General features: G+C 37.6%; 7 protein-coding genes and 3 long non-coding RNA genes across 63 annotated transcripts; 3 read left to right on the top strand and 7 right to left on the bottom strand.

Moving 5' to 3' along the window:
• Nucleotides 1–17475: 17475 nt before the first annotated feature.
• LOC148128159 (uncharacterized) lies at nt 17476–66975 on the bottom strand. The gene is made up of 2 exons (XR_015740940.1): nt 66714–66975; nt 17476–18065 (listed from the first exon to the last, which is right to left on the bottom strand). It is a non-coding gene; the product is annotated as an uncharacterized LOC148128159 (long non-coding RNA).
• EHF (ETS homologous factor) lies at nt 22244–57336 on the bottom strand. 29 transcript variants are annotated; one of them, XM_087921351.1, is made up of 10 exons: nt 57215–57336; nt 39482–39612; nt 38338–38472; nt 36457–36705; nt 33906–33965; nt 31502–31570; nt 31337–31405; nt 25353–25418; nt 24667–24862; nt 22244–22934 (listed from the first exon to the last, which is right to left on the bottom strand). In XM_087921351.1, the coding sequence occupies exons 4-10, from the start codon at nt 36536–36538 to the stop codon at nt 22835–22837; spliced, it is 642 nt and encodes a 213-aa protein (XP_087777477.1). In that variant the 5' UTR covers nt 36539–36705; nt 38338–38472; nt 39482–39612; nt 57215–57336; the 3' UTR covers nt 22244–22834. The 29 variants fall into 29 exon arrangements, with proteins under 29 accessions (XP_087777477.1, XP_087777479.1, XP_087777484.1 ...); XM_087921353.1 differs by having other exon boundaries at nt 36457–36702; XM_087921358.1 differs by having other exon boundaries at nt 36457–36571.
• LOC148128160 (uncharacterized) lies at nt 48363–58763 on the top strand. 2 transcript variants are annotated; one of them, XR_015740941.1, is made up of 3 exons: nt 48363–48600; nt 57945–58047; nt 58671–58763. It is a non-coding gene; the product is annotated as an uncharacterized LOC148128160 (long non-coding RNA). The 2 variants fall into 2 exon arrangements; XR_015740942.1 differs by lacking the exon at nt 48363–48600 and adding an exon at nt 48852–48995.
• Nucleotides 66976–142442: 75467 nt separating the features above from the next.
• On the top strand, nt 142443–158091 carry ELF5 (E74 like ETS transcription factor 5). 7 transcript variants are annotated; one of them, XM_026707075.2, is made up of 7 exons: nt 142443–142619; nt 146602–146729; nt 149109–149342; nt 150044–150094; nt 152986–153054; nt 155291–155486; nt 157419–158091. In XM_026707075.2, the coding sequence occupies exons 2-7, from the start codon at nt 146603–146605 to the stop codon at nt 157513–157515; spliced, it is 774 nt and encodes a 257-aa protein (XP_026562860.1). In that variant the 5' UTR covers nt 142443–142619; nt 146602; the 3' UTR covers nt 157516–158091. The 7 variants fall into 7 exon arrangements, with proteins under 7 accessions (XP_026562860.1, XP_087777464.1, XP_087777460.1 ...); XM_087921338.1 differs by having other exon boundaries at nt 142497–142619; nt 155291–155514; XM_087921334.1 differs by having other exon boundaries at nt 142521–142685.
• Nucleotides 158092–163467: 5376 nt separating this feature from the next.
• Nucleotides 163468–212124, bottom strand: LOC148128158 (catalase-like). Its single transcript, XM_026707037.2, has 13 exons — nt 211927–212124; nt 195079–195250; nt 192492–192602; nt 190920–191050; nt 187190–187294; nt 186857–186982; nt 176773–176964; nt 176504–176656; nt 175564–175702; nt 170169–170299; nt 168537–168644; nt 165076–165162; nt 163468–163837 (listed from the first exon to the last, which is right to left on the bottom strand). Exons 1-13 carry the CDS (start codon nt 211990–211992, stop codon nt 163832–163834), a joined length of 1527 nt encoding a protein of 508 aa, XP_026562822.1. The 5' UTR covers nt 211993–212124; the 3' UTR covers nt 163468–163831.
• An 11638-nt stretch (nt 212125–223762) lies between these two features.
• On the bottom strand, nt 223763–265868 carry LOC113440565 (catalase). 4 transcript variants are annotated; one of them, XM_026707019.2, is made up of 13 exons: nt 265717–265868; nt 240703–240874; nt 237427–237537; nt 235779–235909; nt 234679–234783; nt 232568–232693; nt 231907–232098; nt 231125–231277; nt 230244–230382; nt 229642–229772; nt 228712–228819; nt 226025–226111; nt 223763–224862 (listed from the first exon to the last, which is right to left on the bottom strand). In XM_026707019.2, exons 1-13 carry the CDS (start codon nt 265738–265740, stop codon nt 224803–224805), a joined length of 1539 nt encoding a protein of 512 aa, XP_026562804.1. In that variant the 5' UTR covers nt 265741–265868; the 3' UTR covers nt 223763–224802. The 4 variants fall into 4 exon arrangements, with proteins under 4 accessions (XP_026562804.1, XP_087777459.1, XP_026562795.1 ...); XM_087921333.1 differs by having other exon boundaries at nt 237427–237534; nt 240699–240874; nt 265717–265837; XM_026707010.2 differs by lacking the exon at nt 265717–265868 and adding an exon at nt 248554–248806.
• Nucleotides 265869–266035: 167 nt separating this feature from the next.
• ABTB2 (ankyrin repeat and BTB domain containing 2) lies at nt 266036–412650 on the top strand. 2 transcript variants are annotated; one of them, XM_087921331.1, is made up of 17 exons: nt 266036–267536; nt 366381–366527; nt 368464–368677; nt 382388–382540; nt 388803–388968; nt 389823–389912; nt 390400–390501; nt 392231–392327; nt 392997–393132; nt 395469–395695; nt 398639–398817; nt 400507–400612; nt 400722–400824; nt 403393–403483; nt 406902–406970; nt 408885–408998; nt 410133–412650. In XM_087921331.1, exons 1-17 carry the CDS (start codon nt 266645–266647, stop codon nt 410328–410330), a joined length of 3084 nt encoding a protein of 1027 aa, XP_087777457.1. In that variant the 5' UTR covers nt 266036–266644; the 3' UTR covers nt 410331–412650. The 2 variants fall into 2 exon arrangements, with proteins under 2 accessions (XP_087777457.1, XP_087777456.1); XM_087921330.1 differs by having other exon boundaries at nt 266046–267536; nt 398639–398835.
• LOC148128157 (uncharacterized) lies at nt 285625–289985 on the bottom strand. Its single transcript, XR_015740937.1, has 2 exons — nt 289760–289985; nt 285625–285838 (listed from the first exon to the last, which is right to left on the bottom strand). It is a non-coding gene; the product is annotated as an uncharacterized LOC148128157 (long non-coding RNA).
• A 7719-nt stretch (nt 412651–420369) lies between the features above and the next one.
• Nucleotides 420370–452174, bottom strand: NAT10 (N-acetyltransferase 10). Its single transcript, XM_026706978.2, has 29 exons — nt 451829–452174; nt 449748–449870; nt 447294–447385; nt 445724–445895; nt 444714–444836; nt 443621–443682; nt 442657–442771; nt 441568–441675; nt 440944–441077; nt 439327–439420; nt 437399–437497; nt 436835–436971; nt 435742–435866; nt 434600–434750; nt 433740–433836; nt 432861–432977; nt 432220–432321; nt 431696–431770; nt 430464–430580; nt 430064–430197; nt 428775–428823; nt 427723–427819; nt 426941–427051; nt 426009–426181; nt 424302–424421; nt 423333–423431; nt 422727–422800; nt 421867–421950; nt 420370–420966 (listed from the first exon to the last, which is right to left on the bottom strand). Exons 2-29 carry the CDS (start codon nt 449853–449855, stop codon nt 420876–420878), a joined length of 3060 nt encoding a protein of 1019 aa, XP_026562763.1. The 5' UTR covers nt 449856–449870; nt 451829–452174; the 3' UTR covers nt 420370–420875.
• Nucleotides 452175–461522: 9348 nt separating this feature from the next.
• Nucleotides 461523–503870, bottom strand: CAPRIN1 (cell cycle associated protein 1). Of its 15 annotated transcripts, none has more exons than XM_026706944.2 (19): nt 503464–503870; nt 502813–503004; nt 491555–491617; nt 486938–487024; nt 483697–483935; nt 483495–483577; nt 478244–478381; nt 476666–476718; nt 476495–476581; nt 474651–474803; nt 474332–474437; nt 473629–473690; nt 466764–466874; nt 466108–466257; nt 465550–465703; nt 464834–465028; nt 463937–464037; nt 463306–463369; nt 461523–462714 (listed from the first exon to the last, which is right to left on the bottom strand). In XM_026706944.2, exons 2-19 carry the CDS (start codon nt 502996–502998, stop codon nt 462650–462652), a joined length of 2097 nt encoding a protein of 698 aa, XP_026562729.1. In that variant the 5' UTR covers nt 502999–503004; nt 503464–503870; the 3' UTR covers nt 461523–462649. The 15 variants fall into 15 exon arrangements, with proteins under 15 accessions (XP_026562729.1, XP_026562754.1, XP_026562741.1 ...); XM_026706969.2 differs by having other exon boundaries at nt 464981–465028; nt 503464–503684; XM_026706956.2 differs by having other exon boundaries at nt 503255–503680.
• Nucleotides 503871–517971: the final 14101 nt, after the last annotated feature.

Raw genomic sequence — 517971 nt, 5'->3', positions numbered from 1 at the left:
TCTGCATGAAAGGATAGATTGCAAATGAATTTTGGTATAACGTTTAAATAAAGAATTACAAAGTAATAATTAACTCCAAGTGTCGTTTATTATGACGAGATAGTGGAGCGTGGCCTGTATCTTGCTGTGCTTCTAACAGAATGTACTCAGTTCAAAACTGGCACAACCAGTTGGTGAATTGCACACAGGTCCCAAAAGGCAACCTGTTCTCATCATTCTGAATGTCTTTGTTTACTATATCTAATTTTGGCAAAGGTACTTTTTTTTTTAAGGTAAACCATAGAAGCTGTAGCTGAAATGTCTTTTATTGTCTGATCTTATCCAGATTGAAATAATGAGTTTCAAGTTAAAATGAAGATTTTTTTTAAAAAAAGTTCTGTGTTATATTCCATGTTTTTCAAAGATCCCATGATAGGATATGATTGACACAGTGAAAATTTTCCAGAATAAAAGGTTTGTCTAGTATCCTATCATAACAATCTATGAATCTATTCTCCATGTTGAACTGATGAAATAAATAATTGTTTCCCCTCCCCTACATGGGAAAATCTTCATGAGCACCAAGAACTAGCAAATCAGTGATCAGCTATTTCTCTGACTTGCCAACTTTCTGTGTAGGAAGTTAATCTGATTTGTTATAAAATAAATAGGCATTATATATTCAATTTAGATTATGCTCCTGCTGAAAAGGGTACTTCTACAATGTAAAATGTATTGGCAATGCAATCAAAATCAATTAAGCTATAATTCCGCACTTGCAATTTCAAATTCAAGGAAGTCTGCACACTACAGATTGTAAATCAAATTCCACTGCCTGAAAAAATGAACCAGATAAGGACAGCTTGCTAAAAATTCATCCTGTTTCTGCCATGTAGAATCAATAATCTCCTTATTCAGCTTCTGTTGTCTTCTGTAGACTATGTCTATGGAGAGTCTGTAGTCCATGTTGATGGTTTCTTGTGCTGCTAGCAACAGAAAGATCGAAGTTGGGCTTCAACCCTGCTACATTATAACATCCATGTCATAACTTTTTCAGTACCATTACTTATTATTATTGCTACTATTCATCTGAAGGGTCCCTACAACCAATACAATGAAATGAAATGACAGATATTTAAGGCAGAATATATCCTCCTCTTTATCTTTATCTGGTCGGTCAATAATAATATTCAGAAGGTATTATCTTTAGTCTGATTTACCAAACTTCTTTTTCAAAATGCATTATAGATAATTTAGTAGCTTTATGAACTATGATACCACATAGCTGAGGAATTTTTTCCTAAGAGAAAAGAGAAAGAAAGAGAGAGGGGGCAATTTTTTCCTAACAGAAACAAAATTGCGAATGAAGTGGTTTCCTCAGCTATGATGCTGATATTTCGATATAAATAAAAATAATATACAATAGGAAACATTTTGGGCATGATATATTAAACTTTGAAATCACAACTGTGGGAACAGTGACTCATACTACTTAAATTTCAGGAAGTCAGTTTGACCTTTACTATTATCAAGTACTAATTTTTGAATTGTGATTAATTAGAACTTTCCAAAATGCAACTGTTTTAGTATCAAAGCTGTACAGTTCATTGAATTCTAATTGCTTGATTGTTTGGACTCATGAATCGAACAGCAAACTTTTATTTTGGATGCTGGGAGTGGGACAGGACTAGTTAAATAAAATCACTAGCATAGTATAGCTACAAAAAGACAAAACATTGCAGATACTTATCAATTTAAAAGCCACTTACTCATGGCAAAATGTTCTTTTTATGTACATAGAAGATAATAAACTTCTTCCTAGGAATTTTTGCACTGAAAATGTCCTTATGATAATTATTTAGGGAAACATTTCCCAAATTGAAAACAGGTCATATGTCCACCCTACCTCAACATTACCTCCATTTACTCCATTTACTTATATAGCTCAGCTACATGGATAAGTTTCCAGGAAATAAACACTTTCTGGAATAAACTACTATGGCAAGGATGAAATTCTGCTAGGAACTGAAGCATGCAATCAATGATTAGAAGATCATATAGACAGATGGGTCAATAAGCTCATATACTGGTCTCTCAATAATCTTTGGAGACAGAAGATGGAGGAACCACAGCCATGGCAACTGTCAGATAAGAGACATCTCAGCTCACAGAAAACATCTCAGAAGAGACTCTCCCTAGTTCCCTGGAAAGTAAGGGCAAGCAGAGCGAGATGTGATTCAGACTTGCAAGGTTCTGTTATAATAAAGGTAAAGTTATTACTTGTGGTATGGAGTTTTTGTCTGAACTACGCCTTAGTAAGACCACACCTAGAGTACTGCATCCAGTTTTGTTCACCACACTATAAAAAGATGTTGAGACTCTAGAAAAAGTGCAGAGAAGAGCAACCAGGATGATTAGAGGACTGGAGACTAAAACATACGAAGAATGGTTACAGAAACTGGGCTTGGCTAGTCTAGTGAAGAGAAGGACCAGGGAAGACATGATAGCAGTGCACCAATACTTGAGGGGTTGCCACAGAGAGGAAGGGGTCCAGCTATTTTCTAAAGCACCTCTAGGCCAGACAAGGAATAATGGATGGAAACTGAACAAGGAGAGATTCAATCTGGAAATAAGACGAAACTTTCTGACAGTGAGAACAATCAACCAATGGAACAGCTTGCCCTTGGAAGTTGTGGGAGCATCACCACTTGAGACTTTCAAGAAGAGATTGGACTGCCATTTGTCAGAAATGGTGTAGGGCCTCCTGCTTGGGCAGGGGATTGGACTAGATGATCTACAAGGTCCCTTCCAACTCTGATTATCTGTTATCTGTTAACTACCCCCAAGGGCTGACAGCTCATTAATATTTACATGGAGGTGTGTGTGTGTGTTTTCAAGTCTTCTGGAAACTACATGAACAAGTCCATACACTTTTCTTGGCACCATTTTCAGAAGTCATTTGCCACTGCTTTCCTCCTAGAGCTGAAAAAGCATGACTGGCCCAAAATTATTCAACTGGATTGTAGATCTAAGGCAGGGCTACAACCTGTAGTTTTCCAGCTTCTGTTCCACCACTACAATGGCCTCCCATTACTATCTAGAGATCTTAAAATGTAGTGCCATTAATTTCAATAATTATTCTAGGTATTATGACATTTATGATCAGTCCTATGAATTTTAAAATAGAACTACATGTTGGATTTTTATATTTTAAATCCCACGTTAAACAATCAAATGCATGCCATAGCCTGTTTCCATTGTTCATATATTGGAAAAGGAGGAATCTGTTTATCATAAGTAGCTCTCAGCATGATTGAGAGAGGAAATAGCAGGTTCATTTTTTCACCCTTTTCCCCAAACACTTGTATATTTGACAAGCATAGAACAGTGCAAATAGGAATTTGTGGATCTGTGCCTCTCTATATTCCAAGCAGTGTTAATTAACTAATTAACTAATCTGGCATGCTTGTTTTGTTTTCTCCCATGCTCATTATTAACCTTTTCTAAACAACTGGAAAGCAAAATCAGCTAAAGACATATATTCTCCATATATTTAGTAAATGGCATTTTGAAAGTAGTGAGAGTCTTATTTTGAAAGTGATACACTTTTAAATGTTTAGCTCACCTTTCATCACAAACAAGACATTCCTTTTATAACTATGAATCATGGCTTTCCAGAGGCTTCTTTCACATTATTCTCCTTGGACTGATATGCAATCATGTTTTCTCGCTCCCAATTATATTTCTAGAATTTCTTTCTTCTCACCATACAAACCAAGGCCTCTTAGACCAGAATTTAGAATATTCCACTCTACTGATCTTCCTTGTCAACAGTGGGAGAGGAAGTAAATCCAAAATGTATGTCTATCAATTTGTGGAAACCTGAAGATTAATAAAGGCTGCTTTTGTGCATTAAACCTTGTGTCCGATTGTGGTTCCTGGATGCTACTTCAACAGAAATGCAAAATACTTTAAGAGGATAAATACTGGTTCTATTGCCTTTTTATTTGAGATAATTGAAATTTGTTGTTTCTTTCTTTCTTTTCCTACCATGCTTGTCACTCAAGCCTTACTCTTATCTACCAAACATATTTGCAAATCAAGTTCCTTGAAATAAATAGGCCAGACATGCTGACAAACAAGCATAGGATTAGGAAGATTATATAATTGCCTGTTAAACATAATTGACAAGTATATTAAATTCACCACCCATCCTTTCCAAGAGATAAAGATAATAATGTGCCCAAAGCACCAAACTTTAATTTATTTTGCACTGTCTTTTGATGATGATTATTACTCTGGCCTTCCTTACTACAATGTTTTTTGTTGATTTAACAATACTTTCACGAGTGCTTTTACATCTATTTGCTTGGCCACTGACATTTTGACCTTCCCTTATCTCCTTTATTCCTGTTTCCCATCCTGCCCCATACAAAATCTATTTTTTCACCAAAATCCTTCCTAGCTCTTTGACTCTGTGACCTAAGAAGCTTCCATAGCAGAGTCAAATTATTGACCCATATCCTACTAACATTGTTCTGAGGAGCTCTTTCTGGGTCTACTAGGAGATGCCAGGATTGACTTTTTGCACACCATGCTTGTTAATTATAAATTTTTCCATCTATGCATTAGCTTAACTACAACCATTGAATCCCTAATGATAGTTTCAAGTGTGGACAACAGTCCTATGTAAGCATGGTATGGCTATCCTTAAGATAGTTTCAAGCAATGGGGAAACATTGGGAAATAAGTAATTGGACCTGAATAAAGTCCTAAAGGTGCTTTTTTAAAGAGGCAACTGGACTTTCCATTTTTTCTCTGAAGATGTTTTGCTTCTCATCCAAGAAGTTTCTTCACCTCTGTCTGGTTCTTCAGCTCTAACTGAATCCTTCCATTCCCCACCAGCCACTCAGAGCTGAAAAAGCTTCTTGGATGAAAAGCAAAACATCTTCAAAGAAAAAACAGAAAGTCCAGTTGCCTCTTGAAAAAGCAACTTTGGGACAACCATGATCTGGATGACTGAGAATCTCCATAAACAATCTGACTACAAAGGAGAAATGAATGTGTCTAGGGCTTGAATGTGAAAACAATATAAACCTTTTTCCTTCAATCAGGAGTAACTTCAAACTTTCTCATTCTTATCAAAATTCCTACCTGCAAGATTCAAACACTCCAATCACTCTTTATTCCCCCCAGAGATATCCCCAGCCCTTCTGTCATTCCACAAATACTATAGCAGAACTGTTCTGCTTTCTCTTCATCATGCTTCCTGTAGCACATCTGGTTGCTTTCCCCAGCCTTCACCCCAATCTTAGCTGCCTCCTTAAAACTCTCTACAATAATGAAAATTATCTTGTTTTAAAATACGAACAAGATACTATGTGGAACAGTAAAATTATTCAGGGTGAATGATGCTTTGGAAAAGCCTCTTACATTTGTCAACATTATGCTCAAACAAACATAAAGTGTTTTCAGGCTTTCTGTTCTAAAACAGAAACAGGAGGATGGTGCCTAAGCAAGCTAGAGTTGGATGTCAGAGGTGATTTGATATCTGTGCACATTTCTATTTTTCATTTGTTAATGAGCAAACTGATAGTTTAGGTTGATTTAGTATCTATTGTAATATAGAATATACATAGAAGCTATTACACTAGTACTAAGTAGAGCTTTCCATTTAGCATCTCTAAAAGTCTTAAAATATTTTATGAATTATGTTAATCAGCCCTCCTAGTCATTCAGATGATATAATGACCCACAAAATCTTCTCTGAAAGTAAGAATTTGGCCATGCATATAGGTAATGTACTGTAATCATCCAGTATTCTTGGTTCAAAATAAGCTACTGGGTCTCTTATGACAGCAATGAGTGTGACTGATAAGTTGCAATAAGCAAAACAGAATAAACAGATTGACCATATTGTAGGGTCTATATTAGTTATACTGGGAAACTATGCTCCTCAAAGTCTCAGTGTTCATCAGAGAAAACTAGCCATTAGAAGTAAATCCCAGATTAAAGTAAAAACTAATACAATTTCAAAAGCAGCTCCACTGTAATCACAGCTTAGGAACTCCCTGGAGGAATCTGTTGCATTCTGTATCAGCTAACATTTCTGAACATTGGACAGTGTGTATGTGTGTGTGTGTGTGTGTGTATATACACATATGCATACACACACACACACACACACACACACTGTTTACACAACACAATGCATGCAGGCTATTAAGATGTAACTGCAGCATTTACATAACATGATATGCCCCAATAAATGAACCACGTTATAATTTACCACAAAACTTTAGTTCACTCAGTAGACTAATGCAATACCAGAAATGCAGCACCATGCCATTTAGCCAATCAACTTATTAATTTATTATTTATTCTGTTTATATAGCAGCCTGCATAAATTGCAAATGCAATTGGTTGGCTAATATCAGGATGAAGAATGATGCACCTAGTTAACTTGATAGATCACCAAATTCTTTCTTCCTGCCTGATTATTATCATATACAGTAAGTAGTAAAGACTGGCATCATCCTCTTTTGTTTGACTCCTTTATTTCACTGATTTGGAGAAAGCAAAAACTCAGTGCTTTGTTGAATACCAAAAAAAATGAATTAATAGCAAATTCCTCTCTCATTTGCTTTATCTTATAATGATGATAGGAAAAAGTGAGTTGGTGAAGCAATTGTCACTTTATGCTTTAGCTTTTAAGGCTGGCTAAAGGCCCATCCATTATGGTCTACTTAAAGACATTGCATAGTTGATTCAGCAAGTTAGCAAATCAATTAATGCAAAGGTGGATGATTGCAAATTAAGTCATCATCACAGCGAAAAAGACAAGGTAAGTAAAAACTGCCTTTGTTCAGACAAATAGTATTTCATCTTTCAGGGGCATTAGGTGCACTTGGAATTCTGAAACATGCTATGGCATGGACAATTGCAAAATATTTGTTTATTCATAGCCAGACTAGTGAAGTCATTCCTCATACTAAACTTCCTAGGCACAATTTACAAGAGCTGTGCAGTCCCTGTTTTTTAAAGTAGGCTTGGGGCTTACGGGGACACTCACACAACACTTCCAGTTCCTTAAAGCAACTGTTTACTTTTTCATAGTTCCCTCTGCATCTGCAACATGTTCCTGGGGAAAGGCATATTTGATTTACAAAGATACAGACAGGTATGAGAGACAGGTTGATGTAATGGTTAAGGTGTAGGAAATCATGAGTTCTAATCCCAACAAAGGCACAAAGCCAGCTGGGTGACCTTGGACCGGTCATTCTCACCTAGCCTGAGGAATAAGGCAAGGGCAAACCACTTTTAAAATCTTACCAAGAAAACTGCAGGGAATTTGTCCAGGCCATTGCCAGGAGTCAAAGGCATGCAGGCATGCACGTGTGTACACACACACACACACACACACACACACACACACACACAGATGTAGCATTTAGTGGTCCTTTGGGATGAATTTCATACATCCCAAAGGATCACTAAATGCTACATCCTACCATTTCAATCTACTTCCATTTCTATTTTCTAAGAATATTTGTGAGAGAGAAATTCTGGAAATATGAGTAAAACTATGTTCAGTCCAATAAACTTTAAAATAGACTAAACACTGCATTTTTACATTTTAAATATGCCTTACATAATCAAAGGAGAACTATATCATCTCTTTCCATTGTCCTTAGGTTAGGAAAAGGTTGGAAGAGGTGAAAGCTGGCATCACACATAATCTCTCTGCTCTCCCAGCCTGACTGAGATGTGGTGAAATACGGCTTCATCTTTTCAGATCTTGTGCTCTCAACACTCGTTTTTGTGACAGTACAGACAGTGATTTGTGCCTCTCTCCATTCCATCCAGAATTAAAGGAGTTCCCATTGTAGGCAGATGCTCGAGGAATACAAATTATGCTAAAGTGCTGGCACTTTGCTTTGTTCTGTGTTAGATGCCTCATCAAAATTATCTAAAAATAGTGAAATAAAATCTGGTGGTGCATGCGATTTGGTGGGATCTTTGACACAGTACTGCTCAAGTCATTCATTAATCAGTGGCACCTATAATCAGTTATCTTTCTGTACCATACCTAAAATTACCATTCTATTGAGGTTTCCACATTTTCTGTGTCTGTCTGTCTGCCCCCGCCTCTCCACATGTGTGTGCATCAAGTGTTAATACACCCAGGTGTAAGTATACAACCTCAGTACTGATATGCACACATATAATTAAATGTACTCAAGCAGTTGATTAATTCATGCAGGAACTCATTCTAGCCCCAAAGGGGGGCATAAAGCAATCTTCTCCAAATGCCTGGAAAATGACATTTAAGAAAAGTACTGATTGTTTTGGGGTAACACAGATTGGTACACTTTGTACTGATGAAGTTTATAGAACAGGAGGTCTTGCTTCAATCACTTTGATTTAAGATAGAGATGAATAATAATCAAATAAGTGAAAGGGTAACTCCAAAGAGTCACTGTTCTTGCCTGGGATAAATTTATGTTTCAGACGTTGTGATATAGTTTACATTAACCAGACTCCTGTTCTCTGAAGTTCATCCATGCATTCAGGTGGTCATTTGACAATTCCAGTTCATATATTTTTTTAATTGGTTTGTTTTTGAGTTGAAGTTTTAGTCTGCATTTTCAACTGCACAGGTTTCATTGCTCCAATTTAATTTGGATTAAATGAAAATGTTGATTTATTTTCATTTTTCAGCATTGCTTTGGGAATCTTCAGGTTGAAAATAAATAGGAAAAAAACTGGAGAAGAAACACACACACACACACACACACACACACACACACATCAGCCTGCCAGCAAGCCAAAAATTTACTTGTGTGTGTGTGTATGTGTGTGTTTTCCCCTCTAAAACAAAGTGTTAATTTTTCTATATTTCTGTAGAAATGACAACTATCCTTATTCGCACTGGTAAAATAAACATCCAAGTGTTGCCCTTGTCAGATCATCGTAAATGAAACTTTTGACAGTAGTTTTTTTTTGTCACATAGATTTTCATGATGAGAAAATGGAATAAACCCAAAGTGCCTGAGGATATGGCAGGAAAGGCAGTCATGGTGTCAAATTGCTTCTACAACTAGAGTTTACTAGGAATTGGTTTTCACATTCAGACAAATCACCCTTTATCTCTCTGTGAATCAAATTCTGATGAGTGAACTTTTTCTCCTGAGAAAGATTTTGTTGTGTATGTGTTTTGCTTTTGTTTTGTTTTGTTCCTTTCTTCCTTCCTTCCTTCCTTCCTTCCTTCCTTCCTTCCTTCCTTCCTTTTTCTTTCATATTATATTTTTTAAACAATGCTAGCTGCCCAGAGTCATTAACTTGAGATAGGGCATGTATATATCCTAAATAAATAAATAATAAATAGTGATTTAATAGGCTGAATGTGTGTGCATGTGCATACCTTTGTGCCACTGGGAAAGAATGAAGGTTATTTTTTTAAATATATATATTTTAATTTCTATAAAAATTCTTTTTCTCTTCTGTCATCTTACACTGCTTTTTTTCTGCAAACAAGAGGCTATCCTTATAACCTTTTTTTTTTGCTTTATAAAGATTTTCTAAAAGAAAAATTGGAATCCTCCCAAATAATTCTTCAATAGGTATCCCCTTTTTGCAAATCAAGACTGAAAATGAAAGGTTATGTATATTTACTCTGAAATATATCTCAGTGACTTCAAATCAAAATATTGGAATTGCCAAGATGATTGAAAGATGATATAGATCACGACTGTCAAACTCCCGGCCCGCAGGCTGGTTGTGCTGGCCACACCCACACCCAGTTTAGCGAAGGGGGAAAAAGTCCCAATATGTCACATGATGCCAGCGTGACGCTGTGAGTTTGACACCCCTTATATAGATGATAGCTAGATAGCTAGACAGCTAGATAACTAGTTGGCTAGATAAATGGATGGATAAATGATAAACATTTGGAAAAGTACAGATCAGGGATGAAGTTTTTAATATCTTTATCAACATATTATGGCTTTAATCCAGACTAAGAGTATTTGGCATGTTGTGGAGAGAAGATGAGGAAGAGGAGGAGGCAAACTCAGCCAAATAAAGTCGGCTATATGTATATATGTAGATGAGTGCAGATTGTAAAATTAAGTGGATATATCAATTAATTAACTGCACATTTTTCATGAAGTTAAAATATCCTCTAAAGTAGGGTTGTCTTTTAATCATTCCATGGACATATCTGTATAATTTCTTGGAACAATATGGAAAATTTGCCACTGCAAACTTTTTCAACTTGTCTTATTTAGATACAGCAGTAGAATTTCCTTCATGCAGATATTAAGCAGATACACATCCTGTTTGATTTCTTGAGGTCAGCTGTAAGGTCAAGATTGGCTGGAAGTTGTCAAGTGCTGAGCCCTTTTGTCAATCCAGTGGAAAGTATTCTTCTGCTCTTCTGTCTCAGGTGTATGTTAATAGGAATTAGGAATTATGTGTTTTTGTTGCTAAGGAACTTTGCTATTTTTGCTGAAAGTGGTCACAGGGAATATGTTTTGCTGAGATGAAGCATATTCCTTTATTCATGTTTCTTTGCTTCCTAACATCAAGTTTAGGGAGAAAGTTTAATTTTAAGTACAAAAAGCAAAATTGAAAAAGTGAAGTATTGAAGTAATGGTTGGTTCATTTCTAAATCTCCGGTGTGTCATGAATAGATTGTCTTTACCTCTAGCCTTTTATGTCCACAGGGTTCATATTGAAATAGTGATCTTAATCCCTAAGAAGGAGCAATATTTTTGCAGGAGAAACTTGCACAACTTGTGGTATGGACTGATGCCACATATTAACTGTGAAGCAAGATTTGACATAGCTAAAGAACACAAAGTACAATTCTACATTTTACCTAAACCAAGCAGCATGACAATGCACACAGGACCCTTGTAAATATATCAGTTTCTTCAGATTTTGAGCTGATAAGGCCAATGCAAATCAGAAAGTGAGGGTATAATATGTCTTTTCCCAATAAATAGACCTAGCAATTATTCTTCCTATTCATTCTTAGTTAATCAGTCCCAAAGCCTGATCACATATATGCAGGAAAAGTTCATTTGCACTATCATTTCAGATTCTAGACATTTTTCCCCATTCAGATGGTCATTAAATGGTTTGGGATGACAAACCATATTATTATTAAGTGAAGAAACCATGGGCCTTGTTTTATAAGATACCTTTGTAGGATTAAATGGAGAACAAAGACTGATTAGACTTGAAGCTCATCTCACAAAAATATGCATGGGTTCCAAGAGTTGGTATAACTTATACATCTTTTTTTCCATTCATCTCATCAGAACTTTGAATCAGTCATATGATATGGCATGACTGAACAGTTGTTAGTCTTACCTCTTCTTCTTTGAATGAGCTGCATTGCAGTATGGAGGAAAAAGTTATGTTTTTTGGCTGCTGATTTTTCAGAATGGAAGAGTAAAACACTTGGGTGCCTTCAAATAAAAATTGCCTCATGGCAGAGGAAAGCCTTTTGGCAAAAAGTTAAAAAGAGTTTTGAAAGCCATAACTCTGTAATTTGAGGTATTGTTCTTTTGTGGCATAGGGATGCCCCTCAATAAGATACTTAATAATAAGATAACACTACAGTTAGCTGTAGTAACTCAATGAAGACATTGTTGAGGCCCCTTGAAACTGCAACATTATGCACTGTTTTTTCTTCTTCTTTTATTCCTGGTTTTCCTAATACAATAGGGAATACCCAGATGTCATGGCAGGCCTGCTTTGAACACCTTGAGAATGTCAAGTTTATAAGTTAGACTGTTCCTCTCCATGATCATGAATGAACAGTGATATCACATTACACATTAATGTCATGAGTACTTTTCAGAGAAAGTGCCAGAATGGAAGTTTGTCATTAGCGATCAATGTTTGGAGGTATGCATTTAATTCCTATTCCCTATGATTTCTCAAATGGGCACTGAAAAACTAAAATATATCTCAAAAATCAATGTTACTATCTTAAATCCAGGAAATTTAGGGACATCATTTTGGGGTTTCTATTTAAGCCCTGCATTAAATTTGTGAACTTTTAAATGAAATGTTTTTGAACAGAATGTTTTTGTGTGAACTCCAGAGCTGATTTTTCATATATGTACCACCCATATTTCTTTTCTTTTCTTTTGTACTCTAACTTTGTACTTCTATAAAATTGGCATACGGGGAAAAATCAAATTAACTGTGAAAGAGTAAAATAATGGCTTAGAGGTTGTGTTTTTTTTACCTTTTCTTATTTGCCTCCTAATCCTGTTTGGCTTACCATTGTTTTCCCTACACACATATACACACATTCTTTAGAAAGGCTTATTCACCCTTCACTGTTTGCTGGAAATTTCTCTGTTGACAGCCTTATATTAACAGTGCCTTTCTCTGTGGATTTCATCATAATAGTTATGTGAAATGAAAATAAGAATTTAGGGAGGGGACACAGAAAAGGGTACTGTAGTCCCAATTTTTCTTCCCAGAGTTGTGCCCTAATTTAAAGATCAGTTGAAGATTTTGGCAGAGAATAACCTAATCCTATTAGTGCATAAACTGCAACTTCAGCTTTTTTTCAAGGAGGGTGTTCCTTGTTCTTGTTTTTCCATCTCTCCTTCTTTGTCTTTCTACAAAGAATTTTAGAGAGGCTTAGACAAATCAGTCTTTATATCAATGTAATTATGCTTCAGCTTTAAAGGGAAAATGGAGAAAAAGTGTGTCTCTCATTTATTCATTATTCTTACTGTTGTTAGAATTGGATATTCAAAATGTGGACGGTGATTTTTCAAAATGAATTGGAAAATTTGAACATATTGGAGACTAAAGAGAAGTAGCAGAGAGGTGGAACAACCTGGATAGAGAAGGTGAAAGGTTTAAATTCAACCCCCACAAATAATGAATGAAATTCACCAAATAACAGACAATAACAATATCGAAATCTGAAGCAAATCTTATCTAAATCAAAATCTGTTGCCCCAAATATCATTTTATATAAAAATGATATCTATTTCTGCAGTCTATGCAATTTATATTTTTCTACACTGAAAATTGAAGTTCTTAATAAGAATCTAAAGTGGTGACAAAAACAAAAGTATCTGAAGCATAACCTAAAACTTCTAAAATTTTAGGAACAAGAACATACAGAAACAAAACCTATGGGTTTTCCTTTTGTTTCTGTCTAGCTCCTCAAGGCTAAGTTTGACTTTCTTTTATAGATGGGTTGGAGTGGGGTTGGGTTTCCCACATTAAAAGATGGAAAAGTGAATATTAATAGCAATAGCACTTAGATTTATATACTGCTTCACAATGCTTTACAGCCCCTCTCTAAGCGGTTTACAGAGTCAGCTTCTTTCCCCCAACAATCTGGGTCTTCATTTTACTGACCTCAGAAGGATGTAAGGCTAAGTCAACCTTGAACTGGTTAGAATCAAACTGCCAAACTGCTGGCAATCAGCAGTCAGGAGAATTAGCTTGCAGTACTGCATTCTGACCACTGCGTCATCACAGCTCTTATGCACCACCACAGCTCAAATGAACATTAAGGCTTTTTATAAGTTGCAGCATTATCATTATCAACCTTTTTCATGCCAAAACTAAATATCTCTTAAGTGATGGTTTAATAGTTCATTAAGTTTAAATAATGATGCCATGTGATGCCTATCACCACTAGAGCCACAGATTGCTTTCTTTCTTTCTTTCTTTCTTTCTTTCTTTCTTTCTTTCTTTCTTTCTTTCTTTCTTTCTTTCTTTCTTTCTTTCTTTCTCTATCCCATCTGATGTGGCCTTTTTAGCTTTTAACTTTTAATTTAAAACATAGGAAAATGTATTGTGTAAAGTATTATTCTAGGTTTTTTTAATACAAGATTATCCTGGCTCTGTAGTGTACTTAGAAAATAAATATCAGGGTTTCCTGAAGCCTAAAGTTTTATTCATCCTTACCAAAGAAATGCAAATGTAATTTGAAATTGCCTGGCACATCTTCAGAGTGTAGAAGGTGGGAGGAACCTGTGGGTGGGATTTTGTGGCTACATAGGATATCTGGGAAAGCTCCTTTAAGAAGTACATACAGCACTCAACCACATGAACTAACAATCTCTGTTGGTAGAACATAGCATGCTACCAAATCTATGGTACCATAGAGATGTGCTACCTGTTATTTCAGATGGTAACAATGCATGTGCTAACTGTCACTCTCAGCATGAAAAGGTTGATGATGCATATTTAATCTCAGATTATATGATTAACCAATTACTTCATCAGATAGTCATGAACTCAAAGGGAATGCTTTGTCCAGTTTCTGCATGAATTTACCCAGTGAAAAGGAGACCATCAGCTTTTTGATTCCTTTCTCACTGAATCAGTAATCCATGCCATTGACTCGGTCCAGATGAGAGAATTATATGCCCTCTCCTTATCTTTGACCCCTAATTTATAAAATTAAACAACAAACGAGTTATTGTTTGCACCTTGATGATAATAACTTTCTGAAATACTTCAATTATCAATTTTTATATCACGTTCCACTATGGATTTGCTACAAATAATGGAAGAAGAAAACAGATCCTTTCAAAAATTCAACATAGCATTAAAGTTACCTGAAATCAGTTGCTATTTCTATTATGAGAAAATCTTTCCAGCTTTACCAAAGCAGTTATGAGCTCTTCTATAAATCACGTTTTCCATCTTCTTTAGTTGATCTTTACAGTAGAGAAGAAATGCCAAAACAAGTCATTGTTTTGACCTATCCTAGCCAAGATGTTGCAAGTCTTATAATTATCCCTTTTCTTTGTGGTTTCTTTTCATTATTAACTAAGCCCTTTGAGTGACTGGTGGGGAAATAGGCTACTCAGAGTGAATACAGTTCCTTTCCAATTTTAAAAACCAGAAGATCATGTCAATAGATGAATAAACAATCGCTCTTGCCCCTTTTTCTCATCTGTCAAGAAAAACTGCAAAGGCTCTTACACCCTGGAAACAGTGGCTATCATTATTTTATAGTGAAGAATTTTCCAACAAATACAAGCTGGCTGACATTTTTACAAGTTGTAGCTCCTATATATCTAAAGGGCACTATATCAGGGAAGGCTGCCGTAATGCAAGATGAAACCAGCTTCGTAAAATAATTGATTTTAGTTGTCTATTTCAATTATCACTTTCCAAGTGGGACCAAACTCTGCTAGACAGTTGCTCATGGATGAAAATTTGCTCCTTAATATCTCAACATCCTGTGGTGGTCCTCCTTCACTGCTCTCCCACTGAACAGAAGATTTTGGAGAAAAATCAGAATAAGAAGTCCATTCTCCTCAGCAAGACACAAGCATAATAATAAATCAATCTGTATCTCAAGAATGGCATAACATTCCAGCTAAACTAAAAACATAGATCTGTTAAAAAAAATCTATATTCATATACCAATATCTAAGCCATCTCATCATTGAAGCACAGGGATATTTGAATTTAAATAATTCAAGTTAACTTATCTTCCATTTTCATGTGGTTTGCATGCCGAGAATATAAAGCCCAACTACTTCTCTTCTCTGATTATACTATTATCCTACTGAATACCATGACAAGTAGGAATTTTTGTCACTGCTTCTAATTATTTATCTTTCCTATCAGGTCCTCTTGTACCCACTCAGGATCTGTGTTAATCTAGTATTGTAAACAAAGTACAGAGAAGGAAAATGTATTACATACATACAGTGTCTTCAAGATCCACTTTGATGACATGTTAGCAAAAAACTTAGAATTGCTTCATAATCTTGTAAAGATAGAAAACTTGTCAGGGCTATAATAGTGAATTGTTTAACTAAGCTAACCCATTACCCATAATCCAACAAAGAATATGCTGAATAAGAAGTGATTCTACACTGGATAGTTTTGTATGTAAGAGGCATACAATGTGTACATTTTTTTAAAACAGAGAAATTTGATATTTTATTCAAATGTTTTCTACACCAAGACTATTTTATGTATCTCTCATGTTGCCCCATTGTTTCATATATAAGAATCATAAATAAGGAACATTTAAAATAATGTTTTATTACAAAGTTCTGCTTATTATTTATGGTGGCTAGAATTATGCAACTGAGAAATAAAACTTCAAGGCCAATGATATTCCATACAAAATCAACACATTACATTTAAATAATCAGCTAAGATTTTCTTTTTATACATAAGAGCATAATGTACTTTCTTCATCAATATTGGATTTTGTTTCCTGACATTATGTGTCATAAAGCTATAATATATAAGCTATTCATAAAAGAAATTTCTTGGAATTAAGGTAATTGGAAAGTATAACCATTTTTTGAAGATATGGAAGTATAGGCAAAATTTGGTTATTATTTGCAAAACATTATTTTCATCTGACTTGCCAAGTAACTCTACCACCTTTTGATTTCTTGCTAATGGGAAATGAATATCTGCATTTACCTTACTGAAGTTGTCAAACAATTTAAAAAAGGTCCATTCTACCTGCCTATCATTTTATAGGACACTATTTAGCCAATTGAAAAGCCTGTAGATTTCAGGGAAAATAAAGTTGAAGTGATTCAAAATTCATTTGTACAAATTATACAGTTTTTTATGGACCCTTAAAAATTACAGTATTCTCTTAGATTATGTAGAGATCTTAACATGAAATGCAATTTGTAGATTTCACATTTAAGTTTTAAATCATAATATAAATATAAATATTCAAAGGCAGAACTCTCTATGTTACAGTGTTAAGCAGAACTTTTAATGTACTATTACATTTTAATGTAATATACTGTTATTCGCTGAAGAGTATGCACAGCTAATTATTATATACCGTATGTAATGCTCTGATATAAAGTAGCACTCTTCTCAAATCATGTGCTCAGGATCAGTTTGAAGGACTGCCTATGTGCAACAGAGCATTCTACTTAGGACAGACAAATTTCTCCAGTGTTTGTTTGGCTAATTAGCAGTTCCATGAAGAACAGTGCTGACATTGTTCTGGGAAAGGTTTTTTCCCCCTGACTTCCCTTAAGCTCCTCTTAGTTCACATGCAGAAAAGAGATAAACTGCTGCTGTTCCAGCACCACCACTACTACTGAAGAGAAACAGCAGATTTGGAATGGATGGGGATGGAATTTCACAGGGAGAGAGCAGGAGATGAAAGGGCTAAGTGTAAGCTTTTAATGTAACCCCTTTTACCCTAGTATAATAGTTCCTTCAAAGAAGGTCTTGTATTTTGTCCAACGGAGGCTGAAATTCAGTGGAGTAATCTACATATTTTACCCCTGACTCTTTCCCATGCTGACCACAATAACTTTGAGATTTCTGTCAATGATAAAAAGCTCCCAAAGCTCCCAATCACTGAACCTTTTGAACAGAGGTTTCAAGTTCTTCCAGTGTTTTCAGATTGTTTTTTTGGCAAGGGAATTCTCATTCTGAAGACTGAACCACAAATACTCATGGGGAAAAAATAAAATATTCACACTTATGGAATTTCTGAGAGTGACATATTCCTTTTATTTATTTCCTTTTGTAAAATCGTTCCATTCTTCTCAATAACTGCATAGTCTTGTGACAATTTATGTGTGCCATGAATGTTTTTTTTTAATGTAATAACTCACATTACAGGTAGTCCTTGACTTACGATCACAATTTGGGCACAACAACCCAAAATTTCTGCTGCTAAGCAAGACAGTTATTAAGTTGCCTTCTTCCCCATTTTATGATCTTTCTTACCATCGTTGTTAAGTGAATCACTGCAATTATTAACTTAGTATCACGGATATTAAGTGAATCTGGCTTCTTCATTGACTTTGCTTGTCAGAAGGTCACAAAAGGTGATCACATGACCCCAGGACACTGCAACAGTCATAAATGTTAATGAGACCATAGAAAGTTTAAAAATACAATACAATTAAACCAGGGGTGGGATTCAATTTTTTAACAACTGGTTCTGTGGGTGTGGCTTAGGTGGTGGGCAGGCTTGGTGGTCATGTGACTGGGTGGACATGGCTTGGTGGTCATGTTATTGGCTCAATATCACTCACATCGAGGCACACATCTCCTCGCCTGGCCTCTCATTACTGTGGGGATGCTGCAACAGTCATAAGTGTGAAAAATGGTCATAAGTCATGTTTTTCAATGCCATTGTAACTTTGAATGGTCACTCCACACAAGCAAAGTACCAACTGGTTCTAGAGAATATGTGCGAACGGGTAGAATCCCACCCCTGAATTAAACAATATAAAGGAAACAATAAGATTCAAGATCTGTAAACAAATCCACTTCAATTTTCCCCATCCCTTTATTCAATAGAATTCCACAATGGGGCAAGAAAATGATGTATTTAACATTCATTCTTTTTCTTCTTCGTGAGTTTTTCTGTTATTCTTTCCTTGACCTTTTAATTTCCAAACCTGGAAAATGTGCCAGTACTTTATAGCAAATAGCTGCTTTTGCAGAGGCAATTTAAAATGGGAAAATAATGTAAGGAAGAATGATCACTGGATGTATCCTTCGCCCAATTTAATTCAAGTTCCATTATAGCCTCCTTTTACATCTGATCAGAGCTGCCCCAGTGCTTGGTTTATTATATGCCATAGATGAACATATTATTATAAATTACAAGCTTCATTTAAATTGTAAGGCCATAAATTAACAGTAAACACACACACACACACACACACACACACACACACACGTACAATTGACAGATACAAGCAACTTTTAAAAAATGTTCCGATGAAAGACCTCTGTACCATGATTCAATTAAATTTCCCACTTTTCATTAAATCTAATCACATTGATGAACGCATAAAATTTCATTCTAAAGCAATTTCTATAGAGGAAAGTTTGAATGATTACTAAACTATTATTTTAAGAAACAAACATGTTGTTTTGATTAGCATTTTGTGGATAGAAACAATATTAGGAATGCTATGGCATTTCTGTGGCAGTCATTAAATCTGACATTAAAAAATGCACTTCTAGAAAACTTATAAATGGTGAAGCTAGAAAGAGATTTGAGTTGTTTTTGAGCAACAAGAAAGCTATAATGATATGTGTTTCTTCACAGACTTTTTCAAGTACACAGTGGCTGCAATTTCACGGATACTTACCTTGTAGTAGCTAAACATTCAAACTTAGTTATGAATACAAAGCCTACAAAACTAGGCAGCATGATGCACAAACTACTTCTTAATCAAAGCTGCACAATAAATACATCAGCAAATTCTTTGCCCAGGTGATTGATGTTCATCTGTATAAATACTGCAATGCATTTGTAGATTTTATACATCTGAGTTAAAATGTATTCACATTTATACATTTGAAAAATTGTGCCACCATAAAAATATATACATATTTTATTCATGTGAAATACACTTCTAAAAAAATTGTTCTTTGCAAACATTATAAAAGCAATCTCATCAATGCCTTTATATTTAAATAGCAATTTGCTACACTCATATCTTTATTGGACCCTTTAATTAGAATTTGTAAAAGGTTCGCTATGGTTGGCTGTGATTGCATGTGCCTGGCAATCTGATACCATTTTATATATTGATGGCCCTTTTTCTAGCTAGGTCAATGTTATACCAAGTCTCTTTTCAAAGTGAATTAAATTTCAATGACAAACTGAATTTTTAAAGTGACAACAATGGGGAAATCTAACTCTGTTAATACCAAGGGGTTAATAAATGCAGCTGTGAATGTTGTAAAATTGTACTCTAAATGTAATTCATATTATAAACCTATTTGGTTTAATCACATACTTAGGCTTCAAATTTATTTTATTAATATCCTGATTATGCTGAAAGATCAATTTTAATTTATATTATGATTCACAGAACTGAAGAGAGCAGGCTTAGCAGTGGAAAACTTTTTTAGAAAAGTATTTTTCAAACAATGTTTTCAATTCCAAAAAGCTCTAATTATGGATTTTAAAATCTACTCACATATTCTAATTCCCAAGTTTGTCTGGAAGGAAAGAAGGGCCAGCAATTTACCAATGTAATATAAATATGAGCTATATACTATATCGCAAAGATAATTTAGTACAATGTACCACTTCAAAATAAGGAGGAGTTAGAAATTTATTGCTATGATAGAACTCATCAATTCTAAGAAGAAAATATATTTTGGATGATAAATGCCTAATAGCAGCATGGATTGTTTTCAAAAACTCAAAAGCAAGACAAGTTAGGCAAGTAAATAAAAGTTAAAATGGCAACCAGAAGTTAATATGGATTGAGATTTCTATTAGACTCCATGATCAGAGTACATGGAAGACTAACATACTGTATCTAACCCAACTAGATTGAATTGCAAGTCCCAGAGGTCTTTCAATAACACAGAAGAATGCAACATGCATAAAGGGCACCAGGGATGTTAGTAAAAGAAGAGTCAACAAATCAAGAGTAACACTCTGATTTCCAATTGAAATCCTGGCATTTTTTTATGTATATCACAAAGTAAATAAAAGGGGGTGGGGTTTTGAGCAGGTGGCTTTATTTCCCCATGGATGCACTGAAGGCCACCAACTTGTAGAAATCTGTATTAATAATGCTGTCTGCATTCTTCACTTTGTGTGCAGCTGAGTTGCAGTTTTAATTCTCATATTGTTGAAGAACAATGCCATTAATTTTTTAAATTCATTCCCCCCAGTGATATTAAGACTACAGTTTTACATCCAGGTTCTTAGACATAAGACAACAGAACTAATGAGTATGTAGATTGCACTGTGAAAAAAATAGACATATCCTTATAGATATTCTACAATAACACTGCTTTGACTCAATGACACAAGGCAGTATGAAATCCAATACATTAGATGTGATATTTTTGCACAAAAAGATCATTAGATGATACTCAAAAATAAAGAACAGAGAGAAACTGAGGAAAAATCTCATTTAGTGAGTCAGTAAATACTCAGTCAACAGAAAGGGCTTACTTTAAAACCTGCTGCCCTGGTTATCAGCTTCTCCTGTAAATAAGATTAACTGCCCCACTCACCTTAAGCAAAGTTCAGATATAACATAATGGATGTGTTGCTAACTAAACGTTTTGGCAGGAATTGTGGCTGCAAAGGTGTTTTCTATCTGCCTTCTTTAGGGGTATTTTTCATCAAATGTTGAAAGGGCAGCTACCAACTTTGCAAAAAGCAAACTCTTTTCCACAAGTTTCCAAATATATGTTATATATTTATGAAAAAATACTCAACTGGCATTTCTGAGAATACAGAAACTTTAAGTTTCAGAGAAGTTTGGATTTAAGTCTCATAGCTGAAGTTTAATTTGCACAAATAAGCCATTTTTAATTGTAGCTCTTGGGCTGGTAAATGCTTGTACTGAATCATTTTAACTTACACGAAGAAACTTACATGACTGAATGTTCTTCTATATGGCATACCACCCCAGAAAATAAAAACTAGGCATCTGGGAGAAAGGGAAGAAAAACTGAAACAGAATCTTAGATTATTAACTTTCTAAATGGAAGGACATGGTTTATGTAATGTAAAACCTTAATATCAAAGTACAGTTTCATTATCACAGAGACATCTATCAATAAAGGAGAATAATTGTAGCTCAATATTTGTAGCTCATTTGTAACCCAGGTTGAAATGAGGGGTCCTTGTTGCTCTCTGAGCTGTCTTGTTTTCTTGCAGATGTTTCATTACTCTAACTAGGTAACATCATCAATGCCTAGTTACCTAGTTAGGGTAATGAAATGTCTGCAAGAAAAACAAACAAGTTCAGATAAACAAACAAGTTCAGAAGGAAACAAGGACCACACACAGAAATCTATGTTCATATAGAAATATACACTAGGTCAGTGACTAAACAAATGCTTTAGATGCAGAAAATCTCCAGTTTAGTTTGGTCAAGTAGAACCAAAAATTACTCCTGTCAGAAATGTGGATATTTGTTGCCAGTCATTACACATTCTTCAACATGGCAGATGAACTGGAATTAAGTTGTCCAGTTTGCATAGTTGTTTGTAGTTCCAAAACCTGGGTGATTCCAGGATAAGGAAAGGCAGCTCTATGCTGCTGATACCTTCAATTTCATTACAAGTCACAAGCATTCAACATTGGTTACGAAGCTCAGCTAAAGTTATTGAGGTCTACAAATAAAGCATCCATTATTCCCAATTCTTCATGTTCTAGGAGTTATTTCAACAGAGAATTATTCAGGAATGGAATGAGCTGATAAATCCAACTCTCAATGGAAGACCACAAAAAGATCCGGACTACTGTAAATTTCCATATTAAATATATGCATATTTGTATAGAAGGGCAAAAAAAATCAAGAAAAAAAGTGAAGCCATAACTCAACAGCCTTTGATTTAATTAACCATTGGTGTTTCACTACTCGACAGCCTTTGAAAAAAGATGTATATTTTGAATGGAAAGACCTATCTCATACAATTCTGAGATAAATATTATAAATCCCTAGTACTCTAAAATGCAGTGATATACCTAAGTATAAAGTAATGCCCTGTGATTTGCTCCCACTACAGCAAATGCCTCTTGCAGCATTATGCTAAATCACATTTGTTTTGGAATTCATTTTCTTTAAAATCTTTACAAGAAAGGCAACTCATCCTTATACATTTACATACAGTATTATCATAGGTCACAGAAAACTGTGTACATACTCTCCATAAAAGGACATATTTCAAATAAAATAGTTATAACTTCAACAAACAATAGTGTTCCTTCTTCCCATTAGATGTAGATTTTCTGCAGCCCCCAATTTTTGTACATAAATAGAAGAAAACAGTCTTTGGAATATTTACATGCGCTAGGATTTCCTGTCAGTGAAGATTTCTACAGCTCTTTTTAAAGTTGTACTTAGTTTTCATTTTCTCTCCAGCCACGGGCATTCTTCCCAAATTTATATACCAGTCTCCGGCCATCTACACGCTCAAGAATTTCTCTTTTATAATAGTATCTGTTAAAAGGAGATGATGAAATCAGATAAATAAAAATTCATTTTCTGACCATTTCCTCTTTTAGTTTTATTTGTAACTGGACTTAGCTTTTAAGCTATTTTCACATGAAATTAGACAATAGTCCAGTATCTCATCAGGTGTTGAGTTACTTTACATAAGCCCATTGCATATAAGATAGAACATATCTGTACACTTTATATAGATTCTAATAGAATTGCCACCTTTGGTTTTGGATAGGGTGGCATTGCCCCACACAGACCCAGTGCATAATCTGGGGGTTCTCTTGTATCGTGACACTTGCTTGAAGAACAGGTGGTAGTTATGGCCAAGCAGGCTTTTGCACAACTATGGATTGTGGGCCAGTTATGCCCTTTCCCGAACTAACAATCCCTATTCATAGTCACCTATACCGTAGTCAGATTCCATTCTTGACAATTGCAACACAATCTACATGGGGCTATCCTTGAAAAGCATCCAGAGCTCCAGTTGGTTCAAAATGCAGTGGCCAGTATATTTTTGTGCAGACTTTAGTGTGCACATGTATCACTGCTCTGTGAGAGCTGCATTGGTTGCTGATTTACTTCTGGGTACAATTCAAGGTGTTGGTTATCACTTTTAAAGCCCTTCATGGCTTGGCACCAGGTTATTTGAAGGAGCATCTCTTGCTGGTCACATCCACCTTACCCATTAGAGCAGGGAGGCAAGGAATGTTGCAGGTCCCATCCCCTAAAGAGGTACATCTGGCTGGACCCAGAAGAAGGGACTTCTCCATGGTGGCTCCCTCCCTTTGAAAGATCATCCCTTCAGAAATTAAACTAGGGTTAGGGTTGATACTCTATCATAAGGCCCTGAAGACTTGGTTTTGACAGTGGGCCAAGGAAATCCAGATGGGTTCATCAAATGGCTTACTTGACTGTGTGTTGTTACCGAGTGGGTGGGTGGTTACAGTTTTTTATTTTTATTGTTTTTTATATACTGTGTTTTTTATTGTTTGTAAGCTGCCTAAGCTGCCTTGTTTGTAAGCAAGTAGACAGCTATATAAATTTTCTAAATAAATAAAATATTTTTTAAAAAAAATCCCATTGATTGAAAAATAACTATAGAAGATCTGTAACTAAAACCTACAGTGACAAATTACACCTATTGAATGCAAAATTCCTTGAACATGGTATGATATGCAAGTTTCTCTTTATCTAAGGAAATTTGGGCAGGAAATGAAACCGACCAGCAAGCTGATGCCATTCCTGTATTAAGGGGAAATCATATGATTAATATCTGAAGTACGATAAGCAGATTATTACATTGAGAAGAAATTGCAACTGTGAATACTTCTGATGATTCAGGAGGACTTGCAGAGTCCATACATGTGGGACTTAAAGACAAATGGTGAATCATTATTTAGTCAAGGAGTCAACACTTTCTCATAACTAACAAAATCTCTGTGTCCATGTGAAGACAATTTGGCAATCTTTCTAGCTATATAATGTGGTTTTCCAGGTTGTGGTGGTGGGAGCCCTCAGAGCAAGGATCTTAGATTTCCCATCTTGCCACATCAATTCAACCAGTATCCTTGGATCAGAAAAAAAAAATTATGCCATAGGAAAATAGCTTCTACTTCACACTATTTTACATTTTAAAAATTCCCCTGTGATTTTAGCATACTCTGACTCTTTGCTTGTCATTGCCAACAAGATCAAAGGCAGTTATTTTTTTTAAGCAAAATTTTGTTACCTCATGGCACGGCTGAGTTTCTCATAAGTCATGCTACTGTTGTTCTTCTTCTTTCCCCATAGCTGAGCCACCGCCTCTGATTTTAAGAATCGGAAGATGCCTTCTGACCGATCCTCCCATTTTATCAACCCAGGATTCTTCTCTGGATGAAGGAGAATGTCTCTGATAAACTCCCACAAGTGAGTTCCTCGAGGAGCTATAATGAAATAATGTTCAGAGGAAACATTATTTATGTTGAAAAACAAACGGTGATGGGTATACATTTTAGGAATTCCTAATATTTCTTTTTAAAAAGTCCTTCCTATACTTTCTTGGCTGGTTCCAAACACTAGAGTTAATCATTGGAATTTGTGGAAGGGGGTGGGGGCAAAGCAGGAAATTGATATCACAATTGCAGTCCCACCCCATTGTACATCCATGTAATGGCAACACACATACGAAAGGCAGTGTTTGGATCTCAGCATTACAATCTCTATCTTGTCGGTTTTAATCCTCCTGCACACCTAGCTGAACTTAAACCTTAATTTAATGTAATAAGCTCATATTCTTAACTCAAATTTATTCATTTATCTCAAACCTATTTCACTATTGTTCTTATTCTATGTATTTTCATTCAGTATACAGTACATTCCATAAGTCTTTAATGTCCCCCTCATAGGGTAGAAATCCAAGAATAGCTGTCTTACTGTGTTTCTTGTTATGTGGTTTTGGTGGGTGATCTTGTGAAATTTTCTTCCCTTCCAAAGACTCCTCTGCAACAGAAAAGGGTGATCAGTTCTTGCCTCTACATATCTGAATCTGTTCTAAAAATGATAATACAACAAATGTACTTAAAAATATATCCCATATTTTTCAGCCATATAGTCCTCAAGGCCTCAATTGGAAGCAGCATAAAACAAAATGGTCTTCATTATTTCAGTTAAAGTTTTCAAAGCAATTAGGAATAAGTCAATTTATTTATTTATTGAATTTATATTGCCGCCTGTTCGCCCATGGTGACTTGAGGCGGCTTACAGAATGTAAAACCATATTTAAAACAAAAAAAAAAACAATAAAAACTAACAAAAATAATCAAATAAATTAATAAGGTACAATAGAACAAAATCTGGGGGAAAAAAATCACCCACAACTCTCACCCCCACCCCGACTACAGCAGCTCACACGAGCCATTTCATGAGCTCCATCCCGCTCTGAGTTCCCCAGGCCCGCTGGCAGAACCAGGTCTTCAGTGCCTTCTGGAAGAGTATTAGAGAGGGGGCCATTCTAATCTCTGGGGGAATGTTGTTGTTCCAGAGAGAGGAAGCCACCACGGAGAAGACCCTTCTTCTGGGTCCCACCAGGTGTATTTCCCTCAGGGATGGAGGACCCTCCCTGCCTCACCACTCTGATGGGCCAGGTAAATGTCACCAGCAAGAGACAATACCTCAGATAACCTGGTCCCAAGCCACGAAGAGCTTTAAAGGTGACAACCAGAATTTTGAATTGTACCTGGAATCAATTGCCCCTACCCCCCAAAATTGCAACTTTCACAGAGCACACTGAAAATATATATAAATCATGGAAATGATGCAACCCTCTCTTCACAATGATAGCCCATCCAAACTTCATAGAATCATAGACACCTTGAGTTCAATTTCCTGCTTCGTGCAGGAATTCAAATTAAATCTAAATCCACCTGAATACATTCAATATATAATGAATGGGAGATCACTCTTGGTAATTGAATTGTTCTTGCATCCAATCTGAACTTAAATCTATTATTTCACATCCTACAATCTTAATTTTCTTTTATGTAACATCTTGTCAGGTATTTGAGGAGTGTTGTCACTCTTAGTGTTCTCTTCCCTTCACTAAAAATATCCAAGTTTCTGCTTTTTTGTAACTTATTCCAGTTCATTTAAACCTTCATAAAGTTGGTGCCTAAAAGTCAACATAATACCCTAGGAAGGATTTATGTGCAGAATAAATTAGAACTATTATTTCTTATAATTTAGAAAACTATACTTCTGATATAAATTTATATTTCCTTTCTTTGCAGTGATATCAAGTGTCACGTATAATGTATAAACAATTACTTTTCCACAAATCTTATTCTCAAACTAGGTAGCTAGGTACCTAAAGGCTATCATTTGATTCCTGTTTCCTAAATGAAAGCCTTTTCATTTGCTTCTGTTTAATTTAATTGTTATTTTCAGCACATTTTTTAATCTATCATGATTCAATGTTGTGTCATTGGTATATTTGACAAGCAGTCCCCCTATCTCTTCATCTAAATAATTAAAAAGTACCAGGTTTAGCATCAAACACTATGGTTAAGTTTTATGCGAAATAGTTGATGAATATTCTTTGTGTAAAACATTTGAGCCAGCTATTTATCTGTGTAATTGTTGTGCAATCTAGACTACACTTAACTAAATTGCTAAACAGAATATCATGGATTACTTTGACATATACTTTGTTGAAATTGAGATACATTACCTCAACAACATTTCCACAATCTACTAATTAATTCAAAGTTTTCTAACAATCTGCCGAATAGATTCAACATTTTCATTGCATATTCTTTACATATGTCATCTTAACTCCTATTAATGCTATTAGTCATAAGCCATCTATTTATATATTCTTTATAAATAATTAAAAACTTCCTCTTGAATAATATGTACTATATTATTGGGCTATGAGCTCAACCATAAAATTAGGCTACAGTCCTTATTCCCTTAATCAGTGGGGCTGATTTCTAAATAGACACATTTAACACTGTATTATTTATAAATCACTGTGTGAAACAATATTTATTTTCTCAGTTTGGAACTCAATTAAGCTCTCATATTACAAAAAATGGAGGCAAAATATTCCCTCAGACAAGATCAGACAAGAAATTCAGCAAAAGTTTTGAACCTTTGTATTATATTTTGTTATTTGTTATAATAGTATATATACATAGTCCAGTTAGTGACCAATTACAGTTACAACTGTGATCAAAAATAACTTGACAATCAATTCTAATATTTGGGATCTTTGTAAGTCTTTAAGACAAAGGAAAGCTGAAGTAAAACATGAGCTTCAATTAGTGAAGTTTAATGACCAAGTTGCCAGTCCCAGTTCTGATTGCTTAAACAAGGACTACATATATCTTTGATTTCTTTCATATAAAGGAAATGTATAACATCAACAGGTGACCTGGCAAAGAGCTGTTTCTGAGGTAATGAAAAAAGTCAAATCCAGAGGAACAAAAGCCAGTGTTACTGGAAATTCTTCAAACCAACAAATTTAGAGACCTGTTTTTCTCTCATTTGCATATCATATTATGTTCAAGGGATTTTGCATTTAATAGGTCTAATTTGTAACTGTAGGTTTTAGATACAGATCTTCTATAGTTGCCTTTCAATCAATGTGATAGTAAGGAGTAGCTCCTGAACCCTGACTGTTTATGTACCAATCTAAAGCTGGTAATTGGTTTTGACTGATCACATTTGCCAAAATGATAATCAGTTTACTATGTTGATAATTTACATGTTATAAACCTATACCAATAATAGAACATGTATACAGAGAAATAGATAATTTCTGTTAAACATGTTTGACAAAATGAATGTCTGTTTAAGGTGATCACCTAACACCCTCTAAAAGAAATTATTAGCTAGAAAAATTTGCCAGGAACTCAACTTACACCTGCATCAGAGTACAGCCATTATATAGTGTCAAAAGGCATAAAGCCCACATGCATTCTTCCACCTACATTCATGCGTAAACCGCAGCTTTCAGTGGAAATTAACTATTTGCATGTGCAAATGACTTACAGTAAATACTAGTTCCAGCTTCTGTACCAACTTGTCTGAATTATTTTGTTCCAATGCTGATAAGCATACTAGGAAAATGGATATAAACTACCATTACAGAAGAAAATAGCAAGTCCTTTTGCTCAAAGCTTTAAAAAAAACCAGAACAAAAACCTCAGCTAATTGCATTCATGTCTTTTCTGCACTCGCAACATGAGGACACCATTGTCTTATACAAACTGCTGACTTTGTGGGAAAGCAACAAAGCCCAATTAAGGATTGTTCTTTCCACCCTCTTTTATTAATGTATATATATAAAATTAAAGATTTCATTAAAAGACCATAAAAACTAACACAAAGAGAAAGGGAAAGGAAAGAGAAAGAAATCAAAGAGAAGGAAAGAAAAAAAATACGGAGAAGTATTTTCTGACTTTCTTTATATCACTTATAAGTACAATTATAATTTTAGCTCTTACTCTATGGTTACAATGTTTGTTTGTTTATTTGTTTATTTATTGAAATAACTCAAGGGGGCAAACCTATCCAAGACACTTTCCTCCTATTTTCTCCAGAAAACATCAACCCTGTGAGGTAAGTTGGACTGAGAGAGAGTGAGTGGCCCAAAGTCACTCTGCTGGCTTTCCTGCTAGATTAGAAATTATGGTCTTCTACTTTCTAGCCTGGTGTCTTAACTACTAAGTTAAACTGTTTCTCTTCTTTCTATAATCTATTTTATTCACTCATCAAAACCATAAATCATATTTTTTTAGTTAAAAGAATTGTTTTCTAGTTGGCAATATTGTCTTTTCTCTTATCAAAAAGGTTAATTTGCCATCTCAGCAAGTTTCAACATTTTCACCAACCATTTTCTCATTGTGAGTCATGCTAATTTTTTCCATCTTTGTGCATACAATAATCTCACTACAATTTTATAGTTATTCCATGATTCTTTTCAGCTGTCTGTGGATCAGTCCCAAAAGAAAAATCACTGGTTTCACCTATATATTGCTATTAAAGATCCTCTTAATCAGTGTATGTACAAGTACTTGGATACAGAATTCTTTGCTTTTTAAATGTCCACTAAACATGATAAAATGTCCCTTCTTTTTGTTTACATTTCCAACATTTATATTATAATATAGCATAAGTTTCAACCTTTTCAATCCAATGTTTTCCCTTGTTTTATGTGTAAATTTAACCAAAATTTCTGACCCAATTTTCATATAACCTTTCATTTATTCTTCTGTTTCAAATGTCATGAAAAGTATATTCGTTTTAGCAATTATATGTTCATGATTTGTATAGAATTTGTGACAATTATATCCTTCTGCCATCAGTTCTTTTTAAAATATATATATATATATATATATATATATATATATATATATATATATATATATATATATATATATATATACCTTGAAAAAATTCTAATATTTTTGGGCATAACCTGGGTTTGCTTTTTATATATATATATACATTCTCAATATGTCACTAGAGGTGTGCATGGCTTCTCACATTCCGCAGAGTTAATAACTAATTCTTTCACAACTGCAAAAACAAAAGCTGATCATTTTACAGGGAGAAAAGTTTCAAGCATGAAGAGTTTTTGAAGGCCGTGCCTTGACAAATTGGGGGGGGGGGAGGGAGATGTTTCAACAAAGCTATCTTGCAAAACTCAAGAGAAAGAATTATGCACAGGATTTGCATATGATTCAGAAGCACCCGGCTTCTTTTTGCAGAATACACAAATTAGGACATGCTGTGACCCAGGCATGCTCCCCATCCAGTAGAATCAGCAGCTGGGAGGATAAATAGATCACACCAGGGGACAATGATCAAATTTTGCTACAGTTCTACCAGTTTGAAAAGGTAGCAGCTGCTTTACAAGAATGGAAAGTAAGACAGCAGGAAGAAAGCTGCTTAAACTGACATTTTCTATCTTCTGCACAAATAATATTTGCATGTCCTGATTATTTTAAGAAACACAATACATTGAGTTTACACAGCAGTAATGGGCAGGCTTGTGTTTCATTGTGTTATGCAAAGACGAGTGTTATTTCATGGAGCTTAATTCACCACCACCTCAATTCAGCTCTATTGTGTCTCAGCTCAGTACCACAGGTCTTAGCCAAAGCATGTGGTGGTTGACCCATATCTTTACAAATTGAAAACAAGTAGCCAATGCTGCAGCCACAAGGAGAAGAGCGTGATTGTCCTGTGTGCCAGCAGTATGAATTTCTTGCAAATTATTTGTGTTTCTTTGTATCAGAGGGAAAGAAAGAAATACTTTAGTTCAATATCAACCTAACAAATAATATTAATGGCATTGTGTATATTAATATTATATTAATGTAATATTAATGTTTGTGTAAATAATGTCACTTACATTATTTACACAAAAACTTGATTTCTTCTTTCTCTTGATTTCTTCTTCAATGCTTGCTTTACAGCTAAGTGTTTAGGTCTATAGAACACTATAAGTAAGGTAAGATGACTTGATCTGGAAGTTTTAATTTTGTTATTTAGCTGATCAAAGATATATATATATATATATATATATATATATATATATATATATATATATATATATATATATATATCACAAATGCAGCATTTCTGAGCTACTAATTAAAGCAACTGCATCACTTTTAGCCTTGAGTTCTTGTGGTAATGGCTAGCACAGACATGATGTGGTTCAATGAGTGCCAAAGCACTTTCTAAGCATGTCCAATCATGTGTATCTATACAAATAAATCTATAGATTTTTGCATATCTATAGTAATGAGACCACCCAAAGCGTATAGCAACATGGAATATGGTTTAGATATTTGATCTAACCAAATGCTGATATCAGGCCTAGATTATAAAATGTTAGAGCTACTTACCTATAGGTGGATGACCACTAGAGCTGACAGAAATCTGTGCTCTACAATAGGCTTTGCTCTCCACTAGTTCTGAGGATTTAGGAAGAAAAAAAATTAATGTAAAAAAAAATATCAAGGTAATTTCCAGAATTGCTTAAAAATATATGAGGTAATCAAGGTAGTTACCTACTGTGCCACCATATCCATTATCGTAAAAATAATTGTCTTCTTTCCAAGATGTCATTAAAGATGGATCTTATGCACAGAAAATAACAGAACAAAAATAAATACTGGTGAAATAATATTGCTAGTTAGAAACAAGAAATTTTCCATATTCAGAACATAAAATTTAAATTTTCAACAGAAATAACACATACAAAAGCATCAAAGTATTTTATTAAGTACAAGAAGGCATACTGAATGGTCTTAATTCAATAGTTTTTTTAATTATGTTATAAGGTATTATAAAATACAAAGGGGGAAGGGAAAAGGGGAAAGAAAAGTGAGGAAGGAAAGGGGAAGAAAAAGAAACAGAACCATTGACTTCTGGCTCTCTCTGTTACAGTAGAATAAGGCATTAACAACAAATCACAACTTTTTGTTTTACCATAATAGTATGAACCCGTCATTGTTATACAGATCTATCTAATCTGTAAAACCCAAAACCAAAGTTTCACTTTTCTTCCACATCAAACATGAAGTTCAGAAGTGGTTTCCATGTGGAAACAAATGTACCTATACTCTTTTCGTTAAGCAGGCATACTGAATGGTATTCATGGTGCAAAAATTAGACATTTTCATCTCCAAGGGTGTGCAATTGGACATAAGAATTTGTTTTGCTTTTTTCAGGAGCAAAGGTAGAGAAAAGCCATTCTAACAGCTTTAAAGCATGGCACATTCCTGAACAGATTGAAAGTAAGCCCATGCTATCTTCACTGTTAGCACAGCTTTCAATCTGCTCATGAAAGGTGCCATGCTTTAAAGCTATCTTGAGAAGTTTAAATTTGCTGTAAGTGCTGTACCAAAGTAAGGGCTGCATTTACAGCTGGTGTATGTTGGGATTGCCTGTTTTGGGTGAGTAAGATGGCAAAAGGCGGATGAATCATTGTTTGGCTTACTCTTCCTTGGTCTTGCTCCAAACATGGCTTTTACCTGACCCCGTTTTTAAGCCTGCACTCTATCCTTTAAGCTCCTGCAGCTTCTCGAGTTTCAACAATTGTTATTTTGTTATTTAAACCATATTTTCATAAAGCCTTTCCTTCTTTCTTTGGATGCCTCATACTTCTGTTCATGTGTTATTGTTCTTTTTATTATTATTATTTTTACTGTGGCTACAAGACTCAAAAGTTGGGAACAGCTCTTGGATCCCTAAAAAGTTCTGATTTTATAATTGCTACCTTGGTAAGGCAGGAAGGAATCCTGTATGCACCTAAGTACCCTTTTTTATTATTTCTTAAACACATTTCTTCATTTCTGCATCTAACTTTTGCAGGCATTGGGAAGACAAAGAGGGATACAGATAACCAAGGCTATATTAAGCATGTTATCCAACTGCAATCACATGATATAATTTTGCTCTTTTCTTTCTAAAATCTTAATCTGATAATCTTGGATTATAGCAAGAAATAAGCATATTGTTGTAGGAAGCGGGAAACAAAAATAAAGGTTTCACAACTGTTCTAAATTTATCTTTTGACCCAAAGAACACATAGATGAGCACAATACTCATCTGGGTACTATTGCTAGAGATTAGTCCTTCTGTACAAAAATTTGTCTCCTTTTTAGAAGATGTTAACCTTGTTTTTGTTTCCATTTCCAAATGCAGGTTTGGGGATCTATTTGTCTTTTAAAGTAATGAATATGTGATTACACCTGGAAATGAATCATGATGAATGCTAAACCTTTGTGCTTTGCCAGCTTAAAACTTATGAAATAGGAATTTAGTCAATCTTCTGCTTACTAGCTATGTATTTGGGCATCCCAAACCTATGTCCTTGCAACAAACTCTCTTGTCATTCAGATGCCTGGTCTACCCTTTGTTTGTTTGTTTTTTTCTAAAAAATAAAAAAGACTCACCCAAGTAGGATTGGGGAGTAATGTTTTTGCTATTCTACATGGTACAAAAATATTGCAGTAGCATTCAGCTTAGTGTAAGAAGCCTCCAAAGGACTCACACAGTTACATGGTGTTTTATTTGATAATGCAAAAGAATCATTTGAGGGGTTCAGTGGGCAAGACACTGAGGAAATTCAAAGTCAGATGTGTCATTCAAGTCAGCCATGGAAGTGGACCATGAATCCCCAGAAATTTCTTATAGCTTTCTGCATACACCCTTAGTATTATTAATATTACAGCATAATAGAACAGACTGCCTGTTTTGATGTAGTAGTTCTCAGGGGTCACAAGCAGAAAAAAATCTCTTTCATTGGGTATTATTGGATTCTTTGAAAGTTGATATCTGAGATTAAACTGAAGACCTTTAGCTTGCTTACCTTATAAACAAATTTATATTTGCTTCTAAATAATCATTCTCCTAGTTCTTTCCTGGTTTGCAATTGTTTAGAACAGAAATAATGTAAATATCACTTACCTGTTTGTTCTGTCTTAACAATGACATTGTGTGATGGATACACTTCACTTCCACATTGACCTGGCAGAAATGAATGTAATATGCAATGCAATTATTAAAAAGGCAGAATTTCAACCATACATCTCCAGAACAGCTGGAATATATTAACAACAGGAAGCAATGCCATTGAGAGCTACATAAATAATATATCAGAATAACAAAAAATAGATATTCTCATGCTAACTTTGCTTCTGTTTATAAGAAGTAGCAATTCACAAGCAAATACCAGCAGATTTACTTATTATTAAATATTATTTAAAGAATCAGGTTGTCTGAAGCAAAGAAACCAGACATTTCTAATATAGGGAAGGCAGACTGGTATTAAACAAAAGTAATGTTGAAGATAACATATTGTTCACTGACAATAATGCACTATAGAAAGCCTTTAGTGTGTGCCAAGAATCTTGTCCTGACTGGAAAAAAAAATAAAGTATTTTTAAGTTTTAAAAAAGTTCACATTTATAATATGGTTCTAAGAATATGAGACAACCCTAAAACCAGGGGGGAAAGTTGAGTTGGGATAATATAGGTTAGAGACCCCTGAATGCCCTATTTAGATATTATTTAGTGCTTGTTGTAGCTTTAATAAACATTGCAGCCATTTTGTGAGACTACCTATGGTCTCAGGATTCCAAATTTTTGCACTGAACTAAATCTAATTTAAACAAAAAAAAAGTTGCAGTCCTGGAGTTGAATTAAGGAAAATGCATGCTTGTAAGTTTTCACTTATGTTCCATCCAGGGTTGGGATTCAATTTTTTTAACAACCAGTTCTGTGGGTGTGGCTTAGGTGGTGGGTGTGGCTTGGTGGTCATGTGACTGGGTGGACATGTCTTGGTGGTCATGTTATTGGCTGGGTGTGGCCAACTCAATATCAATCATATCGAGGCACCCATCTCCTCACCTGGCCTCTCATGGCTGTGGGGATGCTGCAACAGTTGTAAGTGTGAAAAATGGTCATAAGTCACATTCTTTAGTGCCACTGGTCACTCCACACAAGCAAAGTACCAGCAAAGGAGGGGAAAAAACTCCAGAGAACTTCCTGAGACAGGAAGCCTAGTCTTGCCAAGAATGTAATAAGGGTTAAAGTAGTAACAGTTTCTGTAAGCAACACCAGAATGTTTCCTTCCTGCCTTCCTTACAGGATTAGGCCAGTAATTTCTTCTAACAACTGGTTCTCCAAACTGTTTCGAATGTTAACAACCGGTTCTAGCAAATAGGTGCGAACTAGTAGAATCCCACCCCTGGTTCCATCCCAAAACGTTTATATACTATAGGATTTGAATAATATATATATAGCATAAAGATCTGATCCTGAAAACCTGATTAAATATTCTGTATGATATTTTTCAAAACTTCCTTTTGGGCTATGGGGACATTTTGTTGTAAATTACTGGAAGTAAATTATTTTTCAAGAGATGTTGGCCTTACGGTCTCTGAGACCTGGATCTACTGCATAGCAATGCTTGATTTGTTGTGTTAAGCCTTGGAACAAACTGTTTTGACCTTCAGCCATATTAAGAAATGGATATCTTTAAGATCATAAAAAAGATTCCACCAGAAATATTATTTCTATTTCAGCATACGTAGAAGATAGTCTTCACATTTTTAGATCAAGGTTTTATATAGTAGATTCAGAATTGTTCAGTGACAAATGAATTGGGTGGGATATTTATTATAAAGTTTCTCTTTCATTTTACTTCTTAATGATTTCTGAATGTGAGGAATACATTTTGAACAAAATTTTATATATTGTGTCTAAATCTTGTTTTCCCAGTTCTAAGCCTCTATTCATTGCTAAATCAATTTCCCACATCTTTCATTATTGATCCTGAGGCTAAATTTGATCAGAATTGTAATCTATTAGTACAATAATAACTGATGTTTAGAAGTTGGGAAAGGTAACATATATTTGGGTTATGCAACCCAACAAGACAAACACTGACTCCAGAGAGAAATTAGGACTGCAGAAAAAATGATTACTACCAACCTGCCTTCAATCGGGGACCTGTATACTGCACAAGACAAAAAGAGGGCTGTGAAAATATTTACAGACCCCTCAGATCCCAGACATAAACTGTTTCAACTCCTACCCTCAAAACGACGCTATAGAGCATTGCATACCAGAACAACTAGACACAAGGACAGTTTTTTCCCAAACGTCATCACTCTGCTAAACAAATAATTCCCTCAACGCTGTCCAACTATTAACAAAGTCTGCACTACTATTACTATTAATCTTCTCATCACTCCTTATCGCCCACTTGTGACTGTATGACTGTAACTTGTTGCTTGTATCCTTACAATTTATATTGTTTTCTAGTATGATTTGATTGCTTATTGTACCTTTTGACTATTAAAGTGTTGTACCTGATGATTCTTGACTCTTGATGAATGTATCTTTTCTTTTATGTACACTGAAAGTATTTGCACTAAGACAAATTCCTTGTGTCCAATCATACTTGGCCAATAAAGAATTCTATATCTATATCTATTTTAGTGAAAGGTTTTACCATTCCATTTTAGATGATGGAGGTTGTTGTAAAGAAGTTGTCCAGCAGAGCCAGCTGCCCGGGTGAAATCTTGCAAAGTCATGCTACACAGATGATCCCCACTGATGTCAAATTCCTGGAATGGGATACAGTTGGCATCAAGCTGGTTGGTGTCCAAAAGATGTTGGAGCCATTCCCAGACCTGATACTTTGTCCAATACTGAGGATGTATTTCATGCCACTGTGTTCCAAAAAAACTGCTTGATGCTGCTGCAGGAAAAGATGTAGTAATCACTAAAGAAAACATTTCACTATCCATGAATAATATTGGTGAAAGTGAGGAATGCTTCATTTTTATTTACATATTAAATTATTGAAAAAATCTTTAACATAGAACAGACAATGATAAATAATGAAAATAAGCATTGATATAAAGGTGAAGTAATAATAAAAGCAAACATCTTTGGGAATTAAAATGTAAATCCAGAACTTTGACTCCTATCCTTCCAAACAGAAGCTAAATTCTATAACAGGATAGAAAAATAAGTTTTTTGGGGAAAAACCCAACTGACACCAATGAAAAGGATTAAACTATTTTTATGTACTCAATGGAAAACCTGTAGTAGGATTTTCAAGGAAAAAATATCAGGTATGAATAGTTAAATAGTCTTTATCCAAACTACATTCAGATTAGTAATTTGAGTTTCCAGAAAATAAATGGAAACCAATTATATGATCAGAATCTCATGCAGTCTAATGCACCCAGGTAATATTTAATGATCTCATGCACCCAGGTAATATTTAATGATATTGGCTATGATTATGAATTCAGAAGTAATTACAATTTGGAGGCATCCTCAAAAAGCAGCCTCATGTAGAACACATTACAATAATCTCATTAAGAGTTCATTAAGAAAATTAACTATGACTATGATATGTTTATTCCTATTTTTAAAAGAATGCAATAGGTGGGCAAAATGAAGTCAGTGTGTGCATCAGCATACAGAATTCTAATCTTGGGATTTACAATTATCTATTTACTCCAAGGCCTTATATACAACTCAAAGTGAATCTTGAGGAATTTAGAAAACAAAAACTCTAGTTATTTGGTAGGCAATCCATGAATTTTTTTTACAGTAAATGTTGAACTGATATTTATTGAATTGATAATAGTAGCAAGATTATAATAAACATATGACATAGGATTGCTTTAAAGAAATGTCAAGTTTTAAAACTGTGGTTGCTACAAATTAAATCCTAAATGATTTTTTGTATGATTTAAGGGACCACATTTTAGTGCTTTTTATCACCTTTATAGACTCAGAACACCTTTATTACTCTATTTCCATATTCAGAAATAAGTGCTTATTTTAAATTCAATAATGAGAAAAACATTTTTGATGAGCTAGTTATATGAACATGATTTATTTAAAGTCAAGTTTAATAGGTACTTCAGTCAAGTGCCAAACAAAAAGGTTTCTACCTCACCCAAAATTACTTCTGGCCATTGGTGGCTAGGTTAGTTTCTTTGCCAATGAGAAGCAGTTAACATTAGCTCAGCACAGCAAGAATTGAGATCGAGAATTTCAAGTTGAAATGATGCGCATTCTAGATTTGAAACTTAGATTAGAAGTTGTCTATTTGGGTGGAGTTGCCTAGTAGAAGTTGCTGGGAGGATTACACTTTGCAGAAAGCAGTTGCTCTTTTGCTTTAATATTTTAAATGAAAAAAGGAAGAATGGAAAATAATTGCATTCATTACAATTTTAGTTTACAGTAATTGGACTGTATTCCATGTTGATAACATAAGATTGCAATCATATAATGAGTTTCACTTTATCAAAATAAAAAGTATGCTTTGCAAATAGCACAAGGACAAGAGAAAGATGTATAGTTTTCAAACCTATTCATAGATCACCACTGGTGAATACTTCCTACCATTACATGTGGGATATTCTTCTGTCCAGGTCGACTGTTCATGGAGAAGACTTGTGACGGTATTAAGACTCATTCTGCCAGTTCCTTCTAAAATCATGATCTGTAAATGCACCAAACAGCTCACTTAACTTGAACTTTTTTCTCCACAATTGCCAAGAATATCCCATCAAAATAAGCAATACCAAGTACCTATCAGAAGTTGCCCTGTTAAAAATACATTATTAAAATACATTTTTTGATGAATCCTCCCCCCAGTGAATAACAAAACATTACATTTGATTTTTACAGACACAAGGCAAATTATTAAAACACCCACCCATAAAGAATGAAGAAATGAATCAAAAACAAATAGCAAAAGAACTGTGCTTCCTTTTGTGTTTGCTTCCCAAAAGTGAAAAAATAACAACAAATAAAAGTATAAACGTAATGGTGAATATTAAAACACAAGTAATGTTATTGGACTTTCCCATTAAAGCAAATAATACCAAAATAATTTTAACAAATATATAATTTACATAAAATACTTCCATGGATTTATATGCCACTTGAGAAATATTGTGAATATGTTGCATTTGGCCAGCAGACTGTATTCATTAGTTAAAGCTAGGAGCTCTTGAATATAAGCTCTTCATGTTGTCATAATATCAAAAGAAGAAATAAAAAGTAAGTTTGGATAAAATTTGAATCACCCTCTGAAGAAAGAGAGGAAGGTAACATTTGCTGTTTTTTTCCCTTTGTAGTTTCATCCTTTGCATTGTTCTAGATAGGTCCATCATCCCACAAGTTATGTTCCACTTTCAGGAAATCTATATCCAGGATAATGTCTACTTCTGATCATTGTCAGTTTTGTAAAAGTTTTATCCAAAACTCCATTCTGCTTCCTAGTTTGCTCATCCAGGATTAATTTTACTGGAGTCCACGGGAAGATGCCAGGCTAGAAAAATGCTGGATGTTCCAGTCTTTCTTCCATTTAATCTTCCAGAACATTTTACCTAAAGTGATTTTCCTTGCCAACACAAGAGACATTTTGAACATTTGAATTTTCTACAACTAACTCATTACATTAAATCTCTGGAATATTTTCAAATTGCTCAGAGCCTGAAACTTACACAAGCCCATTGGACAGGGAACTAAATCACTTTGTTTCTTCCACAAAAATGGATTTCTCTTACTGCTGCTATTCTTCTCAAAAGACGAAGGTTCCTTATTTAACAGGTGTAATATGTTCTATAACAATTTCCTACCAAAATAAAGAATAAAAAATAAATTACATATTTGGTTGATCCTGAATGAAAAGCAAGGTTTCTTTTAAATCTAATAAGTTTCATTGTCATAAAAGGGGCAACATTAAGCATTTCATCTCATTCCAACAACAAATAAAGACATAATTGCCAGCAATCACAGTTTAAAAATGTATGTAACAATGTTTTGAATGTAAAGGTATAAATGTTATCATACTTCATCCCCTAAAAAAGAACTATCATTCATACAATTGTATGAAAAAAATGCAGACACTGCTATTTCTTTCCAACTACAATCAAATAAAGATTATGATTCTGAATTAAGACTTAAATTTGCTCTCAAGTTGAAGGCAAACTTCCTGGTTCAAACCCAAGGTTGATTGGAAGGTTAGACTATTTTCCAAGTCAATGACTGGACTGAAATGGATTTTGTAGTCACTAGACACTACCTATGTAATGTGCATGCACGTGCATTCAAGATGCTATAACTCCTACATATTTTTCCGTGCTGTTTCAATCAGCTTCCTAAAATATGACTATTTCCTTTAGTCACTACTAATCCTTCCATTAAGTAATGTAAAATTGCTGCCTTAGACAACCAGTAAAATGAAAGGCCAACAAATTATTGCCCTCAGAGATTGAGAAATATGCTTTGAGATTTTTCTGTTCTATATGTCAAATTCCTTTACCACATTCTGCACGACAATTTAAGTTGTGGCATTTCAAGCAGCAAAATCTCTTGGGCAAGCTCTGGCTTTAATACTTTGTATGAAATTGTACTGCTATTAAAAACAACATTTGACATTAAGAAATGTCTAATTATCACTGAAGCTTGAAAATAATTTTCCCAGCAGATAACTATTACCCCTCTCCCATTACAAAAGTTACAAAATGTTAGAACTCCCAAACATATTGGCATACTTATCAAAAAGTCTGTTTATCTGAAACCAGAGCTCTTATTTTGATAAAAGATATTCAGTACAGCTTGCCACGTCAGGATTCCTAGCTTTATTACACTGAAACTTTTTCATAAAGTAAAAAATCATTCCAAGAAGCTTGAAAAGATGAACTGTCTCAGTTTATCCTTTTGCACCACCAAATGAAAGTTTTAACTAAGACCCTGTCATTAGCTAAGTCCTGAGTTTCTGAATACAACGTTTAAACCAGCTAGAAATGAAGCCAGCTTAAAAGAAAACATCATGAGAAAGGACCTAAAAATAACCACCGCCACCCTGATTTTATTTAGTATCAGATGGGATAGAGAGAAATTTGCACTAGCTTTCACAATTTTGATATTCTCTTTTAGTGCAATAAAAAGTTTTTCTAGAGTCTGTGATATACTTATTTCTTGACCTGACCTTTAACTATCCAGAGAATGCCCTAGTTTTTATCCTTTTTTTTTGTCACTTGGTCTAGAAGGGGAAAGTGGCAGAACCATTTCTCATGACTAAAATGAAGGAAAGACAGCTCATCATTTCATAATCCCATTATTCTATCAATGAAATATTAAAAAGTCAAGACAAGAGACCTTTTCTGTTATCTCAGTGAAAGAAAATGACATGTTCATTGTTTTCTTGTTCTATTACTAAACTTGTTCGAAAAAAATAACAAAAACAAACAACCCCAAACAGGTTTTCCCCCTCCAAGGATGAACTTAAAAAAAAAAAAAATAGCTGTGAAGAATGGGAGGATGAGGCAACTTTGTTTACAATGAAACCGGAGCAGGCAAACCAGATAGCACTCCTTGAATTGACACAGGTGAGAAAAATGACTTCTGAGACATTGAAGGGAAAAATAGCACTTCAAGGTTTTCTTCTTAATAGGCTGGATATAGGTAAGTGCCAGGATTGTACGTTTATGTCTTTGAGAAACAGTCAGTGACCTGGATTCACACTGAGTTATGCTGAACACAAGGATCAGCACTAAATGTCTTTGACTTTATGGATCCTGTTATAATGGCGTGGGGTAACAATCAAACCTTACAGCAACAGCATGTAGACTTACATACTGCTTCACAGTGCTTTACAGCCCTCTCTAAGTCGTATACAGAGTTGCCATGTTGTCCCCAACAATCTGGGTCCTCATTTTACCCACCTTGGAAGGATAGAAGGCTGAATCAACCTTGAGCCTGGTGAGATTCGAACTGCTAAATTGCAGGCAACTGGCAGTCAGCAGAAGTAGCCTGCAATATTGTATTTAAACACTGCGTCACCGCAGCTCTTATGACAAAATTATAGCATTTGCTGGTTTAGTACACACTCAACCCTAAAGATGAGGGGAGGTTTAAAAAAAAAACTCTTCAGCATGCAAATGAGACATTTATATTTCTTTTCCCTTTGAACAAAAAAATCACCAAATTAGGAAAACAGGCACTAGAAGACTTAACCATTGGAAGTGAGACAAAAATGTTTGAAACAACTTATTCAGCTCAGGTTTGGTTTTGTTTAGCAGGAGGATGAGGAGGTCTTTGGCTTACATAGCAGAAGAACACATCTTAGAGGCATAAATGCAGGGTATAAGTCAAATAAATCAACAGGGGAATATTTATAGTATTCAGTGCTGTTGAAAATATCAGACCCTTGTTCCAGTGCCAGATTTAATGTTTATTAATAAGTGCCTATCTCTGCAGAAAATATAAATAAATCCTTTCTGACAAAGGAAAATTTGTATAGCTGGGCAATGGATGAATCCGTTTCTAAAATTCTTGTCTGAATCTATATCTAGTTATGAAAAAATCAGGGATGGAAATCCTTGGCCCCTTGTCATATTCCTGGTTAATCTTAGTTTCCTTTATTCTAGCCCAATTTAATCATCATGCTTATTTGAAGAAATATATTATAATATCCAATCGTGGAATGGACAACGCTGAGATAATTGTTCCCTTGACTTTTCTCTAGAAAAGCATCTAGTCTAATACTAACAATAGCAAAAGCAATAGCACTTAGACTTATATATTTTATAGTGCTTTACAGCCCTTTCGAAGTGGTTTTATAGAGTCAGCATATTGCCCCGAAAAATCTGGGTCCTCATTTTACCCACTTCAGAAGGATGGAAGACTGAGTCAAACTTGAACCTGGTGGGATTTGAACTGCCAAAATACATGCAGCTGATAGTCAGCAGAAGTACCCTGCAGTACAGCATTCTAACCACTGTGCCACCGAGGCTCTTATTTCATTTCATTAAATCATAATTCTGTAATTTCTGATAGAATGGCTAGGATCTGTTGTCTGCCTTCACCAGTGTGGCACTTCACCAGTTGTTGTTAGCATACTGAGGTGAAGATATTGTTGAGTCAAGATGATAATGCATGTGCTTTGCCATCTTCCTGTATAATTTTAATTTACTGAAAAATTGAATTCATACACACAAATACAGACTATACACAAAAACACATACATAGATATGACATATGTGCTATGCATGTCACAAGCAATTTTCAGGCCATGAATTTCATAACTTTGCACTGTAGGGTTGCCTGTCCTCTGCTTAGTCTGACATTAGCTTTTATAAAATCTGCTTTTTTATAGAAACAGTTTTATATAAGCAGTAAAATATAACCTTCTGGCTATGATTTAGCTTCTTGTTAGATTTTTGTCCAAAATAAATGTTCCTGGGGTTGTTTAGGGGAAACAGAAGCATGACACTTACAACAAATGTTTATTTATTTGTTCATTCACTGAATTCAAATTTTTACACTGTTCATCTTGGAAGGGACCTTGTAGGTCATCTAGTCCAACCCCCCGCCCAAGCAGGAGACTACACCATTTCTAACAAATGGCAGTCCAATCTCTTCTTGAAGGTCTCAAGTGATGATGCTCCCACAACTTCTGAGGGCAAGCTGTCCCATTGGTTGATTGTTCTCACTGTCAGAAAGTTTCTCCTTATTTCCAGAGTTAAAAAGCAAGGTTAAAATTTACAAGTTAAAAAAAAATTAAGATGTTAACAAGACAGTTAAGGAGTTAAGACAGAAGGAGTGTCCTCAAGCCATCAGCCCCCTCCAGATTACCTAAGGCTCTTAGACCCCCATTCTAATTAGCAGAGCCAGGTCTTAAGAGTTTTCTGAAAGCCCAGAAGATTGACAGCTCACTTCATCTCTGGGGGTAAAATATTCCAAAGGACAGGGGCGGTGGAAGAAAAAGCTGTCTTCCTAGTTTATTCTAATCAAAAAAATTTAACTAAGAGGATCCATTGCCCTATCTACCTGATGGGGTTTGGGCAAATCAATGCAATCAAGGCGAGTTGGTTCCTCAGTTAATCTGGTTCCATGCAATGAAGGGCTTTAAAGATGATAACCACACCCTGAATTAAACCTGAAAGCAAACTGTCACCTAGTGCAGCTCATGTAGCAATGTGTGTACTTGTTCCCAATGAAACAACAGAGGAAGAAAAAAGGGTAAGTATAAAAAAATATATAAAAACATTTATAAGCAAGGATAAAAACAATTATCCTGACAGAGTAGCTTTCTTGAATCTGTAGGCTCTAGTCCTCCAGGAACTCTCTACTATTCCTGACCTGTGCTATTAATTAAGCATCCTTGGCAATCTTTACATGTTTGGAATTCTTAGACGACTGTGGTTTCTCTGCAAGACAGAGACTTTCTAGTCTCCCAAGGTAGAGAAAACATGCTAAGTATGGCTTCTGGAATTTTTTTTCAGCCTCTTAGCAGTGGAGCTATCTGGGCGCAATGTGTGGCATACACCTATGGGTAGACTTGTATTCTCCCCGATGTGCAGGCTGAGAAAAATTGAAATGGTCTCCTCTGGGTGATGTGGCCAGGACAAAAGAAGGGAGGGTTTAAAATGGAGCAATCAACAATATAGCAGGCTGCTTCCTACCTACCTCTGACCTCTCCCATAGGGATGTATGGGAAACTGTGGAAGCCTAGTTTCAGGCTTGATCTTTCTTTGGCTCATGTCTTCTCTGATACTAAATTTGGTCTAGTCCCATTTGGTTTTCAGGGGATTATTCTGCTGACAGAGTCATCTGCCATTTTCCTTAATTTCTTTCCAACATTACTTCGGGTTGCAAGTAAATGCACAGAAATGGCTGCCGTGGGTGTGTTGATGATTAGTCATAACACTTGTTTACTGCAATATAAACTGGTGAAGTTGTTACCCAATTTCCCAGTGGTCATCCAAAAGTTCTCCACTATTGCAGTTCAATATTTTTTTTTCATTGTGCATATGGGCATAATTACCAGCAAAATACCTGAAGATGCCTGGCATTATTTTTTCTAAGCATGCCTCTATGAGTAAGTCCCAGAATTATTCTTCTAAATAAAGGTCATGCTGAAGTTGGCTTGCCCTTTGACTTCATTTAAATTAATAAATTATAAATAATGTAATTTCAATTTATAAGTATTTTAATTAAAATATAAATACAGGAGGGTGGGGTAGCAGCTGGGCAGGTGAGAAGGAAGGTGTGCCTGTGGTCACATTACATATCCCAATTTAGTGTACTGCATCTAACATAGCATTTAAATGTATTTTTCTTGGATTAGTATATGGGCAATACAATGAAAGAAATTGCAGCAAATAAATAAAGCAACATTTTATCCTAAGAGACTATAAGTTCTAATATAAGGGCTCTTTATAATTTTTGGCTTCCTGCAACAACTTCTGTTTATATTAAATGCATCAGTTCTGGAGTTTTAAAACTAATTCAATCATTTGAATAGTTCCATGTAAAAATAAATACCCCTAGTACCATGCCAAGAAAAAAAAAAAGCAAAATGGGAGGAGCTTGGCACATTCGCAAGAGCAATGTATCGGAATGTCCTGTTTTTTTTCCAAAGTACAGTATAATCATCTCTTCAGAAGACTTATCTTTCCCTGGCTTCCAGTTTCCCATTACATCACCATGAGACTCTTTCATTTGGCTTTTTCAAACTTTCACAGGTAGCCACCAAAGTTTTAGAATAACAAAAAACATAGACAACAGAAACCAAAAATAGCTGCAAAGGAACATCCCGAAATTTCCAATAGGAAACTAAGTTGAACAACACTAAGAGAATTTTAAACAAATTCTTACAAGCCGAGGGAGAACATTATTACCCAAAGGTGAACATCTCAGAGAAAATGGATGGCAGGTTTCAACATAACAGGCTTAATATATGAACAAATATGTTGAAAATAAATTGATTCAACTCACTTAGACATGTCCTGAGGTGATTAGAATCACAATTCCTAAATAAAACAAAGTCTGAAAACTGAAGAGGCTACTCCTAATCAGGTATTGGTCAGACTCGAACTTTCATTAATAAAGCAAAAGATGAAATACATAGATCACAGAATGCTTAAGGATAATGACAGAATCTCAGACTATTTTGTTCTAGACTATTCAGATCATTGAACAGGAGATTCATTTCCTGGTTCTCATTACTTTTCATTCAGAAACACAAGCTCGTGCAGTCAGAGCTTATGAGAGGCTCAGCATAAAAAGAAATACTATGGACCATAAGGAAGAAATAAGAATTGTCAAATGCAATTCATAGGGCGGAGGAAGCCAAAACAGACATAGCAGATAGCAGGCAAAGTATTGGAAAGAAATCAGTGTATTCTTATGACTTGGAAGGAGCTATAAGAGTCAGAAATAAGGACTGAAAAATCTACTTTAATCATAAAGATTAGATAATAAACATGGCATTATGGGAAGATATACAGAACATCAATATTCTAGTTAAATTTACCTGTCATCCTGAAAATATTTCTGTCTTCTACAGCTTGTAGTAATTTGCATCTTTTCATGTTTAATTTTGTTTAAATTGTATAATATAAAACTGTAACACTTGATGGGACAGATCTTAATTTCCATGAGCTGTCTCACCCATCCCTATGTCACACCAGAAGGGCAGACGATGTGGCATAGATGAGAAGCTGCATAGATGGAAAGTTGCAGCAGGAAGTAGAAATTAACCAAACAAAAAACAAAAAAAAACCCAAGTATGAATGGAAATCATATACTGTTTGTTAATATTAGTTAGGAAAATAAAGACAACTGCACAGTTTAGTTCATAATGCCCATTTATAAATTTAGGCAATCCGCACCTTCAGTTACCCCCTTAGCTACTTTTGAGTCAAAAACAAAACAATTCAAGCACCTATATGGAGATTTTGAAGTAATGGGGATAACAAAGGGAAATGACTTAGTCTTTCTGTTAAAAGCTATTTGGGACCATCCTTTTTATTTAACTGATAGCCAACAGAGAAAAACATCAAAGACAAAACATTTCATCAAGTTAATTACTGAGGATGAGCTTGGCTGTAAAACTTGATGGCCACTAAAAGATCCCACTTGATGACCACTAAAAGATATTTAGACTTAGAATTAGCAATGCTTTGCAGGAATTTTCTCTACTTAATGAGCGGTATAGTATGAGGGAATAGTCAGAGAAGTCTTGAGCTGGCCTATACATGTTACTTGCAATTAGCAAAAGCTTGTATTTTTCTAAGAAAAAGCAAGTCGTGGGAAGCATGATGTGGATTAGGACCTCGGTGGTAGGGAGGTTTCAGCCTTTTGTCCCCATTGAGACTCTGATCCACATCATATATATAGAATTATATACACTTGCTTCCTCTTGAACAAAATGTTGTCTTATAGGGAGGTTTCCTTCCAATTCAAATAGTAATGTATTCAAATTAATGATTCTGATAGAGTGAACCTCTACTTTGTTTTATTTTGTTTGCCTTGCCTTGATGTATTCTGAAACTTTTTAATAAGGAAGATGCTCCATATAAATTGAGGGTGCTGATCTCTGTGGTATTAAAATCAGCTCTTGTCCTTTTCCGCTTAATCTGGTAATCAACCAAAGAACTCTGAAACCAAACTGTGAATTAGTTCTTGTTGTGGAGCGGCGGAGATACGAGGCTGAGCCAGAGCGTTCGTTTAAAAGGCTTTATTCGGGTGAATAAAGGGTTGCCGCGTCTGCCAGGCTAACTCGGCAGATCAGCTGGCGGCTCGAACGGCGGACCTGGTTGGGGACTCCAGCCAGTTTTATAGACACAACAGTTCTCTTATTTCAGATGGCTAGGATTAGATAGCTTGAAGATAATGGCAATGTTTTTCCTTGTCTACCACAAATATTATATAGAACTCAGGACAAAATTAAGGCTTTTAAAAATAGCATTACAATATTTAAAAATGGAAAAGTGAAGTTGCAATATCCTCTTCATGGCTTTCTTTTGTTGGGTGAGAACCCAGCCCTACCTTACAAATTAGCGCAGCCACTAGAGAAACCTGTCATCCTATCTTAAGTGTAGTACGTGGCATTCTTCTGAAGAGCAAGGTATATTAGAAATATACCATACAACAAAAAGCATAAATGAAATAAAATGTCTGAGAAAAATTAATTTAGTGCTTCCCAGCTGGGTAATGGGAAGAAATTAACTGTGAGAGGGATCTCGGAGTCCTAGTGAATGATCACTTAAACATGAGCCAGCAGTGTGCAGCAGCAACCAAAAAAGCTAATACAATCCTTGGTTGTATAAACAGAGGCATAGAATCAAGATCACGTGAAGGCATAGAATCAAGATCATGTGAAGTATTACAAATCCTTAGTAAGACCATACCTGGAATACCGCATCCAGTTTTGGTCGTCACTTTAGAAAAAAGATGTTGAGACCTTGGGAAAAGTGCAAAAAAAGAGCAACTAAGATAATTAAGGGCCTGGAGACAAAAAAGATATGAAAAACAGTTGCAGGAATTGGGTATGACCAGTCTAGAGAAAGGAAGGACTAGGAGTGACATGTTAGCAGTATTCCAGTATTTGAAGAGTTGCCACAAAGAAGAAGGCATCAACTTATTTTTCAGAAGGCAAGACAAGAAACAATGAATGAAAACTAATCAAAGGGAGAAGCAACCTAAAACCAAGGAGAAACTTCTTAACAGTGAGGACAATTAACCAATGGAACAGCTTGCCAACTGAAGTTATGGGTGCTTCAGACTGGAGGTTTTTAAGAAAAGACCGGACAGCTACTTATCTGAAAGGGTAAGTAACTCCTGCTTGAGCATGGGGTTGCACTAGAAAACCTTCAAGGTCCCTTCCAGTTCTAGTCAGATTAGTAATCTTTATTCACTTGTTCTCATGTGAATGGCCAGGGAAACACCAAGAAAAGTATCCTTAAAAGCCACAGTTTTGATCCAAAGGAAATTCAAAAATCAATAGGATTTCAGTGAATGCCCTTTCATCTTAACAGCCAACAGAAAAATGAATTGCTTAATCAGACTCTGAAAGCAACATTTCTCAACCTAAATTGCTGCTACAGCAGCAAACATCTTCTCTGCCTATTGTGTAAAGCTATTGGTAGGCTTACCAAAAGTAAGATAGATTCAGCAGTACAATAGAGCATTTATATATCAAAAGACTGGAAACAAGTTGTCAAGGTAAAATGTACCATAAACAGAACTGTTAATTTGATTGTTGGCATGGCTTTCTGTTACCTTGTCAGTATCTTCCAAGTAATTTTGTTTGAGTTGGCAACATTATCTTTATTATTATTATTATCATGATCATCATTATTGCACCTGCTATTTAAATTTGATATATTCATCTTATCAGAGTTGAGCTTAGACCCACTTTTAACTTGCTAGAGCATTTGAAAGTCAAAAAAAGAAAAGAAAAGGATGCATATCTAAAACTGTACTCATTCCTTCGCTGATGTTTTTCCATTTAAGTGCTCGTAGGAATGTTTTTACATCAGTAGCAAAATTTCATTGCTTTTGGAAGATGAGGGCACTCTGAGATCATAGTATTTGATGTACTTTTCCATACAGCCAAAAATGAAGAAGCCATTTATGACAGCACAGATACAATACTCAGTAGCTCCAAAAAGAGATTGTGTTATAAAACAAGTGTAAGCAAATTTTGTTTAGAATTTTTTTTTTGATACATAACATGAATGCTAGAATCATTAGGAAGGACCATGATGAAAGTGATGACAATATAAGTTAATTGTGGCATTTTAAATAACTTTCCCAATTCCCCAGCTACAAGAAGCATTAGCTTTAAATAGTTGTGTCTCCAGATCTTCAACAGTAAGTACTGGCATTGAAAAATAAATGAAGCAAAACATGAGGAAATAAAGGAGTTTCACTTTCAGGTCAGAATTCACAAATGGGTCTATCCCAATGTTTGAATTCAGACCTTAAGAATACAATCAAATATGCGCTGAATCAGGAGCAAGTTAGGTTAAAACTACAGAGACTTCTATTTTGCATTCGTTGGGCTCCCTTATGACTCAGAGTAAGATTAATTATTAAGTTCCCACTATTAATAGACCATAGGGACATGGAATCACATTGTTTATTTTTCAGTATGTCAGCCTGCTTTTTGGTTGCTGATGTATAACAGTTTAACGAGCTTTCATGAATTCATATGAAGTTAGAATAAATAATAAACACATTTCCACTTAAAACTTAAATTCACTTACATATTTTCAAAACATCAAACTTCTTGAGGTTCTCTTCTTACATATGAAAATGCATCAAGAAATTATTCGAGAAGAAATCAAAACCAACCAGTGGTGGGATTCAAAAAATTTTTACTACTGGTTCTGTGGGTGTGGTTTGATGGGCGTGGCAGGGGAAGGATACTATAAAATCTCCAGTCAGAGGTGGTACTTGCTGGTTCTCCAAACTACTCAAAATTTCCACTACCAGTTTTCCAGAACTGATCAGAACCTGCTGAATACCACCTCTGGAACCAACCCTTCATCCTCATTTCTTTAAATTATATAAATAAGGAATCACAACCACAGCCTGAAGAAGAAGCTTTCAGGGCTAAAGTTGTTACTTCCAAAAGCACCAGTGAGTTTAAATACCAAAATTCTGATATCACAAGTTGTATAGGTTCAAACCCTAACTATATCATTAACAAAACAAATCCAGGAGCACCAGCGGTAAATCTATGGATCATACCAAAGATTCCTTTGTTGCATGACAGATAACAAACATGTCTGAGTACAAGAAAGGAAACAGCAACAATTACAAAGCCATTGCCATAGGAAATCCAGCAAATGCCTCACCCTGATGTGTGTTGGAATACAATTGCCATACACAGAATAAATATTCTCGGAAATGAAAAGCTCTTCCTTTCAACTATCTATTCTTACTTTAGTTACAGCTACAAATAAAGAGAATGTGCCCATAATAGCATTCTTTCCATAAAATTCATTTGACAGGATGTCAAGGTCTGAAACAGGCTATGACTGCATCTATGTCATTGCATTGATGACAACATTTTATACATCCATAATGTATAATGTATAAATATAACCAAACCTACAAATTATCAATTTAATAATTATAATCAGCCTAAACAGCAGAAGAAAATACATTCCTAGCAGAGAGACAAAAATAAATAAAACTTTCAAAGATTCCACAACAGGCACACACCAAAATGAAAGGAGTCTCAGAAGCTAAATTTCTCACCAAATGCTATTCCTCAGATATTTTATACATTACATTGTAATTCTGCCAAATAACAGTCAATTTTAACACAATTAAAAACATCCTTGCAAAGAAAACTTAAGAAGGAGAGAAAGTATTAAAATACCAATTAGGCAATGGTACTTATCTATCTGTCCACCTGCTTTTATTAATGAAATTTTGTGCAGTTGTACCACAATGATATGTAAGAATAATAATATATTTGGTCAAAACCATTAAGACAAATTTGGAGATAATTATGTTGGGTGTACCGGCTTTTCTAACCACAACATCTTGGCTGATTTTTCCATAACACGAAAGAGTAATGCTACAGTGTTATAAATTAGTTACTCCCTCAAAGGCAATGAAATGAAAGCTTAACATTAAAAAAATGAGTGGATTAAACTAATGAAAATTTGCTAAAAACATAAGAAAAAATGAAACAAGTTGATACTTGGCCATATAAGTATACAACTTGAATTCTCTGCTGGGGAACAAATCTCACACTCCATCCTTTATTCATATCCCTTGATTTCTTTGCTAGTTTACTGAGAAATCAACCTATATATTAACTATCCTCTCATAAGTAATAATGTTTTCCTAGTATCTGAAATAATTTCTCACTAAAATGTTAACCCAAACACTAGACCTGGAGACAGTATTATATTTGTCTCTTGACCTGTGGACAGTATTATATTTGTCTCTTGCTCTACAGCTAGAACAGAATTTAGGAATGTCTTCAAGCTTATAGTAGAAGAATGATTTAGAACCTGATTATCTATTTATATCTGTCTGTCTGTCTATCCGTCTATCTATCTATTTATCCAATTTAGATACTCTCCATTCCTGGGCATTTTATAGATAACAGATTTATTTCCACCTTATTATAAACTGTATTTACACTTTAATTAATCCTTATAATTGGTACATTTTACTATACTGTGGTATTACAATATATGTGTTGTGTGTGTGTGTGTGTGTGTGTACACACACACTTTGCTATTATCATTGTCTTATCTCTTACAAACATTTTTCAATTTAAATATTTCTTTCTGGTTAACAAGGTTAACAAAATGCCAATGCATTTTCTCATGTTATCAGTAGTTTTCGTAAATTTATTGTCCTAAATAGAAAGCTCTAATTGTAAGTGATAAGGTTCTGCTATTACATTGAGACACATAGTATCATTGATAATGTAAGTTTGAAAGTTCTTAGTTGTAACTTTGTTGTAGATAGAGACTACACATAAGTTAAGTTGCAGTACTTTTATGCTCATATTAAAAACACAATTTAGGCTATATAAGGGTGTCATTTCCTTAGTAGAATTGCATTCATCAATGGAACATTTTTTTCCTTTGTCCCTCAACCCCATGTTCTGTAGAACAAATCTGGATACTGTGTAGAACCAACAAGAAGCTTTGTTGCACATGAGTTGGGAACTTGGTACTTCCATAATTTGGCAGGCAACTCTTAAATAGTTCCTAAATAGCACATTGAATGCTATGAGTGAAAATGGCTCTGTCTTTTGGACATTACACAATATTAATATAGAGAACTTAATTTGTCCATTCATTTGCTAATTTCATTTTTAATATGTAATTTTCTATCTAGTAAGACTGATAAACAAATATGTAACCTAAATATTCCATATTTTGTACCATGTTGGGATTTAGTTATGGGATGTTTTACTTACTGTACTTAGTACAATATACCACTGTTTCAATTATATTCCTTTCAATTATATTCATGCAAATTATACCAAGTTTGCTTAGGTTTCTTTTATAGCTATTAATTGTTCCAAAATTTTACTTCATCCGGGCTTTCACTACTTTTATGAAATACTTAATAATATAGTTATGATTCCTCTTCTTTCTTCAAACTAGAGTATGCACCACCACTATGACAGATTAAGAGCTATAACTGAACTATTGTTTAATTTTTATGTCAAATCAGACAAACATAGGGTAAGCCAATAAAGTTCTTATTTAAATGCTGTAATAAAACAATGACTGATAATTACCTAGGAAAATCACAAATGTCAGAAAACAAATTGCTATATGTTGAAACAGACCATCAACATATGTAGTGTAGTTGTGATCTACAATCAAGAATTAAATTTAGGATTTAATAAATAGCCAATAATTTGTGGATCATAACATCCTATGGGTTTTGATGTTCACATAAAATCCTGTGAGATTTCAGTGTTCTCCCATAAAATCTCCTGAGATTATAACAGCTTACTATAACATTTCAAAACAAAATTACCAGAACCCCATGAGTTTCAGTGGTCTGGGAAGACACCTGCTATGTTTTAATTTATTGATCAGTTTCATTTTATAGTGCCTAGTTTTGTATCAGTAGCTCTTCAAGAAATGCCCATGATCTCTGCTGAAAACGCTTCAGATTGAACCATATATTCTTTTTATGCAAAATAGTGTATTGCTGTATAAAAGGCTAGCCCTACATACAATATTTTAATAATTTAATTTTAATAAACTAGGACCTTTTAACTTTAATTTTTATAGATATAGGACAATTAAATATTCCATTCATTAGATCTCACCTATAAAGAAAAATTTGTCTTTCTATAGGATTTCTACTTTAATAGAATACTCTAATACTGAAATGTGGTCCCAAGTATCCAATTCAGATTGAAAGGTTGTTACATTACATATCTTTTTTTCTATGTATATGAAGCTCCTATATGTTGGATTCCACTTCTACCCATGACAGAAGTATGTGTATGATATATCTCATCATTGTAGCCTTTAAGTCTTCAAATGCTGCCATCCTCTTGACCCAAATATATAAACCCCCTCCACACATACAGAATAGTGACTTATTCATTTCATGGATAAAAATCAAAAGAGAGAGATTTGCATAAAGAATGGGATACATTGACATTAAGCTAAACTGGAGGTTTGGAAGTGAAAAAAAACCCCTCCAATATTTATTGTAACGAAAATGTTTTATATGCCAGGATGATAGAATTCAATACAAACTTGATAAAATAAGGAGTCTTCAGAAATGTCTTGTATTCATATAGGCAAGTCCTTTCATTTTAAAAGAATTCTAGTTCGTAATGAAACTATTATTAGCGTAGTTAACATCTGTTTTGTATGATGTCAACTTCTATATCTAATTTAATGTTGTTTACTTTGTACCTTTAAATACTGACTACACAAATTGACTACTTAGAGAAAGCTATGTTTGTTGGGAAGTAGAGATATAATTTATCTTAAAATAATTATGTGTTCTATGATCCAATGTCCTATGTGAATTCCCTGTATTTAGACAGAGAAGTCAATTCTTTGTAAAAAGAAAGTTCAGATAGAGTTCACCCTCAATTACAAAGAATAAGAAAACTAATTTTACCAAATGTTTGTGCATCAGTAAGACTATAGAGATACACAGATATCATTGGTTAAGACTCAACACTACAAATCAGTTTAATCACATTGGTTTTCATAATAATTAAGAATATTGTTTTTCAGAGCAATGCTAGAAATGATTATTCAGAAAAAAAAATCTATAATAGGACTTAATTCTTTGGCTGAACCAAAGTTATTTTCATCCACCCTGACTTATTTTCATCTACCCTAAGTTATTTTCATCTTCCATGCTCAGTCAATTGAAATAAATTATAATATATTAATAGACAAAACTTTACATCTGGGTATGGAAAATTCAAATTCTAGTTCACTTAAAAGGTCTCAAATTGGAGTTTTTCAAGGATTTTTATACAAACATACCTTAGATTCCCTCTAAATCTCTTTGAAGGAATGATGAATTAATGCAAGAAGTACAATTACTGTGTCTGTCTGTCTGTCTGTCTGTCTGTCTGTCTGTCTGTATTAATGGCCCTTTTGTGGATTTGTATAATCCCTTGGATTAAGTAAATTGCAAAAGTAGGAAACCTCACTACATGTCCTCAATTTCAAGCTTTTACAAACAACTAATGGCATAGAAATGACTTTTTCATGTCACAATGGAAATGGCTTTCTCATTTCACAATCTTATACTGCCACTTTCTGCATATAAAAATTGTAACATATGCAAGGAAATTAGATAGACTGTCACCATTTGATCAGCTCTCTATATCCAGCTTTTATATCTATGTTGGAGAACACAAGGAAAGCTCTCTGTCCCAGTAGTTCTAATATTCCTTAGCATTTTTCTATATCTTTTTACAAAATTCTAATTTTCTTAAGTATATACTTTTGATCATATATAAGGAAAATTCTATTCCCAAGGAGTGTGTGTGTGTGACATTTCTAGAAGATGTGAACTTGTGTTTGTAAATAATTTTATATTTCTACCTCACTGTAGTATCAGCCATCCTTTGTAATGACAATAACATAGTAAAATATTTTAATATTTGAACTACTTTGGGCAATATATAAAATATAATGGAAACATATCTGTTATATGCACTTGTATTGAGTAGTTCTAGGCATTTCTTAACATAAAATGTTTACCTTTTTGCCCTTATAATTAAGAAAAATATAAAGAGAGAACTGTAGAAAGAATAGAAAGAAGAAATAACAACTTATATATACATTATATTTAAAAAATTTAAAAAGCAAATACTAATTTATTGCAGAGTTTTTCTGTTAGTTTGGCTCAGAAGTGAATCTGATTGCCTGAGTAAACTAAGTTCCAACTAAGCACACATAGGATCTGGGCCAAAGTGGATTGGGGTGGTGGTGGAATGCAATAAGCCTTTTTAGCACAAAATAATATTAACTGGTAACTGACCCTGCTTTCCTTTTTTTTATCATAATAATGTGTAAAAAAAACTGTTCAGAAAAGGATATATATCCTTCAGATTGATATTGTTGTCAAAGACATTTATCTATCCTGAATTTATGTAGAATTAAAAGCAATATTCCCTTTACTATCTCTTTGATAGTAATTATTTCCTAACTATCAATAAAAAGTATTAGCCTCAGAATTCTGGTTAATATTAAATTTCAAATGAAAATGTTAAACATTGCCTGTTTTACTGCATATCCGGGTTCTATATGTAGACACAGAATATACATTGAATCTCTTTTCATAAATAAGCCAAGTAAAAACTAAAATTGCACTTATACAAATAGATATTAGACAATCACCATGGCAAACCTTCTAAAGCAAGTAGGAATTTAAGTGCACAGTTTGTTCCTAAAATACTACAACATACTGTCAAGTTAATTTAAACCATCTCTAATGTTTTGGAATTACTCAGGCAAAAAGAGCAGTGAAAGCCATTAGAAATGGGCACATTTTACAGTATACCAAAATTAAATCCTAGTCCCTATTTTGCTGTTATTCTGTTCTGCTAAACTTGAAGTATATAAGGCTATAGAAATAATTAAGAGCATGGAAATGATGGGAAAGCAGCCAAGGTATTTTTCTGGAGACTGGGCAAAAATTACTAGGAATTTTTTCTTTGACTGAGATCAGACTAGAACAGGAAACATTTTGGTACGCTTTCATGATACACAGCTATTATTAACCAATTCCAGGGTTGGCGTTGCTATCCATAAACTACCTTTAATATTTCATTAGAGAAGCAAACATACAATTTGGTGCTGATCCATAGTTATGTAAGTTTTTTTATATATCACTAAAGCTAGCATCTTATATGTTTCAGAAAACTCAGAGCAATGTTGTACTCAACAGATTTGACTTCTGATCTGCTCATAGTTCAAAAATATACCATCAAGGAACATCCAAGAATTCAGTCTATCTAAAAGTTAGTAGCTGCAAACAACTCTTAAGAATTGTCATTTCGCCCCCCCTCCCTTTGATTGTTTTACTTCAGTGACTAAATCAGAGCTGAGCATACAAAAGTCAAGATAAAGAAATTGAAGTATTATTAGCATTTTTACTCCAAATGTGCTCTACTTTTCTACTGGCAAAGCAAATCGCTACAGCTTGCACATAGTTATGACACTTTAAATTCCCTGATTTCACTGAACTTCAAGCTGCCAAAGAGCAGGATGACAGCCAAACTCTTTAACAAGCTGAACAGCTTTTGATCAAAGAATTCCACCTGCATTTCCAGACTAGAAAGTTTATCATCACTGCTAAACAGTGCCTGTACTTAAGCATTTTTTAAAATTCCAATCCTACTGATGTTTAAAAAAAAAAAAAGAATTGAAGGAGAGACCAAGTTAAAAAGCCCTTACCTCATTTAGCTGCTGATTCTGTTGAGGAAATCCTTTAGTTAGAGAAAAAAGTAAAAAGAGTGGCCAAGGTATGTCAGCTATTAAGTAAACATAGGTGGCAGGCTATCACTTCACTCGTAGCAGTGAAGATAAATGGATGTGTTATTAATTTTAAAACATCTTTTAGAATGCTTACCTGTCCAATTGTGGAATCCCTTAGGTCACTTCCTGTTATTCTGATTGGATCTTCTAAAATTAAACTTAAAAAAAAAACAGTGCTTGCAAATATTTGCATACAGCCAGCCAACTCACACCTTCACGCACAAACAAAACAAGTCTAACCAGGTTACATTTGTGTCCCAAGAACAAAAGAGAGTCTTTTTAATGATGAGACATTAGTTTCCCTGTGAGAGTGTTTGTGCGTGTGTGCATGTGTGCGCCTGTGCTTTTCTTTAAAAGACCAATCCATCCCCACTCCCAACCGCCCCCACAAGACAGGTTATTTCAGGGAATTGATGCATTTAATTGGAAGAAAGGAAATTATGCTCCAGAAACGTATTTGTAAGTTCAAATCATTTGAAATCAACAGAACAGGGAAAAAGTTCAACCACAAAGCAAACTGTATGCAACAGATTTTTGTCGGCAGCATGTTCAAGCAAATGTTCCTGTCCAGTATTCATTTACCAACAGTAAGTCAGTGTAAGACTGTTTGTGTCTAAAACTTTCCTTTCCACATATTATTCCTTCACAGGCACACAAAACAATACAAAAACTTGGCACAAACTGAAAGCAGCATACCTGCCTAAGGTGTGACCATGGATGTGGCAATCTGTATCAAAGGGGACAACTAGAAGGTACTTGCTTCATTCGATTCAATATCGAGGGTGCCTTTAATATTCTAGGAATACATGAGTGCTTTTTATTTGGGATAATTTCAAGCCAATTTGTGCAGACGGGATAAAAAGACCCTTGAGGTTTGTTGAATTATGGCCATAACATAGAGTCCAGAAGGAACTGCACATGAATTGTCCTTCAGTTATGTTTACCACTCCAACTGCTTTCAACAGCATAAAAAAGAACAGATACATGATGTTGACTCTTACTTTAACTAAACACAGGTGAGGAAAAATATCTTGTTTCTCCGTATCTAAAACCCTCCTGGACCAAAAGCAAGAATATGACAATGATGTCACTTGAATAGCTGGAACAGCAATATATATAAATCAGCAAGCTGATCTATTTTTCTTTTAGGGCAGCCCTTTAAAAAGTTTATTTGATTAATTTGGTTTGACTGGCATGTTGAACCCAAATTGTTCTAAGTGCTTCAACATGGAAACTTTTTAAATCCATTAATAGTAAGTCAACAATAAATGTGCCATTAACATAAATGTATTAAATTAAAAAAAATCATTCTTTCTTTTCTGCTTCAACATGAACTTCAGCATCAACATTAACTCCACATGTGTTTTCTCTGCAGCTCTGTCGGGTTCTATAGCAAATGGGGTGCAAAGAAGCTGAAAAGATTGTTCAAGGATCTGAAACTCCTTTAGTTTGTGTAACAAACTCTTCCTGTAATATATAAATACTAATTTTTTTAAATCTCTTTCAGTTTAGCTTCATTAACGGAATTCAAAGGTGGGACATGGACCAAACAAACATACAAACTAGAGCATACAAAACATTTGCTAAACCAATTCTCAAATACAGCTCATCAGTCTGGAAGCCGCATTGCATATAGGACATTAACAGAATCGAGAGAGTCCAGAGATATTTCACGAGAAGAGTCCTCCACTCTTCTACTCATAACAGAATACCTTATGCCACCAGACTTGAAATGTTAGGCGTAGACAACTTAGAACTACAACACCTTCAGTCCGACCTAAGCGTAGTACATAAAATTATCCATTTCAATGTCCTACCTGTCAATGACTATTTCAACTTCAACCACAACAATACAGGAGCACACAATAGTTACAAATTCAAGGTAATCCACACCAAACTCAATTGCAGGAAATATGACTTCAGCAACAGAATGATCAATGCATGGAATACTCTACCTGACTCTGTGGTTTCTTCCACTAATCTCAAACACTTTAACTTCAGACTATCTAGTGTGGACCTCACCCCATTCCTAAGAGGTCTGTAAGGGACATGCATAAGCGCATCAATGTGCCTACCGTCCCTCTCCCCTTTTATTCATATCCATTTCATGTATTCATAATCATGTTTATACTTATATCTGGTAACTAATACAAGCTCGACAAAATAAATAAACAAACAAACAAACAATTCAACGTCAGCAGAACAATCCTCACTGCTCACTAGACATTAGGTGGTGCAGAACCTGGTGAGCCCATCAAAGTTTTCTGATATCACTTCACTGGGCCTTGTAGGCAAGTAGGCATTTCTGGATTTAGGTAGATAACAGAAAATGACATGAGTGATTGTCCTATAGTCCACAAATCATGAATTTGAGACTGTTGGTCTTGACAGTGTGTGCAAAAACGTGACCATAATATTAACTTTGGAGCCCAGTTCGGGATCACTTGCATTCAAGTGACCTACATTCCTTCCTTCCTGGTTACATATGGGATTTGCTGCACAAGAAGTCAAGTTGGTTCACAAAGACCAAGCACAATCTTTCTATCACTGACCATCAGTCTGCACATGAAGCTGGAAACTGAATCCCATCTTGGCTACCAATCAGAAACTATGGATTTAGAAGAGAAAGTTTAAGCTAAGGAAGCAAACCTTGGCTCAATACAGACATCTAAATTAAACTATTTCCAACAACAAATTATTATCTGATCTCCATTTGTACATATGTCATAAGGAGGCCCAGAGCTTCCTCTGGATATTTGGTTGTCAACTTGCTTTTAATGTTAACAACATTTTTCTAAAACATTGGGTTGGAATCTGCCTTTCCAAGTTAAATCCAATCTGTCCTGCACTCAAACAACTAAAGATAGCTCTTGACTTTCATTTGAGTGACATCCCTTTCAGGTATTTGAATAAGATGCCATTATATGATTTCTGACTTTCTTTCTTTTTTACATCTCAGTTGAGAATTCAAGTTCCTGCTTAGTGCAGAAATTTAAATTAAATCATCCTTGACAACTGGTGTCTTGTTTCTACTAGATCAGGTCACCATGAAGGTGACTACTATTACTCTGGGTAGCTGCTTTCTTTGTCCATCAGAATCTATCTTCTGTATCTTAAATCCATTACTCCAAGTTCTGCAGTCTCAGAACACATAATGGAGTGTGACATCCTTTTAGAAATTATTGATATGAGAGCATTCCTCAATCTCCTCTTCAATCATATCCAGCTTCTTGAAACTCTCTCCGTAGAATTTGACTTCCCTTTTCTCAGGCATCCATGTTGTCTTTTTAGGAACCTGTTTGTGTTCCTCTTCCTTAAAGATAGGTTCTTCAACTAGATATACTATAGGGCTGCGATAGTGAGCCTATGCCGCATGTGCCGGAAGTGGCAATGCAGTCCCTTTTCTCTGGGCATGCCAGCTGTCACCCGTTGTTCTTCTGAGTTCTGAGCATGAACATTGGCCAGCTGGTCTTCGCATGCATGGAAGTGCTGGAAACCAAAAGAGCAGTTCCCAGGAGCACATGCGTGCACCAGCCAGCTGGTCTTTGCACATGCATGCACACTAGCCAGCTGATTTTTGCATGGGAGCACCAGAAACTGGAAGAGCACCTCCCCAGAGTCTATGTGTGTGCCAGCCAGCTGATCTTTGCACACCAGGGAGCACCAGAAGCTGGAAAAGCAGCTCACCAGAGTGCATGTGCACACTGGCCAGCTAAACTTCGTGCGCGTATGTGTGTTAGAAACCAGAAGATTAGGTGGCTGGCACACATGCATGCGCTGGGATGCTAAGCTTCTGGTTTCCGGCATATGTGTGCATGTGTGTGCAGTCCATTTTGGCACTTGGTGACAAAAAGGTTAGTCGCCTCTGCTATAGGGTGTAGCAGTACAAAGTGGAATCTGTGATTTGGAGACTGCACTTCAGTTGAATGCAGCCTAAAAATATGTCACAGTTCCAAATCAGATTCAATTTATAATCAGTACTATTCCAATTTCTTTCACTTAAATATATTAGAATACCAGGTAGCCTGCAACCTATATCTCATTTTTGAATTTTATTTTCTATGTGAATGGGAACATGGCCTCTGTTGAATTTCATGTACATTTTTCCATGTTTCATTAATTACATTTTATGTAGCTGATACTTAACTTGCTAATCAGAATGTCATCAGATAATTTGTCAAACACTTGATTGAAATCTAGATATATCAAAACTGCAGCATTCCCGCAACCTATTAGGAATTTATTTTCCTTCTAATACAGACCATAATTCAGATTTGCTTCCAGACTTAACACAGCAAAAATGTTTGTGATTTCCCACTTCTTATTTTTTGATTTATTTATACAAGTATGTCTGTTCATTTATGTCAAATGTGCCCCCAAATGGCACAGCATTATATAGCTTTCATCTAACTTTTATGCAGCTTACATGTAAGAGTTATGGTTTGTAATCTCAAAAAGAAAGAAAAAATCATAATACTCCTTTAAACATGGGACTTTCCCTGAAATAGGCACCCAAAGATTGCATGGTATATTTGGTAGCATAATATCATAATCACCCCTAATGATCATCCACATTGGTAGCCACAGCTTCTTGATCCTTGATCCTCATCTCAGAACCATCTTTTTTCATCTGAATTAATATAGTGGCCAGAATTAAGGTAATGAATACCAATCACAGGCGGCACATGTTGGCTACAGAAGTAGAAGTAGCCATTTCCCATTTAATGTTATAATAACAGCATAAAGCAACAACAGAAACTTCTACAATGCAGGAAGGGGAACACACTGAAGAGTCTAACAATTCTGGAACTACCCTTGGTTACAGGAGATAAATATGAGGGAATCAAGTGAATTTCACACAGAAACTCAGAGAGAGGCAAATTTCCAAATCTCAAGTACTTCTTCATTCATACTAGCCTTTTGACTACTCTGCTACTTCAGTTGTGACAAGGATTTGTCATTTGTGCCACAAAATCATACGTCACTTTTATAAAGCATTGAAACAAAAGTAGCCATAGCATTCTTCAACTCATATATCATGATTTATTTATGTGTTTATTTATAAGATTTATATAGCAGCCCACTTTGAGTGGCTCAATTGAGTGAAGAATTAAAATGATATTAAAAACGTTTTTCCCCCTTTTGGACACAAAGTTTTCCCCTTCAAACAAGTAGCTGCTAAGATTTCCTTGGAGCATCCCTACTGCAATTACTATGAAATATTGCCACAGACGAGTCAGCGGCTAGGAAGATAAATGAAGTGCAGCAGCAATCAGAGGAGGAAACGTTGGTTGTTATTTTGAAGTATAATTTCCAGATTGAATAGAAGTCACTATAGAGCAGTATCAAGCAAGTCTTCTCTGGGCTAAGCATGATTTGTCCTGGTTAGTCCAAGAATGGGCCTGTAGTACCAGGGCTATAGATTAAAGTAAAAAGCCAACCAAAAAAATAGGATCATATAGGGTGCAAAAATCTAGAAAACCATTGGAAGAAGAAAGTGGCAAGCGAATTCAATACTGTTGTCAAAGAAAATGGTAGAACATCTCAATGACCTTAGCATGAACAGAGTCTTACCAGAAGACTATAATGTAATAAGTCAGTCAACAATAAATACAAATGATGAATTTATGGGAAATCAATATAAAGTGAAATTATAAGCTGATCTCCTTCCCACCCTCCCTCCCTCCTCTCTCTCTCTCTCTCTCCCCCTCTCCCCCCACACACTGTGGGGTTTGTGCTATGAGTGTGACTGGAAAACCAGCATTGTAACAATGTTTTGGGCATGATCTTTAATCTATACTGCTGCTATCATACAGACTACAGAGAAGGATGGGTAAGTAAATTGGACATATTTCTAAAATTTTAGATGCCATAATTATAAACACATTGCATAAAATATAAATTTATGATTTTGATTCATATCTTGTAGGGAATACAGAATAAAAGGTTTTTAGGCTTCCAATCAAATATTTCTTTTCTTTTCTGTATCCTAAATGGGAGGTGGCTTAATGATGCTGAGCCACCGTGGTCTTTGCTCCAAAGGTTCGAACTCTAGAACTATGTGGCGGGGATAAGCTCCTGTAACTTGCTTCAGCTTCTGCCTTCTAATAGTTCAAAAACATGTTCTATGTGAGCAGATAAATAGGTACCATTTTGTTGGGGAGACGAACTGGTGCTTTGTGCAAGCGATCAGATTCTTGCCAGCTCTGAACCTTCCCAGTTGCAATGTCTGTTTGGAAGGTGGCTCCAGTAGTGGGAAGGAGTCTCAGATGACACTTTGGGAAGAGCCATTTATCTTTCTTTCTGATGCAAAGCTAGCTTGCCCTCCTGTGGCATGCCTTGGGGGAGCCCATCAGTGTATACCACAACAGAGCTAGTAAACTGGCAGCCATACTACTATTCTGCATTAGCAATGTAATCTCCTGGATGATGTAACAATGCTATACAACCACAACCACAATCACAACCACAACCACCACCACCACCACCACCACCACAATAATGATGATGATGATAATAATAATAATAATAATAATAATAATAATAATAATAATAATAATAATAATAATATATCCTAAAGTTAGCTAGTTTCCATCTCTCATTTATTCTTAATCTGTTATTACGGAGTCTTTTTCCTTTCTGGTGGACTGTTGCAATTGAAAAATCTGGTGAGTAAAAGTCCATTTAGATCCATTTATATTAAGACTTTGTCTTCTTAACCTGCAGCTCTCTAGATCAAATGTTTAGGACAACTTCTGGCTCTGCCATTTTCTGGACAACTCCTGGCTCTGCTATTTTCCAGAACTCCACCCATCATAAACTTACAAATTCCCCCTACAAAATATCAAATTAAACCATTGTATGTTCACACTATGCAAGCATTCAAAAAAGGATTCTCTGAAAAAGGATTTTTACTAGTATTAGAGAGGTAGAATAAGGAGACCATAATATGCTAGAAAAAAAGAATGTCCCATATTTCAACAATGGATTGCCCCACATTTGCCAATCTATAATTGTACATTTAATCCTAATTTCCAGACACCCAAGATGGAGTTTTTCAAACTATATTGTTTGGAATTTTAGGACTACAGAGTCAAAAAAAAAATAAATAGAAGAAGACGACGATGATGAACACAGTTTAACTCAAAAGCAGCCAGGGGCATTATAGCAATTTTTATTCATAAACTCCATCCCTTAAGGGGGTTTGTGCTCATGATGACACATTGCTTTCCTTCAAGGATTCCAGAAATTAATTAATTAAAGGAAGCTAACCGGTTCTGTAGGTTGGAAAAGTTTGAAAACCCCTTTTCTAGGAAACTATAACAAATAAAAAGAAGGTAAATTGTGATGTCATCTGTTCCAGTTTCACTCTCAAGTTTGACAGTGTAATTTGGAACCAGTTCTGCTTCTAGAAGTAGGTCAAAACCCCAGTACCCATACCTTAACAGAAAGCAATAACATTCTGATTCATCCATGCCAGTAAATATGATCAAAGAAATGGTTAGGCCCCATATTGGCTTCCGGGTACCAGAAGTATGAACATGGTAGAGAACAGTATACATACGAGAATGAAATAATAATATTGCACACATAGACAAACACAGTCATGCCAGGTAACTATGGTTGAATATTCTACAATAAGCTTTTAACTTAACCAGGATTCTCCTTCAGTTCACTAAATTGTAGAATCAACCACACAAGAATAGTGTCCCTTCAAATTTGTATTTACTTGGACTATTAATGATACAGTAAGGTATCATTGAAAACACAGAAATGTGGGTGGTTACGCATGAACACCTCCTTAAATACACCCATTATATGAAGCCGAAAAGGATGATTTTATTATACCGCAATACCCATCACAACTATATATCCCAGAATCTTCATGTTCAAATTCAGCACAAGGCTATCTGCATATATACAGAAATCTATTAATTAATACTAATATTGAGGGCAGGCAAATATCACTGCAGAATCATATAATAGCATTGGGCAAAGGACTCTAGGATTAAAAATAACTGTTCTGATTTATAGAATAGAATAACAGAGTTGGAAGGGACCTTGAAGGTCTTCTAGTCCAACCCCCTGCTCAATCAGGAAACCCTATACCATTTCAGACAAATGGTTGCCAAATCTCTTAAAAATCTCCAGTGAAGGTGTATTCATAACTTCTGCAGGCAAGTCGTTCCACTGATTAATTGTTCTAACTGTCAGGTAATTTCTCCTTAGTTCTAAGTTGCTTCTCTCCTTGATTAGTTTCCACCCATTGCTTCTTGTCCTGCCCTCAGGTGCTTTGGAGAATAGCTTGACTCCCTCTTCTTTGTAGCAGCCTCTGAGATATTGGAATGCTGCTATTACATCACCCCTAGTCCTTCTTTTCATCAGACTAGACATACCCAGTTTCAGCAACCATTCTTTATATGTTTTACCTCCAGTCCCTTAATCATCTTAGTTCTCTGCACTCTTTCTAGAGTCTCTATATTTTTTTTTACATGTGGCAATTAAAACTGCATGCAGTATTCTAAGTGTGGCTTTACCAAAGCATTATAAAGTGGTATAAATGTGATCTTAATTCTATCCCTCTTTTTATGCAGCCTAGAACTCTGTTGGCTCTTTGGCAGCTGCAGCACACTGCTGGATCATATTTAAATAATTTCGGGCATATGTATTTGTCTCATTCTTTAACTAAATACATTTGTACTCCAAATTGTTCAGTCCTCCCACACTTATGAATACCTCTTTGTCTGCAGCTATCACAGGCAAATACTTTTGGAGCCAGTTCATCCTATGTCCAATATCAACACAAAGTACAGTGGTATTAATATGCAAATATCTGGCTTATGTTTAACTGCTTTAAAATTCCGTGAAAGTGTCGTTTTATAAATGTATTTGCTTGCAGCTCAGTGTAAATTCTTAACAAAGAAGTCTTGTCAACAATGTAGAGACACAAAAAGTCCTCTGCTATGTGTCAGGAGCATAAGGACAAGAGAGAATAAAAATCTCTGTTAGAATTGGCTAGGGATGATGGGAGTTATAGTTCCAGGCATGTTGATAACTGAGGAAGGTTAGCAGAAATGCTTTAGTGTCATGTATAATTTTCCACTCTCTCCTAGAAATATGCATACCCCATGCATTCATGGTCGCACCTTTTAACCTACTACATCAAATTCCTTTGCAGTTCTATATAATATCAAGTCTGCTGAAGTCAGATGTTGCTGTCTAGGCAAAGGTACTTATGCAGGGGTGGGATTCAAATTTTTTAACAACCGGTTCTGTGGGTGTGGCTTAGGTGGTGGGCATGGCTTGTTGGTCATGTGACCGGGTGGACATGGCTTGGTGGTCATGTTATTGACTGGGTGTGGCCAACTCAATATCACACACATCGAGGCACGCATCTCCTCGCCTGGCCTCTCATGACTGTGGGGATGTTGCAACAGTCGTAAGTGTGAAAAATGGTCATAAGTCACTTTTTTCAATGCCATTGTAACTTTGAATGGTCACTGCACACAAGCAAAGTACCAGCAAAGGAGGGGAAAAAAACTCCAGAGACGTTCTTGAGACAGGAAGTCTAGTCCTGCTAAAAATGTAATAAGGGTTAACGGAAAGGCAGTTTTTGTAAGCAACACCAGAATGTTTCCTTCCTGCCTTTCTTACAGGATTAGGCTAGTAATTTCTTCTAACAACCAGTTCTCTGAACTGCCGAGAATGTTAACAACCAGTTCCAGAAAATAGGTGCAAACTGGTAGAATCCCATCCCTGTACTTATGCCTAATAACCTTATATACCTAATCAGTGTATCATTATGGGTTCAGCTTTAGTGACCCCGGCAGGCACCCTTGTTTATTATTTTCTGAATTAAAATACATTTTTACCACAGAAATACAGTATATCATTTGAATATATTTTTATATATAGTACTAAACTTTCATTGTTAATTAGAATTTAAGAGACAGGTTGAATTTTTCTGTTGTTATATTTGGCAGTTCTATCTATCTATATGTTGTAAGAAAGAAATGCTTAAAGTTAGAGAAAAAAACTTGGATCAGCCATCCAAATCCATTTCTTAGAAGTGATTTGTTAATAAATGATCAACCAGTAAAGTATAACTAATTGAAATCTGTTGCTTTCACTGATCTTGGATATGTTCTATTGGATTAAGAAGTCACTGCAGCGTATGGGAAATATGCTCACTTTTCTTGCAGAACAATCTTACTTAGAATGGTTTGCAACCACTTTCCAGAGCTTGTTAGAAAGGAAACAGGTGGTATCAGGCATTATGCATTTGAATGTTAAGTGGAGAGAACAAAAAAATCCATCTTTGGGGATGATCAAAATCCAGAATTGATCATCAGTAAGCTAGAAAAGGTGTGTCCAAATTCAAAGCTGAATTTTCCCTATGAGTGCTGTAACTCCATGCAATTAATATTACATCAGATTGCAATCTAATTGAGCATTGTTATTCGATCTAAATCACCAGTGTCAAACTGGCGGCCAACAGGCCGGATGCGTTACATGCAGGCCCCACCTACCCCAGCACCGCAAAGGCAAAATACATCATAATATGTCATGTGACGTGACTGAATTTGACCCCATGGTCTAAATGAATAAGCTCTTGAATATCTGCTCCAGAGCTTACAATCAAGCTATATCTGATGTTTATGTAATAATTAATATGAATTCATGGATTTTAAAAAAATCATGAGTATACATCTCGTGCAAAAAATATTGCCTAATGCTTTAGAACAAAGGAGTTTTGGTTTACTTTCTCAAAGAACAACACAAGAACTCCTTCTGCATAACCGAGGAAACTGTCCCTTCCAGATACAAATGATATCATGAACATTGCTATTATTTATTCAATTTATTATAATATGGATGCCCATTTTGCTGCTGTGATTTTAGCCAGCTAACATTATTTAAAAAACAATGCAAAAAAGCAAAACTGCATTCTGTATGTCAGCTCCATGGGTGGAACAGATCAGAAAATCAACTCCATGGGAAGTCTAGAACTATACTTTTATTGATATAAAAGCCTGCTTTAGCTCCCCCTTTTTTCTTATATCCCAATGGATCAAGGAAGCATTTGTTTCAGCTACTTCCAAATATTATCTTGCTTCCCAAGACTTAAATAACATTTCAGCCCTCTTTGGCGTGGGTTTCTGTGAAGATCATATCCTTTACTCTTGACATTCTAAAACAGAGGAGTTAAAAACCATTCTACAGTAAACCTAATACAGGCTTACAGTGGGTACCTGACCCTTATGTTTAGGAATACATATTCAAAACCTGCTGAAAAATCATTTTAGGTACTACAGTATTCCACAGGGCAGGACCTATAACAGAAATCATATGTGATATATGTGATATCCATTGGATAGTCATATCAGAAAAAGTTCCTTATCTAGAGAAACAGAATAAACAAGGGGGGGCGGGAGTTGTAGGACTGGGAACAACTTCTGATTGCTGTCAGCTTAACTATGGATGACCACCTGTGGCAGCCATTGGTGAGACTTGGTCTCCCAAGGGCTAGGACAGGATTGGTCTATTTGTAGCTAAATGAGGGGCTGTCTAATCCACAACAAGAGGGCTAGGGCAGAACCTGCCTACTGAACCTGAAGGCAATGGCCCAGTAGTTATGGCAGCACTGAAGTGACCACTAATTTGCCAAATTTCAATCCCACAGGAATCATGGGTCCTAGATTTTGGACACATCCCATAAATTAGTCCACTTGGTTCAAAAATTGTTGCTCTATGATGCATTGTTTCATCCACTTAAAAGTTATAGACACATGAATTTTAGTTATAGATTAACTGTTTTAATAGATTAAAAACAAAAGAGATAATGTTCTCAGTACTAGTACCAGATTCCAGGGCAGCTGGCAACTGACAACTTTTTTTAAACCAGATTTATATTCACCTAAACTTTTCAAATAGAAAGGAATCAGAATCTTATATCTTTGGTTATGCATATCCTGGTTCAGTTCTGTTAGATGAAAGTCCATCTTTTGTTGCAAAACCTTGCAAATTTGAAATGATACAGCTGTATAAACTGGAAACTATTTTTAAGACCATCCAAACTTTTCTATGAAATGTGAGGCTATGGAGGAGAAGATATATACGAGACTTCATTTTCTCAATGTATAAATGCGTATAGTCACTTGACTCTTTCGTGTATCTTTTGCTACTCTCTTGCATTTCCCCTGACTTTTGGACCTTCTTGGTAATTTATTTATTCGGTTTATTTATTTCTTCAGTATAAACTGCCTCAATCAATTCCACGAAATCAGAAAAATTACTGCTGGAAGAAAAAAATGGAGATGCGTCAATCCAGGAATCTGTCTGAACCTATGTCTCTCTAAGTCCTATGCAGTAACAGAACTTTCTCGGCTTTATTTTGGAAACTGTTGCAGTGCTACAGATCACTCTATCATCTTTCTCACTAACAGTAGACAAAGAATTGTTTGTATGAACACATTAGACATTTCCTTTTTCCTGAACCTATATTCAGTTTCATAGTCTTTAGGAATGGGTGGAAGTCCTTACGGTGGACATCCTTAACAGGCTAATGGCTGTGCTTAATATTTGGGGAAACTAAAAAGCAGAAACAGAGAGTGGAGCCTGTTCTGGTGTGAACACTTCTGCCTTCCAGGTCTTTCCAAAGCTCAAGGAGAAAGGATTGTAAATCTGGTATCTCTACCAGGTAGGGAGTTTGATGCCCATGAATTATTCTGGCATGGTATAAATGCCAAGAGCTTGGCTTCCTGCCTTACTTGGCCAACAGAACAGAACCTCCTGCACATTGCGGTTCAGGTACTTGCTAATCCAGTTCAAGATGATTATCTCAGAGAATCCCAGCTGGAGAGGCTGAGCTCACTCCAGATTGTGATTTAAGCATAAGCTTTCACCTTCCTTTCTGCCAAGAAGATCCAATTACATGCTGAGGTGAATAAACCATAGAGGTGGGCAAGTGAAAAAAAAAATCACCGATATATCCAGTTGAGCGCTTGCCTAAAAAGCAACAGCAGGGTTTTTCATAAGATTTTTTGTGAGAATTAAATTTGATTAACAGTATATCTTTGTATAAGGAGGGCTGGTTGGACTGGGCACGTATTACTGATGGATGACGGATTTAGAGTCATTGCTGCCACTTAATTTCAAAGTAAATGCCAGTGTAACCAGATTATAATCAAATGCAGCAGCTTTGCACTCTACGTAAAGATCAAAAATAGAATAGAAAACAAGGGTACTTGAGATGAGTTGTAAAAAGGTCCAATAAACACACATTCTGTAAGTTCAGATGAAGAGGGACAATCAAAATGCAGGCTGCAGAAATTATTTTTATCTATTCTGTAGCTACTAGTGAAGAGCCATGCTTTTTATTCTTATATTTTCCCCTTTTTTCTTTTAATTATTACATTTTATATTCATTTTTAAAAGTTGTTTTGAGTTTCTAAAGTAAAGTAGAATATAATATTCTTAATTTAAAGAAGCAATTTGTCAGGCTAATTCTGATACTAAAAAGATTATGAATAATAAATTAATCCAGTGTATATTAATTATACTGTTACAAAAAAGTGGCCTTTGAAACAGATTTATTCAACCAGGTGCTCTCCAAATATTAAAATGTGGTTGCAGTTTTAAGTGGGCAGTCTCCTGTGTTTATGATTAACTACAAGGAGAAAAGGGAAGGTCCATGCATCAAGATGTTAAATAAAAAATAGTGGGGCATCTTTTGTCCATATTATTCTTTTAGCCTGTCATTTTTAAATCCAGTTTCAAATCAGTCTCAGCCGTGTAAAACTAAATTGCTCTTCCATAGCATCCTTTAAATTTGATCTACCTGTTATGCCAGACATTCTTAAAGTTAACTTCTGGGTCCATGGTCTACAAATATCCTTCAACAAATCCACTGTTAAATTATTTTGCTCTATTCTCTATTTGTAAGTCAAATCTAAATGTTCTCCTTTAATTGTACTCTTTTGTTCCTTCTGTTTTCCTCTAGATCTTTCAAAATATTTTTTAGAGGGATACTTTGGAGGAAAAGTTGAATTGCCTTTTCATTGGCATGACAATCAGCATTTTTTTTTTATAAGACCGTGAAAAATACTCAAGACCTTGAAAACAAACCGCTCAGATAAGCCCTCACAAACAAGCAAGTATAATAAATAGGGAGCCTTTATGAGTCATGAGTTAGTTGGAAAAATGAAAGAGAATCCACTCAATTAAGTGATGTTTGAAACTGATAATAGAGTTGAATGTGGTTTGAAAGCAAAAGGTTTTTTATTTGTCAAATGATGACTCAAAAGATCAAAAGTTTATAAGAATTTACTGTAAGGCCATTGTACTCTCATAACTGGCTGCCTTGACAGATTTCATAAGAGATGCAATTTTGGTTTTCATATTGTAAATGAATGTTTCTGTGCAAAATATAGAACCATAATATACAAGCATTGGAAGTATCCTGATGAAAATCTAGGCTAGGACAAAATTGTTTAGTTTGTGACTTTTGTCTTGTATGTGTGAAAAGCAGGTGTGCTTTTATGATTTTTTAAAGTCAGTTTCACCCAGAGAAAGTAATCCATCTAATTCATTTGTATAATCTGGACTCCATTCATTTAGTGTAAGAGTCTTCAAACGTGGCAAGTTTAAGATCTGTGGACTTCAATTCCCAGAATTCCTGAGCTAACATGACTGGAGAAGGAATTATGGGAATTGAAGTCCACAAGTATTCAAGCTGTCAAGTTTGAAGACCCCTGATTTAGTGACTGTTCAGAGTTACAATGGCACTGAAAAAAGTTACCTATGAACATTTTTCATACTTATGACTGTTTCAGCATCCCTATGGTCACATGATCCAAATTCAGATGGTTGACAACTGTATTTATGACAGTTGCTGTGTCCTGGGTTCATGACAGTTGTCAAGCAAAGCCAACGAGGAAACTAGATTTACTTAACAACCGTTGCTACTAACTTAACAACAGCGTGCCAGTAATGTCATAAAATAGGGCAAAACTCACTTATCAATTGTCTTGTTCAGCAACAGGAATTTTAGGCTCGATTTTGATCATACACCTACCTATATAATATTATGTCAATATTTTCAATATAACCCTAACCTATAATTTCTAGCTCTTTAGTTAGAAATATTTTGTGTAGCATGTGAGAGCACAAACAAGAGGGTGCTCTTGTTATGCTTTTAAAAAGAAAATAAAATTGTCACAGAAATCTGAATTGGACCAAAAATGAAGTTAGGAACAGTTTTCTCTTGGTAAGGTTTTTGGAGGGCAGAGGACTGCAAATGAGATGAGTACAGAGGTGGTATTCAACCAGTTCACACCTACTTGGGTGAACTGGTAGCGGTTATTTGGCATGGGTCACCGAACTGGTGGCGACCCCTGGCTGGCCACACCCCCAACCCCGTCGCCCGGTCACTCACTTGCAATTGCTCTCCTAGCTTTCCATTCCCCATGTCCTCTTTCTCCCCGAGGGAAAGGAAGAAAGGCATGGACTCTGCAAGTATCACTTTCCATGTGAGTTAAAGTGTCTGAAGTGAGAAAGAGTGCGGTCTGACAGAAGGAGTGGGGGTGAATCGAGCCTTGGAGCACTTTTGCAACGTAAAAGAAATGTATTTTGGAAGCAGCAGGTCCTTTAAAAACTTCTCCAAGGATTCCCCATGGACGCTGCAAGTATCGCTTTCCCCTTGTGAGTTAAAGTGTCTGGAGTGAGGAGGAGTGCATTCTGACAGAGGGGGTGGGGTGGGGGAATCCACTCCAGCCTTGGAGAAATTTAAAGGAGCTGCTTCCAAAATGTGTGTAAGGGAGAGAGAGAGAGAGAGAGAGAGAGAGAGAGAGAGAGAGAGAACTCTGTGCTATTATTTTTAATTGTTCCATTATTTGTCATGTGTTAATTTTTTACACTGTCCCTACACCTAGAGTGATTTTTCTGCCTTTCTTTTGCCCAGGGCTACCACATATTTTTCAGGGTTTACATGCATTCAATGTCAATAGTCCAGAGCATAAAATACACATGTGTTTAATAAGACTTGAAAAGGGACCTTGGAGGTCTTCTAGTCCAACCCCCAGCTCAGGCAAGAAAACTGAGGATGCCAAACTCTGAGTAGAAATCCTGGAAAAGGTGTCAGAATAATACTTAGAAGGGACCTTGGGGTGAACCCTATGCCATTTCAGAGAAATGGCTGTCCAGTCTTTTCTCAAAAACTTCCAATGATTGAGCACCCAGAATTTCTGGAGACAGACAGTTCCACTGGTTAATTGTTCTTACTGTCAGAAAGTTTCTCCTTAATTTTAGGTTGCTTCTCTCTGTTCAGTTTCCATCCATTGGTTCTTGTTTGCATTCTGCTTCTTTGGAAAATACATTGTCCCCCTTTCTTTGTGGCTAAAAGCCTGTTGCCTATCACACTCTTGAGTAAAGCAGGTGAGCCATTTCTTCCTTTCAGTGGTCCATGAAAGTACATCTATAGTATGCAGATAATAAAGTCAAAAGAGGTGAACAACATTTTTACAGAATTATAGATAAGTTGAGGCTGGGTGACAAGGAATGGCTGGGAGGGGAGGGGCCAGGTAAGGCACCCCTTGATGTGAGTGACATCGAGTTGGCCATGCCCACCCAGTCACATGACCACCAAGCCATGCCCACCCAGTCACATGACCATCAAGCACACCCACCCAGTCACATGACCACCAACCCACTACCAAGCCATGCCCACCAAATAAGTCACGCCCACAGAACCGGTAGTAAAAAAATTTGAATTCCATCACTGGATGAGTACAAGTAAATTTGAGGGAAACTAGATGTCTGCATAGCAAGGCAGAACACCAAAATATCTTTCCCAGAACAAAAAGACATAACTATGTGACATTACTATGAAGGCATTACAAAAGTAATTCAGTAATTGCTATGTATCAAAGGCAATTTCTATGTATTATCATCATTATTCCTTGGATCTTTTTCCTGCTGTATGTAAAAGGCTAGAAGTGAAATTACTTTGAATCGCAGTTTCTATCTAAACCTTGCTTGAGAAACAGTATAATTTAGCATTGGCTGTTTATATTTGACTGTGTGAGAACTATCTTTTACATTGCAATATTGCTATTCATTGTTATTTAACTGTGATAAGCCCTTTTGGGGCACGCACTATAGTTTTTAACTATTAAAATGACTGAATACAATGCCATGAGTCATAGAGGGCTTTTCTCATGCTCTAGGTATTACCTGTATGTAATATATTCTTAAATGTATTTCTATAAATGTTAATAGTGACATGGTTCTTAGAAACCGGAGAATGGTTTCACTCATATTATGTCTTCTCTTGGCAATCATTGTACTAGAAGCCTGGCATCATCAACTCTAGCCTTATAATCTTATAAAATTAAGATTATTTAAGCCACAGGACCATAAAAAGTAGGGCAGTAGGTAACTGCTAAAATAACTGTTTTTCAACTTCCAATGTAGCAATAATATGTACACAACTATCGTTATTCTATTATTCTATTGGAGAATGTGACTTTTGGGGGTTGTTTCTAATTTCTGATATTGTGGGGTAATTCCAGGTTGTGTCAGATCTGGAATTACCATGGACTTTGCCAATTTGATGCTTTCCTAAATAAAAGAAATTGTTTTGGAAGATGGACTTTGCTCTTTTCTTTTTAAATGGATTTCATCACATGGAAGCCTGACACAAAGCTTCTTCCTTTCATCTCAGCCCAAAAGTATATTGTGCGCACTAATGAACAAGGCTGGCGGTTCATTGTCCTGTATTTTAGCATTTATTGATTTGATTTGTATCCCACCTTTATTACTTGATACGTAACTCAAGGTGGTGAACATGCATAATGCAGGTGGTCATCCTGTTTAGTGACTGTTCAAAGTTACAACAGCACTGAAAAAAGTGACTTGGGACCATTTTTCACACTTACGACTGTGGCAGCATTTCCACGATCACATGATCAAAAACCAGATGCTTGGCCATTGGCATGTATTTATGACAATTGCACTATCCCAGGCTCACGTGATCGCCGTTTGTAACCTTCCCAGCCAGCTTCTCACAAGCAAAGTTAACGAGGGAAGCCAGGTTCATTTAATGACCACATGATTCACTTAAAGACTGCAGTGATTTGCTTGCAACTATGGCAGGAAAAGTCATACAATGGGGCAAAACTCACTTAACAACTGCCTTGCTTTGCAATGGAAATTTTGGGCTCAGTTGTGATTGTAAATCACTCCACCCTCCTCTAACTGAGGTAACTTCCATAATCTAGAACAGGAGCCTACTTGTACATAGTTCCCTTAGAATAATATCTGGATAGTAAACTACCAAGTCACCAAAAAGAAAGGCTCAACTGCATCTTATCAATTGGGCTACAACCACTTTATCAACTTAAGAAAAAGAAAGAAAGAAAGAAAGAAAGAAAGAAAGAAAGAAAGAAAGAAAGAAAGAAAGAAAGAAAGAAAGAAAGAAAGAAAGAAAGAAAGAAAGAAAGAAAGAACCACACATACCTCAAGGAAATTTTCTTCTCCTAGTGCTGTAAGATGAATTCTCCCAGGAAGAATAGAACTTTTTTTTCTCATATCAGAAACAAATTGAGACAGATTAATCCCAGAATAATCTAGGAAGGCTGATGTGAGACCTGCAATTGAAGCCCACCTCCAAACCCAGGCTAGATTGTTTCTATGCAACCCATAATGACATCCCTATTTTAATACTACTCCAGTGATACCAGATACAGTATATACCTATAACATTTCTTGACACATTTATGACTTATCTTTATAATTAATACAATGCTTGTTTCAGTTCTTCTCTCACTTCTGCTATGCAGTCATTTTAGCACTTTTCATATACATCAAAAAGAGTAATTTATTTCCATCAAAATCTCTCTGCATTTCCTCCATCTGTTGAATATTAACTGTTCTTTGCTCTCAATACATTCTTTTAGCTATATAAACATTACATTTTTTGTTATCGTCATTGTTTGTGCATTCTCTTACCATATATATTTTTCCCTTACTACCTTTTCCACTTCATCATTTCATCAAACATTCTTTTTCATACCCCTTTAACACAACTACATACACTGTCATGTCACTTTACATAATATTTTTCACTCTGTTCCGAAGTTACACATCTACATCTACTTATTCCCTATTTGGGGAGATTACTCTAAATACCAATACCTTTTTAATATACGATTTATGGCATGTAGTATTTTCTCTTCTTACAGCCTAATTTAGCTAGTTTCTTTTCACTTCCCTTGTCTTCCATGCCTCTTTTTCCTAGGGTCTACAATAAGTTTGTCCTGTGTCACATCTTATTCCTTCTGTAACCTTCACTAATTCCCTAAGCTTTTATCATAAATTGTTTCCTCATACATTCTTTTCTCATGTGTACAGATGGATAGACTTTTGTTTAAACTAACTATTGGAACCAAACATTCTTCTGAACAGATATTTTCCATTTGCCATTTCCATTCATAACCTGTATTATTACATAATCTGAGTGTTTAATAGATAAAAGGCTCAAAAGTATATTTGTTAAGATTCCTAAGCCATTAATACATTTTATAAGAAACTGAAGGAATTTGATTAAACTTGTACTATTTGCAAGGCCTTTGGAATAACTAAAGCATCCTGTTCTTTAAATTTTATTTTGCTTTCCAAATGAGACTAATACAACAAGGGAAAAATATTTTTACTGAATATTAGACAGCTCAGAGAATGCTTAATAATGTTTAGTTGCAATTTTTTTGTTATGAAAATGTAATTCAGAACTTGAACAATTGCCCACATGGTTTCAGCTTGTTCTGTAATTAGCAATTTGATCTGAAATTGACAGGATTCTGAACATGGCTTTATATCAATTATTGCCAAGAATGGCATAAGCATCCTTGGCATGCAATAATCATGCATAATGGTTGAAATCAAGACATCAAAACTATTGATTTTTAATGAAAGCCTTGCAAGGCTTTTAAAAAAAATGGTTCTGGGAGTATGATGGTCAGTCTAGTGGCTATACTGACCGTTATGTACAGAGATGATTACCTTAGCTTTGAATTTTGTTTTGATATGGTTTGATTTTTTTCTTGTTAATAGTTTGTCCTATTGTATTAGTTTACTCTTTTCACACATTTTTTTAAATGTGATGTCCATGGAGATGGACAGCTATACATTGATGAATAAATAAATCCAATCTTATTTAATGTATGAATAGTGCAATCATCATGGAACAGTTACCCATCCACTCTTTAATTTTTATTTCTTATGGAATAAAAATGTGGAGAAGATTAATTCTTATGGAGAAGATTAATTCTTGCTCTTAAGCTTTTCTTCCTAATTAAAATCTGCATCCCCTTTATTTTCTATCACATTTGTGCACAGATAAGCAAGGATCTGATTCACTGCATTTCTCAGCAACCATCTTCAGTAAATTTGGATCCTGAGATACTGACCACAACAAAAGCCATAACTTATTGTTTCAGGCTGGGTTTTTTTGTTCGTTTGTTTGTTTTGCTGCTTTACATTAAGCCAAACTTATGCAATTGATCCTTCAAGTGTTCTCGAACAAAGTTGAGGTAATGTGAAGTCTGAACATGGTGATCAGTTCCACTTGCCCTTTCTGGATTCTTTCAAAAGACAATGGACCTCTTTTCATGATGTGATGTCCTCCTTTCTCAGAGTAAAATAAATTAATGAGAATAACCTGCCATAGTAACTTATGTATGTTGTGGCAGAACCATTCACAAAGTAAAATTCATACTTCAAAATAATATCTCTGAGTGCATATGTTTGTTTGACAACGTAAAAATTTCTATAAACTCTGAGTAATGACTATGAAAGAATAGCATAAAAGATTTGTAACCAACTGACACACTTTATGTATATAAAATGGAAGATGGTTTTATGTTTTTATATTTTGTTTGTATATGTTTGTCTTAAAAATAAAAACTTTTGTATACAAAAAATAATAATATCTCTGAGTTAACTTCATGACAAAAAGTCCTTTTAGAATTATGAAGAACAAAAAAGATTTCAGTAAAAAGTGATTCAAAGCACTGGATGGGAAAAACAAATGTAAAAATGTTAGGATTTAAATATCTACTCCATTCACACGAACTATAGTGTCAGTCATCATAGCATCAGCAGTGGCAAAAAGACATCCTTAACTGATTCAAATAATACTGAATCGATCCGTTAAATTCTACCTAATAAGAGCATTTTGCTCAGTGGTTTATCTTAAAAACAACAACAATGATTTCTGCAACTCTACTGTTGTAGTCAAATTAATCTGTCTGTGACATAACTGTAATGTAAAATCAAATATAGAAGTCATGACGTGTCTGTCTCAAAGTGCATATGTGTGTGTGTGTGACAGAGAGAGATTCCAATTTGCTTACTTTAGAGTAAGAATTAGGGAATTAAAAACATAATAAGTAAGAAATAAAGGAAATGCTAATGATAAGGATTAATCCTATGATTACATCCTACCCACATTCTCAGTGTATTAAATTTCTAGATCATATTATAAGGTTGTATATTGGAAATCCAATGGCAGCATGAGCACAATATCACTTCATGTCAATATCTAAAATCATAGGCAATATTTAAAACAAGTCAATGGCTGGTGGAGTACATAGATGTATTTCCTCTTTTCCCATCATCTCTGGTTAAACAGGTTTGGCAAGCTTTTAAAACACTACAAAACCTGCAGCTATAGTGAACACAACATACACTTTTATATAATTAAAAAAATATCTAGATTCTTTCTGGCCCTAAGATATTCAGATTATTTCTTTTATAAGGCATTGAAAGATATCATAGAAAGAAAAAATATAAGAAGCTTAGTATGCTACTGGATTCTATGAAGGGAAACAGTGTTGACTATCTGAAAGTGATTTTCAGATTCTGGAAACAAATGAGAAAGGTTCTGCTTCATGATCTCCCTACAAAATTCTCAGAACTATCTCCAAAGGACATCTAGTGGTATAGATGTCAAATAATTGACACGGATAGACTCCTCTCTGTTTTCCCATGTTTCTATTTTCTTACCAAGTGGAAGGATAAACTAATGAATAGATCAGATGCATGCTTAAAGGACTGTGGATCCACCAATAGACATTTCCATTTTTGTGAATGTAATGGCAAAGAAGTTTCTCCATTACTTACAACTTAGGGTCTTTTTTTCTCATTTTGTTTGTAACATTTGGGGACACTCAACCTGTGAGTGACATCATTACATAACAAGCTTTTCTATCTCTGCTTTATTATGATAGATGCTCCTTTCAAGGGTGGAGATGTTTATAACCTGATCAGTCCACACATCATATCACCAAAATTTCCTAAGTACTGCAATAAGGAAAAAAAAACAAATACGGGGAAAAGAGGTGTGTACATGGCTGACCTGCTACCTTTGTGACATTTACCTTCAGCTTTAATTCATTGGCTTACAATTTTTGAAGTCTTCTAAGTTATTTGAAGAGAATTTAATCTTATCACATGGGAAAATATGTAGTACAAGCTATCTCCAGCAAGTCCTAGACTGTTTGGTCTTCATGGCAGGCAAAAAAGATAAAAGACATTTCTACCACTGCAAATCAGACATGTCAACATTTGAGGATAAACTAGATTAATACTCTGTGAAGGACACTGTTAGGAATGTGAGTCATCAAACAGCTATTTGGGATGGAAATATATAAATCAGGATAGACATTTTAATACTGTCTCTTTAAGGGAATGCTAAAATTGTAATTGGGTGTGGTTACTCAAATGGCCATAATATGGAGCCAGAAACCTGGGTTGTTTTATAGTCTCAAGAAGTCTCAGTGAAGTGAGTGAGTCTCTTTTTCCTTCTGTTGAAGAGTATTGCCGTTCCACCTAATGACTGTTACTGAACGTTAATATAAGTCTGTTACTGAACTGTTTTTTGATACTGGACTTTGATATTGAAATTATCCCTGAAATGAACACTGACTGATTTACCTGTGAATGACTTGGACTGCTTGTTGAAAGTAAAAACCTACATTATCTGTACAGTGTATCTGTGTGCTGTGTGTGTATTATTCAAACAATTCTCTCACTAGGTCTCCCTGTATGCGCTCATTCTCCTAATGGGGAATTACCTCAACACTGGTTATGGGCCCAGGCCATACCAGGCTCAGATAACTAAGAGTTAGTGTGAATACACAGTACTGTATACAGACAGCTGTTTACTGTTTAACTGTGGTTTACTATCCTGGTAAAGATGGCACAAGACACTTCAACAAGTCTATCACTGATAACCCAGTTGGATGGAACAATGTTTCCTGGTCTATGAAATGCAGTCTACTTCTGCGTACAGAAGGGTTACGGAATGTAGTTCAAGACCCACCGGATGTAAATGCTTGGGATCCAGCAAATAAGGATGATGCCAAGAAGCTTGCTGACTTTAAACAGAACAACAAATGAGCTCTTTGTATAATTGGACTAACACTGAGTGACCAGCAGCTAGTCCATATCCATGGAGAAGAATCTGCTGCTAGGTGTTGGGAGAATTTGAAGAGGATTTATGTTCGTGACAGTGTAGGTGCACACGTACATCTTACATGTAAACTGTTTAGAGCACGTCTTCTGAAAGGTGGAGATATGTTAGCTCATTTAAACTTCATGAAAATAACTTTTCAAGAGCTACATGAAAAGGAACTGATATTTTCAGAGCTGCATCAAGTTTACATCATTCATTCCTCATTGGATGAAAGTTATGATGATTATGTATCTTCACTGGAAGTCCTGCCCAGAGATAAACTGACATTGACTGACATAACCGGAAGGTTGTTAGAAGAAGCAAGAAGACGGCTGGATAGAGACCAACCAAGGAAGGAACAACCACAGAAAGAGGATTTGTCTTCAACTGCCTATACTGTTAGGAAATGTTTTTCTTGTGGGGCTAGGGGACATATAGCTAGATTCTGTAAGAAAGGAAAACAACAGAATACTAGTAAACACCAGAAGGCTAAGAAGAATGTTAGTTTAGCTATGTCTAGCAATTCAACACTAAACCATGATTTATGGGTTGTTGATAGTGGAGCATCGCAATGCATTACTAAAGATAGAAAAAGGTTTGTAAAGATGTCCACAAGTAAACAACATGTATCATTGGGAAATGGATGGAAGTTGAAGGCATCAGGTGAAGGTACTGCATATTGTTCTTGTATAAATGAACATTTAACTATGTTATATATACCTAAACTGAAATTTAATTTGTTATCAGTAAGGGCTTTAGTTAATCTTGGTTATGTAGTAACCTTTAGGGGAGATAACTGTATAATAGAGAAAAAGGATAAATGTGTTACTGCTACTTTAGAGAATGATTTATATGTGATACATGATGATCAGTTGAAGATGGCTAACTCAGTTTATAACAATGTTAAGCCACATGATGAATGTATACATAGACGTCTAGGGCACATTAATTTCAAAATGCTCAAACAAACTGTTGAATTGTCAGAGGGAGTAAAATTGAAACCCTGTAGCAAGTATTTAAACTGTAATGCTTGTAGCCAAGAGAAAAGGTTACTCCTGCAAACAGACTAAATGGGTTTAAGACCAAAGAACCTTTAGAGGTTGTTTTTGCTGACATAATTGGTCCTAAGAAACCAATTTTAAGGAGGTGCCTGCTATATTTTGAGTATTATGGACCATTACTCAAGATACGGTTTCTGCCCTCTTATGAAAAACAAAACAGAAACATTCCAACATTTCTTTAACTGGCTAAGGTTTGCAGAGAAAAATGAAAAGTAATTACTTTAGTTACTGATAACAGGACTGAGTTTGTTAACAAAAGATTCCAAACTATGTTGAAATTGGCTGCTGTTGAGCATAAATGTTCTGCACCTTACAGACCACAACCTAACTCGTTTGTAGAATGAAGAGGGCAAACATTACAAGCCATGACTCGTACTATGTTATCTGATTCAGGTTTACCTGAAACACTGTGGGCTGAAGCCATAATGTGTAGTAACCATGTTTTAAACAATGTAGTTAATACAACAACTGGAGAATTGCTATTCACTCGTTGGCATGGCAGTAAGCCAAATTTAAGTTACCTACACACATTTGGAGCATCAGCATGGGTGCATATTCCCTCACAAGTAAGACTAAAAGGGCAACATAGAGCTAAGAAGTTATTTTTTGTAGGTTATGAGGCCAATCATAGATCATTTAGATTTTGGGATCAAGGCACAGCTCAGGTTTATTGTAGTGCTAGTGCAAAATTTCTAGAGCACATTGGGTGGGATAAACTGGAACAGGAATCCAGCAATGATATTATTACTGACACCAAAGTAGTCCCTAAAGATGAAATAAGTAAACCATGAATAGCCATTAAAGAGGAAGAACAGGCACAGGAGGAGGTAAAAGAACAGGAGCAGGTGGCACAGGAGAGTCCACCAGTTAGCCCTGTATTACCAAGATGTTCAACCCGAGTAACACGACCACCTGATAGATATCAGGCTAGTGTTGTATGCCAAGTGAATACAGTTCCAAGTAATTATAGTGAACTAAAACTGTATCCTGCTAAGGATCAGCAATGGATAAGGAACTGGAATCATTAAAAAAATTGGAAGTATACAAAAAAGTTAAGTTACCACCAGGTAAACTTGCCATAGGATGTAAATGGATATATAAGCTAAAGACGGGTGTAGATGGGACTGTTACCCATAAAGCCAGGTTAGTAGCACAAGGGTTCAATCAGACAGCAAATGACTACAATGAGATGTTTGCACCTAGTCTGAAGGCTACTACATTAAGGGCAGCATTAGTGTGGGCAGCTAAAGAGAAATACATTGTAAATCATTTGCTTGTAGAAATGGCATATCTGCATGCACTGTTGCAACACACTATATATTTAAAGAAACCTTTAGGTCTCAAAAATGATAATACAACTGATTGCTGGAGATTGAAAAAGAGTCTTTATGGCTTGAAGCAATCAGGATTTGAGTGGAACCAGTGTATAGTTAAAGAATTAACTAAGATAGGTTTTGTAGCTGACATGGCTGATCCATGTTTGTTCAAAAAAGAAAATAATGGTATAATTTCATTGTTGCTATTGTTTACTGATGACATAGCATTAATCACCAAAACTGAACAAGAAGCTACTAAAATAATCTCACTGTTAGAAAAGAAATTTAAGATAAAACAGTTAGGAGAAATCAAACAATATCTTGGTTTAAAGATAGATAGAACTAAGGGAGGATACAAAATCTCACAGGCAGATAAAATTAACCAATTACTAAAAAGTTTTAAAATGGAACTTTGTAAGCTGGCTAAAACACTAATGAGCCAAGAATTTAGCCATAGTGATGTTCAAAGTCCGATTTTTGATAAGAACATTTATCAGTCCTTGATTGGTAGTTTATCTTATCTCAGTAATTGGTCAAGGCCAGATATTGCATACAGTGTTAATCAATTAGCAAGATTTAACACTGAATTGACTGAAAGTCACTGGCAAGCTGCTAAATGTGTGTTAAGATATCTGAAACAGACTGCATTACGCGTTGTATTTGGAGCCTAAAGATGAACTGAATTTAACTGCATATGCTGATGCAAGTTTTGCTACAGACATAAATACACAAAAATCTACATCGGGTACTGTTGTATTATTGGGAAAAGTATTGATTGGATGGAGATCTATTAGACAGAAACATCTAAGTTTGTCAACGATGGAGGCTGAATTCTCATGTTTGTCTTTACTATGTACAGATTTAGTTTTGTATAAGCAACTATTGATTGACATGGGAATTGATGTAACAGATTCTATTGTTGTTTATGAAGACAACCAATCAGCAATACAGATGGCTTCAAATATTGCTGTTAAGACAAGAATGAAATACACAGATTTAAGATACTTAAATGTGAGACAATGTGTGCAAAGTAAAATGATTAAGCTAGAATACTGTATGTCAGAAAACAATATAGCAGATCATTTTACAAAGGCCCAAGGCTCTATAAAGCATAAGGCGTGCTGCGAGGATTATGGACTTAGAATGTAAGGTTGTATATATTGTCCTATCCAAAGCAGAGAATGTTAAGAATGTGAGTCACCTAACACTGTTTGGGATGGAAATATATAAACTAGGATAGACATTTTAATACTATGCCTTTAAGAGAATACTAAATCTGTAATTGGGTGTGGTTCCGCAAATGGCCATAAGATGGGTTGTTCTGTCTCAGGAAAGTCTCAGTGAGTCTCTGTTCCTTTCTGTTGAAGAGAGTTGCCATTCCTCCTAATGACTGTTACTGATCATTGATGTAAGTCTGTTATTGAACTGTTTTTGATACTGGACTTTGATACTTGTATTATCCCTGAACTAAAAACTGACTGAAAACTGACTACCTGTGAATGACTTGGATTGCTTATCTTGGACTGTGCTTAAATGTTTTTTGGAAGTAAAAACCTACATTATCTGTACAGTGTATCTGTGTGCTGTGTGTGTATTATTCAAACACTTCTCTCACTACGTCTCCCAGTATGCGCTCATTCTCCTAACAGGGAATTACTTCAACAAGCACCATGTATCATCTTAAACCCAAGGCAAAAGTTAGGGGCAAAAGAGATTGGCCTCTAGTGACAATGATGAGAAGCAATAAAGGAAGAGATTGCATGTGTTTAAATTAGGTCAAGTTAAATCTAAGCTTCTTGCTAACATGCCAAGATTAAGGAGAAGGAGGCTAATTCTCCCATTTTGGAAATTAGCAAGGGTTACCATCTTTTTGCAAAAATGCCTCCATTCTAATCAGTATCTCTGAGACTAACATATCTCAAAAGTACCTTTATTAGAATAGCACCTGGCACATCTGAATCTAAAAGTTTTTGAGCTTTCCACAATTTCCCAAATTACAAATCCATCCCCCCTTAGTCGTCATCACGTCACATGGCCCAATCCCAATCAGTCCAAAAGTAAGATCCTTATTTCATCCTGCGTCATACTAAAAGTTGTTAGTTCAAAAGAATTTTACTTTATCAACTTAGAGCTACTTAATTGAAATCACCCCCCTCCCGCTTTCTCAGGCTATGTGGCAGCATGGAATGTGGCTTCCAAAGCTGACACATATTTCTTCAGCAAACAAGAGTAAGATGAGCAAATAGATTTTATAATATAAGGTAGAGCATCATTGGTTTTTGAATTATTTGTGAATCAGAATTACTTGTGACTCTGCCTGAACAGAGAGATTGGCAGCAGCTTATAGCTAGATATTTGAGTAGACCCAAGGGCAATAAAACAATGGAGCTTCATATTTTGTCATAGGGAAAAAGAAAGAGCTACACACTGTGGCCCATACAAAAGCAGTGGGAAGAAGAGGAAAGGAGAGAAGAAATCACAAAGAATAGATACATATTTCTTACCTACTTTAATGCATAGTACTTCTTCCATCCACAGTCAGTAGTAGAAGTGAGTGAAAAATGTAACACACCTTTGAATATCCTGATTCCAAAATCATTTTAAGTCATGTGTCAAGAGCAAGCAACGTTATTTCCAATCTAGACATAATTATCTATATTCATGACTTATTGTTTGATATCTAGTCTCTATGTTACAGAAGTATCCAGTTGACTCATCAATTGGAATGAATTTGTGCAATCCCTTTTGAACTGTCTGAACTGAGGACCATTGGCACACAGTAGGGTTGTGACCTATCCAAGTTCAATGGATGCTATGGGATGTGGTAAGTCTTGAATCTTTCCTTCTAGGAAATGAAACAAGGGTTGTCTACTTAATTCTTTTAGGGCCTTATGGTGCCACTTGTTGATCATTTCCTCCACAAATGCACTAAAAATGGATTGATGGGCAAGCTTAGTGCTGATAAACTTCATAGAACAATACTTTAATACTATAACAAAGACAGAACAGGTAGCAGCAGAAAATCAGCGGCAAGTGTAAGGAGAAATGTGGAAAGATTAGGAATATGTAATGGCAGGAACAGAAAAAAGGGTCCAATGATGAAATGGCTACAAAAGCCATTTGCTAGTGGTACAGAGCCTGTTGCTTGTGGTATATAGCATACATGAAACTTGTTTTCTCCACACTCCCAGACTCTTCTGCCCCACAGCAGAATGCATGATCAGGGGTGCTAACAAAATGATCTAATGGTTTCAAAACTGAGAATCTTTTATTTTTGAAATGAAATGCTGATCAGTTTTGGGAGAAGGGACTTATTTAGCACTATGAAGCTGAGTGACACTCTTTTGATTTCCTTTCAGCGAATCAAGTTTTGAATTAAATTCTGGGAGGTATGTTTGTTCTTCAATCTCTTACATTCTTGGCAGTTGCTTCAACTTACTAATAAAAGCCAATCCCTAGAAAAGGAATAGATTTTATCTAGGTGCAACTCAGGGCAAGATGTACTTCAAGATGATATAATGGTCCAGTGAAATATAGTACAAGAATCAGACAACCATGGCAAGTTTTAACATGCATTTGCTAAATAAAATGTTCACGATGCCTTGGAAAAAAAAATAGTACAGTTATATGCATAAATGAGCTGCAGAGAACTTCACAGTACAGTTTTGGGATGTTGTAAATTATTAAAGTTCAGCTTTTGCAACTTCATGAACCTTGTTTTGCCAACAAATGTCAAACAAGTTTGAACTATGCCTTTCTCCGTAATGGATCCTCCTTGAGAAGATAATGTCTTATGTTGCCACATTATAAAGGAGGAGAGCCAATTTGGTATTGTGGCCTAGAAATCAGGATACTGGGAGTTCTAGGCCTCCCTTAGGTATGAAAACCAGCTGGGTTGCTTTGAGGCAATCATTCTTCCCCAGCCCAAACATCCTCAGAGGATTGTTGTTCTGGAAAAATGGGATAATGGGTAAATAATGACATAGGAACACAAAAGGTGAACTGGTTGTTTGCTTTTTTTAAAACCAACTCAGCTTTTGGCTTCGTTTGTTATTTCATCTGCTATTCTTGAGAAAGGAGGAAGATCTCCCTAGAGCAAATTTGCAAGGTTGTAAAAGAAAAAAGAAAGAATTGATGAATATAACTATTCAACGTATATATATGCTGCCATCAGCAACGATATGCTGTGTGTTAAATGTTGCTTACCTGAATTATGGACTAATATTATTTTAGTTTCCAAAATCAATCTTTTTACATGTAGATTCCTGAAATTATACCTTTGTTATTTCATTTTTATTCTTCTATGATGGTTAATAATATAATATAACATGATGATTTACTATATTACTACACTTGAATGGCTTATCAGTACAAAATTTCTACTCATGGGGAAAAACTAACATATAATTTATACCAATTAGCTAATTTAAATATAAATACTTAATATATGAATATTATTAACCAGTGCTGGCTTCAAAGCAGTGGTGGGGTTCAAAAATTTTTACTACCAATTCTGAGGGCGTGGATTGGTGGGTACGGCAGGGGAAAGATACTGCAAAATTCTCATTCCCTCCTCACCCCACTAACCTGCTTTCCAGTGCCATTCTTCTATGCAGAGCAACAAAAGAAGACCCAGCCTACCAGCTGGGACTCGGGAGGCAGAGAATAGTTGTGGGCAGGGCCAGTCAAAAATGGTATTTTCTGGTTCTCTGAACTACTCTAAATTTCTGCTACCAGTTCTCCAGAATTGGTCAGAACTGGCTGAATACCACCTCTGCTTCAAGATGATATGGTGGTGCAGCTAGAGAATCCGAGTCCCCAACTTGATAACAGTTTGTTTAAAGCTTGCAAATAAAGAGTTCTTGGTGACATTTTTCTTGCCTGCTCTATGTGAGAAAGCATCTTTTAATCTCATTGGTAACATTTGGAATTAACATTTGGTTGACCAACAGATCATTTTAATTTCCTACTATGTTCATTCTGGAAGGAATACATTGAAATAATGCAAATTTTGTTATCGCTGTGTTTTTTTCTTTTTTCTAGTTTCACAGATTTTGTGCTGGTTGGGAATTCTGTAAAGCTTATTCTCGATAGATTTTGAGAAAACTACCTTGAGAAAATTTGTTTGCAAGAGTACAGTTTGGTGGTCCTACTCTGAGCAATCTACATGGGCTTCCATTCTCTTGAGTTCTTCTCTTGGCTTTTGCTTAATATTGGCATAAATGGTCATTTGACCAACAGTACCATAATTGATAATTATTTGGGGCCGGTGGTTAAGGGGTTGAATTAGAAGCTGTGACTTCTAGGTGACTTCTGGGTGATGCCAGGCCATTTATTATCTTTTTATGATTTTTTATTATATTTTTATCATTTGAATGCTTATTAGTAAACTATGACTATCACTAAGTGTTGTATCTTATGATTCGTGATGAATTTATTTTATTTTTTCTTATGTACACTGAGAGCATATGCACTAAAGACAAATTCCTTGTGTGTCCAATCACGCTTGGCCAATAAAGAATTCTATTCTATTCTATTCTATTCTATTCTATTCTATTCTATTCTATTCTATTCTATTCTTTTTTAAAAAAAACAATTTTATTATTTTTTTAACAAACAAACAAACAAACAAAACATAAAAACATCAGCTCTCATCCGTACTTATATACAAACAGTGTGTCGGTTGGTTCATCAGTTTTGTGCATTCATTTCGTAGTCACAATTACAATTACCTTACATAATAACTCTTATTATCAATCCAAGCTTATATATCCTCATATCATTATTGAAAAAAAAAAGATTTGACTATACTTTTATTCAATCATGCCTTATGAGATAACTATAATTTAAGTAATTTATTCTATAACAAATCATATAATCATACCAATTCTATCCTAAAAAAAAGAAAAAAATATTCTATTCTATTCTTATTGCATAGGAATAAAACAAGGCAGAACTAAAAATGTTTCCAAGAAAATAGTAAGAATCTGTTTCTATTATTGCTAGGATTGAGATTTAAAATTATTTATTTATATCTCCCCCTTTATAATTTGATAAACAACTCACGGTGGCAAACATACTTAATAGTCCTCCCTCCCCCTATTTTCCCCATAATAACAACGCTGTGTTTTGGGTTGGGTTGAGAGATAGTGACTGGCCCAAAACTAGCCAGCTGGTTTTCATGCCTAAAGTAGGATTAAAACTCACAGTCACCTGATTTCTAACCTGGTGCCTTAACCACTAGGCCAGACTGGCTACAACCCCAGCAAATGGACTACTGTATTACAAATGGACGAAGGCAGCCACAAATGTATTGGTTTTCTAGTAGATAGTAGTAACTCTTCCCCAAATCTTAGAAAAGTACAGTATAATTCCAAGTCTTATGAATCCTTGAACTACCATATAGAAGGTACCACTAGACTATACCTCATGGTAAACAGCTTGTGCTCGACTGAACTATGTGAGTTTTCCTACAGGCGTTATCTCAATAGTCTATGGAAACACAATGTATTAATATTAATCAAGCAGGAGGAGACAGTCTGTGTCATAACATGAATAGTGCACATGTTAATAACTTGTTCTATGACACAGCTGCCCTGGGGAAAATATCAAGAAGCCACCACCTGGAAGATATATATTATGTGGAACTGCCTTTTAATCCTATACCCAAGACAAGGAATTCTAGGGTGCAGCAATATTTCCTGCAGCCATTTAAGTTTCTCTGATGCAGCAATCCATTCTCTCTCTGCTGAATCTTGAGGTCAGAATTTCTCCAGGTCAGAAACCATAAGGTCAGAAGGAGATTCTGTGGTGGGTGTACAATGTAATAACCCAATAAGCTTGCTGCTGTTTTGGCACACACACACAAAGTGGCTAATTCCAGGGTTGGAATAACTTGACTGCACGTATAACTTTAAAAAGGGAGTATTTTAACTCATCAGTTAAAACTTTCTTTTAGATCCATTTTTTTTAAGGCAATACATTTCAAACTGAATTTGCAATTAGATGTTAACTAATCTTTAAAAAGGACTAATCAGGGTCACACTTAATACTTGGATTGTAAAGTACAAAAAAAATTCAGAATTTTGCCACAAAATATAGTTGTCACTTCCAGAGTGGGAAATTTAAAAAAAACCCACCATATTCTGGAATAAGACAATGGAAAACTATTTCTGTGTTCTGCCAGGATGTCTACATGAAAACATAGTAATCTAGAACCAAGTACAACCACAGCAATAGCACAGAATTTATAGAAGGCTTATAGAGAGAGGGAGGGCTTGTAGAAATATCTGTCCTGGCTAGTAAAATACTAAACTGAACAATTGTTTTCATATCTAAAATTATAAATGATCTATTAATATTATTAATTATTTAAATTGTCCAATCGGTTAATTCATTACAGGATTGTCTTCAGAAAGCACAAAAGGATTACTCGCTTTTATGTATGATCAGTTCCTAAATGTCATACTAAGGTTGCTTAAAGTGGTGCAGGTAATTGTATTTTTATTTAAGAATTATTCCTATTTAGCTCTGTGGGATTCTTTCTCTTAATAGAGTTGGACTATAAGTTTTATGGGACAGCTACCAATGTCTCCAACAGAGATCCCCAAGCAAGGAAAATTGAGAATTCAAAACACACTGTTGCACTTTTTTCAATGTCAATGGAGATTCTCATTCATCCAGATCATGGTTGTCCCAAAGGTGGACTTTCTTCTTCTTTTCTTTGAAAATTTTTCATTCCTAATCCAAGAAGCAAAGAATCGGAACTGAAAAAACTTCTTGGATGAGAAGCAAAAAAATTCTTCAAAAGAAAAAAAGAAACCCAAGTAGAGTTGCCTTTTAAGGATGAAAAAGCACTTTTGGGACACTTGTTTCAATATAATAATTATTCCTTATTTTCAGGAACTTCAAAACTATTTTAGTCAGATTTCATGTGTGGATAACAAAGCTGAAATAGCCAAGTAACTGTATTCTGAACTACTGACCTCAGGAGTTTATTATGCAATAAATTTCATGCTACTGCAAGTTAGAAAAAAGGCACATGGAGACCAAAATTCTGAATTTATTCCCATTTCTTACATACTTGATTATTTGCTTGGAATATTACAGCATGCAATGGGTTTCTGATTCCATTCATCAAAGTCTCCCAGCCACAGCCAATCCACTTAAATCAATCACACTGATTCTAGTTTGATAGCTGCATCTACTTTGTTATAGCATTAATCCAAAGAGTTTATGCTTTTGATAGGTATGTCCAAGCCACCAATCCTTCCCTTCCCCAACAATCTCCAAACATCCACAAGATTCCTCTAAAGTAATCTAATGGAATATGTGTAACTACAAAATCCACAGGACCAGGAAATAGCACCACCAGCTGGACAACATCAATGGACAATAGCTTTAGAATGATATTGGCCAGACAGTATCTTTTCTTTGGGACTAAAAAAAGTGTGAATGTAAAATTAATACTTAGTTAGGAAAGGCCCAAGGAATTCCAGATATCCAGATTACCCTAGAAAAAAGCAAACTATAGCCAAGAAATCTACATAGCTGTGTGGAAAAAGAAGGAAGAACTTCAGATTTTTGCTTTTTTTAAAAAAAAAAATTCAAACATTTGCATGTAATGCATACTTGATCCTGTCAACTCGTTTGTTTTTGAATATTCTTTTAGTCCTGGAGTTAGTTAAAGTCAATACTACTACGAGAATCTTGTGCACTCCCATTGTTTCTCTTAAAACAACTTCACCCAAATTCAGCCTTTGCCCTTTCACAGATATTTCCATTATGCTGCAAATTAAGTCCAGGCTTTATCTTCAAGGAATTGTTGAACACTTGGACTTGAATTATGAAATTTCAAATGACTGGCCAAAATTGAATTTTGAAAATTGAACATAGAGTAGCAAAAATGTCAGTTAAAAGGAAAAAACCAATTTAGACTTTTGACATAAAAACATAGAATACTAATTATAGAAAAAGACCTAGTGGTCAATCAAATCTGCCCTTTGAATTTTGGTTTTTAATTTATGTTTTATTTTTATTTTTTTCTAATTTCTGATGGATTATAAACACATGTTTATCTCAAGCATGTTTAAACTCAGTTACTGCTTAAAGTCACCCTTGTGTTTTTGAATTTCTTTCATACTTAAAAAAGTGCTATACCATTTTGTTAAAAGTTGCATGGTCTTTTTTTATTATAGCCTAAAATTGGTAGCAAATTACTACTGTCAAAGTGCATGGTGCAAAATTTATTTGAATCCCATAATGTCACATTAGCTAGGAAATGAATTATTTTAGAAAGAAAGATTCAAGGTACTACTAGCCATCATTGTGATAAAGTAAAAACATATCCATAGTTCCCCATCCCTACTCTCAGTATCAACAATGTCAAATAAAAGACTATAAAATAAAAAAAATCATCAAAGTCTTAACGAATGATATCACTTTTGTTTCATATTATTTTGATGTGACCCAGCTGCATGCTTGCATTAATTACAGGACTTATATGGCTGCCTATTTCATACAAAAATTCCTGGTAGCTCACAACAAGCTATAGAAACATGGCTAATAACAAGAGTATCCTTCTTTCCATGTGCCAAAACAGAGCTTCTCCATTGAGAGATTGAATGTCTCCACAGCCATGTGATTATTATTATTTTTTATATATCAAACTTGCTATACTTTTTCATGGATCTATTTTTGTTGAACAAATATACCCTCCATGTTCTATGTTCCAGTCATGACCTTTATCTACCAAGTTTCTATGATAGAGATTATATTTGCTTTTCTGCATCAGAATTTCTCATCCCTTGTTTGTTACCCCTATACTGTGCAACAATGCACACAGGGGAGATTGAGAAAGAACACTTTTGAAAGTTGTGTATATAAAGGAGTGTGCATGTGTATTTGTGCTTACATTGAAACAACAACCTCATGCAGAGATATTACACTTAATAAATTGCATCAAAGAAATTAGCATTGAAAAAGGTATGTGATAAGCAACAAACATAAGATAAAATTGCATACATAATAGTGGAATGTGTGAAAAGTTGCAAAGAAATGCAAAACTTAAAAAAAACTGTTGGGGAAGTATGGACAGCACTAACAAATACAAATACTTACAGTATAAGACTGAAATTATACCTTTGTATCTTTCTGATACAAAGAGCTTTATCAGAGCATTTCACTAGAGGATTGTACAGGACACAGTTTAAACTGAGTGATCATTCTAGATAAGTACATCTTTCAGTTGGAGACCCAATGAATTTTAAGAATTAAAATGGAATTAAGTCAAAGTTTACAGTTCAAACATACAAAAATCTTGCAGATTAGCCATCAAGTCAGTAGCCCCCTGTTTCATACAGTAGTCAAACAAATGACTTTAGGAAGCCCTCTAGCAAAATGTTTCATTTCTAACTATGATCTGGAGAGGGACCAAGAATTGTTTCAACAAATGTCCCCCAAAAATTTTTAAAGTGAATAAATTTGAACAAACTAAAAATGTGGCAGAGGTTCAACCTATTCTATGTGAAGTACCATTCCTTCTGAAAGGTCCACTTGGGACTTTGGAGGTCCTTTTGGTGTTAAAGATAGAGATGACTAGGAATGGCTTTTGTGAGACTTCTGCAATCTCACCACTTATATATTTACATATACTCTGTTTTATAAACCAACATTATAGCCTACATTAATTTTCTCCAATGTCCAACTAATTTCCATATATTTTAGACAACAGGCTTCTATGTACCATCCAGTTTGTCTCCAGAAGAGAAAGCAACTTTTCTGGAAGCAGAAATGGATGATGTTGTCCTCTATTAATTCTTCACTCACCTTCAGTACAACCACAAGGTAAGTTCCTGTGCTCCGTTTCTAAAGCACACATTACCCTGTCTCCAATGAGCATTCCTGTCTGTTTAGGCTAGAGTGCTTCAGTTTGTTGCAATTTGTTGTCTATTTTGCAAAGGAAAGATTATCCCTTCATCTGAGCCAATGCCTTAGCTTATTAGCTCTACTATATTTTAGATTTTTCCTTTAACCTGACTGTTGCAATAATACAATTGCCATAATTGTCTTGTAAATCAAACATTGCTGGTTTGAAATGCAGGTGAAAGGTGGTATCATCATCACCTCACATAACACCTGTTGGCAATTTCTTAAAGCAGGTACCTGGATACACTCCTGAGAAATGGGTTTAAGGAAGTACTCTGAAGTATTTTTTTTTTCATTCAGAACTGAAGCGATGCACAGTGTCTATAAACCCATCAGCTCCAACTACTAGCATAACCCGTGTTCGTATATGATGCAAACTATAGCCAGGTCAAAAGGTTGGCAGAAACTAACTCATGATGTAATGGTGGTTTATAATACAAGGGGTAAGTAAATATTATGATGGGATTGCAGAAGCCTTGGTAAATAAATGCTTGGTCACATCAGCCAGCTCCTATGCACTCAAATCCCAAGCACAAAATGGAGTTGACAATAAGCTTGTAAAAATTCAAGAATCTAATTTTAAGGGATGAGGAAACTTAAAAAGAAAGATAAAAAATAATAGAGGCACAGCTAGGCCCAGTACTAACCAAGAGCATTCCATGTCACAATGTTTAATATCAAATCCTGTTATGAACTATATTAAATGTATTCACCATAGTTCAGAATAAGTATCGTGTTCCTGCATAATAATGAACAATATGCTATACATTCCTTTCTTCTTTCTAGGTCAACTTCACACTATTTTTTTTCTACCAAAAATTGATGTAGTTTGTTAATCCAATTTTAAAACTGAATCTATATGTCTTTCACAACTACATTTGCAAAATAAGTAATTTCCCACAAAAGGATCAAATATGTCTGATCTCCTTGACATTTAGAAGCCTGTCAATTTTATTGTGACAAAAGCTACTTGTGTCGTAAACTGAAAGCTGGGACTGAGAAATGAACCCAGAACGTCCAGCAACCATCTTATTTGGCCAATGTTCTTCAAACATTCAAATCAAAGGCACAGCATTTTTTTCTATTTTATCCCTGCCCTTACCTATGCCTGGAAAAGTAAAACACTCCTTAGAACTTCAAATGAAATAATGAGAATGCCACTCCTTTCTAGACATGAAAAAAATGCATAAATATAAGTAGACAAGTTCTTAAATTTTGACAACTGATAGCTGTCTGGCTCGGACTCTGGAACAGTACGTGCATATTAATGCCTGTCAACTTTTGATGAGGATTTGGAAATGAACTAAGAACTTACATTTTCAGATATGAATATATGGTGCATAGAACAGGAAGGGACTTTGAAGATGAATAATTAAATTCTTTTGGCTTTTCTAAGTCACATGGAATAAGGGCCTGGATCCAGAATTTCCACCCACCAGTGGGAACACTCCCTAGAAAGAAATCTGTTCAGGACACAGTGATAAGTGAAAGGAGACAAAAATACTTTCTTGATTATCTAGTCTTTGTTCCAGAGAGTTTCCCAATGCTTCAGAGCCAATTTTATGGGTGGTGAGGAACTGCAAGAGGTAGAAGTAATTAATAAATATCTCTTTCCACCTGCAGAAGGCAGAGTCTAGATCCAACCTATTATTAATAATAGTTCTTAATAATTTATTCCAGTCCATTTTAGTAATCTATCATCATCTACTTCTCATAAAGTCTCCACAAACAAACTATTCACAGAATGTAGAATGCAAGAACTTTCTGTTCTATCGATCACTCTAATCACATGTAGGAAAATGTAAGGGTTATTATGTGGCTGATCATATAATAATGTTTCTGATTGCCTAGAAACCCATGATGTTTCAGTCCAAAAGCCAAATAAATGCTCTTTCAATGTGAAGTCATCATTACTCAAGCGAATGTCACAGAAATGGATTGAAGTGGCAGATCCTACATTTTGCTGCACACATTAGAATTATTAGATGACCTGATTGGAAATTCTGGGATCTGCAGGTTCAAATATCTAAAACAGCATCTAGCATGACTAAAAAGGCCAGTTCGAGAGTAGCAATCTCTTCCACACCGAGGACAGATACAATCAGTCTCCTGTCCAGCCCCTGGATTTCGCTGGGACTGCCTCTTGCCTCAGTTTGCCAAACAAGTGTCTCTTTGAATTGAAGAAGGACATGCTGCGTCTTTAGCCTTCAAGCTGAATGATCAGAGATCAAGGTTTCCCAGCTGTTGATGTCCATTCCCAAGGCCTTTAGATCCCTCTTGCAGATATCCTTATATCACAGCTGTGGTCTCCCTCTAGGGCGCTTTCCCTGCACTAATTCTCCATACAGGAGATCTTTCGGAATCCAACTGTTACGTTTGAGCAATGAGAGGCTGAACCAGAGCATGAGTGCAACAATACTTTATTATAACAATAAAGGGCTGACCGTGCTTGCCATGCCAGGAACTGGCTCGCAGCAATCAGCAACTGGTTGGACTCCGCAGCCTGCTTTTATAGCTGGCTGCTGGGGAGAACCAACCAATGAGGAAAGGGGGGGAGAACACCCACACAAAGTGAGTGGACCTGAGTGAGAACTCCTAGAGTTCTCAGGACATAACACCCCTTCCCCCCAGATGCGAGCATGCATAGTCTTTGAGGTAGGCAGGAGGTTTATGTTGGCACCCGGAACGGCGTAGCTCTGGAACATCGTCTGCCCGTCCGGGGTCAGCCTGGGAAGGCAGAGTCGGCAAAGTGTCACCAGTGTGCCCCTCGGTTTGGGCCTGCCCTGGGCTCGTAGGGTTGATCACTGGGGATGTGCTCTTGAAGACTGGATCGGGCTGGTCAACTGTCTGGGCACCGCTGTCTGTGTTCGGGCTTTCGGAACCGGCTGTAGGTGTGAACTGATCGCCGGGCGTGATGTGGCTGTGAGGCTGAGGATGAAGCCTCCCCTCGTCTTGTGCCTCTGGGTCCCTGCTGGCGATGGTGCTGAGGCGTCTGCGCAGTTGGTCTATGTGCCTTCTCCAGACGCGGCCATCCTCCAGTCTGACCCGATACGACCGCGGCCCAGTGATGGCTACGATCTCGCCCGGGATCCACAGGGGGTCTTCAGCAAAGTTCCTCGCGAAAACTGGCTCCTGTAAGATAAAATGTCTAACCCCCGATGTGGAAGCGAGGGGAGAGTCAGGGCAGTATTGTGGGTGTAGTCTGTCCAATACAGTCCTCAGACGCCTGCCCATCAGGAGCTCAGCTGGGGACTTATTGGTGACTGAACAAGGAGTTGAGTGCTGGCTCATCAGGAACCGCGAGAGTTTGTGGTGCCAGTCATCCTTGTTGAACCTTGCCAGGGCTTCTTTAGTGGTCCTGACGGCCCTTTCAGCCAATCCATTACTGGCAGGATGAAATGGGGCTGTGAAAATGTGGCGGATACCCAGATTGGCAGCGAAACGGCTGAACTCAGTCGATGCGAACTGTGGGCCATTGTCGGAGACAATGGAGTCGGGTAGCCCGTGCGTTACGAACAGGCGTGTTAACACGTTGGTGATTGCTAGTGTGGTGGTCGTGGATAGCTGTGCTACGTCAATCCATTTGGAATAGGCGTCCACGACCACTAGGAACATCTTCCCATGCAGAGGGCCGGCCAGGTCGATGTGAATTCTGGACCAAGGAGCGCTGGCGCTTTCCCATCTAGTAGGGGTGGCAATGAGGGGAGCAGGACGGGATTCCTGGCAAATGCTGCAGGAACTTACCCAATTGACAATGTCCTCGTCTAGACCCAGCCACCACACGTAGCTGCGTGCTAACGCCTTCATTCTCACGATGCCAGGATGTCCCTCGTGCAATGCTTCCAGAACTCGGGTACGCAGTGAGGCCGGGATGACCACTCAGTGCCCCATAGTAGACAGCCCTGCAGACTTGACAACTCCTGCATGCGAGTCTTAAAAGGTGTGAATTTGTTATCAACATTGCCACCCGGCCACCCCCTCCTCACCCAGTCGAGCACCTGGGCGAGTGTTTGGTCGGCCTTGGTTTTAGCAGCAATGTCCAGGGCAGTGATGGGTAGGTCCAACTGGGTGATCTCGAAAATAGCGTGGACAGGAGCAGGGTCTTCAGCCGGGGCCAGCAAAGGGCAGCGACTGAGTGCGTCGGCGTGGGACAGTGTTTTACCCGGGCGGTGTATAAGTCTGTAGGAGTAGGCTGCTAGGAAGAGAGTCCACCTTGTCATCCTAGGGGAGAGGACTTGAGGGGTCTGCTTGTCCCCGGCTAGTAGGCCCAGGAGGGGTTTGTGGTCCGTGACCAGCTCGAAAAAATGGCCAAAAAGGAATTCGTGAAATTTTTTCACGGCTGCAACAGCTGCTAGGGCTTCCTTATCGATCTGGCTGTAATTGCGCTCCATTGCAGAGAGCGTCCTTGAGAAAAAGGCGATGGGAGCCTCGGCGCCATTGGGAAGCCTGTGACTTAGTACCGCCCCAATTCCAAAAGGGGAGGCGTCTGCTGCCAGTACTAAAGGGAGGTTAGGGTCGAATTGAATAAGTACCGCCTCTGACGTGAGTAGTGATTTGACGGCGTGAAAGGCATGGTCTTCTTTGTGCCCCCAGTGCCACGGTGACTTTTTATCCAGTAATCTGTGTAGGGGTTCAGCTACTGATGCTTTATGGGGCAAAAAGGATGCGTAAAAGTTCAATAGCCCCAAGAATGCCTGTAGTTCAGTTTTGGAGGTTGGAGTGGGTGCTTCGTGGATTGCCTTAACCTTGGACTCCAGGGGGTGAATGCCAGAGGCGTCAATTTTATAACCCAGAAAGTCCACCTGTCTAGTGGCAATGGCGCATTTTTCTTTTTTCAATTTGAGGCCATGCTGTCTGAACCTCTCTAACACAGCTCGAACTCTTTGGAAGAGTTGGGTCTGTCCCTGGCCGAGACTAAGATGTCGTCGAAGTAGGGTACTACACCAGGGAGGCCCTGCAAAATCCGCTCCATGAGGGATTGAAAAATACCCGGGGCAACACTTACGCCAAATTGGAGACGCTTGCATCGGAAGGCACCCCTGTGAGTGACAATTGTCTGGAGTTCCGCTGTTTGGTTATCTACAGGGAACTGCTGATATGCTTGAGACATGTCCAATTTAGCAAAAATGCTGCCTGGTTCGAATGTGTGTAATAAGTGCTGGATGACGGGCACAGGATAAGCGCTAACTTGTAGAAATTTATTGATTGTCGTTTTGTAGTCCGAGCAAATTCTCAGGCTACCGTCTTTTTTGAGGGGTGTGACGATGGGCGTCTCCCACTTGGCGAAATCTGTTGGCTCAATGACCCCTTGTTTTAATAGTTTATCCAATTCCGCATCTAGTTTTGGCCGAATAGCAAATGGGACCCTACGCGGTTTTAGCCTGATTGGGACTGCTTGGGGGTCAACTGAGAATGAGATGGGGGTACCGTTATAACACCCCAGCTCTTCGCTGAATACATCTGAGTAATCAGCGAATAAGGAGTCAGTGTCTGAGGTTGAGACAGCATGGACTCCTGTTAGCCCTAGGCTGAGATGGGGAAACCAATCGAGCCCCAATAAGGTGGGTAGATTGCCGTTAACTACCACTAGAGGTAGGTGACCTTTAAAAGCTCTAAAACTGACAAAAAACTTGCCTCTGCCGATTACAGGAATGGTCTTCCCCTGGTAGTCCTTCAGGCCAAACTGGCATTTCTGGAGCCGGCTAGTGGATAGGCTTGGTTGGAGCCTCTTAAGGGTGTTCCACGAGATAATTGAGAGCGCTGACCCTGTGTCAACCTCCATGCGGCACGGTTTACCTTCTAGGGAAACGGAGTGAGAAATTTTACTAACAGTGTGGCAAGTGTGCTTGGCAAGGTGATGCGTGCGACAGTTCAATACTTGCCTCTGTGGTCCCGAGTGCGAGGGAGGGTGCCTTTGTGCTGCGCTTTGGGGGCTTGGCAGACTCTCGCGATGTGTCCCCTTTTATGGCAGTTATTGCAGGTGGCTCCTTTAAACTTGCAGGTGGCCCTCTGATGAGATCCCCCACAGGCTAGGCACAGGGTGATGTGCTTGGGTGGACCGATGTTTTCTTGTTTGGCTCCTACCTGCGGCCGTCTGTCGTTGGAGAGGCGGTGGACTTCGTTTTCATCACTGATGGTTTCCTCTGCTACCACCTCCTCGGAGTGGACTGGAAGTGATGTCAGCTTGGCACTTAGGCCCTGGATTTCGGTGGCTGAGTTTGTTGCCAGCTCAGCTGCCAAGGCCTCCTCGACTGCTTGTGCGAGGTTGAGGTCTTTTTTTGCGAGTAGGCGCCTTTGCAGGTGGAGGTCCTTGACCCCGCAGACTAATTGATCGAGGAGCATGTCCTCCAGGTAGGTTCCAAACCCACAATGCAGTGCTGCTGTTCGGAGAGCGGCCATATATTGATTGATGGTCTCCTTGCTCGATTGCTTCCTCATACGGAAGGTGAATCTCCTGGCAATCTGTGAGGGCCTGGGGGAATAGTGGTTAGTGAGAATTTCAAGTAACTCAGACCACGGGCGTTTTTCAACTCACGAGGAGCCACGGCGCCGCGGCAGTATCGTAGAGCGGTGGCTCCACAGTAGATTAGGAAATACGATTTTTCCGATGCTCTCCTGCATCCGCCAGGCCAACTGCATCGATATAATGATTAAAGCGGTTCTTATACGATTCCCACTTCTCCTCATCTGGTTTGAACGCCGGGAAGACTGGATTGGAACTGATGGTGCTGGGACCGGTTGAACAACCTGTGGAAAAAATCTCTCTGGGGCAGCAGACGATGTTTTAGTGCCCGTGGTGGGCTAGTGATTTCAGCTCAGGAGAGGCTGTTTGCAATCCTCTCTTTCTCTCTGGGTTAACCACGTTTGGCTGTTAGCCGTTGATGGCGTTTGGATTCGCGCCTGTGTGGGCGTCAGTGACTGGCTACAGCGCTGTGCTGTACCTTTTAGGTTTGAAATTCAAATGACAACCGTTTGAATTTCGCGCCTGATACTGAGCGGCTGCGGCTCGCAGTGCTTCACTTTCCCTGTAGCTGGGCTAACAAGCGGCTACAGACGCTTCTAACTTTCGATTCTGACCGCTCTCTCTGGCTGCGGATCAGCGTTTGCTCTTTTTGTTTGCTCTTTTTGTTTGCTCTTTTTGTTTGCTCTTTTTGTTTGCTGACCGCTCTCTCTGGCTGCGGATCAGCGTTTCTCTTATCGCCGGCCGATCGCTCTCTCTGGGCTGCGGATCGGCGGCTAGTGACTCAGCGGTTGCATGGTGCTTCTGGTAGCCATCCCACCTTCGTCGCCAGTGTTACGTTTGAGCAATGAGAGGCTGAACCAGAGCATGAGTGCAACAATACTTTATTATAACAATAAAGGGCTGACCGTGCTTGCCATGCCAGGAACTGGCTCGCAGCAATCAGCAACTGGTTGGACCCCGCAGCCTGCTTTTATAGCTGGCTGCTGGGGAGAACCAACCAATGAGGAAAGGGGGGGAGAACGCCCACACAAAGTGAGTGGACCTGAGTGAGAACTCCTAGAGTTCTCAGGACATAACACCAACCATCAGCCATCCTCACGACATGCCGAAGCCAGCATAGATGTCGCTATTTCAATAGTATATATATGCTAGAAATTCTAGCAAGTTCCAAGACTGCGCTATTTGGAATTTTGTCATGCCAGGTGATGCCAAGAATACGTCGGAGACAGCGCGTATGAAAGGTGTTCAACTTTCTCTTCAGCTGTGCATAAAGGGTCCAAGCCTCACTGCAATACAAGATTGTGCTCAAGACACTGGCTCTATAGACCTGAATCTTTGTATCTTCTAGCAGCTTCTTATTTAGCCATACTCTCTTTGTAAGTCTGAAAAATGTGGTGGCCGCTTTACCAATACATTTATTCAGCTCAGCGTCTAAAGAGAGAGTGACAGAGATAGTTGAGCCAAGGTACACAAAGTCATGGGCGACCTCCAGTTTTTGTGCAAAGATTGTAATACAGGGAGGTGAACCCACATCCTGATCCCTGTATATATATGTGTGTGTGTATTTTTCTCAAATAATATTTCTTTTTAAACCAATTGCTTATTGAAAGTACCTACACCTGAACACACAGTGTGGTTTATATATAAGGAGAGTTTGAATGGTTCATGGTTTTTTAGTATATCAGCTCTATGATAAGCTGTTCTGTAAATCAGCTTCAGTCTTGCAAATATCTTTATCCCAAATTGTGCCTTCTATAATATTGATCAATTCCCATGATTATTTAGTGAGGAAGGTTACCTAATAGGATTTGTTGCCTGAAAATGACTGATGTTAAGATGACTTTTAAAGCAGCCTGACCTGGAAGCCTAATAAATTATTCTAATGAAAACCAAAGAAGTCCTACATTTGTGCAAAGTCTGAACCCTTCTTCCAAATTGCTTTTTAGACATGCACAACTCTATTACCACGTGCAATTGGATTTCCTGGTCATTGTACAGGATAATTTTCCATTGTACTAGTCATGCTTTTAAGGGTTTTTTTTTAATGCTTTCATAAAATTGGGTTCCATCTGATTTTTCATAATCTCAAATTACCAGTGGGAATAAATAGTTCAGCCAAAAGATTGGGGTCAGCTACTTATTATTCTTTACATGATATTTTAATGTATCTACCTTCTGTTATGTACACATAACTACTGTTCTGCTCACATTAAGAAGAGTGTGAAAACTATTTCACCATCATCCTATTTATATTTATTCCACATCAAATCTTGCTGTATACAGAAAGCCATATCTCAATGAATGAACACAGAGTTCAGACAATTGAAGTTATAGGTGAGATACATTCTTAATTTCATTTATGTATATATTGTAAATTGTTGAACTATAGGAGACATTGAAGAAGAAATTGCATCATAGAGCTTTCTACCATTAGTTGATTCTCTGAATTTGATATAGAAATTAAGAACTCATCAATAATTCTATTGTATTCCTTGAATTCCTGATATTAAGGAATAGACTGTCTACTCAACAAATTAACCTTACAGAGAAAAACAGAAAGTTCACTGTAAACTTTATATATTGTTAAAATTCATCTAAGCATTTCAAATGTTTTTCTGATACTTCCTGAATAGTAATAAAAATGATGTAGGATGGGGTGTCAAACTTGTGGTGGCAGCTCATGGGCCAGATGCATCACATGCTGGCCATGCCCACCCCGATTTAGCGAAGGGGGGAAAAAGTCATGATAATCATGTAATGATGACGTGACAATGCGAGTTTGACACCCCTGATGTAGGAGATGATCAGGATAAGCCTGAAAGAGGGGTCAAATGTATCATCAGTCTCTTTGTACCTGCAAGAGATCTAAGTCCAGCCCACCTTGAATTCCGTTGATTCTTATCTATCATCAACTCACTTTGACCAGTAGTGGTTCAGATTCTTGTAAAGTGCTTTAGCAAAAAAATAAACCTATATATTCATATGAAATGCCTAAACTTGTTGTGGTTCGCTGGCAGCAGGTGCAGACGGCTGAAATCTCAGAGAGCGAGGATTCAGATGAGGGGTCTGCGTGTGATGCAGGGATGGGGCCAAGACCATCAGGGAGTGGAATGCTGCCTTCGGAGATTGTGGAGGCTGGCAGTAGTGATGAAGAGGTCCCCGAGGAGCCTGTGCCCAGTGCGCATGCATACAGGACTACTTGAAGGAAAGAGCAGCTGCAGCAGCATGGGCGACTCATGAGTAAGGCTGTAAGGTAATGGCCCTCCCTTAAGAGAGAAAAGCTATCTGAGAAGCCGGAGTTCTTTGCAGGAAGCAAAGAAGTTTTTGCACTGAAGCCTTGTGGATGTTCAGAATATCTTGGTTGGTGTTTGGAGACTCTTTGTGTTTGAAATATTTCTTAGTAACTTTATCTAGTATTCTTGGCAGCCTTGCACAACCTTGGCAAGGCTTGTTCTTATCAGAGATAATTAGTCTGAAACAGCCTTTTAACCATGAAGGAATGGAATTTGTAAAGAATCATTAAAAGGTTTTGCTGTTACCTCTGTTTCATGTTTGTTTCCTTGGAACAAGGTTTGGGTCAGAACAGGACACCTGATTTCATGCACTTGACAAATGCTGACAAAGTATGTAATAAATAATTTAGTACCATAACTACCATAACTTTCACCTTAACTTCTAAGCTACAAGTGAAACTCGAAAAATTAGAATATCATGCAAAAGTTCATTTATTTGAGTAATGCAACTTAAAAGGTGAACCTAATATATGAGATAGACTCATTAAATGCAAAGCAAGATAGTTCAGGCTGTGATTTGTCATAATTGTGATGATTATGGCTTACAGCTCATGAAAACCCCAAATCCACAATCTCAGAAAATTAAATATTACATGCAATCAATAAAACAAGGATTGTACATAGAACAATATCGGACCTCTGAAAAGTATAAGCATGCATATGTACTCAGTACTTGGTTGGGCCCCTTTTGCAACAATTACTGCCTCAATGCAGCGTGGCATGGAAGCTATCAGCCTGTGGCACTGCTGAGGTGTTATGGAAGACCAGGATGCTTCAATAGCGGCCTTCAGCTCTTCTGCATTGTTCCGTCTCATGTCTCTCATCTTTCTCTTGGCAATGCCCCATAGATTCTCTATGGGGTTCAGGTCAGGTGAGTTTGCTGGCCAATCAAGCACAATAATCCTACGGTCATTGAACCAGGTTTTGGTGCTTTTGGCAGTGTGGGCAGCTGCCAAGTCCTGCTGGAAAATGAAGTCAGCATCCCCATAAAGCTCATCTGTCATTTTTGTATGTGTGACATCATGCTGCTGACCTGCCATCTTGTGGATTTTAAATCCCTTATAGCAGGGGTGTCAAACTCGATTTCATTGAGGGCATCAAGGCTGTGTTTCGCCTTGGGGTGGCTAGGGGGGCGTGGCCAGGGTGAGTGTGGCCAGCTTGACATCACTCATGTCAGGGGTGCCTTTGGTGGCCTGAGCACTCTGCCAGTGAAAATGGGCTTGTGAGCTCCATTTCAGCTGCAATGGCCTCCTGCAACCCTCTGCCAGCAAAAACAGAGCTTGGGAGGACTGCTCACAGCCCTTCCAAGCTCTGTTTTCACTGGCAGAAGAACTGTGGGCCGGTCCTTCACTGTTGCCAATGGGCCAGATCTAAGCATCTAGCCTTCAGGCCTTGAGTTTGACACCCCTGTCTTATAAAGGCCACCTATTATACACCCTCTTAAGTGCTACCTAGGCTCAACTCCCTTGTTCCATTTTTTCTTGAGCCTGATGAACACTGTTCTAAGACCATATTAAGCATCTCTTCTATGGAACCTGAATCACTTATTAGAGTCAGATAATGCTAACAAATGTATGGTTTCTTACTGAGGACTTAGAGTACAGATAGGTGTTCGTTTTCAACCAGTCTATATTTTCTTCTAATTCATGAAATAGCAGACTTATGTTGGTAGCCTTTGTACTGCCCATAAAGCCAATCTCTCTTCTATCTCAGTCATGTCAATCAGTATTGTGTTTCTTATTGTTTTAACTTGGGACACGCTAAGGAATGTGAATGATGATTTCCCTGGCTTAATTTTCCTTCCATCAAATGTCAACAGCTGGCAGAAAAACAGCCATTTATTACTCTTAATCGAGCAAGTGTAAGAGGTGCTTAGAATGGTGAGTAGCTACCTGTTAATTAATTGGTTATATGCACGGAGGTGGTCCATGCCTGTTATTGTTAACTGGGCTATTTTGGAATATGGATTTAGCATTCTTCTGAAAGAATGTCTAAAAATAACCCACTTGGTGGGTCATACATGTGGACAAAAGGGAAAGTCACAAAAAAATCAGTAATGAGTGGACTCAATCCTTGACTAATGCTGCAAAGGGATGGCAGTACTGGCATTGAGAATCAGTGTTCAGCAGCACTGAGAAATAGCCTGTGGTAGGCAAAACGATACTTATGATCATACAAACATTGTTGTTGGCAAAAAGCAAATGAAAGTGTTAAACACACTCACTCGGTGGTGACAGAACCATGAAGATATAGCTGACAGAATCCTGGTTTGAATGGACCTTCTGTGCAACCAGAAATAGAGTATATGCAGCCTCAAGAGAGTACTAGTCCTTAAACGAAGGCCAAGCATTATTTCAAAAGAAATAATCAAACCCTTATAGGTAAGGAGCTCAAAAAAGAAATGCACAGGTCAAATGCTACATGGATAAATGCCTCTAGAGAAGCTGGTCTTTCCTGCAACTCAAGTTAATAAAGCAGCAAAAGTCAGGCCCAACAACTGGAGAGAAGGAAACATATCCACACTAGCCTAACTAAACATTGTGAGGAAATGTTATAGAAAAAGCATTCTGAGGCAGCTTCAACCAGAGAATCCTGGGTGTCGTCGGCCACTGATCTCCGCCCCTGATTTATGGTCTTCATCCTAATTCTGGCCTTACGTTCAGCAAGTGGGTCTTCAAATCTGGTCCACAGCACAGTCATGAACATGTCATAATTCATCAGCTGGGGGGCATTATCATTATGCAAAGTCACCATCCACTTTGCAGCTGTTCCCTCAAGAGCCCTGGTAACACATCTAACTTGATTGGACAACCATTTGTCAGAAATGGTGTAGGGTCTCCTGCTTGGGCCAGGAGTTGGACTAGATGACCTACAAGGTCCTTTCCAACTCTGATTATCTGTTATCTGTTATCTGCTACCATCTGGACAACATGAAGATGAGGCCATAAGGTAGCTTTCCAAACGTTGAACTTCAATGCCCATCAATACTTGTTGGCCTAGACAATGGTAATAAATGACAGGAATTGCAACCTCTCAATTTCAACTCAATCAGAATAGAACTGGAAGGGACCTTGGAGGTCTTCTAGTCCAACCCCCTATTCAGGAGACCCTACATCATTTCAGACAACTGGCTCTCCAGTCTTTTCTTAAAAACCTCCAGTGATGAAGCACCCACAACTTCTGGAGGCGAGCTGTTCCCATTGGTTAATTATTCTCACTGTTAGCAAATTTCTCCTTAATTCCAGGTTGCTTCTCTCCTTGATTAGTTTCCATCCATTCTTTCTTTCTTGCTTTCTGGTGCTTTGAAAAATAAGTTGAGCACCTCCTCTTTGTGGCAGCCCCTTAAATACTGGAATACTGCTGTCATGTCACCCCAGTCCTTCTTTTCTCTAGATTAGCCATACCCAAGTCCTGCAACCCAATTCCTGCAATCGTACGGTTTAGTCTCCAGACCTTTAATCATCTTAGTTGCTCTTCTCTGCAATTTTTCCAAAGTTCCAACATCTCTTTTGTAATGTGGTGACCAAAACTGGATGCAGTATTCCAGATGTGGTTCTGTAGCATTAGACTTATTCACTGCTGTCTAAACTATGGGTCAGGCTTATAGAATGCCCACCATAATGCAGGTTTTTTTTACACTGCATTTTGGGGACAAAGCTATGCAGGAAGTGGGATAATTATTTGCATAAAACAATAATAAAAGAAGGAAATGTTTGACTATCTTTTATTTGTATGATTTTATCCCACTGATCCATCATAGCTTTGCTATGTATAAGTTAGGACATACCAGTTAGTACTTGTTAAGTTGCACTGTAAATAAAGTTTCCTATATTCTAGCTGTCAGATTTATGGGTGTGCTGCTTTGGAGTGGGGAACAAGGTTCCACAAAAAAATCTTGGTAGAGACAATATGACACCATCATTTTCCAGTTCTTCAACACTAGGCCAAAAGTCAAGGGAGGATAAAATAACAGCTGAAAGAATGCACTTGGCAACTTTGGAGTTAAGAATTACCTAGGAAAAAAGTCTAACACTCTTTGGGCTAATATTTGAAGGGATCCCTCAAAAGCAACACCTACAGAAAGTGTGAAAATTTCAAAAACAAAACACGGATGTAAGAAATGTGAATGCTTTTGAATTAAGAGCATGAATGCAACCACAGTGCCTCCTGGTGTTCTGTCCAAATTTGGTATTTGTCCTGCAAGAAAACTGGACTGATCTCACGCCAACATAAAATCTGAAATAGATTTACACTGTTAATCTGGATCTTCTAGGATTCTGGTTAAATCAAGGCATGGCTCCATAATACAATATTTTTATGCCCAAATTTAAGGGCATGCTTAAACATTAAAAAAACATCGATCTTTGCAAAGCATCTCCATCCAATAGTGCATTCAATTGGAAAAACTATAAATATGGCCCAACTTCCTCTTCAGGTAGAGATTTAAGATTGCAGGAAATGCTAACTTTATGGTTAATTAATTCTATGTTATACTTAAAAACTGCATCCCAGAGCTTTATCCCCTCCTTAGAAAAAAATGTTAGCACACATGTTTACATCTGAAAATTTGGAAAGGAACTTTTCCCTCTTTGGAAAATTCAATTGTTCCCTTTGTTATCTCCTTAAAACATTAACTTCCAAAACTGTGTTGTGCAGACAGGCAGATACCATTTTATACTACCATTCTAAATATAATATATGTGTTATAGCATATGTGCAGTATTAAACATTATACCTGTATTATTAGCTATTGCCATTCCACAATAAGCAAACGAAAGAAAAATCCAAGCCCATGAAAACATTGTTTATAGCTTGTAGATTGAAAACAAGCAGATAATTTAGCATGGATGTACCTGTTCCATTTCTAATGTGCCAGAATTTGCACATTTAGAACCAAGTTTTAGAAAGGATTTATAAGTGTTTGGTGGATGTAAAAAATGGGACATGGGTAAATTTAATATTCCATGTATTAATAGCAGCAAGGATTATATTTGCACAATATTGGAAAAATGAAGAAATACCACGAGATGAGGAGATAATTAGGAAGATACTGAATTGTGCAGAAATATACAGACCTACATTGAAGATTAAACAGAAAGAAGATACAGAATTTTATCAAACATGGAATTTATTCTACCAGTATTGGGGGAATAGGTATGGATAATAAGAATATAATCTGTTCTGCTAAGCAAATAAAATAAACCAGACAACACGGTGTTAAGCACTAACAAAATTAATTAATAGCACTTTTTAAAAAGAAAAGAAAAATGGGACATGGGTGATGCGGGAATCCAGGACCTCTGCTATACCACTATTTTATTTTTTAGTGTAGGTAGAAGTTTTACTATGTAAACTCCAGTTCTGGCACAAAAAAACAAATTCTTGGGTTGAGCATGTTCTTAGTAGCCCTTTGTTCCATAATTCTGTGTCCGCCTTTCTGAGTCAGTCTTTTACACCTGGCTTCATAGTTCCAGTGAATAACCAACTGATATGGGTTATGCAATTTTCAATGAGAAAACTGTCAAGAGAAAGATTGGAATATATTTTTTCAATCCTGAGCAAAAAACGATCTTCACCAATTGTTCCTTTTTCAACCTGATAACATTGGTCTGCCTTAAGGTGGAAAATAATAGCAAAAAAAAAAACAGCTTAAAGGTGAGATTTAAAATCTGCTTGATTTTTTTTCTTAGATGGACAACAATGTATGTAAAACAGAATTTGCATCACAGAGTTTCTAAATGAACCTCAAGTGTTTGGCAGAGGTCTGATCTGAATATCTTTGGGTGGAAACTTTTAATTCTATTCAAAAAAGATTTGTTAAACAATTCCTTTCTGTTAAAAATCCTTCAAAACAGAGAGTGTTGTAGGGCAGGAGAGAGAGAAAGAGAATGCCAGTTTGAATTCACAATGTATGTGAGTAAATCAGATTAATTAAAATCTAGGCAAAATATATTGTCTCTTCTCAGTTGTGAAAGACAAATCCTTAACTAAGAGTTGAACCAAAACATACTCAGGGCTATGTAAGATAAAGGTTACTTTTCTTTTTCCTTTAAACCTCAGAGATTAAGAAACTGAGATTCCAAATCATTTTAGGTCTCCTTTTCACTGAATTCTTTAATCCCTTCAAACCTTGGCACCATTTCTCACCATTTTTTTCATGTTTTCATTCTAGAATTTCTTACCTGACAGTCACATTGACCTTCTACTAAAAGGCAAGGTTGGATATCTGACACCTGATTTACAAATGCTGGTGTTCTGTTACAAGTTTCAGGCTGCTTCCCATGATCTCAAAACCACTTTCTAGAAAAAGGGACCGTTGGTTTTGTAGCAGGCTGAAATATCAGAAATTGCAGTTTTGTAAATAAGGACTGTGAATGCTTGATCTTGATTTCTTAATATGAAACCTACTAATATTTGCTAATATTCAACCATCATGACAAATATTAAAAGTTCTAGTGTAACTCAGTGAAAGTTAATTATTTTCTATTACTTCTTGTGTAGCATTGTTCTAAACTACATTATAAGAATGCTCAATTGAACCCTTTACTTTAAAAAATTCCAATGGGTCTTAAGAATTGAATTTCTTACAGTGTTTTTGAACATAATGTAAATAGTAAAGCTGAATAGGAAAAAAATCAGGATAATAAAAATAAGTACTTCTTCACAAATTGCAGAATTAAACAATGGACAATTAAAATCTGAAGATATTATGAAGGTCTTCAGTTTGGGCAATTTAAAAGCAATAAAGCAAATTTAAGCGGATAAGTTTATCAATTAATTTTAATCATACAAATGAAATATTATCACTAGGGAGAGAGGCAGTATACTTTAGATCCCTAAACTTGGCAACTTTAAGACTTGTGGACTTCAACTCCACAAGTCTTAAAGTTACCAAGTTTGGAGACCTTTGCTTTAGGCTATTGGAGTTGGGAAAATGGATTTGGGGTAGGTTTAACTCAGGGGTGGGATCCGACCAGTGTAATTACTGGTTCGGTGATTTTACATTTTGCTACCCCTGCTTGTGGGTTTCATAAAGGTACCCAGCTGCCTCTGTGACAAAAGAATCATGAAACAAATGCCCCTTTTTATCTGGTCAGGCCCAGTTATATTTTTTACTAGCGGTCATATTTATGTTAGCGTCATTGCGAGGAAACAACACACCAAGTATAGACAAGTTAATTAAAATGATTAAGTACCAAGTGACACGAATATCCTTAATCTGATAAATGCAACCCTTAGGTGGAATGAGAAATACCCAACTTCTGTACATGTAACTTCTTTCACCTAGTGTGCGCGGTTTGAAATGTGAAGAAACAAAAATAAATCTCTAACCTAGGGCAAGTATAATATAAATTCACCAAGAGTGCTGGGGTTAGGTGTTTCAGTGTGGTTTGTAAACTGTGGTTTGTTGAATAGCACTCTAGGTGAACAAGGCTGCTATAGCTTGTTCAATAAAATATAGTTCACCCAAGCTCCAGTTTAGTATGACGTACAAATCTTGCCTGTATGTTTTCCTAAAAGTTGTATAATTTCTCTGCAAGCCGTAGTCTGATATTTGTTTGTTTATTAAATTTATTAAATTTCTATGCTATCCGTCTCACTCATGCAGCAACTGTGGATGTTTGGAAATATAATAATTAAAGAACAAATTATTGTTTGTTCAACCTATGCTCCAATCTTCATTTGGATATAAACATTTTGATAAAATTATAGCTTTTCACGTTCATCTGCAAAATGAAACTTGCTTAGGAGGAGGTGGATATTTGTTAGGAAATCATGAACAAAGAAGAGGAAGAGAAGCAAATTGGAATCCGTACATCCACCAACTAAGGGTAGCCATTGTCATCACACAACAATTGAAAAGTAATCACAGTTTCAGAGCCTATTTTTTTAACTATCCTATTTTACCACTTTTTCTAACAAATTAAGGAATCATCCAACTGGCTTGATAATCATTCTCCCTACCTCAGTTTGGAATCCACAGCAATTCATATTATATATAAAATCTATAAAGATAAAATAGTGCAATTCGATATATTAAAATTGAAAAGACAGTAAATGTAAAACTAAAATTCAGCACCTTAAAAATTGAATGCAGTGGTGGTCTGTTAACAGATAACAGATAATCAGAGATGGAAGGGAACTTGTAGGTCATCTAGTCTAACCCCTCCACCCAAGCAGGAGACCCTACACCATTTCTGAAAAATGACAGTCCAAACTTTTGAAAGTCTCAAGTGATGACACTCCCACAACTTCCAAGGGCAAGCCATTCCATTGGTTAATTGTTCTCACTGTCAGAAAGTTTCTCCTTATTTCCAGGTTAAATCTCTCCTTGTTCAGTTTCCATCCATTATTCCTTGTCTGGCCTACAGGCGCTTTAGAAAATAGATTGACCTCTTCCTCAAATATTTGAAGACTGCTATCATGTCTCCTCTGGTTCTTCTCTTCACTAGACTAGCCATGCCCAGTTCCTGTAACTGTTCTTCATATGTTTTAGTATACAGTCCCCTAATCATCCTGGTTGCTCTTCTCTGTACTTTTTCTAGAATCTCAACATCTTTTTTATAATGTGAGAAAAACTAGATGCAGTACTCTAGGTGTGGTCTTACTAAGGCTTTATAGAGTGGTATTAGTACCTCATTTGATCTTGATTATATCCCTGTTTCTGGTTGCAGGATGATGGAAGACTGTACCAATAATTTATGTCAAATTTATAATCTAATTGTGATATTTCCAAATCTATTTGTTTGGTTACAATTTGAAACCAAGGACTCGGCTATGATTATAGCTCTACTTCCTTACCAGAGGAAAACAAAATATAGTCAGAATCAGTGAGCTATCTTCTTTGCTCTTCCAGAAAGTAGTAGATTAATAGCAATAGCAATAGTGCTTAGATTTATATAATCACTTGACAGTGCTTTATAGTCCTGTCCAACCAGTTTACAGAGTCAGCATATTTCCCCCAATAATCTGGGTTCTCATTTTACCAAACTTGGAAGGATGGAAGGCTGAATCAGCCTTGAGCCTGGTGAGAACTGAACTGCATTCTAATCACTGCACCAACACAGCTCTTAAATAAATAAATGATCTGACTATTTTAATAATGAAACCCAATTACCTTGAGGTAAATTAGTTTCGTCTTGTTAAAAGTCGTCAGGTACAAGCTGGATAATTGGTGACTCTAACCAGGGAAAACTTGGGCTATTTCTGAATGCGAGTCTAAACACCACTAGCAGTCTTCTATATGATATCACATGTTCATATCCTCAAGAAATGGTTACTATATCATTATTTTTACCAAGACAAACAGAACACAAAGTATACTTTGAAACTAGATATTATGGATGTTCTAAAGTAAACTGTTGAATAGTTCCAGAAATGCATAGCTCAAATCAGTTATTTTGCCCTGAATATTGAAGTATAGTTTAGATACTTAAAATATATTGAAAATATATCATTTCCTAACATCGTTACATGTACCTTAAATAGATAGATTGATAGATATGTACATATTAGTGTCAATCATTGGGGGGAGAACTTACTTACCTGGACATGATACTTTCACATTTGTATTATTTTTTTTTACAATTTATGTGATTTTATGAAAAGTCTGAGTAAATTATGTGTGATTCAGGTAGAAATCAATTTTCAAAATTAGTAGGAAAGAATCGCAAGTAGGTTACATTTTGTTCTATTTGGCATAAGCAGCTTTACATTATTTCTGCTTTTCCATAATAACTATGACTTTTGCTGTAATCATGTGTCTGCTTTCTCAGAAGTCAGTATACCTTGGGCTTGATTGAAAAGTAAGTGTGCCTAGAGCTGCATTTTTAATCATGTGCGCCTGTCCTTAAAAGGAAATGTTTGTATCCAAAATCTAGTAAAGCTTAGGAATTTGCTGCCCCAAGAGGTTATCGCAAAGGCAAATAAGAGAGCAAGTTTAAAGACTGGACCAGCAGAAACAATAACCTTTGCAGTTATGCAACCTGGACTAATGACATAGTAATCAAATGTCATTTTTCATAACTTCAATTGATTGCCTGAAGCAGAATGAGAAGACAGTTGTTGTGTGAGGGCTTTGCAGGTCCCCCCCACCCCCATGAACAGTATTTCATAAAAGTCCAGGTGCCGTTTGGGGAGTTTCCCATCTTCTGAAGCCTCAGGGATACTGTGTTAGGTTCACCTATCCAGTTATTTCTATCAATAGTCACAATTGGTCCATGGAGAAACCCAGAAATACCTCAAAGAACCTAAGCAGTCCTATGACCTCAAGCAGGGATGGACAACCCTGAGCATTATGCCAAGTTTTTATAACTCCAAGTGGCTGTTGTCATTCAAATTTGAGCAACACATCTATGAGGTGATTTCAATAGCTCAAAGTAATTTCTCCTCAGACGCTGGAGCGTTCTTTAAAATGGAGAGGGGGGACTTTATTGCAGGAATGAATACAGATAGGCCTCAATGTATGACCGCAATTGAGTTCAAAATTTCTATTGCTAAGTGAGACATTTGTTAAGTGAGATTTGCCCCATTTTACAAACTTTCTTGCCACCATTGTTAAGTGAATCACTGCAATTGTCAAGTGTGTCTGGTTTTCCCATTGACTTGAGTTGTCAGAAGATTACAAAATGTGATCACATGACCCAGGACACTGCAACTGTCATAAATACGAGTCAATTGACTGAATTTTGATCATGTGACCATGGGGATGCTGCAATGGTTGTAAGTGTGAAAAACTGTTATAAGTTACTATTTTCAATGCTCTTGTAACTTTGAACGGTCACTAAATGAACTGTTGTAAGTTGAGGACTACCTGTATTGACTTGAACAGAAGCTGGATTATTTTGTGTTTTACTTTTATCTGAAAAATGAAGGGAAAAAGGTTTCCCATCTTTGATTTCAAGACACTTATTATTACCAAAGAACAATGGTTAATGACATACTGGAAATTAAAAAATAAATCAATTTCTTTCTGCTCTAAAGTTAATGGGTCAGGATGTTAGGGAGTTGTTATAACTAATAGCACAATATTATTCAAGTCTGTTTAACAGTGAATAGAATAGAATAACAGAGTTGGGAGGGATCTTGCTTAGGCAAGAAACCCTACACCACTTCAGACAAATGGTTATCTAATCTCTTCTTAAAAACTTCCAGCATTGGAACATTTACAACTTCTGGAATTAATTGTTCTGTCAGGAAATTTCTCCTTAGTTCTATGTTGCTTCTCTCCTTGATTAGTTTCCAGTTCGGAGAACCGGTAAATACCACCTCTAGTTGGCCCTGCCCCCATCTATTCGCTGCCTCCCGAGTCCCAGCTGATCAGAGTCCCAGCTGTTCAGCTGGGTTTTCTTTTGTTGCTCCGCACAGGAGAATGGACCTGGAAAGCAGGTTAGTGGAGCAGGGAGGGAATGGAGATTTTACAGTATCCTTCCCCTGGAGTGGGGTGGAAATGGGGATTTTAAAGTATCCTTCCCCTGCCACTTCCACCAAGCCACGGCCATCAAGCCATGGCCACCAAGCCACACCACACCCACCAAGCCACACCATGTCCACCAAGCCACATCCACAGAACCGGTAGTAAAAAAATCTGAATACTACCATTGGCTTTAAAGACGATAACACTTGCATTGCACTTAGAAGCCACTTGGGAGCCAGTGTAACCCATGAAGTAGTGGTATAGGGTCATAGTGATTTGTAAAAATAAAATAAAATAAAAAATAAAACAAAATAAAATAAAATAAAATAAAATAGGATTTGTAAAATAATCAATTTTTGGAACATTTTTTCATATCTTTTCATATGTATTAATGAAATGCATTTAAAATCCCACCTCATTGGGATGATCTCAGATTAAACATAAATTAAATTATTTATTTATTAGTCATGTTTAAATAGGAAATGAACAGGCAAATTTTACATTCTATGAAATTAAATTTTAATGACAATTTTAAATTTGCAAAGATAGCATACAAGATCAAACATTTTGCAGATCTAGCAAAATGCCTGCTGGACAATCGATTCTATTGACTAGAACAGACCCCAAAATAAATATGTAATATAAATAACTGCTCACATGTTTTGAAATGGCCTCTGAACTGCAAGGTATGTCACTCATGAGAAGAAGACAGAGGAGGAAAAAATAGAAAAAGAAGAAGGCATATACCTCAAAACTGATCAAAAAAGTTTGTTACCACACATGCTTTTTTACACTTGAGCTGCACGTTCATTGGAATATTATTCATTTGACTAGTAGGTACAATTAAGGGGTGAGGAAATTCTTGCATCCCAATATTGCAGATCTATAACTGCCAGCTCCCTACTTTTGGCCAAGATGGTTTGATTTGCTGGGCTATCCCAATAGAAGAGAATTTGTGTAACTCAGGGTTGAATTGTAGTGCTCTTTGAATTCAGTTGCAGACATTTCATTACCCATTCATTTTGGTCTCTATTTATATACTGTAGTTTGCCTAACCACTGTTGGTGGGGGTGGGGGTTGGTTGTCTCTGGCAGTTCCTTGATCATTTCTTGGTATTGTTTTTTGTGATTGATTGATTGTTTGTCTGGTGTTAATCCATGCTTATCTGGGTGTTGGCTGCTGAAGTTTGAATAGCATAATAAAATCAATATCAAGGTCAATAATATGAGATTAACAAATAACTAGTAATGCAGGCTTCTGCCTTGAAGTTAAAGCTAAATAGTGGAATGTGCATCAAAACATCATCATGAAAACACTATAATTTATGTATATGCATCATGCAGCAGAGTGCAAGTACATAAGCTAGCATATGGTTGATGATATCACAAAGTACATGCCATTTTGACATCACCATGGTGTGTCATAAACACTGCTGGTCTAAAGTTATTTTAGCATTTGTCAAGCTGTATCAACTAAATATTTATAATCAGGTACTTTTTACATTTATCAGATCTTTTTAGAACAGAACGTAATAGCACATACATCATGACAACTTACATTTACATGTAGCCTATGACTATCATTAAGTGTTGTATCTTATGATTCTTGACAAATGTATCTTTTCTTTTATGTATACTGAGAGTATTTGCACCAAGACAAATTCCTTGTGTGTCCAACCACACTTGGCCAATAAAGAATTCTAGTCTATTCTATTTAGAAAGTGGAATATAAGTTATGGGAAACTAGTTTTTCATTTCTGGATTAGGAGACCTTAATTCTTTTCCCATGTGCTTTGCTATTCAATCCAGTTGTTTGGAACAGATTTTTGTTAGAGCTCCTAAGCTTGTCAAGGCATATCGTATGAAATATCCTGATAAACCTTGAACTTTAGTATTATGATGTTATATGTATATTATTCTTTCTCTTTTTTAGGACTAACGCCTCTTTTTCAGGGGGACCGAATGTCAGCCTTCAAGATTTTGTTCCTTTACTTTGCATCTTTCGGCTGTCATAAGTAACAGGGGGAGGAGGGGGACATGATTATGGAAGCAATCTGGAGGTTTTACAAAACGGAATTGTATAATTGGGGGGGGGAGTTCTTGCTTAGGCTTCTATCCTATGCTATGTGCAGCTGCAAATCTTTATCAAAATATGTCAAGGTCAACGGACAGAGGCCTCATCACCACCTGGAGATGCCCACATGATACACAACTTTTAATTGGATGAGCCAATTGAACTATTGGGGGTGGGAACATTGCCATCACTTTGTATATGTGATTTACGTGCTCATTTTCTCAGATTCAGAATTCTTTTGTTGCTACCACTTGACTTCCAGTAAAACATATCTTTTCTCCAATTCTTTCTTGGATTTTGAATGGAGCACCATCTGACAGTCTCCCTCACAAAAATAGTAGCGTGACTATATGTTTTGTTTTGTTTTTAAAAATGAAAGTCTCCTCTTTATATTGGAGATCCCATCTAAATTGACACCATTCCTCCTTACTGTGGGTTCTGTTTAAAAACACTCAACCAAACCAAAGCTATGGTACAGATTTATGTCCAGTTGAGCCTTTGTGTCTAGATTCTTGTCTTCAAACTCAAGATACCAGGCAAAAAAGGTAAGACAGAGTTGAGCCATTGCCCTTAGATTTCACAATCTGAAGAACATGTCACAGATAAAAAAGGGACTAGAAGACAAAATTAAATTCATCCTCCAGATGAATGATTCACACATGATGGTGATTCCATAAAGGTCAGCCAAAAGGTCTGTTGTAATCAGTAGTCACTGGCCAAATTGTAGTCACCACTACAGCAAACACACACACACACACACACAAACACACATCTAGTTAGTTGGTCGGGCTCAAATTTGGGTTGTTATTATTGGTTCACAAACATGTACCAGTGACTGAAAAATCTTCCATTGCAGTATACAAGGGGTAATATAAACAATAATGAATTGAAAAACAAGTATTGAATGATACTCTGGATGCACATGCTACCTATACTGTAGAATTGTCATGTCTTGTGGCTGGCAAGTTGATGCGAAGAGCTTTTGTTACATGGCACTGAGCATATAAAACCATTCAAGCAGGTTAATACTTGATTTGTTTTTCTAAATGGAAGGGATAGGAGGTATGCACAGATTTATCTATAATCATTATTTTATTTGCTGAAAAGCATGAACACTCATGCTCTTGAAGACAAAAATGCAGGGAGAGGTATTTGCTTAAATGGGTGGCCCCTAAACATTTGTTTAGTGATGCATACAGAAAGCTTAAAAAACACTGTGCTGGAAGATGGCTGTTTATCAAGTCAAATTTCAGTTCATAGAATAGAATACTTTGGCCAAGTGTGATTGGACACACAAGGAATTTGTCTTGGTGCAAATACTCTCAGTATACATAAGAGAAAAGATACATTTGTCAAGAATCATAAGGTACAATACTTAATAATAGTCATAAGGTACAATCAGCAATCAAATCATACTAGGAAACAATCAATATAAATCGATACAAGCGATTTAATATAAAGGATACAAGTGACAAAGTTACAGTCCTACAATCACAAGTGGGAGGGGATGAGTGATGATAAGTGGTGAGGAGATTAACAGTAGTAGTAGTGCAGACTTTGTAATAGTTGAACAGTGTTGAGGGAATTATTTGTTTAGCAGAGTGATGGCTTTCAGGGGGAAACTGTTCTTGTGTCTAGTTGTTGTGGTATGCAATGCTCTATAGCATCGTTTTGAGGGAAGGAGTTGAAACAGTTTATGTCCAGGATGTGAGGGGGTCTGTAAATATTTTCTCAGCCCTCTTTTTGACTCGTGCAGTATACAGGTCCTCGATTGAAGACAGGTGAGTAGTAATTGTTTTTTCTGCAGTCCTAATTATCCTCTGAAATCTGTGTCTGTCCTGTTGGGTTGCAGAACCAAACCAGACAGTTATAGAGGTGCAGATGACAGACTTAATAATTCCTCTGTAGAACTGTATCAGTAGCTATACATAATGTGATGATTTGTCTTTTTTTAAACTTGCACTAGATTCAAAGTAACTCATAATTGCCCATTTTGTTTAATAAGGTGCTAATATTTTATTCTATGTATTTTAGCATTGTACTCTATGTCTTTTCCCATTGACCTGTTGATATGAAGCAGAGGCTCACTGAACACCAATTATCACAATTGTTTGTATAGAGCTGCCAAAATAGCCATCAAACTCTATATATTTTATTTTTAATATTCCCTAATAAAATGGTTAATAAATTGCTATTACCATTATTACACTTCTCTTATAAATATCTTTTTCTAGAAAAATTTCAGGAAAGTACAATATTAAATTCATGTAAAGAAGTACCCATAGTCCTTTCATTTTCTATCTCTAACACAAACACAAAGTTTGGGGGAAATTGTATAGATGCAGATGTCTTCTGCAGTGACCACGTTTTTCCATTGGTCATTTGAGACTGCAATTTTCTCTTCCATTCCTATTTTACTTACATGCATTTTGTGTAATGCAACAAACAATGATAGAAAGACCAAAAGTTTTTTTCCAATGTATACTGAAAACTATTCTAATCTATACTAAAACCAACATTTATTTCAATGTCTATTGAAGCCGGTGAACTTTGCTTTCCACTCTATACAGTGAAGCAAATGAGTATACAAAAGATTAGGTGACAGGATCTATGTGACTTGGCAGATAAACTTGGCTGATAAACTTGAAAGGGTTCTGTTCAAACAACAAACCTAATAAAATATTCTGCTCAAACCAGACCTAAATCATTGCAATTGCCTGATTCTAAATCAACAGGTTTGTTCATGTTTCCATGTTTTTAGTAGATAATTTCTGACCCACATCCAAATTAGCCCCGGGCCCTGTTCAGGCCCTCTTAAACCATTATACCTGAACTTTAAGTGGGATCTGAAAATAAAACCAAGCAGGTCTAGCTTTCAGTGTTGCCCACTATACATCGCGCTTTCTATAGATAAGCACATGAAACCTAATTTTACAGTTTATAGTAGTTCTATCTAGATGTGGGCAAAATTAGATGATAAAAATACATTATTAAAGGTGGTTAAAAGGGGATAATGCAAAGCTCTGGAAGAAATCTAGGGGAAATGATTAAAATGATGCTTATGGTTCATCAATGTAAAGAAGCAAAAATGTTAAGAGCTTTGGACTAAAAAAAAATTCCAGATTTGCATTTACATGGGAGGCAGTTGACCTAATAGTAATTGAACAGGAAGAAATCTTTGAAGAATGGTGAATAGTTGGATGAAAATGTCAACTGATTCAGTTAACATTTATACATTTCTATTACAATCACAACTGGAATAATATAATAGGTTGGAAACAATGTGTGTAGTTCTGGTCATTGCAGCTCGAGAAAGATGCAGTATAATGACATAAGATGCAAAAAATAACAATAAAAGAACCACCAGGGCTGGTGAAATGTTCTTTTTGGAAATTATTTGGGAATTTTTACTTATGGTAATGGGTTCCCAGTCTTTCATCCTTTCCAGGTGTGATACTGATTTACATTTTTTTCTATCAACCTCTGAAAATACTGCCTAGTTTTATAAAATCAAATGTAAAATATGAATAAACACATACACACCCTCACAATTAAACTAATACAAGCATAACCTACTTTGGCAGCTACCATCCAAGCAATGGTTCTCATAAATTAAAAACTCTGCAGAAAGCTTCAGTTAAGCAATTTCTACAAGGTCCACAGAGAAACAGACCTTTAAAGCTTTGGAAGAAGACTGTTCTAAAGGAATGGAGTCATAAGTACATATATTCAACCTAGAAGTAAGGAGAAATATTCTGGCAGTGAGAACAATCAACCAATGGAATAGCTTGCCTTCGGAAGCTGTGGGAGCTTCATCACTGGAGGCTTTCATTTCTGCCATTTGTCAGAAATGGTGTAGGGTCTCTTGCTTGGGCTAGATGACCTACAAGGTCCCTTCCAACTCTGTTAATCTGTTTAATATAGGCTGAAACTCCTTGAGATGAAATCAATTCTATCAGAAGTCAGTCCTGGAAATAATTGAAAGCCAAGCCATAAAGGGCTTTATAGATTTAAAAAAAAAACAGAATTTTAAATTATATTCAGAAATTTACTGTTCAATGTTTAGACCTGCAATGAAAAAAAAAACTTTCTCTTGGCAAGTCTTTATGGAATTCTGTCCATCTGCAGACTATTGCTATGATTTATATAGGACATTTTGTTTGATTTCTTCTTTTTTTTGTATGTTGTTATCCTGAGTGTAAAATCATCTTAGATATTTTATAAAAAGTTGTGTTATAAAGGTTAACAATGAATAATTGAATTGCCCATTCCAATATGAGATAAATGGTAACTCCCTAATAACTCCCTCTTATGCTCATCTCAGCAGTAAACAATTCAGATTTCAATGAGCTTACTCTTTGATGAGTGCGCGTATAGCACTGCAGTTTAAATCACTGGTACTGTGCCATCTGCTTCTCAGATAAATCTCTCATTGAGGAAACATATGGCACCATATAAGAACATGCAAATAAGTGACTGGGATTTAAATGCTGATCCAGACTGACATCATTCTTGCCTTAATCGCTGCCTGACGCCACCCAATCCAGAATTGCCATTTAGGATCGGTAGGTCATTATGAAAACCTACATCAGCTTCAAGAGAAATGAAGGCAGAAATGTAAGGCATGCCACCAACCTTGTTTAAACATGTTATTAGCCTCATCGTCTTTTATAGGTTTTAGTTCAAGATGACGGTCTTCAACTGGGATAAGGAGATAAAGAAGAGATGATACACAGCACTTGTCTTCTGAAAGGTGCATAAATATATATCTCAAACATTAATTACTTGAAATTCTTTTTGATCTACACCTGGTTTGGAAGCTCACTCAGCACTGTTATTATTCCTCTGAAAATTGACATCATGTTGTAATTTCAAAGTAGCAAACAAATCTCATGTTAAAACTTATACTGGAGCCACCTCATATTTGGTTGACTTATTCCTCAATCTGGTATGCTCAAAATATGTTAATCTTACAAATCCCAGAATTTAAGCTGTAGGTCATGCTGACTGGAAATTTCCAAAAGATCTGGAAGACACCAGATTGGAGATTGCTGACTTGTTCAGTGGATTTGCTTGTTTATATCCAGTTTGTAAATAGCTCAATAGAACAAGAATGTTGCTCAATGCCCAACATGTTTTGGTTACTTAAAAAAAAATCCAGATGGCTATAATTAAATACCCACTTTTAGGAAACAATTACAAATTATTTGTAATTTGTTACACAGTTAAATAATCAAGTGGAAATGTTTAAAAAAAGTAGTTAGAAATTCAAAGTTCCTTGCAACAACTTGTATGACTTTCACATTCATTTTAAAAATACACAGATTTTTCCTTAAGCAAGCAGATAATCAGCTTTTTACAACTACTCTATGAATTTTCCAAATCTTCTGATCTGATTAAAAATTTGTACAGCAAAGAAAAATTGCGGCTAACCTAAAACATTATTCTAATGATATGCCAAGATTTTCAGAAATTATTTGATGAAGCCATTGGCTTAAGCTGGCTTGGGTTGATTCTGTGCAGTCTCTAAGAACTTCTCGGAATTTTATTTCATAACAGGAGTTGTGAAAGAAAAGGGAGATAAATGTAATAAACAAGTGGTTTACTGGCAGAGATTTCTTTGTTACTTATTTGCTGGGATGAAATCCTTCAAAATTTAGTACAAGTGTCTGCATGAAACAGATGATTCTAACATTCTAACATATTGCTCAAGGTTGCCATTATCTTACCGAAAGTAAGGATGTTGTGGCCAAAATCACATCCACAGATAGAAATAGCTAGCCACTTCAGTGCACTGGCATATTTTATTGCATTAAAATACAGACAAAACCATGTACAAAAATAAAGCATTTTATTTTCTTATTTTCTCAGCTTTTAAAAATGTTCTTAATATTTTAAAATCTTTTGGACATTCATCTGATGTTGATTACTGAATGTTTTATGACCTCAGTAAAGTTGTATTTCATGTAGGATAATCTAAAACAGCGGTCCCCAATCTTTGTGGCTTGGCAGCCTGGCTGTGGGGAGGTGAGAAGGGAATTGGGCTGCATAAGCAGTAGGCCAGTGCATACGCACATGCAAGTCAAGCTGAGCATGAGTGCAAGCGCGCCATACTACCTTTCACATCAGTTAAGTCACATGTACTTGCATGTGCGCTGGTCCACCACTCACACAGCCCAATTACAGATAGGACATGGCCCAGTATTGGGACACAGCCCAGGGATTGGAGACCCCTGGTTTAAAATGCAAACAGAACCACTTCTCTAATCAGCTTTTACACTGCAAGGAGTATCCCAAAGTGCTTTTCAAAAGGCAACTGGACTTTGTTTTCCTTGAAGACATTTCACTTCTCATCCAAGAAGCTTCTTCAGTTCTGACTGAATGGTGGAGGGTGGAAGGATGTATATTCCTTGCAGACATCTGGTCATTAGCACTGTTAAGGTATTGAAGATTTAATAGCTGATCAGCTGCTGAAAGGCTGCTGTAAATGTGACACAATAAGGATGCGTCAGCAAGGTTATTGCCGCTTTAAGACTGAGGATGGGTCAGCATGGTTATTGCCACTTTAAGAAGCTGTTTATATAACGGCGGCCATGAGAGGGTGCACCTCTCTCTCTTCATGTTCTATCTCCATTGTAGTTGTCCATGTAGAGTTGAAGATTGGTTGATTGCCTGGTATTTGCCTAACACATGTATGTATGTATATAGTAGTCTTCTATATAAACCACTGTTAAAAGATAAAGCCTCTGTGTCCTGTGTTTTGCTCCTGGGTTATCTCACAATAGTAGTCACACTGCAAGCACTCTGATAAGCAATTTTTCTGAGAGTTGATGAGGTCACTTGAAGGTTTAACTATGTCCTCGGGGTCACCAAAATAGCGCAAATAGGTGTGGAACCTTTTTGGAGCTGCTGAGAAGACTGTTGTAAACAGGTGATAGGTGGTGTCATATCCCTCCTCCTGAACGGAAGAAGCCTCTTGGATTAGAAGCAAAATGTCGTCAAGGAAAAACAAAGTCCAGTTGCCTTTTGAAAAAACCCCTTTGGGACAACCAAGACCTGAATGACTGAGAATTGCTATAGATGCTGCAAAGAGTAGTTTGCAGAAGGGCCCTTGCCATTGCATTCATCTTTATCAGCAAAACCTAATTAATTACTGACAAACTCCTGATCCATTCCCAAAAGCTTTCTTGGGAGTAACCCACCTAAACTCAACAAGATCTACATCATAGTACAATAAACTAAATACACAAATATAAATAAATAAACAAACAAACAAACAAACACACATGCTTTTATCTTTCTTGGTGACTTCAATCTACCTCATATTAACCCTTAGCGAATGTACAACTGAACCCACACATGCAACCTTCTACAATACAGTAACAAATCTGGGACTGGAACAACTAGTAATTAACAATACTAGACTTAACAACTGCCTCGATCTCATATTCTGCAATAGTTTGAATTCAATTTACAGAATACAAATTAAAGAACCCTTTTCCAACAGTGACCACAACATGATTGCCTTTTGTTTCAACATACGTCCACACAAAAATCATCACAATGGAATCCCAATTATAACTTCAAAAAAGGCAACTATGATCTTATAAACAATGATCTCTCATCCCTTGGTTGGCAATTTCTATTCTCTGGATACAATATGATTACAACATATTTTTACTTGGAGTCAAAAGAGTTATCAAACTATATGTACCATTAACAACTCCCAAAACCAGAAAAAAAAACTTACCCAAAACAATAAGGCAGCTTCAATCCAAAAAGAAATCATTTTGGTGGAAAAACAAATCTGGTTATGTTGCCAACTTCAAAAGCTGATACAAAAATTTATGCCACCAGATAAAAACTGAATGCATCAATTATCACATTAAACAAGAAGAAAACCTTCTATGCACCAATTCCACCTGTGCTTTCTACAATTTTGTAAACAACAAACTAAAAGACTCAAGGTCCATCCCACCCCTGACAGGACCTAATAGTAAAGACTGCAACGACAACACTATTTTTAAAAAAGTTTTATTGTTTTTAAGACAAACATAAACAAACACAACATAAAAACATCAAACCTTCTTCCATATATGTGCATACAGTGTGTCGGTTGGTTTACAAATTGTTTTGTGCTTCCACTTCATAGTTTCAATTACAATTACATTGTATATATTCTCATATTGTCAATCAAATATTCCTAAATACATTAATATTATTGTTAATCAATCATTTGACTATACTATGTTGAAAAAGCACTACACAATCTAAAACCATCTCTATCTATTGGACCAGATGGAATATGTGCCTACTTCTTAAAAAAGCTACCCACTGCCATAGCCGAACCTCAAAGTATAATCTTTGAAAAATCTTTCAGGACCAGCTCCTTGCCAAAACTATGGTCACAAGCCACAGTCATCCCCATATTCAAAACGGGAGACCCCAGCCTAGTTGAAAATTACAGACCAATCTCTTTATGCTGCGTCATCTGTAAAGTCATGGAATCAATTATTAACCAATCCATCATCCTCCACTTAGAAACAAACAACCTACTCTCTAATAAACAATTTGGTTTTAGGAAAAAACTATCCTGTAATCTGCAACTCTTGCACTGCAAAAACATATGGACTACACAACTTGATCAGGGCAAAGCAATAGACGCAATCTACATAGACTTCTGTAAAGCCTTTGATTCAGTGGTACACGACAAACTACTCCTAAAACTAAAATTTTATGGTATCTCTGGACACCTGCATCACTGGATGGAAGCATTCCTGTCAAACAGACAACAAATGGTCAAAATTGGGAGTGTCCTATCAAATTCTGCACCTGTCAACAGTGGTGTCCCCCAAGGCAGTGTTCTAGGACCAACTCTTTTCATACTCTACATAAATGACCTCTGTGATCATATCAAGAGCAACTGTGTTCTCTTCGCTGATGATGTAAAGCTATTCAACACCACAGACAATACTGCTACCCTTCAAAAAGACCTTGACTATGTATCAGAATGGTCAAACAAATGGCAACTTCAAATCTCAACAAATAAATGCGCTGTCCTACATATTGGCAAAAAAAAATCAGAAAATAAAATACAGGCTGAATAGTCAAGACCTTGATGATCCAAACTCTGTCAAGGATCTTGGAGTACTCATCTCAAATGACCTAAGTGCTAGAGCCCACTGTAACTACGTAGCCAAAAAGGTGTTAAGAGTTGTTAACCTGATCTTACATAGCTTTTTCTCTGGTAATGTTACACTAATAACTAGAACTTAAAAAACAATAACTAGAGCATACAAATACTCGAATACAGCTCATCAGTCTGGAAACCACATTACGTATCTGATAGTAACACAGTTGAGAAAGTCCAGAAATATTTCACAAGAAGAATTCTCCACTCCTCTACTCATTGCAGAATACCTTATGACACTAGACTTGAAATTCTAGACCTAGAAAACCTAGAACTACACCGCCTTTGCTCCGATCTAAGTATAGTATATAAAATCATACATTGCAATGTCCTACCTGTCAATGAATATTTCAGCTTCAACCATAACAATACAAGAGCAAACAATAGATACAAACTCAAGGTTAATTGCACCAAACTTGATTGCAGGAAATACGACTTCAGCAACAAAGTGGTCAATATCTGGAATACTCTACCTGACTCTGTGGTTTCTTCCCCAAACCCCCAAAATTTTAATCTTAGACTGTCTACTATTGACCTCACCCCTTTCCTAAGAGGTCTGTAGGGGACGTGCATAAGCACACCAATGTGCCTACCGTCCTTGTCCTATTGTTTCTTTTATATATATATTTATTTTTCTTATATGTATCCATGTATTCATAACTATGTTTTTACTTATACCTATTATCTTGTAAGCAACTGATAAATAAATAAAAATGTAGGACTTGACCTGCTAAGATTCTTGTTCTGGACAATTGGCTTTGATGCTCTAAAAGTTTTCTAGTTAATTGTATTCCCTACCAACCAACCCTCCACTTCATATGAGGAAAGTTAAAGAAATGTAAGATCATCATGTAATACTGCATACTTTATCTTTAAGCTTACAAATACTCTTCTATTTCATCTGGAAGGTTGGCTAAATAATCTTCAGTCTAGGACCTGCAAATCTGTTTAAGCTTCCATTCAATGAGAAATTCAGGATTTAATCCCAGACTCCTAATAAAACACAATTATTTAAGCACACAGTTGCTGCAATCAGCATTATTTTTCTCACTACGGAAGAGCTTGAAATGGATCTCAGCACATGTTGATCACATGAGCTTGATTTTCTTGTTTATGCCTGTTACAGTAAACAAAATAGATTTCAGATATCATTATAACCATCCCTGCCTGTAAAGTATAAGGACTCAAGAACTTCAATTACTTTAGTATTGACGTGGCAATGTTGTGGACATTTTATTCCAAGTATATCAAAATATAATTAAATTCTTACATAATTTACATGAGAAGGAAAAGACAACACTATTCTGAGAAACAACCATTGACAGCTGAAAGGTCGATCTTTCTGTATACTCCTAATAATTTGTGCTATAAATTGGACATTTTGTAAGTAATGTAAATATCTACAGGTAATCCTCGACTTATGACCACAATGGAGCCCAAAATTTATGTTGTTAAATGAGACATTTATTAAGTGAGTTTGCTCCATTTCATGATCTTTCTTGGCACAGTTTTAAGTGAATCACTGCAGTTGATAAGTTAGTAACCCGGATATTAAATGAATCTGGCTTCCTCATTGACTTTGCTTGTCAGAAGGTCACTAAAGGTGATCATATGACCTTGGGACAAAGCAACAGTCATAGACATGAGTCAGTTGCAAGCACCTGAATTTTAATCATATAATCAAGGGGATTCTGCAAAGGTTGTAACTGTGAAAAACAGTCATAAGCAGGGGTGGGATTCTACCAGTTTGGCCTGGTTCAGCCGAACCAGTAGCTCCGGGGATAATCTGTGAGCATTTGCTCTAACTGTGAGCATCAGCTGTTGGGACTGCCCACCTGCCCTGGCTCTATTCTGACCTTTATTTCCTGGTTTTCAAGATCACACAGTACAGTGGATTGCCGTGCATCAATTGTTTAATGCGCAGGGAGATTGCAGGATTTCAGGAGAAGGTCAGTAGTAAACCCTCTGCACACATGCAAAGCATGCGCTCATTGAACGAGTTGTTACATTGGTTGAATCACACCCTTGGTCACAAGTCACATTTTTCAGTGCCCTTGTAATTTTGAACAGTCACTAAATGAAATGTTGTAAGTCAAGGACTACCTGTGTTTTGTTACAGAAAGTGTGAATAGATTGCATATATAATTTAGATCATATCATTTTACGGAAATAAAATCAGATCATGAGGGTTGATGTGCATGCAACATTCATGTATGTGTGTTTAAAAAGAAGAAAATAACTAAGCATTAAATATCAGAACCAAGAAGTGATGCCATTGATACTTATAATGAACTTTATAACTTTAAAAAATTATATGAATGGAATATCTGCATAGCACTTATAATAGTAATATCCTGTATCTTTTGTCAGCCTCCACACTTACTACTGAATAGAATGTTACAGCAAGTCACCTATGTGTGAGTTGGGCAACTAAATAAATTTGTTTGATGAATAAATATATAAATCACAATTAAATTCCTCTTTACAGCAGTGGTACATCAGCTCTGGTGGCCTAGAGGTGGAGCTCTCATCTCACAATCAGGAGTTCGATCCTAGGTAGAGGCTAATATTTGGAATAGACTCTCCTGCTTGGACTAGATGACCTCCAAGTTTCCTTCCAATTCTGTTATTCTATCCCCATGAAGGCTTGAAAAGTCTGTTATTATACCAGAGCCACATGGATGTGGGCAATTATCCCAGGGCTAGGGAGTGCTTGAACTCCGAAACAAACTTCTCCAATTTTAGTAGCAAAATTAATGTTGTAACTCTAATGACTGATAATGCACAAGTGACAGCAGATTGGCCTTTGAAACTATGTATGATTTAGTATTTCCGTAATGTTCTTGTTCCCTTTCACTTTTGCATAAGTTATGCAATAGTTAAATGAATAGCTCTTTGAGTTAGAAATAGCTTCATAAAGAGAAAATGAATGTAAGTATGCTGCATTTCCCACACATACAGTATGAGCAACATTTCAGTGCTTAGACCCTTTTATTATTAGCTTCAAGGTGGCCAGCAGGACAGAAAAGGAATCACAATGATAAATGTTATCCTGAAACAGTTGAGTAGAAAATCATCAAGACCAAACACCAACTGTCAGGTTTTTTTTTAAAAAAAAACAAACTGATTTCTTATTGCTCCGTGTTTTGACTAATGAATGCAAAAATGTCTGAATTACCCCAATAGTTGCTTTGACTTTGGCCACTCTCCAAAGTAATTATCTTATTTCACAATCCTCCTTCGACCCTCTCTCTCTCCTTCTCTCTCTCTCTCTTCCCCACTATATAATCTTCTCCAAGAAATTTATTTCATACATTTGCTAAAGTGGACTGTAATCTCCAAAAACTAATTATGTAAGCTTAGTGTTGCAGTCTCTGTTTCAAAGGCCTACGTAGCTATCTGTCTAGATTAGATATTGTAATTGCAATGAGCAATGAGTTAGCTTGCAATACCTCATTCTAGCCACTGTGCCACGATGGGTCAGTTGTAAGTAAATGTAGGGAAAGCATTGCTTGTCACATTTTTCCCCAGTCCTATTACCAAAGTGGGTATAAAGGACATCTGAACATTTCTTTGTATGACACAGTAACGTGTTATTCTTATATGTATGTTTATCTGCATGTACCGTCTCTCCAGGCACTAATCAGGCTATGTGCTCCTGTTTGTGTGTACACGTGAGGTTTAATAAAAGTGGGAGCATAAATGTTGTTTGTGTGGGTGTATGTGAGATGTTGGGGGGGATAATAGTAGTAATTATACTAAAATGAGAAATGCATGTGTACTGGTTGTAAAAATGAAAAAATCTCCCTGAGATTCTGTACTGCGCTGGATGTAGGATGGATATTAAGGTCCATGTTTCAAGATATATAACATCATCATATAAAAATAAGTACATACTGTAATTGGTACATTAGATTTATAGTCTTAATGTGAAAGCAAGAACTGTTTTGTTTTGTTTTCTGCTAGCCTCACTCCCAGCAACCCCTTTCCTGCTGATCCAATTTCTAAAGATCATTGTGTGCTGGGCAGAAGATCTGAAGAAGAAACTTATATTCATTCAGCAGAATAGACCTAGCTTTTTCTGCATACGTGCTGAGATCTTGCAAGATCCACTGGATATTGATAGCCTTCAATATCCCTTGAGGATCTGGTCATTGATGCAGTCTGTTTTACCTTCTGGAGATCTTAATTCATTTTAAAACAATTACCAGATTTCTGAACAATAGAATAACTGGAATAGTTATTTGGATGAATATAGCTGGAACACCAGTGCGGGGACCTTGCTTGAGTGAAGCACTATCCTGCAATTCTTTAAAACCACCCACTATTTTTAAGGATTTGATACAAGACTGTAAAAACAGAAGCCACACTTTTAGGAACTGCATTTTTCTTCTAGCAGCACCAGCCTTTTTTCAGGCTTGTGGGACGGTCCAACAAAGGGGAAGGTGCTCAAAATAATAGCATAGAGGTAATCAGTTTACACAAGAGCTCAAACATTTCTTCTGAATCTTTTCAAAGCCTGCCTAGCCCTCGTCTGCATGACCTGGGTTTTCCCCTGCAGAACAATCTCTTATGCAGATCTTTCCATGGAAAGCGATTTCTGTAGGAAGTTGGCTCTCACCATAAACCCGCAGTGGAGACAAGAGGTCTTTCTAGACTTATTTCATGAATGAATTTGCTAGGCAATAAAAGGCATCTTGCTTTGCCAATTGTAATAATGTACACTTAAGCACAATTTCTACCCTCTGCATGTGTTAGAACCTCTCCTGCCACTTTTGATTTTACTGTTGTTTTGCCACTCTGTCGTCCCAGCCCCTATAATACAAATCACTGCCCCCTTGAGCTACTTAGATGACTTGCACAGATAAAAAATAAAAAGGGGTCATAAAACAAGAAAATAACAGATGAGCTGGATGCACACAATGCTTGGAAGATCAAGTTGAGTCATCTGAAATCTGAGCTATACTTTAGGTGGAGAGAAATTGACTAAAATATAAATGCAGAGGTCTGGTTATAGTTCTTCCTTGGTTTTCAATGTTTATTTTTTGTTTTGTTTTTTATTTTATTTATTTATTTATTTTTGTCAATTGCTTACAAGATAATAGGTATAAGTAAAAACATAGTTATGAATACATGGATACATATAAGAAAAATAAAAAATAAAAGAAACAATAGGATAGGGATGGTAGGCACGTTGGTGCGCTTATGCATGCCCCCTACAGACCTCTTAGGAAAGGGCTGAGGTCAATAGTAGACAGTCTACGGTTAAAGTTTTTGTGGTTTGGGGAAGAAACCACAGAGTTAGGTAGAGTATTCCAGACATTGACCACTTTGTTGCTGAAGTCGTATTTCCTGCAATCAAGTTTGGTGCAATTAACCTTGAGTTTGTATCTATTGTTTGCTCTTGTGTTGTTATGGTTGAAGCTGCAGTATTCACTGACAGGTAGGACATTGCAATGTATGATTTTATATACTATACTTAGATCGGACTGAAGGCGGCATAGTTCTAGGTTTTCTAGGTGTAGAATTGCGAGTCTGGTGGCATAAGGTATTCTGCAATGAGTAGAGGAGTGGAAAACTCTTCTTGTGAAATATTTCTGCACTTTCTCAACTGTGTTAATATCAGATACCTAATGTGGGTTCTACACTGATGAACTGTATTCGAGTATTGGTCTAGCAAATGTTTTGTATGCTCTAGTTATTAGTGTAATATTACCAGAGAAAAAGCTATGTATGATTAGGTTAACAACTATTAACACCTTTTTGGCTATGTAGTTACAGAGAACTCTAGCACTTAGATCATTAGAGATGAGTACTTGACAGAGTTTGGATCATCAACAAAGTCTTGACTATTTAGCCTGTATTTTATTTTCTGATTTTTTTCTGCCAATATGTAGGATATGTATTGAAATTATATTTTAACCTACCTTAATTTCCTTCTCTTGGGTAAGAGCTTGAGATCAGTACTATTCAAACTCATGGAGTAAGCTTAGACTTCTTATATATCAAAAGCAAAAGGACTTTATTTTGATTTAAATATTTAGCAGTCAATCAGGTCTTTCTTGTAGTATCAATAGATATCTTCCTGTTCTCTAAAACTGTGTTTTAACAGTGGTTTGTTACAGCCTTCCCAAGCTCACTGCCAGTCAGTGGACTTATAAAAATATATTGGTTACTGAAATTGGTTCATTGAAACATACAAGGACAGATAGCAATGTGAGTATTAAATTTAAAAAACTCACACTTTAATCTGTATAAGCTGTACTATAAGAGACTGTGATCATTTGTAATCAGAAAAAAATGTTATTGTTACTAAAATAATTCAGGTCCTAAAGAGATACTCAATTCTGAATTTTTGGGGGGAGTACAATATTTAGTTAAATGTACTGAAAAAGAAAGGGATGTGAAAGCATAAACAAAGGCAACTATATCCATAATATTATTTCTGAGGGAAAAAATAAGGTATTGTTCTCTTTAAGGCAAAAATAGGGAGAGGATGGAATTTAACTGGATTATTCCTGCATTTTCCTAACATTTATTTAAGAATCTATGATAACAAAAAAGTTGACAAACACTCCTCTAGGGTTGGTGCGTAAGCAAAAAATACTGCAGCCATTATGAAAATTAAATGGATGAGATGGTGTCAGTTACTAGGAGTTAAATCTTGACTGATACTAACTTTGCAGTTTTATCTAAATTTACTGTGTAATAATATAAGGCAGTTGAAGTGATGATATCTCTTCCATGGATAGTTCAGCTGTGAGCAAGGAGAGAATTAATCTATGAACTCATAAACTGGGTTCAATTTGAAAGAATATCGTGTAAAATGAGCAGGTTCTTAGATTCAGGACCAGGTGTACACTTTTTCTTGTTTAGTTTTAGTATAGTTCAAGTTTGCAGTAAATGATTCAAAGCTGCCTACATGCCAATCAGATTTTACTTTCCTCTTTAAGCAGAATGGACTTTGTGCCTTTTACACATCTTGCAGCCTTGCTCCAAAGTTTTGAAGGATCATCCATAGTAGATCTGAGGAACTCACTCATTATGCAAAGCAGAGTGGAAAAAGGAAAGCCCTGTTGTTACGTTGGATGTAGTCAGTCTGTGGTTTAAGGCTTAAGTGAAACCAGAACTATATGTCTTTAATGTAACCTATACTAATTCTGCGTATGCATGTAATATTAATCATTGGAAATTGAACTATATGCATAAAACTAGATCTGCAATGCCCTAGTTTTATCTATCAGGATTTTAACACAATCAGAGTGCCAGATTGTGAGCACTACAACTTTTTAAACCACTTCAACAATAATAAAACTATCAACTGAAAAATCAGCAGTAAAATGTGATTGACATTGAGCAGAGCCAATGGAGTTATCTGGATCACCTGCTCCTCAAGGAATCTAGGTGGATTCCCAAATGGTGCACCAATTCAGTCCAGGGAGTGCCACCCTGTGCAGAGTCAGATATGAAATATCATCTTGGTTGGGTTGGGGGTAGGCAAAAACCCAGAGTCTCTCTGGTTGCCAGGATTGATCCAAAGCCAGTATAATCCCATTCAGACCCTTATAGTTTCCAGGCTGTTGGCCAGTACCACCACAGCATCACCAGTTACGTAACTGGGTATCATCAGCATAAGGATGATACTGCACTCCATACAACCAGGCAAACTCCCTCATATAGATATTAAAAAAGAAAGAGGAAGGTTAGATTCCTGAGCACCCCATCTTGCAGGAGCTTAGCATCTGCTCCCCCACTAACCCTGACTAGAATTGGCTGCAGAGGAAGGAAGAGATCTTTCATAATACAATGCTTCCCAAAGCTGGTCCTGAAGCATAACATGGCTGACAATATCAAATGCCACTAAGAGGTCCAGGAGGGCCAGAATGGTTTCACCACCCCCATCCTGAGCTCTCCAAAGGTCATTGACAAGTGCAACTAATGCTGTTTCAATACAACACCCCAGAATGAACCCAGAATGAAAAGGGTCCAGATAATCTGCTTCACTGTGGGCTCTTTGCAGCTGTGCACCAACCACCCAGTATGAGTAATTTGTTCCTCTACTGAACTGTTCTTTCTATGTTCCTTTAATATTTAGTTAGTACCTATTAAGCCCAGTAGCAGTATAACTGTCAGTAAACATACTGGGGAATACAAATGGAAGGATGATCTCATTTCCTATTTATGTCTTCCTACCAACCTGTTTTTGACCACCATGAGAAAGAAATATGCAGAATATAGTCTAGCAGGGCTTTCCCTAAGTATTTTTAAGCCCAACCAAAGCACTGTTTTGTTCTAAGTTGGGAAAGTATTTATAAAACCAGCATGTTTTCAAAGAAGGAAAAGTCTTTCATATTGATCATGGCTTTCGATATGAACTGCAAAACTGAGTAGGTAGCTCAGCTTAATTGGTCTTCTACACTGGTACATCGGAAGAAGCATGGATGGCAATCTCCAGCCTGCATGTGTGACATCCGCTACCACATGGCCTCTTTTACTCCTCATCATAGTACTGATTTCAAAAGTTTGGTTTCATTTTTTTGTTTAAGGCAGGTATCTTTCTGATGTTCAGGAGCAAATCTATATTGTAAGGCATCTAATGACTTCTTAAATTTTTTTAACCTTAAGCATGGATTGCAGACTATAAACTGCATAACAATAAGCTATTTTTTTTAACCTAATGCTATGCAGTTTATAGTCTGCAACCCATGCTTCATTCAATTGCAGGACTATCAGTAAGTGTTGTATCTTATGGTTCTTAATGAATGTATTTCATTTTTTCTTATGTACACTGAGAGCATATGCACCAAAGACAAATTCACTTGGCCAATAAAGAATTCTATTCTATTCTATTCTATTCTATTCTATTCCATTCCATTCCATTCCATTCTATTCTTCTCCCATAGTACCGATGTTTTTTATTTTAAAAAAATCATATAACAACAGTGTTTGAAGGCTTTTTGATGGCTTGTAAATATGACTAATGTTGTGGTTCGAAGGAAAGGAGAGGCTAGACCAGGGCATACGGTTAACAATGTTTATTTGATGAACGGTGGTTGTCGCGTCTGCCGGTGAACGGGCAGACTCGCGTGCGAACAACGGCTGGCTTGGCTTGACAGCCGGCTTTTTATATGCCGGCTGTCAAACGGCGCCAGCCAATAGGAACGGTTGTTGAATCTGCTCAAAGAGCGGACCCGGTTGGAGCCCCAACCGGTTCCCAAGACATAACACCCCTTCCCCCTAGATGGGAACACATATAGTCTTTGAGATACGCCGGTGGTCTGTGTTGGCGACCCGAGCGACGTAACTCAGGAGAGTCATTGGGCGAAGACAAGTTCGCGGACCCCTGGTCAGGGTACGCAGGGGGGCGAACAGGGCTCGGCGCAGGAACTGGAGCCAGGGAAAAGTCTCTGCCTTCGCTGGGGATAAACGGTGGTGCTCCCGGCTGGCAGTCCCGGTCTACTGCCTGCTCCCTCTGCTCCGTTGGTGAAGGGTGATCACTCTGGGGATCACTAGCTGGACCTTGGAGTGGCGCCCGCGACTCATCTGGTGGAGACGGGTCTGGGCCGGTCAGGCTGCTCCGTCGTCTCCGCAGCTGGTCCAGGTGTCTTCGCCACACACGACCGTCTTCAAGTTGGACCCGATAAGATCTCGGACCTGTGACAGCCACGACTTTCCCGGCCACCCACAGTGGGTCCCCCGCGTAGTTCCTAGCAAACACTAGGTCCTGAACTGCGAAATTCCTGGCCAGACTGTCAGACCCCAAAGGGGAGTCTGGACAGTAGTGGGGGTGCAGCCTGTCTAAGGTAGTCCTCAGGCGTCTCCCCATCAGCAGCTCAGCCGGGGATTTGTTCGTAATTGTGCACGGTGTGGTATGCTGGCTTAGGAGGAATTGAGACAGTTTAGAATGCCAATCCACTTGGCCGAACCTGGCTAACGCCTCCTTGGCTGATCTGACTGCCCGTTCAGCCAACCCGTTGCTGGCGGGGTGGAAGGGTGCCGTGAAGACGTGTCTGATGCCTAGATTGGTGACATACCTACTAAATTCGTTCGAGGTGAACTGGGGGCCATTATCGGAGACCAGTGTGTCAGGGAGTCCGTGAGTTACGAAAAGGTGAGTCAGGGCTTTAACAACTGCCTGTGTGGTGGTCGTGGGAAGTAAGGCCACATCTATCCATTTTGAATAGGCGTCCACGACCACCAAGAAGGTCTTGCCGTGCATTGGCCCAGCCAGGTCGATGTGAAGCCGTGACCACGGGGCATTGGCACTTTCCCACTTTGTGGGTGTGGCGGTTGGCGGGGCTGCCCTAGATTCCTGACAGGGTCGACACGAGCTTACCCACTTGGCAATCTGATCGTCCATCCCGGGCCACCAGACGTAACTTCGAGCTAACGCCTTCATCCGCACAATTCCTGGATGGCCCTCGTGCAGCATCTTCAAGACGGGTATGCGAAGGGTGGTTGGTATGACCACTCTGGTACCCCACAATAGGCATCCCTGCAACTTAGAGAGCTCTAGCTGGCGAGTTTTAAATGGGGCGAAATCAACTGAATAGTTAGTTTCCGGCCACCCCCTCCCTACCCAGTCCAGAACCTGGGCGATTGTTCTGTCCTTCTTGGAATGTGATGCTATGTCGTCTGCAGTCACCGGCAGCTTGAGTTCGTTTACATCAAAAATGGCATGCACAGGAGCTGGGTCCTCGACTGGGGCTGGCAAGGGCAGCGGCTGAGGGCATCAGCGTGGTTTAGATTTTTACCGGGACGATAGACCAGTTTTGCGAGTAAGCCGCCAGGAATAAGGTCCATCTGGTCATTCTAGGCGACAATATCTGCGGGGTTTGCTTTTCCCCTGATAATAATCCTAAAAGCGGCTTGTGATCAGTAATAAGTTCGAATTGGTGTCCGAATAGAAATTTGTGGAATTTTTTGACTGCTGCTACTGCAGCCAAGGCCTCCTTATCAACCTGGCTGTAATTACGCTCAGTCGCTGAAAGGGTTCTTGAAAAGAAGGCAATTGGTGCCTCGGAGCCATTGGGGAGCCTGTGACTTAAGACAGCTCCTATCCCAAAAGGGGATGCGTCTGCGGCTAGGACCAAAGGAAGGCGTTGGTCAAATTGTATTAAGACAGCCTCAGAGGTGAGTAGAGATTTGACTGCCACAAATGCTTGGTTTTCTTTGGGTCCCCAGTGCCATGGTGTGTTTCTGTCTAAGAGTCTGTGCAATGGCTCCGCAACTGACGCCTTGTGTGGGAGAAACGAAGCGTAGAAGTTCAATAACCCCAGGAAGGCTTGTAACTCGGTTTTGTTGGTAGGCGTGGGCGCCTCGTGGATGGCCTTGACTTTCGATTCCACCGGGTGGATGCCTGAGGCGTCTAGCCTGTAGCCTAGAAAGTCCACCTGTCTAGTGGCGATGGTACACTTCTCCCGTTTTAGTTTGAGGCCATGCTGCCTGAACTTCTCTAATACTGCCCTGACTCTCTGGATGAGTTGGGGTCTGTCCCTGGCTGTGACTAAGATGTCATCGAAATATGGCACTACGCCGGGGAGACCTTGGAGGATTCGCTCCATCAGTGATTGGAAAATACCTGGGGCTACACTTACGCCAAACTGGAGACGCTTACATCTGAATGCCCCTCTGTGTGTAACTATGGTCTGTAAGTCAGCTGTTTGGTTATCCACGGGGAACTGTTGGTATGCCTGTGACATGTCCAGTTTGGCGAAAATGGTGCCAGGTTCAAATGTGTGTAACAGGTGCTGAATGACCGGGACTGGATATGCGCTAACCTGTAGATAACGGTTGATTGACGTCTTGTAGTCAGCACAAATTCTTAGATTACCATCTTTTTTTTAGCGGGGTGACTATTGGGGTCTCCCACTTAGCGAAATCTGTGGGTTCTATCACCCCTTGTTTTAGTAGTTTGTCTAGTTCCGCGTCCAATTTGGGGCGGATGGCGAAAGGTACTCTACGTGGTTTTAAGCGAACGGGGACTGCCTGTGGGTCTACTGAGAGGGAGATGGGAGTGCCCTTATAGCAGCCTAACTCACTACTAAAAACGTCAGAGAAGTCTGTAAATAAGGAGTCAACATCAGAAGTTGAGACAGCATGGACTCCTTTTATACTAAGGCCGAGAGAGGGGAACCAATCCAACCCCAAAAGACTAGGGAGGGTACCATTAACAACCACTAAAGGCAAATGGCCTTTAAAGGTTTGGAATTTCACGAGAAACTTGCCTTTCCCGAGGACGGGATGTTCTTTCCTTGGTAGTCTCTCAAGGTGAGATGGCACTTTTGCAGCTGGTTCTTTGTCAGTCTGGGCTGGATCTTCTTAAGCGTGTCCCAAGATATGATTGAGAGCGCTGACCCCGTGTCTACCTCCATGCGGCAGGGATTACCTTCTAGTAAGACAGAAAGTGTAATTTTATTGGGGGTGTAAAGTGTGTGGTTGGCTTGGTAGCAAGTATGGCATTTTTCTACCTTCCTTCGGGGAACAGGAGAGGAAGGGGATCTTTGTGGAGAGGTGCGCGCTGCCTGGCAGACTCTTGCGAGGTGACCTTTCTTGTGGCAGTTGTGGCAGGTGGTGTTTCTGAACCTGCAAGATGCCCGGGAATGGGAACCTCCACAGGTCAGGCATAAAAGAGTTTGTTTTGGGCCACTGTTGTTTCTTGGCCTCGCTCCTACCTGCGGCTGTCTCGTTGGCTTGAGGCGATGCACATCGGAGTATTCTGCAGGGTCATCCTCACTTACCACTACTTCAGAGTGTACGGAGGAAGTGCTGGGTCGGGAAGCGGTGCCCTGGATCTCAGCTGCGGACTGTGTTGCAAGTTCTGCAGCTAAGGCTTCTTCAACTGCCTGGGGGAGGTTTAGGTCTCTTCTAGCCAGCAAACGCCTCTGGAGTTTTAGATCCCTCACCCCACAAACGAGTTGGTCGAGCAGCATGTCGTCCAAATAGTTCTTGAACTCACATTGTAGAGCTGCTGTCCTCAGGGCTGCCATATATTGATTTATGGATTCCCCCTCGGCTTGCTTCCTCATCCTAAAGGCGAAGCGCCTAGCAATCTGAGACGGTTTTGGTGAGTAGTGGTTGGATAGCGTTTCCACCAACTCTGCCCATGGGACATTCCTGATTTCTCGTGGGGCCAGGAGTGCTGTGGCGGTGTCGTATACTACAGCCCCACAGTAGCTGAGGAAGTAGGATTTCTTCCTCTGCTCCGAAACTTCAGCCAGTCCAATGGCATCGATAAAGTGGTTGAAGCGATTCTTATACGAATCCCACTTTTCCTCATCAGGTTTGAAAGGGGGGAATACTGAATTGACATTCATTTTGGACCCCTCAGTCTCTTGGTAGACTGGTCTGCCTCACTGGGTGCTCGTGGTCTTGGATTGATGCTGCTTGAGAGCGTTGGCGGCTGTGGCTACAGTGCCCTAGTCTCACTCAATGACTTCGGCTTTCCTGAGGCGCTTGAATTTTCGCGCTCTTTTGCGTAGCGTTAGGCGGCTGTGGCTGCGGTGCTGTACTGACAGCGCTTTAAAATTCGAGCCTTTTTATTTATTTATTTTTGGGGGAGGCGGCTGAGGCGCTCTGCAATTTCACTTGGTGGCTTCTGTAGTGACCTCTATTGTAATTTGCGCCCTTTTTGTAATTGAGGCGGCTGAGGCTCTCAGCGCCGTAGCTTGCTCTAGTGGCTGCAGCTCAATGACAGCCGTTAGAATTTTCACACCCTTTTTCTGCGCGCGCGGGCGGCTGCGGCTTCAGCGCCCGATTCTCACTATCTGTGGTGCTCTAACCTTTGCAACTTTTACTGACAGCACCCAGCCTTCGCTAACCGCGGCAGATCTAACCTGAGCGGCTCTAGCACTTTCACTTCTGAGCCCGATGCTCGGTAATCCAAGCGGCTGCGGCTTGCTCGGTAAACCAAACGGCTGCGGCTTCCGTTCCTTGAGGAAATGCTCCTGACTAGCCTTCCGATCCCACCTTCATCGCCAGTGTTGTGGTTCGAAGGAAAGGAAAGGCTAGACCAGGGCATACGGTTAACAATGTTTATTTGATGAACGGTGGTTGTCGCGTCTGCCGGTGAACGGGCAGACTCACGTGCGAACAACGGCTGGCTTGGCTTGACAGCCGGCTTTTTATATGCCGGCTGTCAAACGGCGCCAGCCAATAGGAACGGTTGTTGAATCTGCTCAAAGAGCGGACCCGGTTGGAGCCCCAACCGGTTCCCAAGACATAACAACTAATATTCTGATTTGTGTTTTGGATGAATCAATTCAGGGATCAGGAGGTATGTTGGACATCTGAGTCAGCAATTAGAGAGGTTTCTGCAGACTCTAAAATGTCTCCACTTTCCATGACAAGTAATCATGCTCCTCATAAATTAATTAATTTAGAGCAGGGATCACAAACCTTTTGGACCTCAAGGACCACCAAACTCATAATTTTAAATCCCATGAACCAGAGACCCTGGGAAAATTCCAAAAAAAGTCTGCAGGAAAATTCCCCACCCCGTTTTCCTACCGATCAATCATTCTTTATTTGGAGTTGCAGGATACCATCTCCAGCTCTGTTCTCAGGGGGAGGGAGGGAGAGAGGGAGAGACTTTTGGCTTCATGCAAGGAAAGCAGCAGAAGTCTTTCTTTCTCTCCCCCAAACTCCACTAGAAATGAGTCTTTTAAGACTTGTTGCGCAGCCTCTTGGAGCAGGATGCCTTGCAGGGTCCCAAAGACTCATTTCTGGCAGAGTTTGGGGGAAGGAAAGAAAGACTTTTTCTACTTTCTTTGCGTGCAGCCAAAAGCATAAGAAGAAAGAATGGAAAGAAGCAGCCCGGTGGCCAGGCAAGACACCTGGGGCGAGTGGGGCAAGTTCTCTCTTCTGCCCTTTCCCCCCTCCCCTCACTACCTTGTGTTGTTCACAATGCAAGCGACGAAAGCCGTGTGTTTCTGTGGGCCATGTGAGCAGCACAGCCTTCCCGCGTAGCCTGGATTAATTGCTTTGGGGGGTGCCTTGGGGGTGTCATTTCTCTGTGGACCACCAAAATTTTCTCATGGACCACCAGTGGTCCCTGGCCCACTGGTTGGGGATCACTGACTTAGAGGACAACAAATATAAACCTCAGATTATGAGTGCTAGTCTAAGTTTTTGATTTTTAAGCAAATTGGAGGTCCTGATCTCATTCAATAACAATGTCAATTCAGTTTTATCAACAGTTTTGGTAAGTGTTAACAAGAGTACAAAAATAAAATTATCTTATAAATGGAGTTATAATGTTACTTATGTCACCCTGCTGCAAATCTACATCAATTTTGACCACAAAAATAGTATCCATACACCATCATTTACATTTGCTTTTTAGAAGTAAACTATATAAGGTCTCTCAAGCTTAAAAAACCATGTATGAAGGATTGTATAAATAGAAATGTTTAGTTTTATTAATCACAGTTTATTATTCCCCAAGTCTAATAGTTAAAGCAGTTCAGATTGTACTCATATCACTCCTGCTACCCTTAAAACTGAACACCAGAGAATGTTCTACAATGTTCTACAAATACCCCAATGATGTCTTCAGGTTCACAGCTCTAGATGCATTTTCATCATTCCTCATATTTAGAAGAATTTTCTAGAATTTTCTAGAATTTGATTTATAGAATATACCCAAAAGATAAAATCTACTATTACGTACCCAGTAATTCCATTTTCTTTAGGAAAACACAAAACAAGTATCAGATGATTATGTCTATTTGGAACCCCCAATTTGTATCCAAATTACACAGGGAAGGAGAGAGGTTTTTTTCCTTTTTTTAGCAAATGGGTGAATGTTCAAAACTGGACTCTTCTCAATTTTAAGAGCAACTTCTCCTCTTTTCAGCTGTGTCACAGTCTGTATTATCATTGTCATCAAAAGGGGGTGTGTATAAGAACCTGAAAAACCAAACAGACCTGTCTGGAAAGTGTCCATATATCAGAGAACTGCAGGTGGCCCTTCTCACAGTTTACACCTCACTGAGCCGGAAAACCTCTTGGCTTTGAAGATTACTTTCGGATCTAACCTTTCCTTGAGAAGAAAACAAGTGCTCCCAGCTGCACGTAAGCTTCATTTACTTCTTCGTAAGGGCTCTGAAGGAAAGTCCCGTGCTGCCAATGCTGAATGAAGTATGTTGTAGAAGTAAATTGGCACAGTTTTGTATTAGTCCTTAACATTACCTTCTCTCATGGGAAAAATGCAGTCTGCGAATGTGAGTGTGACACTCAATCTAATGTTTAGAGACTTATTAGGTTCCATGGAATATAGTGAGATTTTTCTACCAAAAAACCTTGGGTGCCTTTAGACTATAAATATTCTCTTGACATTGGTTCCTAAAACTATTAGTTGCTGGGTTTGGTTTTTGTTCTTTATACTTCTCAAAAATCAGTAAGATAAAGAATGTCATCAATACCAAAACTGTAAAATAATCCTCTATTCCCACTATTGATTCTAGTAGTATTTTTTAAAAAAATTTGGTTATATGAAGAAAAGCTGCTGGGGCTATAGACATGCTGTATATTATTATTATTATTATTATTTCTTTTTTAAAAAACCCAATTTATGGAGATTTGAGGTGTATACTGCTCAGAATTGTTTATGACTGGAGTAATATATAACCCTACTTAAAATTTTAAAAACTGAAATTAGAAATAAATATAAAGCCATATGGACACTTTTGAGGAATAATGTAACAGTTATCAGATTAGTGTGCATAGAGGACATTGCTGTATAATATATATTATACTTCTGAGGCCTCTAGTGGCTGTTGTTATTAAGAAATCTTACTTAAAAATCTTTAAATCTTTCTTACAAAATTGTTGCCACCTACTAAATTGGAAGACATTTTATTAGCCAAGTTAATAGAATTAATCATTTGGTAATTGGGTATACACACACACACACACACACACACAAATTTGGTAATTGTGTGTGTGTGTACATATATACGTGTGTGTGTGTGTGTGTGTGTGTGTGTGTGTGTGTGTGTGTACCCTTTCTGATGAATGTAATGGACTATTTTGAAAATATATGGTTGATTTATTAAAATCAGTAAGAAATTGCAATACTGTGACTGAATTAAGTACAGTTAACATCTGTTAATTCCTTGTAGTCATTTTTCTAGCATATAATAAGCTATTAATTATTATACCTTTTAAAATTCTAATTTCTTTTATAACTTTTTCAAAATTAGTTTCTAAAATTCTGCTAAATAAACTCTCACAAAAGAAAAAAATGTCATCAGATAGACGTGGACATAGATATAGCTACAGAGAATATGACTTCATTTCATATAAATTAACTCTGTATGTATGTAAGTAATCGGTTTCACTTCTGATCTGATTCATTGTCTTCTTTCTGAGTGGTTTTCCAAGCAATGGATTTAAATAAATACTGAGTGTAAGGTGAAAAAAAAATTGCAAGAAACTTTATGCTTCTTTAGTTCATGGTTAGTAAACCTGTTTTGTCTCTTTTACTCTGAATACGCAGTAGTCATCGTTAACTTTTTTCCAACTACCTTTTAAAAAAGTATTGAGGATCAAGAAGGAAAATCCTTTGCTTAGGTTATATATATAATTCAGTTATATATATAATCCTGCCAACCTAGCAGTTTGAAAGCACCTAAAAAATGCAAGTAGAAAAATAGTGACCACTGTGGTGGGAAGGTAACAGCACTCCATGCACCTTCGCCATTTAGTCATGCCGGCCACATGACCATGGAGATGTCTTTGGACAGTGCTGGTTGGCTCTTCAGCTTAGAAACAGAGATGAGCACTGCCCCCTAGAGCCATAAACGACTAGCACGCATATACTGAGGAACCTTTACCTTTACCAATATACACACACATATACACAATCAATTACTTCTATTTTGTTCAAATGTCTTGTGACCTGTTATCTTTCTTAGCCATATTTGAGGTATTGTTTACAAAATATTAGGGCTTTGATAATGTACAGGAAAGGATGAGGCTATAAATGGAAGATATTTCATTATAATTACACAGTTTCAGTGAGTATTTTTTTAATGTTTCAGTCACAAACAATTTGTGATGCTGTTCCATGTTTGCATTTTAAAAAGGGAAATAATAACAGTTTGTACTAAGTTTATTCTTATTTACAAAAAAACTTACTGAAATCAATAAGTTTTTACATTAGTCAAACCTAGTATATGATTATCTGATATAGATGTAGAGAAAGGTTGGGATCCAACATTACAAATGTGGGTATCAGCAAGTTTTCTGCTCTTATTAAATTAATTTCTTTTTTTGTTTATCTAAAAATTATCTGTACATGAAAATTATATCACTATTAAGTGTTTTTAATTTTTCTTCTCCCCACTTTCCTTATTAGCATGTAACAAAAACATAATTATAGATTCAGGTTTAATTTCATTTTATCCACATAAATAATACACATATATGTATCATTTAATTTATTTGTTTAACTTATTAGAAGTTTTTGTCGTACGTTTTATGTGCTGATTTCTACTCATGCACTAGAATTTTCACTTTCTAGCAATGGTATTCATCTACGGAAGTTCTCCCTCATTTGAGTTTTTTTTTTTTTTAGAAGAAAATGGACAGATATCTTTCATGGATAGTTCAGTTAGTTTTCCTGCACTTTGCAGAGGTTGAAACTAGATGTACTATTCGTCCCTTCCAAATCTATAATTTTATGATTCTATTGTTCTCCTACTTCCTGTGGCCAGTTAATCCCACAATTTGGTTTTGGGATATTCTCCTGCTATTCAGTACATATTGGATAAAAGCCTGTGGTCAACCACAGGAAAGAAATGACTGATGGATGCCATTCCATCTTTGGGAGATGCTTTTAGATTCACCACTATGGACTATCCATATATTCAAACAAACCTTCAGTAGATCAGAATATCATTGACTTTATGATCATTCAGACCACTTTAGTTCTACAGATCACTTTATTAAACCGAGAAGCAGTTTGGTCTAGTGGTTAAGGTACCTGGCTAGAAAACAGGAAACTGTGAGTTCTTGTCCTGCATTAGTTATTACTCTCTCTTGGGGTTGTTATTGTGGGGAAAATAAGGGGAAGAAGGTAAGTTGAATATAGTCACTGCCTTGAGTTATTTGTAAAAATAATAAAGGTAGGACACAAACAAATAAATAAACAAACCACAGTGTTACTAACATTAACTAAATCGATGAGGATGATAGGATAATGATAAAATACACATTACCGCATACAATTTGGTAGTGAAAATTCTATTCTCATGGCTGCAAACCTTTAAAATGTAAATATTAGATGCTAGCAACAACAGAGAATTTGTGGAAAAGGAAAGAAAAAGTTGTCACCTTTGTCCTATTCAGCCAGGAGTTATTAGCTAGGTTTTGTGGATTCATTTTGGTTCACCGTTTTCTGCACAAGGTGTTCCTTTCAAAGCCATCTTAATTTCTGGAATACACAGGTGTGTTAATTACAACAAAGTGCCAACTCTACAGAGAATAGCATAATAGCTTATGCCATTTGTGAACATTTTTTGCCAAGCAGGACTTGATAAAGTCTCCTTGAAAAGACACTCAGATTCTTTCGGATTGTTAGAAGGTAACAATTATGATTATTAAACTGAGGTTTTTAATTAAATATTAATCTGAGAGACAAAAATCTCTACAAAGGGAATTTAGCATTTCATCTTACATAAGAAACCATTTGGAGAAGTATCAAAGCAGAGAAAGTAGCCATTGAGAAAGAATGCCTCTAAGAGAAAACAGTTCCCTTTTTTGTTGCCATCAATCAAATTTTTGATTGTTTCTATAGTGCCATCAACTGTCCACTGCAGATTGACCAAAGCAACAAAAAGAATTGACAAAAGTCTAGTCCAATCTTACTAAGAATGGATAAATGCATGACTTCTTTGCTCAACGCTACTTACAGTATAATTGTTAAATGTAAAAACTATATTTGGGGGTTTCTGTTTCTGTCACTATTGTTCCTAAGATATGTGTACTATGATATTAAAACATATAATTGAAGGTGAACAAGTGATATGAATAATCATATATAATATTTTAGGATGATGCTGGACTCTGTTAGCCACAATAACTTCCTGCCAAACACAGCGATGTGTGAATCTTTGACATCATGGTCAGATGTATTTGGAATAGTGGATGAACAATACTCACTATTTGATCATCAAACAGGTGGGTAGACTAGATATGTCCTAAAAAATAAAAATTAATGAAAACTGTAATAAAATAAAGGTCTTCATTTTGTGATATTCTTAGAAAGATTTCCAGATTCATTACAGAATTAGTTGCTTGCTTCCTAACCATTTTTTGTTTACCACTTAATATCTGTCACTTTTACAATTCCGATGCCATTTGTGAATATAAGACAGCCTCAGAGTGTACTAAAATATTTTAGACCAATTCAGGAATAAGAACACTTTTGGATATGCTTTTCAATTTCTATGACTTGAATCTTTTTCTAAGGATGGGGAAGATATTTATTTAGATGCCTAACTTCCTGCTATTTAGAAAAAAAAGATATCTGTGTTAACCTGATTATCTATAAGTCATTAAAATATCTATGGACTCTACTAAAAACCAAGGGTTATAGCATATGATTTTGCATCATAGTAATAAGGAAATGCAAAACGGTATTTCTAAAATTTAAATCTGGTGAATATTGTTCACTGGGGAATGAAAACACAGTTTATGAGTTACAGCTTAAAAAACAAAGGTCCAGACCAATTTCTAAAACTTAGTTTTGGTGGCAGCATCCAATATTCCTCAAAATTAATAAATGGTAGAAATATGATCATCTAGCTGATAATACTTGGGTAGCAGGTTATGTTGAAAATCGTAGTTTGGGCATACACATGTTCCATTAGACTCAAATATTAAACCACTATGCAGATGATAAAAATAATGCAACAGTATTCATTCTCATTATTTCTTTGCAATTCAAGAGTGACCATCCTTTACAGCCCTTTCACTGCTTATAGAACTTCCACTGAATTTCAATAGCAAACTATAAATACATTATTTTGACAGAAAACAAGTCTGTAGAGCATTTTTTGCACACCTAACAATATACTATCCCTTAAATAAATAAAATTAATAAAAATACCAGCTGTGTTCAACTTTGAAGTCTCAACCCAAAAAGTTAGTACATCTATGTTGTACAATTTCATTCCATATGGAGAAGCCATTTTCACAACACACTGAGGGTATACTCAAGAGAAGTGTAAAGGAATGGAAGGGGAAAAAATTCATTGTGCAAATCAAGTCTGTTTATATACTGTTCATTTTAACTCTTTACTATATTTTTTAAATAGATTCTTGTGAGGAAAGGGCCAGCTTAAAAATCCAACAACAACAAAAAGAAAAGCAAAATGAAAAAGCACCTATGTGTTTTCTCTCTCATGACTGCTAAAATTAGTTTAGAAACTAAAGAACATGCTCTTTCTCTCTCTCTCTCTCTCTCTCTCTCTCTCTCACACACACACACACACACACACACACACACACACTTTCTCTTCTCTATCGGTAGATATTACTGGGTTAATAAATGTTGTTACATAAGAGCATTAAGACTGCACTGTAGATTCAAATACAGATTATTTTGTTTGTTATTTTGTCTCCAGCTCTGATACTGGATAAATAGCTCATGACTTAAGAAGCAGGAATGTGCTTAGTCTTTCAACAGAAGTTTTTATCAAAACATGGAAGTCAGGAGAAAGAAGGAAAAAATATGACCAATATTGTCATCTGGACAGAGCTTTGAAAGAAGCTCATGTGTAGAATGTGATGGATACCAGTCTCTTATCTTAAATGTACACCAGAAAATTAAGGCAATTATTTGATTGCTCCCAACATTTCATGCAAATAGTTTTATCAGAGATATAGTGTCCATTTGCTAAATTTTCATGTTTACCTTTTTTTGTTTTTGTGAGTGTCTTATGAGCTGTACAACTCAGTAAATAATTTTTAAAGCCTGAAGTATCCATTACTACAAAAGATTGAAAGATGTACTATCAGAATAGTCTGAAAATATGTAAGAGTGCCGGTGTTACCTCATTTCTATCTTGTTGCATTTCCTCCATTCTGTATTTCATAACTGTTTGTACAATCTTTGTCTTCCATTTCACACCAACCCAAAGAGAGATATTCCCATTTTAGGAACAGTCATCCCTCTGTCTCATAAATTGGCATATTGCCACTAATATTATACAATAATGTAATAGATGGCATTGTTAGCTTGAACTGACATTAAATAACATTTGGTTGCGTGGCTTCCATTCCTAACTACATTGATGGCAAAATGATTAAAAGTCCAATGTGAATTCACCATGCAAACTCTATCCTTTCATTCTCATATTGCAATGTTAATGCAATTATTGAGTATGCTTTGCATCATGACATTGTATTGTTACGCATGGGGTTTTTTTCCAGTTGCCTACATTCTTGCAGACATTTATGGCTTCAGAAGTTGACCTGAAGTTCTTCATTAAAGTAAACAATTAAGTTGTTCAAACTTTAACTACTGGATTTTTTTTCGTCAATATATTGTGACAGCTTGTGATTCATCCTGGACTTCTATGCATCCAGAATACTGGTCAAGACACAACGTCTGTGAATGGCTACAGTTTTGCTGTGATCAATACAAACTGGATGCTAATTGCATTTCCTTTTCCCACTTCAACATAAATGGTCACCAGCTCTGTTGTATGAACCAAGAAGATTTTTTAAATGCAGCTGGTATTTGTGGTGAATACCTCTACTTCATTCTCCAAAACATCAAGACTCGTGGTCAGTGTGCCAAACATTTACTCAAAATATTACTGTTTATTTTTGGGTGTTAACGTTCAGCCTTATGCAAAATATTGAATTGGCAGCCAGCAAGACTACCATATGATACTAAATCACAATCTAGCAGACATATCCAAAGAAAGACCAAGATTAAAAATAAGATTGAAACAAATTAGAAACTCATTAAATCAAATTAATCTTGGCACAATTAGACCAAGAGATAAGATCAGGTGAAAGAGAAATGAAAACCAAAAAAGCAAGATGAGATTAAAATGAGGAAGAAATGTAGAAAAGAGTAAATTCTGACTCAAGGGTGTAACCAGGAATGCTAATGGGAGAAGGGGAATGTTTAAAAAGTTAAACTTTATTATTTTGACCCCATCTAGGGGCAGCCCTTGGACTAATCAAGATTGAGAGGGTGGTAGTTCATATGGCTTTGAGTCATGTTTCTCCTCAGAACCATAGATCTCATCTCCAGCTAGAGCTGTGATTTTAATAAATACAAGCTGGAGCATCAGTACGTGTGTCTCAGTGTTGGCATTTTGCACCCTTTTTAAGAAGAAATTGAAATGCCAAATTGTAGCACAGAACAATCTGTTCACATCAGAATTTTTTGTTTTTTAAATATTGCAGTGGTGCAGAAATAAGGCATTTGTATTACATGCAATAACACTGTAATCCATGTTTACTTGTTTTTATAGGCATCTCCTTCTTTCAGGACAATGAAGATACAAAGTCATCTGAAAAAGACTGTAAGGAAAACTTCAAAAGTTTGTAATAAAATTATTATAATAAATGACATATTTTAACTGAGGTTAGAGATTTTCTAAGCAGTAGCCTTAATAGTAGTTTACTCTCATTTGTTTTGGCTGCACAAGAACAGTCAGAGCAAGATACTCCCAATGATGTCACAGTGCAATGCTATGACTGTATAAGTTACAGGTTTATGTGGAAATGTCATGACACGCATATCACAATTTGCCCCAAAGACACCCCTGGTCACAATTAGTGCCATGTTTCCTTGTTTCCTTTCAGAGGAAACAATTATTGGATCATGAGCCATCTTCTGCATTTTTAGAGCAAAATTCCTATTCAAAATCATTATAGAATGTAGAGCCTCAGTAGCTCTTTACAATAACAACAACAACAACAACAACAACAACAATAATAATAATAATAATAATAAAAAACCATGTCTAAATAAGATCTAGCCTCCTATCAACCATCTAGCCTTGGAGCTTTTGTACTGAGCATGGAAGTTTTGTTTTAGACCAGTTGGTAGCAGAACAACATCAAGTATGATTAAGTACTATATTCCTCCTTAACCATTTTCAGTTTGGCTTGTAACTGATTTTGGAATGGAAGCACAGTTGATAGTTTTAGGAGATTTCTACAAGGAAAGGAAACTGAAGGAAACTAAAATAGGAAGTGTTTCCTCGATCATCTGATTGAATTCATTACCTCCCAATACTTCTGATGGTGCCATATCCCCTACCCATTGAAAAATTAGAAAGAATGTTGACATGTATTCTCAGATAAATATATTTTCCCTTGATAGAGTGCAAAGTTTTTTTCCAAATGGTGTCAGGTAGACTTAGAATTCTCTCCAAAGCTTTTTAATATCTACATTAAATATCTATAACTGGAGCTTTAGAGAAGAGTACTGTCACAATGCCAAAGAATTTAGATCTATATCTCATAAATTAAAGATCTATGCCTGACAGCTTAGAATTTAAGCAATGTTTGGAAGCTGTGATCAAATAGTCTAAGATAAACAAACAGTTGAAAGCAGGAAAAAAAAACCTAGATGTGATTTTAATTGGAAATTCCATAACATAATCAATTGTTTTAGCAAGTTTCTGCCATCAATGCACCTTATGACTTTTCTAATGATTAATAATAAAATGCAAGAAAAAGCCATCCACACAAGTTTACAGTGTTGTTCTTATTGTTAGATTCTGCCTTGCTATTAAATGAGTAGTGTGGTAAAAATAACATTTTTCTGATATTTTTCTGTCCTATATTCAAAGATTTATCCTCCTTGAACTTTGTGATTCTAAGTGTATCATGACACGCATTTTCCATATTAGACTACTGTAATAAATGTTTTATAGCTGAAACTTTTACATGGTTTACATAGAAGCCTATTGACTAAATATAGGTACTATTTTGAATTCTTTGCACTTAAAAACTGTAAATTAAATGTTAACAACAATAGATTATCATTGTTCAAGTGGGAATTTAACCTTTAAGTCCCCACTATGGTGCTAATGAAAATTGTTCCTCCAGACATGGAATTTGCACTGGAAGAAAAAATTTCACTGTAAATTTTAAGTGTTGCTTCTTCTTATTTCCATTGGATGTCATCTAAATAATTGTCACCTTTCTCTTTCTAATTTCTGCTGTTTCGTTTTTTAAAATGTGCACTAGTTTAGTTTTATCTTTCTTCTACATTCGGCCTCTATCAAGGCCAGTGGTGGGAATCAACTTTTTTTTACTACCGGTCTGAAGGCATGGGCTTGGTAGGCGTGATTTTATACTGTAAAATCTCCAGTCAGAGGTAGTATTTGCCGGTTCTCTGAACTACTCAAAATTTCTGCTACCGGTTCTCCAGAACTGGTTAGAACCTGCTGAATACCACCTCTGATCAAGTATCTGCCATCAATTGTCCAAGACATTTGATACTAAAAGCAAAAGATTTATAACCCTATTTTGGAAGCTTATAGAAGTATTTCCTAGTGAAATTGAAGCAGATATTCTTCAATATCTGGACTGATAGGAAATATATTCCTTGGAGAGATTCTCCACAGAATGACTGTTTTGGGGAAGTGATTGATAGCATTTTAAAGGTTTTTTTTTTAATTCTACTGTTATTGCTTTTTGAAAGTTTGTTTCTTTGCTCTCTTTGTCATTTGTTTTTAGCAGGAAATGATATTTAATAACTAAAGGGGACAATGCTTGCATGTGATTTGCATAGATTTGGTAACATGCAAGTCTGACTCAACTCCAAACTCAGTGTAATTATAAGTCCATTTTGATAGTTTCAGGTTGTGTAAGTCTTCCAGAGGTCAGATGTGTATCTTTACTAAACAGTTGGCTATGTGCAGGCTGCAAGACCAAGAAATGCAAGGAAATCAATGCTCTGTCAGTGTTTAACTTAGCTTGGGTACTTAGCAGCAATAAGATCACTGATTAACCAGCCAATTTTGCCCTCGTCCATTGAGCTCCTTTGCTTCATATTTATTATGCTCCTTGGTTATAGTTTTTCCCTCAGATGATTATGCTCCATGACTATCATTCTAAAACAATGTTATAACATGAAGTACTATTTACTTAGAGATGATATCAGGGCACACTGAGTTTTCTGGTAATCATCTTTCAGATCATTCACACTTGGCCAATGATGATCTTTTGAGGACTTTCAGTGGTTATTGATGCCATTTCAGCTAATTATCCAATTTGGAGTTAATCATTCTCTTTTATGATGAAGTTGGGTTTTTAATTCAAAGAAAAGCCTCAGACCCATACTGGTTTAGTGTTCTATAGAGTTTCATTCAGAGAACATGAAGACTTCTTTAAATATCACTGAAATTCATTCAGAATTGTTTACATTTATTTATTTTTTAAAAAAAATATCTTCCAGATAATGATAAGGCATGTTTGAGAACAGGTGGCATCAAGAGTCAAGAGTTTCAAGGTCACAGTAGAACAAGTAGGTATATTTCTGATATCTAAAATCTTATGTAGATTCAGAGAATAATTCAGAGAATTATTAATACACACACACACACACACACACACACATATAAGCTCCTTCCTGGAGCTTTGTGGATTATGCTGCTTGTCAAATGTGCTATTTTTAAAATTAATTTTGCAATTTAGCCTCAAACTTGTCTATGGTTGGTAGATTTCTCACCTCATTATAACCTCAAGTGATGACTCCGCATTTCTGATCAGACTTTTAAGCAAGTCTGGAAAGTAAAAAGAGGTCAGACAGTATCTGCTCCTTAGATTACCACATCATCCTTAACTTCCTGCTACCCCAACCTGTGAGATCTCAGCAAAGGTGATTCAAATACACCCACAGTTCATGTTCTTTCTTAATTGTTTGTTTTCTGGTACCATGTAGGATGACATGCAGAATTCCTACACAAGAGATGCCCAAACTATCTGAATCCTAGGTGCTATGGGAATATAATTAGTCAAACGGTTATAGGTAACCAACATCTGAGGAAGATAGGTAGTTTAGAAATATAAATAAATAAATAAATAAATTGAGTAAATTGGATAAATAAATAAATAAATAAATAGAGCTATTGAGAACCAAGAAGTGAAACCCAATGGGGAAGGAAGGAAGGAAGGAAGGAAGGAAGGAAGGAAGGAAGGAAGGAAGGAAGGAAAGTTAGGATGGAAAAATAAATATTACCTTTTCACAACAAAAAGATAATCATGCTCAATTTTGGAAGGGGGTAGAATTAAATTTTTTGAAACGAGAATTATTTGATGGGGCTCTTATCATCTTCAGAAACAGCATTATATCAGTCTACCACCAAATATGTTTTCCAGAACAAGAGACTATTTTCAAAGAGAAAGCAGCTTATTATTAGGCAAGAAAAATCAAAAGTACACATATAGACTGGATGAAACTAGGCTTAATAGCAGTAACTGTGAGAGGGATCTTGGAGTCTTAGTGGACAACCAGCTAAATGAGCCAGCAGTGTGCAGCAGCAGCCAAAAAAGCTAATGCAATCCTAAATTGCATTAACAGCGGAATACAATCAAGATCAAGTAAGGTACTAATACCACTCTATAAAGCCTTAGTATGACTACACCTAGAGTACACTACATCCAGTTTTGTTCACCACATTATAAAAAAAATGTTGAGACTCTAGAAAAAGTACAGAGAAGAGCAACCAGGATGATTAGGGGACTGTATACTAAAACATATGAATAACAGTTACAGGAACTGGGCATGGCTAGTCTAGTGAAGAGAAGAACCAGAGGAGACATGATAGCAGTCTTCAAATATTTGAGGGGCTGCCACAGAGAGGAAGAGGTCAATCTATTTTCTAAAGCGCCTGTAGGCCAGACAAGGAATAATGGATGGAAACTGAACAAGGAGAGATTTAACCTGGAAATAAGGAGAAACTTTCTGACAGTGAGAACCATCAACCAATGGAACAGCTTGCCCTTGGAAGTTGTGGGAGAGCCAATCACTTGAGACCTTCAAGAAGAGTTTGGACTGCCATTTGTCAGAAATGGTATAGGGTCTCCCACTTGGGCAGGGGTTGGACTAGATTACCTATAAAGTCCCTTCCAATTCTGATTATCTGTTATCTAAAGCCATTCTTTCTTTTTAGACACATAGACATTAGGCCTTCCATTTTTGCCAATCAGGAGATGAAACATTCATTCTCCCGATTGTCTTCATTTGGGATGGCAGGAAGATAACTTTAAAAAATGCATCCAGTGGGATTTGACAGGATTTAAAAATTGCTGGTGATTGACTACCCTGGTCCTAGTTGTTGTTGTTGTTGTTGTTGTTGTTGTTATTATTATTATTATTATTATTTATACATTTTTCTTTAACTTACATAAGTATTCAATAAAACGTGTATTGTCTGGGTACCCTGGTCCTAGTTATGACTGCTGTGCTTATACACTGATGAAAACTGCAGTGCACGTGTGGTGGCTTTTTCTTTCAAAGTTTGGATGCATGGTACTTTCCTATATTGTAAAGCAAAGGTATTTGATATCAGTGTCATCCAATTGGTTTTGTTTCCTGACTATTTCATAATCATTGGTGGCAGCCTATCCTGGACAGCTTTACTGGCATGACTTTCGCCTTAGGTACATCATTGCTCTAGAATCCAGATAGCATTTTCTTAACATCTGATAAGTCATCACAGAAAAACTTTTCTTACTTCTACTGGCTTTCCTTCTTGAAGGTCTGCAGAGTTCTCACTTGTGGGAATTTGTACGAGATCTTCTCTTGTCCCCTGAAGAGAATTCGGGTATCCTGGAATGGGAAGACAGAGACCAAGGCATCTTTCGTGTAATCAAATCAGATGCTCTGGCAAAGATGTGGGGACAAAGGAAAAAAAATGACAGAATGACTTATGAAAAGCTAAGCAGAGCACTCCGGTAAGTTAAGAAGACATATCTAGTGCAGGTAGGAGCTGAGTATTTCGAATATGTTATAATAGTTTTATGCAATCTTCTTTGGTTTCTAGCAGTGGTGGGATGCAAAAAAAATTTAGTATTACTTCCCCATTGATTTTTCTTGTCAGAAGATTGCAAAAGGTAATCTCATGACCCTGGGACATAGCAATAGTCATAAATATGAATCAGTTGCCAAGCCTCTGAATTTTGATCATGGGGATGGTGCAAAGGTCATAGCTGTGAAAAACTATCATAAGTTACATTTTTCAGTGCCATTGTAACTTCGATGGTCACTAAATGAACTGTTGTAAGTCAAGACTATCTGTAGTTGATTTATAAAGTGAATTGTTTTGTTAAAATACTCTTCCAAAATAATGTGTGCAATCAGTTTGACTTAAATAGTGTGCCTTCTATGTTGCTTCATCTTCTTCTGTACTTTAGCTCCCTCTCGTGGTCAGGGAACAAATAGTTTTTTAAAGCTTTTTACAGATCAAATGTTATCTCCTGGCCAATCAGAATCCTTGATAGGTAGGTAACATCATCAATGCTAAATGGCTAAATGCTAGTGATGATGTTACCTAGTTTGGGTGATGAAATGTCTGCAGAAAACAACAACCAAGCTCAGAGAGCACCAAGGACCCTTCATTTCAACCCAGAGCTGCAAATATTTTCCTTAATCATAGTTCAAATCCACAACAAACAACCCAAAAGTGCAAATTATAACCCACAACATGAGATAAAGGTGGCAAATTCATAAAAATGGCCAAATAAAACTGCAACTTTTTTAATCCTTATGTTTCTCCATCAAAATAAGAAATAAAAAGTACTCCACAATTCCTTATTTTAGTTCACCTCTGGCCACCTTCTTCCTCATTGTTTAGCAATAAAGATGTGCCAAAAATGGCACAGATCTTCAAAAAGGAGTAACAGGCTGTGAGAAGAAAGAAAAGAGTGTAGTTTAGTTTAGTAAAGATAATAATCAAATAAATTTAAGAAGTTAAGGGCACAACTTATTGGCCATTTAAAAAATAAATTTCAAAATGGCTGCTTTTTTAACAAGGAATAATGCCAATCCCTCCTGTGTGGGGTGATTCTGAGACTCCTACTAACCCAGAAGTGTCATATATACAGTACTTAGGGGATTGAGTTCCCTTGTTTGTAAATTGAAAACACTTTTCCGCATTGTCAGTCAGCCATGTTCCCGAGTGTTTATTGAGGGACAGACCTTCAACGCTAGCTACCCAACTCTGAAAAGCTCTGCTCAACATGTAAGGGTGGGCATCAATTTTCATGGGTTTTTTTGGTTTAATTTTGTTTTGGTTTTGCTGTAAAACAGATGCAACAATTTATTACTCCTACATTTCATTTTCAGTTACTGTCAGTTGATTTGGGAAAACTTAGTCTTGAGAGACAACATGCACATTTTAAAAGTAAAAATTATTGTCCAATTTGATATAGGTTAACTGATTCCAAAAATGATCAAACATGAGCAGGATTAGGGGTGGGGTAATGCTGCAGCCTGATATCTCCCTGAAGGAGAAAACGAGTAAAAAAAATTACACATTCATCACTAGAGTGCTAGCTAGTCTAACCCATATATATAAAGCTTAATATCCATGTGTTTCCATTTTGCTTGACGATAACCTGAGAACTTTACTCTGAAAAGAAAAGAAAAGTGTTAGGAAAATAAAATATGGCCAAAGGGTTCTGGATTCCAGAATATCTGGGAAAATTTTAAGTTCTGAGACAATTAACTGTGACTTTTGCCTATGCGTGTAAAAGTCCCTTCTTTGTCAAAATCAAATGTAGCTAGTTGTCATTCAAATACTTCTGATAGCCAGTTGTCATTCAAATGGTCATTGTAGCTAGTTGTCATTCAAATTCTAATTTCTATTTCACTGTTATTATTTGCAGGTATTATTATAAAACTGGAATTTTGGAACGAGTTGACAGGAGATTAGTATATAAGTTTGGAAAAAATGCACATGGATGGCAAGAAAGCAACTCATGAGATACCTATATCTTTGGACTCATTATCCAATAAACAATGTGAACGTCAACTCCAACAGATGGAAGTACTCTGCCGGCTTTTCTAGATTGAGGTGGCCACATATTCTGAATAACTGGATAAAATAACCATTAATAGACAATCTGGATCAGGAAATGTACTGCCTTTGCACTTTTTATGTACCATATAACCTGCATGGCATAAGCACCCATAATATGGTTTCAATCTTTCCAGTAATCTGGTGCAATTTTGCTCTGAAAGCCAGTAAGAGTTTGTCATCAGTACTTAAACCTAAATTCCAGCATTATAATACTTCCATTTTGAGTTTGATGGAATTTTGAATCGCATTTTCTTGATATCATCTTTATGGGTGGGCAACCGATTGCCATGTGGTCTGTATGAGTCTCTGTAATATTTTTTTACAGGCTCAAAGACCTGTAGAAGTAGTGCCTTTAATACTCAGCAGCAGAGTCCAAGAAAGCAGTGCAGTTTCCTATTGCTTGAATGGAAAATAACGTGTGTGTTTTAAAAAGATGTGTTTAAATAATATTAAAAAGTACTCAAATGTAAAAAAACAAACGAAGATTTGCTTCCCAGCTGGTAAAAGATAGCCCATGTCTACCATCACACTTGAATAATCATTTTTCTCTATCGTATCAATCTGAAGGTGGATATGTGATCTTCCAGATATAGTTGAATTGGAACTCCCAACAGCCTCAGAAAATATAACCAATGAAAATGGCACATCGATCTAATTCATGCTTCTCTGCCTTTGCATTCAAAAGCAATTTCATCTTGCCTGCAGCAACATTCTTTGGTACGGTTATGCAGATAGTCACAACAATATTTGTCACAGCATGAATAAAAAAAATTATTTGTGGTACTGTATATGAAGGTTACACTTGAGTCCATACACAGACTTGGGAAAGACTGGTTCTGATTCCAGCTGGATAAGGATTTGCTGCTACTATTCATCTTTTACACATGCGAAAGGAACCAAAACCAATATTTCTGCTTCAGAATTTGTGAAGTTTTTTGTTTCTTCAGGAAGAAAAGCACTGTGTTTTGTGTTCACTTCTGTAATCTGTAAAACATGAAAAGACTTTATAATTTACACTCCCTCACTCAAATCAAGGTTCTACATCAAGAATGTAGTCGAATAAATGTTTTAAGTTGGCTCCTTAGGACTGCTGATTCTTTGCCTGGCAATAAGGTTAGTTCATTAACTGACTTATTAGATTTCTACAAAATTGTAACAGTGTAATTTTAACAATCTTTATTATTAATATTTTTAATTAATGGTAATTCCTTCACACTATGTATTCTTTAGCACACACTCTTTTATTTGTTCATGTAATGTTGGCTGTCTGTAGATGGATGGATGGGTGGGTGGGTGGATAGATGGATGGATGGAGAGAGACAGACAGGCAGACAGGCAGACTGACAGACACTGATGCTTGGTGGAGTGAAATATATCAAGCCTACCACAGATAAAACATAAATACTTGAAATAAATGAACCTACATATGAGTTAACGGATTGTATATACATATACTATAATTTAAATAATTTACATTTTGCATACCTTTCTGAAAACAAAATCCTGTACTTTATTAGAGAAGTCATAAAATATTATTTTGTGGAAATCACTAAACTTTATCCTGTAGTCTTCCAAACAAGAAGGCGACTCTATGAGCTCTTAGCAAATCCTAATGAACTTAGCAGAACATACTTCTAAGTAGATTTACTTAACTAAGAAGTTTGATATTGACATTAGAAGTAATGCATAATTATTTTTGAAGCAATATATTTGTATTAATAATTAATATATTCTACCTCAGATGATGCTTGATAGTAATAATTGGAGATGTTATGGTCATCATTAAATTGAGAGGCCTCTGCAAACCTCATAGATCTCACTTGCCCTCTTTTATAACTCAGTCTTATTATTTTATATCATAGCAATTGTGAATCCTAACAAATATGGAAAGCTTTAGAATATGCAACTTTTTTCAAACATTAAAAATAAAAGCAATGCTGTTGTTTTCAATTCAGTTTTGGGAAATCAAATCTAATGCCTATTAGAATTACAATTCTCTTACTATTGCCCATTCTGAATAAAACCTCTAGGAAGTATAGATCAAAACATCTGACAGATCCCACATGATATGTCACAAGTCAGTAAGACCAAAAGTAAAGCAAGTTGACTGTTCTAAGTAACACAAGGATTTTATTCACATTTTTTTCTCAATTTATGTATTTCATTTTGGCTTCTGCTGCATTTCTTTTTCCTATTAAAGTCTCTCTTTCTTCCCTGGTCAATAAAGAGTAGGATAGACTTGGCAATCAGACTGATATTGCTCCAGCATTACCCACAGTAGGATGCATGCATCAAAAGGTCAAGATTTTATTTTAACTTTGGAAATAAAATAGAAAAATTACATTTAAAAATAAGATCAAGATGGCAATCTCCAATTGAACCTCTATCCCACCTTTTAAAATAAGTGTTACTGTGTAAAAAGGACAGGACTTCGTGTGATAAAGTTTTTAATTCTAACCTTTTTGAGCTCCTTCCTGATGTCTTTGCACTGGTGAATATTTATTTGTTTGCTTAAAAAAAATTGATAGGCCAAAAGTGTGCAGTGTAATTCTTAGACTTTTACAACATAAGTAAATAGTTATCCATACTTTCAAGGCATTTATATCAATGAACATTGTAATGAAGAAGGCTTATTATCTACAAAATAAGGTTCTAAGGCAAGAAGGCTTATTATCTACAAAATAAGGTTCTAAGGGTCATAGTTTAAAAGTGTTCTTTGTGAAAAAGATATTTTAAAAGTATTCTTCACTATTCATTTTTCAAGATCAAGAACAAAGCGTTATCAAGTGTTGGTTTTCATTATAAGGAAGGTTTCTTTTTGAACTTGAGCAAGTACCTGTTTCAAGAAAGAAAAGGCTGGGAGACTGAGCTTATGTCACAGTTAAAAATCTGGAGAGGAGGAAGCACAAAAAAGTAAACCAACTGGGAGACATGTTTAGTATAAGAGCTTTGTACTGCTTTTCTGAGATTCTGTAAACTACCAAATTATAGGTAAACAGTTGGATTCTACCCTCTTGCACACAAAAAATGCACATTATCTTAATTTACTTGATCTCCACACATATCTTTTTGCCATTTGTTCCTGGAACTACTTTATTGTTGTATTTATTTTGACAACCAAATGCAGAATATGCCAGCTTAATGACATTCATAGGATGTAGTTACTAGAATACCAATCCAAAACTATATGGTGGTTAATATCTAAATTGAGTTTTAGCAGTCAGCCAATAGGCCTAATTTTTTTAAAAAAACTGTTCTTTTTTACAAAATAATATAACATGACTTTACTGTGTTGCGTCTAAAGTAGCAGTGGAAAACACCCAATGCATGATCTAGAATAAATGTGATGTTTTATTAAATATGTTTGTGAGCAAATGTAAATTCTTATTTTGTAATCGTGCATTTTTGGTTCACTGCAATTTATAAAGAGTGTATATAAAATATTTAATTCTAAACAGCATCTTTTGTTTTGAATTTGTTTTGATAACTTATATTAGCAGCAGCTACAAATTTGAAAGCTTTACAAATAATGGTATGCTGAGAATTCACATATTTTCTGCTTATAGCAGACCCAGTTAGAAATCTTCACTATTTCTTGCTTGTTTTCTGTAAGAATTATTAGTTTCACAAGCTTTATGAGTTGACAAACAACTCAACAGTATCACATATAAAGATGTGATAGGTCTGCATTTAATATTTCATTTCATTTTAATATTCATTTGAGCTAATGATTATTCAATTGCTACATAATTGTGATGCTTATTATGAAAGTCCTAGGGTATGTATTTAGCAAAACTGTTTTGTTTTTTTTACTTCTTGAAAATGAACAACTGTTGAAGGGTGTCAACTATAAATATATTTCTTTCTCTCTTGCATGCACGCACGTACACGCTGCAGGTATATCAGCATTGGAGGTTCCCATGGTCCATGTTTTCATTTTATGGAACATTCTTTCCTGCAAAATAAGGTTATTTCTACCCCTTTGATATCCCAGAAAGCTCTCAAAACCCTTTATAATATCAGGTCAGGAGTTCTCAGGGAATTAAAGAGTTGCTGAAATGGCTCTGTTAGGAATGTAAGTCACCTAATAATTGAGTTGGAAAATATATAAACCAGGATAGACATTTTAATACTGTCTCTTTAAGGGAATACTAAAATAGTAATTGGGTGTGGTTCCTCAAACGGCCATAAGATGGAGCCAGAAACCTGGGTTGTTCTGTTCTGCTGTTGCTGAGAGTGTTGCCATTCCTGCATTTCCCTATTGACTATTGACTGATCATAGTTCTTCTTGGATTTGATGTAAGTCTGTTACTGAACTGTTTTTGATACTGGACTTTGTTATTGGATTATCCCTGGACTGAAAACTGACTGTTTTAACCGTGAATGACTTGGACTGTGTTTGGACTTTGCTTAACCATTTACTGGAAGTAAAACCTACATTTTACTATACAGTGTAGCTGTGTGCTCTTTGCATGTTATTCTTCACCACTCTCACTACGTCTCCCTGTGTGCGCTCATTCTCCTAATGGGGAATTACCTCAACAGGCTCCATTCCTGAGATAGCTAGCTTTATGTTACTCCCTCTTTGTCTAGGGTTTATATGTCTGTTTTTATATTATTTAGCATTTATTTATTTATTTGCATCTGTGGCTTTTATAATGTGGTTTTACCCATTTATGATGTGACATCCAAAGTCATCTTTGGTGAGATGGGTAGCTATATACATTTGATTAATGAAGTAAAAAAAATAACATGTCAGCATTACCAATAACAGATGTGTGTGTGTGCATGTGTGTGTGTATACAGTATGTATGTGTGTGTGTATGTATATATATTCTTTCAGTGAATAAATGAAGAATGAATGAGTTGGAAGGGACCTTGAAGGTCTTCTAGTCCAGCCCCTGCTCAACCCTAACCCTATACTATTTCATATAATAGACTCTAGACTCTTCTTTAAAAACTTCAGTGATGGAACGCCCATAATTTCTGGACACAAGTTCTACTGGTTAATTGTTTTCACTGTTAGAAAGTTTCTCCTTAATTCCAGGTTGCTTCTCTCTTTGATTAGTTGTCAACCATTGTTTCTTGTCCTGCCCTCCAGTGCTTTGGAGAATAATTTGACCCCGTCTTCTTTGTGGCAGCCTCTCAAGTACTGGGATACTGCTATCATGTCACCCCTAATTCTTCTTTTCTTTAGACTAGTCAAACCCAAATCCTGCAGCCATTCTTCATCTGTTTTAGTCTCCAGGCCTTTGATCATCTTAGTTGAAGGGTCCTCAAACTTGGCAACTTTAAGTCTTGTGGACTTCATCTCCCAGAATTCTCCAGCCAGCATAGCTTAAAGTTGCCAAGTTTAGAGACCTCTGTCTTAGTTGCTCTTCTCTGAACGTTTTCCAAAGTCTTAACATCTTTTTTGTAATGTGGTGACCAAAATTGGTTGCCATATTCCAGCTGTGGTCTTACTAGGGTTTTATAAATGGAGATTTGTTACATGAATAAAAATCATGTTTTGATATTATGCAAAAATAACACAAAATTGTTACACTAATATTTCAACCATGCCATTTCAGAGTTATTGTCAACACAGATTCAGCCTAAATTATCTATATAGTTTTTTTAAAAAAAAAGATGTTCAAATTGGAATGCTTTTGTATTGCTGCTAATAGATAAGAATACCATTATATATAAAGCTTTTATAGCACAAGTAAGTTTCACATTTAAACATAATTCTCCTTCAAATATGTTACAATAGTTTTTAATTTACTACATGGAGATTTGAAAAAGATTGTTATACTGCTATACGAAAGCCAGCACTACCAATAAAAGATATCAATCATAGTAGTGTATGCTCTTTTGCTGAATAAATTTATTTTGCTAAATAAATGCAAGCTTACAATCATAAAACATGTTAATACACAAAAATAAACCAAAAATTATTCTAATGTATTTCAAAAGTATTGCCAGGGTAACAATCTATATGGTGAATTCAAGTTGTTTTTAAAGTGAGAATAACACTTGGTTGTGTACTGCAGTTAACAGAATAACAGAGTTAATAGCACAGCTGGCAATTCCATTACATGTAAAGCTTTTCATGGCTCATTTTCCAGATTGAGGGATTTCAGATAAACGTTTCTAATGTGACTGCTAATCACAAATCATGTTGTTTACAGATAAGGCTTCTCCTTTCCAGCGAATGAAGTTTGTGTATTACGTATGAACTTAGTCCTAGAAACCATAATTAAAAAAAGAATTAGCATGTATTAATATAAATACATAATTAATTCTAAAGATAGTTATATATGCATACATTTCTTTATATTATATACATTTATATACATGAAATACTAACTGATTCTTTTTATTTATTTATTCAAAGTTTCAAAGAATTTAAATAAGAGAAACAAGTTCTCACATTTTACAACAATGTCATAGCAGTGTACATATCCTTTAGTAACAATTAAGTTCATTTGCCATAAGTGTGTCTGTAACTAATTTACTAATTCTTTACTTGTTATATTATTAAAATGCAATACTTATCTATCTACATTACTTTACATATATATACATATTTGTCATATATCACATTCTTCTTTGCGATTTCATTGGTCTTTTTTACAAAGCATTTTTACTCCACTTCTTTTTTAACCAGTTATACCATATATTCCATATTGTAAAATATTCTTCTTCCCTGTTTTTTAATAACATAGTTAGTCTAATCATTTCTGCGCATTGATGTATCTTATTAATCACCGCTAAGTCTGTGGGTATCGTAGTTAGTTTCCAGTTTTGAGCTAGAGAGATTCTTGCAGCAGTTATAATGTGTAGTATTAGATGTTGGTGTTTCTTATCTAACCATGTCAGTTCTAACATACCTAACAGAAAGATTTCTGGTATGAATTTGATTTTTTTGTTTTGTTAATTCCTCTAACCATGCTCAAATTTAGAGCCAGTACTTTCGTACTTGGGGACAGGTCCACCACATGTGAAAATATGTTCCCTGGCAGTGGGTTGCACTTCCCACATTTGGGTGACAGGTTGGGGAACATTCTGGCTAATCTCGCTGGTGGAAGATGCCACTGATAAAACATTTTATAGATATTCTCCTTACAGGAGACCGATAGCATTAATTTGTAATTTGTTTGCCATAATCAACTAACAGATTCTTTTTTTTAACTGTTCCTTTGTACTTTTTGCTCACTATCTGTATTATGACAAAAGCCATGTGATTCTAATATTTAGATACTATTTAATTCCACTGAAATTGACTATTTTCATATCCCCTGATAAAATTGAATTCCAGATATTGCAAGTTATATAGAAGAACATAGAGTTTTTCAAGTTCTTCTCATTCCTCCTCTAAATCTACCCACGACCATTTGTTACATCTCTGCCTTAATCTATTTTCAAATTGCTTAATCTTGACTTACTTTCTACAGCAAGCTGAACTGATAATGTTTTCTTACCTTTCTTTTTCCTTCAGCATTGTGTTTATCCAGATAGGTTTGAATCCCTGCACCATAATCGGGATGAACATCAGTAAAGTTTTTCACCTAATTCGGCAAAGAGAAGTTGAGATCATTTGTCTCTTTTGTAATTCCTATTCTTTTGTAATTACTGATGAGGACAAGTCAATTGCTATGGCACAGAGATCTGAAAGTTCAACACATCAGGAGTGTACTTACTTCAACTACTGATATGGCAAAAGTATTATTTTTCAGCTGAAAAAGCTGAAAATTATTTTTACAAGAAAAATACTACTTGTCTATTTATATAGAATAGAATAGAATTAGAATTAGAATACATTATTTGACCAGTATGATTAGACATGCAAGGAATTGTCTCTGGTGCAGAAATGCTCAGTGTAAATGCCAAAAAACAGAATTGTCTGTCATCATCATCTTCATCATCATCATTCTAATAATAGCAGGTAGTAAAGAAGATAATGAATAATAATCATTAATGGATAATGAATAATAATAATTATATTACAGCCATACTACATGACTAAATATGCATAGACTAAACATATCTAAATCTAATTTTAAAATGCTTTATCATAAGCTCTTTATTTTTCTACCCAAATGAAATATATTCAAAACTAAAGTTAATCTGGACTGGAAATTGACAATTTATATTTTTATTAGTTTTCAAATTAAAATACTGAAAAGGCTCCAAGAGAACAATTGTAAAGATTATTCAGAAGAGAACTGAACAATGCACCTTAAGAAGAAGGAAATTTAGGATTGCAATTTTAAAGCAACTACTACTGAAGCTATCCAGAAAGATATCGTGGTGGATAGTATCAAAGGCCACCAAAAGGCCAAATGGAGCAAGGATGGATGTATTATGCCTATTCCTCTCCCACCAGAGATCATCAAAAAACATGACCAATGCCATTTCCATTCCATATCCAGGCCCAAACCCTGATTGGAAAGGATCTATATAATCCCTTTCATCCAGGAACCTCTAGAGCTGCTCAACAGCCTTTCCTGAAAAGGGATGCTTGGAGACAGGTCGGAAATTATCCAATAGAGTGGAATTTAATGATGACTTCTTAAAAAGAGTTTCCATCCATTACTCCTTGCCTGGCCTTGGGGTGCTTTGGAAAATAGCTTGACCCCTTCCTCTGTGGTAGCCCCTCAAATATTGGAACACTGCTATCATGTCTCCCCTGGTCCTTCTCTTCACTAGACTAGCCATGCCCAGTTCCTGTAACAGTTCTATATACGTTCTCCAGTCCCCTAATCATCCTGGTTGCTCTTCTCTGCACTTTTTCTGGAGTATCAACATCTTTTTTATAGTGTGAGGACCAAAACTGGATGCACTTCTCTAGGTGTGGTCTTACTAAGGCTTTATAGAGTGGTATTAGTACCTCATTTGATCTTGATTGTATCCCTCTGTTAATGCAACTTAAGATTGTGGTGGCTTTTTTGGCTGCCTCCACACACTGCTGGCTCATATTTAACTGGTTGTTCACTTCCACAAGCTAGGAGGAACATGGATCTGAAATACAGATAATTGCACTCATACTCCCTAGGTTCCTGTGCACTTCCTCAGGAGCAACAGGTTAAGCTGTTCCCAGGGTAAGAATCTGCCTCAGGTGTCCCCACCAGGACCAGCAACCACACCGGCATCTAATTGGGAATAAAGCTGTTAAATTTTGTCTTCCAGAAAATCAGTAAATTCTTCAGCGCACTTTTTCAGGTGGACCTTTGTATTCTCCTTCCCCAGGACAAGAAGGCTCGCCTTTTAAAAGGTCACTGGCTGATTAACTGCAGTTTACTAATCAAGGATCTTTACCAGAGGGATATTCAGCAGGTTCTGACCAGTTCTGGAGAACCGGTAGTGGAAATTTGAGTAGTTCGGAGAACCGGCAAATACCACCTCTGACTGGCCCTGCCCCCATCTATTCTCTGCCTCCCGAGTCCAGCTGATTGGCTGGGTCTTCTTTTGTTGCCCTGCACAGGAGAACAGAGCTGGAAAGCAGGTTAGTGGGATGGGGAGGGAATGGGGGTTTTGCAGTATCCTTCCTCTGTGATGCCCACCAAGCCACGCCCACAGAACTGATAGTAAAACAGTTTGAATCCTACCACTGATCTTTACAGTTTGGTAAAATCATCAAGCATAAGGTTCACTACCACAAATTTTTCTAGAAAAAGAAACTGGCAAATCAAAGTCATTCTCTGGGCTACCCATGGATTGCCTGACCCATGACATAACAAGACTTGAGTGGAAGAAGCACACTGGATTTCATAAAAATCAAGATGGATTTTTCAACAACATGCTTTCCAAGTATTTTTTTTTAAGTTTCATTAGCTGTGTTTTGGATTGTTTTTCTTCTGGAACACACAATATCTAACAGAGTACAAGAAATATGTATAGTTAAAAGAAAACAAATTCAGCAGCTATCCATATTTATAGAAACATGATACTGTAGAGCATGCATACATCCATAATCCATAACACTAAATTGAAGAAAGAGATTTAGTTATCACTTATATATAGTTATATATAGTTAACTAATACTATACATACACACATACGCATATGTATGCGTGAATAGATAGAGACAGAGACAGAGACAGAGTGAAAGAGAGAGTGTCCTTGACTTATGACAATAGTGGGACCAGAAAATCCATCATTAAACAATGCAGATGTTAACTGAGTTATCATGTGATTGCACCCAATTTTTTCCCATGGTTATTCAGCAAATCATCCATGGTCATTAAGCAAGACATCACACAGCCGGGACTTGTGACCTCCTGCCAGCTTCTCTGTTGACTCTGTTTGTCAGAACACCTCTGAGAAGATTGCAAATGATGATCACCAGTAGAGAAATGCAACCGGTTCAGCCGAACCAGTAGTAAAAAAAAAGTTCCGACAATCAGCTGAGAAGAATAGGAAAACAGCCCTCCCATCCATCCCTGTGCTTTTCTGCTCTTTATCCTCTCAGCAGATCAGCACGGCAGAGCCTCAGTTGGTGTTTGGAAACCGGCATGCGCATTAGGTGCGCATGCGTGTGCATGAAGTGCGCGATCACCAAACCAGTAGGGAAACTGGTAGAACCCCACCACTGGTAATCATGTGACTGCACGATGCTGCACCTGCCAAGGTCCCAGATCATGGTCATGTGGTTCCAAGGGATGCTGAGATGTCATAAGTCCGAAGACAGGTCATATATCTTTTTTTTTTCTGCACCGTACAACTTTGAACAATAATTAAATGAATGGTCATTAAGCAAAGACTACCAAAAGCATTTTTATTCAGAATTGTACACAAGCAGATGTGTGGGACCAAGAAAAGACACAGTTGATTTAAGGGGTTATCAACAGATAATATCTGTGTATCCTGCATGCTCCAAAATCTAAAGCCTCTCAACTTGGATTCTCTGCACAACCTTGTGATGTATTACATTGTTACTTACAGCTCTCTTCTGGATGAAAAGCTGAGTGTTCTTAAGATGGTTGGCAATGTTCTCACAAAGCCTCATGCGCTCTTCCTCACTCAATACTTTGACAAAGAAGTCCCGTACCTTTCAATAAATAGTGAAAGCAATAGTTATACATAGACCTTCTGTAGACCTAATAGAAATCTTCTACAATTCCCGATGAACAGTATCAACCTCAGCTATTAAATAAATGAGAATGAACTGGTGGCTATTTACAATTATCGTGGAATTCTCTCTGCTGTTTACAATGTGAAAAGTCCTACCTTCTTTGTACCACACACACACACACACACACACACACTCATATGCTATACATAATGCACTGACAACTGACTGCCTCTTTAGCCAAAGCAGCTCTCAAGACCACATCTGCATACAGCTTAACCTCTTACATCCTCTGATATTCTCTAATTGATTGTATTGATATTGTATTGATATTCTCTAATAAATTGTAGTCAATGTACAATCGGTCACTTAATCTTTTGAAATTATATCAGGCATAGAACCGGTATTTTGAGCCCGTAAAGCATTTTTGGCTATCAGGAAGCATCATACTGCATTTCCACTACGATCACACGACTGTATTTTAGGATCTTGGCAACCATCTTGCTTTAAAGCTGGTTACATCATCTCATGGTTGTGATTTGTGACATTTGTTACTGGCAAAAAAACATTCATTTTAAAAAATGGGTTCATTTAACAGGTGTGGATGCATTTAATGACCAGTGATTTTCTTAACAACTGCCACCAAAATGTTGTAAAATCAGATCCACTCATGAAAGTGCCTTGACTTATGACTGTAAATCCAGTCCGAATTGCGTTTGTAAGTCAACGATTGCTTCCAAATATTTTTTTATAGAAAGGGTGAGGGGAATATTTTTGAATAATCTGTCGTACAGAGGCCTGGCACCTTATAACAATTTTAGCCAAACCAGGAAAATAGTTTGCTGGACTGACTCCAAGAGACTGAAAAATCTCACTTTTATGTCTCACTTCACTTATGGAGAAAATCGAGTAACAGAAAGTAGGAGCAAACAGGAAACCAAAACTTAATTACTTGAGGATAGAATTATATCAAGCAAGAGCTCTCAATTTTTTGTTTTAAATTAGGTGCCTGAAGACGTACAAAGGGAATGTTGAAGATAAATTTACCTTGCTAATAAAGAAAGAGAAGAAGAAAAAGTGTGCTTACAAAGACAGTTCATTTCCAAAATAAAACACAGGTAGTCCTCAATTCACGACCACAGTTGAGCCCAAAATTTATGTTGCTAAGTGAGACAGTTGTTAAGTGAGTTTTGTCCCATTTTATGACCTTTCTTACCATATTTGTTAAATGAATCACTGTAGTTGTTAAGTTAGGAAGACAGTTGTTAAGGGAATCTGGCTTCCCCATTGACTTGGCTTGTCCAAAGGTCACAAAAGTTGATCACATGACCCAGGGACACTGCAGTTGATCACACGACCCACCGGTTGCCAAGCATCCGAATGTTGATTACATTATTGTGGTGGTGCTGCAACAGTTATAAGTATGCAAAACGGTCAAAAGTAACTAAATGAACAGTTGTAAGTTGAGGACTACTTGTAACAGGGCATTTCTAGTTTATTTACTTGAGAGGCGTTATCCTCAACTGAACTATTAAAACGTTGTACATCGCCTGAGATAAATACACAGCTCTCCTTCAAAGCAGGTTGTTCCTCGGGGCCAGTAAAACTATTTGGATAATAGTTTGGGGCACCACCTAAAGAAAAAAATTTTCAATATATTAGAAGCAGGACAGTGTATCAGTGTATCAGTTCTGCAAGTACATCATTATGTCTTACAGCCAAAAATGTGTTTTTCCAAGTGAATAGCATTTCTACAATCCCTTTTCAGAGAACTGAATTCCTTCAGGCTAAGTCTATTCTTAGCTTCTTCCATTCCCAAAACAAACAAGCAAAAAACTATTTAGGGCTTTGAGTCTTTATTCCTGTAATTATCTTGACAGCAGTAAGAAAAAAAAGGTTGAAGGTGAATTGACCCTACATATATATTTCTAATGTTAATTGACTCACAACCACACTGTAATGACTGTATTGTAAATATTGTAATAGGGTTGTGGGTGTATTAAGTTGCTTCAGTAATAATAAAAATAATGAATTTAAAATTAGAATTAGAAGAACTTTATTGTCATTGTACAAGTACAATGAAACTGTGGATGCACCCCAGCAACTGTTCGCAATACAATAAAACCAAACCACTTAAAAATGAAGATAAGAAAAATAGAGTACCCACGTCTCCATTTGCAATTAGAGAGTACAATATCTACGAATATACACAAAATATACATCCAACACTGACTGTAACGCTTAGCTGAGTATAATACATGAGATGGATTGTACTGTTATTATACAAGTGAATGGGGTATTAAGATTTCACATCTTTTCACATCTTAATAAGGTAGTGACTTCGTGTTTATTTGCAGTTCGGATGGCCCAGGGAAAGAAACTATTTGTTAGTCTAGTGGTGTGGGATTTTATTGACCTAAAATGCCGTCCAGACGGCAGCAGGTCATAAAGATAATTGCCAGGGTGTGAGGAGTCTTCTATGATGGCCTTGATTCTGCTTTGGCAGCGGGACCTGGCTAAGTCTTCCAGGGAGGGCAGAGGGCAACCAATGATCTTTTGAGCTGTGTTTATCACCTTCTGTACAGTTTTCCTGTCCTCAACTGTGGAGCCTGCATACCACACACCCAGACAATATGTCAGAGTGCTCTCCACAGAGGCTTTATAGAAAGCCAGCAACAGCTTCTTATCCAGATTGTTCTTCCTGAGAACCCTCAGGAAGTGCAGCCACTGCTGAGCCTTCTTCACTATGGCCTTGGTATTAGGGGACCAGGAGATATCAGCTGAAATATGGATGCCAAGGAATCTGATCGTAGGGACAGTTTCCACTCATTCTCCGTTGATGTTGAGTGGGGTGTGGTCCTGTCCATGTTTCCTGAAGTCCATAATCAGTTCTTTGGTTTTATGGACATTCAGTGACAGATTTTTCTGTGAACACCAGATCTACAGGTTCTCTACTTCTGTCCTATATGCCGTCTCATCTGTCTGGAGATGAGACCAGTCACGGTCGTGTCATCCACAAACTTTATGATGATGTTTGTTGCATGGCTTGGTGAGCAGTCAAAGGTGTACAAGGCATATAGCAGGGGGCTCAAGACACAACCCTGGGGGGAACCAGTACTGAGTGTAATAGTGGAAGAAAGGTGGGGGGCCAAGTCTAACAGACTGTGGTCTGTTTGTCAAAAAGTTGGGGTTTCTGCAGATTATACAGTTTGGTTACTAGTATATCTCGGATGTTAGTGTTAAACGCAGAGCTGTAGTCCACAAAGAGCATCCTCACATAGCTCTGTTTGTTCTCCAGATGACTCAGCGCTCTATGAAGTGTGATGGCCACAGCATCCTCTGTAGATCAGTTTGCTCTATAAGCAAACTGATGTTGTTCAAAGGAGGGTTGGGAGGCAGCCTCTGATGTGCTGTGAAACTAGTCGCTCAAAAACCTTCATAATGGAGCTTGTTAACGCTATGGACCTGTAGTCATTGAGAGTGTTCATATTTGTTTTTTGGGGAATGGGGATGATGGTTGCAGCCTTCAGGCATTGTGGGATGATGGCATGTGTTAAGGATAGATTGAACAGCTCTGTAAGTATTTCTGCCAACTGGTCAGCATACGCTTTAACTACTGCACCAGGAATGCCATCAGGCCCAGCAGCTTTCCTGGGATTTACTGCTCTCAGTGTTTTTTTCATCTCATGCACCTGAAGAGAAAGAGGTGTAGCGTTGTGGTCCTCGTGAGGCAGTATATCCAGGTTCTTGGTGGTCTCAAAGCATGGAAAAAAGCTGTTTAGCTCCTCTGCCAGAGTGCTACTGCTCTCGCTGTTTGTTGGGCCCTGGCCTTTATAGTGGGTCAGGCCTGTATCCCCCTCCACATCTGCCATGGGTCACTGTCAGTAAAGTGGCCCTCGACCTTCCTACTATACATCTCCTTAGCATGTTTGATGCCCCTTCTCATCTCAGCTCTGGCAGTGCTGTACTGTGAGGTGTCACCTGCTCTGAAAGCCAGGTCACGGGCCCTGATCAGAGTCTGGACTTCTCTGGTCATCCAGGGTTTCCTGTTTGGGAAGGTCCGTATGCTAACTTTTGGTTCGTTTTAGAATCATTTGTGGGGTAAACATCAATGGACAGCTCAGATATTGTGCTAAATCAGAGGTGGGGATGCTTAAGCCCTGAAACCACTTCTGAAATTCTCTGCCTTTGATATACAACTTCATTTCAGTTATATAACAGTTGAGATGAAAAGCACATAATAACTGCTGTGTAAGCCTAAACTTTGTAAACTTCAGTGTCCACCCACTCAACCCCCCAAAAAGTGCATGTGTCTATATGTGTGGGTCTGCTCACATGTGGAGGGAGGGAGGGAGGGGGGGAAGGAGAGAGAGAGAGAGAGAGAGATCCACCTATTTTGGGTCACTGCTGTACCAACCCTGGACCTGCCAACCCTGGACCTGCCAAAAGCTTTTCCTTTTGTAATTTTTGAATAATTTTGCATGAGATCACATTCTTATACACTCTAGGATAAGCTTGACATCTCAGAACTTTCTTTTTTTAAAAAAAGTTACTGCTTTGATAGGTAGTCAACCAACTTATCACTGGCTGTTGAACATCTGTCCAAAATTACAACAGATTCAGAACTGATGTTTTATCGCCCACAAAGACTTTCAGCCACTGTAAAATGTTGTGCCATCCCCACTGCCCTGTTATGTCAATCTGGGTGCCTGGCAACCTGTTCACTCTAACAAATAGTTGCCAAACCCCTGCAATCATGTGATCACCCTTTGGAATCCTCTGCTGGTTTCTCCAGAAAGTCAATGGGGAATCCAGTAGGAAAAGTTGCAAGCTGCTGCCACCTGCTGAGAGGACTCCATTTAGCAGAGTGCAGAAATCAGATTCAGAAGTTCACATAATATTAACCAAATGATCTACATTTTAGTATACTTCAGAAATCCCTAACCTTCTTGAAACAATAAACACATTTGAAATTTTGAGAGCATAACATAAATTTGACAAAATGGTTGTCTTAAGTATGATCACAATACATGTTTCAAGAGCCTATATAAAGTGTAAAAGCAGTGTTGGGAAAAAAGAGCTATGTTTTCTTTGCAGCATACTAGCTTTCCATTAACTGTTATTTGTGTGTACATAAAATTTTATGTGTGTACATAAAATGTGTGTGTGTGTGTATGTATACATACATACATACATACATACATACATACATAGATACATACATACAATAATCCTGGTGGTCAAGGCAAAGCACGCTTCTAGAGCAGGGGTGTCAAACTCAAGGCCCAGGGACCAGATCCAGCCTGCAGGGTGCTTAGATCCGGCCCACAGGGCTGCCCTAGAAACAGTGGAAGTCTAGCCCGCAGAGCCAGTGAAAACAGAGTTTGTGGGGGCTCTGTTTTCACTGGCAGAGGACTGCAGGAGGCCATCCCAGCCGAAAATGGAGCTTGGAAGCCTGTTTTCACTGGCAGACCACTAGGGCCATAGGTACCCCCAACATCAGTGACATCAAGCTGGCCACACCCACCCTGGCCACACTCACCCTTGGCCCCCCTGATGCGACCCTCAATGACTCGAGTTTGACACCCCTGCTCTAGAGATTCCTTTATTTCTTTCAACAAATGTTACAGCAAACGGCCCTCCAATGACCAGTAAAGCTCCAGCCCCATACTTCCCTGAAGGCATCCACCCTCAGTCTCCCAAACAACAGTCCCTATAGTATAAATAAAGCCCACAGAGTAGGAGCATGCTCACAGGACATGGTCCAGGGTTCCAAGTCCAGTTCACAAGGCAGAGTCCAGGCACAAGACAATGGCAGTCCTCAGGGCAAAGAAAAAGTCCAAGGCAAGAAGCAGTTCCAAAGGCACAGTAAAGCAAAGGCCAAAAGCAGTCTACAAAAGAAGGACTAAGTCCAAGACAAAAAAAGGGCTAGGTCCAAATAAGGCAAACCACAACAGGCACAAGTCAAAGCCTGGGAGTATAAGTCAAAGCAAACTCCCCACAGCTTCTCCTTCAGTTACTCCACTCCAGATGTTCCTTGTGAGGTAAGGTGGGTAACCGCCTCCCAAGTAACCTTGCAGTCCTTCTCTGGACTTGCCTACACTCCATTCTCCTTACCCTTGGATCGAGTGGAGGTGGCAGATGTTCCTCATCAGAGGAGATCTGCTGCCTATCAGCATCACTGCCTGTCAGTAGCCGATCTCCTTGTGTCCATGTAGGCACGCAGCTCTCCGTCTGGTCAACCACATTCCCCAATGCTTGAGGAGCTGGGACAACATTGTCCTCAGCCCCTGGCCTTTCCAAATATGCCAAGAGAGATGTGCCATCCCTGTCAAACAGTCCCAATTCCAATTCCTTCTCTCCGATAGGGCCATGGCAATACTTATGTTCTTTGTGTATAAGTGGTGCAGTGGTTAGTATGGAGTATTACAGGCAAACTCTGCCCACAGTCTGGAGTTTGATCCTGATCAGCTCAAGGTTGACTCAGCCTACCATCCTTCCGAAGCCAGAAAAATGAGGACCCAGATTGTGGGGGATAATATGCTGACTCTGTAAAACTGCTCAGAGAGTGCTGTAAAGCACAATGGGACAGTATACAAGTCTAAGTGCTATAGGTATTGCTATTGCTATGCATGTATGTGCAGTGCAGGGAGTTTGGCTGCTGGACATATTGAATAAGGTATAACACTACATCCCAATCTAAACTTTTTTACATATCCACATAATAAAAATCAGGAAGAAATTAATAAGATAAAATAAAAATGAAGAAAACAACTATCAGCTTAAATAGTTTAAGTAGTTAAACCGAGATGTCAATGTAAATGAAGAAAAAGCACTTGCAAAGGTTATTCTAAATTACTGGCATAACCTAGCTCCCAAATGTTATTTTCATATTTACCCTGGTTATCAGAAATGCACATAAGTCCATCTCTCTGGTAATTGGCCACCCTAGTTCGATATGGACAATTTACAGGAATTTGAAGGTAGTTGGGTCCCAGACGATGTCCGTGAGTATCTCGATATGAGAAAAGACGACCCTAAAAAAAATATCATAGGGTGAAAGTGAAGAAGCGGACAGCTTTTCCATAGGTTTTTCTCATCACTGCCTGTATCATCACTGCTTTTGAAAGACTATTGCTGGTCCTACTCTACAGGAGGGGAAAGTTTTGATTTCAGAGAGCCCAAGAACATGGCCCAGAAACAAACCTGTAGATTCAGATCAAAGGCATCTGTTTAATATAGCAGAAAGTGGCAACAAAATTAGAACAATGACTTTGATGCTTTCTTTAGTATCCCTCAGTCTCTTTCTTTTCTTTCTTAAATAAATTATAATCTAAGAAGTCCTCAAATTAATGTGTAATTAAATAATAAATTTAAAAATTTTTCATCTCATTAACTATATCAAGAATGGGGGTCTCGTAACCAAACGACTTTCTTGTGTCAAGCTGTGCTAGTGCTTAAGTCAGGGGTCCCCAAACTTGGCAATTTTAAGACTTGTGAACTTCAACTCCCAGAATTCTCCAGCCAGCCATGCTGGAGAATTCTGGCAGTTGAAATCCACAAGTCTTAAAGTTGCCAAGTTTGGAGACCTCTGCTTTAAGGTGCAAATAACCTTCTTTTTTCCAATTGTTTTAATATTCAGAGGCAAGAACAAAAAATCCAACACAACAAAAAATTGAAAAGCATAGGACAAAGGAAAAACTTCTAATACCAACCGATTGGTGTTAACATGTTTTCATTATTGTAATGGTTATCTAATTGAGAGACTGAGTTGTCTAGTCTCACAATGAAATGAATAGGTATACATACATATTTTCATTTATTTATTTTCTGATTACCTGTAACATTTTATCAGGGCTAGGTTCAATTCCTGGAGGCATGTTACTTGGGTCAAAGGCCAATTGTTCCACTTCAGCAAAATAATTGTTGGGATTTTGGTTTAAGACAATTCTTCCCACAGGAATGAGAGGATAATCTTTGTGAGGCCAAACCTAGAAAATATGACCAAGATGTTTTGCTATATTCAGCTTCGGCTTCCAAGATATAGAAATGTACCTTTTCTACTTTTTGCTGTACACTGGAGAAAAGGTCACAAAGATATACTCACCTTTGTAACATCAAAAGGATTAAATGGAAATGTCTCAGCTTGTTCAAATGTCATAACTTGAATATAGAAAGTCCAAGAGGGGAAGTTTCCATTAGCAATTGCATTGTAAAGATCACGCAGGCCATAATCCGGATCTTCAGAAGCCAGTCTTTCTGCGTCTTTGACAGAAAGGTTTTTAATTCCTTGATCAGTCTAAAAATATTAAAATGCTATGTCAATTAGTAATTTGCTACCAAAAATTACTAAATGTAATTATAAATCTATAAAGATATATTATGAAATTATGTGTACAATACTATGGATGGAAGGAGTAAACTTAGCTACGTATAATTACTAAATGTAGAAATAGTTATTGTTAACTATCTAGTGGATGATCTATCCACTAGATCATCACATCAAGTCGCCCAGACTACTCCGAATTAAGGGACTACAAGGTTATTTTTAAAAAATACACACCTCAACCCAGTGACAGCAATCTGCATTAAAAATGTAAACATGCTGTAAGAGAATGTTTATAAAATTGCTATACAAGAAATAAATCTAGGCCCAAGGATATATTGTGAAATTATATGTAGGGAAAACAGTATTATGGGTGGAAGGAGTAAAATGTTCCAATGTTATGAAGGAAAATAGAAGCATTTCATATTAAATGAAAGAACTTGTGCTGTATCACCTTACAATTATTAGAAATGGCGATTCTGGAGAAAGAAGTACAACAAGGAGTGCCAGAAGGAGAGGAGCTGATCAAAGAAAAAGAAGCCAGCTTCAATGAACAAAGGGAGCAATAAATACCAAAACAAAGGGAAAAAAGAAAGAGAATTAAAACTTGGAGGCTTGAGAAGACAATTAAAAAGGGAAATGTCTTGAAAGCCAAACAAAGAAAAAGGAAACAGCAGAACAGGGAATTATAGAAGAAAGTCTTAAAGGGGGAGGGGGATAAAACTTAAAATAAGAAAAGGAAGGAAAAAATGAAAGGAAAAAGATGTAATAAGAGAAAGAACCAGAAGGATTCCGGTGATGATGTGAGGACGAACAGAGGCATAGAAGCCCATCTCCGGTCCTTCTAAATCCTTTTTGCTGTTTGGCGCAACCCCTTGGGGTGCACTGTTCCCGTAGAGAACTATGCAGGTGTGGGAAGACTCAGGCTGCAGCAAGAGGGGAGGGCAACCCCTCATCGCAATGAAGAGAAACCCTGCAGAGGCTAACCAGCAAGAGATTGCTGGCTTGCATTGGCCATCCCATAGTCCGAACTGTCACCTGCGAAAGGAAGAGAGTGAGTGACAGCCTGTGGCAGCTAATGAAGAGATTTGCGCAGAGATCTTGCGAGAGTGTTCAATTGTTGAATGGTGAAGAGATTTGTTGAGAAGCAACAAGCTGATTGGAGCCTGGAAAGAAGCGGCGAAGAAGAGAAAACACAAAAGTGTTTGAAAGTGAAAGGGCTCGAAAAGAGGAAGTGAAGATTAACACTTGCGACTTAGAGGAGAAGGAGGCTTGGATCGGAGAGGTTTGCTATATTGTTGCCAGTTGGAGAAAAAAGTTTGACACATGAAGGTTTGGGGTGCTTTTGGATTATTTTTTGCTTGGAAGGATTGGGCTGGCTACTTTTGAGATCAGGAGAAGACATGAACCTTTGAAGTAGATTAAAGACTTGTGGTTATAGATGATATTAATAACTGATTTAAGTCTCTCTGGACATGGAACTGGGGTTGCTGGCTGTGGGAGTACTTTAGTGGAGAATTTTGGAAAAACTATTTGCTTGAAACCCAAGATGGAAGGAGGAGTGTGTACTGCTGAGTGCATTGAAATATTAGGAAGCTGTAAATGTTACTCAGCAATTTTTTTTTTTTGCCTGAACGCGAGGAAATGAAATCATCTAGCTTCAGAGATGGACAATTAATTTAAGACATTCCCCTTTCTTTAATTTTGGATATTTGGATCAACTATTCTATATTTTATTATCTTTTACCTATGTATTGACTGAAGAAGGAGAGACATTTGATGAATGTAATTGTGAGGTATTCTGCTGGACCTAGCTGATTTATCAGCAACTTGTCAAGTAACATTGATATTGATAACAATAATAATTTAATATTTATAATATTTACTACATTTATAGTTATAATTGATTAACTACATATTAATATTTGAATGTATCTTGTTTATTACTTTAAATAATCAATTGACTTTTTCAGATTAATCTATTTCTAAATTTTTCTATGTGCATTGATGAATTCTTTATAATACTATAATATAATATTGTCTCATAATATATATAGATATATATCTTTATACATATTTGGAACGGTATATACAATAGATAAGATTTGTGTATAATTAGAGAGATAGGAGAAGGTATCTACCTGGATTTCATAATATTGAGAAATAAGCATAGATTTTACATATGCAGATATTTAATTTAGAATTTTAATTTGAGATTATATTGGATAGCTTTTGCTCTTACAAGTTTATTGAATATAGTAAAGAATTTAGGAAATTAAGAGATAGATAAACAAATTAGTTAATTAGTTTATTGGTCAATTTAGCTTATTGGTCAACTTTGCGATATATTATTTAACGTAATTAATATAATACAAAAACAGAAACAATTCTTAGGAGAAATGACTTCCATAACTACTACAGCGCTCAAAGTTGGAAAGAAGATGACATTAACAACTCCGACGGCAATACCCTCACCGACGTCACAGAAGACAATTGAGGAATCATTAACATTGGAGAAACAGCCTTCTATTACAAATGCCAATATCCATTCGACACTGCTTACTCTACAAGATTCTATGTCAAAGCTACAAGAAATAATGCTCAAAAATCATAGAGACGAGAGCAGATATAAATGAACTAAAAGAGATGGGGAAATTAAAACCAGAAATGAATATAGATATTTCTAAATTATATGAAAAAAATTGGAACATTACAGCAAGCACTGGAGAAAAACAAACTGATAATAAAAGAAGTAGAGAAAAGGACAGAACAAACCGAAAAGAAATTGGAAAGAGTGGGTGAACACTTAAAGACTGTGAGTAAGGAAATGGAAGATTCCCTGGTGTATTTAGAAATGGACAAGGCTGCAACATATCTAAGATTCCAAAATATAGTGGAATCAAAAGAAGAAGACTTAGATCAGGTGATGGCGGAAATCTTGGCAGAGGTACTGGAAAGGGACAAAGATGAAATTTTGAAAGAGTTGGATGAAGTCTACAGAGTAAGTACTAATTATGCAAGACGACACAAACGCCCAAGAGAAGTGCATGTACGTTTTGCAAGAAGAAAGGTCCAGGACATTATATATAAAATATTGAGAGATGAAACAATTAAGTATAAGGACAAAGAAATCTCAGTTGTTAAACAAATCTCAAGAAGGGTTAGAGAAGCAAGATGAGATTACAAATCCCTGGCAGCCCAATTAAATCGAAAAGGTATTATGTTTAAATGGCTTGTCCTGGAAGGGATGTTAATTACTTGGGGGGGGGGGAGAAAAATTAAAGTAGACTCTTTCGAAAAAGCCCAAGATTTCTATGAAAGACTGGTGGGCTCTGAAGAGCAGACCAGCAAAGATGAATCAGAACCAGAATCCCAAGAAGACCAAAAGCATCAAAAGAAGGGAGAGAAGACCCCAGAAAACTTGAAAAACAACCAGCAATAACAAGAAGAAAAAGAAGAAAGCAAGGCACAGTATCATCCATAAGTAGAACTTGGAGTAACTACAAGGCAAAGAGCGAGAATTAATTAGACTTAAACTTTCAAGAAGAATAAGACCAATCAAAAATAAAGAAGAAAAACAAGAAATAAGAAAAATCATCCAGTAACAACAAGAAAGAGAAAGGCACAAAGAGAAACTGGAGCAGTCACAAAGACAAAGAGCAAAACAAAATTAAGTAATGGAAGAAGAAAGGAAAATATTGTCAATTAACATAAATGGTCTAAACTCTATGATAAAAAGAAAAAGGAAAATAGCCAAATTAATTAAGCAAAACGCTGACATAGTATGCCTACAAGAAACCCATATGAGGAAATCAAATAAAAAATATTTAGAATGCCCCAAATTAGGGAAGCTATTTACCACATCGGCAGATGCGGGGAAAAAGAAAGGGATAGCAGTGTATGTGAAAGAGGACATGAAAGCAGAGTTAATATGGTTGGATCCTGATGGAAGAACTCTGGTTTTGCAGATCTGGATTAATGCTATTCCAATCCTTTTAGTAGTAATTTATGCCCTGAATGGAGAGTTTTTTAAGTATTTATAAAAGAGTTTTTTAAGTATTTATATGAAAAATTAGTAGGATTGGAAAAAAGAAATATTTGTATCATAGGGGACTCTTGCTGATTACAAAAAAGACCATAGTATTGGGGGGGGGAGAAACATAAAAAAAGAGAGCTTCCAAAAATACACTGCTCAAAAAAATAAAGGGAACACTTAAACAACACAATGTAACTCCAAGTCAATCACACTTCTGTGAAATCAAACTGTCCACTTAGGTAGCAACGCTGATTAACAATCAATTTCACATGCTGTTGTGCAAATGGAATAGACAATAGGTGGAAAGCATAGGCAGTTAGCAAGACATCTCCAATAAAGGAGTGGTTCTGCAGGTGGTGACCACAGACCACTTCTCAGTTCCTATGCTTTCTGGCTGATGGTTTGGTCACTTTTGAATGCTGGCGGTGCTTTCACTCTAGTGGTAGCATGAGACGGAGTCTACAACCCACACAAGTGGCTCAGGTAGTGCAGCTCATCCAGGATGGCACATCAATGCAATCTGTGGCAAGAAGGTTTGCTGTGTCTGTCAGCGTAGTGTCCAGAGCATGGAAGCGCTACCAGGAGACAGGCCAGTACATCAGGAGACATGGAGGAGGCTGTAGGAGGGCAACAACCCAGCATCAGGACCTCTACCTCCACCTTTGTGCAAGGAGGGACAGGAGCACTGCCAGAGCCCTGCAAAATGACCTCCAGCGGGCCACAAATGTACATGTGGCTGCTCAAATGGTCAGAAACAGACTCTATGAGCGTGGTGTGAGGACCCGACATCCACAGGTGGGGGTTGTGTTTACAGCCCAACTCTGTGCAAGACATTTGGCATTTGCCAGAGAACACCAAGATTGGCAAATTTGCCACTGGCACCCTGTGCTCTTCACAGATGAAAGCAGGTTCACACTGAGCACATGTGACAGATGTGACAGGGTCTGGAGACGCCATGGAGAATGTTCTGCTGCCTGCAACATCCTCCAGCATGACTTGTATGGCAGTGGGTCAGTAATGGTGTGGGGTGGCATTTCTTTAGGGGGCCGCACAGCCCTCCATTTGCTCACCAGAGGTAGCCTGACTGCCATTAGGTACCAAGATGAGATCCTCAGACCCCTTGTGAGACCATATGCTGGTGCGATTGGCCCTGGGTTCCTCCTAATGCAAGACAATGCTAGACCTCATGTGGCTGGAGTGTGTCAGCAGTTCCTGCAAGACGAAGGCATTGATGCTTTGGACTGGCCCACCCTTTCCCCAGACTTGAATCCAATTGAGCACATCTGAGACATCATGTCTCGCTCCATCCACCAATGCCACATTGCACCACAGACTGTCCAGGAGTTGGGGGATGCTTTAGTCCAGGTGTGGGAGGAGATCCCTCAGGAGACCATCCGCCACCTCATCAGGAGCATGCCCAGGCGTTGTAGGGAGGTCATATAGGCACGTGGAGGTCACACACACTACTGAGCCTCATTTTGACTTGTTTTAAGGTCATTACATCAAAGTTGGATCAGCCTGTAGTGTTTTTTTTCCACTTTAATTTTGAGTGTAACTCCAAATCCAGACCTCCATGGGTTGCTAAATTTGATTTCCATTGATAACTTTTGTGTGATTTTGTTGTCCGCACATTCAACTATGTAATGAACAAAGTATTTAATAAGAATATTTCATTTATTCAGATCTAGGATGTCTTATTTTTGTGTTCCCTTTATTTTTTTGAGCAGTGTATGTATGGAAATGATGAGGGAGTTAAATTGATATATGGAGAAGGTTAAACCCTGAGAAAAAACAATTTACATTCTATTCAAACCCCCACCAAATATGGACACGAATTGACATGGCATGGATGAATGGGAAAATAGCAAATGAAATAAAAGGGATTGAAATTCTACCCAATGAATGGGCAGATCACAATCCAATTCAGATAATATGGAAGGGTAGAACAGAAAAAAGAAATTGCCCATAAGTATTTTGAAGATTTATATAAAAAGGAAGAGGTCAATGAGGATAGGATAGGAAACTATCTAGATAAAATGAAGGATAAAGTAATTGGGGAAGAGATGAAAGAATTATTAAACAAAGATATTACTTGGTCTGAATTGAAAACAGCAATAGAGAATCAGAAAAATACTAAATCTCCGGGACCAGATGGGATCCCAGGGGAACTATACAAGGCAATAGGAGAACTAATAGGACCCCTTATGGTGGAAGTTCTGATGTCCTATTGGCAGCCAGAATGCCGGACTCATGGGGGGGGGGCATTGATTTCGCTGATCCTAAAGGAAGACTTAGACTCCCCATATATACAAAACTACAGGCCAATTTCCTTGTTAAATACGGACTATAAAATATTCGCTTCTATTATTGCAAACAGATTAAAAAGAATTTTGAATGACCTGATACACCAAAACCAAAATGGATTTCTCCCTAACAGACAAATCAGGAATAATTTAAGAATAGTATTAGATGTTCTGGAATTTTATGAAGCCCACCCCGAGAAACAAATAGCCTTTATGTTTTTAGATGCACAGAAGGCCTTCGATAACTTGAATTGGCAATTTTTAATCCAAAGAATTTATAACATGAACTTAGGCACCAAATTTGAAAATATTATAACCACTATCTACAACACACAACAGGCGAACATTACGATAAATGGGGAATATACCCACCCAATAAAAATAGAGAAAGGAGTCAGACAGAGCTGCCCACTCTCACCCCTGCTATTCATATTATCGTTGGAAACATTACTAACATATATTAGACAGAATCCACACATAAAAGGATTAAAGGTTAAGAAAGAAGAAGATAAGCTGCAAGCGTTTGCAGATGACATGTTTTTTTTTATTGAAGAGCCAGTTGAAAGAAGACAGAAACTGATGAATGAGTTAGAACAATTTGGAGTAGTTGCAGGATTAAAAATTAATAGAAAGAAAATGAAATTAATGACTAAAAATCTAATCAGAAAACAGAAGTTAGAATTAGAAAAGGTCATGGGATTTCAAGTGATAAAGAAAGTTAATATGGCTGACAGCACATTGCAAAACACTAAAGGAAAATAATTACAACAAACTATTGCAACAGGTAAAGAAAGATTTAGAAACATGGGGTAAACTGCAACTTTCACTATTAGGCAGGATTGCAACAATTAAAATATCTATTCTTCCAAAATTTCTTTATATAGTTCAGACGATACCAATTAAAGTACACAAAAGGTATTTTGAAGAACTTAATAAAATAATCACAAAATTCATTTGTCAAAGGAAAAAACTGAGGATAAATTTAAAGGCAACGCAAGATATGAAGAGCAGGGGAGGGATGGCCCTTCCAAATTGGGAGTTGTACTACAGTGAAGCCTCCTTAGTATGGCTGAAGGAATGGGTGAACTTAACAAACAAGAGAATATTAGTTTTAGAAGGCCACAACCTACAGAGGGGGTGGCATGCTTTTCTATGGGATATCGGGAAAACCACCCAGAAATACTTTCACAGACATTTAACCAGAGATTCATTATTGACTAACTGGAAGAAAATAAGGAGAAAACATTATTTAAAGATACCAATCTGGATTTCAACAATGGAAGCAATGATCCACCCAAATAATTTGGATATTATTAAGATGATTAAATACAAGGTCTTATTGGATGTGCAAGGAAATTTGAAATTGTGGCAAGATCTTCAGGACCAGGGAGTACAAATCGATAGATGGGCATATCTTCAAGTACAGAGTAGATACAAACAGGATAAGAAAGAATTTGGAATCAATAATAAACTTCAGCAACTAGACAAAATTCTATTAGGCCCAGACAAAAAAATATAACAAAATTTTCTAATTACCTACTAGAGGCAGAATTAGAGGAAGAGATTGTCAAAGGGAATATGATAGCCTGGAGTAGGACTATAGGACGTAGTATCACTTTAATAGAATGGGAGAAGCTCTGGAGTAGAAATAATAAAATCACAAAATCGGCAGCCTACAAGGAAAATGCCTATAAGATGTTTTACAGATGGCACCTTCCCACTTCGAGATTAGCGAAAATGCAGCCCAACATGAGACCGAATTGCTGGAAATGTTTAAAAAAGGAGGGAACTTTCTTCCATATGTGGTGTCTTTTATAAAGGCACAAAAATATTGGCAGAAAATTAGAAAATGGTTGGAGAAAATGACAATAGAACAGATCGAATTTAAACCAGAACTCTTTCTATTAGGGATCTTTAATAAACAAATCTCAAAAAAAGTGAAGTATACAATAGTACATATTTTGACAGAGGCCAGACTGCCCTTTGCACAATGTTGGAAGCAACCTCATATTCTATCAGAGGAATTGATTATTCAAAAAATAGCAAATTTTGCAGAGATGGACAAATTAACTTTGGCATTAAAAGGAAAAGATACATCAATGTACTATGACAGCTGGAACTGCTGGTACGAATGGATAGAACAAAGATCGATTAAACAATAAAGGGCAAAAGAAGATATGTTATAATTGTAGTAGATATGTATATGTATATGTGTATAGAAGCCTGATGATGGCAGATGAGATTCTGCCGAAACGTTGCTACAACTTTAAAAGCACAACTATAATGACGTGGGAAAATACCCGAACAAAGCTGAATACCATACATGTAAGTACCCATGAAAACTTAAGAAATATATGTATGTATGTATGTATGTATGTGTATGTATGTATGTATGTATGTATATGTATATATATATGGTATTCAGCTTTGTTCGGGTATATATATATATATATATATATATATATATATATATATATATATATATTCGCACAAGGATCAATTGTATAGAGGGTTTAAGATAAGGTTGAAAATAAGGTCCTACAAACTGTTGAGGACAAAAGAGTTTTTAACTGTTTTCTGATCCTTTTTTCTACTTTTCTTTTTTTGTTCTTTTTTCTTTTTCATTTATGTACATGTTGTCTGTTTTAATTGTAAAATTAATAAAGTTTATTTTTTTAAAAAAGAGAAAGAAGCAGAAAATAAGGAGATGTGGAAACCGAACAAAAATAATAAGAAATTGTTTAGTCAGGAGACATAGAGACAATGGGTAGACAAAGATTAAAGAAAAGGGATTCTGCAAGATAATGCATTGTAATACATAAGAATGTAGTTTTTAAATGTGAATGAAACTGATATATTTTCTGTTCTCTTTAATTGGTTTTTTATTTAAGGATTGTTGTTAATTGTGTTAATTTTAAATGTGAATGAAACTGATATATTTTCTGTTCTCTTTAATTGGTTTTTTATTTAAGGATTGTTGTTAATTTATATATGGATAATAAAACAAAGAATATAGTTAAAATGAATTATGAGGACAGTGAAAAGACTAATACCAGTTTCTATAAATAACTGACTAGGTCAATATACTTGAAATAACAAATGATTTAGAAAGTAATTGAGGGAAAAGAATACCATGCAGAACTTTGCTTAAAATATATATATATGCACATGTGACATATAGTAGTTAGGAGATTATTGTTATCAAACTAGGATGTGATAATTATATAGTGATTATATTATGATACATTTTGATTATGGTTAAAGGTGAATAAATTGAGGGATGTATAAGATAAAAGGGTGGCACACTCTGATACTTAAAGTAATGATATGATATAGAATTGAATGTGAAAGAAAAATATGTATTAAGGTCATGTTTGTACTGAAGTGTAAACCTGGAACCACATTTTTCACTGAAAGAGATGTTTTTTAAATATAAACATAATAAAAAAATTATTACAAAAAAAAGGAGACAGACATTTGATGGCTCAACATAGAAGAGAAAATAGTAACAGTAGGCCATGATTACCTTTACATGAAATTTGCAATATACTGCATTGCCGTAAGCATTGACTAGCTTAAATGTATGTGACCCATAGCCATTCATGTGACGGTGCCCATCTGGAATGCCACGATCGCTGAACAGGAATGATACCTATATGAGCCAAAACAATGTACATAGCCATCTTTAATGAGAACACAGAGGCCATTGAACAACTTTTGCTATGATGAAAAGTGTAATTTAATATAGCAGCATAACAAGAATCAGGTCTTTAATTTGTATCTCCTGGTCTCTGTCATTTCCTCTGAGCTCAAGATGAAGAATGAAGGGCTTAAATGAAACAGACTAAAAGGGGCTTACCTGGTGCAAAGATTCAGGGCAAAGACTCCAGAAGTCCCACGCCATGTTTGGGTCTTTCAGGTGTGTCTGTGGGTTCCTCTTTTGAGTATGGATAAAAGATGGAAACTAACAGAATACAAAAACAAAGAATTAAAATGTTCTACACTTAAAGCTAAATCTACAGGGAGTCTTGCTTAACAACTATTTGCATAATGACCATTTGAAATTATAAGTTAAGAGTATGACTCATGTCCAAAGTTATGATTGTTGCGGTGCCCCCATGATCTTGATAGTTTTATGGGTACTTGGCAACGTGTTCGTATTTATGATTGGTTGCCATACATCATGTGATTGCCATTTGCAGTGTTCCCTGTCAGCTTTCCCCAGAATGACAATGGGGAAGCTAGTAGAGAAGGTTGCAAGCCACTTCTGCCACCTGCCAAGAGGACTTCTTTTATTTTCTTGGGGCCGGCTGAAAAATTTATATCTTGAAATATAAGGATTTCAGCATGGAGCGTTTGCAGCATGGAATGTTATAGCCAGCCCCCCAGACATAAGAGGACTTCCTCTCATTTCTGAGGGCTGGCCTAAAAAGATCCAAAATTCAAGCAGGATTTTCAGCCCAGATGATATATAACCACAGGGCAGGGAAGTACCACAGTAGGTATGGAGGAAAGGGTTGTCAGGGAGGCCTTAGAAGGCTTTGGGACGCCCAGTCCAGACTGCATAAAAGTGTCTCTCTGCTCAGAGACTAAAAGTCCTGTTCATATTGTTCGATTCCTGAGTGGAGAGGCAACACAACAAGGTACAGTAAAGAATGTGGAGTGCCTTACAGTGTAGGGGAGGCCCGGAACAGATTGTGAATGCCTATTCATTCAGGGGCTGAAAATGCTGCTTGTATCTAAGCGGAGCCACACTTGTATGCAACCAACACCAGGCACCCCCAGGGCCTGTTCTACTCCAAGACACCCCACTCTCCTTACCCAGAACTCCTTTGAGATGGCTTAATGTCTGCAAATTGAGAGTGCTGAGATTGCAGTCATTGAGCAAAGTGGGCATGTCACATATTGTTTCACAACCGCTTTGTTTCACAACCGAGATTCCGGTCCCAATTGTGATCATTAAGTGAGGATTATTTATATCAGGGGTTCCCAAACTTGGCAACTTTAAGACTTGTGGACTTCAACTTCCAGAATTCTCCAGCCAGCTATGCTTGGTTGGAGAATTCTGGGAGTTGAAGTCCACAAGTCTTAAAGTTGTCAAGTTTGGAGATCTCTGACCTGTAGTATGGATTTCCTTCCAATTATTAAATTATCAGGAATGAAAATAAAATGAACAAAAACCACTGACTTTTTAGGTATAATAATTAAGATTGTAATATTGCTTCTGCTTGCTTACTTCTACTGTGGTCCGCCAGCAGCCAGTGGAGCTGGCTAACAGACAATGAAGAAGTTGGGAAGGAACATGGGCCAGTCCTGAAGTCTGGGGAAGGCTCTGACGAGGGCTCTGTGTCAGAGGCAGAGATAGGGCTAGGACTGTCTGACAGTTATCAGCTGCCTTTGGAGTCAGACATCAATAAGGCAGATAAACAGCTGGAGCCTGTTCTTAGTGTGCGCATGCACAAAGTTGCCAGACGAAGGGAACACTAAGGAACAAGGGTTGACTTGGGAGTAAAGCCACAGGTGGACAGTGAATGGCCCTTCTCAAAGGGAACAAAAGAGGAGCAAAAGGGGAGGGGTGTTTGCAGGAGACAATCAGTTCATTCCTGCATTCTTGCCAAGTATTGTTGCATCTGAAGGATATCAGCCTGGCCACTCTCCAAGCCTGATAAAGATCTGTAATTGGGAACTATCTTGAAAGACTGTTGGCCAGGACTTTGTTGGAGAGGAATTCATTAAATAAAAGGGGTTTATGCGGATGAGGACTCAGCTTCGTGCTGTTGGGGAAGCCTCGGTCAGAACACTGTCAAGATACTCATTTTAATAGAACTCTTGTGAAAATATTAATTAAAATAAAGCTTGGTCCTAGCAACATAAATACTATTGAATCATACCGTCCCATTAAACATTTTGAAGAATCACATCTATAATTTGAGACTACTACTGAGCCAGCAATAAGTAGTTTAACAATAGACGATTTTCTATTTTGGCTGACTTTAAAGCTTTAAACCCATGTAAATTCAGCCATCTCTCTCATTATAAAAAAAGGAGTTGATAATTATTTTTCCGGATACAATTGCAAATGACAGTATTAACATAAAGCAATCTAAATAACCTGAATGCAAGTTAAATAATGGATACTTTCCCCCATTTTATCTCGCATATTCAAGATGGGCAGACTGAAATTCATATTTATTTATTTAGCATGTGGCATATCACACATAAACAGCAAGGTATATCAACATTTCAACTAAATCAGTCAAATCCAATGAAATATAAATGTTAAAAAGATCTATGTTCAAATATCAATGTCTAGACTATCTAACCATGGAAGCAAAGCCTTCTTTATATATAAAAAATCAGATACTGGACCTGTATATGTCCTCAGCTTACAGCCAGTCACAAAGTGATTTATAGTTTGATGTGGGACCCCATGGTCATACTGAAGGGAGAATACTATACCCCATTTATACAGATAGACATGTGAGGTGTGAATCCTATTCAGGATTGTCCATTGCTAATGTGGTAGTTCAAAGCCTGTCACCTTTTTTGTAGAGTTACTTATGTGTCTTCCTATGTCTGGGCATTCAGCTTTCCATTGCAAATCGATATTAAAGTTGTTGGGCAGATGTTGTGCAAGTGCCAGTGGGGGCTTCCTGGATTGGAGTCTTCCAACTGCTAGCAGTTGAAAGTCTGTAGACTTTCCTGGCTTTCAAAATACATGAAACCCCTGTTCTTTGCAACATATGGTATTTCCTATCACCATTACTGCTAAAAAAATCTGTGGAAGAATTGTATCCTGTTTTGAGACAGGAAACACCTAAACCTTATCACTTACATTCTAAAATAAAGTTTTCTTTTCCATCCCAAACTGAAAATATTAGTTTAATCTCACAAATGATTGCAATACAGCACTGTTTAATAAGATGTACTGTATTGCTTGCTTGATATGATTGATGCTCATTGCAATAGAGAACTGTTGGCAATTTGTAAGACAGGGTCAATGAGTTCTAGGTGTCCAGAAGAAACTATAATGGCAGGTTCCAAAACAATGGCCTCTCTTATTATGTTTAAGGCCTTTGGCAGAAACCTGATTTAAAAAGCACTTTTTTAACATTTAGAATACAGAACTTCAGATAGCATGACTTTTGGTTTTGCCAAGTTATTTTATTTCCTCTCAGAGGATTATGTTGTCCTGATATTATTTGCAAATGTTTAGAACATGGAGCTCAGTTTTGCAAGCTGAATATTTGCAAACTCTTTAGTGCCATCCCATTTTAATAAAATGTTGAAGTAGAACAATTATCAAGAGGAATATTTATTTAGAGAATTAATTTCAGGTCCATTAAATTAATGGTTTGAATGTGCTCACATATGTGGCATCACTGAAATTGGAACATTTGAGATAGGATATTTATTTTTATTATTATACACATTCAAATGGCATACGAGACCCATCAAGATAACAACAGAGAACCTATAAATCATAAAAGATACTTGTTAGAAGATGTTGCTTTAGATACACACAATCTTCTTTTTATTTACTTTTCAGGCTCCCACAAATCATAAACATCAATAATGTTCCAATTTACCAGCATAGGATCTCTAACGAAGAAGATGGGAGTGTTGTTCCCTACAAGATCCCAGTTTCCATCTTCAGTGTAGAATTTCATTGCAAAGCCTCGGGGATCACGCACTGTGTCTGCTGAGCCTGATTCTCCAGCTTAAAAAAATAAAATAAAATTCCCATGATTAAATCCTATGCATATAGTCTAATACCCCAACCAACTGTTTCTATGTATTTACTTACTGTGGAATCTATAATTTCTATGGTTGACATTTAAGAGATAAAGAGCAGAAACAGAATTGAACTGAAGTAATTTAAAGTTCAGAGGGTTAGCTGGAGGCTAGGAAGAGGTGACTTGAGTAAATGGAAAAATTACTTACAAATTAATTTACAGAATACATTCACTGACTACATGCAGAAAAAGCACTGATGAAATACTTGTTAAATTTGCACCTTGCTTTCATGACTTTACATTTATTGGAGATGCCCATTCATCAGACCCTGGACAGCTTACAAAATATAATACTAGTAGAATAGAATAACAGAGTTGGAAGAGACCTTGGAGGTCTTCTGGTGCAACCCTGTTCAAGCAGGAAACCATTTCAGACAAATGGTTGTCCAATCTCTTCTTAAAACCTTCCATTGTTGGAGAATTCATAACTTCTGGAGGCAAGTTGTTCCACTGGTTAATTGTTCTAACTGTCAGGAAATTTCTCCTTAGTTGTAGGTTGCTTCTCTCCTTGATTAGTTTCTATCCATTGCTACTTGTCCTGCCCTCAAGTGCTTTGGAGAATAATAGTAAGCCTGATTCAAGCATTTTGGATATATAAAAAACAGAAGATGCTTCCATACCTCTCTTAGCTGTTTCCCCTGGCAGAATAATACTTTCATGCACAAGTTATGTTTATTGATATCAACTTGTGAGAAGCATTAATGCCTATACATCAGTTAAATTAAAACAGTTAAAAACAAAAATCAATACAAATAAAAACACAACCATTTAAATCAAACTGTCAAATAATGTTATAAATTATATGTCATTCTTCTTTCAGATACATGCAGACATAAATATCCTTTAGAGGAAGAATATGCCTATATTTGGGGTATTCATAAAACTTGCTCAAGAATGCATGTGTTGATCCTTTCCTGCTGTAGCGTATTTAATAATTCTATACTGAAGGTATTATTTCTTAAATAATAAATAATAAGAGCTGTGGTGGCACAGTGGTTAGAATGCAGTACTGCAGGCTACTTCTACTGACTGCCAACTGCCAGAAGTTTGGCAGTTCGAATCTCACCAGATTCATGGTTGACTCAGCCTTCCATTCTTTTGAGGTGAGTAAAATGAAGACCCAGATTGCTGAGGGCAATATACTGACTCTGTAAACCACTTAGGGAGGGCTGTAAAGCCCTGTGAAGTGGTTTATAAGTCTAAGTGTTATTGCTATTGCTAAATGACATTGTCCAGTATCAATTAAAAACAGCATATAAACACCCACTGAAATAGATTAAAATGTTACACACACACACATTAAATGAAACTCTTTTATATATGAAGCAAATAAATAAGATACCTGAACGTCTTCAAAATCCTTACCAACAGTTGAAAATCGAATAGTCATTGGAGTTCTTTTGCCTATGTACTCAAATACCTTTGCCTTGCAGAATGTGGTGATATCATGTGTCACTTCGAAATAGCCAGATGCTCCTGAAAAATTAAAAGGAGTTACCCTGTTAAAATTTAAAAATATTATTCCAAAGTCCATAAATTTGAAAAGAATATCACTTATGGTAGAAGAAACATTATCATCTTACATGTACACTTTTATGATATTTTTTTTGGAAATGTTGATCGTTACTATAAATATAGCATCTCTTTTAATGAAGAGTCTCTGATTCAACAAAGGATTCTGCTAACAAAAGGGAATAAATCAACTTTCACTATTTTTGTCTTGTTTCCCACCCACCCCTAACATTGATGTAAAGCAAATGAAATAATTATTGGATCTTTTAACAATTATTAGCTATTGCACACAAGAGACTGAGCAAGGGTAGTTTCTAAATATTTCTACCTATAGCATATCATTCTTGATTAGACCTGTAATACACCTGAAAGGGTCTATGGCATGCAAGAAAAAAAACAGAACCTAAATTAAATATTAAAAAATGCATAGTGAAACTATGCTTAGCTCAATATGAACTTCTGAATCATAAATACTTTTCTGGAGCAATAAATGCAAAGACTTTTTCCTCTGGACAATACAATATTTCTAGAATTTCTTTTAAAAATTCTGAAAAAGTATTATGAGTCAACTGAAAGTTGACAAGTAAACTACGGTAGGTTAATAAGAGCTTAGTACATGTGATACAATTAAGCAAGGATTCAGCAGAATAAATAATGATTTATAAATGATGTAATGTTACAGAATAAAGTGAAAAAAGGTGATAAAAAGATCTCTTTCTCCAACATTAAAGAGAGTTAATCCGATTCTAATATTTTCTGGTTACTTCTATTCACAAATCTATGAGCCATACAAGATTAATTAACCACAATTTAATGTTTTAAAGAAAAGATGTTAAATGTTATTACATTTATTTATTTATTTGTCAATCACTTACAAGATAACAGGTATAAGTATAAACATAGTTATGAATACATGAGATGGATATGTATAAGAAAAATAAAAAGAAACAATAGGACAGGGATGGTAGGCGCAATTGGTGCGCTTATGCACGCCCCCTACAGGCCTCTTAGGAAAGGGGTGAAGTCAATAGTAGACAGTCTAAGGTTAAAGTTTTGGGGGTTTGGGGGAAGAAACCACAGATTCAGGTAGAGTATTCCAGACATTGACCACTCTGTTGCTGAAGTCGTATTTTCTGCAATCAAGTTTGGTGCAGTTAACTTTAAGTTTGTATCTATTGTGTGCTCTTGTATTGTTATGGTTGAAGCTGAAGTATTAGGTTAACAACTCTTAATGCCTTTTTGGCTATGTAGTTACAGTGGGCTCTAGCACTTAGATCATTAGAGATGAGTACTCCAAGGTCCTTGACAGAGCTTGGATCCTCAACAAGGTCTTGACTATTCAGCTTGTATTTTCTGATTTTTTTTGTCAATATGTAAGAGAGCATTTATTTGTTGAGATTTGAAGTTGCCATTTGGTAGTGTTATATTCTGGCTGTGCCAGAATGGTTTTTTCTTCATCCTGATTCGTTGGGAGTCTTGGTCTGTGTTTATTGGTCTTGGAGTTTTCTGTATTCTGCTTGATTGGTGTTTCTAATATCTTCTGTCTGTTTGAAGATATGTCTGAAACGGCTGTGAAAGTCTGACTCACAGAGGAACACAATACAGAAGCCTGATGATGGCAGATGAGATATACAGAAACCTGATGATGGCAGATGAGAATCTGCCGAAACGTTGCTACAACTTTAAAAGCACAACTACAATGACATGGGAAAATACCCGAACAAAGCTGAATACCCCATATATATATAACACTACCAAATATATATATAGTGTTATATCAATTAACAAAATAAAACCAGCAAATATAAATAAAAACAAGATAAAAACATAACTTTAAACTCTCACAGATGAATAAATTATAGATAATTCAAACTCCAATGAAGAAAATCAGTAGCAAAAATATTGCAATGACTAATTATCATTGGTTGCCTCTCAGACTAGTGTACAGTTAGGTCCTCGACATACAACCACAACTGGGCACATTTCTGTAGTGAAACATTTGTTAAGTGAGTTGGCCCCTTTTATGACTTTTCTTGCCAGAGTTAAGTGAATCACAATAGTTTTTAAATTAGACAAGCTTGTTGTTAAGTGAACGGGGAATTACCTCAACATGGCTTCCCCATTGACTTTACTTTTTAGAAACTCACAACAGGAGATTGCGTGATTCCATGACACTGCAACCGTCATAAACATGAATCAATTGCCAAGTGTCTGAATTTTGATCACATGACTATAGGGTTGCTACTATGGTCGTAAGTGTGAAAATTGGTTATAAGTCATTTTTTTTCACTGCTACTTTGTAGTAACTTTGATTGGTCACTAAATGAACTGTTGTAAGTCGAGGACTGCCTGTATAAACTTCACAGAATAAAAAAAGATTCCTGAATAGATTGATTAAAAGCATAAGAGGCACAGACACCATGCAAATTCAAAGACTAACCAGCTCCTTTGGCATGGACAACTCTCTCAGGAATCCTTTCTCGATCGAAATGTGCCATCTCATCAGTGAAAACCACATCCTGAACCAAGAGTGGACCTCTTGGACCAACAGTCAGGACATTCAGCTTGTCTGCCACTGGGATTCCAGCTCCTGTGGTTAAGCAATCAGCTTCCTGAGTTCAAAACAAGAAGCACAGTTACAACCTTCTCATCTCCTACGAGTAGATGGGTTCCCTATTGAGTGGCATAAAATATTTATAGAACTTTTGGTGCCAAAACTTTTCCAAGAATACAACAGGAAATTGATAAGGGAATTTTATCACCTGCATTTAATCAGGCTTATGTTACAGTTATACCAAAAGCTGGTAAAAATCATATTTAGCATTCTAATGGTCATGCCATCTCAATGATGAATGTTGATACAAAATTTTAACACAATGTTTAAATAGATTAAAGCAGCGATATGGTTTGTTACTAAAAATGAACAAACAAGATTTACAAAAACTAGATATCAGATTAGTTGTAGATCTGAATAAAAATAAAAATAAATGTGTAATATTATCATTCGATGCTGCAAAAGTCATTGACAAAATACACAAACAGTACATGTATGCTGCACTAAATAGACTTGGATTTCCTTTAGAATTTATAAAATAAAGATATTATATAAGCCCCCTACATCAGGGGTGTCAAACTCAAGACAGATCTGGCCCTTAGGGTGCTTATATCTGGCCTGTGGAGCCACCCTGGAAATAGTGAAGGACTAGTCCACTGTGCCTCTACTGGTGAAAATGGAGCTCCTGAGCTCCATTTTCCCTGGCAGAGGGTTGCAGGAGGCCATTGCAGCCAAAAATGGAGCTGGGGAGTCCATTTTCTCTGGCAGGGTGCTTGGGCCACCACAGGTGCCCCCGACACGAATGATATCTAGCTTGCCATGCCCACCCTAGCCACATCCACTCTGGCCCCCTGAGGTTAAGCACAACCCTAATGCGGCCCTCAATGAAGTCAGGTTTGACACCCCTGCCCTACATCTAAAGTGAATGGTATGCTTTCTCCTAGTTTTCCACTACTTAGAGAACCTAAGCAAGATGTCCACGTACACTCTTTCTTTTTAATATCAGCATGGAACCCTTGGCTTTGCCATTAGACAATATAGTTGAACTCAAATCGGTTGTATTAGCATGTGATTTTTTTTTGTTTAGTTCTAAACCTCATGCTACTACCCTAGTGTTGATGCAAAAGAAGCTATTGCAGAATACTCTATTAATTGGTCCAAATTGGAATTGATACCTATAGGCAAAAATTTGGCTACCCATCCATTTCAGGACTATCAATTCTGTATTTATTCCAAATCCATTAAATGTTTAGGTACATGGGTACAAAAGGTTAAACTCAGCAGCAAGTAATATAAAGAAAATAGAACACTCTCAAAATGAATATTATTCTCAGATTAATTAATATTCTGATATGAATCCCGGTTTATATATCTGGAAAATATTTTCAAAAAATAAATTCTTGATTTAGAAAATTCTTGATTCCAAGAATATCTTTACAGAAAATACAATTACCAAATAGTGAGGGGGGAAGGTTCAGTTTTCTTAATTTGGAGCTATATTGTCATGTTTATCTATTATCAATTATTCAATAATGGAAACCAACAACTGGTATTATTATTTTTTATTTGGGAACTTTGGTTGGATAGACAGTATAAGGATCTCAATATACTAAAATTCTAATATCTCTGGAAACAATTACATCAGAAAATTATGATTGATTATTTTTCCCATGCCAAATAACTTTATGGGAAAACCAAATTTTAAAAATTGGTGAAAGAATGATGATATGGAAGAATTGAATAGAAGTAAGATATTGATTTCAGTTCAATTGATAAATGAAGATAATTTCTAACATGCTCTGTGTTAAGACATCTATCATCTACCAGATGTAACCCAAAGGAAAAATTTACACTTATAACATTTGTTAACAACATTGATTGGGCCAGATTATGAGACACCTAAAATATTAGGACAGCTTGTTAAATCCTAGATAATGCCTAGAAGCCTGCACTATAACAAATCTGCCATTAACAAGCACATAGATTAAACAAACATCTACCGCATATACCCAGATGAATACCAAATTTAACATAGACTAACAATCAAGAAGCAAACAATATCCCAAAAAAAGAAACTGCCAAACAAGCTAACAGTAAACAGCACAATTTAAGAACCACCAAGACCACTCCCAACAATACTGGCAGGGCATGCATGGAGCGCACAATCATGCCTCCGTCCCTGTCCTATTGTCCCCAATTATTAGTTCCTATTTCATGTATTTAAACTTATACTTATTCTTATTTCTATTATGTTGTAAGCGTTTGACTAAATAAATACATAAATAAATAAATAAATACATACATACATACATACATACATACGTAGAATATAACCGTGATGGCGGACCTATGGCACATGTGCCAGAGGTGGCAAGCAGAGCCGTCTCTCTGGGCATGCGAGCCGTCACCCCAGCTCAGCCACGCATTCGCGTGCGGCTCCCATTGGCCATGCTGCGCATGTGCGGTGGGGCACAAGAGTTGTGCACACATGCACAGGGGGCAGGGCGCATGCATGGGGTGTGCACGCATTGCATTTTGGGGATGCAGATGTGCACACTTTGGGCACTTGGTATCGAAAAGGTTAGCCATCACTGGAATATAAAATGAGAGCAAATCCCATTCTGTACCAATACTGATAATGCCACCTAGTTTGGATAATGCAAGAAAACAACCAAGTTCAGAAAGTACCAAGAACTCCTCATTTTAACCAAAGGTGGTATTCAGCAGGTTCTGACCAGTTCTGGAGAACTGGTAATGGAAATTTTGAGCAGTTCAGAGAACCGGTGGTAACCTTCCCCCTGGAATGTGGTGGGAATGGAGATTTTGCAGTATCTTCCCCAGAGTGGGATGGGAATGGATATTTTACAGTATCTTTCCCATGCCACTCCCATAAAGCCACACCCACCAAGCCATGCCATACCCACCAAGCCACATCCACAGAACCAGTAGTAAAAAAATTTGAATCCCACCACCGATTTTAACCCTAAGCTACCAATATTTTCCAAGGTAAATGGAATCTCTGGTTATGTACAAAAGACTGGTGTAGCATAGAAAAAATAAATGTATGGTTCTTTACACATAATAAATTGAAAACCTAATTGCACTTGCCATTTATGAGCCTATTTCGTGTGTGTGTGTGTGTGTGTGTAGCATTCAGCTTTGTTCAGGTATTTTCTCATGTCATTAAAGTTGTGCTTTTAAATTGTAGCAACGTTTCCGCAGAATCTCATCTACCATCATCAGGCTTCTGTATTGTGTTCATCTGTGAGACTCACAGCCTACTGCTGTGCCAGAATGGTTTTTTCTTCATCCTGATTTGTTGGGAGTCTTGGTCTGTGTTTATTGGTCTTGGAGTTTGCTGTGTTCTGCTTGATTGGTGTTTCTAATATCTTCTGTCTGTTTTGTAGCTTTTTTTGTCTTGATTGGCTGGCAACATTGTGTTTCCTGTATTGGAGGCTTTTAGTGCAGCTTGGCTCCGAGTAAATGGACGGTTATCATTTATTAGGAAGCTAGGTTTCATCTAGGTGCCTGGTTGGGATGTGTTTGAACTGGAGGTATCAGGGGGAGTCAGTTTGTGCCCAGGTGTTTGGCTGGCTTGTGGTGTGGAGATTTTTTTTGAGAGTGCAGGCTTCCAGATAATTGACAGTCTGGTGGAGTCATCTCTTCTATTCATGCTTTCAGGTCTTTTTTCAATCTCTATGGCTTCTCTGATAATTCTGTAGCTGGGGTTTTCTATAGTGGCTAGGGTTTTGGTACCATTGAAGTTGATGCTATGACCTGTGGCTTTCATGTGGCTTTCATATATATATATATATATATATATATATATATATATATATATATATATATATATATATATATATATATATATATATATTTTGTGTGTGTGTGTGTGTGTGTGTGTGTGTGTGTGTATATATATATATATATATATATATGTTTTCTGAGGTTCTCATGGGTATTTGTATGTGGATCTTTGGTTGTTCGGGTTTTCTCCCGCGTAAGATTCAAGTATCTAGGCAACGTTTCGATGAAGTCTCATTCATCATCTTCAGGCTTCTGTCTCCGGCTCTGTGCTTCTCAGAGTAATGTGAGATTGCAGCTGCTTCCTCCTTTTAACTGCCAGTGGGGGTGGGACTTGATTGGGTGGGGGCTTGGCTGTGTTCTGATTGGGTGGGGATGTGTTCTCATTGGTAGGGGGTTTGGCTGTGTTCTGATTGGTTGGGGGATTAGCCGTGTTCTGATTGGTTGGAGGCGTGTTCTGTTCAGGTGGGGGCTTGGTTGTGCTCAGGTTAGTCTTAGTTGCTGGGGGATTTGAGCTGGTGAGTTGTGATCTTGCTGTTTGGCTTCGAGTTTGTGGTCCTTCTGCATCTTCATAGTGGGTGTCGGTTTGCTTCATGTATGGCTCGGAGGGGTTTGAAGTGGGTAGTGATGCAGCTGCCGTGCAGCTTCTGGTCCATGGTCGTGTCTCATCTTCTGAGTGGGTGGGAGTCTGTTTTCTACATGGAAGTGTGGTGGTGGCATCTTGTGTGGCTCTCATGGGTGTGGGTCTGGTGTCCTTCTTCATGTTAGGTACTCGTCTGTTCATGAGGGCGGGTTTCCAAATGGCTGGAAGGCGGGAGGTGTCATCTCGTTTGTTCATGCTGTGTGGGCGTTTTTCTATCTCTATGGCTTCTCTGATTATTCTGCTGTTGAAGTGTTCGGTTTTGGCGATAGTTCTGGTATTTTTAAAATCAATTTCATGTCCTGTGGCTTTGAGGTGTTGGACCAGGGAAGAGGTCGTTTCTTCTTTTTTGATTGAGTTCTTATGTTCTTCAATGCGTGCACTTATTCTTCTGTTAGTTTGTCCAATGTATGTGGTAGGGCAGGCAGTGCAGGGGATTTCATATACTCCTTGGTTTTTCTAATTCGATTTTGTCTTTGGGGTTTCTTAGGATGGTGGATATTTTTCTGTTTGTGCAGAATGCTGTTTTGATGTTGTGTTTTTGGAGGATCTTGCTAATTTTGTCTGTAGTGCCTTTTATATATGGGAGGAGGGCTTTGCCGTTTTCTTGTTCTCTGTCTTGGATTTTGGTTGGGGTTTCTTTTTGGATTAGGTGGGTAATCTTCTTTCTTTGGAATCCATTGGCTGCAAGTACATTGGTGAGAGTGTGTAGTTCGGTTTTTTGGTGTTGTTCATCGGCTAAGCATTTTGTTCTGGAGATGAGTGTCTTGGCTACGGAATTGATCTGTGCTGGGTGGTGGTGTGAGAGTGCATGTAGATAGCGGTTAGTATGTGTTTTCTTCTGGTAGATGGTGTGTCCTAGGGAGCCATTGGATCTTTTGTATACCAAGACATCTAGGAAGGGAAGTTGGTTGTTGGCTTCTGTTTCCATGGTGAATTGTATTTTGGGGTGTAGGCTGTTGAGGTGTGTGAGGAAGTTGTTCAGTTTTTCTTTCCCATGTGGCCAGATTATGAAGGTGTCATCTACGTATCTGAGCCAGAGTTTGGGTTTGTGGTCGTATTTTTCTAGAGCTTGTGTTTCAAAGTGTTCCATGTAGAGGTTTGCGATGACAGGTGAGAGGGGTGATCCCATGGGTGCTCCTTCTATTTGTTTGTATTTTTGTCCATTGTAGGTGAAGTATGTATTGGATAGGCAGTGGTTGGTTAGATCTAGGATGTGCTTGGGGGGGTTGTATTGTATTGTACTCTGAGAAGCACAGAGCCGGAGACAGAAGCCTGAAGATGATGAATGAGACTTCATCGAAACGTTGCCTAGATACTTCGAATCTTACGCGGGAGAAAACCCGAACAACCAAAGATCCATATATATATATATATATATATATATATATATATATATATATATATATATATATATATATATATATATACACACACACACACACACACACACACACACACACACACGAAATAGGCTCATATCAAGTATGCTCTAACTCAGGGCTGTCAAACTCCTGGCCCGCTGGCTACGCCCACACCCATTTTAGTGAAGGGGAAAATAAATCACGATACGTCACATGATGCTGTGTGACAACATGAGTTTGACACCCTTTCTCTAACTAATTGAGAGCTCTTTTGAGTGTAGCCATTTGTTTTGTGATGAGCGATTCTGTAATGAATGATAGCCATGTTCAATAGTTTTCATCCAAAGCAGGAAATAGTTGTTTGAGTTCAGGAAACATTGCACAAGATACAACTCTCTCTCACTGCCTTATAGCCATGTCCTTTAAACATCTTACCCAAAACACATAAATTCCTGCACTTGAACAGCACTTATGCAAGCAGAAAACTATGTTGTTCCATTATGAGAAACATTTCCCTGATCCTGTGACACAGAAATCTAATAATACCCTTGGGCTGAAAACTTTATTTATTTTATTTATTTATTTTTATTTGTCAATTGCTTACAAGTTAATAGGTATAAGTAAAAACATACTTATGAATGCATGGATACATATAAGAAAAAGAAAAAAAGAAACAATAGGACAGGGACAGTAGGCACGTTGGCATGCTTATACACCCCCCCTACAGACCTCTTAGGAAAGGGGTGAGGTCAATAGTAGACAGTTTAAGGTTAAAGTTTTTGGGGTTGGGGGAAAAATCCACAGAGTCAGGTAGAGTATTCCAGACATTGACCACTTTGTTGCTGAAGTCATATTTCCTGCAATCAAGTTTGGTGCGATTAACCTTGAGTTTGTATCTATTGTTTGCTCTAGTGTTGTTATGGTTGAAGCTGAAGTATTCTTTGACTGGTATGACACTGTAATGTATGATTTTATATACTATACTTAGATCGGACCGAAGGCGGCATAGTTCTAGGTTTTCTAGGTGTAGAATTTCGAGTCTGGTGGCATAAGATATTCTGCAATGAGTAGAGGAGTGGAAAACTCTTCTTGGGAAATATTTCTGGACTTTCTCAACTGTGTTAATATCTGATACGTAATGTGGATTCCAGACTGATGAGCTGTATTCAAGTATTGATTTAGCAAATGTTTTGTATGCTCTAGTTATTAGTGTAATATTACCAGAGAAAAAGCTATGTAAGATTAGGTTAACAACTCTTAACGCCTTTTTGGCTATGTAGTTACAGTGGGCTCTAGCACTTAGGCCATTAGAAATGAGTACTCCAAGATCCTTCACAGAGTTTGGATCATATTATGAAATGCTTTTGAAAAAGCTGTTGTTCTTAGAATTGTGGTTATTTCATTTGCTGACTTTAAAGTCTGAAAGGAACACCTGTCTAGGGAGGGGGGAAATCCTTTGATGTCAGCATAGCTTAATTTAAAAATAGCTTTTTTCTTTAAAAAAATATTTTATTGTTTTAAAATAGATTTTAAAAACCCACAAATATAAAAATGCATGCATTGTCAAAAAATGAAAAAACATAAAGTGCTTTTTTAAAAAAATAAAGAAAAACACAATAACAACAAAAATGGTATATATTATTTTATATGTAAATAATTACAGCTCTATATTAATATATCTATGTATTATCTAATGCAATTAGTCAAATACATATATATTTATAATACATTTATATAATTATCATTTTTAATCTAGTTTATATAAATAAGTTCCATATCTCATTTGAGTATGTATGTATGTATGTATGTATGTATGGTATTCAGCTTTGTTCGGGTATTTTCCCACGTCATTATAGTTGTGCTTTTAAAGTTGTTAGCAACGTTTCAGCAGAATCTCATCTGCCATCATCAGGTTTGTGTATTGATATACACAAGCCTGATGATGAACAAGCCTGATGATGGCAGATAAGATTCTGCCGAAACGTCACTACAACTTTAAAAGCACAACTATAATGACGTGGGAAAATACCCAAACAAAGCTGAATACCATACATATAAATACCCACGAAAACTTAAGAAAACAAATATCAGGCCTCTACAGGGAGGAAATAAACAGCCAGACCAATACACACTTGCCCTAAAAAATAACATTATGCAATTTCAAATGAGAATTTTTCATTTGGTTTCATATCTTTCATCATTCATGCAACCTTTGTGATTCATGGTTGACTAGGGTGGCATTTAGCAACTGCTGATTTATCTAGGTATTCATTCCATCGTGTCAAACAGGACAACCCAATGCATCCCACTCAAAAGGCAAGGTACGAAACAGGATCATGCCAATGAATCATGTAGGAATTACTGGCAAAGTGGGCCCTACTTTTTCATCTCAAGGAATTATTCAAAAATTTACTCAGTTCAGAAACAATATGGATAAAGTATCTGGGTAACTTTAAGTAAGAAACTAAAGTAGTGGGTTTTTTTAATAGTGGCCAGAGACAGATACCAATTTAAAGTGATACTTTATTTTTGTTTAGTGACAACAAGTGGAGGATTTTTTGACATTAATAAAATAACTATGTGCAACAAGATTCTGGGATGATAGATCCAAGTTTTGTTATATTGCAGCAGTGTGCAAATTAAAAGTGTGTCAAGTCAAATGTACAAGAGAATATCTATAAATACATTTGTCTAGTTGCATGCTTCAGGGAAGTTTCATTTGAGACCTTATAAAACAGAAAATATTCCCACACATCCAAAACTCTTGATAAATCTGTTTTTTTACTACCATGCTACATGGATAAGAAAGCCATTAAATCACCTTCCAAGGTGGCCCCAGGGTACCACACAATATCATAAATCCTTAAGTTCTGTTATTAAATTGTAATTCTTAAATATGAAAATTATGGAAAATAACCATAGCATATAAATGCAGTAATCAAATTAACTACCTTCAAATTTAATTAAGTTTTAAAATGTTAATGTAACAATAATGTAATATAACAATAATTTGATTTATTATGTGCCTATAAGAAAAGATAGCACTTCTTTACAATAAAACAACAAATCTAACAAAATCCGTTTTGTCCAGACCCTAGTTACTAAATTTGTATTAATGCATTTATCCAGTTCTGGGTTTCAGAGCAGTTTCATTTCCAGACTGCACAAAAAGTAGAAATATTCCTATTCTGTCCTCTATAATTACTGACTGAATGTATAATGGCAGATAGATAACTCCACAAAGCATCCATATAAAGTCTCTTTATTGGTTCATCAAGCATCCTCAATATAACTTACAGTTACATCGAGATACATCTCAATTTCCAACTCTTTGCACAGCTGACTTTCGGATGTAAAAGGATAGTTCTCCTTTCATTCCAATATGGTGGAGCAAGGGGGTGAAGCAGCAGCATGATGCTGGGTTCAGGCAAGAGTGAAGGAACCTCCCCCAACCCACCAAGGGTCAATTCAGTGACCAATCAGGATTACAGATGTGACCACATGACATGGACTACATTTCCCAGGATACCTTAACTACAATTACCATGATGCATTCCCTTAAGGGAACAGCTCCCAATTCCTAACTAACTATACTAATTCCCCATTAACTATATACTGTCTGGACATCACAATTCCAACACTGCAAAGTGTTTATCTTTCATTTCTTTGCTATAAGTACCTGCATAGACATTACTCTATACCTTGGTTATTACTTATACTAATGAGGTGCTAAAATCTTCATAATGGATTTCTTTGTTGCTTTGTTCACTTATATAAAGTTGCAATAAAGTATTTAGAGAGGAACCTAAGGATAAGAGATGTCTGCATATTAATTTATTAAGCCAGGATTTGATTTGGGAACATGGCCAACATATTTAATTCAATGGCTTACAAAATACCTTTGGGGTGGTATAAGATAAATTATGCTTTTTAATTATATGAACCCACGATAGCATTGTTTATACACCCATTTAAGTTACCAGTATTTTTAAAATGTTTCTAAGAGGTATATGCTGCAGGCAACCAGTCATACCTTGAATATCAACTTCTTATTTTACCATGTTTGTGATTTTTTTTAATCTATATAATTTACAAGCACTTCCTCATACAATGGGATCTCATAATTAAATTAAATAGGGTTGACTAGTGATAGCAATTCTTAATGTGCGTTTACACTGCAGGGCAATAGCCCAATGAGAGTGAATTTAATTTACATGCAATCACTTTATTTCAGTTGCAATTAAGATATTCAGTACAATTTTAAATTTAAATTGTCTTTTCTATTTAAAAATATATTCTTTAATTATAATAACAAAAATATACTGCTTTAAAGCTAAATATATCAAGAATTTGAAGCCCACCAGAAACTCATAGTAATAGCACTCTGGGTGCTATTTTTTTCTAATAAAATCAAAAAAATTAATTACAAAATTCATCTCTCATTGTTCATTCCATACACATGGCAAGATACTAAACAGGGTACAATTCTGTAATATTCATTCTATTAATCAGGTTTAATATTTGATTCATATTAACTCAAGTTTCATATTAAATCACGTTTTATATCTCCAAAATCTTTTTATACTTATTTTTCATTAAAAATGAATTTATTACTACAAACTCTGACACCATGATGTTAATGCTACTTGGAAAAAACAGCAATCAGGATGCTATTGTGAGCATGACCAGTTATACAACATCCATATTGATAGTCCTTGCTTAACAATAGTAATTGGGACTGAAATTTCTGATCCTAAGCAAGGTATTAATGGAATCATATGACAATTAGTAATGGAAATACACCCTTCCATTGCTGTTGTTATGCAAGGAACAAAGCTGGTTAAGTAAGGATATCTGTGCAACTTCCTACTGGCTTCCAACAAACAAAGTCAATGGCGAAGGTGGCAGGAAGTATCAGGTGTCTTGCAAGCAGGCCAATGGATAGGTAAATGGCTGCCATGGAGTGGGAGCTGGGGTTGTTTGTATGTATCCAACATGGCATCAGGAAGTGCTTGCTGCTGAGTGCGGGATGGTATGTAGGTGGTTGGTGTGGCTGGGCTGGAAATGGCTGCTGCCAGGTGCAGAACAGTATGAGAGGTACTACAGTGCTGCTGCAAAAGCACGGCCAGGCCAGGTACTGTGGAGTGCACAAGCAACTTACAAAAGCAATTTGCAACGTTCTTTGCCATTGAGTTTGAATTTGCTTGTGGGAAGTTGCCAGAGGTTACAAACGGCAACCACGTGACTGCAGGACACTATAAATATCAAAAGTGTGGGCTGCTTGCCAGATAATATACGTGTGCATGCTGGCTGGAACTTTGAGAACATGTCATAAGTTCCACTTGTTCAGTGCCATCGTTTGAATGGTTGCTGAATGAGTGGTTGTTAACTAAGAAATATCTGTATATTTAAAGTAAAACTGGTGACACCGTATCTTATTATCTCCTCTAATAGGCAAAGGGTATATTTCCAAGTATGAATTTGGGGCAATAAATATTCAATTGCAACAGCAGAAAGAGATAGGAAAGGCTTTCTTCATTTATGTCACCCTCCCATTCTAACTGCTATAACAATTTTCCCTGGTATTTCAAAAGGAGTTTGAAGTGTCTGTGGTAGATTTTCTGATAAGAAAGAGATGAGACATGGAATTAATCCCTTGAAGTTGCCTAGCCACCTTTTCTACCATTTATCACAGAATATAGATAGGTGGGAGCAAGCAGGGCAAGGGTGCAAATCATATTAATGGATTTCAGCACAATGTATAATCTTTATAATGAACTCACATTTAATAAGTTCTATGTTCTAAAACAATTACTATACTTTTACTGGAAGCAACACTTCTGTCCAGTAAAAAAAAAAAGAATCTTAATTGAATTGAAACCTTTAATAATACAGTATCGAATTACTTTCATCTATTTAAAATGATACCTTCAGCTCATTGAACAATCCTCCCAACCTCTACTTGTTACACATACTCCAGATCTGCCTTGCAGGTTGCAGGCTAGGAAGGGAGCAAAGGAGAGAACAGCAAAAGAAACTTATCCTACAAACAGAAGATCAATCATGTACTGCTATACACAGCACTATATCTTTTGTACAATGTAGCTAGAATTATAAAAACACCGAAAATATTTAAGCTGAAGAATCACCTGCTTGTATCCTCATGAGGTCTATTAAATTTTACATCAAAATCTTAAAAAGTCCTTTAAAAGATGCTGAAGGGAATATAAATTTCAACTTTGTAAACAAATACATTTGATTGATAAGAGGAATCAACTTTAATGCTTTTCATTCTATTTCAGAATGTTCAATCAAAATAGCCTAAAATAATTAAAGATCCCATAAACAGAACAACATTGACTATCATAGTGTTGACTTTTCCTTAGATTTGTTTATGCTTGCAGAGTTTTGTTTCTTTCATTCAATCATGTCAGATTCTCAGAGACTGTGGGACCAGTCCCTAAATTTTTCTGAAGTATGGTAGTTTGCCATTGCCAGCTTCCTAAGGATGAGACTGACCGACTAGCCCAAGGTCACCCAGCCGGCTCTGTGCCCAAGGCAAGACTCACACTCTCCCAATTCCCAGTCTGATGCCTTAACCACTACACCAAACTGACTTTCTTGCAGTTTATTATGTTGTATTAAAGTAATTACTGGTTATGCAAAAACAGAAAAGAAACTGCATCATCTTAATTTGATTCTCAAGAGCAAGATGAAAATGACCAGCGTACTTCTACTTCTGTTTCAACTCCTACCCTCAAAACGATGCTATAGAGCACTGCGCACCAGATCAACTAGACACAAGACAATTTTTTCCCAAACGCCATCACTCTGCTAAATAAATAGTTCCCTCAACACTGTTGAACTATTTACAAAGTCTGCACTACTATTACTATTAATCTTCTCATCCCGCCTTATCACCCATCTCCTCCCACTTATGACTGTATGACTGTAACTTTGTCACTTGTATCCTTACGATTTATACTGACTGTTTCCTAGTATGATTTGATTGCTTATTGTACCCTATGACTATTATTAAGAGTTGTACCTTATGATTCTTGACTCTTGATGAATGTATCTTTCCTTTTATGTACACTGAGAGTATTTGCACCAAGACAAATTCCTTGTGTGTCTAATCACACTTGGCCAATGAAAAATTCTATTCTGTTCTGTTCTATTCTATTCTTTTTTCTTTTTTTTTTTTTGTAAATTTTATTTGAGTTTTCACAAAAAAAAATACAAATAAAACATTTTTTTTGAAAGTAGAGTAAGCCCGGGTTACATTTCTTTGTACAGACACAAATTCAATTTCATGCTCATTTTTATGTTCTATTCCATATCTTATTACTGTTTTACATTTTCTACATAGCTTCTCCCCTCTTTTAATTTTCTCATTTTTATTTTAATTATCTCATCTCAATTCAAATCCTTATATTTATATTTGTTGTCTGTCCTGTTTCAATTATCTATTATCTTTTCTCATTAAACAAAGTTTCTCCTGTAGTTGCTGATTGGAGTATGACACCTTTATATCTTTTAAGTTTATCCATTTAACTCTTATTTAGGCTTCAATATATATCTTAAAGTAATAACATTCAATATAATACATAACTTCCATTCGGATTCTGCTTGGTACATTCTTAAAATACACACTATATTCTTAAAAAAAGAAAAAAAATATAAATATGTTATTAAAACAACACATATACACGAAATAGGCTCATATCAAGTATTCTCTAACTCAGGGCTGTCAAACTCCTGGCCTGCTGGCTACACCCACACCCATTTTAGTGAAGGGGAAAATAAGTCACGATACATCACATGATGCTGTGTGACGACATGAGTTTGACACCCTTTTGGTTTCATATCTTTCATCATTCATACAACCTTTGTGATTCATGGTTGACTAGGGTGGCATTTAGCAACTGCTGATTTATCTAGGTATTCATTCCATCGTGTCAAACAGGACAACCCAATGCATCCCACTCAAAAGGCAAGGTACAAAACAGGATCATGCCAATGAATCTTGTAGGAATTATATATGCTTTCTCTATATCTTATTTCGGTCCTTTGTAACTTCTTTTCCTTTCCTTCTTCCCTCTCTTCTTCTCTCTCCCCTTTTTACCCCCTTGTCTCTCTACCTCTATTTCTCTCTTCTGTATTCCCCTCTTCTGTTGCTTTCCAGTATTATACTTATTTTTTGAATTATTTTTCTTTTCTTTGGTTGTTTTTTTAAGTCTTAAATTCTCCATTCTCTTTTCCCCCTTTCCTTTTTCTTCCCCACATAGAATTACTTGTTCATTAAAGATGGCTTCTTCTTTGTCCCAGTCTTCTTGTTTTGCAGACATTTCTTCTTGTTTCTCATAGTTCCAAATCTCCTTTTGTAAGAATTGAAAAACGAAGCCAAAAGAACCCCTCCCTTCTTGTGCATCTTCTTTGTACTTTTTAAGTTCCGTTTTCAATTCATTCAGAAGTAGTGCCATTGTATAAATTTTTAAACAACCACCTGATTAATTTTAGTCATTCAAATGCAATAACCAAGAATCCAAGATCACCAAGTAATCCAAATACACCCAAGCTGTTTCTTTTTGCTCTTTTTTTCACTTTCTCTTCCTGGGGTTCTACTGTTTAGTTACAAAGTGTCAGTTAAAATGTATCTTTTAGAAGTCTTGTTGAAGTTTTACTGTAGATTCTTTTTAATTCCAGGCAGTCTCCTCACTCTTTCCAGATCCTGCCCTTTTATTCTTTTTCTCTCCCTTCCTGCTTATGAAAAAAAATTTAGTGTCCAGAAATCTTTATTATCCCTTTGACATTTTGTTTTATTTTCAGCTTAATTGCCTATTGATGTCAAACGGATTTTTCCGATTTCTTATTTAAGTCTCTTAGTTGTCAGTATAGGGAACGGGAGAGAAGAAAAAAAAAAACCAAACCTTTCCCTTTTCACTTTCCTTCGCTGCTTCCGACTCTTCTCTGGGAACGATGTTATTTTTTTGTAAGTTTAAATTCCAGGGTACCTTAGTTGTTGCTTTTGCAATTAAACCTGGTCAGCCAAAACTTTCACTTCTTATCTTCCTCCTGCACATTATTTTCCAGTCGAGTTCTTCTTTGAGGTGGCCATTTCTGACCACCGCTGTAACCGCCTTCGGGAAAGGGAGTAATGGCCAGCTGAGGAGGAAAGATGCGGCTCTCCTCAACCCTGCTGGCAGTCTCCTCCCTCTTCACCACCTCTACGGGGTGGCTTAGCCCTGAAACCAGCCGGCTCGGGGTGCTCCAGCAGCGAGCCCGGACTGAAACCACGCACGATAGCGGATTTCTGTCTGTTGCCAAAGGAACTCAAACTGGAAGGCTATTCTGTCCTGTCCTGTCCTGTCCTGTCCTGTCCTATCCTATCCTATTCTAGATTCTTCATTTATTCCAATGGCTAAAATTGAAAAATATATTTTAAGTCAGAATAAAGCATATGGATTTAGGCAGATTTCAATTTTTACTGGACCACTCTTATCTGTTGGGTTGATACTAATTCTTCTTTAAGATTTCTTTCAATCCAACAGATACCAGTGGATGAGTATAAATTTATTTCTCTTGAAGATAGGTTTCAAAAAACTTGGTATGGATGGATTGTACCAGGACCTGCATTTTCTCCTTGTAAGATGGTACCGTGAATATCATATACCGTATTTGACAGAATATGGTAGATGTTGAGAAAGAATTTTCCTTCCTGATAAAAATAAGTCATTCTAAAAAGTGCAGTTAAGAATTGTTTGTCCCAAAATACAGTAAGCTACATTAGACTAATCTGTAAGAAAAAGAAAATGTGTCACTTTTTTTCCAGAGGTCCCTCAAAAATCCACAACAGTTTGCTCTATTGCAAGGGTCTCCAAACTTGGCAACTTTAAGACTTGTGGACATCAACTTCCAGAATCCCACAGCCAGTTAAGTCAAGAAGTTTTAAAATTTCCAAGTTTAGAGACCCTGGTCTAGTCTAGTGGTTAAGGCATTTTGCTAGAAACCAGGAGACCATCCAGGAATTCTAGTCTCTCCTTAAGCATGAAAACCAGCCAGATGACTTTTTGTTAATCCATCTCACCTCATAGGTTTGTTGTGGGGAAAATAGGAGAAGGAAGGAGTGTTCCGTATTATTATCATTATTTAAACTTTCCACCTGGGGCTACTCTACTCACCGGTTTACGATAATAAAAAGGAAGAAAATGAAAGGATTCTAAATGGTAAAATAGAACAATAAAACAATAAAATAACAATAAAACAATAAAATAAGGGGGGAATTCACTAAGGAGAATACATCAATACAATGACCAAAAAGATGGACAGATGGGGTGCAGAGTGCAAGGGGGAAAGTTGAAACTGCCATGAATCCAGCATTCACCTTTCAGTGAAGCTCTCCCATTTGGTCCTCAGACCAACTGGCAGACCCAGATTGTATGCTTATCCCTTTGTATGTTTGTCCCTTTGAACTTTTTATAAACTAATAAAAGCAGGACTAAAACAAGGAAAAAAGAAAAAAAATTACTTTTTTCAACCTTTATCTACTTGATATTTTTAGTTGCATTATACTTTACAAGCAAGGAACACACTGCTTAGCTATGGCAAAAAGAAAAAGAAAAAGAAAAAGAAAGATGTAGAGCATCCAAACCAGATCAAATCTTATTTCTGTCTACTCTCTTCCCCGTGACTAAACCTACTGCAGTTCCCTCTTCCCAATTCATCACATATTCCCACTCCGTTTTGCTGCTATCTGTTGTCCCATCACAAAATACTGCACACGCTTCTCCTCGGCTCCAGTAACAATATATACTGTTACTACACCACGCTATTCCACGCTATTCTATTCTTCGCTCTCTCCCCGGATGGGCTGCCTGGTAGAAACACAGACTCTGCCGGGACTGGGTGGGAGGTGCCCGTCGGTACCTGCGAGCCCCGCTGCTCTTGCCAACCCGTCAGCTGCTCCTTAGCGTAATCCCGATTGCCGGCCATTTTGAGAGACTCGGAGACCCGCGATCCGAAAGAGAGATGGGACGCTATCGGCTGGGGAAGCGCTTATGCCAAAGATCTTTATTGCGAAAAGCGGGTCGAGTCCCCAAAGCTGCACCGCTCGCAACCACCATCGTTAACACCCGGCTCCAACCGCTTAATATAAACCAGCTGCTGAAAATTCAACGCCCCCGCGGCCCCGCCTCTTATTTCTTCATTAGTCACCAAGTTTCTTCTCTGATGCTTATTGGGTGAAGAGTGAAATAACTGATATTTTGGATGCTTGCAAAGGAACATTTGGAGGCAGGGTAGTTGGCCAGCTTGCGGACTTGAGGGAAAAAAAACGGTTGGAAGGAAGGGAGAAGGGGCTGCAAAGCGACCGGTCGAGTGGCCCCCCCTTATTATTTACATTTGGCAGGTAAATGTGCACATCAGCATGGCTGCAGCCTAACAGCACTTCCACTGGCTGCAGCCACAACTTCGCCAAATTTAATTCCCTCAGGAATCAGGAGTCCCAGATTTTGGTTGTATTCTAGAAGTTAATCCATTTGAGCACTCTGGTTCAAAAATTGTTGCCCTATGATGCACCATTTCACCCAGTTGAAGGTCCTGACGAAAGCTTTAGTAGTACGTAAATAGGAATCGTCCTCTCACATACTGTAGGTCCTATTATTACAATCAATTGATTTCAACTTACTCTTAATATAGGCACCATTAATTATAGGCACCATTCATTGACACACACTTACACACAATTATCTACCTAATATATAAACTTTTGGTGGCTAACAAATAAAACAAGTATAGCTAGTCTTTGTGTCTATGGAGATTTCCAGTCATCCAGGCCATGGTTGTCCCAAAGATGCTTTTTTTCAAGAGGCAACTGGATTTTCTGGTTTTTCTTTGAAGACGTTTCGCTTCTCATCCAAGAAGCTTCTTCAGCACCCTCGGGGGAAGCTAGTCTTTACTTATTGACCATTCCTTCAGTGACCATTCAAAGTTGTGACAGTGCTGAACAAGTGACACATGATCAAGAAGTTCCAACCATTACAACACCCTTGCAGTCACGTGAGCACCATTTGTGATCTTTCCTGCCAGCTTCACACAAGCAGTCAATGGGGAAGTCAGCAAGGAAGGTTGCAAGATATTCTGATATATCTTCCCCTTTCCTGCATGCTGCACCATGCCTTCATAGGCCTTCCTGTACTCGCATTCACCTCACAACTACACCCTGTACCTTCCTTGTTCAAGTTTGTAGGCCGTACGGTTCTGATGATTTTGTGATGATGGGTGAGTGGTATTTCACCTTTATATAGAGAGAGATTAATTATTAAGAGGGAGTTAAAGGGCATTTGCATGTCATATGACAGAATTATTATGTATAGAATTCTATTTTATTGGTGGGATGGCATTCTAATACTTCAAGCATACAGTTCTTCCTCATATTTGCATCTAAACTTTTGTATATTGGAATACAGTCTTTTCATGTTTTACTGCCATTATGTTTTCCATTTGTTTTCATTTTAATTTAAATTGATTGTTGTAATGATTTTTATATAGTCTTCATTATTGCTATGTAGACCAACTAGAGTCACTATATGACATAAGTGGGTATATAAATGTAAAGCAGCAATCAAAATCATTTATCAAAACTATGAGGTTGCTTTCTGAGGAGTAGTGTTCTCATATATCCCTTTTTCTTGTTGTCCTGAATTCTTGCCAGTTGTAAATTAAATATTTCCCAATTAAGATCTTTTATTAATGCATATGAATACATTGCATCCATTGACTTTGATCTATATTTTACATACATTTGATCTTATTTATTTAATCATATTTATATGCGCACTGTCCTGAGTGATCCTGGGCAGCTTACAATAGAGTAAAAGCATACATTTCAAAACATTAAAAATGCTAAGATTAACAATAGTTAAATAACAAGTTAAAATAAAGAGCAGATAGCATGGAGGTGGACTTTTGTCTATCATTTAAATAAACCACCACCAGCATAAAACACCTTATTGGGGCCCCAAACCAACAGGCAAAGCCAGATTTTAATGCTCCTCTGGAAGGCCAGAAGCTTGGAGGCAGGTTTCACCTCCAGAGACCTTTCCATACAAAACGTGCTCTATTGAGCCATAGTTCTTGCATCTAGATATATAATTATCTCTTTCATGGGATTATAATTAATAACAGACTCTTTGCTACATGCTATATCCACAATATGATATGATAACATAAGAAAACCGTAGGCTGGAGGTACCAATTCACAATCAGAAATCAAATCTGGCATGTCTCATGTTAGGCATATTTCTTTTTACCTCTGCCTCATCACCTTTTAAATCCAAGCACGCTGACAACTGAAGGCTGATTTAGAATTGCTCACAACTGCCCTTAGGTATCACCACATACCTACGCTGTGGAGGGCTGATGAGTAAGCATAGAATGCAGATGGCTGCAGATAAGCCAACACTAACATCTTCCAAATCCCAAATTGGGTGGAGGTACGTATCCTGTGTGCAGGTTGGTTAATCCAACTTCCTATTCTGTGCTTTGCTGTTTGAGTGCCCTCTAGCCAGAATGTTACATTTGCAGAAATATAAATGGAATAGCTATGCAACTGTCCCCAAACGACAGGCACATACCGTACGTTCTCTTCCATGCAATCCTGGAGACGTATGCTCACCCCTTGACTCAGAATGCGTTCTTCCTAAAGACATAACTCACACTATTCTCAAGACTTGATAGTGAATAGTGCTAGTATATAAGGCTCCTCACCTCTTCCCTCAATAGATAGGGTTTCTTTAACTGATCTTCCAGTCACAAAGTGGAAAAGTTACTTTGTACTGAATATCCATCCCAACATAGGGTGAGAGAAACATGTTCAAATTTCTGTTTAGGAAGTCATGATGTTCTTTTTCACCATCATTATTTAGGCACACATGTTTCTCATCTACATAATTTACTGGATTAAAATTGTACTTGGTCCAAAGTTTAATAAGGTTTGGGTTTTTCCTTTGATAATAAACTTCCCACCCTATTATAATCCCATAAAAGAAGAAAAGACATTCTCTCCAGGTAGAATTTGATGAGTAACAGAAGAAAAGCAAATTAAATAAAAGAACTTCCTCTGTTTACTCAGCATCTTCACACCTTTTCAGTAATTTGGGTTTGTACACATGTGACAGATTATGAAATACAGTATATACCTATGGAGGAAACTCACAAGATGTTTACAAGCGTGAGAAAAGTACTTAGAAATATTTAGAAGAAGCAGATTTTTGTAAGACAATCCGCAAATAAAGGAAACACAAGTACTATAAAATCTGACTACTGGTATTTTCCTTCAGCAATATCTACACAAGCAGCTGCCAGAAAAACCAACACAATCTTAGGCTACAATAACAAAGAGATAGAATCAAGGTCACATGAAATGTTAGTACCACTTTATAATGCCTTGGTAAGACCACACTTGGAATATTGCATCTAGTTTTGGTCGCTACAATATAAAGATGTTGAGACTCTAGAAAAAAATGCAGAAAAGAGCAACAAAGATGATTAGAAGACTGAGGCTAAAACATACAAAGACAGCTGCAAGAATTGGGTATGTCTAGTTTAATGAAAAGAAGGACTAGGGATGACATGAAAGCAGTGTTCCAATATCAAAGGGGTTGCCACAAAGAAGAGGGACTCGATCTATTCTCCAAAGAACCTGAAGGCAAGACAAGATGCAATGGATGGAAAATAATCAAGGAGAGAATCAACCTAGAATTAATTAGAGTTAGAAATTTCCTGACAGTGGGAACAATTAATCAGTGAAATGACTTGCCTTCAGAAGTTTTGAGTGTTCCAACATTGGCAGTTTTAAAGAAGAAATTGGATAACCATTTATCTGAAATGGCACAGAATTTCTCTCCTTGAGCAGAGGCTTGGACTAGAAGGCTAAGGTCCCATCCAACTCTGTTGTACTGTTATTCAAGTGCATAAGCTTATGAACTCATTGATTTCTGAAGTCTATTCAGAATAAACAAGGGATATTTTTAGGCAATCCAATATGCCAAGCAATACATTTGGAACAAGGATCTACTGGTTCAGCCCGGTTCTGCCGAGCCGGTAGCAGCGATGAGCAGCAGAGACCGAACTGGTTCTCTGCACTGCTCTGCTGTTGGGCCCACCTGCCCGCCTGAGCTCCATACTCACCTTTATCTTCTGAATTTGAAGCACAGCTGCTTTGCGCGGCACAGAAGAGCGCCATATGGCAGCTGCTGAAGTGACCAGGATTGTGCAGGCTTGCAGGAGGTGAGATAGAACACGTCTGCACCTGAGCAAATGCCTCTGCACCTATGCAAAGGGTGTGCATGCATGCAAAGCACACCTACCAAGCCACGCCCACTGAACTGGTGGTAAAAATATTTGAATCCCACCACTGATTTGGAATAGCCCTTGTGTGTGCTCTCATAAAATGATTGTCATAGATCAGGGGTGTCAAACTTGCATCATCACGTCGGCGTCATGTGATGTATCGTGACGTTTTCCCTTTCACTAAACCAGGCTTGGCTGTGGCCAGCGCGTGACGCACCTGGCTTGCAGGCCAATGGTTTGACAGCCCTGTCATAGATGATATAAGAGTTCATTTATTTTAATTTAAAAAATCTAAATAAATCATATGGAGCAATTTTTAAAGAAAGATACATGTATTGGTATTGTTCAGGACAACACTGCCGATCTCTGAACTACATCAGCAATATGTATTCAGGCCTGCAATAAGACTACCTTTTTCATATCAACCACACCTATTTCAGTTTTTCACAAAAAGTCCAGAAATCTTTTCCAAGTGGAAATAAAATTTGTCAAATTTTTTCTTTCATCAAGGCTATTATTTTGCCAATTTTACCAGTTTCACCATTCATTCTTATGTTGTAGGTATTTATAAATTTATAAATGGAATAGCTATGAAACTGTCCCCAAATGACAGGCACATACTGTACGTTCTCTTCCATGCAATTCTGGAGACATATGCTCACCCCTTGATTCAGAATGCATTCTTCCTAAAGACATAACTCAAACACTATTCTCAAGACTTGATAGTGAATAGTGCTCGTATATAAGGCTCCTCACCTCCTCCCTCAATATATCAGGTTTCTTTAACTGATCTTCCAGTCACAAAGTGGAAAAGTTACTTTGTACTGAATATCCATCCCAACATAGGATGAGAGAAACATGTTCAAATTTCTGTTTAGGAAGTGAAGATGTTCTTTTTCACCATCATTATTTAGGCACACATGTTTCTCATCTACATAATTTACTGGATTAAAATTGTACTTGGTCCAAAGTTTAATAAGGTTTGGGTTTTTCCTTTGATAATAAACTTCCCACCCTATTATAATCCCATAAAAGAAGAAAAGACATTCTCTCCAGGTAGAATTTGATGAGTAACAGAAGAAAAGCAAATTAAATAAAAGAACTTCCTCTGTTTACTCAGCATCTTCACGCCTTTTCAGTAATTTGGGTTTGTACACATGTGACAGATTATGAAATACAGTATATACCTATGGAGGAAACTCACAAGATGTTTACAAGTGTGAGAAAAGTACTTAGAAATATTTAGAAGAAGCAGATTTTTGTAAGACAATCCACAAATAAAGGAAACGCAAGTACTATAAAATCTGAGTACTGGTATTTTCCTTCAGCAATATCTACACAAGCAGCTGCCAGAAAAACCAACACAATCGTAGGCTACAATAACAAAGAGATAGAATCAAGGTCACATGAAATGTTAGTACCACTTTATAATGCCTTGGTAAGACACACAAAGTTAAAAACTTACTTTAAAAACTCCTTTTCCCCCTTCTTTATTCCCTCTTTCCTGTATACACCTGGTCATTTTTCTTTACTCCCCCCACCCTCCAGCACTATGATGAACTATCTCTCCTTCAATCTCTCTTTATAATGTTCATAAATACACTGCTCAAAAAAATAAAGGGAACACTTAAACAACACAATGTAACTCCAAGTCAATCACACTTCTGTGAAATCAATCTGTCCACTTAGGTAGCAACACTGATTGACAATCAATTTCACATGCTGTTGTGCAAATGGAATAGACAACAGGTGGAAAGCATAGGCAGTTAGCAAGACATCCCCAATAAAGGAGTGGTTCTGCAGGTGGTGACCACAGACTACTTCTCAGTTCCTATGCTTTCTGGCTGATGATTTGGTCACTTCTGAATGCTGGAGGTGCTTTCACTCTAGTAGTAACATGATACGGAGTCTACAACCCACACGAGTGGCTCAGGTAGTGCAGCTCATCCAGGATGGCACATCAATGCGAGCGGTGGCAAGAAGGTTTGCTGTGTCTTGTCAGCCTAGTGTCCAGAGCATGGAGGCGCTACCAGGAGACAATACATCAGGAGACGTGGAGGAGGCCGTAGGAGGGCAACAACCGACCATCAGGATCGCTACCTCTGCCTTTGTGCAAGGAGGGAGAGGAGGAGCACTGCCAGAGCCCTGCAAAATGACCTCCAGCGGGCCACAAATGTGCATGTGGCTGCTCAAACGGTCAGAAAAAGACTCCATGAGGGTGGTATGAGGGCCTGACGTCCACAGGTGGGGGTTGCACTTACAGCCCAACACCATGCAGGACATTTGCCAGAGAACACCAAGATTGGCAAATTCGCCACTGGTGCCCTGTGCTCTTCACAGATGAAAGCAGGTTCACACTGAGCACATGTGACAGACGTGACGGGGTCTGGAGACACTGTGGACAACATTCTGCTGCCTGCAACATCCTCCAGCATGACGGGTTTGGCAGTGGGTCAGTAATGGTGTGGGGTGGCATTTCTTTAGGGGGCCGCACAGCCCTCCATGTGCTCACCAGAGGTAGCCTGACTGCCATTAGGTACTGAGATGAGATCCTCAGATCCCTTTTGAAACCATATGCTGGTGCAGTTGGCCCTGGGTTCCTCCTAATGCAAGACAATGCTAGACCTCATGTGGTTGGAATGTGTCAGCAGTTCCTGCAAGACGAAGGCACTGATGCTATGGACTGGCCCGCCCGTTCCCCAGACCTGAATCCAATTGAGCATCATGTCTCGCTCCATCCACCAACGCCACATTGCACCAGACTGTCCAGGAGTTGGGGGATGCTTTAGTCTAGGTGTGGGAGGAGATCCCTCAGGAGTCCATCCGCCACCTCATCAGGAGCATACCCAGATGTTGTAGGGAGGTCATACAGGCACATGGAGGCCACACACATTACTGAGCCTCATTTTGACTTGTTTTAAGGACATTACATCAAAGTTGGATCAGCCTGTAGTGTTTTTTTCCACTTTAATTTTGAGTGTAACTCTGAATCCAGACCTCCCATGGGTTGCTAAATTTGATTTCCATTGATATTTTTTGTGTGATTTTGTTGTCAGCACATTTAACTATGTAATGAACAAAGTATTTAATAAGAACATTTCATTCATTCAGATCTAGGATGTCTTATTTTTGTGTTCCCTTTATTTTTTTGAGCAGCATACGTATACCTGGGAAAAGGAAAATTGATTGTTGTAATTGATTGTTAAATAATTGAATTAACTGATCTAATTGATTTTTTAATAATAGTGATAGTTATACTTTGATTAGGAAAAATAGTAAGAACATTAAGTATTTAATTAATAACTATAGAGGATTTTATATATTAATATTACAATTCATTGTGCGATCTCTTTAAATATTTAATTAATCCACTCGGGGACGAATGTAATACTGTTTGTGTTTAAGAATGTTTAAAATAAGGTTATATAATACATATATTTATTTATAATATTTAAATATAGTTGGGTTTGGGTATAATAATCATATATTTTTTCTATTACATGGAAGTTATGTATAGAAGCTGACCTTATAAAATTATATATGTGATTTAGAATTTGGATTTAAAATAATACGGTGATAATATTTTTATCTACAAGAACCTATACTCCAGTAAATTGGCAAAGAGTACAGATATCCAGCAGATAGATAAAGTAATAAGATACCAGTCAATCCTAATATAGAGATTCTATTACTGAATGTTAATTTGGGATAATATAACTAATATACTACAACAACAGAAACAAATCTTAAAAGAAATGACTTCCACAACAACTACAACTCTGAAAACTGAAAGAAAGGTCACCCCGACATTAACAACCGCGTTGACAACAGCTTCGCCTATGGCACAAAAAACAATTGAAGAAACATTACCAGTGGAGAAACATGCTAACACCTCGAATGCCAATATCCAATCGATTCTGCTTACTTTACAGGAATCGATGATGAAGCTGCAAGAAACAATGATGAAAAACCATAATGAGATGAGAGCAGATATAAATGAATTAAAAGAGGAGATGGGGAAACTAAAAGCAGAAATGAAAGTGGACATCTCCAAAGTAGAGGACAAAGTTGGATTATTATAGCAGGCCCTGGAGAAAAATGAAGCAACAATAAAAGAGATAGAGAAAAGGACAGAACGAACTGAAAGGAAATTAGAAAGGGTAGATGAACAATTAAAGAATGTGAGTAAAGAAATGGAGGGCTCACTGGTCTACCTAGAGATGGATAAGGCTGCTATATACTTGAGATTCCAGAATATAGTGGAATCAAAAGAAGAAGACTTGGAACAACTAATGGCAGGAATATTGGTGGGACTATTGGAAAATGATAAAGATGACATCTTGAGGGAGTTTGATAAAGGTTACAGGGTTAACACTAATTATGCGAGATGCCATAAATGCCCAAGAGAAGTCCATATACGATTTGCGAGAAGGAGTGTCCGGGACATCATATATAGGATGTCATTAGATGAATCAATCACATATAAAGGCAAAGAAGTCTTGGTTCTCAAACAAATACAAAGAAGAGTAAGAGAACAAGGACGAGATTATAAATTTTTAGCGACTTACCTAAATCAGAAAAGAATTGTATTTAAATGACTAATCCCTGAGGGGATGTTAATTTCGTGGGACGAGAGGAAAATAAAATAGACTCCATGGAAAAGGCCCAGGAATTTTATGAATGGTTGGTAGGCCCAGAAGATCAGAGCAGTAAGGATGAACTGGAAAGGAACTCCCAGGAAGATCAAGGCTATCATAAGAACAGAGATGGAACTTTAGGAAATCATGAAAATACTCAATTAAAACAGGAGAGAGTAGGACACATCTTCAGGCACAAGAGAGACTGAAGCAGTCATAAGACAAAGAGTGAAACAGAACTAATTAAATGGAAAAAGAAAAGAAACTACTATCAATTAACGATAAAAAGGAAAAGGATAATAGCAAAATTAATCAAACAAAATGCTGATATAGTATGTCTACAAGAAACTCATATAAAGAAATCAGATGAAAAATACTTAGAATGCCCAAAATTAGGGAAGCTATTCACCGCACCAGCAGACGCGGGGAAAAAGAAAGGGATTGCAGTGTATGTTAAAGAGGATATGAAAGCAGATTTAATATGGTCGGATCCTGAGGGAAGAATTCTGGTTTTGCAGATCTGGATTAATGCCAACCCAATTCTCTTAGTGGTAATCTACGCCCCAAATGGAGATCAAAAAGAGTTTTTTAAGCATCTTTATGGAAAAATAGTAGGATTGGAAAAAAGAAATACTTGTACTATAGGGGACTTTAATTTTATTGCTGATTATCAAAAAGACCACAGTAATGGGGGAAGGAATAAAGGGAAAAAGAGAGAGCTTCCCAAAATATGCATGGCAATGATGAAAGAGTTAAATTTGATTGATATATGGAGATTAAATCCTGAGAAAAAACCATTTACATTCTATTCAAATCCTCAACAAATACGGACACTAATTGATATGGCATGGATGAATGGGGAAATAGAAAATGAGATAAAAGGGATTGAAATCCTACCCAATAAATGGGCAGATCACAATCCAATTCAGATAATATGGAAGGGTAGGGAAAGACCCAAGAAAAGATGGACATTAAATACTCAGTTAATAAGAAAAAAAGAATATACTAACAAACTCAAGGAGGAATTAAACTATTTTTTAAAAGAAAATAATAATAGAGCAACTACGAAACAAAACATTTGGGATACAATGAAGGCAGTAATAAGGGTATAACAATCTCTTATAACACCAAGAGGAATAAGGAAAAATACGCCCAGCATTCTTCCAAAATTCCTCTATATATTTCAGATTATTCCAATTAAAGTAAAATATGAGTCTGAACTGCTGGAAATGCAAAAAAAAAAAAAGGGGGGGGGGACTTTCTTCCATATGTGGTGGTCTTGTACAGGAGCTCAAAAATATTGGCAGAAAATTAGAAATTGGCTGGAGGAAATGACAAGAGAACAGATCAAATTTAAGCCAGAGTCCTTTCTATTAGGGATCTTTGATAAACAACTACCAAAAAAAGTGAAATATATAATACATATTTTGACAGCGGCCAGATTGGCTTTTGCACAATGTCAGAAACAGCCTCATGTTCCATCAGAGGAGATGATTATTCAAAAAATTTCAAGTTGTGCAGAAATGGACAAATTAACCTTGGCATTAAAAGATGAAAAACACTTCAATATATTACGACAGCTGGAACTGCTGGTACAAATGGACCAAAGATAGATTTCACATTAAAAGGCAAAAGAAGATATGATAGAATCGTAGTAGTGATGTGAAGATATATGTAAGGATTAATTGTGTATGGCATAAAATAAGGATAAAAAGGAGGTCTCACAAACTGTTGAAGATGAAAATGTTTTTAATTGTTTTCTATCTTTTTCTTTCTTTTTTATTTTCTTTTTCTCTCTTACATTTATGTATATGTTGTTGGTCTATTTTAATTGTAAAATCAATAAAGTGTATTTTTAAAAAAAGTATTTATAAACTTAACTCTATTTATAAATGAGATGTAAAGCTGCCATGGTCATCTGAGATAACACTATATCTGAAGCCTTCGTTATACTGCAGATCAGAATAAAAATTTTGGAAAGTTAAAAAACAGATTAAGGAGGTCCAGAAGGATTTGGAATAAAAAATGTAAATTAATTTTAAAAATCTTTCCTGTGTTTGAGTTCTTTGGGAAAATAATGATAGAAGGTTGGACACTGGAGGGAACTAAACAAAAATAAAAATTACAATTAAAAGAGAAGAATACATAACGAAGAATGGAGTAAAATAACAGTGGGTGGTTTGAAGAACAGTTTAAATATGACAAATTGCAAGAAAAATATGAAACAAGATGATATATCGGATATATAAATGAAACTAGGTGATGTCTTAACATTTAAAGAGGACAACAAGTATCAAACTAGCAGAATTATTTGTAGAAGTGTTTCTTATTGGATCAATAAAAGAGATCTGTTGAAGTCTTATCTGAAAAGGGATAAAAAGAAAATGAAATAAATCAATTTCTATTACATTATTTAATGGAATTAAAAACCAAGATTATTGGATTTTACCAAGAAAATAAAAATATGAAAAATAAAACAGGGAAGGAATATAGAATTGATTTATTTCAGCAAGGTTAAAACAGATATGAAATTTTGGGTAATCTTTAATGGACTTTTGCTGATTTTCCTGTGAATTAAATGCCATCTGCTGGACAAATGTAAAACTATTTTTCATGTCCTCGTTCTTCAAGATGCACAAGAATGTTTCCTAAGAAATTAATACACTCATAGATTTTTAACAGCTGATGTGGGAACACATTCTCTCTCTCTCTCTCATACTGTATATGATTATTATAGACTATACGGAATATTAAAAGAGAATTGAGGCATCAGATATTTTATGAGAATTTTATTGTAGAATGAGCATTATAAAAATGTTCCATTTATTTTTGTTTCAAAAGTCTGCTGTTGAGATACATCCTGAAACAATGAAAGAAACATTTTGTCCAAGAACAAATAAATTTGCACTTAACATAATCCATCAAGTATTGTAACAATTCTTAAGGGTATCATATGAATGCAGATTTTATGTTGAAACATTCATATATAATGTATATTTATTTAAAATTGCTTTAATTGTTAATATTTATTTAATAAGGGTTTTATTTGCTTACAGTACTAATGTCAGGATTACCAGTAAAAGAAAGAAGACATATATATTCTTTCAAAGAATGTAAGATTTATTATAAGAATACAAATTAGGTTTGATAGACAAAAATAAGCACAAAATTGTTACACTATTTCAGACATGCCATTTCATAGTTATTATCATCAGCATAAGTTATCTATATTGTTTTTCTTAAAGGATCTTCAAATTTAAATGCTTTTGTATTTGCAGCTAGCAGTTTAGAACTTAATACCATTGGATATGAACTTTTCATAGCATAGGTAATTTTCACATTTAAACATAATCCTCAAGTACTTAGTATACATTATAGTTTTATAATGTACTATGTGGAGATTTGCTTTTAAAAAGAGTTACATTCACATATAATTCTTTAAAAATGTTTTTTAATTTTTAATACTCATTTGAAAAGGATGTGTCATTCTATCACTAAAATATATCAATCCCAGCAATTTGTGTTCTTTTGGTAAATAAATGAAAGATCAATCACAAGAATAAAACATGTTAATAAGCAAAATTAAATACAAAGTTATTATTCTTGTATATTTCAGACCTAACATTTCAAAGATATCATCAGGGTAGATTCCAAATTAATAACCTATATAGATAATTCAATTTATTGTTAAATTAAAATGACACTTGGTTATATATTGCAGTTAATAGCAATATGTAAAGCTTTTCATAGCTCCTTTTCCAGTTGGACGGATTTCAGATGATGATTTCCAATGTGACTGGTAATCACATGCCATTTACAGATGAGATTTCTCCTTTCCAGAGAATGAAGTTTGTGTATAAGTATGAATTTGATCCTAGAAATGACATAATTAAAAATAGAAGTAACTTGTTTTAATATAAAATTAATAACTAATTTTAGTTGTACTCATACTTCTTTAAATACATTTTAGAGAAATGGATAACAGATCTTTTTCTTTATGGCTCATGGGTACTTTCTTTGCTAACTATCTGCACTACCACACAGCCATAGGGATTCTGACAGCTACTGATTTTTATAGATATTTATTTATTTATTACATTTGTATTGCCACCTATTTGCCATGGCAACTCAAGGTGGCATACAGCATATAAAGCCACAATTTAAAAACAATAAAACTCATAAAATCAAATAATATAGTAAAATCACCCCCACCCCCCACCTCCCTCACAGCAGATTACATGAGCCATTTAATGGGCTCCATCCGGCTCTGGGTTCCATAGGCCTGCTGGCAGAACCAGGTCTTCAACGCCTTCCGGAAGAGAATCAGAGTGGGGGCCAATCTAATCTCTGGGGGAATGATGTTTCAGATGGAGGGACCCTTCTTCTGGGTCCCACCAAGTTATCTCCCTCAAGGATGGGACCCACAACATTCCCTCCCTCCCTGCCTAGATACTTTTAACTCCACTGAAATAGAATCTACTTAATTCAATTAGGAATCCAGATATTGCACAGATAGTCCTCGACTTATGACTGGTTGCTTAACAAGTCAAAGTTTTGATGGAGTAAAAAAAAGTTATTTGTAACTCTTTCTTAAAGTTACATAACCACCATCCTTATGGTCATGAGATCGCACTTCGAGGCTTGGCAACCAGTGTCACATGCTCATGTGAATATGTTTTGCTTTTTTACCATTTTCTGACAAAAAATGCCGATTGAATAAGTTGAATTCGGACTTATGACTATGTGATTCATTAAACAACGCGTTATTCAATAACTATCGTAAAAAGTCATAAAATCAAATCTTGTCACGTGGTGATTCAACTTACAACCATAATGATTTTTAACCAAAATTCTGGTTATCAGTATAAGATGACTTGTAATAACTTGTTTGTTGTTTGTTTTCAACTTACGTTGTTCAAGATCATCTCGCTCCTCCTTTGAGCCTGTCTATTTATACCATTATGACTTAATCCATTTTCAACTGCTTAATCTCTATTTACTTTCGACAATAATCTGAATTGATAATGTTTTCTTACCTTTCTTTTTGCTTTAGCATTGTGTTTATCCAGATGGGCTTGAATGCCTGCACCATAATCAGGATGAACATCCATAAAGTTTTTCACCTGGATTGAAAAAGGAAGCTTAGGTCATTTGTCTGTTTTTCTAATACCTGTTCTTATAAGGACAAGTCAATTGCTTTTGACACAAAGATCTGAAATTTCAGCACATCTGGACTGTACTTATTTCAACTACTGGTAATAGCAGAGGTACCATTTTTTCAATTTATCATACATAATTGGTCAACTAATCAGGCTACAAGGTAAATATTTTTATAAGAAAATATTTACCTTTCTATGTCACATTTAACCAAGTACATGCTAAACATCATTAAATTTAACTTTAAAAGGCTATATCATTAAGAGTTTACTTTTTTTAGTCAAAGTAATATTCAACACTGAACTTGGTATGGACTACAAACTGAATACTTATATTTTCAGTCATTTTCAAATATAAAATATTGAAAAGGCTCCAACAAAATATTATTCAGAAAGAAACTTAATTATGTTCATCTTAAGCAAAACCTTAGGAATGCAATCCAAAGCAATTACTACTAAAGCTAATATATTCCAACTAAAAAGTAAAAGTTCACTGATCAAGGATCTTTACATAGTTTGATATCGCCAAGCATAAGGCTTACTACTACAAATCTTTCTAGGAAAAGAAACTGGCAAATCAGAATCAGTCTCTCTGTGCTATACATTGTTGACTGACCTATCACGTAAGACTTAAGTGGAAGAAGCATGCTGAATTGCATAGAAATCAATATGGATTTTTCAGCAACATGCTTTTGAACTATTTTCTTTAAACTGTCAGCAGCTATGAGATTTTGTACCTTCCAGAATAGGGGTCCCCAACCTGTGGGCCATGGCGCACTACTGGGTTGTGGCCTCTTGGCCACCAGTGGCTTGTCAATGCATGCTCATGGGCATACGCACACCCCTCACTTGCGATAGCATTACTGCGAGCATCGTGCAGGCACAAATGTTGCCGTGAGCATCACGTAGCGCACTTGCAGCTAGGTTTGCGCATGCTCATGCACACGTAAAGGCACCTGCCTCTCTCCCTTTGAGCCTCCAACCCAGAAAGGTTGGGAAATTCTGCTCCAGAACACATATCCATTATAGTAAAAGAAACATTTAAAAGAAAACAAACACAGTGACCATCTATATTTTAAGAAATATGATATTGCAGAGAATGCATACATACATAATCCATCACACTAACTTTACAAGAGATTTGTAGATGTATATTTATATAAAAATAAGTTATGTGTAGTTACCTAATACATTTAAATATATGTATATATTCTGACTGATAACATAGAAAATACATATGAAGATATATTTATGTTTATTTTATTCATATTTATGGTATTTATAGATATTTTTACAAAGAGAAGGCATAAGAAAATGCAGAAGCATGTCACTCCCTGAATGTGATAAATTGCTAGAACTTTGCAGTCAGAGAAAAATATCATGGATTAATTTCTTTATTTTGAACCACTCAAATAACACTTCTACTCTGAGCCATTTTATACCTCTGGGAGTAAGAACTTGAAACTAAAGTAGAAAGCCTATGTTTCAACTAATGAATTTCATGATATTTCCATCTCTTTCAAAGCATAGTTATTGGAATAACATATAATTATCTGAAAACATAGATGACTTTGACCTGAAGGAGGAGTTCTTCACTACTGAATATATTAATATGCCATGTTGTTTACACAAAAGTTCTTTGTGAGAAGTATCAAAAGATATTCTTGAAAAATCCTGTGGGGGGCAGGAGGCACAGTTCTTATGTATTGGAGATATAATTTTGTATAAGATTTTGACCCAACAATTAGAATATTCACCATTTACTCATTTATCAATTGCATTTGTATAGCTGTCCATATCACATAACAAATCTAGGAGCCCAACATAATAAACCAATACAAATACATGAAAAGAAAAACAATTACAATGCAGCCGGATTAAATTAAAAACATGAAAAATAAAATGGTTTAATAAAAGCAAGCAAGAGCATGCATTCCAATTAAATATCTTACAATCATCTAGAAGGTTGCCACTCTATCAGGGCATGCCTAGGCCAGTTGACAAAAACATGTTTTAAGGGCTCTCCAGAAGTCCAGTAGGCTTGGGACCAACTTTACTTTGGGAGGGTTGATGTTTCATAGGTCATTAATACCACTTTAAATTATAATTACTCTGGACTATCTAATTCTGTTCCAGGTTTATTTTTTTGTGGCAAGATGGAGCACAGCTCTAACTAAATCACATGACAGAGGTCTTCTGCTATATAATTGATATTTTTCATATAATTTTATTGTCACCTTGCAAAAAAGTTCCATTCTTAATTTTTTAATGTTATCACAGCAAATAGAGCTTACAGCCCATGCTGTACATTAACTAATATGGTAGGGTTGTAGAGCAATTCAGATTCAAAAGGCAGCATATGATTTGGAGGGCATGTAGGTCTGCACAAAACACCTTGAAACTGAACATCTTTATCCAGAATTGTATGCCAGCAGATATGAGACCAAGAAAAGACACAGCTGCTTTACAACAGGTAATATATATGTACCTCTGCATGCTCCAAAGTTAATGTTGCCCTTCAATCCAGAATCTCTATACAGCTTGAGATATATCATGTTGTTACTTACAGCTTTCTTCTGGATGAAAATCTGAGCATCCTTAAGATGGTTAGCAATGTTCTCGCAAAGCCTCATGCGCTCTTCCTCATTTAATACTTTGACAAAGAAATCCCGTACCTTTCAATAAATAGTGAAAGCAAACATTAGATATGCCTTCTGCTGGCCAATAGAAATGTTCTATAATTCCAATTTCATTAACAGTATCAACCTTAGTTACATAAATTTGAATAAATTGACAGCTATTTATGATTATCATGGAGTTCTCTCTGCTGTTTAGAATGTGAAAAGTTCTGCCTTCTTTGTGGGATTGTTCTTGTATCTCATGTTCATATGATTGTAATCTGTGATGCTGTTTCCTGGTTTCTGGTGAAAAACACCCATTTGAAAAAAAAAATGAGTTCATTTAACAACTGTAACTTCATTTAATGATCAGAGATTTTCTTAAATGACTGCCATAAAGAATATTTTAAAATCAGGTTAACAGATGAGGGTGCCTCGACTTATGACGATAAACTCGTCCCAATTGTGTTCATAAGTCAAGGACTACCTCTAAATATTTTTTTTATAAAAGGGAGGGGGGATATTTTTGAAAGATCAGCATTATAGAGGATTGGCACCTTATTGACCAAACCAGGAAAATAATGGGACTGCTCCAAGAGACCAAATAATCTCTCTTTTATACCTGGCTCCACTTGTGGAGAAAATTGAGTAAGAAAAGTTGAGAACAAACAAGAATCCAAAGCTTAATTACCTTAGGACAAAATTATATCAAGCAAGTGCTCTCAAACTTTTGATTTAAATTAGGTGCTTGGAAGACATACAAAGAGAATGTTCATGATAAATCTACCTTGTTTAAAAAGAGAGAGAAAAAGAAAAAGTGTCTTTACAGAGACATTTCATTTCTAAAATAAAATAACAGGGCATTTCTAATTTATTTACTTGAGAGACGTTATCCTCAACTGAACTATTAAAGCGCTGTACATCGCCTGAGGTACATATACGGCTCTCCTTCAAAGCGGGTTGATCCTCAGGGCCAGTAAAGCTATTTGGGTAATAATTTGGAGCACCACCTAGGAGAAAAAATACAATATATTAGGAGACAGACAGAGGCAGCAAAGACTGCAAGAGTTTCAGCTCTGAAAAGTATATCACAATGTCTCATAAACCAAAAATTTGTTTTAGCAAGCTAGTGACCTTTATACAATGCCTGCATTTCTTCATAATAAATCTATTTGTAATAGATACCCAAAATAAAAAACTGTTTTAGGGCCTGTTATTATCTTGATAATGTTAAGAAAAAAAGCTTGAAAGTGAAATTACTGTGTGAGTTTGGCTGCTAGGCTTACTGAATGAGCCTTTGCACAACATCCAGATCTAAACATTTTTACACGTCCATATAATAAAAATAAGGGAGAAATTAATATAAAACAAAAATTAAGAAATAGTTAAGTTGTAGTGTCAATGTAAATGAAGAAAAAGCACCTGCAAGGTTAGTTTAAATTGCCACCACAGCCTAGCTCCCAAATGTTATTCAGATTTACCCTGGTTATCAGTTATGCACATAAACCCATCTCTCTGGTAGTGGGCCAATCTAGCTCGATATGGACAATTTACGGGAATTTGCAGGTAGTTCGGTCCCAGGCGGTGTCTGTGGGTATCTGGATATGAGAAAAGACGACCCTAGAAAAATATATTACAGGGGTAAAAGTGAGGAAACAGACAACTTTTCCCTAGGTTTATTCAGATTGCTTTTCAGTGCTTTCTGCCCTGCCTATGTCATCACTGCTTTTTTTTAGAGAGAGAGAGAGAGTATTGCTTATCCTAGCCTACATGAGGGGAAAAAGTCTTGATTTCAAAGGACCCAAGAACATGGCCCAGAAGCAAACCTGTAGAATCAGATCAAAGGCATCTCTTCAATATAGCAGAAAGAGGCAACACAATTACAAGGATGTTTTTGATGCTTTCATTAATGCCCCTCCAACTCTTTAAGTACTTTATAACCTGACAAGCCCAGAGACCCTGAGACTGAAGCTGTGAAAGAGTCACCTCTGTTCACTTAAGTCCAGCTTTCACAGGACATTTTCAATGGCTTCACATATTAATCATATACATAGATACATACATACATACATTGAAACAATGTAATTAAAGCAAAAAAATCTTATAAGCCCTAGCAGCGCAGTGATTAAAATGCAGTATTGCAAGCTAACTGCCCACAGCCTGAAGTTCAATCCTGACATTCTTCCAAAGACAGTAAAAGGAGCACTCAGACCGTTGGGGGCAATAGGTTGACTCTGTAAATCGTAATACCAAACAGATTGAGGTTAACTTGTTTTCATTATTGCAAAAGTTATCTGATTGAGAGATTGAGTTGCCTAGTCTAACAATTATATAAATAGGAAAAAAAAATCTATTTGGTTACCTGTAACATTTTATCAGGGCTAGGTTCAATTCCTGGAGGCATGTTGCTTGGGTCAAAGGCCAATTGTTCCACTTCAGCAAAATAATTGACAGGATTTCGGTTTAAGACAATTTTTCCCACAGGAATGAGAGGATAATCTTTGTGAGGCCAAACCTAGAAAATATAACAGGGGTATTTGTTAGGAATGATAGTAACTTAACAGTTGGGTTGGCAATATATAAACCAGGATAGTCATTTAATACTGTTGTATCTTTAAGAGAATGCTGCAATTGTGATTGGCTGAGGTTCCTCCGACGGCCATAAGATGGAGCCAGAAACCTGGTTTGTTCTCTTCTTGCATTTTCCTTGTTGCCTTTTGCCTGAACGTCATTCTGCTTGGATTGCTGTGAGTCTTGCAAACTGTTAGCAAACTCCTAAAAGTTTACTGAAAGTTTACTGAACTTTGTTTATGATACTGGACTTCATTTTTTGGATTATCCCTAGACTGATTGTATTGAATACTACCTGCTTAACTGTGTGTGATTTGGACTGTTCGTTGGACTTCGTTTACCCATTTACTGGAAGTAAAACCTACATTTTACTATTCAGTGTATCTGTATGCTAGTTGTGTGTTATTCAACACCACTCTCACTACATTTCCCTGAGTGCACTCATTCTCCTAATGGGGAATACCTCAACAGTATTTTATTTTACTACATTCAGCTTGGGCTTGTAAAATATAGAAATTTACCTTTTCTATTCTATGTTGTATGTTGGAGAAAAGGTCACAAAAATATACTCACCTTTGTAACATCAAAAGGATTAAATGGAAATGTCTCAGCTTGTTCAAATGTCATAACTTGAATGTAGAAAGTCCAAGAGGGGAAGTTTCCATTAGCAATTGCATTGTAAAGATCACGCAGGCCATAATCCGGATCTTCAGAAGCCAGTCTTTCTGCATCTTTGACAGAAAGGTTTTTAATTCCTTGATCAGTCTAAAATATTGGAAAGCAATCAAAATGTTAATAAATAACTTGCTATCTATAATTATTAATGTAGAAATAGTTAACCTTATCCTTAACCCTAACCCAGTAACAGTAATATGAATTATAACAGAGCAGTTTAAAAATCTACTATAAGAGAATGTTTATAAAGCTTCTATACAAAAAACAAGTCTAGGTCCAAAGATGTATTGTGAAATTGCATTTAGAAAAGACAGTATTATGGGTAGAAGGAGTAAAAATTCCCATATACAAAGGGAAACATAAGCCTGTTGCTAAAATAATATTGTTATTATTTAGAAATCGGAACTGATATGGATGCAAGTGGCTTTGCTTAGCAATTAAAAGCATGGCCAATATAAATTGAAAGAAGAAAGATATGTGGATTCATAAGGCACAGTTGGAGACAGACTTTTGATGGCTCAACATTGAGCAGGAAATGGTATCAATAGACTATTATTACCTTTGCATGGAATTTGCAGTACACTACATTGCCGTAAGCATTGACTAGCTTAAATGTATGTGACCCATAGCCATTCATGTGACGGTGCCCATCTGGAATGCCACGATCGCTGAACAGGAATGATACCTACATGCGCCAAAATAATGTACATAGCCATCTTTAATGAGAATTGAACAACTGTCTCTTTTCACACAAAGATATATTCCAACTGTATGCCTATTCCCATTGAGACCTACCCAGTATCTATAATATCGTATGGCAGTTTCATGACATTCATTCAAGAAATAAGAATAATTATGCTTCTTGTGGAGAATGTTTTTCTTCATTTCAGCATATTCACAAGAAAAACAGTGCCTGTGTCAGTCAGCAACATATTAAGGAAAGAAACAATCATATACTCTGTTAAGTAAAAGTTATATAGAAAAGGCAGTGTGGGACAGTGATTAAGTCACCAGGCTAGAATCAGGAGAACATGAGTTGTAGACCTGCCTTAGACACAAAGCCAACTGGATGACCTTGGGCCAGTCAATCTCGCTCAGCCCTAGGAAGGGGGCAATGGCAAACCACTTCCAAAAAAACATTTCTTTATATAATACATACATACATACATACATGAACAAGATCAACAGTACTTTTAATAGTGTCTATTATTCTATTTCTTAGAACAAACCTTTTTATTTGGATTTCTGTAATTACTATCTTAAACACTTATAGTCTTATGGTGATGATTTTATTTGAAGAATTTATATTGCGTTTATATTTATACTGTTCCCTTGGTAAATTGTAGGAAAAAGAGCAGCACAATAAATAAGTAACACATCTACAACCGAAGCACAATTTCTTTGGATGTCTCTGAACTGTGTACAACGAAGAGTTAAACTTAAAACTTTGAATTAATCAAAGAAAAGTGCTACTAATATCTCCCCAAGTTTATTTTCCAGCCCAGAAATAAATGAATTGGAATTGGCTGCACGAAGCTCAGTACTTCAAATATGAGCTTATGTTGCTGAGCATTGATAACAAATTCTCATAATTAAACATTCTTTCAGTATAAGCATAGCCACATAGTGGTAACAAAGACTTTTCAAATCTTTCCATGGGGAAATTTTGCAGTTTCTTTTATATTTAAGCAAACTTTGAAAACAATCTAATTTTTTGAATGGCTCTTTCAAAATAAGTCTTAAGCCGGATTTTTTTTAAAACAAAAAATTTTTTAGCTGCTGTTTTGCATGTTATGAAATTTTTATTGCTTTTGTTTTTTGCAAATACAGAGTATCAACAGATAAATAAAAATATGTGTTCTGCCATTTAATTTTTGGCTTTTATACATAATGTACACTACAGGGGTGGGTTGCTACCAGTTAATTTAATATCGCCAAACTGGTAGTTGCAACAACTGGCTGGTCCCACCCACCCACCCCTCCCACCCATCCCAGGAGTCTCCATGCAGCCCGTTTTGGGCCCCAGGTAGGTGCAGGGCCCACGCGGAGGTTCGGGGAGGGTGAAAAATAGACCTCCTGGAGGCTCTGGAAGGCCAGAAAAGATGGCCTCCAGAGCCCAGGGAGGCTGTTTTCGCCCTCCTCCTCCTCAAGGCTCGACGAAAGCCTCCGGAGCCCAGGGAGGGCAAAAACGCCCTCCCCCCCACTGTGGTGCAGGAGGCCAACTAGGCCACGTCCATCAGGGCCATGGCCATGGCTACCCAGCAACCAGTTGCTAAATTTTTTGAAGCCCACCCCTATGTGTGCACATTTCTAGCTCCGTATTTTACTGGCAAAGACAAACAAATATATTTCAAGCAATTCTAGGCATCTCCCTGTTTTTCTTCCCTTCCCTTCATGTTTGCAAGAGTGGAATTAGAACAAGAAAGGGTTAAGAGCAGCTTTGACTATTTTGGCTTTTATATAAAAAAATCTAAAAATATATTTAAAATACCTAAGAAGATAAAGATGTCATAGAAACTCAACCCAATTTCCTTCTTTCTTGACAACTTTTTCTATAATAAGATATGTAATTTTATGTAGCAGCCTAACAATAATCAAGTTTTTAATTTATATCTTTGATCTTTGGCATTTCCTCTGACTAAAAGTAATTAAAAGGGAGTAAAATCTTACCTGATGCAAAGACTCAGGGCGAAGACTCCAGAAGTCCCATACCATGTCTGCATCTTTTAGATGTGTCTGTGGATTCCTCTTTTGACTATGGATAAAAGATGGAAACTAACAGAGTACACAAAGAAAGAATTAAAATATTATACGTTTGCAGTAGAGTTAAATCTACTGCCGATTTCCTGCACAGGTTCTGAGCTTGCTTTAAAACTATGCATTTATGAATCATAAACAATCTGTTTGAATTTATTGTGCCAGCTACTAAATTATGAGGATGCAAATAAAATGAACAAAACCCAATGAATTTTTATATACAATCATTAAGACTGTAATGATGAAGACTTTTGTTTCCTTATTTTCACTTTCAGATACTCATTTTAGTAGAACTCTTGTGAATTTAAATGTACATCAAAATTCAGATACTTGGCAACTAACTCATATTTATGTTGGTTGTAGTGTCCCTGGTCATATTTGCAACCTTCTGACAAGCAAGGTCAATGGGGAAGCCAGATTCACTTAGTAACTTAGTAATTTAATAATTGCAGTGATTCACTTAACAAATATGATAAGGTCACAAAATGGGGCAAAACTCACTTAACAACTGTTTCACTTAGCAACATACATTGGGGCCCAATTGTGGTCTTAGGATGAGGTCTACCTGTATTGCCATACAATTTCCCTCAATTTAATTTGCCTTTACAAGATAGGCAAACTAGAACTTCTGCATTCTTTTCCCTTGCAACATGTGGTACTTCCTATCACTATTATTGCTACAAATCTATGGAAGACTTTTATCCCATTTTGTGACAGAAAGCACCCAAACCTTATAGGTTTCATTCTAAAATAAAGATTTCTTTCCCACCTCAAACTGGAAATCCTAGTTTAGACTCATCAATGACCACAATGCAGCCCTTTCTATAAGATTTATTGACTGATGGATTTATGCCCACTGCAAAAAAAAACTATAGTCATTTACAATATGCCATCAAACAGCTATAGGTGTCCAGAAGGAACTATAATGGCAGATTCCAAAACAATGGCCACATTTAATATGCTCCAAGGCTTTTGACAGAAACCTGATTAAGAACACATCTGTTCCAATTTACCAGTATTGCATCTCTAATGAAGAAGATTGGAGTGTTGTTCCCTACAAGATCCCAATTTCCATCTTCACTATAGAATTTCATTGCAAAGCCTCGGGGATCACGCACTGTGTCAGCTGAGCCTGCTTCTCCAGCTAAATAGAAAATAAAAAATAAAAATTCCCATGATTAGATCCTATGTACATAGTCTAATGCCTTGACTAACTTTGTCTATGTATTTACTTCCTGTGGAATCTATAATCTGTACAGTTGACATTTAAAAGATAAATACAGGAGGTTTGGATGAAATAACTTAGAGAAATGGAAAAAGTACTTGAAGATTATCTTTTAAATTTAAATAATGTGCAGTATAAATTCAATGAGTTCCTGTAGGAAAAACCTATGTTTAAATTAATTCATTTCTGTAAATTTATTAGGGACACTCACTTCAGGAGACTCTAGAGAGCTTATAGAATGTAGTCCCACATTAGAACAATTAGAAATATAGACAAAACATAACGAAGCAGCACAAAATAAATATAACATCTAAAACAGGGGTGTCAAACTCAATTTCATTGAAGGCCGCATCAGGATTGTATTTTACCTCAGAGGGCCAGAGTGGGTGTGCCCAGAGTGGGTGTGTCAGCTCGACATCACTCGTGTCAGGGGTGCCTGTGGTGGCCTGAGCCCTCTGCCAGAGAAAACAGGCTCCTGAGCTCCGTTTTCGGCTGCAACGGCATCCTGTAAGTAACCCTCTGCCAATGAAAACAGAGCTCAAGAGGGCTGTGTGCAGCCCACCCGAGTTCTGTTTTTGCTGGCAAAGGCACCGCAGACCAGTCTTTTGCCGTTTCCAGGGTGGCCCTGCGGGCCAGATCTAATCACCCCGTGGGCCGGATCTGGCCCCCGGACCTTGAGTTTGACACCCCTGATCTAAAACAAGCTGACAAATATCATTATGCAGATAGTCCTTGACTTACAACCATTCATTTAGCAGCCATTCAAAGTTACAACAGCATTTTAACAAGTAGCTTACAACCAGTTTCACACTTATGACTCTTGTGCTATCCGTGATCAAAATTTGGGTATTTGGCAATGACCATGTATTTATGATGGTTGTAGCATCCCAGGGTCATGTGATTGCCATTTGTGATCTTCCCAGATGGCTTCTGACAAGCAAAGTCAAAGGAATCAAGACTTGCTTAAGGACTGTGTGATTCACTTACCACAACTGATTTGCTTAACAACCATGTCAAAGAAGTTTGCAAAATTGGGCAAAGACTCATTTAACAATTTCCTTGCTAGTAACAGAAATTCTGGTACCAATTATGGGCATAAGTCAAGGACTACCCATATGTCATTACTCTTTTTCAAGTGCATGCAGCAATAAACATGCCTATGTTTCTGCTATTCATAAAACCTGTTCAAGAATACACTGCTATTAATCCTAATATTCTACTAAAAATTAGGAAAATATAAGGGATCAACATTTCATACTAAAGGTGTTACTTATTAAATGACTTATTGCCCAGTGTCAATTAAAAACAGTACATAAAAATCCACCAAATAGATTAAAGTATTGAATTGATATATAAATAAGCATGTATGTTCAATAAAACTCCTTTATGTATAAAGTAAATAAATAAGATACACTGAAAATCTGCAAGATCCTTACCAACAGTTGAAAATCGAATAGCCATTGGAGTTCTTTTGCCTATGTGCTCAAATACCTTTGCTTTGCAGAATTTGGTGATATCATGAGTCACTTCAAAAAAGCCAAATGCTCCTGTAAAAGAGGTTAGTTTATTACAATTTTAAAAAGACTGTTCCAAAGTTAATAGATTTGGAAGGAATATGTCATGCCCCTGGTGGAGACTGACTCTGAGGGAAAGGAGGAATAGCCAACAGGGAGTGGAAGTGTGGCTTCGGAGGTTGTGGAGGAGGCTGGGGAAGAGCAGAGACCAGCTGAGCAGTCAGAGGAGGACCCAGGCCCATCCCCTATCCATCCTAGGGCACGCAGGGAGGAGAGGATAAGGAGAGACATGGTCTACTCGGGAGGAGAGGGCCTTGAACCTCTTCATGGGCTGCAGGTGTGAGAACTGCATAAAAGTTTGGACCTGCATTCTGGCAAATGCTGGAGACAAAGCATGTTTTATTTTGGTTTGAGGTTATCTTGGTAGGCATCCTTCCAACAGACTGTGCCGTTATCTCCTTGAATTTGGTAAATACTTCCCCTGTTCCGTTGTGGAAATTTCATCATTGTAGTTTGTTTGATTTTTATTTTCACTTCTATCTGTTCATTAAATTCGCCCTGTATTGCTTTCTTTTGAAGACTAGTTTTGAGTACTTTTTATCTCCAACTGAGAATTATTGAACAGTGGGGCCAAGTTGGAGACATTAAAGGACATTTATTTATGTTTTGGATTTTGTTACGTTTCTGTTTCACTCTGGGTCATCACAGATTATCAGTTATGGTAGATGAAGCAGAAGATAATATTTTCTTTATTATTAGCAGCTCATATGCACACATTTTATGCTAATTTTTGTTACTATAAATATAGCAGTGCCTTTTAATGGAAATCTGATTCAGCAAAGGATTCTGCTAACAAAAAGGAAGGCATCAACTCTGAACAGCGAATGGACAACATATAAGTTGAATCCATCAATCAACTTTCATTGATTTTTTTTCCTTCTTTTAGATAGATACATAACCTTTATTGCCATTTTTTACTGTGGACACACTGGTACACATTAAAAATGAAATTCTGTTGCTTGCTCTCAAAAGTGTACACATACATAACATACATATACACATGCTATACACACAGACAGACATCACTGTCCATCTTGAATACAGAACAGAATAAGGAAGCTCGAAAGTTCACAAGGTTGATACTATAAGGAATGAAATTGTGATTGAATCTGGATGTTCTGCTTCAGATACCAATAGGTTGTGAAGACAATGTGTATTTTCCCAGATAATACTGGGGACCCTGGTCAAGCATTAATTATTTGCTATGTCCTGGATAGAAGAAAGTGAACTAGCAATAATCTTTTCTGCCATCCTCACCGCTCTCTGCACCGCCTTCCTGTCCAAAGCAGGAATGCTTCCAAACCAGACAGTAATACCATATGATAAGATGCTCTCGATTGTCCCTCTATAGAAAGTCGTAAGGACAGGGAGAAGGAAGATGGACTTTTCTCATGCAATGCAGAAAATGCGGATGCTGCTGTGCCCATTTCAGTGTCTCACTGTTGAGCAACCAAGCCAGCCTACTCGTTAGCTGCCCACACAGAAACTTGATGCCCTAACCATCTCCACAGGTGAATCATTAATACTTAGAGCTGTGTGGCGGTGCCTGCCTTTTCTGAAATCGACAACAATCTCTTCAGTTTTACCAACATTTAAAATAAGGCTGTTTTTATTCTCCATATCCAATATGGACTGAAGATCATACAAGCAGTTTAACATTACAACTCTGCTTTCTTGTCCCTATTCTTAGAAAGTCATTCAATCTAGATGGCTCATTCTTTTCCAAAACCCCAAAATTTTTGAGAGCTGAAGCAGCCATAGCCAAGCAAGGTGCCACCTCTCATACATCAAGCATACCAATTATTTGATCCTGAGCCATTGCACACAAATGGACTTTCCAGATTGAGCAATGGTATTTTTGGAATATTTCTGCACATAGCTTATTCTTTATTAGATTTGTGTGTAGAAAATGTGCATTACATGTAAGAAAAAAACTCCAAATTAAACATTAAAGCATGATATGGCTACATCAATAAGAAGCTCTGAATCATAATAATGTTTCTGGAGTAATAAATGCAAAGTAATTATTTCTCTAGAGAATACTTATTTCTGCATGCCCATTTAAAAATTCTGAGAAAAATGTTATGAATCAATTAAAAGTTGACAAGTAAATTATGTTTATAAGTCCTTGGCAAACATAACATAATTAAGCAAGGATTCAGTAGAGTATATTTAGAAAAGAATGCATTATTATAGAACAAAGTGAAAAAGTTATAAAAATGAACTCTTTTTCAAATCTTAAAAAGAACGTTAATCTGATTCTAATATTTCCTGGTTACTTCTGTTTACAAATCTAAGAGCCATGCAAAAGAGTAAGCACAATTTTAACACTTAAGTTTTTTAAAGGAAAAAGTGTTATTAACTTGTATCAATTAGCTAAATAAATTGAGGAAAGGTAAATAAAAACAAGACAAAACATAGCAACTTCAAATATCTCACAAGTGGAGAGATCACAGATCATTCAAGCTCCTAATGAAGAAAATCAGTAGCAGAAATCCATGTTGCTATAATAGCAATAGCACTTAGACTTATATACCACTTCACAGTGCTTTTACATCCCTCTCTAAGTGATTTACAGGGTCAATCTATTGCCCCCAACAATCTGGGTCCTCATTTTAATGACCTTGGAAGGATGGAAGGCTGAATCAACCTTGAACCTGGTAGGACTATCATTGACTACCCCTCAGAATATCGTATAAGCATCACAGAATAAAAATAGACTCCTGAACAGAATGATTAAACCCATACAAGACACAGTTTCAGTGTTGTCAATCACAAAAACATACCTACAGTCTATAAGGCAGGGGTCCCCAACTCCTGGGCTGCAGCCTGTTTGAAACCAGGCTGTGTGAGCAATGGGCAGGCATGAATCACCACTTATGTGAGTGATAAGCCCTTATGCTCACATGCACAGCTCCACTTGCATGAGCGGAAGACACCGCAGTGGAGGGTGCTTGTGCTCACACACAAATGGAACTTCATGTGCGAGTACTCTCCACTGGTGTATGAGCTCAAGTGCTCTCCACTCACTGCTATACTCCACTGGAAAGGTTGGGAACCACTGCTGTAAGGGACACGGTAACAATACCACACTAACTAGGCTAAAAAGAAAGACATAATGCAAATTCAAAGACTAACCGGCTCCTTTGGCATGGACAACTCTCTCAGGAATCCTTTCTCGGTCAAAGTGTGCCATCTCGTCAGTGAAAACCACATCCTGAACCAGGAGTGGGCCTCTTGGACCAACAGTCAGGACATTCAGCTTGTCTCCCACTGGAATTCCAGCTCCTGTGGTTAAGCAATTGGCTTCCTAAGTTCAAAACAAGAAACATCTTTTAATGGTAACTTGAAAACAATCCCAGATTAATTTGATAGGTATCTGATGAAATTTACTTCCTTAAGCTACAGGAAAATGTTTATCTCAGACTTTATTATTTCATTTCATAAAGAGTTTAGCCATGCTATATAACCCAATAAAATTCCAACAATGGAACAACAACAATGGAAGAAAAGTGCACTATTTAAAAACATTCTCCTGGTTACATAAATTTCCAGACTGAAATATTAAAAAGTAAGGCAAATAGTTATTAGGGCTAGTTCTGTAAGGAAGCCAAGATTGTATTTATTTATTTAATAAATGCATAGGCCATTAGTTTTATATACATGACTCTGGGTGGCTCACAATTAAAACAGAAGAAAAAATAATATAAACAACCAGAATTAAAAAAAAAAAAGCAGCTGAGAACATTCATACAATGGCTCATATAAGCCATTTAGCAGACTCGCCCAAGCTGGGTCAGGCTCCAGGGTCAACAGCAAAGCTAGGATTAGTGCTTTACAAATGGCCAGTTTTTGTACAAATGTAATTCCTAGAGGAGATGATGCTCTCAAAGACAGGTACAACTGCAAAAAGAGGCTATTCTTTAAATGAAGCTATGCTGACACCAGAGAGGTGGGTTTCTTTTCCCTTGATAGATGTTCCTCTGAGACAGCAAAAAAAATATAGCCACAATTCTTAGAATGACAACTTTTTTCAAAGATGTTTTATAATAAAAGTCTTCAGTTCAGGGGTATTAGATTTCCATGTCACAAGATTTAGGAAACCACATTTCCTATATATACACCTTTGTAATGTTCGGCATCTGTATCCAAAGACAATGACAATACTTCAGATCCAACAATGGCATCTTGCTCTATTGTTGGCAGGCCCATAGTGGAATCGCATAGATTCTTGCTTGCATAGGTGCTTGCAGGCTCAGAAATATATGTGCTTCAATTAAGGAAGTTTAAAGGAACCCACATTACGTATCTGATATTAACACAGTTGAGAAAGTCCAGAAATATTTCATAAGAAGCGTTCTCCACTTCTCTACTCATTGCAGAATACCTTATGCCATCAGACTCGAAATTCTAGACCTAGAAAACCTAGAACTACGCCGCCTTCGGTCTGATCTAAGTATCGTATATAAAATCATACATTGCAATGTCCTACTGGTCAACGAATACTTCAGCTTCAACCATAAACAAGAGCAAACAATAGATACAAACTCAAGGTTAACCACACCAAACTTGATGGCAGGAAATACGACTTCAGCAACAGAGTGGTCAATGTCTGGAATACTCTACTTGACTCTGTGGTTTCTTCCCCTAACCCCAAAAACTTTAACCTTAAGACTGTCAACCATTGACCTCACCCTTTCCTAAGAGGTCTGTAGGGGGCATGCATAAGCGCACCAAGGTGTCCACCATCCCTGTCCTATTGTTTCTTTTTATTTTTCTTATATGCATCCATTTCATGTATTCATAACTATGTTTATACTTATACCTGTTATCTTATAATTGCTTGACAAATAAAATAAATAAACATGGTAATAAGGCAATGACAGAGGGTTGCATCTTGTTGCCACCTCTGCAATGTTTCCTGAAGTCAAGTACTTTCTTGAGTAACTTTTCCTGCTTTGGAGGAAAAGTATTGCACATGTCCATTCACTCATCTCAAAACAAATGCCGCACTCAATAGACCTCTGAATTAGCTAGAGCACAATTGATAGAGCAGCACATGACTTGAGACATGCATGCATGCAAAAAAAATTCAGCTGGATGGAAGTTGAATTTTCCTAATCTTTTCACATGCTTTGAAAAAAAAGTCTTCGCTATTTTTAAAGAGGTTTGTGAAACATTCAAACTGATGAAAGTTTAATTATAGGACCAGAGAGTGGATTAACATTGTCACTTCTGTTACATCAGTAACATGATAAATTAAGGTACGTCAAGCAATAGGTATACAGAGAATCACTATGGGTTGTGTGGATTAATGCATATATATCAGTTGCATGTTTCAGGATGTTTCATCAGCAGCTCTCATAAAACAAGAAATACTCCCACACTTCCAAGCTCTTGACAAATCTTATGACTCTGCTGTACTGGTAAATAAGTCATTAAATTATCTTCTTAGGTGGTCTCATATATTATATTTTTGAATGTGCTTCCTGCATTTCACTCAAGTGAAGACACTTAGGCTTCACTCTTGAGTTAAAGAAACATCATTGTGGAGTTGCAAATGGGATTTCTGCACTTGGTTTCCTATCTTGGAAGACTCACAGATGCTTCATTATTCATGATTGACTAGGGTTGCATTTAGGAAATGCAGATTTATCTAGGTATTCAAATCATCCAGTTGTTAAATGTGATAGTCCAATGCATCCCACTCAAAAATGAAGAAAGATAAGAAAGGGATTGTGCAAAATGAAATTCCATAGGAATTACGAACAAACTGGAACCTACTTTTTTACTTGAGTAAATTAATTTAAAAATGTATCCTATTTAGAAACAACATGGATAACACATTCTGATTAAATTTTAAAGAAGATCCTACAGTAATATTTTTTAATTTATGTTTTTAATGGAGGGCACAGAGAGAAAAAAAAGTTAAAGTAATAAAATATTTTTCTTTAGTAACAAACAGCAACCTGAGGATTTGTTGTAGTTAATAAAATAACTGCACAAAAAGATTTCTGGATTCTATTAACAAGTTACTCAATGTTACTATTTCAGTTGGAGATAAAAGAAATGTGAAAGGAACATGTAGCAATGCAAAGATGATATTTGGACAAATTTATGCTACTGTTCTTTTGCTCCTTGTCCATTGACAAAAATCAATCAGGCGATAACTTACCAATTCTATCATCCTATAATACAATTCAAATGTTGCAGTTCAGGTAATAGAGTGCACTGTGCAGCTCAGTAACAAGTGTGAATTGTTTTGAAGCAGCCACTTGATATTATCTTTTTAGACCCAATGCAAAGTGATGGATCTGACTACTAAAGCTCAACTGTTTGTATCACAATTGTCCAAAGGCAAGGATGTCAAAGTCAAGGCCCGAGGTCAAGGCCCAGATCCAGCCTGCAGAATGCTGGAAACAATGAAGAACTGGCCCACAGTGCTTCTGCCAGTGAAAACAGAGCTTGTGAGGGCTGCGTGCGTCCTTCCTGAGCTCTGTTTTTGCTGCCAGAGGGTTGCAGGAGGCCATCACAGCCAAAAACGGAACTTGAGAGCCCATTTTTACTGGCAGAGCACTCGGGCCACCACAGGCTCCCCCAACAAGAATGACATCGAGCTGGCCATGCCCACCCCAGCCCCCCAAGGTCAAACACAACCCTGATGCGGCCCTCATTTGACACCCCTGTCCTAAGGCATTGATAATTCTTTAACGAGACTCACGTGACTAACACAGGTTTATCCTCATATGACTAGGTTTTTTTTTCTCTCTTTAAGGATTCTGAACATTAGGAAGGAGAAAAGCAGAGGAAAACAATTTATTAATGTTGCCTTGTTGTGTGTCATTAAATTCACATTTTGCCTAGCTGTCATGGAACAGTGTAATCTTTGGCACAGTTTTTCACAGATTGTTCTTATTCTCAGCATTTGTGCAGTTCAGGAACAAATGTCATACACACAGTTTTTAAACATTTCTCAGGATCATTTGACTAAAATTTACTGTGTCCAACAATATGGGAAACTTGAACAGAATTTGATCAAAATTTACTGAGAAATATTATGTTGTGATTATGTAAAAAAAAAAGTAGTCTTTCTCAGATTTCTTGACTTCTTGTGTATTTTCCCAGATAACCAAGTTGACTGATCTGTAGATTTCTGGTTTCACCTTTCTTTCATTTTATAACACTGGCTCTTTCTGCAAACTTCAGGCATTTCTACTCTCAAATATTACAGTCAGCAGCTCTGAAATGACAACCTGCAACTTTAGCAATTTACTATATTTATTAACTAAAACTTCTGAGCACAGACTGCCAGAAGCACAGGGAGGAGAGAAGTTCAATGGAAGCAGAATTCTTGTTAAAGATGAAACATGAAAAAGCTGCAGAAATCTTGAAATCAGGTTATACTAAAAGTCCCCCAAGATCTATTTTGGTTAAAAAAAATAAATGCTTCTCTGAGATTTAAAATTGAGCAAAATCATGGGGATATATCTGTAATCTTTATGATAACAATTCTTAAAAATAGTGTTATAATAAAAGTTTCAAACCAAGGTTGGTAGATATACTGCACTCAAAGAGTTCTGAATGCATAATCTTTTCTTGCATTTTGAAAAGTAGTTTTCCAATATAGTTTACTTCTATGAAACATTCAAAACATTGAAAGGAGCTTGATTATTGGACCGTGAGAAAATGCTCTAATGGCCAAGAAGGTGGATGATATATCTCATACTATAGTGATGTGACCTATTAAGGTGTGTCAAGCTAAATGTGCAAGAGAATTACTATGTATTAATGCATATTCTAGTTGCATGCTTCAGGGAAGTTTCATCACAAGACCTCATAAAACAAAAAATATTCCCACACTTCCAAAACTTTTGATAATATGTCTTTTATTTAATGATGTGCTGCATGGATAAGAAAGCCATTAAATCCAAGCCTTCAGGGCCACATGCAATATCAGAAATCTTTAAGAACTTTTATTAAATTGTAATTTTTTAATGCCAAAATTGGTGAAAATAACTATAGCATATAAATTGCTAGAGAGTAATCAAATTAACTACTTCCAAATTTAATTGTTTAAGTATATTATTGTAATAGTAGTAATTTGATTTGTTATGTGCTTATAAGAAAAGACAGTACATTAGTAGAATAAAACAACAAATCTAACCAAATCAGTTTTGTCTTATACAAAATCTGAGTTTTAAAATAAAAAAGATTGAATATAATAAAATATCCGATTTCTATGCATCCTCATTAAGGCAACCTTCCAAATTTGAATAGGGGACAGTAAATATTCAGTTGCAACAGCAGAAATAGATACGGCTATCTTCATATATATATCACCCTCTTAGACAGGTAGCCCTTGACAGTTCATTTAATGACCATTCAAAGTTACAACAGCACTGGGAAAAGGTGACTTATGATTGTTTTTCACAGTTATAATCTTTGCAACATCCTCATGATCATGTGATCAAGCTTCCAATGCTTGGCAACTGGTTCACATTTATGACTGTTGCTGTGTTCCAAAGTCATGTGATCACCTTTTGCAACCTTCTGACAAGGAAAATCAATGGGGAAACCAGATTTACTAAACAACCAGGTTACTAAATTATCAACTTCAGTGATTCATTTAACAACTGTGTCAAGAAAGATCATGAAAAGGGGCAAAACTCATTTAACAAATGTATCACTTAACAGCAGAAATTTTGGGTTTGAGGACTACTATGCTAACTGCTAGGATTTCCCCTGGTGTTTCAATTCAATTCAATGGAATTAATTCCTACAAATTGTTTATTCTCCTCTTTTACCATTTGTCATGGAGGATAGATTAAGTGGAAGCAAGCAGGTCAAGAGTGTTAGTCACAAGAATGCATTTTACCTCAGCATGTAAATTAATCTTCAAAATAAGTTCTACGTGCTCAAGCAATTACTGTACTAAATAGAAGCAACACTTGAAATAAATTTGAATCTTTACTGAATTGAAATTTTTAATAATAGTGTATGACTTCCTAGACTTCCTAGGCTGTGTCAAATTATTTTTATCTGATTTAGAAGGATAACTTTGACAGACTGAACTATCCTCCCAAATTCCATTTTTGCACATATTCCATATCTGCTTTGCAGGTTGCAGGCTAGGAAGGGAGCAAAAGAGAGAACAGCAGAAGAAACTTATCATACAAAGTGAAGAGCAATCACGTACTGCTATATAAGCCATCTTTCATACAGTTTAGTTAGAATTATAAAAAAAATACTAAATAATGTTTAAACTGAAGAATCATCTGCTTGTTATTCAGGTTAAATCTATTAATTATGTATCAAGTTTCCTTTGAAATATGCAGAAGGGAATATAACTTTCAATTTAGTAAACAAATGCAGTCAAATTATTAAACTTATTCTATTACAGAAAAACATTAGAATCAAAATAGTGTAAAATAAACAATTAGTATCTCATTATTTAATAAGTAATTTTCTTGGTTAATAAATGAAAAAAATAAAAACAGAACAATAAAAACTGTTTGCTATCATCTTAAGTTTTCCCTAGCTATATTTATGCTTGCAGTTTATTGTATTAAAATAATAATTACTAATTGCATTCATGCTTTTAGCAATTCTCAAAAGTATGACCCAAAGGACCACAAATAAACTGATATTCCCTACTTCCATATTCTAATAATTCAAAATTGAAAAATATATTTCAAGTCAGAATGAAATATATTAATTTGAGCAGATTTCCAATCAACTTAGAAAATGAAGAATAAAGTACAAACTAGATTCAGATAATAAATCACATTAACCATAATCTGTGGAATAAGATGAGTTCAGATATCACATTATACAATAAACTTTGACTTATAATCCAAGATGGTTGGTTCACAATGCTAAATTACAAACCAACTCTATTATGTCTTAGCCCAGAATTTGAACCCACCCACATCTGTTTTGAAGGCTGACAAAGGTGAGTAATGAAAGAGAAACTGAGTAGGAGAGAAGCATTCAAGCCTACCTAGATCTTTTCTGATAACTGAAATACTGATCTGATTTGAATTACTAATTAGACTTAGTAAACTGCCAACAGTTCTGCAAGAGTATACCAATTCTTCTTTAAGATTTCTTTCAATCCAACAGATACCAGTGTTCAATACATTTATTTCATTTGAAGATAAGCTTCAAAAAGCTTTAGCATGGATGGATTGCACCAGGAACTTTTCCTTTTAAGGTGGTATATATTGCATATCATTTTTGAAAGAATATGATAGATGCTGAGAAAGGATTTTCCTTCATTTTACTGTCAGGAAACGAAGTCATTAAACTGCACTCCAGGACAACATGAGTAGTACCACGGATAATATAACTACCGTTATCCGGGTAAATCCAGTTCCTCAAATGTAGACATTAGCTAGGTTAGATTAATTTGCAAGTAAAGGACAAAGTGCTACTTTTTTTCAGAGTTCTCCCAACAATCCACACTCTTTATCTACTTGATTTTTTTTTTAGCTGAATTGAACTTAGTACCCAAATAACAAACTGCTTAGCTATTGCAAAAAAAGAGACACGCAAATGAAAAAGGGACGGTATTACAAGCCCCAAGGTACGTCACAACTTTTGAGCACCCCTAATGTTTGGAAATTCAAAGTTCAAAAATTTGATACGCCCTAATGCAGAGTAACGCAAGCAGATCACATTTTGGACATTACACTTAGGATAAATTATTTCTGAAACTATTCCTTATAGCCAGTCTACTCTCCTCCTGAAGACCGAAGTACAGTTCCCTCTTCCCAGTTATTAACCGCACATCTCCAGTCCGTTTTTCCCCCCGGCTATCCGTTCATCCTTAAAAAAAACACGAAAGACTCTTCTTTACTCCAGTAACAACATACTGTATTAAATTACGCTATTCCAGATTGATGTCCTCGGCCCCCTCCCCGAATGAGTTGCCCGACAGATTTTCCCGGGCGCGCAAGAAACAGACTCTGCCGACAGACCCATCGGTACCTGCGAGCCCCGCTGCTGTTGCCAGCGCTTCAACTGCTCCTTAGCCCAATCTCGATTGTCGGCCATTTTGGGAGAACCGGAGACCCCGACTCGAGAGATGGGACGCTGTCGGCTGGGGAAGCGCTTCTTTCAAAGATATTGCGAAAAGCCAAAAGTGCAACGTTCCAATCACTATGGTTGACACCCCAGCTGCACCCGCCTAATAAAGCCAGCTGGTGAAAGTTCAACGCCCCCGCCCCTGTGGTCCCGCCCCTTCCTTTCTTCATTGGATAAGTGCGCCCCCATCATAAAGTTCTTTCTCTGATGCTTATTGGATGGAAGAGTGATAACAGATATTCTTTTCTGCTTGCAAAAGAATACTGGGAGACAGGCTTGCTGGCCAGCGAAGGGATGGAGAAGGAAAGGGCTGAAAAGAAACCAATATGGTGGCACCACGTAATATTTGAATCTGATATTTGAATCGGTCAGATAAAACAGGCACAGTAGCGTCCCTGAACTTGGTGCTTGCCTGTTTTGCTGAAACTAGTTATCGATATTTCCAACCAACATATAGTATTTGTTTCCCATCTTGGTGGAATTCAATTTTCACTGCCCAGAGTACCTCAATCAATCTTTCTTTTCTTTTTCTTTTCTTCCATCTTTCTATCTTTCTGATTATGGTGGTTTCATTTTATGGCATGTTTCTTTACACTTTATCATTTTTTAAAACCAAACACATTTCATAACTGACTCAGAACGCAGCTTGCATAAAGGAGATTAAAAAACACACACTATCCTCAAGACTTGATAGTAAACAGTACTAACACATAGGGCTTCTCCCTTAATACATTCAGTTTCCTTAACTCACCTCAATCTTTCTTTCCTTCCTTCTTTTTTCTATCTCCTCCTTTCCTCCTCTTTTCCTTCCTCCCAAACCCCACTAAGAGGAATGGTAAAAGTCGTGATTTTCTGATCCAAATATGCTTGCAAAGAAGTTTCTGTTCCTCAATCTGCTTCTCAGATACTCTATCCTCTCTTTCAGTAATGTAGGGATGTCCTCATCCTTGTGCTATCCACAGAAGGTAAGAAATAGAGGCACAATTGCTGAGAACTCTTTCCAAATATATACTCTGTGCCCCTTGTTTCATGAACTAGGTGTAAGGGAGGAAGAATGGAAGGTGATATATAGCATTATTTGGAAACTAAGCAAGGAATTCCATTCCTGCTCCCTACAGCTCAAATATCTTGGGAGGGGGAGGAGGAGATGGTTGTGCTTCAGTTTTCCGTGCTTTCAAAATCCTCAGGATACACAAAGCCCTAGAAAGCCATATCCCTGGCTTTGGGGAAGACTATCAGACAAATGTAGGCCTGACTACTGTAGGAATCTATAGAAGAAGCAATAATGGCAGGACCCTCAAATGCATGCCCTTCCACTGATGGTATACAGCCAGTTCCTGAGGAAGAGGCAGTTGAAAGTAGGATAGCAGAGGTTGATCTCATCTAGGTTTACCAAACCTCCCACAGACTAAAGGACAGTATGGTTCCATATCTGAACAAGGCAGGCCAAGAGGTTCTGTATTCCTACTCTTACCCTGGGGTGCCAGCACAGGCCAACCCTCAATAGTTAGCTATTGATAGTACTAGTAGCAGTGTGCACTTAGATCACTGGTCTGTTTGCCTGGGAAAAAGTCATTTCTTTCTAGCACAAGATCTGCAAGATCTGTAAGCCGGTTACTACCTTACTGTTCTGCAGTAAGTAAATTGATTTTTGTTTTGGGCTGCCACCACTTTAATTCTGTCTTAAATCTGTGAAGTCCCCAGGAAGTCAGCTCAACACAAATGACCTTTTTCTTTTCATTATTTGATTTGGATACACTTTTTCTTATTCTTATCAAGGTGATAAACATACCTAATATTCTTTCTCCTATTTTCCCCACAACAACCCTGTGAGGTGGGTTGGGCTGAGCAAGTAGAGTAATCCAACCAGCTTTCAGGCCTAAGATAGGACTAGAAATCAGTTTGCTAGTTCCTAAGCCACCAACTTATCCACTAGTTCAGACTGGCTTTTCTTTGACATTTTAGAGAAAGTATCTAACACAAATAGAAAATAGAAAACAAATTTAAAAACTAAAAACATAAAGCACAAATGAGTGAACATTTCTTATCTAAAATCAAAACAATGTCAAAGAAGTTGTAGTTGTCTTTGTTTAAATTACTTTGATTAAAATCATGATTGAGGTTTAAGCAAGGATAAATATCAAGATCAAGAACCATGGCAAACACAGTACAATTCACCACATAAAATTATAAAATAGATTGAGTCAAAACTGAGAATCAGTTCTTTAAAAAAGATTGTTTTGTTTATCCTATGTTTGTCTTAAAAAACAATAAAACCTTATTTAAAAAAAGATCACATGAAACTGAAAAACGAACTTTTTACATAAAAGAATCAGTGTTGGATGGGGTATAAATATATGAAGGTTTGGTCCAGCAATGTTTTCATTTTGAATTAAATTCTATGTCAGATTTACTTTAAAAGTAAAATTATTTTGGACATTGAAACATACTTCCCCAAGTTGATTAAAAAAAAGTTCAAAGAGGGAATTAGATCTGCTTTTCCTTAAGAAGCATATAATATTCCTGTGGTAATTAATGAGAATTTGGTTTTTAAAATTTGCTTCATTCTAATCGAATGAGATTTTATAGTTTCCTAGGTAATCTACACCATCAGTTGTCAAGAATACAAGTACACTACACAGTACATAATGCATCTCAGGATAAAAAAAAATAAGGCAAATTATTTTCATAGTGGTGCAATAAATTTTTGTTAGAATTTAAAAAAGGCAGTACATTTCATGTTCTCATAACCATTTCATCTTTGATTCATGCCTTTCATTTCTAATGTTCTAATGTCTTTGAGAAGGAGAAGTTGTGGTAACAGTAGTGATCTAGTGTAAAGATGATTTTAAATATTAACAAAGATATGGCTGAGGAAAGCCCAGAGAACTTTATCCTTTATATGTGGTCCAGGAGGAAAAAGTGTGATTTGTTATATAACCCATCTTCAACTCAAGTTATTTTTTGAACCATATCTTACCTATGATTTTATGTAGAGGGTCAGATGAAACCAGGCAGGTAAGCACAGAAGAGGAAGAAAGGAAAGGTTAGTAGCAGATGAAAGATCAATGTAAATGAAATTCAGATCCCAGAGACAAGTTTGAGTTCAACCATGAATTATGTTCTTTCTCTTTATGTAGGATGACTTCAATCAGAGCTGAACAAGGATACTAAAGTGAAATGGTGAATAGTTGCTGCTTTTTAGATTCAGCTATGGTGAAGGAACTAGCAGTGAAGAAATGTCATATTTTAGAATCTGGTGGGGTATCAATGAAGGCCTTTGAAGAGAGATTCAGATGTCCTAAACATGTTTTACTAACACAATTCAGAACTGTGCAGACAATTATATTCCCTGTGACACTCTGTGGAAATGAAAGCTGAACCCTGAAGAAGCAGGATAGAAACAGCACTGATGCTCTTGAATTTGGGGTGATGGAAAAGATTCCTTGGATTACCATGGGTAGCGAAGTAAACAAACAATCAGATCATAGAAGAAACCAATCCAGAGTTTTAGCTCAAAGCACAAGTGACCAGGCTTCAATTATCATATTTTGAATACATTATGCAAAGACCCAGCTCCCTTGAGCAATCTGTGATGCTGGAAAAGCTGGAAGGAAAGACAAGATAATGAACAGGAGTAAGGGGAATGAATTGAATTACGGTAGTTATGGTACTTCCTTGGAAGACCTGAAGGGCCACTTTGGGCAAAGATAATTTTAGAGAAGATCTATTTATAAGGTTGGTAAGAGTTGACACAGATTTAATGACACATAATCAACCAATCAAATATTAGTACACATCTATCATTTCCTTTTATCTCAGACTGAAATATGTTTTCTGTGGTAAATATTTCACAAAAATCATCCAGCAGTTGTCATCCTCATCAGATATTAATCTTTTCCATACAAACTACATGCTCTACTATTGAGACATAGTTTCTTTATCTAATTATAGAATAATCTCTTTCATAAGATTATAATTAGAAACAGACTCACTATGCTAACAAAACGTAGATATACTTGTTCCTGACACTTACATTGGCCTTTAATAAACTTGCTTATATCTACCATAAAATAAAAGGTATAACTTTTATTTTTCATGTATTGTTATTTTAATAGCATTGAGAGCCCATTACATTTGCTACTATGCTTGCAAATCTCATAAATTGAGCTTGAGCCAGAGAAGTCTTATTACACCCAGTCTCTAGACATACCCAGCCAAAGAGGGGACGGGAAGGGAAGGGAGATTGGTTAGTATTTTGATGTGTCACTATCAGTAAGCTAGACTGGGAAATCTTGAAAGCAATTACAATTTTTTACAGAATTATTATCAAGGAAACTACAGGGATTATATCCATGAAGTTATCAGAACGTGATTTACTACAAATAGTAAATCCAGAAAGTCCTGGATTTACTATTTGTAGAATTATATTAGATAAAATTACTAGGAGTTCATGTAGTTCAGGGCAAAGTGCTTATTTCTTAAATAAAAATCCAAATGGTGGTAAATAAGAAATCTTGAAAGAGAGTCTCTTTCTGGAAAATCTAGTATTTCAGGAAGCAATCTGTATTATTATTACCCTAAAATAAAGTTCAATCATTAATAAACTTTTCTGTTTAGTTGCTTATTTTCCTGATGCTAGGATTGAGTCCTAAAAGTCTTTGTTCCTCCCTATTTTGAGTTGATCAGACTACATTCGCAATAGGCTATGATAACATGAGAATGCTCTAGTTTGAGTGTGCCAATTCACAATCAGAAAGCAAACCTACAACTATACTCCACACATCTCAAATTGCCTGAAGCCAGGGTGAAGTAACAAGGTTTACTGCAAGTCATTCTAGATGACTCCTTGCCAACTCTTGCTATCTATTACAAATATCTGTTCTTCAATAACAGGTTGCTTCTGATTACAGCAGTTTTATTTTATGGCATGTTCATGCTAGGCTTTTTTTTTGACTTCTGACTGAATTTTTAATCAAGCACATTCATAACTGACTCAGAATGCAGTCTGTATAAAGGAGATAAAAAAAAACCACTACCTTCAAGACTTGATAGTAAACAGTACTAGCACATAGGGTTTTTCCCTTAATACATTGTTTCCTTAATTGACCTCCCAGTCACAACGTGGAATGGTTGCTTCGTATTGAATATTCATCCTAACATGAGATAGGAAAAGCAAATGTTTAAATTTTTAACCCTAACCCTAACCCTAAAAAAATATGGAACGCTTTACGAATTTGCGGAAAGGAAAGGAATATTGTCAGCCCACCGGGTGAACAGAAAATACAATTAGATGAACTAATTCTACTTTATTTCAAGGCTACGTTAACAGAATTTTGCAAGTGTGACAGTACAAACTTCCTGCTACTGTTTTCAACAGTCTGGTCAATTAGGAAGGGTTTTTCCTAAATTTCTTCCTCTGACTTTTAAGCCTTTGGGAACTCCTGCCTTTTTTTGTCCGATTGTTTCCTGGACAGTATCTCTTCCCTCTGTCATCCACACTTTCCTTTACAAATATAGAATTTATTTCATCATGGTTAAAATAAATATTTCTGAACTTTTGCTAATAAAGAACAAATTATGAGGTTTTTATATTTTAATTAACAGGTGAGATATGGGATGAAGAGTATATTTGTTATATTTTAAGAGTTGATCATAAATTTTTCACAGGTGAGATACGGGATGAAGAGTATATTTGTTATATTTTAAGAATTGATCATATATTTGTAATGAGGGGAAAATTACTTTTTTGTAAACTTTTTATTTCTTTTCTACACTTTTTATTCTTTTTTGTACTTTTGCATTAGTTTTTATATCTTCTAATTGTAATTTTCAATAAAATTACAAAAAAATGAAGCTCTACGAGGAATCCACTAATATGAAAGTAAGAACTTAGCAGTGTATGTCTAGCTGCTTTCTTTTAAACCATTACATGTTTAAGGCTGGTATTGCAGTCTTATCTATTATGAATGAAATGACATGGAAATATAAACTACAAAAATATTGGAAATCATGGCTTCAGATACTTACTTGCTTCCACAACTTAAAACCATATTAATTCTTCTAGGAGTTATCAGCATATGGAAAATGCTACCTTGAATAAATTGTAGACAGAAGCCAATAGTAAATTATGGTGGAAGACCAAACCTTGCTACACTATGAATGACACATTCTCCCTTGCATTCTCTACTTAATACACACAAAATTATTTCCCACTTATGACTCTAACAGACACTCCAATAATTAGATCTACCTAATGCTTTCTGATTTAGAAGTCAAGCCAATTGAGCTAGCTTTTGCAACAGGACGGGAAAAAAGAAAACAGGTTTCAATTGAAAACTTTACTGCTTATTTGAAAGTCAGTGACAATCTATATTATCTGGAGAACCAACATGAGAATGTTGAACTTTTTTTTTTTTTGGTGTATAGAAAGAAATAATGAGGAATGCTAAAAAATAAATAAGGGGAAAAAACAGACACACACAAACACATACTTCCGAGTAGGGAACAAGCATCCAATCAATTCAACGTTGAAAAACTTGAGTGGCACTTTTTTTTTCTGTATCCCATGCTTAATAACTCCACCCTTCTTTCTGTATCAATAAAATCCAAACTTTTGGTATATAATTCAAAATCACATTCACAACTTTAAACCATATTGTTTTTCTAAAACCAGGTTAACAAACTTACAGGTATTAAACCAAACCAGATCATAGGAACAAGTGCTCATGTTGGATGAGTGATTGAAAGTTGGCACTATATCTAAAGCAAGAGTGTCAAACTCTCATCGCGGCATCATTATGTATCACAACTTTTTTCCCCTTTGCTAAACTGGGTGTGGGTGTGGCCACCATGTGATCTATCTGGCCTGCGGGCTGCGAGTTTGACAACCCTGATCTAGAGGTTAGCAACATCTTTTACCAGGGAGTGCATTTGGCCTAAGTTCCTATTTGTAACAAGCCAGCAATAGTAATTCATTTTTAAATCACTTATTGGATACTATATTTTCACAAGGAAACTATCATATTCAAATATTACCCTATAGTGCTAATAATAGGAAGGCAAGGAAAATGATACCACTGAATTACTTGCTACTAAATATTTGCAAATGTAGAATATAATGTGCCTTTCTTGTGTATTAAATGCCATCTGCTGGAAAATTAAATTATTCATTGAATTCCTCATTCTTCAAGTTGCATATCAGGAATATTTCCTAAGAAATTAATACGTTATGACAGATTCTTAAAAGCTGATTTGAGAATCTATTTGTCAGGATGCTTCACTTTGCATTCCTGAATTAAGATCGACCTCAATGGCTAAATAGCTACTTCTCAATTTATGCTACCTTTGAAAATGAGTTAACTTCTAACATTATTTTACTGTTTTATCTAAGCATTCATTTTGTTTGAATAGATCATTTGACAATGGATTCATTCATTTTATTAGCAAAGTTGTAAACACACCTCATTTTCACCACTGGAATTAAGTTTTATAGAATAAATGTTTTTCAACAGCTGAAAAAGTTGTTTCACCAATGGAACTGGAGAAACATATATTCACTTTATGGTAAACATAAACATGTTGGTTAAATCCCTTTTTTAAAGTGTGTCAACACTTTAATGATGTTGATTTTATTTTCCTTCTTCTTTTGTCCATATAAAGAATGAAAGTGTATCTCAGTGGTGGGATTCAATTTTTTTTTACTACTGGTTCTGTGGGCGTGGCTTGGTAGGTGTGGCAGGGGAAGGATACTGTAAAATCTCCAGTCAGAGATGGTATTTGCTGGTTCTCCGAACTACTCAATTTTCCCACTACCAGTTCTTCAGAACTGGTCAGAACCTGCTTTAATAACACTTCTGGTGTACCTCCCAAACATCATCTGGAATGATAAATGATGAGCTAGTAAGGTGATTTGTTAGCTGTAATATTATAAGGTGCCAAAATTGTGAGGAGTTCCAAACCTGAGCTGCAGCTATCAAGTGTTGCCAGAGGGTCTGGGTTGCTTCCCTTTTCTTATGCAGTAATTCTTTGCATTGCCTTTTCTGCTGTAATAAATCGTTAGTAGAATACAGAAAAATGGCCTTCTTATCAGTTGTGGAAAAATGTTATCAAGGCTTTCTTAGCTCTGAGGCAATCTGATTCAAAGCAATTTTGTGAACAGAAAACCTGATTTCTATGTTTTAGGGGAACATCTCATGTACAATTTAGTTGTAATAACTGTATTAAGTTGGAATGATCATTTAAAATGGACTCACCTGTACTGTTAATAATAATTTTGTCTTGAATTCACAGAGCTTGGAGAGGTCAGTTTTTGCCTGAAGCAGGCAACCCTGCAGAAACTTGGATGCCTGGTCATAAAGGACTTTATAGTTACAATCAGAAGCCCATGGCAATCCATGCAGTTTCATAATACCACTGTTATATATCACTGGAAGCTCTCTCCCATCACTAATGCATTCTGTACCATTACATCTTCAAAGGGACATCTTCAAAGTCAGTCTCTCCACAATTCATAAATTGCCCCTCCACCTTTCCTCTCCCACTATTATCAAGTGAAATGAAGCATCTCTGACTTCCAGACTCACAGGAAAGATTCCAATATTGATGAATGAAAGAGCAAAGAGGCTAATAATGTTGAGGCTTTATTCCCACCTATTTGTATTTTGATTCAGGGCCCCTCCTAGGGCAGTCAAGATAGTTTGCCTCTTATGCCCAGATTTCAAACCAATTGAATATGATCTAAAAAATTAGCTTCCTCTACAACAGAATTCAGTTGAAGCACATTTTTCCTAAAAAGGGAAGGTTTAAAACAGGGCAAAAGTTATCAATAATTACTGGTTCCAGGGAGAATCTCTTCAGGAGAGGGGACACCACCACCTCCTTCAAAGCAATAGGCATAACTGTCTTACAAAGACAGGTACTGACAACCCCCAAGATTCAGCCCCTTATATTCTTTTTGAATTTCCAGTTGGTGTTTGGGCTACAGTAGCCAAACTTCTCACAGATATTACCCTGTTCATTTCTCTGAAGTCCACAAATTGGAAGGAGTTAATTCTAGCAAATATCACAAGATGTCAGCCCAATCACCTTCTCCGAGCCCATCAATATAGAGTCAGGGTAAATTTGAGCTATTTTATTTGCATAATGTTGTCCCAAGATCTCAGCTTGTTCCTTGGTAAAATCTTCCTATCTCCCATATCTTAAGGGGGAGGGGGTATTACTCTAACATAGAAACATCATACACAATGAGCCTGTTTCGATGCCATTATTGCCATGATGTAAGCATCAACATGAGGCTTACCCCTGTCTAATCCAACTTACTTCTAATCTTTTTCAGTGACTTTCAGGAATCTCTTTTGTTACTTCACCTCCAGAAGTTCCTCGGGTCCTCAGTTAACCAAGCAGCATTCCCACCTCCCACTCTAGAAGCAGTATATATCTTAATTGGCCCTTCTGTTGTACACAGCCCTTTGACAGCAACGAGTTTCAGAATAATCAAGGAGGGATGTGGCATGGCTAGCTTTGTGGCCTCCCAATTCTAGACCACTTATTAATGTTTGGAACTGAATATTAGATCTGAAGTAGATCCCTGCATGCAGCAGGCCAAAGGTTATATTGTAAAACAAGTCATAAATTACTAAATTCTTCTATAGCTATCTTTCAAGGCGTGACAGTTGCAATCCCTCAGCACTTAAAGCCAGGATTTACTAACTGCCCCAGGATAAATTTTAGGAGATGAGGTCAGGACTTGCTATGCAGCAAGGTGGACACTATCTATACATGCAAGATTCCCAGATTTTCCAACTGACCCCGTGACCCAAACAGACATTCACAGTCCATCACCTTTATAATATCCATGCTCTTCCATCTTCTATGATAGTAGCTTTGTCCTCTGAACTCCTAGGTCAAGTAGAATGCACATAGGTTTTCCAACAAGGAATTATTTCTCTGTATGAATGCCAGATATATAAACAAGCAGCAAACCTCATCCTCCCATGCATTCATTGATAACAAAATGTCTGCAGGAAAACAACCATGCTCAGAGAACACCAAGAATCCAATGATATACAATTTGTCCTTCTGCATTTCAGCCCAGTCTCCTGGTGTTATCAAAACCTGCCTATGGAATTTGTGACAGCTCTTCAAACACCCTACGGTGGGCTGCTGCCTAAGTCCCCCAACTCCAGAAGTGTGGTTCCTATTCAGAGCACTGATCTAAGCAGGAATATGGTCCCTCAAATCCACTTGCTGTCTATGTCTATCCCTTTGGTTATTCAATAATTCAACTAGTTACTAAAGTTTTCTACTGCTCTGTACCTGGATCCTTTATAGCCCTTATTATTCCACAAAGCAGAGACACTATGGAATGCTAGAAGCCTAGGGCAGCTCACTACAAGTAGATGTAAGGTGAGTTGGGCTAAGAGAAAATGACTGGCCCAAGGTCACCAAGCTGGCTTTCATGGCTAAAGTGGGATGAGAACTCATAGTCTTCCACTTTCAATCCTGGTGCCTTAGCCACCAGATCAAACTGGCTCTCTTTAATCCAACTTTCCTCTCTCTTTTCCCTTTCTCCTCCCCTACCTACCCCTTCGAAGCTGGCATTTTCCATGCTGGCTGGATATCCCATTTGTTCAATAGCAAATGCGAGCATAAATGCTCTATGAAGTTGGCCACCATAACTACCCTATACAGAAATTCCAAGACAGAGCCCAAGTAGTGTGTGACTAAGAAAGGTGCCTCTAGCAATGTGAAAGGCTGCACCATGCTGCATCAGCCTCTGATCTTGGTCTGTTCAACAGAGTCTACTTACAGTCGAAGCAGAGACACTATGGAATGCTAGAAGCCTAGGGAAGCTCACTTCTAATAGATATGCACTATGACATCCAGATGAGTGTCACTCTGCTCTTAAATCTTCAAGTGTGGCAGCTTTGGAAGCAGACCTGGACAGTGGGATGAGGTGAGCCCAGGCAATCAGGAAAAACAACAAAGGCATGCTTCATTTGTCCTCCATTCCTTCAAAACATTTCTTCTACTTCATTGAGTGCCACCTTTATTTTCAGTCAAAATGGTGGTAGGTAGGAATCATCATTCTCCAGCATTCCCTATAATATTCAGAGTAATTATTTTCTGTTTTGATTACTGAAGCTAACCTGTTTGTTATCATCAAAGCCCTGTTGTCATATTTTTCCTCTAGTGAAAAGCTACTGTGATGGAATTTCCCTATTGATTGACAGCATTTATATTTGGAATATTATTTTGAGCATTATTTTGAGTGACAGTCAGAAAGAAAATGACAAAGCAATAGGATTAAGGCACTGCCATCACAGTCCTGAACTGGTTCATCTTATTACCCTGTATCTCTTTTTAAGCAAAGAAATGAGAAACAACCAGAAAATAGTTTAGATCTCTTTGCATTTGTTAATCTCATCACAGAACTTTAAATAATGGATGGATAACAAAAGATTTTACATTAACTTGCCTTTTTATAAGTGTAAGAATTGCATTAAATGAATTAAAATTAATTAATTAAATTGCTACGGTGATCTGTTGTCCTTGGAGCAGAGGGTGGGAGTTGGGGAGTGATTTTTATTTTTATTTTTTATTTATTTTTTCCAGATTTTGTTCTACTGTACTTTATTAATTTGATTCTTTTTCTTAGCTTTTATTGTTCCTTATTTTTATTTTTTGTTTTAAATATGGTTTTACATTGTGTAAGCTGCCTTGAGTTGCCATGGGCGAATAGGTGGCAATGTAAATTAAACAAAATAAATGGTGCCTATCGGAAGAAGAAACTGCTTGTAGAATGGTTTTCCATCTGTAACTCTGTAAATGTGTTTTGAGTAGTTGGGAAGCATGCAACTTTAATGATAAACTGTTTTTCTGAGGAAGAAAGTAGGCATAAAGTTACCTTTCCAGCGATGTTTTATCTTTAAACAGTTACAAAATAGGGCAGTCATTAAGGGAAGGCTATTCTTTAATTATACACTGAAGATTCTTTAGCATCTTCAAACATGGGTAAAAGACTTCTTTACCTGAACAAGACTTTGACCATTTCATTGACTGATTTTGAGATACCAAATCTCTATATATTCTTGGAATATAGATATTAATAAACCAAATTTATCCAATTATAATTTAAGAAATTAGCAGAGCTCTAGGAATGTGCTGCATGCATCAAAGTAAATATACAGTATTAGTTTTAGGAATATTCTCAAAATCCAGACTTTTTTTAAAAAAAGACAGTAATTAAGTTCTACATTGTAGTTGAACAGTTGATCTACAAATTATTTACCTTTGGGACAAATTACCTAAAGTCTGTAGAGGGCCTTATGCTATCAACTTTCTCTTGTCTTTTGTATTACCTTTTATTAGTTTAATTACAGTATAGCTTGTTTCTTAGCCAAATATTAAGATAAGAGACTTATTTAAATGTGTATTCTCGATTTGCAACCAGAATTGAGCCCAAACTCTTTGTTGTAAATCATTGCGGTCATTAGGCAAAGGACCCATGTGACCACATCACACAACAGGTGGAAACTTGCCCTGGACTGGTAGGCATCAGTTAACTAGGTCCGCTAGTGTGCAAACCCTCTCCCTGCTCTGTTGTGGTTCGCTGGCAGCAGGTGCGGACGGCTGAGGTCTCGGAGAGTGAGGACTCAGATGAGGGGCCTGCGTGTGATGCAGGGATGGGGCCAGGACCATCAGGGAGTAGAATGCTGCCTTCGGAGATTGTGGAGGCTGGCAGCGGTGATGAAGAGGTCCCCGAGGAGCCTGTGCCCAGTGCGCGCGCGCGCAGAGCTGCTCGAAGGAAAGAGCAGCTGCAGCAGCACGGGCGACTCAGGAGTAAGGCTGCAAGGTAATGGCCCCTCCCATAAGAGACAAAAGCCAGCTGAGAAACTGGAGTTCTTTGCAGGAAGCAAAGTTTTTGTACTCAAGCCTGGTGAACGTTCAGAGTATCTTGGTTGGTATTTGGAGACTCTTTGTATTTGAAATATTTCTTAGTAACTTTATCAAGAGTTCTTGGCATCCTTGCACAACCTTGGCAAGGGTCCTTCTTATCAGAGACAATTAGTTTGAAACAGCCTTTTAACCGTGAAGGAATGGAATTTGTAAAGGATCATTAAAAGGTTTTGCTGTTACCTCTGTTTCATGCTTGTTTCCTTGGAACAAGGTTTGGGTCAGAACATGTTCTGCCATTGCCTAGGTTCACTTACCATTCCATCGCCTCACTCCATTCTGCACTCAGGCGCCATTCTTGGCGATGGTTTGGAAGGCTCTTTCCAAACTATTGTAAGAAAAATGTCATTGAATGGCTAGTGTTTTCTCCTCTTTACTAACACTAGTAAAGCCTATGTTCTAAAAAGCTCTGCCAGATTCATAGCTGTTTTTGCCAGATTTGAGATCCATTTCTTCAGGGTGGCAACCTTCTGTCTCCTCTGTTTGCAGCCTCCTCTGACACACACCCACACACACCCACACACCCATTGACTTTCTGCAGAAGATGGCAGAGAAGATTGCAAATCACAGTCACATAATTGCAGGGCAATTAAGAACAACTGGTTGTAAACGTGAGCAGGTTGTCAAGCATTCTAAATGCATTGATGTGACCCAGGGAGGGCAGCTGTGATGTTTTACAATGCCTGGAATTGCTTTATGGATGTGGACATCATGGTTGCAATCTGTCCTTAAACAACCAGTCGTTAAGTTGAGGACTACCTGTACAATAGATAAAAAATATATATGCAATATTGAGTTTACAAATCCCGCCAAACCAAGTTTTTAAACTATAATTTGTTGTACTATCAGTAGTGGTATGGCTGGCTTATTTACAAGATCTGAAGATCTATCCAAAGGTTCAGTGATTCCAGTCTTACCATAAGATGGCACTGTTACATAAATAATTATTGCAGCAAGTTACAATAAAAAGTACCTACAGAGAGAGCCAATGCTTTTTTTTTTAAAATAGCCTACATACAGAAAGAATAAAAGAAACCAGGCATTTTTATTTCATAACTAGTTCATCATTCAGGGTAAAAAATATACATCCTCCCGTACAAAGACCTTTGTCAGATTTCAACATGTTTTATTAACTGAACTGACTTAAAGGGAGGGGAGGGGTCACCATCAAGATATTATTGACTCCTGGTAGCTGCCTAGACTAGTTCAGCAACTGGCCCTAGGTCCCACAGCTGACTTTGTACCTAATGTGGGACTTGAATTCGCCATCTATAAAGCCTTATAGTATTTAATACCACTCTATAAAGCCTCAGTAAGACCACACCTAGAGTACTGCATCCAGTTTTGGTCATCACACTATAAAAAGACGTTGAGGATCTAGAAAAAGTGCAGAGAAGAGCAACCAGGATGGTTAGGGGACTGGAGACTAAAACATACGATTAACAGCCGCAGGAACTGTGCATGGCTAGTCTAGTGAAGAGAAGGATCAGGTGAGGACATAATAGCAGTGTTCCAGTGTTTGAGGAGCTGTCACAAAGAGGAAGGGGTCAAGCTATTTTCCAAAGCACCTGAATGCCGGACAAGGAATAATGGATGGAAACTGAACAGAGAGATTTAACCTGGAAATAAGGAGAAATTTTCTGACAGTGAGAGCAATCAACCAATGGAACAGCTTGCCCTCAGAAGTTGTGGGAGCTTCATACTGGAAGCTTTCAAGAAAAGACTGGACTGCCATCTGTCAGAAATGGTGTAGGATGTCCTGCTTGGGTGTGGGGGCTGGACTAGATGACCTACAAGGTTCCTTCCAATTCTGTTAATCTGTTAATCTCCTGCAGCACCTAGCCAATCTTGGCAGGACTCTGCAGTTAAGCAATAAAAAGATCTGAGACCAAAAATCCCAGTAATGGAAATAAGAGTAGATATTGAAAAAACTATGTGGAAAAAGTAAAGGCAAACCTCAGCTGTACTACTGCTAAGAAAAGACAGACAATCCTCTATAGTAATTAAATAAACCTGCAGTTGATTTGATTAGTCCTGCAGATATACTTAAATAAGTTTGCATATGCCTAGACACATCTATTTAATGGTTTCAACTTGAAGAAGACTATAACCTGTGCAAGCCTTCACTTGTAAAAGTTTATGCAATCTGACTAGAGAGAAAATTATTTTGAATGAGGTTTCTTTTTAGCACTGTAGATTATAAATTCAATACAACCCTATTAAGTCCTCAAAATAATTATTTAAACCTCATAAAATAACGAAGTGTTCTTTGGCTCTGCTGCTAACTCTTTATTATTCTATTACAAGTGAGAAATGAAAATTTTAATTACCAGTCCACATTAAAAAGATATTTTAAAAAAAATCTTTAAAACTTAGGGACTCTATGTAAGGTTGAATTCATATACTATGGGTGATTTCCTTTTGGCCTGCAGTTTTGCCTGATTGGAATATATTGAATCTTGTTTAAAAATAAGCCATAGTTTATCATGTATGAACCCAAACAGTAGTTAATCCCCCTTTTTTGGTTAAACCATTAAGTAGGCATCTAGACATACATGTGCTTATTTAAATATATCTAGTAGCACAAATCAAACCAACTGCAGCTTTATTTGCTAGAATTGGAAATCTTGGTTTCTGCTGGTCAATTTCACAAAAGAATATAAAAGTTTCCAGTTAACATAACTTTTTCAAAGACAATTTCTAACCTATCTCCTAATTTTCACAGTTTCACAACCCAACAAAAAACTTTGCAGAATTTTGTTGACTGTAATTTCTTTAGCCTGCTGAAATCCTCATCAGTTTATTTATTTCTTCTCAATGTTGTTTCTTCAAAAGGAGAAGAAATAAGCTATAGATTATCTGCCTTAGTTTAAATTGGCACAATTTCACTCTAATTAATTCCTTTTTTCCAAATTATGAGTCAAAAGAATGTCTGTAAGAAGACTGCAGAGAAGTCTAACAGGGCCATAAGCACTATGTTTATTGGATTTTTCTATTCCCAGAGAAGACTTGGAAGACAAGAAAATGTACAAAACTAGCTCTACAACCAGCACACAATACAAAACAGACTGGGACAACTGACTTAATGCTACAACATTTTCCCATCTACATGTGGAAAACTACTATTGCCCTGTTCTGTCTCTCCCATTACCAGATCTTTGTTCGTGAAATAATAATCATGTTTTTCTATTTATCACATCATCAGAGTCATTTTGCAATGAAATGAGTGGCAAATAAAGTTAATAAATAAATGTCTAGGCCCTTATATAAAATATGTGAATTGAAAATGGTGATTCCGTAAGAAAAGCTTTAGGCAGTACTTTGCCTGCTGTCACTTTGAAACAAAATTGCAAGAACACCATGTCCAAGCTTCTGGGAACAATAGTTTGACAATATCTGGTGGACCATAAGTTCCCATACCTTACTTTATGGCCAATAACTTATGATATTTTGTAACATTTGCAAAAACTCCACTTTCCCTTCTTTGCCCCCAACCTAGGGCTTTATAATGTACCCTTTCCGAACTATTGAGGTTATTGCAAGATTGTTGAAGACTTAAACATTTGTAGGATCCTCTGTAATGCAATTACAAAATCTATATTGACAGGCACATTTCATCTTGTTTTATTTTCTTACCAATCTCCTTTACACATGGGGGCGGGGGTGGGGGTGGGAATCGCAAAGCTCTCAATCAGTTTTCACCTTCATTACTGAGAATGTCCTCCGGAAAGGCAGACAGACAGACGTAAAGGAGTTTTGAAATCCTCTTGAGAATGCATTTAATAATTTCCATTCAAAATGTGCATTTTAAGCAGTATAGACTTTATAAAGGGCGCTATTCCAACAACACAATATAAGATTTGTTGGAGCCTTACAAAACACACAGAGAGAGAGAGACCCCTTTTGGAGGTTGCTGCTTATTAAATAAATCCCCATTCAAAGTTTGCACAAGCCAGCAAAAGTTTGCATCTGCAGCCCCCTTTCCTAGGAAGCAGGTCTCGGTTCGCCGCTGGTGCTGGCAGTCACCCACGGGCGGGAAAGTTAGACGTACATCTGCAAAAGGCCAGAGATCGGCCCTAGGAAATCTCCAGCCTCCCTCGGTAAGGTTACCTCTACTTTTCTGGCTCGGCTCATGGTGCCCACGCGGCTCTTTTTTTCCTCCAAATCGCTCGCAATGGCTCCTTTCTCTTGTCACCTCCGCTCGCCCAGCTTGCCCCACCCTCTCCGCGACTTCTGACTTGTTTTTGCAGCCCCGCCTTCCTGGTTCCGCCCACTCCCCGCCCGCCCCTGAAGGTTGACGTAGGCTTGGAGGTTGCCCACAGCTCGCATTTCAGCGGTCGGCCACGCCCACCCCGGGCTCTCCCGGAGCTCCTGATTGGCGGGCATCCCGTCGGGTCATTTGCATGTCGCCTCCCAATCGGCGTGAGCCAGAAGAGAGCAGCGAAGAGAGAACTTCTCGCAAAGCTTCTGCGAAGTGTCTATTGGGGTGGGACGTTGGGGAGGGAGGGGGAGCGCGCGCGCGCGGAGCGGGGAAACCCCGGCAGGCAGGCAGCAGCAGCAGCAGGCGCCTCCACAGCAGCAGCAGCAGCAGCAGCAGCGTCAGCGTCCGTTCTGGGCTGCTTTGGGTTTCCTCTCGTTCCCTCCGCGTGTCTCGTCTTCTGAATTGATTCTGGAGGACTCTTTCCCCCTCCCGCCTCCCCCCCGCGCCCCCACTTCCACCAATTAGGCGGTAGGCATTAGCCCTCCTCAGAGCTCTGCTGGATCCTCCGCATCCGCTGGCCCAAGATTTTTTCCACCCAAGCCGGAGAAGAAATGATCTCACTCGGCCCGTGGAATGGAGACAGCTGGCAGGCGTGAAAACCTGAAGGCAACGCGGGAGCTCCAGCCCCAACCGGACTCGCATCTCGACGCCTAAGCCCTTCGGTCGCCTTCGCCAAACCGCGCGAGGGGAGGGACTCGGCAGCGGCGGTGCCTCGGAGGAGGGGACCGCCGAGGTCATTTGTTTGTTGTTTGTTTGTTTGTTCCCCCCTCCCCCCCCATGGCTGGGCTATATAGCTCGCCTTTGAAGACCCTGGAAGACCTCACCTTGGACTCCGGGTATGGGGCAGGGGACTCCTGCAGGTCCCTCAGCCTCTCGTCCTGCAAGTCCAACAGTCAAGCCTTGGCCTCGTCTCAAGCCCGGGGCAACTGGTGGTACTACTCGGGCTCCATGAACAGCCGGAACAACAGCTGGGATACCGTCAACCCAGTCCTGCCGGAGGATCCCGAAGTTGCCGACATCTTCGCCAAATGCGCCAAACTGCCCGACCTGGAGGAATTCCCTTGGAGCGAGGAAGACGTGGAGAAGATCCTGAGGAAGGGGCAAGAGAAAGAGGGGACCAAGGGAGGAAGAGGAGGAGGAGGGGGCTTCAGCCCAGAAGCCGCGAGGAGGCTGTCGATGCTCCTCCGGAGGCCGCTGATCCGGATCTCTCGGGAAGCGCAACGCCTGAGCGTCATGCACGCCAAGTGCACCCGCTTCGAGATCCAGAGCGCCATCAAGCTGATCCAGAGTTGGTCCCTGTCGGAGAGTTGCGTCCTGGCCACCGTCAAAGCCCTTTCGCTGTACAGCATGAGCGCCGGCGACGGCTTGAGGAAAGGCAAATCGGCCCGCTGTGGCCTCACCTTCTCCGTCGGGCGCTTTTTCAGGTGGATGGTGGACACCCGGATCTCGGTTCGGATCCACGAGTACGCGGCCATCGCGCTTGCCTCCTGCATGGAGAACCTGGTGGAGGAGATCAAGGGACGGGTCCTGGCCAGCCAAACCCCAGACGGAGACGGGGCGGGGAGTGAGGTCTCCTCCGAAGTTCTCGAGGCGGTGATCAACAACGACGCGGAGCTTTGGGGCGTCCTGCAGCCCTACGAGCATCTCATCTGCGGGAAGAACGCCAACGGTAAGGAGCGGTGGTGGGCGCGCAAGTGCCTTCTGGCCCTGCTGGGCGAAATGGGTTTTTTTCTTGAGCTGTGAAGACTCGTTTTGCGTGTTTTTAACATCTGGCTCTGAGCTATTGTGAGACTCGGGCGACAGAAATTTGCTGCAGATTGATCATACCGCTTGGGGAAGTGTCTTGGTGGCCTATGTTTCAGAGGTACTGCCCTTCTTGATGGGGATGCTAAAGTAGTGTGTAGGTCTGCGAAAGACGCAAATGGTAACGATTGGGGACAAAAGCAAAATAATATAGTTCTAAGTGATGCTGCTTCGTGCTCAGCTTAAAAAAAAAAAACTACCAATGGAAGAAAATATTGGTAGCTCAGGGTTGAGCTGTGAGATCCAGCACTGATGATGTTACCTATTTGAGTAATGAAATGTCTGCAAGAAAACAACCAAGTTCAAAGAGCATCAAGGACCCCACAAATAATGATCTGAATGGTTTCTAAAAGTACTACTTACAGTGAAATTGCAATATCCCAAACAAATGCACTTAAAAGTTTAGTCGCACTTTCTTTAGACGTTTGGGAATACGTTTAGACAGAACTGCAGTCTGTTAAGCCATTCAAACTATGGTGACGTCCAAGCTATACCATACAGAATATTTAAGTCTTTGAAGGTAATCCATGTAGTTAGTATATGCTGGCCAGAATCTCAAAAACAGAATGAGATGTGCTAATTAATGGAGAGTGAAAATAAAATAAGACCAGGTCAACTAAGGAAAGTAAATGCTAGGTAGAATCAATCAGTTCAAATAGTATATGTAATTAATTAATGTTGTTAATTACCCAGATAATCCTTGACTTATGACCACAATATGGAATAGAAATTCTGTTGCTAAGTGAGGCAGTTAAGTGAGTTGCCCAATTTTATGAACTTTCTTGCCAAGGTTGTTAAATGAATTACTGTAGCTTTTTAAATGAATTACAGGGTCATTTAGCGAATCCAGCTTCCCTCATTGAATTTGCTTGGAAGATGGGTGGGAAGGTCACAAATGCCCTTGACCACAGAGTGCTGCAATAATTGTAAAGACATGCTTGTTGCCAAGCACCTGAATTTTGATCACACAACTATGGTGATGCTAGGATAATCACAGGTGCAAGGACCAGTTGTTTGTTCTTTTCAGTGCCATTTTTGATTGTGAGCCGTCACTAAATAAGTTGAGGAGTACCAATACATCATGGAATATGATTGAAATAATGAGGATGATATTACAGAAGCAAAGGCTGGCTTCTAAAAGCAGGTTACAAAGTGATTTTTTTTGTATTCTTCACACTTTTGTATTAATCGCTCTTTGTTTTTAAGCCAAGATGGGTCACACATTTTTCACCAGTATGCCAAAGGCTTTGTTTCAGTCAAGGTTACTCATGGGAAAGTCCTGTTGAACAAATGGTGGGGCTTAAGCTGGTCAGAGCTAATTCATTCTTTTGATTCGGGAAGATCCTGCTTTCTTAACACAAGAGTTTCTGAACAAGTTTCCTTTTCAGTTCCATATACAGAAGCCAGATGACAGGCAGCTGTGTCTTACTTCATTACAGCAATTGGACAGCATCTTCTATTATCTTTGAAAGCTAGTTTAAAGGTTCTGGTACAATTATTACAGATTTTACACAATACTCCTTCCTTTTGTTTTCCTCACCACAATTGTGTCCTCTCATCACTTCCTGATTCTGAAGATTCTCATAGCACAACTCTTTTCCAAGGGATCTTTTGGAAAATAACAAGAGCAGCGACAACACTATTTTTCCTTTATTTTTTACCTGAATACTCAACCTACAATCCAAAGTGGTTCAGGACAGGCATAGGTTGCCATCTCATTTACATTCTCTGTGTACTAAATCTTAAACATAAGTAACTTTAGCTGGATAAAAACCTAAATACGTCATTTTTGAGATGGGGATTCCTCTCATCCCTACTCAGAATATAACAGCAATTTGCTGAGTGTCTTTTTCTCATAATATTTATTTCTGTATGTCATAACTTTTATTAGAGCCACCCACTCTAGAAGATTCTAATTGGCTGTATATTGCTACCAGCTGGTAGATAAGGTGTAGCTGCCTGAACTTTATGGAACTCACTATATCATGTCTGACTCACAGTCAGTCTTTCAACTCTCTCACCCATCCCTAATGTTACATTCTGTCTAAGTTCCTGGGAGTGTGATGATAATATTAAAGAAATGTTCCTGGAAATAGTAAGGAAAAATGTTAAAATTAAACAGAGAACTGTCTGGTTTCACCTTGGTGTCACTAGTGCTGTATTGCATCAGTTTCACCTAGGGTGCTGATACGTTATGCCAATTACAGTTGTTTTATTTTGATTACACAAGTTGATAAGTAACTTTAAAGCAGGAAATGACTAAGGTCTTTCATTTAAGGCTGGGTTGTCATAAGCATATGACACCATATATTGGCTGTGAGAAAAAGCTCAGCCTGTTGACAATTCCCATTCACAAAATAATAGTGCTACAGAGGAATTTAGCCCCAATCAGCTTCTGTCCTTCGCTAGCAAAAGAATGGAAGGGTCCTCCTGGATCACACAAGATCCTGTTAGTCTCACTAGATGCCTAAGGAAAGCAGAAATATACGACATGTTTCTCTTTCTGTTTTCCTTCTGCCTTTCTTTATTTCAAACAAGTTTACATCCCTTTTTTAAAATTCTTGTTTAGCTAGGAAATCTCTTTTTTGCTCTAACAGTTTTCTTGATGCCATTTTTAGCCATGCTGAACAGTAATGGACATAATTTGACCTTGTTTTACCTGCAGTACATATTCTCTTGAGTTTCTGTTATTGTGGTTTTGAATAGCTGCTATTATTGAAAGCTTCAATCTGTTGACTTTCCCCATCAACTTTAGTAATTTGTTTCACTTCTTGTTCTTAAATTGTATGTTTTGAAGTTAGAAGTGGCAGTCCTGGATCTGACAATCCGCCTCTGATAAATTAAGCTTGACAGCAAAGCTATTACCATGTGATTTGATGCTCCCCTATGCAGAGGGAATTGCAATGGAAGGCAAAGATGGAAAGGCTGCTGGAAGGAAGGAAAAGACTGGATTGGGAAAGAAAAGATGGTCTGTGGTTACTGTCTCACTGAGGCTGTGCAGGGAAGTGAATTCCAAAACCAACCCTTGCCCAAGTTTTGCAAGTTACAGCAGTTTACGAGAAGCTAATTTTTCTTTCTGACTCTGTGCAAAAGCAGATGTCGGGAATTATGTAAAACTAAGTCTCTTTTATAAAGTTGCACGTTTTTAAGATTGATTTATTTAATTCAGAAAGATGTAAAAAATAGGTGGATTGATTTTTGTCCAATCCTAGCCACACTCAAATCATTACTTTTATTGGAGGTTGTACAAATTCATTTTAAGTGGTCACTGGTCACAACAGTTGAGAACTCTTGCTTTAATCTGCTTCCATTACATTCCAGTCTGGTTGGAATGCAGTATTTTCACCCTCATTCTCTACAAATGATTGGTCTTGAATTGGAAACTCCCCAAGTCTTAGGTTATTTTCTTCCTGAGGTCAGCTTATGCCAGACACTTTTCAAAATTAAACTTATTATCTATTGGAAATGTACCATTTTTTAATATTTTTATTACCTACACAAACTTTTATATCACCCCTTTCTTTTTACAGTCCACTTTATTGGGAATAAAAGCAGTGAATAAACAGAAGTATCGTTATTCCATTGCTACATGGTGCTGTTGGTGCACAGCTTAAAGTAGCTGGAGTGTCTCACTAATCAAGATTTAGAAAATAGTCTAAGAAAAAGATTTCTTTCTAAATGACCAAACTGAACAGACAGAGGCTTGTATTATATGAAAAGTTAAGGAGATATGAAAAGAAATATTTATAAGGATTCAAAATGTGAAGTAACTGTGTTACAATCATGAATTGGATACAAAGCTTTGATTTGTCATGCAAAGGATGGGTTTCATTTCACAGTGTTATATGCTTTTTTAGATCATTCTATCAAATATATTTATTTATATATAAATTCTGACTTCCTGTGCCCACATGTGCATTTAATTTAGTTTTAGAAATGTATTTATTGTGTTAACAAGGAACATGGAATGCAAGACACGGAGTCTGTGCAGTGCACTTGATTATTTGAACTTTGCAAAATGAAACTGAGCAAGTGTTACTTAATTGGGAAAAAATGGAGCTTGATTTTTCAGTAGAAATTAATTTATTCTTTCAAAGATAAGGTAGCAACAATACTGGATGGTTAAGTAGATTCAAATTCTCATAGCAGGAATAAAATTTGTTTCAAGATATACAAATTCTGTACTTTCGATTTGAAGAGTAAAGATTCAGGTATTTCTTAGATGGTCAATCATTTCATCCAAGCCAGTTTTTATCATCTGCTACCTGTATCCAATACTGTGTGATAGTGATTTTTCTGATAGTTTATCTCAGAAGAAGAGATCTCTGAAACTTGAATGACTGGTTCTAAGAAAATTTCTAGAAGTGACCTGTTGCTTCATTTATTAATTCCAGATCTTTTGAAGAGAAATATTCTGGATTTTGAATGATAACATTAACCAGAAAGATACTCTAACCCAGTGGTTCTCAACCTGTGGATCGCAGCCCCTTTGGGGGTCGAATGACCCTTTCACAGGGGTCGCCTAATACCATCGGAAAACATATATTTTTGATGGTTTTAGGACCTGAGCCATAATTTTATGGTTGGGGGTCACCACAACATGAGGAACTGTATTAAAGGATCACGGCATTAAGAAGGTTGAGAACCACTGCTCTAACCTAAGGAGACTCTTTAGACCAGGGGTGTCAAATTAAAAGCCTGGAGGCCGGCTCCAGCTCATAGGGAGCTTAGTTCTGGCCTGCGGGGCTGCCCTGGAAACAGTGGACTGCCCGTGGTGTCTCTGACAGCAAAAATGGAGCTCGGGAGGGCCACAAGCGGTCCTCTTGAGTTCCATTTTCGCTGGCAGAGGGTTGCAGGAGGCCATCAACAGCTAAAAATGGAGCATATGAGGGCAACGGGCAGCCCTCCCAAGCTCTGTTTTCACTGGTAGAGGGTTACAGGAAGCTGTCTCAGCTAAAAACAGAGCTTGGGAGCCCGTTTTCACTGGCAGATCTCTTGGGCTGCCACAGGCACCCCAAACATAAGTGACATTGAGCTGGCCATGCCCCTGAGGTCAAATACAACCCTGATGAGGCCCTCAATGAAATCGAGTTTGACACCCCTGCTTTAGACCAACAATACTAGAAAATAGCACTTTACACAACATGAAATTTGGCCCTGCCATATTTTTTTTAATGGTGACACTTTTCAATAAAAGCTACTATAGATTTGGGGGGGGGGATAGATTGTTGTTTGTAAAAGGAAGAAAAACTGAGTGGTTTTTGCATGGTTTCTCAAGTTTTTCAAAATGTAAATTATATGTAAGTGGAAAAGTTATTATCTTAAAAAATATAAACTTCTTTTGGATGTTGTAGAGATATCTATTCTTTGGATGAAAAAAGATTGCTGGCTCGGCATTTTTCTAAACTGTATACTTTGCACTAATTGTCACTGCTTAGAATCACTGGGGAAATCTTCAATAATTAATACAAGCCTTCTGCTACTCTCAAGTCTCAGGTAAATATCTTAAAATAAATCCTGGCTGTTGGTGTAACTTTACGCCTTAATTTAAAGGCCAAAAACAGGCCTAAAAGTTGCCAGGAGAGTAACTGCATTTATTGCCCTTGGTGAAGATTACATTGATATCCTAAAGTTGCTTTAGCCATGATTCAATTTAGGTATGACTTCACAAGGTAGGTGGTCATCAGCCATTCTTTCCTATCTCCCAGGAATAATAATGCTGATTAATCTCGCCCAAAGGGAAAATAAGTTGCCAGAAAATCATGAATGTGAAGCACTTAAAAGGTTCAGTAGCATTTAATGGTATCTAGCTTTAGGTGGACTTCCTAAAATAAAATTTGAGATTCTAAAATCTGGATCAATCAATTCCTTTAAAAAAGAATACATTTAGTTGTGTAGATGCATGCTTAGAAGACTGGAACCATACACTTACTTCTTTATCAATTGTCCTTAATCTAAACAAATGTCTGAATGGTTTGAGGAATTAATGAAATCAGTAAAGATAGTACAGTCCAAAACATGAGACTGTAACACAAATACTTGTTACACTCTTTGCCATGTTGTGAATACTTTAAAAAGTTGTGCTTGATTCCGAAGTATGACATGTATTGATATATATGTGTGTCTGTTGAGTTTTGGGCAATACAGAAATCATTTGCAACTGCTGATTTCTGGGAATATTTTTTAACTTCTCAGTCTAGTTTATAGTTCTGGAACCTCCTAGTGATGAACTCTCATGGTCTTTCTTACTATTCTCAAGATCAGTGAAGCACTACTGGAAGAAGCATAATAAGAATATTTGTAGATATTCTCAGTCATCCAGGTCATGGTTGTCCCAAAGATGCTTTTTTCAAGAGGCAACTGGACTTTCTGGTTTTTCTTTGAAGATGTTTCGCTTCACATCCTAGAAATCTTCAGTTCTGACTGGATGGTGGGGAATGGAAGGAATTGTAAAGCAAGAAGTATCAAATTCCACCCCCCACCCCATCCAGTCAGAGCTGAAGAAGCTTTTTGGATGAGAAGCAAAACATCTTCAAAGAAAAACCAGAAAGTCCAGTTGCCTCTTGAAAAAAAGCATCTTTGGGACATAAGAAGAATATTTTTATAGAAGTATATAATAAGGATGTATTAATCCACGGATTAGGCAAAAAGTGATAAGTAAATAGAATTAATTATTAATGATCATCACTTTAGTAGATTACCTCTAGTTGTTTGAATGCAGAAATACTGCAAAGCAGAATTTGTTTCCATATTGTTCTATATAATGCAAGTTCTGGTTACATCATTATTTAAAGAGTGCTGCATAAAGGAATGTTGCATTTCAGGCTGTGGAATGTTGGATTTGGCATTCAGCCTAACAGCTACTTGGGTGTATAAGATGCTGAATATTTCTGAATCATTTACATCTTACAAGAGATGCATTATTTCTGTAAAGACTACAGGAGATGCCACATATTGTTTTAATTAATCATTTCCATATTCTTTTTATTGAAAAAAATGGTTGACTGTGTTTAAAATCTTTATAAAAGAAGCTGTGAACAATTGGTAAAAGCATACTTGTTAATTTCACAATTCTAATTTATAAGAAAAGAGATGCTCTGTAGAGGACATTGGAATCTTTTGGGGGAAGCTCAGAATGTTTTGAATGGAGATGTAGGGGGGAAAAATTCAATGGACAATATTGGATGAATAAATAAATCTGCAAAATATGCTAGAGTTTTGAAAATCTGATTTGACAAACCATGTTCAAGTTCAAGCTTTTGTGCTTGTGAGAATCTGTTAAATATAATTGTACCATTACCCATTAAGAAGCTTTTTAAGGAAATGTTACACAGAGAAGTTTGTAGGTTTGTATGGACATCACACAAACAAAAAGACAGCATTATTTACCCATGAAAAGCCATATGATGGTTCTTAACTGAGTTCTTATAACTTGGTCTCTTAACCAACTGATGAATATTATCATCTGATAAAACTAATATAATAACTTTATTACATGATAAAATTAATATAATAACTTTATTACAACTGTTATTTTATAAAATAACAGTTTTATAGTTGCAGTGGTGGATAGTTTTAAAGTGTTATAATACATCAATGTGTTTTGTACTTTCTGAATGTATTTTGATATGAGGGATGTAGATGCTTTTTAAAAAGCTACTGGAAGAGACTTGAAAACAAATGTTATTTTAACTGAAAAATAATGACTACACTGGAATCAAGTTCTAGCATCAGTACCTTTTTATTTTATTGATGGTGACATTTTTAAGAAGTAACACCTATATAAAAAAATGAAAACTGGAAAGCTTTTGTTTTAACCATAAGCTGTCAGTACTCTTGAAAATATTCTGAATTGTAGATTGGAACAAGGTAACTGGAGTTTGTAATGTTCGTCTATTCATTGTACTGATTTAATAAATGCATCTGAGCTATGAATGTGGCATATATTCACCAAGCATCATACTTCAGGAAAGATTTAAGGGTTTATTTGATTATGTGCCCACTTGTATTTATTTTCCTTCTCTCCTTCATTAGTAAAGAGCATATTACAGCTTTGTTATATTCTTAATGTATAGTTTATGACTTCAGTGAAAACCCCCGGAAAGCTGTGTGTTTCATTATCATTCAAATCTATGTTCTAATTCTTTGGTGAGATGCACGTCCTGAACAGCAGAATTACCTTGTAATGGGTGTTCTGTATTCCAAAGACAGTAGCACTCCAAACAGTTGAACTGTAGTAGGCAAAGTGATTGGAGAGTAGCTCATTAATTTTAATAAGCTATTAACTTCATTGCTGTGTTCTGTGGAATTACGTCTGCATAAGAAAATAGCTGGAAACCAGCAGGCTGAAAAAACATTGATAATCTACAGTTCTATTTGCCTGAATACCAACATTACAGTATTATAAAACAACTCAAAAAGTTGAATCAGAAGACTCAGTTGTGCATAATTACTGGCAATAAAATGAATCATACTTTTAGTTCTTTTGTTTGTAGGAGAGTCTGCCTATATGATTCAAGCTAATATGCCTGAAGGATTCTTCCCCAATGAAATTGAGGACTTTCCCTGATAATTACCATAAATGCCATAGGCAACCGCCATAAACATAACTGAATAGATTCCCACACAAGCTAATATTTCAATGGCAACGAATGTGTCAGGATAACTTTACATGGCCAAGTCTGTCACTGGATGACAATTTCAGGTGCTCTTTTGTTGATGCATGTCGGAAAAATACCAAAAGAAGATAATGAGAACATAATGGTTTTTTTTTAAAAAAAAAGTCAGTTTTCACATTTAATAGACTGTCTTCAGATTTGAAACAACCTAATGTGAGAAAAATAAATCATATCCTTATTTCTGTAAATTGTTTAAATCCTTGTCTCTAGCTGATGTAAAACAATTAACTGTTTTTACAAGACAACTTAGAGTCTAGCAAGATGTCCAGTGCATCACTTGGAATTGAGCATGGGTTCTAATCACTGACATCAAACCAGGGTTACTTTTGTTATGTCCCTGGACCTTGAAGAAGTTCCCACCCAGGTCCGTCCTCGCTGCAGGGGCGGCTGCCCCTTCTCATTGGCTGGGTTTCCCCAGCAACCTGCTATAAAAGCAGGCTGCTGGGTCCAGCCCTTTCGCTGTTCGCTGCGAGCCAGTCCCAGGCTGAGCAAGCACGTTCAGTCCTTGTAAATAAACCTTGTTGCACTAAGCCCTGGTTCAGCCTCTTATTTCCCATACTTAATACTGGCGACAAGGTGGGATCGGCTACCAGAGGCAAGCTGCAACGCTGAATCACTAAAACGCTGATCCGCAGCCCAGAGAGAGAGCGATCAGCCAAAATAAGGGCAAACGCTGACCGCAAGCAGAGAGAGCGATCAGCCCGAAATGAGAACGAACGCTGAATCACTAAAACGCTGATCCGCAGCCCAGAGAGAGAGCGATCAGCCAAAATAAGGCAAACGCTGATCGCAACCAGAGAGAAAGCGATCAGCAAACAAGCTAGTGAAAGTGAGAAGCGCCTGTAGCCGCTTGTTAGCATAAGCTACAGAGGAAGTGTAGCGCTGCGAGCCGCAGCCGCTCGTGCCGCTTTTGGCGCGAAATTCAAACAGCTGTCAGCTGAAGCACATTCAAATGCAACACAGCGTTGTATTAGGAAATCGCTAACGCCCACACAGGCGAATTTCAAAAGACGCTGCCAATGACCGTTGCAGTCTAAACACCTTCTGATCCCCAGAGAGAGAAGGGAATTGCGAAACTTCCCCAGAGCTGAAGTCACTTGCCTAGCACAGGCACTAAACCTCTACTGCTACCCCAGAGAGAGAGAGCACTTGCCTAGCACAGGCACTAAACCTCTACTGCTACCCAGAGAGAAAGCATTTTATCCAACAGGTTAACCAGTAGACCCACAACATGAACTCCAATCCAGCCTTCCCAGCGTTCAAGCCAGATGAGGAGAAGTGGGAATCATACAAGAATCGATTTAATTATTACATCGACGCCATCGGATTGGCTGAGGCAGGGGAACACCGAAGAAAGCACATTTCCTGACCTACTGTGGAGCCATCGTTTTGATACAGCCACAGCTCTTGTGGCTCCACGTGAGTTAAAGAATGTCCCCTGGACAGAACTGTTAGAAATCCTTACTAACCACTATTCTCCTAGACCTTCACAGATTGCCAGACGCTTCACCTTCAGAATGAGGAAGCAGGGGACAAAGAGAGCATCAATCAGTACATGGCTGCTCTCAGGACTGCAGCACTCCATTGTGGGTTTGGCAGCTATCTTGATGACATGCTCCTAGACCAGCTGGTCTGCGGGTCAAGGACCTGCACCTACAAAGACGGCTGCTCGCCAAAAAGACCTTAACCTCGCTCAAGCCATCGAGGTAGCCCTGGCAGAGGAGATGGCATCTCATTCAGCCACCGAGATCCAAGGTCCTGTCACCAAGCAAACAGCAGTTCCCGTCCACTCAGAAGAGGTGGTCAACGAGGAAGACCCAAGTGACGAGGCCGACATTCACCGCCTCACAACGCCAGGCGCCCGCAGGCAGGAACCAGACAAGATAACACCGGGCCATCCAAGCACATCACCCTGTGCCTTTCCTGTGGTGGACCTCACCTGAGGACCACATGCAAATTCAAAGGAGCCACTTGCAACAACTGCCATAAGAAGGGGCACATTGCAAGAGTATGCCAAGCCTCACTGCAACGTAGCACAAAGGGCATCTTCATTCGCACATGCCGGGCCCCAAAGGCAAGTATTAAACTGTCGCACACACCTCTGCGCTAATCACACTTGCTATTCTATTAGTAAAATCTCTCTTTCCGTCTTATTAGAAGGTAAACCTTGCAACATGGAGGTTGACACGGGGTCAGCGCTCTCCATTATTTCCTGGAACACCCTCAAGGAGCTTCAACCCAGCCTATCAAGAAACCGACTCCAGAAGTGCCAGCTTAGCCTAAAGGACTACCAGGGGAAGACCATTCCTGTAATCGGCAGAGGCAAGTTTTTTGTTAATTTTAAAACCTTTAAGGGCCACCTACCTCTAGTGGTAGTGAGCGGCAACCTCCCTACACTTTTGGGACTTGATTGGTTTCCCCACCTCGGTTTAGGGCTAACAGGAGTCCATGCTACCTCAACCTCTGACACGGACTCCCTGTTTGCTGATTACTCAGACGTATTCAGTGATGAGTTAGGGTGTTATAACGGCACCCCTATCTCATTTTCAGTCGATCCCCAGGCAGTCCCAATTCGGTTAAAACCCTGCAGAGTTCCATTCGCCATTCGGCCTAAATTAGACCTTGAATTAGATAAATTACTAAAACAAGGGATCCTGGAGCCTACAGACTTCGCCAAATGGGAGACGCCCATCGTCACCCCTCAAAAAGATGGTAGCCTGAGAATTTGCTCAGACTACAAGACCACAATCAATAAATTCTTGCAAGTTAGCGCTTATCCAGTACCTGTCATTCAGCATTTATTACATACTTTTGAACCTGGCACCATCTTTGCCAAATTGGACATGTCTCAAGCATATCAACAGTTCCCTGTTGATGACCAAACGGCAGAACTTCAGACCATTGTCACCCACAGGGTGCCTTCCGGTGCAAGCGTCTCCAGTTTGGCGTAAGTGTTGCCCCAGGCATTTTTCAATCCCTCATGGAGCGGATTTTACAGGGCCTTCCTGGAGTAGTACCCTACTTGATGACATCTTAGTCTCGGCCAGAACAGACCCCAACTCTTCCAGAGAGTTCGAGCAGTCCTAGAGAGGTTCAGGCAGCATGGCCTCAAGTTAAAAAAAGAAAAATGTGCCATTGCCACTAGACAGGTGGACTTTCTGGGTTATAAAATTGACGCCTCAGGCATTCACCCCTGGAGTCCAAGGTTAAGGCAATACACGAGGCACCCACTCCAACCTCCAAAGCGGAACTGCAGGCCTTTTGGGGCTCTTGAACTTTACGCGTCGTTCCTGCCCCATAAAGCCTCTGTGGCAGAACCCTCCACAGACTTCTGGATAAAAAACGGTTTGGCATTGGGGACACAAAGAAGACTCCGCTTCCGCGCAGTCAAGTCGCTACTCACATCAGAGGCAGTGCTTATCCAGTTTGACCCCAACCTTCCATTAGTACTGGCAGCAGACGATCTCCTTCGGAATTGGGGCAGTCTTAAGCCACAGGCTCCCCAACGGCTCCGAGGCCCCTATCGCTTTTTTCCAGGACGCTCTCTGCAACAGAGCGCAATTACAGTCAGATCGATAAAGAAGCCTTGGCAGCTGTTGCAGCGGTGAAGAAATTTCACGAATTTCTCTTTGGCCACTTTTTCGAGCTAGTCACGGACCACAAACCGCTCTTAGGGTTACTAGCAGGTGACAAGCAGACCCCTCAAATTCTGTCCCCCAGAATGACCAGATGGACCCTTTTCCTAGCAGCATACTCGTATAGACTGTGCACCGCCCAGGTAAAACATTGTCCCACGCAGACGCCCTCAGCCGCTGCCCCTGCCTGCCCCAGCTGAAGACCCTGCCCCGGTCAACGCCATTTTTGAAGTCACCCAACTGGACCTCCCAATCACTGCCCTTGATATTGCCAATAAATCCAAAGCGGACAAAACGATCGCCCAGGTACTGGACTGGGTGAGGAGGGGTGGCCGGGCAGTGACATTGAAGCTAAATTCACTCCATTTAAGACCCGCTTACAGGAACTATCGAGCTTACAGGGCTGCCTGCTGTGGGGCACTCGAGTGGTCATCCCGACATCTCTGCGCACCCGAGTGCTGGAGCGTTGCGACGCAGGGCCACCCGGCATCGCCAGAATGAAGGCGTTGGCGCGAAGCTACATTTGGTGGCCCGGCCTTGACGAGGACATCAACAAATGGGTAAGCTCCTGCCATCCCTGCCAGGTTTCCGTCCATCCTCCAATTGCCACCCCCACCAAGTGGGAAAGTGCCAACGCACCCTGGTCCAGGATTCACATCGATCTCGCAGGCCCATTGCATGGCAAAATGTTCCTCGTGGTCGTAGACTCTTACTCAAAGTGGATTGATGCGGCACAACTATCCACGACCACTTCACAAGCAGTCATCAAGGCATTGACTCGCCTGTTCGTTACGCACGGTCTACCAGACTCCATTGTTTCCGACAATGGTCCCCACCGCCAACCAATTCCAGTCGTTTCTTACGGCCAACCTGGGCATTCGTCACATCTTCACGGCCCCTTTCATCCTGCCAGTAACGGGCTGGCAGAGAGAGCCGTTAGGACCACTAAAGAAGCCCTGGCCAGGTTCAACAAGGATGACTGGCACCACAGACTATCCTGTTTCCTGTTAAGCCAGCATTCAACCCCTTGCACGGTAACCAACAAGTCCCGGCCGAGCTTCTGATGGGCAGACGCCTGCGAACTGTATTGGACAGGCTTCACCCACATTACTGCCCTGACTCTCCTCTCGCTTCCACATCGGGAGTAGGCATTTTGTCTTGCAGGAACCCGTGTTCGCGAGAAACTTCGCTGGCGACCCATTGTGGATCCCGGGAGAAATCGTAGCCATCACAGGACCCAGATCATACCGGGTTAAGCTGGAAGATGGCCGGGTCTGGAGACGACATCTGGACCAGCTTCGGAGACGCCAGGGCACCCTCGTCAGCCGCGACGTGGGCACAGACTGGTGAGAGTCCGCTGCAACTACCACACAGCAACATCTACCCCGATGACCTGCTAACACCTTCAGCCGGACCAGAGAATCCAAATGCTGACTGCGGCGACCTAGCGGCCCAACCCATCCGAGCCAGACGGCGTGAGGACACTCCCAGCGTCCAGCCCTTCTAGCCCCGGACCTGCTCCGACCGAGGGTGGTACTCAGGACTCATCATCGAGCCAACAGTCACCGACGGACTCTGATCCACCAAACAGCACACCAGAGTTGCGCCGCTCTGGACGTCAGCACAAACCTCCCGTATACCTCAAGGACTATGCGTGTTCGCATCTGGGGGGAAGGGGTGTTATGTCCCTGGACCTTGAAGAAGTTCCCACCCAGGTCCGTCCTCGCTGCAGGGGCGGCTGCCCCTTCTCATTGGCTGGGTTTCCCCAGCAACCTGCTATAAAAGCAGGCTGCTGGGTCCAGCCCTTTCGCTGTTCGCTGCGAGCCAGTCCCAGGCTGAGCAAGCACGTTCAGTCCTTGTAAATAAACCTTGTTGCACTAAGCCCTGGTTCAGCCTCTTATTTCCCATACTTAATAACTTTCTCTGATGCAATGAGGATTTTTCACCAATAGTCAATCCTTGTAGTCTTTTTTTTACACAAAAAATGCTCGCAAAATGCTAGAAAATATGCAGTTGTTATTCATTTACTTGCAACAATTGTTTACATTCCCAATAACTATGTAGCAGCCTACCATTGACAATGTTTTTGCCAATACATAGATTTTCATATATAGCCTATAACCTATGGCACGCAGAGTTGGAAGTGGCACGCAGAGTCATTTCTGCCAGCACGCAAGAGGTTGCCCGGAAGAGCCCCACTGCGCATGTGCATGTCCCCCACCAGCCAGCTGATTGCCAGGTATCTGCCGCACATGCGTGGTGGGAGACGCATGCGTAGGAGACATGCACGCATGCACAGGGGGAAGGGGGCGCAGGGGGAGCATGCACATAGGTGCACGACATGGGGAGTCGCATGCGCATCCACAGAGGCACGTGGTACACACGCAGAGGGTTATGTGTGCATGAGCAGGGGTGAGGGTAGTCGTGCACATATTGCGCTTTCAGCATGCAACATGGAAAAGGTTAGCCATCACTGATATATAGTATTCCAAAGGACATTCTCCAGTCTTGAAGAATGGCAGATAACCCATATATGTGGATCAATCAGTCCTTAATTCCCTATGCTATCAGCAATTAAAACCATTTTCAAGTACAGTATATCTTTCTAATTCCAATTTAACTGAAAAGGAATTCAAAATAAAGCAACGATTCCTTCAAACTGTCTTCCGTGAATTGTTTTCCACTGTTAATCTTTTGAGCAACGAATTAGTGTGTATGTATCTGTGTCAGTGCGACTGTCTGTGTGTGTATTAATATTAAATGTGGATCAGAAGTGAAGAGACAATCATATTATCCTTGTTCTTGTTGTACATAATATAGCATTCAAATAGAATTTTGGTAAATATTATTAAATTAAGTTTAACTAAATGGTAAACTAACCAATATATAGCTAATGTTCCAAGGAAGGGAAGATAACACAGATCAGTAGACTTTTAATTTAATTTCTGGTACAAAAAGTGAAATAAGAAAATTGATAGACATGAAATTAATCTTCAAATTGGATTTTTTTTACCATTTGTTATTTGGACTAGGGACACAATAGCTTGACTTTGAATGCTATTCATAGTGAGACCAAGATCCAGGCTCACATTCTCTTTCTACTGCTTTCTCCATACAGTATGGCATGATAGGACTTATTTGTAAATTAGATTTGCCCGATTATACAAGGGGAAAAATTAGTTTTCTAGGAGGGTATAGAATGCTTCTGCACTTTGGATGTAGGGCCTGGGAGTGGAGAACAGAAAGGGATTCTTCCCTCCTCCCTCAAATTTGTCAATTTGTATTTTTCCCTGTGGACCTTCACATCCTTAAATTGTATCTCAGAGTGGATAATTTAAAGTGGGACATTTTCATTCAAGTGGTGTTTTCTTAAAAGAATGGAGGATGGAGGAACAAGCAAGTTGAGGGCAGACTGATAATCTCTGCCTGTGGGAAGTTTCAGACACAGAAGCTAAGAGTTTTTGTTTTTGTTTTAAACCCTTTTCAAGTAAAACAGACATGGGATTTGAAGTATACAGCACTAAGAAACATGTTACACTATTTCCATAATTTATTTTCTTTTTTTTAAAATGCTGATAGGACAGATCTGAATCCAGCCTGAGGAATAGACTTAGACCTTTGCCACACACTTTGTTTTCCCTTTCAAATATATACCTTCTAAATCTATTAGACCAGGCGGGCAGACTAATACTATATATGGCCTCCTAGCATTTTCCCTTCCCTAGTCACAGCCACTTTTAGGGATGGTTTTCATAAAAAAAGAAAAGATTAAGGAAAAGGGGTTATACACCCTCCCCTTCTTCCTTCACCTGTGCCATAAATATAGTCTGGATTGGTGATCTTTGCAGTTACTATTTTTTAATGTTAACAAATATAGCCTTGTATTATCTTGAAATGGAGGATTAGCCCAAGATTTTTTGCTGTTTGAAATGAAGGCTAAAGGAACATTTTGGGTGTATCCTGTTCCATTTATAAAGCAACTGATCAATGAATGTTACTTCAGTGCCAGCAATATTATAATTGAATTCTACTATTTGGACAAGCATAGTAAAAACCCCAGTACTTCATTCTTAAGCGTTGTTCCCCAGCTTCTGCAGCCTAAAATCATTTTACTTAATCGTGCGTTTGTGGTTGACTAACACCACTTTTTAATATTGTGTTCATACAATTTTCTGAAATCAGGATTGTATGAAAATACCATGGGTCTCTACCATTATGGAGTGGAAACTAAAGAAACAATAAACCCAATTCGCCCATACAGTCACACGTATAAGAAGAAACAGAGGAAAAAGTGTATTTCCTCAAGGATGTTTCTTGTTATCGTCCATTGGCAAAAAAAGGAAAGAAAAATAAAACTATATTGAAAGAGTTAACATGCCAGAAAAATGCCTATATCTGAACTCTAAATCCTGTTTTTAAGTTTTATGCCTAATGATTAAGAAGACTGCTCTGTTCTCCCAGTAGACAGGTAGGAATATTTTCTTCTTAGGAAATATATACATGACTAATTACTTTTGGCAGTCAGTATTATGGAATGACTTAAACCTGGAATAACACCTAAGCTGTTCTGTAACTCACTGGGATTTCCTATAGAAGAGTTGGGTTTATACAGTAGCATGTAGTGATTTTTCAACCAGCACTAAATTCAGAAACAGTAAATAAGCTACTTGGGTTACTTCTTAAAAAAAGATACAATTTGCTAAATATATCCTCATGTTCTGAAGATCAGACCTTGAGACTCAAGGTAACAATATTCAGAATCAGAAAAGACAAAGAGTTGTTATAAGTGAAACCTCTACATTCCGTGAGGAAAAAAAAAATCACCTATGTTGTTGTCAGTCATTAGAATAAGATTTGTTTAGCTGAAACTCATCAGAACAAATTGTGGTACACTTTTCCCCTCCTGCTGAGCATCTCAACACAATTTTAGATGGTTCCCCCATTTTGGCAAATTCTCTTTATATTGGAAAGAACTGAGAGCCAAGATGGTGTAGTGCTGGACTTCTTAAATTTCCAGGATATAGTTCATCCTCAGCCCAGGAAGTTCATCAATTGTTTTGGGGGCAGATGTTGCCTCTTATCACAACCTAATTTACAGGGTGGTAGAATTGGGGAAATTAGAAATCTTGGCTGGTTTGAGGTCTCAAATGAAAAATATATGTCAAATCAAATAAAGTGGCCTAGAATTCAGAATTGATCAAAATTATGAGAGCCTGGTGTAGTGATTAGGGCATCAGGGTAGAAACTGGGAGGCTGAACTCGCCTCACCTTGGACACAAATCCAGCTGGGTAACCTTGGGCCAGTCACTCTCTCTCAGCACTAGGAAGAAAAACAATGGCAAACTACTTCTGAAAAACCTTGCCAAGAAAACGGCAGGTATTAATTACTTCAAGCAGTCACTAGGAATCAAAAATTGACTTGTGGGCACACATTATTTAAAAAAAAAACCCTCTGCATTTGACTTAGCACTGCAATTTCTTTCAAAATCCCATGCTGTTAGAATCAGAGGATAAGATGTAAGGATATATCATCAACTGCTTTCCATAGCACTGTAAGAGAGTGAACGATGGCTATTATATTGGCAATTGTCCACACAGTTCAGATATATAAGGGTCTAGCAACGTTTAACATACAAGGGGCTTTTCAAAAGATTTAGAACATTTTATTCTTTAAGGAATGAATGCCTTGCATCATGATCCTGGGGAAAGATGTCTTTGATTTAAGTTCAAACCTTTGTGTATATCAGACCAGAATGCAGGCTTCTTGGATCCCACTAGTTGACCAGCAAGAGTCAGGAATCTATGAGGACCCATAGATTGCACATCAGCTATGTCTGGAGGGAGTCTTATATCACCTAGAATTAAAAGATGGAAAATCTTTATATCCAGAGGGTCCAGTGAGTTTTCCTAGGATTGAGCTACAATCTGTTCTTCCCCATTCAGATAGTCACAGTCTCCCGGCAGTGCGGCGAGGACGGGGGGACCAAATGACATTATTTGAATAGTATGGGGCAAAGGTATATAATCTCATGCTAACAAAGGTCAAATAGGAATGGGATGAGAGTTGAGCCCTGAGGCAAAACAGAGGCCTAGGGCTTGACTTCTCTAACTGGAACCAGCCTCAGGAGAAAGAGGAGAACCACTGCAATATCGTGCCCCTACTCCCAAACTGGTCCAAAAGTATACCTTGATAAAAGATATTGAAGGTCACCAAAAGATATGTAAAGAATGGAGAGATAGATCTCCCGCATCCTGATCCAATCAGAGGTCACCCCCAATGTAATCTCAGTATTACAAGCCAGACCAATTACATGTTAAATCAGTCTTGCTTTTATTCTCCAAAGCATGATTTCTGGAGGTGGCAAAGAGAAGCACCAAATATGCTGTACAAAAAAGGCAAGTGGAATGAGCAAGAACAGCTGTTGTGCAGAAATACAATGCATATTTTGCATGCTATATCTGCTCCCAACATTGAACTTAATATTCTGTATGCAAAATAAACATCTTATGTTTATAGGTCCGATGTTTATTTTTATTTTATTTTTTAAAAAACATAAAAACAATCAGACCCGATATAATATGAGGTTTCTGATAATCCCATTTTAATTCAGCTACTTTTTAACTTGCCTGATTAAAAATAAGTTTGTATAAATTTGTGTACCAGTAGTGCTTGACCAAATTGTAGAATTACAGCAGTCTATTTAGTAATAATGATCCATGAGAATTTTGTTTGAAAGATATTTTCCATATAAAAAATAAATTTTAGGTATGATGAAAAGAACATTGAAGGAAGCAAAAGTGAATGTGTAGCTCTTAAAATTTTGAATTTGATTTCCCTGTGTGTTCAATCAAGTTCCTGTCAAATTCCATATCTATGACAGTATATGGCAGGCTGATAGAAATACTTAAGGAAATAGAGCCATTTACTGAATTAGATCAGAAGAAAGATTTTTTAAAAAAAATATCAGAATTGACAAATTTCTTCAGATAAACTTCTTAAGAAAAATCAAATCTGGAAGAAAGATTTGATGGCAGTTTCTTCTATCCTCCCCCATACAATATTTTAAAAGGGCTGGCAACATCAGCAGTATTCCCAGTGCTAAGTAATGTATATTTAAGATTAGTAGGGTGTGCCTCTGTTTACTCTTGCATCATAAGAAATGCTAGATTATAGTAAAATCAGAACTGTGTGAATTTGGTATGTCACATTGCACTGTAATCCTGTAATCCACTAATGATAGGGTGTTTGGACTGCTGGTGTTGCTCAAAATTGTGAGGTACTCTATTTATGTGCTTTAAAAAAACCATTATCCCATAATTTTTCTTGCATAGATTTGCCTTTCCAGATTTAAAACCTAGGATAAAACAGAGAAGTGGTTACTCTATAAAGAAGGTTAGAAAGTCATGTTATTTTGGCATCTATACAAATGCCATTAGCCTTGCTTCCTAGTAAGACATATGTTAACAATAATTCTATTAGCATGCATACAAAACCATTATTTCACTATTCTATCGGATTAAGAGTAAGCCAATTCACTGGCGAGTTAATGTTCAGTGAGTTTAGCAACATCTGATTCACATGGCTAATTCAAATATATTAGATGTGCAGATGGTTTAATTGGATAGATACCCAGGAGCAAGCAATATCCTGACGGACAGGGCTCAGCCCTGAGGTCTTAAACTCAAATTATAACAGGGGCCACGGGAGGTTTTGTTCATTAGTCTGAGGGTTGCAACCCTGAAACCTTTAAATATATATTGATACAATATGAAGTCAAAAGGGAAGAGAATTGGGATATGCAACTTTATTGCAAAAAGAAAGTATAGGTAGTCCTTATAACAGTTCATTTATTGACCATTCAAAGTTACAACACTTAAAATGCCCATTTTTCGCACTTAACCCCCACGGTCACATAATCAAAATTTAGATGCTTGACAACTGACTTATATTTATAATGGTTGCAGTGTCTCGGGGTCATGTGATTTCCCTTTTGGCACTTTCTGACAAACAAAGTCAACGGGTAAGCCAGATTGACTTGACAACCATGTTACTGATTTAACCACTGCAGTGATTCACTTAACAACGCTAGCAAGAAAGATCGTAAAATGGGGCAAAACTCACAACAGTGGTCTCGCTTAGCAACAGAAATGTTGGGCTCAATTGTGGTCGTAAGTCGAGGATTACCTGTAATTTCTTGGCTTTCTACTTTTGGCCACAACAAAGGATCTGGGTTAGTGTTGCCATTGGAGTTGGGCCCCTGATGGAGCACCCTTGTGTGTGCGGAGCTGCTAGGAGGACCAAAAGCTGTTTGCTCTGTACAGGGGATCTTGAGAACAACACTGCGATGCAAAAGAGATGAAATCCCAGGCAGAGGCACCTCCCTGCTCCCCCTTTCTTTGCACTAGGCACGCAGATTGTGCCCACCTCCCCCCATACTTGACCTCTCCTCCACCTGAAGGATGCAGAGAGAGGGACAAAGGAGCAAGGTCATTGCCATTGTGACATCTTCTCGCTGCAGCTTTATATGAGAAGCAAAGGCAGGGTTGCTGCATCCCTAGCCAGCCCCCACATTACAAAATGGGATAAAAGGCAAAAACAAAGAGCACCCTTAATTAATTTTACTTGAGTGAGCAAGTGAAAATGCCCTGGATGGCTGTACGTGACCTCTGACATCACTTTGTGGCCCATCCAGGACATCTTCTGATTGCATGGCTGAAATTCAGCAGCCAGGTTTTCTCTCTGGTTTCACCAAAGATACCTTTGCTGCCTTTGGCTACTTAAAGCTTGTATAAAGAATTGATTTTGATGATAACTGTGGTGCCCAAAAAAGTATTTGAGCCTTAATGAAAATATTGGAAGTTACCAACGTTGGTGCACTATTATTAGTTTTATGTAAAATGTAGTGCTATGTTATATTAAGTAAATTAAAAGGATCCTGTTAAAACTTTTTAAAATTGTCCTCACTCCTCTTCCCTGTGGTTGGATCATGATCTTTATGAATCCCCTCCTTTCTAAGCATGTGCATATACAGTAATTTAAATATCTGTTGTTTTTAGTTAGTGGTGATTACTTGAAGTTATTACTGCAATGCATGATTTATAACTCCAATACCAGCAAAATACCTTTTCAGAAAATTAATTCTAGCAAGTGACATGCCGGACTACCCAGAGTGCTAACTTACATCCTCCCTTTCAAAGTTTTGTCTTTCAACCTTTCTTCATTGCTCAAAAGGTCAAAGCCGCCTTAAGGCAAACAACCTCTTCTGAATTAAGATAGATTGACTTTCTTAGCAGAAAGCTAACACTTGAGGTGCAGCCAAGACTCAGCAATGGGCTTGTTGTGGAAGAAGATGCTAAACTGGCAATTTTAGGGAATTGGGCTGGCACCATCTACAAAGCAGAAGAAATTTTCCTCAGTTGCTACGGGTAGCAGACTCAGACAGAAAATCAGGCTGGATGGAAAAAGACCCCAAACACACTGAAATAGTAGAAGGGCTTCAGTTAAAGAAGTTGAGCCTTGCCAAAGCTACTAATCAAGCAATGCCAAAGGAGACTGACTTTTCCTGGTCTCTTCATATTTACATTTCTGTTTTCAAAATCTGAATATTTTTCTCACTGAACAGTAGTTACACAGTTTTTACTGGGTGTGGTATTTGCACTGATCTTCCTTTACTGAGGCACAATTCCTCTGTTCCTACATAATTTCAGGTCATTGTCATTAAGAACATTTGGATGTTTGGGAAAATGAATGAGGAAACCAGTCTTTATTATCTTACCTTCTCCAGGATTTGTAGGAATTTACATTTTCCTGCTTTTAGTGCCATTTATTTAGATCCACGCACATCCAGCGCCTAGTTTTCTCTTTGTTCACAACACACAATGCCATACAGTATGACTTGGGAGAAAGAAGGTCGTACTATCTTGGTGTAATCTAATAGCTTCCCAGCCAGTGAAGAAGGACAAGGGAGTTGCTGCAAATGCATAATAGGTGTTCCCAAAAATCTAATTATAGGAAATAAAAATACAAATCACACAGAATGGAGTTTCTGTTGTTTTTACAATGCACAGAGAGTTTTGAGGCTGTACAGCAACCTGGCGTATCTCAATCGTACCTGGGATGGAGGATGATAGGTTTTTTTGATTTGTTTATTTTCTGTACTGTGTTTCTACTGCTTGTAAGCCGCCTACAGACGCTGTGAGCCAGTAGGCAGCCATATAAATTTCCATAAATAAATAAATAAATTTAAATAAATAAATAAAATGGATATCATGAAATGTCTCACTAACCAAAGTGACTCTGCACAACTCACAATGCAGTAAAAAAACATAAAAACATTAGCAAGAATTAGATAAAACTAAGAGCACGAACTGCTGAGGTGGGATCTTCTCTATTACTTTACCAACTATTTCCAGCATAAGGCCCCACTGAGGCCCCAAGCGAAACAGTACAAAGGCAGAGGCAGGTTTTAATCCCGTCTGGAAGGCCAAAATTGTGGGGGCAGACCTCACACTTCTAGAAGCAAAATTTCCAAAGAGCCATGGCAGAAAAGACTCTTCTAGACCAGGGGTCTCTAACCTTGGCAACTTTAAGCCTGGCTGATTTCAACCCCCAGGATTCCCCAGCAAGCTGGCTGGGGAATTCTGGGAGTTGAAGTCTGCCAGGTTTAAAGTTGCCAAGGTTGAAGACCCCTGGTCTAGACCCCATCAGCTGAAATTCCTTTACTGACATGGTCTGCGACATACACTTTCCGCCAGAGCGAATGGGTCTTAGTGCCTGAATCATACTGAACCTGCTGTTAAATTGGAACTTGCGCCAAATAAGTGATGTTCACTGGCTTGGCAACCCAGCCCCAAATGGAGGCTGGGCCTGATGAAAGGTGGCAGTGGTAAACTGGCCTTGTGCAGCATCATAGGGGACATGAAAGAAATTACAGTCCTAGAGGTTTTCATCTGAGTTTTGCCCTTTAATACTGTAACTTTGATCCTGGATCAAAGGATCTAGTAAAATGTGACTTTCAGTTTTGCCTGTTCATTTTCACCTAATACTTGCGGACAGACTTTCTTCTCTCAGCGTCCATGGCAAACCACTTCCGAAAAGGTTGCCAAGAAAAATGCAGGGGCTTGTCCACGGAGTTGCCAGGAGTCAAGACTCACTCAAAAGCAGAATGGATTGGGGTTTGTTCTGAATTGCAGTGCCTTCTAGCTAGAAAAAGTTATGCTTAAGGCAGGCAACTGGGTTTTTTAAAAAGTGTAATTCATTGGTCTGTAGTTACACAACTGCAGCCTCCGTGAACAAATATACCGGAGTTAATTTTCCACCCAAGCTGACAGTACTCAGCATTTGGAAGGATGTAATCAATGTAAGTGTCCTTCTTGGTTTTTTTTTAAATTTTTCCAGAGTAGTGGTGGAGAAAAAGGGAGGGAGTAGAGTTTATTTTCCCTGCTTTACAGATAGAAGTCTGAAAATACATCACATGTTAGTGTAACTTCATGATTTATGATACTTGAACAAGACACCATTTGACTTGTTTAAAAAGTTTCATACGTTCCTTGATTTTTTTCTTCTTCTTCTGGAAATGCGAGAACTAAAGTTTCCAATTCATTTGCTGATCTTCTACAGGAATATTGAGAGCTCCTACTTTCACAGTGCTTCCTGATTTGAGTTTAAAATCTCATGTTTGAATGTAATCTGTAAATCCATAAATGTTGTGAGTTGTTGGGAAAAAGCTAAAGACAAGGACTCCTTGGCTGCAAATGATTGTGGAGTTTTGTGCAAGCAATTGCAAAGCCACTAGACTTAGCCAAAACTGTAATTAATGTTTCTCTTATTGGGGGGAGGAGGGGGCTAAGGACATGCTAGAGAAGGAATTTTAGGGAGGGCTTTTTTTCTCACCAGCAAGACTCTCCATAAGGCTGTTCTCCTATTATTTATTTTGAGAGTAATTTAAAGTAATATGACTTGTTTCTAAATAAACATAGGTAGAAGGGCCTACCTGCTATATCCAAAATCATATAGATAGTCGTCATTTGGACCATAATTTGGACCAGCAACTCAGCAATTATTTTATAATTTTACATCGAACAATGCATACCAAATGACTTTAATAGCAAACACATGATTAAGAGAGAGGAGGAGACGTTGCAAAGGTCATAGATGTGGACATATGTCACAAAGTCACTTTCTCAGCACAGTCATAACTGCAGATGGTTGCAGTTTGAAACAGTTGCTAAGCAAGAACTACTGCTACACAAATATGATTGCTGTTTATACAGATGATGATGGGAGAATATTAATGGTAGAAATAATGGACAATAATAGAAAGATACTTTTGATTGCAATTTATGCACCGAATGATAAACAGGAAGAATTCTATAGAAAATTACATACTAAGACTGCCGAACTTGACTATGCTAATGTAATTATGATGGGAGACTTTAATGGAATTGTGGATAATAGACTTGACTATATTGCAACAACAGTAAAGCATAACAGGAAAACTCTTCCTAAATCCTTTTTTAAAATGATAGATGAATTAACTTTAAAAGACATATGGAGAGAAAGAAATGATAAATCTAAGCAATTTACGTTCTATTCAAATAGGCATCTATCATGGTCCAGACTGGATATGATTTGGATCTCAACAGATTTAATGTCTAGTATTCAAGAAGTAAATATTGAAACAAGTACTTGGGCTGACCATAACCCATTGACAATTGAATGGAAGGGACAAAGGAAAAGATCGAGATGGACATTAAATAATTCTATTTTAAAGGATAAGGAATTTATACAATGGATGGAGAAAGAATTGGCCTTTCTTCTTTAAAGAGAACAGAAAAAGAAGACACCTCAATACAGAATGTTTGGGACACAATGAAGGCCTATGTTAGAGGCTTCGATAATAGACTATACAAGAAAAAGAACAACAGGAAAAGGCGAACTCTTAAAGCCTTGGATGATGAATATAAGGGACTTGAAAAAGAATTACAGAAAATGCCACACAGAAAAGATGTTAAAATGAAATTGGATATAACTAAACATAAAATGGATTTAATAGAGAAAGAAGAACTGGCACAGAAAATTAGAATGCTAAACAGAATTATTTTGAGGATGCAAATAAGCCAGGTAGATGGCTAGCATACAAATTGAGAAAGGAGAAAGAGTCGAGGAAAATACCGCAAAGTTAATAGACGATCAAGGTAAAATTTGTTATGGCAGCAAAGAAAAAAAAAGAGATTATTTATGATTTTTATAAGCATTTGTATAAGAAAGAAGACATTGATGAGGAGAAAGTTAAACAATACCTACAGAATGCAAATCTACCTAAGATACCTAAAGAGATTGAAGAAATGCTAGAAAGTAATATAACAATGATGGAGTTAAGTCAAGCACTTAAGAAACAAAATAATGGAAAGGCACCAGGTCCAGACGGGTTTCCTGTAGAATTTTATAAAATCTTTCAAGAATCACTGTGTATTCCACTGTTAGAAGTTATGAATGAAGTTATGTTAAAAAAGATGATACCTAAAACATGGTCAGAGGCTTACATTACACTTATTCCAAAAGAGGAGGCGGACCTACTGCAAATCAAGAATTATAGACCGATTTCTTTACTAAATGCAGATTATAAAATTTTTGCTTCAATATTAGCAGAAAGACTTAAAAAGTACTTGAATAACTTTATCCACCCAGACCAAAATGGGTTTTTGCCAAAGCGACAAATCAGAGACAATATGAGAGTAATTCTGGACACCCTGGAATACTATGAGGCACATCCTGAAAAACAAATGGCTTTGATATTTTTTTTAGATGCTCAAAAGGCATTTGATAACGTGAATTGGAGATTTATGTTACTTTTAATGGAACAGATGGGCTTTGCTAGAAGATTTATTCAGGCAATAGAAGCAATTTATAATGAACAAACAGCTAAGGTAATGATGGAGGGAGAATTTACAGATCCTATTAATATAAGAAAAGGCACAAGACAAGGTTGTCCTCTTTCTCCCTTGATATTTGTATTGACTTTGGAAGTGTTGAATAGAAATATCAGAGAAGAACATTTCTGTATAAAGCTCCTCTCAATATAATTAGAAAGCATTCCAGATCCAAGACCATGTCTCTATGACGGACACCTCTGGCTGAATAAAACTGGTGATTCACAGGATCTGTCCAGTTCAAGAAATTACATGTTATTTGGCGTGAACATGAGAAGCAAGATTGGGCCAAATCACGTTTGCTTGGTGAGCTCATATTTGTCCCATGGCTGGAAACATGCCTCAAATTTTCCCATTTTAAATGCAATGTAACTCTGTCCATTATTTGTTGTGTAAGCAGAAATATAAACACGTTGGGGGCAATACTATAGCTACATTGCTAAACCAAAAGTCTGCTGGGAAATTCAAATTTAATCAGCCACTCCTAACAAGTGAAACTTTGGGAGGAGGCAGTTGGCTCTGTTTAAATTAAACTTTGGAGTATTTTTGTTGTCCTTTTGATGTACTTTTTAAAAACAACAATGACTTCTTTTACAGAAAACAGAAAGATCCTTCATTTAATAGCCAACATATTCACCCACTAATATAGAAATATGATGCAGCTTTTACTTGAGTCATTGCCAGAAAGTTTAAGTCGCTTTGGCAAGATGGGCAGCATATATGTTTGTTAAATAAATACATATTTTGTTGGTCCCGGTTATTTATACAACTCAATCAGAATAAAATGTTCAGGATAATGCATTTGTTTGTCTTTACATTGGAAATATTATTTAGTTGTGCCCTGAAACATAGCTTATCAGATCCAATAGTGAAATTCAAGAACCAGCACAAAGTATCTCACTTCAGTGCAACTGACTATCAGATGATCTGATGCTTCATATTAATGTCACAGCAGATCAGGGTGAAGAAAAAACATACACTGTAATCCTATCTGTGCCTATTCAAAAGTAACCTCCATTGAATTCCATTGTGAGAATCCACTTTGAAGAAAAGGCAGAATAAATTTACAGGAATGCATCAGATCCCTGGGTGTATATACATCCCTGGGTGTATTTAGAAGTAAAGGTGGGATTAAAATCTAATAAATAACATCTGAATCTATTCAGTGGGATTCACTGAGGAAAGTATCTACTGAATGCAAGATAAGAGTAAATCACTCATGACATTCTCCAGGAATGAAATGGATAAACAGCTACATAAATTTAAACAATTACCATAGAATTGCATTGCAATTTTTTAAAAAATAGTCACAGGGTGAATCAAATGGAACAATGCTGCAGTGGCATCCAGGATAGATTTTGGAAAATTTCTCAAACCGGCTTCCTTATATGAACTTGCTAATTATTACCTTTAATATAAATGAGTATCAGTTTGTTCTGGACAGAAAATGATGACTTTAAATCCCTCAATATTTCTTGACCTAGAAAGGACTTAAGGCAGCTTGCTCTATTTGCTAAAAATTCCACTCAGGGGAAAGAAGAATATAGAATACAAAACTTACTACTGCAATTGAGCCCAAAATTTCCATAGCTAAGCAGGACAGCTATTAAGTGAGTTTTGCCCCATTTTAGGATCTTTCTTGCCACAGTGGTTAAGTGAAATCACTGCAGCTGTTAAGTTATGAAAACAGTTGTTAAATAAATCTGGCTTCTCCATTGACTTTGCTTCTCAGAAGGTCATAAAAGGTGATCACATGACCTGGAACACTGTGTGACCGTGGGGATACAGCAATAGCTATATGTGTGAAAAACTGTCCCAAGTCCCCCTTTTTAGCTCCATTGTAACTTCAAATGGTCACTAAACGAATGGTTGTAAGTCAAGGACTACCTATGAAAGTTGCTTTTTTAGTAAATGGATATTTCTGAATATGCTCTTCCATTAACATCTTCCAGTATGAGGGGAATTGTCATGTCCCTGGTGGAGACTGAGGGACAAGAGGAACAGCCGACAGGGATTGGAAGTGTGGCTCCGGAGGTTGTGGAGGAGGCTGGGGAAGGGCAGAGGCCGGCTGAGCAGTCAGAGGAGGATCCAGGCCCATCCCCTATCCATCCTCCATCCAGAGGATAAGGGAGAGACGTGGTCGTCTTGATACTCTTCATGGGTTGCAGGTGTGAGAACTGCATAAGAGTTTGGACCTGCGTACTGGAAAAAGCTGGAAACAAAGCGTGTTTTATTTTGTTCTGAAGTTATCTTGGTTGGCATTCTTCCAATAGACTGTACCTTGTTATCTCCTTGAATTTGGTAAATACTTCTCCTTTTCCGTTGTGGACATTTTGTCCTTGTAGTTTGTTTGGTTTTTTTATTTCACCTCTATCTGCTCATTATGTTCGGACTACATTGCTTTCTTTTGAAGACTATTTTTGAGTACCGTTTTATCTCCAACTGAGTATTATTGAACAGTGGGGCTAAGTTGGAGGCATTAAAGGACATTTATTTATGTTTTGGATTTTGCTACGTTTGTATCCCACCCTGGGTCATCACAGGAATCTTTAGAATCTAGTCAGTCTAGGCTAGGTTTTCTTTTTCTGTTTTTAGCTTATATTATTCTTTTCTTCTGTATAATTTATTATATAGTAGCTATATGGTCTTCTGGTTTAATTCATATGTTTTGTTTTCTGTTGTGATCTTTTGAGAGCCTTCTACAATTACGACAGAATATGCATTCGAGAGAGAGAGAGAAAAAAACACACCCAGAGAGAAGCACTCACACATACACAGACAAAGAGAGAAATCTGGTCAATTCTTACATTATTATTATATCTTCTGTTCCAGGAAATTTATTGTAAAACTTTTAAAACACAGCAAAATATATAAATAAAAGAAGTATGGGGGTGACAAAAAAGTAAAAGGGGTTACACAATCCAGTTCTTCTCTTCCTTTTCTGCAAGCCTCAGTATGAAACTATTTTGTAGCTTTCTGTTAATATGATCCATATTACACAGAAAGGAATCCAACCACCCTAGTTTTGAGTCAAATGCTTCCAGAGGAATTCCAGTACATTAATGGAGCAAGCATATTTTTTCATAGAAATTAAAAAGAGTGCCATAGTGGCACTCATTCCAATGATTGCTAATAAAATTATTGGTAAGGAGTGAATAAATTTACATAGTAAGCAAGGCTGTGCCTTTCTTCATAAAAAGCTAGCAAGGAACAAAAGTTTGAGAAGTGTCATTTCAAATACCATATGGTTATGCTTTTAGAATGTGGAATTAAAACTGAATTGTGGAATGGTGCCTTAATTCAGGTTCTGAAGAGTGATGCTAATACCCCATTTTTTAAAGCAGATATAGCTCTGCTACTCTCAAATATATGCATGGAGGGGTGGAAGAGGCAGAATGATGATTTAAATGTATTTTCATTCTGCTTTGCATTTAGCATTACTCCCTAAACAACAATGAAATGCAATCAGTAATGAAGTATAAATATTATATCCTCATCACCATCACTAACCACCCAAGCTCTCCATGGCTTTCTGAAATAGCTTGAAATTCAACCGAGTAATCATCTTCCTGTCAAACAGAAAATTCATGCCTTATTAGGTTATTAGGTATCAATCAACACAGATCTCTCAACTACAGATATGCCTTATTTTGAATGGAAGTGACTCTCCTAGTATAGGCAAAAACATTTGTGAGAAGTGAGATCAAGGCCTAAGATAAGCCTAGAATTCCCACAATTTGCCTGCTTCCCACCCAGGTGTTCATAGGTAGCTTGCTGAATAAACAAAACACAATCTACCACAGGAAACTCATGCAGTCTATCTCTAAAATCTGTACATTGCTCAGTTGCCATGGCACAAAACTGCACGTTTGATCTCACATACCTTTCCTAATTCTCCCAGCTGAATTCCTGTACATAGAATGAGTTATTCCTTGCAAGATTTCTATGCATGCCTTCATTTAAGGCGGTGTCAGTTTTTCCCTGGCTGGGCAGGCATACACTAAAACATGTCAGGCTTTGCTTGTTTTGGCTACTGAGAAGTCTCTGGCTTGCAAGCTGGTCTTGGCTTCATAATTATTTTTGCCTTCTGTAAAACTTACTTGGCTATATGTAACACAGGAATAGGAATCCTTTGTATTAAAGCAAGAGATGCGAAACTCGCAACTTCCTCAGTCCATTTACACATAACACTGTGCCAGTGATATAAAATATGATTCCTTGCTACTCTTCAATTTACTTTCAATTTACTCAGCTGAAAAGAAATATAAAACTCTTTTCCATGTTGGGATCAATGTATTAATATGTGAAAGTCTGAAAGACTGTTGCCATTAGTTTCAAAGTTGACATAGAACAGAGCTGAAAGTTTAAAAAATAGCAGTGTTTTTTAATTTTTAAAAAATGCCCTTGACATCAGGATAGAGAAGCTACCTCATGCCCAATTGTTCCACTTAAAAGGCTCTTTCAAAATGATGCCTTTGGATGAAATATAATAGGCACAATAGAAGAAGATGGATTTTGCCCTGAAATTCCCACGTAATGTCTTTTGAGACAAAATCCTGATTTTACATTTAGATTTATGAATCCAGAGATAGCATTGGTTAATCATTGAAAAGATTCAATGCTAGTATTTTTTTTAAAAAGAAGAATCACACTGATTTCGCCATGTAGATGAATTCAGACTGGATGAACTATGAATGCAACACATTTAACATCTAGCTGTTAAATGAAACCCCAGTAGAAGTCGTGGACCAATTGTTAGAAGAAACAACACTAAGGGTATTATATCCTGTTGTGGAAGCAGAAGATGCTGAACTGGATAAATTCTTTGTATTCTATGGGTTTTTGTTATATTACATTCTTAGATCTGCACTTTCAAACATGTTTATGTGTTTGTCTGTTTATACCTTCAAGTTAGCCCAAATGATGCCTTATACTGCAACAGTTTTTGAAACAAGGTACCTAAAATCTGCTAACTTAAAGAACATGTTTAAAAAAAAAACCCAAGACAGATTACTCCAGTGGAATTGATCAGTTTTACTTGCTAAATTGGGATTGTTGCAGCATCCCCACAAACCCATGACTATGATTTCTGACATTTCCTACCAGCTTCCCACAAACAAACTCAATGGGGAAGATGGCAGGAAGTCAGAAATCTTGATCATGGGATTACAGGAGCTATATTTCTCTTGTTAGACATTTTCTTCTTTAATAAACTGATGTTTTCTTCTTTAATTTTTAAAGCAAAGTGATAGCAATACCATTCAGGAAAATTTCATGTTCATTCTGGACATATCAGACTGCAATACATTTTTCTCACAGGATGATCCAAGAGTCACAGAGTTGTCCAGTTGTACATAAAGCTGACAAAATGTATGACAAAGATGTCTGCCTGGTATATAGATTGCAGGCCACAGAAAACATTCTGACATGTTTCAAAATGCACAGGGACACAAATAAAGCATCCCCCTTTGTGTAGTTAAAGTCAACACATATTTTGTGAGGCTCATTCAGTTACTTTGGAAGTTGATTCCATCTGAACAACTATTTTGGTGCTGGGAAAATAGGATTTTAGATAGCATACAAAGCTATCAAGAATAATAAAATGAAAAACACAAGACACTGGCCTCATGAGCTTCCAAGCAAGAACATCTGTATTCTATTTTCCAGGCTTATAGAGCTCTTTATTATCTGTTCCATTTTTTCATTATCATCATTATTACTAACAATAGTAGTAGTATCCCTTAATAATATCATTTGCAATCCAATCTTAGGGATTTTTTTTACAGAAGTTTCAAAATTTCTTGGTAACTGGTACCTAAGTTACTTTAGATAATTATAGACTCTGATTTATCTATCTTATTGGATAATGAAGACTTCAAAGTGTAATAATTCTTAATTTACTTCAAAATGCAGTAAATCAACCTTGATTTCATTTAGCTGCTTTCCTGGTAAGGAAGTAAGATCCATGACATCTGCCCCCAAAACTTGTTTTGTTTGCATCACTGATTGTAATTCTTCATGGCTTTCTGTTTTAAAATGATAAAACTATGTTAAACTATGCTGGTTTGTTAATTCAGTGTAACATTTAAGGAAACTGTTTATATAGATGCCTTAAGAGAAATGGCATTAACCCTGTTTAAGAATTCATTATGACGCAAGCAATCTAATAAGCTGCTTAAGTGCAACTAACTGAAAACAAAATATAGGTGAAATCCTGGATTTGTCTAAGCACAAATATCTACTGCACAACTTTAAAAGCTGGTAGTGGTAACTTTATGCACATGGGATTAGGCATTAACTCCCCCTTCCTTGTCAGTAAAGTAATTGTAAGACTGAGCTGGGTATATTTATATAGCTAAATTCAGGAACCTGGTCCTGGTGGCTTTAATCATAGCCTATACTATGTGGTAAATTAAGAGTTCTTTTTCATGTCCCTGTTTTGATTTAAACATTAGAATATGCTAGAAATTGAGGTTTTGAAAGGCATTTGTCATTAGCATAGTAACATTAAAACGTGGCTGTCCCATGGGAGACACATTCATGTATTCCAGCTAATATTTCAAACCCAATTAAAGGCAAATCACTCAGTACACAATTTCCATTGGAAAGCACCTCTGTGCAGGAATTAACATGCAATCTATATGTAAGTCATCTGATTTACTAAGCCCTGCACATATACTGTATTTTATTCCTTGCTAGGACTCACAATATAATCATTGGAATTTATAGCCAAAAGCAAATTAAGACTACAGGCACACAACGCCAACCTTAGAGGTTAAATTACTTTTTCTGCTTCCTTGAAGGGCTTTTGTAAATTTATGTGAATTTTCTTATCTGCAGAATGATTTTAAGTCTACATCTATTCAGGGAGCAAATCCAGCATCATTAAAATGTAACCAAACTGAATACAACTAAAATGCATCTTTAACTGCAGTCTATCGGTCCATCCCACAATTATTCATAATCAACCCCAGTGATAGCATACACATAAAACCTATTTTTGCCTATTTTTCTGTCAATAACTGTTAAGATTACGCTTGAATTCTGAAAAATGAACAAAAGGACCCCCACAAAATGGAGGACAGATGACATAAGTCAATGTTTGGGGAAAACATTCATTTGGGAAACAAAGTGCCCTTCCTGTGTTCAGGCAGAATTATTCCTAAATAAGTATATAGGATTGGACGTTTAATTACGAATCAGCTTTAGCTGCATTATAAGACTCTTTGGGAGGTCCTCTCTGTGTAATCAAAAGTCATATTTCAAAGGAGCCTAGTAATATCAGTGGAAAATATATATGTGCCATATGTTTGTTTGGTGAAGAAAGGAACAGCAAGGAAATACCTGCCTTTCTTGGTGGCCAACTATGTGTGCCAGTTCCATAGGGTAGAAGTGAATGGGGTTTGCCTCATGGACTCTGACAACTCATCTTTAAATGATCTTGGCTGAGCATTTTTGCTGATCTATCTGGCTTAAAATGGACGAATGAAGGGAAATGTCTTCTAAACATAACTGAGGAATGAAGTCTTGATTTCGCCATCTTTCTCTAAAAACTGATTTTGTTGGAGTACCAACTGGAAATAAGGGGAGAGTCAAGAAATGAGGTTGTTAATGTTTTAAACATTATTTTTCCCGACCGTGATATAAATACACGTGTTAAGCAATAGACTTTGTATTGATTGAAGTCTTATTGCTGGAAACTCTAAATGGTCTAATGCAATCAATGATTCTAATACCTATCTTTTTCTAATTTCAGAGTATAAGAGGGGTATTTTGTTGGTGTGGCTTTATTTTATTGTAAAGAAAATCAATAGCCCTGTTTACTTTGACATAAAACCTGCCCTGAAATCAGTTTCTTCTTTTTTTTGACAATTAATTTTTTTAAATGAAAAAAAAGTAGACGGGGGGAATGCTGGGCACAACCCCATGTTTATTTTTATTTTAATTTCTGTTTGTGTGCTTTCTTAATGAAGGTAGTTTTAGGCACAGTATTTATATCTATAGCCAAACGCAAATAATTTGCCTAATGTATTCCTGACTTATAAAGCCACTCAATTCAGCCCTATTTAAACTTTGAAAGACGGGGTGCAACTCTCATGGATTACTTTCCGCATCTAAGCGAGGCTTACATGGTATTTGATTACAAGTCACCATGCATGAGAGTCATTATCTCAGCCATTTTCATTCAGCTCACCACAGATCCATTCCAGCCACAATCTCTGTGTAACCCTTCCTGTGACAAACAGTTGCTCAACAGAGCAAAGCCATTTCTTTCTGATGGTAAACCAAGGTGGCTTCCTGTATTGGAAATGATGGGGAAAATCTCTCCCTCGGTAATGATAGCATATCTCTTTTGGTTTGGGTGGCATTCTTACATTACTCTGACTAATACGTACCAGAACATTACCACTCTGCCCATTTCTTCTTTCTTTCCTGCAATTAGATTAAGTTGTTTTATTGTTTTAAAGGATCACGAAAGCTTTCTTGGCATACCATCAGAGTGGGGGGAAAAATATGTGTAGATGCATATTGTTTGTTGAATTTTAAATCAGTTCAGCATTAGATTTTATGCCCAGTACAGTGCAAGGTAGCGTCTACCCAGGTCCCTGACTTCAGCTGTTAAAGAGCAGTGTAAATATTAATGCAACATCCCTGCAGAGAAACTAGTGTACGCTACATGAAACAGGCAAAGATAAATTATAATCCGGTATTCAACTAGAGACGAGGGGAAAGCTATGTTAGTCTATGTGGCAATAAGACATAAAGTCTGGTAATACTTTTAAAAGTAACAGGTATGCAAGGGAGTATGAGGGCATAAGCTTTTGTGACCAACAGCTCACTTAATCAGATGCATAGAATGGCTTTTTATTAGAGGAGTTTAATGTAGAGAATTAAAAGAGTGGGCGGGAGAAGGGAAAAGAAAATACAAATAGATAGTTTATAGGTTTATACAATACAGTAGGTGAGATTGAGAAGAAAATCTCATAAATGGGAATTACTTTATTGGCTAATGGGCACCCATTGTCTCAGGCCTTTTGCAATGCTTTGGGGTTGTCTAATGAACTGTTGTTCAGTTATCTCTCTGTGCAAAAGAATAAATGAACACAAACAGGCCTCAGAAATCCGAACAGTTACAAGACAAGACACAGTATTTTGACTTCCCAAGACCCTCCGTTCCTAACCTCAAAGACGCAGTTGTGGAACATAAACTTTGCCACCACAAAGCAACCACAATATAAGGAGAGACAATCAAGCTACAATAAGTTAGGTCATCCCAATCCATTTATACAGCAATGAGTTCTTAGTATATCATAATTTAGAAAGCTACACTCAGTGCCCACACACGCATGTCAAATCTTTCTCTCAGTCTCTGCTATCTCTGAGATAACAGGCCCTGGAGGTGGGCCCATAATTATATATAGACACCACCCTGAAAAAGATGAGAAACAATGATACTAATGTGGAGACTAGATTCTGCAAATAACCCCAGATATATACTTTACCCCCACATTAACAAAATGCCATCACAGTCACTAATAACTTCACACAAAGTTTAGAGGTGCCTTTACATGCTCATCCTCTGATGTGATATATGGTATCATCTGTCAGGAACACCCCGTGGTGTCTATGTAGGACAAACAGGACAAACTTTAAACATAAGAATTAAGTTTCACATCAGGACTCAAAAGAAGGACAAACTAATATCAGAACGCGTTAACTACCTAGCACACTCAATTACAGATTTCAAGGTGGCTATTTTAGAACAATGAAATTATTGTAGAGCAAGAGGCAGGATAACTCACATATATCAGAGTGTCATGCTATCTCAGAAGGTCTTAACACAATGGGATTTTAACACATTACAATTGCTAATTGAAGAGATACTTGTAATCTGTCTCATGTGTAACTGCACACAACTACCGTAGCTTCTCTTGTGACCCCGTTTCCTTTGTAAATCCTATATCAGTTTAACCACTCCATGGATCTTTTGAAGTAAACTACAGCTCACAAAAGCTTATGCCTTTAAATAAATTGAGTTAGTCACAAATGGTTCAATCCAATTTATCTGATTTTTGGCTGCCATAGACAAACAAGACTGGCCTCCTACAATCTATACTGTTGTGTAAACCTATTAACTTATCACTTTGTTCCCTTAGTCCCTTTAATTATTTGTATTTAAAGTCTGCTAGACAACTTGTGATCCATTGGGTCATCATTTCAGAAATATTCCTTCCCTAAACAGAGAAACAGAATAACTACAAGCAGACAAAAAAGTAACTGTTAAGTAGGAGCAACGTCCTGTTGGCTTCTCCCTGTAGTGTGTGTCATTGCCTCATTGGAAGCTGTAGGCAGTGTTGGAATTACTCCTTTCCCTTCCCTTCCCTTCCCTTCCCTTTTAAAGTCTATCTATATCGTGAAGCCACAGTTGAAGTGAGTGATTGCTCACAAAAATTTATGCCTCAATATTGTAGTTGGTCTTGAAGGTGCTACAATATTCAGCTCCCTATTCAGTTACAGCAGGGGTGTCAAACTCACATCGTCTTTTTCCCCCTTTGCTAAACCAGATGTGGACATGGCCAGCGTGTGACACATCGAGCCTGGGGGACGGGAGTTTGACAGCCCTGAGTTACAGTATCTAAGCAATAATAGTACTATAATTCTGTTAATAGCAAGGGCACTTGAGACAAGCAACTTTCCAACTCTCCAATTTGAAAAAAACTTCTAGTTAAATGTCTTCTTGTTTGGCTTTGTAAAAAAAAGTTATGTTAGAGAGTGGTATCTGCAATCCTTGCATCGGTGCAAGGACTGGAGGATTTCTCTACAGTCAGTAGGGTAGACCATATCTTACCAGTGCAGAGGTTAAGTGCAGAGGGGAAAAAAACTAAAGTTCTTGACAATTATTTATTTTATACATATTCCTAAAATATTCTGGTTTGGAATGGCTTTAAAGGCACAGCTGTGATAGCAGCTTCCAGAAGCACCAAAACCAAGACTGGCAGTAAAACAATTATGTTTTCATCTGCTTTGGATTAGCAGGGATGATTCAGCTGGATCACTCCAATCTAGTAATGGGCAGGCAATCTCTTCCCTTTGCAAAGACATGCCCACTCGCCTTCTTCCTTCCTCATCTGGATGTGAGTTGGATCTCTATAGTTAATTCCAGCTGGAGATATTTGCTTATGTTTGGCATGCTTGAATTTGGAATAACTGGGAGTAGAAAGCCAGAACATGATAATGTTGATCTCCAGAGTAATAAACTGATGATCCAAATAGATCAGCAAGAGGCTTTAGTGGCCCAAAATAGTACTTTTGTATCAGTTAATGAAATATTAATGGTATAGATCAGGGGTCACCAACCTTTTGGACCTCAGGGACCATCAAACGCATAATTTTAAATCCTGTGGACCAGAGACCCTGGAAAGATCCCTAAAAAATCTGCAGGAAAATTCCACACCCCATTTTCCTACTGACTGATCATTCTTTATTTGGGATCACAGGATACCGTCTCCAGCTCCTTTCTTGGGGGTGTGGAGAGACTTTTGGCTTCATGCAGGGAAAGCAGCAGAAGCAGCAGAAGTCTTTCTTTCTCTCCCCCAAACCCTGCCAGAAATGAGTCTTTGTGAGACTGGTCGCACCGGCACAGCCTTTTGCAGCAGGATGTCTTACAGAGTCCCAAAGACTCATTTCTGGCGGAGTTTGGGGGAGAGAAAGAAAGACTTTTGCTGCTTCCCTTGCGTGCAGCCAAAAGCAGAAGAAGAAAGAAGCGGAAAGAAGCAGCCCGGTGGCCAGGCGAGGCACCTGGGGCAAGTGGAGCAAGTTTCCCCTGTCTGTCCTTTCCCCCCTCCCCTCACTTCCTCATGTTGTTTGCAATGCAAGTGACGCAAGCCTTGTGTTTCCACGGGCCATGTGGGTGGCGCAGCCTTGTGTTCCTGTGCAGCCTGGATTAATTGCTTTGGGGGGTGCTTTGGGGGTGACATTTCTCTGCAGACCACCAAAATTTTCTTGCTAGTGGGCTCTGGCCAACTAGTTGACAACCACTGGTATAGAAAGCATGCCTGCCATATTTAGACAAATGGAAACATACATACATACATACATACATACATACATACATACATACATACATGTGTGTGTGTGTGTCTCTGTGTGTGCATGTGCATGTTATATGTGTACATATATATATTCATCTTGAAAGTGGCTCAATAGCAGCCTGGCTGTTAATGAAGACTTTTATGCCAGGAGCAATATGTGAGAAGTAGAGCACACCTGAAAGTCTGCATTGCCACTTGGCACTGATACAAAGGCAGGTCTTTTCCATGGTGGCAGCTGTTCTATGGAATGATGTCAATCCTGCTGACATGCTTCAGGGATGGTTTCAAAAGGCCTTACAACTGTTCATTTAGTGATGGTTTATAGATACAAAAACACTGAAAAAGTGACTTATGACCATTTTTCACGCTTATGACCATTGCAGCATCATCATGGTCACATGATCAAAATTCAGGTGCTTGGCAATTTCACATTTATGACGGTGGCACTTTTCTGGGCTCATGTGGTCCGCTTTTGCGACCTTCTGACAAGCAAAGTTAATGGGGAATCCAGATTCACTTAACAACCATGTTACTTGACTTGTTAAATGCAATGATTCACTTCCTGTGAATCACAACTTTGGCAAAAAAGGTCATAAAAATGGGACAAACTCACTTAAGAAATGTTTTGCTTAGCAACATAAATTTTGGGCTCAATTGTGCTCATAACTCGAGTACTACATGTACTTTCCTATCTTTACTAAATAGCTGTGTGGTTCTTTGTAATAACATGATAGATAGATAGATAGATAGATAGATAAACAGACAGACAGACAGACGGGCAGACAGACGGGCAGGCAGGCAGGCAGGCAGATATCAGACATAAAAGAAAGAAAAATATGTTCGAAAGTCCTTCTGTAACGTAAAATGGCTTGCTGAGCTAGACTATGGGTAGAAGAAAACAAGCACTACTTAGCATTCTAAAAAACAATTTGCACAAGCATTCCTAAAATATCTCTAAGCATATATTGCATTTTTAAAAGAGAAAATACATTTGTTCTACTAACTTCAATCTATATATCCCACTTTGAAGCATGACTGCTTCTTTAATTCCAATGTATCAATCATACAGGTTCTGCTACTAAACTGTGCCCTTAGTAGTGTCAGGGTAACTTTATCATTGACTAATTAAGCCCTTGGGGAATCTTTGGGCAGTCATGTATAGATTCTGAAGCTTAGCTGATCATTTTATTGATGCTTTCTGTGCAGGAAGGGAATAGTATCTATTGTTTTTCTCTTTTAATTGTGTCAGCATTTAGATGAGTAGAGTTGTCACCAAGGTCAACAGATTAGACTGCACATGCAGATATAGAACAAAGCCACATGGATAAGGAAAAACTCACTTTCATGCAGTTTCCTAAAACAAAACATGAAATTATTGAAATCACGTTAGGCGATGTAATTAAATATCTTGGTTTTTAACCAGGAGGTTGCTGCAAAGTCTTAAGTTTAGAAATAAACATAAAATTTGGCTTTGATTTTTGTTAATTGTGATGTTCTATCAACTGCTGATTAATTGATCTTCACCACCTCTCCTTGGAAGACAATGAAACAATACATTTTTAAGTAGCATGGAATAAGCTTTCTACATCAGACCAAAAACACTCTTGAAATCAAACCCCTAACACAGATGTAGGTTTGGTTTTAAAAGCCCCAAGTGTGCAGTGAAAGTGAAATACAATAAAAAGGGTGTAGAGGTTCTGCTGCTATTAAAAATTGTCCTTCTGTTCACATCATGCAGACCATTGTATTCGTCACTTACATCAAGCAATTTGCAACAAATTAATTTTTAAAAAGATGATACCAGTAGACTTGATGGTATTTGAAAAGCTTAACAAACTATTTGTTAGTCATGCTCTTAAGTGCATCAAACCATGTTATCTCATAATCCAGGGTACAGGTAGTCCCTGACTTACAACAGTTAATTTAGTTACCGTTCAAAGTTACAAAGGCACTGAAAAAAGTGACTTATGATCATTTTTCACACTTATGACCATTGCAGCATCCCAGTGGTCATGTCATTTACATTCAGATCAGAGGTGGTATTCAGCAGGTTCTGACCAGTTCTGGAGAACCAGTAACAGAAATTTTGAGTAGTTGAGAGAACCGGCAAAGACCATTTCTGACTGGAGATTTTACAGTATCTTTCCCAGGGCTGGGCTGCTACCGTGTCATGCCCCTGGTGGAGACTGACTCTGAGGAAGAGGAGGAACAGCCAACAGGGAGTCAGAGTGTGACTCCAGAGGTTGTGGAGGAAGCTGGGGAAGGGCAGAGGCCGGCTGAGCAATCAGAAGATGATCCAGGCCCATCCCCTATCCATCCTAGGGCACGCAGAGAGGAGAGTATCAGGGAAAAGAGAGGTCTACTCAGGAGGAGATTACCATGATCCTCCTTGTGGCTTGCAGCTGGGAGCTATGTATATGAGTTTGTAACTGCGTAGTCAGAATTGCTGGAGTCAAAGTTTAGTGTTTCCTTTGAAAGAGGTTTATCTTTGTTGGTGTGCTTCCCATGGACTCTCCCCATTATCTTCCTGGAATGTATGATTAATTAACTGGCTTGCTTCGGAACTCTTGTCAATGTGGTTTGTTTTGGTTTCCTTTTGCCTCATTATTTACTTTTGTGACTTTAAACTGTGCCTAATAAAACAGTGAAGTTAAGTTGAAGGCATTACCAGATTTTAATGTATGTTTTGGGGTTTGGGTTATTTTGAGAGACTACAGGTCATCACATTTTGACTCCAGCCACCCCTTCAACTTATTTTTGCTTTTTGTGGGGTGACCATGGATCAGCTCAGAGCAGAGATTGCCTAGTTAAGCCAGCAAGTGGCTCTTTTGACTGCACAGGTGGCACAAATGCAAACTGCCCAGCCACGCCGAAAATGCCCAGTGGCAGTGCCAGATAAATTTGATGGTTCGCTGGCCCAATTTCCAGCAATTTTTGGGCAGTGCCAGCTTTACATGAGCCTTCAGCCTGAGAACTTTCCCACTGACCGGGATAAGGTGGGGGTTTTGATTAGTTTGTTGTCAGGCTCTGTAGCCCCCTGGGTAACGCCTCTGTTGACCCAGCCCAACCAGGTGTTGGACAATTACACCGAGTTTTGCCGCCAGTTTCAGGCCACGTTTGAGGACCCTGTTCGAAGCCAAACAGACATTTGAGAGAGTTGAAGCAGGGGTGTGGCTCACTCATGGATTATATTGCTAGTTTTCGGGTGGTTGCTCAGGATGTACAATGGAACGAGGCAGCACTATTAGACCAGTTCCAGGAGGGTTTGTCATCGGAGCTCCTGGATGAGTTGGCGCGCACTGAATGCCCTCGCATCCTTCAGGAGCTCATGCATCTGTGTCTTGGTATCGATGCTAGACTTCAGCAGCGACAGGTGCGACGACAGACAGAGACCGTATCTGTTTCCAGCAAGACGGTGCCCTTGGTGGAAGTGCCTTTGGAGGAACCCATGCAGTTGGGGGCTGGCCGCCCTCGTCTGACTCAAATAGAAAAGGATAGACATCGTCGTGATGGTTTATGCCTCTATTGTGGCAATCGACCAGTCAAACCATGTATTCTTGTAATTAAATTAAGCTGTCTTAGTAAACAGCGCCAAGTGGACTGAGACAAGACCATAAAAATTTATGAAATTGTTGAACTGAGATACCTTTTAAACCTAAGAAATGTGTGGGGTTTTTTTTTCCCTTTGGGGACATTACATATGTTTTTAAATAATTCTGCATGTACATTTATTAAGCAATGTAATTAAAAAGTTACTGGTATAATGCTTCAATTTCAAGTGAGCAATGGTATCATTGAACAGAAACCCATAAACTGATTTGTCCTGACTTTAACATACAGAAAGAGTTCCAAGATAAACAATAGTAAGTGAAAGATATAACACTCTAATATTAAAGAATATAAACACCAGAGAAATAAGAAGCTAGCAAAAACATTTTCGAGAATGAGAATTTCCCTTGCTCGTTTCTGAAAATACCTAGATACTGAAGATATCCACTGGTTAATCTCAGCCCAAAAGGGGTGTGTTTTTTAAAAAGACAAAACTTTGACATGATGAAAAGTAAAGATGACAATTTTTTACAGGTATTCAATGCACTGTATAGTATTTATGATGCAATTGTTTTGTTACTTTCATGCTATGGTACTGGTTGCAGGTGAAACCAAGGCTGATGTCAGAATATGTATTTAACTGGGGTCAAAGTAATGTGATAAATAAAATCCAAAATCCATGGAGGCTAACTAAAATTCCACAAAATTCATTGCAGGGTTTTGAGTTTCAAGAAGTCATGATTAAACAAGCATGTTAGAAAAAAGTTTCCAAGAAAAAAAGAAAAAAGCCTGATGTTGGAACCATATCATATTCTTAGCTCTAATTTTGAATCCTAGATCCTCACTGATGTATAGGCATTAATGCTTCTCACAAGTTGATATCAATAAACATAACTTGTGAATGAACTTCATGGATTATTCTGCCAGGGAAACAGCTAAAAGAGATATGGAAGCATCTTCTGCTTTTTATTTATCTTGTCTTGCCTGAGGGCAAGACAAGAAGCAATGGATGGAAACTAATCAAGGTGAGAAGCAACTTAGAACTAAGAAGAAATTTCCTGACAGAACAATTAACCAGTGGAACAACTTGCCTCCAGAAATTATGAATTCTCCAACAATGAAAGGTTTTAAGAAGAGACTGGACAACCATTTGTCTGAAATGGTATAGGGTTTCCTTCTTTAGCAGGGGGTTGGACTAGAAGACCTCCAAGGTCCCTTCCAACTCTATTATTCTATTCTACTAGTTACTCTCAAACAAGCTAGGAATTGGAAACCACAGAAAAAAAACATGTCTGTTAATGCTGGATCGTTAGCAGGAAACTTTCTGGTATAAATTACCAAGTTTATTTCTGGTAAATGTTCTGTGACTGATCACCTCCACTATGATAAACATTTTGTGAAGACTGTAGCTAGTTGTGAGATCACTCTTGACAAATCCTCTGCATTCTAGAAGTGCCCTGTAATTCAGAAAGGTTTGCCTACTCCGGGTTTACTTGCAGCAGAAGCAAAGCACATGTGATCAAGGTTTCCTGCAAAAATTCATTCCCATGTTATACGAACTAACCTTAAACATCTTTAGTCACAGTGATCTTATCCTGTTGTATCTATATAATTTTTTAAAATGGATTTTAAAAATGGATAAAAAATCAAATTAAAACAAACAAAAGAAACTTGAAAGAGGAAGAGCCATCCTATATAGAAAGATAATGACTTAGAGCAGGCTGTGTATTTGCTTACTACTTAAATGGTTTATTATAGTGTTCCTCCAAGGCCCTTCCCACTTTATCCTGGCACTCAATTCAGGAGTCTTTTGACAGTCTATATTTACAGTTGTGACTCCCAGCTGCCTCTTAGAATACTTTCATTGACATTCATAAGAATCAAGGCTATTTTTGCTTTTGAAATGGCTAACTTGCCTTATTGTGTCCCAGGTGGGATTATTGCCAGACTTTTCTTTTTAAGCAGCTCTGCCAAATGAGAAAAATTGACATGCTAAGAAATCTTGGCTCAGAGATCAGATTATTATTAAAATGTATTCTTTCAACAAAGCACTTCCGTTCTTTGCACTTAATCAAGACTGAAGCATTTGGATTGCACAATATTTATAAATTTAATGGTCATAATGTCCATTTTATTTTTGGGATAATTTGATAGTTTGGTTGGTCACTCAGAATCAACATATGTTATAGTTAGTAAATATTAGAAGAAGCTGGAGCGAGCGGGTTAGATCAAAGGTATTACAACTGTGAGCACTACATGAGCTTCAATAAATGGAAATCTGGCAAAGCAAGTAAAATTCCTGATAGATACTTTCAACTGATTTTAGATTTAGAGATGTTCTTGCCTATGAAGCAAAGAAATAGATGGTTAAAACCAGGTGACATAATTCTGTTAAAGAATATAACCAAGACAGATAAGAGCTCATAATATCACCTACCATGTGGCAGTATTAATTCTCCACTATCACTTTATCATTTGATAGCTGGGCTAGTCAGGTAAGCACAGCTGGCATTGCACAGGATATGATAATAGATTTGTAAATAGAATTCTTTATTGGCCAAGTGTGATTGGACACACAAGGAATTTGTCTTGGTGCAAATGCCCCAAGAAGCAAATTATGATAAACACACAAACTTAGCGTTTACTGTTACATAATTGTACAAATTACATAAACACACAAACTTAGCGTCAGGCTGTTATATGCAAATGGGATTCCTTTGAAACTGTACAGTATAGCAATGTCTGTTTAAGTTATATGGATACCCATTTAACATCTCTGTGAGATGTCCTCTGTCAAGCCTATTTTTGCAGTGCCATATTCTGGACCTGAAGAGGTGTAAGAGAAAACACATGATAGGTATTTCATTTATTAGACACAGACATTTTTAGAAAGGTGGAAGCAGGAAAAGTACTTATGTGAGATGCGACTTCAAGATTGCTTGAACAAACGCTTTAGAATGATGTTGATACTCACTTTTTCTTAGTGCCTTGGAAACTAGTAGATATTAAAATAATTATTTTAAGAGACATCAACTTTTTAAAAATAAAATATACCCAAGTGTTGATACTGACTTTAAAGAACCTGAGAGGTTAGCCTGAGAAATAACTATTGCGTAAATGCTATGGAAACATACCATAAAACTCAACTGGAGTTCTATATGTCAATCTATTGGAAGTAAATTTCATTGAATTCCTTCTTATTAAACAAATAAAGATTTGCACTCCTAGAAAAATTTGATAACCTTGACTAGTCTTTACCTATTGTTATAATAATACCTTAAATCTAAGTATAGATTTATAGATCTAAGTATAGTATATAAAATCCTACATTGCAATGTCCTACCTGTCAATGAATACTTCAGCTTCAACCATAACAATACAAGAGCACACAATAGATACAAACTCATGGTTAACTGCACCAAACTTGATTGCAGGAAATACGACTTCAGCAACAGAGTGATCAATGTCTGGAATACTCTACCCGAGCCTGTGGTTTCTTCCCCAAACCCCAAAAACTTTAACCTTTAGACTTTCTATTATTGACCTCACCCTTTTCCTAAGAGGTCTGTAGGTCTGCATAAGTGCACCAACGTGCCTACTGTCCCTGTCCTATTTCTTTTATTTTTCTTATATGTATCCATGTATTCATAACTATGTTTTTACTTATACCTATTATCTTGTAAGCAATTGACAAATAAATAAATAAATAAACAAACAAACAAATAAATAAATAAAGTTAGTTGCTGGGAAGGAAGAGGAAACAGAGTCCCCCTGTCTCCCAACATTTCCAAGCAGAATCCCTGCTTTAGGAATTCATGGGCCAAAGAAGAAAGACAGGAAATGTTTCACTTTCCCATGATCCTTAGGGCAAATTGCTGGTTTCCAATATAGAATACAACACGATTTTGGTGCTATTGTTGAAAAGGGTGGACAATCCACCTTCTTTTTTTTAACAGCAGGAAATGAAGTTCTCTGTTTCAACGAATAAGGGTGATCAGCTAGCTAGCTGGTGGGAAAAATGACAATTCATTGAGCCTTTGTGACTGAGATGCTCCCAGTCCATAAGTCAAAGTTTGCCTATACGTACCACTAAGATGATTTTTTGTTCTATTCACTTATTTAAGAAAAAGAAGATGAATCCACTGCCAGGAAAAATTAAACACGATTTTTAATAAAGGTACCTACGGAGCAAGTTGTTTCCTGTCTTAAAAAGGTTCCCTTGGTGAATGGATCCATTGAATGCATCTCTCTTAATTAAATCAGTATTTGGAATAGAAGGACCATTCACTCCTTCCCCCCCCCCTCCGTTTCCTACTTCCTACCCTGATCCCTCAGCTGTCTTGATAGTCCTCCAAATATTTGTCTTTAATCTTCATAGGATTTTGAAAGTTTCCACATTAAACTGCAATTTGTTTAGACTTTAATTATTTTGTGTATAATGCAATCTTGCAACTTTTCTGAGATATATAAAATTGTGTTTTACCCCTTATTGGAAAGCAATTGGAATTACTGTTTGCAAATCACTTATGTGCAAAAATGAATTTTCTTTTAAATTACTGCTTTTATCATTTTGAAGAGAGATCTTGTAGAACTATGATCTATGTAGATTTGATTCCTGTCAAGTTTTATTTCAAAGCAACTTCAAAGCAGTGGGATGTCCTTTGAATTTTGCATATTCATCCCTTATACCCCAGCCACCTTTTCCTCCCAAGCATTCATCCCAGTTGATTCACCTGAACACAGCTGGTGGGGGATTTTGGAAGAGAACATGTACTAACCAAGCCAGAGGGCTAGATAGGGAAACCTTGTAAATAGTCTTGAAATCCTAGGAAATTAATTACCTATTCTCAGTGTATTTCAAAACAAAAACAAAAAAGAACCCATCTGAATGTATACTGAATGGGGGTTGTGGTTGTATTTTATATTTATTTATCTATTTAAAAAACTTACATGGCTGCCCATCTCATCATGTGACTCTAGGCAGTTAACAATTTAAAACAAGAACAATACACTAATACAAATAAATAAAAAGTGACAACAATCAATAGGATGCCATGCCAGTAAGGTTTGTCTCAGAACTCCCCAAAACAGGCCTAGTTCACCAAACATCCTAGCCCAAGATTGTGGGAAGTCTTTTTAAAGCACTACAGAAGGCCAACATGGTTGAGTCTTCTAGATCTTAGAGGTAAGATTCCATAGGGTAATGCTGTGAAAGAGAAGGCATGTCTCTTGAGTCCCATTAGATGATACTGCTTTCTAGGAAGGACCTGAAATATGCCCTTTTAGTCAGATCTGATGGGATGAGCAGAAGTAGTTGGAAACAGGTGGTCTTGGTTGTGTTAGGGTATCAGATGCTTCTTTGCTTCCCTCGTCCCTCAACATAGCTGACAACGTAGATTTATGTTATTTAACGTATGTCATGATTGCAGCAATTGGCTTTAATCCAGCCCCTTCAAATTTCTGTGTTTCTATGGTGAAATTTGAAAAGTGGGTCATGATGCCATGCTACTATGAGCATATGTTCTTGAAAATAAAGTTTTGTTGGGAAAATATTGTTGAAAATATTGTTGAAAAAAAAAAAAATCTTTCTGATGCTGGAAAAAGTAGACTTATGTGCATGCAGGCCTTAGTAATTGTTTTGTTTTGTTTTTTCTTTAATTTGTCACAGATGTCAAGAAAGTTAAACAGTTAATGTATTCCCCCTTACCCCCATTCATTCCTCCCTCCAATTATCCATGTTCTCCTTTGCCTGTTCATATATCTGGTAAACTGTGCATCATGAAGAGCTTCATGGGTGATATTGAGGACCCTGAATTATACCCAGTACTTATTGAGAGCCAGTGATGCTCACAAAACAATGATATCCAAATTATCCATATCATTGTCTTCTGGACCAGTTAAAACTTCCAAATATGCCTCAAAGTAGAGTGAACTGCAATTGAACAAGCAAGATGGGGACTAAAATATAATTAAGAGGTCCATTACTGGAGTTAACCAGCACTGAAATCACTGAACTGAATATTAAATTACAAAAGAATAGAATTCAATAAAGGGATAGACAGAACTTTAATTAAGGAACATTTTCCTTCTTGTTTTCTTGTAATGGTGTACCAATATGTACCTCATCATCATTTTATTAAGGCATTTCAAATAAGTTGCAACTGCAGTGTTTAAATAATCTTGTAATTTTTCATGGCACATTCCATTGGTGGATATCAAAAAGCTGCAAGCTTGCCATTTAGATTTTTAAACATCATTACAATTCTTTTATTATACACTAATCTGTGTGATAAAAGGAATATGTTGCCTCATTTTAGCAAAGGAATATATAAGCGTGGGTTGTTTCTTTTCTGCCACTATATCTGTCTAGTTAGCATTAAATGTGTTATATGGACAAGTTCACTGTGTGAGGTCAGCCAACATCTGAAAGCTGGTCCTTTTAAGCTAAAAACATTAAAGCATCTTCTTAGCATAGAAATAATATTATTGTTATGTTAATGGCCTAGAGTGCATATTTGTGTTATAAAGTTAAACTATTCCTTGTAAAACATGTGAGTTTAAATCAGATTTTGAAGTTTGTTAATATGAAATTTATCTTGAGAGATTCTTTGACAAAGAAAACTCCAGAAATATTGTCAAAAAATGAATCTTTGAACCAGATTAATTTCCAAGGATTATTCTAACTAGGAATTGTTTTCACCCACCCAAACATTTAGTATGGAACATAGGCCTAATGTTCCTTGCAAAATAGATTATAAACTATGTGGATAATTTTTAAGAAAACATTTTTAAAAATCAGAACAATTTTGAACTGCATTTTTGACTTGCACTCTGAAATATATACCAGAAGAGTCAATGTGATCTGATAATATTTCTAATCAAAAATTAAAGTTGATTGTTTTGTCTGGGTTTATCCTCAGTAGCCACTGCTGGTTTTTTTAAAAAAAAATATTTGTTATTGTTTTTTATGTGAAGTGGGCTATCCAGAATCACATTCCAGAGATGGACAGTTCTATAAATTGATTTAATGAAATAATTAGATAAACCTCATTGAGCTTAGTGGGATTTATTTGTAGCTGACTTTGCACAAGATTTTATTAACATAAAATTCCTCTAAACCCTTGATAGAACTGTTCTACATTAATTTATCTAGTGGCTTCCTACAGTTTTGAAAATGGGAAAAATCCATTTTCTGTTTTCCCTTGATTTTATAAAATTCAACTATTTTATAATTTTTAAGCTAAAAAGTCTTAAATATTCTAGCTTTTGTCCACTGGATAGATATTCAAACACTCTCATTTTGGGGGAATTATCATTACATATCATGTAATTACATCTCCCTTCAATTGTTGCATAGGTAACCTCCCTGATATAGAAATCTTTTGCTATAGAGATGCAACTTCATCACATGAGAGGTTTAGGAGAAATAAACTCAGAGGTAGCACTACATTTGTTGTTATGCTGCATCTATATTATTATTTGGGGTTATGCTTGAATATTCTATAATGATTGAGTTCATTTAATGTACTCATGCCCTGGAATTGTTCCTGACTGGTTTAAGTAAGCATGTCTGCTTGTTTGGCAAAACTTTGTGAATGGCTAATTCTCTTTCCTGATTCCAAAATCCCCCCCGCCCCACACACACACCTGGACTCCTAAATAAACAGATGGTAATCTATGATATCAACTCTTTGTCATAACAATTAATGAGTCAGTTGGTTTCAGTGGGTCTAGTAGTTTACTCATAAGGCTTTGGGTATTCTTTCCACCCAGATAAAGTCTTGTCACTGTGATGGCTGTATGCCCACTATAACTGTGCCCAAAACTCTGCTGAGCTTTGCATTATATGACAATCAAACTTTCGTAAGATTGCCATCTTTCACTACAATAGCTTGTGAGTAGTGCTTGATCAAGATATTGTGCTCCAGGGAGGGTGCTCACATCTGCCTTTGTGAAACTCTTCCCACTGCAATATTCATCTTTGGTATGAAAGAGCCAAATCAGAAGGCTTTCGTATTACTGTTATGGATAGACAGCAGAGAAGAGGGCCGAAAGCACTATAAAAGAAGATTGCCATGGCAATTAAACCTCTATTTCAAAACTAGGCATGTTGCCAATTTTTGCACTGGTCCACTTTAAATGCTTCAGTGAATCACTTGACTCTGTCAATAGACAATGGAAGAATATTCCAAGAGTGGGCAGTATTTAAATGTGGGTAAAGAGATTCAAGCTTGTCAGCCCTTCTGATCAGACTACATCAGAAAACAGCAGTCTCTAGAAAACTTGGAATATGCATTAACGTACAATGCTGCAATATTCTAGCAGAATTTTGAAGATCTGCCAAAGTCTTCTCTACTTCAGCTTATACCTAACACAATCAAGGAAAAGTTGTTTTGCTTTTCTTTCTTACGCTTCCTACTTTCTCAAGACTCCTCGAATAACCTTTTTCTAACACATCAGCATTCTGAATCTCACTCTGAGTCAAAGTGACATTCCACACAAAGCTTTAGTCCTCCCTGAACAGCAAAACTCTATTAACAATGCAAAACTTTCAGAGTGAGCATCATTCTAATTTGGCTATTTTGAAGGGAGAAGCAAAAATTGCAATGAAATGTTATAGCTTCTTTCCTAATCAGAGAACCAGGTTGCCTGCTCAGGGTTTCAATCAGTCATTCTGTTCAACCAGGGCAAGTCATTTCTTCCTCCTGGTGTTTTCATTTCCCAACTAACTTGCAATAGTCTGTGGGTATTAAGTCTATCTTTTTAGAAGGGTTTTGTTGTGTGTGCTTGCAATCTTCAGGGATTGCCTGAGCATAAGAGGATTTCCCTCTTGTGTATGAAGTCTCTTCTTGGCAACGTCTTCATGAGTTCACTTTTAACAAGATTATGACTAAAAGTTTTGCTAAATAAAATGTCATGTTTAAGTTAGATTCATTCCTTGATTTAGCCAAGTTTCCAGCAACAATTGGTTATATGGTCTCCATTTTAGATGTAGTATTATGCAGTATAAGGGACTTTAGAAGGAGGAAAGAACCTTTTAGAGTATGGTCTTCTAATAGTTTTTTTAAAACATTTTTTTAATAACTTGGTTCATGGAACAGCAACTTTAGCAAAGAAGGGGGGAGAGAGGGAAGAAAGGAAGAAAAGAGAGCAAGCTTAACTCCAGGTGATTATATCAACAAAGACATGTATTTTTTTTTGCTCCATTGCTATTTTATTCACACTACTGCTATTTTATAGTGTTTCATAATTAAACTGTCTGTTAATTCTGTTATTGCAAATTAGAATCTGTCTTATGAGGGTAAGACTCTGAAAGGCAAACTAAAAATCATAAAACATTGCCTTTGTCTCTCAGGTTAACATTCATTCAAATTCCCATTCATTAAAATCAGATAACTGTTAAAGCCTGTTAAAAGAGATACGTTTTGGGCACTCTCTTAAATATTTGTTGGTCAAAAATTTTAAACTCCCCAATGTGAGTGGTCGCACTAAAGTGCAATTTACATGGAGACATCTACAGTAAAATAAAACCAATATAAAAATTAGGCAGTTGCAAGGAGGTCATTCAAAACTAAAATAATATGAATTAAAAGGTAATTAGGAAGCATGGGAAAATAGAAAGGTCTTCACCAGGTTGGCTCATAGGTAGAGAAACAGCGCTTGAAAACCATTTCAAATTCTATTTTGTTCTTGATGTTAAGATCCCCGGAGAGTCTTGTCACTTCTCTGCTATTCTTGCTAGCCCCAAAAGGTAGAAACAAGAAGGTCACAGCATGTTCTCCCGATCACTTTTCCTTCCTCAGTGAACAGTGAACAACCTAACCGATTGAAATGTGTATCCTGAGCTTCATGTTTTATTCTGAACAAACTACAGTGCTCAAAATTCTCCAAGTGATCTCACTTTACTATATTTTGGCTTCATTTGAAAAGAGTGTGATGATTTTCCTTAAAGTACCTCAGATGTCTATAGGCAGTATTTTTGGCAGGAGAAATTTATTGCCCTCAATCCAGCCAAGAGTAACAAGGGCTTCTTCCCAGAGGATTTAAGTGGTGGACGCCATTGTAACATACTGTGTTCAGCTCTATTTTGTGAAAAGTCTAAATTCAATATGAATTAGAGCAATACATGAGCAAGACGTAGCCCATCACCGTTCCTTCCACAACTATCGTACTCCTTACCTTAACAGAATGACTCAGAAGAAAGATGTAAAACCAGTTTCTAAGCCAGTGAAGTAATATCAGGAACTGAACACTTACCTTTCTCAGTGAGATCAACAGGAGGAAAAGTGCTTTATTTTGGCTGAACAGCCTGCCTTGCCTCGTTGAACAATCTAATTTAGGCCTGTATCATACATATTTCACTTAACTGAAAGTTAACTTCTTTGTCAGATTGTTATTAAAATTAAGCACTTAACTGACTGGGAGAAAAATAACACACGAAAAGACCAGTATATTAAGCATTAGGTCCTAGCATCAACCTTTAATCCAATAAAAGAAATTCTAGGTAAATCTGAGTTTCATTAAAAAAAATGAACAAGACTTGTTTCATGATAGAATGTTTAGGAGGAAAAAATACTGTTTTAATTCAATATGTGCTAAATGAGCTTTTTATATGCTCCATTTTTTCCGCCTAACTCTGTTACCTACCGTTGTGAAAGTTCTTGAAATTGCATTAGCTAACCCAACATGTTTAATTGGGGCAACATGGGGGCAGGAGATAAGCCCATTGTATAATCTCTTTTACCCATACAAAAAAGGAAGCTAAATTTATAAGTCTTAACAGAGCCAGTCTTGTTTAAGGTTAAACTAAATCCATCCCCCGTAAACTAATTCATCCCATGTCATGCACACTACTTCCTAAGGAGTAATAAGACTGAGACAACTGACCTTCTGCCATTCTTTCTTCAGTTTCTTTTTTCCCAGTATTCATGGGATATATGAAAGAAGGTCAGGATGTCATAGGTTGGGGTGGGCCTTCTTATGTGTCTATCCCTGGTTCTCCAACCCAGATATTTGGCTATATACTGCCTACAAGATACACATTGGAAAACACAAGGCAGAAGCGGAGCAGTAAGGACATTTTATAATGGCAGGGATGTTCCCAAAACTGCCATCCTGGGACTTCTGCAAGGATATGATTATTGTTTTAGGAAGGAAATAACTGGGTATATTGTGAAGTGAAAATGATACAAAAACTAGAACATTCATAAATCAGTTGATTACTGCAAGACATATAATAGGAGATGGTGCAACAATTCCCAACAAAATACAGTAAAGTTTTTTTTTTAATTTGATGTCCAGGCTTATTCCTAATGAGGAAAAAAAATCATTTACAACCTTGTCCTGCTCTATTCCCATTTCCACAAAAATCCAACTGTTTTTGTTTTGTTTTGTTTCCTTTTTTTCTGGGTCCTTCAAGTCAGACTTGTTTTCTGGCAACTATCTGGACACCTCCCTGCAGTTTTCTGGCTAGATTTTCCAAAATGGTTTGACATTGCCTCCTTCCTTGGGTTGAGAAAGAGTGGCTGGCCTAAGGTAAGCCAGCTGATTTTATGTCTAAGGTGAGACTAGAACTCATGTTCTCTCAGTTTCTAGCCTGCTGCCTTAAGCACTATATCAAACTGGCTGCTTTTAGTTTTCTTTTAATTTAGTTTAGGATGTTTTCTTTTGTTTAATAAGTTGGTTAGACAGAAGTTGCCAAGTTGTGCAAGTGATTCTGAATCCACTTCCTATATTGTAAGGGAGTAGGGTAAAAAGGTAACAATATTAAATACTATGGTGGATAGGACAATTGTCCTAACATTCTCCCCCAACCTAGGTTTTTTTTTGGGGGGGGTGTGTTATATTTCATTCCCCAAAATGGCCAAAACTTTTGGAGGGCGTCAGTGGGTGGGGGAGGGTTGTGTTGGGTTATTTGTTAATATAATTCATTATGATCAGAAGTAGACATACTTTATGCTTTGAAAAACTTTGTTTTAGCATGTAGAAAAACAACAAAATCTTAGATTGCTTTAAAGCAAGGGTCTCCAACTTTGGCAACTTTTGGAGACCCCTGCTTTAAAGCATCAACTATAATGACTGGAATGCATGTGTGGATTGTTTAAAAAGCATTGATATATCTTATTTGCCCCAAATTGGTTATTTCCAGCTTACAATGTATGTGCTATATATGTGCCGCAGAAGAGAAGCAGGAGGATAGTGTTTAGAAATTACTATTCCCAGTATGTCTCTCAGCACTGATACAAGATGTGCAAAGGTAAGCTAAAAGTTTACAGGCAGTTAGATGGAAGCTTCAGGGGAAAGATTGGAAAGTCCTGATTTGGGGTTTTAAATACCTATTTATACAGGCAAAGCCTCAGTGGGTGGTCATAGCTGGCTGACCTTGTCAAAAGCTAAACAGCCTCAGAAACTAAGCAGCACCTTGTAGCAGAGACTACAATGGAAGTGAATGAGAAATAAAAAACACACCAGTAGAAGGCAATTGCAAAGTCATTTCCATAGTGTTTTCCAGAAAACTGAACAGATCTGAGCATGAAGTCTCCAGAAGTTAAGCTTGACTTGAAAGAGACCTGACCTATTTTTTCAAAATGTATCATATAGACTGTATGATCTTAACAGTATGATATTTCCTAGCAAAAAAAAACCCTCTGCTTAGACGTTATAATGCCCACAGTATTTTTCTTAACATTGCTAAGGGATATATCAAATAATTTAAAAAGAAAATAGAATTAGTATGATAAATTTAAGGTATGGGGAGCAAGGAGGAGGATTCATAGTTTAGTAGCAGAATATAAGCTGTTCATGGAGAAGGTTTTCAATGCGACTCGTGTGGCAGAAGGAAGTGGGGCTTCTTTCATGGAACATCAATTTTCCTCACATTCATACTGAGCTACTTGAAAGAGTGGGAAATAATTTTTTTTTATGTTTTCCCTCACAGAATCTATGAATGAAAGACAAAGGAATAATGAATATTATTATTTTTCTCAACTGATACTATTATTAATCTTATAAAAATACTGTCATTATAATTCAGGAGTATATTTCCCTTCAAAACCAGATCCAATATGCTTTTGTGAGGGTTACTATGAAGCAACACAAACACTGAAATGTCTGTGCCCTCAGGATGATGTTAACAGTAGCGTGAAACCAAGTAGCCTTTTGCCACTTATTTCTACATGGGAATTCAGTATACTGGGTAGCTTATTATCATGTTCCTAGTTTAGATTGGGAACTCAGAAAACATCCAATAAAAAAGCAGTGACAAACCACCACTTTACAATTGCCAAGAAAATGGCATGGATTTGTCCATGAAATTACAAGCTGGTGGGTTAAACCATCATTTCTCGGAAATGAGATAAGTTTCAAATAAAGTATGGACAATTACTTGTGCTATTTGCTCATCCCCAACCTCCATCTTCTCCTCCTCCCTTCCCCCACGTTTGTCTCAGGCGGGCGAGGTCCGCTAATGTCCTTAGTCCACTCTTCCACCTCTCTGTCTGCCCGGGCCGGGTCTGCCCGCCCTACGGCCTTGATCGTGACACTCCAACACTCCTGAAATATCAGTGGGATTTCTAAAGGAGGCTTATATCTGCTGACCTTATTTCCATGGATGGCATTGAAACCATTCAGTTCTGTAGCAACATTTAGTTGTTCCATTCAAAATTGTTCCCTCACCAAACATTAACGCAGAGATTTCATTTTCCTGGCCTGGGAAAATTGTCTATTTAAAGGCTGTTATTATATTTTGGAACAGTGCTTTCCAATGTTGTCTAGGTTTTGAAAATAGTTTTCTCTGAATTAAAAATTACATATTTGATCCCAATAACTCTTAACATTCTTACATGTCCACCATAGTTTGGTCATCCATTTGCTTCCACTATTAATGTCATAAATCAACTTACAACTAAAAATTGAAAAGCAAACAGAAGGGGAGATGGTAGGTCCATTAAGTATAAATGAAAGCAAGAAAAGTCATGACTGACTCATCTAGGGATAATCACTTCTGTACAGTATGCTTGAATGGAAAGGCCAGCTGGGCTCCAGCTATTTTCCACATTGCTGGTTAAAGAAATAAACACGGTTCTGACCATTCCCACTAGGGAGACACTGGAGCTTCCTTTAGTTATATTTAACAGTCACAGAATATTATTCCTCAGTATTACAGGACAGGTTCTAACCCAAGCCAAAATCATGTGAAAGAGAAGAGACACTGTACAATGTGATGGTCCTTTAAGTTTATAGGAAGTGTGTGGGAAGGTGAGAAGCTGGCAGGAAGAGGGGAAAATCAGCCCCCCAGCATGTCAGTTAATGGGAAAAAAGCAATATATGAATAGAAGTATTGTATTCAACTTTTTTTTTTTTAAAGGAACCTCCTGAGAAAGCTTTAGGTTGTAAAACAAATGAAATACCTTCTGATGGCATGAGATCTCACACAACTATAGAATGATTACTTGTTCACAAAGGGGTGTGTGTGTGCACGCGCACGCACACACACACACACACACACACACACTGCTAGTATAAATAACAATATTTAAAGTTTGGTATGTAGAGAAGAAAGGTTAGGTTGCATTTCCTAATGCATGCCTTTGCATTTCCTAATGCATGCATGATTTTTGTTAAATTTTCCTGTTAAGTAAGTATGCTTAGTGTTACTGTGTATGGTATTGGACATTTTGAATCTTAAGCATATGGATTATCTCACTCTTCTACTTAGAAATACTAATTCTTGTTTATAAGAAGTGAATAAAATAGTGGTTGAGTTGGAATTTAAGAGTAATGTGATTTTTCCCACTAATGACTCCCATGTTATGCAAGAGTAAATTCCAAATAATATAATAGACTACACACCCATGCCTTTTCAGCATGGTAAAAATGAAATAAAGATTCCAAATTCATTTTTACTAGTCACTTCAATTATGTAAGGCTTTTGCTGTGGTTTACATTCAAAACCACTCAAAGAGTCTGTAATTATTCAGTCATGTCTGATTCTTCGTGACCCCATGGACCGTAGCACACCAAGTTTCCCTGTTCTCTCCATCTCCCACAGTTTGCCCAAATTCATGTTCGCTGCATCAATGACACTATTTAACCATCTCATCCTCTGCCATCCCTTTCTCATTTTGTCTTCAGTCTTTTCCAATATCAGGAGCTTTTCCAACCAGTCCCCTCTTCTCATTGGTATCTAAAGTATTTTAGCAAGCTTCAGCTCTCAAAGATAAATTAATCTGTATAGTTCCCTTCTCCAAGAATCCTGTATATGATGTGCCAAAAACTGTCACTTTTGCTCTCTGAAATATCTTTGTGAATCAGGTAATTCTCCTCCATGCTGCATCAAGAGCCCAGGATGGGTTGACTCCTTCCTATGACATCATTTAGCTGAGTCTGTACTAAGATATAAAAGCCAGCCCCCGGAAGAGACCCCAGCTTTTGACTCAGCTCCTTTCAGTCAGTAGCTGTGTCTCTGAAAGCTTCTGTTAGATAACACTCACCAGCGATCTTCAGTGCCATTTTTCCTCGTTTCAAGCAAGGTTGGGAGCAGTGTTGTCAGAGCACTGTTCAGGCAAGTTGGGTAGCATCTGTAGACCTCCCCCACGCCTGCGGTTTGTGCGGTTGTAAAAAGCGATCGGCAAACTGATAACAGCTTCAGCCAGCTGAGGTTCTGTAGATAGCACTCACCAGCGATCTTCAGTACTGTTTTTCCTCGCTTCAGCAGCTCCCAGGATCTGGGCAGCTGCTCTTCCAGGAGAGCAGAGCTCTCTCTCTCTCCTGCAGCGTTGGGAGCAGCGTTGCCAGAATGCTGTTCATGCAGGTTGGGCAGCATCTGTAGACCTCCCCCACACCTGCGGTTTGAGTGGTCGTAAAAAGCTATCGACAAACGGATACCAGCATCAGCCAGCTGATCGTGTGGCCAGAGGCTGCCCTTTTTTTTGCTGACTTTACTCGGGGCTCTTTATAGCCTAAGGAGAAATTCTTCGATCCCGGAGCCTGTTTCCCATAGTCAGCGGCCATCTTGGATTGAAGCCTTCCACCACGAGGTGAGTGGCCATTTTGTAAGCCCGGGGGCCAATTTATACCCTAAGGGGCTTAATACAAAAAATTTACAAACAGTTTCTTTCCATCGTAAGAGCCTTTATTCTTCAAATGGAGCAAGATAAGGGTCAGGCAGAGTCGCCCCCCCCCCCCCCAGTGGAACAGACTCTTAAGCCAATAAGAGAAAAAGTTGTAGGCAACGCATCCAATCAGTCCAGAGGGAGGTGGCTGCTAAAATCAGAGCTAAGGCTCTAGCCCCTAAGAAGGCAACTCAGGCTGAGTTGAGGGCAGAAAAGCGCAGACATACAACCCTAGAGAGGCAGTTCAACAGAACTATTCAACAAAAGGGAGTGCAACTACAGCATGTTCCAGATGATACCTGTGGGCCCCAGCCAAGCCCTCCCAGGAGATGAGAAGTTTTCTATTGAGCCTGTCTCCTGAGGCTTTTGCAGTACAATGATCCTCAGGATCTAAGCAGATCTGGGCCTTATCTCCAACAGGCTTCTGGGCCCTATGCTCCTCCCACTCCCTCCAGGCCTCAAACCTCTTCTCAGTCTAGGCCTGAAGCCACCTTCACTCCCTCAGCAGCGGGCCTTCGGCCTTCTGCCCCTACCTTTGAGCATAGACCAGGAGATATCCAAGATGTTGTCTCTTTGGCCATTAGGCAGGGATTGGCTGAAGGCTTCAAGCAAATCCTTCGACCTCCGGAAAGGGTTCAGGCCCTTCTCCCTTCTCAATCTATAAGTTGCCTCATCATCCTGATTTACACAGGCCTCAGGACCTCAGGGTCCATTCTTCTCTATCAGAATGGGAGGAGGTTGATAAGGAGGGAAGGGCTTCACCATCTGAACACAGTTACTCCTCTCATTCAGAACATGAAGAGGGCGAGACCTTTGACCAAAATCTTTCAAAGGAAGAGGACTCTCGCCCAGAGCAGACATCCTCTGCATTGGTCTTCAATCCTTCTCTCTTCAGGCCATTACTCAGCATGTCCTTGGTCACTGCCAAGTTGTCGCCAGAGGAAGTGGCTCCCGAGCCACAAGGAATTCCCTCTAGCCAAGGAGACTCATTCTTCTCCAAGCCTGTAGTGCATGCAGGGGTTTTTGCCTTCTCCCACTTTGTTCCTGGACATGGTCAAGGAACAGTGTGCTCCCCTTTGGCAGGTCCTTGCCCATCTTCTCTGGATAAGCGTTTCTACAACGTCAGTACAGCCCTTGACAATTCCCTGGCAGTGCCTTCTGTTGACATTGCGGTTCTGGCCTCATTCCCATTTTCTGGCACTCTCATGTGGGCATCCATGCGGTGGCTGCACCAACTCCAGATTAGATTGCCTACATCTGTCCTTTGGTCTCACCAAGGCCTTAATAAGATTATCGCAGCGGCGAATTCACTGCAGGTGTCACTCTCAATTCTGCCAAATTTGCATCTAGGGTCATGGCATCTTCAGTAGCAGCAAGAAGACTGTTATGGCTCAGAAATTGGCAGGCGGAGTCACACCGTAAATGGAAGCTGGCTTCAGTTCCATTCGCGGGCGATAAGCTTTTTGGCGATGCTCTGGAACCTGATCTCATCGAAACCAGAGATAAACATAAAATTCTCTCTTCCTCTGGGAAGAGAGCTGACTATCGCCTAGCTCCTTATACTGGTAAACAGCCCTTTCGGGAGGGTGCGGGTCGTTCCTGCCGTCGCTCTAAGTAATCCCTCGTTCTCCCCACCCATCGGAGGTTGCCTAGCCTACTTTGCCTCCAAATAGGAGGAGTCAACGGCGGATGCCTGCGTGCTCAGCACTATTAGGTCAGGATTACAATTGGACTTCCTAATGCACCCCCACCCCCCCGAAAAAAATGTTTTGATCTGTCCTGTCTCTCAGGACATTTCAAGGCAAGACCTCATGAATCAGGCCATTCAGCTCCTTCTTGAAATCTGAGCTATTCAAACCTGTTCCCCCCTCTCAATGGGGACGTGGGCTTTATTCTCTCCTTTCATCATTCCCAAAGCCTCGGGGGGGGGGTAGCGAACCATCCTGGATCTAAAATTTCTCAACCAATTTGTAAAATACAGGCTATTTAAAATGTAGACTCTGCATTCTATTTTAGAGAGTGTTCGGGAGGGCGATCTCCTCTCTTCCTGATCTCAGGGAGGCTTACCTCCACATCCCCATTTGGCGTCATCATCATCAGTTTTTCTGTTTGTTATCAGAATGCCCATTACCAGTATCGAGCACTTCCCTTCGCCCTCTCATCGGCTTCAAGGGTCTTCACGAAGGTTCTGGCAGCATTGACGGCATCTCTGCTTTCTGTTCCAGTGAGGATCCAACGCTACTTGGACATTTTGATTCTGTCCTTCTTCATCCATGCAGCCCATCGGGATCTGCAAATTACCCTGTCATATCTCCAGAGCCACGGATTTTTCCACTCCTGTCCACTCTAATGGTTCCTGCTTCCCTACCAACGAGCAGGAATCAGCCACTCATCCATCAAGGTCACGCTCCCGCCACAAATCTGGAGATCTCTCAGTTGGTGGTGTTTCCTGTTAATCTGGAAGGGACTCCTTTTCAGGGTCCCAGACAGGCTAGTGATAACCACCAATGCCAGCCTCCTGGGTTGGGGTTCCCATATGCAGGGCCAGATAGCTCAGGACCTTGGTCCAGGTCAGAGCAGGCCCTTCCCATAAATTGGCTAGAGCTCAGAGCCATTTTTATAGCTCTCAAGCATTTCAGGCACTCAGTGACCGGCTCTCATGTTCTAGTCCTTATGGACAACATGGCCGCCATAGCTCATGTCAACCGGCGGCGGGGACGAGGTCCAGAGCCCTCATGGGAGAGTCTCTACGGTTGGGGTTATGGGCAGAGCAACACCTGTTGTCGATCTTGGCGGACCACTACTCCGGAATCAACAACTCCCAGGCCGACTGGCTCACCAGGAGCCTAGTCGATCAGGCAGAATGGTCTATTCCTCCTTCTCTATTCAGGGACCTTTCCCTCAGATTCAGAACGCTGGAGGTGGATCTTCTCCACTCCTCAAATTGCCCAGGTCACCAGATTCTTCACCAGGTTTCCTTGCCAGGGAGCGGATGGGACCAATGTCCTTCGGTGCAGATGGCCCAAAAGTTTCCTCTATGCCTTTCCCCCGCTCCCATCATTCTGGCAGTAATTCGGAAGATGTTGGAGGAGCGAGCGGAGCTCCTCCTCCTGGCACCCTATTGGCCAAGGACGCCCTGGTTTGCGGACCTGGTCAACCTGTCGGTGGCTTCTCCTTGGAGGATCCCAGCCCATCTAATCTCCCTTCATCAGGGTATTCTGCTCCACTCGGAGCCCCAATGGCTCATGCTGACCATGTGGCACTTGAGCAGCAGCGGCTAGAGGTGGCTGATCTTCCTGAAAGGGTCATCATCACTATCCTGGCATCTCACAAACCTCCCACAAGGCGCATCTATGATGCCACCTGGAAGGCCCTTCCCGATGGTACCTTAGGGAGGGTCTCTCTCTCCCGCTTTAGCCCAGTTGGCAGAGGTTCTTAGATTCCTTCAGCATGATCTGGAGAAAGGTTTGGCCCCCAACACCTTACGCAGGCAGGTTGAGGCCCTCTCCTCGGTTCTTTCATGGGTTCAGCATGATCTGGAGAAAGGTTTGGCCCCCAACACCTTACGCAGGCAGGTTGAGGCCCTCTCCTCGGTTCTTTCACTTCCTTCCTCCCATGAATCCTGGGTTACTCAAAAACCATCTCAAAGTTAGCCACAAATGTATCAACTGCATGGGAAGTAATCAAATATATTTAATTCATTTAACCCCAAATTAAACCCCATTTAAAGGGGTTTCAGTATAATCAATTTTAGTCATGTCTAGGTCCAGGTTGCGGTCACTGTTTGTCCTGGCCTTTTCTAGCTTTTGGGATGCTGCTGAAAGGTGAATGTAGCCCCAGATCTGGAAACAATGTGCACCCACAATATAAGGGCACTTTTTCTCTCTAGCAAAAGAGCCTTAATACAGTCGAGTCTGGAAAGCTGTGCTTTTGCTCATGTTATTGAAGTATATCTGTCAGCAACCAATATTGAGGGACGTGGGATTTACCATTCAGCCCATATTTGGTGGGCTAAAAGTCCTCAGTCCTGTATTACAGAATAGGAAAAGTATACAAAGGCAGTTCCTGCAAGTAGATCAGGGACCGCAGTGCAATGGGGACATGACCATGTTAAAAAATTTTTTAAAAATTGGGGTTTGAGAAAAATCGAATTGCTATTTGGGTGTGAAAGGAGAATATAAGCAAGAATGGGATAGGGCACCTTAAAAGATTGTATGCTTTGGGTCAAAGAAGACAATAAACAAAGGGACAAGGAAGACAAAATGCAGCAGTGGATATTGAGACTGGCAAGAAAGCGGAAAGTGATGGTAGTGACCAGATGAGGCAGAGAATTTGGAAAGACAATGGCTGGTAACAGTGACGGATGGGTTGATAATATCAACACTCAGTGACAGATTCTGGACGTGAGATCAGGCACAATATCTGACACCTGGTCTGCAGATTGAAGATTGTGCACAAGGGGAAGGAAATGGTGATGCACCCAGTCAAACTAGATTATTCTGCATTTTCCAGTTCTGCCTTCAAGAGCAGCAGATCCCAGAAAGCAGAAACTTTTCTCAAGCTTAATTGGAGGGGCCAAATATTAAAACCAGGATTTCCATTTATTATCCTTCCTCCAGAAGTTATCTGCCATGTGCCTTTTAAAAGTGATTCATGTGAATTAATTGTGTCAATGCATTATGATGATTTGTCACACATTCAGCCAGATATTTAGACTGCATTTGGCATTTTACCCATCTATTGAATACCTCCCAAGGAGCTGGGATAGGCAGATGTTATTTAGTGGTATTGTTATTGTTAATGTAACATTCTTGTGGGTTTTTATAGCAAAATGTGAATTTCTGTGAATTTCTCAACTCTTGCTGCTGAAGGATCTTTGGAACCTAGCATAGTGTCAGCCTAAACAGATGAGTATCTGCACAGTATTGGGATGCATATAATACCCAGTGGCCTTTTTGAGAGTAGATATTCAGAGAAAAAGTGTAGCAGTTGTCAAAAAAGACAGGAGGCAAATTGAACATACTGGTCTGTTTGGTGTAATAACCCTATGCACATCCTTTGTTGTTATTTTTCCATTTCTTAATATTCTCACATACTTCAAAGCATACAGATTCCACCCTGGTGGTTTATGCTCAATTATTGGGCATTGGCCAGTAATTTGCTATTATCTTTTTTCTATTTCTGATAAAATATTTGTGAATGTTGCCTTAATACCATAATGGTAGTGAAAAATCCAAGTAATCCATCCTTCTTAATTTCTTTGATTTACAAATCAATTACTTAATAGTATATATGGATTAATGGAACTAACTAAAATAATTTATGATAGTATAGGGACCAGCTTCTTCAATTGGAAGTCTTTGGATGTTCCAAAGATTTGGCATGACAGCAAGCATGCACTGTAACTGTTACCATGGCAATAGGATACAATCGTATTTTTGAACTAAGAACTATCTTGGACCAAGGATTAAGTGCTTGGATTAGATCAAGCTCTTCCAGCGGTGGTCTTTCTCATCACCTGCTAGCTGACCATGAAATTAGAAATTCTAGAGATGGATTGAGCAAGGGAATTCTTACATGTGCACCCTATGGCTTACCATTAATTGCTAGGTCTTCCTGGAAAGAGAAGCTTTTGTTCTGTTGATGCTGCAGGAAAAGATGGATGTCACCCTATCTTGACCCAAGGGGTTGTAATTTTATTTGATTCTTTTCTGAAAATTGGCCACAGGCTCCACTTTTTGCAGCAAAATATATCAAAGTTGTGTCATCAAAAATAGAATTAGTGATAAAGAAAACCCCAAGGAACTTGGGTAAACAAAAGTCCAGCTTTGTGAAAAATTACCTTCATATTAAATGTTCCAAGATTGCTTGGCCTTTGAACCCAGAGAAAGTTAGCAAAGTGGCATCAAGTTAAGATCGTCTATATGTAGTATATCCCCAAGGCTCTATTGCTCTAAGATATAGTGCTTCCTTCTTCTGTGGGTTTAATTTTCCTGACAGTCATTGATCTGAATGCTGGTTTACAAGTGAGATAGTTGATGGGTGGCTGAGCAAAAGACACCAACTGAACCTCCATGTTCTCAGCGTAATCACTAATCCTTTGCTCTTTTCTTTGGGCTAGAATTGGAGGACAAACAACAGTAAGGACCAGTAATAGCTGTAGGATCTGGACATTTTTAGTAATGGGATCCTGCTAGGCAATGGTGAATATGCCAACCCTTTGTGTTAGGGATGGCATGGCTGCACAGGTATTGGGATGCAATTAATATCCAGTGATATTCTTGAGAGTAGAAATCCAGAGAGAGAGGTACAGATCCTGTCATTAATATTAGTGTGACATACACTTAAAAACCTGCTCAAGCAATGGAATCTGTGTTCATCTAATTGTCTGTAGGTTGTAACCATTCATCTAAGGCAAAGCTGATGATATTAGTATTGTTAAAATAATGATATTAGTACTGTTAAAAGACTCTATGAGGATAGACTAAAGCACTCTTCAGATGTTTCAGATCTAATGCCATAATTGTTTGCCAGTTTAACTGAAAGATTCACTGCTGCACCGATCCAGAAGATGTTCTGCAATACATTAACTAATGATCTGCACCCTTTCTCACATTCAGTAATGTAGCTGCTAAAATGCAATCCATTCTGTTTAGTATTCAGACTGAATGATAAAGTTGTGCACAATGTGGAATTATTGATGAGAATGTTTTATATTAGATGTTAGAGTTTCCAAAATGAGACTCTCTGCTGGAAATGTTCCAGATACATTGATATTGAAAGCTCTTTTCTCCCAGGATTTCAGGGAGAGTTAGTTGCAAAGGGTGGGAAACTGTGAATAAAGCGTGTTTGGTTCTGATTTTCCCTTTTACTCCTCCCATCCCTGTAAGGCAGATGTGAACACATTTGTGTTTTAGCTGTGCTTAGACCAGCCCTCTTGTCACACATCATTTTATTTTTCTTCAATATCCTCCTGCCCTTCACTATCTCAGCAGAAATCAAAATGTATTTCCTGTCTTTATGTGGTTCCTGAGAGGGGAAATACCTGCTTTAATTTCTACTCTTTTACAATACTCCCTAGTTTCTCTAAATGTATAGACTACTTTATTTATTCCAGGTGATAAAACTGTGTCTGAGAAGAATATACATTAATTTTAAGACCAAGGGTGTGATATCAAAGCTAAACTACCTTCATCGTGACTCCAGAATGGTTACTGCCTATGCATATTCTCTGTAAAAAGAAACAGATTTAAAAGTTACATGTTCTGAACTTAACATCCTTCTCAATAGCTCCAAATAAGTTATGGATAACAGCTATGCCTGTTGATGGTGAATTCTGAATGTTTTAGGCTCAACACCTTTGGAATAAACCAAGATTACAACAGCTGATAAAATAATACAGTATTGCACAACAATACTATAGGAATATGGAATGGTTAGTTATCCAACCAAGATATAGATTAACGTTTTTTTGGATCTAGTGTTGTCTTCTGTCAGTATAATGCATGTACAGTTACATAAAGTTGTATGCAAAGAAAGTCCCACAGAGCAAGATTAAAATAAAATGTATATGTTATGTTCCAGGCATAGAACACATTTTCTGCCCCACTGCCAAGTGCTGTGCTTCAGCAGTCATTTTCTAACTACTAACACATGTTTGGGGGCAGGGAGCAACAGCAGCAAGGAATGCTTCAAGGAGTACAGTAGCATTTTGCATTCAGTAAGTTAGCCTTGAGATAGAGAAAAGGGATTGAATTTTGAGGGAACACGGTGCATTAGTGGAAATCATGAGAACAATTGTAACGAGGTACCTGTTAGATTTAACCCAAGATGTGAATTTAAGAAACTAAAGAAACTAAGAGAAAACCTGCCTTCTGTTCCAAGACTACAAAGTAGGCCAAACCATCCTTGGTTTTGATATCATTTTTAGTTGGGATATATATTAAATGTAGTGCCATGTCTCTTTTTCCTTAATCGTTTCTTCTTTCCAATCATCTTTATCAGGGGCGAAAGCATTTTCTCCGTTTTTCCAAGCTTGGCTATTCAACTTATGTGCTTGGAATAATGAGCACTGTAAACAACAGAAGCAGAAATCCAGCCACTTTACTGATGCTTCTTTGAATATATATTTTCCTCGCCTTGTAGATTCATCATCACAGTATGAAAATAGGCCATCCCTGAAGCTGTTATAAGTTCCAGACAGAATCATATTGTTCATCTCATGCTTTACAGAGCTATCAACTAGCCATTATCCATGGACTAGATATGAAATATTCATTTTCATACTTGACTCTCAACAAGTTGTAATTAACTGCTTTCAAATAAAATAGAAATTAGCAATCTTTCTGAGTTGGGGACGTGTTTGAAATTTGGAGATTATGTAGTGGATATATTCACAGAATGACCACCATGAGATGCTGGCTTTTTCACAAGATGGCTACTATAGTGGCATGTCTAGGCACCAAACATTAATTTACCAGAAGATTAACTAGCATCTCAGAATGCTGTCTCCCATCAAAGTCAACCTGATTGGAGTGCTGAGTATTCCTGCCAATAAATATGATGCTAGAAGCTAATGCTTTGCTTGGCTGTGTGATATGTCCTCCTTTTTTCTTTACTTGTTTGTTAAAAGAATATTTTTTAAAAAATCAGAGAAGACAGAGGTGGCATATCTAGATGCAGCAGAGCACTTGGGCCATGTCAAAATCAAGGCCCGCAGGCCAGATCTGGCCTACAGGATGCTTAGATCTGGCCCATGGGCCCACCCTGAAAACAGCAAAGGATGGTCCTGCGGTGTCTCTGTCAGCGAAAACAAAGCTCAGGAGGGCCATGCGTGGCCCTCCTGAGCTCCATTTTCAGCCATGACAGCCTCCTGCAGCCCTCTGCCAGTGAAAACAGAGCTTGGAAGGGCTGCACTGGTAGAGGAATGCAGGAAGCCATCGTGGATAAAAACAGAGCCTCGATGAGTGACATCAAGCTGGCCAAACCCATCCTGGCCAGCCTCCCCCCAGCCCCCTGAGATCAAACACAATCCTCATGTGGCCCTCAATGAAATGGAGTTTGACACTCCTGGGCTAGAGGTCTTCTCTCTCAGAAGCTTCTTTGTCCTTACAATCTGGGCCTGACTCTTGCAGTAACTCCCATTGCTCCCATTGCTCCCATCTATTTGATAGACAATGGCATTTTTTCTGTATATAAATGAATTAAGGCTCTTATACCTATGCTGCCTTTCTGGCCATTAAAATGTAAAGTGATAAAATAATTTCTAAAACGTCTGTTTCTGGACAACTAGCGCATAGATATACTCTGTCCAGGAAAATAGATGAATCTCACAGGAAACAAACAAAATGAAACTTTATTAGAAAAAAGGTAAAATAAAATATAAAAGCCCAGTCTAATCCAAAATATTATAATTTAGATAATCAATATAAATAAAAGATGTTCACATCACAATACAGGTAGTCCTTGGCTTATGACCTTAATTTAGCGCAACATTTTTGTTGCTAAGCAGAACATTTGTTAAGTGAATTTTGATCTATTTTATGTCTTTCCTTGTCACAGCTGTTTAGTAATACAGTTGTTAAGTGATGCTGATATCTCTATTGACTTGGCTTGTCAGATGATCGCAAAGAGAGATCACAACACCCAGAACACTGCAATTATCAGAAATATGAATCATATTTATGATGCCAAGCATCTGAATTTTGATCACGTGATTGTGGGGATGCTGCAAAGGTTGTAAGTGTGAAATATAGTCAAAAGTCACTTTTTTCAGTGCCTCTGTAACTGTGAATGGTCACTAAATGAACTGTTGTAAGTCAAGGACCACAGTATGCAACTTTAAAAAAAACACAAAAGAAAATGCAGTGCTATAGGCAGGCTGTAACATGATGCTGATCTGCTGAAAACCCAGCAATCATAACTGGAATCTCCAGAGTGGATTCTGCCAAAAATTCCAAATTATATTACAAAAATAGTTTAAGGAAAATACTATTGTTTCATTTACAACCTGGGCTATGTATGCAAATGGATATACAGTGTGTGTGTGTGCGCGCCTAAATTTGTATAAAAAATAAAATATGATTTAGGTTTGATTTACCACCACACTGGGGGGGGTGGGGGGTGGAATGTAAAGAAAATCTAATGGAAATGCCCCCTTCAATTACTCTGCTTCCTCATACTTTCCATCATTTGGAAAGAAAACAAAAAGTAACAATCTGTACCTTTTTGTATCAGTGCTTGTTGCCTATTTGCTCAGTTCCTCTGGCCATAGTGAGAAATAGTTGAGCAAACTCCATGGCAGATTGGTTCTCTATTTCAACCAAAATTAGAAACTTTCCAAAACAATCATTCTTTGCTTCAACTTTTGGAGGAAATTCCTTTTCAATCAGAGGCTGATGAGAAGAAAGAGTTGGAATCATTTGACATTATCCATAAGCATGTCTCTTACCTGTGAGAAAAGGAAATGGGAAATACCTGAATTTAGCCAGCTAGGAAAATAATTATATTTATAGCAGTAAACAATTTGTTTCTACATAAAGGATTTAAATTAATGTCACATTTAAACACATACGCATTACATGTAAATCTAAAATAGTTACTGAGTTCTTGGTGTTTTTTGAACTTCTGTATGGTTGTTCTGATGCTTTATTACCAGCCTGGAAAGATCATGAACACATGAAGCAAGACAACAACCAAGTTCAGAGAATGCCAAGAATGCAAGACTTTAACACTGAGCTACAGATATTCTTTACTGTTTAAAACATTTGATTTGCTGTAATGCCCAAGGAAAGCAAAACAAAACGTTTTCCTGATGTATTAACATTCACCTTTTAAAAAATTTATTCGTTATCCATATTAATTTTCAGTCAGCAAAGGCGGGCAAAATATAGAAATGGCACTGACAATGAAGAACTATTTTAATATGTATTCATTTCTCTGGAATTCATCATTGGCCATCTGTCATGCCATTGGTTAGCAAATAGAGTTTCCAAGCTGAGCTTGACTTCTAATGATTCTATGATTAGATTCCCATAATTCCGCTGGCAATAGAACAAAAGAGATTTGTCATTGCCATCTTCTAGATTTTTTTCAATGGTCTAGTCTATGCTACTGCCATGAGATACCCTGGAAAGTTTCTCTCCAACTATCTACTATGCTTGCCCATTCTTAGCTACTAAACTGAGAAAAGTTCAGGCAAGTACTATTACCAGTTGAGATAGTAAATCAGTAATTAGCAAATCACTTTAATCTGCTTGACTAAAACTTAATTTAATGTATACAGTTCAGCATCAGACTTAGTTTTGAGATGGAGATAGCTTTGGACATTGTGATAGGGAACATCTTTACAAAAAGGTACAGCAGGTGGAATATATACATATTAGATCTGCTAAGCCTCCTAAGGAGCTATGAAATCCTTTCTGGCTTTTCTTTATACTAATTTTCCAGGCTAGTTGATATTGCCTGCTCATTTCCTTTAATTCTTTAAATTTAATTCTTTCATAGAATTAAAGTCTTTTTATATGACTGATACTTTGTTTTGGATGCCACAGCAGGAGAGAAATATTTAACTCACTATCTATAGACAGACACTTCCATGAAATATGGAGTATCCCACAATATAAAATGATCCGTTACATGCAAATCAAATATTTCTATATGTATGCTTATGTATTTTTTAAAACTCATTATTTTATTGGAATGCATATTTTTTTAATATAGGATTGGTCAAACTGTCTTGTTTCTGTTTTTTTCTGACAGAAACTTCTTTCCATTAAGTTGACCAAGTGAAAAAAACAGAAAAAGCTTTTATCCAAATACTGACTCAAAAACATTGATATTCAATCAGTCTTGCCTTGCTTAGATTGTGATCTCTCCAACTAAGAGTGGATTTTACAAAGCACACTTAACAGCTTTCAAGTAAGTCCACTAGGATAATGAAATCTGGGAACATGGCAATCAATCTCCAATTCTAAACACAAAAAGCATATTTTAAGAATCCATTTTGTTGAAAACAAATCTGAGATATCTTAGTGAACCAGATTAGTATACTTTCTTAACCTTCTTATTTTTCCCATGTCAAGGACTTTGGCATGACACTGTTATATCTTGCTCTGCACAGAAGGCATTCATAGTTAGTGGCTTCTGGTTTTTCTGGTTTCAGCCAGCAATTTTGAGCATTGGTTAAGCACAGTCTATCAATAGTGCCCCCTTCAATGACTCTGCTTCCTCACTTGCCATGCATTTGGACAGGAAACAAAAAGTAGCTATTTGTAGTCCTCTTGGCAGGTTTGCTCACTTCCTCTGGCCAACATGAGAAATAGTTGAACTAACTGCCAATTCCTCAGTAAAGTCTGGGAACTCAAGAGTATGATCATATCAATCCTTGGTACCTTTACACCTAAGATGCTTCATACTATTGATTTTCATGGACTATTAATTAAAAATAGTTATTACTTAATCAGATCTAGAATGAAAAAGAATTAGTGCACAGAGATGACACATTATGCTATTGACATACAAATTACTGCAGTGGCTGAATTCTAAGTTGTATAATGAATTTAGCACTTATGTAAACTTAGAGTATACATTGAGTTGCTCTGTGATTTTAAATAAGTTATTTCTTTCAGTCATGACAAATGAATTGCAAATATTACAAGTTCATTTCTAACCATTCTCAACTTAAAGGCTGAAAACATTAAAGTAATGATTTGTTCTCTGGATGCTTTATCATTCATTCATTGAAAGTGCATCAATGATTAGTTCAAACCTCAGAAACCTATGTACTTAACTGCATTTCTGAATCATTCAGTTCATGGGTATGTTTTAAAGTTGTAAGTATACACATTTTCATTAATTATTTTCATAACTGGGAGAAATTGGGAATCTATTATAGATCATTTAGATGAGTTCAATGGCTACTTTGTTAAATTGCTAGCTTGTTAAAAACAGCTTTGGATGTGACACAGGTGTTAAAAGCAAATGTTTTTCTAATTTGTAATATCCTGCACTGATAAGTGATTCTTTTAGATAATTTCTCCCAAATGCAAAGCATAACATGCATATAAGCTTGACATTTCTGGTATAAAATGCAAAACCCTAGTTGGACTGGTATGATCAAAATAATTATGTCTCAGACTAACCAGGAATCAAGGGTGGGCAATGAGAGTTATTATATACCCGTGATGGTGAACCTATGACATGTGTGCCACAGGTGGCATGCAGAGCCCTCTCTGCGAGCACACTAGCTGTCACCTCAGGTCTGCTCCACTGCGCATGTGTACGCACCTCCCGCCGGGCAGCTCATTTTTTGGTCTCTGCCGTGCATGCGTGGGGGCAGGGTGCATGCGGGAGACGCATGCGCATGCAAGGATGATGGAGGGGAGCATGAGGGTGTGTGGCGTGCCCCTCCACGGTCCCCATTTTGGACCTAGTAGACCTCCCTACAGCCTCCTAGAGCAAAACTGGGCCACAGAGGAGCTGCACTGCACCCCCCCATGTCCCGATTTTGCTCCCAAGAGGCTGCAGGGAAGCCTAATAGGCCCAAAATGGCATGGGCAGGATGCCCACGCATGTGGGGGTGGGGGTGGGGGGAGCATCAAGGGGTCGCATGTACATGTGCGGGGGAGCAGGGGAGTCGCATGCACGGGGGGGGAAGAGCTGGAGGGGGTTACACACACATTGCATTATGGGTGCAGGCAGGCATGCGCATTGTCACGCATGCACATGTGCACTTTGGCATGCAACGACAAAAAAGTTAGCCATCATTAGCCATCAAGGTTAGCCATACCATTAACTTATATAATAATCAACAAAAATCCCTGTCCTTTTATGTTCTTTTCATTCCATGCACCTATATGAGAGAAATCCATAATCTGGATTACCAGACTTGCTTTCTTCACTAATACTAACAATAAATAGTTTTCCCTGTTGTTTTCTTGGACAGAATAATTTATTGAGGCAGTGGGCACAATTGGACTTTGGAAAGTAAGTTGTGTATGTTGTTACAAAAGGACATGTTGGGCATGAGCAGTAGATTACACCCATTGATAGAAAGCAGTTTATGGAACTGATCATCCCCATTCATTCTAGGCTCTTAGAGTGCTCTTTACCTCTTAACCTTAGATTTTTTTCCAGGTAAGCAGGTAGGTACCCTTCCAAAGAATCTTCTGAGCATTCACCCACATTTTATTTTTAAGGAAAGGCTATGAAGCATAAGTAGGACCATAAGCATTCTTCTAAATAAATATGTATAGCACTACAAGATGGCTCTTAGCTTTGGAGCATCCTATCTTTTGTGTTACTTTTCACATAAAAGAATATACATGATATGCCAAGTTTCTTTGGGCAACTATGTTGCTCGTTAACATTTTTTTTTTTAAATAACGAAGGCTGACTAGCCCTTCCGAGACTGCATTCCATCTTCTCCAAACTCCTGTTGTCATCCAAACCAAATTGGGAGATGTCTAACCTTAGAATAATTTTTAGAATAACTTAGAATACTTTACAACATGCCTTCTTATTCTCACGTCCTAGAAGGGCTTAATGATGAGGTGAGCAGAGGAGAGCAAATGAGGAATCCAGACCTATAGAAATCATCATTGGCTCAGTGGCTTTTTACAAGTTCAAAATTTAAATTACTGTATACTAGGGGTGTCAAACTCAAGCCCTGGGGGCCAGATCCAGCCTGTGGGGTGCTTAGATCTGGCCTATGGGGCTGCCCTGGAAACAGTGAAGGACCAGCCTGCAGTACCTCTACCAATGAAAACAGAGCTTAGGAAGGCTGTGTGCGACCCTTCTGAGCTCTGTTTTCCCTGGCAGAGGGTTACAGGAGGCCATTGCACCTGGACATAGGGCTCGGGAGCCCATTTTCGCTGGTTGAGCACTCTGGCCACCAAAGGCACCCTCAACACAAGTGACATCAAGCTGGCCATGCCCACCCCAGCCCCCCAAGGTCAAATACAACCCTGATGCAGCCCTCAATGAAATCAAGTTTGACACCCCTGCTGTATACCAATAAAAATATCTGAGCGATATTTAATAATACTTATTGATTATTGTGCCTTCTGTAATGAGTAGGTTGCACATTTTATAATCAAGTTTATATTTATAATTTTTAATAAATATGTCATCAGCCGTACCTAGTATACAAGGATCTTTAGACGGCACACTTGGATAGAAATATTATCCCCTTCTGAGGAGATACATGTCATCTAAACAAGCCTACTGTCCCATTGAAACTCAAAGTGCCATTTGATCTGGGGAGAGGGGAGCACACATTAATTCTCTATGCGCTAGTTGTGAAAGCTCATGCTGACTAGTAATGCCAGGAGAGACTCTTATTGAATTTCATCTGTTTTCAATGCAGAGCCATGTATCATTTATTAGCTAAAGAACTGAGAAGGAACATATTTGAGCTTTTACTCCAGTCATTTTCTTATCCCAAAGAAACCTTGAAATATAATAGAGTCTTTTTCTGCTACTTACATCTTATTTCCTCTTTCCTCTGCTCCAGCAAATACCTTAAGAGAATTATGATTTAGATGTATTCTTTTACATCAAAGGGGTCCACCTTCATGGGAAATCGTTCTTCTCTTTGGTGTCATTCTGGGAGTTGCATTCTTCAGTACACAACAACCAGGACAAAGAGCCTTCTACGGAGGAAAAACAGGTTAAAGGACAGAAATAATGAATACATGAACAAAATAGGTGGATGAAACGAAGGCAAGAGATGTGTTTTATTCCTTTAAGTTTACATTCCATTAATTAAATACAGAATTTAATCACTCCCTGAGTATTTAATAATTTCCCTTTCTTTCACACGAAACATGGGTAGCAGTTTTTCAAAGATTTTGGAAGCTGTAATTAATCCTCTGGCAAGCCAGGTGTCTGCCTAAGGCTCCAGAATATCCCTGTTCTGTGCTATTATTAGAGAGTAAGGCCCATTAAAAAGTGAGATTTACTTCTGAGAGGACATGAACTGATTTTCATCTATAAGGATGGTAGGTTTCTCCAAAGCTGTGCATACCTTTAACTTTATAAATATAAATAAATACGGTGTGGCTTTTATATGAAAGTTGTTAGGCAAGGAAGCTGTGCAGCCTCAGGCACTGTGATACAGCTTACTCCCAGAGCATATGATTGTCAAGACATTTAGAGCTTCATAGAAAAGATTGGTAGATATAGTTTCTTGCAGTATGGCAGTGTGACGAATCAACAACCTACACAAGGATACTGCCAGAGCTGAAATCCAGGACCAGCAAAATCCAACAAAATGAATGGAAAAGTAAGAGATAATTAGAGTGGTGCTGGCTTACAATATATTACATCCTTTAAAAATAAGTTTAGTAAAAATAAACATTTTTTTTTTTGTAATGGCAACTGCTACAATAGCTCTGAGATCCAAATGTGGACTGGGCCATCTCCAAAGTATTCTTGGCCTTTGATATTAGTAAGGAATTAATTCAAGACAGTAAAACTAATTGGCTTGAACATCACACGTAATATTTATTTATATTATATGGCTATCCAACTCACAAAAATTGGACACTTTAAACAATTATACAATAGACCCCATGAATCAAGAATTATAACCACAGGCAAACTTGACACCATGCAGGACAAGTAGGTCTAACATCCTGGCTCCAGTGGCCAAGGCAACATCCAAGTTTTCAGAGCCTTCATAAAGGCTAACAGGGTTAGACTTGTCAAATCTCACAGGACAAATCATTCCATAGAGAAGGAACCATAACAGAGAAGTCATTATTTAAAGAGTTATGTCGATAGTTAGGTTTCCCTCAGTGTTTTTACTTACTGAGTAATTGATTTCAGGAGGGGAAAAAATGGGGAAAGATTACATTGGCAATGGATGCAGAGAGCAAACATGGTAGGAATAGGTTAAGCTTCTTAGAGGCTTCAGTGTAAGCCCAGACACTCTCAAACTGCATCACTAATTCAGAGCCCAAAGCAAAGGTTCAGTGGTAATGAGTTTCCCACTGAATTTTATATACTTGAGCAGACACAGCAAACTAGTTATAGCTTCATTGGTCACAGAGCATAATCAGTCTGTCAACATGTATGTATTTTTCGTTGGATCAGGATATTTGCACTCATTCAGTTTCTGAGGGGCCCTCAGAAACTGAATATAAATAAAATGATATAATGCTTTAAAGGTTGAGCCTTTGGGTGGGTTTGGATGTAGCAAAGCCTCAAAGATGAAAAATAGTAAATGTTAAATTAAAATGGGGAGCCTCTGCAGCTTTAGATTTGTAGGATAAAATTCATTAAGAAAAGCCTTCTGAAATCTGAAGCCAATACAGTTCACCAAATCTCTCCTTTCTCCTTTCTTCTCTCAGCCATCTTCTCTTGCATTATACAAATCTCTAAAACTGCTACTTATTTCTGATCCCTTTTGAATATCCACACTACCATTCCCCCCACCCGTTTGCTAACATTAGGAACTAAAAGGTCAAAACAAAATCTGCCTTGCTTATGAGCATTTATCATGCTCTGTTTTCCAAAGGAACCTCTCCCGGTACAGATATGCTATTATTAACCAGGACCTGCTGAGGCTACAAATAGAGGGCATTACAAAACTGGTTTTGTTTATCTTTTCAACAAATCATATATTTTTATATTCATGCAACCATACTTCCTTGTCTCTCATAGAGAACCTTTTTATTGGTCCTAAAGTAAGATTTATACTGTGACACTCTATAGGGGATATTTTAGGGGAAAAATAAATATTGCAAACTGGTCATGAGTGACAAAACCCATTATGTTAGGCTTTAGGCTTTTCTCTCGGTGTTCTATTATATTGCAGCACATGAGATTTATTTAAAGCTCCTCACAGTTCAAAATTTGCATATTTTGTAAGTTACCTTGGTATATAGTTTCTCTTGGAGAATGGATAGCAATCCTAGAGAGGTGTTCAGGGGGAAGAATATGGATAGATATGTCCAGATATTTTTTTAAAGACTTCATTGAAGATGACTCAATGTAAATAAAAGGAATCATTTTCTTCTTTGGAAATCATTAGCCTCTAATGCTAGCTTCATTTATGCTTCTCCCTATATATTGGTATATGGGTCATATCAGGTATTCATATTTATTGCTAACTTCTGTTGTTGATTTCTATTTTTAGAAGAAATTTTCACCTTCTTGCTAAAACTGCAGGAGATTTTTTATTATCTATTATTTATCCTACCTTCATTATTTTTACACAAATAAGTCAGCAAATATAGTCAACATACCTTCCTTCCCCTATTTTTCCCAGAACAGCTCTGTCAGGTGAGTTGGGCAGAGAGAGAGTGACTGGCCCAGAGTCACCCAGCTGGCTTTCATGGTTAAAATGGGACTTGAAGATGGGTCTCCCATTTTCTAGCCTTAATCACTAAAGCCTTAATCACTAGACCAAACTGGCTCTCTTCAGGAATCAACCTCACCAGTCTGTTCTACCATTTCAGCATTTTACTTCTTCCTACCTTATTTATCCAAATATAGACTTACATACAGAAGTCAGCTATGAGACAGAGTAGCAGAAAAAGCGTTTTGCTGATATTGCAATTACATTCTTACTCACATGGGCTAGGTGAAAAGAGGGCTATTTTGGTGTGCATTTTAAGTGAACCAAATATTCTAATATGGACAAGTAGTCCTTTACTTCCATGAACCCCCATTGAGAAGTCCAGAAGTCCACTGTTAAATTTGCATTGTATTTTCAGTTTGTATTTGTCCATATCCGTTCCATATCAATCACATGGCTTACACCCATCCAGCATGACAGTATACAACTATATTCAAACACTGAGGACACTGTCTGAGCAGGAACTTCTTCCTTCCTGAATATCTCATTCATAGCTTAAGTCATTTGTATCTTGATCTCACACCCACAGGGTTCACTCACTACCCTTTTTGTTGTTTTGTTTCAGTTGTAATAAAAATGAGTGTCTTGGAGGTTGGTTGTGGAGAGCCTGCATGATCAGAAATGACAAATGTTTCTGGCTCAGTTCCCTTTCCATCCTTCCTTTGCTTCAAGCGAACAGAGAATGGCATTGTCCTCTCTGGTTAGAGACCAAACTGCTATGCTTCTTCTCATAATGCAAACCATATTAAGCTGTTATCCTAAGCACACTTAATTTTTTTGGGGGGGGGGGGGGTATGCCACTCAGACTTTCCAGATTAATAATCGCTTATAATAGCACATGATATAACAAAAATCTACCTGCAACAATAATTGCACTGGTGCAGCTTATTCAACAATAGGGCTAACCTTCTTTGCTTGTAAATATTCCAAAGGATGTTTGAGTGCTCCTTGTTGTTTTGTCACTGGAGCCTGAACGCTGCTTAGGGGCCTCCTCTATATCTGATGTAAGCAAATAAGCAAATTTACTGATAAAGCAGATGGTTCTGTAGCCTCAAAATTCTGCAGCTGATTTGAAGCCTAGAGCGTACATTCTATATGGTGGCACATGCCGATTTGAAAATCTACCTTGAAAAAGAATCTCATATGAGTCCAACTACTGTGTGATACAAAATTTGGCCTTCATGAGGATCTCATATTTATTAAGAATGAATGAATTTTAATTTTTAAGTGATATGTTGATAAAATACCTGTGTACGGATTTTATAATATTTTTTTCCTTTGGGAGTATAGTAGTTATTTAACATGTGGGTTTTGACAATTGCATTAAAAATAGAACAAGGGCTACTCAATTTATTCCTTATTTTAGTTTCCAAACAGTTCTCCATACCAGCATTAGATTAAAAAAGTGAACAATGGGTTTTCAAAGATTCAGAATTTGCCTTGCCATTAGTCACTGGACCAAGCGTCTTAGCAGGTGAATTTCAAAGAGACATAGTGCCAGGATGATGAAGAGAAGAGTTGTATGCATGTCCTGTTCCCTTGCTGATATTATAGGATGATGAAGACTTTCTATTTGTCAATGCAGAAGGCAAGATGAAACTGCCAGGCAAAATGTTTTTTAGTTAGTGGACAAAGTGACAGACTGCCACCTTTGCTTCAGATAACAAACGTGGTATACCAATTTTGTTAGGGTGATTTTGTATCTTTCCATTTCCTTCGTTGGACATGATTAAGATTTTTAAAATATTGCTGTAGATGTGCAGCATGACACATGAAGCTGCTATTCCAGAGAGGTTGGAACTGCAAATTCCAGATTTTTTAGTTTGTTTGGCTAGAATTGTGAGGGTTTAACACCAATACATTGGATGGGGAAGGCTGTGTTAAGGTAGTAGGACTTTCTCGAGTTGGCATTTTAAGAATAAAAATAAAAACTATGCGGAATGGTTTAGGTGTAAAAAGTGCCAAATACATGCTATTGAGCGTGCACTGAATTTTCTTCCCAAATATATCTATTATGGCAACTCACAGGGAGAACCCAGGGAACAAAATGTTCTTCCAGTTTCAGCTTTAAAAGGCAAAACTTTCTTCCCATTCATTCATATAATCTACTATTATAGATGTCTTCTGCATTTGACGTTTAGAGAAGCAGAATACAACAACAGAAATTTAGGATTTTGTGTGTTTGTTTTCTCAGCCCATTCAATTAACCCTTCCAGTCAGCACAGAGGGTATTTCTCAATGGGAAAAGAAACATGCCATTAGCTTTGTTCAGGACTATTTACAAAGATATAAAATAAAATTATTTTAACCTTCCCAATATTTTCCTGGAAGGATACACACATCTGATTCTTTAAGACCTCCTATTCACCATAAAAAAACTCAGAGCAGAAAACCTTATCTGTTTTTTCTAGTATAGTGCATGTAGAATTAGAAAAAATATATAATATATAATACATAAGGTTGTTTATAATGAGAAGCCTTTTACAGAATTTTAATTAATTTATTTGATGAAGGTTTGTCCAAAATAATTTTGTGTGCATTGTGGAAGTATTGTGGTTTTGTATTCTAAGAACATATTTCTTTTAAATAACCGAAAGTATAATAGGAGCAAGCACTGCTTACTATAACAAATAAAGACAGTACAAGCACTGAAAAGCAATTACAGGGGCATTAAATCAAGCCAAGTTTCTGGGTTTTTAAAGAAAATAAAACTTTGTCCATCAGCACTTTGCCAAAATGAGCTTCTATGCTGTACACTAGTCAAGACTGTACTACTTATGGAAATTATTCAAGTTGAATTACTAGCTTATGTCTCTATTTTATCAAGCTATGGAAATACTGAAAGGATCGCAGATAACCTCATATAAAATAAACTGTTTTTCTTCTGTTATTATCTTCAAAAATGATGGCTTTACGCTGCCTTGATAAATGAATTGATCTAAACCTCAAACCTCAGATGGGATAAGTACCCCAGGAGCTAATAATAAATAAAGCTGATTTCCTAGAGTCATCAATAGCTGTGGTGCCCAGCCTACCATCTTAAAACTTCCAATGTGGGAGAAAGAAGAAAGAAATACTGGATTCCATTTTCATACTGCAGTGAGATTAAATTTAAAAAAGAAGATAACTGGTTTCCTAGAAAAGATTACACTAAGTACATCAGCAGGGTGACGACTGAACTGCTGTAGATAAGAAATGAATAAAAAATAGTTTGCAAGAGGAAAAAAAGGCAGAAATAAAATAAAACACATTTCATGCAAAGACATCTCCATTTGTAAAAAATATTTCTGTAAAAATAAGCAGAAATAGAAAAACCAAACACTGAGCAAACTATTAAGCTTGTAATTGTATTGGACAGCTTTCACTGGATTTCTCCATTATTGCATTAAGGGGGGTGGAAATAAAGGACGTTGACATGATAAGGTACTGTGGATGATTTGGGTAAAAAGCGTGGAGTTGTGTGGATTATGAGATGTAAACACAGTGTGGCAATTAACAAAATATTTTGAAAGCACTGTGACAAATTGCCTTTTCCAGACTTATCAACTTTCAAAATAATCATTTTCTTCTGGGAGGAAACTCTTAGAGTCTCGGGTATCACCTCTCTTCCCAGAACAGCCAACTCCCTAAAGACATCTACAATTCTTGATTCTTTCTTTCAGTGTTTTGTAAATGATTATAGCCACATGGCTGCTGAACAGTATCTTGAAACAATACAGGTGTATCCTGCTCCACCTGGTACTCCAAATTCTATGTTTTCATTATATCCTTCCTTCAAGGAACTCAGAGTGGCTCCTTAAAGCCATAGTAACCCTGTAAGTTAAGCCACAATCAGAGAGAAAGAAAAACTAACTTGTCCTCGATAATTAACAAATTTGTCGATGAGAAGGATGTGAAGGAAGATGCGGCCCAATACATCTGACCGTGATTTTTCATTATTCTTCCCATCAAACTACTAGGTTTGTTCCTGGTACTCCTGGTCTCTCTAGATATTTCCTTTCTGGTTGCCATAGTTTTATCTTCCATTTTGCTTAAAAATATTAAAGCTCAGGAAAATTATGACAGGCTGTAACCTTTTTTTGGTAATTGTTGTGAAGATAATTATTCACTGTATAATGCATATGATAAAATGTCTTTCAAGAAATCTACAGGGGGAAAAATGTCCCCATATAATAATGAGCAAAAGAAGACGAAAGACAAGGCTGAATGTTGTATGTGTTCCAATCCTTGCACTATTTTGTATTTGCTTTTCAAAAGAAACCTTCAAAATTGTTTGAAGTTTCTTTTCTGTACTGCCTTTTGTGCTGCCTAAATACAAGTTGAGCACGTTGGTTCTAAATCCTCCTGTCTTCTTTCAGTGAACAGGAAATTCAGGCTTGTAATGCAAAAGTGCTGAGAAACCTTTTACTTACTTTCCTGGGTGACATGAATTGAGATGCACTTTGCTGAACCACTGTACTTGTTGAATGAAATGGAGACATGTGTCAGGTTCCTGTTCTGGCTTGCTAGTTTGGGGCATTGACTCCTGTGTTCTCAAATGTGTGGCTATTTTATATACTGTGGGAATCTGTTTGGTGATTTGAATGTCTTAGAGTTTGCTGAGAAGGACAACCACAAGTGGAGCTATCGCTTGCCACATGCAAGTTGTAGAATTATTTCTTATGGCATGAAGTAACTTTTAATACACATGTCCTTGCTTCTGTAAAAAAAAATGGATGTTTGCCCAGTTTCTGTTGCTGTATCAAATCCATCCCTTCCTAGAGTTGCCAGGACTGGCCATGGGCCCTATTTTAATCATCTCATATCTGGAAGCTGGGCTTGAAATCACAAGTCGTGAAAAATCTAGCTATTGCATGGTATGCTTTTTAAAAAGAAATTTAAAAAAACAGAAATAGGATATTGTTCTGCTAAGCTTTTAATTATTAATTTCACACACTGATTTTAGAGGTTTTAGTGTTTATTGCAATGTATTATTTATTTATTTATTTGATTTGTCAATCGCTTACAAAATAATAGGTATAAGTATATACATAGTTATGAATACATGAAATGGGTATATATAAGAAAAACAACAGTAGGACAGGGACGGTAGGCACGTAGGTGCACTTATGCACACCCCCTACAGACCTCTTAGGAAAGGAGTGAGGTCAATAGTAGACAGTCTAAGGTTAAAGTTTTTGGGGTTTGGGGAAGAAACCACAGAGTCAGGTAGAGTATTCCAGATATTGACCACTCTGTTGCTGAAGTCGTATTTCCTGCAATCAAGTTTGGTGCGGTTAACCTTGAGCTTGTATTTATTGTGTGCTCTTGTGTTGTTATGGTTGAAGCTGAAGTATTTATTGACAGGTAAGTCATTGCAATGTATGATTTTATATACTATAGTTAGATCAGACCGAAGACGGCGTAGTTCTAGATTTTCTAGGTCTAGAATTTCAAGTCTGGTGGCATAAGGTATTCTACAATGAGTAGAGGAGTGGAGAACTCTTCTTGTGAAATATTTCTGGACTTTCTCAACTGTGCTAATATCAGATACGTAATGTGGGTTCCAGACTGATAAGCTGTATTCGAGTATTGGTCTAGCAAATGTTTTATATGCTCTAATTAGTAGTGTGATATTACCAGAGAAAAAGCTACGTAGGATTAGGTTAACAACTCTTAATGCCTTTTTGACTATGTAGTTACAGTGGGCTCTAGCACTTAGATCATTAGAGATGAGTAGTCCAAGGTCCTTGACTATTCAGCTTGTATTTTATTTTCTGATTTTTTTTGGCCAATATGTAAGACAGAGCATTTATTTGTTGAGATTTGAAGTTGCCATTTGTTTGACCAGTCTGATACATAGTCAAGATCTTTTTGAAGGGTAGCAATATTGTCTGTGGTATTGAACAGCTTTACATCATCAGCGAAAAGAACGCAGTGGCTCTTGATATGATCACAGAGGTCATTTATGTAGAGTATGAAGAGAGTTGGTCCTAGAACACTGCCTTGGGGGACACCACTATTGACAGGTACATATTTTGATAGGACCCTCTCAACTTTGACCATTTGTTTGACAGGAATGCTTCTATCCAGTTATGCTTCTATCCAGTTATGCAGTTATGCAGTCGTCCAGAGATACCATAAGATTTTAGTTTTAGGAGTAGTTTGTCGTGTACCACTGAATCAAAGGCTTTACAGAAGTCTATGTAATTTGCGTCTATTGCTTTGCCCTGATCGAGTTGTATAGTCCATATGTTTTTGCAGTGTAAGAGTTGCAGATTACAGGATAGTTTTTTTCTGAAACCAAATTGTTTATTGGAGAATAGGTTGTTTGTTTCTAAGTGGAGGATGGTGGATTGGTTAATCCATTATAGTATAACAGGATGGTGTTAACACTTTTTTGGGTAAAAAAAATGTCCTCTTTTATTTTATTTATTTTGTGGTTAGTCTAAATCACCACAAGTCCTCAATAGTGGGGTGATTCAAAAGGCATTAACTAAACAGTTTGAAAGTGCTGATGTGTAACCAACTTGGGGTAAAAACAGGATAGGAGGGTAAAAAAAAATGCATTGATAGTGTCAGGCAATGCAAAAAATAAAGTGCATTGCCCAGATATGCCTGTTTTTTAAACTAAGCTGAATTTATTAGATTCTGCCTGCCTCAGTAATTTTTGCTTATTGTATGTTTCGTTTTGAAAGAACTTCTTGTTCAAGAAGCTTGCTTGTCCTGTATCTTTTTCTACCAGTGAACATCTCCCATCTGTTTTGCCTTTCCAGGCGTAGAATACATCATATTATGACTCCTTCCAGGCTGCCTAATTATTAAAGTATTGAAGTTGAGAGAGATGGAGGGACCAATAGTTTTTCTCAAACCCTCAAAAGTAATTGCTATATCAGTTTTAGCACACACACTCACATGGGGTTTTTTTCAGTGCCATTGTAACTTCGAACCAGTGGTGGGATTTTTTTACTACCAGTTCTGTGGGAATGGCTTGGTGGGCGTGGCAGATGAAAGATACTGTAAAATCTCCATTCCCTCCCCACTCCTGGGGAAAGGATACTGCAAAATCCCATTCCCTTCCCACCCCACCCCACCCCACTAACCTGCTTTCCTGCTCCATTCTCCTGTGCAGGGCAACAAAAGAAGACCCAGCCGATCAGCTGGGACTCGGGAGGCAGAGAATAGATGGGGGCGGGGTCAGTCAGAGATGGTATTTGCTGGTTCTCCAAACAACTCAAAATTTCCTCTACCGGTTCTCCAGAACTGGTCAGAACTTGCTGAATACCACATCTGCTTCAAACAATCACTAAATGAACTATTGTAAGTCAAGGACTACCTGTATACACACACACACACTCTTCCTCTCTCTCTCTCTCTCTCTCTCACACACACACACACACACACACACACACCTATGGCTATTATTCACTTCCTCATTTCAGGTAGTGTGTGTTTGTGTGTGTACCTGTACACACACACACACACACACACACACACACACACACACTCATACTCACATGAGGTTTTTTCAGTGCCACTGTAACTTCAAATGATCACTAAATGAACTATTGTAAGTCAAGGACTTCCTGTACGCACACTCACTCTCTCTCTCTCCCACACACACATACACACCCCTAAAGCTATTATTAATTTCCTCATTTCAAATAGTAGCATCTAGATGATTTCAAAAAAGCAAAGCAGGTTCTGGTTTGTTCTGTACTTGGATGGGAGACTATCACAAAATGTCAGGGCTGTAAGCTAGATCAGAGGTTAAAAGGTTGTTTTTTTAATCAAAGGTTAAAAAAAATCATCCTGGTGGAAGGCAATATTAAATTACTTATATATTCTTGCCAACAAAACTATATGGGAAGACACAAAGAATCTTCCAAGTTTATGCATTATTCATCCTGATTGTCAGTGGCCCAATGTATAATTTTCCTTATTAGTAGTAGTACATGCTGCATAAGTATTAAGTATGAGATTTTGTACAGGCAGAACTGTTGCTCTCATAAGCCAAACCTAAAGCTTTGTGCTCTTATCATTAGGAATCTTTAAACAATATATGGAAAGTAAACATAGCAATACAGAAAAGGTTATTATGACACACACGTATTCATTACAGTTAGCATAAATTGTACTATATAAGGTTTTTGCATCAAAGAAAACAATTTATTACAGTAAACAATGTGAGAAAAATGCACCTATATTTTGTTCATCATTTTGAGAAGACAGAAAATCTAATATATTGGCATCTCAGTTATTATTTAGCTTCCATGAAGACAAAGGGGAAGCTGTTGTTTTAAGCACATGTCACCAAAACAATGTATTATTTGAGGGAGTTGGATACAGAAAATTGGTTTGAAATTGTCAGATGACTCACGAGAATAAACTTAAGTGACATGACTGAGCACATGACCTTGTTTGAGGGGGCTTTGTCCTCTGGCTAGACCCCTATTAAGGGTTGCCAAGCCAAACTCCCACAAGCCTCCTACTGGTTCTCTGTCCCACCCCAAGAACAAAGTAACACTTTCACTTTCCTGTTAAAATTCAGCAACTTTTTGATAGAACTTTATAACCTCAACCTCAAACTCATACTAAGAGCTTCTATGAGAAGTTGGACAAATAAACCTTTGATCATTACAAACCGAACTAGACAGATATTTTTTATTTGTATATGACTACTGTATTGCTAATTTATAGAGAATAATTGTGGTTGTGGTTGTTTTCACTGGCACATCCTAATTTGTGGAGGTCCTTTCTAAAAGAACCTATATTTAAAAAAATAGAAAAAGAACTGGCAATCTGATAGAGCTGTAATTAGGTTAAGGCTTCTGGCTGTGATTTGCATGGTCCAATTTGCACTTTAGTTAATTAAAATATCTACAACATGGGTATGTCTTGCTAAATATATATTGCAGAATCCTGTTTGCATTCTAGGTCATAGATTCTAAGAGCCTTTGTTGCTGTTATTAACTTTAAAAAGCATTATAAACTAATAATTCTTCACTTTTAAAGCACAATGCAAAGTCATGAACATGTCATCTTGATTCTGCGCTCTTCAAAGAACTATGTCAGTTCAATCAGAATATTGCTAAGAAAATAGCTTTCTCTCATGTCTTTAAAATGATTCTGCAAAAGATAAAAAAAATAATAATGGCCATGACCATTGACATTCTTCCAAAAACAAAACTCAAAGTGACATTGTTGTGATCTGAACTGTGCATTCAGAGAGCTATATATTAGTTGTCTGAACTACTATACAATCTAAAATAGAACTAAAAGTGTGGCCCTTCTGCAGTGGAGTATAAGTCATGATTTTTGTGCTTCTGTAAATAGCCAAAGGCAAGCAGGCTAGTTCAAAACAATCTTTTGTTTCGCGTGGTATAAGCAGAAGAAATTGTAACATCAATTAACTGGAGGGCTCTGAACCCACTGCTCATCCTATGACTACAGGATCATTATTGAAAGCTGTAAAACAATCCTGCTTTTCAGAAATAATTTCAGTATGTATAGTGTGTTGTGGTGTTGTATGTGTAATACAAATTCATATGAATATGATCACTAGAAGGAAGATGACATCACAGCTAAAGTTATCTGCTATGACTAGTAGAAGAATAATGGAATGGGAAAAGACTTCACTGTGAAATGGGAAGGACACGGTGCAGAGAAGTAAACCACGGAGAGCAATATTTTATGAGAGATCTGTAATACAGAAGAAGCAGAATGTATGTGTAATAAACAAAATAAATAAAATGACTTTTCCACTGGCCCAACTAAATCAATATCCTGGACAGTATGGGATAGCAAGCCTTCACAAAAGGCTTGGTTGGTAGCCAACTTTGAATATTAAAAAGCATTTACTTAAAAACCTCTAATATTGGAGCAACCACTGATTTTGCTGGTTTGTATCCTGGATTTTGCCTCTTAAGAATGTAGATCCTGCTTATCAGTGAAACCAAAGTATTTTTTTAAAAAAACAAAACCCAAGACTTTCAAGTTTTGAAGGGCATTTGAACTCCCTCCCATTCTTTTCATTGCATTCTCTGTTGATGTAATCGTTTCTTCATTTGTGTTTGTTGTTATTGTTCATTGAAAACAGTGGACCAGCAAATGGGACTGGGCAGAGAACCCCAACATAGCTGAAATCTGTCTTCATTGACTGGTTGCTAATAATTTTAACAGAGCTAGGCTCCAAATGTATGCAGTCTGAAGCAATTATCTTCTGTTTAAAAGACCCTGAGGTAATAAAAAGATCATTATTGTATTTTTCGTGTGTGTGTGTTTGTGTGTGTGTATTTTATTCAGCTTTGTTCAGGTATTTTCCCACATCATTATAGTTGTGCTTTTAAAGTTGTAGCAACGTTTCGGCAGAATCTCATCTGCCATCATCAGGCTTCTGTGTGTGTGTGTGTGTGTGTGTGTGTGTGTGTATAACATTTACATATGCCTTCATATGTTTCATTTATTAAACAAAATCATGTTAGTAATCTTTAAAACAGCCACGTTATTTTTCCCCTGCAGTAGATGGGGCACAGAGGTTTAACATGTAAAGGCATGTCTAAAGCTTCATAATGAGACTGACAGTAAGATTTAAGCCAGGGAGTTCCTGGCTCAGAATTCACACTCTTAACCATTACATTATACCAATTCAGTTTTGGCTGACCAGTTGGAATTTCTTATTATCATGAACTTAGAAAGATTATTCAGAATTATTCAGGCATTATGAAAAAAGTATTTTACTTCATTGCAAATAACCCAACCTACTAAACAGTTCCAAGTGTTTATCTGAGAACATGGAAATGAAGCAGCAGATGGTTTCTTTTTCCAGTGCACAAACTTACACGGAACTACATCATTATTCAGATGATAGTAAAGAGTAGAAATAACACTGTCGGGAGATAACATGAATTTTATTTCCAACACAAACATTTTTATTTGTTAATCTGATTAATCAAATGGTACTCCACAAAAACTAGTATACCATATCAACCTTATCTCCCTGGAAACCTAATAATTTTTAATCTTTGGATTTTTTAAAATAAGCTGTTAACTCTAGCTTTTATTAATGTTTTAGAGTATTTAAGTTTCTGTATACAGTGCTGTATCAAAGCACATTAATAGAAAGTTATGTGGAAGGGAAAAGTGTGGAAGAAAAAGGTGCACAAGCAGCAGGGATGACCGCAGCCTGGAGAGTATTGTCAGGAAAAGGCCATTCAAAAGTGTTGGAGACTTTCACAAGGAGTGGACTGAGGCTGGAGTCAGTGCTTCAAGAGCCACCACACACAGACGGATCCTGGACATGGGCTTCAAATGTCATATTCCTCTTGTCAAGCCGCTCCTGAACAACAAACAACGTCAGAAGTGTCTTACCTGGGCTAAAGAAAAACAGACCTGGTTTGTTGCTCAGTGGTCCAAAGTCCTCTTTTCTGATGAGAGCAACTTTTGCATCTCATTTGGAAACCGAGGACCCAGAGTCTGGAGGAAGAATGGAGAGGCACACACTGCAAGATGCTTGAAGTCCAGTGTGAAGTTTCCACAGTCTGTGTTGATTTGGGGAGCCATGTCATCTGCTGGTTTTGGTTCACTGTGCTTCATTAAGTCCAGGGTCAACGCAGCTGTCTACCAGGAGAGTTTGGAGCACTTCATGCTTCCTTCCACAGACGAGCTTTATGGGGATGCTGACTTCATTTTCCGGCAGGACTTGGCAGCTGCCCACACTGCCAAAAGCACCAAAACCTGCTTCAATGACTGTGGGATTACTGTGCTTGATTGGCCAGCAAACTCACCTGACCTGAACCCCTTAGAGAATCTATGGAGCATTGCCAAGAGAAAGATGAGAGACCTGAGACTGAACAATGCAGAAGAGCTGAAGGCCGCTATTGAAGCATCCTGGTCTTCCATAACACCTCAGCAGTGCCACAGGCTGATAGCTTTCATGCCATGCTGCATTGAGGCAGTAATTGCTGCAAAAGAGGCCCAAACCAAGTACTGAGTACATATGCAGAGGTCCGATATTGTTCTATGCACAATCCTTGTTTTATTGTTTGCATGTAATATTCTAATTTTCTGAGATTGTGGATTTGGGGTTTTCATGAACTGTAAGACATAATCATCACAATTATGACAAATCATGGCTTGAACTATCTTGCTTTGCATGTAATGAGTCTAACTCATATATTAATTTCACCTTTTAAGTTGCATTACTGAAATAAATGAACTTTTGCATGATATTCTAATTTTTCGAGTTTCACCTGTATTTCACCTGTATTTAGATGACAGATTTTTCAAGGAGAATTTCAGCCCTGAAGTTGCTAGATGAAACTTTTAAGAAATAAAATTATCAGTTATAAACCTATCTATTTGATATTTGTAGAAATGACACAAAGTGGCAGGATTTCTAAGACTGACTTTAGCCCTATTCAGTTTTTTATACTAATAATGGTTTGTTGAATTAATACTGGTTTGGGTAATTTTCTTTACCCAAAGAATTGCATGCACAGTGCTATTAATAAGTAATTGAAAGAAACTACTTTTTGCTTGTTAATGTAAAATTGCAAAGGCGCCTTCCCATTCGCTGTCCGTTTAGGCTTGTCCTTTGCTCCAAGCAAGAGAAGAGGGAGGATTAATGGTTCCCCTCTGGCATACTATATGTCCAGGATTGCTCACATAAGGCCATGTTTTAGACTATAAATTCTCCCTCAGGCCAGGAATCCATAAATACTGTAACCAAAATGGTTAGGTCTATTGTTTCTTTCCCTGTTTTCTTCCTCTTTCTGAATCTATGCCACACCCATCCCTCTCCTGTCTCTCTATTCTTTATATTTATCCTTGTTCTGTTATTTCTTTCTACTTTATCAGTCCACCCGCCTCTTTTAACTCTACCCAGCCATCATGCTTCTTCCCAACCCTGTTCTTTTTATTTCCCGGCTGCCCTCTCGCCACCCTGATTGCCAGCTCTGACTATCCTCCTCACTTTTTATCAAGAGCTACCATTCTTCAGCCCAGAATTCTAGCTTTCTTACCTGTCCCCATCCACCTAATATCAAATCATCCTGCTTCCTTTCTTGCTATGCAGTCCAAGATCTAATCCACCACTATATCTACAAGTGGTGCATAAGCACACAATCGTGCCTACTATCCCTGTCCTATCGTTCCCAATTATTAGTTCCTATTTCTTATGTTTAAACTTATGTTTATTCTGGTTTCTGTTTTATTGTAAGCTTTTGACTAAATAAATAAATAAAAATAAATGAATAAATAAAAATAAATATAAGATAGTGATGTAAGCAAGAACTAAGGAAAAATTTCCTAACAGTGAGAACAACTAACTAGTGGAACGACTTACCTCCAAAAATTATGGGTGCTCCATCATCGGAGGCGTTTAAGAAGAGACTGGACAGTCACTTGTCTGAAATGGTATCGGATCTCCTGCTTTAGCAGGGGGTTGGCTTAGAAGACCTCAAAGGTCCCTTCCAACTCTGTTATTTGGTACTATCACTAGAGGAGATGACAACAAAGAGGATACAGGAGGAATTCAGCAGGGATATGGCTGTGTGTTATGCTGCCTGTCTATAACTATTTCAGTGCTGAATTTTTCTTAGGAATATATGTGTATATGAATGTTTTTGTGCCTAACTTCATGAATTTAACTGGGAAACCCAAGTTCAAATCTCTACTTGTTCATAGAATCCTTGATGCATCCTAAACCAGACATTCTGTCTGAGTCCAACTCACTTCACGGGAGGTTTGCTATTATGGAGATAAAATGAAGGATGACCTTGTTGTAGGTTGATTTGATTGAACTACAATTAAAACCAAAACTGATTTTTAAAATGTTTTTCTGAATATAGAAAAATAATTTTTATAAAAAAGAAACAGACATTCTGTGCTGAATAGTTTGTCTGAATTGTTGATTCATTCACTAAAATTTTAACAATTGCTTAATATCCTTATATTGCTCTCTGTCATATTCTTATAACAGATTATGACATCATTCATGGCATTGAGGGAGTTACATAACTTTGGGAGGAACATTGCAAGATCTTAACTCTTAACTTAGTAGCTAAGTAGTGATCTTACAAATAACCTATATATTAATAGGAAGTTTTCATTCACGACATGTAAAGGCAGAAGGGCGCATTACATGCACACATGAAGTGTTGGGACAATCAAAGATCTTTCAGAAGAGAGCCCTTATTGCTGTCTCTCAACAGACAGCAGGTAATTATTTCCTGCTTGGTCATTTGCTTTTGGATAGTTAAAATAAAGAAATAAAGACAGATAAAGTAAGGAGCAGAATAGTGGTAAATATCTGTAGCTCAGGTATAGGATGAGGGTGAAGGTTCATTGTCTGAGCTTGTGGATTGGTTTCAGAATGTTTCATTACCAGACTAGTTAACATCTTCAGCAGTTTAGGGGATGTCAGTGTCAGTGTTTTTCTGTTTTATAAGGTCCACACCTGAAGATGTTATAAACAAAAGAACACCAACACTGACATCCCCTAAACTCCACTGAAGATGTTACCTAGCCTGGTAGTGAAACGTGTGGAAACCAACCCACGAGCTCGGAGAACAAACCTTTACCCTCAGATATATCAGAATGTTACAGTGGAAACATCTGCAAAATTTTCTGAAAGACACAGCAAATATCACCCTCAAAATATTTGGAAATTCCCTGATAAGTAACTATTGCTTGCTTGACTTTATGCAGAAAGGACCAAATAAATTAGCACTGTTTTAAGGCTAAAAGGTATGCCTCAATACATGCCATTGAAAACTATTGCTAACGTAGATGTTAATATTCTGCTCCATTTAATAAAGAAGCCTTTATTTGCAGAGAAGATTGGGTTCATTGAAGGGCTGTTTTCTAAGGAGCCAGATGTGTCTTCAATCTAGGATCTAAGCCAGTGAAATTTTTTTAATGAGTAGACATATATAGAGTTGCAAATCATGGAGCAGCAAACTAAAAGGTGATATAAAATAAATATAGTAAAGAACATAAAGATCATTCTTTTCTGTCTGAGAGGGTTTACATAATCAAGTCAAACCCATACCTGGCAAGACAGCCATTTATAACACTTAGGTCTATTCCCCCCACCCTCCCCAGGAAAGTCTGTATTTTGTCAATGCAGCTGCACTGAAACTTATAGACAGAAAACATCTGATGGCAATATGGAGCCTCTCTTTGTTACTGTTTTGTATCCTCATTTTCATTTCTTTGATATTATTCAAATGATAATTGTCCAAAAAGTTCTAATCAATGTAATTATCACTTGATTTAAAGAACTTACACAGAGGAACCAAACTCAAGATATCATTTATCAAAGATCAAATCACTTTTTCCAAATTTCCATACTAAAGCTTATTACATAAATCAGCTTGCATTTTCTCTATACAAGATGTGGAGAATCTCATATATTTAGTTGAATTACAATTCCAGCACCCTTTTCTATGCTGGTATGACATCTGGGAAGTTATACCAATAACAGCAAGAAGAACAAGATTTCCAGGAAAGCTATGTATATAGTCTTAATTTTATATATACGTGTGTGTGTGTGTGTGTGTGTGTGTGTGTGTGTGTGTGTGTGTATAAAAATAAAATGCTTGGACTTTTAGCTTTTTATTAGATTTCATTAACTACGATTGAAATTTTATCAGAGTTCATAAATCTACCAGAGTTTACGTATTTGCTTGAGAGAATTCCCATGGAGGAAGGAATGAACTCCAGGAAGTGGGTTTGATGAGCAGGTGGGGTTTCTGCCTCAGGACACAGTACTGAATTAGTATTTCAGCATTTCAGAATCGGCTAGTAGGACAATGTGCTTTTGGTGTGATGTGAAAGGCACATGAATGGAAGCTCTGACCATTTGTGGTCTCTTAAAATATTTTGGCACGCTTTGTATAAGGGTTTCATTCTTGATGGTTTGGCCAAATTCCACAATGGAGTTAAATTTTCAATTGGATTAGAATATTTTATTTGCTACAAAAAAATTCCTGCTCTCTGTTAAATAGCGCTACCCAAAGCTCACTTGTAAATGCCGGCATATAATGATCATCTTCACTTCTCATCTGGAATATTGAACATTTATTTTCAAGATGAGTATAACCAACAATGGCTTAGAGGCCATTGAGACAAACAGTTGGAAGGTGAAGCCATCACATTGAGGAGTATCAACTGTCCTTCAAGTAATAATCCTAAAGACTAAATCGGAATTCCAATATAAGTGTTAAATTCATAGAGGCTGAAGGAAGAGTGGCTGCTTAGGATGAGTGATAAGCTTAAAAAAGCAGCAGACTACAATTGTTCTATAAAATATGTTGGACTAAAACTTCCATTATCATAAAAAGGTACGACTCTAAGCTGTGGATTATGCGAGTGAGAATACTATACAGATCAAATTAGGTCAGTTCCTCGTACTGCGCATTTTCACCTTTTGTAGACTATTGATGAAATACAAAAAAAAAAAATAGTGTGTGGGGGGGTTCCTGTTTCTTGTTGTGACCAACTCTAGGCATCAGTGCTCCTCTTGGTTTGCTAGCCAAGGAAGCTAGCATTGTCCAAAGGTCCCAAAGATGCTTTTTCAAGAGGCAACTGGACTTTCAGGTTTTTCTTTGAAGGTGTTTCACTTCTCATCCAAGAAGCTTTTTCAGCTCTGACTGGATGATGGGGAATGGAAGGGTTTATACTCCTTGCAGACAGCTGGTCATTTGCATTCTTTTAGAGAATTGTTGAGGCCACTTGGAGGTTTGTCTGTGCCCTCAGGGTCACCTGAGTAGTGCAAATTGGTATGGAGCCTACTTGGAACTGCTGAAAGGACTGTATTGTGAAGCTGAGCTTTCTGCAGGTTGTTTTCTGCCCTGTGTCCCTTCACTGTTGAACATAGGCACGGGTTGTTGAGGATGAGCCTGTGTTGTTTACATCTCAGACTGAAACGCAAATGGTTCTTGTACTCTGCAATTTTTCTGGAAATCCATTCATACTCCTGCACCATTCAAAGGATGTTCATCCTAAAGTGCATAGCTAAATGTCTATAGAGATTCTCAATCATAGCTTCTTGGATGAAAAGCAAAACATCTTCATAGAAAAACCAGAAACAACCATGACCTGCATGACTGAGAATCTCCATCAACATTGTATGATGATGTTCCTGTGGTCATATGGCTGACATGACTCTAACAGCATAGAACATCTTCCCACCTATTGGGATACATTTATCTGTTTGCATTTGCATGCTTCCTAACTGCTAGATTGGCAGAAGGTGGAGCAAGAATGGAAGCTCACCCATCACATGGGTGAATAAGGGAGAGAGTTACCTGTTTATAAAATGACTCCAAGACTTAGCTATTTCCCCAAAGGCCAACTGCTCCACATTCCTTCTAACCTTTGGATCTTTTCAATCATCCAACATTGCATTTTTTTTTCTTTTTCTTTTTTTATGAGCATACAATTACACTTCTTGATTAAGCACTTTTCTTTGAATCTCCCCTCCCCACCCCTCGCTTTTACTTTTCTAAGTCTGTTTATAAGGCATATCCTTGTAACTCTTGTGCACAGTCACTCCATAGTCTGCAGACCACATATTGTCCGCAGGCTTTCTGCATTTATCCCCAGTTAGCTGGCAGAGGTAGCTCATCTTCACAACCCCTGCCAACCCCTAAGGGGTCGAAGGCTAAAATATATGATACATGTTCGCCCGAACTCAATATGTCTAGTCTAACAATGAGAAGTCCTGATAGCAGTCTTTCAATATTTGAGGGGCTGTGACAGGGAAGGAGGTTTACCTATTCTCCAAACCTAAACCTAACCCAAGGACAAGAAGTAATTTATGGAAGCTTACCAAGCAGAGATCCAACCTAGAACTGAGGAGAAATTTCCTGACAATGAGAATAATTAATCAACGTAACGGCTTGCCTCCAAAAGTTATGAATGCTCCATCACTGGAGCTTTTTAAAGAAAAGACTGGACAGCCATTTATCCAGAATGGTATAGGTCTCCTGTCTGAGCAGGGGCTTGGATTAGAAGACTTTCGAGGTCTCTTCCAATTCTGGCATTCTGTTGTCTGGGAGATAGTGATAACTTTTAGGAATAACCAGTAGGGTTATCAGCTAATACATCGTGCCCATGTATTAGCTTTAGGAAAGAGATTTTCATCAGGACAACAGTATGGAAAGAAAAAATTAAATGCACTCTCTGCATCTCTAATTATCAATCCACACATGAGAAACATTTTACAAAACTGAAAATTAAATGTAAATATGCATTAGTGTTTGCCTCTTAAAATGAAACTGCTGATCCCAAAGGTATGGAATAGTTTGCTTTCCCTCAACTATATTTCTTTATTTGAAATAACCGAGTATAGTGTTGTTAAAAGGGAAGAACGTTACAAAAAAGGGGAACCAATTTTTTTCTTCCCGCTGAACTGATTTTGGCTAGGAAAATGGAAACATATTGGCTGTTTTAAAAAGTATCATGTATGCAATTTTATTGTATGCAATTTTATTTTTTTAAAAAGCTAAATCATTTCATTTTTTAAATGGGTTATTGGAAATCCACTCTGTGCACATGTTTTTTACGTATGCTGGAAAAAGAGTTTCATGAACAGGTTTCTTATATTAAGATAGAATAAACATACTTAATTCTCAACTGCTATTTCAAAGGCTTTGGGAACTGCCAGAAAGTATTTTTGCTCCATGTAGTCTTGATGGTGGCATTACAGAGATGTACAATATGCTGTATACAGATATTGCTTTGTTAATCATCAGTTTAAATGATACATTTATAGCCAGAATCGGTGGACCTTAGAGGAGATGTGAGAGATAACAGAGCACTGCTGGCATTAGTCTGGATATGAAATGTGTAGTAAAAATAACCACAATCTAACACAATTTACAGCCCTCGGGAACATTTCATTCTGTGCTGTATTTTAGTCAACAAATTCCTTCACAGTACAATTTAGCGTAATTTATGAATCCGCTTCTGGTTGGCACTAGTACTTTTTTTAATTTGATAATGCTGTTAAGGGTAGAATTTTGAATGACTTTCTCTTGAAATAGAACAAATTCCAAATATCCCAAAAAATCCGGTGGTGAAAAAACTGACCTAATATAATTAATATAATATGTTAATATAATTTCTATTAGTTGGAGCAATACACAATTGTAGCCACAATCTCGATGAGGTTTTTTGCCCCTATTTGGTGTTATGAACTTCAGTCTTAATCAATAAATAAATCAGTGCATTTTTATTTACCTGGTTCATTTGAATCTTCCCCACTTTGGCAACTAGCAGTAGATTGTCACCAGTGCCCTTATCTAATTGCAGACAATAGCCAAAAAACGTGAATTGTTAACTGTGTAACTTTGTACAATTGTAACCTTGATCATTGGGATATTTTTGTAGGATGTGATTTGATAACCCGAAAGGGAGCCATGGCAGCTCTTCTGCATGTTGACAGAATGAAAAAGAAGTAGGCCCCTTACTAATCATCTGCTAAATCTATGTTCCCCCTCATACTTCTAACTTTCTGTGTGAGGGGTAAATGGTCCATTTAAAAGCTGTGTCATCTAAACTTCGGGCAAATTATGAAGAACAGATATGCAGAACACATATAGGTACCTAGGAATGATAACTCAATTAGTAGTTCAAGCTTCATTTCTCACTTCTGACTTATCTTCAGTGTCCTCTGAAGTTCTACCACACCAATTGTAAAGCACACTTTAAAACAATTTCTACTGAATTCAGCTGAGCCAGCAATAAAGCTCATCAATCTGACAAAGATGGTACTGTTAGACAAATTAAGTTAACATCCCTCATATCTGTTATGTAAGTTTGAGGTTTTCATGACTTTGACTCTGACATATTTTAATCAGGTTCTGAGGCCTTGGCTTTTTTCCCCACCAGGTTTTGGGCTAAGATGGCATTTGGGCTCTCTTGTGAGGGATATTATGGGCTGGATATTATGGTTTGCTTCACCTGAATGACTTTTTTCCCCTCTGATGTTTGATACCTTGATTTTAATTATGTACATCACCCAGAGTTGCTGATGAATTGGGTAGCATTATAAATATATGATAATTACATACATATAGAGTTATGCATATTGAGTGTTAACACATACATACTTATGGGATTCTTTCCCTGCACTCCTGTATTGTTTCTATCCATTCTATCCAATCAGATACCATCAAATAGGAACTATTGTCTACTGGGGACCAGAATGAGAGCCTTTTCTGTTGGAGCACCCACTCATTGGAACAGCATTCCCCTCAGATTAGATTGGCCCCATCCCTGTTGGCCATGAGTAAGGCCTTCAAAATTTGGTTTTGGGCTTGGGCTTGGGACTGTAGGTATGGATTAGAGCTTGCTCTTGGTTGTATGGGTGTTAGGTTAGATCATATCCAGCTGCTATGTATTTTTATTTTTGTTTTATATCACATATTTTGTATTTTTATTTGCTTTATTCTAAGAGTCACATGAAAGTGAAATGGGTGGTTATATAGATCAGATAATACCACATAATGGCAGAAATCAAATGAAAGGTACAAAGGATATCCTGGTTCAATTAGTTGAAAAAACTCAGAAGCATGAAACAAAGCCAGTCCATTAAGTCTCTATAAAGGAATTGTTCTGTGGTATAAGCCCTGGCAAACTCAGAATCCCCCTTTTTAATTTTAATAAAAGTAAAAGTTTAAACATTGCAATAACTGTGTAAAGCGCTGAAAGAAGAGCTTTGTGTAGCTTGTTGGCCAAGCAAAGCACTCTTCACTGAACTATTGAAGCAGAATTCACTGGCAGCTGCAGAGGTCTTGTGGGTAGATGCACACACATGCAAAGGTAATCCAGGAAAGCTCTTGCAGATGTGCCAGGTATCTGGATGGATGGATACATATGGCCTCTCTGCTTAGAAAAGGGATGTTTCACTTATGCTAATAGGCTTCACTGAGTGTTTCTTGGGATGCTCTGCAGAGCCCTAATAAACATAAAGACATGGTTTTATGGTTATCATGAGACTCAGAGTTACAAATGTTAATTAAATATATATTAACAAATGTATGTATGTATGTATGTGTATGTGTATGTATGTATGTATGTGTGTGTGTATGTGTATGTATGTATGTGTGTGTGTGTGTGTGTGTGTGTGTATATATATATATATATATATATATATATATATATATATATATATATATATATATATATATATATATATATGGATCTTTGGTTGTTCGGGTTTTCTCCTGCGTAAGATTCGAAGTATCCCACTTCAAACCCCTCCGAGCCATACATGAAGCAAACCGACACCCACTATGAAGATGCAGCACGACCACGAACTCGAAGCCAAACAGCAAGATCACAGCTCACCAACTCAAATCCCCCAGCAACTAAGACTAACCTGAGCACAACCAAGCCCCACCTGAACAGAACACGCCTCCAACCAATCAGAACACGCCAACCCCCAACCAATCAGAACACAGCCAAACCCCTACCAATGAGAACACACCCCACCCAATCAGAACACAGCCAAGCCCCCACCCAATCAAGTCCCACCCCACTAGCAGTTAAAAGGAAGAAGCAGCTGCAATCTCACATCACTCTGAGAAGCAAGAGCCGAAGACAGAAGCCTGAAGATGATGAATGAGACTTCATCGAAACGCGTTGCCTAGATACTTGAATCTTACGCGGGAGAAAACCCGAACAACCAAAGATCCACATACAAATACCTCAGAGAACCTCAGAATATATATATATATATATATATATATATATATATATTCTTAAGTTTTTGTGGGTATCTATATGTATGGTATTCAGCTTTGTTGGTATTTTCCCATGTCGTTACAGTTGTGCTTTTAAAGTTGTAGCAACTTTTGGCAGAATCTCATCTGCCATCATCAGACGAACACAATACACACACAAGCCTGATGATGGCAGATGAGATTCTGCCAAAAGTTGCTACAACTTTAAAAGCACAACTGTAACGACATGGGAAAATACCCGAACAAAGCTGAATACCATACATGTAAGTACCCATGTAAACTTAAGAAAACAAATATATATATACATATGTACATATACATATACATACATACATACATACATACATACACACACACACATATATATATATATCTTCTTGGAAGCTAATTAGTTGGGGCATTGGATTTACTTGAGAATGGCAGATGAGCATGGGTATTGCACTGTCTAAGGGTTGCTAAACTTCAGAGACACTGCTCTGCAAGTCAATTCTGACCATTGTCTGCATGTACTATGGAAGTCATGTAAAACTGCATTACATTTTCAATATACAACAAATATATTTATTTTGTACTAGTGTTTTTCCTAATAGGCCCGTTTTCTCTGGCTTTTTAAGGTGTGCTTTCTCTGCCTGCCTACTTCAGCCCTTACAACGATGGATCGATATGCAGCAATGGAAGAGCCGATGCTTATGCCCAGCTAGAACTTCGGACTTTAGAGCAATCTCTCCTGGCAACCTGTGTTGGAAGCATCTCTGAACTGAGTAAGCAACATAAGCGTCAGTGTGGTATTAATTTACACAGCATATGGGACTTTTCATGAAAACATTTTACATTTTACCTTTGTTTTGCATGTGATGACACTGGAAAATACGTTTCAGGATGTTTTTCAGGAAAATAAAATTGTCTTGTTGGATATTTCAGAGTTTAATACAGTGTCACAGAGATTAGCTTCTATCCCCATCAGATTATTAAAACTGTCATAATTTATTCAGGGTTATCAATAAATACGGTACTTTATACATGAAGCATATTCTTACACCAAGAGATTTAGAATCTAGAATTCTGTATGTGGAAAGCAACAGAAGAAAAGGAAAGGTAAGGGTACTTTCAAGTGAAACTCACTTCTTAGAGTCTGCATCTATGTGGGTTTTTTGACAGTTCTGCAGAGATTTATTATTCACTTCCTCTGTATTGTTGTTTCAACATCACATGGTGGCTAACAGCCAGTGGTGTATTAACCATTAAGCAGACTAAGCACGTGCTTAGGGCACTAGGCCCAAAGAGGCAACTTTTATGTAGCCTAAGCTTAGCTTTGTTTGTATAGCATGTACAAAGGAGGGGGAAACCAAGATTTGTCAATGCTTAGGGCACCAGTGAGCCTTAATCCGCCATTGCTAACAACCCTAAAATTCCAAGGTGCCCCCAAGTTCCAATCAGGGCCAATCCTGCCTAAGTTCTGAAGTTCTGACCAGGTGCTGCCAACTGGTAAAGTAAGCAATTCAGTAAGAAGAAGAATGAGATGTAAGAAAGAATTGTGTTATCAAAATATTAGAAAGAACATGCCAAGCAGAGAGAAATGGATTATCCCAGGGGAAGAAGACATAAAAGAGTAAAAACTATCAAGGATTTTGAAGCCAAAGATAAAAATCACAGCATATTCTGTACACAGTCTAGCAATTGATAGGAATCCTTTAATTTCACAGAATTGGAGATATTTACACATTTAATGATTGATATCAGCTGTATGCTGAAATTGTATACCTATGTGAGTGCCTGCCACCTATTTTGGCACCAGTACAGTACTACAATTGTTTTGATAAGTAACAAACTAGTTGAAATGGACATCTGAAAGTAGCAACTGTTTATGCTGCATTTGCTTTGCCAGCCATAGATTACATCCCACTTAATGTTTGAAGGACCAGCTTGTTTTCCACTCCTGCTGAAAATTCCAGAGAGGAACTTGTGGGCCCCAGTATTTGGCTAACATGCCACATCCATCCTAAAGCCCATGAATTTGGCAAATGGATGAATCATACTCAAATGCCAAAAGGCAACTTTCCAGCCTAAGAGCCAGTTAGCAATAACGAAATAAATCAATAAAACTTCTAATGTGTGTTCTGTGTTTTTTTTTAAAAAAAACACAGACATAACAAATTTTTATATACAAAGTAAGCTATGAAGTCTGTTTATATTTTGATTAATGTAAACTATGTTTTAGGGTGTACTGTGTACTACTTAAAACAGAGGTGGTATTCAGCAGGTTCTGACCAGTTCTGAAGAACCGGTAGTGGAAACTTTGAGTAGTTCAGAGAACCGGCAAATACCACCTCTGACTGGAGATTTTACAGTATCCTTCCCCTGCCATGCCCACCAAGCCACTGCCACAGAACCGGTAGTAAAAAAAATTGAATCCCACCACTGACTAAAAGGATGCTTTGTAGACTTATTTCCACCCCGGAAAATGTTTGTCTTAGCACATCTCCTCTAGTTTATCATCATCGTCTGAATGGGACTCTCAGAAATCAATCCATACCTTACAGGCTTCAGCATTTATTTCATGGCCTGCATTAATTTGAGGTTTTATTTAAAAGGCTTAACACATATGTACAGTATATTCTGCAATGCAAGAATGTTCTTAGGGCATCAATCCATGATTAGATACAGCTTTCTTGGTTTCTATATCTACTCCCCTTCCAGGTGATTTGGTCTCACGAGCAATGCACCACATGCAGTGTTTGACTACCCTTCGTCCTGGCATGAGCCCTGTTCGGCAAACCAGACAACAGCAACCACCCATCACCTGGTCCCCCGATGCCCTCCATACTCTCTACTACTTTCTACGCTGCCCTCAGATGGAATCCATGGAGAACCCCAATCTAGATCCACCAAGGATGGCCTTGAGTAATGAACGGTAGGTCTTCCTGTTTGTGCTCCAAAATGACATTTCAAGTTAACAGAGCTTCACTTTGCAGAGCATTTTAAGTCTAGTTTGCTCCATGAATTCCACAGGATCAGCCTTCTCCAGTCGTTTCTGTAGCTTAGCCAGGATATTTTCTTAACTTGGCTAACATGTTGGAACTGGAACTAGAGTGTTACAGAGGAATGGCTGGAAAGAACAGAAGTTTTATTTTCTAGTGTTCCAGGGTTTGTTTGCTTTTTAATGTTTGTTTCTCTGTTCCAGACATGTACAACTTTACTTCCCATAGTTCCTAGCAAATGTTTAAGGTACATAAATAGCTAATATTTTTATAAGAAAACTTTGTGGATCATTTAAAAAATGAGGATATTTTCACAGATTCAGTACTTGTTATAATTTTAATAACTGCTCATTTGTCACTTCTAATTTCTAATTTTCCCCTCTTGCATACTGTTGAGAGTTGTTGATCTAAGCAGATTTCAGATACAAATATTAGATTTTAAGCTTCCCTGAAAAACTCTTCTTTTAGTTGGAGTTGAAACAGAAAGAGGAGAAGGCTTAGTTTGTTTTTTCAAACGGGGTCTCTGGAATATTCCAAAATCAATATACATGCTGCAAAAATATTGGTTGTTTTTAATAAATGTGATATGGAAAATCTTTAAAGCAATGCTTAAAATATATACACATGGGCATTGATTCAGCAGATCAAGTATAATATAATTGTGGGTATCTTAAGAAAGCACTGTTTCAAAGCATTAATTCTACTTATGCTGATCAGAGCAGGCGCATGTGGGAGTGCATTGAATGTGCCCACTGTTCTACTTCCAAGGAATGGATCAATAATATTCCTTTTTTCCTTGTCTGATGTTCTTGGCTCCTGATGCACACCAGAGAATTTCACATGCAGATCCATTTCTCATCTACATGTGGAGCCCTTTCTACATGCAATATGATTTTTAAGCTCAAATACACGTGTAGGTAAATGCAAGCTGGAAAGTAACAAGTTCAGAACAGCATGACTGTTGCTGAATAAAAATCTAACCAGCCTTTGAAAATGGTTTTTAAAAAACCTGTCCTTTTTCACAATAAATCCTGTGCTTTCCATTTGATGTGGCCAGTGGGATATATATACTGCAGAGGATACTATATACACAGATTTCTGTTTGTTTATTTCCAGCAACAGGAAAAAGTAAATTGAGGTTATTTCTGAGTATGCCAGACCCGCAGCATGCTGCATAAAGGCACTGATTCACATACCCTTTCTTGGCAAGGCTATACGAGCCAGCCTTTTTCTTTTTTAACTCTTAGTGCTAAATCAGCTGCAAATTCTGCATTACTCCATTGTGCCTCATTGAGCTTATGAAGTATGCTTTTGAAGGCATTGCAAAACTGGGGGGGGGGATCGGATCTCAGTTTTAAAGCAAAGGAAATAACACTGAAGATCAGCTGCGCTATGATAGGTTGTTTTTTTAGATGCCTGTGAAATCTATTAATGATCGACATTAATATTAATGAACATTAATACAGTCATTTTAAACAGCAAGAAAAGTGATGCACATTTTTGCCATTCCTATCTTTATTTTAACTGGGGAGCATTAGAACAAGCTTCCCCAGTCTGCCACCCGGCAAGGGTATTGGGTTTCAGATCCTGAAGCCTTTCAGAAGCCCAAGACTGCTTCTGATTAATTTTGTGAGAATTTGCTTGCTTATTGCTCTTTCAGTTGGTTATTCATCTTCAAATTCTTTTCAACCTTTTTTTTATTATTTCAGACAGTGGTGCTACTAAATTTGAGGAGAACAGGCAAAAGAGGCCATTAATTCTCTTCTTTTGTTCTTTCTTTTATTTTAGTCTCCTCCTTTTCACCGATTCCAGATCTTTCTTGCTGCCTGTAAAATGATTTCTGTGGACATCTTATCTCTTATCCTTTCCTCTTCCTTGCTAGACACACTCATACACCCTTTGGTGCCCAAACACACAGTGCCAGTTTGAGAAAATAAATATAAGTGACTAAATATATAAAGCCCAGGCTTTATTATGCTATTTAATTGTTACTGCATGGAATCACAGGACTTTCCTTAACTATCTTTTATATTAGAAATGGACATTCTATGTTAAAATCTTCATAAGTTTCGTTAAAAGCCAGCATGTTATAGTAATAAAAATGGCCAAATAAAAATTGGGAAATTAAGCTTTCAAAGCCCCATTCAATCATGAATTTCACACATCCCACTAAGACCCGGTTTGCAGGTCTCAGCCATGCTTTGCAAAGCCATGACTTCTGAATTCAAATGTAATACTAAATGTCAAACGATAGTTTGGATGAATGACTAGGCTAACTTCATCCAATAAGCAAAACAAAGAATCTACATTTTGTTTAATGCACTATGAAAACCCAGCCACCTAATAACTTTCCATGAAATGCGTCCTCTCAGCCTGCTTTACTTCACAGAGTTATTGTGAGGATAAAACTGGAATGATGAAAGGACCACATAAAGCATCTTTGGCAAAAAGACAACTTTTTTAAAAATGTCATAATCACGCCGGACATTGGTTAATCCCAAATCTTGTATTTGTTGCATTCGTACCCCATCTTTCCTTTAGAAGGTCTTAGTAGTATTGTACTGTATAATCACTTTCAGCTTCAAAATTATATTATGAGATATTGTATATACAGAAAAAGTCCATAGTCATCCAAGAACCTCCTAAAAGTGGGGATAGATTTTAATTTTGAACTTCCAGCCCTGAATTTCAAACTTTACTGATGTAGCATATCTACTCACTTCTTATTCCCACCTAACATTGACTTTGCATGAACCAAATGGTCTGAGAAACATACATCTGAAATCATGCAGAATAACTCTGTTTGTAATTGCTGAGATGGACCTTTTATTTATTGGATTATTTTGTTAAGCAACTTAAATAAGATATATAGGCCTTCACTCCTCAAATCCTTTGAGCTCATTTAGCATAAGTGCTAATACTAGTTACTGAGCTTCATGGCTGGATTGTTATTTAAACCATTGCATTCCCAGTTCAACCACATTGTTTTCCATGTCACTGGAACATATATGGAAAAGTTTCTGAATATAGGGATGTGTTAATTTAAGCACAGATACTAAGAAGGCTGTCTTCCACTGTGGCTTGTACTCATCTGGAGTGGTATTTTGCAACCTGCTGGAATGCTGCACCTGTGTGCTAAAATGTGACCCATTGAGCAAGTCCCTTCTGCCTAAGGGTAATAATATATATAAGGTCCCATCATCAAAGAACATATGTTGGCAGAATCCATAGGTATATGTGTTTCAGTGCCTCTTTGATTTCACAGAGATTCATTACATAGCGGTATATTTTAATATACAAAAAGCAAACAGGTGTAGTTACATCATTGAGTAATATTGTTACTTTTCCATCACTAATTTTAGCATTATTACATTCTATACAAAAAGAACCTGAATTCATTTTAGGAAATACCAGAAAAGGAAATCCTGTTGTTTTCGGAATCAATATTGGCAGAAGTTTATGAGCTATCCAGTTTGCCAGTATCTAACTTATGTTGCACTATAATCCTTTATGGGGTTCTATCAAACAATTGTAAGCATATATTGATCTGACTTGATACCCATTACATTGGGTGGACTGATTGATAGATGGATGACTATAAGCATTTTGTGTTAGGACTATAAGGAACTGTGCCATCCATCTAGACATACACTGCAAAAGTCAGAAAATGCCAACTTAATGGAAACAGAGCGTAGGATGAAAAACCAGGCAGTGCTGCAAAAAAAGGGAGGGAGCATCTAACTTGAACAAAAGGAATCTTGTTCTAGTTTTCAGACACAGTATGTGTAAGGTTTTGTGGCAATCGGAGTATGGGTCAGAAAGCTGCAAAGCACTTTGATTAGCTGCTGGATCATTGTACCGAATGCATAGTGCAGATTATTGATCTCATTTTTCTTTCCTAGCTTCTGTCTTTTTTTAATATGATGGGACAGTTCCCGTTTGAAAGAGAAGGCTTCCTCTTATTCTTATAACTTTGGTAAAGCATAACTTGAAAAAAATCTGAGAGACTCAATGTCTTATGGTCGTCCAATAGGTCATGGACCTTCCAGGATCCTTATCCTATCTGAACATTTATATTTTAAAACTTTTTTTTTAAAAAAGTGTGAAAATTGGCAAAGCACCGGTCTCTAACATCTTAGTCATGAACAAAAATTCTGTAAGCTGAAAAGTTTAATAAAAGAACAGTTGAAATCCAGTTTAGGAATTTGTCTATGTGCCCAGAAAAAAAAAACCTAAAGAAAAGCAAGACCAGTAGCAGGATCATAACTAGTTACAAATTGGAACACTTTGATGATTAATATTTCATATGGCAAGACATGACTAGGCAAAGTTCTCCAGCAGCCATTTTGCAAAAGACCCACAAAAGGCCCATCGGCCTAAGGAAGTTGGAGACGACTAACTTAAGGCCTGCTAACTACCGAAAAAGCATTTAAATATACAGTTTAGGTATTAATAATTTATTTTTAAAAAATTAGGATTTAACTGAGTTCAAGGGAGAGTAATACTAGTTTATATTCTGGGATATTAAGTGGCTTTGAGATAAAAGCTTTAAACTGAATACAGTAAAGCTATTGTAAAAGCATCTTTTTTTTACTTTTCCTAAATGGCATCCTATTAGTAAACCATCGCTTTACTTTAAATATGTACATTAAGTTGCACTCAGTGCTTCAAGGAGCTATTGAGATCTTCTACTATATCCTTGTAAATAAATGAACAAAATTGGGGAGAAAGGGAAATCCTTTGACTTTACATAATCTCATTGGTTTGATTAGCATTTTTTCTTTAGAGAGATGAATCTGTGCAGTTTTAACATATGATTGTTTTGTGACATTATTTTTATTTTTAGAAGGAAATCAGGTAGTCACCTTTAGTGACTAACAATTTTTATTAAAAGGCATAAGCTTTTGAGAATTACAGCTCACTTCTTTAGATAATTGAAGTCACTAAACCAATCTAGGATTTAAATGGCAATTTATTTATTGTTATTATTCATTATAAAATGTATTATTAAATACAGTGTCAAATCAGGCATGCCTGTGAAGTTGATTAATACAGTTAAGAGGTCAGTATCCCTCATTTATTATTACGCTCTAGCCTCAAACAAACTTCCTACAGGCCACATACAACCTGCTGAGGTTTGTTTGTTATGAGGCTCATGATGACTTACCTGCAAGGTACTGCTATCTCAGCTTCTTCATCCACCTCTATTGTGTGCATTTGGCCAAGCACGTAGAATAATTTGTGATCATACAACCCAGCTGATCATATGTTCCAGATGTTTGAGCCCCACGCTCCTTTTTCCATGGTCTCATTGCCCACGGAACCAGTTTCTCTTCCATAGTTCTGGCTTGTGCAGGGCACTGCCTTCGCTTTTCCACCACAATGTCAGTTTATGCACCTTCTGCTTATTTGAATCATCTAATTCACTGGTCCCCAAACTTTCTGGCACCAGGGACCAGAAAGGTCTTGTGGAAGACAGTTTTTCCACAAAGCGGGGGTGGTGGTACGGTTTCATGTACAACCTAGATCCCATGCATGGTAAATAAAGTTTTGCTTGCTCACCTGCTGCTTGTGCGGCCCAGTTCCCAACAGGCTGTGAACCGATACCAGTCCACAGCCCAGAGTTTGGGGACCCCCAATCTAATTCATCCACAGACCAATGAGATGAAAGGCCCGAGTTAGAAATGTCAGAGGTGAATGAATTGAAATCCAGGGCACTTCTGAGAGTGATGTGGCACTAAAATGAATAAATGCTAACACTGTGTAACATATAATTGTTTGAAATATTTATTTTTTAACACTCCCCACTGCCCTTGCTTTCCATTCCATTTTTCATTTTTCAGTTCATTTTTAATATTTGTTGCACTTACTGTATGCACATGGGAGTGACTACCTCAGAATCATCTAGGCTGTTCCATAATGAAAGACAGGTTTAAATCTGGTTCTCCCAATGGGAAGTTTCAGTTATTGAATCAGTCCGTTTCTTGAATAAAGAGCAGGCTAACAAATTAAGTTAGATAAACCTCATCAACATTAGAGCATAGTTGATTAAACTGTGTTGAAAGTAGGACTACCTACCTACTTACCATTGGCAAAAACATGATAAAACAAAGGATACTTTTTAGTCATCACCGCCTACCCCAACCCATTATGGTTAAAATAATTTTCCATTAGAGTAAATTAGAGACACTGGGATAAAGGAATCTGTGGTTTCTAAAAAAATGATGTGGTCAATTCTTATATAATTAAGTGGTACTAAACATAAACATATCACACACACACACACACATATGGTATTCAGCTTTGTTTGGGTATTTTCCCACATCATTATAGTTGTGCTTTTAAAGTTGTAGCAACGTTTCGGCAGAATCTCATCTGCCATCATCAGGCTTCTGTATTGTGTTCATCTGTGAGTCAGACTTTCACAGCCGTTTCTGTTTTAAATTTGGTGCTATATATATAAATATATATAAATCCAAACTAAAATAAGTAACCAGAAAAATATCAACTGTACCTGCCCTAGGATGGGAACGCCAACTAACCCAGCCCCAAGCCTATTGCTATCTTTCTGAAGGATAACAGGGAATTAGAAAAATATAACAGGAATTGTGATGACCCAGGGTGGGATACAAAACAAACACAGTCACAGAAAACAGGCTCCTTTTATTCCTTCACTTTGCTTCCAAGCTCCAAATATTTTTGATGGAAGATTAAAAAAAACTCCTACACATGAAGAAGGAAAAAAGCAACACAAACCAGGCAAAATAAGGGCTAGAGGATGTCCACAGATAACACCCACTGGGAAAGACGCCAAACTCAGAGAGGAACTATAAACGAGAGATATTGACACGGTTTGTTTCCAGCGTTCGCTAGTACGCAGGTCCATACTCTTATTCAGTTGTCACAGCTGCAGCCCATGAAGAGGATCAAGGCCATCGCCTCCCAAGTAGACCACATTTCTCCCTTATCCTCTCCTCCCTGCATGCCCTAGGATGAATAGGGGATGGACCTGGGTCCTCCTCTGACTGCTCAGCTGGCCTCTGCCCTTCCCCACCCTCCTTCACTTCCGCTCCCTATCAGCTGTTCGTCCTCTCCCTCAGAGTTAGTCTCCACCAGGGGCATGACAGGAATCCTATCTTCTTCTGAATAGTATTCCACATTGGACAAACATTTCTCTTCTTCATTCAGAAACTTTTACACTCTGAAAAAAGTTATTATTCATTTACTTAGTAAATGTTGGTCTTTTGATTATGCTCTGTCATATCCTCATTCTTGCATTAAGGAACAGTTTCCTGAGTACCCCAATACAGTTTTTGTCTTTATTGTTGCATATTGTTCTCCATAATTCCACCCATCTCATTCCTTGCTACTGCTTTACTGTTTCCTGTACCCATGCGGTTGCTACTATACTGTATCTTCTTCCTCCTCCTTCTAATCATTTGCTAGATCACTGTTGGAAAAATGCCCCACCCCACCTTTTTTATTTTTTTTCCTTTTTTTCTTTAATACATTCATAGCCTGCTGTAGGTCTTCAGAAATAACGTATTTGCTGTGTGTTGTAAATATTAGACTTTTTCACTTGCAGAGTTCCAAGTGAAATGATCTCTGGAGCCCTTCACAGACAACAGCTAATTATCCTCTACAAACACTCAAATGCACATACAGACACACATTCTAATTTAGCATTCCACTAAGAAAACACTGGCATCAACTTCAAATGGGAATTAAGTTATATACAAAGTCTGCATACTCAGCAACAACAGATTGTGCACAAATGCAGCCTCAATCAAATGTTGTAGTTCAAAAAATAGATTTAACTCAATTCCAATAGTAGCCAGCCATTTTCTCTGAAAGTTCTTCTTTTTTGTCACTCTCTATGGCTTATTAGAAATTTATTTTGCTACCTAAATACATTATTGGCCAAATTAGGTTGTTGATAAAGTTACAGCTCAATTGTTACAGCTCAATTCCCTACAAATATATAGTGCTAAATTAGTAAAATACACTGAGAATTTTCGGAAACAGTTCTCTTATCGGTTACCGATGCTTAGTTTTCTTGTTCTTTCTTGAAGCTAAGCATGTTTACTTGGAAAGGAAAGTTTCGGCTGTAGAAAAAGAGTTTCTCTCCAGCATTTTCTTTAAAAACGGCGATTGGGTAGAATTCCTCAAAGGAACTATGATGTGATATAACACAATTCATCATATGATATGCTATGATGTGATATATGACAAAAATGCAATTCATGCCTGCTTCATTTCAGTACAAGGTACAGCTCCTTTTACACATAGCAGTACAAGTTTAATGTTGAGCTACTGCAATAAATAAGAGTAGGTGAATAGGCTTAATAATGGAACTTGAGGAAAATATCTCGATCCCACAACTTCAGCAATTTTCTTGACTAGAGTAACAGGTTTTGTATACTAGAAGAGGGGTTGTTTGTTTGGTTGTTTGATTGATTAAATTTGTATCCTTCCCATCTCTCTACCAAGCAACTCTGGACGGCTTACGATTCCTCAAAAATAGAACAAAACAGTTACAGGATTAAGACATTAAAACATCAGACATTAAAAGTTAAAACATTGAAATTAATATAAAAATGGATAAAAAGAACCAGTGTGTAATACGGTATAAAACAAAAAGATGTATTTCTTTTTTCTTTGTTTGCCTTATGGGTCTCTTGCTTTCAAGAGGGTGCCATAATTGGGGAGTGGGGAGACAACCTTCATATACCAAACCAAGTCTTACTGCAGCTTAGGAAGCTATGCTGTGCATCCTATTATTATGCATATCCCCCATTGCAAAGGCTTAGCTTCATTTACGTTCACCGATGAAAAGTGAGTGGAAGCAAACATAAATCTTCAATCTGTCTGTAATCTTTTACAGTCTAACTCCTTTTACTTAATCTGTATCTTAACGTTTCGTCCTCTTCCTGAACAAATGAATAAAAAGCTTTTAAAATTAAAATAAACATTTCGTGGGAGAAAAGTGTTTGGTAGGAGAATGTTTGATACTAGAATGTGCACACGTTTTTATGAGCGGTTTTTATCCTGTCTTGCATTCTTTAGATTTAATTTTAGATAATGCGCAGTAATGGAACGGGTGGCAGTGCTAGGATATTTGTCATATAATTTGTCATTTAATTTTTTAGCAGGAGGAAATACGTCAAGGAGTGGTGGATTATAAAAATATCAAGGGCACAATATAAGCAAACCTGAATCCAGATTTGTGTCTAAAGGATGATTCTTTGTATGCTTATTCAGAAATGAGATTCCCTGTTTTCATAGGGACTCGTCTCCAATTCCAGGAAAGTGTGGACACAAATGCATATTTAGCTTCTGATTCACAGCGTTCCCATAAGGTTCCCCTTTGTCCAACTTATGCCATTTTCATCATGTCATAGCAGTTCCTAAATGTCAGTGGAAAGAATATCTGCTATTAAAAAAATACCAAACTATGATTTAGGGCTAAGGGAGCTCAAACTCATCTTTCCTTTCCTCCTCTCCTTTTCTAACATTGGTCAAAGGTGATTAAAGGTTTCCATTTAGATTGATCCTAATTTAACTTGTCATTGGAATTTTTAACCAATAACTCATCTTAATTAGTGCTAGCTGAAATCGTGAATTGTAACTATTGGCTTATTTCACCTGAGATTCTCCACAATTTAATGCTTGGAATTTATATCAATATGCAGGTAAGATTTTAAAAAATGGCAGCAAAAGTTTCCAAACTCTTCTTTACTTTGGAAGAGGGGGATTTATGAGCAATTGCAAGATTCACTGCTGCTCATTCTTATGCCAAACCATAATAATCTCAGTATTATGTCCAAATGCAGCCTCCTGTTTTAAATCTAGAAGTATATGAATCCAACTAAGCTGGATGTTTATGATTTTATTTTGGGGAAAATATGAGGAAGATATTAATAGGATGAGTTTATCCCATTGTGCAAAAGTCATTATTTGCAAAAGTAATCACTGGAATAATAAGACCTTTGTGCCAGATGACTTTTCACATTGTTATGACTCTACAGGTTGTTCAGTCAAACATAATGTACACTTGTAAATGCTTCAGGTGCAGTAGTTGAAACTGAACATCATGTTACTTTCATGAAGGGAAGTATTTGCAATCAGATATATATATGCACATACAGAGCAGCTGTCAATCTAGATGCAGCAAGCATATGCTGATGAAGGATGAATAGGACACTTCCCTGTTTCTCAGGAACGGAATTGCCCCAAACCAATTCAAAGATATTTAATTTTCTGAATCAAGTCCAGCATCTTTATAGAATGGTAATGACATGTTTCTTGAATACGACAAACATCATCCAGACAGATTATCTTTCTGTTTACCTTCCTCTCTTTTAGTTTAAGAATTAAACAGAGGAGTTGTACATTTACTGGCAAGCCTACAACTATGAAGACTTGGAAGTAATACTGTTAATATGTACTTATACACCCTCATTTTTTGCATTTTGTCACTAGCATCTCTGGTTAAACTGGTTTTCAGGTTTCTGTAGTGTTTCCAGTAGTACTTCAAGCCCAAACTAGTTTTAAATTAACATTTTAGCAAGCAGTGGCTGCACATATCCAGCTGTTCAAATTTATATGCATCTACTTTTTATTATGCCATTGAAAAAAGCACAATACAAGACTATCCCCAACAAAGTCATTGCATGCTAGGCGTGACCTAAAGTAAGAGAAATAGATTTCTCTTTGTATTATTTTACAATCAGTTGTTTTAAGAACCACTCATGCATGGTTTCCATCCCTTAAGCCTCATTAGGATGACTTTTGCATACAGGGTCATGTGCCAGCTACATTTTATATTTTGTCATGTGCCTATTTTCAGAGCATTTGCAATTCCACTCAGTCTGTGTAGTTCCCAATAACGGTTAATTCCCTTTGCTCCCTGATGATCCAAGAGGCTTCTGCAGTTCCAAAATCACTGTTGTAAAGCCATCAGTTGGCCAGTCTGTTTCCTCTTGACTGTTGCAGCCCCACAATCATTTCCCTTAACAAGACCAGAGGAGAGATATTGAAACAGACTTAAGTAATGACCCATTTGCGCATTATATTTTTTAACTGGTATAATTTCAAGAAATTCTAGTATGTATTCTTGTTGCACTGTATGGATACTAAATTACTTTCTAGAATATGTCACCTTGAGCATTGTCAGAAAAAAAACAACCCCTATTTCAGTCACATTTAGAGCCATATCTTCTCTGAATGTTATTTTCTTGAGTCACCAACTACCTTTCTATTGATGTTTCATACATGCATGGAGAACTATATGTAATCACATCTTCCAGCATATCCCATGCATTTCAAATGGATACTGGCATTGAGAAATGGTCTTCCAATTTCTCCCGTATAGTTCTTGTCATTTGTCACAGACAGGTGCTGCTTATAGTAGATCTGCTGAGCATGGTCCTCAGATATGGGCTGAGTTCACGTATCTTGCTAAACAAGTCATACTCTGAGACTGCTTCTTAAATTAGATTAAGCAGCTATAAGAATCATTTTGTGATTAAAGTTAAGTTAGATGTTAGAATAACTTTATTGTCATTGTATAAGTACAAGTATTCCCAAGGATGGGAGACCTGTTTCTAAATCAATTGATTTGTTACTTGTGAGGTTGTTATAAGTCATACAGCACTTTAACGATACTGTTTTGTGGGTTGCTGTCTCAGCTCTTCCTCCAAAACCTTACATTTTTTCACTGTGGATAGAACTTGATTCCTAGTTATGCATTAGATACATAAATCCAATTTTCTTGGCAACAAAATGAAAAGGGCTTGCCATTATCTTCTTCAGAATGGTGTGTGTGTGTGTGTGTGTGTGTGTGTGTGTGTGTGTGTCTGCCATTATAACCTACTTCTAATTTACATTCTACCTTTTCATTATTATGCAAAATCATCTTGATGTTGCTGCCTAGATAGTGGAAAAATAAATGGAACCAAATAGACATATGCTGTTTTTGTTGTAATGGCAGTGGCAATACTTTGGACAAAATGACTAGTGAAGCTGTGCTGGAAAAGTGTGAGTCAAAAAGATTAACTTGACTAGTTGAATGTCTAACCGGCAGAAGCCACACAGTTATATTCAAAAGGTAGATTTGAACAAAACATGCCTTTCTTGTGGCAAAATAAGCATAAATGGTGGGCTCCTGATGAGCAGAAAGTTGAAAGGCTTAAAAAGAGGGCCCCAGTCACAGATGTTATTATTCATCATTATTTTTAATGTGATTCGTCTTTCATGCTATCAGCTTATTTTCTTAATAGCCCTCTCATTTTTATACATACTGTCACAAATGGGTTTTTATGGATGTTCAGAGAAATATTATAGGTATTGAAGAGTCTCAATGCTGATTAATGTTTACCAAGGTTCTGTGAAAAATAAGTCAAAGAGGTGTTTGTTCGTTTTTTACAGAATTGATAGCTACTAACTTAATAGCTGAAGCAATACTTTAAACAGATTAAGCGAACTCCCAGCTTGTAGCACATTCTCTTGCTATCTCAGTTCTCTGTAAAGTGGATATCAGATCTTCTGCCTTCTACCATTGGAGCACCATGTGTGAACCTCAACTTCCAGAATGTTCAGCAGTGGTCTTGCAAATTAAATTCTGGAAGTTAAAGTTCACACATTTGGATGGTTGTCAAGTTGCAGAAATCTGATGCATGAGACATCATGTGCGAAATAGTTTTGCTTCTGGAAAGATACATTTGATTGTTGTGAAATATATTTGATTGTTGCGAAGTGTATGAAATGGCCATGGAGACAAAGTCATGGGGAAGTGGGCAAGAACTTTAAGCATGCCCACCTGAGGCTTCTTTGATTTGTTTCCCAAAGAACAGATGGTCCTCAACTTATGGCTGATCGCTTAGTCATTCTTTGAAGTAACAATAGACCTTCGCATGGTTACTTATGATCCAGATTCTAAATTCTCACAATCACCACCCACACAGTCACATGATCACATTTTGGACCCTCAGCAGTTGGCACACATTTATCACCACTTGCAGCATCCTGTGGTCATGTGAACGAACATCTTTTAGAACATTTTTTTCCGAAAAATCATGTTTCGTTCCGGTTTCTGACAAAAAACACCTATTGCAGACAATGGATTTCCACAACAACCCTTGTGCTTACTTAATGCAGTTCACTAATGATGCCCCCCAAAAGGTTGCAAAATTAGGTGTGGTTACATGGTGACCCACTTAACAACTGGCATGATTTAGGACTATAATTCCAGGCTCAATTATAGTTACAAATCAAGAATTATATATCTCCCATCCAGAAACACAGTGAATGCCTCCTTCCCTGCAGTGGCAAGTTTGGAAGATGTCCTAGAGGCGAAATTCCACTTTTTATGGAACTTTGGCATAACATTCATTATATGCAAAAAGAAATGTCAAGTAGATCACTCATTACTTACTTTATATTTTAGCCAACGTGTCCTGTGTGACCATGTTTACTAAAGAGGACATGATGACTTCAAAGTAGGTGCCACTGATATAATTAAGTAAAGTTCTTTTGAAATAAGAAAGTTTGGGTTTTGAAGAAGTTGCATGATACATGATTAATTTTCCTAGATAGAATGGATCTTAACATGAGGTGTGATGGATATCTTCTTTTTTCTCCAGGCCATTCATGCTTCTTCCCCCTCTGATGGAATGGATGCGAGTAGCTATAACCTATGCTGAGCACCGGCGCAGTTTAACTGTAGACAGTGATGATATCCGACAGACAGCTAGGTTGCTATTACCTGGATTGGACTGTGAACCTCGGCAATTGAAGTAGGTTGTGTACATTTAATATTCCACCTACATTTAATCACAATATATTCTAATTAAGGCTGCTGTTTTTAAACACATTTTATGTACACATGCCAGAAGACTGATTTGTTCACAATGAGAAAGCCATCTATGTCAGTACCATGTTTCCCTGAAAATAAGACCTAACATGTTTTCTGCACATGCACCCAATACAAGCCCTATCCTCAAAATAAGCCCTACTTAAATGCCTGCCCAGTCTGTCTGGTTCTTGCAGTGCCATCGGCACGAGGTGAGGTGAGGAGGAGTGGAGCTGCTTCACACATACATCGGCTTATCTCAGGGTCCCCACAGCCAGGTCATCCATGCTCCAATAACTGCTTCACGGTGGCAGCACCAGCGGTCATCTGCAGCAGGAGCCCACATGGCCATCAGCCCACTTCTTCCAGCACTGGCATGGCACCAGAGCAGGAGGCTAACCGATGTGCTGGTGTCGTGGCCATGAGGCAAGGCGGGCAGGTGGAGCTGCCCTATGCACCCTGCACCAGCTTAACTCAGGGCCACTGCAGCCAGTCCATCCACACTCTGACAACTGCCTCACCTTGCAGTGGTGTCTCTGATAGCCCCATCCAGCAAGACCCCGCCTGGCCTCCAGCCTACTTCTGCTTGCTTGTGTCTGCAACAGAGCAGGAAACTGAGCGACACACCAATGCCACAGCCATGATGTGAGGCAGGTGTTGGGGCATAGGTGGCCTGGCTGCAGGAGCCCTGAGGTAAGTCTATGTGGGGCACATGAGGAGCTCCATCCCACCGCCTCACAGCAGAGGCACTCAAATGAAATAAGAAATTCCTGAAAATAAGCCCTAGTGCCCATAAGAAAATTAAACCAGGTCTTATTTTTGGAGAAACATGGGTGTTATTTCTGAAGGGCACATAAGATTTACAAACTTTAGCATTTTTTTGGCAATTAAAACAAAACTACCAAACCAAAAATAATAATAATCTAATGGGTCAAGCTCCTCCTTGGAGGTATTGTGAGTGACTACATGTGATCCCAAAGGTGAATCACAGTTTGTTCAAGAAAACAGAAGGACAGTATTTTTAAAGGTGAAATGATCAGGCACATAGAAAGAGCATCAAATAACTTCTGTGAGGTAAAATTAGGCCACAATAACCTTTAGAGTTTTTTTCAGAGTATAAAAAATGTACAGAGGAATGACCCTGAAAGAATAGTTAACTTGGATTTTGAAGACGTTTTGACCAAATATAAAAAAACTATTGAGCAAACAGAGTAGTCATAAATAAGAAAAGATTGGTAAAGATTAAATAACAGAAATCAGAGAATAGGATTAAGTGAACAGTTCTTGCAATGGATGGACATAACCACTATCATCCTGAAGAGTCTGCATCAGGACGAATATTTTTATTCTTTCTAATCCAACAGAATATTGGAAGGAAATTATATCAAAGAGCTTGGTACCATCTGCCCTCTGGCTACCCGTCTACCAATAGGAAAACTCTCACAAATCAGAACAGGACAGGGCAAATTATCTATGACAGAAGCATGCAAAACAATGATTATGCGTAGTTTTTTTATTAGGCTGGATTTGATTGGCACTGCAGAGAAAAGAAATCTAGGGAAAAAAATATATCCCCCAGTGCATTACTATATGTTAAGAGAAGCAGCTGGAAACAGTAACCTAGAAATGCTGCTGTTCTACTTTAAACCCCCACATTTCTGGTCACATGACCCAGCGCAGAATGTGTGCAGCCTTCTCAATACTTCTCAGGGCACACACGCACACAAAGCAGAAACACACGTTCATAGCCTATTAGTTTGTTACGCAGGAGAAAGTAAATATGCCCTCTGTGGCCAAGCAGTTTTTAAGCAATTCATGAAGCCATGCTCTGTATGCTTTCTTTAACTTATTTATTTTACTTAGCTCACTTTCAGCCAACGTACCTCACAAGGGGGTTATATATTAAGCAGAATGGTAAGAATGTCTGGAGAAACTTATGGATAATTAAAACTATAAAATCCATTTCCACAAAATGAATCAGCAGCTACTGATTTTTAAAATTGTTTGGCCAAATTCATGAACAGTAAAATGTTAACACAACAGAATAACAAGAGTTGGAAGAGACCTCTTCTACTCCAAACTCTTGCTCAAACAGGACATCCTATACCATTCCAGGCAAGTAGTTGTCTAGCCTTCTTAAAAGCCTCCAGTGATAAGCAACCACAACTTCTGAAGACAAGCTGTTCCACGGGTTAATTGTTCTCCCCGTTAGGAAATTTCTCCTTATTTCTAAGTTGCTTTTCTCCTTGATTAGTTTCCATCCATTGTTTCTTCAGGTGCTTTGGAAAATAGTTTGACCCCATTTTCTTTGTGGCAGCCCCTCAAATATCAGCACACTACTATCATGTCCCCCTTAGTCCTTCTTTTCACTAGGCTAGCAATACCCAGTTCCTGCAACCGTTCTTCATATGTTTTAGCCTCCAGTCCCCTAATCATCTCTGTTGCTCTTTCCCGGTGCAATGTGAATTGCACTGTCAACTGTCAGGGGCTGCCAGTCATATTATGACAGGATACCTACATGAATCATAAAGAGTTGGTGCTATACGAATGAAAGAATGAATGAATGGCATTAAGTATATAAAACAGGAGTATGAACATATATTCCCTCCTAAGTATGCACAGCTTATGAAACCCATGCACATGGTAAAAATTCAGGTGCACACAAAATGATTTAAATTCAACAACAACAACAACAACAACAACAACAACAACAACAACAATAATAATAATAATAATAATAATAATAATAATAACCTCTCAGACTAATTCCAGACTAATGACTCATAAATAATCCTGCTCAAGTTTGTGGTCTCAGCTTACCTGCAGCAGTGAGAATTACTCGGTGCTGCCACAGCACGGACTGAGCAGGAGCACCACCTGACAGATATTCCCTCTCAGTCTGTGTTACAGTACTGCCAAGGTACCCTCACTGCTGCAGTTAAGGCAAGGGGGCAAGATTGTGCTTTTTGCCCATGACAACCTTGTAAATGGTAGCCAATTTGCTCCAGGCCCCAGAGCCTCCAGTGTACAAAGGAGTGCTTCCTCCCCCCCCTGCCAAAAAACTCCACCCTTTTATTTCCCTCCTCTTTCAAAAAAATGTTTCATTTCCCTCTTCCTTCCCCCCCCCAAAAATAGTAATAATTCATTGAAAAAGGCTTAATTTTCCTTATCCCTCCAAGAAAAGCTTTAATTTATTTCGGTCTTTCCTTCCCCCCAAAAAAACTTAATTTTCCACCACTCTCTAATAAAGGTTTAATTAATATCTGTGGAGTTACTACAGATCCATGATTATTCGTGATTGCTAGGATACTTGGATACTAGTATCCTAGTGGTTGCTAGGTTGACCATTGTGGTTGACCATTGTGGAAACAAAAAGCTGCGTTAGTTGGGCCTTCCATGTTATTCAGTACAGCTCTTCTTAAGATGTTCTGTTCTTTAAAGAACCTTCAATATTACGGCATGGAGTGTTCTAGTACAGACTGTATAAACTAATAGCAATCAGTTCTTTCACAGTCCAGTTGTTATATATTCTACCAGTTTTGCCATCATTGTTTGATGTCTTGGTGTCATATGTTTATCATATTAATCTTAAAATACCACTTGAAAAAAATGATATTTATACCTCTTCAAAATCTCAATATTTATAGGCAATTGTTTTGAGGATGAGACTAACTTTAGTTTATGAATACTCACCTTTAGAGTATTACTGTACATAAGTATATTTTAGGCATGAAAGGTTTCAGTTAAAATCTTTAACTCTTTCAAAATCCTGTATGGCTTCAATTAAGTACTCTCAAGGATCTCTGAAAACTATCAAAAGTAGTTATTATAAGAAGAAGAATGCATTGAAGTGGAACAGTGTTTTTTTATTGACGAGTCAGTTGCAGTCAGGTGGCATCAATATCAAACAAATAAATAAATTAAATTTTAAGATTGCTAAATTAAATTCATTGAACAGAATATTATCATTTTCTTTAACTGCTCAGAAATGGGCTAACAGTGCAAAATTTCTTTCTTCCAAGTCTTTCAGTCTAGCATTTCCAAAAGTGCTGAATCTAAGTAAATGCTTTTTAAGAAACAAATGGATTTCTGTCAAAAGTTTAGAATAAATAAAAGTCACACATTGGAATTTCCCAATCTGCTTCTCTTGGCAGCAGCACTCCATATTGTTTTCCTAACTTTAACTGCTTTATCTGATGCAATCAAAAACAAAATTAGTCATGTGCAACAGCAATAATTAAAATATAAGTACCCTATCTGTTCAGAGAAAGAAAAGCTTTGATAATTTCATCCAGGTCTCTCAGCGGGGGGAAAGGACCAAACATCTTCGATTTACACATACAGAAGAAAGTGCCAAATGAATCTGCTAAACTATCCATATAAAAGACCTATTGGGAGACAACCACACAACAAGATTAAAGTTAATTCACCAATATGGGAGACAACTGTAGGTTGACATTAAAATGTGCTGACTGCACTTTCAACCCTTATTCTGCCAGGGCATCGAAACAATGCCCATTGTCTTCCAGAAGCCTGCTGGACACCAGTAAAAATTGCTCATACCGAACCATGTAGATCAACTCCTACTAATCGATCCGTAGTTTCAATCTGACAACCAATGCCTACGGAGCAATTTTCTTTCCATTTCCTTTTTCTGGACAGTTCTTTGCAACTGCATAGAAAACCTCAGTAAGATAGAAGAACTTGTGCCTCAAGAGCCCTTCCCCATGCTCACATGCACGCACGCATACAGACTCACTCAATGCACACATACCTCTCTTGCTATCTCACCCAGCCTGACAGTTGCACAGTTACTTGCCAAATTTGGTAAATAAAATGGGTGTCTGGCACAATTGGATTTTCCTGTTGCCAAAAGATTGAAAAATAATGGTTAAGGACCAAAGGGGTAGATATGGTCACAGTGGCTTCAAATGGGCAATAGGAACAATAGGACCCTAATCTTTTTGTAATATGTGCTATAGCATCTACATGATAAGAAACCTTCTGGAGATGCTATAGAGCAGGGGTCCCCAACCACTGGTCCCTGGACCGGTACCCGTCTGTGGAACAATTTCTACCGGGCCGCTGGGTGCCGCCATCTTGTTTTGATGAAAAAGTGCTTCCGGTGAGCTTTTCCGGGTAGAAAGAGGCATTTGGGTGCTGAAAGAATCCTCACGCCTTAGTTTCATCGAGGGGGGGTGGCTTCAAACAAAACTAAGGCGCAAGGATTCTTTCAGCACGCATGGCAAGGCGAGCCGAGCGACCGTCCCGAAGCCGTCGCGAAGCCCATCGACACAGGTACAAAGGAGGAGTTGAAGGTGGTGGAGAGAAGCGGGGGATGGCTGGCTGACCGGTCGCTCGGCTCGCCTTGCCATGCGTGCTGATGCCGGTACCGGGCCGCGGATGATTTTGTGATGCCGGTACAGGGCCGCGGCACAAAAAAGGTTGGGGACCACTGCTTTAGAGCATTCACCTGATGATCCCTTCTCCTGGTGGCTCACTCCCTTTAGAACATTATATCCATGGAAATTAGACTGGCCCCCACTTTGCACTCTTTCTCAAGGCCCTGGGAACCTGGTTTGGCCTGGGGAACCCAGAGTGGGAAGGAGCCCATCAAGTGGCTTGTTAAATTGATTTTTTTTTCATTGCCTGGGAGTTAGAGTTAAGGTATTTGCATATTGGGCTTTTATTTTTGGTAAGCTGCCAGAATCGCTGAGAGTGACAGCCATATAAATTCTCTAACTAAATGAATAAGTCCCTGCATAGTGGGACGAGTTGAAGACAAGGTCATCTGTTAACAAAATGGTTAACAAAGCATTTGTCTTAGGTCTGATCTACCCATGGTCAAGTGAGATGAGCATGAATGATAGGATTGTAACTTTTCAGCCTGCAAGAGGAATTGTCTGTTTGTAGGAAATTTGAGTTAGAAATATCATTTAGAAATATATCTTTATCTGAAATCTGTAATTATACAATCCTTTATGCCACCTCAGATTTCTGCCATATCAAATGTAAAACAGTCCTCAGATTCACAGTGAGGAAGACAAATACTTTAGCAGGAATGACATGAAGTAGAAATAATTCTAGGTCTTTTATTACATCTGTTTCTGCCTTAGTGAACTCAAGATCACAACATGCTGGGATACAGGATCCTAACTGTGATATTAATAACAATATTAATAAACTGTGGCTGTATTGTTCCACAGGCCAGAATGCTGCTTTAGTTCCTTCCGGCGAATGGATGCAAAGGCTGCTACTGAAAAATTCCAGCAGGATCTGGGGTTTCGAATGTTGAACTGCGGAAGGACTGATCTGATTAACCAAGCTATAGAAGCCTTAGGGCCTGAAGGTGTTAATGCAATGGATGATCAGGTATATAAAAATCAGTTCTATAACATTCATGATATAGATGAGCAAGATTAAAATCCAAAGTCCAGGTTATTGCAATCATATAAACTTATACTCTTCTCAAAATCACCATGTAAACCTTTTTACTACAGGTTGACTCAGGGCTACTCTGATATTCTGCATCATTCAATACCAGGAGTTCTTAACTGACTCTTGTTATTGGATGTATGTGTGCTTCTTTTCCTTTTCATTAGAAATGTTGAAGCATCATCCTGTTCTTGGAGACTTCAGTCAATAGAAGGCAGTAACTAAATTTATAAGAGGAAATACAAGAATTTCAGATGCTTCATTAATCTGACCGGTATCATGAAGGCATTGTAAAGTTTTATAGACAAAGTAAATTTGTAAAACAAATACAGTAGCTATAAACCAATATCGTTTCAGTGTTTCATAGCATGTCTTCTGGAGCTCACTTCTGCCTACCTCTGAGGCCAGTTATTAACACGGTGCGTTATGTTGACATAGGAATTTTGTGTTATTAACCTGTGTTTATGCTTTCATGTGTTGTGTGAATGCATTCATTTTATGACTCACAGACAAAAAAAAGAAGCAAAAGAATCATGTGCAGTCTTTAAGCATTTCTACAGGAGAATCAATATAAATTCTTACACTGAAACCAGTCCCATGCCTAGTCTACTTCCAATGTTTATAAGAAGGAAAATATTTATGCCAAAGTATATCATACATGGATAACGCACATGTATTATAAAGTGTAAGGAAACAAATGTGCATATATAGAATATATAGAACCAAACATTTTGTTTGTAATCTTTGCTTTTTGGAAATAAAATAACTGGCTGGGTACATTGTTCTTAAAGGGTATGACTCCACTCATGTATGCCTGTTCTGCTGGAGATGAAGCCATGGTGCAGATGCTGATTGATGCTGGAGCAAATCTGGATATACCAGTAAGTGAAAATCAGCCACAGAAAGGGAAATAGGTAAATGGGCATGGATTCTTATTTAAGAATTGCAAAGTGAAATATTGTATTTTGAGGTTCATATAATATATTTGCTGAACAGATTTGGAGATAAATTTCTTTCTTTTTAGAAATGATGGTGATAGTGGTACTTATGGATTCTACAGCAACAATACCTGCCGTAGGTTAATTACAATGCAAAGGAAAGCAGAAATTGAAAGAATAAATTCTTTTCCCTCTGCAAGAACAACCTACAACCTCTAAAGAAAACTAGCAGATGCATTTTAAACCAAGAAACCAACCAACCAGTCTAAAGAATTAAACACACCGATTGGTACTGGCAGAATTTTCAGAGTTATGTCAGCCTACAGATTCGAAGGATTGCAATTTATCAGGGTTGTGCTATTTTCAAATGCATTTTAGGAGCTTAACAACGAAGAATTGCAACCAATAAACATTTCTCCCTTTTTCCCAGGTTCCTGGAAGTTCATCTCGATACCCATCAGTTCATCCTGATAGCCGACACTGGACTGCGCTCACTTTTGCTGTATTACATGGCCATATCTCAGTTGTCCAGGTCAGCAAAAGACAAGCTGTCAAAGTTTCACATGCAACCTGAAAAGAATGTGATCAGAGATCCATAACACATCACTAACAAGATGAAAATCCATGCTGCCTGGGATTTTGTCAATTGCTTCAACATGTCTGGAAGGCACTAGTCTGCATTTACTGCTGAATATGCCTCTATTTAGAAGTGTATTTGTTCTCACTAGCAATGAGAGCCAGCTTGGTCTAGCGATTAAGCCAATTAACCTTACTAGCCAACAGGAGACTCAACGATCTAGTCCCACCTTAGCCATCAAAGCCATCCAAGGCATTTTGGGGCTGGTCATATATTTTATCCAATAACTGACTTTGGCCCACTCATTCTCTCTTAGCCACCTCACACATACACACCAGAGTTATCGTTGTAGGGAAAATAAGAAGAGGATGCTATATTCGATATGTTTCTCACCTTCATATACTTGTAAAAATAATCAGATGGATACAAATAATAAAATGCCTTTCTCAGATTTTTCCAGAGAAACTGAAAGCTTCAGGGTTGACACTGGCAACAATTCATAAATGCAAATTTAGGAGAGAGGTAGCACCACTGATTATTTCAGAAACAAAGCATTCCTTTCATACTCATTTATTTTTGGATATTTTCACTGGGGTAGACAATGTTTGCAAGCTGGAAGGTACATAACGTGCCAAGGTACCTGATCAGGCACATTTATTGGCATACATTTGTGTATACGCTGAAAGGTAGAACTGTCTCCATGCACACAAAACATACAATCTTCAGACACTTATTTCACATAGACACAGGCAACTGCATGCAAAATCTATACAACCTTACACTATTGTGGATGAAAAGCATATATACATAAACCAACCTTCCCTTCTCAAAGCAATTTTAGTTAGAAGGAAGTAGGAAGTTGTCTTTAATTCCTTGTAAAAGAAATCAGAAATTGCTTAGCTTGGAAAAATGGGGGAAGGGGTACAGGGCTGGAGACCTTGTGAAAATGTTGTGGGTACAGATACAAAGCTCTCGACGGGCATCCTCATGCAAGCACTTCTCTCAAGCCAAAGTGCTATATAAGTAGTAGAGCAGCCTCTGCCTCAGACCGTTCAAAAGACAAGGGACACAAAACAGAAGGGATTGAGATGGAGGAGGACAAAAACAGGTGCAGGCTGTTCCTTTCAGTTACATATCTTATTATAATGGACTGACTGGAAGAGAATCCATCCAAATAGCTTTATGGAATGGCGCTCAGCTAGTGAGATTTGAGAAGACAGAAACCGTCAGATGCCATGAATCTAAAAATAGATACAATAATTTAGGAACAATTCTGAATTCTAAGCATATTTCCAAATGATTTTCCATATCTGCTACTTTTTCAGAAATAGCTGGAAATGTTATGTTTTCATGCATCTGACACTGTCTCTTTGAAAATTACCAGAGCTTTAAAAAACAGACAAAGAGAGAAATTTTTAGAGTTGGTAAATTAAATTCCAAAAGTGATGTATGTTAGGTCTATCAGATCTGGTCTGCAAAATTCCAGATAACCACTAGTGAGTAGCAGAGGCTTACAAAATGTTATTTGCTGCCATCTACTGACCATCTGGAATGTTGCAGTCCACATCTGGTAACCTTAGTGTAGGTCTTACCACAATGGCAACCAAGTAAAGTACCGTAGTTGCCATGATTAGCAGTCTCTCTGCCTGCATTTCTTCTTCAAATTCCTTGTTGTTTTTCACAGTTGCTGCTAGATGCGGGGGCCCACGTTGAAGGTTCTGCTGTGAACAGTGGAGAAGACAACTATGCTGAGACACCACTTCAACTGGCCTCAGCAGCAGGCAAGTCTCAGCAAGTGTTGCATTTTCATCCTAATAACATTTAGAGATTTCTCCACGTCAGCAATTTCATCTCCCAGTATTGGCTGACTGTGGAATTCTGGGACTTAAAGTTTTCATACCTTAAATTTGTTGAAGTTGAGAAATATTGGAGTAGGTACATAATCTTAAAACAATTGCCTCCTTTGAGTTTCAGTCTGACTATGAAGTGTCAAATTTGAAAGAAACTATACTTTCAGAGGTGCCAAATATTTTTTTTATTTAATATAGTCATGCAGTTCCTGACAGACTGTTTGCAGTGGGGCACTGAGACTATGTAGGATTATTAGTTGATGAAATGTACTTAGTATATGTACACAAGATAATATGTGATTCTAGTGTATGCACATAGATCCACTTGACATGATTTTTGCTCCCTTTTTGTGGAGTGGAAACTTTAATAGAAAATAATGGTATGCATATAAATATCCACAAGCTTTTGCACATTATTGTATACGCACAGAGAGATTTGATCCCCACATCTTATCAAATTTACAGAATCACTATTACAAAATAGAGGGAAGAAGAGGAAGGGAGGGAAAGGAAGGGAGGAAGGGAAGGGAAGAAGGGAAGGATTAACTGCTATCTTACAACTTTACAAAAAAACCATCAATACAACTCTTGCATTTCTAGGCAACTATGAGCTGGTCAGTTTGCTGCTGAGCCGAGGAGCCGATCCCCTTCTGAGTATGCTGGAGGCCAATGGGATCTCCTCATCGCTTCATGAAGACATGAACTGTTTCAGCCATGCTGCTGCTCATGGACATAGGTAAATCATAGACATAGGTTGGTAAGTGTAGACAGGTGTGCCCCATGGATGATAGGAGAAGAGATGCCACCTCTTTTTCCTTCTGTGCTTTCTATCAGCATCTGGAGCAAGGGATTGGCTTGGGTTCTTTCACAAGACATTAAGAAAGGCAGGAGTGGGATTCAAATTTTAAACAACCGGTTCTGTGGGCGTGGCTTAGTTGGTGGGCGTGGCTTGGTGTTCGTGTGACTGGGTGGGCGTGGCTTGGTGGTCATGTTATTGGCTGGGTGTGGCCAACTCAATATCACTCACATTGAGGCACGCATCTCCTCGCCTGGCCTCTCATGACTGTGGGGATGCTGCAACAGTCGCAAGTGTGAAAAATGGTCATCAGTCACTTTTTTCAGTGCCATTGTAACTTTGAATGATCACTCCACACAAGCAAAGTACCAGCAAAGGAGGGGAAAAATAACTCCAGAGACGTTCCTGAGACAGGAAGACTAGTCCTGCCAAGCATGTAATAAGGGTTAACGGAGAGGCAGTTTCTGTAAAGAACACCAGAATGTTTCCTTCCTGCCTTCCTTACAGGATTAGGCCAGTAATTTCTTCTAACAACCGATTCTCTGAACTGCTTAGAATGTTAACAACCGGTTCTAGTGAACAGGTGCGAACTGGTAGAATCCCACTCCTGATGAAAGGCCTCTGGATGGTTCAATAACATTGCAAAAGGACACTGTGGATTATGGACTACAGTGCAAGCTCAGAGAATAATGGTCTCTCCTTTATTTTTTCATTTATTGGGCGTCACATGATAGAAACAGTAGTTTTGCCAGGACATTTCTGCAGCCTAATTCAATTGTATTCATCAATGCAATAATGCATTTTTAATCATTTTGTAAATATCAGCCAACTATTCATATTTTTGCTACCATCAGGAGAAAAATTTATATTTCCAAATTAATAGCTTTTGTTGTTATTTTTTTATGGTGAACCATTGGCCCAGAAACTTCAAACAGTAATAGAAAACACCCAAATTACCAAAAGCTCTACCATCTTGGGGTAGGAAAAATAAAGCAACAAGTAGAGTAACCTGCAAGAGAGATATAGAATTTTAAAAAATGTATACCTTTTGCAATCCTTGACGAAATATATAACCTTAACCTTTATGGGTTTTTGTGTAAAAAGGAAAAAATGAAGTTGTGATTTATGGCTTTGCTGTTTAGAGCAGAGAGCCTGTAGAAAAGAGAAAATCATGATATAACCTTAGAGAGGTTAAAATATAATTGTACTTAAACCTGCTGTGAAGATCAAAAGCCAACTTCTTTATATCTTTGTGTGTGTGTGTGTGTGTGTGTGTGTGTGTGTGTGTATGGCATTCAGCTTTGTTCGGGTATTTTCCCACGTCATTGTAGTTGTGTTCATCTGGATGAACACTATACAGAAGCCTGATGATGGCGGATGAGATTCTGCCGAAACGTTGCTACAACTTTAAAAGCACAACTACAATGACATGGGAAAATACCCGAACAAAGCTGAATGCCATACATGTAAGTACCCGCGAAAACTTAAGAAAACATATATATATATATATGTGTGTGTGTGTGTGTGTGTGTGTGTGTGTGTATACACACACACACACACACACATACATACATACTTTTTTGTCTTTATCTTCCTATTACTTTTCTATACTTTCTGCTTTTTTATCTCTCCCTTTTTTTACTTTTTACTTTCTCATTCTACTTTAGTTTGTATTAGTTTTTTTTATTTGTTATTAGTATTAAAAATCTCAATATAAACACACATTGAGACACACACACAATGTTTGTTTATATTGAGACTTTTAACACACTGTGTTGGTTTATCCTTACCTTCAGTTCACAGAATGCAGCTGCTAATGGCAATTTAAAACAAGCAAGTTTATTTTAAATTGCAAGGTATGGTTATAGTGTAAATTTATATATGGCCTAGTGAATTATTATTATTTGTTGAATTTATATTGCCGCCTATTGGGCCATGGCAACTCCAGGCAGCTTACAGAATGTAAAACCATATTTAAAACAAAAAAAATAATAAAAATTAACGAAAGGAATCAAATAAATTAATAAAATACAATAGAACAAAATAGTACAATAGAACAAAAAAAATACTTCAGTAATCAAAGTCGAAAATAGTTAAAACAAATAATGTTGCTAAATTCCACCTTTGCGTTTCTCTTGCTTGTCTAGAAAGATTCCTTGGCATCGTCAAAATTATTTTTGTGGGCGTAGGCATTTACTAATCAAATTACCAGAGTAAAGTGAGTTATCTCATAGTTTCCAGATCTGTATAGTTCTCCTTTGGCTTCTACTTTACAGAAATGTCCTGCGCAAGCTGTTGACCCAGCCACAGCAGTCGAAGGGAGATGTTCTCTCACTGGAAGAGATTTTAGCAGAGGGTGTGGAAAGCGATACTTCCAGCCAAGGAAGTTCTAATGAGGGCCAAGTTAAGTTGTGCAAAACCAGAATGAAAGCATTACAGGAGGCCATGTATTACAGTGCCGAGCATGGCTATGTTGATATCACAATGGAACTGAGGGTACTTGGTAAGATTTTGTTTTTGACTCTCTTTATTGTAAGACATGGAAAATTTCCTTAAGTCACTTGAACGTGTCTGTGTGTGTATTAAATATATATATTTAATGCTGGATTTATTTTAAAAGGCTACCTGACCAGATTGTTAAAAAAAAAAAAATCAGACTATTACTAGATGCAAAGGCTTCTGTAATCTCTTTGCTGCCATCTAGTGATTGTCTGGGTTTCTGCAGGCAAGATCTTGCCAACTAATGGTAATTACCTGAGCTACTGAGCCATGGTGGCACAGTGGTTAGAGTGCAGTACTGCAGGATACTTCTGCTGATTGCTGGCTGCCTGCAATTTGGCAGTTCAATTCTCACTGGCTCAAGGTTGACTCAGCCTTCCATTCTTCTGAGGTGGGTAAAATGAGAACCCAAATTGTTGGGGGCAATATGCTGACTCTATAAACAGCTTAGAAAGGGCTGTAAAGCACTGTAAAGCTAAGTGCTGTTGCTATTGCTATTGCATTCTGAACAAAATGGCTTCCTCTGATGGGCACTTTCACATAAAACTTTATGGCAGCAGTTTAGGAAGTGAACAAGGCAGGGCTTGTTTTGGTATAATTTTTTAATTAAGAATCTTTAAAAGAAGATTAAAAATAATAAGTCTAGTGGTTAAGGCACCGTGCTAGAAAGCAAAAGACCAAGAGTTAAAGGCCCGTCTTCTTGGCCATGAAAACCAACTGGGTCACCTTGGGTCAGTCACTCTCTCACAGCCCAACTCACCTTACAGGGTGGTTGTTGTGTGGAAAATAGGAAGGGGAAAGTATTCTGTATATATTTGCCACCTTGAGTTATTTGTAAAAGTGATAAAGGTAGGATATAAATTAAATAAAATAAATAAAAAGGAAATAAAGAAAAAAATAAAGAAAAGGAATGAAAAGAAATAGAAAGTAGCTTATATTCCTACTTGTACGCTAATTCTTGCTGCAAAGAAAATAAGAAGCTACATTAAGGCAGAACTTTTTGATCTATTAGTAGATAATGTATGTTGTAAAAAAATTAGTTGCATTCTAATTTATTCCAGGAAGAATGTTTGGAAAAAGCTGAAGAATCAGTTTTATTATACTGAATTAATGCTATAGACTGTGCTGTAAAATATACATTATTGATGAAATAACTGAACTATAGTAATAGGGGAATACTTTGGCAATAAATAAACTTCAGCTTTGGCACTGATACCATTATCTTGAAATAAAGATATATTGTCCTGAAATAAAGATTGACTATTAAGAAACAGGCACATGAGCTTCAATCCTCTTAAGTGCCGGAAAATTGGTTCTTAAAACTTTGGAGAGTTTGAATCTTCCTCTTTAAGGAGGAGATCAGACCTTTTGAAAATGCATTAAATGAACATTAAAATGAAAGAGCCATCTCATTATTAGGGCACATGAGCTGCTCAAATGTCTTCTGCAGTTTAAATGAGATGCGGTCCAGTGCAAGATCTTTTTAAATTAAGTTTGAAAACATTAGATTAAGAATATTGGACTAATCAGAGATGAAGATCAGATTTTTCATTTAAACAGCTATATAAAATGGGTCATTTGGTAACAAGCCATATTTGATTGGGTTTCTTCTGTCTATTTTCTAACTTGGATAGATAGAGGTTCTGCCCTGCTTTGCATTCTTTCCTTAGAACTGAAATGTGTTTAAGAAGAAGAAGAAAACAGTAGCATCTGAATTCTAATCTTTATTCTTGTATGAAAAGAGCTACAAAGCATTCTTGCAAATTTCTCATTTTAAAAGCAGGCATTCTTTCTTCACCTTTCATTTTTGCTGACAAGCTGAGGAAGCAAAAGAAACACTTCATTTTAGTTCTGATTAAAGAAGCAGGTTTTTTTTTCTTGATTCTATGTTCCCCCCATATTGTTCTGTAGTAACTTTATTTGCTGATGTACCTGCTCTTAGGTTATAGTTAGAATTGGAGCTAGGGATAGGGAATCCAACTATATTCTGGTTAGAATAATTCTCCAGTTAAACCAGAATGGCTTTGCTTCACCTTGAGACATGTTGGAGATGAACTTCCATAAATGCAAGCCAGATACGCTTTTATGAAGTCCAGTGCAATTCCGACTCTTGGCTTGGGGAAGACTGACAAGGCTTATTGATCATGATTTCAAATAAGAAAATAGAAGCACTATTAATATTTTTTCTCAGCACTCAGTGCTACTGTACAATCTACCAGCTGGATATGAGATATTCAGAAGCATGGACAGCAGAGAACTTAAACAGCAGTTGCAGAAAGTGGGATTAAACCTACCTGCCTACTTTCTTTGGAAATCAGGTATAGATGCTCCAAATGGATAAAAAAGAAAAGAAAAAATAGAGCAGCTCACTACTTAGTTGAACTAATGTGTTATCTGACCTTGAGTAATTCCTGCCAATCCTGTGCTATGATTAGAACAGTCTTGGAGTTGCTCCAGTACCATGCCTGGAAATGTCTTCAAATTCTTCCGACATAACTAGAATAGACTGCACAATTTTGTGCAACAATGGAGATGTCTATTCATTAGCAGATTTGTGGCAATGGAGATAAATAATCATACAATCCACCCTGATCATTTGCATATAGTTTCACAGCGACAGCAGTGTGGGAACTGTTGTCATGCATCCATGATATTAATCATATCATCCATGCGCATAAAGATAAAACAAAAGCAGGTTCTTAATTGTGTTAAGATCTGTTATTTTTTTATAGTAATCCTTAAAAGATAATCACATCACTTATATATCTATTTGGAATCTTGTACCTCCCTGTGCCACCCTGTGTCATACTCTATAAAAAGTTTCTAGTACTATTAGAACATTAAACTAAACTTGATTTGATACAGAGTATGTATTTGCCTGTTGCTGGTTGAATGTCCATGCTTATTGGTAAAATTGCATTTCCCCTTTCTTTTGGAATGATTCCAGGAATCCCATGGAAGCTGCATGTATGGATTGAGTCACTACGAACAACTTTTTATCAGTCTCGTTACTCAGTAGTACAGAACCTCCTACGGGAATTTGTCACTATTAAAGAAGAAGAATACAACGAAGAGCTAGTGACTGATGGACTGAAACTAATGTTTGAAATTCTCAGAACCAGCAAAGTAAGCTATTTTAAAACTGTAAGCATCACTTCAGCTCCTTATCCTCCTTTCCTAACTTCATTCTTGATGCAGAAATCCAAGGATCTCAAATGCTTATATGATTTTGATGATCTTTGGCCTAGGCAAGACATGCCAATAATACACTATATAAAGAAAGACCTCTACTGATACTAGGGTAGATCTCAAAGATACCGATTATCAAGAGTCATCTACCGTACCCTTTTTGCTTGTTAGGTTGCTTGCACTTCCTAGTCATTCATTCATCCATCCATCCATTCATTCGGCAGCTGGATTTGTTGACTTTTTTTCTTCTGAAGTTTCAAGCACTCAGAGGTAGAAATCCATTAAGTATCCTCCTTCTCCTTGATCAACCTTCCGAGCTGCATATTTCTGACACTAAAATGATAGTTCAATCAGAAATGTGAAAGAAGTCAAAAGGCTGAACAATCTCACAGTTCACAGTCACATACAAGAGGAAAATTAAGCCAGTTAAAATAAACATACCATCTGGATTAAGCTTTCCTGCATGTGAATACAGCAATCTCACTGAGTCCTTATTCTGGAGAATATAACAAAAAGACAGCTGCACATTTCACATTAGCATGTTTGTCTCATTAGTTATTCTTACAGAAAATGGATGTGAAAGCTGAGAACTAGTTTTAAAAGAATGGTCGGGTTTTGAAACTCAAGGCTCACCTTTGCTTTATACTTAAGTTCTTGGTGCAGTCCCTTGCTTTTAGCCTCACCTGTCTACTTGTTGAGAAAAAGCTGTTTCAGGAAAGGGTAATTTTCTTCTTGTCTTAACCGTTTTGATAAGATATTTACAATGAGCTCTAAAATTGTAACCTAACCAAAAAGAGTTTAAGCTATTGGAAAAACATAATTAGTTCTAGATGTTTCACTCACCTCAGCTATATTTATTTATGCTTGTTTACTGGCAAAAAAGCTCTCTTTTGCAGTAGAAACCCTAATTCTAATAATAACTTAAATCATCTGTTGTTGTCATCAGCCACTCAATCATGTCCGACCCTCAGCCACTCTATGGTTCAGCACTCTCCATGCCCCTTTGTCTCTCACCACGTCCTTCAGATGTGCCATGGTCATCCTGGTGTCATCTCCCTAACCTCTGGTCCATGAATTGGCATCAGTCCATGGCATGAAACTGGATCACGCAAACAAATGAAGCCCCATCCGTGGGATGCAGGCAGCACAAAAAAACTAAGCCCCCATCCCCCATCCCCCGGTCCACAGAAACAGTCCCTAGCGCCTAAAAGGTTGGGGACCACTGCTTTATAGGGCCGCCCTAGTACCCAGCCAATGGGTACTAGTGTGGCCCCTTCTCCTTTTTTCTCTGTGGATCCTAAACTGGGAGATTGGCTCCAACAGTTCCCAGGAACAACCTCAGAGCTCTCTATCCAAAAGAGGGAAGTACCAGGATCAACAGAGATACTGTGCAGAACCCTCAAATTCATGGGCCTTTGGTAAAAACAGACACCACCCGTAGGGTTGAGAAAGGGATTTTATTTATCTTAGATATAGGTATAGGTATCAGTGCAGATACAGCTATTCTTCCCTCTGTGCGTAAGGCATTCATCCTTGGCAAAGAGATGAATTCAAATATCTTATCTTTTGCTCTCCTCTATATAATAAAAGCAGAATAATGTGTTTCTTTAACTTGTCTATTCACAGAATGACTCAATCAGCCAGCATCTCGCAGCTATCTTTACTCACTGCTATGGAAGCAGCCCCATCCCCAATATTCCTGAAATCAGAAGGACACTGCCAGCCCGCCTAGGTAACTTAGTTAACCTGCAATCAGCAGCTATTCGGTGGATATTGATTTCTTACTATGTTTCTCTACAATGAAACCTAATTAAACTTCCCTCTTTTTCTCTTCTATGCAGATCCTCACTTTCTAAATAACAAAGATATGTCTGATGTGACGTTTCAAGTGGAAGGAAAACTATTTTATGCTCATAAAGTTCTCTTGGTTACTGCTTCAAATAAGTGAGTTTCTCCCTCAGCAAGTAGTACTTGGTACTGAATTATGCAAAGGATCTCCCAGTTACAGAAAATGGATGACACCTTATTCTGTACCAACAAAAAACCTTTTTGAGAAGTTGCTTGTAGGTGTTAAAGAGGACTCAAAAGAGAGTAGAATTCTAAGAAACCCTGCAAAGTAGGATCCTCAAGTTAGGTCTCCCCACCCCCCTAACACTGAGGGGAAAAGGCCATAGAAGAGGGATAATAACCATCCCATTGTGTTTTCTCTTTTAATACCTCAAAGCCACTTTAGAAGGATACTATAATTATAACAGCAGAAGCCACTGAGAGATCAAGGAAGGTTAGGATAAGTGCACCACAACCATCCCAATCCTTCCAAAGGACATCTACAAGTGCAATTAACACCATCCTGTGCTGCATACAACAATTATACCCCAATCCCAAATTCCAAAATTACACAGGCAGTAAGGGATTGTGCTTGGACCCAGGTCAGAAAACTGACAAGAGTGAGTCCACATCACTCATAAACCATTCAAGAGAATAGATTTATAATATTTACAAGCCTAGGATAGATAAAAAGAAACTTTGACCGCTGCTTCCAGACAGAAACATGGAAGGCTGGAGGTCATAAGTTAATTTAAAAGTTTGCCCTTTTAAAATAATAATAATAATAATAATAATAATAATAATAATAATAATAATAATAATAATAATAATAATAATATCATAAGCCTGAAAAAGTGGTAGAAAATGAGCATGCAAAACTACTGTGGGACTTCCGAATACAGACTGACAAAGTTCTGGAACACAATACCCTGGATATCACGATTGTGGAGAAGAAAAAAGTGTGGATTATTGACATTGCCATACCTGGTGATAGCAGAATCAATGAGAAACAACTTGAAAAAGTCACCAGATGTCAGGACTTGAGAATCGAACTTCAGAGACTCTAGCATAAACCAGTGCAGGTGGTTCCAGTGGTACTTGGCACACTGGGTGCTGTGCCTAAAGACCTAGGCAAGCACTTAAAAACAGTTGGCACCTACAAGATCACCATTGGTCAGCTGCAGAAGGCCACCTTACTAGGATCTGCTCGCATAATCTGCCGATACATCACGCAGTCCTAAACAGTTATCTAGTCACTCCTAAATAAATCTACCAAGCACAGAAGATGTAATATTATAAGTCAGTTCCTACAGATTTGTGCAAAATAGAGTAATTGCTGGTCAGGATCCTGTAGCTGAAACAGATTATTTGCAGTTTAGATCTGGATTTATGTTAGTGCTTTGGTAAACAGCTTTGCTGAAAGAAATGGGAGGTATTATGTGATTGATTAGTTTCTGTTAATCTCATTACCTTGGACTGCGCAAGATTAGCCTATTTGATGCTGGTAGATAGTTGCAGCTATGCCATGGAATTTCCTAGGATTCTGCTCATCTATCTTTCATGCTGTACCCCATTTCTAATAAACCAAGAGATAGCTATAGAATTTTATTTCATAAGATGTAGACAGGATGTTTGAATGAGATATACTGTAGCAGTTGGGGTGTGCTGCAACATATCTCATTCAAATATCCTGTCTATTGGTTTCATGGCAGACAATTTTTCCACAGACTGGGAGGTGGGGGGGTGGTTTCCATTTTGCACATTTATTCACCACTCACTTCTTCAGCAGGGATTGGAGACTCCTGATACACTGTTTGGGATGAGGACCAATAAACTGAGATTTGACTCTGATCAAGCAAAGATATTCTTAGAACATTGTTCATGTTCCATCAAGCCATTTCAATCTGGTTTGAAGAGGACTATATTCTTATTAAATATCAGATCCATAATGTAGGATTTGATCCACCACTATTGGTAACTTTTTAATAAGCTTAGACTGATATAATAACTGTGATGGTATTTGAGCAGAGAAAATCTTTTTGACGTTATCCCACTTCAGCTAGCCTAGCCTGCTTAGATCGCTGCCAATAACTGTAAGCTTTCACCATTATGAGATGACAAAAATGTAAAAACCTAGGGTATGCATGGTACAATCCAAACTTTAGGCAAGATTACATCGATATCTGTTCTGATGTGTTTAGAATTTCACTCTTGGGATAGTACACAAAACAGTTTTACAGTAACACAACGCATATATTTGGGGTGGGTGGGAATTACAATGTTGTTTTATTGTAGTTAACTAAAAATCCACTTTACATGTGCCCAGCGTTAGGATATCATACAATCATTATCCTGGTTCCTGTTTTTCAAGCTAGTTTCAGATTAAATCTGAACTGGATTCCTCCAACCACTTTTCTGTGCTTGAAGAAAGTCTGGTTTTCAACGTCAGATGGTTAGAATCAGAATTCTCCAATAAGTTGAGAGAATACCTCCTAAGTTTGGTTTGGTTTTTGTTTTGTTTTGTTTTGCCTGGAAGCTTCTGCTAGGAAGGCTGATGATCCTGAAAATTCAAAGAATGAGTTGGGCGGGGTGGTGCGAAGGTATTTATACTTCATCAGTTAAAACATAGTCCAAGCAAATAATCTTTTAAAACTCCTAAGAAATCACCTCTGCTTATTTTCACAGATTCAAGACACTGATGACCAATAAAACAGGACAAGACAGCCAAGGCAATAAGATTGTGGAAATTAGTGACATGAGATACAATATCTTCAAGGTGGGTTTCAAAGAATAGTTCAGTTTATTCTTTCCATTGTCCAACACTGAAATGTGGAGCTGTGGCATTTATCTTCTGATGCTTAGCACATTTGAACAAAAAGAAAGCAATGATTAACTCTGAGTAAAGATAGTGGTTTATGCTTATGTCCATGGGGTGAGGCCAAATCAGCAGCAACAATAAAAACCCTGCCAGGTTTTTTTTTCATCAGATCGGCCAGATCCACCCAAAGTTCACTTTTTCCATTATAAGTGTTCCTGAAATGCAAGCACATACTGAAGAATAGTCATTTTATTTAGCAAAAGTATATTCCATGGATAGTAACCAAAGCTTCCCAGGCATAATTTTCATGCTCTGTTGAACAAATTAAATATGAATAGACCAAAAAATCTTGCTGGCTTTATATTAAATCCACTTAAGCAATTGAAAGCTTATGAGGCTTTCTAGTAAAAACAAAACTTGAATGTGGAATATTTTAAAATAGATACATAACCTAGGATGTGGAAAGTTGTCAAAAGGCAATAAATAAAGCTGACTTTGACATGGAAAAAGTAAATCAGTAAAATCTTAATACACAACAGCATATTTCGCTCTCTAGTTTCGTTTTTACAGAGCAAGCTGAAAATATGTGAAAGCTAGAAACCCAGAAAAGATTATATTGAAAGACTATCAAAAGAATCAGTTGGTTTTCTTCAACTCTCAGTCAATTGTATTTATTTATTTATTTTGGCATTTAATTTTATTTATTGATTGATTTGATTTATATTGCTGCCTATTTGCCCATGGCGACTCAAATAAAAATAAAAAACAAAAAGAATCAAATAAATTAGTAAAGTAAATAGAACAGAATTTGGGAAAACAAAAACAAAAAACAACTATCACCCACCCCCATCCCAACGAGAGCAGGTCACACTAGCCATTTGATGGATTCCATCCCTCTCTGGGTTCCCCAGGCCCACTGGCAAAACCAGGTCTTCAGTGCCTTTCGGATTAGTATTAATGTGGGGGGCATTCTAATCTCTGGGGGAACGATGTTCCAGGGAGATGGAGCCACCACAGAGAAGGCCCTTCTTCTAGGTCCCACCAGGTATATCTCCCTCAGGGGTGGAACTCGCAGCATTCCTTGCCTCGTCACTCTAATGGGTCAGGTAGATGTCACTGGCAAGAGGTGTTTTCTCAGATAACCTGGACCCAAGCCATGAAGGGCTTTAAAGGTGACAACCAGCACCTTGAATTGCACCCGGAAACAAATTGGCAGCCAATGCAGCTCCTGCAGGAGAGGTGATACATGTGCACACCAGGGTCTGCATAAAACCATGCGGGCCACTGCATTTTGCACCAACTGAAGCTCCCGGATGCTCTTCAAGGGCAGCCCCATGTAGAGCGCATTGCAATAATCAAGACGGGAAGTGACCAGGGCATGAGTGACTGTGAGTAGGGACCGCTGATCCAGGAAAGGGCATAACTGATGCACAACCCGCAGTTGCACAAAGGCCCTCTTGGCCACGACCGCCACCTGCTCTTTGAACAGGAGTCGTGAGTCCAGGAGAACCCTCAGATTACGCACAGGGTCTGTTTGGGGTAGTGCCACTCCATCCAAGACTAAAGGTGGCAATTCTCTCTGATCCAACAAACACCAGACCCAGAGCCAATAAGTCTTGCATGGGTTTAGTTTCAACCCATTCCTCCCCATCCAGCCCCTAACAGCTTCCAGGCACTGCGAGAGGGAGACATAGCAACACTTAACTTGCCATGGGCCGAGGCATACAGCTGAGTATCATCAGCATATTGGTGATACCTCAGTCCATGGTGACAGATTATCTCACCCAGTGGTTTCATATGAATGTTGAACAGGAGTGGAGAGAGTATCAAGCCCTGCGGAACCCCGTAAAGCAGTGGGCGAGGGTTGGATCTCTCTCCTCCTATCAACATTGACTGAGAGCGGCCGCAGAGGAAGGAAATGAACCAAGACAGCACAAGTCCTCCCACTCCCATCCCCTGAAGCTGTCTCAGGAGAATCCCATGGTCAATGATATCAAAAGCCACTGAGAGGTCAAGTAGAGCAAGGATGGATGCACTACCCCCATCCCGCTCCCGCCAGAAATCATCCAAAAGTGCAACCAATGCTGTTTCTGTCCCAAATCCAGGCTTGAATCCTAATTGATAGGGGTTGAGATAACCTATTTCATCCAGAAACCTCTGGAGCTGCTGCGTGACCACCTTCTCAACAACCTTCCCCCAAAAGGGAAGATTGGAGAAAGGTTAGAAATTATCCAACCGAGTGGAGTCCAGCAATGGCTTCTTAAGAAGAGGGTGGACCACAGCCTCCTTAAAGTGCTGGGGCACTGTCCCCTCCTGTAGAAAAGCTTTGATCACTGCCAGAGTCCACCCACTTGTCACCTCCTGGGAAGCTTTCACAAGCCAGGAGGGACATGGGTCTAAAATACAGGTGCTCACGTGCATCCTCCCTAGGATCCTGTCCACGCCCTCAGGAGCAACAGGGTCAAACCATTCCCACATAATAGGGCAAGAACTTGCCACAGAAGCTTCCACCTGATCAGCAACCACGCCAGCATCTAACTGGGAACGAAGTCAAGCGATAATCCGCAAATTCCTCAGCGCACCCCTTCAAGTGGACATAATTATATGTCTATGGAGATTCTCAATCATCCAGGTCATGGAAGTCCAGTTGCCTCTTGAAAAAAAAAGCACTTTTACTTACCTTGCAATGAACTAGGTGAAGACAGAAGAGTTTAGGATTCTATTGACCAGGGTTTGTAAGCTTTACACCAGTCTTTGCAAGCCAGATCTATCCACCATTTGGGTCGATCTTTTTTAAAATTGATTTATAACATAAAATACAAAAAATACAGAAGAAAATAGTAGGAAAATAAAGGAGGGAGAAAGGAAGGGAAAAGTGTAGGGAAAAGTGGAAAAATAAAGAACGTTGACTTCCGACTCCCTTTGGTGCAGTAGAATAAGATAATAGCACCAACCTCAACTTTTTACTTTTACATAATAGTATAAACTAGCCATTTCTATAACAACAAACCTATCTGATCGGTAAAATCAGTTTCATTTTTTTTTCCACCTCAAGCACAAAGTCCAGAAGTGGTTTCCAAGTAGAAACGATAGTATTTTTTTTCTTCAATCAAAGCAGTCAATTTAGACCTCTCTGCTAACTCCATCAACTTTTGCAGCCACTCCATCCATTGTGAGAATCAAAGGGTCCTTTGATTTATGTGCATAAAGTAATCTTGCTGCCGTCAACATACATAATATCAAATGTTATGGTTCATCTTTGAAGTCTTTATGGGAGAGTTAATGCTGCATGTTGCATTTGCTTTCATCTCAGTAGTGGAAGGTTTCTGTCGGTTCCTGTTACAGACTTTCTAATGCTCTACCTTTCTTCTTTTAGATGCTGATGCAGTATTTATATTATGGAGGAACGGAAGCCATGGAAATCCCCATAGCTGATATCCTAGAGGTGAGCATTTGCCTCTCATTGACTTTTGACATATGTCTAATGTGTCTTCATTACCAAACTGGTGCTAATTGCAGGAACACTTATCTGCACATTGAGTAAATGAATTCTAGAGTTAAAACTGTTTATCCAATCTGTGTGCAAATCAAAACAGCACAAACATTCCTTTGATTGATGGGAATATGATGAAAATATTCTAGACTGATTTTCAGAAATGTATATTGAATAAACTGCATCAGTGCGTGCCCAGAGAGATTCTCTGGGTAGAAAAAAAAACAGGTTATAAATTGATGTGTGAAAGAATATTGCTTTTCGTCTACTTCAACTTTCTCCAGCTTGCTAAAGTTTGAAATTGTTATCTCAAACCATTCATTACTGCAAGTGATGGAGCTATCAATTTGTTTGGAGATAGCCTATAGTACTGAACTACGTGTGGGACAGTCAAAAAGAAGAAAATGGTGCAGTAGTCAAGAAAAAAGAGGAACAATCTGGCAGCTTTGAGATTAACAGGAGTATTATAAAATGTAAAGTGCAAAACAGAGAGGATTAAAGATAAGCACCAAGGCTAAAATAATGACAGATATTGGGAATAATCAAGTAGAAATAATCTTGAGAAAAAAGATAAGGAAGTTAGTCTTCATCATACTGAGATAAGCAACAAGGATGAGACCTCTGAGTCAGGCACGTAGGTGTAGACGTAAGATTTTGGGATTGAGCAACACAATTACAGCTTGAAGAGTTTAGTTAAACTGCAGAGTTTCACATACATACAAAATGCAGCCATCACACCATTGCAATATCTTTGTAATATCTCTGGGGATTACTAGTTATAATGGGAACATTTTTATGCTTGTTGGAAGATTGGAATTGTTTTACACATAGTATTAAGAAGAAGATGGTTACGGCACCAGACTAGAAACCAGGAGATTGTGAGTTCTAGTCTTGCCTTAGGCATGAAAGCTATCTGGGTGACTTTGGGCCAGTTATTCTTTCTCAGCCCACCCAATGCACCTCACAGGATTGTTGTGGGGAAAAGGAATATTGTGTACATTTGCTTACATTGTTCATAAAAATAATAAATGCAGGAAATAAATAAATAACAATATTGGTGACCTTTCAAACTGGATGTTTTTAATAACTTATAGCATTGACTAGCCTTTGTTTGTCTTGAAAAATTAAGGACAATGAATTATAATAGAACTATGCAGACACTTACATGAAGGACCATGCAAAAATTATAGGGCTGCAATGGAAAGGTGAAAAAATAGCCCAAAAGGCAGCAGTGACAAACCACATCCACATACAAATGTGAGCATATCTAAGATTTCATGTTGATCTGAAAGAAGCTATATGTTATCATATAGAAAGCTTCCTATCCCAGCGACCTTGGACAGAGGCATTATTAGGGTATATTATTCCTCAACTAAGCATTCCAAATTTTCTGGAAAAAATGCAGTTTGGAGGTATTGCTTAATCCCTCATGATTACTAGTGTATCTCTTGTGACTCAGATGCCTTTAACCAATTTGAATTGATAAATCAGGACAAAAGCTATTGTGCAAAGGCAACTTTCAAAATAGTCCCCAAAATTTATAGGGCTGCAAGATTTCTCCTCCCTTGTATTCCTACATGAACATTGACATCCTTTTGAAAGGCCTCTTTCGAGTGAGATTACAATAAATAAGATAGTGAGCCTTATTCTGCATTTTCTTTGATTCCTGGTAAATACTTTTAGTTCTAAAAATTCATTATTTTTTAAATACACACATACTTTTCATTTTTAAGGTGTGTTACATTTTAAACATTTTGGGGGGGCATGTCACCCAAAGGACTTCAGCTCAGGGGTGACCTAGAATTATTGCATGTCAATGGAATGAGCAGAATGTTAAAATAATGCCTTCGCTTTCATCCTGGCCAGTTGCTGTCAGCTGCAAGTTTATTCCAGTTGGATGGCCTCCAGCGCTACTGTGAGATACTGTGTGCTCAGACAATCAATACTGAAAGCTGTGTTCACATCTATAAATATGCCAAGGTAAAGATGACATTTTCGTCAACTTCCATGTATAAGATGCCAAATCTTAGGAATTAGAAAAATGGCCTTAAACGCATCAGAAGCTGGAAACCAGGAAAGAGGTCTTACAGAAGGACAGCATTAGGAAAGATTCCCCCATCTATGTGGGGAAACCCAGTATTGCAAAATAAACAATTCCATGGGTGGCAGCTGAATATGAAGAACCCAGGCTTGGGAACCACTTCTCCCACTTGAATTTACTCAGTGGGGAGATTCAACTGGTGTAACAACCGGTTCGCACAGCATTTAAAAAAGCTCATTTTCAGCTCAAATACTTAACTTCTACTGCAGCCCCTGCGAATAAAACAGCTGAGACGTGGCAAACCTCTCTGCCACGTGAATCAGCTGTGCTCTAAAAAAACGAAATAAAGCACCGGAACTCACCGGAACTACCAGTTCACCTGAACTGGTCCAAACCGGTAGAATCCCACCCCTGGCTTTAATTCAATAATTCCTTTCCTTCGTAAGACCCATCTTACATGCCTCAAATTTGCTTGACTGTTAAAACTGGAACCTGCTCTTTATTCTGCCACATTAATTGCAGTGTCCCATAACCAAACAGGTGCAGGTAATCCTTGTTTAACAGCCCCAATTGGTTGGGCCGGCAACTCTGTTATCTGTTAAGCAAAGCAGTTGCTAAGTGAAGCCATGACTCTGTTTTATGAACTTCCTTCAGCTTTCCTTTGCCCTGTGAAGGTCATCAATTGTGAGAATTGGTTGTAAAGTTGCTTTTGTTACCTGTGAATAGTTGCTAAACAAGTACTGCCTATATTAGCCTGGCAGTTTCACTGACCAGTTGCTAATTCCCTTTTAAGGCTTCCTTTACTTTGGCTGAACAAGTAGCAGAGAAAAAAGAGGGTTTAAAGGGGAGGGGGATTTTAGCCACTTTAAAATATCCCTGTGGAATAGCCACAGAGAAAGAGGGTGGACACACATACACACACACACACACAATAGATGGTACTTTTTAACCACAGAATGAAAATGTTCTCAGGCATTTGCTATTAGGATGAAGCTGTCTTTGGAGGGAGGAGGGGGGATAATTGACAGCTGCCTAATATGTATTTTATCACAGCTTCCCTTTGTCTTTTATAGATCCATAATGCCCCAGAGCTGGCCTCTTTTTGCGAAGGCTTTTTTCTCAAGCATATGAATTCCCTGGTGCAGCAGGAATCGTTCAGGCAGCTCATCTATGGCAGGAACAGCAGGGTTCAGGGCCTGGATCCCCTCCAGGATTTGCAGTCCACTTTGGCCAGCAGACTTCATTCCGTTTATGTAACTTCAAGAGTGTAATTGCTAAGATCCTCAGCCCTGCTATGAAGGAAAGCACCTGCTCATTGAACTGCACTGAAATGGGATCTTGGCCCCATTGTGGTTGCTTCATCCAGCTTTTGGAGACAGTGCCTCTTCCACCACCTCAGCAAACTTATCCAAATGCAAGAAAAATAACTCTGCACGTGCCACAACAGTTTTACCTGAAAATGGATGAGCAGACTCTGAGGTGGGACGCTGCTATTCTGCTAGGTACACATCACAAAGGAGAACTCAGGGGGAAATTCACTTCTAAGTGTCCAAAAGATTGCTTAGAAGAATGCACAAACCATAGTTGGCATTTAGCTGGAGGGTGGACTGTTTAAAAAATGGCTATGAATGTAGAAATTCCAATTTCTCTCAACTTCGGCTACCCAAACTGTCTAATATTGGGCTACCTGATTCCACCAGAGTGCCATACTGTAAACATCTGGCTTTTGCTTTGTCCACTGAGACGTGCAGGTTCAGTAGGTGCTAAAGCTAAAACAGAAGCTAGTTTTGACGATACAATAATATGCTACGTAATAGATTCTAGGTTATTTTAGCCTCAATTTTTAACTAGCTCTGGCTGTCCATTTTTGTATTTAAAAAAACATAACCTGGTATCCCTAATATTTACAGCTACCCATGTCTGTGTGCGAATTATTATCGCTAAGACCATCACACTGTGGTATCTACGATACTGGTTGTTACAGATAGAATTTCTCTCATTTCTGCAATATAGTTGTATATAAAGGTTGGGGCTTGCTTTGTCAATGCTATATTATAGCAAAAATTGCCTGAAATGCCTGATCTGGTACTTATGATCTGGACCACCGTCCCCCCGGGAATTATGTGCATCACACACAGAAATACGACTAGCCAATTCCGACTAAAGGGATCTCTGTATAGAAAGATTGTATATTTGTGCAATCATTTTGGGGACTGGAAGTTGCAAGCAATAATCGAGCTCCATGCAGACTACACCTGCTGCCTGAATCGTATGATTTCGAATGAGAGCCACATTTAAATACTGCTACTGCACCATTTGCTGCATGTGACAGCATGCTGACTGACTAAACTGGATTTCAGCTAGTGTAGGTGAATCAGGCCTGGCTGGGTTCAAATTCCAATATTAAATCATTGTAAGTAATTGAACAAGGACTTTTGCACATGTCATCTCACCATTTGAGTCAGAAAGTCAGTATGACTGGGACAAATTATTTGCATTTCCCTCCACATACGCTTCAGTCTCCATTGAAATTTAAGGGTTGACCTGGGAAATATTTGAAATAGGAAGATGCTTCCCCTCTTTCCAATGCTCAGTGTTTTACTTCCATCTTTGAATGGACTAGAAAATAGTGACTTAGGATATCGTCTTAATAATTGTGTATTAACAAAGGGATTATGGTTACCAGTTGGGGAAATATGCATAAATCAAATATTTTTTGAAGGATAGATTGTCAAACTAATCAAGGGGGAAAGAAGTCAAGTCAAATGGGAAGGGCGCTAGGCATGTGCCACAAGAGTTTTTATGGTGTTCCAGGGAAGAGAATGGAAGAGAATGGAAATTGTGTAAATACATAGATGTTTCAGAAGCAAGAGAGGCTTTCCCCATAATCATCTATTTGGGAGTTTAATGTCCTCACCGTAAAAATCTTCATTTTTAACAGAGAGAAAAGTATTCATTACAGAATGAACCGCATTTACAAATATTACATTTGGTCTAAGGATATAAAGATTGAAGCAGTTCAACAATAACACAAGCCATAATTGTGACTGAGCCAGGGGGGTTGGGTAAACTAACTGAGGAAAAATTATTTTTCTTGCTCCTTTATCAGTTACAATCTGTGCCTAAAGAGTTCGGTACGTTTCCATAATGCATGTAAGTCACATGGTACAAAGGCAATACCTAAAATATTCATAAATGGATCAAGAAAGAAGTGAGATAGATGGAGAGGAATCAAAACATGAGAACTGTATGAATTACCTACACATTTCAACTCTTACTTACAGGATAGCCCTACATATTAAAAATGATAAGCTATAAATCTTTCATTTTTTTCAAATCTGGATCCGCAAAACAAACACAAGCTCCTCACATCCTCCAGATCACGGAAAAATGTAAGATTTGTCATGAAGTAGTTAGGAAATACCCTAAAGTTTGTCATTTTGGAAAATAATTTTCAAATAGCTGATTTAGCTACCTGTACAAAAATCTGTTGTATTGTGATAATGTCTGCTATATTGACTGTACATTAATGTTGTCATTTTATGTAAATGTCCCATATTTTATTAACATGACACTTGGTTAAACTTTTCAGATGGTGTAATGCTTAATAATTTAAAATGGTGTAACAAAATAAAATGGGCTATGTAAGTACGGTCTTCCCCCCCGCGCCCCCCCTCCCCAATTTCTATGCTTGTTGGATTACAAGGAATACAGGCAAAAATACTGCCTTTAAAAGAGGGCCAGTTTAGTGTAGTGGTTAAAGCAGAAGTCTCCAAACTTAGCAACTTTAAGATTCGTGGACTTCAACTCCCAGAATTCTCCAGCCAGCAGCATAGCTGGCTGGAGAATTCTGTGAGTTGAAGTCCACGAATCTTAAAGTTGCCAAGTTTGGGGACGCCTGGGTTAAAGCATCACTCTAGAAACCAGAGACTATGAGTTCTAGTCCTACCTTGAGTATGAAGCCAGCTGGGTGACCTTGGGCCAATCACTCCATCTCAGTCCTAGAAAGTAGGCAATGGCAAGCCACTTCGGGGGGGGGGACCCTGCCAAAAGACCCTGCTGTCCTGGCAATCTCCAGGAGTCAAGAACTCAGTGAAAGGCCTGCCTGCATATGCACGCATGCTTTTTAAAATGCTTTTGCGAAATTAGAAAATTTTCAGTCTCAGCGTTCTTCACTTGATGCTCTGAAATTGTGTATATTCCCAGCTCATGGTTTCAGTCCCAAATCCTGTTTTTTCTCTGTGCAGCATGTCTAATAATAAAATAGGAGCTCCTAAGCCCATAGAGGTTCCCCATTTCCATGGCAGCACTAAAGAATGTCTGAACACGTACTACTTTTTAAAGGTTTTCTGCCTCTGAAAACCTTAGTTGATCGTGGATCAAATTTTTCGTTTTGCTTTGGACGGTGGAGGTGATCACAGTCAGGAGAATCATCAGTGGTCAACTTTGCACTTGCACCAAATAGAGCTTAATTACAAAAACTATTAAGCACTGACAGGAATAACGGCCTTTCTATGCCAAGTCAAATAAGATTTCTTGGATGCAGAATACTTTTAAAGAGTGTTCAGTTGTAAAGGTTCAAACATATTTTAGTACTGCACTGAAATTGAGCCATGTAGAACCTCTATGGGCTGGGGGGGGGGGTGTCCTATTTTATTTTAGTCAAAAAGCCCCCAAAGCCTAAATTCATAAGTGGTCATTTCACTCTAGGCCTTTATAATGCAGTTACAGGACCACAAAAATGCATTTCTCCCACCCATGTAGCTTGACTGAGGGCTGCCAAGAAAGTTGCACCAGGGAAACAGCTGCTGCAGTTAAAAAATGCAGAGTTCAGACATGTGAATTACAAGTGGACACAAGCACATTGAGAAAATCTGTAGTTGGTATTTGTTGATTTATTTATTTGGGCAAACAACTCTCTCCGTTTTCTGAAATCCATGCTGATCTCTTGACAATAAGAAAATTGACCACAAAGACGACCTCTGTGACCAGGCACCCACCACTCTTTGGGTTCTAGCCATTGCCCATCCCTTTAACTGCCTTCTTAAAAAAAGGCAACAAAAAAGATTGCCACTAGCATCTGCTGAGAAGTCACTCCCCGACCAAGCTGAATGCACCACTTACCCTCCTGGGGCCTAGGCTGTTACTACAGTTGGCAGCACTGGATGAACTTCCACTGCTGTGCACATCCCCTAGGCAACCCTTTCCTCCAGATCCTTACAAGCCTAGGACTTGAAGTGTAGAAGTGTAAGCAAATATCTGGCTGCTAGTAGCATCAGGGGAGGATCTGCTTTGGGACCTATGGAAGGGAAAGAAGCTAATCTGGGCAGATCGGGCCTTGTTGCCATGAAAGAAGTTTCCTATTAAGCAACAAAAAAAAGGGCTTTACTATATCACACCCAACCAGTACAAGTTAACATGAAAGCTGCCAATGTGCATTTTTTTGGAACGTATAAAAAGCATAAAGTCTCTCATTTAGTGATTCCTAAATCAGGGGTCTCCATCCTTGGCAACGTTAAGCCTGGCGGACTTCAACTCCCAGAATTCCCCAGCCAGCAAAGGAATTCTGGAAGTTGAAGTCCACCAGGCTTAACGTTACCAAGGCTGGAGACCCCTGTCCTAAATGACCCAAGTGACTGTAGAGTAGTTCTCCTGGGCATGTCCAGAGAGGTACTAGGCTGGTGCAAAACAAACAAAACCATCTCTGCGGACCATATTAAAGACTAATGCACTGATTTGTGCTGATCTCGTTGGGTGAGAGCCAGTATCTTACTCATGTTCTATGGATTAAGGTAAAGGATAGTTAGGTGTGCATCAAACAATTGGGCAATTTAGCAGAAATTCCAGATATAAAGCTGGTATGAAAAGATCATTCTCCCCCAGTCTCCACTTCAAATACCTGAGCCTTGCATCAGAGAATGAAAGACTGAACAAATGATACCATATTTTCAGAAGTTTTACCAGATGCATGCCTCCAGCTGATGATCAGGCGCTCTCAACTATACAGCCTTCATCTTAAGGGCATCCAGTCTGTAGTTCACTCTTTCTAACAAAAGACCTTTCCCAGCCAGTAAGATAGGTGCTGTCAGCTGTCAGAACCATTCAAGTATTTCTGAAGCAGAGGCACAATCACACCTGACAACTAGGTCATACCATCTCCTTCCCCCTACAGGGAACCGTGGCAGCCCTACATAGCTTTGTCATCGTCCTCTAAATCAAAGCATGCTCAGACCCACAAGGGGAAGTGGCCACTTCATTCGTCTTTCCGTCAAAGATGCCCTGGATGCAGATAGTGGCCTCACCTGGGCACGCAATCTTTAATATTCAAAAGCGAACCTTTCTGAAGAAACGATCATTGCAGAAAGGGAAAATGCTATGGGACAACTCAGGTCTTGAAAGGCTTCTTAGCATGCAGATATAGGGAACCATTTAGGACAGGGTGGCCCAGCTGAGGGGAGGAGAAAGGGGGGAACTGGACCGGGTGACTGATGGGCTGGTGCACATGCATGCACATATACAACCCTTGCACAAGTGTCAGGCTGGCACACACAGAGATCAACTTGCAACGAGCAGTGGGGGCCCCGCTGGCCAGTTGCTCCAAGCTGCTCATGCAGCCTAATTCCAAAAAGGCCACAGCCCGGTACAGCCAGGGATTGGGGACTCCTGTTTTAGGACATCAGAGTTCCTTCTGCTGGCAGAGACTTGCCAAATAATTTGGAAGAAAGACAAGTTTCTTTTCAGGCAGATTTCAAATATTATGCATAAAAATTCTATGGATTTCTATTTTACAGCAGACACAATAAGGACATACAAAGACAATAGGGTGAACTCCTAATTAAGTGTGCTTGAAAATCAAGCAGCATTGCAAACCAAATGTATGTCAAAAGGGCACGTGTAGCGATGTCACAATACAACTTCGACCCTCATGTCTTTGCCACCTGACGTTGAATGCAATTATTGAACTCTCATGACTAAAAGAGAGCCATTAAATAGTCATTGCTCCACTGCTTATAGATTTATATCCATAATTTGGTAAAGGCATGTCGTAATAGATTACCCTTAGTTGACACTGATAAAACTGTTGGCTAAAACAAATGCAAAATTGTTTTTGCTTCTCCGCTTGCGCGACAGCGATCTCTATATTTTGCCAGAATTTTGTTCTCAAAGGGTTTTGTCCTACAGTCTTACGATACCTTTTCAAATGTTTTATTCCATTCTAGAGGAAGTATACCACAAAACCAAAGGATAAATGAGGGTCTAACTACAGACCAATTTTCTAGCACTTGAAGGAATACAAGCTGGTTTCCCAATTTAGCTAGAGCCACATATCAATTATGGTCAATTTTGAAAAGGTTATCTCTACTGTGTGCTCAGTTTTGAAATCCCTCATTCATGGGTTCCCCAGTGTTCCTTTTTTATTTCTAACGCACTGTCTTCCAACACTATTCTGAGATCAGTTAATGCCAGGTCATCTTGATAAGCCTTCTTGATGTCAAGACGACAGTCTCCTTGAATAATAATTTGTTTCATACACTATCTGTTCAAAAAGCAAAAAGGGATACAGAGCCAAAGAATAAAGAGCCAATTAAGCACATAGAGCTAATTAAGTTTGACTATAGACAATTTCTGCTGTATCAGGATTCTGAAAAGTGCTTTTAAAAAAAAAAAAACCACCAAAGTTTACACAATTCTTTTTTTCTTCTGTTCTTTGAAATGAGGTAATTTTCCCTTGCACAAAGGAAAGCTGATTAGTTGTTAAGAGTGTGTGCTTCAAGACTAGGCTTCTTTCTTAAAATGCTCATTTTAAGAAGCTTATTAGGTAGCAGTGAAAGAGCCAGTGTGTGGCAGAATAGGTCTTATGTGAAGACCATGGAAGTTCAAGTCCACCTGGAGCCATGGATACTCACTAGGTGACTTTGGGCCAGTCAATGTCTTAGTCCATCTAAGTCACAGAATTTCCCCATGTAAGTTATCTTAACCTGCTAGAGAAAAAAACAGGTTATAAATATTAAAAATAAGTAGATTAAGTGGTCATATCCAAGCTGAAAACTACAAGTTACCAACCCATTTCTACTCGTACCTTCTGTATTTCATTCTGTCACTCAAAGAAGAATTAGGGGTGACATGATAGCAGTATTCCAATATTTGAGGGGCTGCCACAAAGAAATTATTCTCCAAAGCACCTGAGGGCAGGTCAAGAAACAATGGATGGAAACTAATCAGAGAGAAGCAACCTGGAATTAAGGAGAAACTTCCTAACAGCAAGGACAATTAACCAGTGGGATAGCTTGCCTTCAGAAATCGTGGACGCTTGAGCAGGGGTTGGACTAGAAGACCTCCAAGGTCCCTTCCAATTCTATTCTATTCTTGTAGCAGTCATGCAACAGTATAGAATTAAACATGAGATGGCAGTGGTGGAAGCAGAAGACAACCCTAATCACTTGGAAATCTTACAAATACAGGTAGTCCTCAACTTTAGTGACTGAAATTACAACGGCACTCAAAAATGTGACTTGGGACCATTTATCAGACTTACAACCATTGCAGCATCCCCATGGTCATGTGAACAAAGTTCAGGCGCTTGGCAATGGGCTCATATTTATGACGGTTGCAGTGTCCCGGAGTCATGTGATCACCTTTTGTGACCTTCTGACAGGCAAAGTCAATGGAGAAGCCAGATTCACTTAATTATGTGATTAACAACTGGAGTGATTCACTTAACAACTGGGGCAAGAAAGGTCATAAAACTGGGCAAAAGTCACTTAACTGTCTCATTTAGTGACATAAGTTTGGGACTCAATTGTGGCCGTAAGCCGAGATTGACTTTAAACAATAATGATTACTAGCCGATAACTTGGCATTGCCGAGGTATTTATTTATCCCAATCCAGTATTAGACAAGAAAATCCTGTAGTCGGGACTCAGGCTGTTGTACTGTTTCTCATACAGCATCGCTGGTGTTTCTATTTCTCTCCTCAGGAGTTTCTTGTCTATGCTGGTGTTTCATTTTTGTAGTGTTGGCCAAACACCTGACATTTCCTTGGAGGCTTGAGAGAGAGAGAGAGCGCTTTGTGGAGTACTGTGAAGCCCTTACCATGGCAAGTCCACTGTGCTGTACAGTAGAAGCCATTTTAAGGCGCAACCCCCCCCCCCAAGGGGTGTCAGAGGTGTCTTACCCCCACAGTATTTGTTTCCAAAGGGTAAGTCATCTGTGTACCAAGTTTGGTTGAAATTGCTTGGTACACACACACACGTTTTTTTTATAAAAATAGAAGAACCAGATATAACTATTTTATACTAGCTGTTCTTAGAACTGCGTTTCATTATTTTACATTTCCCTCCTATTAAATCAATCTAACAGTGGACGTTTCTAACCTACCCTTTATATGCAAGATGTAACCCAGAGAGACACCTCCTACTGATCTAAACAGACAGGCAGTTACGCAGTCACTAAAATGAGAACATCTGTGGACGTCTGTCCTTATGCTCTGTCGAGGCTAATGGATGCATTTGGAAGCAATTTAAAACTCTTGCTACCTTGGACTCAAATTGCATTAAGGCAGCCTGAGTCACTCACTCCCAGCACAAGCTCCTTTACCTCCCGCTGCTGTTCCGCCACCACCACCGATTCGATCCGACAGACATGAATGAATGAAGCCCCTTACAAAAAAGGCTGCATTGGATCACTACGGCATCTATCGGTATCTGCGGTGACTGGCAGCTGCTCTGAAAATTTCACCCAGGCCTCTCTGCCCTACTTGCTTCCTGGCTGGAATACTTCCAGCCAGTAGGAATCTGAGCCGCATTCAAAGCTGCCTTCATTCCCTTTCACAACAAACTCACCAGGTGAGCCCTGACAAGACGGAGCCAAGATAAGCCAACAAGAAACAAGAACGAGCGATCAGCATGTTCCATAAAATCCTGGACTTTGCTCAAAGACAACTTTATTTTTAAATTGTTTTGAGTAAAATCTGCCAAACAGCCTGTGAGTTTTGGATGATATTTAGTACCAAAAAAAAAAAGAGGCAAGAAAGGAGAAATTTGGTCAGAGGACAGAACAGAGCATCAGGAAGAAGGTATGGCTGGCTCTGTGCAGAATGGGTGAAAAGTGCAACACTTTAACCCCTTTGTTGGCACTCCCAGGAACTCTGAAAGTACTCAATTCCTCCTCCATTCTCAAAATATTATCCTCTGCAACCCAGCAGGAAGAAAAAACTCCCTGTCAAGCTGCCTGGAGTTCCACAAGGAGCTGCAACACAATCTTTCAAGTCCCGCTCTGTGCTGGAGTCCCAGCATAGTTGGAACTCCAATTCAGGGTTGGGATTGGAACGCTTGAGGGCTGTCGTCATCCCTAATCTTTTGACAAATCAACTGTTCACTGTTGGCAAGGCAGACCTCAAACCCGAAATGATGAAGGCCACACAAAAGAAGCTCAATCCAAGCTAAAATAAGTTGCAAAGTAAGCTTTAAATGTGTAAGGGAATAAGGCAATGTTCTGATTGAGCTAGCTAACAAAAAGAGAGAGAAAGGGAGGGAGAGAGAGAGAGATAAGATGAATCTTATAAGTTCAGTAAGGAAGATCACATAGATTAAGTCGGTTTAATATATGACTGTAAAATATGATTGGGAAAGGAGGCTGCAAAAGAGGGAAGAACAACATCCATGGAGAAGAAACGGAGCCAGGGAAATCAAGTGTACCACTTAAATCACACACTATTAAATGTTCTCAATTTGAACTTTAGAAATCCCATCAAATGGCACTGAAATACAGTACCTTCCAGCCAATGTCCAGAGTCATAATGATGAAAAGACTATATACGGGAAGTTTACATAGCACCAGTGGTGGGATTCAATTTTTTTTTTACTACTGGTTCTGTGGGCGTGGCTTGGTGGGCATAAGGGGAAAGTTACTGTAAAATCTCCAGTCAGAGGTGGTATTTGCCGGTTCTCTGAACTACTCAAAATTTCTGCTACCAGTTCTCCAGAACTGGTCAGAACCTGCTGAATACCACCTCTGCATAGCACAACATTCTGAAGCAGCACTTGGGTTTATACACTTCTCTCTGCAACATGCAATGCGTGAAAAGTCGAGTCTCAGGCAATCACCTAATCCTACTTGTTCTCTTACGGTGGAAGATCTGAGCCCTGATGTAATCACAAAGTCAATTTAACCGGCAAGACCCCATTCACCTGCCCACATCATAACCACTGGTGGAGTAAAAGAACTGACTTCAAACATTAAAACAGTAGGGAAAATCTCTCAGACCAGTAACATCAATAAACAACAATGAATGACAAGCATCTCAAGTACTTTCAGCAGTGTAACATGGAATGCATTTTAATCCCACCGTATTTTAAAATATCAGATTTTTTTTTTAAACAGCTTAACATTGAATGCCAGCTTTTCTTCAAATCTCCAATATGAACTCAAGGGAAGAACTGCATAGGCACACATGTGCCAAGAGAGAGGGAGAGAGAGAAAGAGAGAGGGAGGGAGAGGAAGAGAGAGAAACCACCAGATTTTATAAGGCAACATTGAAGTCATAATTCCTGGTAATAATCCAGTTTGCTGTTCTGCAGTCTCTTTTAATGGAACACAAATGCTGAGCTGGCAGCAATAAAAATATCTTCCCAATGGTGTTGCTTGAAGGCTGCTTTTATATTAAGCAACAACAATAATAAAAACTGATTGAGGCTTTTCCACTCCTGAGGTAAAAGTTTCCTCATAGTTTCAACTCATTTGCTTGGCAAACGGTATCAGGGTCTCACAAAACAGAAAGTCCAAGTCCATATGATGGAGGCTTTTCCTTCTTCTAATCATTTCTTCAACTTCAACTTTGGGTTTTTTTTCTTAAATTTCTTCTCCTTTCTTGGTCCTGTGGTGACTTCTGCTTTTCTCTTCTTATCACTGAGGTAGAATACAATACACAGGTTATACGATCCATACACTGGGGCCAAAGTATCGCTGAAGCTAACTTTAAAAAACAGGTAAAGATGGTGGTATAAATGTCCAAGATTCGCAGTCTTAAAAAAAAACCTATGCCAAGAGCTTCTCTCTGCTGGTGAGATAATATCTGCATCTCTCCCAAGAGCCAAGAGCAGGTCAACAGTAAGACTATATTTCTAATTTCTTACTTTTCTAGAGTCAAAAAGAATACTACAGGTAGTCCATGATTTATGGCCACAACTGGCTCCAACACTGCTGTTGCTAAGCAATGCAGTATTAAGTGAATCACATCCAATTTTACAACCTTTTTCGCCACTGTCAATAAGTGAATCTGGCTTCCCATATTGAATATGCTTGTTGGAAGCCCCACAAGAAGAGGCTGTAAATTGTGATCCTATGACCCCAAGATGCTGCAACTGGCATAAATACATGCTGGTTGCCAAGTGCCCGAATTTATGTAATTGTGGGGATCCAACAACAGTTGTAAGTACAAGATTCAGTCATAAATCATGTTTTTCAACGCCGTCATAATTCCACACGGCTGTTAAACGAATAACCCTCAGTCAAGGACTACTTGTAGTAGATAAGAACCGTGGTGATGCAGTGGTTAGAATGCAGCACTGCAGGCTAATTCTGCTGATTGCCAGCTGTCAGCGGTTCAGCAGTTCGATTGTCCCTGGCTCAAGGTTGACTTAGCTTTCCATCCCTCAAGGTCTGTAAAATGAGGACCCAGATTGTTGGGGGCAATAGGCTGACTCTATAAACTGCTTAGAGAAGGCTGTAAAGCACTGTGAAGTGGTATGTAAGTCTAAGTGCTTTTGCTATAATAGGTCTCCGAGATGTGAGTGCCCCAACACTAACCTCTTCAGGCTGACCACAGATGCATCCTGTCCGGCTTTACTCAGCACTTCATTCCATTCTTCATCATCCCCTCGGATAATGTACCTACGTGAAAAGAAAAGCACTTTAAATATAAGGGCAACCTGGTCAGAAAATAGTAACCTCTGCTATACACTCACATCAGAATTCTGTGCAAGCATCATTCTCTGGCCCTCAAAAATCTGATTGACTCAGCTGAAGAAAAAAAAATGAAATTCCTAAGTGCAAAGTTGCACCTGCGCTTCAAAAGAGCGTGATTTATTCAGCTTGGGTTGAAATATTTCTGTCAGTAAAAACGAAATTGGCCCATCCATCCTATACCGTCCCCCAAATTAGGGAAAGGCAGTCAGACTCAACACATAATCATTATTAAAGGAAGGGGGAGCAGGTCAGGCATCAAAAGGGAAAGGAAAGAATGCATAAATCCAGGGTGTGCTCTTTGTCCCTTACAATTAGTACCCAAGGGACCTACTCCTTATGTTATAAAGCAAAAATATGCATCTGATTTGGCCAAAGCCAAAGCCACTTCAGAGAGATTCTCTGGCTCATTGAAGCCAAGCAAATATCTTTCAAAGCAAACCAAACTGAATTTTAACCTTCCTGAGGCCTCAGGAGAGGGCTGGTCTTTTGGCAGCCCATATAAAGGTAGGTTTTTTTCTTTCTCTTTTCTGAGAGAGCAAAAAATATGGAAGCATTCCTTGTTTCACTACAGAACCATTCACAGGGGGAATTCTAGCATCAATGCTTTGGCCAAATAGCTTAAATCATTTAATTTTCCTAGAGTTAGTTTGTTCATTTGTTACAGGGACAGGGGAAGGAGAAACAACAACAAAAAAAATTACTGTGAAAGATCCAGGTCTTTTAGCTTCCCAATCTCATTCTTATGTTTTTCTTGAAATTCTTTGGCTGCTTCTTCCTGCATCCGAAAATCCACATTATAAATAACAGGCACTGTACATGGTTATTTAAAATGAATACATATAGTACAACTCTCAAGCCAAGGACAAAAGCTAATCAATGATCTAAAGAGCCTGGTGTTTCTTAATGCATCTCACATGAGATAGTACACTTATTCGTTCTAAGTGGGAAGTGGAATTCCCAGGAAAATGAGGTTTTAAACACATGATAATATCATACATTTACACACTTGGTCAGCTGAACATGTATAAGTATTGCAGAAATTATCCCAGCTTTTGAAAGCAGAAGATAATGCATCTGTCTTCAGAAGTGACCCACTGGACACTTGTGAGAGGTCAAAAGTTAGATTTGAAGGCACCAGTTTTTGTTTGCTCAATTTCCAGTATTCATTGGCAAACGAATAAGTGAATGAATGAAATACACATTTGTATATCGTGATTCCATTAGATATAGCCCCAAAAATAACCAAAGGGGAGGGAACTGTAAATACTTAACACCAACAACTGAAAAGCTTATAAAAAGATAGTTACCAAATCTTCATTTAAAGATTTCAGGGTTGGTTCCATTACAACTTCTTTCATTACTGCCATTTGCTCTTCTACAGCCTTCTCCTGGACACTGTTGAACAACTAAGGAACAAAGAATGGTGGGACGGATCGCTTTTCCACCCAAAAATATTTCTATGAAGATACTGCTATTGCCAAAACATCATTCCTGTTTATTTCCTTTTTTAATTAAAAAATATTTTATTGAGCATATTTTCACAAATACAATAAAGCCAAACAGTCCACTTATCACAACATGAGCAAGTGTTCACTCAATCTGACGTCTCTCAAATTATGTAGAATAATCATTCCCACTTATTACATTAATATACAACACAAAGTTTTATCTAGTTATATATTACAAATGTACATCTGATTGCATGTGATACTGCTAATTTCCATCATACCTTCTTATTTGACTTTCTTTTGTTCATTTCATGTCTACCTTCCAACCAACTGTACCATGAATTCCAAATCTCACAGTACTCTGACTCCTCTTTTGTTTTTGAGTTCTATTGACAACCTGCCCATTTCTGCACATTCCAAAGTTTTCTTTATAATCATAAAGTTGGGGGGGCATATTTTCGCATTTCCAATTTTGGGCAAAGACAAGCCTTGCCGCTGTTAATATGTGGAATATAATATATAATGATATTTTTTTTTACTAATTTTTTATTTAAAATTCCTAATAAAATATCTCTGGTTTCAGTTCGATTTTAACTTTTGTAATTTCCTCTAGCCAATTTCTAATTTTTTGCCAATATTTTTTTTCCTATTTATTTCCTAATTTCCCTCCATTGAATTTCTAAGAATCACAACTGATATAAAAAGCACATTACATACTACAAAACACACTGAAGACATTTCCATACAAAGAATCTGTAATAGAAGCTTGGAGTATTGTGTTCCGGCATATGATTCATCCTGTTAAATGCTGCCCCCAAAGGGCATTACCTGAACAACTTTGCGGATAGTCCTATTGAAGAGGCCCATTAACTGGCTACTAGGCAGCCCTATCTCTTTCTCCAACTGGTCCATGGATTTATGCTGGAGACCAATTCCAAGAAGAAGAGCCTGACAAAAGAAAAGGTAACTTTGCTTTGATGCAGCAGAATGACAAGTTTCATCTTAGGTAAGCATGGTATGACATTAATATCTCACCTAGCCAATTTCTGTATTAGCAAAACTTATAGAGGTGAACATAACTCAATTGCAAAGGCCCATAACACACGTAATGCATACACAGCAGGTACAGTTTTCTCCACATCTCTGTCTTCCCCACAAGCCCTTTTGTTTAGTGTTCCATATTTTCTATTTCCTATTCATATCCACCCACGTCACTTCTTCGTTTTCTCCTTGCTCTGGTTTGAGCCTCAGAATTCATCTACTCAACCTTCTACTTCAAACACCAGACAAGCCATGCCTTGTGATAATCTGTTTCAATACTTAATAATAGCTAACAACTACAGTATTTACATTCTGTATCTTACATGTTTCTACCATTTTCGTCACAGCTATAGAGATTTCACTATTCCATGACACTACAAATATATATAAATAGATATATATAGATAGATAGATAGATGATGTCTCCACCTCATTGTACAGTTGAAGCCCCTGCAAAAAGAGCTCTACAAGGCCTGAGCAGAGGGCAATGTGGTGAAGGGACAACACCTGCCTTTTTAAGAATCTTTTCCTTAAAGATCTTTCCTTTTTAAGGTACTTTTCCTTAGTGCCTGTTGATTTTAAAGGCTGCACTGATGAGGGAAGAAGTAGAAAATGGCGGTTTGAAGGTGGATGCATTCTGGTGACAGAAGAAGCCTAGGCAAAAGAAACTGCTTCTGGGCTCCTCTATTCAAGATTGTAAAACTCTCCCTCCCCCTTTCACCAAGGCCTGGCCTTGAACCAGCTCACTTTTTAGAGGAGAACTGATCCATTCAGGGCAGGTGGAATGAAAGGGAGCTAGTTATTGTGAAGGACAAGCACTGCCTACACTTCCTCAGCTGAGGCTGGCAAGTCAATATTGTTCCTTGGGAAGAGAAAGAGTAAAAGGATATTAACTGCTACTGCTTGACATCTCATTTCCTGAGTTAATAGTTTGATTGACTTAAGTTTCAAAAGAAGCTGTTTTTGCTTTAAGCCTGGGTCCCCAAAGATCTGAAAGTAAGGTGTGAATAAATTTAATCAAACTCCCTACACCTTTGGTGTTTGCTTTTTTGGCTCCAGCAACTACTAGTAACGGTAATTATACCAAGTCTCTGCCTAGAAGAATCACTACTCACAATAATTTATTGTCCAAGTGAATTTGATCCATAGTTAAGCTCAGAAATTTCTCAGAGATTTAACTATTTGGTTTAGAGACCGGAACTATATAAAATCTGGAAGCGTTCATGATTCCAAATAATATCTGGTTGTACCTATAACTCCAAAGCTAATTAGACTTCATCTTAAGAAGCTGCTGACTATGAAACCATCCAAAATCTACCATTGGATTCCAGAGAATATTAAATGACATGTGTAATAAAGATTTGGGGCTTTTGACACGTTTTGGAAACATATCAAGGGCAAAAAGATGCTAGTGAAAAAAATTAAAGTTATCAATTGAAGGCCCATTGGAAGGTCATCAATTAATTCAACAGTAGCTAGATAAGTAGTACGTACAGCCTGAGTAGCAGAAAGAGACATATCTCCAAAGTTGTTGAGAAAGTACATTCTAGAAATAGTTGGGATCATGTCCATGATCAAGTGATAGTCCACCATGTTTCTTGAGTACATCTCTAGCCTCTTCAGGTCATAAGGGATGAAGACTGCTTCTAGTTCATTACGGCTGAGAGCTGAGCAAATTGGTGATAAAGAGAAGAAAAAGCAAAACAGTTATGCAAAAATAGAATCTGAGGTCATTTACCATCAGTAGCTCACTGTGTACACTAATTTTAATCAAGCTGCATCACTCTACATGCCTTTATCCCTGGCTCTTATACTCTCCAACCAGCCTCCTTTGGGTAGAAGTTAGGCATTTGCACCCCATTCGCAGAGCACAGCAGATTATTATGCCATCTAGAAAGCATGGGAGATAAAGTGAAACACATCTAAAGAACATTAACATGGACAAAGCTAATCTATATATCCTTTTTTATTTATTATGTGTTAGATTAGGGAGGGAGAACACAAGATAATGTATCATGCATGGAATTAAGGAGTAGAAAACCACTTAGTAGGTTACTTCTAATTTGGAACAGATTGCAAAGAGTTACTCTAACATGACATAAAAATACTAGTGTTTTATGCCTAAGGAGCATGAATTATTTTGAAAAATATTTGTATGCAATCAAATAGGCAAAATCAGTATTACTAAAGTGTATTGCCAAGTTTCATTCATTTTAAAAGAGAAGGATATAAGAGTGCACTTAAAATTGAAGAAGAAAGAAAAGGAAAAGTGGATCACAATTTTTAAAAAAGAGTAGGGCTTAAAAGTTCAGCCTATTAGAAACAGAATGAAAATTCTTCATTCAACAGCCACCTTTCTCCTGGATTTTGTTTCAGTTGTTTTATGAAGTACCCCCTGGCAGGAGCTTGCATATACTTATACTTACCAGGTTGGGATTGTTGTTTGACATTCCTGTTTTGTAATATATTCAAAGCTAATGATGGGGAGAAAATGCTGAACTGGTAAGACAAGAGAGATAAGAATCTCCTCCTGAAATCTGTAGAGCAACGAGAAAAAAACAAGGGACTATCATGTAACACAATATTTCTCAATCTAAGCTATTTTAACATCTGTAAGTTTCAACTCCAAGAATTCTGCAGCCAGCAGTGTTGAGAAACATGGATGAGGGATCCTTGGTACTCTCTGAGCTTGCCCATTTTCTTGTAGACATTTCATTTCCCAAACTAGGTACCATCCATCAGTGCATCAGGATTAGCCCTGATGATGTTATCTAGTTTGGGTATGAAAACATCTGCAAAAAAAAGACAAGCTCAGAGAGCACCAAGGATCCCCCAGGTCAACCCGGAGCTACAAATATTCTCCTTTGTTAGAAACATGGATGTAACAAAAAATAACTTGCAACTTTTGTTCACTGATCAATTGTGAAAACCGGGATTGTCAAAGTTAGTCAACAGCTTTCCCTGTTATACTGAAACTTTCAAAGTAGCACCACGGACATGGTGCCATTTTTTCCAAGCTTCCCCAAGCATGTAAGGCATGTAACTTTAAGACATGTGGACTTCAATTCCCAGAATTCCTCAGTCAGCAAAGCTTTGCTGAATGAGGAATTCCGGGAGTTGAAGTCCACAAGTCTTAAAGATGCTAAGGTTGGAGACCCCTGATGTAAGGGATTATTGAATCAATCACAAAATGTTTTAATTAACTCACCTTTCCAAAAAGCAGTGAGCCAGCTCTCCTCTGTGTTCTCTTCTTCTTCATTCAGCTTCTTCAGCATAATGCATGAGTGTTCCCCAGTCAGATCATTCTGGACACAAAGCCACCGGAGCTATTAGCACGCTATGTTTTCAACAAATAGCAACTATTTGTTTAAATTAAAGTATTTCTTTTTATCAACAGAAATAAAGTTAGCAGGAATAAGAGAATATTTCCTTGCCATGAGAACGGAGTCAGCACTGGCTTAAATTAACCAAACATTTTGATTAAATGAGCTAAATTAAGAGCCCACATTCTATAATTGAATATAAGGTTTGGAAGGAACCTCAGAAATCATTCCATCCAACTCCATATAGTGTCTCTGACAGATGACTACCCAACCTCTGCCTTATAATCCCCACCACTACTTAAAGCCCTAATGAAATAAATGAATCACCATTTCTAAAGTAGGAGATTTGTTCCAAAAAACTTCCCCTTGGCTATATCTCACCAGCCCGTAAATGGGTGGGTAAAAAAGAATTTAGAGTTCTTTGCCTAAGATTTATGGGGTTAAAGAATGATAAATAGCAAAATAAAGAACACTTGGATCAAATAACTAATAAATACACTGTATTTCTTTTCTTAAAATACCCTTGTAAAACCCTTGTAATTTGGCTTATAACACCATGAGAGCATGTTTCTGGTGGCTATGTCAGACTTTGAATCAGTACAAATGTGAGATTTTACTACTACTAAGCGTAAATAATGTTTAATAATAACTGTATTCTGAGATTCTGAACTATGAAATAAACAGGGGAGCTTTGGAGCATCTTGAATCTGATGGATCTATACACCCAGTAATCCTACCACTCAAGTGTATGATTATGTCCATGTTTGTTCCTCTTATTAGCTTTTATTCCACCCGTCTAGTAAAGAAAACTTACTCTGCCATTTTCTGACAAAGAAAAAAGGAATAATTTGCCAACAGAATTTCCCCTCCTCTCTTGATATTCAAGAAATAATCACAGAAGTCCTGTTATGGCCTTGGACTATGAAATAAAACTTACTGGAGTTTGTCTCAAATAGACCGGCACATATCCACCCCGTTTCCAAAATCTGGGAGGAAAAAAAAACAATTAAAATTAATCCATGAACAAGAGAAAGTTCGTTCGTCATTTTTCCAATTTAAATACTGGATTCTGTATTAGAAATAAATCCTCAAGCAATATGGTAAAATATAAACCAACTGGGGGACATGTATATCTAGCTTTAAAAACTTTAAAAATTTTCAACCAACACTTCATAATACTGTCTTTCTCAAGCAAGATGTTCACATAAATATTTTATTCTCTTTATTTCTCTTCTCTCAAGCAGAAATGCCATATGGGAAAGCTGCTCGTTAGGACAATGTCACCAAAATGGATGAGAAAAACTTTAAAATGTCTGTCGGCTGAAATAAAAAGATTGTTTTGATTGGAAAAAATTGAAAAAGTAGAATTATTGCAACAGAAAATCGATGCAATACTATGTTTCCAATAGAAACTGCAGAATAGAAAACACACACATTCCATAGAATCCATAAGCAGCAAGTATCCTAAAGAACAGTCAGTTCCCTTACTTCAGGGGTGTCAAACTCAAGGTCCATGGGCTGGATCCAGCCTGCAGGATGCTTAACCCTGGCCCGTGGGCTGGCCTGGAAATAGCAAAGGTCCGGCCAGCACCCCGTTTTGGCTGGCAGGGTGCTTCAGGAAGCAGTCCAGGCCTAAAATGGGGCACATGGGGGCCGTGAGAGACCCCCTTACACCCCGTTTTGGCCAACAGGGTGCTGCAGGACACCCAGGCCAAAAACGGGCACGTGGGGGCCAGGCATGAGGCCCTCCACACTCTGTTTAGGCCAGCAGGGTGCTGCAGGTGGCTGTCCAGACCAAAAGTGAGGCGTGTGGGGGCTGTGTAAGGTCCCCCCATGCCCCTTTTGATCAGCAGGGTGCTGCAAAAGGCTGTCTAGGCCAAAATGAGGTGCGTGGGAGCTGCATGAGCCCCCCACCCACTCCCTGCAGGGTGCTAGAGGCCATCCAGGCCAAAAACGGGTCACATAGGGGCCGCATGAGGTCCCCTGTGCCACATTTTGGCCAGCAGGGTGATGCAGGAGGAGTCTGTCCCATCTCCTCCACCCCCTCTCCCAGCCAGCCCATGGAGGAGAACTACAATACTGATCCAGCCCTCGGAGTAATCCTGTTTGACACCCCTGCCTTAGTTAGACCCATTGTTAAGATCATGTCTGGCAAAAATACATTAATACACAATAACTAAAATGAACCTTTCCCATTGTAATACACATTTACAGCAAAATGCTTACTTGAGAAGCCTTGGCGTCAAGCCGTAAGAGACACCAAGGTAGTCCAGATTCTCGGCTTGCCTCTCACTCAGCTTGAGAAGCAGAGGTGGCAAATCTTTCCGAGGCATCACAGCTTCTTCTAGTAAGCTGACAGCCTGAAACAATGGAGAACAGCTTAACAAAAGAGGAAGAAGAGACAAATAATAGTTTGTGGGGGTTATTGGTGATCTTTGAGCAACACCCAAGCTCAAAGAGCCATCAAGGACCCCACAGTTTCCACCCTGAGCTACTAATATTCTCTCTTATTGATAAATTATAGCTTGAAATTTGCTTATTCACTGCTGCTCGGATAGGCAATTAAAGAACTCCAATGAAGCTCTGTGCCAACTTGATACCAGCACCCATATAGAAGACTTCATACCTCACTGCTCACAGTAGCAATTTCTCTTGGCTTCTGAATAACCTTTTCTTCCAAACAAGGAAATTTGCCTTCATAATACATCTGGAGCAAACGCAAAGCTCGACTACCATAACCCATCTACCAAATTCAAGGAAGATTGAGAAGAAAGCGCATTAGAGGAAGGTGCTTAAAAGGCTCTGACTCTTAAGTGTTTTACTTTATCAGTTATTGCACAGGGTGGTTAATTGTTGTGATAGTATTTAAAACAGACTTTCATGAGTATGCGTGGTTATAGAAAGTAAGATGATCTTGACAGAGATCAAGGCAAGAGGGGCTAAAGCATTTTTAAAGCCCAGAACATCAAGATAATTTCAAAAGCAGCTCAGATTGATAACTCCCTAATTCACTGAATTATAAGAAGGAAAGGAAGAATAGTACAATCAGACTTGCAAACTGAAGGACCAAGTTAGGGACAAATTGTTGTGGAGAAAAACCTATGTGGTCACCAGAAGATGAAACTGAGTTGATGACACATACTCAATTAATCAGAATCCTTTAATAATTATCTTTTTTCTTTTCCTTCTTAAAATAAAACATTTTCAATCTTTGCAGTAATAAACAGTAGATTAATAAATCTGGGTCTCTCCAATGCCAGTTGAGAGCACCATAATAGCTGGTATAGTTCAGTTTTAAATGGTTACATTATATATATATATATTTAACAAAGAGAAAAGAAAACATATATCTCCAGACTAAACAGAACTAGATTTCCATTTCATGTTATGCAGTTAAATTGTTAGCATTTAAGTCAATTTATCTAACAATAGAGGAACCATGAAAAATAACCCTGTAAACAAATGCAGGCAGTCCACATGTATCCTGCTTTAAAACTGATTTATAAATATGATTAGACCATTATTATTTTGTCAAAAAAAGGCACATTTTATAATTCAATGGAGAATTTAGGCAAGGCCTAGCATCCAAAGGTACATTAACTGAAGATATAAACAGAATGGCAAATCATGCTCAAATTGGATAAAATAAAAAAGGAAACTAATATTAACTGATGGTATTCATAATGTAAAAAAGAAAAAGAAATCAATTAAGATTTAAGTTTGATCCTCAGCTCTAAGACTGTTTTAACAAATCTTGCAAATCAGTCATTTACATATACTTTGCAATTATTTTAACTGAAATAATGTTTCATCAATTATCACTAAGGTGTATTTTGGTCAAATTTAAAATAAATTTACCGCTTGATAATCAGGATGGACTGCAATGCGTACAATTCTTCCACCAGAAAGGCTCCCAAAATCAGGATCTTGGAACTACCAATAAAAAGGGAGGAAGTAATGAATAAATGATTTTTAATGGGAAAGTATTCAACATTAATAATTTCTTAACTGATTAGTCTTACAACCATATCAAGAAAAGAAAAAGAAATTATATGATCCAATTCCAGGACAACATAGATAAAAGAAAATACAGTGATAAGATATAGAAGTGGTAACATAGAGACAGCAATCTGATAAAATGCATCGCATTGTTCAGTGTATCGGGTTCTTAGTTCAACTTCCTTAATTATAAACTTAGCACTTCTGCTTACAACAGGGATCTGGCTGGGGAATTCTGGGAGTTGAAGTCCTCCAGGCTTAAAGTTGCCAAGGTTGGAGACCCCTGGCTTACAATATATACATTAGGAGGAACCAAGACAAGCTATGTGATATTTAATATGTTTTTAAAAAAACAATTTAGATTTAAGGACAATATCCATTACCTGCTCTGAGATGTTCCACGGAATGAGATCTCCTGAGGCTTTTTTCCCTCTAGACAGGCTGTTCATAATAGATTGTCGTGATATCTCACCCTCCAAACATACCTGCAGGAATAAAGGGAAGATAAGTTTCAGTTCTTCAGTGGTACATTATGTAGCATTTTTTTTAACCAAAATTGTGTATCAGGTATAGATTACTTAAAATAGTAACAGAAGTACCAGAAGGTATAGATTAATAAAAAGAGTACAGGAAGTGCTATAATTTTCTATTAGTAACTAGAAAGACTAATCCAATCTCCTGACCTACTCTGTTCCCTCAAAACAGAGGTAGAAATTGTTGGTAACAAGAGTTTTGATTCTGACATGTTTTACAATTCCAAAAGTATTAATGAAAGTCTACCTTAATTGAGAAATCACTAACATATATGCTTTGGTTTTAACTCTGAAACACTGAAGCTAAAACAGATTCCCAATTCTTTGCTCACACGATGGATAACATGACAAATTTCTTCCCTGGAACCAATTGAAGAAAAGATACAAATTCCCTAGAGAAAGATTCACAGTCTTTATTTATTGATTTCTCTAGTTCTGCTTCTTGTCTGATCAAATTAATTACTTCGGTTACTTGAAAACATCCTTCTTACCTGGACCACAGCAAGGACTTCAGGCAAGGAATTTTGAGTAGGTGGCACTGGTGGCAAAAGGCAAAAGAGATGATGGGCTGGAGCATCCGAAAGCATCTGGAGGTCATTAGGAGAATTCTGGAAGGTTGCAACCATGTTAGAGAATTAGATCTCGGTCATTCAAGCATGCTTCATTAATTCAGGGTATCGGTTATGATACTTTCTTTATTCAAAGTGATACTTTCTTTATTCAAAGCCCCATGACTTTGAATGAGACTTTCTTTATTCAAAGCCCCATGACTTTGAATGAGATTTTCTTTATTCAAAGCCCCATGACTTTGTAACACTCTATTATTCTCAATTCATTCCCATAAGCCGGAAGCCGACAAAAAAATCATGCTGTATGTTCCTGTATGACCCAATGTGGCCTCCATATTTAACATTATCTTTATTATGCATTCTTCTTTCAAATCTTAGCAAACTTTATTTCCTAGAATCATATACAGGTAGCTCTTAATGTATGACCACAGTTGGGATTAGAACTTCCGTTGCTACCTGATGCGGCCATCAGATGAGTCATGCTGTTGTTAAGCAAATCTGGCTTCTCTCATTTACTCTGCCTCTCAGAAGCTCCCTGGGAAGGTTGCAAATGGTGATCCCAGAATGCTACAACCATCATAAATACACACTCAAATTCTGATTATTTGGCTCTTGGGACACTGTGATAGTTGTTAAGTGCAAGGACTGGTGAAGGTATTAGGCTAGAAACCAGGGGACAGTTATTTCAGTCCAATCTTGGAGAGGAGGAGGAGGAGGAGGAGGGGGAGAAGAGGAGGAGGAAAGAGTGACCTCACCATTTTTCTTCTAAGTCCAAGCTGAAAATAACACATAATCACTAACCTTGTAGTGAGAAGCCACATACAGGGACATCAATCTCTGAAGAAAAGTTTCTGATGCTCTGTGATAACAGAACAGAGTGTCTCTGTTCACATAGTATCTGAGGGTCATCCTTGAGTTAAGTGACAAATTCCTTATTTGTCTTTGAAAGCTAGAAGGAAGCCAAAATTTTCTTCAATGATGACAGATTGCCATTGTCCAAACACATTTGCTAATGTCCAACACATTTCATAGGCAGTGAAAAGCAGAGGAAGTAAATAGCTATTGTTACCAATTGTGTTTCTAAGTCTGTGTAGATTTTTAAGATCTGCAAATATTGGTAGAAAGGTAGTAGGTACTATGAAGCTTGTTGCCCCAAAATGAATGAGCTAAGAGTGCATTTACTTTGCTGCATGGAAATGAGGGACTGGGTATGTCAGGAGAAGCATAAGAGTTGAATGCAATGGCAATGGGACATCGAAGTAGTGTAGGCGATAAAACAAAAGGCAGAATCAAGAATGAATAAGTGTTGAACAAATGAGCTAAATGCAAAAATGAAGGATCAAAACACAAAAAAAGGTCACATTTTTTTAAAAAGAAGTGAGGAGTTTAAAGAACAAAAGGTAACTAATGAATTCACATATGGAAGATGTGGAACCAAGAACAAAAATGTAGGAAGAGTTACGGTGAATGGTACTGTGAATAGTTATAGCTACCGCTTCTTTTATTTTTCTTACTTCGTGTTATTCAATTTCTTTCATTTACTACTTCTTGCTCCTTTTCTATCCTTTGCATAATGTTTTTCCTAAACGGGAACAGTGTGATGGGAATATAGATATGACCACAATAGCTGCACTTAAGTTTGAGAACTAGCACAAGGATACAAATCACAGGTTTCAGGCAATGGACAACCAGATATAATTCTCGTGATGTTGAGACAATCCAAGCATAGCAAATCGTTCAGCCACTTTTCCACTGGATCTCCAGGAGCATATCTAATGGATTCCTGAAGCGAGACTTCATGCAATGTACGGGCTGGGGAGAGATGATATACAAAAGGTCACATACACAAAGATCTAAACATCTCTTTTGTTGGGAAAAGAAAAAAAAGTGGTCAGAAAAACAAGATCTGTAGCTGGTGCAGGTAGTCCTCATCTTACAACAGTTCAAAGTTGCAGCAGCACTGAAAAAAGTGGCCATTTTCCACACTTACAATCATTATAGCATCCCCATGGTCACATGAATGAAATTTGGATGCTTGACAACTGACTCATATATATGTCCCAGGGTCATGTGATCATGTCCAGGTCAATTGGAAAGTCAGATTCATTTAACAACCATGTTACTAGCTTAACAACTGCAGGGATTCGCTTAGCAACTGTGACAAGAAAGATTGTAAAATAGGGCCAAATTCACTTAACAAATGTTAAGTGTTAGCAACAGAAATTTTGGCCTCAATTGTGGTCGTAAGTCAAGAACTACTTATATTCTGTAGAATTATTCCTAGCCTTATTCTAAGCCTTAAGTGGCACATTATAACTTTTTATGCTTTAACCTAATGACGGATTGTGTTAAGTCACAGTTTTTAAGAGATAATTTAACTAATCCACAATTGATTGGTTTGATACAATATGCTAAACCATAAACTCTTTGGGTCACAAACCACAATGCCTGGGCATGCACAATCTGACAAGTCAAAAATCATCTACATTCTAACTCATCTACATTACATCAGTAATGTGTGGAACCGTAACCTCAATAGCTGATGGGTTTGAAGAAACAAGAGACCTGTCATCTAACAGAGAAAAAACAAGCCCATCAACTATAAAAGAAAGCAGACCCACCACCCAAGATCTGTTCAATTGTCATGAAGGTTATCTAAGAGCAAAGACAGCTCATGGAAAAGTGATAGTTTCCTGTGATTCTCCTCAATTACTTTCTCCTGTATATTCTTTTAAAAAATGTAAAGCTCAGTTAAGCAACACAGCCATGATCGTACTTGGAGGTTCTAGTTTCAGAGAAATACCTGAGGACAGTTTAGCTGCAGTGGTTATTTTGTTCTCTGCAGTTACGCTGGCTTGGGCCTGTGCACTCTCTTGTCGTAACTGCTGGATCAGTTTCAAAGACAAGGAACGGCCGGTGCCCTCATATCTATTCAAAACAACAGACAGAACAGTCAGATGGGAATAGATAAAAGAACAAGCATAGCAGCTGTTTAAATTATGATATAAGCAGATTAATCCAAATACTGTTCTAAAGATGTAATATTTCTGGAAATTTTGAAATCATAGGGACAAAATGCCAGATTTGTTATTGTTCTGTTTTTAAGACTGAGAAAGGACAGAAATTCTTTAAAAACATTGGAATGAATACAACCTTTCAGTCAAATGTCAGTTTATCTCACAATATAGAAAAAAATAAAATGCATCATTCATAACTTTCCCAACAATTGTGTTAATCTGGTTCCAAAGAAAATGGGGGACCTAACTTGGGATACAATAATAAATTAATCAATTAAGAAACTCTCGAAAGTTCCCTGATTGCAATGCCAACTGGTCAATTCTTTGCTTCTTTTTTCTATTCTTCTCCTGTCAAACACCTAATAACACTTCACCTCTTGTTTTACCATTACCAATTCTGAAATAAATCAGTGTCGAAATAACATTCTAAAACCTTTCTTTTAACTCAAATATTTAGTATTTTTTTCTTAACACTAAAACTGCAACTACTTACATAAGCTGTGTGTGTGTGTGTGTGTGTGTGTGCGTGTGTTTGAACAATAATGTGAAAATAACCATGCCAAATAGATAAAACAATCCCTTATTACTAATGGGCCAGACATTCACGAATGTTTATTATTTGTTGATTCTATTATCCAATGGCAACTGCATGTGTGTGACTCAGCCATAACTGACTGTCATCAGAGACAGGTGTTTTATATCACTGGATATTAATTCCAGTACAAAATATTTAGAGAAAGGAGTTCAGTAACTTAACAGATGAAGCATAGTATTTTCCATCTGAGATTCAAAAAACAACAACAAAAAGTGTACACTTCATAATTTTCAGAAACAGTGGATCAACATCCTTTGGAGATCACTTTAGCCAGTAAAGCTTACCCATTGATTGTAGAAGCCATGAAGACCAGATAAGGGCCCAATAGGTTCTTTACCAAAGGAAGGGGAATGGCAGCAGCTTCATCAATTACCACAAGTTCAGCCTGCCCGAGTTTCACAGCATCGGCAGGATGGATATACTGGGAGGAAAGGGAAAGGATAGACATCATAAACTGCCTTTCTGAGGGTGTCTCGGCAACAAAAAATAAAATAAACTCTTTTAGAGCCCCTTAAATTTCTCACTTTGCTTCGTTCTCTTTATCTAAAGTAATAATAAATGAGCTATACCTGCAAATCAAATGGATTAGCTAACAATACTCTGCAGCTCATGTTCACATGTGGTAGAAAACCAGATTTAAAACAAATAGAACCATCATTTTTCATTCAGGTCGATGAACCCTTCCTTATTCTTAAAGTGGTTTCCAATCCTGACCTGTTCAGAAGCCCTCCCCGCATTGCTAGAAGCTACAGAAGTGGCTTCTTTCATTGTTGAACCAAAGCAGAACAGCAACATTAGAAGAAAACACCCAAATGCCCAATTCTCTAGGCCGAACTATTGGTAAATACCTGTATTGTCTGTCTATGTTCTCGAAACACATTGACTCTCACAACTGCTTTGCTGAATTCAGGATTGAGAGACTGAATGATCTCATAATCCAAATGTTCCTGAAAACAGACATAATAATGGGACAATATGAAAAATTAATTAAATATTACCCATCCTAATAACTGGCATACCTTACTATTATGGTTGGTCGCACAGCCAGCCAGATGTTGAGGCTGGATTTGGCATTTTTAGCTACCTAATGAATCCTTCCCAGTGGCCTGAGAAAGGTGTTGTTTGATGGTGTTAAGAGGTACTGTCACAGGATGCAAGCTGTCTGGAGTAAAGAGCAAAGTGATGTGGAACAGAATTTCACATCTTGGGAAATTTACAAATCACAAGCAGCCTATTCATGATGATTGAGTTGGGGTCTGCAGCCTAGCACATCTGGAGACTGCTGTGCTTGAGAAGATCAAAAATCAATGACATAAACATGCCATGCCAAGACAGGGAGGAGAGCCCAGTTGGTATAGTGGTTTATAGGTACCGGGCGACTGAAAACTCAAGTCCCGCTTTGTGCACAAAGCAAATTGGTGTTCTGGGCCTCAGAGCCAGGACTCAAGATGCTGGCAGATCAGATCCCACTGAATGCTGCAACCTACTGATTCAACTTCACTGAATCCAATATGAATACCTTCTCAGGCCCCTTCTCAGCCAACACTGATCCTTCTTTAGTTCATATGGATGCCAAGAAGCCAGGCAACTTTGCTGGCCTGGGAATCCTACACCACGGCAAGGTAAGTGCCTTGTGAGAAAGTGGAAAAGATTGCTCATTAACATGCCCCAAAAAGTGCTTTTTCAAGAGGCAAATTGGACTTCCTGGTTTTTCTTTGAAGACATTTTGCTTCTCATCCAAGAAGCTTCTTCAGCTCATTATCATGCCTTATCTTTGGCAACTGCTGAGCAGGGAAAGCTTCAGCTGTGCACGCTCAGTGGGGAGAAGATTTCATCTGTGCAGGAACTGCCTTCCATTGCTAGAAGCAATTATGGCATCCGGTTTTGTGATCAGCAAATTCTTCTTTTTGACTTCCGCTTCATTTTAACCTCTGCATGTTCCTGATCAAATTCTCTGAGTCATCCCCTGGTACTTTTCAAACTGTTGTGTGGTATTGGATTACTGACAATCTACTCGAGTTACACTTTCTCCTCAGCCTCTAGCAAGCTGTCTGTGCACAAACACTCTCATTCTCTTGCTTCCTCAACTCCTCCACTGTTGCTTCCCTCCATTTATCTGCTCCTATCTCTCCAAACAAGTCTTCCTGGCATTTTCAGAAGTCAAGTTTTCTTTCTTCCTACAAGTTTTTTTTTAATATGCTACTCCTAAATGCAGTGTTTGTATTTCCCACCCAGAAACTTGACAAGTCTCACCCACCAGCTCCCACAACCTGCCCAAATGTTGCTTGCCTACTGCCTGAACATTTTCTCCATTTGCTAAAGCCAGGATGTGAAAATTGGGGGATTGACCTTGGGCTAATCACTCTCTCTCAACCCTTGGAAGAAGGTGGCAATGGGCAAGCCAATTCTGACAAAACGTGCCAAGAAAACTGCAGGGACTATAGTGCAGGCAGCTGCCCAAAGTCAAAAACTGATTTAAAGCCACACTTACCATAAAACAAACAAAACAAAGATGGGGTAAGAGAGAAATTGGCAGAAACACGGCAGAGAAAACACTTGGCAAGCTGAGATACTCTAATGAAAATCATCCATCTCTTTTATTATCACTTGAAAAGAAGAGAATATCTGTACCTCAGGGTTGAACTGTGGAGTCCATGGTGCTCTCTCAACTTGGTTGTTTGTTGGCAGACATCTTTTTACCATATAATGAAATATCTGCAAGCAAACAGTCCAGCTCAGAGAGCACCAGGGTCTCCACAATATGGCTTCATCTTACCTGGTACTGTAGAGCATCAAAGCCTTTAAATACAAATTCAAAGAGGGTGTGAAGATTATCTGGACTTGGAGATGTGACAAAAATGTTGGAATAGCTGTAAAAAAGAAAAGACAAGAACAGATGCTACAACTTCCCCCCCCCCCCTCTATTATAATGTCAGAAACAATTTCTAGCGTATCCCCATTGAAACCAATGAAACAATTAAAAATATGACTTATGATACAGTGCCCCAATTGTTAAGAGACAGTAGAACAATGTTTCAAGTTTTGAAAACAATGTTTCAAGTTTTGAAAAGGATGTACAGTTTTGTCCCGTAAGGAAAGTCAATCCAGGCTTTTCTTCGGAATGACAGATACAGAAGCTGAAGCTCAAATACTTTGGACACCAAATGAGAAGAGAGGACTCCATTTTCTTTTTCCTTTTTCTTCCTTCCCCCTGGTAGTCAGGAAAGATTGAAGGCGAAAGGAGAGAAGGGGGGGGAATGGCAGAGGATGAGATAACCATCCCATCCTCTGCCGTCCCCTCTTCTTTCCTTTCGCCTTCAATCTTTCCTGACATATTAGACAGTTGGCATGAGTTTGATCAGACTCGGGGAGACAGTAGAGGACACGAGGGGCGTGGTGTGCTATGGTCCATGGGGTCATGAAGAGTCATACTCAGCTTAATGACCGAACAACAACATTACAGCCTGCCAGTTATTGTAACAATAATTCTCTTACAGCATATTTATGACTATTGTTTTTCATATTTTTGGAGGAGGGTTGTTAGGATTTTTTATTTGAAAGGAAGAAAAAATAATTATTACTTAACACTGTAGACTGACCACAATCTTTGGAGTGATATTTGAATGAACAAATGTGTATGTACAAATATATAATAGTGCAGAAGCAGCTCAGTGGCGCAACAAATTTGTCCTAATAACACGATTTAAGATTGGACCACTGTGTCAAAACCTGATAAGGTACCCATTGTAACCTACTATTTGCAAATTGAAATAAAATAATCCATGGATTGCATTCTACACCTCAGTGAAAACTTATACTACTGAAATTCACTTGTATTTTAGGCTGACAGTAATAAAAGAAAAGAAAATCCTCATTGTAGCAATTTGTTGAATGAGTAATTGGAATAAAATTGTCCAATTAAAAATCAGATTCAGATATGAGCAGACAATATTAAGCTCTTCCTTAAAAGAAAAGTTTGAAATAAGTTGTGACTGTACAGTACAGGTACATCCATGTTATTTTCTTGACACAAAACCCGAAGAGTTTGCTAGTGCGTCCTTCTGAGAAGTTATGCCAGCTTCCCCGTCTCCCTGGAATTTCCTGGGGGTTTCCCACTAAATATTAACTAGGTCTGATACTACTTAACTACTGTATGCTAAGATCAGTCAAGGTTGGTTAGATGCTGCTACCTACTGGAGACCAAAGGGACAGTATCACTGACATGCATTATTGGAGTATATTACCTTTTTGCACTTGGCCAAAAGGAATGATATACAGCATATCAAAAGTTTTTTTTTTTTGCTTTGAACTTTATAGCTATGTATCATGAATAGGCATGTCAGCGGTTGCTTTGTGATCAGAACCCCTCTTGGAATATCTAGGAAAAACTTACCCAAAAGCCACTGCTCCCGCTATTGCCAATCCCAAAGCAGCCGATTTCCCACGCCCTCTAGCTGCTGTTAAAGCCACAGTGCTTCTCAGGGTCTTCTCAGAAATTGCTTCGATGAATTTGAGGACTCCTTTTGCCTGTCAGGGAGGAAAGAAGCCACCAAGACACAAGATCATGGATGGAGAAGGACATCAACGAGAACAGACATAAAGCAGGGAAAGAGAAAGTATTAATAGGAACTATACAACATTAATTTAATCCCAACATATTTTGGCTTTTCTAAACAGTCTGGATTCTGCAAAACTAATGGGGACATTATTATATCTGCATTATATCACATATTTTATAATACAGATAAAAAGAGATGGTTTGGTGTAGTAATTGAGGAGCTGGCCTAGATACCAGAAGATTGTGAATCTGGGCCTTCCTTCGTCATCAAAACTGGATGAATGACCTTAGGCCAGTTATTCTTTCTCAGTCCAATCCACCTCACAAACTTTTTGTGGTGAGGAAAATAGGAGACAAGATAATTGGGATGTTCACTGCCTTTAATGGATCAAAATCAATTTTTAAAGGGTGGGATAAAAATCTAACAGTAATAAAATACTAATCTGAACGTAAGCTTACCTGATCCAGCGTTTTACAAACATCAACCAATGTGCCAACCGGTTGTGTGTCCTGTAAGCTCTCCTTTAGCTCCTTCAGTTCCACATCACGAGGACTTTGGGTCTCTTCCTAAAAGAGGAAAACAGCTGTCTGAATCCAAATCTTTCAGGGAAAAATGAGAATAATATATGGAAATCCCAGTTATGTTAAACATGAGCTGAGTCAAAAGGGAAAAAGTGACCTTATTGCAAATGCTTCCAAAAAATTTCAATTTCAATTTCAATTTTGGGATGTTATTCCAAAAGAGGATGATCAAACTGTACTGTAAGTGTGGTTTCTTGATGGTGGGTTTGTTTGCCCACAGCCAAACCTTCAGAGCAGGATGTAAGGATGACTAGATGGTAACCAAGTGTTGTAATGCTCACAAAACTATCCCTAAAAAGAGAGCAGTTCTGTAGGAAATACAGGAATAAAAGTCTATGGAGATTCTCAATCATCATCGCTTCTGAAGAAGTTTCTTAGATGTGAAACATTTTCAAAGAACAAAATCAAGAAAATCCAGTTGCCTTTTGAAAAGCATTTTTGGTACATGAATAAATAGTAAGGTCTTATTTAACAGAGAGTTAAATAAGAGCAGCAACAAAAGAAATTGAAAAACAGGACTATTTTTACAAATAGACAAGAAATACATCAGTTTCCTCAAAAATTTGAAAAACAGTTCTAGAATTTAAATTGAACGTCAGATTTTTAGAATGAGAGTTGTCTTTTGTGGGGACTGTAATAATTTTCTTCTAAATTAAGTCATGGTGAGGATACTTAGAGGCATTTTTAGTTTTATTTGCTATAATTTTTCTTACAATTTTTTTTCCAGATACCACTTGGAATTCAAGTTCTACTGAAAAAGCAGCTTCCAAGCCTGTGTTTGGAATAAGGAACAGCAGTGTGCTGTCCTAGCACAGAATTGGTTAAGGAGGCTAATAGGAACACCTCTATTCCTTTTAAAGTCTACTTCTACTGATATTAAATATCCCAATTAAATACAAATCCAAATAATTACATAGTTTATATGAGAGCCTGAAGCACTGGTCATTATCAGGTAAATATACGCACCTGTGACCGAGGCGGCAAAGCTGAAATGTTTGCAGCATGGCTAGAGATGGGGAGGATATTCAGCTGATCATCAACAACTATACAGGTTTTACAAGAGACCAGAGAGAGGATGAACCTGCAGGAGACAAGTGAGAAAATAATATTACAACAGAAGCTGGCTTTTCCTCAATGAACAAAACACTTCTCCTCTTGCAGCCCCTCCGAGCATCATCCTGAGGGCCAAGTGGCTCAAGATATCTTCTATGTTTCAATAGAAGATATTTAACCGCCAAGAAAACCTGTAGAGATAGGAGTTCCTTTCAACATGAACGCTTCATTCATGGTCTTTGACTCTTGGATGGTGGCGGAAATTGGTTGTGACTTGTAAGGCCCTATATGGATTGGCCCCAGAACACTTACAGAAATGTCTTCTGTAAGTGGCCCATTTTTTACATTGTGAAAGAAACTGATGGTGGACCCCCATTTTCACAAGGCAAAATAACCCAAGACTCACAAGCCATGCTTTTCTATAAGGCTCTTGGACTAAGGAGTTGCCTCCCACTGGAAATTCAATTGGCCCTCAGGATGATGACATTCTATACATTTCTAATCCTAAATTATTTTAAGGAGATGTTGAAGTGAGAAATGGTGCCACTGGGTGTTTTTTTCTCCCTATGGATGGGATTGTTTCTTTTGTTGCTTTTTATTAGCACAATGCTAATTTCATTCCATGGATGTTTTACTGAAAGGTTCTATTCCGAACACCAAGTCTCTTGACAGTAAGGCAAACAAGCCCACTCAATAATTGATCAATCAGGTGGAATTTAATACACACATTTTGATTGTTCCCACTAGAGGGCAGCAAACATTTTGAAGTGAAACCACTTCTTATATGAGAAAAATGTTCAGTTCAAACAACACATAAAACAAGTAGGTTAAATTTCTAAATTGCACTTTTACTAACTTGTATGAGTGCTCAACTTACCTTTCATTAAATCTGCCAACCACATCCTGATGTGCCTCTGTTCTATAGCGGGAATGAACATCCTGGAAAAAGAAGAGAATCCTTTTGTGAAACCTGAATAGCCATACAATTTGACCCAGTAGAGTTATCAAATACTGTGTAGCCTCTAGTTGCCCGCACTACATTCCATGATCCACATCTCTCTAACAGCTACATTTCTAAAATTTTAAGTTTAGCCCTTTCCAAGGCTTTGGGGAAAACAATAAATCAATAAAATAATTGATTTAATCCTATATGCCTTATTCACAAGAATACACGTGTACTCTACCCTGTCCTTCCCAAATACTGGGGGAGAGGTAGGGGTGGAGAAGAGCTCCCCTAAACAACCTGGCCTCCCAAATATCCTATAGGAAGGGAAAACACCTCCATCCCTTCAGAGAAGCCTTGCCTTGAAACACCTGACTTCCCTGAGGGAGAACAGAGCTATTCCTCAAATAAGATTGCCAAGGATTTAGGGAAAAGGTCTACCCAAACCTCCTCAGCTGATACTGGCATTCTGTGAAGGGAAAGAGTAAGAGTCATAAACTACAACTACCAAAAGAATGTATCTCTTTATCTGGACATTATAATCCAATGTTTCTCAGCTGGAGCAACTTTCTGATGTGTGGGCTTCAACTCTCAGAATCCCCCAGCCAGCAAGATGAGCCCCACAGTTCACCACCAACCAAGTTTCTCTCTGCCATTGAAATTTGAAGAAGGGCATCAATACTTATTACAACAGGGAGATTATATAAAGCAGTGGCCCCCAACCGTTTTTGAACCAGGGACCGGTTTCACGATTATTTATTCTTCCACGGACCGGTACCTGAGTAACGCAAGACTCCACCGCCATCGGGACGGCTCTTTGTTCGAAGCCGCCGCCCCCTTCGACAAAACTAAGGCACGAGCACCCAAACGCCGCTTTCCAACTGAAAACCCGGAAGCACTTTCCAACCGAAAACCCAGAAGCAACCGAAAACCCGGAAGCGCGGCAGTTCATTTATTTCCCTTTCTATACAGCAACCTTAATACAATTTAACAGAACGATAGGCTAGTTTATAAACCAAAAATATACCATGGTCATTGTATAAAGCTGCTTCAGGGAATTCATTGTCCTCAGAAGAATAGCGATGATACCTCCCCCTTCCACAGTTTCAATTGTGCGAGCAAGGAGATTTGGAGTCAAAGCTTCAAAGTCCTGAAGAAAATGATGGAGGAAATTTACATACTGTTTCCAGGTGTGCTCAGATTCTATCAACACCATATCCACTGCAACCAAGATAAGGCTTTTTACCCATCAGTTTTGCAACTAGCAATCTATTCTAGAGCAGAATGAACCAGAAACTCAAGCATTTTGAGTTTAGGTGGACTTGAATTTTCTCCCTTCTTTCACTTTTTTTGTGTGTTTCCTTATTATTTTTACAAACCATATTTTCTCTCTGAAAAATATATACTGCTCCAACACCTATGATTTTCACAACAGTTTGGGTGAGGACGAAAGTGAAGCCTGTGATCAAGAGGTATATCGGTCAGCAATAGGGAGCCTGTTATACCTATCACCGTGGTCCAGACCAGACATAGCTTGTGCAATAAGCATTTTGAGTCACTTTACTGCTGCACCAATGCAATTGCATTGGATGGAAGTAAAAGCATATTAAGTTAATGGGATTTATGTCTTTTTCAGTCATGAAGGGAGGAGTGTCAGAATATTCATAAACTGGCAGAGACATAGTTAACAAGGTCAGCCAATGAGAGCTGAGAATTGGAAGCTGAAACTTAAGAGTCTGAGCATGGTTTATCTCTGTTCTGTACTCAGGTCGAAAGTGAAACTAACTTGCTTGCCTGCTAAACTGAAAGTAATCTGTTCTGAGCTCCTGAGTTGCTGTTTGTGTTTGCATTGTGTTATGTTGGAAGAAACTACTGGTATTTGTAAACTTTACTTCAATATGTTATAATGTATATAAAGAAGTTAATAATCCTGCTGAATCAGTCATCTGTGTGTTTTCTGGATTTGAATTTCTGCTGCAAAATCTCACAAAACAGGTAACCAGGCCGACTGATTTGAAGCAAGGACACTCTTCTTACCTGGAGTACACACATGCCAAAAGTATTCCCAAGAATTTTGTGTGTCTCATTGTAGTAACAATACCGAATGTTTGTGGCTGCTATGAACAATTCAAAGGGGTCATCTTGCTTTAGATCTAACATTCCAGATTTAATTTTCTTCTGCAACTGTCGCATTCTTTTTTTACGGTGGCTGAAAGCGAGAAAAGACATCACAGTAAAAGTCCTTAGAAGGATTAGATTTAAACATGCCTAATTCTATGCATGCTTACTTAGAAGTAAGTTCCACCGTGTAAAATAGGGTTACTCTAATGAACGATGCAGAAAATCGCAGCATTAAGGAGTCTAAAATTATCTGAACTTAGTTTTAATCTCATGATGCATGACAGATTGCAATGCTGCTGTGATTCAGGATGAAGGCTGAATAAACGGGTACTTCAAAGAGCATTTTTTAAAAATGAAGAAATGTTGGGATATGCATTCTTATTATAAGTTACAAGCAAAGCAAAATCAAGTAGGCCATATTATCTAACATTAGGTGCTTTACTTAGGTCCTATAAAAATGAAACAAGTGATGAAAATTAACATTAACAATATGAGAAGCATCTTAAACAGTACATACTGCAAGGACATGAAACTGTTTTTCATTGCAAGCTCAGCATTAACATCATCAAATTACGGTGTTATGCACATTCTTATTCTCAATAGAAGGAAAAGAAGACAAATCACCTTTGAAGGCCTGTGACCTAGTGGAAGTATTACATTTGACAAATTCATCAGAATGACATACGTCAAATGTTGCTATCTGAAAAAACACTCTACATAAATGGTAGCCTTCAGCTTACCAACCATCCAGAGTTATGGCAAACCTCCCCAGAACTACTGACAATCTAGTTTCAAATTTCTGACATTCCCACACACACGTGTGTGGTCACGTCATTGAATTTTGGGCACTTGGCAACTGACCCACAATTATGACTATCTGCAATGTCCCTCGCTCACATGACCACAATTTATTAAATTTATATGCCACTATCTTGCTATTCAGAGCCATCCTGATTTACTTTTTTTTTAAATGAAAATTACCATTTACTTATGGTTTTCAGAAAAAACATCCCTTGCATACAAGGGGCGTTTAACCACCCCAGTATTCATTTTAGGATCATAATGCTTGCTTAAACGTTTGCTTAATGATCACGGTACTTATCTAATGACTATGGCATTCATTTAATGGGCCAGCATTCCCTTAACAACCACTGCAAAAAGGTTGTAAAACTAAGTACAGTCACATGGTGGCCAGCTCAATGACCAGCACAAGTTATGAATGTAATTTTTTAAATTACAGTGGTAAGTCAGGGTCTACCTGTACCAAGAGAAATCAATACAAAAATGCATACTGAAAAGGTATATAAGGGCCTTATACAGTCAAGGGCAAAATAATTTAAGCAAGCAGCAATGCTACCTTGAAGAAAATTAAGCATGGGAATGTAATGCCCTTGATGCAACCATGAGCATGAAGAAACACTGTGCATCTTTCCAGAGATTTATAGATTAAAGCTGCCAAAGTGAAAGGAAATATAAACAACCTTACCTGCTAAAGCCCAGCTCTTTCTTGTAACACCACAGCACAGTGGGTCTAGCCTTTACAGCTGCTTTAGACAACATATGATGAAGTATGACCACCTGCCAGGTGACAAAACCAAGAATGATGCTTATTGCTTCTGCAGGAATACAGGTACAGCATTTGTGAACTGAATCAGAAAACCTCAATGATTTGAATTATCTTTTCATTTGGCAATTAACCTCCATGTGGCAGCCATGCAATCTCAGCAGAAGGCACACCTGGTTGAAAGAACTGTGGATCGGTTCATGCACTGGTGGGATGCTACTGGTTCTGCCCGGCTCTATAGAACTGGTAGCTCTAAAGAGCAGCAGACACCAAACCAGTTCTGTGTTTGCTGCTGTATGGCCCACCCGCCCTCCCGGGCTCTTACCTGTCCTTTATTTGCTGCTTTTTCAACCTCAGCTGCTTTGCACGGCACAGCTGAGGTTGAAAAAGCAGGGGAAAAAAGTGGCTTTTCAAACACTGCGCACCCATGCGCAGCGATTTTCAGCTGTCTGGGTGGTACAGCTTAAGGTTTTTTACACATGTACACAGCATGCATCAAGCGCACAAAGTGCAAAGCATGCATGTGTGCGCAAAACATAGTCACCAAATTGGTAGTAACACTGGTTGAATCCCACCCCTGGGTTCATGCCTTCATTCATTCTGAGGCATCTTTTTATCTTCTGCATCACCCAATTATCCATAAGCCAGCTTCAATAATAAAACTGGTTTGAGAAAATTAGGGTTCATTTAACCATGATGAAGCATGCTATCTCTCAGCCCAAGCTACTCCGTGTGGTGGCTGTTTCAGGATAAACAGTAAGCTATCCCTGCGTACACTGCCTTGAATTCTCAAGAGGAAATTCAGCATATCCATGTAATTTAAAATAATACAACTCAAAATCATTTCTGCCACGAAAACATCGTCAAGCAAATGAATTAGCAGAATGCAAACAGATCTCAATACTTGCAAGGCTTTTAGACCTTGTACAGAAAAACAAAGATGCGACTCACTGCACGTATTTCCTCTACATGAACAAATCCATAAAAAGGTGATGTATAGAAAACAGTTCTAGGAAATAATCCCTGCATTTAAATGTAGCCTGATGACCAGGATTGAAAGGGCACCTGGAAGGAGGGAAGACTGTGTTTTTATTCAGACCAGTAATCAAAAAAGGCCGCTACAGAAGGCTCTGCATCAGTAGTGGGATTCTACCTGTTCCACTACTGGTTCAGTGATCGTGCGCATGCAGCTTTCCACACATCAGCTGAGAGGATAAAGAAGAGAAAAAAGTAGAGGTGGGTGGGTCGATGTTGGGCTCTTCTCTTCTTTCTCCTCTCAGCTGATCCTTGGAGGCTTTCTTTCCTCCTCTCTCAGCTGATCGTCAGAGGCATTTTTTACTACCAGTTCAGCTGAACCAGGCCGAACCGGTGGCACCAAACATAGAAATGCTGCTATTAGGAGCCAATGTCAAAATGCAGCCTCTCCATCCCTTTTGGGTCAGCTTGCAGAAAAGCTACCGGGAGTAGGGGAAAAAACAATGGATAGCAATGCTTGCAAGCTGAATTCCACATGCCTTGTTATATGATGGAAAGCATATGACCACTCCATGTGCCCTAGTTGCAAATCAAGTTTGTTACCCTATCCCTATAGGAATAAGGATTCCCACTCACCACCACCAATTGAAAAAAAAAGATTTCTTATAAATGGGTGAGGGGGTCATTTTACATTCACTGAAAATAGAAGATTCTACTGAAACTGGGGAATAGATGTATAGGAGAAATAGAAAAGATGCTTGTGTATGTTAACATTTGTATAGTATCTGAACAGGAGGTATTAGGTACCATCTTTCTCCTTTGCCCCATTTCCTGCCGTCATCTCTTTTTGTCACCTCCCCTCCACGCAGTAACCTCTTGTCCCTCCCAGCCATCAGCTACTCTCTTTCTTCTCTCCATAGAACAAGGGGAAGTAGTGTTTGTGGGTTTCTATATGTCAAGTAGCAGTGTTTGTAAGTGCTGATGCGTTGTATAAATGGGATAATTGCTTTATAGTATATTGAGAAATTAGTAATTCATTTCTTTCTTTTACAAACCTGTACCCACATGTACATGCATGGCCACAAACATATATAGAGGGATCTCCAAAACTGATTTCAGCTGAAATTGGCAAAGTGTACATGGGTCCCCAAACTTGGCAACTTTAAGATTTGTGGACTTCAACTCCCAGAATCCCTAGAAGTCTTAAAGTGGCCAAGTTTGGAGACCTCTGATGTAGAAGAAGAAAGCAATGAATGCGATCATTTTAAAGGATTTAATTTTCTGAGTTTCTATGTCATTTTCTGACTTTTTCTTTCATGCTGGGAGAGGTTAGTCTTTGATTCAAGCTCATCTTCCTTTGATATAAACACAATGTACGTCTCGTTCATGGCTATACATCACCTGATCTTTGCCACGGTCCCCTACTATAACAAAGAGGGTCCTATGTCGCTCAGCCACTCCATTCTCTATTTGGATCCGAATACGATTATCCACTTTCTTGCGCTGCATTTTCAGCGACAGCTCCTGTGAAGTTTGTAGAAATTAAAACAAATTAGTCTACATACTATCTCAATTGAGACAGTCTGCAACAGTCAGCGGTAAAATGTTTCTTGTTCAAAGAGTTCATTTGCTGTGCACATTTCTATTCGTCCAGTCAATTCAAAGGCATTCTAGTGGGGCTTGTTTTGGACTCATTTTAAGGCAAGGATAATGTGCTCCCTATGTATGTTTCCACCCAAATAAGTTCTCATTTCTAATGGAATTTTTTCCTCGGAAATGTATTTATATTCAACATCTTGCTTTTGCAATGATCAAGAAAATGTTTGGGAACAAAAAAAAGCGTGAGGCCCTTGAACAGGGGTGTCAAACTCAATTTCATTGAGGGCCACATCAGGGTTGTGTTGGGGGGAGGGACATGGCCAGGGTGGGTGTGGCCAGTTCGATGTCACTCATTTATTATTAATTTATGCTCTGTAGACTCCAAAAACATTTGTTAATTTCAACAAATCTAAAATTATTATACCCTAAAAAGGTAACCCAGAATTCACTTGGTTGTCTAAAGTATCTTTTTCTCCAAAAGTGTATAACTGAAAATAGTCAATATACTTTGTATTTCAAAACAATGCTTGTACCTAAATACTCATGCATACCATTAATATTTTGACAACTGTATTTGAACATAATTTGTCTCCTTTGCAATATAATCTACAATTTGATGCATTTGACTACATTTACTTTGAAAAAGGACTAGAGCTTTCACCAAATTCTCAAAGAGGTTCATGGTACAAAAGGTTAACTGGCCATGCCCTAGATATTATAGAAAACATATTATACAGTATTTATAATCAGTCTAAATCTAAATTATTCTGTCAGAGACCAAAAGCAAAATTTGTACAATTAATCCAGAAAGAATTATTAAAAATTATAGTACAGGAAACCAGGCTGGCCTATCTTTCTGTAAAGGAGCAAGAATTACCTGTATTTATCAAGCTACATGTCAATTTTAGCTGCATTTACCCTTTTCATTTATCTAATGTTAATTTATTTTGCTGATTTTTCTCTATATTTCTGTAATGTTTATTCTCAAAGAGAAATAAGAATTGGTCTACTGATGTTACACTGCATTAAACATATTTATCAGCATTTACAGGTAAGTATCCACTGTTTACCCAATGTTTAACATGCCAACTTTTGATGTTGTGCCACTGTTGTATCTTTCCTTAAAACAAATCCCATTGATTTTTAAAGGGATAGATAGATAAATAGATAGATAGATAGATAAGATAGATAGATAAAACTCAAACTCATGAGATTCATGTCATGACAAAGAAAGCACCTTTAGTAAGCCTAAATATTTGTATCATAACACATTAATTCATTTCATTATGATTATGACTCTTAACTTTCAGAAATTAAATCAAGGTATCTATGTGACTGCAATTAGAAATCTGACTGTAATAAACAGCAAACATTAAACATCCAAGTTATAGGTCTTAAACTCAGAGGCTGGCTATGACTGACAACTTCTATGACTGCAATCCTATATTCCAACCTTTCCCAATCAAATTGCATTTTAGATACGATGGGTTGCAATTCCTATCCCAGGAGCACCAGAATTACTCGATGGGTAGGACTCCGAGAAAAAAATTGGTAGTAAATCGTGGGGTGAAATACGGTAAAAATGCTGGTGAAAAGTTACTCTAGCAGTTCTAAGCTTAAAACTGAGGTGGAAGATCTCCATGGCAAAGATTACTGATGTTACTACACAAAGCAACGTAGAAATCAGTCATAGTGAAAATAATTGATCTTATTTTCGAACAGAGATGTTATAACTGCTGGCTAAAGAAGACAAAATCTTATCTATCCATCCATCCATCCACCCACCCCCGGGTACTGGAGTGGAAAAAATTCAGTAATCTTGTTTCTCAACTCATTTGAATACTCTCCAGATCCAGCCGCAAACCCAACAACCGTTTCCTCACCGTTCCCAATTCTCCCTTTCTCACTCCAGTTTATGCGCGAAGGGAATCCGGTCGATTATGGAAACTCTCGGAACAGCTTCCCACGTGCAAAAAAAAAAAACCATGTGGGGCTGTGCAACACACAGGAAGGATCCTGCAGGATGGCCCGCTCAAGAGAAAAAGCAGGGCTAGCTAACAGGCGAAGCCGGGTAGTGGGAGAGCAGGAGGGCGACGGAACCAAAGTAGAGCTTCGTCTGCCTTTGGATCCGGACTGCAGAAAACAAAACGAGGACCTCTCCCCACGCCTGGGGAAAGCTTTTCCGCCCGGACGCTGCCTTCCGCCAGATGCTTAGGCGCCGGAAAGGGAGGAGCTTTGCTCAACTGCAGCCTGCTGGGGCGGTGATGGGATAGAGCTGTGAAGTTACGATTGACGGAAATCTGCGGTGGACGTTTGGTTTCCTTTGGCGGGTTCTTCGTGGTTGTCTACCGCTCAAAGGCCGAGCGGCTCGGACCTCGCGTCGCTTATTTCAAGATGCATCCCAAGTGCTGGATTATAACTGATTCTAGCCGATTGATTGATTGATTCTAAGCGAGGCTTCTTTGCGGAGACGCGCGTTTAAAGTGGTGGCTGTCTCTCAACGCGCGGATATTTCATCTGCATAAAGCAGCTTTTTGCTGTGCGCAATATGATTTGATTTTGATTTGAGGATGACGATTCCCGTTAAATGTATATCGCGTGCATGTTTCAGTCACTTCCCTGCATGTTCTTTTCATTAAGATCTAAGGAGTTGCCCCAAAGAAGAGGGAATCAACCTGTTCTCCAAAGTACCTGAAGGCGAGACAAGAAGCAATGGATGGAAACTAATCAAGGAAAGAGGCTACCTAAAACTAAGGAGAAACTTCATGTTAGAATAACTAATCGGTGGAACAACTTGCCTCCAGAAGTTGTGAATGCTTCAACACTGGAAATTTTTAAGAGATCGACAACCATTTGTCTGAAATGGTATAGGGTTCCCTGCCTGAGCAGAAAGGAGTTTGGGCTCAAAGACCTCCAAGGTCCCTTCCAACTCTGTTATTGTTATTTTGCTAAGCTTCTATGCCACTCGAAAACATTTGAGGGGAATTTGTAAATGACACAAAGCATGTAGCTAATTTTTTAAAGAGAAAAATGGGTGATGTATTCAGGCTTCAGCAACGAACTACAGGTGGTAAGATTAAATGTAAAAGCCTTGGATAATACTGAAATAGAAGAAATTTCTCATAAAGATCATAAATTGACACAACTACTGGCATTACAATAAATCAAAAGAGCCATTGCAGCTTAGGAAACCAAGAAAGGTCCCTGGTGCAGATGAATTTCCAATGTAATGATCTTCCAATTGAGATTGGATAACAGGACAATTGAACCTATATTACTGTAGGAATATCAATAATTTAATTTTTCTACATTCCCTTTGTCTTAAGTATAAACAAAGGGAATGTGGAAAAATTAAATTATTGATATACCTACCGCAATATAGGTTCAATAATCCTGTTATCCAATCTCAATTGGAAGATCATTACATTGGAAATTCATCTGCACCAGGGACCTTTCTTGGTTTCCTTTTTTTTTTTGAAAAATTTATTTGGGTTTTCACAAAAACAAAATACAAATAAAACATCTTTTTTTGAAAATAGCATGGTCCCAGGTTATCACTTCTTCATACAGACACAAAACTCAATTTCATGCTCATTTTTATATTCTATTCCATGTCTTATTACCGTTTTATATTTTCTACATAGTTTTTCCCCTTAATTTTCTCAACTTTATTTTAATTATCTCATCTCAATTCAAATCATATTTATACTTTTGTCTGTCCTGTTTCAATTTCATATTATCTTTTCTTATTAAACAAATTTTTCCCTGTAGTTACCAATTGTAGTATGACACCTTTATATCTTTTAATTTTATCCATTCAAACTCTTATTTAAACTTCAGTGTATACCTTTAAGATTATAGCATTCAATATAATACATAACTTCCAATCGAATTCTGCTTGGTACATTCTTAAAATACACACTATATTCTTAAAAAGAAAAAAATTATATATATATGTAAATAAAACACACATTCCATTCCAATTCAATTCTATCATTAATATCCATTAAAATCTTAACATCTTTAACATTACTTTTCAATTAAATATCATACTTCCTTGGGAACACTTATAAACTTTCCATATTTCTCACTTATAAATCATTACTAATAATTAAAATGTTCCCATTTAATTCTCTCAATCACTTTAATTCATTTATTAACAAACATTCCACTACATCACAGTAAATATTTTATCCATCATTTTAATCATATTTTCTTAAATTATTTGTTTGTAACAATAACAATGCTATCTTATGTACCTTTGCAGAATCCCTTTTGCAATTAAATTTTCACCCATTATCTCTAAACAAGCTTATGATTACAATCCTTATATCTTTTCCGTTTCTCCATTTCTTGTTTCTGTCGTTTGCAACTTCTTTTCCTTGCCTTCTTCCCCCTCTTCTTCTCCCTCCCCTTTTTACCCCCTCGACTCTCTACTTCTAACTCTCTCATCTGTAATCCCCTCTTCTCTTGCTTTCTAATATTATACTTATCTTTCAAATTGTTCTACTTTTTGGTTGTTTTTTCTAGTCTTAAACCTTTCACTCTCTTCCCCCCCTTTTCTTTTTCCCCCCCACTTAAAATTATTTGATCATTAAAGATGGCTTCTTTGTCCCAATCTTCTTGTTCTGCAAGCGTTTCTTGTTGTTTCTCATAGTTCCAGATCTCCATTTCTAAGAATTGAAATACGAAGCCAAAAGAACCTCTCCCTTCTTGTGCATCTTCTTTCCATTTTTAAAGTCCCATTTTCAGTTCTTCTAAGAGTGATACCATTTTAAAGACTTTTAAACAACCACCCGGTTAATTTTAGTCATCTAGATGCAAAAACCAAAAATCACCAAGTAATCCAAATAATCCAAGGCTGTTTCTTCTTGCTTCTTTTTTCCACTTTCTCTTCCTGGGGTCCTATTATTTTGTTACCAAGTTTCAGTTAAAATGTATCTTTGAGGAATCTTGTTAAAATTTCACAGTAAGTTCCTTTTAGTTAGTTCCATTCCTTCGTTCCAGGCAGTCTCCTCCATTTTTCCAGATCCTGTCCTTTTATTCTTTTTTTTTCTCCTTTCCTGCTTTTAAAAACTTTTAAATATCCAGACATCTTTATTATCCCTTTGACTTTTATTTTCAGCTTAGATGCCTATTAATGTCAAAGAGGATTTCTTGCTTAAGTCTCTTAGCTGTCAGTATAAGGAAGGGAAGAAAAAAAACCCTAATCCTTTCCCTTCTCTCTCTCCTTCGCAGCTTCAATATCTTCTTTGGGAACAATGTTATTAAATTTAAATTCCAGGGTACCTTACGTTGTTGCTTTTTTTATTTAACCCGGTCAACCAAAACTTTCTCTTCTTATCTTCCTCCTGCACATTCTTTTCCAGTTCAGTTCTTCTTTGAGGTGGCCATTTCTGACCACCGCTGCAACTGCCTTGGGGAAAGAGAGTAATGGCCACCTGGGGAAGAGAGATGCAGCTCTCCTCGACCCTGCTGGCAGTCTCCCCCTTCTTCACCACCTCTACGGGGTGGCTTAGCCCCGAAACCAGCCGGCTCGGGGCGCTCTAGCGGTGAGCACAGATCGAAACCACACACGATCATGGGTTTCGGTCTGTCGCTGAAGAGACTCAAACCGGAAGTTTTTTTCCTGTCTTGGTTTCCTAAGTTGCAATGGCTCTTGTGGTTCCTTGTAATGTCAGTAGTCATGCAAATGCAGTGGACAGTACAGAAGTTTGATAAACTTTACAATATTTACTTGGCAGTACATACAGTGGATATGCTGGACATTAACTAAACAGTAGTCAGGATGCTCTAGGATAGGGCTGTCAAACTCCTGGCCCATGGGCCGGAAGCATAGCAAAGGTTTAGCAAAGGGGGAAAATGTCCTGATACATCATGCCACAATGACATGAATTTGACACCCCTACTCTAGGAGCTTCCAAGATACCTACAATTTAGAGATACTTAAGAGATGCAGCACTTGAATGAAAACCAATTTTTAAGGACTTAAAAAACAAAATGAAAGTTATATATCTGAATTGTGGAATGAAGAACTGAAATATGCTGTTTTGGAGAATCAATAGGCCCAGATGTAATTCATTAGAAATATTATATCATTTTTTAAAAGATTAGACATCAAACATCTCTATATGAAATAATTTTTGTGCAGCCATATCTGGTCTTGTTCACCTTGCCTGGATTCAATTATATAAATCTATACAACTTTGGGAAGAAATAATGTAAGTATCTTAATGTGATATCCAATTGTTTTCCTAAAACAAAATTTGTCATCTCAGGATGTTTTGGCTCTTATCAAACCTGTGGCACGGCAAAGATGATGCTACATAACAGGGGGGAAACATAAGGGCTAGGGTTCAGGATATTTTTGCAGTCTTTTTTTTCTTAAAACGCCATAATAGTCTAGATTTAATTATAAGCTTAAGGACTAAGTTGTTTGCAGTTATATGGTGTTCTCTGGCAAATGCCAAACATCCTGCACGGTGTTGGGCTGTAAGCACAACCCCACCTGTGGACATCGGGCCCTCATACCACCCTCATGGAGTTTGTTTCTGTTTGAGCAGCCACATGCACATTTGTGGCCCACTGGAGGCCATTTTGCAGGTCTCTGGCAGTGCTCCTCCTGTCCTTCCTTGCACAAAGGCGGAGGTAGCGGTCCTAATGCTGGGTTGTTGCCCTCCTATGGCCTCCTCGTCTCCTGATGTACTGGCCTGTCTCCTGGTAGCACCTCCATGGACACTACGCTGACAGACACAGCAAACCTTCTTGCCACAGCTCGCATTGATGTGCCATCCTGGATGAGCTGCACTACCTGAGCCACTTGTGTGGGTTGTAGACTCAGTCTCATGCTACCCCTAGAGTGAAAGCACCGCCAGCATTCAAAAGTGACCAAACCATCAGCCAGAAAGCATAGGAACTGAGAAGTGGTCTGTGGTCACCACCTGCAGAACCACTCCTTTATTGGGGATGTCTTGCTAACTGCCTCTGCTTTCCACCTGTTGTCCATTCCATTTGCACAACAGCATGTGAAATTGTCAGTGTTGCTACCTAAGTGGACAGTTTGATTTCACAGAAGCGTGATTGACTTGGAGTTACATTGTGTTACGGGTTCCCTTTATTTTTTTGAGTAGTGTATGTTCTATATACTTTGGACTGTGAACAATCAACATAATTTTTTATATGAAGTTCTCTTAGCATGTATCATTTTGATATGGATTATAAAATCCATGCTGGTTGCTTTTGAACTATTTTTTTATCCACTTAAGATTGCCCACAATGAGAAATGAGATTTAATATTTATCATAATCAGATCTGTAAAACATCAAGAATAAATACATGATCTGAAAGCTGCATGTTTGCATTATGCACTGAAACAGTTAAGTGATGGAGCTGGCATTGTTAGTTGATGCTGCTGCCTTTACAGCAACTGTTTATTATGTCGGTCATCTGTCATTTCAAGGCCAACAATTAACATCAAAACACATTAACACAGTAATTATCAACATTACAAATGTGTAATATGTGATACGTGGATAAGATTCTCAGATTTGAGGAGGCATAGAGAGATCAATCCATAAATGAGCAAGCAAATCATATTGAGTTTCCAGTATTTTGCCAAAATTTAGCAATGGCCTGATTTTTCAAGTCAGATTATCTCGACACGAGAGTAAATTTTACTCTAAGGTACTAATTAAGGCATTTCTATAAGTGTTAACATATTTGAACCCAATGAATCTAAAGTGTCTTCCTCATGTAATGTGTAAATTGACAACTTCTCTCAGGGAGACAACATGGCTTCTCTCTTCAGATAGAAATACCCTGAAAGAATAAAAAATGTATATCTACTTTTAAGCCATCTGGAGAAAATCTTGATGCTGATCCAAAACTGCAGAAGCAGTTAATCCACACCCTGTATCAACCTCTTTCACCTGCAAAATTGTGGGGCATAAGACTAAATGTCCTTCAATCTTCTGAGTTCACTGCACTAACTGCATTCAATACAGTAGCTATTGCTTGATAAAAAAAAATCCCTTAAGACAATTAAAACCATTCCTTTTCAGATGCAGTTTAAAATCTTCACATTGTGCAATTCTATCTCAGCATCACATTTTTAAAAGGTACCCATTTTATATATTATTTAAAAGCGTACTCAGTCCAGATTTTTGCAGTTAAAATGTACACATAATTGCAACCAAATTTAACCAAATGTTAAGCAGGTAGAAATCTGCATGTTTGATTTTATACATATACACCATATTTAAAGCCAGCCACAATTCATCCGGTTACCTTGGACAATAAACTACACATACTAAGCAGAATGTATTTGGATAACATTCTAATGTAAAATTACTGATGCTAGTGATGTCCGTATAAAAATAAAACATAATGATCGTAATGTTACTCAGATTTGGAGGGGGAAAAATCATATTTCGCCATAAAAGATAGAAAAAATGTCATATTTCACTGGAATAATAAAAGGCAATTTTCCAGTTAGATCTGCAATCAAGAGTAGAACTGTATAGGCACTAATTCCAGTTTTGGACAGAAATATCTACCTCAATCACCAATTTCAAATTTGTAAGTTTTAAAACTCACAATATTTGCATAGGTCTGTATTGTGAATTTGGTTTTGAACACATTCTCACATAATTAAACAGGCTTTCTTATTTTAAATGTAGTTAATACACGAGTTCTAAACCAGATGTGTTGTGTGAAAACTGCAAAAGCAATGTTTAGAACAAGGAAAATAGTTATAGTTAAGTGTAACTATAACTTATTGTAAGAAAAACAAATGTGAACCAACAATTGAATTATCAGAAGCAGTTTTATAAAAATTCAGCTGTCAGTCATCAATGTGTCTGAAGGCTATTTGCCACCATTAATACTTCAATAGAACAATATCAGCAATATTTTTTAAAATGCACTCAGATGCAACTCATTGGGCATCAACTCAAACATCTTAAAGAGTTTGAAGTGAAAAAACTCATATATTTGATGTAATTTCATATCAAGCCAAATTTGTTCTATTCATACTTGGATGTATATATTGAAGATTTAACATGTTTTAAATTTATTTTTCTAACCTAACATTCAAAATAATACATTAGCTTCAATGTTTCTAATGGTATGCTCGATGTAACACTCTTCAGATACAGTAAAAGCCCACAATTTCAACATGTGTTGTTTGGCTTACTTATGAAAAAGACTAAAAGGATAATAAATTGATAATACTGAACACAGAAATTTGTATAATTATATCAAGTAGTGAAAAAGTAATACAAAAACTTTGTTACCCAATTAAAAATTTATGTTGATAGCTTTTCCTCCACTGATCGGCATCTGGTTATATTAGGTTACATGCATTACTAGATGAGACTCCAGATTTACACATGAATGTAGCCTCTGATGATCTCTTGTGAATTTTGTACAAACGGGCAACTTCTAATTTATATGAATCTTACCATTAGTGTAGGAGGAAATTAAAACTTGGCCCAATGGCAATGTTTCCAATTGGTCAGCCAAAATGGATTTGAAGCAACATCCTGCAATGTCCTTCATTTCCACTTGAGATTAGGTTGGAGAAAGCTGTTGAAGCAGCTTAGCTCCATTCAAAACATACATTCAGTTCATTTTTTTTCTATACCATTTTAATAACATGTAAATTATAAATGGCAGCATCAGGCTACTCAATGAAAAAGGGGAAAAATGAGATGGTAGGAGATGAGGAAGACAGTGAAGGTGGCACTACTGGTAAGAAAACCAAAGAGAAGAGTAGCAATATGAAACATAGTGGAGAGGCATTTCTTTTCTTGCTACTTTTCCCCCCTCCTATAGGAGAGACAAGCATGACAAGTAGGTGAATGAGCAATAAATACACACTAGTCACACACTTACAAACATAACCCCCCATAACCCTGTTTCTGTACAGCATAAGACCAAAAACTGCACTATTTGCCTTCTTGTAATAAAGATTTTGAGAGCCGGTTTGGTGTAATGGTTAAGGCATCAGGTTAAAAACTGGAAGGTGAGTTTCTATCCTGCTTTGGGCATATAGCCAACTGGGTGGCCTTGGGACCAGTTACTTTTTCTCAGCCCTAAGAAGGAAACAGTGACAAGCCATTTCTGAAAAACCTTACCAAGAAATCTGCAAAGACTAATCTAGGCGTTCTCCATGAATGGAAAGCCAAAAAAAAAAGAAAAGATTTGGATAGTTAGAAGCTAAGATGGGATTCTGCAAATTCCTGGATGCATGAGGATAAATAACTGACACAAAATAAGGCTTCTTTGTCACCAATGAAAACAGGAGATAAAGCTTATGAAGCCTATCCCTGACAAATCTTTTCACTGCCCATAAATGGCTTGAAACAGGGCAGTTTTCTTTTATATTTGGATTTTTGCCCAGCTGTAACAGTGGAATAATTTTGTGTTTCAATTTGTCATCTAATATCCGAGGAACATAAAATAAGACTACAACTAGACTGAGAACAGAACCAAGCAGTCATACTCGTAATTGATTGACTGTGGTGAGTTAATCTAAGAACACAATGTATCTTCTAATATTTAGGGAAATAATTCTAATTTCTAAAAATTAGTTTGTTTTGTTTAAATCCAAACATTGTGTTCAATATTGCTAGCTTGTCATGAAAGTCAAAACATAAACTGTTCCATTAAAAAGTTATCTCAATTTTGTTTACAAATTACTTGATTCCGATACCAAATTCGGTGCCATTAAAAGTTCTTGCTATTCTAAATACTTTTTGTTTTAGTTTAAGGAAGAACATTTGTGGCTTTAAATCTGCCTTAAAAGCAATGTTCCATAAGTAAGATTTGTTTTGTTCTATGCCTCTTTTCCCAATCTAAAACTAGAAAGAGAGTTGCTTATTTTATGTAAACATGTAAGTTACTGATAAATTTATATGCACTGCAGCTTGTTTAAATCACATTGGGTAATCTTGATTTTAAAAAATGCATCACATAGAATACATAATCTGCTTGTTTGGTTTCCAATTTTTGTTTGGCTTCTGATACTATATTTGAAGTTACTTTCTATTAAGATCTTTTTCATTAATAGTACCTACAAATAATAATAATAATAATGTAGAATATTCTCAAAGAATTAAAGTAATTATCATAATTGAAGAGTCTACATTTTTGTTACCATATATAGAATCAGGGAAAGTTGCCAACGAAACAAAAAGAACAGTACTTGCTAACCTTAAAAAAAAACCAGCATCTCTATAATCCCAATGTGATTAACACCATTACTTTTTTGCAGGTAGGCTGTCCACAGAAGCAGACTCTTGTAACTATGCTTTGAACTAATTCATGTGTAGGTGGAAAGATTCATTTCCTTCTGCTTGTTCAAAACTTTTACAATCCCCACATAAGACAAATTGACATTGAGCCTGATTATTTTAACAAGTCAGATACATGCATGTCCTTACTGGATAAATACCTTACTGGATAAATATCTGGATTGGGAATCATCTTTAAGTGTTGAGAATGAAAAAAAAACTGTTCAAAGAATGTGCTTGTGGAGATTTCATCAGTCATTGAAGATATGTTAAGGAATACAGGTTTTTTTTTAATATAAACATGTTTATTTATCTCGCTTAGATCTGTAACTGCTGGCTGTAATTTCCCTTAAAAGGGGAAATGGATCAAAACATTTTCTGGTGCTTTTCAAAAAAGAGAAATTTAAACGACACCAGCAGAAATTTGAGATTTCTCAAAATCTTTAAGCTGTAGGGGGAAAAAGACATGTGACATGTAGTATGCATACCCATTAATTTCCATCAGTACCAGCATCAGTTATTAAGGTGGTAATACAGCAAGTTTAAGTATTAATGACAGACAATGTGCAAATTATAAGGAATGATAAAGGAATACCAATCCTTACAAACGGCATTGCTATCCAGGAAATGTGTTCAGGAGAGATCTCTTTCAACACTTCACATTTGAAAACACGTGGCTGTCCAGATTATATCTTCTATTTCTTACACAAAATTTTAAAGTGCCAATCAAAGCTTAATTTGGGTTTACACAATTATATCAACAGATACACAAAACAATTAATGCATCCCTTTTACCACAGCAAGTCAGACTAATAAAAAAAAAGTGCTGTAGCTAAGGGTGTGCCTAAGCTGTTCACCAGTTTAATATCTAGTCAGGGCTCTTTATTATGCATGTAAATATTCAGGTGCTTCAATGAAACAGAAAAAGCTGAAATGTAATTGTTGTTCTGTTAAGCCACACTTCACTTCTTCCATCTTTTTAATGTAAAAGTTTAAATATATCAACTGTCTGAGTAAAACGTTTATGAATTTACAGATTCTTATCCAAATTTGCTGCAGAATTATATGACATCAATGAAGTCAGTTGGATTATTTCTGCCTGTTCAATTAACTATAGATATTTTCTTTACTCTGTAACTGCCATTTTTGTTTTAAATCAAAGCAAGGGTCTGGATCTCATGTGCAAGGCTCAAGGTGACGCTTAGGACAGAACATGCAGCGCAAACGGCATTTCTTTCCATATCCGGGTAATATAAAGCTGACAACTGTAGTCTTGTCTTTATGGGCAATGAAAATAATCCCTTTACTATGAACTTCCTATAAAGGAAAACAGAGATAACTCTTCTGGTAACATGTAATAGTACACTGGCCAGTGTTTTTGGCGTTTTAAAAGTAATCTTGAGTATTAGATTAATTCACTTGCTGAGCATTCATTTGAGGCATTCCCCTGTTGGGTCTTGGGGGCCCTCCACGACCTAGAAAATAAAAATAATGATTTATTTTGGAACTGAGATTTTTGTTTTTAAAGATTAACATTTATTTCTACATAAACTCTTTAAGTTTGAAAATATTACCCACTATCTGCCTTCTCAACAAAGAAACACATTTCAGATATACAGAAGCAATGTCCAGAATGTCAGAAATAACGCACAATTTCGTACCAAAACCTTAAACATCCTACAAGTTCCTTACTCATAGAGACACTCCTACCCTAAACTTCTTTTCAGATAATATTTGAATGGAATGACAAAATACTACAGTCAATGATATGGTATAGAATTCTAACTGGCTTGTTTATGGTTCTGTGTAGTCCAGCAACATTGAAACTTATTTTTTTCAGAATGGTCAGTCCCGTCCCCCCCCAAATACTGATTTCCACACAAATAGCAACAATAAAACAACACTTCTGAACAAATAATAGCATGAAAGGGGAATATACAGTTGAAAAAATAAATTAACAACCATAATTATAAACTGCAACTATTAAAATAAACTTGAAGTAACTGAAGATAATCAACTCCAGAATCTCTGTAAACATTCACCATAATTAAATTATTTAATATTACCTCGGGGGACTCCCCGAGGCCCACTTTGTCCAGAACCACGTTTGAAATTCTGTTGATATCCATCCTGAAATAAAAAGACCAGTTAGTAATGAAAAAGTAAAATCCAAAATTCTAGTGTTTTAGAAGAAGTTGTTTAAGCAATGGCAAAAATGAAATAACAACAAAAAAATTTCAGACTTTGACTATTGAATTTCATTTCAAGACTGGTTTTCCTCTTTTCTTAACATTCTGTATACTCATAAGATATCTGCCAAGCAATTGGGTATGAGGGGGATTCAAATACATATTTACAAACTATGATATTACAATGTACTTAGAAAGTCAACCAAGATTTCCCTTATTTTGGATGATTCTGATTTGTGGATAAGCAGTGGCCATGAAAGTCTTTTTACAGGAAATAATGTACATCTACAATCTAATAAAGCAGGGTAACAATAAAGGAGAATATTTGTAAGCTCAGGAATGAAATGAATCCCAGAGTACTTCCAACTTTAAAAGTTAAAATGTGATCTGAAATTAATTTTTATTGAATTAATTTTAGATCCAACATATCTTCACAAAGTTATAAAAACGTATTTTATCTCCTATATAGTCTACATTCAAAAGATCATTTATAGTTGAATACACTTACTCGCTGATAGTTGGGATAGTCTCGTGGAGCATTAAACTGTGCCTGGGTGTAACCACTATTTGGAGTGTTGGCAAATGAAGGACGGTAGCCATCATATCCTCCTAAAAATCAGGATAAAACGATTACTAGATAGGATTATCTTATGAAATATACATGAATATATTTATGATGTATCCAGAAGTAGCATTCTGCGCACAAAGAATCTTACTGAGCATTCTGAGAAAGCACCACAAGGGAGGAGGAATAAGTATGTTGATTCCTGCTTGTAATTGTTATAAGTATGATCATGGAGAATTTCCTTAAAAACGGAATACACTAGAACTTCACAATTGAATATTAGATTGAAAATAAATTCTTCTTCTATCTATACCATACTTAGCCTTTTAAGATAAAATTACCAAATAAGTGTTTAAACTGCATTTGGGCTCCTGTGCACCATTCAGTGTCTTCAAGATTTCCCATTATATGCAAGATTTATTATAAATTATTTAAATGCATTAATAAATTCAGGCACCAAAATAAAGAATACTACCAAGAGTCATAGTTTGTATAAGTGAAAGACTTGCTTTTGTAAGCCAAGGAAGTAATAAGCCCTGAAAAAGATGCAGCCATTTAGCCAGTTACAGATGGAAAGTCAGTTTCAGTTTCATATACATTATACTAAACTTTTATCAAAACACTTGTCATTAGTTCCTTCTCATATTTTGCCCTTGTGTGATCTGCTTTGTTCTTTATTTACTAAGACTACACCAGAGCAACTACTACAAAGTTTATGTAATGCTGCACTTTTTTGTTTTTAAAAAATTAAAGCATGCTACTCTAATGTTTAAGCTTGTTGATATTCTGCATTTCTGAAAAACATTCAGAATTAATCTTAAAAGGTTTTTAAGTTTTTACCTCTAAACCCATTGGCTGGTCCCCTGTATCCATTCATTAAGCCTCGAGTGCCGCGTGATCCACCACGAGACACTCCCCGGCTGTTATAATAAGGCTGACCGTTACGTGGGAACCCAGTATTCTGTTGTGGAGGCTGCTGGTGGTTACCTGCCACTTGATGGGACTGGTCCGGGGAACCATGGAAAGTGCCAACCACTAAAATGAAAAAAACCAAGACAGTACAAGAAGTTTGAATGTATACTCCAGTTTCCTAAAGACTCAAATAATATCAAGCTAACTCACCAATGTACTCTGCTTAAGAGCCACCAAGTAGGACAGTAAATGTTTACCTATCTAAAGAAAGATTGTTTGCAGAATTAAATCCAACATGGCAGTCTGAATTCCCTAAACATGTAGAATGGTCCCTGCATTTCACATAATTTAAAGAGTTCACTCTGTAACTTCATCAATTTAGTTTCCTAAAGTTTTTTGGGGGGAGAGGGGGTCCCTTTTACCAGCTAGGATATGGGTTTTGTTCAGTTTGGTATATAAAATCATCAACGTTAATATTTATCCCATAGCATTTCCCCCTTTGTAAAACCATACAAATATTGCAGAACTGCTTTTTTCAGAACGTGCACAATGTATTATATAAACACCATCAGTAAAGAATTATTTAGTCTACATCTCTTTAAAACGTTTTTGAGAGAAGAGCATTCAGTTTTTCACAGTTTTACCTGTCTGAAGCTGCTGTTCTTGCTGAAGTTCTGATTGTTCTACTGGATGAGGCTGATTGGAGAATGTCTGGCTGTAACCGGTCTGGTACTGATTTTGTTGCTTTAGAGTTTCTGGCTCATTGACAGGAGGAACAGGTGCATTCATGTTAAATACCTAGGTGGATAGTAAGTAAAAATCAGTTGAATTTTTAAACTCAGGATTCAAGTGATATTCTATAAACATTTCAAAACATAGACCAATTTAGTCTAGTGGTTAAGACACCAGGTTCAGAAGGCACCAGATATGAATTCTAATCCTGCCTTAGACATAAAAGCCAACTGAATGGCTTTGGGCTGTCACTCTCTCTCAGCCCAACTCACCTCACAGGATTGTTGTTGTGGGGAAAACAGGAGGAAGGTGTGTTGGATATGTTCATCATCTTGAGTCATTTATAAAACAAAGTGGGACACCAATAAAATAAAATAAACTACTAATAGTATTTAGAGAAAATTGACCATTATCATGATGCCGACATCCAAAATTTTGTTATCTATATTTTTAATATATTTAATGCTTACCGTCTGCATGGACTGGAATGGAGCTGCATTAACATTGATTCCGCTGCTATGCAAGGGTTTGCTAGAGGCAGCCTGAAATACCTGAGGCTGGGATGCAGCTGGAATTGGCGATGATGTTGGTGTCTGATCTGTACTTAAGGTTATTGAAGCCTGACAAATAAAATACAACGTAACATTAGCAAGCAAGACATCAATATCATTGTTAATTATGAAATAGGTTGTTGCTGATGAAGTGTGCCTAACAAAAGGGGAAAGTGTAAAATCCCTCTTACATAGTATCCTCTCTTTATTAAAAGTAGAAATATCTTAGAATTCTACTCTGAATTAACCTTGAACATGAAAAGATTACAGAAAATAGTTTCCTGTGCAGGAACAGTAAACCTACAGAGGCATTTCCATATCAATCAAATATCAATTATATCTAATCATCTTTTGATTAGATGAAGTCTACCCAAATTTAAATTTTAAAAATTGCTTCTAAAATGTTCAGGATCGGAGCAGATAAGCTTAAAAAAGCATTCAAGTTAAAAAATTATCACCTCCCCCCACCCTGATATCTAAAATAAATGGTTTCCAATATTTTTTAAGAGGGGCACTCATCTATATATATGCACAACTCTTTCCCCTCCCAAGCATAATGAAGTCTCATAACTTGCCTGAATCTGGTCAATTGATTCTTTCTGAGGTCGCTGTTCTGTTGAATGAGAAGGCTGATACGTGGGCTGGGATGCTGTATATCCCTCACTTGTGGAAGAAACCAAGGGGACCTGTCAAAGTTTTAAAATTTAACAGAAACTCCGGCCAGGGCCTCTCGGTAAGTCCTTCCTTTGAATATGTAGAAACTCTAGAAGGCTTTTATTTCTTCTAATTCACAAAGTGCTACAGGTAGTCCTCGACTTACAACAGTTCATTTAGTTCAAAGTTACAACAGCACTGAAAAGTGACTTATGACTGTTTTTCATAGCTACAACCATTGCAGCAACCCCATGACCATGTGATCAAAATCCAGATGCTTGGCAACCGGTTCACATTTATAACTTTTGCTGTGTGTCCCAGGGTCATATGATCACTTTTTACAACCTTCTGACAAGCAAAGTCAACGGGAAAGCCAGATTCAGTTAACAACCAGGTTACTAACTTTCAATTTCAGTGATTCACTTAACTGTGGCATGGAAGATCGTAAATGGGGCAAAACTCACTAAACAAATGTCTCACTTAACAATAGAAATGGTGGGTTCAATTGTGGTCATAACTCGAGGACTATCTGCATTTTGAAATTTTCCCTGAGTTTCTAGCTAGGCCAAAAAATTTTAAAATTGTTTAAAATTTCTGCAAATTCTAATATTAGCAGGCTTTTGTATTATTTATTTTTATATTACAGCACTGCTTTGTGAGATAGCTATATTAAGGATTACAACCATATAGTTTTTTATTTCATAATCTTTTAAGAAAGCCTAGTAATTATACTAGCTGCACCAATTTTTCTAATGATCCTTTCTATTCCTCCAAAAGCTTTGGAGAACTGCATAATTTGGATAGGAGATTCGGTTCATAGATCTTTACACAAGTAAAGTATAAAGCCCAGTCTCTGAACCAAGTAGGAGCACATTCATCTCATCCGCACTTTGCCTGGGTAAGCCTGCGCTGATTTGCAAAGCAGAAGGAAAGCCCTAAACAAATTTTGAGAGATAATTAAACCTGTAAGAGTAGGCACCTGTCAAAGCCATTTGCTAATGACAATTCCTACTTACGACCATTTATTTAGCAATGATGGTGCTGCAAAAAATGACTCACGGCCTTTGCAGTCTCCCCGCAGTCATGTGACTGTGACTTGGGCACTATTGTGTATTTACAACAGTGTCCCACTGTCATGTGATCACAATTCGCAACATTTTCATCTAACTTCCAACAAGCGAAAGTCAACAAGGAAGCCAGTCACAAGCGTGGTCACATGCCTTGTTTAACTACCATGGCATTCATTTATTGACCGTGGGAGAAAGGGTCATCAAACATCTCAATAACCACACTTAATTATTAATTTTCAGCTCCCTGTTGTGAGACTAAGTCAAGGCCTACTTCTCTTCATATGCTGGGGAGGGAAAGGGTTCTGACATCATCAAATTAAGAACTCGTCTAATCTATAGACTTATAGATTTTATAGAACAGGTCAGGCATTAGATGAACAGCCTAATGAACAACCTATGCTGGAAACTAAATGATGGAAATATAAATAGTTATCTTGGAGTTGTGGGAAGCTTTGATACTATTCAACATGGCTTCATTCTAAACAATCTGATGACTGAGACTGCCTTGCAGTGGTCTTAGTGTATTTATCTGGACTGTGCATAGAAGGCAGTATTGTGAGACTACTGACTACTACCATCTAGATTACTGACCAATGGTATCCCATAGGACTCCATGTTGTTGCCTATATACTCTTATATATGTATTAAACTGCAAGGAAAAGTATCCATAGCTGTGGGGAATGAAGCACCATTGATATTCTGGTGTTTCCCATTCCACTGCTCCTTCTTTAGGGAAGTAGTCAATATCCTTGGACATTACTGAAGCTCAGCAATTGGGTAGATAATTTAAAACAGATATAATTAAATCCAGATATGACAGAATTGGTAAAAATGAATGAAAAAAGTGAACTTGAGGACTAGGGTTCAGGAGATGCTACACAACAATCTATGAATGTTTTCTCCTTCTCAGGCATCACTAGATACAACACAAGTATGGAACACGCTTGTGTATTTATATTTAATGCATCTATTTGTGAACAACTCAGGTATGGCAATCGTTTCCCAGATTTTATTTATAATCTTGACATGACTAATATGGCTTACCACTACTCCTGAAAAGTAACCAGAAGCAAAAACTAGTACCAAATTTCCTTTAATTATTAATACTCAATGATTTTAGCATTGATTTTAAATGTATATTTCCTATATTTATTTCCTATTTGTATTGTATTTTAGCTTAAATATTGAACTGAACAGAAAATTAGGACATAAATAAAAATGAGCAGTAAAATAGGAGAACTCATTATATGAAACCTCAAAAATAACTGGAACGAATGCTACAAGTAGTCCTCAACTTACAACTGTTCATTGGATTCAAATTTGAATTGAATAAAATAAAATGAATTCAAACTTACAACAGCCTCAGAAAAAGTGACTTACAACCTGCTACTTGTATTTACAATCATTACCACCTTGGTGATCACATTTCAATTAGGTCCCTTGGCAACCAGCTCATATTTATGACGAGTTGCAGCATCCTTTGATCATAATTTGCAAGCTTTCCAGCCAGTTCCCAACAAGCAACATTAATTGGGGAAACGACCAAGTGGCATAATTGTGGCATAAAAATAATATAAAATTGGGTCTGGTCATGACTTGCTTAAGGACTGCTTAGTGAAATTTTGCTCAAAATTATGGTCATAAATCTAGGACTACTTATACAAAAACTGGCCCATGGTTCAAAAATACTCCTCTATGATTTTTTAAGGGAATGAAAAAACTACCTCTAAAGTGGTGAAGATATTCATCACAGAACCAAGAATAAACTTAAAATTTAAAGTCTTTTATTACCTTTCCAAAAGTGTATATTTGTGATCATGTCATTCTGAAACTGATAGTAAAAATTAGCAAAAATTTTAGTTATATGAAATGTTTGCTCTATTCTGATTTTCATTTGTGGTTTTAATCATGGCTCCATCTTTAATCCTAATCCTTATTCACCATTAATTTTAATGGAAATTTATTTAATGAGTCCAAAAACCACTTTAAGGTCCTAGAAAAAAATACTTTTAAATTTTAAAACTAGAGTAGTTAATTGGTATTTAAACTAATCTAACATGTTTAGACTCAATAAAAACTGATGGTGACGTATGAATGGAATTATACATTCTACACAAACAATGCTCGCTGGCTGCAAGCAACTATCTAGAACAGGGGTCGCCAACCTTTTGGACCTCAGGGAATACCAAACTCATACTTTTAAATCCTGAGGACCACTAATATGATTTTTTTTAAAAAGAACTGCTCAAAAAAATAAAGGGAACACTTAAACAATACAATGTAACTCCAAGTCAATCACACTTCTGTGAAATCAAACTGTCCAATTAGGTAGCAACACTGATTGACAATCAATTTCACATGCTGTTGTGCAAATGGAATGGACAACAGGTGGAAAGCATAGGCAGTCAGCAAGACATCCCCAATAAAGGAGTGGTTCTGCAGGTGGTGACCACAGACCACTTCTCAGTTCCTATGCTTTCTGGCTGATGGTTTGGTCACTTTTGAATGCTGGCAGTGCTTTCACTCTAGTGGTAGCATGAGACGGAGTCTACAACCCACACAAGTGGCTCAGGTAGTGCAGCTCATCCAGGATGGCACATCAATGCGAACTGTGGCAAGAAGGTTTGCTGTGCCTGTCAGCATACTGTCCAGAGCATGGAGGCGGCATGTGGAGGAGGCTGTAGGAGGGCAACAACCCAGCATCAGGACGACTACCTCCGCCTTTGTGCAAGGAGGGACAGGAAGAGCACTGCCAGAGCCCTGCAAAATGACCTCCAGCGGGCCACAAATGTGCATGTGGATGCTCAAACAGTCAGAAACAGACTCCATGAGGGTGGTATGGGGGCCTGACGTCCACAGGTAGGGGTTGTGCTTACAGCCCAACACCATGCAGGACGTTTGGCATTTGCCAGAGAATATCAAGATTGGCAAATTTGCCACTGGCGCCCTGTGCTCTTCACAGATGAAAGCAGCTTCACACTGAGCACATGTGACAGACATGACAAGGTCTGGAGATGCCGTGGAACGTTCTGCTGCCTGCAACATCCTCCCGCATGACCGGTTTGGTAGTGGGTCAGTAATGGTGTAGGATGGCATTTCTTTAGGGGGCCGCACAGCCCTCCATGTGCTCGCCAGAGGTAGCCTGACTGTCATTAGGTACCGAGATGAGATCCTCAGATCCCTTGTGAGACCATATGCTGGTGCGGTTGGCCCTGGGTTCCTTCTAATGCAAGACAATGCTAGACCTCATGTGGCTGGAGTGTGTCAGCAGTTCCTGCAGGATGAAGGCATTGATGCTATGGACTGACCCGCCCGTTCCCCAGACCTGAATCCTACTGAGCACATCTGGGACATCATGTCTCGCTCCATCCACAAACGCCACCTTGCACCACAGACTGTCCAGGAATTGGGGGATACTTTAGTCCAGATGTGGGAGGAGATCCCTCAGGAGATGATTTGCCACCTCATCAGGAGCATGCCTAGGCGTTGTAGGGAGGTCATACAGCACGTGGAGGCATCAGCCTGTAGTGTTTTTTTCCACTTTAATTTTGAGTGTAACTCCAAACCCAGATCTCCATGGGTTGCTAAATTTGATTTCCATTGATAATTTTTGTGTGATTTTGTTGTCAGCACATTCAACTATGTAATGAATAAAGTATTTAATAAGAATATTTCATTCATTCAGATCTAGGATGTCTTATTTTTGTGTTCCCTTTATTTTTTTGAGCAGTGTATATTTAATATAACAATTTTTATTTTTTATATTAAATATAAATGTTCTATATTAAAAATTATGTATAAGCTTATTTAATTAGAACAAAAAAATATATAACAAGATATATAACACCACCTCCTTCTCCGGTTAGGGTGATTATGAACTAACCGAGCTGCTACACTGATACCCCAGTTGCTCTCTTTCCCATGGTAAGACTTGGCATGTGGAGAAAGGAGCTGGCAGCTGCTACTTGGCGGTCCTGCGGGCAAGGCGAAGTCATCCCGGTCCCAGTTAAGACATACCAGTCACAAACCCAGAGTCCAAGCTGAGAGGGGTTGCTTCCCCCTGCTGGAAAAAGCAGAGGGCGCGGGCGCACATCGTTCAGCACAGCAGGCAACCTCCACTCTGGGCTGACAGGCCATGTACTGAAGACCAGATGGCTGTCGGGAAGGTGGGGCAACGGGTGACACTGGCAGCAGATGGACTCATGTGCACGGGAGATCGTGGCATAGGCCTGGCCTGCAAGGGGGTGGGGGTTGAGGGAAAGGAACCTCTGAACTGGTGTTGCCTCTTGCCTCTGCGCATCAAGGAGGTTGAACAGCTGCCAGCGATGCCCTCAGGGGAAGTTGTTGCAAGGGGGAGGCTCGCCCCCTCAAGAGCTTCTCTTCCTCCTCGCCAGAAACACTCATATGCAAAGTGCTCACCGCCCCTGACCAACAAGCCTCCTCCTTCCTGCTAAGTGTGAGTGCTTCTGGCGAGGAGGAAGAGGGGATCAAGCCTCCCCCTAGGAACATCTTCCCCTGAGGGCAGCTGCTTCCTGCGGCTCAGGAGGTCCGCGCTCTTCCTGCTGCTGCTTGGTCTTGATGCACTGAGGCAGGAGCAGCAGCCACAACACGGGTTTACTAGGGAGACTGCAGGATTGCCCCACCTCAGCATGCTGCGGCCCACCAAAATTTTCTCGCAGCCCACCAGTTGGCGACCACTGATCTAGAAATGGCTGGACAAAAAAACCAGTATTTTGAAAGACTCTATGTGAAATTAATTAATGGCTGTGATTCAATTCACCCTAAACACTTTACCGGCATGGTTCTAATTTGGAAAGAATATTGCAAGTCACAATGACGTGCTAATTCAAATACTAAAATAAAGCCAACTTCCACAGTTAATTTCCAAGGATAATTATTACTTCAGAATTTTGAGTACATGAAATATACTTTGAACATACTTTTGAGAACATGAAATATTTTGTTTCATGCATGAAAAAAAATGTGGCCTGCCCTTACAAAACACCACCCCATCTATATTTTCCAGCACCTAATCCTAACCTTTCTTCTGCTGTGTTTAATTATTTTTACATACCATTCAGTCTTTCATTTTTCTAATGTTTCTTACTCTACTTCTGTTTGGAATATGTACCCAGCTGAAACGTATTTCAATCCAAGCACAGATCTCCTAAAACCGACCACCCAATGTTTTGTATAACCCTAGTTTTAAGAGACTGTTGCTGCCTTCTCATTGTGATGTCTCCATCTGTTTGTACAGAGAAATTTACAGATTTCTTTCTATGTAACTTCCCTAATGGAATTAATGCTAAGCTAAGCAGTATGCTAAATTATGATCTGTATCATACTTTGAGTATGATAGGAGTTCAGATTTTTTTTTGAAAAAGGAGTTTTATAAATATTTTTTAATTGTTTGTTGATTCTTCTATAACCAGAGCAAAGCTTTTACATGGGCCTGAGGAAATATTTTTTCTGTATTTCCTTTTCAAAGCAAATATGAAATAGTTCCGGATGATATCTCAAAATAGTGCGAAAGATACAAGCTTGGGTTTTCAAAGGAAAACGGATTGCCCCAGTTTTGGTACATTATTAAAAGTTCATCCACTTCTAATTACATGCTAATGAAGAAAGTATTGTAGAACCTAGCTCAACAATTCCTAAATGAGGAGGGAAAGGTTTAGAAAGAAATATCCAGCCATTAATTATCAAGGATTCTTACCTGTGTAGCTTCAGGTTGTACAGGAACCTGGGTTGTTTGTGCAAGTCTAGATTCAGCATGAACTAGAAATAGGATAATATAATCAATATTGACATTAATACAGTGAAAGTTTCTTTAAGCATGCCTCATTATGTTGCGCTTGACTACTATAATTTCTCCATGGGACTATCCTTAAAAATATCCAGAAATATCAGCTGATGCAAAATGGATCAGTTAAGTTTCTAATCATACAAACTAAAATATGTAATTCAGTATGGGAAGAACCATTTTCTATTGCTTATAGGCAGTCATTGTAACCTCTAAAGTTGTAAACGAAGGACTGCCTCTCCTATTATAAACCTGTCCATATATTAAGACCTGCAGGAGCAATTATTTTAAGGATTCCCCCCAATTTCAAAGGTAGATTGACTTGGAGAAACATTTCAACAGGATTTCCTTAGGATGGGTGTTAAGTCCCATTCTTTCCACTTTAAAATGTATACTTAAATGTGTCTTTTCAGCCAGACTTTAAATATTAATTATAAATATTAATTAACATGTGAGTATTTTTGTTAAGATTTATTTTTCCTTGTAAAGTTGAACATTCTACAAATGTAGAAAGGTGGGATATAAAATGGAATGAAATGTAAAGATACCTAATTACTTGAGTTTCATTGCCATTGAGTTTTGTATAGTTCATATACAAAAATATTATATTACAGACCTGGAGGGCAAACCATCTGTGGTATCTGCAAAGTTTGTGGATTCATAGGCTGAGCTGAAACAATAGCAGGGTCAAGTGCTTGGTTCTCAAATTCCAGCATAGAGTCCTAGATAATTAAGCCAAAATTTAAGCCAGCTTCACTAGAAGTATAAATTCTTATATTATTAAGACTAGATTTAAGACAGCTTCACCACAGACAAAATCAATGAAATCATTCAGGGCCAAATTCTGTTTCGGTTCAACTGAAGAAAACAGTTCCTCAATTGGATTCTACTCATTTTTTTAAATACTGTAATCTTATATTAATCAAATTAATTACCTGCATAAAGTTATATGGGCCTTGCATTTGAGCCATAAGATCCTGCACCCGTTGTCTTCTAATAAGTGGGTCTGCTTGAGCTACAGTTGTAAGCGTATGGGCATCTGGAACTGGAGGAGATGTAGCCTGTGGTTGCTGGAGTGAATTTACCACCTACATTAAAAATAATCAATACAATTTCAAAAAGTCCATAATTAAATGTTAAATTGACAATATTATCTACTAGCAACCTTGCAATGATAGTATATTTGTACTCCGGGGGAAAAATATAAAGATAAATGTTTTTCAGTTTTAAATAGTTCTGGGTCAATATTTCCTTTAAAAAGTGCAAAAATGGGAAGGATGATTTGGACAAAACTAGCATTATATGCAATTAGCTTACGTAAAAACTTAGAAACAAAGCAGATCTCTGTAAATAAAGTATGCTTGGGATTTTAATAATATGACAGTGATCAAAGGATTTTATACATAGTCCTTGACTTACGGCCATTTAACAATGGTTCAAAGTTACAATGGTCTTGAAAATAGTGACTTACAACCCGACCACCCACAAAAGTTATGAACATTGTACCACGCTTGCAGTCATGTGATCACAATTTGCATGCTTGGCAACCAGCTCATATTTGATTGTTGCAGCCTCTTGCTGTCACATGATAGCGATTTGAGACATTCTCAGCTAGCTTCTGACAAGTAAATTCAATTTGGGATGCCAGATTCCCTCAACAACCATGCTAAAATGGTAACAAAATCAGGTCCAGTCAGGTAATGGTTCACTTAATGACTGCATCACTTACTGCCAAAAATTCCAGTCCTAACTGTGATTGTAAATTGAGGACAATTTGTAGATATATCTTTATAAAGGGGAAAAGATAGGATTCTTAAATGTTAGAACCTAACTAAAACACACATAAACTTGACAGTAAAGAACTAATATAATTCCAACAGTATTGGTATGCATTCATAAGGAGATGCTAACGTTATGATTGCTTATTTTTATTATATATTAATGCTCAAATGCTCTTTATATCAATGAAATTATCATAAATATTCAGTGCTTATTACTGATACTCTACGCACAACCATACAGCTGCTGAAGTTTTGCATTTTCATCAATTCTCATCCATTTATATTAATATAAAGGCTCAAATGATATATGTAAGGATTTCTAGATAAATACAGTGTATAAAATAATACACTACTAAATACAGGTAGTCCTTGAGTTACAACAGTAGTTAAGGCTGGAATTTTGGTCACTAAGCATGTCACATAACCATATCACATAATCATGGCAATCCTTTCAGTCCCCATCATTAAGCAAGCACCTCCTTGCAACTTCCTGCCAGCTTCCAATAACCAAAGCCAGTGGGGAGCAAAGAGGTGCACATGTTGCCAGGGAGAGTGCACAAATAGCTGGTAAACACTGTACAAGTAGAGCCAATCTCAATAAGAATAGATGAGGGTGTGCAGGTGATTAGCACAATACAATTGCAGAGAGATAGGGGGAGGCTGCATAGTTGAGAGACTTATCAAAGCAACTTGCAATTTACCTTGCCATTTCTCCATTTACTTTGCTTGTTGCAAACTCTGATCATGCAAGTTGAAGGCAACTATTCCAAGTGTGAGCTGGTTGCCAAGCGCCCACTTGTTCAGCATTGTTGCAACTTGCAACTGTCACTGAACAAGTTGTTGTAACCCAAGGTCTTCTATATTTGGAGAAAATATTCATTCCTGTCAAAGGTCTTTTTGAGAACTGGTTCAAAATTAATTATTCAATTTTCATTACCATTATAAGTTATGAAAGAAATAACTTACTGATATTTTATAAAAGGTACGTAACAATTTACCTCAACAGTTTCAACTGTCCACTCATCTACTTGTTCCTTTTCATTATTGCTGAACTGAGCCTCTGCCATGAACTGTCTGTTTACATACTAAAATAAAAGTGAAAGAATATAACAATAAACCAACAACATTCATTCTAGAAAGGTGACTACAGTATTTCTACTAAAGAGTACCTCTGTTGATTCAACTTCACTTGGTTCAGTGTATTCTTCTGTTGGTTCTGGCTCTGTGAGGAAAATACACTCTTTACATAAAGCTTTATTAAAATGAATTTTATATTAATAATATTTAATTATTAAACTTCTATGCCTAATTTTCAGTAATTGTGGATGGCTCCAACAATCAAATAAATCACAATCAAAAAATAGTAAAAACATTCTTATTTATCTTTATCAGGGGTAGTCAACCTTTTTATACCTACCGCCCACTTTTGTATCTCTGTTAGTAGTAAAATTTTCTCTAACTGCCCACTGGCTCCACAGTAATGGTGATTTATAAAGTAGGGGACAAAACCCCTAACGCCCACCATGAAAGCGGGAACACCCACTAGTGGGCGTAGGGGCCAGATTGACTACCACTGATCTATATATTAGCTGTGAAGTAAAATTATAACCGTTTATTTCAATCCACAAAATACAGGCCTTAAAATCTAAGATATTTCATTATTTAATAGTTCTCTTGAACTGTATGTTTAAAAAATATTGTGCCCTTCTGAAAATATTAAGTAGCTGGAACACTGACTGTGTAACTCACTAATCTTCTCTTCTCTTTATTCCCTACCCCATCTGAGTATCCTAGGAAACATTTTAGCTCATTTTGTGGGTTGTGGAAATTTGAACAAGTAAAATAGATGTCTTGAGTTAAGGGATCCATCCCACCCATTAACATCTCTCAAGTCTGTTTCTTCTTGTTGGAGGAAACTGCAAAATGGATAACTCATATCTGAGAAACTTGGCTTCCATTTTATATATTAACCCTTGAATAAACTAAAGTCTAAAAATTATGGCTTCTCCTTGTAAGTTCTTCACTAAACATATACCCTTGTAAATTCAGAAGCTAACACCACTTGATTTAATAATGCTTTGCTAGCCTAGTTTTTAAAGGCTGGCCAATGTGACATACATTTGACCAAATTACTTTGTATGAAAATAAATGTGAAAACAATTTAAAAATCAATTTCTAAGTGTAGTGCAGGGGTGTCAAACTGGATTTTTTGGAGGGCCAGTTCAGTATTGTAGTTGTCCTCCATGGGCCAGCCGGGGGCTGTGGGGGAGGGAGATGGGACAGATGCTGTCCTGCAGCACCCTACCAGCCAAAAGGGAGCATGGGGGAGCCACGAGCAGTCCCTGCGCAACCCATTTTTGGCCTGGGCGGCCTCCTGAACCACTCTGCCAGCCAAAACGGGTCGCACTGGGGCTGCCCCCCCATGGCCCATTTTCACTAGCAGAGGCACTGCAGTACAGTCCTTTGCTATTTCCAGGCTGGCCCCGCAGACTAGATCTAAGCACCATGTGGGCTGGATTCGGCCCGCGGGCCTAAAGTTTGACTACCCCTGATGTAGTGTGAGTATAGCCTTTTATATACAATATAGCATAGTAAGCAAACTGCACTCAACAAATAAGTACACACAAGGTTTCAAAAATTCTACCATGAGTATTATAAATTTTGACTCAGAAATAACTCCTATTGAGTAAAGTATGAATCTTTAATTAACATGATTAGTATCAGACTCAATTAATTCTTTTAATTACCAGCTTCTGTCACAGAATCTTCAACTGCAGGTGCAGATGCTGTCTCTTCTTCTTCACAAAGTCCATTTTGATGATTGTGTGTACTGTCAAAATAACTTGTTTGAAGAACGCGTTCAACAATTTCTTTTAGGGCTTTATCTGTTACCATGAAAACATCACTTTTTAATTGTGTCATTTACCAAATATCTTTACATTAACTACAGGAGAGAGAAACTATCATTATGTTTCAATTATTCCATATTTTAAAAAGTATATCAATTTGAAAAAATGTTTCTATTTACAGAAGCATATTAAAATGCATGTATATTTGATGTAATATAACGTCAGCAAGCCGAGTGCTTTAGGACCACAGTAGCGCTGACTGAGCTATAATTTCCAAACCGATAGAAGCTCGTTGACTGGACAATTAAGCGTTTCTGCCTAAAGATGAAAGCCAATTTTTGCCATGTCCCTTTAGGGCCAGACGGAGTCGTGAACTGGGAAAGTATCAGTTGATAGAGGGGTGTGGTAAAAAAATAATAATGAAGGACTCAGTCTCTGGGCAGAAAGGCATGTATCTTTTTTTTTTTAAGAACAAGTTTTATTGATTTTTGAAGACAAACAAAACATAACACATAAAAGTATAAAGCCTCCTTTCTAAGAATTACTTATAAATTTTAACAAGGCAAATAAAGCATTATTTTTTAAAACATAGTTCCACATTATCACATTTCCTTTTACACATATATATCTTTTCCAAATTTCTCATTATTTCTCCCTTCACTTTTGTTCAATTATATTTCTTTCTATCAAAGTTTTAGTAATTCTCAATCAGTCATAAGCACACAAAATACATAACCTAAAGCAAAACATTAAAAAACCTCCTTAGTTGTCATTTATACATGTCTTTTCCCAATTTCTCTCCCTTTGGTTTCATTCCTCCAAGGTTTTATTAGTTTACAATAAAACATAACTAATCAACACACAAAACATAAAACATAGAACTTCTTTTGAAAAGTGGCTTAGCCCCGGGTTACATCTTTTTTGACAGACCTAAATCAAATTCATGCTCACCTTATATACCCTTTATATCTTATTAACCATTTTATATTTTCTATATAACTTCTCCCATCTTTTCACTCTTTTAATTATGTTTTATTTATTTCATCTTATTTCAAAATCATTATGCTTATATCTTTTGTCCGTTCTTTACCAATCTATTTATCTCTTCTCTTTAACAAAAAATTTCCCCTGTAATCACTTTTAAAGTATGACGCCTTCCCCTAAAGTAAAACTTAAAATAATACATAATTTCCATCTTGATTCTGCTTAGTACATTCTACATATTAAATCTTAAAATAAAAGAATAGTAAACTTATAGTATAGTTAAATGTATAATTTCCATTCTAATTCTAATTCTGATAAGTACATTGTTTTAGAATAAGAAAATAAAATACTAAAGTTATAATAACATTAAGACAATAACAAATTAAACTATAACTAAGCATTAATCATTTTACACATTCTCCTTAATATTTTATTAAATATTAACATCTATCATTATTAAACATTAATATTTTATTAAATATTCCAATAAACTATTTCAAATGCAAATACTACAATACTATCTTATGCACTCTTGCAGAATCTTCTTTAATTATGCACTATCTATTATCCTTCATCTCTAAAAAAAAATTTCTTTTTGAAATCTTGTTCTAGCCCGTGGCTTTTTTTTTCTTTTTCCCTCCCTTTCCTCTCCAATCTGGTCTTTTTGCCCCCCACCCCAGCCTCCCCCTTTTTAACTTCCCCTCTCTGTTGTAATTCTCTTTTCAATTGCTTTCTAATTCTCTTTTCAACTGCTTTTCAATTGCTTTCTAATTGCTTTCTTTTCAGCCTATTTTTCTTTTTCTTGGTTGTTTTATTAAATCTTAAATTCTCATTTTTCCTTCCTCTCTTCCCATTTTCTTTCTTAATCGAACTTTTTAGTCCATTAAAGATGGCTTCTTACTTTTCTTCTTCTTCTCCTTCCTCAAGTATGTGCTGATACGTAGAAACCGCCATTTCTAAAAAATGGAAGGCAGCTCCCAAGGAATCCCAAGGAATCTTTCTTTTAATTTTTCATATTCCATTTTTAGTTCATCAACAGATAGTGCCATTATAGGTTTTTAAAAACAACCCAGATGCTTTCAATCTTAAAGTAATTTCCAAATGTCAAAGTTATCAAACAATCCAAACAAACAAAAATTATTTCCTCTTCTTCTCTTTACAGTTTTTCCTCCAGGGGCAAAATCCCAAATGTATTTTAAAAGCCGTATTACAATTAATTGATGGTCTTGTAATCTTCAAGGCATCTCCTCCAACAAAGTTTTTTAAAAAAAATTCTTAGTCCTCTCCTCCCCACTTGTAACAGAGCTTATTTTTACCTTTAAAAAGCAGGTTTTTCTTTGCTTTCTCAGTAAGGAAGGGGAGTGAACTTTCCTTCAGCAGCACATAACAAATTCTTTTGGAAACAAATGTATCAATCCAAAGTCAAGTTTCCAGGGTGTTTTAAAAGTAACTTAATGTCCCGGTTCAGCCAAGAAAACTTCTCCTGGCTCTTCCTCCTGCGCAATCTTATCCGGTTGAAGATTTCTTTGTGGCTGCCATTACTGACAGCCGCTCCACCACCTCAGGAAAAAGGAGTCTAGCCGGCTGGGGAAAGGGGGTGCGATATCCCCAGACCCCTGCCCGGATCTCCTCTGTCTTCCGCTGCCCCTTCAGGGCAGCGACAACCCCCAAATCCAGTTGGATCGGGGGTACCTCAGCGGCGAGCGCAGCAGGGTCCCACAGAGAAGTGGATTCCTGCCGCCGCCAAAGCCTTGCAACTGCGAAAGGCATGTATCTTTACATGTGTGGATTCCAATCAATGTTCTGGAGAAAAGCATTTTACTGGGCAGGCTTACTCTAGAGAGAATACTAGTATACTGAAGCCTATTTGCTCAGGGCTTCTGAAGTTGTGAAGGGTTTCTGGAAGCTTCCAAAGTTGCATATGAACAGGCTTTGGGAAAGAAGGCCTGGTATGATCTGGAGATGCTTTGGGTAGACTGCATGGGTTTCTCGACAGAAAGGCAAGCAGCATGCAACAGATCTAGAGCACTGGGTGGTAAGGGCAATTATGCTGTTCCCCAAGGCTCATGTGACTTGGAGAATGTTGCAAGTCCCGGGGCATTACCAGCTTAGTCAGTCTGCTAAAGGCCTCAGGTCTTTATTTCAGATCCAGACTTGCATTGCTGAATGCATTGAGTAGGACAGCCTAGATTGGGAGGAGATAGGCAAGGGGGATAGTTGCAGCAGCACCATAGTTTTACGAGTATTTGTAACACAGCGGCATGCAATGGCCATAACTTAGGGCATACTTCCTAACTCTCTTGGTTTAGCACCATCACAATTTCAAAGCCACTGAACAATCATTAAGCAAGAATTAGCTGTATTGTAAAATTAACCTGGCTATCAATTCATTCTTCTTTGGTAGGAGGCATGAAATTTGTAATATTTTTCTGCATAATACGCAACTTGCAAATCCAGTTTCTGCTAGGAAGTATTTGCTAATCATTCCCAGCAATATAATACAGGGAAACCTTTTCTAGATGTCAATGCAATTGACTTTACATGTAGCATCCCAATATTTGTGCTGTGGCTCAGGCACTCATATTAATGTTATGTCATTACAGAAATAATATAAATGATATAAATCCCCATGATGTGATTTAATGGACATTCCTAAATGACCAACTTTCTTCCCAATTAGACCATTAACACAAATTTTAAAAATGCTCTAATAGCTAATAAGATTGCATGATTAGAAAACACAATTTAATACAGGGCTGTCAAACTCGTGGCACACAGACTGGATGCATCACGCACTGCCACACCCATGTCCAGTTTAGCAGAGGGGGGAAAGTCACAATAAATCACATAACGATGCCGTGATGATGCGAATTTGACACCCGATTTAATACGTTGATTATGGGCCATCAAATTGTTTCTGACTCTTAATGGCCACATTCATAACACTACATCCCTAACCTGGTCTTTAGGGTCTTCCAACAGTGAACCTATATAACAGAGTCCATCCACCATGTTGCTGATCATCCTTTTCCTCTCTATCCTTCCACCTTTCCCAGCATCAGAGGGTTTTCCAAAGAAATTATATATTTTCATAATGTGGCTGGACTAAGGTAATTTGAGTCTTCCTAGTCTTCTGTGTCTTGAGAGAGAACTGTTATTAGTTGATGGTCCTTTGATTTCTTGGCTATCTCAGGAGCCGTCTCCAACACCAAATCTCCAAAATGTCAGTACTCTTCCTTTCCTATTTCTTCAAATTCCAACTTCTGCTTCCATAGACAATCACAGGAAATACCATGGCTTGCACAATTCTTTGTAGATACAGAAACATTATGTTTTAATATCTTATCCAAGTCTTTTGTTCTACCAAGTATTAGTCTATGATAGGTTTTCTGACTGCTTGTTTGATAGTTGATCTCAAAAGGCAGAATCTATCCACCATTTCAATATCTTCACTATAAATTATAAGTTTGGTTGTTCTATCTGTCATTAGTTTGGTCTTTGTATTTAATTTAGTCCCATTTTTTTCACTGTGCTCCTTGACTTTTGCTATCACCATGTTGTCATCAGCATAGTATAACTTATTGATGTCTTTTCTTCCAGTTTTAAAACCATGCTCATATTCTTCTAATCCAGCTGCCCTTAAAATAACTTAGCATCTATGTTGAATAAATAAAGAGAAAGCAAAGCCTTGTCATGCAGAGTTGCCATCCTGGAACCAGTTTATTTCACAAAATTCTGTCTATATAGTGGCTTTCTGATCTGTGTATCATGAGGACAACAACATGTCTTGGGATTTCCATTCTTCTGAGTACATTCCAGAGCTTGATGTGATTAACACAAACAGAAGACTTTCTGTAATCATTAAAGCACACAATGACTTCTTTTTGGTATTCTTTGGCATTCTAAGTTATCTATCATGCATCAGCAATAATGTCTCATGCTCCTTGCCTTTTCTAAAGCAGCGTGAACATTTGGCATTTTCTTCTTTTGGATGATCCTAAACATTGTTTTGCTAGTATATAAAATTAAGGATACTGTATGAGAATTTGCAGTCTGTCTCTTTTATTGATAATACCATAAAACCACAGGTACTACAAATGATAAAGAACCACCCTAAATATTCTAAATGTTATCTTTTGAAAATCGTAAGAATAAAAATACTTACATGTTGTTCCACATATAGATTTTTCCTTCCCTTCCAATAGATCCCACAAATGAATGGATGCCTGTTCATATTGTTCATTCAACCTTCAAAAAAAGAAATTAAGAGAAATGTAACGTTACCTCAAAAGTTTCCTGTTGACAAAAAAATAATTAGATCACAATTACAATTCTGAATTATTTTGGCTTTATACTCAAGTATATACCTTATGTTCATGTCACGTTCAGGTTCAACCAGCTTGTAAAACTCATCAAGTATGGATAGTTCTGCTTCTGTTAATATAGATATCCCATTTGTTCCTTGTTTTAGGTCATTGCGCACTTCATCATCACCCAACTTGTCCAAAATATACTGCAATTCAAGTACTGTCTTTAAACGTTTTTGTTCAGCTTCTTCTCTCATTAACTGTTCCCGTCGAGCTGTCTTCTTTATTGTTTTTTGAATCTGGTGAAAAATATGTTTGCTTAACAAGTGTTTTAAAAGTAAACAAACTTAATGGTTTCTACATATTAAAAATCCTAAGCATCTTAACAGGAAAAATCCAATACTTAAAAACTATTTCAAATATTTTCAGTGTTTCTTGAAAAGTTTCTGAGAAGATCATAGCTAAAGATTTTCCTTCTCGCCGCACTATTTAACTAGATTTATTTTTTGAACAAATATATTTAACCGCCAATCTAAACAAGGAATTCTGGGATACAAGCAGAAATAAAACAAATTACAATTTCAACACAAACTAATCATTTCCAAATAAATTGAACCAAGGAGCCTAAAAATTATATCAATGTATCAAACCACACTCACATCAAAGATCCATTAATATACTGGGCCCACTGCTGGGGTAAGTGCCAGATTTTCAATATTCTGAAAAGCTAATAGGATCAGGGTTATCTAAATCTGAGGTGGAAGAATGGGAAGGAGGCTATTCCACAAGATAGGCCTCAATTCCTGGAATCCATCAGGTGACAATTCTTTATCACTGGGAGTCTGAAATCCACTCTGCCAAATCTAAAGGAACAGGCAGAAATCACTGGGAATAGAACTCCCATAAATAAACTGTCTCGATGCCATATAGAGCTTTAAAGGTGACAACAAAGATTCACCTCTTTAAGGCATAATTAAATGTAATTAGTCTTCTCCATACTAGCAGTCTTTTCCACTATTCCACCAGCACCAGATACTACTTCTCTCACCTCCCTTTTTTCACTGTTGTTTTATGAAACATTTCAGTATCACACATCATAAATGAAATCAGAATTCTTGATTTTATATTTTCTATTGCATTTGTGAAATTATACACAATGTACTTTGTCCTCCTACAGCTATCTTCAGTTTCTGAGAAATTTATCTCTATGGTTAGAATACTGAACAAGGCACAATACGAAATTGCTAGGCGGGAGAAAACATGGGACGGATCTTTCCAGTTAATTTATTATTATTATTATTTTTTAAAAAAATCAATAATGTCGAACACTAAAACAAATCTTAATGTCATGTAAAGCATCTCCAGTAGATAAGCTTTTGCCTTTACTTGAACATATCCATGCCAAAGAGAGTTCACTATTTCTCTAGATAACTAGTTCCACTGTACATTTGTTCATGGTGTAATAATTCTTTAAAGAAGTTTTCTTCAAATTCCCAAACATGTAAGTCCTTGGATTAAATAAAATCACAGTGTAATACAATCACTTGTGCTCTGGGGCAGGGAATATTACTCATTCTAAATAATTGAAAAATTCCTGCCTTTCCCCAAAATCTAAAATATCATGCCCCTGTTGGAATCTGATTCTGGGGGCGAGGCTGAGCAGCTGACAGGGAGTGGGGTGTGACTCTGTTGGCTGTGGAAAAAATCGGGGAAGGGGAAAGTCCAGCTGGGCAGAGCAGGGGAGAGGCAGAGCAAGGCAGAGGGAATTCAGAGGAAGATCCAGGCCCACCCCCTCTTTATCCTAGGGCACGCAGGTAGGAACGGAGAAGGGAGCAATGTGAGTTAGGTAGTTTACGGGGGAGGAAAGGGCCCTGATTCCCTTCATTAGCTGCAGCTGGGAATAGTGTGTTTAAAAGGGGAGGTTATGCACAGCAAGTCATGGGAAGCAAATAGTGAGTTATCTTTTATGGTCGAGGCTTATCTGGGTTCCTTCCCAACTGTGTGTGTTTTGTTAGCCTTTGAAGTCTGCAATTCCTTATCCTGCCCTGTCCAGTTAATTGCTGCAGCATGGTTTGTGTGGATTTTTATTTACGGTTTGTATGTACTTTGTTTTCGGACTGAATTTCCTTCATTTTAAAGACTGTTCTTGGGAAAGGTTTTTCTCCAGCCAAAGGTAACTGACATTGGGGGCAAAGTTGGATGTATTAAAGGAACTTTTTTGACTTATGTGACTGTGTTGCCTTTGTGCCATGCCCCGCGTCATCACATAAAATTAAAAAGACCCTGAAATAATGGATGTTTATATTTGTGTGATTATGTGCTTCTGGGCATGTGAGAAATTGTAAAGAGTCAATCTTTGTTCATGTTTATTATGCTTTTCAAATACCATCTTTTCTCATCATATGTCAATGCTGATTATCACTATAAACATTAGTCACACAGAGAAATATACTTATATTTCTGGAACTTGAGGGCTGAATCAATTTTTCCACCCACTCAATTTCCTAATTTACTTAATGTTGTTTTTCGTGGTGCTCAAATCAAGTTATTGATTCACAAATAGTTAGAAAACTATTTTCTATAAGTAGAAAATCTTAGACCATTCCTGAAAGTATTCAAAAAATATTTTTGAAAACGGTTAACATTTAACCGAATAAATGCTTTGTTTTGAATCTAGGACAAAGAATTTTGTTCCCGAAGAGCTACACATTTCAATAAAACAAATTAAATGAAACAAAACCCAAATGGGTAATGTTGGTGAGAATGGCACCCCTGTTCCTTATAGGATTTCCAACATAGCATATTTCAACAGCCTAACCTTCATCTTCCCAGAGCCTTTTACCCACCCGCCATCAATGTTCCAGCGTGAAATATCTCCCCTCCCAAGCTTTCCTGTACTTTCCCTTCAAACACCATTTCAATGTCACAACACATAATATCCTACAAACACTCTCAATGTTCTCTGCTATCAATTGAATTTTCTCCTTGAAAAGATTAAAACAGTCCTATTTTCTTCCATGCACAGATCAATATAATGTATTTTTCTATGCATAGAAAAGACCACACAAAATATGCAAGTTTCAATTAAGAACAGACCACTCCAAACTGAAGTGGAAACCTGGATATCCATCAAAAACTATTTTACGCATTTAATAATACATAAGAATCCAAGACAAGATGTATTCAGATTTCATAAACACAAGAAAACTTACATAATAAAATTACACATGCACACATACATTAACATAAATCTTAATTTTTCCAGACCTAATCTATTCTGAACCATCAACTCTTTACTTACATCTTGACTTAGAGCCATGAAACTCCTCTGCAGTTCCTTGGCAAATTCCAGATTATTACTGACTTCCTGGTGCTTTGACACAGCATCCTAAAGCAGAAGACAAAATTGATTTGGTCTCTTTAAAAGTATAAAAACTTGAATCTGTATTTCACATGTGTTTCTATTAAGGTTTGGTTAAATCTAACAATTTTACTTTCTATAAATGTAGCAAAATAGATACACTTTTTTACTGAAAACTGTCAAAACAAAAAGTTTTGAAAGGAAAGCAATTCCTAAACTGGAATCGTTCCTAGCAATCCAGAAATCAAAATTTGTTTCAGTTTCACCAACCCCCAAAAGTCATCCGGGCCTTTAAATCTTCAAATAAGTAAAGTGTGTCCAAAAAAAAAAAATCTCCCAACAACCAAAGATGATTGGTGTAATTTTTCAACTGATGCACTGAACCATCTTTATATTACCAAACTTCATTTGTTATCCAGAACCCTAATGCAGTACTCTTTTACCTGTTTTTTTTTTTAAAAAAAGCACACACACTGACATTTGTCACAATAGGAAGAGCCTTCAGGATTCCTACTTCTTGACTTCCTGTGAAGACATGGCCAGTAACTGAAATGTCCAGAAAATCTCCTCTCTGGACTGTCTTTTTTCCAATTCAACAACAGAAGGAAAAGGCTTCCTTTTAGTCTACTTGACTCTCTGAGATTAAGGAAGGTCCCAGAATAATCCCTCAAGATCCTCCAATAACAGCAACTGCCTGCAAGCAGTTTTAGAAGCCGGGCTTCCAAAATAACTGGTGAGCAGAAGCTGGGGGACAGAGTCGAAATCATGTCATTGTTGGTCAAAATATCCATTTTGGATTTTATTTTTCAAACGGACAAAAAGCTGTGGCCTTGATTTCTTAAGCAATTTATGAGACTATTATCTTTACCAGTTAAAAAAAGGCTCTCTTTGGATACAACCTATCATTTCTTTTTGAAGCTCTGAAATGCCATTTTTGAGATTTCTTTATTGGTAAACGACAAGGAAGAGGATTGCTAGAGGCAGCCAAAATAAGGAAGCGTGGAGTATTTTTTTTTCTCTTGAAATACAAGGGAAAAGTTTATGGTTTTAATCTACTACTTTTAAAAAAATTTGTAGCTCTGTATCATTTAGTTGTGAGTAGTTGAAATTTGCTGGTTTTTATGAATTCTGATTGGCTACAAAAAGGAAAAATAAAATAAATAAACAAACAACACTTTTTGACCACTAGGGGAGCTATGAGGATGCTTAACTCTGAGCTAGAGTCTGTTAAGAAAATCCTTGAACAGTCAATACAGAAGATCACCGTTTGTAAAACAGCCAAAATATATTAATAATAAAGAGGATATTAAAAAAGAATGAGACACAATTAGGTGTAAAAAAATTATCAATTATCCACTGAGCAACTTTACAGATATTGGACAATGCAAATAACCTAAGTGACATAAATCTGACATCAGCTTTTCTTATGATGGTTTGAGTACAATCCTCCAAGTGCAACTGAAACAAGAGTATCAAGTAAATTCACAACTTTCAAGAGGTCAATTCTGAGACTTTTGCTTTACAGATACAAACAAAGTTGATAATTTTTTGAGGAAAAAAAGATGATAGCCATCTTAACGGAGGAAACTTATAATCTCGAAAGATTTGCTTCAGACTAATTCACAACATCTAACTGAACAACTTTGGGATTTTTATGGATATAAATAAAACGGAGACCTTTTTCAAGAAAAGAGACTTGATAGACTCTACTAAGAAGCAAAATACTTTATTCTATAAAGACAAGCGGGAAGAAATGACTTAAATTTAATGTCTTAGTTAGTTAGGATGGATTTTTTAAAGTTTGATATATCTATTGAAAGAAAGTTTTAAGTTAGTTTGTATGTGTAAAATGAGTATGAAAATGCATGTCCTCTATTTTTTTAAGTAATGCTGAATAATTTCCAGTTTGTAAAATACTATTGACTAGATTTGAAAATAAGAGAAGAAAAAGATCCATTCCATGAGGATAAATTCAAGGGAGAGATTAAAATTTAATTAGCTAAATAGAGTTAACTGGACTTATATTGGTATGATATAGATAACTGAAAGAAAGTTCTAAGATTGTATTATATTTTGGATTCTGGGTTAAAAATGAAAGGTTTTCTCTTTTCTCCTTTAGATATAATTCCTGAGTATTTTGTAGAATTAGTAAAACACCAAAAAATTTAAAAAAAAGTTTTCTCCCTTTAGGGTTAAAAAAAAGATATATTTCTCACAGCAAAGAGAAGCAGAGGGTTAAACTGATTTTCTTTTTTAAATCCAAAGAACAGAACGTATTTAACCGTATTTCTATTTAAGGTTTTCTGCATGCAATGAAACAAAAATGAAACTTTGATTTTGTTTTCATTAACTAGATAGGCTTATTGTTATAGAAATGGCTTGTACATACTGTTGTGTAAAAGCAAAAAGTTGTGGTTGTAATGTTATCTTCTACTTGCTAGAGTCGGAAGTCAGTGTCTTTTTCTTTCTTTTTTCTCCCTTTACACTACATCTTCTTTCTTTTCCCTCCCTTTTCTTACTTTTCCATGACTTTTTTTCCTTTGTATTTTATACTTGATAAACTAATTTAATAATAAAAAAGATTCCTACTTTTTGAACACATTCATTCATGCAGTTTCTTCCCCTTAATTTGCAATATTTTTTTGCCTTTCAAATAGCAATAGCACTTACTTATATACTGTTTCACAGTGCTCTATAGCCTTCTCTACGCAGTTTACAGAGTTAGCATATTTCCCCCAACAATCAGGGTCCTCATTTTACTGACCTCAGAAGAATGGAAGGCTAAGTCAACCTTGAGCCAGTAAGACTCAAACTGCCAAACTATAGACAGCTGGCAGTCAGGAGAAGTAGCCTGTAGTACTGCGTTTTAAGGCTGCAACCATCATCCCCGTTCCCCCCAAAAACAAATATGAACACTCTCAATGACTACAGGTCCATAGCGTTAACAAGCTCCATTATGAAGGTTTTTGAGCGACTAGTTTCACAGCACATCAGAGACTGCCTTCCGCCCTCCTTTGAACAACATCAGTTTGCTCTACAGAGGATGCTGTGGCCATCACACTTCACAGAGCAGAGTCATCTGGAGAACAAACAGAGCTATGTAAGGATACTCTTTGTGGACTACAGTTCTGCGTTTAACACTATCATCCCAGATATATTAGTAACCAAACTGTATAATCTGCAGGTCCCCACCTCCACGTGCTCCTGGATTAAGAACTTTTTGACAAACAGACCACAGTCTGTTAGACTTGGCCCCCACCTTTCTTCCACTATTACACTCAATACTGGTTTCTCCCAGGGTTGTGTCTTGAGCCCCCTGCTATATGCCTTGTACACCCTTGACTGCTCACCAAGCCACGCAACAAACACCATCATAAAGTTTGCGGACGACACGACCATGATTGGTCTCATCTTCGGAGAGGATGAGACGGCATATAGAGCAGAAGTAGAGAACCTGTCTGTCTGGTGTTCACAGAAAAATCTATCACTGAATGTCCATAAAACCAAAGAACTGATTATGGACTTCAGGAAACATGGACAGGACCACGTCCCACTCATCATCAACGGAGAACGAGTGGAAACTGTCCCTACGATCAGATTCCTTGGCAAACATATTTCAGCTGATATCCCCTGGTCCCCTAACGCCAAGGCCATAGTGAAGAAGGCTCAGCAGCGGCTGCACTTCCTGCGGGTTCTCAGGAAAAACAATCTGGATGAGAAGCTGTTGCTGGCTTTCTATAAAGTCTCTGTGGAGAGCACTCTGACATATTGTCTGGGTGTGTGGTATGCAGGCTCCACAGTTGAGGATACGAAAACTGTACAGAGGGTGATAAACACAGTTCAAAAGATCATTGGTTGCCTTCTGCCCTCCCTGGAAGACTTAGCCAGGTCCCGCTGCCAAAACAGAATCAAGGCCATCACAGAAGATCCCTTATGCCCTGGTAATTATCTTTTTGACCTGCTGCCGTCTGGACAGCGCTTTAGGCAATAAAATCCCACACCACTAGACTAACAAATAGTTTCTTTCCCTGGGCCATCTGAACCACAAATAAACACAAAGTCACTACTTTATTAAGATGTGAAAAGATGTGAAATCTCAATACCTCATTCAGATGTATAATAATATATTACAGTACAATCCATACTCGGCAAAGCATCACAGTCAGTGTTGGATGTATATTTTGTGTATATTCGTAGATACTGTACTCTCAAATTGCAAATGGAGACATGGGTACTCTATTTTTCTTATCTTTAATTTTAAGTGTTTTGGTTTTACTGTATTGTGAACAGTTGCTGGGGTGCATCCACAGTTTCGCTGTACTTGTACAATGACACTAAAGTTCTTCTAAATTCTAACCACTGCACCACCATGGCTCAAATAAAAAATAATAGGAATACAATGAAAAGCATATATATGATACTGTACATAATGAAAAAGCACAATGGTTAGGGCCAGTTATTCACAAGACTGCAGCAGCTACAATAAAATGAAAGAATACAGTCTAAAGTTGTAAAATTCTCATAAAATTACAAGAAATTATTTAAAAAAATATTTACCAACTGATCTTGGTTAAGGCGTTCTCCTCTGTTCATTCGATCTTGATAATCATCAAGTTTGCTCTGTAAACAAGATAAAACTTTTACAATTAAAAATTGTAAGTTTAACAGAATTAGATGAAAATGTCTTGCATCAGAAAATCAGAGTTTCTCAATCTTTCTATTTAAAAGGACAAAGCACAATAAATTTTATAAAAACTTAGGAGAAAGGCAAATTTAGTTATTACCGTACCTTTCTTAACTGAATATTGCTACACATTTACATTATTTCCATTACATATGAACTGTTTAATCTCTAAAAAAGGGAAAAAAAACAAGAAAAATAGTAAAAATGAATCATGCTAATTTATTTAGATGGGCATTTGCAATGGACTTCAGAGATGCACCTTCTCTGTGGCTACCTCAGGCCTGAGAATAGACCCCCAATTGAAATTTGAAGGACCCCCCCCCCACTCTTTAACCCTTCACGTTAGCTCCTCTCACCCAGTCAGGTAGACCCTGTGGACCCTGTCAGTTACAGAATTCTGACTGGCAGTGTCCAGGAAGACAGCTTTCTCTGCTGTTGCTTCCACCCTTTGGAACATTCTCCCCCACAGAGATAAGGCAGCTCATCACTTACTTTTCCTTTTGAAAATATCTGAAGACTTGACTCTGCCACCTCACTTGGGACTCACAAATGAACGTAATAGCCCTCCTCATGCCCTTTAATTAATTTTTAGTATTGGTTTTAACTATCCTTGCCTCGACAGTATTTTAAATGTTATATTTAGTTTTTATGTTTTAATACCTTATTTGTACAATGCTCAAAGTCCCTCTATGAGGGAGATGGGCAGTTCCTAAATGTGATAACTAAAAGGTTGGACGGTCTGGAAGGCCGTGAAGACACCTAAACACTGGACTAAGATGGGAGTAAAGAAAGAACATAAGCAAGACACATAATTAAGATAATAGAGCAGTAATTTGTGAAAGTGTATCAGACATGACCCTCCCATGTTCTATGCAAATAAAGAAAATAGAAATTTAGACTTACAACATTCTATCACCATAACCTTGTAATAAAAGTAGTATTAATTTGCATGTCTTTTGTTTCCAAGTTTGGTCTATCTTGGAGGGCTGCCAATGGGGGATGAGCCAGGAAGTTGACAGCAGGCTGGTCTGGCACCTTGTAATTGTTCTGGTTTTATTATGATTTGATGGGAAGAGGCTTAATATGAACCATGTGAAATATAAGATAAATAAATAAATGAATGAATAGATGTGGGCTGCTATCATTCATATTTGCTGAAAGGTTTTCCTGCCCAATTTTCAGATTCATCTTTTTCAATCTTTTCAACTAAAGCCGAACTCCAAAATAGAAGCATTCTTTGTGTCAAATTGTTTATGTTACAGAGGTAACAGCTAATCTGATTCTATCAGATCCTTACTATATGGACATTAGCTAGATTTCAGATATACTGGCATTTTACAGAATGATTTTCCAGGTTGTAATACATTGCAATATTAACATGTTTTTGATCTGCATGTAAAAAAATATAATCTTAGATGCATATGCTATATAAATTTAACTGCTTTTTGTAAAAGGTTTCAAACATTGTACATGTCAGGAATTCTTCACAATCGTGATTGACCTATACTGATATATTGACTTTTTTTCAAGGAGAACCTAAATTAAAAACAAGAAACTGAAGACCACTTTTTCCAATGGTTTACTTATGATCAGGTGACAGAAAGATTTAAACAGGACGAGAGTTTGATTTTACAAATGAGTAAAGTGACTTTGAGTTGAATGTGTGTACTAATGATAACATGTTATTGCTAATACGTATACATTTTTCCTGAAAATGAGTACTGAAGACTATATGATCAAATGGGTAAAATATGTATATAATTTTGATCAATAGAAGAATATGTAAAGGACTAAAATTTACCTTGAATATTAATAATGGAATTATAATTTGAAACAATGTTTATAAAATGATGTACCTTTGGTATAACACCTGATCACTGAAACTAAAGCTTTTCCTTTTAGGTTTAATAGATAAACAGGTTGAAAATAACCCAGAACTTTATGGATGACAACAGCGAAAGTTCTGTATACTAGGGAATTTCTAGAAGCCTGGCGGTCTGACAAATCAGTCACATAGACATTAACATTTATTGACTATGCAAAAGAGACAATCAACCAGTCCAAAAGAGAAAAAGACTCCAGCACCTCTCTACTACTAATCAGCACACAGATCAGCATATATTAACTCCAAGATCAACTTCAGACCAACAGTTAAGTAAGCAATACCCCAATCAAGAAACTGCCAAAGAGCCATTATTAAACAGCTCGAAGAATCCCTACCCACACAGACAGGCAAGACACCAGAATATAAACTGACAGCACACAGCACTCCTTACTAGCACTGATGATGTTACTACAGTAGTTAGGGTAATGAAACTTCAAGAAAACAAACAAGCTCAGAGAGCACCAATACGCTCTGAGGGAAGAATTTACAAACTTATACAATGGAAAATGAATTGTAAAGCTAATCAATTAGCAAAGAAAGAAAAAACTGACCACAGCTAGTCCTTGACTTATGATCACAATTGAACTCAAAATTTCAATTGCTAAGCAAGGCAGTTAAGTGAGTTTTGCCTCATTTTATGATCTTTATTGCCATAGCTCTTAAATGAATCATTGCAGCTGTTAAATTAGTAACACGGCTGCTAAGTGATTCTGGCTTCCCCATTAACTTTGTATGTCAGAGGATCATAAAAGTTGATCACATGACCCTGGGATACTGCAATCATCATAAATACATGCCAGCTGTGAAGCATCCAAATTTTGATCACAAACATTGGGATGCTGCAATGATAGTAAATGTGAAAAAGTCATAAGCCACTTTTTTTTTTTAGTGCCACTGTAACTTCAGTCACTAAACAAATGGTTATTAACTTGATGTCTATCTATTCTGTGATTACATAATAGACCTTGTCCAACTTTGAAACTACTGTTGGACTTTTAGAGTAAGAGGTTAATCTGTTTTATATCTGTACAGAAGAAAGTTGAAAGTTACTTTTTTCCCTTTTCTCTTTTTCTTTCTTTTTGTATGTCCTGATTTTTTGTTGAACCTTTTTTCCCTAGCCCCTTTTTTTGTATTGTATCCTTTGATAAACTTAATAAAAAATTAAAAAGGAAAAAAGAAATTTTTGCAAAACTTCAACCTTAGAGGAATGTCATTGTTTCTGCACAAGTGTATTCTCAAGAATTTTTCACAGGCTAACTAGAATTAGCAGATTGCAGATTACTTTTTCTTATTTGTTGAACTCTGTAATACTGTACTGTACCGATACTACTGTAATCAGATACGTAATAGTACTAAATTGCAGCAAATGTTTCACTGTACAGCACCAATATATTTTCTCCTTCCCATTCTTTAAATCAAACTACTGCCCTCTTGACATAAAACTGAATAGATAGCAACACACCTGCTTAACTAGCCAACATGCATTCCACGATTCTACACAATTCTCAGTTAGTTCTACACTTACACATAGTTGCTCAGTGACTATTAAAAGTTGTAACACACCCACGTGGGAGCTACTTATGAAGTTTTGACAGTCACCTCAGCACCCCACCCCCATAGTCATACAACCAAATTTCAGGAGCAGGCAAATGGGCTGTATTTACTACTGCTTGTAATGTCCTATATTTACTACTTGTAGTAGTAAATACTGCTTGTAATGTCCTATATTTACATGATCACATTTTGAGTTTTGCTAAAAACCACCAATTACTTCCAATTTACAGCAAAATCACACCCATAGCAAACCATTGATCTGCTAAACAATTATTATTCGCTTAACAATTATTGTAAAGAATATCATAAAACTGGGTCAGTCAAACAAACAACCTGTTTGATGACTATCAAGAATTATGTCAATCATGGGTAGGCTCCCTTATGGTTATAAGTCAAGGACTACCTGAATATTGTTCTGTATTTTATTGTTCATTACTACTTAAATAATTTTATAATCGTAGAATATTTTAAAGCTACAACAAACCTTTTAATTATTATTTTTATCCTGCCTTTATTATTTAAAAAAATAACTTAAACATATTGTCAAAACATCCAACACATCTTCCTCCTCTTATTTTCTCCACAAGAACCCTGTAAGGTAGATTAGGTTGAGAGATTGACTGGCCCAAGGTCAGTTACTGGATAAAGTATATTAATATTCTATCATCAGTAATTATTTGAAAAAATATTTCCCATCATTTCTATGCTTTTAGTATCTCTAATTGTATGCACTTAAATAAATGTTCTTATATTCAGAAAGTTAAAATCCTTCAAAATATGTACCATCCCATCCACCTCCAAAACAGGAATTCTCTAATAAAAAAATATCAATTATTAACATCTAGATGAAAAATTCTAAGATGCTTGGAATTTTTTATTCATATATTTTAAGACTATTACTAGAAGTGTGTGAAACAATCTAAACTGCCAATATTCCTGTGTTTTGTAGCATTAAAAATAAGAGCACCAGTAAAGTTAGAATACCATTAAGAACAGATTGTTTTAAATTGAAAACAGTTAATGGACCCATAAGAGAGTATTTTGAGTACTCAAACATTTCAAATTGGGAAAATTTTTTGCATATCTCTTGAAATCATTGTTCCTTAAGACTTATTAGAATAAATATATTTCTCAACCCTTGTTTAATAGATTGCAATGGATGACTGCAACTGAAAACACTTTTTATTAATGTATTCTACTTTATACTTTCACACCATAAGAACCCATAATGGTATATAATTAAAATTAGAAAACAACAAAACACAAATTCATAAAATGAAATATAAAAAAGACAGAAAAAAATAACTACAAAGCTAACATTGTTATTAAAACTAATAGTTATAAGAACCCAAAGACCGGGTCTCAATCTCCAAATATCCTTCTGAACTCAATTTTCTGAAGTTTGAGAGTGACAATGCCATCTAGATCTTTAGTTAGTACTGCTACTGAGAAACAAACATTTGTTAGTCTTCTCCTTATTCTATAATATTGTAGAACTGTAGCCTACAGTATGAACTGAACTTCATCCAAGTTCTATCAAAAAAACCAGATTAGGGTTAAACAAACACCACCCAAGCAATGCACTGTGACCTGTCTTCACTAAACCTACTGAGCAAATATTAACTGGGTATGAAATACAGTATATGAAATTTTAGATTCAATAATTGAGGATCCTCATTTAGAAGTAATCATTTCACATTTCCTGTAGGTATTTTGGCCCATGTCCCCTTTACAAAATGGCTTCAATCTCTTGCTATGTTAGGACTGTTTTTTATATAAACTGCTCCCTTCAGATCATGGCATATTTCATCTAGGCCATGGCTTTGACTTAAGCATTTCAAAATACTTGTTTTACTCCAGCAATTATGTTTATTTGGGTGCTTAGGGTTGTTTTCATGTTGTATTGTGCATGTTGTTTAAGCTTTAGCTAATAGATTAAGAGACTAAGACTTTTTTGTGTAGAATTTTGTACAATCCAGAATCCATTATTGCCTTAATGACTGCAACCTGTCCAGTCATGATATTCCATGCTGCCATGTTTCATAATGGAATTAGTTTCTTTCTTTCAATGGTATAAATTGTTTCCTTTTAACTCCAGAAAGATCAATTCAGTAGTCTACTGAATCATCCAGGCAGGCCTTGGTGAATCTGAGATGGGCAGCAAAGAACTTTCCTGAGCACAAAGGTTTTATTTTTGGTATCTTTCCATGCATGCTATTCTTGCTCAAAATTTTCCTTATTTATGCTGACAAGAGTGGCCTGCAGATTGTGTATGGTCTCTTTGTATTCTCTACTGAGGAATCATATGCCTTATTATTTGGAAAATTTGGATTATTCCTGGGAAGAATGTTTGTACATTGTCAGACAATCCTGCCCAACCTCACAGGCATCAACAATTCTTTATAAGGTCTGCAGAAATGTCTTCTGATTGAGACATGATTTAGTTCTATAAAATTATGCTATGGAGCACAGTATTTTTAATAGGAAAAGACCCACAAATACATGCTAGAGATAATATCCCTGAGCTTTCCATATTATATCATACCATATTGTATACACCACCACACCACTCCATAAACACGGAACATTGACTTAGCATGTTCAAAAAGGACATGGCACATTATACTGTTTGTTTAACCAGAATTCCTCTTTAATAGTTAAATGAAACTGTGACCAACATTGCAGGGTTACAATTAGTTACAGAAGATTCACATACTTTCACCACTGTAGGTGTTTCAAACTTTATAACTCTTTAGAACAAGGATTTTTAAAGTATGGGCTATAATATCCCAGTGGATGGTCAGAAATTTCGTGTCACAAGGGTTAAGCCTATGGATTGAGCTATCTGTCAAAATCACCCCCAAACCACAAAACATTAATCCAAATATAATGTTTCATTTTGTTGGGGCATTGGGTACATATATTTATTATTTTAGAGAATTGCAGTATTACAAAGTTTAAAATTACTCTTTCAGAAAAAAAAAACTATACTTCTTGGCTAGTTCGGGGGCAGTTCAAAGTTTGTATTATGACCTTTAAAACAAAATTGTTAAATATCAGGAAGTGCAATGGACTAATTGTTCCCAGTGTTAGCTTGTCTGATTTTAAAGATTTTCTTGTACATCTTGCCAATTATTGAGTTGCAAGAAGCAAGGGGGGGTTGCTAATTTGTAGATCACAAAAATTTTCCTAAAAAGTTCAACACTTTGCAATATTCAAGGTATTTTGAACCTTTAGTCTGTGTCAGAATGCATCATTTGCTTCCTGTAATATTTCTATTGTCAATTTTATACCACAGTACAATGTTTTCATAGTTCTAGGAAACTATTAGGCACAGTGTAATTCAGGCATGCCTACAAAATTGTCAATTTCCATCTGCCCAAAAAACCCCTTACAAAGTAAATTATTTCTTTATACTGTTTTAATGTGGAATGAATGCCATATTTTTCCAGAAATTTAGAAATAAAGATGTAACTCAATGGGAATGTTAACATTATATTACTTTGTAATATCTATTTTGTGCATGTCATCTGATGTTCACAAAATAGGAAAAATAAACAACAGCTATCTGCAATATTATCACTAATATATTTTGGTTCATAGCAACTCAGTCCCAAATTAATCAGACATCAACTCTCAAATAGACTAATATGCAGAAATGACCTTTTAAAGATACAAATCACTTATAAAGAATTTAACTAATTTCTGCATAACTTGCATCTATCTAGCAAAACACTAGGAATACTTAAGTTATTGGAGTAAACCTGGCTACAATGCATAACAATATCCAATAAAAATTAACCTTAGCTTTAAGACCAGTATAAGTATATGATGCAGTATTAGTTTTACACATTAATTTGATTACACAATAAAATTATCTGCAAAATTATTTTATCCAGGATTTGCATTTATCTTCTCATTTTCAAGAAAATACTGAAGATCATAACTTTACTATTTTCTGTTTCTTTAAAATAGTGCTTCTTCGCCAATGGAAGGAAGGCTTACATATACCAAAACTCAACCAGGGATAGTAGTTCATTACTGCATATGTTAACATAATGTTTCATAAGCATAATACAACCCAGACAGGGGAACTCTGTGGACCAGTCATTTGGTATATGTAAGCCTCCCCTCCACTGGGTGAGAAATACTAAATATTATTATACTAAATATTTGCTTTTTAAAAACCAGAAGCTCAGAAGTAAAATCTCAACAACTAGCTTTTATAAGGACACTTTACTTTGGGAACAAATATTTTTTTTATCTGATGCAAGGTTACTGCTAAACACACATATACTGGGTATCCCCTATCCAGAGATCTCAACATACGAGCAGAAATGTATTCCTAATATTTTTAACAGACATCTAGACATAAATTCTGCTGCATTACTGATAAGTTTAATTTGAGGAAGTTATTAAAATATGCCTTGTCCAGTTTCATCACTGGCATTTCCAGATCAAAGCTAATGCAATCTATAGTATTTAATGACATTGTAAGTGCAGTCAGATGGTCTTACCATTTTAAATTTGTAAAAATCATTTTAGGTATCATTTCAGCACTCATAAGATTTTATCACTACATGTATGCTGAGATAGGATATTCTTGAAAATGGATTCTTGTGGAGATTAAACATTCCAATTTTGTGACTACCTATAGCAATGTCAGATCTCTTTGATTCTGCCCAAATGTAAGTGAGACAGAGTTTAAGCTGAATACAGGCAATCTGACACACTTTAGTTAAGCCTTCATTAACCTGGTAATATAGTTTGCAAAATCCCTCACCTGGATGACATTCCATCATTTTTGAAGCGCTAGAGAAGGCTATTCAAGATATTCTGGATTACTAACACTAGATCCACATATTATATTCGAAGATATAATCTGAAGGACACCAGACAGTCTTCACAATTTTACTTTAGCATTATAAGAACAAACTCTGTATAACTGGGTTGCCATGCTCATGGTAGACTCCCTTCCTTAAACAAAATCATCTGCAGACTGCAAACTCCTGTTTTGCTACTATTATTATGAGAACCTACATGAGTTATAAAATACAATTTGAACTTGGCTTATTTTTATTACCATAATTGTGATTTTGAAATCTGCTTTGGTTCAAATGACCCACTAAATTGTGATTAATCAAAAATAGAAGCAAAATCTGGATCACCGCACAGATTAGATGCCATGCTTGTCTTAGTATGATTTAACATTACATTCAAACCTGTACTTCTGTAGTTAAGATCTTTGCTGGAATGCTTAAAAATTTGTATTCAATATTAGGCATAAAAAGAGCAGATACCTTAATTTCAAAATCAGCAGTATTTTTAGAAATTACTTAAGTAAATATGGTATCAACCAGAATACTGCAATCTAAAATTTTAATACCCTAGCAGTTATCATAAAATAGATTTTATATGTTGCAACAAAATTTCCTTTACAAATCTTAAATCAAAACTAAATTTCTTAAATCAAGTAGAGAAGGATTAAGATTTTATAATGCTTTGGGCTTGATTCTGAAAAGAACACCTCAATGTAAAAGCAACATTAGGTGCAATTAACTAAAGTAGTTATACGATCCAAGGAAAACCCACCTAATTTAATGAATCACTAACATGGGCCGCATTTGTACTACAAAGCAATTTTATTGAAATAAATTCAAGGCCATGTACAGTAGAGTCCTAATAAATTTGTTAAGATTAAAATAAAGCAGCAGTTCTGCATAGTGTACTAAACTCTAATCTTATTGCAAAAGCAGGATAAAATAGCCCCAAAGCTATTATGATCTTTTGAAAAAGGCAGAATTGGTACAAAGATTAGAAGTGAGTTTTTAAAAAATTGAAGACTTGCATAAAATGAGTCTAAATAACTTCCTAACATATGGATTTCTTATTACTAATTCAAAAAAGGATATTAAACATTTTCACATTTACTGGACTTAAAGGCAACATATAAAAATCTATTGGTTTTTATACACATATTTAGATGAAAGCAAGTCTTGCTCAAACAAGTATTTAATACATAAACATAAAAGCTATTTTTTCAATGAGTTGAATGTTTAAAGTCATTTATTATACTCCCCATAATACAGCAATGTACTAAGAAGCATGCTTCTCTTCCATCACAGCTTTCTTTACATTTCCTATCACTTTAGAAACACCTGGCAAGATATTTAAAATACTTGTACAGTTCTTTTGTGATCACTTAACTAACTGTTTAATGAACATTTCCACAGACTGTGGTTTTTCTATCTAGTGGTAGGAGCATGTAGCAAATAAAGTTCCATTCAGAGTATTTCAACCAGCAGAAACTGAGGGAGGATGAATTTTGTTCCTTCCCCTCTTTTTCACAATACCACTTCATTCACTGCTCCATGGGATCTCTATTCTTTTGGAATAAAGAAAAAAAGAATCAAGAGAGGATTTCCTTTTCTAAAGTGACTTTACCCCCATCCCCTTCAGAGTGATGCCCATAGTGATTGGGGGAGAAATGATCAGTGTTAGCACATCACATCAGAACCCCTTTTCACCAGTTCTTGTAAGAGCAGTCAGTATCAAATTTTAACCAAAGATTCATAAAGCCAACATGAGTTATTATAAAGTTTGTTCCAATAAATACTGATTTGGGAGCAAAACTCATGGTCAGGGTAGGGAAATTTGGCTCTTCTGTCACTTATGGACTTCAACTCCCAGAATTCCTGAGTGACCCAGAAAAGGTTCCCCATCCCTGGCCTACTGGTTTTTCAGCTGTGGGGGAAATCAATTTTTGACTTGAATGGGACTCTTTAATATACAAATGTAGGACATATATAAGAACCAAAGTTCCCTATCCCTGGCCTAGGGGGTTCGTCCTTAGCAACGTAGGGCCTGAATGTTGACAAAAGGACGCAAGGCACCTCGTACCGCTAAATCTAAGCGTTTCGAAGGTAACATATAAATAACGCTGCTCTTTTTAAGATAGCAACTCGGATCTTTTCTTTTCATTAAGTCTAGATGCGGCCCGCCACCGTTCGGCGATAAGTAAACTAAAAAAGAAAAGCATTTAATAAAACATGCCGAAAGTTTCAACACTTCCTTTCACAGGGGCGTTCCCCCCCCCCCAATCTTCAGGGAGGCCGAGGGAGAGGGAGCGTTTTCACGCCGCGTCTGCTTCTCCACACGGAGAGGAAGGACCAACTAAAATGGGGGAGAAAGGAAGAGGCGCGCTCGTGCACCCACACGGATAGCGAGGGCTGAGCGACTCGGGCGGGCGGGCGAGCAAACAAACAGCCGGGCCTTTGTGCAAGAAGCCTTTCACACAATGAGGCTCCCTCCCCGGGAAGCCTGGCTGCCTCTCGCCGCCGCCATGTTGGGTCCGGGCCGGCTCCATGTGCAAAGGAGGGGGGGGGAAAGAGTACGAAGTGGGGGGGAGGGCGAGAGATCAAGTCTCCGGATAGCCGGTTTGGATCGGCGAGGGAGGGTGAGGGGGAAGAAAAGCAGCCCTTGAAAACCGAAAGGACGCGGAAAGCGCGTTCAGACTTGAAAAAAACGCCGCCCCTCCGACTAGAAACAAAAGAGCAGGCGGGGAAGCGCAAGGAAAGGGAAAGTCACCTCAGTTACCGCCACTCGCTCCAGTCAACGTTAATTCCCACCCTCACAACTCCCGGGAAAAGGTGGGGGGGAAGAGCGGGAGAGAGACAGACCCAGCCTCCGTACCTTTTTCTTCTCCAAATTACGCAGCTTCTTATCGATGACACCCAAAATCTGCTTCATGGCCTCTGTCTGCACCGAACTCGTAGTGCCGCCCGAAACCGCTGCCTGAGAAGAAGCCGCCGCTACCATTGCCTCGTTGCCCGCTTTACTGCCGCTACTCGCCATCGCGCTGCTGGTGGCCGAGGGCATCGCTTACTGAGGGAGAGAAGAACAACGCGTTACGGGATTCGGAGGGAGGGGAGGGGAGGGAGGAAGCGAGAAAAAGGAAGCCGAGGAGACGGGACGGCAGAGGGGACAGACGTCGGGGAGGCGGAAAACGCGTCCCACCGGGAAGGCAAAGGCAGTCTTCCAATACCTCCTGTCTCTCACGTTCCCTCCCGCCGCCCGCCTGCATCCTCTCTCTCCCCGCCCGCACGCGCGCGGCCAGTTCCGACCCGGACCGCACCTGTCAGCGCGCGCCCAACGATCCTAGGCAACCTGATTGATCCTTGAAGGTCCGACCGCAACACCGCGGGCGCGTGCTCGGCGCCCACGTGATTGGCAACGCGCGGACATCCCACGCTTCCACCTCACCCCACCCCCACACACGCCGCCGCCGCTGCCGTACTCAACCGTCTTCCCGAAACCGCTCTTCTTTACTTTTTCTCCCCTCACCGTGAGAGTTGCGCGCGCCCGCGTGCGTGTGTGTGAAGAAGTGGAAGATGGGAAGGCACCAGGAAGAAGACTCGGTGGGTTCTAGGCAGGGGAAACGGCGGCCTCTGTCCGCGCGAGTCCGGCCACTTACACCGCTACCTCTGCACCGAGTTATGGGGGGGGAAGGAAAAGACCAAGAGAAGGCCGCGAGGGCGCGCGCGCGGGACCGGCCGGGCGCGAGCGGTGGGGGTCCTCATTTCGTAGATGGCGGTAGCGAACGCCGGAATTGCTTCATCAAACTAGCCTCGTGCAAGCTTCCTAGCGTCCCTTCGTAAGCGCCTCAGTCTTAGGGCACGGATTTTTTCAGGCGCCGAGGCCACCTACAACCTTCGGCGCCGTGGTTAAGAGGAGCGATTTAGGCGGTGTCCAAGATTCTGGGAGGCGGGACTGTGCTGGGCCAAGCCGAAAGCTGTTATTTTGATGGGGGAGCCCGTGGCTTGGTTGTGGTGGGAAGGGCGGTTGGTTGGTTGGCTTGACAATAGGTAGGAGAGCTCATTTCCCTGGACTTGGGAAATCTTAATATCAAGCCTTTTAAAGTTCGGCGATGCAGAACGATCCTGCTTTCCCGATAAGTTACTTGGTAATTCTTGGCGGTGGAGGAGCAGGAAAGTCCGAGGTCAGGGCAATTTTTTTTTTCTTCTTCGTAGTAATCCCGAGGCTTTGAAAACTTACAAAACTTTATGTGGTTCTTGTAGAAGGACGTGAGACAAAAAAACAAAAAAGCACGATTTAGTCAGCCAAGGCTATTGCTTTGGCGTTGATGTTGGTAGCAGTTAAATGCAGAGACTAACTTCCATATTGCTTTAGCGCCATCAACGTAAAGATTTAACACACATAAAACACTGTGAAGGGGTATATACAGGTGAAACTCGAAAAATTAGAATATCGTGCAAAAGTTCATTTATTTCAGTAATGCAACTTAAAAGGTGAAACTAATATATGAGATAGGCTCATTACACGCAAAGCAAGATAGTTCAAGCCGTGATTTGTCATAATTGTGATGATGATGGCTTACAGTTCGTGAAAACCCCAAATCCACAATCTCAGAAAATTAGAATATTGTGAAAAGGTTCAATATTCTAGGCTCAAAGTGTCCCACTCTAATCAACTAATGAAGCCATAACACCTGCAAAGGGATCCTGGGCCTTTAAATGGTCTCTCAGTCTGGTTCAGTAGGAAACACAATCATGGAAAAGACAGCTGACCTGACAGTTGTGCAGAAAAACATTATTGACACCCTCCATATGGAGGGAAAGCCTCAAAAGGTAATTGCAAAAGAAGTTGAATGTTCCCAAAGTGCTGTGGAAGGGAAAAGTGTGGAAGAAAAAGGTGCACAAGCAGCAGGGATGACCACAGCCTGGAAAGGATTGTCAGGAAAAGGCAATTCAAAAGTGTTGGGGACTTTCACAAGTAGTGGACTGAGGCTGGAGTCAGTGCATCAAGAGCCACAACATACAGACGGATCCTGGACATGGGCTTCAAATGTCATATTCCTCTTGTCAAGCCGCTCCTGAACAACAAACAACGTCAGAAGCGTCTTACCTGGGCTAAAGAAAAACAGAACTGGTCTGTTGCTCAGTGGTCCAAAGTCTTTTTTTCTGATGAGAGCAACTTTTGCATTTCATTTGGAAACCAAGGACCCAGAGTCTGGAGGAAGAATGGAGAGGCACACACTGCAAGATGCTTGAAGTCCAGTGTGAAGTTTCCACAGTCTGTATTGATTTGGGGAGCTATGTCATCTGCTGGTGTTTGTCCACTGTGCTTCATTTAAGTTCAGGGTTGTCGCAGCCATCTACCAGGAGATTTTGGAGCACTTCATGCTTCCTTCCACAGACGAGCTTTATGGGGATGCTGACTTCATTTTCCAGCAGGACTTGGCAGCTGCCCACACTTCCAAAAGCACCAAAACCTGATTCAATGACTGTGGGATTACTGTGCTTGATTGGCCAGCAAACTCACCTGACCTGAACCCCATAGAGAATCTATGAGACATTGCCAAGAGAAAGATGAGAGACATGAGACCGAACAATGCAGAAGAGCTGAAGGCCGCTATTGAAGCATCCTGATCTTCCATAAGACCTCAGCAGTGCCACAGGCTGATAGCTTCCATGCCACACTGCATTGAGGCAATAATTGCTGCAAAAGGGGCCCAAACCAAGTACTGAGTACATATGCATGCTTATACTTTCCAGAGGTCCGATATTGTTCTATGTACAATCCTTGTTTTATTGTTTGCATGTAATATTCTAATTTTCTGGGATTGTGGATTTGGGGTTTTCATGAGCTGTAAGCCATAATCATCACAATTATGACAAATCACAGCTTGAACTATCTTGCTTTGCATGTAATGAGTCTCATATATTACGTTCACCTTTTAAATTGCATTACTGAAATAAATGAACTTTTGCACGATATTCTAATTTTTTGAGTTTCACCTGTAAGTCTAAGTGCTATTGCTGTTTGAACATGTCAAGGACTTTATAATAAAGTCACAAATGCAATTCAGAGAAACAGATTATTTGGGCATAGGTTATTTCGGAAAAGAATGATGTAACCTAAAATTTAAATTATAAGAAAGTATGGTGTAAAATGATGAGCTTGGGGTAATTGTTTTATTTTTATTTTAAAGTCCTAAGCAACCACATATGTATAAATTCTGTATCACAATTCAGCCCTAACATCTTTCAGGTCTCCCAATGGTGCACTCATCACCATAATAACAGAACCCCTCCACCCCATAAAATGATAGCTTTGAGAGACAATAAACAATTTTGTTACATTAGTGAAAAAACTCTAAAGTGCTTTATTTTGGAGGCCTGCATCAGCTTTAGAATTTCTTCTGTGTTGAAACCATGATAGTAAGATTCTTCAAGAATTAATTATTTGAAATTTGAGGTTGTTGCAAGGATAAAAGGACATTATAATGTATAATAACTTTTAACAAAGGTATATGATCTGCATCTGTGTAATGGATTTTACTAAAGTTGAAAGAGCTATGCTAACTAAAGATAAGGCAAGGAGGAATCTGTAGATCAGGGGTATCAAACTCGTGGTGTCATGTGACATACCAGGACTTTTTCCCCCTTCACTAAATTTAATAAAAAGTAGCAAATAGAGACCTCACTCATAAGCAACATAATAATTACTTCAGGCATTCTCCAAAGCACAAGCTTCGCCACATAGATTTTTTAATATTATTTTTTAATTAATGGCGATGGGGAAGGGCTTATAGCATTTAATTTCAGTACCTTTTTTAAAATGTCACTCAGAATAAAAAAGAATTGTAACATAAAATGACTTAGGTTTTAACCAAGCACTCTTGTGAAGCAACTTATTTCATATGAACTGATAGTCAAAGGCTACAATTTAATGCATGTTATATCTTCCTATTATAGATTTGTTTTTCAGCATCAATTATTGCAACAATATAGGTCTTAATAGCAGATTTTACAGGATGCAAAAGGAATACTAATACATCTTATCCTTATATCTAGTTTGAATTCATTTTAATTCTAAAATCCTTCCATTTTCTTGTCTCTAAGGTTATAGATAGATTTCTTGATACTTTCAGTTCTGCCACCTGGGGACTCAACGTCTGTCCTTCCTTTCCTTCTTTGAGTTGTTAAGGCAGGGATGAAGGAGTGGATTTTGAGGTGGTTCGTTGTCCTGCTGCCCAAAAACAGAGTCATGCATTCTCTTTAAAAAGGTGATTTCTTGACCCCACATCTTGCCCTCAGTTTCCAACCCTGCAGTTTTAAGGAAGATCTTAAAGAAAATGGTAGGACTTGAGTTGGAAAAGTTCTGGGAAAGAGGCAACAGTGACCTCTTGTGGATGAACTCTCACTTGTATGGTAGGCATTCAGTTTTCTTTGTACTGGTAGATCTAAATATTTTGGATATAATCACCCATATAATAATACTCTAAATACTTTGGATATAATCACCCATGGTGTTCTCCTGGAGTCCTGTACTGTAGTGAATTTAGAGGATAGCCATGACAGAGAGGGAAGACTCCCTACAAAGGCAATTCACAGTAAATATGGTTTAAACCCATATGAAGGTAGTAATTTATGAAGTAGTGTAAGACAGGCTTTCCTTAATTCACATGAAGATAAAAGAAGGAAGAACGTTCAGACGTGCAACTTTTTTTTTATAGTAATTGATAATTTTTAGGCCTGTGGTATGGAAGCTGCTTGGAATAGTATGAAATAATTATGTTACAAGTTGCCGCAGGCATAGATTTTTCTTGTTTGTTTGTTTTTATTACTATAATACACATAAAGGAAAATACAACTGGATATAAAACAGTAATTTTATCCTGATACAGATAGCTTCTGTGGAAACTGAAGAGAGAAGCTGAAAAGAGGAAAACCATGTCCTGCCAGGCTGAAAGAGACAAGTTTAGCTGCCATGTAATCCCTTAACTACAAAAATCTAGATGTAGCTCTGCACACTTTGAGATTATAAGCTGCACATATCTCCAGAAGAGAAAGTGAGTTAACTTTAAAATGTTTAAACTAAATAAATAAGTTTATTGTTTTATTGCCATGTCACTACTGCTTATCAGAATAGCAGAAGGGAGGTCAGGAAAAAAGAATTCAGCTCTTTTAGCTGCTATAATCAAATACTACCATAATTACACGCTTGAAAATGAAACAAGTAACTTGATCATAAAAAGGAATTTACAAGAAAGTACTTTGTTATCAATAGAAGAAAATATTTATAGCTCAGGGTTTATAACTAAGGGGCCCTTGGTGCTCTCTGAGCTAGGTTGTTTGCTTGCAGACATTTCATTACCTGATAGGTAACATCTTCAGTGCTAGAAGGGAGTGGGGTTTACCGAGAGAGCAAAAGGGTTAGTGAAGCTCATTGAGCACCAAGGATTCCAAAGTATTGTGTATTTACTGTTGGATCAATTTCCATAAGTTCATGAAACTATTGTGTCAACCAGGTTATTAGAGAATGTATGAATGTGAAAAATATGTTTATTAATTTTTTTAAAAGTATTGAGGTGAATACACTTGAATTACTATTTATGCTAATACAGAATTCAAAATTGGTTGCTGAATACAATAAGAGTCATACAAATAAAGCATGGAGAAAAGTAAATGAAATATTTAGCAAATTATTCAACATTGATGAAGTAATAAAATATGGATGTGTGATTATTTTTTTTTTAGTTTATTTATGGATAAATGCAGGAGTAGGATTCAGCCGGTTTGGGGCACTTCAGGTGAACCGGATGTTAAATTTACACATGGTTCATCAAACAGTTGAATTAACTGGCTGGCCCCTCCCATCTCACCCTGCTCCTCCAAGGAGTCTCCATACAACCCAATTTGGATGCAGGTGAGTGCAGGGTCCATACAGAGACTCTGGGAGGGTGAAAAACGGCCCTTCTGGAAGTCCAGAAACTGGCCTGTTTCCGGCTTCTGGAGGGCCTCTGGAGCCCGGGGGAGACCATCTTTGCCCTCCCAGAGGCCCAAGGGAAGCCTCAGGACTCTGGGGAAGGCAAAAAATGGCCCTCCCAGCATTTCCTGTGGGCCATGCCCACCATGGCCATAGCCACCCACCAACCAGGCAGAGAACCAGTTGTTGGGATTTTTGAATCCCACCACTGCATAAATGTATTGTAAAAGGAATGCTTTTGATATGTGTCAATGTGTATGCAAACATGCATGTACTGTAACTTTGTATATAGATGATACCCTATTGTTGGTTAAGAACTAACTTGCACCAAATGTTAACTAGATTGTATGATGTAACAAAGAGTATAGAATTGAACATTTACATGTTGAAGACCCAGATAGCTATGTTTGATGGAGAAAACATGACATATGCATAAATGGTATAAATTAGAGCAATTATATTTGTGTACATTGGTAGAAGACTTATTATAGATCAGGGGTGTCAAACTCGCATCGTCATGGTGGAATCCCATGACGTATCAGGACTTTTTCTCCCTTCCCTAAACTGGGCATGGGTGTGACCAACACGTGACACATCCGGCCTGTAGACCGCAAGTTTGACAGCCCTGTTATAGATGGTAAATCAGTGAAGAAATTTTAAGCTGTGCAATATTGATAGTAGTCTGAATGAATATCAGCATTAAAATGTGTTTTCAACTATTCTAAGATAAGATGTTATTCTGTGGTCATAGTTTAACATTGGATGAAAAATTGACCTCATGTACTGTATTTTATAATCATGTTTACTTTCCCCTTTTTCCTGAGTGAAATGATTATCTCTATTCATATCTTCTCATGAAATTTCCACTTGCAATGGTAAGCCATTGTGGTAATAGAATCCTAAATTTATCCAGAAAAAATTCCTAATGTAGCCTTTACTGTGCTTGTTAACAAAATAATGATTAAATATGTGGGATTTTGCATTTCAAGACTGCAGCATTTTTTACATAGGAAATATTTTGTACTTTCAGGTTAAATTTGCTGAATATTTTTCATTTGCATATTCTTTAAACATGAGACTACTTCTTTTTTATCTTTGGTAAGTATGCAGGAAATATTAGGGATAATTTAGTTATTATTTATTAATTGGTTTTCCATCTCTCTACAAGGCGACACTGAGCAGCTTATAAGGTTAAAAGCAAATAAATCTCTCTTTCTCTCTCTCTCTCTCTCTCTCTCTCTCTCTCTGTGCATGTTTTGTAAAAATAATTATAAATTATGGTAAAACTATGAGAGGGGGAGGGAACAAAGCATGCAAAAGCTGAGATGGGATCTACTTTTGGTCCCGTCAACCACTTCCAGTGAGGTATTCCTCCATTGGGTCCCAAGACAACTGTCAAACAGGTTTTCAGGCCCTTACGGAAGGTCAGGTGGATGGGAGCAGATACGTTTTTTTGGATCCTATAACTCCTTTGTGAACCACAGGAAGCATTGGGAGTGATGGGTCAAGAAAGGGTACAGAGGCCTAAACCTGTCAGGTCCCGTAGATTCTATTGGGACGCTTCCATTTTGGTGTGGGGTGGAGGTTTTTGCATGGATTTTTCCTTTATTCCTTTTTCTGCTTTGATCTACCTTTGGTACATCAAAAATGGGAGGGTGGAAGAATGTGCCTGGGTCCATCTGTTTTGTCTCAACACTTGGAGGAGCAAGATCGGGGCACCTGAGAACTGCCTGTTATCACCTTCTCAGCCTGAAGTTCTGACAATATTTTCACACTTTGGGACTGCCTCACAATTGAACTGGACATTGGGAGGGGCTTCAAAAGAAGAGGTTTAACTTAACACTCTGGCACGGGAAATTCAGGTTCTGACTACACTCTCTCTGCTATCACTGTCTTCCAATAAAAGTTCCTTTTGAAATGCCTCATGCTTCAAGAGTTCTGCTTTCTTGAGAAGACTGGCAAGGTAGGACCTTACAAAATGTGTCCAAAGTCCCAGCCACCTTTTGATTCCTGGTGGTTACCAAGGCTTTGGCAGGGCCATAACAACAAAATCTCTGGGATATCCCCCAGTTCCATTCATGTCTATCAGCCTCGAGGAGGAACTACTTGAATGGATCTGGTCTCCCTGAGGGGTGGCATAAGGTGTGACCTGACCATAATGGTGATGTTAAATCCCCCACCGGATCAAATGTTGCCATTGCTCTGACGAAAAGGTTGTGTCTGATGTGTGACCAGGTCAGGCCCTTGATCAGATTTTCTGTTTTTCAATTAAGTATGAAATTTTAGCATCTATTGGCTGAAAAAATAAGAGGAGTACAGCTGATTGCCTCAGGAAAACTATTCCAAAGTTTGGATTAGAGAAAGATGGTCTAACTGTCAAAAGCTGTATTCTACACTAATTGCTATTTTCAATCAGTTTTCAAAGAGAGTCCCCATGAGTTACAGGTTAATTCCTGTATAAAATATTGCAGTCTACAAACAGGCCCACCAAGAAGCTTGTTCGGCCATTGTTCCTGGGACAGTGTAAAATCTTTCATCTGCAACTTCAGCTTATGTACAGACCGAATATCTTATCTCTGGATCAGTGAATCAGTGACTAGCAGCACTATTTACCAGAATTATACTTAAATCTATTGATCTTCAGTACTTACTGAAGAAAAAGGCAATTTAAAAATAATTCCGTATCTGTGATTACAATAGATAATGGAAATCTTCCCTGGTTCTGTTGCTTCTCTTCTTTTGCACCAGAAAAAATGAATTTAATTCCTCTAGACTAGAATAATATTTTTACTCTAAATAGCTAAACATTGTATATGTTTGGCTACCTTAAATGACTGAACTGTATTGTTACATCCTTCATTTGAACTGACCCCATTTTTAAAAGATTCTGCAATGCAAATTATTTGTTCTATTTTTTTCAAAAGTACAATTTTAAATTATAAGAATTGGATAATAGTTTTTCCAGGGTTTTATAATTTTTTAACACGCATATAGAAGTGTGATAATACCAATAGTCCTCAACTTACAACAATTCATTTAGTGACCATTCAAAGTTACCAACAGCACTGAAAAAAGTGACTTATGACCATTTTTCACATTTATGACCATTACAGCATTCCTCATGGTCACATGATCAAAATTCAGATGCTTGGCAACCGACTAACGGTTGCAATGTCCCAGGGTCACATGATCACCTTCTGAAAAGTTCTGACAAAGTCAATGGGAAAGCCAGATTCACTTAACCACCATGGCAAGAAAGGTCGTAAAATGGGGCAAAAGCTCTTTAACAAGTGTCTCAGTTAGCAACATAAATTTGGGGCTCAATTGTGGTTGTAAACTGAGGATTACCTGTAATGGTACACACAAAGCAATTTACATTTGTCAGCCAATTGTATACTTCCATATGTCAGAGCTTCAACAGAAACATAAAGTCACTTCTGATAAGTAGATAAAGCAGATATAATTTTCAACAAAAACACAGTTAAATGGCATAGTTAAAGTTTAATCTCATACATACTTCCAGGAAAAAGAACAGTATCTTCCTACATCTCTCTGAACTATCATGTGATAGAGGCCAGTACAACTTTAGCCTTGCATGAATACCAGTATTATAGAATATCAGTGCGATAGATTATGGCATTATACATGAACCTAGATAGAACCTAACCAAATCTCCACAAACCCTTAATGAGAGTTTCCCAATCCATGAAAGAGATCATGCTTAGATTATTCTTAGCAGCTGTTAAAAGTTATATATAGTACTGTGCACTACTAAAACTCTTGTTACTATGCTGTTTAGCTGGGTGAAATGGTGCATCATAGGGTGACAGGTTTTAAACCAATGTTCCTCAAATGGAATAACTTCGAGAATGGCTCCCAAGGCATTGAAATTTGAAGAAGTTGTGGCTGCTTCCGTGCTGCTGGTGGCTGCTGCTATGTCGTCATGTTCAATATTCTGTGACCATTTCTCAGTCAGTCTCAATCCCTCACTCCATCCCCCACTCAGCAGTAGTTACTTACATGCTTGTTGAGAAAAATAGAGGAAGGGAGAGGGAAATTTCCAACACTCCCTGCCAGAAACTCAGTGGGGAAACCAGCAGGAAGTCAGAAGTTGTTCCTACTCCCACTGTTGTTTGCCCACCCTTGTTCATTCTGTTTCTCTGTTTAGATAAGGGAATACCTCTGAAATTATGTCCCAACAGGGCACGGGTTGTCTAGTAATTTTTCTCTTATTCAACAAATCTATCAAGGTCATGTACCAGGTGTACAAAATCTGTCCACATTAACTTAGAGGGAACAAGGATGATTAGAACAGGAACAATACAAATAGAATAGGAACTGTCAATAGAAAGCAACAAATGTCATGATGGTATAGTTTTTGGCTAACTTAAGGATGGATGGTGAGCACTTCAGATCAACAATGGGGAAAAACTTTACAATTTTTTGTTTGTTGCCTCTTCCCATCACTCTATATCAGTGTCCAGAACAGATAATTTAAAATATATATAAAAAGCACATATTTGTAAAACAATCATTTTTAATCCAAATTTGCATTATGTTTTTAAATTTTCTAATATATCACACCATTGCAATTGGATTACATAAGCATATTGCATGGATACTATTCATAATAATTCATATTTTAACCTAAGACTCCCAATCAATTCCTTTTCCTAGAGTCCACCTAGTCATTTTGTCTCAAGATTTCAATGCTGATCCAACATTATTTTAAATGACTTCAGTTACTTCTTCAGAAGGGAGCTTTTTCTTCAGAAGCTCCTGAATATGAACATTAATCTTATGTGGACCCTTTTATAAATCTATACTGTGACTTAAAGCCATATTTTATCCTAATTTATAGATACATTTATAAGTAACGTAAAATGGGCTCAACTGACCTTATCAGTGCTTAGGTATATAATTAGTTCTGTGAGCTTAATAGAAATATGCCAGAATGAATTTACCTTTCAGAAATGAAAATGTTTCTGCCTTCAGAGAAAAACAATAATTTGCAGAATATGTAGCTTTGAAATGGTTTGACTTAACTTTTTAGAAAATGTGGATAAAACTGCAAGAAAATAATGGAGATGTGCCTACTATTAATCATCTCTAAAACAAGGGAATTTGTTATTACTATCTACACTTGTTCTTAGCTTTAATCTGTCTTTTTGGTTTGTTGCTGTCAGATTTAAAGAAGCAGGTTGTTTTTTTCCGGAGTGTTTCTCTGCTCAGAAATTAAATTAACCATTTTCTGTTACAATACTGGAGAGCAGTCAGATTTTTTTAAAGGAACTCTCTTCTCAAAAAATTGTTTGAGAAAAAGGGCGTAAATTAATATATTTATAACAGTGGCCTGTATAATTAGTGATTGGATCAGATATTAATATTAAAGCAAAACCAAAGGTGGCTTAATGATCTCTTGCACTGTTAAGTTCACACTTTTCTTCTCAAACAATCCAGCTTCACACGCAGAATATATCTTCTAACAATATTAATTAGATGCCTAGTAACTAGAAGGAATTAAAACCAAACCTTTAAGTACACAACTTAATTGCCTGTATCTTGTTGAATTTGAATATTGGGAAAAGATACTAAAGTGCATTATGCCTTTTTACCACTAGAGGGTGATTAGCCACTGCAAGGTTCCAGTTTCATAATTATAATGGTACAGTTTTTTTTATTACTGTACTATACAGTACAGTAATTTATATGTTGGGTCATTTGCAAGTTATAAATAAGAAATATGGCAAGGGTGGGCATCCTTCCTCCTAGTCACATTTGGCACTGCTTTGCTTTTAAGCGTGTGCTATAATACTGTATTCCAAAGCTTAATACTAAGTAGTAGAAAATAATTGAATATTAAAATTATTTATGTACAACGGTATTTAACAAACACTTATATTGTATTTGCTAAATATTGTGGAAATATATTTCACAAGTATATTTTCATCTAAATCTTTTGTAAAAATGTAGAATGTTTATAAATAAATAGAGTAATATATAAAAGATATAGTTATATCATGGTATTACAAGTACAATGTGCAAGATTTAACAGAAAGGATAAGAATATATTTGCAATCTTAATTATAAAATACTAGCCCAGTTAGTATTAACTGTCATTTTAATACTGAATTATCTCCCCCCCTAGGGAAAAACTTCAGTGTCATATTGAGCTTTTCCTTTCCAATACAGACTGAAAAGGGTCTACTGATTTATGCATCTTCCACTGAACTATGTCCTCTGACTCATTTTATATTGACCAGTTTTATCATTAATCCAAAGCTTGACAGATCTGTCAGCAATTCCCCAAATCCAATTGTTATGCTGATTGCTATCTTCAGCTCTTATTTCACTATTTTCTGATGTGATTATTTCCAAGATATTTTTTTTTTAAAGAAAAAGTACTATAGGAGAAAAGAGTTCCAAAAACTAGCTTAACCTAATGGAAAGCCAAATCCAACTACGTTGGCTGTGTTTACTTTCTCACAATTTTTATGAAATGATAACACATTTTGCAGTTAATGTGTAATTGAAGTTTTCCTATTTCAGTTGCTTGGAAATCATTCAGTTTCCATTTATTTTTTTTTATTTTATTTTTTCTCCAGCGTCAAAACAACGGTGATCGATTGTTGATTGCTTATTTGACAATTGGATTAAATTATTTCCTCTTTATCTCCTGACTTTGTATTTTGTTTGTATTTGTTTGTGTTAAACATTTATATAATCCCCATCCTGTACCAAACTCTGGGCACCTCACAATATAATTTTACTGAAAGCAGTCTTAACCAGTATTGATTCACAAGCAGGATAGTCTCTCTCTCTCTCTCCCTCTCTCAGCCCAACCTGCTTTATAGGGTGAAAATAGGAGGAAGGTGTGTTGGATATATTTGCCACTATGAATTATTTATAAAAATAATAAAGGCAGGAAATGTATGTATGTATGTATGTATGTATGTATGTATGTATGTATGTATATGGTTTTGTGCCTTTCATTGTTAAATAAAGTTCTATAATCCATTTATAATCCTAATGGATACTGTTCTATCTTACTAATCAAAAGAGAAAATAACTTGATTTGTTTCATTCTTGATCAAAATAATTTTTGTGTGTCCTCTGGGTGGCAGCAGTGTTTAAATGATAAAATCAATTCATGACCTTAAAAAATGGGACAGGTTTCTTTTCCATTTTTATATATTAAAGCTATATATAGCCTGAAAGTATAACTAGTATATTAAAAGCAGCTTTGTTGAGCAGCAGGAAGGCTTTAAGGGTGGAGCTGTTTCCTTATTCTTCTGAGTATTTGCATGTTGTTTTTTAAATAGCTGTTATATCACGATGGAAACTTACCAAGCTCACTTGGAGGGCAAGAGGGTGGAGAGAATCCTATCTAGATTTAGTCAAGAGGCTCATTTTTTTCTAAAAATAATAGTTTTCGTCTGGCACAGTAACTTTCTACGATATGTGCACTTTTGTTTATTTACTTTCTCTGAATGCCACCCATTTCTGAAGACCTTGGGTGACCTAAGATATCAAAATATCTTAAGTCACCTCTGTGATCATATTAAGAGCAACTGCGTTCTTTTTGCTGATGATGTAAAGCTATTCAACACCACTGACAATACTGCTACCCTTCAAAAAAGACCTCGACTATGTATCAGAATGGTCAAACAAATGGCAACTTCAAATCTCAACAAATAAGTGCTCTGTCCTATATGTTGGCAAAAAAAAAATCAGAAAATAAAATATAAGCTGAATAGTCAAGACCTTGTTGATGATCCAAACTCTGTAAAGGACCTTGGAGTACTCATCTCTAATGATCTAAGTGCTAGAGCCCACTGTAACTACATAGCAAAAAGGCATTAAGAGTTGTTAACCTAATCCTGCGTAGCTTTTTCTCTGGTAATATCACACTACTAACTAGAGCATACAAAACTTTTGCTAGACCAGTACTTGAATACAGCTCATCAGTCTGGAACCCGCATTAAGTATCTGATATTAATACAGTTGAGAAAGTCCAGAAATATTTCACAAGAGTTCTCCACTCCTCTACTTGTTGCAGAACACCACACTTGAAATTTTAGACCTAGACAACCTAGAACTACACCGCTTTTGGTCCAATCTTAGTATATAAAATTATATATTGCAATGTCCTTCCAGTCAATACTTCAGCTTCAACCATAACAATACAAGAGCACACAAAAGATATAAACTCAAGGTAAACCACACCAAATGCGACTTTAGCAACAGAGTGGTCAATGTCTGGAATACTCTACCTGACTCTGTGGTTTCTTCCCCAAACCTTTAACCTCAGATTGTCTACTATTGACCTCACCCCTTTCCTAAGAGGTCTTTAGGGGGCGTGCATAAGCGCACCAACGTGCCTACCGTCCCTGTCCTACTGTTGTTGTTTTTCTTATATGTATCCATTTCATGTATAAGTATAAACTACGTTTATACTTATACCTATTATCTTGTAAGCGATTGACAAATAAGTAAAATAAATAAAATATAAAAATGATCACCAAGCCCCAAACAATATAAAAATAAAAGGAGCAAAAATATAACAAAAATGGCATCCATCCACAAACTCCACCTTCAGCTAACAACCTTCAGTTACATCCTCTTTTTATGCAAGAGATGCAAAGTAGATCTTCATAATATTCCTAAAGCCTAAGAAAATGAAGCTGACCAAAATTCAGCTAGGAAGGAGTTCCAGAGAGTTGAGATGGCATCTGAAACTCCCCGATTCTGAGGCCCCATCATCAGGCAAAGATGCCATAGGGATGGGACTTGGATTCTGTTTGGTTTGGTTGTATGGGCAGATGAAGAGAGGAGGAGCAGTCTCTTAGATGAAAAAATCTTGAGCCAGATGGAATCTTAAAACTTCTCTCAATCACTCAAGTCCTGGTCATCTCTTGCTTGGACTATTGCAATGCACTTTACATGAGACTCTGTCAGGGTTCCAAGTAATGGCCCAATTTATTAGGCATATCATATTGGGACAGCTGATGAAAACCCGACTCTGAAGTTCCCCGGGTTTTCCCCACCCAATTCAAAGTC

This window comes from Pseudonaja textilis, chromosome 1 (genome assembly GCF_049901715.1).
Source record: "Pseudonaja textilis isolate UNSWEBS1 chromosome 1, rPseTex1.2, whole genome shotgun sequence".
Classification (NCBI taxonomy): domain Eukaryota; kingdom Metazoa; phylum Chordata; class Lepidosauria; order Squamata; family Elapidae; genus Pseudonaja; species Pseudonaja textilis.
The sequence above is the reverse complement of the archived record's forward strand: the minus strand, read 5'-3'. Positions and strand labels throughout refer to the sequence as shown.

Excerpts from the sequence above, each read along its gene's own strand:
- EHF (XM_026707090.2), bottom strand. The coding sequence starts at position 38,469 with ATGATTTTAGAAGGAACTGGCAGAATGAGTCTTAATACCGTCACAAGT. Across the intron at positions 31,406-31,501 it reads TGGATATGGTGGCACAGTAG|AACTAGTGGAGAGCAAAGCC; the intron begins GTAACTACCTTG and ends CTAAATCCTCAG. Across the intron at positions 22,935-24,666 it reads AAACTCAGCCGTGCCATGAG|ATACTATTATAAAAGAGAAA; the intron begins GTAACAAAATTT and ends TCCTTTTAACAG.
- ELF5 (XM_087921334.1), top strand. Across the intron at positions 146,730-149,108 it reads ACTATTTGATCATCAAACAG|CTTGTGATTCATCCTGGACT; the intron begins GTGGGTAGACTA and ends ATATTGTGACAG. Across the intron at positions 149,343-150,043 it reads CCAAAACATCAAGACTCGTG|GCATCTCCTTCTTTCAGGAC; the intron begins GTCAGTGTGCCA and ends TTGTTTTTATAG.
- LOC148128158 (XM_026707037.2), bottom strand. The coding sequence starts at position 211,992 with ATGGCCGGCAATCGGGATTACGCTAAGGAGCAGCTGACGGGTTGGCAA. Across the intron at positions 176,965-186,856 it reads ATTGCAAATTTCATGTAAAG|ACTGATCAAGGAATTAAAAA; the intron begins GTAATCATGGCC and ends TAATATTTTTAG. Across the intron at positions 170,300-175,563 it reads GTGCATTTCTGATAACCAGG|GTGGTGCCCCAAACTATTAT; the intron begins GTAAATATGAAA and ends TTTTTTCTTTAG.
- LOC113440565 (XM_026707010.2), bottom strand. The coding sequence starts at position 248,619 with ATGGCCGACAATCGAGATTGGGCTAAGGAGCAGTTGAAGCGCTGGCAA. Across the intron at positions 232,099-232,567 it reads ACTGCAAATTCCATGCAAAG|ACTGATCAAGGAATTAAAAA; the intron begins GTAATAATAGTC and ends CCAATATTTTAG. Across the intron at positions 231,278-231,906 it reads ATCCTTTTGATGTTACAAAG|GTTTGGCCTCACAAAGATTA; the intron begins GTGAGTATATTT and ends TATATTTTCTAG.
- ABTB2 (XM_087921330.1), top strand. The coding sequence starts at position 266,645 with ATGGCTGGGCTATATAGCTCGCCTTTGAAGACCCTGGAAGACCTCACC. Across the intron at positions 388,969-389,822 it reads TTAATGCAATGGATGATCAG|GGTATGACTCCACTCATGTA; the intron begins GTATATAAAAAT and ends TTGTTCTTAAAG. Across the intron at positions 390,502-392,230 it reads GCCATATCTCAGTTGTCCAG|TTGCTGCTAGATGCGGGGGC; the intron begins GTCAGCAAAAGA and ends TGTTTTTCACAG.
- NAT10 (XM_026706978.2), bottom strand. The coding sequence starts at position 449,855 with ATGCAGCGCAAGAAAGTGGATAATCGTATTCGGATCCAAATAGAGAAT. Across the intron at positions 432,322-432,860 it reads AAGTCCTTGCTGTGGTCCAG|GTATGTTTGGAGGGTGAGAT; the intron begins GTAAGAAGGATG and ends TTATTCCTGCAG. Across the intron at positions 428,824-430,063 it reads TTGACGCCAAGGCTTCTCAA|ATTTTGGAAACGGGGTGGAT; the intron begins GTAAGCATTTTG and ends TTTTCCTCCCAG.
- CAPRIN1 (XM_026706944.2), bottom strand. The coding sequence starts at position 502,998 with ATGCCCTCGGCCACCAGCAGCGCGATGGCGAGTAGCGGCAGTAAAGCG. Across the intron at positions 483,936-486,937 it reads TCATGGCTCTAAGTCAAGAT|ATTCAAAAAACAATAAAGAA; the intron begins GTAAGTAAAGAG and ends ATTTTTCACCAG. Across the intron at positions 483,578-483,696 it reads GAACGTGACATGAACATAAG|GTTGAATGAACAATATGAAC; the intron begins GTATATACTTGA and ends CTTTTTTTGAAG.